The 576,716-nt window shown below is 37.1% G+C and overlaps 4 protein-coding genes and 2 pseudogenes across 20 annotated transcripts; 1 reads left to right on the top strand and 5 right to left on the bottom strand.

Annotated features, from left to right (window-relative positions):
* Nucleotides 1–95,700: 95,700 nt before the first annotated feature.
* On the top strand, nucleotides 95,701–176,571 carry B3GAT2 (beta-1,3-glucuronyltransferase 2). The gene is made up of 4 exons (XM_055330000.1): nucleotides 95,701–96,315; nucleotides 149,143–149,287; nucleotides 175,918–176,066; nucleotides 176,152–176,571. The coding sequence occupies exons 1-4, from the start codon at nucleotides 95,701–95,703 to the stop codon at nucleotides 176,236–176,238; spliced, it is 996 nt and encodes a 331-aa protein (XP_055185975.1). The 3' UTR covers nucleotides 176,239–176,571.
* A 140-nt stretch (nucleotides 176,572–176,711) lies between these two features.
* Nucleotides 176,712–351,833, bottom strand: SMAP1 (small ArfGAP 1). Of its 4 annotated transcripts, none has more exons than XM_055329996.1 (11): nucleotides 351,473–351,833; nucleotides 307,303–307,436; nucleotides 286,856–286,941; nucleotides 278,706–278,781; nucleotides 268,100–268,180; nucleotides 255,198–255,278; nucleotides 200,767–200,857; nucleotides 186,825–186,952; nucleotides 180,915–181,086; nucleotides 179,771–180,084; nucleotides 176,712–177,668 (listed from the first exon to the last, which is right to left on the bottom strand). In XM_055329996.1, exons 1-11 carry the CDS (start codon nucleotides 351,588–351,590, stop codon nucleotides 177,534–177,536), a joined length of 1,416 nt encoding a protein of 471 aa, XP_055185971.1. In that variant the 5' UTR covers nucleotides 351,591–351,833; the 3' UTR covers nucleotides 176,712–177,533. The 4 variants fall into 4 exon arrangements, with proteins under 4 accessions (XP_055185971.1, XP_055185974.1, XP_055185972.1 ...); XM_055329999.1 differs by lacking the exon at nucleotides 351,473–351,833 and adding an exon at nucleotides 292,846–292,965 and having other exon boundaries at nucleotides 307,303–307,420; XM_055329997.1 differs by lacking the exon at nucleotides 268,100–268,180 and having other exon boundaries at nucleotides 351,473–351,832.
* On the bottom strand, nucleotides 211,796–211,921 carry LOC129513225 (U4 spliceosomal RNA; annotated as a pseudogene).
* LOC129512757 (Y-box-binding protein 1-like) lies at nucleotides 313,058–351,224 on the bottom strand (annotated as a pseudogene).
* A 56,371-nt stretch (nucleotides 351,834–408,204) lies between the features above and the next one.
* Nucleotides 408,205–430,468, bottom strand: SDHAF4 (succinate dehydrogenase complex assembly factor 4). Its single transcript, XM_055330851.1, has 3 exons — nucleotides 430,324–430,468; nucleotides 418,442–418,591; nucleotides 408,205–408,634 (listed from the first exon to the last, which is right to left on the bottom strand). Exons 1-3 carry the CDS (start codon nucleotides 430,385–430,387, stop codon nucleotides 408,525–408,527), a joined length of 324 nt encoding a protein of 107 aa, XP_055186826.1. The 5' UTR covers nucleotides 430,388–430,468; the 3' UTR covers nucleotides 408,205–408,524.
* Nucleotides 430,469–436,247: 5,779 nt separating this feature from the next.
* On the bottom strand, nucleotides 436,248–569,495 carry FAM135A (family with sequence similarity 135 member A). 14 transcript variants are annotated; one of them, XM_055329703.1, is made up of 25 exons: nucleotides 569,265–569,492; nucleotides 567,599–567,687; nucleotides 553,355–553,444; nucleotides 551,795–551,910; nucleotides 545,052–545,131; nucleotides 522,561–522,700; nucleotides 522,377–522,447; nucleotides 520,949–521,122; nucleotides 519,022–519,138; nucleotides 517,526–517,652; nucleotides 516,671–516,824; nucleotides 512,693–512,770; nucleotides 505,214–505,263; nucleotides 499,709–499,864; nucleotides 466,377–466,450; nucleotides 464,336–464,490; nucleotides 463,269–464,120; nucleotides 461,759–462,596; nucleotides 460,026–460,186; nucleotides 457,564–457,655; nucleotides 456,706–456,803; nucleotides 454,074–454,225; nucleotides 451,953–452,063; nucleotides 440,582–440,695; nucleotides 436,248–437,663 (listed from the first exon to the last, which is right to left on the bottom strand). In XM_055329703.1, exons 4-25 carry the CDS (start codon nucleotides 551,869–551,871, stop codon nucleotides 437,458–437,460), a joined length of 4,077 nt encoding a protein of 1,358 aa, XP_055185678.1. In that variant the 5' UTR covers nucleotides 551,872–551,910; nucleotides 553,355–553,444; nucleotides 567,599–567,687; nucleotides 569,265–569,492; the 3' UTR covers nucleotides 436,248–437,457. The 14 variants fall into 14 exon arrangements, with proteins under 14 accessions (XP_055185678.1, XP_055185670.1, XP_055185677.1 ...); XM_055329695.1 differs by having other exon boundaries at nucleotides 461,759–464,120; nucleotides 569,265–569,494; XM_055329702.1 differs by having other exon boundaries at nucleotides 461,759–463,532; nucleotides 569,265–569,490.
* Nucleotides 569,496–576,716: the final 7,221 nt, after the last annotated feature.

The raw sequence follows: 576,716 nt of genomic DNA, 5'->3' as shown, positions 1-576,716 counted from the left end.
GCCCCCAAGCTCTGCAGATCAGCGCCCCCCGCCCCGGAGCATCCAGGCTCCTGCGGACTGAGAACTGCGGTAGTTACTGTGGGAGCTGACTCCAGGGCTGGGGAGCTGGCCGCTGCCAGTGGGGTTGTCCCTCCTGGTGTCACCCTGTGCCTGGAACGGAGGGGGGCCACCAGTACAGGGTCCTCACAGGATAAACAGCTCCCACTGAACCCGGCACCCAGCAGGGGCGGGGCAGCTCCACCAGGTGCACACACCTGAGAGTCAGCACAGCAACCCCTCCCCCAGATGACAGCTGGAAGGACAGGGGAAGAGCAAGTTCTTGACCAAGCAGCGTTGGAAAGCTCCAGGAGAAGTCGAGGGATTCACAGTATATAGAACCAGAGGATACCCCTCCTATTTTTTTTCTTCCTTTTTCCAGTAAAACTCGTTTTTATATCAGACTGTAAATTTCCAATTTTTTTTCTCTTTTCCCACCTAACAATATTTTACCACGTTTTCATTTTTAAGTTTCTTCCTTTCTTCATATTTCTATAATTACAGGTTCTAGATATACTTTCCACTTCTAGATTCCCTTCAACATACTCAATTTAATTTTAGGAGATATACAAGATATGGTTTTTTTGTTTTGTGTTTTTTGTTTTCTCTGCCTCATTTTGTTCTACAATGGCAGAAATTAATACCTTCTAAAACATGACCAACATGCACCCAGAACCAAATGGAATACCATACTGGTTCATTCTGTAAGATTCCTCATTCCCAGTCTACCCCCCTCTTTTATCTCATTTATGTTTTGGTGGTCAATGTTGGGGCTTTCTACAAGTATTTCTGGTTTTTATAAATTTGGGACTGAGCATCTTATAACATACACAACTTAAAAACTCAGAACCAAGAGAATCACCCTCTAGGAACGCTCAGGTAGACTACATTCTCTCTCCACTACAACTTCATCACCACCACCATCTCCCAGTCCTCCCTTTTTGTTGTTGTTCTCTTTTTTCTTTTTTCCCTCTCTTTACTTTTGCTTTTTTTCTCTTCTTTTTCCCCCTTTTCTTTTTTTTCTTCTTCTTTGGGATTCTTGGCCTTTTATTTTTTACTACTTTGTTTTAAAATTTGTTTTTCACTTTAGTGGTCCTTTTGTTTTATTTCGTTCTGATCTTTGTTTCCAATTTCTGGTTTCTGACCTCATTAGAATCATCTACGGTGAAATTTACTTAGGTCATCATTGATTTTCTTGACTCAGCCCACTCATACAGCCACTCTGCACTGAGCAAAATGACTAGAAGGAAGAACTCACCACAAAAGAAAGAATCAGAAACAGTACTCTCTGCCCTAGAGTTACAGAATTTTGGGTTACCATTCTATATCAGAAAACCAATTGAGAAGCACAATTATAAAGCTACTGGTGGCTCTGGAAAAAGCAAGGATTCAAGAGACTTCATGACTGCAGAATTTAGATCTAATCAGGCCAAAATTAAAATCAATTAAATGAGATGCAATCCAAACTGGAGGTACTAACGACAAGGGTTAAATGAGGTAGAAGAAAGAGTGAGCAACATAGAAGACAAGTTGATGGCAAGGAAGGAGGCTGAGGAAAAAAGAGAAAAACAATTAAAGGACCATGAGGAAAGGTTAAGGGAAAAAAATGATAGCCTCAGAAGGAAAAATCTATGTATAATTGGGGTTCCAGAGAAAGCAGAGTGGAACAGAGGACCAGAAAGCATATTTGAACAAATCATAGCTGAGAACTTCCCTAATTTGGGGAGGGAAACAAGCATTCAGATCCAGGAGATAGAGAGGCTCCCCCCCAAAAAATCAATAAAAACAGTTCAACACCTCAACATTTAATAGTGAAACTTGCAAATTCCAAAGACAAAGAGAAAATCCTTAAAGTAGCAAGAAACAAAAGATCCCTAACTTATATGGGGAGAAATATTAGATTAACAGCAGACCTCTCCATAGAGACCTGGCAGGCCAGAAAGAGCTGGAAGGATATATTCAGAGTCCTAAATGAGAAGAACATGCAGCCAAGAATACTCTATCCAGCAAGGCTCTCATTCAGAATAGAAGGAGAGATAAAGAGCTTCCAAGATAGGCAGAAACTGAAAGAATACGTGACCACCAAACCAGCTCTGCAATAAATATTAAGGGGGACCCTGTAAAAGAAAGAGGAAGCCCAAAGAAATAATCCACAAAAACAGGGACTGAATAGGTATTATGATGACACTAAATTCATATCTTTCAATAACTCTGAACATGAATGGGCTAAATGATCCTATCAAAAGACACAGGGGTTTAGACTGGATAAAAAAACCAAGACCCATATATTCGTTGTCTATAAGAGACTCATTTGAGACCTAAGGACACCTACAGACTGAAAATGAAAGGTTGGAGAACCACTTACCATTCAAATGGTCCTCAAAAGAAACCTGGGGTAGCCATCCTCATATCAGATAAATTAAAGTTTATCCCAAATACTGTAGTAAGAGATGAAGAAGGACACTGTACCATACCTTAACGGGTCTATCCATCAAGAGGACATAACAATCGTGAATATTTGTGCCCCTAATGTGGGAGCTGCCAAGTATATCAATCAATTAATAACCAAAGTAAAGACATACTTAGATAATAATACACTTCTCCTGGGAGACTTCAACACAGTGCTTTCTGCAAATGACAGATTTAAGCACAGTATCACCAAAGAAACAAGAGCTTTAAATGATACACTGGACCAGATGGATTTCACAGATATATACAGAACTTTGCAACCAAACACAACTGAATACACATTCTTCTCAAGTGCACATGGAACTTTCTCCAGAATAGACCACATACTGGGTCACAAATCAGGTCTCAACTGATACCAAAAGATTGGGATTGTCCCCTGCATATTTTCAGACCATAATACTTTGAAACTAGAATGCAATCACAAGAAGAAAGTTGGAAGAAACTCAAACATGTGAAGGTTAAAGAGCATCCTGAAAAAAGATGAATGGGTCAACCAGGAAATTAGAGAAGAATTAAAAAGATTCAGGAACGTAATGAAAATGAAGATACAACTGTTCAAAGTCTTTGGGATACAGCAAAAGTAGTGCTAAGGGGGAAATACATCGTAATACAAGCATCCCTCAAAAATTTGGGAAAAACTCAAATACACAAGGTAACCTCTTACCTCCAAAGGAACTGGAGAAAGAACAGCAAATAAAACCTACATCAAGCAGAAAAGAGTTTTTTTTTAAGATTTTATTTATTCATCATAGACAGAGAGAGAGAGACAGAGGCAGAGACACAGGCAGAGGGAGAAGCAGGCTCCACGCAGGGAGCCCAACGTGGAACTCGATCCTGGATCTCCAGGATCACGCCGTGGGCTGCAGGCGGTGCTAAACCGCTGAGCCACCCAGGCTGCCCCACAGAAAAGAGTTAATAAAGATTCTAGCAGAACTCAATGAAATAGAGACCAGAAGAACTATAGAAGAGATCAACAAAACCAGGAGTTGGTTCTCTGAAAGAATTAATAAGAGATAAACCAGTAGTCAGCCTTATTAAAAAGAAAAAAGACTCAAATTAATAAAATCACAAGTTAAAAAAGGAGATCACAACCAATAACAAAAAAATACAAACGATTTTAAAAACATATTATGAGCAGCTATACACCAATAAATTAGACAATCTAGAAGAAATGGACGCATTTCTGGAAAACCACAAATAACCAAAACTGGAACAGGAAGAAATAGAAAATCTGAACAGGCCAATAACCAGGGAGGAAATTGAAGCAGTCATCAAAAACCTCCCAAAACACAAAAGTCCAGGGCCAGATGCCTACCCAGGGGAAGTCTATCAAACGTTTAAAGGAAAAAACAATACCTATCCTACGAAAACTGTTCCGAAAGATAGAAAGGGATGGAATACTTCCAAATTCGTCCTATGAGGCCAGCATCACCTTAATTCCAAAACCAGACGAAGACCCCACCAACAAGGAGAATTATAGACCAATATCCCTGATGAATACAGATGCAAAAATTCTCAACAACATACTAGCCAATAGGATCCAACAATACATTAAGAAGATTATTCACCATGACCAAGCAGAATTTATCCCCAGGATGCAAGGTGGGTTCAACACTCATAAAACAATCAACGTGATAGATCATATCAAAAGAAAAAACAAGAACCATATGATCCTCTCAATAGATGCAGAGAAAGCATTTGACAAAATACAACATTCATTCCTGATCAAAACTCTTCATAGTATAGGGATAGAGGGAACATTCCTCAGCATCTTAAAAGCCATCTACGAAAAGCCCACAGCAAAAATCATTCTCATTGGGGAAACACTGAGAGCCTTTCGCCTAAAATCAAGAACACGACAGGGATGTCCACTCTCACCACTGCTATTCAACACAGTATTGGAAGTCCTAGCCTCAGCAATCAGACAACAAAAAGACATTAAAGGCATTCAAATTGTCAAAGAAGAAGTCAAACTCTCCCTCTTCGCCGATGACATGATACTCTACATAGAAACATTGCTAGAACTCATACAGCAATTCTGCAGTGTGGCAGGATACAAAATCAATGCCCAGAAATCAGTGGCATTTCTATACACTAACAATGAGACTGAAGAAAGAAAAATTAAGGAATCAATCCCATTTACAATTGCACCCAAAAACATAGGATACCTAGGAATAAACCTAACCAAAGAGGTAAAGTGTCTATACCCTAAAAACTACAGAACACTTCTGAAAGAAATTGAGGAAGACACAAAGAGATGGAAAAATATTCCATGCTCATGGACTGGAAAAATTGATATTTTGAAAATGTCTATGCTACCCAGGGCAATTTACACATTCAGTGCTATCCCTATCAAAATACCATGAACTCTCTTCAGAGAATTGGAAAAAATAATCTTAAGATTTGTGTGGAATCAGAAAAGACCCTGAATAGCCAGGGGAATACTGAAAAAGAAAACCAGAGACGGGGGCATCACAATGCCAGATTTCAAGATGTACTACAAAGATGTGGTCATCAAGATAGTGTGGTGCTGGCACAAAAGCAGACACGTAGATTAGTGGAACAGAATAGAGAATCCAGAAGTGGACCCTGAATTTTATGGTCAACTAATATTCGATAAAGGAGGAAAGACTATCCATTGGAAGAAAGACAGTCTCTTCAATAAATGGTGCTGGGAAAGTTGGACATCCACATGCAGAAGAATGAAACTAGACCATTCTCTTACTCCATACACAAAGATAAACTCAAAATGGATGAAAGATCTCAATGTGAGACAAGAATCCATCAAAATCCTAGAGAGAACACAGGCAACACCCTTTTTGAACTTGGCCACAGTAACTTCTTGCAAGATACATCTATGAAGGCAAGGGAAACAAAAGCAAAAATGAACTATTGGGACTTCATCAAGATAAAAAGCTTCTGCACAGCAAAAGAAACAGTCAACAAAACTAAAAGACAACCTACGGAATGGGAGAAAATATTTGCAAATGACCTATCAGATAAAGGGCTGGTATCCAAGATCTATAAAGAACTTATTAAACTCAACAGCAAAGAAACAAACAATCCAATCATGAAATGGACAAAAGACATGAACAGAAACTTCACCAAAGAGGACATAGACATGGCCAACATGAACATGAGAAAATGCACCGCAACACTTGCCATCAGGGAAATACAAATCAAAACCACAATGAGATTCCACCTCACACCAGTGAGAATGGGGAAAATTAACAAGACAGGAAACAAGAAATGTTGGAGAGGATGTGTAGAAAGGGGAACGAACCCTCTTGCACTGCTGGTGGGAATGTGAACTGGTACAGCCACTCCAGAAAACTGTGTGGAGGTTCCTCAAAGAGTTAAAAATAGACCTGCCCTACGACCCAGCCATTGCACTGCTGGAGATTTACCCCAAAGATACAGATGCAGTGAAACGGCAGGACACCTGCACCCCAATGTTTATAGCAGCAATGTCCACAATAGCCAAACTGTGGAAGGAGCCTTGGTGTCCATCGAAAGATGAATGGATAAAGAAGATGTGGTCTCTGTATACAATGGAATATTACTCAGCCATTAGAAATGACAAATACCCACCATTTGCTTCAAAGTGGATGGGACTGGAGGGTATTATGCTGAGTGAAGTAAGTCAATTGGAGAAGGACAAATATTATATGGTCTCATTCATACAGGGAATATAAAAAAATAGCAAAAGGGATTAAAAGAGAAAGGAGAGAAAATGAGTGGGAAATATCAGTGAGGGTAACAGAACATGAGAAACTCCTAACTCTTGGAAATGAACAAGGGGTGGTGGAAAGGGAGGTGGGCGGGGGAATGGGGTGACTGAGTGATGGGCACTGAGGGGGGCATTTGACGGGATGAGCACTGGGTGTTATACTATATGTTGGCAAATCGAACTCCTAAAAAATTATGCCAAAAAAAGTGTAGAATTTGAAGGCAAACATTCAGAGACTTTTATAGCAAGTTGACACTGCTGCATAGCCTAGTGCATGATCATTAGCCTTGTCTCCTTAATGGTAATATAAACAAATTCAAATGTCATAGAACTCAAAAACGTGACAAGAACATTGGCAATTTTAAAAATAATAATGGTAATAATAACCAGATGATAACCAAATAGCTTGAGAAGCACTGATTAAGGAAGGAAGAAAAGTAAAGCTCTGGAAGACCACACCGCTGAGTAATTCCTATGATGATCCCGCATGACTTGTAATATCTGAACTATATTCCATGAAAAAATGAAATGCAACTTCTCTGGAAATGGCTTTGCACACTCTCGGGAATAGTATAAATGAGCATGTGTGATTCATGAAAAAACCCTGCCGGGAAGTACCACTATGTATACTGTGAACTGCATTACTGGAGCAGAGAGTTTTAAGGAAAAGGGCCCGCCCTCAAAATGAGAAGACCTTGATTCTAGTTTCAGCTCTGCTTCTGACAACCTCTGTAATCTTGAGAAAATCACTTAATCCCTTTAATCCCTGTGAGCCTCAGTGTGCTCATCTGGAAAAAAAAAAAAAGAAAGAAAAACAACTGTAAAAAAGTGTGTGTGAAGAGGAGAAAAGGAGAAGGGTGTTGCCCTAGATAATACCTAAAGCTTCTTCAAGCTTTTGTATTCTATTATTATCCATTATCAGTGATTCTGAAAAGTTTACCTGCAAACACTAAAATACACTTAGCCTGCAGCTTCTCAAGCAACTCTTATAGAAATACAAATTTTAAATAGCTACTGTATCTGGTGGGGCCTCACCTAACTTGGGTACATGTGTTCCTTACAAATGAGGAAATAGCAAAGAATTTTCTTAATATTTCTTGAAGTCATAGTAAAGAGTGTGGCATATAAAATTTTTATCTTCCATAAGAAATAATGTGCTCCTGGTGTATTTTGTTCTTGAGGAGTCTTGCTTATATTTAAAGATATATATTAAACTTCAATGAAAAACATCATCAAAAAAATAATAATGGCCCTAAATGTCCTAAATTCTATGTCTAACTATTGCTATATTAAGCCCTATGTAAGTCCTTTCAGCTCTTTAAGAACTGGAAGCTGAACATAATATTTGCCTGATAAATACATGGTATATTCACTTAAATATATAGCATTTTTTTACTTAATGATGGTGTTCAGATATTTCTATACCCTGCATCATCTATTGCTCCGTAATTTGACAGTTTATTCTTTGTGTATACTTCTATAGGAACTGAAGGGCTCTGAGAGCACACATTACCCTCATTATAAAGCGTTAGATAATGAAGGGCCAAACTTGGGTCAGAGCCCAAGTGTTTCTATTTTGGGCAGAACATTTCATTATCTTCTGGTAGGACCTAATAAAGTGTTATTATTTAAGTGTTTCTGAGCAGTTCATATAGACTATCCTGCGTACCTCCTGTTTTGCTTGATTTGTTGAAAGAACATCTCCGAATGAATTGTGATAAATAGTCACCCAAGATTGGTTCTACAGAACAAAATAATAAGCCCTTAAGTGAAAATGCTTCCCTTTGTAATCCTGTGTCTTGGCAGGTGTTACTAAAAATCTTTGGTTTGCATTTAAATAAGATGCTAATTTAATTCCTTTTCATAATTTTTATGAGAAATAATAACCCTAGCATTTTCAAGATCACTTTCTAATCTGTGGTTTAATATTTGGAGACTTGTAGAAATGCTATTTTGCTGCCAGCATCTGGTTGATGACACACTGTTCATTTCCAGATGCAGTATCAAGTGCAGTTTTAAATGATAAAAGGTAGATTAAGTCCATCTTTTTTAATAAAAGCAAATTCCACAGTTCTTGCTCAGTAATTGTCTTAGAAAAACTGAAATACAATGAAAATAAATTAATCATTTTTGCCATTTACTTTTCTACAGATTAATGTTAATTATACTTAAATGGAAATGTCTCTGCTGAGAATTTCTTCCCTAAAAACATATTATCTATTTGGTTTTATTTGGATAATCAGAGAGCTAGATTTAAAAAAAAAGAAATAAAAAAGAAAACCAAAACCACCGTCTAATTATTACAATGACTCAATATATTTAATCTGAGATTGTGATTTTACCAAGGCAAAAAGAAACAAATCCTAATTGCTTTCTAACCATTGGATCTATAACCCTCACTGTAGATTGTCCCTACTTCTTTTCAAAAGGTAATAAGGAGACTTAGACGTCTGGCAGCCTGGGAGAACAAAATACTGAAAAGGAAGGTAAGTAAAAAAATAATTGAAAAAGAAAAACACAGACAAAACCTGTAACATTCACCAACCATTGGAAAATCTAGCTCATTTTATTTCTAAAACTTGTCTGTTTGATCTCCAATACATGGCCATAAAGTCATTCTGAACATGTATGACTAAAAGCATGAATGTGCATCATTTTACATTAACTTGGAGCACTGCAAAGCTGAGCTGTTGGGGCTACTGAATTTGCCCTTTATATCACACCTTTCAGAGCTGTGATCATTCACAATGGCTATATTTTAAGGGAAAAGTTTTGTAAACTAAAGAGTTCCCAGTAGTTGACTAACCCCCGTGCTCATTGACCCCCTGAGAAAGGGAGGCAGTGATTTGACCAATTTATAGCTGAAAATCCTAGAGTACCAAAGACTAGTTTACTGTCTTACCAACGGCCATATCACCTGTGACAGAGTTAGGACCAGAAAACCAAGCTGGTTCCCCACCCACGTATATTTCCTACACACTCCCAGGTTCTGGTTTATAATCTGCTTTCAGGTTTCAACACAATTTCATGGATATTTAATGATGAGAAAAACATATGCCATCTTGATAAACAAAAAGGCACCATGGCTGTGCTCAGACAATCAAGCCATTTCAGTGTTTGTGCATCTCTGTTCTCCTCTGCTCCCCGCAGAAGAGGGAGGTATTTAATACCAATTAAAGATGCATTTAATACCTTCCACTGATGCTGAGCCATCTGTTACCAGTTCTGTTCGACTTACATTTCTAGAACAAATCTTCTTTAATACCTGAATTGTGCACCACTTCAAAGTTCATATTCACTTACTAGCATCTTAAAAATATTAAAACCTTACCTATACTACAATATAGAAAATTATTTGATTTCTCAAATTTAGATTCCTATTGGAGCTAGTAGCCTAGTTTTAAAAAAGAGGTGAGGGGAAAGGTTAGGAAAGATGAGAGGGGAGCAAAATTGATCTGTGGAATTAACTAAGAGACTAAGTGAAAACCCCTTCCTCCCAATATCCTTAATATCAATCTCTTTTATAGCTATATATTTTATTTAATAATTTGAGTCACTGGTTCTTAACCTTTTTAATTGCTCATTTTACTCTAACTTCAATATCTTTTTACAGTGTCTCATCCCTGTGCTGCTTCCTCATCCCTATTAAACATTTGCTTATACCATCATTTAATATCAATTAAAAATGCCTCAGTAGGAAGGGAATGCTTTGACTAATCCCTGAAGGTCGAAGCTAATTTCAATACCTGCTTCTAAGGTAAAACCATCCCAAGCTCACAAGGACACATACACCCTTCAAGGGGGACTGAATGTGCAAAGAACATACAAGACAGAGAAATTAAAAAGTGGGTTTTTTTCCGGTTGCACCAAAGAGGTGAGGGAAAAGGAGAACCAGGAAGATGGTGGGACGCTGAGCACTCCCTAATTAGACCCCTCCTTGCAATTCCTAAACTCTCAGGAGAGTTACTGAAAAATCTATGCAGTGTTTGAAATATGAGGATTTAAAAAAAAAAACAAATAATTGAAACAGGATGGGACTTTGCACCCAAGTTAATGTGGCCAAGACTGATGCAGCATGTGTGGACACTGTAGGAGGGCAGAGGCATAGAAAGAATGAAAAGAACTAAGCCAAAACCTTGGGCAGGCTCTGGGCAGGCCTCACCAAGTCTGCAAAAGTGGGTTTGTGCCAGGTGCAAGTCAATTTTCCAGAAGATGGTGGCTGGCAGTAGATATGATCCCTTTCCCAGCATGGCACAGTGGCTGTTGTCAACTAACATTAGCTCCATGCTTCTCCCATCCCTGTCTCATAACCATCTCTGCCTCCTCTGTCTTTGAAGTATTTAGCCCAAACGTACTTATCGACACTCCAGTAAGTCTTCTGCCTTGGACTTCCAAACATCAATGTGATAGGGTCCTCCCAGTCCTAGGGAAAGGTCAGGAAGGAATAAAAAAGAGAAAGATAACAGTTTAATCCAGAATATTTCATGGATGTCTGCCCTACTTATGTCTAGGTACTTGTGGGGTTGGTACTATTATTATTTACTTAACGTCATTTTTATCTTTTTTTATAATTTTATTTTTTATTGGTGTTCAATTTGCCAACATAGAATAACACCCAGTGCTCATCCCATCAAGTGCCCCCCTCAGTGCCTGTCACCCAGTCACCCCCACCTCCCACCCACCTCCCCTTCCACCACCCCTAGATCGTTTCCCAGAGTTAGGAGTCTCTCATGTTCTGTCTCCCTTTCTGATATTTCCCACTCATTTTTTCTCCTTTCCCCTTTATTCCCTTTCACTATTTTTTATATTCGCCAAATTAATGAAACCATATGTTTGTCCTTCTCCAATTGACTTATTTCACTCAGCATAATACTCTTCAGTTCCATCTACATCGAAGCAAATGGTGGGTATTTGTTAACGTCATTTTTAGATAATAAATTTAGTACTTTAAGAATTTGAGCTAAGAGTTGGGACGCCTGGGTGGCTCAGTGGTTGAGCATCTGCCTTTGGCTCCGGGCGTGATCCCAGGGTCTCAGGATCAAGTCCCACATCAGGCTTCTTGCATGGAGCCTGCTTCTCCCTCTGCCTGTGTCTCTGCCTCTCTCTCTCTCTCTCTCTCTGTGTGTCTCTCATGAATAAATAAATAAAATCTTAAAAAAAAAAAGAACTTGAATGTATCTTTAGAAAACTCATATATATATGATACATATATCATATATATATTACAATAATAGAGAAACGTGTCAGGGGAAAAAACTCATATATATATATGATACATATATAATATATATCATATATATATATATATTACAAACAATAATAGAGAAATATATTTGCCAAGAAAATGCCCTTTAAATTATTATCTATAATGAAAGAAGGAATGAAATATAGTAGATAGATATCCCAGATTAGCCAAGCCTCAGAATTCTCCACCCCTGCCCCCTCCATGCCTTCTAATTGTTCCCACCCACTGGCTTTTGCTATGGACAATGGCCCTTGGTCACTTCACACCTAGGTAGGTCTATCTATGCTCTAAAGCATATGACTTGGTGCCTTCACAAAGATGTTTGGACCACAAAGACACTAAAGAAAAGACAATTAGTCTATAAGTCTCCCAATCACCTAGAAAGAAGGCTGGTGTAGAAAGTTCTTCCTAAATCAACAGCAACAACAAAAAAAGAAAATGGAGGTGAGATGGACTTATCAGAGTCTCTCTCACAATAATTTGAATTCAGTTAAAGAGAGAAAGTTGGGCCATTGGTGGCACAAGTAGAAATCAAAGCACACTCAAACAGAAGGCAGTGTGAAGACTCCTGCTGTAAAGAAAAGATGTCTAATGGGGAAAAAAAGGTCAAGTGGATATACAAAAGAAGGATGAGTAAAATGCAGTATATCAAAACCATACGGCAATGTGTTCAGTAAGTCTTCTTTCTAAACTTGTCCTCAACTCTTTCCACATACCATGAGGTGATAACCTGGGTGGTAAATTGCTTCTGCTTCTTAAGGAAATGGAGTGGGGAGGTATACTATGGGCTAATAAATGAGAGATCAAAAGCTCCCTTTAGAAAATGGACAGTTTGATTATTTCCATTGTGACAGTTAGTCTTACAAGGAAATAAACAACTTTATTTGAACATTTCTGAATGAATTTTAAATAAGATGTTGTGGACCTACTCTGTTTTCTATGATTGTGCCCACATGCTACGCAGTAAAAAGGATGTTTTCTAGAATTGAATTATTGTTCCTGCATTCAAATTATCATCTTGAGATAACCAATGAGAGTCTCATTGAACTACTCCTACAATACTTTTTTTTTAATTTTTTTTTAATTTTTATTTATTTATGATAGTCACACAGAGAGAGAGAGAGGCAGAGACACAGGCAGAGGGAGAAGCAGGCTCCATGCACCGTGAGCCCGACGTGGGATTCGATCCTGGGTCTCCAGGATCGCGCCCTGGGCCAAAGGCAGGCGCCAAACCACTGCGCCACCCAGGGATCCCTACTCCTACAATACTGTTGCGTGTTCAAAGTCAAGTGTAAATGTGACAATGTTTTCTTATATATATGTTTATATGGGGCTGCTTACTCCTCTGACAAAGGAAGTTGAATTTACTTAACAAATACTTACTGAACACTCACATGTGTAAGGTGCTCTGCTCAGGGCTCGAGAGAAGTTTCCCAAACTTACCTGATAGTAAGAATTATGCCTAACACTTCTTTTCAGGTCCTTGAAGTCCAATCCAAACTTACTGAATCAGAATTTTTAGGTGATGAGAACTCCACATTTTTCTTATCTTCAGGAATTTGGGAAACATTGTCATAGGGGATAGAAAGGTAAGCAAATCAGTCTCTAGATGCCAGTAATCCAAGATTGAGGAAAATGAGATAAGTATGTAAGAAGCTGCAATATAAAGCAAAGGAAGAAGAGATCACATGTGATAGAGAGGAGGTGATGATGAAAAACGTCGCAAAGGGGTTGATGGATCTCACATGGCAGACACTATGGGATTTCGCTAGGCATGTGCAGACAGTGACAGGTATGCATGCAAGAAGGTATGATGCTGGCCTGGAAAATGGAGAGATAGCAAAGCCTAATTGGACCATAGGATCTGAGTTTCACAGAGAGTAGGAAACTAGAAACGATGTGGGATATATTGCAGAGGGTCTTGAGTGCCAAGGTGAAGGGTACCTTTTTCTGCAGTATAGTAATGTGATTAAATCTGTTCCTTAGAAATATTAATCTGCCAAAGATTATTAGAAGAGGTTGAAGTAGTTCAAGACAGTAACCCAGAAGAATCTCATTTCAAAAGATCAAAGGATAGGTAATGAAGAGGGGTGAGGAGGTACTTGAGAGATTATCATTTATGTGAGGTCACTAGAGCAATGTTTGTACTTCATCTTCACTGTTCTGTTTCTTTTTTTAAAAATGCAAATATATTCAATATCCACTCCACAAATATTTAGTGAATACATACTATGTACCAGACACTTTTTGAGGCCCTGAGGTCCCAGCCTTCACCACATTCCTAATAAGTTAATGTGTCAGAGAGATAAATCAACCACCACAGTGCACTGAGGGGAGGCTGGGGCAATGGTTAGGAGAGTGGAAGCAATTACTTTCTAACATTCCTGTTGTGAATTTACTGCATGGGTATTTTCTACACTCTGACTTCCAGTAAGAATGTCTTAGTTCTTTTCACTGAACATATTAGTCTCAATTCATTGAAGCTGAAAGTTAAGAGAGAAGCTTTACCAGACAGACCTTGGATAATGCCTGAGTGGCTTGTGGCATTTCCAGACAGAGCTCTACCCTCTTCAGAACCAATTGATAAGAGCTGCAGGTTACCTGGTCTGTCCACTCTGGGCTCACTTTAACCACAATTGTATTTAAATTCTCATGATCCAGACACTTTTCTGAACCACACATGCGTGGATTTTTAATCCTTATCTTAAAAACAATAAACCAGACCAAAAAATAGTAATGGGTTGAAAAACCAATTTGGAAAAAATTGGGTGGAAAATGTCAAATATATTAAAATTCTGTATATGTGGGCTTTCACAGACACACACACACACACACACACACACACACACAGTAACTGCACCTACTATCCCAACATATTTATACAGGAGATAGGGTGTAAATTGTTAGTCCTTCCAATTAGAACACTATATAAAGCCCTAGCTTGTAGTAACCCTTAGCTTAAAAAAAAAAACTGAAGATTCAATTTTGGTCTGTATTCTCTGTTTCTGTCATTGTGCAAAGTCCACCACTGATACATATCTATTTTATACCAGCATATAACCCCACTGATACATGTTCTTCCACATAGACTCAGAATTTTTACTTATTAAAGCTGACAGGCTAACTATACAGTATTCTTAGTCTTTAAATACAACATGAAACAGAGTAACCAAAGGTAGCTAATAATTCCATAAATGGAGAAAATACTCCAAAATTTTTCTAATGTGTTATCTAAATATTAGATCCTTTTCCTCTTTCTACTTTACTTTTCTAACATGATTCAATTTTTTTAAGATTTTATTTATTTATTCATGAGAGTCACAGAGAGAGAGAGAGAGAATGAGAGGCAGAGACACAGGCAGAGGGAGAAGCAGGCTCCACACAGGGAGCCCCATGCAGGACTTGATCATGGGTCTCCAGGATCAGGCCCAGGACCAAAGGCAGCACTAAACCACTGAGCTTCCCGGGTTGCCCCATGTTTCAAAATTTTAATAAGCCTTCACATCTTTATAACAGACATGTGTTTTTAAATTAGTTTTTAAGTTTAAATTCAATTAACCAGTATTATGTTTTTTAGGGATTAGATTGTGTTAAAGGAATATATATTGATTTTTGCTTAAATATGCTGAAATTCATGCATGAATATACAGGCAACCAATAATAAAATTGCCTATGGACAGGGGACCGGGGTAGATGGAATATAGCTGGGGAGAGCAAAGGGGTTACTGCATACTCTTCTGTGTCTTTCAGACTAAACCATGTAAATGTATTAACTAGTCAAAAAATAAATTAAAAACCAAACAACCAATCATATAAGTAGGATAATGAGAAGAGAATGTATTAATTTATACATTCATTCAGCAGGCATCATTGACTATATACGCCAGGCACTGTGCTAGATGCTAGGAACATAAAGATGAATGAAACAGTAGCTGTCTCCACAGCTCACAGTAACATCATATGAATATGATGCTGCCATAGCACCTTTTTTATTACTATTTGAGAATCACTGAAGAAAAAAAAAAAACTCAGGGAATTCTGATGCCATTAATGCAGAAATAGTCATGTTTTCCCCTTAAAACTCAGTTACCTGGTTAAAGGTAACTTGGCCTCGGGGATCCTTGGGTGGCTCAGCGGTTTAGCGCCGCCTTCAGCCCAGGGCCCGATCCTGGAGCCTCGGGATCGAGTCCCGCGTCGGGCTCCCTGCATGGAGCCTGCTTCTCCCTCTGCCTCTCTCTCTCTCTCCCTCTCTCTTTCTCTCCCTCTCTCTCTCTCTATCATGAATAAATAAATCTTAAAAAAAAAAAACCTAGCCTCTCTATGACCAAAGAGGTAGCTAGGATTATACCTAAGATCCTGGTCTTTGGAATCAGATGAGATTTGTGTTAGACTCTCAACTCTGTCTCTCACTACTAGCTGCGTAACCTTGGGTAAGTTACTGAACATTTCTTTATTTTTTTTTTTACTGAATATTTCTAAGCCTCATATTGTTTGCAGAATACAAATTCTAATGTTACCTAGCTCATCAAAGTGTCATGAGGATTAAATTTTAAGTGTATGCAAAGCTCTTTTTATAGTTATCATTATTATCTGGAGAGGAATCTTGGTTTTTCATCAGTAAAACTCGTCTACTTGAAAGCTCTCACAAAGGTTTTTGTTGAAGAAAATAGGATTCAATTTCTGCTGGCAGATTCCCCTTTAAAGTGCCTATTTTTTTCTCCTACATCTTTTGCTCCCCCAAAATGAACATTTGGCTGAAAGCTTAGCCATAATGCAGAATAGCTCCCAGGGAGGGGAGGGGCACCTTCCAAAAATCTGTGATAAATGTCTTTTGGCTTTATAACTCTACAGGCTTAAATTCTACTTTGTAGCCAAGGCCTAGGGCATTAACCTTCTTGGCAGTTTCAAGTCACACACTGTGCTGAAATCAATTTCTTTGGGGAAAATATAATACACAGTGGAGCAGGTTAAAATCTATGATTTTTATGCATCTCCTGCACAGGTGTTTTTTCATATGTTTTAACTTTACATTAAAGGAAGCCCATGGTGCCATAGAATAAAAGATCAATACATTTTATTATGTAGCCCACAAAAGCATATCTGCATAGCAAAAGAAAATAAGAAGCCAAGTCAAAAGACAAATAAATTGAGAAAATATTTGCCACTAATATAGCGTACAAAAGTAATCTCATTAACATATAGAGAGCTCCCACAAACTGAGAAGAAAAACTCAATCCAATAGAAAAAAGGAAAGAATCTGAGCAGTTTACAAAAAAAGAAATACAAATAGCTCTTAATATGAAAACATGAACAACCTAAATTGATATATCAATGTTTATTTAAGATATTGACAAGATCACAATAACATATACCTCATGAGATTGCTATGAGGATTAAATCATAGTGCATGCAGAGCACTTGGAGAAGAGCCAGCACATTGGAAGCTGCAGGAAGTACTTCCTGTACACAAGAGGCCTTAAGCCTGGCCCAGAGCCAAGAGCTGGCATGACCAGAACAAAAGAACTCAATACTAAAGGAATATGTGATTCTAATTAAGGTATCCATATACCCTCTCTGTTTTCACAGTGATGAAAGCATTTGTTCACTTAATGCTTTAAAAAAAAGATGCAATATGTGGTCATAATATCGTATTTAAAGTAAAACACTTAATTTGAGATCATCACTGATCGTGTTTTAAATGGAGAGTAGAAGTACAAGATTAGAGATGATTCAAAATAATGACTAATCCATCATCTTTTCATCCACTTGCCTCAGTACACGGAGACTGAATGGGGAATGTAGAACAAGACTGAGGACAACTTCCTAGTTTGGAACTAAAAGAATCTAATTGCTCAAGTAGGAGACACTTGGCCTGCCCATTCTTTGTGAGTCCATGGTCATAGTCTTTTTTCTCAGCAGTGTCTGCAATCGTTAGTGCTACCAGTGCTATTGTTCAGGTTGAGCATTGATATAGCTCACTAACTGACTATGAAAACAAATGGAAGGCCATTTTCTCTTGAGCCCTCCAAAATATATGAATTTTTTTAAATATATGAAATTTTGACTCATACTTTCCCCTAGTTTTAATGTGTACAGTTTTTACTGTTATAGTGTTCTGTAAATTATATATCACACACAAATTATAACAAAGGTCCAGCCAAACAAATATATCAAAATTGCTGTAGTAATACAATAAATAATGATACATTCATCTAAATAAAGTTACAAACAGAAGTTGCAAAAAGCATGAATATCATTTGGAAGTGCATTCTAACAGCCATGGCATCAAGATACTCTTGAGAGAATAATGTCTCCGGATGAACCCTGGCCCTTATATGCAGCTAATAATACCTAATGGAAAGTCATTTATTTTTTTTTATATAAATTAATTTTTATTGGTGTTCAATTTACCAACATACAGAATAACACCCAGTGCTCATCCCGTCAAGTGTACCCCTCAGTGCCCGTCACCCATTCACCCCCACCCCCCACCCTCCTCTCCCTCCACCACCCCCAGTTCATTTCCCAGAGTTAGGAGTCTCTATGTTCTGTCTCCCTTTCTGATATTTCTCACACATTTCTTTTCCCTTCCCTTATATTCCCTTTCGCTATTATTCATATTCCCCAAATGAATGAGAACATACACTGTTTGTCCTTCTCCGGTTACTGTGGCCAAGTTAAAAAAGGGTGTTGCCTGAGTTCTTCTCTGGGATTTTGATGGAATCTTGTCTCACATTTAGATCTTTCATCTATTTTGAGTTTATCTTTGTGTATGGTGCAAGAGAGTGGTCCAGTTTCATTCTTCTGCATGTGGATGTCCAATTTTCCCAGCACCATTTATTGAAGAGACTGTCTTTCTTCTAGTGGATCGTCTTTCCTCCTTTATCGTATATTAGTTGAGCATAAAGTTCAGGGTCCACTTCTGGGTTCTCTGTTCTGTTCCATTGATCTATATGTCTGTTTTTGTGCCAGTACCACACTGTCTTGATGAACACAGCTTTGTAGTACAACCTGAAATCTGGCATTGTGATGCCCCCAGATATGGTTTTCTTTTTTTAAAATTCCCCTGGCTGTTTGGGGTCTTTTCTGATTCCACACAAATCTTAAAATAATTTGTTCTAAGTCTCTGAAGAAAGTCCATGGTATTTTGATAGGGATTGCATTATACGTGTAAATTGCCCTGGGTAACATTGACATTTTCACAATATTAATTCTGCCAATCCATGAGCATGGAATATTTTTCCAACTCTTTGTGTCTTCCTCAATTTCTTTCAGAAGTGTTCTGTAGTTTTTAGGGTATATTTTGAGAACCATTTGAATGGTAAATGGTTCTCCAACCTTTTATTTTCAGGTTGTAGGTGTCCTTCTGTCTAAAATGAGTCTCTTGTAGACAGCAAATAGATGGGTCCTGTTTTTTTATCCAGTCTGAAACTCTGCGCCTTTTGATGGGGTCATTAAGCCCATTCACGTTCAGAGTTACTTGAACTTCTTCTTAAAGGGGAGTTTTAAGAGTCCCCTTAAAATTTCTTGCAGAGCTGGTTTGGAGGTCACATATTCTTTCAGTTCCTGCCTGTCTTGGAAGCTCTTTATCTCTCCTTCCATTTTGAATGAGAGCCTTGCTGGATAAAGTATTCTTGGTTGCATGTTCTTCTCATTTAGGACCCTGAATATATCCTGCCAGCCCTTTCTGGCCTGCCAGGTCTCTGTGGAGAGGTCTGCTGTTACCCTAATATTCCTCCCCATGAAAGTCAGGGACTTCTTGTCTCTTGCTGCTTTAAGGATCTTCTCTTTATCTTTGGAATTTGCAAGCTTCACTATTAGATGTCGAGGTGTTGAACGGTTTTTATTGATTTTAGGGGGGATCTCTCTATTTCCTGGATCTGAATGCCTGTTTCCCTTCCCAGATTGGGAAAGTTTTCAGCTAGGATTTGTTCAAATACATATTCTGGCCCTCTGTCCCTTTCAGCGCCCTCGGGAACCCCAATTAAACGTAGGTTTTTCTTCCTTAGAGTGTCATTTATTTGCCTTAATCTGTCTTCATGGTTCTTTAATTGTTTATCTCTTTTTTCCTCAGTTTCCCTCTTTGCCATTAACTTGTCTTCTATGTCACTCACTCGTTCTTCCACCTCGTTAACCCTCGTCGTTAGGACTTCTAGTTTGGATTGCATCTCATTCAATTGATTTTTAATTTCTGCCTGATTGGATCTAAATTCTGCAGTCATGAAGTCTCGTGAGGCCTTAATGCTTTTTTCTAGAGCCACCAGTAGCTGTAGAATAGTGCTTCTGAATTGGCTTTCTGACATTGAAGTGTAATCCAGATTTTGTAACTCTGTGGGAGAGAGGGCTGTTTCTGATTCTTTCTTTTGAGGTGAGGTTTTCCTTCTAGTCATTTTGCTCAGTGCAGAGTGGCCAAAAACAAGTTGTATTGGAACACGGGGGAGTATCACTGGTCCCTCTAGCTGGTCTTCTGGGGGAGGGGCCTGTTGCGCTGATTCTCAGGTGTTAGCACTTGGGGGAGCTGCTCTGCCCCTGCCTGCTGCCGGGCTCAGCGGGGGTTGTTTACCCCGTGAGGTCTCAGGAGGAACAGTTGCAGTTGCTATGGCAACTCTGGAAGCCTGGATTCAGCCTCCGCAGGAACTACGGGCTGGAACTACGGGGCTCGGGGGCTCTCGGCTCTCCGTCCGTCCGCAGGGCCTGGAGGCTCCGGGGCGGGGCCGCTGATCTGCTCAGCTCCGGGCAGGAGCGTCCTTGCTGTCCTGGGCCCTCCCGGCCTCTGCCTGTCCCGGGGGGAGGCCGGATCCTGGGCTGTGTCCCGGCGCCCTGTGCTCCGGGGCCTGTGTTGTTGGATTTGCGCTCCCGCCCCGCAGCTCCCTCCCTGGAGCCGCTCCCGAGCCCCTCCGAACTGCTCCGGTGCGCGCTGCAGCCCTTAGGGAGCTCGGAGCACTCCCCTGCGCTCGCAGGTGTCTGTTAGTGTCCCCGGGAGCCCAAGGGCATCCCCGCTCTCCTGGGTCCTGCTCCAACTCCCTGCGAGCCCCTTTCCGCCCGCCCGGGAAGGTTGGTGCAGCTCCTGCTCCTCCGGGACGGGGCTCTCCTGTCCTGGGGACACTCGCCCCGGCCTCAGCCCGGCTCCTCGCGGGGCCCCTCCCCCTCGGAGGCCTTTTGTTTCTTTATTTCTTTTTCCCCGTCTTCCTACCTTGATAGAAGCGCGGACTTTTCTCACTGTAGCATTCCAGCTGGTCTCTCTTTACATCTCAGGCCGAATTCGTAAATTTTCAGGATGGTTTGAAGGTTATCTAGGTAATTTGGTGGGGACAGGTGATTTGGGGACCCTGCTCTTCCGCCATCTTGCCCCTCCCCTGGAAAGTCATTTAAATAGTCCCACGTCCTGTTATATATTAAAATCAATAATCAGAGACAGTATGGGAAACAAGTAAGTGGTTTTTAAATTACTGCGTAGGAAGATATTATTTAGATTTACTCTGCCTAGATTTTCTGATCAATTAACAGGTCACAACCAAGCAGAGCTTACATTATTCCAAGTGCTGCCATGAACCATTTCCCTCATTAATAAAACGCAACAGTCCTAAATTCATTCAAGCAGCTGTTGCATTTATCATACTTATATTTACTAATGATTATAATGATCACATAATGTTGTTATTATCACTTTTTGGAAATGATCCAGGATTTGTTTTCTTAGAACTCACATGGATCCCTTCATTTCAAACATAGAATATATAAAATATTTAGTGTATTTCATTTGAGGAGTGGAAGTACATTTCACCAATTATTTTGGATGTAATGAATATACAATAAGCCAGAGATAGAAGCTCAGTCCTTTCAAGTTCCATTTATTCCAATAAAGAGTCATATGAAAGATTAAGATCCAAAGCTAGAGAAAACTGACTCACTATTATACTTTCTAATAGCTAGTGGTCAATACTTTCAAGCAGTTTAGATCAATCTAAACCTCAAAAGTAAATTTATCTTCCATCATGATTCTTGACTCTAAGTGTGGTTTATCACCCACCTTCACTTCCTCCTCACCCATCAGACACTTTTGTTTTCATCTTGTACTCTGTCTGAACTGGATGATTCTAAGCATCCTGAGAACTTCAACCCTTTCATAGTCAATTTCAGCAGGAAACTGGAAATGTACAATACTACATGATACATATCATCACTTCACACACATTGCCCTTCCACCTCATTGATATCTCTTTAACATGAATCAACATTTCCTCTTTAAACTAAGATGAGGAAACTTCAGACAATGGTGCAATCAGCAATCAGCATTCAAAACCTTTATTCTAAGTCTTAAGCAATTATCTCCTATATAGTTTTATATTATGATGTGCTTTTACACCTACAATGTAAAAAAATAGCTTTATCATAGTAAATATACCAACTCAAGAAGAGAGGAGAGAAGGTTTAAAGCGTTGTTTGGGGGAAACAGAGGATGGTGGTGAAAGAATCACAGAATTCCTACTAGAATTAACAAGATGTAAGTTTCTTCCAGAGTGGTACTCTCTCTCTCTCTCTCTTCCCTGGTCTTCCCTGCAGCCCCTCAACCACCAGCAGTGTTCTCTCATGTTCTTCCATATGTTCACACAGCTGTTCAAGACAGACTATTTTGGATTTATTGATTTCTTCATAAATTAATCACTCTGAAACAAGAATATATCAGATTAAATTATTCTATCCATATAGGCTCCTATGATAGAAAAAAAATTATACACACAAAGAGGAGAGAGAGGGGGAAAGGGAAAAATCCTCCTTCTCTCTAGAGTTTCCTTCCCATAGCAATAAATTCTTTATGATTATACATCAGTCAAAACATTTCAATAATGAAAATGCCTAAGCAGTGGTATCTGAAAAAGTGTTTATGGTAGTTGTTTTTACCAGAATGATTTTTGCTAAGGTGGCTTTTGGCCCTTGTATATGTAGTGTATTATAAAAACGTCTATTTCAAAGCCTTCTAACTTGAAATACTTAACATATATGTCTCCTTAACCCAAGAGGCCAAGGTTTGAGAGATAGCGTATTATAGCTTTCTCAAAAAACAACTCATTTAGGCTGATTTTTGAAAGCCAAAGTATATATTTGTTTATTCACAATTTATTCACGGTAGGGTCATGATTTTGAGGTAGTAATTAAACAGTTACCTTTTCTTCAATCTGTGTTCCTCAACAATATTTTATTATTCAAATTTATCATCAGAGTTAGGGAAATTATGGCTACAAACAAATAGGCTGGTTCCCATTTAGGGGAATCAGATGCATTTGAGAAGTAAGCAATTACAGAATGTCACACAATTTGTGCAAGAAAAATGGTGTAAAAACGGGGTAAATTGCTTTTGTCACTGTAATACCTTTATGGGATACTAACACTTTAAAAAGCTACTACCTGAGAAAATCTTATTAGTTATTTTGTGATCATTTGAGGTGTAGGGAATAGGGGGGAAAAAGAATACATCCAAAAGAAACAAATTTTGCTTTGTTTCATTTTGTTTCTTGGTATAACCCCAAATGTGCAAAAATGAAAAATAGTGACATTATGATATGGCATAGATGATTTGAGAACCAACTGTAACTTTCACCTTCAAAATGTGCAGGTTCAACTATCTTACTGATTTTATTCAAATATTATTATAGTTACTATAACTACTAATCTGTTACATATTCTATATTCCCACTTATAATGAATAAGTTTTAACATAAGATACAGTTGAGCTGTAGAAATGCAAAATTTTATAGCAATGTTGGAAATACATAAACATGAATGAAAGCTATGAATAGAACTTGCCAAATAGGATCTCAAAATCATTTGAAAACTTATTCCACTGGCTATCTATATCTACATATTGTTCATGGATCCTCAAGGAATAATACTCCTGAGGAAATTCAATATCCTATACAGTGCTGATGATACACACACAAGTGCTTACGTATAGCCCCTTCTCTCTCTACACAGCCTCTCTGAGACTGTGGAGGCATGTATATTATGTTCCCACACATATGAACAAGGAGCTTTGGGCAGGCTGGCAGATCAGTTGGTTGGTGGGCTGGTTGGCTGGTTGGTTGGTTGACTGGTTTTGATGGGTTTCTAAAAGAATGTTATACCTCCTTTATGGAAACTTGTCAGTAAGTCTCCAAGATAGGAAATATTAATCATTACGTAAGGGAAAAAAGTCACCAACACTAGATGTCTTCTCTGTGGCCTTGAGCAGGCCCCCTAACTTCTTGGAACCTCAATTACTTTGTTTAACATGAGTTGGACTTAATCTTCAAGCTTCCCTCCAGTTCTGTGGTTCTAAATCTACATCTCTTGCCTCCTTAATTAGTCGCTTAAGACCTAAAAGAAGATCAAAATTCTCTCATAACTCTGATTTCTCATTTTATACCCAGGTAGGCTTCTTTGTCCCATCATTCATAGGACATAGGGGCTAGGTAGTGTGTGCCTGTGAGGGTTGTAAGGAGCCACTTGGGTCCTAGAATTTACAACTAAGCTCTGCTTTTTAGATGAGCAAAGGGGCTGAGAGGGGCTCCCTTTAATTATCTGAGACTCTGAGACTGTGATAATTTCCAAAAACCTACATCAGTGCACATATTGGAAAGCAGGCCTTCCCACCTTCCAGATGGCACAGAGGGTGATTGGGGATAATACTAGAGAATAATGTAAGTTACACTCAAATGGGGCCCTTCCAAAGACGGGGGGCAAAGTAATATTTTTCCTCAATTATAGCTCTCTATACCAATTCCCGTATTTTACATACCACAAGTATGCAAATGCTCCTTTAGGGAGAAATGTTATTAAGCTTATTGGCAAGAAAGGATGACAAAGCTGGGATGTAGATTAGCTATTTTAATAATACAGAGGACCAATTGCTTATTCTTTAGAGAGTGACTATCACAGCAATTAAATTGCAAAAGTGTCAATAAAACAAATGTTGATTACACCCAACCTAAGAATCTGTAATAAAACAGAAACAACTTTTTCCTAGCATATATTTTCAACCTTGTGGCTTTGGAATTATATATACTTACTTTTTATTTTCATAGGATAAACTTGTTTTCAATTATTAGAAAAATTTTAATTCTGGTTTCAAAAGAATTATCTTCAAAGATAGTGCATTTCCTCTGAGACAGTTGTAGTTTTGCTTTCTGTCACCCAAGTCAATGTTTTAAAAACATGGCTGGTACTTTAATTTTACAGAGTTCCAAGTAAGAATTCTACTGAATTTGTACCTGAATCAGTCACATAGGACACGTCAATTTGTTTCACAGGGATCTAAGCATTTTGTAAATGTTTCATGATTCAATGATGAGTTAAGATAGAATACTACATATTTTGCACTACTCTTTCTGAAAATGTATATTTGTTGGGGCACTGGGTGGCTTAGTCAGTTGAGTGGTTGAGCATCTGACTCTTCATCTCAGCTCAGGTCTTGCTCTCAGTGTCATGAGTTCAAGCCCCATATCATACTCCACACTGGGTGTGGAGCCTACTGAAAAATAAAAAGGCATAATTGTGTGACACTCCAAATTAATCCATGGAAGTCTGGTGGGTAATTTTGAAAATGAAAATATGTTTTGTGAGGCCAGAAGTTACAGATAAAGGATAATTACTACAGCCCTAAGAAATCCTAAAAATCCTAAAATATTCTCCTATTAACTTACTGGCTGGGGTTGAAGACAGCTACCCAGCTTAATCTCCAAAATCAATATTTAAAACAAGGGCATATGAAGGAGAAGCTTTAAATGTCCCATGATCACACTGAATACAGTGAATGCACCATATAGGAACTCAAGGGTGCATGAATCCTGGCCACCTGAAAGTTTGGATTAAGGCAAGGAAATGGTTTTGTTTTGATCTAAGCTTTTATTAATGTCAACACAGTGTCTCTGTGTGCTGATCTTAAGGTCTGGAGATTATTTTTTAAGAATCTTTCGCTGAGAATACAAGTGTGATAATACACAAATGACTTTGCAGTACTAATAATGTTCGGTTCTTGTCTTGTACTCTGCAGCATTGTAGGGAAGAATGTTCAGACTTTTATACATATTATCTTTTTAGTTTTCAAAACTCCATGAGTTGGACAGTAAAGGTACTCTCACCTGTGTTTTACAGATCAGAATGCCAAGAAACATAGAAGTTAAGAAATGAGCTTCAAGTGACAGGGCTAGTAATAAGTAGACCAACAGGTCGACCCAAGTCTCCTGTTTCTACTCCCAAAGTGCTTTTTATCACCCTTCCTTGCTTCAGAGTGTCTCAAAGGAGCCATTCTCATCTTCCTCAGCAAATAAAAAGCTCTAAAAGAATCAGTGTATGTAGGGAAAGATATGAATTGGAGCATTTCAGATTCCCACTCCCTTTTACATTCAAGCCATTTGTCTAAACAGCAACTTGGGCTCTCTTTCCAGTGACCTGATTCCAAATAACATGAGAATTACAGTTCTGTTTCACAGCATCATGTTTTATAATTTTTTATCTTGAAAGCTTTTCTCCATGGTCAGGTACAAGCCATGGTGGTAAATAAATGATATATTTGTCTGTGTCTCCTTAAGTGTGGACCCATTCAATGCATTTCCTGGCGGCTCATTACCCAGGAGAGACTGGAAGGCTGGAGGCTTGCATGACCTCATTTTCAGGATGCACTGCAGTCTGTCTAACCCATTAGCTATCTAAGCCATCTCATTGTAAGACTAACTCAGGCCATCGGTTGGGGGCAAGCAGACTGTGTTCAGCAGCTGCATCCTACCAGTACCTGTGCGGGTTAGGAAACCAATAGGTCAGTGCTAGGTGGGTCTGAGCAGATGGCATCTTTGGCAGAGCTTATGGCAGAAATCTATAAAATGCTTGGTAATTGGTGCCAGCAGGATTTTCTGGGGTAGATGTCTAAGGGTTGAAATAGCCAAGGCTCTCATTTCTCTGTGCTTATTCCAGCAAGAACCAGCACTGTCAGAATCAAAGCTTGCTCTGTATCAAAAGGCGCTCTTTTAGTAACTTATTTTTATCACTTGCCATTAGTTTTCAAAGAGCAATTCCTTTTATTCTCACCCTTTACATTCCTCCTTTGCACTTGAAACCTGTTATGCTTTATACCTGAGGACAAAAGCAGCTGGAAATCAGTCATTTCCACTCTTCCACATCCCTCCTTTTCAGACATAAAACACAAAAAATGTTAAGGCTCTGTGAGTTGTTGCCACAGGATTTTTATGGTGATGATTCCCTTGGTCATAATTATAACAACACAAGGATTGGTGGTACGCACGCGCACCCACACACATACACTCCCACAAACACATGTTCCCTGTAAGTAATACCCTCTAAAATGATTGCCAGTAGATAATAGATAACCTTTCCGAGAAGAAGAAAAGAGACATTTTTAAATGGAGCATTTTCAATAGCTCTTCGACATCTCTGAAGCAGATTTTGTCAAAAAGATTGAGAGTCAGCCAAAAAGCACACCCTTCTACACACACACATACTCCAAAATTCTGCCTCGTTGTATGGCTGTTTATTCTCTTGCATATTCATACAAGGCACTGTTGTCCCACTTCAGGGAATTTTCTTTGCTTCATTAAGTCCCCTTATGTCAGAGATGAAGGGAAACAGATCAGCCATCTTATTTTTCACACAAGGAAACTACAGCCTAAAGGAGAAGTGACTTTGCCAAGGCCACGCTACACTGGCAGCTAGGCTTTGGAACTCGATCCAGTTCTTTTTCCACCAGGCCGGCCCACTTCTCGGGGACTAGAGTCTGAAACATTTGATTCCTTCCTTGGATACTTACTACCCACTAACAGGTGTCTGGACCTAGACAAGGCTGTGGTGAAGATACAAAAAGAATAAGATAACTAGTCCTCTAAGGTTACTCAATTCTTAATTTTTTTATACTAAGTAATAAATATTTTGTGTTAGATGAAAATTTTAAAGTTATATTTTTCTTTCCTATGTTTGTTGTTGTTAGAGAAAACGGACATTTAATATCCCTATAGATAACACTGATAGTATAGATAATGTTTCATTTGTTGAAACAAAATGAAGGTCTTTGAAGGCCAGAAAAGAACTATTTGACATCTGAGTTTTCAGAAATTTTTAAAACACACACACACACATTCTATTTGGGAATCTAACATTAAATTCATTAAATCTCATTCAAACGTCTTCCATTTTATAACCACATTATATCTAAAAAATATATGGACCTAAAATATTAATGGTTTTAACTTTCCGTGTTGTTTCCTTTCCAATGTATGGTTGAACCCATTAAATTTAGGGGAAAAAATGTATATGTGACAAGTTTTTCTTCTCTATTTTTGCATTTCTGAAGTCCCTTATAAATAGATAGGCCTTCACTGTTAGTGATGATGTCCAAAATCTTGCAAAATGGAGCCATTCTTTCTCCTCAGTCCTGGCAAACAGAGACCGCCAATGGAGTCAGGTTTGAAAGACACATCTTGTGACTTACTTCCCTTTTTATCTGTGTACTCCACTTTTTGATCATCTATAGTTTCAGCTTCACTTTTGAGTGGCCTTGGGTTCAGTGAGATAGGCAGAGCATTAAATTCAAAACAGGAACAGAATCTGAATAGGCCTTGGGTGACTGACACATAACCTAGGGATGCAATCTATTTCACTGCAGAAAAAAAAAAAGTGGCACTCACTCTATCTCCAGGCTCTCTGAAGATTTTCCCATGAATAAAATCTGGCTGCTGAGTACCTGTGATAGCTGATGACCCACAGCAAAAGCTTACATATAGATGCATTTTTCCCTGTACATGCTTTGCTTTTTTTCTCCTTCTTGCTGTCATGGTCTTTTACATCCTCTCAGCCTTTCTCTTTTTACTTAAAATAATAATAATAGTGACTATTTATTAGATATTTGCTCTGCACTGGACACTATACTAAAACACAGCATTTCACTAAAACTATACATCAAGTATGGACGGTAAATATTTGTTTTTCAATTTACAAAAAAGCTTAAATAACCAGTCTCCCCATAAGTAACAGAGTGGTGGAGTCAGATCCCGATGTCCATACACATAACCACTGTGTTTGTTCAATATAAACAGCTAAAGCTTTTTTAGATTTTTCACACCAACTCTAAATCCCAAGTTGACTTCCACTGTAACAGCCATGTTTTAAGCCCACCTCATCCTTCTAGTAGGCTCAGAGTAATATTAAATGTACCTAAGTAAAATTCAATCAATTGTAGGGAAAATCCTAGAACACACTTGAATTTATTTTCTATTAATGCATAATAAATTTCAAATTTAGCAGCTTACAACAACACAGATTTATTTTCTCGCAAGTTCCAGGGGTCAGTGGTCTGGCACATTTTAGTCAGGTCCTCTGCTCAGGGTCTTGTAATGCTGAAATCAAAATGTCAGCTAGATAAGTCCTCGTCCAGAATCTTTACTGGGGAATGGTTTCTTCCAAACTCCCTCGGGTTGTTGGCAGAATTCATTTCCCTGTGGTTTTAGGACTGAGGATCCCATTGTCTTGTTGGCTTTCTACCACAGAACACTCTCCGCTCCTACAGGCTACTCACAGGTCCTTGCTACATGGCCCCCTCCATCTCAGCAATGAAGAACATTCCTCACAGATATTCTACCTGCCACAGCAATCACAGATTATTTCTTAATCTAGTCTATTATTCTCTTCCATCATTTGAAGAGCCAGTAAATATTAAAGAGGAAAATTCAATAATAATGGAATGTTCACACATAGATTGCCAAGAAAAAGGTAGACTTGAGCCCATGGGTGGTGAGAAGGGCCTTTCCCTTCTGGCTCTGCAGTCATAGCTTCATGTGTACATCATCCAACAGGATTTGATTTTCCTGCACATGACTCCTCTACAAGGATCAGCCTCAGATGAACCTGAATACTCCTCTTGTGAAAGACAATAAGAAAATATCTGTGTTGGGAAACCAGTACCCCTATCATTTGTTACTTGTCCATGTTTTACATCAATCCCAGGGGACATCCACTAAGAAAGTCCTTACCACTCCCATTTACTAGGAGTGTTTTAGGGAAGACCATATTTTTTAAGGTTTGTGATTTTAGGATAAAATAATAAATTATTATATCTGCATCTAGCTGTTTTTATTTCAAGCTGAGTTTTAAAGAGTGGATTTTCGAGGGCTATCCTAACAATTTACTTCATAAATTCAAAGAATGGCATCATTGTCTCCTGACAGAGCTAAGACCCCAATTATGCCAACATGTCATCTTTTCTATTTTCCTCAATCTTTTAGTGTTGCATTTGTTTTTCTACATAGTATAAGATAGATTTGGTAAATAAAGTTCTTTAAATGAGAAAGAGCTGGAATATGCTTTAAAAATCTAGGGTCTCAAATGTATCTAATCTGTTTGATCTGTTTAGACAGTTTAAGAACCTGTTAGCGGGATCCCTGGGTGGCACAGCGGTTTAGCGCCTGCCTTTGGCCCGGGACGCGATCCTGGAGACCCAGATCGAATCCCACGTCGGGCTCCCGGTGCATGGAGCCTGCTTCTCCCTCTGCCTGTGTCTCTGCCTCTCTCTCTCTCTCTCTCTCTCTCTCTCTCTCTCTCTCTCTCTCTCTATCTCTGTGTGTGTGTGTGTGTGTGTGACTATCATAAATAAAAAAAAAAAATAAAAAGAACCTGTTAGCAAAATTTAATTTTTTGTTAAGTTTCTAGATTGGGAGTCAGGAAGCCTGGACTTTAGTTCTGGTTCTTATTAATTACCTCAACTATAAACTAAAAGAGTTAATTTAGACAGCCTCCAGGGGCTAAATACAAATTATCTGAGATCCATGATATAGCATTGCTGGAATGACCAAGTGTCAGTTGTCAACACTCGGTCTACTTTAGGGTTCTCTGTCAATGAGAATGATCTTCAGGCCCAACAAGGGTAGAACGAATGTTATAAGAGGGATTGGAAGCTTGAGGTAGATGAAGAAATTTTTACATAGCTCCTGTCTGTTCTCAATGGGTTTAAGTCTCTTGATTAATTACATTGCAGAACATGGAAAGGACTTGCAGACAAGGTCCCTCATCCACCATCTGGGCTGGAGCTCTAACAATGGGCAAACACTGTTCTAATATTTGACAAAAGTAGGAATTCTATAAGCTGTAGATATTAATCCTATAAACTGCAGATTAATTCTAGGATTAATTTTTTTAAAAATGGTTTGGGAAGATTTAGGAAAGGAAGCTCAGATCTCAGATCCCTAGGAACCAGTATGGATTCAGAGTAATAACGATTATTGACTGGCTGACCACATTTCCTGCGCAGATTGGGTTACTAGATTGATAATATTGTCTCTGTGTAACAAGAGTCCTGGAGAAAGGGTGGGATGGATCTAGTTTGGCAGAAGTAGTGAATAGAGAGCCAAAGAAAAAGAAAGAGACTGAGAAAGACAGGAACAGGAAGGGGGACACTAGTAGAAGTGGAATAATAGAAGACAAGATGAAAGAAGCCTCAATCCTAAGGAAGAGGAGCATAGGAACAGCTCCCTTTGGAGAAGAGACTATGTGACTTTTCACAGTCCCAGAAGCAAGATGGCAGCGGGAAGAAATCCTCACTTTCTCAGCTGATAAGAGACCTAGTAGGAGTCTTCCCAAATGGAGATGTCAATCCTGGTGCCTGAGTTTGGAACCAGCCACACTGCAGGGAAGGAGAGGCACTGTTAGAGATTGTAGGAGCCACCACAACCCAAGGAGCCATGCAGCTGTTAGGCCAGGCTGCAGGCAGCAATCAATGCTGTGGAATGCCTTTGGGCTTAAGGGAAGAACAGAGCACTTTTTTATCTGAAGACACACATTCCCATTTCTATGCCCTCCAGGAAGTATAAAGCTTTTTCAGCAGAATGAGCAAGGACAAGGTTTTTGAAGTCCTGGCTACGATTGAACCCCTGTTCTTCTACCTGGGTAAGCTACTTATCTCCCCTAAGCTTCATGCTATCTCCATGGGTAAGATAGTGATACTAAAATACCTCCCTAATAGGGATATCCAGAGGATTAAATGACAATTATCCATGTAAAGTGCATAATATTGGATATTATTTATACATTAATACATAAGCTTAAGCTGATGGTGCCTGAGGAAGCTTTAAAAGTCTCTCATGATGCGTTTGTGGACAAGACAGAGAAGTAAGGAATAAGCATAAGTACAATTTTGAGACTTGGAACTAGTTAAGTGAGAAAGCAAAAAAAATGCAAATTAATTCTAGGATATTCAGTCTAGAGAATTACTGTGAGTTATAAGACCCTCCCGTGAGTATTCAAAGTGTTCCCAAATTGCAGGTCCTTGCTTTGATGCTCAGAGACACATAAATGACAAGCAATTCCATAGATCTTCCATTTTATATTCTCTAAAATGTTACTTAGAGTAACTTGCTAAATTAGTTATTAAAGATTACAAAAATTTGATATTCACAAACTAAAATTAGCCATACTAAAATTACTGAGGGAGCTATTCGTCATCTCCAGGAAGCCTAGAGCTGGATAATATGGAGCTGTACTGAAGTGCTTATACCACCTGAGCACATGTGCAAATTTCAGAAATGTTGCATCTTTATTACTGTATCATCAGGCTTATCCTAACTTGGTCTTTGCTTTCAAGTGCTGCTATATGATGCATTGATTGATATATTATATTACATATACCTGCCCATCCTCAATTACTTCATGAATGTTTTCTTTATGTCCTGGCCCTCGTGGTGCCAGGATTTCTCCAGGGGACACAGTCCCCCTGCTCCAGAAGATCCCTTGAGTACAAGCTCCACACTTTCCAACACCCCATGTACCTTGGACTCAAAAAACAGGGTGGGCATTTTCTTTGTGCCAGTGTCTCTCCAAGACACTAGAGTCATGACTCAATCTATCTTGAATAAAATTCCAAATAGGTCCATTTGAGGCACCTGTCTTCTGGCTCTACCACCCTGAACCCTCTGCATCTTTCTACTCTCCACCTGTTACCTCCCTTCACTTCCTCTTGATTCCTTGAGGACTCTGGTATCTGATTCATGGTCTTCTTCTTTATGCGAGTTCTGCCATTACCCTGGGAGATTGCAATGTTCGTGTGGATAACCCAGCCACAACCCTAATCTCTCACTTCCTTCATCAACTCAGCTCCATCTCTGAAATTTAAACTCTTCCTGACTACAACCAGCTCTCCATCCAGATTTCTCTCTCTCTTGCTCCCTTATTCCCAGGACCTTATAGATATTTATATATTCTCCCATTGTAGCAATGTCTCCTTACCTCTGCTGTCTTCTGTATCCTGCTTCAGCCACTCTCCCCTGTCTTAGTTTCCTGCTATAACAAATACCACAAACTTGAAGGCTTAGAAGAAGAGAAATTTATTATTTCACAGTTTTGAAGGCAGAAATCTGAAATCAACATGCCAGAAGGGCCATACTCTCTCCAGAGACTCTGGAAGAGCATCTGTTTGGTGCCTCTCTCCTTCTTTCTGGTGCTCGAGGCCTTCCTTGACTTGTAACCACATAACTCCAATCTAGGCCTCCATCTTCACATCATCTTCTGTTCTGTGCACATTATCAAAGTTTCCTCTGCCCCTCTCTTATAAGGATACATGTGATGACACCAGGGCCCACTTGGATAATCTAAGATAAGCATCTCATTTCAAGACACTTAACCACATCTTTTGCCATATAACATAATGTTTACAGATTTCAGAGATTGGGAAGTGAATATATTTTTAAGGAGCTATTTTTTTTCCAGCCTACTACACCATCAGTATTCTCAACTCCTTTGCCTCCCTGGTCCTTTTCCACTATCCAGAAAAGCATAACTCTTCATGCCTTCCCCCTCCTGGGCCATTGATTGTTGTGAACAACATCACACAGTCTCATGGTTATAGATGCCACGACAAATTTACTGTCTCCAATCCAGGAAATCAGACTTGTCACTTCCCTTCTGGATTAGGCCACACTATACAGTCAAGTCCAGGGTTGTAAATGGGCAAGAATGAAAACTTGGATTGAATTTGAGGTTATTGGGATGCCTGGGTAGCTCAGCGGTTTAGCCCCTGCCTTCAGCCCAGGGTGTGATCCTTGAGTCCTAGGATTGAGTCCCACATCAGGCACCCTGCATGGAGCCTGCTTCTCCCTCTGCCTATGTCTCTGCCTCTCTGTGTGTGTGTCTCTCATGAATAAATAAATAAAATCTTTTTTAAAAAAAGAATTTGAAGTTATTTTTATTTTTATTTATTCCCACAAGCAGTGCAAAACATACAAATAATGTCCACTGGCTTTGGGCAAACACAGTTCCTACTTCCTTCCTTTTACCTCACAGAGGAATACCAGAAGTATTGTGGTCTCAGCAGCTTATGTAGAGAGAGAAGACCACGAGGCTAGAGGACTAAAGAACTGTGGGCTCATTGCCTTTCAAATGCCCAATGAGATCAGCACCCAAAACATGGGTTATATTTATATTTTATATAAATATATAAATTTTATATTTATATTTTATATAAATATATAAATTTTATATTTATATTACCATATAAAGCTCTCTGAGGAAGCCCTGCAGGAAGCCATTTCACCCAGACCCAATGTCTGTGTTTTGGGTCTTATAATCTCTGCTGCACTAGCACAGGGGTCTAGGAGTTTTCCATTTCTGCTCCCATAGAGGCTTTTTCATTATGCTCAGAATAAGATCCAGGCCCCTTGGCATGACTATGTTTTATTCCTTTCAGCCTCTTCTTTCATCTCTCAGTATTCCCCACCATTAACATTTAAATACTTGGAGTCCTTTACAGGTATTTATTTTTGTCTCTTGCATCTGAGTCTTGGTACTTGCCAATCTCCATGCCTAGAATACCATTCTTCCCTCCCACTTCTCCCTGCTTATTCCCATCATTCATCGGGAGCCAAGTCCAGCTCCAGGTCTTCCCAAAAGCCCCACCCAGCCCTCTGGTCCTCTCCTGTCCCACAGCTGCCATCACCACTACTATCCCGGGCTCATTTGGATACCCCTCTTCTGTCATATTAGAGCTCTGCTTTTTTCCCTGCCAGAGCCTTTTTCATACCATTATCTAATTAACCATGTTTATAGTAATCTATCCCATTATACTATAAAGTCCTTGCAGGTAAATATATGTATTCTCAGCACCTAGCATAGTGCCTGACACATGGCAAGTGCTTGATAAATACTGGATGAATAAATTGGTGTAATTTCATCAATATGAATCATCTATATAGGGTTTAGAAGCCAGAGTTGTTCACTATTCACACAAAATGAAATACCAGGAATGAGGAAGGTGTTAGTGCAACTGTACTCTGCAACGGTCAGGCTGACCTTATTCCATGTTTAGGCACCAACCTTCAGAAAGGACATGAATACCAGTGTGGTCTAGCAAAGCTCAAATGGAAAAGTGAAGGGTTGGAAACCATGAAAGCAGAGGAACAGCTGGAGAAACTAATGGTGTTTACCACAGAGAAGGGAAAATTCAGGAGCTACCAACATGAAGTCAATCTTCAATACTTAAGATGATGTTATGGGGCTACAATGGAACTGAGCTATGTTTCAGAGCTTCCTCCCACTCATTAATAGAATGGGCTGCTTTCTTCAGAACAGAATAGGCCGCCTTGCTGGAGAGGGATTCATGGGCCTGAACATGGAGGAACTGGGGTTGTAGAAGATTTAAAAGCATCACGGGAGTGGTCACACTAAATGTTTTCTGCAGACCCTCCAACCCTGGCATTCCAAGTTTCAAATTAATTAGCATGTCAGGCACTTTGCTACTTAGCAGTTCTGGAACATCCTCAGCTCTATCATGCTGCATGGGAGTACACGGCATTGACAAATGCACTCCCAGCCAAGCCAATCTGTTGGTTGAATAAAGACAATCCCAGCCAAATCTTTCAGCGTGATTGGATTTCTTCTCCCTTCCAGCTGTCTGTCAGTGATTACAAAATTATATATTTTGCTTTGTAAGACTATAATAAAACTGCCTTAAGAGTGATACAAACAGACAAACAAAAAGCAACTACTTTTCCTCAGAAGCCCTAGGATAAGATTCTGGCCACTTCCTCAGCTGATATCATGCTTTCTTGTTTGTACATAACATCATCATTATTCTTCAGCTAACATGTTTGATTAATGGCTCTTAGTATCTTTGAAGTAATGCACTTGGTAATTGTAGTCACTCTATTGATTTTCATAAAACTACTTTATTCACTATGAAGCCGCCTCTAAAGCCAGTGAATCATGCAGTCTCTACCTCCAGCTGTTTGGGTGGTAATGTGAATATTCAAACAGGGCTTATTGCCAGCTTTGGATACCATTTATTAGGACTATATCTTAAATTCCCTAATGAGTCTATCCATTAATAACTGTGTGTTGCTAATCAATTCACAAAAACTTTTAATTATCTCTAGTATTTTATATATGTCAAAGATGTCCAAATAAAAATGATCATATGGATCAAGGAAAGAATTAGCTTACTTTCCAAAAAACACATATAATTATTAACTACTATTTTGTGAAAGGGAGATCAAAACTTCTAAAAGAAGAAAATGATAGAAATAGACACTGCTGTTTAGTCTCTCTCTGATGGAGGCCAACATCCTTACTTCAGGTAAGTTTTCTTGATGGGTTTCTAAGGTACTAAGCTGTTGGTTTTGGTTTCCTTTTATCCATGCATGTGTTTTCCCTGTGAGGTCCATAAACCACTTTTAAAAGTAGTCATTTTGCTCATGCTTAATGAGCCTGGTGTATTTGCTGCTGTCTGCCCTGTAATTTGCTTAGCTTGCCACCATCAATATTCAAAACACAGCTTTACGGACTGGGCAGAGCAGGTCACTGATCAGTACAGCTAAGTGGAGATGACCAGATTCCTATGGTTATGTGACAGAAGCCCTGTCTAGATTAGGCATTTTCCAGTTTCTGCAGCTTTGCTCAAAGCTTGCTGATTTGTTTTGCAGTGCAGTGCCATGAATAGAGCCACGTGCTAGGAGTCAGAAGGATGAGGTTTGCTTCCAGCTCTACCACTGACCAGCTGGGCAATAATGATAAAGCCAACCTAAGCCTCTGCCTCCTCTCGGTAAAACAGAGACAATAATTCTTGTATCCACCTCATCAAATCATTATGAGAATTAGATAGTAGATACGCAAAAGCACTTGATAAGTAATGTCACTGATGACACAAATGATCATGGTATTTATCATCCAAGATGAATAGAGGGAAATGGTTCATATCATTCACAGTAGCTAATGAAAAATTATGTACATACATAAGGGAGAAAAATTTCACATGTAAGCATGTATAGGTCTGTGTTAAGTTTATAGGAATTTTATGTAATTTGAAGCACAAAGTGGGTTATAAAATAGAGTAGCTTAATATGAGACCCTCATAAGCACAGAATTAGATAAGCTTCTCCCAGATTGTGCTAATGACAAATATAGGAATATGTACTTAACTACATACAAGCAAAAACATAGAAGGGACAGGATCCAATGGGCACATTCTCCAGATGCATTTAACAGTCTCATCACACTATGTGACATTGGATGGTTTATTTGTCCATTTCTCACACTTGTTTGTGAACTCCATGAAGATTCAAGGAAGATTGTGTTTGTTTCACTTATCCTTGGTCCCTGGCAAGTATAGTTTCCTAGGATACCTGTGAACAGAATCATCTGCTCTGCATTTAGCAAAACTAAATGGTGTACATATGGTGTACATACATACAGTCTTAAGGGAAGGGTGTTCACATGCTGTGACAGTCCAACTAAGATACTGGAAGATGCCGATAGACATCTAGGTCCATTAAGATGATAGAATTCTCTGACCCCTCCCAAATGTCAGACTCTCTGGCGGTGCGGCCCAAGATCTCTATGTTTTTTTTTATTGAAGTGTCGTTGACAGACAATATGAAGTTAGTTTTAGTGATCTTTAACAAAAGAGGCAAGAATATATAACAGGGAAAAGACAGATTTTTCAATAAATGTTGGGAAAACTGGAGAGCTACATGCAAAAGAATGAAAGTGGGCCACATTTTTATACCACACACAAAAATTAACTAAAAAATGGATTAGAAAAGAAAGAGAAAAAAAGGAGAAAAAAGGAAAGAAAAAAAAGGAAAAATAAGAAAAAGAAGAAAAGAAAAAAACAAATAAAAATGGATTAAAAACTAAACACAAGACTGGAAACCATAAAACTATGAAAAGTAAACATAGTAGGTAAGCACTCTGACATCAATCTTTAGCAACATATTTACAGATCTGTCTCCTCAGGGAAGGGAACAAAAGCAAAAGTAAGCAAATGGGACCATATTAAGTGAAAAAGTTTTTGCACAGTGAAGATTTACATTTTGAAAGATCATTCCTATAAACCCTAAAGTTTGAGAAGTATGTTGGAGAGTATGTTTTAGAAGCCATTGTAGCCAATTTCCAAGCAGCTCAACAGCCATCTTAGTAACATGAGCACAGAAAAAAGGCAAAGACTTGGGTTGAAAACAGCTTCCACTTCTTACCAGTAGCATTATCTTGGGTGAGTCACCTAAGTTTCATTTGTAAAATGGGAATGGCAAAGCCCTCATCACAGGGCTGTTGAAAGGGCAAAGAGAAAACTGTATACGAAAGTGCGACATAACTGACAAGAGATACAAGCAAATGCAGGTGCAGCTGTGTGGTTGATTGTTGGTGGTGTGGCTCTCTGAGCCTTCAGACACTCGCTGACAGAGAAATCCAGCCAAGTGAGACACTGCAAATCTGTGAAATCAGATCTGCTTACAGATGTGTGACAGTACCTGCAAGTTCCTCTCACACATATATTCTCCTCTTCGATCTTAGCATTAAGAACAGGACCCTCTTCATTAGTATTTCATTAAAAAAAATAAGATTAAGCTTTATCATAGCATAACAATATGTATTTACTAAGTACTACCTGCCAGATACTTTATGTACATTACTGCTTTATTACTCAAAAAAAGCTTCAGAGATGGCATTATTGGCATCTTTATCCCCTTTTTAGAGAAGGGAAAAAAAGTTATGCACAGAGAAATTATGAACTTGTTAAAACACACTTTGAGTAGGTGGCAATGCCAGGGCTTTAATCCAGGCAGTCTGATCCTGGAGCCCATGCTTATCAGCACTACAGTATACCATTCATCAGCATGAGAAAAGTATCCTATGTATGTACCTTTCCTGTTTTCCTCTAAGACACATAGACTACAAAGGCACAGAAAGAAGTGTGGACTAGTCTCCTTATCAGCCTGGCCAGTAATGGCCAGTTTCTTCCCACAGTACTGAGCTGACAGTTACAACTCTTCTTTTTTCTTCTTCTTCTTCTTCTTCTTCTTCTTCTTCTTCTTCTTCTTCTTCTTCTTCTTCTTTTCTTCTTCTTTTCTTCTTCTTTTCTTCTTCTTCTTCTTCCTTCTTCTTCTTCTCCTTCTCCTTCTCCTTCTCCTTCTCCTCCTCCTCCTCCTTCTTCTTCTTCCTTCTTCTTCATTTAGACTGTGGTTACATACAAGAATAACTAAAATATGATCTTGATTGTATTAATCCTAGTTTAGGGAGCCATCGCTATGCACTCACATATGAAAATTACTAGAAGGGCAACCCCGGTGGCTTGGCGGTTTATAGCGCCGCCTTCAGCACAGGGCGAAGGGTGATCCTGGAGACCCGGGATTGAGTCCCACGTCAGGCTCCCTGCATGGAGCCTGCTTCTCCCTCTGCCTGTCTCTCTTCTCTCTTCTCTCTCTCTCTCTCTCTCTCTCTCTCTCTCTCTAATAAATAAATAAAATATTATTTAAAAAAAGAAAATTACTAGAGATTCCATTATGAGTTTTGCAGGTAGCGTGTGGTACCTTGAGTGTAGGAAATTACTGGAATGTGAGCCTCTGGATGAAGTGCGCTAGGCATTGAAAACTGGACATTTCTCAAGGAAAAAACTTCAAGCTCTTCTACTGCTAGATATAAAAATACAGAGCTTTGAGATCCCATAAGACTATTTCAATATCTAATTAGGTTTCTCAAGAGTAACTAATAGTACTGACACATTTTCTTTTCTTTTAAATGGCAAGATTTTATCTATCATCACTGATTAATATCCCAAGGCATTCTTCATAGAGCCATCCAACAGTCAAGGATGGCAACCCAGGTGGCAAGAGGCTGGTAATACAATTTTTTCTGAACCAGAACAATGGAGACAAGCTTGGAACGTAGAGCAGAGCAGAAAATAGGCCCTGGAAGACCATTCCAATAACAAAGAAGTTTTTAAATGGCTGAGTCAAGGCAGTATTTTACTTTCTTCTCTCATATATCATCTAAAAGCAATAAGGAATTTGAGAGACAGAAATGCTAATTTTATCTTCAGTAAAATTAAAAGGTACATATAACTCCAAGTTATAGTATTAAAGGAAGAGCAGTTGAATGCATTAAAGGTCAAGATGGGTACTGAAAGATGCTAGGATAGAATACCTATGGCTCAAAATCAATGGATAAAGCACAATTCCTAAGGCAAGTGGCACCATCTGAGAGGCAGAGCCAACCACCTCCTATATAGAATAACAAGGAAGGGTATGTTTGGGAGAGGGGCAGGAGCTTACATAAGCTTGAGTTGGTATAAAAGAAAATTAGAGAAGGCAGAAATAAGGAAATAATCATACAGATAGGCTATAGATGTAGGAAGTAGTGGGTCAGTGAGACAAGATGGAAAGAAATACCACATCAAAAGGAGACTTGCAGCTGCCAATATCTATGAAGAAGAGAAATGAAGACCAAGGCAATTCATACTATAATTCTATAACATAAGGAGAATTCCTGAAATGGAGAATTATGAAAATGTTGCCATGAGACAAATGACATTGTGGGTAAATATATCGACATGAATTCCTAAATGTATTGAGAAGCCATTGTTGCTATAGAGCAGGAGCTCAAGCAGAGATACAAGAACTGAGATGAAGCCTGGTGAGACAGGAAAAGGAATAGCAGCATTCAAAAAAGACGAGCAAAGCAAAATCTTTGCAAAAACAAAGGCCACACTGAGAGCAGCTCAGAAGATAAGACACTACTAAAATCACCAAAAAGGTAATAAAAGAGAGGATTGAGAAATAGAAACAAGTGAAATGGAACTGAAGAATAAAAATAATTGCAAACAAAATAATAAATATAGAGGACAGAAAAAGAAGATCTAACATAGTTCTCTCCTACCCACCATCAAAAAAAATTTTCTAACTGAAGTAACAGAAATGAAAAAATTCTTAAAGGTATAATTCAAGAACACTTTTTTTTAAATAAAAGCTAGATTTGAACCTGAATGTGAAAGAAAACACATGCCATGTTCACACACACACACACACACACACAAAGAATAGGGACATGAAACTATCCACCCTATGACCTATCTTGGTAATGTTCCTGGACTTCAAAGATAATGAAAGAATTATTTAGACATCAAGGCAAAACCTTCAGTTCATCTATTAAAGGAAAAAAAATATTTTGACCTGAGATCCCAGAAAATAGTATAATAGCTCAAAACCCCAAAAAGTTACTAAAGATATAACATAGGACCCAAGAATTTATATTCAACAAACTGTTTTTCAGAAAAAAATTTCAGGGAATATAGCTACCATGAGTACTTCTTGAAGAAATTATTAAGGGATACATTTCAGCCCAACAGTAGATGACAAAACTACAAGGATCAACTGGCTGTAACTACAAAAATGAAATTCCAAGACTGCCTGGGTGGCTCAGTGGTTAAGTATCTGACTCTGGTCATGATCTTAGGGTCATGAGACTGAGCCCTGGCTGCCTGCCCAGTGGGGAATCTGCTTCAGATTCTTTACCTCTGCCCCTCCTGCTAGCTCATATGGGTGCCCACTCTCTCTCTGTCTCTAAAATAAATAAGTAAATCTTGAAGGAAGAAGAAGAAGAAGAAGAAGAAGAAGAAGAAGAAGAAGAAGAAGAAGAAGAAGAAGAAGAAGAAGAAAGAAGAAGAAAACTAAAATCAATATAGAGATTATGGTTGAAAAACAATCTAAATGCTATTAACATGGACAATATTACCATAATATAGCTAACACAACTTGGGAGGAAAAGAGAAATAAACGGTGAGAGATAATACAATACACCCTATTCCATACTTTATGTAGGTACAAATAAAAATACCAATTAAATATATTAAATAGGAAAATAAGAAAAGTTGTAAGTGTATTATAAGTAAATGTAAACATAAACCTATTTCAACAAGAAGGGTGATGGAGGCAAAAGAAAGAATGGAGATTTTAGAAATACAGTAATTCTTTTAAATACATTAAGTGTATTATTTCTCACAAGGATAAAAACTGATGATTAAATTAAACTCCTTGGTAAACTAGGAATAGAACTTCCTTAATCTCATTAGGAGTACATACCAAAAAAATAGCAAATATATTTCATCTTAGAATGTTTAAAACATTCTCCTTAGGATCAAAGATAAGACAAAGATACACAGCATCACCACTTGTATTCAACATTTTCTACAGATATCAGAACCAAAAAGGAAGAAACAAATCTGTCATTATTTGCAAATGATACAATTCTCCACATAGAAAACACAGGATCATGTAGCAACTTTGCAAGGTACTAATCCAATATTAAGAAGCCAGTTGTTTTTCTATCCATTGGCCACATTTAGTTAGAAATGGTTTTTAAAGATACAATTTTCAATGGCAACAAAATGTAAATCATCTAAGGAAAGGTCTAAGTATGTGAAAGTTCATGATGAAAAAAGTTATATTTTATTTTAAAATCTTCAAGAAAAAATATATACATAAAATTGTATAAGAAGACAGTATTTTAAAGATGCCAGTTCTTCCCCAGTTGGCTTATAGGTTAACTGCAATTCCATTCAAAATCCTAACAGGAGTTTTTGAGGACTTGATAAACTCTCAAATTTATATGGAAGAGCAAAGCACTAAAAGAATGAACTAGAGGAATTGGTCACATGAGATATGAATACTTGTCATGAAACAATAGTAATTAAGAGAGTGCATTATTGGGGCAGGCATAGATAAGGTACGTAAGAGGGTACAGAGAGCTCATAACAGACCCACACATATATGAAAACTTGATTCATGATAGCAAAAGAATTGCAGACCAGTGAGAAAAGGAGAAACTATTCAATAAGTTGCACAATAAAAAGTAATGGGCCAATTAGTTGTCCATATTGTAAATACGAAATAGAAATCCTGCCCCTCACTCTATAAAAATTCAATTCCAAGCAAATTAAAGACTTCAATGTGAAAGTCTTTAAAACTTTTAGTAGATAGTGTAAGAATTTACCATTTTTACATTACATTAAGACAGGGAAGGATTTCATAAATAAGCATAAAAGACATAAATCATAAAATCAAGGATTGATATGTCAAACAAATTTAAAATTAAGAACTTCTGTTCATGGAAAGATATCCTAAGGAGAGTAGAGGGACAAACCACAAAGTTAAGAACAACTTTTGTGACACATATAATTCACAAAGGACTAGTATCAGGGGATTTTTAAAAATCAGTGCAAAAAAAAAAAAAGAAAGACAACCCAATAGGAATTGGCAAATGACACAACCTGGCCTACCATTGACGAAGAAAAAAGAATGGTTCAGGAGCACATGAAAATTTTTTCAGCCTTCTTAGTAATTAGGGAAATCAAAGTTACAATGAAATATTATTTCCCCCCTCATCTATTGGATTAAGTTAGAGATCTAACAGTATGAAGCATTGACAAGGATATAGAAGTCTTCCCCATACAGTGACATTACCCAGTGGATTCAAATATATCTGCACTCCATCATCCTGCACATCTAGTCATAGGTCAAGATGGTCAAGATGCTATTTTCCCCTGTCAGAGTGGTAAAGAGCCATAAGTTTAAAGATCCACTACGATGGTGAAGGCATAGAGTAACAAACTTGCATACACAGCTGATGGAGTGTAAATCAACTCCATGTATATGGAAAGCAATTTGTTAATATATTTCTAAATTAACATTTTATATTCTCTTCGACCCTGCAATTCCACATCTAATAAATATCCACAAATGTGTGAAATTATGTGCAAGAAAGAAATTCATCTAAGCCTTGTTTGAAATATCAAAATATTAGAAACAATCCTAGTGTCTTTCAGAGACATTGGCTCTACTATGCAGCCCTAACTGACTTCGGGGATCCCTGGGTGGCTCAGGAATTTAGCGCCTCCCTTTGGCCCAAGGCATGATCCTAGAGTCCCGGGATTGAGTCCCACATTGGGCTTCCTGCATGGAGCCTCCTTCTCCCTCTGCCTGTGTCTCTGCCTCTGTGTGTGTGTGTGTGTCTCATAAATAAATAAATAAATACATAAATAAATAAATAAATAAATAAATAAATAAATAAAATCTTTTTTTAAAAAAAGAATAAGTGACTTCAGGGATGAGTACAAGTGAGTCAGAGGCAAAGTTTACAAGGTTTTGCTTTTCATTGTTTGATTTTTCAGACCTTTGGAATTTTGTGCCATGTGTATGTATGACCTATTCAAAAGTAAAGTAATATTAAGAAGTAGAGGCATCATTGGTTATGGTGGGCCAGGGAATCTAAAATCCGGGTTTCAATAGAGTACAACTCTACAGTGTTTCTCAAGGTCAGACCAGGCAATGAGACAACATGGAAAGACCTAAATAGCAAATGTCAGTGCAAGAAGCAAGTCTACAGTTGGGGAAGGCCCTGAGGATTAGGAATTCATACTCCAAGGGGGTGGAAGCCAGAAACCAGATGGCCTGGCCCTAGGCACCAGCATCATGCAAGTTCTTCATATATTTGAAAAGAAAGAAAAAGAAAATCAACAGAGTAAATTTTAAATATCATACTAGCTTTATTAAATGATTCATAAATCAGGCAGCATCCCATTTACCATATAGAGAGCCGCTCTGAAGAGCTATAGAAAAGCAAAGACTTGCATAGGCAGAAGGGAGTGGGACAAGGAAGCTGTTCTACCTAAGTGCTAACTGTTTGTGTCAAGGTTACCTTTCCTGAGAGAATGGCAGAGGTCTACCAGGCAGATTACCTCACTAGTACCAACCTGGTACTTCAACATTGACCCATTTAAGATCCCATTGCTGGAGGAGGCTGAACTATAAGTCTTGGTGTGATGACACAGGGTTTAGCACAAGCAGTTCCATTTTGGGACTTTTGTCTCTTTTCTACCAATACTGAGCAACACTTTGTCTTAATCAGGAAGTTTTCATATGATTTCAGGATCAGCCCTGGGCAAGTCTCTACCTACCCATAGGCAGGGACAAGCCAGTGGAGAAAAGTAGGAATGGTCAGCTGGAACATAAGTAAAGAAGCAGGAAATTGGTCATTGCTAGCAGGCTACAGAGACATGGCTCATTTAAGCAGGGCCAGTTGTCTAACCTGAGGTGCCCAGTGCAAAATTAAAATGTAGGTTCCCAAAAAAAAATAAATAAATAAATAAATAAAATAAAATGTAGGTTCCCTTGTTCAATGTGTCATTAAGGTTTTTTTCCTCTCTCTTGACTTGTTATACATTTATTATGTAATATCATTCTAAGTGAAGAAAAAATTTTTGATGATTAGCATACACTTTACTATTCATTTTTATGTTGTGTGATGGCATTTTAAACGCAAATAGAAAAGCATTGAACGCATATGTAGAATTACTGAAATTATGCAATTCATTTTTGCAGCTCATACATGCATATGTATTTTGTTCTTAACAGAACAGTAAAAATGCTGCACAAAATTAACTCAGCTGTGTTATTTCACTTTTGATACTTTTAATACTCACGTATTCTACCAATAATCTCTACCCTCAGCTTACTGATGAATAAGAGAAGGAAATGTGGGTTCCCCTTCCTCTATGTCATTAATTTCTCTGTAAGTAAAAAGGGAAGTGACATGTGTAAAAAAGGGTATGGTTAGATTTCTTCATCATTTATATATCTTAGAATACCATTGCCTTCTTTCAACCCTTGAAGAAAGTTCTGGTTCAAATGGAAAATGTAGCTTCTTGGGGCTGTCCACATTCCCACTTAGTCATATATGTAACACATTCACCTGCATTCTTTTGACCTTCCTGAGCTCCCACGTATCATAGGTCCATTGGAATTCTATGCCCACTGAGCATCACAAACACTGCATGCGGATTAGTGTCAAGAAATAATAGACATGCATATTGTATACACCTCTGCTTACATGCATATTCCATTGCCTCATGTGACTTAATTTACAAAAAGGAAGTTCAGAGATAAAATTATTAAGAATTTCATGAAGAAGTCAGCAGAGCATTAAAGCAGGCAAAGGGCCCATCTGAACCTGGGCCCTATGTGACTACACAGGTCCTGTAGCCATAAAGCTAACCCTTTATCCAGGAGTTTTCTATTAAAGGAGAAACTCTGGATAAGTATAGTTGACTCTTTCTTGCCAATATTTTGCTTGTCTATTTAATATTATTTTAAAAACGCTTAGAAGGTACATTACTAAAGCCATCATATTGAAAAAATATTTGACAAGTATTATGTTGTAAATTTTGATTTTTCAAGGTTCTATTTATCTATTCATTATCAACCTGTCTCTATGTGAGAAAACGGAATCATCTGAGGGCTCTGGGTGACACTGCTACTGAAATCTTATGATTATTAATGCAGGCTATGAAAATTTCCCCTAAAGGATTAAGCATGAATTCTTAAGTCTGGAGTTATTCTTCAGGGAATAAATTCAAACTGATAAACTCTGGGATTAGTATGCAGTGGAGAAACAAATGGGATTTGGAAGTGTGCTTGCTCCCATTGTCAATGTGAAACTTGTCGAGAATGTCTTGAGTTTTTCTGCATCATTTGTTTTGCCATGTAAAGAGACCACACAGTTGGAAGAAAATGTTTCAGTCATTGTGATGCCTATTCTACTGAGAATTTTTAAAATATATTTGACTTCCAGTTGCCCCAGAAACAAAGTTGGCTTTATTATAAAAAAAAAAAAAAAAAAAGTAACCAGGGATCCCTGGGTGGCGCAGCCGTTTAGCGCCTGCCTTTGGCCCAGGGCACAATCCTGGAGACCCGGGGTCGAATCCCATGTCGGGCTCCCGGTGCATGGAGCCTGCTTCTCCCTCTGCCTGTGTCTCTGCCTCTCTCTCTCTGTGTGATTCATAAATAAATAAATAAATAAATAAAATTAAATAAATAAATAAAATTTATAAAATAAAAAAATAAAATTAAATAAATAAAAAAATAAATAAATAAAAATTAAAAAAAAAAGTAACCAGATGCCCAGGATGGGGCAGAAAGTCTCCCCATTTTTAAAAAACTGTGTTGGATGCAAACATGTCTGAAGAAAATGTCCTTACAAGTGACCTGAGGCAAATCACTTAATTCCTTGAATGTGAAGGGGATGATAACAATAATATTTAGCTTATGGAGTTTGTGTGATTTAAATAAGGTAAGATATGAAAGACTTAGTATAGTGCCTATGCAAGTGTTATTGAGCACTAGAAAGTGCTATTATTAAAGTGTAATAATAGCTTGTTAGCTATTATTACAAGCTTATTCCATTTGTATATTAAAATGTTTTAATATTTTAAATTATTTTAAATCATATTAAAAATCATGTTATAGTTAAGATGGTGGAGTAGTAGAACGGCCCTATGTTTACCTCATCCTTCAAACACAGCTAGATAAATATCAAATCATTCTGAATATGCAGGAAATCTATCTGAAGACAGAGACAAACTACACAACTAGATAGAGAAAAGAGGCCACATCTCATGAAAGCACAGATGCACTCCAGTGAGCAGCACAGCACTCCACAGTGGAGGCTTGAGCCACTTACACCAAGTGCCATTTCCCCCTGAGCTCTGCAAGTGCTTCTTTACTAAGGCAAGTGTGCCTGAGAACCAGAGCAGTGGGACCCTCCCCAGAAGAACAGTACAAAACCCTTGCACTCTCCAAGTCTACTGACCATAGAGTGTTGCAAAGCTTCAGCTCTAGTGGAAATAGCATTAGGCCTCTTTTAACAAGCAAACCAGAGCACACTGAGTGCTCACCACACTCTGGACAAACTCCAAACACTCCTCCACTGCAGGCAAGAAGAAACTGCAGAGGACTGACCTGTGGTAAAGAGTAGCCAAAACACAACAGCAGAGTGCACACAGCAAACACCAGACATTTCCTGAAGTACCAAGCCCTGGACAGTATATGACCTTTTCTTAATATAGCCATTACTCTCAGGACCAGGAAACTTATTAACAGGCTTTCCTAATACACAGAAGACAGAGACTTAGACAAAATGCCAACATGGAGAAATTCACCCCAAATGAAAGGACAAGAAGAGGTGATGACAAGGACCTACTCAAAACAAATATAAGTAATATGCAAACCAGAATTTAAAACAACCATAAAGATACTAGCTGGCTGGAGAAAAACATAGAAGACACCAGGAAGTCCCTTGCTACAGAGATAAAAGACCTAAAAATGAGTCAGGCCAAAATAAAAAATGTTATAACAAGATGGAAAACCAGCTAAATGTAATGATCACAGGATGGACAAAGCAGAAGAATTAATCAGTGATATAGAAGATAAAATTATGGAAGATAATAAAGCTGAAAAGAAGAGGGAAAGAAATATTGGATCATAAATGTAGACTTAGGAAACTCAGTGACTCCATAAAGCATAATAACTTACCTATCATACGATTCCCAAAAGAAGAAGAAAGGAAAAAGAGGCAGAAAGTTTATTCAAGCAAATGCTACCTGAAAACTTCCCTAATTTGGGGAAGGAAACAGGCATCCAAATCCAGGAGGCACAGAGAACTCCCACCAAAATCAACAAAAGCAGGCCAAGCACATAGCAATACATATTATAGTACAATTTACATAAAACAGAGATTTAAAAAAAAGAAAACCCTAAACTACAACGGAAGACAAATAAGGTTAGCAGCAGATCTCTCCACAGAAACTTAACAGGCCAGTAGAGAATGGCATGATATATTCAACATGCTGAATAGAATAAATAGGTAGCCAAGAATACTTTATCCAGCAAGGTTGCCATCGAGAATAGAAGGAAAGATAGAGAGTTTCCCGGACAAACAAAAACTAAAAGAGTATGTAAGCACTAAACTAGTCCTGCAAGAGATCTTAAAGGGGACACTTTGGTAAAGAGAGACCAAAAGCAACAAAGACTAGAAAGGAAGAAAATATATCCAGAAACACTGACTTTATAGGTAATACAAGGGCACTAAATTCTTATTTATATGTAGTCACTCTGAATGGAGATGGACTAAATGCTCCAACCAAAAGTCATAGGGTATCAGAGTGGATTTAAAAAAAAAAATAAGACCCATCTATAAGCTGCCTACAAGAGATTCATTTTAGACCTAAAGACACCTGCAGATTGAAAGCGAGGAGATAAAGAACCATTTATCATGCTAATGGACATCAAAAGAAAGCCAGAATAGCCATACTTATATCAGACAAACTAGATTTTAAATCAAAGACCATGACAAGAGATGAAGAAGGACACTATATATATCACAATAAAGGGGTCTATCCAACAACAAGATCTAACAACTGTAAATATTTATGCCCCCAACTTGGGAGCACCCAAATATTTAAATATATAAGTCAATTAATAACAAACATAAAGGGGATGCCTGGGTGGCTCAGCAGTTGAGCATCTGCCTTCAGCTCAGGGTATGATCCCAGAGTTCTGGGATAGGGTCCTACATCAGGCTCCCTGCGAGGAGCCTGCTTCTCCCTCTGCCTATGTTTCTGCCTTCTCTCTGTGTCTCTCATGAATAAATAAAATCTTTTTTAAAAGATTTTTAAGAAAGAAACTTCTTTAAAAAAATAAAGAAACTCATTGATAACAATACAATAATAGTAGACTTTAATACCCCATTTACAGCAATGGACAGATCATCTAAGCAGAAAATGAACAAAGAAACAATGGCTTTGAATGACACACTGGACCAGATGGATTTAACAGATATATTCAGAACATCTCATCCTAAAGCAGCAGAATACACATTTTTTTCAAGTGCACATGGAACATTCACCAAAACAGATCACATACTAGGTCATAAATCAGCCCTCAAAAAGCACAAATAAATTGAGATCATACCACACATATTTTAAGACTACAACGCTATGAAACTTGAAGTCAACCACAAGAAAAAATTTGAAAAGATCACAATACATGGAGGTTAGAGAACTTACTACTAAAGAATGAATGGGTTAACCAGGAAATTAAAAAACAAATTTAAAAACACATGGAAGGGCAGCCCACGTGGCTCAGCAGTTTAGCACTGCCTTCGGCCCAGGGCATGATCCTGGAGACCCAGGATCGAGTCCCACGTCAGGCTCCCTGCCTGGAGCCTGCTTCTCCCTCTACCTGTGTCTCTGCCTCTCTCTCTCTCTCTCTCTCTCTCTCTCTCTCTCCTCTCTGTGTATTCTCATGAATAAATAAATAAAATCTTTAAAAAAATAAAAACACATGGAAGTAAATGAAAATATTGTCATTTTGACAGCCTAAAACCTCTGGGATACAGCAAAAGCAATCATAAAAAGGAAGCACATAGCAATACAGGCCTACCTTAAGTAGCAAGAAAAGCCTCAAATATACAACCTAACCTTACACCTAAAGGAGCTAGAAAAGAAACCACAAATCAGTTAAGCCAGCAGAAAAAGGGAAGTAATAAAGATCAAAGCAGAAATAAATGATATAGAAACAAAAACAGTAGGACAGAACAATGAAAATAGAGCTGTTTCTTTGAAAGAATTAATAAAATTGATAAACCCCTAGCCAGAATGATCAACAAGCAAAGAGAAAGGATCCGTATAAATAAAATCACAAAGAGGAGAGATCACAACCAGCATCATAGAAATAAAAAAATTATAAGAGAGTATTATGAAAAATTACATGCCAACAAATTGGATAATCTGGAAGAAATTAACAAATTCCTAAAAACATACAAACTACCAAAACTGAAACAGAAAGAAACAGAAAATTTAAACAGACCCATACTATTAAAGAAATTGAATCAGTAATCAAAAATCTCCCAACAAACAAAAGTCCTGGGTCAGATGGCTTCCCAGGGGAATTCTAGCAGACATTTAAAGAAAAGTTAATACCTAATCTCAAACTGTTCCAAAAAACAGAAATGGAAGGAAAACTTCCAAACTTACTCTACAAGGCCAGCATTACCCTAGATTCCAAAACCAGATAAAGACCCCACTATAAAGGAGTATAGGTCAATATCCATAATGAATATGGATGCAAAAATTCTCAGCAAGATACTATCAAATCAAATCCAAGAGTACATTGTAAGAATTATTCACCATGATCAAGTGGGGTTTATTCTTGGGCTGCAAAAGTGGTTCAATTTTGTAAGTCAATCAACATGATACATCATGTTAATAAAAGAAAGAATAAGAACCATATGATCCTCCTAATAAATGAAGAAAAAGTATTTGACAAAGTACAGTATCCATTTTTGATAAAAAACCTCAACAGGGGCACCTGGGTAGTTCAGTGACTGAGCATCTGCCTTTGGCTCAGGTAGTGATCCCAGGGTCCTGGGATCAAGTCCTGCACCAGGCTCCCTGCAGGCAGCCTGCTTCTCCCTCTGCCTCCTATGTTTCTGCCTCTCTATGTGTCTCTCATTAATAAATAAATAAAATCTTAAAAAAAAAAACCTCAACAAAGTAGAGATAGAGGAAATATACCTCAACATCACAAAGACCATATATGAAAGACCCACAGCTAATATCATCCTCAAGGGGGAAAAACTGAGAGCTTTTCCTCTATGATCAGAAACAAGACAGAGATGTCCACTCTCACCATTACTATTTAAGATAGTACTGGGAGACCTAGCCTCAGCAATCAGACAACAAAAAGAAATAAAAAGCATCTAAATTGGCAAGGAAGAATTCAAACTTTCCTTATTTCCAGAAGACATGCTATTCTATGTAGAAACCCCAAAGACTCTACCAAAACACTACTAGAACTGATAGATGAATTCAGCAAAGTCTCAGGATACAAAATCAACGTACAGAAGTCTGTTGCATTTCTGTACAGCAATAATGAAGTGGCAGAAAGACAAATCATGGAACTGATCCCATACAATTGCACCAAAACCATAAGATACATGGAATCTCATTTTTGTTAGGAATAAACCTAACAAAAGAGGTAAAAAAAAAAAATCTGTTCTCTGAAAAGTCTAAAGTGCTGATGAAAGAAATTGAGGACGACACAAAAAAAATGGAAAGACATCCCATGCTCATGGATTGGAAGAAAAAATATTATTAAAATGTATATACTACCCAAAGCAATCTACACATTCAATGCAATCTCTATCAGAATACCACCAGCATTTTTCACAGAGCTAGAACAAACAATCCTAAAATCTGTATGGAACCACAAAAGACTCCAAATAGCCAAGGCAACCTTGAAAAAGAAGAACAAAGCTGGAGGCATCACAATTCAGGACTTCAAGCTGTATTATAAGGCTGTAGTCATCAAGACAGTATGGTTCTGACACAAAAACAGACACATAGATCAATGGAACAGAATAGAAAACCCAGGAATGGACACGCAACTATATAGTCAACAAATCTTTGACAAAGCAAGAAAGAATATCCAATGGAAAAAAGACACTCTTTTCAACAAATGGTGTTGGGAAAACTGGACAGCAACATGCAGAAGAATGAAACTGGACCACTTTCTTACACCATACACAAAAATAAATTCAAAATGGATAAAAGACTTAAATGTGAAAGAGGAAACCATCAAAATCCTAGAGGAGAGGGATCCCTGGGTGGCGCAGCGGTTTGGCGCCTGCCTTTGGCCCAGGGCACGATCCTGGAGACCCGGGATCGAATCCCACGTCGGGCTCCCGGTGCATGGAGCCTGCTTCTCCCTCTGCCTATGTCTCTGCCTCTCTCTCTCTCTCTCTCTCTCTCTGTAACTATCATAAACAAATAAAAAAAATTATAAAAAAAAATCCTAGAGGAGAACACAAGCAGCAATCTCTTGGACCTCAGCTGTAGCAACTTCTTACTAGACACATTGCCAGAGGCAAGGGAAACAAAAGCAAAAATGATTTGTTGGGACTTCATCAAGATAAAAAGTTTCTTCCAGCAAAGGAAACAATCAACAAAACTAAAAGGCAACCTACCGAATGGGAGAAGACATTTGCAAATGACATATCTGATAAAAGGTTAGTATCCAAAATCTATTAAAGAACTTATTGGGATGCCTGAGTGGCTCAGAGGTTGAGAGTCTGCCTTTTGCTCAGGGCATGATCCTGGGATCCAGGATCGAATCCCACATTGGGCTCCCAGCATGGAGCCTGCTTCTCCTTCTGCCTATGTCTCTTCCTCTCTCTGTGTGTGTCTCTTGTGAATAAATAAATAAAATATTTTTAAAAAATTATAAAAAAAAGAACGTATCAAACTCAACACTCCCCCCCAAAAAAAAAATAATAATGCAGTTAAGAAATAAGCAGAAGACATGGATAGGTATTTTTCCAAAAAAGACAGCCAAATGGCTAATAGACACTTGAAAAGATGCTCAACACCACTTATCATCAGGGAAATACTAATCAAAACCATGATGAGATGCCACCTCACACCTGTCAAAATGGTTAAAATTAACAACACAGAAAACAACAAATGCTGACAAGCAAGTGGAGAAAGGGGAACCCTTTTGCACTGTTTGTTGGTGGGAATGAAAACTGGTGCAGTCACTCTGGAGAAGAGTATGGAAGTTCTTGAAAAAGTTAAAAATAGAACTACCCTACAACCCAGCAATTTCCCTGTCAGGTATTTACCCAAAGGATACAAAACTACAGATTCAAAGGGGTACATGCACCCCGATGTTTACAGCAGCATCAACAATAGCTAAATTATGGAAAGAGCCCAAATGTTCATCTACAGATGAATGAATAAAGATGTGGTATATATACACAATAGAACATTGTTTAGCCATCAAAATGAATGAAATCTTGCCATTCACAATGATGCGAAAGGAGCTAGAGTGTATTATGCTAAGTGAAATAGGTCAGTCAGAGCAAGATAAATACAATATGATTTCACTCATACATGAAATTTAAGAAACAGATGAATAAAGAGGAAAGAAAAAAAAAGAATGAGGCAAACAGTAAAAGATTCTTAAATACAGAGAACAAACTGATGGTTACTGGAGGAAAGGAGGATGGGGGATGGGCTAGACGGGTGATGAGTGTTAAAGAGGGCACTTGTGATGAGCAACAATATGTGATGAATCACTCAATTCTACTCCTGAAACCAATATTACACTGTACGTTACTAATTTGAATTTAAATAAAAACTTTTTAAAAAGTCACATTAGCAGTAAAGATGATGGCAACAACTTACTTGTTCTTCAGCCACCCATTGTTTTCATCTGATAGACTCCTGAGGGATATTTATAGCAAAATCCTCTGGACAAATCCTCCAGGCTTTCATCAACCTGTCTGTGCTCTCCATCCTCTTTAGAGAACTGTTTCCTGGACTTTATGAAAAGGCCTAGATGACAGGCAGGCTGAGCAGCTTACTCTACAGCCACTTTCTTCAGACCTACAACCAGGCACTACCTATGGAAGCTCACTCCTCTAGCTTCCTCTAGAGAGTCACAGAGGTCCCTGGGGACTCCTCTTGTCTTAACCCGTATCAGAATTTCTTCCCCTTGAGGGAAGAAAGAGCCTAAATCCCTTAAAATATTAGATTATGTTTTACCATATCTTTAAAAAAAAAAGCTGAGATAGTATGTCAACAATATCAACCACAGAATCTTTCCCTAGAGCATGCTGCATGCAGGTAACTTCAGCCCTATAAATATGGAAATATTTACAATAAAGGTACCAGGGCATCTCTGTCTCTAGTTATAAGGCTAGTCCCAGAAGCTGTGGATAAAGAAGACCACAGTGTTGCACACACAGAAAATTCCAATCAAAAATAATTCATCTGAATTGCATAATCAGCTTAATAATTACCCTTAGTGTCAGCCCCGTTCTCCATTTCTTAAATAAATGCAAAAAAAAAAAAAAAAAACAACAACAAAAAACTGGAAGTCCAACAGTCTGAGGGACCTATAGAAGACTGCCTGAAGGGAAAAAGTTAAGAGCTCACAGGAAGAAAAATAATTGGAAATTAAACATACTGTTAAATGTCCCATAGATCAAAGAAATCACAAGATAAATAAAATATTTTGAACTGAATAAAAATTAAAACACAACATATAGAAATGTGTGGAATACAGCTAAAACAGTGCTTAGAGGGAAATTTATAGCTTCGTTTGCTTATATTTGAAACACAAAATGCCTAAAAGTCAGTGATCTAAGCTTCTTCCTTAAACATAAGAAAAAAGAAAGCTAAATATTAAACCCAAAGTAAATAGAAGGAGGGAGATAATATAGAGAAAGCATACATTGACACATCATTGGAACAAAAAATAGACAATTAGTAGAGAAAATCAACAAAACAGAAATGTGGTTCTTTTAAAAGATTAACAGAATGCATAAATCCCTAGCAAGATCAATCAAGAAAAAAAGAAATAAAATACAAATTACCAACATTAGTCTCCAAAATGAAAGGAGTCTAAATATAGAAAATACGTATGTTTTAAAAGGATTATAAGGAACTATATATAATAAACAATTTTATTACAATAAATCTGACAACTTATAATAAATGGAAACATTCCTTAAAGGATCCAAATTACCAAAATTGACACATAAAGAATTTTTAAAAACATGATTAGCTCTATATCTGGTAAAGAAATTGAATTAAACATTTAATTGGTTTTAATATCGTTTTTAAATTCTCTACAGATAATGTACCTCTTTATTGTCTGTGCCCCTAGATCACATTTATCACTCCCATTGCTTCAGGATTTCTTTACTTTTAGTGCCCTTCTTGGTCACCCTGCTTTGAAGAAGGAAGAGGTAAACCAGACAAGAGTGATGGGCAACAAAGCAAAGTTTATTGAGTGATAGTACAAAGCTCCTGGAGAGGGAGGGGACCGAAGAGGGTTGGCCTGGGAGTTTCTAAGTCTAGGGGGTTTTATGAGATGGGGGGAGGGCTGTTTTAATCTGATTAACCCTCATGCACCTGACATCCAATCAGGTTTTTGTCCACGCACTCATCTACCTATCAGGTGGTTGTTCACTTGGGAAAGGGTGGAGGGCTCTTTTCAGGGTGGTGTAGAATAACAGGATGGATCGTTTTCCTTTCAAGGGTAGCTTTCTTCTTAGGACAGGGAGCCCCTTCCCCATGCTTGACTTTCTTCCTACCATCCTCCATTACCAATACTATGCCATTGCTTAAGATCCTATAAATATTTTTAAAAATCCTATAATTATAAATTTAAAGTTTTAGATTTATGAGAATTATTCAGGTACTTGATATCATGTGTTTCATAGACAAATGAATTTCTTAAAATAAGGAGCACTGGATTTATAAATGCAATTTATTTTTTTAAGATTTTATTTATTTATTTTGACAGAGAGAGAGAGAGTGTGTGCACAAGCAGGGGGCGGGCAGCCAAGGGAGAGGGAGAAGCAGACTCCCTACTGAGCAAAGAGCTGGTTGTGGGGCTCTATCCCAGGACCCCAGAATCATGACCTGAGCTGAAGGCAGACACTTCACCTGACTGAGACACCTGAGCCACCCATGCACCCCTATAAATGCAATTTAAAGTGTATAAAGCAAATTAAGTTGTGATATTGTGGTCCACAGTAAGAAATACATATTTGGTCTTTGTCCTGGCTTCAGGCACCAAACTCCTAAAGCCCTTGGAATTTCCTGAAATGAACCTCAATCTTTTATTATGAGAATGAGGTGACTTTAGAAATGCCCCTAGGCCTCCTAAGGAGAGAGCTGGTCACCAACCATGTAATTAGAGAGTTAGAATTTTCAATCCCACCCCCAAAGACCTCCATGGAAAAGGGGAAGACAAGAATGAGTTCCATCACCAAAGGCTGGTGATTTTAGTCAATTATGACTAGAATGAAACCTCTGTAAAAACCCAGAAGTACAGGGTCAGAATGCTTCCCGGCTTGTGAACACTTGAAAGTGCTCAGAGAGTGACAAACTAGGAGAGGGCATAGAAGCTCAGAGCCCCTTGCCTGTCCTTAATCCTACTATGCATTTCTTCACCTGGCTGTTCCTGAGTTATATCCTTTTTCAACAAACTGATAATCTAGTTAAGTAAAATGTTTCTCTGAGTTCTGTGAGCTGCTCTTGCAAATTAATCCAATCCAATCCAAGGAGGCAGTTGTTGGAACCTTTGTGGCAGGTCAGTCAAAAGCATAGGAGATTGCTTGCAACTGGCATCTGAAGGGGGTTGGGGGAGCAGTTCTGTGGGGTTGAGCCCTTAACCTGTGGTATCTGATGCTTCTGTTAGATGGTTTCAGCATTGAGGTGAATTGCAGGACACCCAGCTGGTGTCTGAGAATTGCTTGGTGGTGTGCAGAAAACAGCCACACACACCCCCTCACCAGTGGCTAGAACCAACTTTAGTTGTAAACACTCCTTTACAAATGATTGTCAAAATTTGCTAGATTTATAAACAGAAAGTTAGGATTGTAAGTTCATTGTACTTAAAGGCTTAAGGACTGAGGGATACAAGGTCATTGATGTGCCAAGCTTTTCCTAAGTGATTTTCACACAGGAACTCAATTATTCCTCACAAGCACCCTATTAGTATTCCTCGTTTAGAAAAGTGGAAGCTAAGCCCCAGCTGGGGATGATAATGATCCCCATTCAGGCTTATGGTGAAGAGTAAATAAGTTGAGGTGTATAAGGATAAGTCACTGGTCCAAGGTCCCAGAGTTAATAAGTGGTGGAGCAGAGTCTCAAATATAGCAGCTGCCTCCTGAACCCAAGCCCTTAATTTTTTGAATCTGTAGCTTAAATTAAATAATAATTTTTTAAGATTTTATTTATTTATTCATGAGAGACACAGAGAGAAAGACAGAGACATAGGCAGAGAAAGAAGCAAGCTCTCTATAGGGAGTCTGATTCAGGACTCGCTCCCAGGACCCTGGGATCATGACTTGAGCCAAAGGCAGACACTCAACCATTGAGCCACCCAAGGGCCCTAAATAATAAGTTTTAAAACCAAAATTGTCCGTGAAAAAAATCTTCCCTGTGCATAAGGGTCATCCTCAAGGACACCAAGGATTTCAGAACACACATTGAAAATAGCAACCCCAAAAGTTAGGATATTACTATTATAGAAGAAATCTTTACTGAGGCTGAATCACTTGTCCAAGGTCAACCACCCAATAACTGACTGGAGCCATATTCTATCTCAAGTTTAACCACAAAGCTGATAGTTTCTGCCAGTTTGACAGTGCCCTAACACCTTGCTTTCCATGTGGCCACAGACACACTTAGGCATCACTTGAGAGCTTGCTAGAAATGCAGAATCTCAGGCCCCAGAGACCACAGTCTGCAGTTTAACAAGATCCCCAGGTGATTCAGGTGCTCATTAGAACTGAGAATCTCTGCTCTCATTAGCCTGACTTCCAGCTCCCTGCCATTTAAAATTTCCTAGGCCTCTGAACACAGCTGAGTTACAGCCCAATCATATTTTCTACTCAGACCTTCTGTTCACCAAAAGGAATGAACAAGTGGGGAAAGATAGCTGATTGGTAAATGTCAGAGAAAAGAGGCAGGTAATAAAGTAGAAGGGGAAGATTGAAGCTTCCATGACTGTTTCAATGGAAAAACCACTCATATCTAAATCACTCATTTGTTATATACTTAAACCCTCACTTTATCATTTCAAGTATCCCTTGTTTTATCTTTCCAGTCATATTTTAAGCATATCATAAGCATGTATGTGAGTAGCACATTGAATTTTTTCTTTAGCCCCAGGGGCCTGGGTGGCTCAGGCAATTAAAGGACTGACTCTTGATTTCCTCTCAGGTCACCATGTCAAGGTCCTGGGACTGAGTCCCGCATCCAGCTCCACGCTCAGCATGGAGTAGGCTTGAGATTCTCTGTCCCCCTCTCCCTTTGCTCTTCATGCTATCTCTCTCTAAAATAAACAAATAAAAATCTTTTTTAAAAAAAAGTGGCCCTAATTACATAAGAACTTCTGGATCTCAATTGGCTATGTTAAAATAAAAAGGGAAAATGGGAGTCCATCTTTTTATGGCTTAATATTTAAAGGATGAATATGTCAAAGAATGAAAAATCAACTGAGTAAATTTGAAGACCTAATTGGCTTTATTACGGGACTCTTGAATCCAGCAGCCTCCCATCTAGCAGGTGGAGGGACACTCAGAGGAGTTGCATCTATTTGTACAAGGTGGGGCAAGGAAGTTATTAGCAAAAGAAAAGAAAGGATTGTTCCAGGCAAGGAGGTCACCTTCCCTTAGGGGGAATAACAGGGGGTCTTATCCTGCAGGTCCCTCAATGCCTGTGGGGGTTGGAGGAGCAGGTGCTCCTCAGAAAATGGCTGATGAGCAGGTAAAGACTACATTCATGGGGGCAGTTGAAACCACAGTTAGATTAGGCCTTAATCCTTGGTTTGGTGACTTGGCCTAAGTGACACCATTTTTGGGCCTTCGGTGTTCTTTTTAACAAAGATAAGCATCAACCCAGTACTGATCCACTGGTTTCATTAAGTTTAACATAGGCATTGCCCCCCCCCATTCTTTTTTTTTTTTTTTGTCTCCTTCCCCCCACACACACACACAATGTTTTAGATTTAATTTTTCCAAAACTGAATGAACTGTTTTCCCTCAAAACTTGCTCTTTATCCCACAGTATCTCAGTTTCCACTAGACTTGCCACTCAGGCACCTCAGCATGACCTTACCTATTCTCAGCTCCTCCTTCACCTTTTACATTCAGTTCTGTCTCTAATTATAATTGATCCTGCCTCCTAAATCTTTTTCTCATTTGCTCCCGTCCTTTCATCTCTACCTCATAGTCTGAGTGAAGGCCCTTACGGTCTATCACCTGGACCGTTGAGGCAGCTTCCTAATTGCCTTTCCTGGCTATGGTTCTCCTCTCTTCAAATGGTAGACTAATTTCCTTTCTAGGAAACAAATCTGATCATGTCACTCCCCTGAAAAACCTCTGATAGCTCCATGTTCCTAATGGGACAACATTCAGACTCTGCACCTAGCCTACAAAGCCCTTCAAAACTGCCCCAGTCTGCAGCTTAGACCTCTTCCCCTTCCCCAGTCAGTGCTCTAATGGCCCCAAAAGGCCCAACAACCCTCAGATGTGCCTTCTCACAGAAGTCCCTGCCTAGAATGTTCATACCCCTGTCTACCAAACTCCTAACATTTATTCTGAGTCCCAGCAAAGATGTCATATCCTCCATGAAGCCATCCCTAGTTCTCCACCTCTAAAATAGTGGTCCCCAGACAAACAGCATCAGCATCACCAGAACTTGTTAGAAATGCAAATTCTCGTAATCCACCACAGACCTACTGAAGTAGAACCTCTGACCATCCAGTACAGCAATCTGCTCTTTAACAAGCCCTCAGGTGACTGATTGATAGATGTTCAAGTTTTGGAACTACCCTAAAGCACCATGTTTACACTACTGGCCCTCCTCGCCCTACCTTGTCATTCTTACCTGTGGTTCTTTCTCCCTATTGCTTGACAAGGAGTGCCTCACATGCAGGGAAATTATCTAACTTAATCTTGTTTCCTCAGTGTCTAGAGCATAAAGAAGTCTATCAATCATTTCTGCAGGTCTCATACCTGGCTTTTTATAGTCCTAGCTACAATATTTCTTCCTGCCACTTTTTAGCCCCCTCAATGACCAGACCCTCTATAGACGTCAGCCCTTTGCAGGGTTGATTCACTAGACTAGAATGTGAAATCTCACTTATGGAGACAACTAGACAGACCCTAATATGGAATCTCCTTCTTTGATGATGGACCCCATGGAGCAAGCTTCTAGGAACCTGGACTTTGTCTAAGGGCTTGGTAACTTTGTTGTCATTCATCTGAAATTGATTCTAGATTGGCTGTAAAGGACCATTGCCATGAGAGAATTCTGGTAAAGGCCCCAAAATTTACTGTTCTCAGTAAGGATAATCGCATCAAAGATGGACATAGGGAAAAAAAAGTAACAGGTAAGCTAAATGTGTTTGGTTATTATTTCTCTTTTTAGAAACATATCTCATACCATAATGGTATTCTAATATAACTCTGAAGTGTATATACAAAATGAGAGAAATTTTGGTTCCAATTGTGGCAGCACCCTGTGTCTATACCACATGACACAGAGTATTAAATACTAAGATAAAGAGCAGGGATTTTAATGCTTATTCCCCTTCGAGGAGTGCCTGGTACTAGGCAGGCACTTGATAAATATTTGTTGATTTTTTTTTTTTAGTTCTTTTTTTCTTAGTCTTAATAATTTCATTTTAGTTAAGCAGAAGAAACTGCATGCCATAAATATGCAGTTTTCACATTCTTTTTTCCACAAAGAGAATTAAAAATGACTAGCCCCATTTTGAACTACAAAATATAAATTGTTTTGTATTTCATTCAAAATTCTTCAGTCTTCTTTAGCCCTCATTCTGGAGTGTTCAGGATCTCCGGTAATTTAATGATCTACCTCCTGAAGCCAGGGGCCGAATTGCTAGTGGGTAACTTCCCAACACTCTGCTAATAGTAACAGCTGATACACTGCTTTCTGGCTGGAACCCTGCGGGGAATTCAATAGCTCTTTGTTGATTAATAACTGATTTCTCCGCTGATCAAAATGCACAGATCAATGCACTGCTTCACTTGGTGGCAGCCTCCCTGCCCTGCCCTCCAGCCACGCTGCAGCCACAGTTCCTGCCATCCTTCTCCTGTTTCACTCGGCTCAGAATGTGACTGGGATACTCCAGGAGGAACCAGAGGGTTGAGGCAAACCTGAAATTTGACTTTCAAATTTGATTGCTAGTTGTCTGCGCACCAACCCCCCTTCCTGTCCACTAGATGGTGCTGCAGAGCCGTGTTTGTAACAGTTCACTGGGCTCCGAAAAAGTGAAAAATACAAACAGGTGAAATGCGGTGGGATGCTTAACATTTATTAAAGTTAATCTTTTAAACATTCTGCTCTATGCATGTGTCTTGGCAGGCACTTGAAAAAAAAAGGTCCATCCAAATGAATGAAAATACACAACATGCCCATTTATTTATTACATCTGGCAGCCTAGGCATACACATTTTCAGGACAAGTACCTCCTAGCATCTGTGTGTGTAAAATAAAGCAACTGTTTGCTCAGTGCATAACAATTAATGTGCTCCTTAAAGAAAATAATTTATGGCACTGGATACATAAGAAAATGTATTGTGATCTCCCAAGGCACTGCTCAGTGAAATCAACAAGTTATCATATCGCAGGTTCATTAATTGCTCTATATCTTAAACTCAGTAGAAAATTAGTAGAAATTTAGTCAAAGGTGAGCCTTTGTACTTCCAGTTATCACCTCTCCCTTAGGACTGAAGATCAAATTCATGGAAAGATCCCAATTAGTCAAGGAAATCTTGGCATTTCTTTTGACTGTGAAAGAATATCCCCTCTGGTCTATCCAAATTTTGCTGTGGGTGGGGAGAGGATGTTAGCAAGTAAATGCGGTTCATTTGGAGAGCCATCTGAATCCTCTTTGGTGAAAAGGCTAATTTTGTTGTTTTGTAGTGTTCTTTCCCTTTGTGGCACTGAGAACCTCTCTCAGCGATAAAATAAATCAAGCAGATTTGGCTGGGAGGCAGCCATCAGCTTCCTGTCCACATGACAAAATGGAGTTAACCTCATTTGCAATTGACCGCCCCTTTTTCACTGATTTTGAATTGTTTTGGTTAACTCGCTTTGGGAAGGAGTATCAATAATTCAACATTAGCCAGTTGGCATGTCACCCTGACAGATGGAAATAACGACAGGGCTATTGATTTGGTTACTCCCTCTCAGGGGACAGCAGTGAAATCCCCCACCCACCCCATCTCCATCTATGGGATCAGTGAGAGAAAAGAAAATGGTTCCAACCCAGTCACTACGCTGTCCAAGACCTCCAGAGGACAGCCAAATATGCAAATTTGCTGGGATGTTTTCACCTCAGGGAGAAAACAGGAATGAAGAAACAAAAGCGAAAGATTAACGATGCACCTGAGAAGGGAACTGAATGCCTGAGGGGCAGGCAAGAGGTGGCCCAGAAAAAGTTCTGAGCCAGGGATGAGCCCCCTGCTTCTGATGCAACCTGTCTCTCTGGCACCTGAGTGATGAAATGGAGGGAATATAGGACTCGTGTGTGTGTGTGTGTGTGTGTGTGTGTGCGCGCATGCTTGTGGGTGGAGAGAGAGATATGGTAAAATTATAGAGTTCATTGTAGACCACATTTATTGTGGCCTTTTTGTCTCCCTGTTTGTCAGCTGCTGCCACTAAGCTATGCTCAGGAAGGTGCGGGACTGTCAGTGTGGCCAGTCTGGCACATCTGGCTGGTAGCTAAAAGCCTTAGTTAAGGGATGAGCAATACAAATGTTTGGTTCGTGTCTATGGTAGCAATAAACCTATTCTTGTTTTCTGCTTTATGTCTTAGTTGTTTTAGGATTAAAACAAATTATCATCCATAAAGACTTCGATCCTACAACCTAATTTTTCTATTCTTCATCTCCCAAAGTAGTGTCTTTGAAAGTGATTAAAATGGATGAGGATATGAATATATTCTGAAAAAGAAGCTCTTGTTTGACCAAGGTGTTATCTTTTCTGTCTTATTTGACCAAAATGTTGTCTGTTCTGGGCACCTGGAAATCCTTACCTTTGGTTGGCTCTTCTAGGTATGTTTGCAGTGCCCCTCTGATTTCATGCTCCTCGACTCCAGGATAACATCTCTGTTTCTGTTACCTCCAGGGCTGTGCCCCAGCATTCTGTTAATGAGCAACATGGCTGTGCTGGTCAAGCCTTGATTCCCAATGTCTCTACAGGACCTCTCTCTTGCCACCAGTGCGGTCCCAATCTACTGCTCCTTCCATAGGGGCTCTCTGTATGACATCGCGGTGCCTGCCCAGGTTCTCCCTGTTGATTTGGGCAGCCATGAACATAACTCCATTGTTATGTTCAGTAAATGGTTACTGGGCTTTAGAAATGACACTGATGAAATTGCTAAAAGATGTTAAAAAGAACAAGTATACATCCCTGTTGTGGGACTGAGAACAAGAAGGTACAAAGTTCAGTCATTTCATTTGATGTCAGCTGAAACCCTCTCCTAGCCTCCCAATCTTACTGATGATTTGTTCTGACAGACTCACTAAACAGTCTTCTTTCTGCTTAATACTAATAACCCACATTTGCATAAAGTTTTAAAATTTTCAAAAACTCCTTGGTTCATATTACTTCATTTCATCATCAAAAACCCTTTGATAACACATTACTTTTAAAAGTTACTGGGACTCCTGGGTGGCTCAGGTGGTTGAGCGTCTGCCTTTGGCTCGGAGGTGATTCCTGGGTCCCAGGATCAAGTCCTGCATCAGGCTCTCTGCAAGGAACCTGCTTCTCTCCCTGCCTGTGTCTCTGCCTCTCTGTTTCTAATGAATAAATAAATAAAATCTCTTTTAAAAATAAAATAAGGGCTAATAAAACTACATTTCAGTGGAATTAAGTGATTTGGCTAAAGTTTCATTGCTGGTCAATGGCAGGGCCAAGTCATTTGAGTCTAAATCCCATAGCCTTTTTCCCTGTCTTTGTCTTAATAATGGAATTCACTGGCTTTTATATTGCTAAGCTAATTATCTAACTATACTAGAATAATAACGGAAATAAATTCCAAAAAAATGTTTTATGCTATGCTATCTCCTTGCAAATCCATGGAGTTTCAACAAGAATAAAATGAGGTCATAGTAGAGAGGAAATAGAGGATTTAGGATATGTTTGAGTGCCAACACTCACTACCTATGTGCAAAGTATTCAACAACTCTGGCCTCAGTGTTTTTCATACATAAAATGGAGATTCTAATTCCTACTGAATACACTTGTGAGAATCAGAAATTTTAACAAATACAAAATAACTCCTGTTATAATTGGTACCCAATATACTAGCTTTTCTAGTCTATTAGGATTATTTTTATTAACTTTAACATCGTTATTACTGAAAAACCTAGGGACTTAATACAATTGCAGGATAATCTATGAGTTTGAACCATGATTTTAGAAGGTATAATTGTACAGAATAACAGAAACCTGGTCTTTCATCTTTACAGGTGGTAAAGATCATTTGATTGGCTCTTACTAACAACTTAATGTTTTTCCACCCTCTGTATACTGGAAACTACTTTATTGTCTGAAAAAGTTTTGGTCATAGAAACAATCATTTCTAGAAATATGGAAACTCTGAAAGACACTGGGCAATTTGTCTTGTTAACCATCTGCCACTGATATACCCAATTTTGCATCTGATTTTCCCTTGTCCCTGTCGTTGTCAATTACTTCATACAATATCAAGATTTGAAAAACAGTTAATCAGGTTGGATTGCTAGGCAGCCTTGAGTCTGCCTTTGATTTAATCACAAACACATGCTGCTGCATTCATCAATTTTCCTTTTATGTAAGCTTCTTTCGTTATTGCGATGCTTTACCTTTGTCCGCAACAGACGTGTTTGCTGATTTCCATGTCAGAGAAAAGAAATGTGATATAAACAGAAGTCCTCATGGGAAAGGGCAGCCAAAACAAAAATGTGAAGTGAATTTAAAGATGTAACTTAGCAGAAAATCCAGCTAGTCCAAATCCATGAAGTCTGTAAGAAAATGTGTTATGGCAAGAATGGTAACAGCAATGCCTGCTCTGCACCAGAGTAGAAATATAGTTAAAGCAGTATAATGGAAATACAAGGAAACATTTCAAGGATGGGCTACAGATATGAATCAAAGAGCAAGACAAGTACTGCACAGAAAACAATAGATAGTGTGCATTTAAAAATGTGTCAAGAGGGTAAGTCTCATGTTAAGTGTTCTTACCACAAAAAAAGGGAGAGACAAAACTTTTGGAGGTGATGGGTATGATTATGGTGATGGTAACATGAACATATAGATATGCTCAAACTGACCAAATTGTATACATTAATTATGTGTAGTTTTTGTATTATAATTATACTCAGTAAAACTGGGGGGCGGGGAGAGAACATTTATTGAAAACTAAAAAAAAATAAAATACAAACAGGAAAAAACCAAATACCTGATTACATGGAGACACTGAAGGTAAGAAAACAATGGCAATTTTTCTTTTATTATGGCCTTATTCCTTAAATTAAGGGCCATTCTGGTTTTTATAAGTGAATTTAATACAACTTTGTAGAACAGCTCTGTATAAATCAAGAAGACTCAGAATCACCGGCTCTCGAAGACCTGTGGCCACTTCCAGCTGGAAATGTGAAAATGTAAAAGCTTTGTTTCCATTCATCAATGTAGCAAGTTCAGGAAAGTCCTTCCACTCGCCGCTGGCGTTCTTGATGCTTTCCTGGGTCTCACCTTCTATGTCTAAAATGGTGAGCTTAGACTTCTAAAGTCCTTTTCCAATCCACCACTAACAAATTTTGTAGCACTTTATAATGAACTCATTTATTCCCTCTTGTGACTGCCATTTAACCTTTTAAAGTGAAGTAGGCCAGGAAACTGTGATTATTCCCATTTAACCCATGCAAGAATTGCTCCCCAGAAGCCGCTGCCAAGCCAGCTGCCTTGCTACACTCCTTAACACTGGCCCACTAGCCTGCGCCATCACAGGAAGGACAGTGGTGCTGCTGAAGCTAGAACATTGTTGGAAATGCCTTGAGAAATAATTTGCAAGACACTCAAAATCTGTCTCATATGGTCAGGTGGTGCATATAAAGGAATGTGCACTTCTATGTGCTCTGTGTGTGTCTGTCTGTCTGTGTGTACGCCTATGTGTTTTTACTAAGAAACATTTACCCAAACTTGCTCATTCACTACATTCACAAGAATTGGCTTAGGTTGCTCTTGTAAGTACCCAAAACTCAAATCCACCCTTATTCAGAAGGAATGCGTTCAGCAGATGCTACATGTTCAAACGTGGATAATTGAAATAAATGCAGTATCACCTCTGGAGACAGCTAAAGCCTCTTCTGCTCCTTCTCACTCTTGTATGTTGAGCCATTCTACTCCTGAAGAGGACTAGAGAGCTAATACCTGTTCAATACCATAGAGCACAGGTTACTGCACTTTCTTTTTTTTTTTTAATTTTTTTTATTTATTTATGATAGAGAGAGAGAGAGAGAGAGAGAGAGGCAGCGCAGAGACATAGGCAGAGGGAGAAGCAGGTTCCATGCACCGGGAGCCCGATGTGGGATTCGATCCCGGGTCTCCAGGATCGCGCCCCGGGCCAAAGGCAGGCGCCAAACCGTTGCGCCACCCAGGGATCCCTGGGTTACTGCACTTTCATTTAGTCCTTGGGTCCCCCTGAGAAGTAGGCATTAACAGCACCACTTAATAATTAAGGATACTGATGGGCACCTGGGCCACTCAGTTGGGTGAGCATCTGACTTTGATTTCCACTCAGGTCATGATCCCGCGATTGTGGAATCAGACCCCTCATTGGGCTCTGTGCTCAGTGAGAAGTCTGCTTTGGATTCTCTCTCCCTCTCCCTCACTCTCTCTCTGTCAAATAAATAAATAAAATCTTTAAAAATAACAATAATAATTGAGGATACTGAGGCCCAGGTAGGGACAGTGGCTTGGTGGTGAGTGGTGCTGCCCAAATAAAGGCCTGACTCTATTCAGTTTAAAAGCCAGTAGCCTATATGGACCACACTGCCACAGTATGAAGGTGACAAAGTTCACTTTGGAGATATAAGTTCTGATACTAGATGTTTTTGAAATTAATTACAATTATAGTCATACTTATATTTCAGAGATGTCATATTTATGGGGACTTTGGTGTATATACAGATCAATTTCATTTCTTTTCACAGAAAAATGTTCTTGGTTTCTATTTATCTCATATTAACTTATATGATGTTATTTATTTCCTTTCATCTGAATTAGCTAACAAGAAAACCTAGAGCAATTCTTAGCAATCTAAATGATGTTTGTCATAAAAAAAAAAATGCAACCGTCAAAAGCATACCCACACTATGAGTCGACCCTACTAACGTTACTGCCTCTCTACCGTCTGAATTACAATACATTTATGCAATTAGGTTTTTCCAATGGTTGAAGAAAAGGGGAGAACCCTTTTTTCCCCTTGCCATGATCAATGTTTCATTATATAAAAGGAAAATATCAAACAGATTTGGTAGAGTAGTAGCTTTTATGGAAGGAAGTAGGGCATGCAGTGTTTATCAGACAGAACAGAAAATTTGAACAAAGGCAGAGAGGTTGGGGGAACAAAGAGTGTCTTCTGGTTAAATACGCATTACTCACCAGCTCAGCTCTAGTCTGTCATTAACCCCATGAAGGCCTTTCAGATAACACACCTGGAAATGAGGGGAAAGAAACATTCTCTAGAGAAGATGTCAATATTTTAAATCAAGACAAATGTTTAAAATAAAAACTTTAAATGATGCCAGGCTTCCATCAGTGCTTTTTTTTTAGTGCTTGCTTACTCAGTTTACTATCTATGCACCACATAGACATCATAATGCCTGTTGGAGGAAGCTGTGAAAAAAAATCTTTTCGGCCTGGTTGGATATGATTTGTAGCAAACATGGCATACTCAGAGAGGGTAGTTAGCTATAGAATTTATAGAATGTTAAGGCATATTTTTTCATGCATATTTTCTTCTTCCCTGAACACTAAGACAGTAGTAAACATTATTTTCAGAGAACTTACCTAAAGCGTAATCTACTTAATCTCTTCCATAAAGGCAGGAAAAGATATATCTCTACAACATATGTACCATTTATCTTGAAAAAAATACAGGGCAGCCTGGGTGGCTCAGCGGTTTAGCACCACCTTCAGTCCAGGGTGTGATCCTGGGGACCCAGGAAGGAGTCCCATGTCAGGCTCCCTGCATGGAGCCTGCTTCTCCCCTTGCCTGTATCTCTGCCTCTCTCTCTCTCTCTCTCTCTCTCTCTCTCTCTGTCTCTATGAATAAATAAATAGAATCTAAAAAAAAAAAAAAAGAAAAGAAAAAAATACAAACATCCATGCATTTACTATCATTAAGAATATTCTATTTAGATAAATAAAGTTGAGGAAAACAAAGATTACACATGAGATGATAACACTTCAGCACACAGGCACATACAGGCACACTCACTTTAGAGATATCTAAAATGTATTGTGCTTCTCTGAGTCATGAAAAGGAGTAGGGATGGCCATTTAACCCCTGCTTGATATGTCATGCTATCATATACACTTTGGTTTCAGTATACTACATTTTGATTCTCAGTGATGACCTTCAGTGCAGTATTGTATATATTTTTAATTTTCTGTGAATTCTCATGTTTTGACATCTTAAGGAACTTTTCTGGTTGTGGAGAGACTACCCCTTCCAGGGCTAGCCAATTCTTAGAGATAGCAAAGGGGGCAGCTGGGAACAGGCCTTTGATCCGCAAACCAATCTGTCAAGAGAGCCACACCTTCTCTATCTGGGCCACAGACCCCAGGAGGCAATATTCTTCTGCCTTCATCATCCCAGGGCCAGGAACCAGACAAATACAGAATACCCATGGTCCAGAGCCCACCAAAATTATTTAAACTAGCCAATTCTAAACTGTTGTCCTTGCCCTATCTTACCTTTCCAAAGGAAACTCCAATTAAGGTAATGGCTTAAGTGTTCCCCTCTCCTGTCATCTGCCTCCTGACCAGCCTAATGTCTTTCCTGTGTGGCCCTGCATACGCTGTGCCTCCTGCTTCTAAAACCTGTGCATGTAATAAACTCTTTTCCTGAGCCTCTCTTCTTGTGACCATATCTGACTGAACAACTCACAAAAATTACAAAACTAGTGCTGATAAAGTATGTAAATAAATTCTCCTAGGTGACTATATAATTAAAGATTCTGTTCTTTTCTGTGCCACAATGGTTGCCATTTCTTAATATGTTGACTTCCCAGTCAAACCTGCCAACAGTACACCCTCTGACACAGTTGTTAGATCACACTCAATGCAACAGACACATTCATCTCTATCCATCTCAACTCCTCGCGGTCTTTCTCTCTCTCTCTCTGTTCCTCATTGCACCTAATTCCCTGCCTTCTGAAACCTAGAAAGTACTGAAAGTCACCAAAGAAACCAAGCAAGCTTGTTAAATCAAGTTTGACATAATACAAATTATATCCTGAAGCAGGTTCTAATCCCATCCTATAGAATTTCCTCACTAAAAGAGGCCTTTCCTATTTTATTTTGAATGTGTACCTGTATGGGGAATCATTGATAATACCAGATACCCAACCACCACATGGTTAAGGCATCACTTTTCTACCTCCATCCAGTAATTCAGTTAAAATTTCCTTCTTTATTAGAGACTATTCTCACTAGGCTCTAATTATCCTGTACTGTGGCAAACAAGAGTCCTTTTTTTAATCCTCTTTTGCACAATTTTTATGTATTGTTTCTACTAAAAGTATATAATTTTCTTCATTTAAAAATTCCCAAGCAATATTTTACTGAATTTTCAAAGACAAATTGAGTATGAAAGAGTCATCCCAGATTTTACATTCCATTTTAGGAAGCAGTGATCTCATCCCTAATTGTAGTGCACAGCTCCAAAGCTATAAATAATAAGGCTTCAATCAAAATAATTCACTAAATTAATCAGATAAAGTGACCTCAACATCAAGTCTTTAATTAAATATTTGTGTTTCTTTGTGAGGGAGTGGTTCAGGGGATTTTGTTTGCTATCACTCACTATTAGGGAAAAGAAATGAATGACTGACAACTAAACTGAGTGAAGAGATTTAGTTTTGTTTTTGTTTTTTTTAATCGATTTACAATTTGTCCTGGGGTCAGTATAAATTCACCCTCCTCTCTTAAACCTTATATGTCTCCAATTACGGTCTAATCCAAATTAATGTTCACAATGCCATCCCTGGGCCATTGTGAGAGCCTTAGTCACCTAAGAAAAAAAATCAATTATGTTCAGTATATTCCACTCACTAGACTAAAACAGCAGCAAGATAATTTCAGGAAGATTCTTAACAATAGTTGAACCACAACCATCGTCTGATTAGCTCTGATTTAATCATTCCATTCTCTTGACCATAATTGCCTCTTTACCAAATTAGGATTAATTAAAGTTTTCTCATATGTTTCTTCCCTCTTGAAAATATTTTCATATGGTTCTTAAATATTAAAAACTACCATATTTTTGCTTTGAAATTTGTGTACAATCTACCTTGTACCCAGGAAAAGATCAGACTGCTAATAAAATTCAAGTAATACGACCAAATCAAATACATTCAAAACAGGTTTAAAAAAAGAGAGAGACATAGATATAATGAAAGTAGGAAGTTTAAGTTGGGACCAGAAATGAGGTTAAGTACAAAAAGTAGGCCGTAAGCCCTTCACATTTGCTAATGGAAATTGCACTGTTGTCTTTAAGCCTTTAGCAGCCCAGCATTTGTTATATGTTTCATTTCACTGAAAACCAGAGTTATTGTGCTCAAGGTAATCAGTGCCTATTAACATTAGCTGAAAAACCAGCCTCTGAGATTCCAATAGGAAAATTAAACAGGCCAACAAATTTTCAATAATCTTTATAGATCATAAAATGCCAGAAGCAGAGTAAGGGGTGGGGTGGGGCTTGTGTTTCCAGAAGTCAATCTGTTCCAATCTACAAAAACCTAGTATTATCAAATCAGATTGAACACATTATTATGCCCACTGGGTGCCATTTACCCTTACTCTTGTCACTATAAAATACTCTCATTGTAAGAGGTTGTATTCTCTATTTTTCATACAGTCTAAGAAACCTCAAGAGTAAAAACTTAACCTACAGAAACTTAACTAAGCCAAAATAAATAATAACAATAAGACCTCTGTCTAGGAAAAAATCTTCATTAATGTTTACTTGGAATAATCATGAAATACTAATATCATTAATTCCAAAATTAATTAATTCCATTCATAGCTCTTAGAATATCATAAAAACTGAGATTCCCTCCCTTGGTAAGAAGGGTCAGGGGCTCTGGAAGCCAGAGCAGGGCATTGGTGTGACCACCAGAAGAGGCTTCCTAAGAAAGCAACAGATAAGATCCTGGCAGGCCATCTGAAATCCCATTGTGAACTAACAGGCACATGGCTGAGGAGGAGGCCAAGCATGTAGTCAAACAAGCCAGAGTTGCAGGGGAGGAGAGGATGGAAGTCACCAAAGGCAGAAGTACACTGTTTAGGCAACAATCTCTCTTCATTCATTCTCCAAACCCACTGCTGTTGGCTAAATGAGAGCATTTGTGGAAAGCAAAAAAATGTGAGCGTTAAGAGGCTCAGAACACAACCCAAATTCTCTCTCTCTCTCTCTCTCTCTCTCTCTCTCACACACACACACACACACACACAGAGTTAGCAAGACAGTGGGCTCAGACTATAATAGCTATCATCTCATAATGGTTTGGGGTTGCATATTTTTATATCAATTTCATGGGCACACATTCAATTAACAATTTTGACCGCATTCTATGTGCAGATCCCTGGCCTGTGTGCTGTAGGGGAGACAAAAATGCACAAAGCATGGTGCTTCCCACAAGAAACTTATTGAAGAGGGGAAAGCTAGGGAGAAATGATGAATACATCTAAAACACTAAGGCAAAGACACATTTAGTGATGAGCACAATCTCCAAAGCACAGAATGAAGGAGAGAATCTACCTTGGAGGAAGTGTTAAAAGTCCCAGACCCTGCAATGGTGGAGATGGGATGTAAGCATTGAATGTGGGTAGAACTCCAGCAGAAGAGTACAGGGTGGAGATGGAGAAGGGCATCTCAATGCAGCAGAAACAAACTTAACAAAGCAGGAAATTAAAATGTGTGTAAAGGGAATAGTGACTTGATATATTATGGTGATTATTAGTCATGTGATAGCTGTCCTAACTACCTTTGTTTGTAAAAGACCTACTCAGTTGTCTCCAAACTTAACCCCAAGGGACCAGTAAAACCTGAAGTAATTCATTCTAATTCTTATAGTAAAACCACAAAAGACTTAGTGTGTCACATATAAATCTTCATGTTTCTTAAGAACATTAACTCCTCTATTTTGCAGAATTCTGTTGCTTTGAAGTTCTAGTTACATTGATGGATGTCCACGAGAAACAATCACAAAGCTGTTAAATTAATCCCTTTTACAGTATAATCACATTTTAGCTTCCTAATTTAGGTGTGGCTAAATTGGCAATTGCAGTCTGTGTTATGGTAGATTTTGCATTTAATAGTTATAGTAGCTACCTTTTCATGAAATAACCAATTTATATACAGGGGAGTAAATTGGTTTTGCAGCCCAGAAGTAGTGCAGCAAGAAATGAAGCAAAATGAAACTTGATTATAACAAATCTGATATGGTAGATGACATATTTAATAAAACTCATTGCTCTTCATAGATAAGGAATTCCTAATATAGATGTGTCAAATAAAATGTTAATTATGCCATGGGAGAATTATACAATATCTCATCTTTAGTGGAAAAGATAGGAAGACTACATAATTGCTTCATTGAAAAATTAAATAGTATTATCATCTTTGTAAAAAGTTATGCCAAGAATCTTAATGAATTCTTAGCCTACCTTTTCAGGAAAAGAATATTATTTTTTAAGTGGTACAATACAAAACATTTTAAGTAGATGACATAAGTATTGCAGAACTGTCGGAGATTCGTATTTCCAAACTGCAGAACAATTATGAGTTCACTTATTTAACATACTTTTTCAGTTGATGAATCAAAACTATTCCATTGTAGAGATTTAAAAAAATTGACTTGAAAAACTCAATTACTCTTCTAAGTTTCCATTATAAATCAACATAAGTTAAGGCTGAAATTTGAATAACAGAGTATTTGTTGGGATTTGATTCCTGTATGTCATATTCTTGTTTTTCCTGTTGAAATTAATTTGATACTTAGAAATCATTTTTTCCCTGGAGGTCTATTTTAGTTAATTTACATCTTAGTTTTCCCCCAAGATTATTTGCAGTGATTCAGAAAGATACATAAAACGATTGTAAGATAAAATAAAAGTTGATGAGGGGGATCCCTGGGTGGCGCAGCGGTTTGGCGCCTGCCTTTGGCCCAGGGCGCGATCCTGGAGACCCGGGATCGAATCCCACATCGGGCTCCCGGTGCATGGAGCCTGCTTCTCCCTCTGCCTGTGTCTCTGCCTCCCTCTCTCTCTCTGTGACTATCCTAAGTAAATAAAAATTTAAAAAAAAATAAAAAATAAATAAAAAAAAAAGTTGATGAGAAGAATGAAGCAAAAGGAAAATCATGAGAGGAAAACAATATGAAGCCAGAGTGAGGTGAATACACACAATGCCCAGCACAAAGTCATGGAACTCATTGAAGTGGCCACAAATTTGCCTCTATGATTTTTAGTAGTTAGTGTATAGAGTGGACCATCAGAAGGTCCTATGGCAATCATATTTTCAAAAAAATGGACATAGCCATATTTCCATTCCTCGTGTTTTTCTGGAAACTTACTGCTCCCATTCAAGAAGTAGGCTCTATTTCCCTTCCCCTTGAACCTGGAGAATGACTGTGACTGCTTCAACAAATGGAAGAGAAATGGAATAGAAATGATGCTATGTGATGTCCATGAGTAGGCATAAAATGACACAATTTCTACCTAGCTCTCTCTCTCTCTGAGGATGATCACACTTGGAACCCAGCTACCATGTGTGAGGAGTCCCAGGACATATGAATAAGGTATATATTAATCTTTCCACCAATGATACCTGCAAAGATCTTAGCTAAAGTCAGCATCAAACATATAAGGGAATGAGCCTACAGAAGATTCTAATTCCTGGCCTTTGAGTCTTCCAGCTGAGACTCCAGACACTGTGGAGCAGAGACAAGACACCCCACCATGCTCTGTTGGAATTCCTGGCCCACAGAATTCATGAGCATAATCAATTATCACTTTACACCACTAAGTTTTAGGGTGATATATTATGTGGCCATGGCAATTCCAAAAGTCTTTTAGATAAAAACAAATCAAGAGAAGCTGAACCATTCCCAGTTCTGAGAAATTAGAGACAAATTTATTTTGCAAGTCTTCGTTGAGAGAATACTGTGAAGTAAGAACAAGGATTACAACTGTATCTGTACAGCAAATATGGACGTGATTTCCTGAGTCTCACCTTCTAATAACTGTCTGGGTAGACTGATTGAATCCAAGCAAAGGGCAGTGTGGCAAAAACAAATACAGAAAGGGAGTGTAAACGTAATTCACATTTACGGCTCTCTGATGGCCTAAACTGCTGCAAAGACAAGGCTTATAATAAGTAGAAGGCTCACCCTCAGATATAACTCAAAGAGTCTATTAAGCTTAGTACCAAAGGGTGAAGACTCAGGGTGGGGACAGGTGGGGAGGTAGGACAAAAGTATAATGATAGAGAACTTTTACTTCCTACTCTTTTTTTTTTTTTTAAGATTTATTTATTTATTTGAGAGAGAGTGAGTGAGTAGGGGAAAGGGCAGAAGGAAAAAGAATCTTCAAGCAGACTCCGCGCCAAGTGTGGAGCCTAGTATTGGGCTTGATCCCAGGACCCTGAGATCATGAATTGAGCTGAAATCAAGAGTCAATCACTTAACCAACTGAGCTACCCGAGGTGCTCCTACTTCCTACTCTTGCTGTTTGAAAATTGACTGTAATTATGTCCTTACTTAAAAATACTTTTAAGAGTTAATAAGGCTTTGTGTCTTATATGAGAAACTTATAGTCTTCCAAATTTGGGTGCTTCTCTTTTTGTAAACCTTGCCAATACATTTTGCCCTTGACATATTCTCTCTGACAGGATATTTAGGGATGTATATAATCTTTTTTTCCATATTTGTCATAACTGCAGCCAATTCTCCTTTGTAGTTGACCTGTATTTGCTATGTAGTGCTAAATTAATTACCACTATCCTTTAGTTACTGAATTTTGAGAGCTGACATCTGTGTGATGACCAAGACCAAGGAGTAATCAGAGCATTGCAGAGTTCTGATTGGTTGAATTCCCTGGTGTTCTAATTAGTCAGAATCTCAATCTGCGATGTGTCTTCCCAAATGAGCAGGTTGTAGTAACAGCACTTTCAGTGACATGATCTTGAGTTCATTTTCTATTTTTTATAGCACATAAGAATATTTATTTGTTCCAAGTAGCTTGTAATGTCTACTAGCACAGATCCTAAAGGTAATAATATAGCCTCTCTCTGCAAGATAGCATATATTTTATAATGTATGTATTCATGTGACTATGATAGAAGCATGCTTATATGAGACCCTGGGCTAGGCAGTGTCTCCAGAGGTGACCTAGCCTTATTGTATATATATGAATTCCATCTGGTTTTCCTTCATAAACATCATTTCTTTCAGCAGAACTTCTGATTAATGAAGTTATGCCCCTTGAGAAGCTACCCAAAGTACAATTACTCTATGTTACCAGGAAAGTTCAGATCCTAAATTAGGACAAGTTTGACATCTTAGGGAAATTGGGATGGGATAAGATGGGGTGGAATGATATGGGGTGGGATGCCAACTTTGTGACTTGCCACCACAAACCCCAAACACTGCTGCCCTCAGTGACATACCATGACACAAATTTGGTTTTGGTAACTGTGTGGTAAAGGATTTAACCTTGTTGAAGGAGCTCTCTGGCCTTTGCCCTTGAACCTCAAAATGTAGTCTCGAAACCCTGGGAATGCCCTGTCTGGTGGAAGTGTTTTTGTTTCCCTTTGAGCCACCGCAACAATGTCATATAGTTTTAGTCAGGCAATATCAGCTCAATCCCCCAAGGGGCTAGAGATTGAGGTCAGCCTTGCAGGTGACTAGCAGGTTTATAATAGAGTCCCTATAAAGAATCTGGACACAAAGACTTGGGTGAGCTCCCTGGTTGCCAGTACTTCATGTGTATTTTCACATATCAATGCCAGGAAAGTAACACCATCCATGATTCCATGAGGAGAGGACAATTGGAAGGTCCATTTGTGGAGCATTCCAGACTCTGCCCTCTGAGCTTCTTCTCTTGGATCTCTATTAGATCTTCCTTTAGATCTAATAAACCAGAACTGTAAGAATAGCAGCTTTCAGTGAGTTCTTTGAGTCATTCTGGTGAATTGCTGAACCTAGGGGTGGCCTTGGATCTCCAAATTTGCAATTGGTATGGGAAGTAAGGGCAGGTTTATGAACTGAGCTCCTTCTATTATTGCAACAACATGGGAATCCTGGAACTTGGAACCATATCACTGGTAGCAGGGTGAGCCAGGCAAACAACAAAGATTATCAAGGATTATGGGGGAAATAAAATAGGAGGACAATGGGCACAGATGAGCTGAAGAACATTCCTTAGTGAGGACTGATGGGCCTTTCTGAGGTTGGGTGGGAGGTTTAAACCATCAGCGTAAACAGAAGCCAATCAGATAAAGCCCATCATAAGGAGGATCGTGTAAGGGGACCCACATATCTACTGATAGAAAAATATCCAAATTGAAGACTTGGTCTAATCATGAAGGGACTTCCAGTGCTCTCAGCTCTTTCAGTAGGCTTCCAAAGGGATGGAGAAACCTAGTTTCAGATGCATCTCAGAATCCTAATGCCTTTCCTGCTTTTCTGGCTTGCCTTTCCTTTTTACCCCAGTCTTCTGAGAAGGCTTGGGGGAGGCACAGTCTAGATCCTAATTAGTTAAGAAAACCACCCAGCATAGGCCTAACTGAGCTAGTTATTCAGATTTAACACTCACTCAAGCTAATTTCTCTAGGACCTTCGTGAGGAGAAGAAACTGAGGGAGTCATATACTAAGACCATCTATTACTTTGGGCCATTAAAGGAAGTAATGTGGAATCAGGCCACTATCAAAATGATGCTCAGAATCAGGAACAGCACTACAGTGCCTTAACTGGCTCTCCTCCATATCTGTCTATATCCATAAGTGACCACTTACCTGCCCATGGGACTTTGCATTCTGGCTCATGACATTATTGACATAATTTGCCCAAACTTCAATGACTTCATGAACCAGAAGCCAGGGTGTTAAAGTCACAACTGAGATGACTTTCATGAAGCATCATAGTTTCCTAAAAACAAAAACCCACCCAGATAGAGACTTACACCTGCAAGTCCTGAGAACCAATGGAGTCTGGGAAAACCTACTCTGAACATGTCTAGAACTCCACAGAGCAATGCTTCCTGAACTGTGGTCCCTGGACTAGCAAAACTAGTATCACACGGGAACTAGTTAGAAATGTCAACTCCCAGGCTCTATGCAGACCTGCAGAATCAGGAATCTGGAGTTGGGGTTCAGCCACCCATATGTTAACAAGCCCTTCAGCCAGGTGGCTCTAATGCATGTTCAAGTTTGAATCATTGAGGGGGTGGGAGGGCCTCTGCCAGAACAGGGGAAGAAGAGGATGGTATATATGGCCTTACCACTGTCACTGACAATTAAAATCTACTTTTTATGTATTTATTTTTAAAAATATCTTATTTATTTATTCAAGACAGTGCACATGATTGGGGGGGCATTGGAAGGGAAGAGGTAGAGGGAGAAGCAGACTCCTTGCTAAGCAGGGAGCCCAACAGGAGACTGGATCCCAGGACCCCTGGGATCATGAAATATCTGTGAAGGTAGATTCTCAACTGACAGCCAGGTTCCCCAAAAGGCTACTTTTATTTATTTATTTTTAAAGATTTTATTTATCTCAGAGATACAGAGATAGCAATAGAGATAGAGAGAACATGAGTAGGGAGGAGAGAGAAAAGCAGACTCCTTATCGAGAAGGGAGACCAAGGCAAAGCTCGATCACAAGACCCCAAGATCATCACCTGAGAGGAAGGGAGTAACTGACTGAGCCACCCAGGTGCCCCACCAAAGGTTTACTTTTAAAAAAATAAAGTGTTAAGATAGTAGGAGGAAGGGAAAACTTTAAATAAAAAAATAAAGGGAGGGGGTAAATTTTATCAGAGGAATTAAACAAGGAATTAAGAACAGAGAGAAGGAAAGAAAATAGAAAAAGCAAACTTTTTAAAACTTAAGTAAAAGGCAAGGTGTTAGCAGGAAACCTGAACAGGAGAGATTTGGGCAAATTAAATGAAGCACCACAGCCAGAACTTAAAACCGTGTCCAGGATTTCAGCAGGCTTGTGCTTGTGCTGTGGTTCCAGCACCCACTAGTTAAATGATCTCTCTAGGCCATGGTTTCTTTATCTGTAAAATGGGTAGTATTGCTGTGAGGATTCAATGATATACATGTTAGAAGTGCTTAAGCAGAGTGGCACATAATAACTACGAAATAAATATTTTTATTAGAAATAAAAATCTATTGCTAAAACAATGGCACCACTAAACTGGCAAATTCTGATGTGAGTCAGGGTATATTTGTAATGAAACACGTAAAAAGAAGCTGCCACTGGGGAAGAAGAAAAGAGGGAAAAAAATTGAGAAAAAACCCAGTTGAGACAAGGGATTAGGTAATATGGGATCCTAATGAAATCTTTGGTGGAGCTGGTTTTGTGTATCCAGCCTCTCTCTGCCCAGGCTTGATTCAGATTTTTTTTTTTCTCAATGCCTTGGAGGAGGTGGACAAGATCCCCTTCAGCTGCACTTGCCTCCTGGCCCATTCGGGAAAGAAACAGTTCGGGCTTGTCCAGCACAAGGGCACACTGCTGCACCTCATCTCTGAGCTCAGCTCACTCCGGAGGAGCGGTTGCTGATCTGGTTGGCCTAAGACAGGGGCACGGGGGCCTACAATTACTAATGGGCAGGCCCTGCACCCCAGAGGCACAATTAGGCTCTGCCTTCCTCTCTCCCCTCCCTCAGCTTCCAGCCTCCACTGGGAACTCCAGGCCGGAGGAGCAGCCCTGCTGGGTAGGCCCACCTTGCTCCCACCACCCTCAGCTCTTGCTGGGCCCTCTGCACTGGCAGCTGGTAGATAAGGGACTAGATTTTTCTTGGACTGTAGCAGACTTAGTCTCCTTCCTGCCTCGCCCTTCGAAGTGCCTATGCTCAAGGTCCCCAGGTTTACATGGATGGGGGAAGGGGGCCCTTTTCAAAAATGTCAACCTAGCTGTGTACTAGAGCTCAGCTCTGCAGTAGCAGTAGTTGCCCAAGTATTAACACATGTGTACTGTTCCCTTGGGAATCATTAAGATAGGCAAGAATTAGGCTTTTTGGGGTTCCTGGCCTTATTACTGACAATATTTCACCCTTAAGCCTAATGAGAGGCTGCCCCCCTTTTTTAGGGGGAGGGAAGAGAGTCTCTGTCAAGGTAGGTCCTGTCCCCTTTATTAACCACAACTCTTGTGCAGCTTTCACAGCCCAGACATTAAAGCAGCACCAAGTGGTCAGCTGTGTGCCTGTGAACTTGGGTCATTTAATTTATGAGTGCTCAGACTTTAAGCTTCTATATTTAATACTTACAGGATGCATCTATATAGTGGTGGAAGTAATTATTTGTTTCTAAAATATTCATTCAACAGGCATTTGTAAAGCACTATGAAAGGCACACGGTAAGCATACTAATGTGCCATCTCTGTGCTAGGTTGTGGGGACAGGAACCCCACCATACAGGGGCCTTATTCAAAACTGTTTTGAGGAGGTATAGTTTGGTTCATAGTGTCTTTCTCAAGAGGGGAAGAGGAGCTAACAAAAGGAGACGATAGGAGCAGTTCCTAATTTTAGGAATTATTAGTAAGTTTTGACCTGCAAGACAGAGCTAAAGTTTTTGTTTCATCTCTTCTGGTTTCAAGTAGGCTGGGGAAATGCCATGGTAACATTCCTATTTGTGCCTATACTAGGGGTACAAAACGAAGCGCTACCATAAAACTTCAACACTTGGTTCTGTGTGAATGTTCTGTGGATCTATTTGATTCCATGACTGGCTACATTCTCTCTCCCCTATGTTCATTCATGTGCCCTGGCCACCTCACCTTATTCTGGAGCCCAGTGCTGTCCAATAGCAATATGATCCAAGCCACATATGAATTTTAAATTAGTAGATTAAAAAATAGAAAAGAACAGATAAAATTATGAATAACACATTTCATTTACCCCAGTACATCCAAAATATAGTTTCAGCCCATCATCAATATAAAAATTGATGAGATCATTTACATTCTTTTTTCTTTTTGTATTAAGACTGTGAAATCTTGGGCAGCCCTGGTGGCTCAGTGGTTTAGCGCTGCCTTCAGCCCAGGGCCTGATTCTGGAAACCCGGGATCGAGTCCCATGTCAGGCTCACTGCATAGAGCCTGCTTCTCTCTCTGCCTGTGTCTCTGCCTTTCTCTCTCTCTTTCTCTCTCAGGAATAAATAAAATACTTAAAAAAAAAAAAAAGACTGAAATCTTGTGTGCAGTTTACACATATAGCACGACTCAGTTCTAAGTAGCTGCCTTTCAGGTGCTCAGCAGCCATGTGGCTGGCAGACAGCTACTAGCCAGCACAGCTTTGGCACCTTCTCTTCAATTTTCTCCCTTTCTCCACTGCAGTTTTCCCTCTGCCATCTCCCCCTCTCTTATATAACTTATATGCATGTGTCCATAGGCTATTTAAAACTTTAAAGAAGCCATAGTTTTTATTACTTGTGTCAGAAATGTAAGATTACTTATTATCTCATTATTATTTATAAATTGTGTTTGTATAACATTAAGAAGTATGACCTTCGTATCAACCATGTGAAGCAGGCAGAGCTGGCTGGTATTGTTTAGTCCATTCAGGCTGATTTGAAAAAAATACCATACACTGGCTTATCAATAACAGAAATGTATTTCTCACAGTCTTGGAGGTCAGAAAGCAGAGATCAAGGTGCCAGCACGGTCCGATTCTGGTCCTGACTTAGTATATCCTCACATGTTAAAAAGAGCTCTTAGCATTTCCTTTCCTTTTCTCCTGTTGTCAAATGTGCTTATTAAAAGGGGGAAAAAGAACTATTTTTCTCTGAACCTACAGTCGTGTGCCATATTACATGGGGTATAGTTGGTCTGGTAAATACCCCTCTCTCTCTCTAATTACCAGGAATCTGATGCTGGCAGCAACGAAAGGGAAACACAGAGTGTCAATAAATCCTTGGGCCCAAAAGAGATTACCTTCTCTAAATATTGACTAGCATTTTCATAGCGTTGTGCCAACTACAATTGGAATTTCACACACACTGTGGAAGTTAATCCTCATGAAAACCCCCCAGGTAGTTCTTATTGTTATGAGTGACAAAATTGGGAAGGGCCAAAACTGAGCTCCTGATCTTCTGATCTCAAACCCTGGCCTCTTTCTTCCACCAGTTTGTGTTTTTGCATAACAATGACCACTTGATTGCTCATTTTTAAAAATGTGTGCAAATCAGTCCTATTCTAACTGTCATGATTCATTGCATGTTCAGAGGCCAAAAGGGCACCCTGCATTATCATCATCATAATAGCGCCAGCCAATGCTTGCTGAATACTTACCGTGCTATTGTTCTAAGAGTTTTACATATATCAACTCATATAATCATGAGGACTTCAAATTCTGAAATAACTTACATTTACACAACTCCTATTACCCATTCAACTCTTTTATGTGCAAAAGAATGTTGTTTTGGGGGGGGGGAAATGAATTGGATTCAAATTCAGTCTCTTATTCTTACTGGCTGTGACCTTAGAAAAATGTCTCACTCTCTGTTACCTGCTTTGCAAGGCTGTTGTGGTAAAGTATGCCTAGCGCATTGAACAGAACCTGGTTCATATTAGCTCTTACCCAGCAGCTCTTAGTTTTGGGAATGATGGCAGGAGGCAGATATGGTGATCATATTCACTTGACAAGTGAGGAAGAAATTTAGATAAGTAAACTGTGAGTGGGTACCTAGGATATGGACTTGCTCAGGTCTCCTCATTCTGAGACAGCTCTTTTTCCCAGTGGGGGGTTGGGGAGGGATGTAAACATCCTCTTGCTAAAGTTGACCTGGGTCTCAGGGAACTGTGCCTGGCAGACTGTTCCCACACTTAGGTTTCTGTGCCTTATGACTACCACTATCTAAATGATCAAGTGCTTCTAGACCCTACAGAGTGACAGCACCTTTTGGAATTTGAGGGCTTTTGTTTTTTTGGTTAGTTGAAGTGTGACTCTAAGCAATTATACCATAGTTTGGGAATGATGATTCTGCTGGCTTAATTGCACTCTATTTGAATAGAGTTCCAAGCACTTTTCTTGTAAAATAATGGACTCAATTTTGCAGCCCTTATGCTATTTCTGCTTCAGAATCAAGTCTTCTTAATGAGCTCCTTTTTTGACTAAATCTGTGTGGGTAAATTCTTGGACTTCAGCTATAAACTCCTGATGGGCAAAGGGATAAGGGAGCTAACACCATATTCACTTTGTTTGAGGGATTCATATTCCACTTAGAACACTGAATACATGTCCAAGCCATGTCCTACTTAATTTGAAACTCAAGAAATAGAAACTAATAAATGTAGGCACTTCAATTGTCCAACTGTAGGCTCATAAATTAATTTGTTACAAAAATAACATACTAATTCAGGCCAATGGACTACCATATTTAGAAGAAATTGCACCTAATTCTTAGATTTTAGAGGACGGGTGCTCATATAACATGTGTTTACCTACAGGGATTAGATTTATTTTGAGATAGACAGGAGATCCTTTTTTATTTAAGAAGATATAGTAAAACTTTTTGAACCCTATGCAATGGACTAAATGTTTGTGGTTAGGTTAGGTGAGTAGCCTTCTCTAGAAGGGGATCAGTGCCCTTATAAAAGGGACCCCAAAGAGCTCTCTTCCTTTCTGCCCTTGTGAGGACGCCATGAGGACTCAGCAGTCAATAACTGTGATGACAGCTCTCACCAGACACCAGATCCATAGGCACCTTGTTCTTGGATTTACAAGCCACCAGCATTGTGACAAACAAATGGTTGTTATTTAAGATACCCAGGCTCTGTGACTTTTTTATAGTATTTCGAAGGGTGGTGGAATATGCCACTGAAAAATATGCCACTTTGGCATTAGATTTGTTCTGAATTAAAGGCACATGAAAAATAACAGGTATAAGAAGCACCCTCTGATGCTTTCTTTTTCTTCCTGGAAACAGGAGTTAGAGAACTCCCATGTGAAAGATGTCCTCCCTTTACCAGGAGGAAAGAAACATTCTTATCACCAGAGACAAAGATCTGAGGCTGAGGAAATTCTGTACAAACAGACCTTGCTAAAATAATTCTTATCTTCCTTTAGCCTCCCTATATATTTTAGTTCCCTTTCCACAATACCTCTCTGTTCAACCTCACATGAAAGCATAGGTTTTGCCACTTCTTTGAGCTCTTCATTTCCTGATGAGGGCTCCTATATTAAACGCATTGGTATGCTTTTCTCCTGTTAATCAGTTTTATGTCTATTTAATTCTTAGAGCCTGCCAGAGACCCTAAGTTTTGCTTTCCCTACAGTTTCTGGATGAGGAGGATGTGATCGTGAAAGCCTGAGATGCCCCACTAATACTCTTTCCAGAACCTGTGTTTGGGGTGCTGGGAAGACTGACAAAAGCCAGCAGAAGAATTCTTTCCATAGTCAGCTTTCCCAGATCTCTGTAGTTCTAGTCAAGAGAGAAGGTAAAAATTTCTTCTTGTCCCTTCTTTTCCAGGTTCAGATAGGCAGGAGAAAAAAACAGTTGTTCATTGGATCGTCAACAGTCAACAAAACTCAAAGACAACCTACAGAATGGGAGAAGATATTTGCAAATAACATATCAGATAAAGGGCTAGTTTCCAAAATCTATAAAGAACTTATTAAACTCAACAGCAAAGAAACAAACAATCCAATCATGAAATGGGCAAAAGACATGAAGAGAAATCTCACAGAGGAAGACATAGACATGGCCAACATGCACATGAGAAAATGCTCTGCATCACTTGCCATCAGGGAAATACAAATCAAAACCACAATGAGATACCACCTCACACCAGTGAGAATGGGGAAAATTAACAAGGCAGGAAACAACAAATGTTGGAGAGGATGTGGAGAAAGGGGAACCCTCTTACACTGTTGGTGGGAATGTGAACTGGTGCAGCCACTCTGGAAAACTGTGTGGAGGTTCCTCAAAGAATTAAAAATAGACCTGCCCTACGACCCAGCAATTGCACTGTTAGGGATTTACCCCAAAGATTCAGATGCAATGAAACGCCGGGACACCTGCACCCCGATGTTTCTAGCAGCAATGTCCACAATAGCCAAACTGTGGAAGGAGCCTCGGTGTCCATCGAAAGATGAATGGATAAAGAAGATGTGGTTTCTGTATACAATGGAATATTACTCAGCCATTAGAAATGACAAATACCCACCATTTGCTTCAACGTGGATGGAACTGGAGGGTATTATGCTGAGTGAAGTAAGTCAATCGGAGAAGGACAAACAGTGTATGTTCTCATTCATTTGGGGAATATGAATAATAGTGAAAGGGAATATAAGGGAAGGGAGAAGAAATGTGTGGGAAATATCAGAAAGGGAGACAGAACATAAAGACTTCTAACTCTGGGAAATGAACTAGGGGTGGTGGAGGGGGAGGAGGGCGGGGGGTGGGGGTGAATGGGTGACGGGCACTGAGGGGGACACTTGACGGGATGAGCACTGGGTGTTATTCTGTATGTTGGTAAATTGAACACCAATAAAAATTAATTATTAAAAAAAACAGTTGTTCAATAAACATAACAAAATGAGTACCTGCGTGGCTCAGTCGGTTAAGCCTCTGCCTTTGGTTCAGGTCACGATGCCAGGGTCTTGGGATCAAGCCTGTATCAGGCTCCCTGCTCTGTGGGGAGTCTGCTTCTTCCTCTCCCTGCCCCCAACACCCCTCATGCTTGCTCTCTCTCTTTCTCAAACAAATAAATAAAATCTTAAGAAAAAAAAAAAACAAAAAAACATAGTTCTTGGGATTGTGACTCTTGTGAATTTGGTTTTAGTTACCCATTGACCATTGATCACTACCAGGATATCCTACCCTATCTGTTCCCTGCTGGCGATAGGTATCACTTTGCTCTTTGTCTCATTTTGTGTGCTGAGAGCTTGGCGTGGCTTTCTACCTGCCAGGGTGTACAAATTGGGCCTCTGGCTATAGCAGCCAATGGTCAGATTGGGGACCCTGGGAATTTGGTGGAACAGAAATGAGGATTGCACATCATTTCAGCTAGCATCTTACCAACAGTTACTGGTTCTTAGAGGGGATTGTCTAACTCTTCTTTCTTTTGGTGTCTTTGGGAGTGGCTCTGGGTCTTGAGAGGGCTGCATCTTTTGCAGCCTCTTTGGGGATGCCTTTTGATACCATCATTAATCCATTAAACGGCCTAGTGGTTTAAAGCGATTAAAAGGCTTCCTGGTTTATATTGTCACACTGAAACAGATATACTTTGGAAGACTTGGACTTTTATATCTAAAAGGGTTTTTTAGCAATCTCTCATCTTAAATGTACTATTGTTATCTCTAAGAAGATCAGAGTTGAAAAAAAAAATTAATAAGGTAAAGGTGAGAATTAGCTCTTATATAAATTAGCAAATTATGTGTTTCTGTGTTTATACCCAACTCATGGTTAAAATTTAAAATTAAAACTATAGGATCTCTTTTTGCGATTGTCTGTATGTTTATGTCTGCATATGTTATGTACATGTGATTTTTTTCTGCCTCCAGATGATATTGGCAAAATTAGTTTGTAAAAGATTTGTAAAAGAGCTCTATTTAATTGGCTTAAGAAAAATAAGCACTGGGCAGCCCTGGTGGCTCAGCGGTTTAGCACCGCCTTCAGTCCAGGGGCTGATCCTGGGATTCCAGGACCGAGTCTCACGTCGAGCTCCCTGCATGGAGGCTGCTTCTCCCTCTGCCTGTGTCTCTGCCTCTCTCTTTCTCTGGGTCTCTCATGAGTAAATAAATAAAATCTTTTTTTTCTTTTCTTTTTTTAAAATTTTACCTATTTATTCCTGAGAGACACACATGCAGGGAGCCCGATGTGGGACTCGATTCCGGTCTCCAGGATGAGCCCCTGGACTGAAGGCGGCGCTAAACCGCTGAGCCACCAGGGCTGCCCCAATAAAGTCTTTAAAAAAAAAAAAAAAAACCCACTATAAGAAAAATAAGCCCTGTATTAATATAAAATAAGCATTTCATTTATAAATTAAGTGTTCATAAAACTCTCAGAAATATAGAAACTAGACCCAGTGTCTTACAATTCCACATGATCTGGGATAATCTTCAGTAAATAAAAGCTATTTTAAGCTTGTTGGCTTAATAAAAATAGACATGTCTTCAGATTTATCAACATTAAATATAGTACGGGCATACAAATTCTTCTGCCTGGGCTTACTAGTCAGGTAAGCTTATATTATCTGTATTAGATGTTTTTAAGATTGTAAATGTATAATTTCAACCTAAGAACAAAACATACAGTAAAAGATAAGCTGATTAATGTATGTCAAGCATGACAGGAAAAAAAGAGAGACAACAATGTGTTTAACTTTTAGGTTCTTTGCTTCTGTGATCTTTAAAAAACATTTTCCTGATTTGTCTACAAGAAAAATAACTTAAGGTGATGGATAGCATTGTTTATTATCTTGTGAAATTTTGATGAATAATTCAAGAATAATTAAGGTGAATAATTAAGTGAAATGAAAAATAAGTGAATTAACTGGATGGAATTGGGATAAGAGTTTATAAACAAACATTTTCAATAATGATTATGTTTTGTAAAACATATCTGCATAAAAATAGATTCTAAAATCTTTTGGTATCTTGAAACCTTAAAGTTATACTAAGTTAAGTTAAATGATGAATATTCATTGAATATCTAGATCCTTTCCAAATAAGATAAAATACTGAAACCTGAGTGCTAAACATATATTTATCTATTTTTAAAATATTTTATTTATTTGAGAGAGAGAGAAAGCGCGAGAGAGAGCACACGCAGGGGGTGGAGGGCATGGGTGGGGAGAGATAGAGGGAAAAGCAGGCTCCCTGCTGAACAAAGAGTGCAACACAGGGCTTGATCTCATGACCCTGGTATCATGACCTGAGCCAAAGGTAGATGTCGAACCAACTGAACCACCCGGGCACCCCAAGTTCATCTATTTTTGACTCCTTAAGTTTTATAAAAACAAAAGTATTTGAATCTAATAAAGATGTTCTTTTTTTGATCACACTAGAAAATAGTACTATGAAAAAATAGGTATCTATAAATTGTGAAATTGTATATTCATAGAATTTGCTAGTTTGCCACAGAAAGGCAGTATATGACAAGCAATCTATATATGTAAATGAAAGTACTAGAAACCTTAAGAGTGAAGAGACAATTCTGTATGCAATGTTTGCAAGGAAAGTGGGATGCATTTTTTATTTTAAAAAAATGTATGAAAGACATGTTTTCGTTAAGGGAAAAAGAGACTAATTTTGTCCTAAAATGAAATGACTGTTGTTCAAGAATTGAGAAGTGGAAAAAGTAGGACAGAACCTAAGTGATTATAGAAAGTTGCAGAAGGTTTATGGGGAAATATATTTGTATGTTCCAAAGTCAAAGCTAAGATTAAATGTATTTATGTTTTTAAAATGAGCTCAATAATATACTGATACAAAAACAGTGTTTGATTTCTCTTTCTGTTAAATGACCACGTTTCTTAGATTATCAGTCCTAGTTTAAGAGATTATATAAAAGGTTTTAATTTACCTTTTGAGTAATCTGCCTAGGAAAAAGATTGTGGGTCTTATTAAAAGAGCTTCCTGTGCTTCATGTTAGCTTTATTAGGCCTTTGATTATAAAACTGAGTCTTCTCAATATTTAAAAGCTAAGGTTTTATTTTTCTTAAGTATTTTACTTCCTGTATTTGTCTTTAAAATCTTTTATTGTCACTTTGGTTAGGTGGATAACTTGATACTTTTCATAGTGATCTCTGATCTGCTTAATCAAGTGTTCAAACTTTTTAACATTTTAGACAAACTTCCCAAAATCAAATTCTGAATAAAGTGTTTGTGATCTCAAACTAACTTTGGAATTTCCTAAAAGGTCCCTGGAAAAATTTCAAAAGATTTGTTCCCTTGCCTTATAAAAAGAAAGATGTGAAACTAATTAGGCTTATTTGACATGTTAAATTACATGGGAAACATAGTTAAATACACATGCTGTTTAGCCTTCTTTAGGTTACATTTGTATTAGTATGTGCTACTGATAGAAGTATTTTAAAGATTGTATAAAATTCATAAAAATTTGTCCATGTCCTTAATATCCATATAAACAATCATAATTCCAATTATCTTAAAATGTTAAATGCCACAGAAATAATCAAATTTCCTTGTAAATTACATCACAATGAACTCTCACCAGATCCTTAATCATGGCTATTTTTGTGTTTTTTGTCATTCACAGATAGTTATTTTTTACTCTGATGCCTCTCTGAAAGCTTTGGCAATCAACTGCAATCAAAAGTGCTTCAAAGAGATTCGAGGAAAAGACTTGGACAAATACCCTGGAATACAAGTTTCAGTAACTTTAAAATCAAACCACTTGGGATGTCTGGGTGGCTCAGCAACTGAGCCTCTGTTTTGGCTCAGAGCATGATCCCAGGGTCTGGGATCGAGTCCCACACTGGGCACCCTGTGTGGAGCCTGCTTCTCCCTCTGACTGTGTTTCTGCCTCTCTCTCCCTGTGTCTCTCATGAATAAATAAATAAAATCTTTTTTAAAAAATCAAATCAATAAGAATTTCTAAAATTCTGGGGCACTTGGCTGGCTCAGTCGGCAGAGCATACAGCTCTTGATCTTAGGGTCATGGGTTCAAACCCCAATTTGGATGTAGAAATTGCTTAAATAAATTAAAAAAAAAGAATTTTTAGAAATCTATGGGTATTTCAGGCAAAGTCTGGTGGCAAGTTCCTGACTTGGCTTATTAACCTCTATAGGCTTTTATTTTATTTCATTTTATTTTCAAAGATTTATTTATTTATTTTTGAGAGAGAGAGAGAGAAGAGGGGTAAAGGGAGAGGGAGAGAGGATCCAAGCAGACTTAGCACTGAGTACAACAGCCCCATGCAGGGCTTGATCTCATGACCCTGAAATCACAACCTGAGCCAAAAACAAGAGTCGGCCACCTAAGTAACTGTGCCATCCAAGCGCCCCAACCTCTCTAAGCTTTTAACATTCAATCCAAGATTTTTTATTAAAGTTCCAGCAAAGTAGACTTAAAAAGAGCCTATATGATAATTTACTATTCTCGTTGTACTTACATAAATAATCAAACCAAACTTGATGGGAGTAAACTGGTTTTACAAACAAATTAGTCTTCTCTGATTATCTTTAATAAAAATGGGGGTAATATTAGGAAGGAAATTCTGTTTCAGTATAAAGTACAACATACTCTTATGTTGTTGAACACTGCCATGTTCATGGATTTTAAATGTTTTCTTCTTTATAAACTGGCTCCTGCTGTTTTGTCCCCTTTGTCAATTCTTGTTTCCAATTTCTCTCCCACCCTCCTGACTTGGCATCACTAAAAACCAAAACTGCCCTTTTATTGAAGCCTTGCAAGCTGAAGCTGACTGACTTGATATCAGTTTCAAAGATATCACCACAACAGATCACATATGGATAACTTTCATGCCTGCTCCTATGTAAGTCACTCAGAAAGTTCACTGTAACATCTGATGCCATCACTAGAGATATTCAAACAAACCAAAAATAAAAAATTAAATCAATCAATCAATTGGATTGCCAATGCTTGTCCTCATTCCACCATCTAAATCTGCTTCAAGCCCAACATCTAAAAATCTTGACTTTTGAGCCCTCTGGACTCAAAAACTGAGTACTTAGAGTACTCAAACTTATGGTTTATTTTAATCATTACCTTTGTTTTTCTTCTGTTTCTATAGAAAGGCCTCTCATTAAATGCCTGCTACTCATACAATCTAAGGCCCAATTTAGATGCCCCCCCACACACACACACACCACTGACCCCTAAAATAGGATGAAACCATTTAACTGAACTGACCTATTTTCAAGGCCAAGAGACTGATTCAATGAGTTACGGAACTCTACCAACTCAGCTTCTGGGCTGTGGCAGCAGTTTTATCTTGGCAAGCAAAAATAATCTGTTTTATGTATTTTAACTTTCTATAATACAAATTCTGAAACATGTAAAAATTGGCCCAGTAATATAAGGAACCCCGTGTGTAATCTCGTAGCTTCAATTATCAGCTCATGCCCAATCACTTCTGTTGTACATGTATTAACTATAGTGTTTAAAATACTTTAATCTACATTATCTCCTTTGATTCTTGTAACAACCGTGAAAGGTAGGTTGTGTAGTTTTACAGTAAAATTCTATTGCTAACAAATAATCATTTTAATGTAAATGCCAATTTTTAAGATAGTGAGGGAAAAGATATAAAGGGTGCTAGTATATCCTTATCTATGCTTTATTGGGTTTTTGTGTACCCTAATTCATTAATAAAGGGAAAAGGAGGAGCATGGGCATGTTTTATCTTCAGCTATTATTCAAACTGAATGGAATTATTTTTCAATGAAATTGTTAGGCTGAATTGCCAATTTCTACTTTTCTAGAAAACCACTTTTACTGAATAACCTTGATCCCAACCTGTCAAATGAAAATGGGATTTTACTCAACAAATTACTTCTCACATCACATTTTGTACATAATAGCTGCAAGTGTCTAAAATTTTAAGGAAGCATTATAATTTAGAACAATTCTCAACCAATTGTGGTATTTGTAGAGGATCCAGATGCAAGAAAATAAACCAAATGAGCCATTTAATTTGTGGTTTGGATGTCATTTTTCTGACAGTTATCAATGAAACTGTCATGTATCTCTGGACTTTGGGGCTATTAGAATTATTTATTTTGGATGTTGCTCTTTCACGTAACTGATATTTTAACAGAAAGTTATGTTCACCTAAATGTGGGTATTGATTATCAATACATTCACAATACATTATTACTTGCATATGAATTAGTTCTGATTCTCTTTACTCGATCTGCATGCCCATGTCACGATATAGCTATTTACAAACAATTGCGTATAGATTTTTTTTCCTTGATCTCTTTCTTACTTGACTAAGAATATTTAGGATGTCCCCAGATGCTCATTTGAAGGTTGATTTAGTCACACTAGCAGAACCCCAGGCTCAAATGTCAAATGGGATCAGTTGTATGCAGTGCACTAATCGGACTGCAATCTTTTTGCTACAGAAGTCACAGTTGCATATTACTCATCAAGGCAAAATGTAAATGTTTAGTGATTATATGATATGTTTTTGTTAAGTCTCCAGATGGTTTTGTTTTTTTGTTTTTTGTTTTTACCTTTGTTTATCTGAGAACAACAACTGAATGCTGATGAAATGCTGTGGCTGATGCCAGCAATCTAAGGCTTCATTAGTACAGATGAAGCAATGCTCACTTTGTTACACAAATAATTAGAGAGATTAAATGAAAATAAACACTGAGAGGATGTACAGAAGCTCAGAAGTTAGGTAATTATTTTAATTACTCTAGTGACTTCTACCAACCTTCATTATCGGCCACAGATCAGGTTTAAATTGTTTTATGTAAAAATATCATAGACTATATGAAAAAGTACTACAGCTACCCAGTGATTATGCTTCATAAAAATGGCATTTTCTTCAAGGTTCCACTAAAAGGAGTTGTTTCCATTCTACTACCTGATAAACTCTCTACATATTTTAAAAGCATGATAAATTTTTGCGCTTAAAAGTGTATTGCCCTGGTTTTATGCTTCAAATGGACATTCTTAATAATTTTGCGTCTTTATCTTGACTCAGATTTGACTATGAAAGATGTGGGTAAACATTTTTGAATCAATGAATGTAAAACAATATGGCATATTCAGTCACTTGAAATCACTGTCACTTGTAATCGTGTTATCCTTATTGCATGATAAGCTGCACCTTGTATTTGGTAAATATTTCTTTATTCCTCCCACCTCACCCCAGCTGGGAGAAGACTACCAAGCATACCAACACCTTTCAGACAGGAGGGGGCCCTATTTAAAGACATTGTCAGTTCCTTTAGAATGGATCTCATTTTTTTCCTGTGTGATGATGATTCTGCGAGATCTCCCAGGTTAAGATCTTCTTTTGAACAAGTGTTACTTGCATTTAAATACCATTCATTGTCTGCATAATAACAGCTCCTCTGCAAAATACTTTACCTAACTTACCCTATTTAATCCTTACAAGATTTCCATGGAGTATGTAACTCCCTTTTCCAGGTGAGGAAACTGAAAGACTCACTGACTGTAAAAGTTGCTCAAGTGGCCCAGCTGGAAATCAAACCAAGATCTGGCTGACTCCTTGAACCATGATGCCCCCAACAGATGATTGAATGAGGTACACCTGGATGCAAATGCTGACGAAAGATAATAGAGAACATGACATGACCTCCTTGATGTGACCCTGCTAGTTAAGCATTGTGTTGTATGACACCTGTGAATTCTGAGCACCAGTTAAAATTTCCAGTTCCAGTATTTGATTGATTTTGAACGTGTCTCATCTGTGAATGGCCCTGGTTGCTGGAGAAGCAATGAGGAATGGGTTTTTATGGAATAGTAAGAATAACCAAGAATTCCCAGCTAACAAAGATTAGTGAAATTTATAATACAATTCAGTAACTGCTTGAGCTTCACTCCAGCTCATACACAAGGCATTTCTCTTCAACTACATTAAAAATTCCAGCAGGAAGAGCAAGACTTCAGTATCTTTGCAAGGGTTGTCAGGTGTGAGTGCTGCTTTCTAGTATTTAAGAGAAGTTTTTACTAGGCTCTCTCCCCCACCTACCCGCCCCCAAAATACTGACATCGGTTTCAGGCAGTCCACCCCCAGGTCTGATCATGACACATTTTCCGGAGGCTGCGTTATATTCAGAGGACCATTAGGTTAGCGGAGAATAAGGGAAGGCGTCTAATGGATTGTTTCCTATGTTAGGGTGCCGCTAACCTGCCACGTTTATAGTAGGAGTTGTGGCTGATACAGGGAGGTCCAGACAGAAGGCTGGCCCTTGCGGTGGGGGGCGGTGGAGGAGGGAGTGCGTGTTGACTCCATAAATTTCACCCTCGGGTTTCAGACTCTGAGCCGGAAGTTAGGGAAATCCACAAGCGTTCCAGTCCCGGATGAGAGCAGGAGCAGCAAAGGTGGGGCTATGAGGCTGGACTCTCAAAAAGGCTGGAGGGGGTGGGGTGCAGTAGCCTCTCTAGAGCTGTCCAGCGCGCCCTCATACAAAATGCACGGAGGGATTCATTTGTGAACAAGACCGAGGAAGACAAACAATCGAGAGAAGATGAGCTCAGAAATTACTTATCATGGGCTGGCGAGGGGCAAGGCCTTCCTGCTCTTTTTGCAAGCACCTCCCTGCGACGTGACTATGAAGCGTGGCCCCTCTTCTTTCTTTCCCGTGCATTATAGACACCAGGGACTTGGCCAGTAGGTCCGCCCAATAGAAAAGGTCCTAACTGAGCACCAATTGTTTACTCCTTGTCTTCCAGGCACTGTCATGGTTCCATTACGTCTTCATAGGCTCTGTTAGATTTTGACTGCACAATGTTTTCAAGTAGGAGAGCCAACCCCTCCCGGTCGGGCTGCGTCCAGAGCGATTTCTTGAGGCCGCGCAGCGAGGAAGCCACGGGCTGGACTCCGGGGACCCACGCTCCATTCCCAGTTGGCCACTTGCCTCTGACCTCGGGGAAATTAAACCGAGTCTCCGTTTCCTCATCCATAAAATGAAGGTGATTCTACTTTTCAGGCCTCTCTAAGAGGATCGTCGGGAGGATCAAACTGAATAATTCTTACGACAGCGAACTATAGGGGAAATGGGAGTCCGAATTACTGAAGGAAAAATAAGTTAAAAATACTCAGCTGGAGTTTTAGGAATTCCCCCCCCCCGCGCCCCCCGTGATCTCCCTGCTGGCAGGCAGCAAAGCAACCGTTTGGATGGATTCTTTGGGATGGACCATCTCACGTGCCAAACACCTCTGTGTGGCACCTCCCCGTCTCCCAGGGCTTCCATAGATTTCTGCCTTTCTGCTAGTCCAGCTTTCGGCTGCCGCCGTTGGGTGCACACCCCGGCACACCAGCCCTGCCGGTGGGGGCCAGGGAAGAGATCCTTTACCCTCCCCACCCTAGGTCTCCCGAGTTTTCCCGCACGTGAATGGGGTTTCCTAGCTGATCCCTCAAGACCTTGCAGTATTTCAGAAAGCTCAGGGCGCGCGGAGAGCGGCGAACGCGCATCCATCCAGCTCTTCGCGCAGGTCGTGCGGCCCCGCGGGGACCCTCCCCCCCCCCCCCCCCCCCCGGTGCAGCAGCCGCCTCCGGAGCTGGCTCTCGGGGCCGTCAGCGGCACACCCCGCGGAGAGCCGGGGCCCCCCTCGCGACCTCCCCCTCGCAGCCCCTCTCCGCCAGTAGCAGCGCTGCTGTCTTCCCACAGGAGGACTGGGAGGACGCTGGAGTCTGCAGCCCCCCGCCCCCCCGCCCCCTCCGCTTTTTCTTTCTTTCCTTGCTCTGGGATCTTGCTGCCGAGCCGGGAGAGGTTCCGAGAAGAGCAGAGAGCAGGACGGGCGTGCAGGCTTCCGCTGCGGCGCGCTCGCAGAGCCGGGGCGCACCTCCCGCGCCCCCCTGTCGGTCCTCGCCAACCCGGCCGGGGTGTGACGAAGGAAGGCCCTCACGCTGCCGCCCGCCCGCCCTCGAAGGTGCCCCCAGGGAGCGGGCTGGGAGCCCCGGCTGGAGCCCCTTCGCCCGCAGCGCCGCGGGACGGGAGGAGCGAGGAGCGAGGAGCCCCGGGCCGGCTCCCAGCGCCCACTCTCCAAGAGCGGCTGGGGCCGCCGCTTGCCGGGCGCTCGGCACAACTCCGGAGCCCGCGGCTGGACGCAGTCCCCTTCCCGCCGGCTCTCCGCGACTGGGGGCCGGCGCAGCACCCCCGTAGCCCTACTCCTCGGCACGGGCTGAGCCCCGCGGCCGCCGGCCCCCGCAGCGCCCCCCGACCCCATGGAGAGCGCGCCCGCCGCGGCTTCCTGAGCGCGGGCGCCGCCGCCGTCCGAACTGAGCGCCGGGGTCCTCCATCTCGCCCCTCTTAGGGGCGTCCGAGAGGCCGCGGAAGGGAAGGGCGCGCCATGAAGTCCGTGCTGTTCAGCCGCTTCTTCATCCTCCTGCCCTGGATCCTAATCGTCATCATCATGCTCGACGTGGACACGCGCAGGCCAGCGCCCCCGCTCACCCCGCGCCCTTACTTTTCTCCCTACGTGGTGGGCCGCGGGGGCGCCCGACTCCCGCTGCGCAGGGGCGGCCCCGACAGCGGGCCCGGGCGCGGCTGGGAGAAGCGCAACGAGTCGCGGCCACACGCACGGCCGCGGCCGGAGCCGCCGCTGCCCACCATCTATGCCATCACGCCCACCTACAGCCGCCCGGTGCAGAAAGCCGAGCTGACCCGCCTGGCCAACACCTTCCGCCAGGTGGCGCAGCTGCACTGGATCCTGGTGGAGGACGCGGCGGCGCGCAGCGAGCTGGTGAGCCGCTTCCTGGCGCGGGCCGGGCTGCCCAGCACGCACCTGCACGTGCCCACACCGCGGCGCTACAAGAGGCCCGGGCTGCCGCGCGCCACCGAGCAGCGCAACGCCGGGCTCGCCTGGCTGCGCCAGAGGCACCAGCACCAGCACCAGCGCGCGCAGCCCGGGGTGCTCTTCTTCGCCGACGACGACAACACCTACAGCCTGGAGCTGTTCCAGGAGGTAGCGCCCGGCCCGCCCCTGGGGGTCGGGGTGGGAAAGGGCCGGCCGGGCTGCGCTGCCCTCGGGCGTTCCCCCTCGTCGGTGCCCGCGATCGGGATGCGGGTGGAGCTGCGCGCGGGCAGCCTGCAGCCTCCAGGGGCTTTGGCGCGCGAACGCTGGCCCTGCGGGGGTGCGCAGTGGACGAGGGGAGGCAGTGGGGCCGGGGCTCCGCAGTCCGCCGGGGCCTGAGATGGAGCCGACGGAGCGGCCCAGGTGAAGCGGGGGAAGTGCAGGCCCGAGGCGCTGGGGGCTCGGGATGGAGCGGGGAGGGCGGGGCGAGTGGGCGGGGGAGGCGCGGGCCGCGGAGGCCGCGGGGGACCCAGCTCAGAGGCCCCGCGGACTTGGTGCACCCCCGAATCAAGAGCCGTACAGCGAAGAAGGTGGAGATGGTGGCCGAAAACCAGCCCAGAGACAAACTTCTCTCTACAGTCCACTGGCACTTGTTAGTGAAAACAGGGACTTCTCCTGGGTGTGTATGTGGGTCCAACTTCTCTCTCTTCTTGCACCCCACAAAAGTCCTTTCTGATTCTCAAGTTTGCCTGTTTTTTCAAGGAAAACCTATGGGAAAGGAGTTGAAACTCTGAGGCCCTGTGATTCTTTCCCGAATTATCAGGCCAACAGCCTCATTCTCCCCCCCCCCCCCCCCAACCTTTCTCCAAGGCCCCTCTCTGGCGAGTTCGCCAGGCCACTCTTGCACCTCCCCATTGCTTCCTGGTACTCACTGGGAGGCCCTGGGTGCGGCGCCGTCCCCTGTCGCTAAAATGGCTCTCTTCCCTTGGAAGGCCACTCATGCACAGAGCCAGCTGGGCGTTAGGACGGGTGTTCTTCTTGAGGCTGGTGTTTTGCAATCTGCGTGTGTTCTGGGAGTCCCTATTGCATGGTGTTCACTTTTCTTCCGTATACACAAAGGTATGTGGGGGAAAAACCCAAAACCTTGGATTCTTTGACCCTTCGTGGGACTCTTCCTTTCCACTATCCCCAATTCCTTGGCCTCCTGCTCCTGAGACTCCATCACACCCTCCACTCCACCAAGTAAGCGGGACAATCTGTGTATTTGGTAAACATAAATGCCCCACAACTTTATCCTAATCTCTATTTGGCTTTCTTCACCTGGAGACAGAGGGACTTTGTACCCTTTTGGTTTAATTTTTCTGCCTAGGTGGCTACTAAGAACCTATTTTTTAAGGACTGTTGCCACCTTCGTTTCTAATCATCCTCTCCTTCAAGAATAAAAGGACCAGTAATTGCTTCTTGTCTTTTTTTTTTTTTTTTTCAATGTAGGGCTTGCTTTCCTTGTTCCTTCAAAAGAAATAGATAAGCTTGACATTGTAAGGGGTAGTCTTTATTATAACCAAGATTAGAGATATAATCTGATTTTTTTTTTTCTTAAGTTGGGCTTTAATTTTGATCCTACTTACATACCCTTTCCCCAGAAGATACAGTGGTTTGTATTCCGGAGCATACTTTTACATTTCAGTACACGATAATTTTAAACTGCAAAGTCTTTTTTCCCCCCCTACAATTTGGAAGTTGCCTTACCTGTAAAAACATGTGGTCTTGTACACGTAACACACATCAACTTTTTAGGGGGTTGGACTGTGAAAAGGGAGTAATTTTTCGGTTTATCTCCAGTTTCCATCTAGCCCATTGGTATGAAGGGTTGGTTATAGGAGTAGAAGAGCTGGCATTAGAAGCAGAGTGAAACAATTGAGCACAGTCTTTGATGCTTCCCAAACTGAAAGGATAGCTTATTGGTGGGGGATACTAAGCAGCAAAAGAAAAATCCAGTAGATTTTTTTTCATTGGAAAAAGAGAGAAAGGAGACAAAATTTAAAACCCAACTTTATAGGAGGAGAGGATGAGGAGAAAAAAATAGTATTGGCCCAGAGGAAATTATAAAGGGAAAAACATGCAAAACTTACAAGACACTAAAATTTTGTACAGTGGGAAGTAAGAAAAAAATCTTATTTTAAGAGCATGTGTAACTCTAACAGAGAGGTTGCCAAGTGGTACAACATATTCAACAGAAGGACTGTTTGAAAAACGTCATACCCATGATACACTTGGAATTTAAATTCTGTAGCTTCCAGAGGCCACTCCCAGGCAGTAATTTCAAGATTAGTCCCTTTCTCCACCATCTCTCATCCTCCCCCACACAGTGTTTTTGGACAGTGGGCATCTGCTCACCATACATATCTGTTGATACATTCAGTTTTCCTTTTTGCAACACATTCTTTTCCTTGTAAGGCAAGCAGTATTGAACTCTCTAAAAAGTCAAGTTAGTGGGATCTGTGGATCCTTGGTTTTGTGCAGTAATGGGATGGGCTACCTTATACCAGTTACAGATTCCATCTGGATTATAGTCTAGACATTACACTCTGAGAATAGGTAAGACTAGATAAAACATCTGAAAACTGCAGCCCCTTGGGGAGAGGGAAGATGCTGATAAAGGATACTGTAGAGGTGAGACATAGAGATCTTAGTCCTTCCATATTGTGCATACACACAGATTAGTTTTTAAGTAATTCATGGTACTTAAGGAGAGAATGTCCCAAGTCAGGCTTCATCTTTTATTCATAGTGCTTCTAATTTCCATGGTTGATGTTAATGTAGATAAGATAAAAGGAGGAAAATGAACCAGGTACAAATTAGCTCACTAAGCATTGGCTGCAAATGAAGGAAATGAAAAAGATGAAAGGTCTCCAAATTGAATTAAAGGCGCAACAGGCAATCTGTGTTCAATTATTCCTCCCTGGTAACTGGAGAGCTGCTTTCTTCTTACATACAGCTAACTGATTTTCAGCCTCCTGTCTCGACTGAGCTGTGCTGCCAGGAAAGAAATATTTGTGCTAAACAATGCTACATTAACAGCCAAATCCACTCGCAAATGAAGCTCAGTGGGAGAGGTAGCCCCAGAAACTGGCCTGTCCATTGGAGACAATGGAAAGGGGTTTTCAGGTTTGTAGTGTCCCAGCAGCATCTCCTCCTCTTCCTGTGGCATGGATTGGGCTTTACACTCTAGATCACAGGTAATCCTGCCTGCCTCAGCACCGTATCTGTTTAACCCCCCAGAAAAGCTTATTTGTGAAGGATTTAAGCTGCTTTAATACAAGCCACAACTGCAGATAAATGTGACACTCTCTCTAGTCGTATTTTTAATAACACTATTGACCAGATTTCTGTTGTTTACTAGAAAACCTTCCTGTGTTTCCTGAGTTTAAAGTTGATGCTTTTCAGGTGAAGTTGCTTTCACCTTTGGAAATCAATTGAATCGAAAGGTTAAAAAACAGTACTTTCTGAGCAAGAAGAAAAACTTTAAAAATTTTAACTTTTAAATTTAATGAGGAAAGACTGGGAAGACAGGCCAACTGTGAGACATTTAAGGGGTGGGGGTGCCTGAAAGGACTCAGTTAATGAGCAGGCATCTTGAAGATGCATTTCTGGCGAGCAGTGAACTCAAGAGGCCCTTTGTTTTGATTTTTCTGTTGGGTGCAGTTAAGCTATTTGTATGCTGGGCAGGTGGATGAATTGAGGTTTAATTTTTTCTTCCTCTTCTGAAGCATCGGTGTGCTCCCGTCTTTATATGCAGCTTATTGGAGCCACAATCCAAAGGATATTCAAATTCACGGTATTTGCCCCCCCGCCCCCATAGGAAATTCTGCCTCTGTTTCCTGAAAGGAGACCAGAGATCTACCTTTACTTTTACTTTGGATATCGTTACTTGGTGTAGGGTAATTATCTTTTCAAAGGGAAGAAACCTAAAAGAATCTCTTAGATGTAGCATAAATGACTATTTACCTGAAATGTGCCCTTTTTATTTCTCCCCATCTAAAACCATATTAATCATGTTGTAGGGCTGATAAAATGTGAGAATTTTCTAAAACTGTGTGTATAAAACTACAACCAGTTTTCTTAGTGTTGAATCTAAAGATTTTCTTTATTCTCCCCGGTGTATAGTACTTGAGTTAGGGCTAATTTTTGAGTTTTCTGTGAAGACCAGTTTTCGTTTGGATTTTGCTATTTTAATGGACCAGAAGTAACAATTTGGGTTTAAAAAACATTCTCTCTTCTGCCCCTTCCTGTTGCCTTTTTCCATCATTCTGTCCTCCAACCTACTTTTCACTGATTATCCTTTCTCATGAATAGACATGAGGACATGCCTGGATTGTTTGGTGCAGTGAACGCGTGTCTTTTAAACATTTAGACTGTTGTCCCCTGCTTCTTGGAAACTATAGTGGGTAACTCCACTTTCTTCTGTCTACTCCACCTGCCTCTAAATTACAAGCTGGTAAATTTTCTCTTGTGTGAACAGTAATGGAATAGTAATTGCTTTTAAGGCATGCTACAAAAGCAAAATAGAAGTCAGTGGTCTTATTAAGTATTCCAGGTGGTATTCAAGTAGTGCTTTTCTTTTGGGGTACAGAATTCAATAATCAGATATGTCTATTCAAACGTTTTGAATTCTGAGGAAATATTTGCTCAGTCTGTATAGTTAACACATTAGATACTTGATTTGCAATGCTGTTGAAGCATGATATTTAAGTTTTACATAGATCCTAAGTGTTCCCTCCAAAACACAAATAAAATTTACACTAATTGGTAGGGAGATAGGTAGGTGAGTCAGTAGGTTTAGAACAAATTTCCAATCCACATCAATAAATCAAAATAATCCATTGTTTATGCCTGGTAGTTCTTGTGCACAATTTAAAATGAATGTTAAGATACTCTTTACCATGGATACAAGGAGAATGTAGCTGACATCAGCTGAGTACTTCTCTATGGGCCAGGAACCACCCTTAGGGTTTTATGTGTTTTAGTTTATTTGTTCTTCACAATAGCGCCTGAGGTACGTATAGTATGTTCCTGTTCTTTCATCCTACTGCTGATATTTAGGTCTGAACATAGTACTTTGGTGAGCACAGAGATTTTTTTTTTAAAGTGCAGCATGAATCTAATAGTCATTTACTCTGATGGGTATAATTGGTGTCCCTATTTCATAGTTGAGTGGAAATGCCTGGAAGTAACTTGAAAAGGTCACACAGCTCTTCAGAGACAGAATTTAAAGCCCAAGTATTCCAGTTCTAGAGCTTGCACCTTTTTTTTTTTTTTTTTAATGTATTTGTTCCAGAGAAGAGGGAGGAGAGGCGGAGTGAGGAGAGAGTCTCAAGCAGATTCCACACTGAAGGTGGGGCCCAGCCTGGGGTTCAGTCTCATAACCCTGAGATCACCACTTGAGTTGAAATGAAGAGTTGGCACTTAACTGACTAGCACTTGGTGCCACCCAGGCGACCCCTAGAGCTGGCATTTTTGACTATCCTGAGGCTCATTTCATTTAACATGTACAGTCAGATGGAAATATGCCATTGTAGTAAGTAAAGCATTTGATCAACAGGAGAAATTTTTTTTTGGAAGATTTTAGAGCAAGTAAGTGAATGGAAGGAGGAGTAGAGGGAGAGAATCTCAAGAGACTCACTGCCTAGCACAGGGCCCACAGCCTGGCTTGATCTCATGACCCTGAGATCATGATCTGAGCCAAAATCAAGACTCAGTCTCTTGACTGACAGAGCCACCCGGGCGCCCCTCAACAGGAGTATTCTAACATTGTTCTTGTCTCCTGCCACACTTAAACTCAGGTCTGTCATCTTGGCCATATCAACTTCTAATTTTCCTTTTTGACCCCCCCCCCCAATATCATTTGATCTTATGAACATTTTATTTCATCTCACACTATCTCATTTATAGACCATTTGATTTTTATTGTTTTTTTCAAATCAGTTGAATACTGCTAGTTAATATATAAACTGTAGTCTTTCATATATATTGTGTTCTTTTTAAAATGTATTATGAAAAAAAAAGATCATTTCTGCAAGAAGATGAAACATAAAATTTTTACCTCACTTGATCCATTCTCAGTAGCTACAGCTGGTGATGTGTATATTTTTTTTCAGGATAGGCAGAATTGAATGGAAGAATAATTTTTGGGGTAGAATAGAGGTCAGGGACAGTACTGAATTATTTCATGTGGGGAAGAGCTGGGCACTTGAGTCTGTCTGAGCTGAAGCTCATTGTGAAATATAGACACCTGCTGGTCACCCTCTCCCACAGAGCCTGAGGCAGCTCCTTCCCTGGAACATAAAGATGAACTTGTGGGAAGCTTCAACCAGTGTGCTGGTTATGCTGGCTATTTTTGGCACACACTGTCAGCTTCACCAGACTGTTCACTTGTTGATAGAAGTCTTGATTTTCTTGTCATTCATTTTTGGGGGATTAGGAATTTCCCTGGATTAAAAACAGAATAAATAAATCATTGGTTGAGTCTTTTTGCATATTGGGAAAACCTTGGAGATGTCTGTGGGGGGGGGGGGTGCTGGTGGTGATCATGTTCTTTACCACAAGTCAGATTATTTGGTCTTTTCTTCAAAATAACTGAAAACTTAAAAGGTTTTTTGTTTTGTTTTTACAATCTGTGTCTAGCAGTGGAAAGAGAATTTTAAATACTGGGCTTTAAAAAACACAACTTGAGAGAGAGTAAGAGAACATGAACGAAGGAGAAGCAGAGGGAAAAGGAGAAAAACAGACTCCCCACTGAGAAGGGAGCCTGACGTAAGCCTTGATCCTTTGGATCCCCGCCCCCCCAGAATCATGACCTGAGCCAAAGGCAGATAAACTTAACTGACTAGGTCACCCAGGTGCCCCAGAAAGAGAACTTCAAATAGTAATGTATGTTACTTGCAGATACTGAGACTGTCCTTCTTTTAGTCTGAAAGGCAGGTATTTATAAATTGTATCTTCATCTCTCTATAAAAGCTGAGTGTGCTAAACGCTGAACATTCTCCATTAACTAAGATTTCAGTTAGCTAAGCTAATTGTATCTTAGAAGGATTCTTGCAGAGTCATACACTATTACCGCTACCTACTTGAGCTTAAATATTACCACATTGAAAAGATATTTGGATATAATTAGCATGCCTTCTATTCCACTTAACAAATCTTAATTGAGCATCTATGTACTAGGCACTATGCTCTATCCAGGCAGAGAATACTACAGCTGTGAACAGAGAGGGTACATCCCAGTCCTCACAGATCAAGTGCTTGGACTAAGTGTGCACTTTAGGATCAGTGCATATTGAGAGAAATGCAGATGCCTGGGAGCTTAAAGCAGAGGCAGCTAATGGGTTTGTAGGTTATAGGAGTGATTGTGGAGTAAGTGACATCTGAGCTGAGACCTAAAGGGCCTAGTGGGTGACAGGGCATGAGGGAAGAGCCCTCCAAGCGGAGGGAGCCCTAGTTAAGGACCACAGCAAAGAGCGTGTGTGAATATCCAGAAAATAGAAAAATGTCCTTGAGAGCAGGGAGTGGGATGGAGGAGTAGGCAGTCGCGTCCCCATCGCCTGCATGCTGAGTGAGATACTTAGTTCTGGGAGAAGAGTACCATCTCTCCCCAAACTGTCCTATCAAGAAAAGAAATCTTCAAATTTTTATGTGAATCTGTGGCTTTGAAAAGTGTGTACATAGGAGTGTAAGGCACATGCTTTCATTTTTTTTTTTTCCCATCTGATTTTCAGATCACACATCAGGCAAATCTTTGACCTTTAACTTTTTAAACAGAACTTGGATAAGGATAGGGGAGTGAATTAGTAAAAAAAAAAAAACAATGTGTAAGTATTGTACATCTAGGTGTACTAAGGAAGTGGTACTGTAGACTATTGTGGGTTCTTTATAAAAGCGCTTAACATCACATTATATAATGTGGTCTATGTATTTCAGTTGTCTATTTCTCCCACTAGAATCTAGACCCCATAAGGGTAAGAATGCTCTTTTGTTCATTGTTATATCTTTAGTGCTCAGAAGAGAGCCTACCATGTAGTAAATGCTCATTAAGCATTTGTTGAATAAGTGAATGAAATTATAAGGGGCTTAGAAGGTGAAGAGCTCTCTTACAGAAGGAATCTGCTCCGAGAAAGGAGCCCTGAATGGGGATTGTTGGTCAGATGACAGCTTTGAAGTCTGTGTTGTGTGTCTAGAATTATATTGAGCCTTTTAAATAAATTTGCTTTTTTTTTTTGTCTGAAAACATCCTTTTATTTCACCTTCATTTTTTTTTTTTAAGATTTTGAGTGATAACACATGGGAGAGTATGAGTAGGGGAAGAGGCACAGGGAGAGGGACAAGCAGGTTCCCAGCTGAGCATGGAGCCCAATGCAGGAATCATCCCAAGACCCCAGGATGATGACCTGAGCCAAAGGCAGCAGCTTAACTGACTGAGCCATCAGGCGCCTCTTAAATAGTAACTTAGAGATGAATGTGGCCCCCGTGCTGACTCTAAGAGCTTTCATGCTAAAAAGGAGAGTAAGGTCCATGACTATTTGCATATATAGCAAAGCATTCCTGGTAATGCCTTATCCAAAGGGCAGGAAGTATGTGAAGGTAGTTGTGAACCAGTTGAGTGTGAGGGCTCATCACATGGGATAGCCACTGGGGAGCTCAGGTAGGAACTAGGGAGTTAAACAGCCCTGTGTTCAAATCCAGCTTTTATCATTCAGTGACTGTATGATTTTGGCAAGAGCTGCCTGCCTCATAGGACTGTTTAAATACTGACCTATCTGCACCTTACAAATATTAGTTCTTTTTACCTCGTTCTCCTCTGTGGGTGACTGCCAGGGTCGAGAGGCTTATCCAATAGTTGCTGTACTGTTTTGTTGATTAGATGTCTTTAAATACTTGGTTTCTGAGATATGGACTGTGTTTCTGGGGTTGAAGAGAAGGTACAGGTGCTTGACTCTCCCAAATTAGTCTGTACCCAAGTGGAACTACATAAATTGGGTGTCCTAATTACACTACTGGGTGTTACCACAGTGATTAGAGGGACAAGAGTGAAATAGGGCTTGTCTACAAAGAGTCCTGGGAGGATGTGAGAGAGTGAAAAGCATCTAAAGGATATTTTGGGTTGAGAGGAGGTGGAAGGCTGATTCTCCAGTGGATTAGGATGTCTGAAGCAGATTAGTGTGTGTGTGTGTGTGTGTGTAAGCTAGGAAGTTGGCCTGCATGTAGCTCAGAGCAGGTCCTAGGTGTGATTTTTAACTACTTAGCCGTCCTAGCACCTAGCTTGGACTCGGAGCATGTTAGAGTATAGGTTATTTCTGGCGGAGCATGTTACAGTACAGATTATTTCTGGCATGAACAAATGAATCAGAGATTGTATGTTACAAAGGAGAGGGCAAATTAAAGGGAGGAATGCAATGAATCTATTTTAAAGCACATGATTAGAAGCAATAGTTTGATTTTTTTTTTAAGGTCATTAAAGAATGACCTCTTTCTAACATCTGTTGCAGAGGGCAGAGGATCCCTTTTGACAGCCTCCTTTGTGCCCAACCCCCACCAGCCTTATTGGGACACCAAGCTGGGCTTCAACTAACTGGCAATTACTGGGAAGTCTACCCTGAGCTTGTTTCTCTTTTTTCAAATGTTGCTTACGTTTTCATAAGTAAAAAGCTTATGAAGCTTTTGAAGCTTATTTCCTGCCAGAATGGGGAATGTAGCAGTTGGAGTGGTGTGTGTGTTTACCCACAGGTCCCCTGATTGCCTCCTTGCCTGCTAATGTTCTGAGTACTGTCTTGTTCATTCTTCATAGACCCTGCACCTTCCCAGTCAGTCTCTTGCAAGAATTGTGGTCACATTCAGGGGTCTGGTGCAATGATCATCATTTTTTGTTCACAGAACTAAAAGAATTTAGTAAAATTATACTCTTTAAGATGTTCATATTGATGTCTAATTTTTAAAAATCATTTAAAATGGTTGCAAAGCATGTTGAGTTTTAGTAAGTTATAAATACTGATATTTATCAGTGAAAACTACATACATACAGTGGATATTTAAAAAACTCAACATCGTTTGAATATAAAACATCTGGAAATTTTCTATTCCTTTTTCAACTAGCATTCTCCCTCAGAATTTTATCTTAGCATAAGATTTTGAGGTTCAAGGTCCTTTACTGATCCTCTAGTCACATATATCTGCAGTAACAAAAATTACTATAGATAGATTTTACATTTAAAAAAAATTCTTATGACTATAAACTAAGATCTTAAAAATTCTTCAGGATTGAGTTAACGCTACAATTAGTGGCAGTAAACAAGTAATCAAGACAACATAAATGTCATGCATACGAGTACATATCTTTTTTATAAAATTTTTGCTCAATTGTAATAAAAAACCATAAATGTTACCAACTTGGATAATTAACTCTTAAGCATAAAAGTTACATTTATTGGAAATTGTATTCTATAATGATATGGATGGAGCATTTTGTGGCTGATATCTATTCACTGATGAATATTACTGATTGCTAGAAAGAGATCTAATTCTGTTCTCATTAGGTCAACCTTGTTTACATAAAGAAGTAAATAAGATGGAAAGCATTTTCTTGTAGTGGTGTTCTTCAATTTTTTGAACTCTAAAGCTCTAAGCCAAAAACCATATGGTGATCTCTCAGCAAAAAAATACTTAATGATCTATTGACGACATTAGGTCTCCTTCAATTTTGTTGAAAGCAAATAATGAGAAACCTCTTGTCTTCCAAAGGGATTTATTACCCATTCATTAAAGACATCAACTTTCTTAATAAAGACAACAGTATTTCTAATTACCTTTGTTTAGTGCCCTGGAGGCTTGACCATGATGGGACAGTACATTGAATATGATTCAGGATGAGAAGTTGACCCTTTTCTGTGAAGTGGGAGAAGAGCAGAGGGAAGAAGACTCCACCCCTCTACCCAAGAATTGAGTTTTAGGAGAGGAAGTAAGAATGCTGAGGATGGGGAATATATGCCCTTAAAGCTATCTGCTCAAATATTCCATTGAGAGTCTTTATTATATATTCAGGGACCACGCACCCCAAGTCTGAAAAATGCAGTTTTGGTAAAGAGCTGGAGAATGTGTCCTCCAGGCCTGGGTGAGCCAAAAGCCCTCATCTCTCATAACCTCAGGGGAACTTGACTAATGTTTTCTGATGGTTTGCTCTGTGCTAGCCCTGCCTGAATATTTGAATATGTGCACTGCTGTTTAATTTTCATGGTATTCTGAGGTAGGAACTATGATGCTTATCTTATAAAGGAGAAAAAGCCCTAAGATACAGCTGCCTTACAGGGCCTGATATAAATGTATGTAGTTGTTGTAAGATTTCAGTGAGCTGATAGACCCCTAAAGTGGGGAAATAGGATAACTTCCTTATCCATTTGGACACATGCTTCATTCGGAAGTTGGTGGCCACAGGAGATGTGGAAAGGCTCCAGAAGGCAAAATGGCAGAAAACCCTGAGCCACCATGGCGGTACCAATCCTGACAGTCACAGTGGTCTCAAGATGCTGCTTTCGGCCGATGGGAATGAGTTTAAGTATGATCCATGTGTGGATGTGTTGTTTATCATCTAAATAAACTTGGCATTGCAAGATTGAAATGCCAGTGTCATTTTTAAAGGTCAAATGACAGTTTGGGGATATTTTTATAACTTTGGAAAGTTCCTCAGCTACATCTGTTCACACTGGCAAAAGTGCGAGAGACCTCCATGGGGCATCTTTTTCCGTTGGTGGTGCTGCAGCCTTGCTTTGCAGAAAAGTTCTATTACAGTCTTTGGAGCTGGTATCTGGGGGCTCATGTCCTATTAATTGTTTCCATTTTTCTTGAATGGTTCTATTTAACTGTTTACCTATTAACTTTCATTCCTGCTGGACATATTGAAAAGATAGGCTGTAATTTTCTTCTAACTTTTATGCTCTTGTTTTCCTCTTTAAGGATTTTTAAAAAGTTTTTCTTTACATTCCAGTTAGTTAACATACAGTGTAATATTAGTCTCAGGTGTACAACATAGAGATTTCACGATTCTATATAACACCCAGTGCTCTTCATGACAAGTGCCCTCCTTTATCCCCATCACCTATTTCACCCATCCCCCCACCTTCCCTGTGGTCACCATCAATTTGTTCTCTATAGTTAGGAATCTGTTTCTTGGTTTGCCTCTTTTTCCACCCTTGCTCATTTCTTTTGTTTCTTAAATTCCACATAAAAGCGAAATCATATAGTATTTGTCTTTCTCTGATTAAATTCGCTTAGCAAAAAAAATAAAATAAATTCGCTTAGCATTATATTCTGTAGCTCCATCCATATCATTGCAAATGGCAAGATTTTATTTTTATGGCTGACTAACATTCCATTGTATGTATATACCACATCTTATTTAGCCATTCATCAATCAGTAGACATGTGGGCTGTTTCCATATGTGGCTAGTGTAGGTAATGCTGCTATAAACATTGGGGTGTATATGTCCCTTTGAATTAGTAATTTTGTATTCTTTGGATAAATATCCAGTAGTGTATTTGCTGGATTGTGGGGTAGTTCTATTTTAGACATTTTGAGGAACATCCATACTGTTTTCCAGAGTGACTGCTCCAGTTTGCATTCCCACTAACAGTGTAAGAGAGTTCCCTTTTCTCTGCATCCTTTCCAGTATCTCTTGTTTTCCTTTGTTGATTTTAGCCATTCTGACAGTTGTGAGGGGATAGCTCATTGTAGTTTTGATCTGTATTTCCCTGATGATCAGTGATGATGAGCATCTTTTCATGTGTCTGTTGGCCATCTGTATGTCTTCTTTGGAAAAATACCTATCCATATCTTTTGCCCATTTTTTAAATTGGATTATTCATTTTTTGGCTGTTGAGTTTTATAAGTTCTTTATATGTTTTGGGTACTAACCCTTTATCAGATAATGTAATTTGCAAATATCTTGTTCCATTCCATACGTTGCCTTTTAGTTTCATTGATTATTTCCTTCACTATGCAGAAGCTTTTTGTTTTGATGTAGTCCCCGTAGTTTATTTTTGCTTTTATTTCCCTTGCATCAGGAGACATATCTAGAAAGAAGTTGCTATGGCTGATGTCCAAGAGGTTACTGCCAGTGTTCTGTTCTGGGATTTTTATGGTTTCAGGTCTCACATTTAGGTCTTTCATCCATTTTAAATTTATTTTTGTGTTTGGTATAAGAAAGTGGCCCAGTTTCATTCTTTTGCATGGAGCTTCTGACTTTCCCAACACTATTTTGTTGAAGAGACTCTTTTACCCATTGGATATTCTTTCCTGCTTTGTCAAAGATTGACCATATATTTGTGGTTCATCTCTGGGTTTCCTATCTTGTTCCATTGATTTATGTGTCTGTTTTATGCCAGTACCATACTGTCTTGATGACTATAGTTTTGTAATACACCTTGAAGTTCAGAATTATGTGTCCAGCTTTGCTTTTCTTTCTTAAGGTTGTCTTGGCTATTTGGAGTCTTTTGTGGTTCCATACAAATTTTAGAATTGTTTGTTCTAGCTCGGTGAAAAATGCTGTTGGTATTTTGATAGGGATTGCATTAAATGTGAAGATTGCTTTGAGTAGAATAGACATTAATATTCTTCCAATCCATGAGCATGGGATATCTTTCCATTTTTTTGTGTCCTCTTCAATTGCTTTCATCACTGTAACTATAAAGTTTTCAGCATATAGGTCTTTCACCTCTATGGTTAGGTTTATTCCTAGGTATCTTATTATTTTTGGTGCAATTGTAAATGAGATTGATTCCTTGATTTTTCTTTCTGCTGCTTTATTATTGGTGTATAGAAATGCAACAGATTTCTGTATGTTGGTTTTGTATCTGTGACTTTCCTGAATTTATCAGTTCTAGAAATTTTTTGGTGGAGTCTTTCAAGTTTTTTACATAGAGTATCATGTAATCTACAGATAGGGAAAGTTTGACCTCCTTCTCCCTTATTTGGATGCTTTTTATTTCTTTTTGTTGTCTGATTGCTATAATTTGAACTTCCACTACTGTTAAATAACAGTGGTGAGATTGGGTATCCTTGTCTTGTTCCTGACCACAGAGGAAAAGCTGATTTTTTTTTTTTTTTTGTGGTGTCTGTAATCGTTTACTTCTGCATTAGTCTTTATTGTTTTCTTCTTTCTGCTGTCCTTAGGCTTGGTTTGTTCTTTTTCTAGCTCCTTAAAGTGTAAGTTTATGCTGCTTGAGATTTTTCTTGCTTCTTGAGGTAGGTCTGTTTTGCTGTATACGTCTCTTTTAGGATTACCTTTCTGCATCCCAAAGGTTTTAGACCATTGTGTTTTCATTTTCATTCATTCCCATGTATTTTTAATTTCTTCTTTGATTTCCTGATTGAATCATTCACTGTTTAGTAGCATGTTTCACCTCCATGTATTTGTGATCTTTCCAATTTTTTTCTTGTGGTTGATTTCCAGTATCATAGCATTGTGATCTGAAAAAGTACTTGGTATTATTTCAGTCTTTTTGTATTTATTGAGGCCTGATTCGTGGCCTAATATGTGATCTGTTCTGGAGAATGTTCCACATGTAGTTGAGAAAGACAAGTATTCTGCTGTTTTAGGATGGGTGTTCTGACTCTGTTAGTCCATCTTGTTCAGTATGTCATTCAAAGCCATTGTATCCTTGTTGATATTCTGTTTAGATGATCTGCCCATTGATTTAAGTGTGATGTTAAAGTCCTTACAATTGTGTTATCAATTATTTTCTTTAGGTTTGTTATTGTGTTATATATTTAGGTGTTCCCATGTTGGGGCCATGAATATTTATAATTGTTATATCTTCTCATTTGATTATCTACTTTATTATTATGCAATGCCCTTATTTGTCTCTTTTTACAGTATTTTAAAATCTAATTTGTCCAAAATAGGTATTGCTACTCTGATTTTTCTTTTAACATCTATTTGCATGACAGATGTTTCTCCATCCTCTCATTTTCAATCTGCAGGTTTTAGGTCTAAAATGAATCTCTTGTAAGGGAGTATATAGATGGACTTGGTTTTCTTAATCCATTCTGACACACTTTTGATTGGAGCACTTAGTTTATTTACATTCAGAGTAATTATTGATATGTTTTTACTGCCATTTTATTACTCATTTTTTTGTTTCTGAAGATTTTCTCAAATCCTTTCTTGTCTTTGTCACCTTTGGTCTCTTCCACTCAAAGTTGCCTTTAATATTTCTTGCGGGGACTAATTTTGCAGTCACAAACTTCTTTAGTTTTTGTTTGTCTGGGAAACTCTCTATTTCTTTCTGCATTCTGAATGATAATCTTGCTGAATAGAATATTCTTAGCTGCAGATTTTTCCCATTCAGTGCATTGAGTATATTATGCCACTTTCTTCTGGCTTGCCAAATTTCTTTCTTTTTTTTTTTTTTCTGGCTCGCCAAATTTCTGTTGAGAAATCTTCAGCTAGCCATATGGGTTTCCCCTTGTAAGTTAAGGGCTTCTTTTGTCTTCCTTCTTTAAAGATATTCACTATATTCTGCAATTTTAATTACAGTATGTCTTGATGGTATCGATGGGACTTCTCTGTGCCTCCTGGATCTAGATGTACCCAGATTAGGTACATTATCTGCTATTATTTCTTGAAATAAATTTTCTCCCCCTTTCTCTCTCTTTTGGGACTCTTATAATATTAATGCTATTAGATTTGATGGAGCCACTGACTTCCCTAAGTCTGTTCTTGTGTTGCATAATGCTGCTTTCTTTTGCTCAGCTTCATTGTTTTCCATTATTTTGTCTTCTGGGTCACTAATTTGCTCCTCTACTTCTTTCAGCCTGCTGTTTGTTGTGTCAAACCCTATCTCTAATTTCATTTATTGTATTCTTCATCTCTGATTCTTTTTTTAACTCTTTTATCTGTATAGTAAGGGTCTCAGTAATGTCTTCTTTCTCAAGCCCAGTGAGTATTCTTATGATTGTTGCTTTAAATTCTCCACAAGCATGTTACTGGTATCTGTTTGTCTTAGAACTTTGGCCATGGCTTTATCTTGTTCTTTCACTTGGGATAAATTCTTCTGTCTTGGCATTTTTTCCAAGTCTCTGCTTTCTCTGTGTTAGAAAAGCCAGGAAGGCCTCCTACTCCTGAAAAGAATGACCTTATGAAGAAGAGGTCATGCAGTGCTCCTGGCCTGGTGCTTGAAGAAGTGTCTCCAATGTGTGTTGTGTGTACTGCTGTTGTGTTTTGGCTGCTTTGTTCTTCAGGCCAGTCCTTGCCTAGCCTCTCTTTGCCTGCTGTGAGTGGTGTTTGGTCCCTGACCTGAGTGTGATAAGTTTTAAGTAGGTGTGCCCTTCTCCTTCTGAAATGAATCCTGACACCGCTTCCACAAGGAGAGAGGCTGTGCAGAAAACTCTGGGAGATGCAGTGCAGTCAGGCGTTTGTGCTGGTCTTCTGGAGGAGGAGCGTGCCGTGCTAGGACTGAGGCAAACTTGACTAAGAAGGGCAATCTCACTAGAGTGCTGGGGGATGGAGCTTGGTGTAAGTAGGTTAGGCAGCCAGTGTCTGTACTGTGCTCCTTCCCACAGGTGTTTTTGTGTTTATGCTGAGGGATGGGGGAGGAAAATGGTGCCAGCCAGCTTCTTTGTTCCAAAAGAGGCATCTCCTTGAATGCTGCCTCTCAGGGACACACTCTGAGAACAGCAAATCATCTCCCCACTCTGTGCTCCAGGCATTCTTCAGATGGCTGTTTCCACACCACGTGTCTCCAGCTTATTTGCCTGCCTTCTCTCCAGGAGAAGTACAGTGCCCTCTGGGCTTTGTCTCAGCCAAGCTGGCTGATATTTAAAACTCCAGGCTTTAAGCCCTACTGGTTATAAGAACTCACAAAATTCATCCCCTCTCGTTTCCAAGCCAATAGCTTTGGGGAAGTGATCTCCTTGTGCATTCCTCTGTGTGGTCCTCTCTCACCCTTCTCCATGACCATGGTTCCCTCCTGTCCATACCACCTGTGATCCATTTCTCCCCTAAACCATGTCTGCACTTTCTACCTTCTTAGATTGGCCTCTTTTCTCCCTATAGTTGTGAAGTTCTCTCAGTCTTTGGGTTAATTTCTCTATTTAAGAATTTATAAAACAGAAACATTGGGATGCCTGGGTGGCTCAGCGGTTGAGCATCTGCCTTCAGCCCAGCACATCATCCTGGAGTCTTGGGATGGAGTCCCACATTGGGCTTCCTGCATGGAGCCTGCTTCTCCCTCTGCCTATGTCTCTGCCTGTCTCTCTCCCCCTGGGTCTCTCATGAATAAATAAAATCTTAAAAAAAATTTAAGAAGTTGGGTTGACAATGCTTGTGATTTCTGTGGATGATCATAAAATTTTACAGCAACCCTGGGATTCCTTTGAGAATCAGTTGATTGTCCTATAGTTTCAAATCTAGATGTTAATTTGGTTGGCTCTTGTAAATCCAGTGACATTTAAAAGTAAATAAGTATTCTGTTTCTTATTTTATCTCTTTTCCCTAAATGTGAAGAGCAATGGGGGAGAAGCAAAAATGGAATATTTTTGTAATTTTTTTATTGTGGGAAAATATATACAAAATTTACCATTTTAACCATTCTAAGTGTACAGTTCAGTGGCATTATTCACTTTGTTATGCAACCACTGCCTCCATCCATCTCCAGAACTTGTACATCATTCCAGACTGAAACTCTGTACCCATTAAATAATAATTCCCCATTTTCCCCCTCCCTGGTAAACTGTAATCTATTTTCCGTATGAATTGGACTATTCTAGATACCTTTATATAAGGAAGAATCAATACATGTTTGTCCTTTTATGTCTGACTTATTTAACATAAAATCCTCAAGGTTCATCTGCATTGTAGCATATAACAAAATTTCATGCCCTTTTTTTTTTTTTTTGAGGGGGGCTTTGTGAGTGCTGCTGTGAACATTATTGTATGGATATCTGTTCATGTTTCTCTTTCAATTCTTTGTGTATATATACAAAAGCAGAACTGCTGAGTCAAAGGATAATTCAGTGTTTAACTTTTTGAGGAACCCTCATACTAGTTTAGATAAAAGTGGTGCCATGTTACATTCCCACCAACAAAAGACACACAGATTTGAACTGCTCTACATTGCAGTCAATACATGTTATTTTTTGTTTTTGCATTGGTTTTTATAATAACCATCCAGATGGGCATGAAGTAGTATCTCCTGGTTTTGATTTGTGTTTTTGTAATGGTTAGTGATGTTGACCATCTGACCATTTGTAAATAGTTTTTAGAGAAATGTTTATTCATGTCCTTTACCCATTTTCAAATTTGGTTAGTTGTTTTTGTTATTGAGTTTGAGGAGTTCTTCATATGTCTTGCATATTAATCCTGTATCAGATATGTGATTTGCAAATATGTTCTCCATCCTGAGGGGATCTTGTCCTTTGATGCCCTAAAGTTTTATATTTTGATGAAGTTTAATATAGTTTTTCTTTTGTTGCCTATATGTTTAGGGGTCTATCCAAAAAATTGTCACCAAATTCATTATTTTCCCCTGTTTTCATCTAATAGTTGCATAATTTTAACTTTTATGTTTAGATAATTAATGTAGATCTATTTTGAGTTAATTTTTATACATTGTATTAGGGACTCAGCTTCATTTTGCATGTGCATATCTAGTTTTTCCCGGCACCATTTGCTCAAAAGACTGTCCTTTCCTCATTGAAGGTCTTGCCACATTTGTCAAAAATGATTTGACTATATATGTGAGGGTTTATTTCTGGTCTCTCTATTCCATTAGTCTACACTGCCTTTATGCCAGTACCACTGTTTTGATTGCTGTTTCTTTATAGTAAGTGTTTAAACTAGGAAGTATGGATCCTTCAACTTTGTTCTTTTTCAAGATTGTTTGGGCTATATGGGATCCCTTGAGATTCCAAATGAATTTTGGATTTATTTGGGAGCTCTATTCTCTTGATCTGTGTGTCTGTATCAGTAGCAAACTGTTTTGACTACTGTTGCTTTGTAATATAGTTCAATATTGGGGATTGTGACCCCTCCTGTATCTCTTTTTCTCATGATTGCTTTGACTGTTTGAGTACTTTTTATGGTTCCTTACAAATTTTAGGATTATTCTAGTTCTGTGAAAAATGCTGCTGGTATTTTGAGAGATTGGATTAAATCTGTGGATTGCTTTGGGTAATATGAACATTTTAATGATACTAATTTTTCCAGTGCATGAGCATTGTATAGCTTCCTATTTATGTCATCTTCATTTTCTTTCAATGTTTTAATGTTCTCAGGATGTTTTTCACCTCCTTAGTTTAAAATATTCCTAGGTATTTTCCTTTTGATGCAGTTGTAAACAGAATTGTTTCTTCTTTCTCTGTTGCATTATTAATATATAGAAATTCAACAGATTTCAGGGGCATCTTGGTGACTCAGATAAGCATCTGTCTTCGGCTCAGGTTATGATCCTGGGGTCCTGGGATCAAGCCCCATATCAGGCTCCCTGCTCAGTGAGGAGCCTGCTTCTCCCTCTCCCTCTGCCTGCCACTCCCCCTGCTTGTGTGTTTTCTCTCTCTTTCTGTGTCAAAATATTTTTTTAAAAAAGAAACTCAACAGATTTCTGTATTTTAATTTCATATCCTGAAATTATGTAGCTTTGCTGAATTCATTTACTAGTTCTAACACTTTTTTGGTGGAGTCTTTCTGGTTTTCTGTAGATAGTATCATACCAATTGTAAATAGAGACAGTTCTACTTCTTTTCAGTTTTGATGCCTTTTCTTTTTCTTGTCTGATTACTGCAGCTAGGATTTCCAGTACTATGTTGAATAAAAGTGGACATCCTTGTCCTATATCTGTTCCTAGAGGAAAAGCTTTCAGTTTTTCCTCATGAAGTATGATCTTACCACTGGGCTTGTTATATGTAGCCTTCTGTATCCTGAGCTATATTCCCTCTAAACCCACTTTGTTGAGAGTTTTTATCATGAAGGGATGTTGAATTTTGTCAAATGCATTTTTTTCATTTATTGATAAGATCATATGTTTTTTGTCCTTATTCTTGTTAATGTGATATATTGCACTAATTGAATTGTGAATAGTGAACCACCCTTACATTCCTGAATAAATCCCACTAGATTGTGGTGAATGATTTTTTTTACATATTGTGGGATTTGGCATACTAATATTTTGTTGAGGACTTTTGCATTTGTGTTCATTAGAGATATTGGCCAGTAGTTTTCTTTTTTTGTAATGTCTTTGTCTGGTTTTGTTTTTAGGGTAATGCTGTCCTTGTAGAATACATTTTGAAGTTTTCCTTCCTCCGTTATTTGGAATAGTTTGAGAAGAATGGGTATTAACTTTTTTTTTTAAATATTTGATAGAATTCACCTGTGAATCCATCTAGTCCTTGACTTTTGTTAGGAGTTTTTGAGTACAAGTTCAATTTCATGACTGGTAATCAGTCTGTTCAATTTTTTTTATTTCTTCCTGGGTCAGTTTTGGGGGATTGTTATGTTGCTCGAAACTTACGTGTTTCTTGTAGGTTGTACTGTTTGTTGGTATATAATTTTTCATAATGTCTTATAATCCTTTGTTTCTGTGGCATTTGTATTTTTTTCATTTTGTTTTTATGTGAGTTCTCTCCCTTTTGATGTCTAGCTAAAGTTTTATCAATTTTATCTTTTAAAAAAGCTCTTGACTGCACTGATCTTTTTTTTAAAAAAATATTTTTTATTTATTCATGAGAGGCACAGAGGGGTGGGGGCGCAGAGACATAGGCAGAGGGAGAAGCAGGCTCCATGCAGGGAGCCTGATTGCAGGACTCGATCCTGGGTCTCCAGGATCAGGCCTGGGCCGAAGGTGGCACTTAACCGCTGGGCCACTGAGGCTGCCCCACTGATCTTTTCTATTTTATTTATTTTTGCTCTGATCTTTATTATTTCTTTCCTTCTACTGACTTTGGGCTTTGTTTAGTATTTTTTGTCTAGGTCTTTTAGGTGTAAGGCTAGGTTATTTACTTGAGACTTTATTTCTTGAGGGTAGTATCACTGTATCATTGTAATCTTCTCTTTTAGTACTGCTTTGCTGTGTCTCAAAGATTTTGGACTATTCTGTTTTCATTTGTCTCCATGTGTCCTTTGATTTTCTCTTTGGGTTTGTGGTTGACTCATTCATTTAGTGGCATATTGTTTAGCCTCCATATGTTTGTGTTCTTTCCAAGATTTTTTGTATCTTATAATTGATTTCTAGTTTCATAGTCTTGTGATTGGAGCAATGCTTGCTGTGATTTCAATCTTTTAAAATTTGTTGAGCCATTTCTTGTGGCCTAACCTGTCATCTATCCTGGAGAATGTTACATGTGCACTTGAAAAGAATATTCTTCTCTTTTTGGATAGGATATTCTGTATGTATCTATTAAGTCCATCTGATCTGGCATGTTGTTCAAAGTCATTCCTTTCTTATTCTCTGTCTGAATGATCTATACATTAAGTGGTGTGTTAAATACCTATACTATTATTGTATTATTGCCTGTTTCTTCCTTTATGTCTCTTATATTGCATGCATAGATATTTACAATTAACCTATCTTCTTATTAGATTGATCCCTTTATCATTATGTGGTGCCTTTCTTTGTCTCTTACTACAGCCTGTTTTAAAGTTTATTTTGTCTGATATATGTATTGCTACCTTGGCTTTTTTTAAATTTCTATTTGCATGGTTTTTCTATCCCTTCACTTTCAGTTCGTATGTCTTTAGTTTTAAAATAAGTTTCTTGCAGGCAGAAAGTTGGATCTTGTGTGTGTTTTTTTTAATCTATTCAGTCACTCTGTGTCTTTTGAAGTATTTAAAAGTCCATTTATATTTAAACTACTTCTTAAAAAAATAAACTACTTCTTGATAGGTATGCATATATTGCTGTTTTTTTAACTGTCTTCTGGTTATTTTTATAGTTCTTCTATGATCCTTTCTTATTTTCTTGTTCACTTCCCATATTGTTTGATGGGGTTTTTAAAATTTTATTTTTTTAAAGATTTTATTTATATATTCATGAGAAACACAGAGAGAAGAGAGAGAGAGAGGCAGAGACTCAGACAGAGGGACGTGGGACTCGATCCCAGGTCTCCAGGATCACACCCTGGGCTGAAGGTGGCGCTAAACCGCTGAGCCACTCGGGCTGCCCTGATGGGGTATTTTTTTACTGTTATCCTTGGATTCTTTTCTTTTGAAAAATAAATAAGCAAAATTTTTATTTGTTTATTTGTCAGAGAGAGAGTGCACACAAGCTGGGGGAATGGCAGAAGGAGAGGGAGAAGCAGACTCCCCACTGAGCAGGGAGCCTGATGTGCAGCTCTATCCTAGGACCCTAGCATCATGTCCTGAGCCAAAGGCAGCACCCAAGCACCTCTCTTTTCTCTTTATTTATTACAGGTTTATGATTCGTGGTTACCCTTAGGTTTTTTTTTTTTTCCCTTAGGTTCTTATATAACATCTTATGCAGAGCAAAGTGTATGTTATATTCATGGTCACTTAAGTTCAAATATATTCCAAAAGCACTAAATTTTTTTTTATCCATTCATCTTTCTTTTTTTTAATAAATTAATTTTTTATTGGTGTTCAATTTACCAACATACAGAATAACACCCAGTGCTCATCCCGTCAAGTGTCCCCCTCAGTGCCCGTCACCCACTCATCCCCACCCCCTGCCTTCCTCCCCTTCCACCACCCCTAGTTCGTTTCCCAGAGTTAGGAGTCTTTATGTTCTGTCTCCCTTTCTGATATTTCCCACACATTTCTTCTCCCTTCCCTTATATTCCCTTTCACTATTATTTATATTCCCCAAATGAATGAGAACATACACTGTTCGTCCTTCTCCGATTGACTAACTTCACTCAGCATAATACCCTCGAGTTCCATCCACGTTGAAGCAAATGGTGGGTATTTGTCGTTTCTAATGGCTGAGTAATATTCCATTGTATACATAAACCACATCTTCTTTATCCATTCATCTTTCGATGGACACCGAGGCTCCTTCCACAGTTTGGCTATCATGGACATTGCTGCTAGAAACATCGGGGAGCAGGTGTCCAAAGCACTAAATTTTTAATTCCCCCTTCATGTTTTATGTATATGATATTATATTTTACATATTTTAATTTTGTCTATACCTTGACTAATTTTTGTAGATGTAACTGATCTTACTCATTTTGTGTTTTAACCTCTATACTGGCTTTAAAAGTGGTTACCTTACTACTTTTACTATTTATTTGGTTTTACCTGTGATATTCGTTTCTTTCATAATTTTCTTCTATTATGTTTCTTCTATTATGACCTTTATTTCTATCTGTAGAGCTCTTGTTTACATTTCTTGTAAGGCTAGTTTAGTGGTGATGAACTTCCTTAACTTTGGTTTGTCTTTATCTCTGCTTTGATCCTGAAAAGTAGCCTTGCTGGGTATTCTTTTTTTTTTTCCTAGGCAAAGAACTTTATTAACCTTGTTTCAAACTTTATTCCCAGGCTTCTTCAGCTTAATTAGCTGCAAAGAATGAATTGTGTATAAGCAAAAACTGAAAAGAGCTGCAATGTCCAAGGGGCTTGGGCTTAAAAATATTAGAGATCTAGATTTTATCAGATCCATGAACAAAATTTTAAAAAGCAGTCATAATATAAAATAGCAGCTGCCAGTAACTTCTTCAAGTTTTATCTTCTTCAGAAGTTGAATCAATTCAGTTTGCTTCATTCTTGGAAGCTTCATTAAAATTCTCAAGATCTGGAACTTCATCATCATCCTCCTCTCCGGTAGCAAGTGGTGCTTTTCCATCCACGGATTATTTGGGCAGAGCTTCAGCCAGTCTTCTTAAACTAGTCAGACTGTCTGCACCAAGCTGGTTTAAGATACTGGGTAGCATTTCTGTCAGCTGCTTTGTCTCAGCTGCTTTAACATAGCTGTTCTATGAAGCACCTTCTTTCGGCGAGCAGTTCCTTTCCCACCAATGCGCACCTGTGCTTGCAATTTGGCGAGTTTCTCCTGGTTCATGATAGTTTCTTTCATCTTGTTGGAGCGCAAATGGGACTGCTCGGGGGACTAGGGTTGGCGCTCGGGGGGTCTCAGGCAGACCAGCTGACTGGGTAGAGTATTCTTGGTTTAGATTTTTCCTTTCAGCATTTTGAATATATCATGTCACTCTCTTCTGGCCTGTCAAGTTTCTGCAGAAAAATCAGCTAATAGACTTATGTGGCTTCCCTTGTATATAACAGTTTTTTTCTTGCTGCCTTTATGATTCTCTGATTATCATTACCTTTTACCATTTTAAGAATTCATCTTAATGTGGGCCTTTTTGGATTTATCTTGTTAGGGACTCTGTGATGACTGGGCCTGGATGTCTGTTTCTTTCCCTAGGCTAGTGATGTGTTCAGCTATTATTTCTTCAAATTATTTTTCTGCCCCCTTATCACTTCTTCTGAGATCCTATTCACCATCTCAACACTTGGTGACATTGCTGGATTCCTTTAATGTGGTCTTGTTTTTATTTTTATTTTTTAATTTTTTGCTATTTTTCATTGCTTCCCATTATCCTATCTTCCAGATTGCTGATCCATTCTTCCTGTAATATACTGCAATAGATTTATTTTTAGTTTCATTTAATGAATTCTTTAACCCTGACTATTCTTTTAAAAAATATTTTCTCTTTTTTTTAAGTCCTCCCTGAGATCATCCACTTTTCTCAAGTTTAGCAAGTATCTTTATGACCATGGATTTCAACTCTTTATCAGGCACTTTGCTTACTTTTGTTTACTCTAGCTCTTTTACTGTGATTCTTTTTTTTCCTTTTTTTGTCTCATTTTGTCTGTGTTTGTTTCTAGGTATTATGTAAGTCAGATTCCCTGATGTTAAAAGGAGTGACCTTGTGTAGAGGAGGTCTTGTGGTGCTTATAGCTCAGTCTCCCCCCAGTCATCAGAAAGAGGAGCTCCAGTGATGTTCCTTGTGTAGGCTCTGCACCTAACTGTTGTGGATGAGGTGCTGTCATTTTCAGCCCAGCAGACTGCAGTGATCTGCTTTGCCTGCTTTGAGCGCATTGGTCAGGGTTTGTTCTCTAAGCTGTCACGAGGCCTGAGACCACCACAGGTTTGTTGGTAAATGAGGCCAGCATCAGCTTAACTGTCTGCAGTTAGCCTCTCTGGTGCAGTTGTGGGTACACCAAAGAGCAGGGCTTATTCCCTGCTTGGCCAGTGGAAAGGTTCTCATTGGTGAGCAGGGCTGGCTGTCAGCCTAGCTGTCTGCAGTTAGCCTCTCTGCCACAGGTACAGATGCACTGAAGGGCATGGCTTGCTCCCTGTGCAGCTGGCTGAGGCTGGACTACTGGAATTGTGGACACACTGCCGTGTAGGGTTATCACCTCCCCTCCCTAGGGCAGGAATCACTTTGGAGTGGTACTGGTCCTTGCTGGGGTTACATCATGCAGGGTTTGATGGGTAGAATCTGCTTTGGAGGGATAGGAAGGTTGGATGTGGCAGTCTGTAGAGTCACACCAGTGGGGCTTGAGGAAGTATTAAGATAAGAGGAGTTAGTCCTGGCTCCTGCAAGTGTCAGGCTATCTAGGCTGGAGGAAGGGGAAAAGAAATGACGCCTGCCATCACTTTTTTTTCCCCAAAGAAATTTTCCTGAAGATCCTTGCTTCTCCAGCACAAATTCTAGGATTAATCAATAAAGCTCCTTCATGTATATCCCAGGTACTTTTTTAAGTGGCTGTTTCTGTGCTATGTCTTGGGCTGAGTTGTTTATTATGTTCTTTAGGGGCAGGAACTCAGATTCCTGTCACCTTCTGGCTTTCTTAGAGTTTCTTAGAGTTGCTGATTTTTCTAGCTCCTGAAGTTAGCTGGTTTTTAGAGCCAGATGTTATGGGGATTCATCTTTCCAGTGCAGGTCCCTACTCCTAAAGGTTCCTGGTTTGGGCTGATCTTCTTGGTTCTCTGTGCTTATGGTGTCCCTCCCATTTATGTTTAGTCCTGCCAGAGATTTGGTTCCTAACTGTGTCTCCACCCTTCCTACCTTTTTCCTTGTGGCCTCCTCTCTACAGTTAATTGTGGAAAGTCTGTTCTGCTAGTCTTTTAGTCGTTTTCTGGGTTAGTTGCATAAATGTAACCATTATCTTGTGTCTGTGGGAGGAGGTGAGCTCAGGATCCTCCTACTTCACAATCGTCCCCAAATTCCCTTTCTCCTTTTTTGCTTCATGTATTTTGAAGTTGTGTTATTTGGTGCATACACCTTTAGATGTTTGGTTTTATCATTATGCAATTTTCTTCATTTCTGATAATCTGTCTTGAAAACTACTTTGTTATTAATATAGCTACAGTAACTTTCATATGTTTATTAGTTGCATGGTATATCTTTTTCTACCCTTTTACTTTTATCCTATCTCTGTTTTTCTATTTAAAGTATGTCTGTTGTAACTAACTTGTAATTGGTTCTTGTTTATCCATTTTCTCCCAAGTTAAGGACTTAATATGTAAACAAAACTTTATTTAAATAAACTGTTGTAAATCTTATACTGAGGAACATTTTTCGTGTTTGTGTGTGTGTGAGAGAGAAAGATGACTGGGCTTTCTTAGGTTTTCTTTCAAGATCTACTTATATCTATATTTTCTTAAAGATTTTATTTTTAAGCAATCTATACACCCAATGTGGGGCTCGAACTCACAACCCTAAGATCAAGAGTTGCATGCTCAATTGACTAAGCCAGTCAGATGCCCCGGTCTTTGTTTTTGATCTATGTAAAGTTTGGCCATGATAACATTGTAAACCTTTTACTGTGGCTACAGAGACTACTTACTACTTTTAGGAAAAGTTCCATCAAAAATTTTAAAGTATTTTCTGGGAGTATATAATTACTTCTGTAATCTTAGAGGTTTGCCTTCCTCTTCTTCTTTTATTCATTTGTCATATATTCTGAGTATATTTTCCTCCAGGATATCCTGAAGATATTTTTCTTTCTCTTAGATTCAAGGTACAGAGGTAGAGTTGATCATACTTCCTGAACTGCTATTGACATCATTGCAAGTTTCCTTCCGTGTTCTATTTATTTCTTTTATGCTTACTTTCAGGCATTTATTCTAATATGTGTGCCGTTGGTGGTTCTATTTGTATGTATCCTTGTGAAACATATAGCATTTTGTGTGCAGTACTTTCAGTTTCTAAAATGACATTGTGAGATAGATTTTTGTTATTTCTCGATGTTGTACCATATTTTAAAGATTTATGTTTATTGCTGTGTGCATCTCTATTGTTTCTGTGAAACTTTATTTTTCTCAAATTGGAATTCTCATAAATGGTTTATTGGGAAATTAGAATTTGCCATGAGGTACTTCATTGCATTTATCACCATAGCATTCTAATGCTGTATTAATTGATGGAAAAATTAAAACTCTAGTTCTGCTCAAGGATACTGTATAGTCAGACTATGCCAAATGGAATATTCTTACTTCCTTGTGAATTAGGTCTCTGTAAATGTGAATCCTGCACAGAAATGACCAATATCCAGCTCCTAGAATAAACTCCCTGGAGAACATGTTCCTGATGCTCCTTACCCTCCTTCCTTCAGGCACATGCCTTCGTTTAGATGCCTTACATTTATCTTCTTAAATTCATACCACATTCTCCCCTGATTCAGCAATTAAATATTTTAATAGCACTGACCAACAGCACAGAATAGCTATGGCCAAGAGAGCTATTGTCAGGGGTCTTTACTTTAGGCATGAATTTGAAGAATCCTCTATACTTTTGAGATTTCTGGTCCAAGAACATGGCACATGTAACAAACAGGAAGCTTTTAAAGACAAGTTATAAAAACTCAATGTAAACAATAAAAAAAATGCCTTAAGCAGTACATATAATCTCACTTTACTAGCAGAATAATACTGGCTGCTGCTGCAGGCAAAGCCTGACATCTGATAAGCTTGATAGAGTAAAAGCTTCTTGATTGGCTCTACAAAGTTTGCTGGGTGTTGATGAATCTTCTGGGCAGAGTCAGTGATTTTGACATCCCAGTGCTTCCATCTTATCATTGCACTAACCATAACGCCTGGATTCTTCTAAGGTCACTCTAGTAAAGGAAGAGGGGTGTTTGATTGCCCAGGCTTTTTTTTTTTTTTTTTTTTTTTTTTTTTTAAGAGTTGCATTTTCAAGCACTACAGTTTCCAGTTCCCTGTGTTTTTTAAATTTTTATTGAAGTATAGTCAATACACAAAGTTACTTAAGTTTCAAATGTACAACATCATGATTTCATAAATCTGTTTTGCTATGCTAATCACAAATGTACCTACCATCTGCCACCATGCAGTGCTATTACAATACCATTGACTATATTGCTTATGCTATACCTTTTATCCCAAGACATTGATTCCATAACTGGAAGCCTTACCTGCGACTCCCCTTCACCCATTTTGCCCATCTCCCCAAACTCCTTCCCTATGGGAACCATCAATTTTCTGTATTTATGGATCTGTGTCTGCTTTTTGTTTTGTTTTCTAGTTTTTTTTTATGTTTGTTTATTCATGAGAGACACAGAGGGAGAGAGAGGCAGAGACACAGGCCGAGGGAGAAGCAGGCGCCATGCAGGGAGCCTGACGTGGGATTCCATCCCGGGTCCCAGGATCATACCCTGGGCTGAAGGCAGCACTAAACCACTGAGCCACTAGGGCTGCCCTGTTTTCTAGTTTTCACATATAAGTGAAATCATAGTATTTATCTTTCTCAGTCTGACTTAAATTCACTTACCCCAGTACCTTCTTGGTCCAACCATGTGGTCACAAATGGCAAGATCTCACTCCATTCTTTCTTGTTGCTGAGGAATATTCCATTGTATGTATACCGTATATGTACCATATGGTACATATGTACATTATATATACCATAATATTCCATTGTATGTGTATTACCACATATTTTTCATTCAGCTATCAGTGGACACTTAGGTAGCTTCCATATCTTGGCTATTGTAAATCAAATTGCAATAAACATTAGTATTTGCATTTTCTTTGGGTAAATACCAAATAGTGGAATTACTGGATCATATTGTATTTCTATTTTTAATTTTTTGAGGAACCTTCATAATGTTCTCCAGTGGCTGTGCCAGTTTGACATTCCCACCAGTACTGCCTCCATTGTATTCTTTTCTCCATATCCTCCCCAACACTTGTTATTTCTTGTCTTTTTGATATTAGCCATTTTGATGAGTCGAAGGTGATACCTCATTGTGGTATTGATTTGCATTTCCCCAATGATTAGTTATTTTGAGCATCTCTTCATGGTGTCTATTTGCCATCATATGTCTTCTTTGGAAAAATGTCTACTTAGGTCTTCTCATTTTTTAATTGTTATTTTGGTATTGAGAGGAGTTCTTTATAAACTTATTATATTTCATGTATTTCATATACTTTATATATACTTTGTATACCTAAGTATATCTTATTGAATATATCATTTGAAAATATCTTCTCCAATTTACTAGGCTCCCTTTTTGTTTTTTTGATGGTTTCCTTGCTGTTCAAAAGCTTTTTATTTTGGTATAGTCCCAATAGTTTATTTTTGCTTTTGTTTCCCTTGCCTAAGGAGACCTATCTAGATAAATGCTGCTAAGGCTTGTGTCCAAGGGATTACTGCCTGTGTTTTCTTTTAGCAGTTTTATGGTTTCAAGTCTCACATTTAGGTCTTTAATCCATTTTGGGTTTATTTTTGTGTATGGTATTAAGAAAGTAGTCCAATTTCATTATTTGCATGCAGCTATTTTCCCCAATATCATTTATTGAAGAGCCTGTCTTTTTTACATTGTATATTCTTGCCTCCTGTGTTGCAGATTAGTTGACCGTATATAGGTAAGGGTTTATTTCTGGGCTCTGTACTCTGTTCCATTGATTTTTTTTTTAACATTTCCTTTATTCATGAGAGACACACAGAGAGAGGCAGAGACATAGGCAAAAGAAAAAGCAGACTCCCTGTGAGGAGCCTGATGTGGGACTCGATCCCAGGACTCCAGGATCATGCCCTGAGCCAAAGGCAGACACTCAACCACTGAGCCACCCAGGCACCCCTGTTCCATTGGTTTATGTGTCTGTTTTTGAGTCAGAACCACATGGTTTTGATTACTAAAATTTTGTATTATAGTCTGAAATAGGGGATTGTGATAGCAACAGCTTTGTTCTCTCTCAAGATTACTTTGGCTATTTGTGTTTTTTTTGTGGTCTCATGCAAATTTTAGTGCTATTTTTTCCTAGATCTGTGAAAAATACTATTGGTAATTTTGATAGGCATTGCACTGAATCTTTATAGTACTTTGAATATGTGCTGCTGAAGCGAGCACGAATCTTTAGAATACTTTGGGTGGTGCAGACATTTTATCAGTATCAATTCTTCCTAACTGTAAGCATATAATATCTTAATGTTTATGTCATCTTCAAAATATTTCATTGATGTTTTATAGTTTTCAGAATATAGTTCTTTAGTATCCCTGGTTAAATTTATTACCAGTTGTTATTTTTAGTGCAATTGTAAGTGAATTGTTCATTTCTTCTACTTCATTGTTTATAGAAATGCAACAGATTTATGTGTATTAATTCTAACAATTTTTGGTAGTTTTTAGGCTTTTCTGTGTGTACTTTCATGTCCTATGCAAATAGTGACAGTTGTCCTTACTATTTTCAATGTCTTTTATTTTTCTTTTCTGATTGATATGGCTAGGAATTCCAGTACTATGTTGAATAAAAGTGGTGAGAATGGATATCTTTTTCCTTTTCCTACTCTTAGAGGAAAAGCTTTTAGTTTTTCACCATTGAGTATGTTAGTGTTGGGTTTTTCATGTATGGCCTTTATTACAATTGAGGTATGTTCCCTCTAAATATCCCTTAGTTAAGAGTTTTTATCATGAACAGATGTTGGATTTTGTGAAATCCTGTTTCTACATCTATTGAGATGATCATATAATTTTTATCCTTCATTGTGTTAATGTGATATGTCATGGTGGTTGATTTGTGGATATTGAGCAGTCCTTGCATCTTTGGAATAGATCTCACTGGACTGTGGTGAATGACACTTTTAATGTGTTACTGAATGCTACTTGCCAATATTCTGTTGTGGATTTTTGCATCTATGTTCATCAGGAATATTGGCCTGTAATTTTTTAGTGTCTTTGTCTAGTTTTGATATCACAGTAATGCTAGCCTCCTAGCTTTCTAGCTTTCTTTCCTTTAATTTTTGGAATAGTTTGAGAACAGGTGATAACTCTTTTTTTTTTTAATAATAAATAAATAAATAAATAAATAAATAAATAAATAAATTATTTATTTATTTATTTATTTATTTATTGAGACACACAGAGAGGCAGAGACACACAGGCAGAGGGAGAAGCAGGCTCCATGCAGGGAGCCCGATGTGGGACTCGATCCCCGGTCTCCAGGATCACGCCCCAGGCTGCAGGTGGTGCTAAACTGCTGCGCCACCGGGGCTGCCCCAATAATAAATTTATTTTGTATTGGTGTTCAACTTGCCAACATACAGAATAACACCCAGTGCTCATCCCGTTAAGTGCCCCCCTCAGTGCCCGTCACCCAGACACCCCCACCTCCTGCCCTCCTCCCCTTCCACCACCCCTAGTTCATTTCCCAGAGTTAGGAGTCTTTATGTTCTGTCTCCCTTTCTGATATTTCCCACACATTTCTTCTCCCTTCCCTTATATTCCCTTTCACTATTATTTATATTCCCCAAATGAATGAGAACATAAAATGTTTGTCCTTCTCCGATTGACTCATTTCACTCAGCATAATACCCTCCAGTTCCATCCATGTTGAAGCAAATGGTGGGTATTTGTCATTTCAAATGGCTGAGTAATATTCCAGAACAGGTGATAACTCTTTTTTAAATGTCTGGTAGAATTCATTCACATAGATTATTTCTAAGGACCAGACTTGGGTCTGACTTGCATGACTTCTGCTTGTATTAAACAAGCCATATGACTGAATCTGCCATATGACTCCCTCCTACCTGCACGGAATGCTGAGACATGGAGTCTTCCTGTAAGCCTCGGAGGGGGCCAGGCTGTAGTGATTATGGAGACATACTCTCATTAGGAAGTCCAGACGTAAAGCAGATTTCAGGGTTATCTGAGCAACTGATTATGTCATCAGTGGTCCAGAGTGTTCCATCTCTGTCCTCACTGCCATCCTCAGAATGTCAGTTTTGTCTTCTCCTGGTTGCAGACTGGCCACTACAGTTCCCACCATCACATCTAAACGTGACTGTGTGCAGAGGTGGAAAGGAAATTCAGGAGCCCCTTAGGAGTGAGGGAACCTTCCTAGAAGCAGCTAAGCACAGTTCCTCTGATGATCAGAACTGCCAGTACTCAAACTGATCACTGACAAATGAGAATTTACCCTTGGCATGGGAGAGAGTCACTATATTTTCAGTCATGTCAGCAGGTCTACATCTGAATCAAACGGAAGCTCAGCTATCAAAGAAAAGGAGAGTGGATATGGAGTACAAAACCAACAAATATCTGCCACGGTTATTCTCTGCACTCATTCACATCATTTCTGTTCCTTAATAAAGCTTTAAAATTTTCTTCATATGGTTCCTGCACTGTTCTCAGTAAGTTTATGCCTAACATTCCATATTTGTTCTTGCTGTGGTAATGCTACTTTCCGTGATATTTACTGGTATATAGGAAAGCTACTGATTATCAGTCATCTCTGTTTAATTTTCTTTTATGTGTGTATCTCTGTAAATTCCCTTGCATCCTTTTTTGAAGTTGTAGTAGATGTTAACTAAATTCTGGGGAAGAAACCTCCAAGTAGAACGATCTTATGTGGAACAGGGGACATAGCAACAAGATTGACAAGTAATAAAACAGAGTATTTTATTACTTTTCATTCTGTGAAAAGAGAGGTTACATCTTAATGCCTAGAAAAGAAATGAGAGTATGTGTTTTTTTCAAAACTTGCCTTAAAAGAGTGCTGTGTGTGTGTGCGCGCACACACTTGTATGTCCCAGAACATACTTAATGCTAAAACTGGATGACCAATAACCAACATATTTTAAGAAACCTTTGCCTACTATCAGCACAACTTTTCTACATGAGAATAATGGGATATGGGTAGATGGTTTCCATACAGAGAAATTAATAAACAGAAATTAAGAAATTGGAACTTTCTCACATACTTATAGTCTTGGGCAAACTATAGCAAAAATCTTTAGGGTCAGTACTTATTCAGGAAAACAAATTGAGCATGGCCAATGCTACCATTCTTGTAGTGAACTCTGCTACCTCTTATGTAATGATGAAAAAGGAGTTGAATCCAGTTGCTCCCAGTATCCCATCTCTACACACACACACACACACACACACACACACACACACACACAGCAGCAGCAGCAGCAGCAAAGTACATATTCTGAGACCATATTGATTTTTTTTTATTACTTTCAAGTCCACAGTATTTATACCTTTTTTTGAAATGTGAATTAGCTTCTTTGCATATGAGTCTGTCAGTTGCATGAAAAGGCTAGTACAAAAATGAGACCAGCCATCAGAGATGTTGGTTAGAGCTCTAAATACCCGTATGAAGTAAAATCTACCCTTGGATAGACACTTCCTTTCGCATGCTGAGTACTGCTGCCACAGGGATGAGTAACAATACTCCCTACCATTAAAGAACTCAGGACTCTTGAAACAGTTTGGGGAATGTGTAGCAAAAGGATAACATTTTTAAAGGGGGCAACAGCTTACAGTACTGAAGAACTGCAGAAGTTTTCTGCAGGTCTAACTATGTTTGATATTATGTAAAGTTTTACCTTTTGATACCCAAATGAAGATTCACGTGGTCATTGGCAATTATGTTCATATTTTCAATAAACATCAAATCTTACTAAATTTTACTAAGGTGTATAGATCTATACAAGAGACAGTAGATTAAATTTAAAATTTTTAGAAGGGATATATTTTAACATTGATGGCTGAAGAGAGAATGTGCTCTTGTGGGGTGGCGGGACCTCCAAAGTAGCAACCCTTTTTCTTGTCTGATATTGTCACCATAGTATTTTACTCTTAAGCTAGGGGTTCTTTGCTGCAAGAGTACCTACTTTCCTAGAAGCTTTGAGGAAAGTAGAAATTTAAATAGTTCATAGGTTTGACTAGGACAGCTTCTCTCTCATACATACTTACAAATGAAGTCCACACATGCAGTAAGCTGCATTTGATTGTCATCTGCCAGTCATCTGTTTCCTCATAAATACATTCAGGCCAAACCCCTTTAGCAAGAATACCACATTGATGATCTTGTCCTCCTCTCCTGCTTCCATTGGGTGGGACGTACTGTTAGGTCATCTTATGGGTGGTGACACCACACTTGACCACTGGGTCAAGGTAGTGACTGCCAAATCTCTCCATTGTGAAGACACATTTTTCTTTTGTGTTTACTAGGCAAGCCATAGGTTGATACTCTGAGGTAGCTGAATGTCTTTTTTTCCTAGCTTTTACCCAAGAGTTCTAATATCCAGTGAATGTTCTTGCTTGAATTAGTACATTGAGGGTATGAAGTGGTTATCTTCTTATTGTGCCAATCTTTTCCTCCTCTGTTAGTTGGTGTCCTTCTTAAAGAGCAGCTTCTCTCTCACACATATACCCCAACCTGTAACCTTAGACCTGTTGATTCCTTTCCCCCACCCACCCTCTCGCCACTGTTTATTTAATCCATCAGAGTTGTTCTTCCTGATGCTTAAATTGTTCCCACATTGTCCAGCAACCCTTCAGACTGGCTTCTGTCTTCATTCCGCATGTCCTTCATTGTCTTTGAGCCCATCTTTGTTTTTCTGACAGCATTCTAGACTCCTACTTTCCTTGTGCCAGCCCTGGATCAGCCACTTTTCTAAGATTCCCTGATTCCTTTTAGTGGAGAATGGTGTTTAAGATCAGGGTATTAGATCTATTTATTGCTGTTGGGGTGTTGATATTATTCTAGGCTTTTTAGTCATGAATTCAGGTCAAAACCTTCTAAGTACTTTTTTTGTTGTATTTCTGAAGTGTAATTTACCTATGATAAAATGTACTCATTTTAAGTGTAGAGTCTGCTGTACTTTAGCAAATACTTACACCCTTGTAACTGTCGCCTTATGACCACTCATAGTCAGTTTTCATCATGGCCTGCAATCTGCTTTTTATCCTTATAGATCAGTTTGCCTGTTCTAGAATTTCATATAATTAGTATAGTATGTAGCCTTTTTTTTTCATTCAGCATTATGTTTTGGAGATTCACCCATGTTATGAATATCAATAGTTCATTACTTTTTATTGCTGAGTAGTAATCTATTGAATGGATATATAACAAATTGTTTATCTGTTTATAAGTTGATGTGTGTTTGGCCTGTTTCCAGATTATGGCTAAAATGAGTTAAGCTGCTGTGAACATTCAGGTACAGGTTTTTATATGGACGGATACTTTCCTTTCTCTTGGGTAAATACCTAGAAATGGAATTGCTGGATCATATGATAGGCATATTTTTTCCAACTTTGAAAGAAACTGCCACATTTGTTTCCAAAATGGTTGTACCATTTAATCCTCCCACCAGGAATAAGAGATCCAGTTACTCCACATCTTCATCATCATTTGGTATTGTCAGTCTTTTAATTTTAGCCATTCTGGTGGGTGTACAATGATATAATTTTAATTGCTGGTTTTAATTTTCTTATTTTGGTTTTTAATGACTGATGAATAGAACATCTTTCCACGTGGTAATTGTCCATTTTTCTTTGATGAGATGTCTGTTCAAATCATTTGGCCCATTTTTTAATAGTTCAGTATTAGTGGTTAATGCTATTCATCCTTTAGACTTTTTTTTTTTTTGAGCTCTAAGAATTTTGTGTATTCTGAATATAAGCTCTTTGTCAGAGATATGTACTGGGATGTTCCAGTCTGTGACTTGCTTTTAAAAAAATGCTAACAGTATCTTTTGGGAGAGTAGAAAATTTTAAGTTCAATCTCTGAATTTGGTTTTGAAGTTTGCATTTTTAGGTACCAACTGAGGAATCTCTACCTAGCCTAAGACTTCAAAGATTTTCTCCTGTATTTTCTTCTAGAAGTTGTATAAATTTAGCTTTTGTATTTAGGTTTGTGATTCCATTTTGAGTTTTTATGGATTTATGAGACAGAGGGATTGAAGTTCTGTTCACCTGTTCATTCTCTCTCTCTCTCTCTGTCTCTCACATAGATGCCAGGTTCTTCCAGTACTATGTGTTAAAAACATTGTCTTTTCCCCCATGGAATTGCCTTGGCATCTTAGTAAAAAAAATTAGCCAACCATTTGTGGGAAGAACTCTTCTGAACTCGGTCTCTTTCATGTCTTTTACATATCTCTCCTTACACTAATATCACACTGGTTTGGTTAGTGTGGCTTTATAATAAGCAGAGCCCAAGCTAGCTCCTCCCAAACAATTCATACCAGGAACCACAAATTCAAATACTTTCAAGAATGTAGCATACTTAAGTTGGCCATCTGTAAGCAGTTACTTAATTGGTATTAAAACTTAAAGGACTAAAACTACAACCTGATTTAATTTCATTTATTAAAGATTTTAATTATGTTCCTTTTTCATATATTTATCATTCCTATGTTCTTAATCGTGTCTTTTATATACATACTTTGCATACTAAATATACAAGAACATTTCTCATTTCCATACATTTCCAACATTTCTCATTTCTTGAAATGCATGGCCCATTTGGTGTGTTTCTCAGTTTCCTGCTTTGGAGATACAAATATCTCCTGGGACAGCACCAGTTAGTAATAATGTTGATTGACACTGAGGCTCAGCTTTGGGGCTGTGATGCAAGTAGTGGGGGGACCATGGATAACAGGAGAGAGCTGGTACTACTGGAAGGGACATAGACTCTCAGTGCCACTGTTGCTGTATGTAATACTAGCCCAGCTTGGCGAATTTTCAGAGAGGCCAGAAGTCTTTGGATTTTAACATGTCTCAATTTAAAACCTATCTCTGTGTAGGCCAAACCAAACTTTCCTGAGGACCACATTTGCCCCAAGCTCCTCTGGTCTGCATGACAAACAAGAGCACAAAAAATGAGAGGAATAATTGACTCCCAAGCTCAAGAATAAGTCTGCATTATACCTGATAGCAGTGAGTGGAGAAAAAGATTCTTAGAAACTTCTGAAATACTTTTTTTTTAAATTAATGGACTATATTCTTAGATTTTTTATTTTTAATTGAACTAGAGTTGGCATACATTAGTTTCAGGTGTACAGCATAATGATTCAACAAGTCTAAACATAAAATGCTCACCATAATAAGTGTAGTTACCATCTGTTACCATATAGTGTTAATACAGTATTACTGGCTGTATTCCCTATGCTGTATATTTCATCTCTGTGACTGACTTATTTTATAACTGGGAGTTTGTATCTCTTAATCCTCATCATCTATTTCACCTATCTTCCTATTCCCTTTCCCTCTGGAAACTACTAGTTTTTTTTCTCTGTATTTATGAGTCTGTGTCTATTTTTTATTTGGTTGATTGGTTTTTAGATTCCACATATAAGGGAAATCCTAAGGTGTTTGTCTTTTTCAGACTTCTCTCACTTAGCATATTACCTGTTAGGTCCATCCATGTTGTCACTATCCATTCATCTATTGATGGACACTTGGGTTGCTTCCATATATCTTGGCTGTTATAATTCTGCAGTAAACATGGTACATATATCTTTTCTAAGTAGTCTTTGTATTTTCTTCAGGTAAATATAGAAGTAGAATTACTGGATTGTATGGTACTTCTATTTTTAGTTTTTTGAGGAACCTCCATGCTGTCTTCCATGCTGGCTGCACCCTCTACATTCTCACCAGTGGTGCACAAGGGTTCCCTTTTACCCACATTCTCACAAATACTGGTTTTTTAATTATCTTTTTGATATGAGCCATTCTGATGAGTGTGAGGTGATATCATCCTGGTTTTGATTTGCATTTCCCTCATGATGAGTGACGTTGAGCATCTTTTCAGGTGTCTATTTGTCATCTATATATGTCTTTGGAAAATTGTCCATTCAGGTCCTTTGGCCATTTTTAAGTCAGATTATTTTTGTTGTTGAGTTGTATGACTTCTTTATATGTTTTGTATATTAACCTCTTATTGGATATATAATTTGCAAGTATCTTCACCCATTTACTCATTTTCCTTTCCATTTTGTCTATGGTTTCTTTTTTGCTGTGCAAAAGTCTTTTCATTTGATGTAGTTCCCATTGTTTATTTTTGTTTTTTATTCCCTCACTTGGGTGGACATAGCCAGAAAAATGTTAGAAGTGTGATGTCTACTAGATTGCTGCCTATGTTTTCTTTTTAGCAGTTTTATGGTTTCAAGTCTCACATTTAGGTCTTTAATACATTTTGACTATTTTAATGTATGGTGTAAGAAAGTGGTCTAGTTTTATTCTTATGCATATAGCTGTCCAGTTATCCCAATACTATTTATTGAGGAGACGGTCTTTTCCTCATATATTCTAGTTTTCTTTGTCATGGATTAATTGACCATGTATGTGTGGGTTAATTTCTGGGTTCTTTATTCCATTGATCTGTATATCTGTTTTTGTGCTAATGCCATACTGTTTTGATTACTGCACAATTGTAGCATAGTTTAAAATCTGGGATTCTGATACTTCCAACTTTGTTCTTCTTTCTTAAGATTGCTTTGGCTATTTGGCTGTCTTTTGTGGTTCTATACAAATTTTAGGATTATCTTTTCTAGTTCTGTGAAAAATACTGTTGATATTTTAATGGGGATCACACTGAATCTGTGAATTGCTTTGGGTAGTATGGACGTTTTAATGGGTCTTCCAGTCCATGAACATGGTGTATTTTTCCATTTGTTTGTGTCATCTTTTATTTCAACAATATCAAAGTTTTCAGAGTACAGGTCTTGTACCTCTTTGGTTAAGTTTATTCCTAGATATGTTATTCTTTTAAAAAAATTATTTGAGAAAAAGCACATGCATGAGCAGCGGGAGGGGCAGAGGGAGAAGGAGCAGCAGACTCCCCACTTTGCATGGAGCCTGATACAGGGCTCAGTCCTAGGACCATGAGATCATGACCTGAGCTGAAGTCAGATGCTCAACCAACTGAACCATCCAGGTGCCCTGTTATCTTATTCTTTTTGATGCAGTTGTGGATGGTATTTTCCTAATTTCTTTTTCTAGTTTGTTATTAGTGTATAAAAAAAGCAACAGATTTCCATCTGTTGATTTTTGTATTCTGCAACTTTACTAAATACATTTATTCTAACATTGTTTTTGATGGAATCTTTAGGGTTTTCTATATAGTATCATTTTATCCACAAGCAGTGATGATTTTACTCTTCCCTTACCAATTCGGATGCCTCTTATTCATCTGATTGCTGTAGTTAGGACTTCAAGTACTATACTCAATAAAAGTGCTGAGAATGGGAATCCTTTTCTTGTTCCTGGTCTTAGAGGAAAAGCTTTTACCTTTTCACCATTGAGTTTGATGTTAGGTGTGGGTTTGTAATGTATGCTCTTTATTATGTTGAGGTATGTTTCTTCTATACTCATTTTGTTGAGTTTTGTCATGAAGAGATATTGAATTTTGTCAAATGGTTTTTCTGCATCTGTATGACTTTTATTCTTCATTTTGTTAATGTGGCATATCATGTTTATCAGTTTGCATATATTGAACTATCTTGCATCCTGGAACAAATCCCACTTGATTGTGGTAAATGATACTTTTAGTGTATTTTTAAATTTGGTTTGCTAATATTTTGTTGATGATTTTTGCATCTATGTTTATCAAAGATACTGGTCTGTAATTTTCTTTTTTGTAGTATCTTTTTCTGGTTTCGGTACCAGGGTAATGCTGATCTCACAGAATGAATTTGGAAACATTCCTTCCTCCTCTGTTTTCTGGAATAGTTTGAGAAGGATGGTTATTAAGTTGTCTTTAAATGTTTGGTAGCATTCACTTGTGAAACCATCTGGTCTTGGACTTTTGTTTGTTGGGAGTTTTTTGATTACTGATTAAATTTGGTTACTAGTAATTGGCCTGTTCAGATTTTCTATTCCTGATTCTGTCATGGAAGTTTGTGTGTATCTAAAAATTTACCCATTTCTTCTAGGTGGTTTAATTTGTTAGCATATAATTTTTTGTAGTAGTCTCATAATTCTTTGTATTTCTTTAGTATATTTGAATGTATTTCTCTTCTTTCATTTCTGATTTCACTTGAGTATTTTTTCCCTGAGTCTGTCTAAAGGTTTATCAATTTTGTTTTCAAAGAACTAGCTCTTAGTTTCATTGATCTTTTCTATTGTTTTGTTTTTAGTCTCTATTTGATTTATTTCTCCTCTGACCTTTATTATTTTTTTCTTCTACCAAACTTGGGCTTTGTTCCTTTTCTGGCTTCTTTAGTTGTAAGTTTAGAATATTTGAGATTTTGTTTCTTTCTTAAGATAGGCCTGCATTGCTGTAAATTTTCTCTTAGAACTGCTTATGCTGTGTTCCAAAGATTTTGAACCAGTGTGTTTCCATTTCCATTTGTTCTAGGTATTTTTTTTTCTCTATGATTTCTTTGTTGAGCTCTTGGTTGTTTAGTATTGTGCTGTTTAGTGCTGCATTTGTGTTTCTTCTAGTTCTTTTATTGTAATTGATTTCTGGTTTTATACCATTGTGGTTGGAAAAGATGTATAATATAATTTCAGTCTTCTTAAATTTATTGAGACTTATCTTGTGATCTAACATGTAATCACTCCTGAATAATGTTACATGTGCATTTAAAAAGAATGTATATTCTGCCCTTTCGGGATAGAATATTCTGTATATATCTCTTAAGTCCATCTGGTCTAATGTGTTATTCAGAGCCACTGCTTCCTTATTGATTTTCTGTCTAGATGATCTATCCATTGATACAAGTTTGGTGTTAACATTTCCTGCTATTATTGTATTACTGCCAATTTCTTCTAAATATGTTAATATTTGGCTTACATTTTGATGTACTTCTATGTTGGATATATAGTTATTTATGATTATTGTGTCTTGTTGGAATTATCCCTTTGTCATTATGTAATGCCTCTTGTTATAGCTTTGCTTTAAAGACTGTTTTGTCTAAGTATTGCTACCTCAGCATTTTTTTGGCTTGCATTTACATGGATTATCTTTTCTCATTTTTTTGCTTTCAGTCTATATTATGTTTAGGTCTGAAGTGAGTCCCTTAGAGGCAGCATATAGATGGGTCCTGTTTTGTTATCAATTCAGTCACCCTTTGGGGGTGTTTAGGCCATTTACATTTATAGTAATTGTTGATAGGTATGTACTTATTGCCATTTTGTTGTTTTCATTTATCTTTTTAAATTTTTTTTTAATTTTTATTTATTTATGATAGTCACAGAGAGAGAAAGAGAGAGAGGCAGAGACATAGGCAGAGGGAGAAGCAGGCTCCATGCACGGGGAGCCCGATGTGGGATTCGATCCAGGGTCTCCAGGATCGCGCTCTGGGCCAAAGGCAGGCGCCAAACCGCTGCGCCACCCAGGGATCCCTTTTTAAATTTTTTTTTATTTTTGGTAGTTCTTTTCCTTTCTTCTCCTATTCTCCTTCCTTGTGATTGATGACTTTCTTTCACATTATGTTTGAATTATTTTATCTTTATTTTTATGTATCTATTATAAGTTTTTGGTTTGTGGTTGCCATGAGGTTTATATATAACTTCTATATATTTAGCAGTGTATATTAAGTTGATGATTGCTTAAGTTTGAACACATTCTTAGAAGTATTACATTTTCATTCTCCTCTCTTCATTTTGTATATGAGATGCCATATTTTATGCTTATTTGTATGTATATCCATTGACAGTTTTTTTATGTATATAATTCATTATAGCACTTATGTGTTTTGACCTTAATACTAGCTTTGTAAGTGATTGATCTTCTACTTTTACTATGTCTTTGCTTTTACCAGTTATCTTACTTTTTTAAAAAAATATTTTAATTATAGTTAATACACAGTTTTATTAATTTCAAGTGTACAATAGAGCGAATCAGCACTTTCATACATCACCCAGTGCTTATCATAACAAGTGTACTACCTAATCCCCATCACTTATTTAACTCATCCTTCCAACCACCTCTCCTCTGGTAAGCATCAGTTCTCTATATCAATTTCCTTCCTTTTATAATTTAATTCTAGTTATGGCCTTTTCTTTCCCATTTTAAGAAGCCCTTTTAATATTTCTTGTAAGACCAGTTTAGTGTTGATAAACTTTTTAAACGTTTGTTTGGGAAACTCTTCCTTCAGTTCTAAATGATAATCCTACAGGATGTAAAGTAGTCCTGGTTGTTGTTGTTGTTGTTGTTGTTTTTCCTTTCAGCATTTAGAATATATCCTGCTACCCCTTCTGACCTGCAAAGTTTCTGCTGAAAAATTGGTTGGCTGATAGCACTATGGGCTTTCCTTTATACAGGACTTTCGCTTTTCTCTTGCTGCTTTTTAGTCTCTATCATTACTTTTTGCCATTTTAGATATTATGTGTCTTGGTGTATACCTCCTTGGGTTCATCTTGTTTGGGGCTCTCTCTGCTTCTTGGATCTGGAGGTCTGTCTCCTTCCTCAGATTAGGAAGTTTTCAGTTATTTATTCAAATAAATTTCTTCCTTTTTTACTCCTTTTATTCTGGCACTCATGTAATACAGATATTATTATGTTTGATATTGTCCCAGAGATCCCTTAACCTGTCCTCATTTAAAAAATTTTTGGCTATTCAGTTTTTTTTTTTTTTTTTGCTTTTCACTGCCCTTTCAGATTGCTGATATATTTTTCTGCATTCTCTAATCTGCTGTTGATTCTGTCTAGTGTATTTTTTATTTTAGATATGTGTTCTTTAGCTCTGACTTTTAAAATATTTTTTTCTTTTTTAAAGTTTTCGTTGATTTCATCCATTTTCCCTTCCAGTCCAGTAAGTATTTTTACGACTATTACTTTGAACTCTTTTATCAAGTAGATTGCTTTTCTTCATTTAGTTTAGTTCTTTTTCTGTGATTTGTCTTCATCTTTCATTTAGAACCTAGTTCTCTGTCTCTTCATTTTGTTGGACTTTTCTCTGTGTGTTTGTGTGTTAGGTAAGTTAGCTACATTCCTGTTCTCGAAAATACGGTGCCTCATACTTCAATTCCCCCAGTCATCAGAACCAGATGCCCCCATGGTCTCTCCTCCAGTGGCCTGCTTGTACTCCACTATTGTGGCTGAGCCATGAGTGTTGCACTGGTGCACTGGTGGGTACTGTTTGTCCCCTACATGTGTGCTGAGAAGCCCTGTTGCAGCTTCTGCATGTGCATTGGTGGAAGCTGCTGTCCTCAGCCTTGCTCTCTGCAGTGATCAGCCACAACTGCTGTGGGTGCACTGGTGGCCATAACTTTCCTGTGGCACAGCTAGCTGAGAGCCCCAGCTGCAGATATTGAGAGTGCTGTTGCTTGGGGTTAGCTACTCCCCATTTTGGGAAGTAGTTCCTTTGGGGACACACCAAAGGGGTGTGAGGGTGCTTGCTGGGTGTGGTGGGATTCATTTTGAGGGGTACCTGCCTGGGTAGGAAGATTGGGGAGGAGTTCTGAAGGGGGGAGTGCCAGGACAGGGGAACTTGGTTATGTGGGCTAAAGGAGACCAAGAAAACTGGTGCCCACCAGCACTTCAGTCCCTGGAGAAAGTTCCTGCAGAGCCCTGGCTCTGTGGCATAGGTACTAAAAATTAGTAAATCTTCATATGTAACCCAGGTACTTTTCAAACTGCTACTTCTGTGCAGGGTCTCATGCAGAATGATACAGTGTGCTGGCTCTTTAAAGCAGAGTTGGTTTCCTATAGCCCCTCTGGCTCTCCTGGAGTTCAGTCCTGCTGATTTTTTTTAAAGCCAGACATTATGGTGACTTATCTTCCCAGTGCAGATCCTCAGGGCTGGGCATTCCTGGTGTGCAGCTTGATCCCTTTGCTGCTTCATGTTTATGATGTCCCTCCTTATGGGTAATCGCACTGGAGGTTTGGCTTCTTTCTAGCTGCATGTCTGCCTCTCCTACCCTATTCAATGTGGCCTTCTCCTTATGACTTTAGCTGTGGAAGGTCTGTTCTCCTAGTCTTCAGGTCATTTTCAGAGTGAGTTGCACTATATGTTGCCTTGGTTTGTTCCTGGGAGGTGGTGAGCTCAGGATCTTCCTCCATCTCTTACTCTTCCATCTTGCCTCTCTCCAAAAAAGAGAAAAGTTTTTGATTTATGGAAAAACTGAGGAGATACTAGAAAGTTCCCCTATACTCCATACCCAGTTTCCTCTTTTATTAACATTTTACATTAGTATAATACATGTATTAAAGTTAATGAACCTGTATTAAGTATATTCTTTATACACATGTTCTTGATCTGTACGTGATGGCCTCTTTCTTTTTCAGGATCCCATTGTAGATACCACATTACATCTAGTTATCATGTCTTTTGAAGTTCTTCTTGGCTGTGACAGTTTCTCAGATTTTCCTTGTTATTGATGACCTTGATGGTTTTGAGCACTGGTTAGATGTATTATAGCATGCCTCTCTGTTGGAATTTGATGGGTTTTTTTCTCATGAGTAGATTGTGGGTTTATAGGTTTTCAGGAAGAAGATCACAGTGGTAAAGTGCTAAGTTCATAACATCCTGTTAAGGGTACCAAGAATCAACATTATTTTATAACTCAAGTTGTTCTGGTTCTGGTCATTGGGAGCTCTTTCAGCTGTCTGTATTCTTTTGACATACCTCCATCAATGTAGGATTGCTTGAGGTTTTTGTTTTTTAACACTTCCTTACTTTCTGGTACTATAAGATGCTTCAAGCTCACCTCGTGTAGTCTGCCCCACTCCTAGAATCTGCCATTTCTCCAAGGATCCCCCAGTCCCTTTTATTGGAGAATGGTGTTAGGAAAGACCACAGAGGTCGTCTTCGTCAGTACATCATAAGAAGAATATGTACTGTCGACATGATTTATCAGGGTTGATGTTAACTTTGTTCATTCAGCTGAGGTAGTCTCATCAGGTATCTTTACTGTATAGCACATCCCCCCTCCAAACTTCCTTCCAGGCTGTTCTTTTGGAAGGAAGTTACTATGTGCAGCTCATACGTAAGGAATCCGTTCCACCTCCTTGTTGGGGGATTATCTACGTAAATTTTTCAAAACACCTCCTAATGGGAGATTTGTCTATTGTCCGTTTTCTTATTTGTTTAATCGTTTATATGTTTCAGGTTATATTAGTAGTTAGTATTTACTTTACACTTTAGGATGTAATCTAATACTCTTTAATTCATTGCTCACAATTTGACCAGCATTGGCCAATTGGAATGTTCAGCTGACTCCTGTGTGTCTTTTACATGCCCCCTTCAATGTACAGCTTTTATTTGTTTTCATTTTTGAGCAGTTCCTTACTTTCTGGCTCTAAAGACACCTTGGGATAGGTCTTGTATATTTTCTGCCCCAGACCTAGAATCAGGTACTTCTTTCTGCAAGTGGCTCTAGTTCCTTCTATTAAAGTATGATATTAGAAACCAAGATCTGGGCAGTAAGTGGGCTCCTTGCCACTGGAGTGTCATTGTTTCTGGGCCTGTCACTGATAGAGCAAGGAAATATATGTGTGGTGGTACTAACCCATGTACACACATGTAACCCATGTACAACCATGTCAGTGTTCAGCTAAGTACGAATTCATATTGATGTCTCCAGCTCTAATCCATAACCACATGGATCATTCTAGCCTTCTCTTCTTATCTGTAAATTCTTACTCCAACAGTGAGAAATTTGACTCCTAGCATCCATTTTCCACAATAGATCTTTATTACTATTTATTATTATTATTATTATTATTATTATTATTATTATTATTATTATTATTGAATGCAGGGAAATGTTCCTGTCAGGGCACCCAAATTCTTTTCTTCCTGGAATATTTTTGGTTTTTCTGTCCACATTGGTTGATGCTTCAGGCTTTAGGCTTAGCTCAGGCTGATGTCCTCAAGGAAACCTCAGCAGATCACAGATCATGTCAGATCCTCTGCAACATGTTCCTGTAGCATTGTCTTTACAGCCCTTATTAGCATAGAAATTAAGTAATTTTGCAATTTGATGTGTTACTGCTTTTTCTTTCTTGGAATGTTGGCTTGATAGGCAAGGACCTTGTCAGCCATGCTCAGGGCCTACCCCAGCACCAGACATATATTATGTGATAGGTGTTTAGTGAAAAAATACAGCAGGTATGGAAGAAGTCTTAGACGTGATCTTCTACCCAATGACATAGGAGATGGGTTTAGAATATAACATTAGGAACATTCCTGCTTTCCAGAATTCTTAGCTACTTTATGCACCTCAAAAGTTCATGCTGTGGAAATAGGCAAGAAAAGATTCAAGGCAATATAAAGATATGTGAAGACCACTGGAATGAATAGCATTGAGCCAAGTACCAATTAGTTGAAGGAAATGGATGCTAAAATCATCAGAGGGCAGATTGCAAGAAAGAGAAAGTGCAGATAGATAGGACTTTAATTTTCAAACTTGTTCCCAAAGAATTTTATGGGTATGTTGGATTATGTAATATAGTTTCTGTGTTGGAAAATATCAGATGTTTATTGAAATTTGAAAAGGACCCTTGGCTCCAGGTCATCATTTCTGTATTCCTTCCTTATATTTGTCCGGCTCTTTCCTTTTTGTCTTCAGTTCACTGGATTTAGGGTGTTTTTCTTTCCCTCTGAAACTGTTAGTTAAAAAAGCAAGATACAGAGTGCCATTCTTTATTGTAATTCTCCTTGAGTTTGCCTATAGCGTTTTACATTCAGAAGATCAAGAACTTTATTCAGTTCCCTTTGGAAAAAAATAAGGCAAGATTTCACCTTAGTGGTATGTCTTAAAGGAAGCCAAAGGCATTTGTTAAACTTTTTCTGTTTTACTCTAAGGACATTCTGATGATCACCTACGTGTGATCTTCTGAAGTATTCTAGTCCCTGGAGCTGGCCGTTAGTTATCCCCCAAGGAGGGACCAAAAGGATGCAGCTTAAAGCTGCGGGAAAACAATAGTTGGCTAAAAGAAACCAGGGGCTGATTGTTGGTAAGGGTCACCAGCCTCCAGTGTGGGAAGTAGTTTATCTTCCTCCTTTCCTGGAGGAGATGAAGATAACCACCACCTGCCTTGAGATAGTTTGTTTGTTTTTTTAAATAGACTCCACAGCGATGGAGAGCCCGGAGTTCAAGATCTGAGCTGAGACCAGGAGTCAGATGCTTAACCAACTGAGCCACCTACGCACCCCTGCCTTAGGATAGTTTAAATGGCATTTAGGAGGAGTGTGGAGATATACCAGATGTTTCTTTTGTGTCCTTTGTAGCCATTGGGTTTATGGAAATTACTCTGCCCATGATTTTGCCTGGTTAACATTGTTCTCCAAGTCCTGTCTATTTAATTGGGGTCATGGTGGGAGGAATAAATGACAGATTATGACTTTGGCATTGAATAAATAGGAAGAGAATGCTTTGGGGATATTTGTAATATTGTAACTGTTATAAATATATGAATTGCTTCATCTTTATCTTAATATGTAGTGCTTTAGTGCTCTGTTTTAGATTGGAGCTCACACCAGGCACTTGAAGTTGTGCCTGTTATGTAACTACTATTTTGTGTTAAGAATGTGACAAAACTTTTAAATACTGAGAGTATTTTAGTTATATGAAAGTGCTTTTACTTTTAAGAGTAGCAGTCATTGTTTTGTTTCCTCTCCCCCGCCCTTTCTCAGAAAAGAAGGTGGCTGCCAAGGAATCCTTAAAGAGCATAGATTGAGTGAAAAGGACACAGAACAAAGGATAGCTCCCAGGGGTGAAATGAAGAAGCTCTGTAAATAGCTGTGCTATTTTCCTTTGAAATGTCTGACACATTCTATGTAGTATAGTGGTGGTGTACCGAGGGGCTGTGTGTCTAACTCTGATGAAGCATTCCACATTGACTCTCAGAGCCGTGCGCACATGGCAGGGGCATCTGGATCTTTCCAAAGTATTAAACTATTTAAATGACACACTTTTTTTTTTAATTTAGCACACTTGGAAACATAATCCTGCCATCTCACCTGCGTCCAAATAATTACTCCTTCCTTCACCTTTTAACACCCAGTTCTCTGGGGGTAAAAACAAAACAAAATGCAAGTTCTGAGCTCTTCTTAGAAATTTGGAATGTGTTCAGCAAAACCTGCATTTTCTAGCAAGAAACTGGCACAGAAATGTGAAGTTTTGCATCTTGATTCATCTCATTACCTAGAACCTGAGGCTATTCTGAAGTCTGTGGGCCAAATCCTACATGTCTTTCATGGCTCAGCTTAAGTGAAAAGGCTGCCACAAGACGTGCTCAGCTATGTTTAATTCCCTTACTCTCGTGGTCTCACAGTTGTGGTTTATTATTCTCCTTAATGATTTCTCCATTCCCATTTCAAAAGCATTTTTAACTTCTGTTTGTTTATGGTCTGTCCGCTTCTCTTGATTGTGAGCTTATCCCTTGTGCTGCACAGGCACACACTGCTTATTACATGTGGTCCATGTTTCACTTACTACCTGGTGTTTATCAAGAATTTTCTGGCCCCTGATATGTATGCAGGGCACAACCTAGGCATTTTCAAGAGGACACACAAGGCTGAGATGGGTTCTGTTGACCGGTGTTTAGCAGATTTAGAAAGTTAGTGCTCTGAGCAAAAGCAATTTAGAAGCTGAAAAATCATAGACATTTTACGAAAATATCAAGAACAATACTATTTTTAGTGCCTTATAGATAGATATAAGGCCATGTGTCAATTTAAGAAAAACACATGTATTAGATTTTAGTTTCTTCATAGGTTTGGCATGTTTGATACATAAGACAAAAAAAAAATAGAAATGCTTACATTTTCTGCAGCATGGGAGGGAACAGGAGTTTGAAGATGGTGTGAGTTGGGGAGAGGGCTCTATTTCTGTGGAAATTTTAGTAAATTTTCTGGTTTTTTTCCCCCTCACCAATGGAGAAGACCTAGGACATAAAACATTAAATGTTAATATTGATTCAAGAATTAAATCGCAAAAACATTGCTGAGGAAAATTAAAAATCTGAATCATGTTTGTGGGTTTGAAGACTTGATTTTGTTAAGTATCAGTTCTCACCAAATTGACATATAGATTTAATGCAATCCCAGTCAAAATTTGCCCTAATGGAAAACGTGTCTCTGAAGCTCATATGGAAAGAAAAAAAGGAGTTAAAACAACTTTGATGAAGAAGAACAAATGCTGTGTGACGACCAGAATTGTTACAAAGCTACAGTAAATCAGGACAGGGTGTTAGCACTAAGATCACCAACTAGACCAGCAGGTTAGAGGAGAATATCCATAAATAAATCCCCCCATACATGGCAACTGATTTTTGACAAAGTGGCAAAGACAGTTCAGTTGTTCTGAACTGTCCATTGACATATTGTGGCTGGAACAATTGGATATCCAAATGCAGGAAGGATAAAGAAAATAACTTCAGGGGTGCTTGGGTGGCACAGTTAGTCTCTCATATCATACTCACAAATCAAAATAGACCATAACCTGAATGTAAAACCTACAACTGTAATACTTGTAGAGGAGAAAACTCATAACTTTGAGTTAGGCAAAGATTTTCTTTTTATTTTTTGAGATTTATTTATTTTAGAGCATGTGCACAAGAAGGAGAGGAGCAGAGGGAAAGGGAGATAAACCTCCAGCAGACTCCATGCTGAGCGCAGAGCCTGCCAGGGGAAGGGGTGGGGAGCCTCAATCCCAAGACCCTGAGATCATGACCTGAGCTGAAAGCAAGACAGTCACTTAACCAGCTGAGCCACCCAGATGCCCCTGAGTTAGGCAGAGATTTTAGATACAACATCAAGAGCATGATCCACGAAAGAACAAATTGATGAATTGGATGGACTTTATCAACATTAAAAGTTCTATTTTTCAAAATACATTATTATGAGAATGAACATTATAAGCCACAGAATGGGATAAAATATAAGTCATAAATATAAAACATTTATTATAGATATTAAATCATAAAAACTTACAAATCATAAATCATCTGAGGAGTTTGTATGCAGAATATATAAATAACTCAAAACTCAATAGTAAGAAAATAGTTTTTAAAATAGGCAAAAATTTGAACAATATTTCAATGAAGGAGAGATTATGGATGCCAAATAAGCACCTGAAAAGATAGTCAACATCAACATCGTTAGTCACTAGAAAAATGCAAATTAAAAGCACAAGAAACTCCTAATGTCTATTAGAATGGCTAAAATTAAACACCACACCACATGTTGATGAGGATGTGGAGTAACTGGGACTCTCATACACTGCTAGTGAGAATGTAAAATGGTGCAACCACTTTGAAAAATAATTTAGCAGTTTCTTTAAAAGTTAAATGTATACATACCATGTGATCCAGCTATTCCATTAGATATCTATCCCCCAAAAAAGTGAAGTTCATATGTACACAGATGTTCACAGCAGCTTCATCTATAATAGCCAGAAGTTTGCAACAGCCCAAATGTCTGTCAACAGGCAAATAGATAAAAACAAGAACAATCTGTGGCACATCCATACAAAAAAATCTTCTTTGGTAATTTGAAGGAATTAACTATTGATAACACAACATTATAGCATGGATGAATCTTTATGGTTGAACAGAGTAAAACCAAATGAAAATACGTGTATACACTGTATGATTCCATTTGTATGCAATTCTATGAAATGCAAACTAATGCATAGACCAGGAGTTCCGTGGTATAGGGGATGAGAAGATAGGGGGATTGGGGATGTGGAGAGGGGAGAGTGATGGGAGAGAGGGATTAAAAAATGAGCACAAGGGAACTTTGGGGGATGATGAATCTGTTCATCATTGTGGTGATGGTTTCATGGCTATGTGCATGTATCAAAAGGTATCAAATTTTACACCTTAAAAGTTACATTTTATTCTTTCAGGGCTCCCCTAAGATCAGCCACACATTTTGTGATTTACTAGGACACTTAGCACCCAGCATATAGTCGTACTTGTGGCTTAGATTTATTATAGTGACACAGAAAGGATACATAGCCAGACCAGTGAGGGGAAAAAGACACTGAAGAATCCATGTGCAGATTTTCTATGTTTTTTCCCTCCCCTGAGGGATCACACAAGCACATCTTCTCTCTGACAGCAAAACTGTAACTACAGATGTGCAATATTTATGCCCTGGGAAGCCCATGTAACATTGAGCATTCAGGATGTTTTATGGGGGCTGATCACATAGGCACCTCCTGCCCTCTAATATTTCGGATTCCCAAAAGGAAAACAGGTGTTCAGTGCCCCCAGGGAGGCAAAACAACTTTATCCGTATAGAGACTGTTTCAAAAGCCAGGTTCCCAGATGCCAGCCAAGGGCCAGCCTACTAAGCAAGTCTCTTAGACAGTAGTCTCAGAACTATTAACTCTTTCCTCCCATTAGTTATGCCTCAGTAAGATTTTTTAAAAATCATCATATATTAAAAAAAATCATCATATAAGTTAGTATGAGCACAAGGTAATGGAGATTAATTTACTGGGAAAGTAATAGATTATAGAAATAATTCCAAATTTGTGGAAGACTGATACGGTGAGATCTTTATTACCTGAAATGTTTCATGCCCTTTAATCTTTCTGGAGTCAGGTGGGAAATTAATAAGTGAAATTGGAATGCCTGGCAAATAGAAGCTTCTAGTTATTTTTACTCTATTAATAAGACTTTTCATGTGAATTATATTTGAAAATATTTCCCAAGTATATAATTTTTCTTTCATAAAAAAACCCGATAATCATTATTTTAACCATTGGTTAACTGATCACGACCCTGTTCTATAGCAGATAAAAGACAAAGCTTTGGTGTTGAGGGGGGAAAAAAAACCTTTGGTGTTGAAATTGTCATTACAACAGGCCCATCAAATGCAGCTATATAGGTCACGCCCAAGGACGCCCCCAGCTGAGAGGGCGAGTGGAGTTGAAATCAGCCTGTGCTTTAATGGCCAAGCCACAGGCCCCTGCATAGGTGTGTGCTGGGAAAAGGGAAGCTTCTAGTTTGCACAAGGTGTCATGTGGGCTGCCTATGGCCCTGTTTGACACGTGTCTTAGAAGGTGGTGGTGATGGTAGTGTCTCCCCAGAATGCTGCCCAGTATCAGGAAGCTTTGTCATGAACATGTCTTTCCCCTTAAAGAAATCCAGCAAATAACTTTCATTCGAGGACTGTCTTTAACCAGAGCTCCCCAGATACTACACTGTGTGCTGGAAGAGGGCCAGCTTCCCCAGCTGCCTGCATGAGTGTCCTCTCCTCTGTTTGGGCCCAATTTCCCTTGAAAGGCAGAATGTAAGGTAGGTTTTTCTTTTTGTCACTCTGGAGAATGCCTGATACCTGTTCTGTCCCTGGATGCCTTTATTAACACCCCCAGCCGATATTTCTGTGTCCGTACAAATAAAAAATTCATAGAAAGGCAACTCCTGTGGCTTCTCTGAGTGAAATTTTTGCTGTTACTGAGCAATAAAGTTTCCTAAAGGGAAGTCAACACTCTCAGTTCTGAAGGTGCAAAATATTAAGATTCCACTTTGAAACAGGTAGAAAATATTTTTGAGGGTCACGGCTTAGCTTCACCTCAGTGCTGTTCAGATACTGACGCCCACTTTATTTCTCGTAAGCCTTGAGCCACCAGCCGACTCGTGGCAGAGGGTGGCGGTGGCGCCGCGCAGCCGAGTTGGGCACAGTCTGCCAGGACAGGGTTCGGTCTGGAACCTTCGGCTTTTGAGAATCTACCGCCCACCCCACCCCATTTCTCCTGTGTGGTTCACATTTCTGTCCTCCCTTCAAGCTGTGTTCCCTAAGGAAACTTAAACCACGTCTCTTTCCCCCTCTTCCAGATGCGAACTACCCGCAAAGTCTCCGTGTGGCCGGTGGGCCTGGTCGGCGGGCGGCGCTATGAACGTCCGCTGGTGGAGAACGGCAAGGTCGTGGGCTGGTACACTGGCTGGAGAGCAGACAGGCCCTTTGCCATCGACATGGCAGGTGAGCGGTGGGACGGCGACCCTCGCTCCTCCCCGATCGTTCTTCCAGCAGTCCTGTTTAGGACGCGGCATGAGGAAGGAGGCTTTGAAAGGCCACTTGGGTCATAAACCTAGATCGTATCCTATTCAGCTGATAAACTACCTAAGTAAACCTTCAAAACAGGCCTTTTGATTAATTCAAGTAGAAATGGACTCTGTGGGTGATTAGAAAATGCTCATCCTGTTCCATTTTTGTCAGCTGTCCATGCAGCCGTCCCTTCAAGCCCGTATGTGCCAGGGGCTGGGTTGACTGCGGGGTCAGTGGTGAGAGCTAGACCTGCCTCACAGGGGCTGCTGCTTGCACCTTTTGGTGCCTCTCACTAGAGTCCAGTTGGTTTCGGTTTTATCACATGCTTATTGATAAATCTAGTAATGATGTGAAATTGACAAGCTGATCATTTTAATGCTTATTGATAAATTTGGTGCTTACTGAGACATTTAATAGCTGAAACATAAAATCAGATTTCTAGTTTTTCAAACATTTAACAACTGTGAGAATAACTGTCTTAAAGTTTGTATTCCCTGGAGCACCTGGGTGGCTCAGTCGATTAAGAGTCTGACTCTTGATTTTGGCTGAGGTCATGATTTCCGGGTTGTTAGATCAAGCCTCAGGTCAGGCTCCATGCTGAGTGTGGAACCTGCTTAAGATTCTCTTTCTCTGCCCCTGCCCTCCCCAAATAAGTTTTTATTCTCTGGCCAACCCATTGAATTGAGTAAGGCCTGCAGTAGTCCACAAATCCTAAAATGCTACATTTTCATAAAGTGACACATGGGATGCCTGGGTGGCTCTGTGGTTGAGCATCTGCCTTCAGCCCAGGGTGTGATCCTGGAGACCCGGGATCGAGTCCCACATCGGGCTCTGTGCATGGAGCCTGCTTCTCCCTCTGCCTGTGTCTCTGCCTTTCTGTGTCTCTCATGAATAAATAAATAAATATTAAAAAAAAAGTGACTCATTTTCTGTAGGTTATATAAAACAATGCCTGTGGTAACCATGGAAGGGTACAGTTTAAAACATGAAGCTTAGAGGCAAGACAAATCACTGACATTTATAACCTAGAAGATGGAGGCAGAAAAGCTTCAAAATTAATCTGTCTTCAACTCTGGGACACAGCTCTGTCTGTCATTCTGTGCTTGGCCAATCTTTTGTGCGTATTTCCCAACTGCCATCAAAATTTTGACACTCAGAATTCTGATGGGATGAAGGCTGCATTCTGAACTGGATTCATCACTTTTATTCTGACAATCCTATAAATTTGAGGGAGCAAGATTATGAAGGATGCTAGGAGTAAGAGTTGGGGGAAGCTCTTGTGCACAGCACTGTGGTGGATCTGTTCCACAGCATCAGGGAAGGAGACAAACTCAGATATTTGTACTCAACATTTAAGAAACAAACAAACAAAAAAAAAAACCATTTAAGAAACATGCCAGTTTTATGGAAATGTGTGTCATGGTCTCTGACCTCAGGGACAGTTTGGTGCTCTTACCATTCACTGGTCACCCTATCCTGGGCTTTCCTCTGTTTTCTGATCTCTTCAACATGAGCCTTACTTACACTTTGGTCTTCAGTTCTTGCAGCCTCAGAGCTCAGCTGGCATCTCCACCAAACCATTTACCCGAAGGCAGATAGAGACTAGGTCAGCCCTACTTGGAAGGCCCTGAGGATTCCCAGTAGAGGCCTTTCCTCAATCAAATGTGAGTTCAGGGCTCAAAAATTATAAGGCTGACCTTAATGGGCCTTTTGAAAATCTGGTTTCTTTTTGAGAGGAAGTATGGCTTGGAGCAGGAAACTTCAGGAACATCAGGCAAAGTCTTTTGCTTTCCCAGAACTTAGTTTCCCCATGTGTAGAATGAGGTGTAGCATGAATGACCACTGAGGTCTTCTCTAATGTATACTCCCTTCTCCTGGCTTCCATCCCTGGGAAGCTCAAAGAGAAGCCCTGGTCCCTGGTTCCTGAGTGAGGATTTGTGAGCACTAAAGCGGCCAGCTGATAGTGTTGGGGCCCGACCTTTCCCAGAGCCTTGCTTCACCACAAGCCCTACAGACCTGTCTCCTTACACATAGGATCTCTGCCTATAACCCTGCAAGGCAGCTTCCAGGTGAGGACAACATAGGCAAGTCTTCCTGAGTTTTGTTGTCAGAACTTTTACATAGATGATCAAGTATCCAGTAAACCCACTGAGTATTTGCATTGATTTCCCCCAGAATTTGGATCCAAATAGATATACCTAAAATTCAGGAAAGGGACACAGGTTTTATAGCCTGGCCTGTGACAAGATATTTGATATCTTTTTTACTGCTTAATTCTCTGGGAAGCTTTACTCTATGACATGACTGATGTTTGGCTATTTCTAAGCATTTCAGTATATTTTCAAAACATAAGAACTATAATAAAATATGAATGATTGGCCTATTTCTTAATTATCCTTGTTTCAAAATAGGAATAAAATTTTTGTCTCTAAGAAAACAACTTCTGCCACATTGTTATTTTCTTCACACAGGAACTTGCTTTGCAAATTAGTTTTCAGTAAATTATTAGTATTTTTGGAAGCCTTTAAGTGAGAGTGATTTGGTTGATCAGATAATGATTCTGATTTGGAGGGAGTTCTCATTCTAAAGCTTGAAAATTCATACGTTTGTTTACATTTCATAAAAGATTCATGTTTTCTCTGTGGGAAGAGGGGAATGGAAAGACCTCATGGACATTCGTGGACAAATGGTACTTCCTACTTTTTTTTTTTTAAGTTAAGTGCGCTCACAGCCTCCGGGGGAGAGAGAAGCCAGAAGCCCAATTTCCTGCTGCCCTCTGGACAGTCAGGGAAGCGCTGCTCAGGAAGCAAGAGAGCCTGGGCCTCTTCTGGGTTTCCACAAGCTGATAAAAAACAGGCATCTTAACCAACAGGGCACCTTTCTCAGCTGTCCTGCTGTGGGAGTGGTGAGCACATTAACTGGAAGCCCCTCAGGGTCTGTCCTGCCTGTATTTCTGTCCAGTCCCAGCCAGCTCATCACTAGAAGCTTATTTGAGTATCAGACATTGGAACTGTAATGTTTCACGTCATTCAGGGAGTTTGACTCTGTGTCTGTCTTTATTTTGCCATATTGGACTTTGCAGGTGCAATTTTTGCACTCAGGAAACATTGTTCTGGAATTATCTTGTATGCACAATGTTGTTAATGGCAGAAGTAAAGATTATTTCTGTTGTACTTTGGGACAGTTAAATGAAACTTTCTAATTACTACTGGGAAAAAAAAGTTAACCACCCACAAGATGACTTAGGAGAGTGTTAGATGCAGTCCTTGCCCTGGAAGCAGCATTCAGGTGGCTTCTGCAGGTGGTTGGTGGCCACCCTGCCCTGGCAAGCCAGTGAGACGTAGGAATAGAGCCTCGCGCTTCTGTTCCTCCGCCTCAGGCATGTGACCGCTGGCTAGTTCTTACTGGCCACAGGCAAGGCACTCCACACAGAGTTTTTCGCTCTCTTTTGAAGTCTGGGTGTTATTTTCAAGTGACAGCCTCACTTTGGCCACTTCCAGGGAGATGTCAATAAGAACCATTTCTTGAAAGAACTGAGTTTAAAGCAATCTTGAGCCTTGCCAGGAGGTGTAGACTTGTTCAAATTCATAACGAAAGACTGCGATATTTGTTTTGAATTCTCAACATGTGTGTGCACTTTATTCTTAACCCTGAGAGGTGGCAGGCAGGGCACTGGGCTCCCTTGATGATAGTGTATGCAGCTGACTTCCCAGTTGAGTGCCTGGCGTACAGTAGGGACTCTTCCAGTAAAACCCCAGCTGGGTGCACTGTTGTTCAACTCTGCCGATAGCCACCCAGAGTTAGCTGAGACCCCACGGGCTGGAGGGTACAGTCCCCGCATAACCACCCTTGCTTAACCAGCAACACTTAGGGGGGGTCCGCAGGCCAACTACACTCCTGACTAGCTATCAATTTGTTGTTTTTCTCTCAGGTTTGATAGTTTAGTAGAAAGACTCACAAAAGTCAGGATAATGCTCTACTTCTGACAGTCCTATTACAGAAAATACAAATTAGGACCAACCACACAAAGAGACACCTGGGGTGAGGTCTGGTAGAGAACCAAGAGCTTCTCTGCCGTTTCTCCGAGAATCCGGATATATCCCCCTCCCAGCACATTAATGTGTTCACAGCCTGGGAAGTTAGAAGCTCCACTGATCCTCTGTGTTCAGAGTTTTTAGTTAGTTTCATCTTGTAGGCATGATCGATGGAATCATTGGCCACACAATTGAACTCAGTCTCCTGCTTCTATCCCCAGAGGTCAGCGTGGCCCGACATGGCCCCGCGTTCCAACCCTCTGATCATGCGTTTGGTTTTTCCAGTAACCAAGCCCCCATGGTGCAGCTATCTGGGGACCCTCTGCAGCCACCTCATTAGCATAACAAAGTCACTCCCATCCCTCAGGAAAAGCTAAAGGTTTTGTGAGTTCCTTGCCAAGAACTAGGCACAAAGACTTGAGAGATTTTTTTTTTTAATCTCATACCACAGGCTCAAAAAGGATAACTTTCATATCATAAAGAAGAGTGTCTATCACATCCCTGTTTTACTAATGCTTTCATGCATAAAAGCAAAGGGGACATGAGGTGATGTCTCAGGGTCACTTTCAGCTTTGTCTCTAATGTTTTCATGACTCCTAAAAATGCGATGTGATTGTAAACGGATGAAATCCTTTCTCCTGTGTGGATTATAGAGAGGGATGAGAAGTCTGAGAGGACTCTTAGTTTCCGGGCCTGGAGTCCTGCGGACATGGGAGTGTTGAAGCTCTGGAACTAGATGAGCTCCCACAGATGGCATCCCAGGGCTCAGTCCTCCAAAGTGGCAGCAGGGAGCGGAGCCAGGGAAGGGAGCAGAGGGAAGTGCTGGGTGAGTCACGAATTTGATTGTTGGCTGTCTCTCGTCATGGACATGAAAGAGGAAGGTGCTTAGTGTGGGAGTGTGAGAGCCGGCAGCATGTGGATGGTGTCATGAGGATGGTTGGTAGCAATTAGGACCTTGTAGGCTGTTCCCTGGAACAAGGGATGTATGGGAGAATGGATGGCCTGAATTGAAGAGGAGTAAAAGGTTGGCAGGACTGTGCTAGGAAAGTTAGATTTCCAGTAGAACAATGAGGAAAAGGAAGTTTTCCAGTAGAACAATGAGGAAAAGGAAGTCCATGAAAGGACTGAGGAGGTTCCATTTGGGCAAGACAGTGATTACAGAGGATGTCCTGGAAGTAAGTAGCTAGGAGGACTGCGAGGAGATATGTGTAAGGAAGAGGATGGATGGGATGGTTTCTGAGGTGACATGAGTTTTGGCAAGCCTTGATTCTAAAGATCGAGGTTGTACATAGGCCACTGTATTTATACTTTTTCTATTGACACCTAACTTCTCCATCCCTATGGCTTTTCCAGGATACAGTAGTTTCTAGAGATGTAAAGGGCCCTTTGTAAAATGAAAATCAGATCCATAATTTAGAGGAGACCTCTGGGGATGTCGAGTGAAAGGTGGGTGCAGTGGTGGGGGTGGCGAGCACCACTAAGAGGCAGGAGGGCCAGAACAACTCCTTCAAGAAATGTGTCAGGATTGAGAAGGGAAGAGATGGTAACAGTTTCAAGGGGTAGAACTGCTTTTTTGTTTTCCTTTAATGAAAGAAGAGAAGTTGAAGTTTGGAGAGAAAAGAGATGTATTGAAGTACCAAAGGAGATGAAATGGGGGGTGGGAGTGGGGGGGTGGTGAGACTCTTAGATAGTTCACCTTGGCAGAATCAGCTCTTATTCTTACTGAGGAGGTGAGGTGAGCAAGGAAACCAAGAGCCGGGCAGGAGGAGGGGCTGCTTGCTGGAGGCTGACCTGCTGCTGAATATGAATAGTGCGGCGGGAGCATCATGGACTGAATCCTATACACACCTACTAACCTTGGGGCTGCACGGAGCCTGTAGGGAGAACACGGCCCCTGCCCCCAAGTAGTTTTGTATCTAGCAGAGAATAGTTAGGATAAATATATCACTTACTGTCTCATGAGATAGAAAATGAGGTATGAATGGAATGTTTTGGGTTTATATTTTAAGAGAAAAGAGAACTGCTATTGAGGGCAGTTTGGGAAAGGCCTCACAATTATTGTTTCCTGAGTATCAGGCATGTTTACCAGGCACCAGGCGTTCTTAGGTGCTCTGTGGTGCTTTCCTGTTTAATCTTTACTCAGTTCTGCAAGGGATGTGCTGGTATTATCCTCCTCCTTTAAATATAAGGAAAATGGGAGGCTGAAAATGGGAGCACCTGGGAGGTCAGGGCAAGTTCGGGGAACAGCAAACCCCAGGTTGTGTGCGGCTCTTCGAGGATAGGCAAGCTTGGGTCAGTCTGTGAGATTTGGTTGCTGAAATAGAAATTTGCAAAAAAAAAAAAAAATTGCCTTCATTTCTGTGGATATTGGAGGATTTGTGAAATTTCTGAGTTGGGGACTGATGGGAATTGTAACTTAAATACAGAAATATATGGTGATTTCAGGTAATGAGAACATTCTCTTAACCAGAATCACCAGTGACAAATAGGAATATGCATATTAGGAAACAAATTCACATTCCTTGACAAATTTCTAGGCTCTGGATTCATTGTGGGTGTGTGTCCTTAAGGAGGGTTGTGAAGTTTGGGCTCTTGGGAAATAACAGTTGTACAGGGCCGTCTTTCTCTTCATGTTTATTGACAAGGAATTTTGTCTGGATTAATTTACTTGGTAAACCCTTTCTTGGTAGGTAATATAAGAGTAAACATCAGCCCCATTCAGACCAAGTGATCATCAAAAAAGCCAAACAGGCATAGCCCAAATTGGCAATGTTTTACTTTGCTTCATGAATATAAATACTGCAAGAAAAGGGAGGTATGGGGCACCTGGGTGGCTCAGTTGGTTGAGCGTCCTAAATCTGGTTTTGACTCAGGTCATGATCTCAGGGTCCTGGGGTTGAGACTTTGTCTGGGCTCCACACTCAGCAGGCAATTGGCTTGGGATTCTCTCCCACTCCCTCTACCCTTCCCACTGCTTGCACTCACTTGCACGTGCTTTTTCTCCCTACCCCCTCCTTTCAAATAAATCTTAACCAATAAAAAAGAGAGGTAATAACTTTGAGGCCATTTGTAAATTAAATGTGTTGTTTTCAATGCATGACTGCTTTGTATAAGGAAGATTAAAAATACTATTTTTAGTAAAGTGACAATGTATTGTATGGTGCCTTTCAGTGCAGGGTCTGGGGACTGACTTGGGACTTGTCCTTAGGTTGGTGCAGTGTGACCATCACTGGAGTGGTGTGTGGGTTCTCTGGGACAGAATTACAGCTGCTGGGGCCTGGTGATTCTGTCCCAAGAACTTAAAGCACCATGGAGGGAGGGGTGGAGTGTGAGGGTAAAGGGATACCTGTTGCCCATTTCATATCTATTTCCAGAGTGAATTGCATTCTAGAGACTTGCAGGTGTTCAGTGGCCTCAACAACATGTTCTCTCTACACGTACTGCATCTTTGCTGGGTTAAGGTGGGCGTGTGGGGTAAGGAGTGCCTGTGCACCTGTTGCTCATAATCAGGGGACTTTTCTGGGGTAGCTGAGGGCGGGGTGGCCTTGTTCAAGTAGGGCTTGGTGGAAGTGGAGTGGTATATCTCAAAATTTCAGTGAGTAAAGCATTTAGAACTAAGAATTTTGAAAATCAGAAGTTTTCCCTTCTACCTGGGAAGCCCAGCAGACCTCACAATTATTGTTTCCTGAGTATCAGGCATGTTTACCAGGCACCAGGCGTTCTTAGGTGCTCTGTGGTGCTTTCCTGTTTAATCTTTACTCAGTTCTGCAAGGGATGTGCTGGTATTATCCTCCTCCTTTAAATATAAGGAAAATGGGAGGCTGAGGACTCGAAGTCACTTGTCCAGGGCTGCATGGTGATCCTGCTCAGGTTTTGTGTGTCTCCAGAGATGGCATGCCCACTCAGCTTTGAATCCCATCTTGCCTGCTCACAGCTCACAACCAGGTGACTGAGCTCTTGATCTCTGAGCCTGTGTTCTTCATCCACAGAACAGAGGGAATGGAATTCCTCACAGAGTAAGACATCAGATGCAGAGCACTGGGTACAACTGTAGGCACCTGAATGATTGGTCCCTTCACCAAGAAGCAAGGTCAGACTGTGTCTGTGTTCCCCTGTCATCTGGGTTCAGGTGGCTCCCACGTTCATCCAGGGGAATTGGCCCAGTGCTGTGTGTGGCCAGTGACCGTGGTGGCCAGATCTCCACAGCAGCTGTGGGGCACAGGCGTTGCTGCTGCCCAGGCTCCCCTGGGGCACAACAGGCCATACTAGCTGTTTCCCCACCTATAGATTAGGGATCAGACCATCTGCCTTCTGGGTTATGGTGAGGTTGAAATGAGAACAGATACTGCAGAAGTTCCTGCTGTTCTATCAGTGTTTGAATTCTCACCACGGAGAGCTATTTCAGATCATTCTTGAAGGTGTAATACTTAAGAATATACAAACTCTTTTGCTTTGGGCTCATGATGGACTTCACTTCTCTCCTGGCTGGGACTTGTGCTCATTATCATTCAGTGAACTAACTCAGCATGCATGATGGCATATGGAGATAAACACTGGCCCTTGCTTTAGATAAAATACTCTAAAAAGAGACTGATCAATAAGAGAAAAGTGAAACAAAAGATCATTAGAAAGCTGCTGAGAATAAGATATATGCTCCTTTTCATAATTTCCCAGATGAAAAATCATTTCCTAATTACTGATGGCACACGGGGAAGGATTTCAAAGAGTGGTTCTCACGCTTTGTAATCAGGTCACAAGAAGGGAGAAATGTCCCTTTTTATCACCTTGACTTTGCTAAGAGCTTGTGGGAGAGCGTGTGGAGATGCAGTTTTCACTTGGAGTCTATTAAAGAGGCAGACGGTTTATTAGTACAAATAAGAATCCAGGATTGTTGCTCTGCTCAGTTACCTGGGGCCGGCACATGGGCTGGTTTTGCTTGGCACACAGTTGGTTGCTGTGACTGGCACACACGTCTCTGCACTGGCTTCAGAAGCTGAACTTGGCTGCCGTTCTTGGGCCCCTTGAGCAGCCGTATCCCCCAACCCCAGACACTCTGCACTGAGTCCACTTCATTCAAATCGCTTCACCGTGACCAACCACCAGGTCAGCCAAGCATTGCCTTGTGCTCATGGACTCAGGATAATCCAGAGTGGCACACACTGTCTTCCAGAATAGGGGATGTCCCTTTATCTTCACAGGTTTGCCTCACTACTTTCTAGTCCCCTTTCAAGACTCATTAATAGTGTAGGGATAGCTTTTTCTGGGAAGTTTTTCCTGATTTTTTCATCCAGCATAGATGCTGCTCCCACATTCTGCTTATGCACTTGTCCTCAAGGTGGCGCTCACTTTGGTGTCCTGTCTGCCCTGGGCTTCCTCTGCTAGTGGAGCCGGGAGCTCCCCTGGGAGAGGGTTCAGCTCTTCCTACCCATGGCTCCAGCCTCAGCACAGTCCCTGACAAGAGTAGCTTGAGTAAATGTTCACTGAATTCGTGAATTCTGACTTGACTATACTTCTGGTATAAGGATTATCAAAATTAAAAGTTTTACAGCTGCTTATTCCTTCTGAGCCCTAATTGCCATCTTTTCTTTTCTTTTCTTTTCTTTTCTTTTCTTTCTTTTCTTTTCTTTTCTTTTTTTCTTTCTTTCTTTTTCTTTCTTAAGATTTTATTTACTCATTTGAGAGAGACAGCACAAGTCGGGGGTGGGGGTGGGGTGGGGGGATGGAGGGGCTGGAGGAGAGGAAGGAGGAGACTCCCCACTGAGCAGGGAGCCCTGAGTTGGGCTCCCTCTCAGGATTCTGGGATCATGACCTGAGCTGAATGCGGATACTTAAGCAGCTGAGCTGCCCAACCGCCCCTGCCATTATTCTCAGTGGTGAGATTTTTAAAAAGGGGATGTTGAGCTCTACTCCAGAGAACTCTCTAAGGAGAGCTTTGGGGTGTCTAATTTGGTGGGTCCCAACCTGGCTACACATCAGAATTACATGGAGAGCTTTGAGAAAACATAACTTCATCACTGATCAGTTAAACCGTAATCTCTGGGTGTGGCACCTAATGTGCAGGTGTGTCTGTATTTTTATTTAAGTCTGAAGTGATGATAAAGTGCAGCTAGAAGTAAGAATGGCTGGTGTAGGTGGTCAGAAGCTCCTCTCCCCTTTCTTCCTGTGGCTCTTTATCGTCCTTCACAGATGTGGTCTCCTGCCTGGCCACCCACTGAATCTCCTCTGGAGGTAGGAGGTCAGATAGCTCTGTCCTGAAAAAGTTTGAGACAATGTTCAATAAATTTTTTTTTCATTGAAAACACTTCCATGGATCAAACAAGAAGAGAATTTGAGCACAGGAGAGGAGTTTTTAAAATTATAACAACTGAAGAGCCCCACCAATGATCTAAAAGACTGCACTCACTGGGAATGCAAGTTTCATCTTTTTTTTTTTTATTGTGGTAGAATGTACTTAACATAAAATTTACCATTTTAACTATTTTTAAGTACACAGTGGTATTAAGTACATGCACATTGTTGTGCAGTGATCACCACTGTCCATCTCCATATATTTTTCAACATCACAAACTGTAACTTTGTGCCCCTGAAACACTAATTCCTCACCCTCCACCCCCTACCCCCATCCCTGGTAACAAACATCTACTACCTCGGGACGCCTGGGTGGCTCAGTGGTTGAGTGTCTGCCTTTGGTTCGGGGCGTGATCCTGGAGCCCTAGGATCGAGTCCCACGCATGGAGCCTGCTTCTCCCTCTGCCTGTGTCTCTGCCTCTCTCTCTCTCTCTCATGAATAAAAACAAAATAAAACAAAACCCCCAAATGTTACTACCTCTATGAATTGGACCCCTACAGGTACCTCATGTAAGTGGAATTATGCATTCTTTGTGTCCTTTTTATTTCACTTAGTATAGTATCTTTAAGGTTCATCCATGCTGTATAGCATGTGCCAGAATTTCATGCCTTTTTAAAGCTGAATAATACTTTCTTGTATATATAAACCACATTTTGTTTATCCATTCATCCATTGATGGATATTTGGGTTTCTACCTTTTGGCTCTTATGAATAATGCTATGAACATGAGTGTACAAATAATTATTTAAGTCACGATTTTGAATTCTTTTGAGTATACACCCAGAAGTGACATTGCTGGACCATATATATGGTAATTGTACGTTTGATTTTTTCTTTTCTTTTTTTTTTTTTTTTTTTTTTTTGAGGAACCACTATACTTTTTTCCAGACTGGCTGCATCATTTTACATTCCCATCAGCAATGCATAGGAGTCCCAATTTTTCCATATCCTTGTTAATTCATTATTTTCTGTTATTTAAAAAATTGTTTTACATGCATGTGCTGGGTTTGAAGAATAGGAATATAGATACCTTCTCCTGTTTTGCTGTATTTCCTGGGTTAGAATAGAATGGCTTTGTGGCACATTCAGTAGTAGTACTCATGGTAGTGAGTACTAGTCAAACAGAAAATCTCATGGTAACATAAAGCATGAGACCCTGATTCTTACTCAGACATTGTCAACCTTGTTGATTGTGCCATACTTAATATACATAGTGCTTCATTTCCTTTCAGGGTCTTTCTGGCTGTTGAGCCAATAGAACCACTTCCCCTTCTAAACTTCGGTATTAGGCATGTCTTAGTTCTCTGCTACCAGCCTACAAAAAAAAAAAAAAAAAAAATGTCCTGGATATTTTTGGTATTCAGTTAATTAAGCCTTCTTAATTTATCTTTCATTCTTTCCATTCTGATTCAGCATCCTGATGGTTTCCTTAGAAGATTTAGGTTTCTGTGATGATTTCTTTTCAGAGTAAAGATTTAAATGAATTGTTATAGACTAAATAAAGAATATGTCTTAGAAATAAAAAGTGTTTTATTTTTTCCACAAAGAACAATGATTGCTAAATGGCTTTGAGGAGTTTAAAAAAATGGACCAAAAAAAAAAAAAATAAGGTTTACCCTGAAGCGATCATAAAGTTTCAGTCCATATTCTGGAGCAGTTTAACAAATCCATTTAACAGCCAGGCCATGTGTTTTCATTCCTTTTTGGTACTAGAAAAAAAAATCATTCTAAGGTATAATTGGACATAAGTGTGGAAAACTATATTTCTCCCTGCCCCCTAGGAGCATGCATGGCACATGAGTATTCAGGCTTAGGATCGTGAAAATCTATAGTTAAACATTTACATGAAATAATGGCAATTTAGAGATGATAGTCAATAAATAAAGGACACATTCTTTTTATACAGCCCTCTTTTTTGCTTTCTATGTCTGATTTAAGTATAGTGAAAATGATTCCTGAAACACTATTAACATAGCTGTTTTTCAGTTGGATAGTTCAGATGCCAAGGCTGAAAGGTATAAGATTATGAAAAAAAAAAAAGTACTTAAGTATAGTTTTCTACTTCTTAAATTGAGATATAATTGACATATACTAGTTTTAGGTGTACAACATTTGTATATATTATAAAATGATCACCACAGTAAGTCTAGTTAATATCCATCACCACATATAGTTAAAAATGTTTCTCTTGTTATGAGAACTAAGTTCTGCTCTACTAACTTTCAAATATACAACATAGTATTAACTATAGTCACTATGCTGTAATTCCGTCCCCAGGAATTATTTATTTTGTAACTGAGAATTGATACCTTCTGACCACCCTCCACCTGCCTACTTCTGACAACCATTAGTGTATTCCCTGGATCTGTGAGCTTGATGATTTTTTTTTTTTTTTTTTTTTTTTTTTAGATTTTGCATGTAAGTGAAATCATTTGGCATTTGTCTTTTTCTGACTTATTGCATTTAGCATGATGTACTCAGAGTTCACATTTTTGCAAAAGGCAAAAAATTTTCTTCTATTTTATGGCTGAATAATGTTCTGTTGTGTATATATACCACATTTTCTTATCCAGATTCATCCATCACAGGACACCTAGGTTGCTTCTGTGCCTTAGCTACTGTAAGTAATACTGCAATGAATGTATGGGGAGGGGAGGGTCATACATATATCTTTTTGAGTTCGTTTTTCATTTTTCTTTTATAAATACTCAGAAGTGGTATTGCTGGATCATATGGTATTTTTAACTTTTTTTTTTTTTTAATGATAGTCACACACACACAGAGAGAGAGAGAGAGGCAGAGACACAGGCAGAGGGAGAAGCAGGCTCCATGCACCGGGAGCCCGACGTGGGATTCGATCCCGGGTCTCCAGGATCGCGCCCTGGGCCAAAGGCAGGCGCTAAACCACTGCACCACCCAGGGATCCCTATTTTTAATTTTTTGAGGAATCTCTAAAATATACTGTTTTTCATAGCAGCTGCACTAATTTACACTCCTACCAACAGTGTCCATGGGTCCCCTTTTCTCCATGCCCTTGCCAACAATGTTATTTCTTATCTTTTTGATACTAGCCATTGTAACATGTGTGAAGTGGTAGGTCATTGTGGTTTTGATTTCCACTTCCCTGATGGTTAGTGATAATTGAATATCTTTTCATGTGTCTATTGGCCATCTGCATGTCTTCTTTGGAAATATGTGTATTCAGGTCCTCTGCTCATTTTTAAGTCCTATTGTTCTGGTTTTTTTGCTATCGAGTTATATGAGTTCTTTATGTGTTTGGGATATAACTCTTTTAGAAATATGATTTACAGATATTTTCTCACATTTAGTAGGTTGCCTTTTTATTTTGCTGATAGTTTCCTCTGCTGGGCTGAGGCTTCTTATTTCCATGTAGTCTCACTCAACTGTTTTTGCTTTTGCTGCCTTTACTTTTGGCATTTGATCCAAAAAATCATCACCAAGATTGTTGTCAAGGAGCTTACAACCTATGTTTTTGTCTAGGAGTTTTACAGATTCAGGTCTTACATTCAAGTCTTTAATTCATTTGGAGTTAATTTTTGTATATGGCATAAGACAGTGGTTGAGTTTCATTCTTTGGCCTGTGGCTGTCCAGTTTTCCCAAGACCATTTATTGAAGAGTCTGTGCTTTCCTCATGGTATATTCTTGGCTCCTTTGTATTCTTGGCTCCTTTGTCGTAATGGACCATATATGCAGAGGTTTATTTCTGGGCTCTTTATTCTGTTTCATTTATCTATGTATCTGTTTAATGCAGATACCATACTGTTTTGATTACTATAGCTTAGTGATATAGTTTGAAATCTTCCTAGGTATTTTATTATTTATGATGCAATTGTAAGTAGGATTGTTTTCTTAATTTCTCTTTCTGATAGTTCATTACTAGTGTGTAGAAATGCCAACAATTTTTGCATATAAATTTTGTATCCTGCAATTAACTGAACTCATTTATTATAATAGTTTTTGGTAAAATATTTAGGATTTTCTATATATAGTATCATATCATCTGCAAATAGTGAATTTTACTACTAGTTTAACAATTTGGATGACTTATTTCTTGTCTGAGTGCTGTAGCTAGGACTTCTAGTACTATATTGAATAAAAATGAGAGTGGGAAGCCTTGTCTTGTTAGGGAAAAAGCTTTTAGCTTTCACTGTTGAGTATGATGTTAGCTGTGGGCTTGTTATATATGGCCCTTATTATATTGAGGTACATTTCTTCTATATCTAGTTTGTTGAGAGTTTTTAATCACAAGTGGATATTGAATTTTGTCAAATATTGGAGTTTTTGCATCTATTAAGATGATCATATCATTTTCATCCTTTATTTTTCAGTCTGGTGGGTCACACTGATAGATTTGCAGATGTTGAATCATCCTTGCATCCCTGGAATAAGTCTCATTTGATAATGTGATTTTTTTAATGTGGTGTTTAATTCTTTGCTAATACTTTGTAGAGGATTTTGTATCTATGTTCATCAGAGATACTGGCCTGTAATTTTCTTGTGGTATCCTTGTCAGGTTTGGTATCAGGGTACTGCTGGCTTCATAAAATGTTTGGAAGTTTTTCCTCCTTTTCAATTTTTGGAAGCATTTGAGAAGGCTAGGTATTAACTCTTTGAATATTTGGTAAAATTTATCAGTGAAGCCATCTGGTTTTGTACTTTGTTTCTTGGGAGATTTTTGATTACTGATCCATTCTCCTTACTAGTAATTGGTCTATTCAGATTTTCTATTTCTATATGGTTCCTGGTAGGTTGTATGTTTCTAGGAATTCATTTTTTTCTGTGTTGTCTAATTTTGTTGGTGTATACTTGTTCATAGTCCTTATCCCTTCTGTTTCTGTGATATCAGTTACAATGTCTTCACTTTCATTTCTGACTTTATTTATTTGAGCCCACTCTTTCTTGGTAATTACAGCCTACTTGTTTGTCAGTTTTGTTTATCTTATCAAAGAATCAGCTCTTAATTTCATCAGTCATCTCTATTACCTTTTAGTCTCTATTTCACTTATTTCTTCTCTGATCTCTGCTATATACTTCTCTCCTTCTAACTTTTGGTGGTGTTTTTTCTTTTTCTAGTTGTCTGAGGAAGGGAGATCTCTGTCTTTGTGTAGGCATTTATCACTAAGAACCTTCCTTTTAGAACTACTTTTGCTGTATTTCATAAGTTTTAGGATGTTATGTTTCCATTTGTATTTGCTTCAAGGTATTTATTTCTCAGCATTTTTCCATTTTTAACCTTCATGCCCTACCTTACTGTGGCTGCTTCTTTCATGCTTATCCTCTTCAAATGGTGATAATGTGGTTAAGGGTTTGGGGAAAAAAAAAAAGGTGACATCATTGGTAATGACAGAGTAAGGACCTCTGAATATTGTCTTATATAGAAACAATGAGAATACTTTCAGAAATTGTCAAAATCAACTTCTTCACAACTATGGAAATTAAGCCAGAGTGTATGTACATCAATCTGAGGAATGTTCAAGAAAAATCCTTAAATGTTGGTAATAATGAGTATTACATTATTTCAACTTTCCCTATTCCCATCCTCTTCTTCCTGCCTCCCTGGTGGTTGTGAAAATCAAGAGTCCTGCAGTCAGGGTGAAAATCAGCAGCTATTCATTCTAACAGTCATTGGGGGTAGAACAGGGTTGAAGCTCACCAAAGCTCCATTATAAGAGAATTGCCATTATTCTACCCAATAGGTCTGTAGAAATTGACATTCTCAAAGCTTATCTTTATCTGACCTAATATCTTGCTCAGTACAAACAGCCTTTTCCTAGGAGCTTTTGTAAGAAATAAAAAATAGGAAAACAAAAACTAAACAAAAATAAAAATCAAATGTTGATTGTTTACCATTACAGTTCTCTGAGGCAATGATAATAGTTATGACAAACAATAAATTATTAAAAAATTTCAATGGAAAAATCTTGGATAATATTTACATAGGGGCTTTGAAAAGCTCTAACATATTTCTAGGATTCTATAAGGCCATATAGTAGTAGTGTAGGTCTAAGTATAGGGTCCAGAGCTGTACATATGCTTATGAAAAAACCTTAGAAGGCCCTGAGTTCTCCTCTCTGACCTTGAGACTGTGCAAGATTAACAGCTGATTTCTCATCAGGAACCATAGAAGCCAGAAGGCAGTGGGATGACATAAATACCCAAAGAAAAATACTGTCAACCAAGAATTCTATATCTAGCATAAGTATCCTTCAAAAATGAAGAAATGAAATGAGCCTGGGTGGCTCAGCGGTTTGGTGCCTGCCTTAGGCCCAGGGCGTGATCCTGGAGTCCCAGGTTGGAGTCCCACGTTGGGCTCCCTGCATGGAGCCTGCTTCTCCCTCTGCCTGTGTCTCTGCCTCTGTGTGTGTGTGTGTGTGTGTGTGTGTGTGTGTGTGTGTGTGTGTCTCATGAATAAATAAATATATTCTCTAAAAAAATGGAGAAAGTAAGATATTCCTGATAAATGCCAAGAAAACTTATCACTAGCAAATATGTTCTATGAGAAGTACTGAAGAGTCTTTTAGGCTAAAATGATAGGATACCAGACAGTAATTCTAATCACACAAACAAATAAGAGCACCAGTAAAAGTAATGTGTGGATAAATTTTAAAGAGAGTATAGATGTAAGTTTTACCTCTCTTTTTTCCATACTCTCTTATTTAAAAGACAACTGCATGAAGCAATAATTAGAAATCAGGATTAAGAGCTATACAATATAGATGTAATTTGAGAACAGGACAAAGGGGGGCAGGAATAATGGAACTATGTAGGAGCAAAGTTTTTGTGTACTAATGAAATTGGTATTTATCTGAACTAGATTGTTAGAAGTGAAGATGCTAATTGTAATTCCCAGGGCAGCTGCTAAATAAGTGACTCAAAAAAATAAAATAAATGATAAGTGGCAAAATGATACACTAACAAATATCCTTTTAATGCAAAATAAGATGGTAGTTTAGGAATAGAGGAATGAACAGATATTAGACATGAAGGAAACACATTGCAAACTGGCAAATATGAATCTTAATTTACCAGTAATTCCATTAAATATAAATGCATCAAACAATGTCCATTAAAAAGACATATGGGCACAATGGATTAAAAAATCACACAAAAAAACTCCAAAAACCACCATGATTGAAGTATAATGCTGTCTACAAGAAAAAAAAATTTAGGTATAAGTAGGTTGAAAGCAAAAGAATGTAAAAGGACCTCCCATGCAACAGGAACCAAAAAAAGGGCTGGAGTAACTATATGAATACCAGACAAAATAGACTTAAAGACAGAGTTGCCTGTAGAGACAAAAAAGTTATTTTATAATGATAAAAGTGTCAATCCTTTAAGAAGATATGACAAAAAAAGAAGATATGACAGTTATAAATATATATGCATCTTACGATGGAGCCCCAAAATACATAAAGCAGAAATGACAGAATTGAAGGGAAGATACAGCTCAACAATAATCATTGCAAACATCAACACCTATTTTCAATAATATAACAATTAGGAGACAAACTAAGAAGCCCTGAAAAGTACTGTAAATTAACGAGACCTGTAAAATCTAGAGAATGTTCCACTCAACAGATATACATTCTTTTCAAATGCACAAATGAACATACTCTAGGAGGGACTATAAAGTATGTTTTATGTTAAGCCATAAAACAAGTCTTAAATTTAAAATAGTTGAAAGCATACAAAGTGTGTTCTCAGGCCATGCTGGAATGAAATTAGAAATCACTACCATAAAGGAGTTGGAAATTTAAAAGTTTGTGGAAATTAAACAGCATACTCATAACCACTTGGTCAAGGAAGATATAAGGGAAACTGGAAAATATTTTTAGATGAATGAAAATGGAAACCCAACATACTAAAACTTAGAGATTGCCCCTAAAGCAATGCCTAGATGAAAACTTATACCTACAAATGCTTCTGTTAAAAAGAAAGATCTGAAACCAATAACCTAAACTTTTGCCATAAGAAACTAGAAACAGAAAACTAAACCCAAAATAAGTAGAAGGAAATAAATTAGGGCCAAAGTAAATGAAACGGAATAGAAAAGCAATAGAGGAAATCGGCAAAACCAAAAGTTTGTTCTTTACAAGCATCAACAAAACTGACAAACTTTTTAGTTTTATTGTCCAGGGAAAAGGAGACAAGCTTCAGATTATTAAAATCAGGAATGAAAACAAGAACATTACTACTGTTTATAGAAGATTGTAAGAGAAAAACCATGAAACATTATATGCCAACATATTAGATAATAGAGATGACATGGGCAAACTCATGGAAAGACTATTAAAACTGATTCTAAAAGGGCACCTGGCTGGTTCAGTTGGTGGAGCATGCAACTCTTGTCTCAGGGTTATGAGTTCAAGTCCCACATTGCGTGTAAGTCTAGAGGATTACTTAAAAAAAAATCACCTTAAATAGAAAATCTGAATATACTCATAAGAGATGGATTAAAACAAAATTTCTATAGAGAAAAGCCCAGTTCCAGATAGTTTTCCTGGTGAATTCTAACAAATATTTAAAGAAGAATTAAAGGGTGTCTGGGTGGCTCAATTAAGGATCTGCCTACTGCTAAGGTCATGATCTCCAGGTCCTAGGATCGAATCCTACATTGGGCTTCCTGCTCATCAGGGAGTCTGCTTCTCTCTCTCTGCCCCTCCCCACCACTTGTCCTCTCTGTCAAATAAATAAATTCTTTAAGAAAATAAGAATTAAGACCAATCTTTCATGAACATTTCCAAAATGTAAGGCGGGAACATGTTTGAAGTCCTTCTGTAAAGCCATAGTTACCCTGATACCAACACTGGACATCAAAGAGAAAAAAAAACCCTATAGACTAATATCTCTTATGAATGTGGATGCAAAAATCCTAAACAAAGTACTAGTGGAGTTAATCCAGCAAAGTATAACAAAAAAGATCATACACCATGACCAGATGGGAATTATCCCTGTCGTGTAAGGGTATTTCATATACAAAAGTCAGTAAATATGCTACACCATATCAGAACAAACAACAAAAGCCACATGATCAAATCAATAGGTGCAGAAAATGTGACAGAATTCAACATTCTTTCATGATAAAGACACTAGATTGATAAGTGAGGAATGGAAAAGAACATCTTTTACCTGATACAGGGCATCCATGAAAAAGCTAACCTACTTAATAGCTGAAGATGAAAGCTTTTCCCCTAAGATCATGACGAGGATGACCCCTCTTGACAGTTGTATTCACCTTCGTAATGTAGGTTGTAACTGGGATAATTAGTTGAAAACAATGAATAAAAGGCATCTAGGTTGTAAAGGAAGAAGTAAAATATCTTCAGTTATCAATAGCATGATTTTTTTAAAATATAGCCTCAAGAGTACATGTACAACTTGTAGCATGGTGCCTACTTAAAAAAAAATGGGGGGAGGTGCCCGGGTGGCTCAGTCAGTTAAGTGTCTAACTCTTGGTCTCAGCTCAGGTCTTGATTCCAGAATTGAGTTTAAACTCTGTGTTGGAGCCTACACTATTATTAGTGCTAGTAAATAAATTTAGCAAGATTGTAAGATACAAGATCAACATAAGAAATCAATTGCATTTCTATTACATTGGCAATGAACAACTTGAAAAATGAAACTATAAGACCATTTTATTCACAATAGTGTCAAATAATAAAATACTCAGTAACATTTAACAAAATAAGTATCAGGCTTGTATACTAAAAACTATAAAACATTATTAAGAGAAATTAAAGAACTTGAGAAGTAGAAAGACATCTTATATTCCTGGATTAGGAGACAATGTTATGGGTTAAAAGATTACTCAAATGACAGTATTCCCCAAATTAATCTGTAGATTCAGGGTAATTCCTTTTTTTTTTTAATAAGTTAATTTTTATTAGTGTTCAATTTACCAACATACAGAATAACACCCAGTGCTCATCCCGTCAAGTGTCCCCCTCAGTGCCCGTCACCCATTCACCCCCACCCCCCCCTCCTCCCCCTCCACCACCCCTAGTTCGTTTCCCAGAGTTAGGAGTCTCTATGTTCTGTCTCCCTTTCTGATATTTCCCTCACATTTCTTCTCCCTTCCCTTATATTCCCTTTCACTATTATTTATATTCCCCAAATGAATGAGAACATACACTGTTCGTCCTTCTCCGATTGACTTACTTCACTCCGCATAATACCCTCCAGTTCCATCCATGTCAAAACAAATGGTGGGTATTTGTCGTTTCTAATGGCTGAGTAATATTCCATTGTATACATAAACCACATCTTCTTTATCCATTCATCTTTCGATGGACACTGAGGCTCCTTCCACAGTTTGGCTACTGTGGACATTGCTGCTAGAAACATGGGGGTGCAGGTGTCCCGGCGTTTCATTGCATCTGAATCTTTGGGGTAAATCCCTAACAGTGCAATTGCTGGGTCGTAGGGCAGGTCTATTTTCAACTCTTTGAGGAACCTCCACACAGTTTTCCAGAGTGGCTGCACCAGTTCACATTCCCACCAACAGTGTAAGAGTGTTCCCTTTTCTCTGCATCCTCTCCAACATTTGTGGTTTCCTGCCTTGTTAATGTTCCCCATTCTCACTGGTGTGAGGTGGTATCTCATTGTGGTTTTGATTTGTATTTCGATTCAGGGTAATTCCTATCAAGATTATGGCTGCCTGTTTTGCAGAAATTGCCATCATCCTAAAATTCATATTGGAAAAGAAGGAACTCAAAATAGCCAAAACAATTTTGAAACAGAACAAAGTTGGAAGACTTAAACTTTCTGATATGAAAACTTAGTATATAAAGCTCCAGGAATAGTGTGGCACTGGCATAAAGATGAGTATATGAATTAATAGAATGGAATTGAAAGAGCAGAAATAAACCCTTACATTATGGGTTTATCAATCAGTTGATTTTTGCCAAGGATGCTAAGACCATTCAATAGAGAAAGACTAGTTTTTAAAAATGGTGCCCAGAATTATGAATATGCTAAAAGCCACTTAATGCTCCTTTAAAAAGGCAAATTTCATTATCTATGAATCTCAATGAGGAACGCAGGTAGGTAGGGAAGATTCACACACTTTACAAAAGACTGGATGTTCTCTGCTAGGATGAGCTGTGAGTGGTTCACCTCAGAATTACAGAGAGGAGAGGAGGTACCACATGCACATCTTTAGACAGTTGTATGTGTATACATTTTTAAAAAAATTTTATTTATTGGAGAGGAAGGCAGGGAGAGCACAAATGGTGGAGGGGCAGAGGGGAGAGGGAGAAGCAGATTCCTCACCAAGCAGGGAGCTTGATGCAGGGCTTGATCCCAGAACCCCAAGAGCATGTCGTGAGCTGAAGGCAGACACTTAACTGAGCCACCCAGGTGCCCCTACATGTGTAAATGCTTTAATTTGGAGATTATCTTTTTTTTTTTTTAATTTGTAGTAGAGACCGACTTTTTAAATTACCTGATACCTACTGCCAGTAGTAGAAGTGTCAAGAGCCCAGTATTCTAATACCATTAGCCAGAGTGACTGTTAGGGAAAAAAGGCCATTAGTATCATTCTTGTAACCAGACTATAAAGGTATTGTTGCCAAAAACTATCCTTTGGGAATTAGAAATAGTTTTGGTTTGTATCAGCCTTGCTTGAGATTAGACTGTGTGGTTAGAAAAAAGAATAAGCCAGTGGGACAAGTATATGGAAGTGAGACTAAGTTGATACACACTATAAGGAATTGATAAGCATTACCAATGCTTTTAACTATAGCTGAAGGAGGAAGAGATTTGCTGGACTTGCTTTTTCCTTTCCAGTTTGTCTAGTTTTTGTTTTTTCCTTATTGTAATGACTAGGGCCTCCAGTACATTGTTGAATAAAAATTGAGAGCAGACACGCTTGCATTCCAGACTGCAAGGGTTTAACACTTTCACTATTAAGCATATATAATATTGGCAGTAGGTGTTTCGTAGATGCTCTTTATCAAGTTGAGGAAGTTATTAGTTTACCAGGTAGCTTTTTAAAAATCTTGATGTTGGATTTTGTCGAGTGCATTTTCTCTATAATTTTTTTTTAAGTCTAGCTTTGTGAATTACACTGATTTTGAAATGTTAAATCAACATTGCAGTCTTGGAATAAACCTCACTTGGTCATGATTGAATGCCAGTATGAATCCAACCAACTGAATCCAACAATAATCCTCTCAGGACCCCAAGATCATGACCTAAGCTACCCAGGTGCCCCTTAAGTACTGCTTTAGATGCATCCTACATTTCTGTTTTCATTCAGTTAACCACTTTTTCATTTCCCTTTTGATTTCTTCTTAGATCCATAGTTTATTTAGAATTACATTATTTGGTGTCCAAATATTTAGAGATCTTCCAGATATTTTCGTATTATTTCTATTTGAATTCCATTGTGGTCAGAGAAATATTTTTACAATTTGAGCTCTTTTGAATTTATTGAGATTTGATTTATGGCCCAGACTATGGCCTGTCTTGACAATGCTGCTTGAAAAATCGTGTATTCTGTATTGTTAGATGGAGTGTCCTCTAAATGTCAGGTCAAGTTGGTTAAGTCTTATATAACTTTACTGATCAAACTTAGTAAGTTTTCAGTTATTCCATTTTCTATCTCCCTTTCCTACCTTTCATTCAGTTTCTGTGACGTGTTTGTATGTTTTGGTGTTTTCTTTTTAGTGGTTTCTATTGTTATGTCTTCAAGTTTGCTAGCCTTTATTCTGCAGTGTCTTTTTTTTTAATTTTTATTTATTTATGATAGTCACACACACACACACACAGAGAGAGAGAGAGAGAGAGAGAGAGAGGCAGAGACACAGGCAGAGGAAGAAGCAGGCTCCATGCACCGGGAGCCCGACGTGGGATTCGATCCCGGGTCTCCAGGATCGCGCCCTGGGCCAAAGGCAGGCGCCAAACCGCTACGCCACCCAGGGATCCCCTATTCTGCAGTATCTTATCAGCTGCTAATACCAGCCTGTATATTTTCACAACAGTGAGATCTCTGGGTCTTTTTTCTATCTGCCGTATCTCTCATTAGCATGCTCAATCTTTCCCCTACCTTTTTGAACATAGGAGGCTTATTTATAATGTTTTAATGTCTTTGTTCTGTAATTCTATCTTCTATGTTATTTCTGTTGACTGATTTTTATTTTCATTATGGGGTTGTATTTTCCGGCTTATTTGTACATCTGGTAATTTTTGTAGCTCAGGTGTTTTGAATTTTATGTTGCTGGGTACTAGAAAAAATTCTATGTTATGTTTATTTAGAATATGTGTGACATAAGTTTATTATATATATACATATGTATATGTATACACACACACACACAGGGGAATACAAACATAAGAGACAGTTTCTCCACCCTATCCCTGTGTCACTTGAAGAAGTCAGGAAGTTCTGTGTTCATAGTGAATAACCAGTTTTAATTTGCATTTTAATTTTTATACACCCGTAGGACAGAGAATTCTACTCCCATGATTTTTGTAAGGCTCCCAATATCTGAACTACTGCCAACATCTTTAAAGCTAAATTAATTTCACTAGAAAAAAGGAAGTACGTATGATACTTGAGGCATAAATACTTGGAAATTAAGAAAACCCAAAATATCCATGTTGGGTTGGAAGCAGTGGTTTAAGAAGCTAAAAACTTGTGCTGCTTTCAGAGGGAAAACTCTTTAACTCCCCAGCTTCTTAGCAGGTCAGATGATTCCCTGAAAGGCAACCGGAGTTTGGGGCTAGGTAGTGTGCAGTTCCTACATGCTGGCTGTGCCCGGCTTCCTTTGAAGTACTTTGAAGCTGAGCAGAGGCACGGTGAAGAAATAGAGGAGGTAGGAGATTTGAAGAGCATCTGAATTGCCTCCCTCCTCCTTTTGTATTATTAAACAGAAAACCACGTTGCCACTAAGGTGAGCCACGGTTGCTGACCTGCCAGGCACCACCCACCCCTCCAGTGAGGCCAGGAAAGGGCCAGTTGTCAGCTTTGCTTGCGGAAGTTGTACATTGTACTATATGAGTCTGCTTTAAGAGTTAGAAGGATATTCCTGAACCAAGGAAAACAAGAAAATACAATCCATATTTTTCAGTGGTCACCATGATGAATGTGTTCAAGACTTCGGGGAAAATCAAAGTGGCTTCAAGCATTTTCAGACTGCTTTACATTTTAGACTCTTTTTTTAAAGTTAAGAATGAGGAAATACTACCTTAAAGCCACGTGAAAAATATACCAGGATCTTAAGTGATTGAGAAGGGCAGGTCCTCAACTATAGAAAAGGGATGAAACTTAAAGTACATGAGAAAAAGCAAGACATCTTAGGACACTAAAATCTGAATTCACCTATTATAAAAGTCACCTTTTGTGAATTTGACCTTTTGGCTTTTTGCTGAAGAGGTCTGTGGCTGTTTAGGCTGTATGAAGAAGGCTTCAGACTTACCAGCCAAGTGGTGTGAAATGCAGGTGGCCTGATTTCTGCCACTACTTTCGCAGCCCCTTTTCCTTTCAACCGTTTTCCAACTGTAAATGGTGGCCAGTGCCATCTGCCCTTCTTACAATGGTATTTTAACTTACATACCATAGAATCTTTTGAACTGTGCTTTGCAGTTAGTGGGGTCTTTCCATTTGCTGATTTTATATCAGATGCTGAGTTGAAAAGGTGTCACACTGCTCTTGCAGGTGAGGAAATGGGGAAGTTTCAGGATCAAGAAAGGTTAAGTGACTTGGCCAATGTCCCAAGTACAAGGATCCAGGCAAAACCAAAAGGCTTCTAATTCCAAATTTAGTGTTCCTTCTGCTGGAATGTGCTGCCTCTCTTCAGAATTGGTGAATTTTGGGGCCAGTCCTCAGCTAATGCTTTATTTATTTTGCCTCACTCAGCAAGTAATGTACAAAGTTATGTTTGTAGGTGGCTTAGTGGGAAGTTTTCCTATCAAGGGGACAGGTTCTAGTATGTGGGACTGGCCCAGTCTGGCAGGTGAGGAGATTGAGAATGCTGGTTGTAGTGTTTTTTTTTTTTTAAAGATTTATTCATTCATTCAGAGAGAGCCAAGAGAGAGGCAGAGACACAGGAGGAGGGAGAAGCAGGCTCCATGCAGGAAGCCCGATGTGAGACTCGATCCCGGGTCTCCAGGATCACACCCCAGGCTGCAGGTGGCGCTAAACCGCTGCGCCACTGGGGCTGCCCTGGTTATAGTTTTCTCACAACTCCCCAACTATACTTTTGCAAAAAGAAGTATAAATCAATTCAGTTAATGTCGAAGAGGGCAAAATGTTGCTAAGAAATGTCCTTGGAGATTGGTCCTCACAGCTTTAATTCTAGGAGGGTGTCTGACTTTACAGAGTCAGCTTAGTCATTAAGAGCAGAGGTCCAGGGCTTCAGACTTCCAAAACAACTACAAAGGTTGTAGCAGTTGCTTGCTGAGATAGCTTGTAGAGCATTTAATGGCTGAGCCTTTAACACAGGATTTGTTAAACTACAGATTTAAATAGTAATGATTTTTCATGACTAAATCATTCAAGGAGGTTGACACTCATTTGTTTCCTTAAGAAAAAAAATTAAACCCCAAAATTAAATTTATCAAATGGCCTGACATCTCCCGCATTGATTTCCAACTCTCCCCCTTCCCTGTCCGGTTGAACCAATTGGAAATTTAAACCAAATGATTATGTAGTTTTCATTTTCTAGCTAATTGACTTCTAAACTCAAAGTAAATCACAGCAGTGCTGGTTCTGGTAAGAGCACACATAAAGATGATAAAGAATAGGCAGGAGACCTGGGCAGGCTCTCTCTATCCGGAGGATATTTAGGGTAAGTCTGTATGCTCTTCAGCTACATTTAGTTCTTAATTCCCAGTGTGCTGAATGTCGGGGTGTGATGACTTCTGTGAAAGAGCAGCTTATTATCAACAGCCCAGACTTTGTATATACAGTAGATGTTGTTCCCTGCCCCCACCCCCGTGCATACACCTTTGTCATGGCACTGAATGGACTACACTGTAATAACTGTCTTTCCTTTTGGGACTGTGATACATATAATGCTCCTGTTCAACTTTGTGAACCAAGACCTAGCACATACTTGATATTCAAAGAAGTTTTTGATGTATCCAAAATTTTACAGAAAAAAGAGAAGTACACCAGTATTTTATTTTAAAGTCTTTTTTTTTTCTTTTCACAAAGGATTTGCTGTAAGTCTTCAAGTCATCTTGTCCAATCCAAAAGCCGTATTTAAGCGTCGTGGATCCCAGCCAGGGATGCAAGAATCTGATTTTCTAAAACAGATAACAACAGTTGAAGAACTGGAACCAAAAGCAAATAACTGCACCAAGGTATTCATTTCACTTGTGCTGCTTGACCTTGTTGAGTGTCAGCGTTAAGAAGTGTGGCTACCCAAAAGATTTCCCTCCTCTATAGGTTCTCGTGTGGCACACGCGGACAGAGAAGGTTAATCTAGCCAACGAGCCAAAGTACCACCTGGACACAGTGAAAATTGAGGTATAAACTGAACTGAAGCAGCAGCTGGTGCAGTCTGCCTCGCTAGTGGATGTGGAAGAGGAGTTCGGAGGTTAGGCTGCAGAACATTCAGGTATTGTTCACTTCAGTAGGACAGCCTTTATTGTCAGCTGATGGACATCTGTTTAAACAGAGCCTATCAGTTCATACAGCTGATGGGATTGGTATAAAGTCTATGTTTTTGTCTTTGTTCTGCATGTTTTTCCTACAACTAAACTGGAAGTTCTTTGTACAGTACAACTAGTGACACTGCAGGATACCGTTGTGAGTATCTTATGTACTTTTTTTTTTTTTTTCCCATTTGGCCTTATAATTGGTAGAACGGAGCAGGTTTTAGAAACAAATGACAGGTATTTTGTCAACTAAATGTTCCCAGTTCCTCACTTTGCAATGTTAAGTAATATTTGTAAGGTTGGTGGCAGTATACATTGTAGGAAATAAAACCCACAAAAATAAAAAGGTCTATGGATTCATCTGTTTAATATAGGGATATAACATTTTGTCAATACTAGGCACCATAAAATGTAAACACAATTACTGTCATAAACCTGGATATACCTTCAAGGATTGAAAGTGGCTTTGTTTAGTTACCCTGTTTGCATTATAGTGCAGAGAAAGGTCTTCATGTTATCAGCACTATGTACATAAGAAGAGATCCAAATTACAAGAGGCAGAATTTGAGGTTTTTTAAACATTCGTTAAACTAAGTTTTGTAGTAACATCCAGGTTTATCTTCCTTTCACTAACCACGTTCCCTGTTAAGCACATCATAACAACAGCACAGTGAAGTGAATGATGAAATAAAAGAACTTTGATACACTAGAAAACAGTGCTCAGTGATACATTTACATTCTATTTATATGATTAAACATTTGATCATACAGTACCATCCTACAGGATTACTGGCTAATTTGGGGGTGGGGTTTATACTGTTAGAGGTATTACTAACATGATAACTACTTCCCTTATATGCAGACATTAGAGCTATAATTTTATTGAGACTAAAAAACTGATTATGCAAGTTGACTGAGCAGCTTCTCAAATAATGTGGTTTATGAAATCATGGGAAATGAGCAAAGCTGCCCTTGACATAAAATGGTTTCTCAACCTGCTTTTCACACCAAATTTAATCAGTACAGACCAACACGGTCAGTCAGGTAATTCTTAATATGAACAAATGGGGAAAAAGAAAAAATATATGTACATGAAGAAACAAGGGAACTAGATGCGTTTTAGCAAGGAATGTCAGGTGGTAGTTCTGGATGAAACTTGCACTGCAGTTTTCATTTCCACAGCTGTGTGCTGAGAGTCTGACCCGATGAGCTTCCAGACCATCCTGCTGTTGTGTTGGGGGGCTGGCCAAAACCCAATGTTGGGTTCGTACTACTGATACTCATGCCAGCCATTTGCTGATTCATCTGTGAAACATAAAAAGCTTATTTAAGAGGCTTACTTCACTTTTAATTCTTGTTTCGTTAGCCACAGTTAGACATTTTTAAGTTACCCTATTGTATTAGAAGCTGCCTTTATTTGATGTTAGTCAGATAATGACATTTAATAGCAATTATAAGTACTTTTCAACATGTGAAAATTAGTCAAATCACGGGGGGTAAAAAGTAGACTACCAAACAATTATTTCCCTAGAGAAAGCAAGTAGCTACTTCATTTCACTTTTTGTTCATTTCCTTCCACTTTTTTTTCCACTTTTTTTTTGTTAGCATTGTCCATAAAGTGATCTCAATTATATTCTATTTATTCATTTTCAAGACTCCCATTTCTTGTCCCCCAAAGATTAAACACAACTGAAAGAAAGTACCAAAACAATCTTTGAATCTGAGTCCACTATTCTTTCAATTCTACCTGGATGTTGTGCTTTAACTGTAAGGACTGAGGAAATTTTAGAAAGCTATTCTTCTGTCTTTATTAAAATCTTAAATGGTTCTACATACCTATTAATATTTTTATAAAGGTCTTAAAGCATACCTTTTCTTTTGCTCAGTTAACCACTACACATCTAAAATTAATTTTCATGGTATAACATTACATGTATTTTTATTCCAAACTGGAATGATATATGTATAGGAGCATCCTAACCCTTTCCCTGTGGTACTTCTCAGATTCATATGGCAAGATTTATCACTAAGTACAGAGCTGATTCAAAATCAATGCTCAGGGTTGGAATATATTCTTAATAAAGTTCATTTGTTATTTTGCAGACACTGATGTTTACAGCCTTGCTGATGAGGCATTAGTGTTCAGCTCTTCTTACCTACTAATGGATGTTATAACCACCTTGCAGTGAGCAGGTGCTGGAAAATGCCTGGAAATAAGGGCCAACGTTAACTCCTTATGGATGTGTCTAGCCCCTTAACCTTATCTGAGTGTGCTCCAGCATTTTGGCTAAACAAAAGTGGTTTCTGACATTTGGTACTTGAGGTTCCCTAATATTGAGAGCAATGTCCTACAGATAATTACTTTCTTTTTTATTTTTTTAATTCGCACCGTGAGATCAAGAGTTGGACGCTTAACTAACTGAGCCACCCAGGTGCCACAAATAATTCCTTTAAATAAATAATGACGATAGAGGTGCCTGGTTGGCTCAGTCAGTAGAGCATGTGACTCGATTTCAGGGTTATGAGTTTGAACTCCATGTTGGGTGTGGAGATTATAGTGATAGTAAAAGCATTCATGGGATAGACAGTGATTTTGGTAATGTTAATAATTACTATAGACTATTCTTTCAATGCTTTCAAGGTAAAACAGCTGACCAAAACAGAAACCAAGAATCCTCCAAATGCTAGAGGAAGATCAAATAAGAACTGTAAATGGAAGGAGTTGTTGGAGCATGAACCTAAATCTAAGGTCAGAATGGAGCACTAAAATAAAAATTGATTTGAAAGAAGTTATACTAAAATGTTGGCTTAAACTATGAGGGGATGTCTGAGACAAATATGGACTTGTCCCTAAGTATAAAGGAAATCCAACTTTATAAAGGATTTTAAACAAAAATAGTTCTTATAAAGCCAGGGGCAGTAGTCACATGACATGGAGAATAGCCTAGATCCCTCATAAAATAGTGCTCTGAGAATAGGAGGCTGGATATGTTTCTAATTTGTCAAATTACCACATAGACTCCCCCAAAATTATTAGTGAAGGTAGGCTGGTCTAAGTGGACTATATAAATACCCCACCAGAGAAATGGGTTAAAAGCCTGGCGCTAATTTCACCAAGTGGCAAGTTTTTCAAGATGCCCAGGATAATTTCTAGCTATTACAAGATATTTACCAGTGTTATAATCTGAAATGAAAAAATGCTTATTTCTTTACAGAATAATCTCAATATATGGTCAGTGACAGCTCATTTGTCTATCTGATGAAACTTCATAATACCTATACACAGTTCTCACCTTATACATTATCCCTAATTTTTCTGCCAGTTTGTTAGACTTAAATAAAACCATTTAGAAAATAAATCCACTTTCTTTGCTTCTGGATAAGTTGGAAAGTTAATGATCCCTTACCTGTGAGAGGTTCCACTGGGGCTGTTGGGCTTGCGGCAGGCCAAACTTACTCTGGGGTGCACCCATCTGTCCCACCATTCCTCCTTGGGGGCCAACCACATTTGGAGGAAGTGGCATCACACCAGTCTGTGCATTTCCCATAAACCCATTGGGCATGGGCATGCCCACCATCATGCTTGCACTTTGTCCCATCACATTTCCTAGAAGGCCAGGAGCTGCAGGTGCAGGCACAGGCACGCCCATTGATGGAAAACCTTGAAATGCAGTCGGTGCTTGTGAGGTAAATGGTATATTTGTGGGTCCCATAAACACACCTGTATTTTAAGAGCCATGAAAAGAAAATGAGGAGAACAGGACTATTGTATATAGCTGTACTCACCTCCATAATCACAGAAAAAGGATCACCATCTTTCTGAACTACCTACAGTAAAAATTTTATTTCCAGTCTGCTCCTACTGCTCAGACCAATTCACATACCAGTACCCTCAGAGCTGGTTACTTCTGGAATGCAGTTACAAACCTGAGCAAATTTAATTAGAATAAATAAATTTTATGCAATAATTATATAAAATATCCAAACTACGCAGCAGGATTATGTGCTGTTTGTGTTGACATGCACTACTGGTCTTCCACTATCAAACACATAAGTGAGATGATGATGTCTGCCTTTAATAGAAGCAGGTGGGATGCCCCATAGTTTCAGCTCACTATTTTAGAGGAAATGGGCTCAACAGATCATGTAAACAACGAATCTTACTGTGCAGTATTTCATTATAATAAAACCTCAAAGTTTAGTAAGTCATGTGATAATTCACTGATTGTTTACTTACAGAGAATATACCATACTGTACACAAAGTTGTAAACTTCATGCAAATCAAAATAATTCTTAAAAAAAATCCATGTCCTATAAGCTTGTGAAACAATATTAAGTGATATGTGAAGAGCTTGTTAATCCTAAGTGAATAAAGTTTTGTGACTCCTGTATATGCTTTTTAATTCTAATGCTTCATTTCAATTTTGTAGTTGCATAAATTGCAACAGCACTTATTATGTAGAAAAATAGGAAGAAGTAATATAACACAAAGGGTATACTTTTAGTAATGTCATTACAATTCATTGACAGCAGATCTCAAAATGAATTACCAGGAGTACTCTGCTGCTGAATGGTTCCTGTACCATACAAAGATAAGATGGAGTCTTTGGAGAGTTGTTTCTTTGCCACCTCTTCTGACTTTGTAGCTTGCTCAGTGAACAGATCCAGATCCCCAGATATTACCGTAGACAGAGTGGCAGCTGCAGGTATAGAGGGTGTCCCCTGAGACAAATATCAAAACAAGAGGTCAGATTCTGCATACTAAAACAGTTCATCTGTTGCTTAAAATCTAAATGAAATTAGAATTTAAACAACTGTAGAAGGCGATATGATGACATTACAGAGGATCATTCACAAGCCCACACAAAAACAACATCCTGGATGAAGGTATACTGTTTCCTGTTTTGAAGTTGTTAATGTATGAGAGGCAGATTGAAGTTCTTTCATAATAAATGCATTTATTTGCTAAACTGATGCTGAGTTTTTGCTCATCACATCCTGACCATAGCGGGTTCGATAACAGGATGTGATGGCTTTGTAAGGACCACCATTCCTGAGAGATGCTGGGGCATCCCCTTTGGCAACTACTACTACAAGGAACTGCTTTCTCTTGGAATAAAGCACGTTGCTACAATGACAGCAGGCTCCAAGAGGGTCATGCAAAGGCTGATTTTTGTCTACTTTGAAAAAAGGAAAAGGTCTTTTCAAAAGCTGCCTCAAGATACTTGTATAAACCTAATCTATATCAGTTTTAATGACAGCTTTAGAATCTTTCTAATCCAGAAATGAACCACAGTAAAACTTCAACCACCTGTACTCTCAACCATATTTTCATTCCACTTTTGGACAAGGGGCAAATGAACACAAATACAAATAAACATGTAGATACTATTTTAATACAAAACAAAAATTTTCACTTTATATGTGCACATGGATTAAAGTGAGGTGCACCACAGATCTGCTAATCAGTCACCTTTGTCTCTGCCATACAGATGGGGCCAGGCCAGGCCTTCCCTGTTTGTTTAGGTCAGGACGCCATGGCTACTGCGATGTCAGTGGTCTCACAAGCATGACAGCCAGGTCTGAAGATGCCTGGTGGCAGAGCCAGCAGGCAGGCTGGCCGGCCAGGGTTTGCCTGGTTCTCCTCTGGCAGACAGAAGGGATTTGGCTACAAGAGCGCATGTTCTTGGGCTCAAACTTTCTTAGCCTCTGAAATGGGGGGCTTGTCAGTCTCAGAGCAACCTCTTTTCAGCCCATCATGGCGTATTCAGTGTGTGCCTTTTGGCTTCATCTGTACACGTCCCCTTTCCCCTCAATTCTTTTAACCCCCCAAACAGTGAGGAAAAGTCATCTGGGCAAGTAAATGTCAATAAACTGCCTCACATGCTGAAAAAAAAACTGTGACTATATAATCTCTATAGTCATTAGTCAATCACAGTTTACATGAAATTGTTTTAGATATGAAGGGTTTCAAAGAATTCTAAGAACAGTAGAAACTGGGTAAGAGTCTTCTCAAACTATAGAATAAGGTGAGAGTAGTAGTTACAAGTTAAAGATCATGCATATGATTTGCCTTAATTTAAAAAATCGAATAGTCTGGCTAAAAAACAAAAAAAAAAAAAAAAAAAAAAAAACAAAAACTAGCAATATAAACTACCATCCAAGCACTGTATTCACAAATTTAAGCAAATCAATGTCGAATCTACTATGACAAATTAAGCAAGAATTCTGAGATAGAAAGGCCACTTAATTTTGTAAAAGATCTGAAATGTGTAAGATATCAGACATAATTGAATACCAAATATAACAATATGCTTGATTAAAAGTATTGTCCGAACTACCAATGATGCAGCAGAAGCTCACAGAGGCTAAGAGTAAGAGCTCTGGAGCCAGCCTATTAGAACTAAACTCTGGTTCCACTGCTTACTGAAGAAAACAATGTACCCTTGGAGACTGTCACTTAATCTCCATTGTCTCTCTTCTCTAAACTTTGGGATAATAAGATTTCCTATCTTACACAGTTGCTTGATGACCACAAGAAGTACTCTGTGGCAGGGTTAAGTACACTGTGTTTATTGTTACTGTTGTCAGGTAATGAAGCAACCATCTCACTAATCTTTTCATCATGTTTCTGTTCAATCTAAGAACCTGCTCAAAACCCTAAGGTCTATTCCTTGTGAAAGAGATGTAACTACAAGAAAATCCAAATGGCTGGGAACTATTACAGTAGTTCCCCTATTCCCACCCCTTCCAAGATACAGTCGAAGGACCTGTGGATGCCTGAAACCACAGACAGTATCAAAACCTATATATGTTTTTTTCCTATACATCCTATACATCATACCTCTGATAGTTTATGAATTAAGAGATTAACTACAAAAAAGAACAATTACAATATATTAAAAGTTATGTGAATGTAGTCTCTCTCAAAATACACTGTACTCACCCTTCTTGTGATGATGTGAGATGATTAAATGCCTACATGATGAGATGAAGTGAGATGAATGACAAGTGAGACACTGTGACGAGTGTTAAGCTACTACTAGTCACCCGGCGATACATCAGAAGGAAGATGATCTGCTTCCGAACTGTGGGCAAGTGAAACCTTGGAAAATAAAACCATGGTCTCATCCTAGAGCAGCCTAATAGTCACATGCTCTACACATGTATATCTTTCTTTTGAGGAGCGCAGATGAAATGAACATCTACTTCAACATGGTCATAGTCTAAAAGCAGCCAAACCAAACAGCATGATGAGTAAGCCCTCCTATATCTTTCTCTCTCTCTCTTTTTTTTTTTTTTTTTGGTGCTCCATTTGATAGCAGTACAACTCCAGAATAAAAGAGCAACTTTTGCCTGTCAATTTACACTTTGGGAGGCTGCAGAATCACTGACCAAAGGTTCTCTAGCAGTTGGGATCCTAGGGCTGATCCAAGGACAGGGCACAGTGCCTGTGCAGGTCTAGATACTGTTGGTCTATGCATATTATAGACAGAAGGAAAAGGATGGTTTCTACAAGTCACCTTTGAGGACTCTGCAATGCTTCCCTCTGAACCCCCAATACACATGCACATTCTGGTTAGCTAAATATACCCCAACCCCCTTTGGAAGACCACAGACATAAGGGTAAATCTCATCTTCACGAGAGTGGGGATTTTTTTTTTTTAACATTTATTTATTTGAGAGAGAAACAGAACACAAGCAGGGGGAGGGGGAGAGAGAGAGAGAGAGAGGAACAATTAGACTTCCTGCTCAGCGGGGAGCCTGTCATGGGCTGGATCCCATGACCCTGAGATCATGACCCGAGCCCAAGTAAGACACTTAACCAGCTGAACCACACAGGTGCCCCTGAGTGAGAAATCTTTTAATTGAACTTCAATTATGAATAAAATTAGCACTGAAAGAATTATAGTGTTCAGAGTAATTCCTATTTCTGTCCAATCAATTTTACTTAATAGAAACCCATCAAAATTATTAAGTTACATAGCTGGAGTGTATGTGTATTTTAACCTGCCTTTCTCCTCCCCCCATTTTAAAAGACATTGTTTTAAAAAAGATGTCTGGGTTTTAATCTTTACATGTAGTTCAAATGAAAGAGAATTCTGTTCCCCAGATATTTTATAGGGCTCAATACAACTGGCACAGTTTTGGTCCAAAAACAATGCTCTAAAGAAAGAATTACATGTGATTTTACAATAAGTCCTGTTACTCTTAGTTACTGATGCAGAATGCACAAAGCATGAAGGTCAGACCAACCTCTCGTAAAGGCAGAAGCTATATCCCATATTGCTTGTCATGTGCTACTTAAGAGTTAAACGAAGTCTGCATTGTTCTACTTGCTTTGATACTGAACAGAACACATGAAGTAGTACACTGAAGCCTCAGATGTGGGGTCTAAGTCTCCAAGCAGTTACAAAGCACTCTCATAATCCAGTGGAATCGAAAGAAGTCTAACAGATAAAACAGCCTCACAAGAATGCTAGACCAAAAGAAACTGCTTTTCATGCTCAAATCATCAAATAATCTAAATGCCTTTCTGAAGCCACAACTTTAGCATTAGACAGTTTTTATTATCACATGCATACCCATGCCTGTCTGTATAAATTCACAAGGTGCTTAATGTTAATTGAAACAAATAGTAACAGTCCCTCTTTGTAGGTATTGGGGGAGGGGAGAAGGAGCAAAGCCATAAAATAAAGCTGTCTTTTCTGAAAATAAAACATTAATGCTGCAGGCAATTTTCATAAAGATAATTTAAACTAATTCCTAACAAATTTATTTGCTCAATTCTATTGGTAATTATACAATGACTATCCATAATAACAAAAAATATGTGTAATAAAAGTATAAGCAATTAATCTTCTTAGTTAAGACATAGGTTCTTATTAAAACTTTCTACCCAAACACTATTCATTTGGCTCAGTTTTTCTAGAGAAAAGGAAAATATTTGACCTCAAAAATTATGCTATACTGATACAACTATTCATTTATAAAGTATAAGTTTAAGATAAAATCTTAAAGCTGTACACTTAAGAGTAACCTCTATCCTAATAGTTCAATATAAAACTATATAAAAATATATTAACCTTAAACACAAATAGTTCATGAGGTCACTTGTACATGGAAAAAAAAAGCTGAATTCATAGAAAGCAAAATGGTGGTTAACAGGGTTCGAGGGTAGAGGAAATACAGGGAGACTAGTACAAATTCAGTTATAAAGTTAATAAGGTCCTTAGACCCTGAGGATAGTTGATTATACCGTGTTGTATAACTGAAATTTGTGAGGAAAGAACTAAAGTGTTCTCATAAAAAAAAAAAAAAAGTGAATATGTGAGGTGATGGATGTGTTAATTTGATGCTAGGAATCAAATATACACTTTAAATATTTACCATTTTATTTGTCAATTATACCTCAGTAAAGCTGAAAAAATATTTAAAGTATTAAACAATTTACAATTTAAAAAAAAAAGTGAAGGCAAAAAATTCCATGTAATGTTAAGAATACAATTCAAAATTTCTTTACCATCATATGCAAAAAAAAAAAAAAAATCCTGATTGTTACTGTTGTCCTAAATAATTTTTTTTTAAGATTTATTTGACAGAGAGAGAGAGCGAGAGCGCGTGCGCCTATGAACATAAGGAGGGGGAATGGCTAGCAGAGGGGGAAAAGAAGCAGGCTCCCTGCTCCACAGGCAAGGAGCCCAATGTGGAGCTCAATCCCAAGATCCGTGGATCATGACCTGAGCCGAAGGCAGATGCTTAACCAACTGAGCCATCCAGGAGCCCTGTTCTAATTTTTTTTTTTAAATCATTTTAACAAGTAAAAACACTGTGTGCCCATTATACTTCAATTAAAAAAAAAAAGGTTTTAAGACTAACTTAAAACAACTTATCTTCATAAAAAAGAATATACTATTTTACTGAATTTGCTGGAATTTCGTATTCTTTTTTTTTTTGTAGCCAGAACTAAACACTACCTTGGGAATGGCTCAACAGAACATAAAAAAAGAACTACTGGCTTGCGATCAATATTTAAACACCCGTGGCTTTAAAACCTCTGAAGTGACCTTGTTAATTTCAGGCAAGGTTGAAATAGCCTGAGTCTTCCCACTGGTTCACTCTAAACACCACTGTTTGCCTAAAAGCCAAGAGTCAGCAAACTTTAAACAGTGAATATTTAGCCTTGTGGGTCAGTGTCTGTTGCAACTCTTCAAGTTGCTTCTGTAGTGTGAAAGCAGCCACAGATAATATGTAAACAAATGGAATGCTGTGTTTCAATAAAAACTTTATTTGCAAAAATGAGCTGCAGGCTTAATTTGCCAATCTCTGGCTGTTAGGCCTTTAGAACAAAGTTTTCAAGTAAGAGACTGCTCAGAGACAATCTTTCAAAATTGAAATTTCGATACTTTTCATAAAGGAAATAAGCAGTGACCATGTAAAACCATTTTCTTACTACATACCTGAGCTGGGGGTATGACTGTTGCAGGTAAGGGATTAGATATCATTGGTCCAAAGATGTCTAGATCATCATTCAGGGATGGCACAGTGGTTGTGTTCCCATTGGTCACTGGTGCTTCAGCAGGGCCATCTGAAAAGAATACAGATTCTCATCCTAAAGTAGATTCTCTTCAATTACTTGGAACATGGCATTGTTTAAAAAATTAATATATGGTTTAAAAAAACAGTTCAAAGGTGACAAAATATATGTTTCCCTCTACCCCAGGCTCTCTCCTCTTTCCCAAATAAACTATTTCCAGTTGTTTATTCTCCCAAAAATATTCTTTACTCACTCAGTTTCTAGATATGTCCAAACCCTGCTTTAACAAATGGTATTACATTATTCACATTATTCTGCATCCTGATGCTTCCTTATGTGCCAGGCACTGTTCTGAGTACATGCATTAACTAATTTAATCCCCATAATAGTATGAGACAGACACTACTTTTCAGATAACTGGCTAAACTGGTGTTTAATATCATGTTCTTACAAATAATGTCTCTCTATAAATGTGCACATGTGCATGTGTGTATTTTGGACATATGTTTACCTATGTTGAAAATAAATTTTGATGATTTAAAATGTCTGAAATGAAAAATAAAATAAAATGTCTGAAATGTTTAATTTTCAAGTTACAATAAGAGAAAAAAACTGTTTAGAAAGAAAACATATACTATATAAACTGATTCTATAGGAAATACCCGTAAAACTTTTAAATAAATCCTTTTTTACTCAAGCATGGCCACCTTCAGTGATGGTAGTACCAAGCCACTGAATTGTGTGGAAAAGGAACTCTGATAGAGCAACAACATCCTGTATCAGCTTCCTATTTATCCTACCATTCAAAAAATTTTATATCTCCTTTTTACATTAGTGCAGGTTTTAAGATGTAAGAGATGGGAGTCGGAGTGGGTTGGAGTAGAGAGTTTGTGAGCATAGTCCAGGGAATGGGACACCTCACACAGTTTATGGTGGCCACAACCAAGTAACAGTTCAGAATACCCCAACTCTAATCTCTTAGGACTTATATCCTAATTGAGCTTCTATTTTAACAATTTATAATATCATATGATCTCACTTTGATATACTACACACTCCTCAAAGGCAAATCAGTCTTCTTTCAAAATTTCTTCAACATTGAGTGGGATGTTTTATACAAAGCAGGCTTCAAATATTTGGCAAATTTAATGGAAGGTCTATCACACCGTGGGTATTTTTGCCATAACCCACAGAAACTCAAAGGTTTCTTCTCTTTTTTTTGAAATATAACTATAGAAACTGGTATATTTTATTTCCCCATTTAAGCTTCAGTGAATCACAGATAATTATTAATTTCAATGAATAAATGAGTCACAATTAACTATTTTTTTACTACTTAATTTATAAAAGACTATGTAAAGTCCACAAAAGATTAATTTGAAAGAGATCAACTGCAACTATTTTTAATAATTTTCAGTGAGACCACATTATCAGAACTACCAAAAAAATGTGTATGTGTATATGTATGTTCTATTTCTATTAAACACTATGGACAATTTAAAGGTGAAGCAATAAAACAATGCACAGATTATTAATAATTTATAATATACAGAATTTTAAGTTGAGACACAACTATGACACAAAAGAATTCAAATATGACTCATGAAAGAATTTTTTTCATTTATAACCACATATAGCAACATTTGTTTTGAAGTCAGACCTCCCGAAAAAACCACTTCATGTTTTCCAGTCCATTCTGCATTCCGTTTACATCACGTGTAATACATGTAAATATGAACCAGAAATAAAATATTTTAAAAGGACAAGATATTTTAGATTAAAAACAATTAAAGGAACATCTCTGTGATAGCTACAACAGCTCAGTAAAGAAACTCAAATCACAAGGACATGTGAACCAATGTAAGTACCCATCAGCTGCAGAGTTGGAGACAGGGAAACAACCTTGTCAAACAGACATGTTTAATGTTATCATATGAACAAGGAAGCATTTTATTAGCAGAAAATATAACTATTTTATATATGCAGTATATTCACAAACAAAAGCATGCGTCCTCTAAAACAAACTTTGAATAAGAGGAACAAAGGTAAAAAAGCAAAAACCTGACAAGTTGAGTATAAACTTATGTATTTCTGGTTTTTCAGTTAAATTTTTTTGCTTCTTCAAGTAATAGCAAATATTAACAACTAGGACAAAATTATGAAAAAATACCTTACATATTAGAAAATACTATTCTTTTACTTTTTGGTGAGTAGAGAAAGTATCATTAGTTGATTTTTATCACAGGCCATGTCAATCTAGTTTATAGAACACCAGTGAGCCCAGGTACACTGCAAGATAACATGACTTCATGTTCTACTGCTGTACTGTAAATAGCTTCATTTTCTCATCCGATTACAAATATATATACATTTAAAATCTAACCTTTTGAAATCTCAGAAAACCATTCCACACAAACTGCACCTACCATAGTGGAGCTGCCATGAAAGTCAACTCATAATACAAGTCCAAGGAACTCTGGAATCTTTTAGAATGAGACAGACGAAGCATATCTTTTAGGAACAGTGATCTTTATGGTAAAGTTGCCACTGTCTCCAAGTGATTAAGGAAGATACCATTTAACCCCAAAAACCTAAGATGAAGAAATTTCTCCTAGGTCTGACCAAGGTTTCCTTTCCAGCTCGTGATAGACACAGGGACTCTTTGCTTTCACATCTACAACAACGCATCTGTCTTTTCTCTCTACCCTGGTTTTCTCTTCCTACAATCCCCTAATATGATGGATTTTACCCCCATCAATTTTTCTTATTACTACAAAAGCATTCACTGAATTGTTGAAAAATAAATCCTTAACCTAAACAAAAACTTTTCAGCCTTGCATAATCAGTAAATACAAGTTCCCAATGGGTTTTAATGTTTGTGAATTTGACTTACTAGCCTGCCTTTACCATTCTTTAAAAAGGATAGTTTCAATTCATTTTGAGGGTTATGTTTTTGATTTTCAGTATTTATTTATTTTTTTTTTAATTTTTATTTATTTATGATAGTCACAGAGAGATGTATAGAGAGAGGCAGAGACATAGGCAGAGGGAGAAGCAGGCTCCATGCACCAGGAGCCTGACGTGGGACTCGATCCCGGGTCTCCAGGATCGCGCCCCGGGCCAAAGGCAAGCACCAAACCGCTGCGCCACCCAGGGATCCCAGATTTTCAGTATTTAAAAAGGACAGTCTAAAGACTATTTGTCATTATCATCATTATAAACATATTTCCTGGACATTTTTAAAGAATGTTTACAGGTTATCACTTTTGTCTCTGTGAAAGACAGGAAAGGCATCTCCTTCTATTATCTCCAGTTACAGAAACCAGGGCACCAATAGATTGAAAGGTGGGGATCCCTGGGTGGCTCAGCGGTAAAGCACTTGCCTTTGGCCCAGTGTGTGATCCTGGAGTCCCGGGATCGAGTCCCACATGGGGCCTGCTTCTCCTTCTGCCTGTGTCTCCACCTCTCCCTCTCTCTCTCTAATGAATAAAATCTTAAAACACACACACACACACACACACACACACACACACACACACACACACAAAACCCAAGTCACTTCCCTAGTTAAGCAGCAAAATCTGCACTAGAATGGAGTCCCTCTGATCCCTGGAGTGCTCTTTAAACCACATTTCATCAGTCATGTAATTAAAACTGTACCTAATTATAAAGATGTCACTTAAAATTCTGAAATTTAAAAACCAACTTTTAAATAGTTTGTAATTATTTGCATTAAGAGAAGCAGTGACACAAAAGATTCAAAAACCATTTAGCACCACATGCACAATTCCTCTTCATTTCCCCACTCCACTGTCCTACCAAGCCTAGTATCTTCTCAGTTTATAGGGAAGGATACAGATGGATATGGTCATCAATGAGCAAACTGGGCTGAGGGGAAGCAAGTGTGGGGTACAGTGAGCCCTGGGTCAAGAGAGTATTTACATATCACAGTGAGTTCAATGAATCCTTTTGATCAAGGGTCCACTAACAGCACAGTCTTTGCTGACTGAATAAAAGCTCAGAGGCCACAAAAGCAACAAAGAAGTGGATGTCTGTGCAAACTAATCAGAATTCACCAGACAGGCAGCTCAGAGTGACTGTTGTGTTCCTTTCTCAGCTACAGAATGGTGGTGGGAGCAGCCAGCAGCAGGAGGAGGGGAGCAGCCCCCTTTAATCAGTATGCAGAAACAGTAGTTGGTGGACAATAAAAATAATGGGAGATCCAGAGTACAAGAAAAGCCTAAGGCAAATGGAAGAAATTTAGCTGGGGACAACATCATAAAGAACGATAATGAAGCACAAAGGACCCCTTGAAAAGGCAATGAGCAAACTGAAGAAATTAGGACAATGCAGTAAAAAGAAGGAATTTCAATCTTAAAGGCAAGAGATCAAGCCTACAGTTAGCTGCTTGTGGGTAACTATTTTCTTTCAATGTTACCTTAAGGTTTCAAACCAGTGTTTTATCTGAAAACTCTGTAGACTGTTTTAAATTACACACATACCACAAATTTACAAGAAAATGTTAAAATGTTTTGTGCTTTTAAGAAAAAAAAAGTTGTTAAAATCAGTGCTACACCTCACATGAACATAAGGTGTGCCCAGCATGCATTTACTGGCCTACTTTGTATCTAAAGAAGGTAACATTTCATATATGACAAAGTCATGAAGGCCAGTCTCTGTCATCTAGAAATCCTCAATATGGTGAATAAGACTGCTGATTCTATTGACTATGGCTATACCAGAACTCATCTGACAACAATAATCCAAAAGAATAAAGGTAAAAACAAACAAACAAAAAAAAACAAGTAAGACAATATTTAGTGTCTTCTTTTTGGTTCATTCCAAGTGCCTTTGAATGATAATTTATAAGCTAAAGGAAAAAATAATACAATACTTTGCATTTTTATAACACATTTTCAACACTAATATTTTTATTTAAATTCTACTGCCAGGTACTTTCAGCAAAGCTTTATATAAAGTATCTCAGTTTAATCATATCACCTCAAGACAATTTTGCACATTAAGTCTAGGATTTCAACAGAAGTCTGGTGATGCACCTAGAAAACTCAACTGCCATAACCAGTTTGAGAAGCTTCTTCTGGAGTACCCAAGCAGAAACAGGTACCTCTTCCCCAACTAGGATTAAAACAGTTTATGTGGCAGTTGCCCTACATCCTTAATAAAACCACCTGAAGGGTGAGGCTGGCTTTACTAATATCCCACCCAGGCACGGTACCTGGCTCAAGCTCCCTTCTGAGGAGTCTGATGACTCCCAAATCCATAAGACCCAGCACCACTTCCAATAGAGACCCATCACCCACATCTAGTTAGCCAGGGCCTACTGACTTTTCCACCCCCAATCCAGGGGCTGCAAAGTGGAGGCCTTTCCAAGTACCTCAGTATTTTCATTTTTAGGGTTTTAAAAAAGATCTTATTTATGTATTTATTTGAGATAAAGACAGTAGGGGAAGGAGCAGAGGGAGAGGGACAAGCAGACTCTGCACCACACACAGGGCCAGATGTGGGGCTCGATTCCATGACCCAAGATCCAGACCTGAGCTGAAATCAAGAGTTGGTTGCTTAACTAATGAAGCCACCTAGATACTCGTCATTTTTAGTTTTTAATGGCATCTCGATATACTCAGATTGACAGGCAGCCCCAATATGACATAGGCCTCATTACTGCACCATGTTATAGCTCAGAGTCATTGCCCATGCCCTCCTGTTGTCTCATCAAGAAGAGAAAGTGGAGCTGCTTCCTTAATTTGATGACTGACACCAAGCCCTATCCTGGGGCTCTCCAGTTCACCAATGACAATGAGATTAGAATTATCTCTCCAAAGCAGAAATATGTCCTCCAGAGTCACTCTGTCCACAGGCCAGTGCATCCCTGCTGCCACAGCACCACACATGACTAGTCACACACAGGCAACTCTCCTCCACCAACCGCCTTGTGAGCCAGAAGCACATCTTACTCTCCTCACCTACAGATCTGTTCCAAATGTATCATAGCACCTGACAGACAGTACTCCAAAGCTGAATGCTCAATAAGATGCAGATGAGTTCTAAAGATGACCCCCAGGGACGCCTAGGTAGCTCAGGGGTGGAGTGCCTGCCTTAGACTCAGGGCGTGATCTCAGGTCAGGGGATCCAGTCCCACATTGGACTCCCTGTGAGGAGCCTTTTTCTCCATCTTTCTATGTCTCTGCCTCTCTGTGTCTCTCATGAATAAATCTTTTTTAAAAAATAAAGATGACCTCCATAAACACATTAGATCTTACATGAAGTAGGTTTTCAAAGGACAAAATAAAACAAACAAAAAACTTCTTTTCTCCTCTTCTGACCAGCAGCAGCAAGAAAATTAACCTTTGAACTGATAACAATAAAATTCAACTTGGATATTTCAAACTGAATTATGTCAACCAATTCTCTTATATAATCCCACTCTTCCCTCAGCAATAATTCTCTATCTCCCAATTTCCAGACTGCAACCTCATCCTCAACTTGTATTCTTATATACACACAAAAGCTGCATTTTCTGGTATTTACTAGAGTTCCATGAACTCTGCTGGTGCTCAATAAATATTAATTGAATTCATCCTTTACTTGAATGTCAGATGCATTAGCTGGTCATAATCTATTTGCACAAATAATAAAAAATGTCAAAGAACAACATGTGATTTTATGTATTGCTCATCTAGTTTAAGGCAGATAAGAATATGATAAGTAAATGGATGTTATGTTTTTCATTACCGTTTTTGACTGAGCATGAACATTCAGCCTTGAGTACACCCTTGCTGCAACGAAAACTGCCAACTCTAATTCTTCATCAGTAACTACTGAGGCATCATCCTAAAAAGGAATGAATTTAAGTGGAAACAGTACTGATTAAAGAAGGCTGCTTCCATGAGTTGCACTAATGTTCTTAATGGCAAAACTCCTTCCTAAAGCTTTATATATTTTCATGTTACTCAAAGAACCCTTTTTGCTTTCTACACAAGAAATCATTTAAAGCTCTTTCCTTAATAAAAAGTGTCATTTGTAATTCCTTTGTATTGAAATACATGAATTGCTTTATGGAATGAAATAAACTTCCATGTGGTGTTACTTTGTTAAACTCAAGTCACAAATGTCCATTTGAAGCATATTAATATTTTCAAACTTCAAACTGTTTTCAAATGCTTAAAAAAAAAAAAAACAGGTGCCTGACAATTAAATGGAGTTATTTATTTTTATTTTTTAGTTAAATTTTCTTACTGCTAAAAAAGTTGTCTTTAGGCTACTTTACTAAACTGATTAAAGTGGCCTTAAAAGATGATCTTAATTCCTTGCTCTATTTGCTCTCCCTTTTGAGTCCCTGTATGCTACACATCTCTTTACTCTGGCCAACTCTGGAGCAGAGGATGCCTTTATGAATAGATACCACAGTGCCGTGCAGCAAGCCCTGCAGTGTTGTCCATCTTCAGGAGACCCACACTGATCGATTTAGAGCTGCTGTCTGAGACCGCTGAGAAGTGCTTTAAGGAATAAATGTCATAGAACTGTTTAAATACATGTATTTCTGTACCATTTTACAGCCTCAAAAGACAAGGAATATATAAATATAAAACCAAATTACATAAAACAAATTTCTTTCTAAATGTTTAAAACACGGTGACAGACTAGATTTCTTTGAGGCCACCTGATTTCCTCAGTGCTTTTAAGGGAGCTACAAATCGTCCGTCAGCCAAAGACCATGCTGTCTGACAAGTCTGAAAGAGTCCTAGTTACACAGCATAATTTGACTGTCTTTTCTGCACATCTTCAAAGGCCTGAGCTATCTCTTAATCATCTCCTCTGACCTGATATTCAGGTTACAATCTCAGCACAGTCTTGCATGCAAGTTACTATGCTATATGCTTCACATTTATTTTTTCATTTAGATTCTGGCCATCAACCACAGACGAGTTCTTATTTCCACTTCCCAGATGAAAACACTAGAGCCCACACAAACTATAGGTTACTGCCTCTAAATCCAGTGCTGTTCTTATGACACAATGCCACCAGCTATCAATCTGACAAATGATCCAATGTCTGTTTTGTGTGGCAGAAGGTCATCTAGTAATCTTAGAGTTTTATTTTGTGCCACAGTTCAACATAGTGTAATTAACAGTTAAGAACACGGGCCTGGCTCCATAATCTATTACCTAGGTGACTTTGGGCACCTTAACCTCTCTGTGCCTCAGTTTCTTCATCTGTAAAATGGAATGATAGTTCAGGTGATTACTCTTCCTTCTCCCCAGAATGGACTGAGGACCACTTGCAAGGATCTGCCTATTGCCAGTTCTCTTAAAACAGTATATTCATCTACCTGCATTTTTTTTCCTCCACAGGTGTTGTTTCACAAAAATTAAATCAATTCTTCCTTTTGATAGGATTAATATAATAGCTTACTAAACATACTTTTCTGAGCAGAAGCAATACAAGTTTTCATTAGGTCTGAAGCTCTATATGAAAAACAAAACAGACTACATAATTGTTTAGGGCACTTATAAGGTAGAGTATTCCTTCTCTTTGCCTCTCTCCTTGGAAAAATGGAATGTGTAGCTAACTACACAAACATCCTCCTGATCTGGTCAGTGCATGCATGGTTCATAGGACACTGGTGGTTTTCCAGGGCCACTGCTGCTACACCTGGCATTTAGCACATTCCCAACCTCGTTTCAGTCCACTGCATATGAACTTTGAAAAATAGAAATTTTCTGCTTTAAAAGTAAGTAGAGTTTCTTCTGTGGGGGGTTTTATTTTTTAGCTTGTTTCTGTCCAAAATATCTTTTAAAAACAAGAAAACTTAGAGAAAAAAAAGAGTAATGTATTCGTCTCTCTCATCATATAAAACTGGAATATATGTTACTAGAAAATTAAGCAGGTTATACACTGATAACTACATTTAACTAGCATTGTCGATCCACTGTGGGAAGAAGTTAATACTTTTATTTCCCGAAACATGAATGTGAATGAGAAAACTTTAAAACTTGCCCAAAGCTGTACGTTCCTTTGAGATTTTGAATTAAGAATAATTAGAGGAACTTCTACCTATTCCTCCATAGAATTCAGTTATTTAAAATACAACTCAAAAAATGTTTAGGCAGAAATTTCCCTAGGTTACAGTGAGTAAGCGGAAGAATGATTTTATGTAAGCGATGAATACACCCTGAACTAGATTTTCATTACCAAGATCATATTGATTCTTTGCACGATGCCTTTTATAGCACTGAGGATCCAATCCGCTCAGACATCTTCTGCGGTCCACCCCAGACACACACATACCCTCTGTGCCCGACAGGACTGTTGGTCCAAGCCTCCTGGCAAGGGGCCGGGCTACGCTGTGTGCGTGCAGTGCATGGGCGACCACAAGGCAGAAACTCTGCAGGAGGGCTTTCTACTTTTGGTGGCAGATTGAACTGAAACCTGTAAGGTCACGTTTAACACCAGCAATTTATGATTCCTCTCAAGCCTTATGCTTAGAGCATTTGCTCAGCCCTGAAGCAATTCTCAGATGGGGTTCTCTACCAAATAAAAAAAAAAAGAAAAAGGAAAAAGCACTACTGGATGAAAATTTTTGTCTAGGAGGATTATCCTAGCCAACTGCTAAACTGTTAGTTTTTATCATGTAAAAACTAAGCAGCAATCAACAAAAAATGGACACTCGCATAACAGTGTAATGCCCAGTCCTAGAATAACTACACAGGTAAGGACCATGAAGTACACCACCACCCCATACCACAGAAACTGATTTCAATTCTCTTCTAACACAGGAAGTATACATTCAAGTCAAGATATATCGGAGTCTGGAGTCTGATTGGAGTCTAGAGTATTCAGGGATTTTCAGTCTGGCCCTTGGTGAAGAGGAATTCTAAGACATTAGGTTATTTCCAAGATTAGAGGGCAGGTAATAATCAAGTATCTGACCCCACTTCTGGTATCAGAGAGTAAAGCACTGAATAAATCATATTTGTACTGGCCTCAAACTTGAATTAATACTTAAATATGAACCAGTTCTTGCAGGTAAAATCAGGAACATAAGGCAGAAGTCAGCAAACTATAGCTCACTGCCTATTTTTAAATATTTCTGGAACACAGCCATGCTCAATCGCTTATGTATGTGCTTCTAGCCACTTGCCTATTACAACGGGAGAGTTAAGTAGTTGCAGACACCACATAGCTTGCAAAGCCAAACTATTTGGCCCTTTTCATAAAAATCTTGCTGATCCTTACTAATAAGCATATAGAGAGCATTTATGTTTGACCTTGGGATGGGGAGTAGATCAGGAAAGGTGAGTTGAAGAAAATAGGTTTAGCTTGAGTCAGTATAGGTTGAAAAGAACATGGACTCAACAAAGTGCCATTTAAAGGGAAGATAAATTATTAAAAATGGATCTTAATGATTAACCTATTATGACATAAAAATGATCCCAAATACAAACAGCAAACTTTAAGATTCATGGCTCCTCTATGGCTGTGTAACTAAACTAATGGTAAGGGTTTTCTCTATATTTTCTGCAAATGCTTTAAGTTAATGCCTGTTCCAGTCTCATTCACTTAGGAATATACTGTCATTTTTGCATGACCATCAGTCATACTTCAGGGCACCTGCTCCCTACCCCCTACCATGTTTCAATTTACAGGAGAAAACCAGAGTCCCTTTAGGGGAGAGTGGCATGCTTACCTCAGGCAGCAGAAAAACAAATAGTCTGCTGCCTAAAGTAGCTATTAATAATCAATTCTGACTTAGAATGACTGTTTGTTTTGAGCTGGAAGGGAGCTCTGATTCTCTGCGGTCTCCTAGACTTTCACAAACTCATCAAATGCCATGCTTATCAGGGCTTTAAAAAAAAAATGTCTTGAGGATCCCTGGGTGGCTCAGCGGTATAGCGTCTGCCTTCAGCCCAGGGCGTGATCCTGGAGTCCTGGGATCAAGTCCCACATCAGGCTCCCTGCATGGAGCCTGCTTCTCCCTCTGCCTGTGTCTCTGCTTCTCCCTCTGTATCTCTCAGGAAAAAATAAAATCTTAAAAAAAAAAGTCTGAAATTTGATTTTTTTTTTCAAAGTCTGATTTCCCTCTTTCTGACCTTATCTCCCATCTCTGACACCTTGGGAACTCTTCCAGTATATGGTCTAAAACTGATAGTCACCAGCAAATCCCCTATATACCCTTACTTTCTTCTAATATTCCCTTCACCTTCCTGCTCTAAATGAACCTTGGTTCTCTCCTAAAGACACTGTTTCCAAAACTCCCTCATTGTCCAAATAGAGTTATGTCAGGAAACTCACAGACTGTGAGCAAAAGAAATATTAACTGATACAAGCCAAGCATATTTTGGGAGTTGTTTGCTATGTAGCATGAGCAGCTCTCACAGAAAGTGATACTAGAAAAGGGGTGATGCCATCACCAAACCCTAAAAGCTGTGGTAATGGTTTTGACAGTGGGTGGCAGAGGACAGGGAACCACTTATAGGATCTTGAAAAATGGAGACACTATATGTGTCTCCAACTATATGTGTTACCAACAGTTGGTAAGCAGTCCCCAGCAATCAACTGGAAGGTAGGAAACAAATCAAATGAAATTCTAGCATAGATGCCATGCCCTAGCTGACCCACAGACTTGAGAGTAAGGAAAAGAAATGTGAACTGATATAAGCTGCTGAGTTCTGGAGGTTAATACTATACAATATTACTGCAGCAACAGTGGAGCATTTAAGGCCAGCCACCCCATTTGTCACTAGATCCCACTGGCTAGTCAAGACATCACTACAGCAATTTTTCTGGTCCTGAATCAGCAGATTTGTCTGTTCTACAGGTTCATTCCCAAAGGTAAACCCCTATAAATTTCAGTTGGTCAACAAATCCTATTGGCTCCATCTTCGAAATACATCCAGAACATGATTACTCATTTTAACCTCTGATGTTACCACTGACTCTAAGTTCCCCATCATCTCTCACCTATATTACCTTGTTTCCTTTCTGATCTCCTTGCTTCCAGCATTGCCCTGCTACAATTTGTTCTTCACGTAGTAGCTACGATAATTCTTTAAAAACGAAGGTCAGTTTATGTACATTTTTGCTCAAATCTCCCCAATATATTTCCAAGACACTCAGAGAAAAGCCACAGTCCTGTTACAATCTACCCACCTCTCTCCTCACCTGGATGCTCCTCTCCTCTGTCACTACTCCCCAGAGCTCATTCCACTCTGGCTACACAGTCATCCTTGTTGGTTCTTGCACACATCAAGTAAGCCACTACTGCAGAGCCTTTGCACTTGATATTCTCCTGGTTAAAATGTTCTCACCCCACACATTCAGATATCCACAACTTATTCAAGTCTTTGCTCCAGCAATATTTAGGGAGCACCCTTAATGCTGCCTTATTTAAAATTACAGCTATTCATTTTTACTTTATCTATAGCACTTACTGTGTATGACCCATAAAACACCGTACTTAACAGTTATTCACTGTTTCCCCATATAGAATGAAAGCTCCAAAATGTCAGGTACTTCCATTGGTTCTTTTCATAGCTGTATCTCTAGTGCCTACAGTGGTGCCTGGAAACATAGTAGACACTTACTTAATCAGTATTTTTTGAATCAATGAATGAATCTGTAGGATAAGAGGCAGGTCTGGTTTATAGCTTACATTTCTAAATTATAAAGTAATAAACCAGATACTGAGACTGGAAAGGAAATGCTATAGTGAAGACAAACATGCTTATAGTTTTAGTAAGTATTTTCTTACTTTGGTAATAAGTCTTTTCTTCTTTCATTTACAGAAAAGAAAATAAAATGGAGAAATTATATGGAGTAGAATTCAACATAATTATTTCAGAGCCTCTAGACTGAAGCCCTATTTTCAAAATTACAGCTATATATACTACTTATTTTCACCACCACAGAAAATTTTTACCCACGAGGATATATTTGCATGATATACCAGTTTCCTTAAGAAATGAATAAAAAATTCAACTATAATTCTTTAAACAGAAAACAGTTTACTCAATAAGAACAAAGATCAATTTTTAGGAAAGCAGTATATGAAGTTCAACTAAGTATCTTTTTTTTCCTGTTAATCCTTCTCCAAACTTAAAAAAAAATACATTAATTACTGCTGAAGGCTCAGGTATTACTAAAAATAACCATTTATTTAAAGCTATTTTTGTAGGAAGAGAAGATTAAAAAAAAAAAAAAGAGCTGACAGTATTTGTAGGTAAGCACAGTATAAACACTCCTTGAATGGGAAGCCTGTTGATTTATCAGGCAGACAACATATATCTGTCAGCTGTAAGAATAAATACGACATTCAATTAAAATGAGCACTTCTTATTGTCCTCAAATAAATGAAAGGAATTTAGCCACTAGATCTAAGTATAAAGCTCACTGCTTCAGTTAACCAAAATTAAATTTTATTTTAAACCAGCACATATTACAGTAAGGTTACCCCATAATTACTTTGCTAAGGGAATTCCCCCCAAGAAAACTAAATAAAGAGAAGCGGGGGTAAGGGTGGGGGGAAAGAAGAGAAAAAGAAATCTTCTCTTTGTCTTAAATGTTGAAATGTCAGTCTACTAAGACTCTGAAGATTACTTTGATATCTCTTCTTTCCCCCAAGGAACTCATTACTTGTATTTCAGTGGAGACAGCGCTGACAGACATTAGCTCCCTTATTAAAGATTTCCCTTTTTGTGGGAACTGAGCACACTAATCACATCATTTTCAAATTCAGTTAACAGGTATCTTTTGGCATACTAATGATAAAGCCATTATATTCATTTCAAGTAAAGATTTCAATAATTTTGTAACTCTTAAGATGACTTGTATTTTTTATTACTTACCAAGTCCTAAAAGATCAACAGTGGGCTCTGCAGCTTTTTTAGGGCTGGTACTTTTTTTAGGCTCCAACTGCTGATCTTCTTTCTTCTGTAGCTTTAAAGTAAATAATCAGATTTATTAATTTTTCTTAAATAAGCTGAACAAGGCTTTTAAGCCCCAGTTAAATATGTGTATTTTGATATAGTGTAATGAAGAGTATGAAGCATAGTGTAATGAAGCCCAGAGATTTTATTATTGTATAAAAAAACAATTAAGCATGATCATTGAATGTGAAATAACAAACCATGTATCAGGATCCCAAAATAGCAAATATACACATTTAACTTTAATGTAATTGTTCTTAATCATTTAAATCCTTTATATGAAATTACACTTTTTAAAACTCTTTTCACATTATTTGCTAGCTACTGATAAATGTACTCTGTCAACTAGAGGCTAGGCAAGCCTCAGAATCTTCATGAGCAGACTGTTACTTCCCTCATCCACACTGCTGACATATGAGTCACCTCTGCACCAAGAAAAGCCTAATGAATTGTTACCTGACAGAGTTTCCTCCTGAGTCCATACAATCAGTTAGTTTTAAATACAATGTTCTTCTAGTTTTCAGAAACCTAAGTCACAGTTATACATTCTAAACTTTTTCTTTCGGGATCCCTGGGTGGCGCAGCGGCTTGGTGCTTGCCTTTGGCCCAGGGCGCGATCCTGGAGACCCGGGATCGAATCCCATGTCGGGCTCCCAGTGCATGGAACCTGCTTCTCCCTCTGTCTGTGTCTCTGCCTCTCTCTCTCTATCTCTCTGTGACTATCATAAATAAATAAAAATTAAAAAAAAAAGGAAACATATTTAGGGGATCCCTGGGTGGCACAGCGGTTTGGTGCCTGCCTTTGGCCCAGGGCGTGATCCTGGAGACCCGGGATCGAATCCCACATCGGGCTCCCAGTGCATGGAGCCTGCTTCTCCCTCTGCCTGTGTCTCTGCCTCTCTTTCTCTCTCTCTCTCTGTGACTATCATAAATAAAAATAAAAAAAAATAAAATAAACTTTTTCTTTCTCATTTATACAGAAATGTCCTGTAGGACAAGAAGGAAAAGACATACATCCAGTGGATTATCCACTAGAAGGCCTACCTCTCTTTTCACTTTTTCTGTGTAGATATAATTGACATATAATGTTATATTAGCTTCAGATGCACAACATAATGATTCCATATTTGTATACATTGTGAAATCATCACCACATAGTTAAGTGTAGTTAACATACCTTACTACACACAGATACAGATTTTTTTTTCTAATGGTGAAAACTTTTAAGACCTACTCTCTTAGCAAATTTCAAATATACAAGACAATATTAGCTATACTTACCATGCTATATATTACACCCCTAGGAATTATTTATAACTGGAAGTTTGTACCTTTTAATCTTCACTCATCTGCCCACCTTCTACCCCAACCCATCTGTTCTCTGTATCTATGATCTTGTTTTCTCATTTGTTTTTGTTTGTTTGTTTTTTCTTTTTTTAGATTCTACATATAAGTGAGATTATAGGACAGTTGCCTTTCTCTGACTTACTATTCTTGGCATAATGCCCTCGAGTTGTCACAAATGGCAAGATTTCATTTTATCTTATAGCTGAATAACATTCCATTAAATATATAGCCTACCTCTCTTAGACCAAGAAAATAAAACATTCATTCACTCATATTCATTTCTTAAACCATTCCTAAAGATCATTTCTTCTACAACTACCTAAAAAGTTCTTAACTTTGTTATATGAGTATATTTTTGTTAGCTATACAGATATATAATTTCTAAGAACATACATCTACTCTTGTTTTTAGTCCCAACTGTCTCCCTCGAAGTTATTTATTATATTATTTAATTAACCTATCATCGTGACTATCAATTCTTTAATAACCACAAATACAGAATTATCAGCCTATAACAATACACAATTCTCAGAAGTTTAACATAATCCATTTCACATTTTATTTCTCACCTATAACAGAGATAAGACTCACCTTGTTTATAGCAAAATAATTTCAAAGAAAGTATAGTTTATAGTAATGAAGGAGTCAATTCTTTCCAACTAAATACTTAAAATGCAAGATCCCTCCTTCCTTTTTTTCCTGGACAATCTGTATTTAGTGGATAAACACTCAAATCTGCAGACTAAGTGGCCATAAAGCACACAAACTTCAAATATTTTTGAGCAGGATTCTAGCAACCTCAAACAGGTCTTCATTGATCTTAATTCCTACCCCTGCCTATAAAACTCTAAATGTTGACATAGAAGTGTCTTATGTTTAGCGAGCATTTAAAAATCTAATCCTTGATTAACTTAAAATCAGAAAGCCTTAAAATTGAAAATAAATAATCTGGCCAAATTCATTCACTTTGCAAATCAGCTAAGGTTTAGATATCATATGTCAAATAGGGAAGGAGTAACTAAAGCTTATTTTCTGTCCCTCAATTTAAAATTCTTTCTTTGATATATTTTACTGAAACTTCTTCCCTGAAAAGAAGCATGGAACCAATCTGTAAGGGATTCCTTCCTATTTACTTGCTGCATTATAAATATCTGGAATCTCTTCAGGCCAAAATGGCTTCTTTCTAAAAATTCAAATTCTGGTTTAAGAGTTATTTTCACACCAAATTAGAACAACCTTTAAAATATTGCAGAATATGAAACTACCCATTGTTTGGAAAAGAGAGAAAAAGCCAAATCAAACAAATAAGAGATCCTCTGGTAATCCTGACTCCTGCCCTCAGAACTACTGCAAACAGTTTGGAAAATTTCTTTCCTTCCAGATGTCACAAATCTATATGGGTTCCCAGAGTTCCTCTTCTTCTTTAGACTGCAACTGCATCAGTTTAAATAGGTGTTTTATCAACCATCTCCACAGAAAACTACGTAATATAGTACATGTGAATAGTAGTGCAGAGTAAAGAAAAACTTAAAGGTAAGAATAAGAGACATATCCTAAACATAGTTTATCAAATTGCAGACATGGCCCATTACTCGGTTTTGAAATCTAATTTTTGGATAACAATTTGAATTTTTTTTTGGCACTTAGAAAAATGAAATAGTGCATTGTACTGTTAGGTACAAAAGTAAAGGTAAGTATTAATGAATTGTTTTACATACTTGGCTTTTCTTTTTTTAAGAGATTTTATTTATTTATTTGACACACAGAGAGAGTGCACAAGCAGGGGAAGTGGGAGAGGGAGCCGCTGAGCAAGAAGCCTGATGCAGGACTCAATCCCAGGACCCTGGGATCATGATCTGAGCATAAGGCAGACACTTAACCAACTGAGCCACCTGCTGCCCTTGTTTTGCATATTTGTGCAAATGTGACTACATGCAGGCTGGATCATAATATAATACATATTTCTTACCAGAGTCATACGCTGAGAAATACTGCTTTGAATACAGTCTGTTCCTTTGCTACCTACAGTGGATTGACCTATATGAGTAAGGAATATCTTTGTCTTAAACCTTACAAACTATTCCAAAAAGAGGTAGCTATTCTAGATGGATTTCAACAATTCAGACACGAATTACTCTTAGAGCTGGCATCTCAGGTTGTCCTACAAATTAAAAAGGCAAAAGAGTCCATCACTGTAAAAACTATCTTCTCTCTCTTCATTTTCAAATCTTGTTGAGGCAGTATCACAAACGCACTGATGCGTGGCAGAGATAATTTTAGAGATCACTCTTTTACATATTCATAGTAATCCAAGTACTACCTTATATACATTTGTGAGAGCTACAAAGATTGAATTCAGATGATACTTTGTTCGTAAATGTAAACTTAAGAAATTAACTTCATTATTTTTATTTTGAAATCTACTACAGAGAAAATTTAAGGACGGATATACCAAAGCAACAAACTATATAGGTAAGAAATCTTGAAATTCTAGCCAGAATATATATTTCATCTTTCAGAACTAAATATCCATAAAAAGATATTAATTTTCTATTCAATTTCTGTGAGTGACTTTCTAATAACTAAAAATTCATTCACTCACACTTAAAATTATTTTAACAGATCTTTATGTAAAATGACAAAAATAAAGCATTTATTTTCCTAGTCTTAGATGAATTATAATACCTAAGAAATATACACTTGAGCAATAAAATTTTTTTTGCTTATACAGTACTATGATGAGGGTTTGGAAAACACCTTTAAGAAGTCCTCTAAATTATGCAGTCCTCTAAAACAAAGGAAAACTCAGTATTTTTTATTTATTTATGATAGTCACACACACAGAGAGAGAGAGAGAGAGAGAGAGAGAGAGAGAGAGAGGCAGAGACACAGGCAGAGGGAGAAGCAGGCTCCATGCACCGGGAGCCCGATGTGGGATTCGATCCCGGGTCTCCAGGATCGCGCCCTGGGCCAAAGGCAGGCGCCAAACCGCTGCGCCACCCAGGGATCCCGAAAACTCAGTATTTTAAAAAACAAACTGAAATTATCTAGGTATTGCATTTTATTCCATGATAATGTACATTTAAGTCCAATGACATCACCAATAAATTGAGAGGCAAAGCCTATTTTAAAAAGATCCTACTTATAGCCCTTAAATCATGTCCACTGCTATGGCTTCTTGACACTGCCATATTCTAAAAGACAAGACACTCAGTTTTTGACTAAAGAGGAAGATTACAGAAGCCCTCAGACACTGAACTAGGAAGAGAGTATCAAAATAAATCTCCTTTCTTCATCACAAAGCATAATCTAGCATTTCAAAAATGAAACATTTAAAATTATCAAAATCAGATCTCAAGAAATAAGACAGGAAGTTAGGATTAGTTTTTTCCTTCTCCCTCATTATAATATCCATGGCAACAAGGCAATGTGACAATTTATAAACTTATCAAGAAGGAAGCAGAAGTGCCCTGTGTTCATCCTGAAAACACCAACTTTATGGCCACTCTGAAGTCTATTTAGTTTCTATAGCAAAATATATTTTCACTCTTTACTTATATGTAAAAAATTTAAATGTATACATAGATAAGCTTGCACATATATATATATATACATATATATGTGTATATATATATATATATGTATATATATTTGTCACCAGATTAATGTTGGAGAAGAACTACATGAGGACTCTCAAGTATATTCTAGTTAAACATTGTGGTTAACAAACAGATGTGTAATAGATTATGGATGCCTTCATGACAATCTCTTCCAAAATGAAAAAAATCCTTAAGAACATAATCTGATTTCTACCAGACTTATATTAATACTTACTAAGTATTATTTGCCAAATGTTTTCAGGATATAAATATAATAAACCTTAAACCAAAATATTAATACACAAACTATTATTTATCCTTTGGTTCTACAGCATACCAATTTTGTTGTACTTTGCAAAGAATAACAAGATAAAATTATTAATAATATCTGAAGTGTAGGGATCCCTGGGTGGCACAGCGGTTTGGCGCCTGCCTTTGGCCCAGGGCGCGATCCTGGAGACCCAGGATCGAATCCCACGTCGGGCTCCCGGTGCATGGAGCCTACTTCTCCCTCTGCCTGTGTCTCTGCCTCTCTCTCTCTCTCTCTCTCTGTGACTATCATAAATAAATTAATTAAAAAAAGTATCTGAAATGTAGCTGTCATATAAATTATGTAATTTCTTAAAACCAAATTTTAGATGATCTCAGAATAAACATAATATCATCTTGTTAGGATTTGGGGGCAAGGATATAATAAGGTGTGATAATAGTAAATTAAGACCTCGCTTAAAAAAAAAAAAGCCACAATAAAAAGAGAGCTTCTGACCACATTTCCCCTCATGTAACTGTCACCACTTTGATATTTCACATTTAGTTTAGATGTCAATCAATATGTATAGAATCCTTCCACTTTAAATTCTCCTGCTACTAAAAACATTATGCAATTTGCCTTTTAATAAGTGAGGAATGTAGTCAACTGTTAATAAAATTAGGTAATTTATAATTTATTAAACAAAACTTTCTAACAAGCAAGAATACAGGTCTACTCAGATAAAGAAATTTTATAAGTTTCTTAGACTTCTACTGAGCAGATGTCTCATTCAAATTATTATCCACAGATTATAAATGAATAAAAACCCTACATAGTTTCCAACTCCTACATTTGCTACCTTTTTACAAAAGAGAAATAAGAGCTGAGCCCCTAAAATGTGATTCACTATGCTTTAGTTGACCAATTAATGTAGATAATAGCATTAATACATATTATAAGACTAGGAAAGCTATATAATTTCCTAAATTCTAGAGGTAATTAACTTTTTTCTAAAGCTTACTATATCTTGGGGCACCTGGGTGGTTCAGCTGATTAAGTATCTGACTCTTGATTTCAGCTCAGGTCATGATCTCAGGGTTGTGATACTGAGCCCCTCATGAGGCTCCCTGTTCAGCAGGGAGTCTGCTTGGGATTATCTCTCTCTCTCTCTCTCTCTCCCTCTGCCCCTCCCCCTACTCACACACTCTCTTCTTCTCAAATAATAAAATCTTAAAACAAACAAACAAACAAACCTGACTACATCTCAAATATGCCATAACTAGTTTGATATGATTTGTCCAAAGGCTCCATAAGTGGCTAAAGTAGCTATTCTCCTGATAGGGCTCCTTCCCCTGTACCATAATTCCTTTTCCTTAACAATTTCTATTTAAAATTTAAACAATTTTTATTTAACAATTAGATTCAAAATTATCCAATGCTTACATAGTATCATTTTTCCAATAGCAACAAAGACACACTGCAAAAAAGGAACCCCACAATCTGATAGATGGGATAAGGCAAGTACCCAAATAATTTCAACACAAGGTAGAGTATAAAGACGATATGAAAGGTGTGAGATGCAACTTACACCATGATGGTGGTCATTGGATGATTAGGACTTTAAAAAGACAATAATATTTATTTTGAAGTCTGTAGGAAAGATAGGAAGCAGTCCAGCAGGTAGGAGTTAGTTTTAAAAGTAGTAAGAAAATTGAGTATGGGAAAGCAAAAAAGACAGTGGACACATCTGACGAACCTATGGGTCTAAAAGTACAGAAACAATAAAAGATAAATTTGAAAAAAGTTAGCTAGGGCCACACTGTGGAAGGACATGAACAACCAACTAGAGATAGCAGTTAGATAGGATACCGATTTTCAAAGAGAGTAGCCAAAGCAAGATACTACTCCTAGGAAGTGTTATGCATAAGAACTGTACTGAAAAAGAAAATGATTATTACCATTCTAAGCATGGGGGTATGTTGGCTGTGACATGATCAGAGTAGTACTTTAGCAGTGTAAGTCAGAAACCAGATAATGAGCAGCTGAACACCCCAAGAAATGTCTTTACAATCAAGAAAACCAGGTCATGTTCCCCTCAGAACAGGATTTAACAGCCTAGAGAAACTGTTCCTAAAAAGGTGCATACATAGTCCATGAAGAAGGTATCCCCAGCTTGACCTTTAGCTATACAGTCATTTACAAACCCTTGTTTTACAGTTAAAACCCTCCTTACTGGTTTTCCAGTTATATTACGGGAAAGAGTATGCAGAGTGGGAAACTGGTTATATAAACTTCACTGTCAGTCAAGGAGCTCTCAGCCCCACCCCACTGTAAGTCACAGGTCTTCCCAGTCCAGAAAAACCCAATACATATCCAACCCCCAAACAAAGTAGGGGCCGATTTCACCTGGCAGAAGCTGCCCACTCTCCCTTAGATAGTGTATTGTTGTTGCTTAATAAAACTGTTCCCTGTTTTCCCTTTGGGCACCAATCTCTAATTCTTAATTGATGTGCTCAATTAATACAAATGCTGAAAGGAACAAAATCCAGGATTGAGTCCCAAAGAATGCAGCAAACTCCCTCGATACTAACATCAATTCTATTAAGTGGATTTCTCTGGTATAGCTGTCCATCCAGTTCACAATCCACAATTAGCTCATCAGGCATACCTGTCTACATCTTGACCAGAAAGATATCTAAGAATCTCAAACAATAAGCTTAGTCTGACAGAAATTGTTCCCAAGAAACCCATGTAAGCACCTAGTGAGTGCTGTTAACACTCTGAAAAAAGTAATTAAAAAAAAAATCTCATTTGAATTTTGCACAGAATTCACATCAAGCTCAATGATACAAGCATCCATAATCCACGTACATTTTCCTTCTAAGAATCTGGACATTTGCCTATCTCTAATCTTCTAGTTCCTATCTCAGTTTGCACAGTTTCTCAAAGAATGACCTAATGTGCTTTATACATTAGGTCTACAAGGTTTTCCACAATTTAACATAAACATCAAATGCCTACATTGGTAAAATAATAGTTACTTTGCAGGATTTTTGTGAGGATTAAGTAAAATAATAGAGTCCATTTCATAATGGGGGAGATACAAAATAAATACCTTCATAAATGGCAGTCAGTGGTGTTGTGGTGGTAGCCTTTACAGTTATATGCCAGGTTCTATAAAGCACTACAAGATGAATGAGACTTGGTTCCTAATCTTCAGAAGCCCATATTCTAATCAAGCAAACAGACATAAACATAACTGTGGTTCAGTGTGGATTAGCACAATGACGGTGTTAAAAAATTAAAAAAAAAAATGGAAACCTTCTGGAAAGTCACAAGAATGTCATGCTTAGAAGCTCAACACGTGTTTAAATAACACATTATGAGGTGGGTGACTGTATGTCCCAGTTTGCTCAGGACATCTGCAGTTAATGCCTCTTATTCCAACTTGACTATTAATAGTACCTGGTTTCACTCTTAAAAGTATCTAATTTAAAACACTCAGGTGTAAAGGGGTTCCTCTCGTTCTAGCAATGGTAAACTCCTTGAGGACAGAATGATCTTTCAAAGTTCTGTAAGACTGTGGACCACATGCAAATGCCTAGCCAGCCTCTCAGTGGTAAATTAGCAAAATTGGAAAAAGAGTCAGTAATTCCAAAACAAGGAGTAGGCTGTATCTATACCTCTGTCTTTAACATTCATCTTGCTATTTTATTATTGCCTCATACAGTAGCCTGGAGGTTCAGAGAAAGAAAAAGAGTTACTTATAATTACTACTTAATAGCAAAATATAACTGAAAGAAAAAAAATAAGTAGAGTACAGCTGGAAGGGGCCACCACCTTGCCCATCACATAACACATGTCATGGGAAGCAAGTACTACACCTTTCACAGATGACTTGCTTCTGGGTCAGAATTTTATGTGGATAAGCAGCGTCCCTCACAGCAACCCATGCAAAGTCAGCCCTCAACACAAGAATTTATAAAAATAATAACAAGAAATACAAAGAAAAAAGAAAGGAAAATTAGCCAAACACCTAAGTCTAAACCACGCTTGGACACTTCCCAGCTGTGTGACTTTGAGTAAGTTAGAGTATCTCTGAGCAGGGTTAGCTTCATGGGAGTAACCAGAGAGTAACCAGAGAGTCCCACAAAAGGTTTAACAGCTATTGCATCTTGAACTTCTTCATTTTATTTTTGAACTTGATTTTGTAAATCCAATAAGACAATGAAACATAAGCACAGAAGGTATGTGCAATATGTGCCCTTGGCTGCCCATTTGCATACAGTGGTCATGATGTTTTATGAGCACAGAATTTCTGTGTAAGGACCCAAGTGGGGACAATGTAAGCATATTAGGTCTACAACACGGTAAACAGGATATCAAGAGCCCTAAAGAGGCCGGGCTTTCTCTTTCCATCAGAACTTAAGAAGCAGAAGGCAGTAGTATTCTAAGAAACAAGACAGACCAAAGACTCCTATCCTTTCTTACTCATGTCACTTCCCTGTATCAGCCAACCATTTACAGTAAAAATGATGACAGGAGAGAGAAGTACCTTTCCTTTCAGTCCTTCCTTACTCACCAGTTAATCAAAAATATGGAATATGTAGATATTAAGAAGTAAAATAAAAAGTTAGTTTTGGGCATTATTCTCACTATTGTGGTAATAACAAAATATCCATGCATATACAAGCTAAGAAATACCAAGGGTGTAAATTTGATGATTCCAAATATGAGTTAAAGCCTCATATGATTACAGTTAAAACCTGCGTTACAACATAAAGATGAATGGTAAAATTTATGTTGATGTAAATTTTTTATTTTTATTTATCTAGAACATTATTTTAAGGTAAACTCTACTCCCAATGTGGGGCTCGAACTCATGTATTTAGAACAACATTAAATAGCAAATAAAAGACACCTTGATAGTTGAGAGAATGTAGAAGAAACTTAAAAAGCTCTGTATTTTAGTATAATTAATGGTACTTTTTTCTTTTTTTTTTTAAAGTTATAGCTGGCTCTGTGTCTGAGCCTTAGCTTTTGATTAGTACAATAATAACTGTCATATTCACGTTATGACTGCCAAAATAATAATTAAGATAAATAAAACAACACTTTCAGTTTCTGGCAGATAAGCAGCTTGAAAGTCACTACTTCATCCTAACAAGTAAAAGCTGAACAAACTGAAAAATTAACAACTCTTCTTAGATTCATCAGAGAAGTGAGGTTGCAGACAAACAGCAGCCCCCAAAATTGGAAAGAAAGCATACATAGAAATTCACTTTTTGGAGCAAAAAACCAGGGCAGAAAAACCTGAATTGTATGTAATTGACAAAGTGCTGAAAAGACTCTCAACCTGAGCATCAAAAACTGCAGAGGGATCCTGTCCCGTGGGGGTCCTCACATTTCTGAATTTTACCAAGGTTCTCTTAGTGAAGAGTAGGGAGAAACTTCCTTTGGTTTTGTCATGGTATGGGGAAAAGCAGAGCCCAATTTATTGGAGCTTTTTCAGTATCTAGCTTACCTGGGAGAAGGGAAATAACCCATTTAGTCTCACTCCGGCCATCCTGTTCCACCTAAGGTAGGAAAACAGGTACTGGAGTAGTTTACTGCACAGGGACACAGGCTCATTAAAAGGTAAAACCTAATCACAGGACTACTGAATTTCTCTTTTCTTTGCATACTTCACCAGCACATTACTAAAGTCCTATTTATCAGAGTTCCTGTCATCCTATATGTACATTATACTTAGCTTTCAAAAAAAAAAAATCACAAGGCAAACAGAAAGGAACAAAACAGTTTGAGAAAAGTTTTTAATTAGCAATAATCATGCCCCGAATAAACCTCATTGGCTATGATGCTGCCACTGTGCAAAGCTAGGACCAAAACAGTTTGAAAAGACAGACCAAGCATCAGAACCAGACTCAGATATAGCAGAGATGTTGGAATGAATTATCAGACTGAATTTAGAACAACTATGATTGCTAAGGGTTTTAACAGCAAAAGTAGATACATACAAGACCAGAGGGATAATATTGGCAGAGAAGTGGAAACTCCGAGAATCAGTGCTATAGATCAAAAACACAGTAACATAAATGAAGAATGCCTCTGATGGACCTTGTTAGTAGACTGGACATAGCTGAGGAAAGAATCTCTGAGCTTAAGAATATGTCAATAGACATTTCCAAAATGGAAAAACAAGGAGAAACAAACTGAAAAAGAAACAATATTCAAGTGGGACAAATATAAAAAGTATAATATACATATTTTTGGGGTATGAGACGGAGAAAAAAGAGAAAAAGGAAGAGAAGAAATATTTGAAGCCATAATGATTTAAAATTTACCCAAATAAATGTTGAACACCAAACTGCAAATCCAAGAAGTCAGAGAACACCTAGCAGGATAAATGCTAAAAAACAAACCAACAAAAACCTTCCACCTATCATACAATTTTCTAACTACAGAAAATAAAAGATAAAGCAAAAATTCTGAGAAGAGAGGTTAGATAGCAGAGGAGTAGGATGATCCTAAGTTTGCCTCCTCCCTCAAATACAACTAGATAAATGTCGAATCATTCTTAACACTCAAGAAATCGATCTGAAGTCTTAGAGAATAAAGCTGCAGGTCTACAATCTGGAAAAATGACCCAGGAATGAAGGAACTATAGAGGGTTGATTTGTGGAAGAAAAGAGCTAGAGGTACTCACCAGGAGAAGAGCCCTGATCATGGAGGGAGTAGTGAAAGAGAAAGAAGAGAGAAAGTGGTGGGGGGTGGGGGGGCTGGGGAGAACACTGAAAACACACACAGGAGACTGCTAAGAAAACTACTCCCAAAATCCACAGACAAGGAAAAACAAAACAAAACCAAACAAAACAAAACACTGAGAGGGAGAAAGGAGAGGGTAACAATACCACACCAGTTTTCTATAAACAAGAGTACAGATTCTGAAGTTCCAGAGGTCTGAGACATTGCTAGGTTCATGCCTGGGTCGCTGAGCAGTGCTCTAGTGGGAAAGAAAGATGGAGACTTACCAGGAGGCAGTCTGAAGATCCACAGGGTCACAAGGGGAAAAGCAGTTCCTCTGTTTGGGGTGCATTTGGTAGAGGTGACACAGCCTCTGTGGGAGCAAAGGACCCTGTGGGAGCCATCAACCTATCCCTCTCACCAGTATGAGAACAGACATCTGCAGAGAGCAGTAGACCCTGGCCCCAACTGTATGTTGCAATTTACCATAAACTTTGAACCAAGATGCAGTAGTGTGACTACCTTCCGGGACAAGCCAGCACCAGCCACAGTGCAGGGAGATCTTCTCCCAGATCGGTGCAGGTCCCTGCAGCAGGGTATCTTTGAAGTGTGGGATTTTTGACATTCAACTGCGCCTGAAACAAAACACAGGAATGCTGCACCACTGGGCAGCGGTAGCTCTGACACAGGATGAAGGCAAGGATCAGGGACACAGGAGGGTCACTGTTTGCCTGTGAGGGCTTACTGAAGAGGGGTGACTCGCATTTCCTTCCCTGGAGAGAACCAGGCAAAGCCATTTTCTTCTGAAGCCTGCCACTCTGACCCACCTCAGTGAGCTAAACAATGCCATCAATTAAATGAGGAAGCTGAAACTACAAGCCCAGCCCTACTGTGCCCTGGGCAATTCCACCAGGGCAATTCCACCTATTAATCAGAGCAGCAAGACTCTCCCCCAAAAGACGAGCAAAAACCCCTCACACATACCAAGTCTACCCATCATCCTACTAATCACTGAGTGCTGCAAAGCTTCAGCTCTAGGGGAGCAGGTTCGAGTACCCTTTGGGGTTTTTTTTCATTTCTTTTTTTGTGGTTATAGAAAAAGGTTTTTTTTAATATTTTTATTTTAAAAATTTTATTTTATACATAATTTTTAATTTTTTCTTTTCTTTCTTACTACATTTTCTCTATCAAGCTTCTCATAAAAAAGCAAATAAAAACACATCTAGGATCTGGCTTCCTTTATGTATTTTATTAATTTTTAAAAAATTTTAAACTTTTATTCGGCTTTTTTCCCCTCCAAAATGACAAGATAGAGGAATTCACCCCAAAAGAAATAAGAAGTGATAACCAGAGACTTAATGACTACAAATACAAGTAATATGTCTGAACTAGAATTTAAAACAATTATATGGATACTACTGGATTTGAAAAAATCATAGAAGATACCAGAGAATCCCTTATTGCAGAGATAAAAGAACTAAAATCTAGTCGGGCTGAAATTAAAAATGCTATAACCGAGATACAAACCTGAATGGATGCCATAACAATGAGGATGGGCAAATCAGAAGAACAAATCAGTGATACAGAAGATAAAATTATGGGGGCATCTGGATGGCTCAGTTAAAAATCAGACTTAATTTCAGCTCAGGTCATTGATTTCAGGGGCCTGAGACAGAATCCCATTTTGGGCTCTACAGTGATTCTCTCACTCTCCCTCTACCCCTCCCGAGCTCATGCTCTCTCTCTTAAAAAAAAAAAAAAAAAAAAAAGTAAAAAAGATAAAATTATGGAGTTGTAAAAGAAGAGGGAAACAAAGGTAATGAATCAGGAAGGCAGACTTAGGGAACTCAATGAATGACTTATTAAATGGACTAACATTTGTATCATAGGATTCTTAGAAAATGAAGAGAAATAAAAAGGGATGGAAGGTTAATTCAAGAAAATTATAGCTGAAAACTTCCCGAATCTGAAGAAGGACACAGTCGTCAAAATCCAAGCAGCACAGAAAACCCCCATTAAATTCAACAAAAGCTGACAATTGCCATGGCATTTCACAGTGAAATTACAAAATATACAGACAAGGAAAGAATCCTGAAGGCAACAAGAGAAAAATATGTCCCTAACCTACAGGGAAGACAGATCAGGTCACAGCATATCTGTCCACAGAAACTTGACAGGCCAGAAGAAAATGGCAGGAAATATTCAACATGCTCAATGGGAAAAATATGCAGCAAGGCATATTCAGAATAGATGGGAGAGAAAGTTTCCCAGACAAACAAAACCTAAAGGAGTTCATGACCATTAAACCAGTCCTATAAGAAATTTTAGGAAACTCTTTGAGTGGAGAAAAACGACCAAAAGCAACAAAGACTAGAAAAAGACCAGAGAACATCACCAGAAACACCAACTCTACAGGTAACACAATGACGCTAAATTCTTATCTTTCAATAATCATTCTAAATGTAAATGGACTAAATGCTCCAAATGACACAGGGTGTCCAAATGGATAAAAAAACATGATTCATCTATCTGCTGCCTACAAAAGGCTCATTTTAGACCTAAAAACACCTGCAGATTGAAAGTATGGGAACAGAAAAGCATCTATCATGATAACAGATGTTAAAAGAAAGCCGAAGGAGCCATACTTATATCAGACAAACTCAATTTTAAAGCAAAGACTACAATAAGAGATAAAGAAGGGCATTATATCATAATTAAGGGGTCTATCCATTAAGAAGATTTGATAATTGTAAATACTTACGCCTACAACTTGGCAGCACTCAAATATATAACTCAGTTAATAAACTCATGGACAATAAAACACTAATAGTAGGGGACTTGAACATCCCACTTACACCAATGGACAGATAATTGAAGCAGAAAATCAACAAGGAAACAATGGCTTTGAATGACACACTGGACCAGATGGACTTAACAGATATATTCAGAACATCTCATCCTAAAGCAGCAGAATACACATTCTTTTCAAGTGCACATGGAACATTCACCAAAACAGATTACATACTAGGTCATAAATCAGCCCTCAACAAGCACAAAAGGATTGAGCTCATACCACACATATTTTAAAACCACAACACTATGAAACTTGAAGTCAACCACAAGAAAAAATTTGAAAAGATCACAAATATGTGGAGGTTAGAGCACTTACTACTAAAGAATGAATGGGTTAACCAGGAAATTAAAGAACAAATTTAAAAATACATGGAAGCAAATGAAAATATTGTCATTTTGATAGCCCCAAACTGCTGGGATACAGCAAAAGCAGTCATAAAAAGGAAGTACACAGCAATACAGGCCTACCTTAAGTAACAAGAAAAGCCTCAAATATACAACCTAACCCTACACCCAAAGGAGCTAGAAAAGGAACCACAAATAAGTTAAGCCAGCAGAAGAAGGGAAATAATAAAGATCAGAGCAGAAATAAATGATACAGGTCAATATCCCTAATGAACATGAGTGCAAAAATTCTCAAGATACTAGTAAATCAAATCCAACAGCACATTATAAGAATTATTCACCATGATCAAGTGGGGTTTATTCCTGGGCTGCAAAAGTCGTTCAATTTTGTAAGTCAATCAATATGATACAACATGTTAATAAAAGAAAGGATAAGAACCATAAGATCCTCTCAATAGACTCAGAAAAAGCATTTGACAAAGTACAGTATTCATTCATGATAAAAACCCTCAACAGGGCTAGAGTTAACAGCACAAGAAACAACAGGTGTTGTGAGGATGCATAGAAAGTAGAACCCAGTTACACTGTTGGTGAGAATGCAAACTGGTGCAACCACTCTGGAGAACAGTATGGAATTTCCTTCAAAGACTTAAAAATGAAAATACCCTACAACCCAGGAATTGCACTACTGGGCATTTACCCAAAAGATACAAAAATAGAGATTTGAAGGAGTACATACAACCAGATGTTTACAGCAGCATTGTCAACAACTGCCAAAATATGGAGAGAGCCCAAATGTCTATCGACTGATAAATGTAAAAAGAAGATGTGGTATGGGGATGTCTGGGTGGCTCAGGGGTTAAGCATCTGCCTTTGGCTCAGGGTGTGATCCAGGTTGAGTCCCACATTGGTCTCCTTGCTAGAAGCCTGCTTCTCCTCTGCCTGTGTCTCTGCCTCTCTCATGAATAAATAAATAAAATCTTAAAAAAAAAAAAGAGGTGGTGTGTGTGTGCGTACATATATATAATATATATTATATATATAATGGAATATTATATATACATATTAATACATTATATACATTATATATAATGGAATATTACTCAGCCATCAAAGAGAATGAAATCTTGCCATTTGCAAAGACATGGATGGAGCTAGAGTGTATTATGCTAAGTGAAGTAAGTCAGAGAAAGACAAATACCATATGATTTCATTCATGTGTAATTTAAGAAACAAAATAGATGAATATATGCAAAGGGGTAAAAGAAAAGAAAAAAAAGAAGAGAGGGAAACAAACCAAACAAAAGAGAGGGGATGTGCTAGATAGATAATGGGTATCAAAGAGGGCACTTGTGATGATGAGCACTGGGTAATGAATCACTGGATTCTACTCCAGAAGGCAATATTGCACTGCATGTTATCTAACTAAAATTTAAATTAAGAAAGGAAAAAAGAAACATTTCTATAAGAAGACAAAGGGAGAATAATACTTATCTATTGAGGAACAAAGATAAAGATTAACTGAACTTCTCCTTAGAAGAAAGGCAAGCAAGAAAAGATTGGAGTCAAATATTTTAAAGTAAAACAAAAACAAAACAAACCCCAAATTTAAAGTATTGAAGGGCAAAACCCCACAATCCTAGGATTCTGTAGTCTGCAGAATCACCCTTCTAAAGTAAAGGAGACATAAAAGATTTTCTCAGACAAACAATAATGGAGGGAATGTGTGGCCAAAACACTTGCCTTACCAGAAAGGTCTAAGTTCTTCAAAGCGAAGAGAAATGATAAAGGTCAGAAACTTAAAACTACATAAAGAAATGCAAACCATAAACAGGTAAAGGTAAAATAAGATAAATACTACAACAGTGCTTTGTAAACTTTAAAAATAAAAATATAAACATTTGAGATTAGTGTTACTATTATAACTGAACTCTTTCCTCTCTCCTTCCTATTATCTCAGAAGCTGATAGCTCTACATACCATCTTATCATCAGGTACTATGATCAGAACACAGCACTGCCAAATTATTTGAGTGCTACTATATACTCTGTCAGCCTGCTTTATCATACACCTTACACTGTTTCAAGGTTTCCTTTATAGACAGTTGTAAATTCTAGAAATTGTAGCAACTTATTACCATATCACAAGAAATCTGTAGAGAATTTCACTCTTTCACTGTTTGCAATAATGTGGTGTAATAAGTCTATGGTGAAAACAGAAGTTCAGCATCAGAAACCATTCACTTAATTTTCAAACACAGAGGATGTTTATTTAAAGTTCTTACTTTTAATAAAATATTTAACAATAAAATAAAATCACTGTTAGTAAAGAATAGAACTAATAATATATAGCTACTTTATTTCAGAATGTTACTTTATATAGTTATTAGTAAGGTAACATTAGTTGATAGTTAATATGTTAATAGGCCTAAATTCATGTTTTAAGTATTTTAGTAACTTGGTAAGAATTCCATTCAAAGGTATTATTTGATGTTACCACAACCATGGTAACAACTTACATTTATGGAGTTCACATGTAGTTAATCTATGTTTTTATTTTTTTACTTTTATTAGTTAATGTTAATCAATCTAAGAATCATGTTAACATCTAGTTTTGGAGACTGTGCTCTTTCATATAAAAACACAATGAATTAAAGTACTGAATTGCTGGTATAGATACTACTACCACTATCACATCTACTCCTGACAACACTACTAGTATTAATTACCTATCTCCTTCCTCTCCCCTGCATTAGCTTCCATCCTAACCTAGTCTCTTTCTCTTCTGAACAATGGAAATTCTCTTTGGCACTTAGTTGTGGTTACTTTGGAATAATACTGTGCTATATTCCAATACTTTACTTCTAGTTTTATATCTTCTTTTTAAACTAAAGAAAAGGTAGAGAGCAGTAAGCTCATATCTTCTTAGTGATGCTAGTTTAGGGAGGAGCATACAGAAAAACTTTCAAGACAGCTGAACATATCACACGAGTTATCACATATTTTATCAACAACCGATGAACAGATTACTTGTATGAAAAATTGCTAATTTCTAAAGTCAAAGACAAAAATGAAAGCTGCAAAGTATTTCCTGCATGATTCGGGTAAGCACAAATAGCCAACTGATAAAAGACAACTGCATCCATCACTGGATATGCATACTTACTGCTAGTTCCAGATGCTTTATTACCCATTAGAGAAAGCTATTAAAAGGAAGTTATTGTTAGGTGGTAGGAACTAAAAAGGAGTGGGAGGAATGCCCCAAGGCAGAGTCCCAAGTCCTTAAGAGGTAATGATAGAGACAGTGAGCTGGAGACAAGGGTGATAAATAAGCTACACAATAAAAGCCCAGGGGTGGTGGCAAAACATCCAGAGGTGACTTCCAAGACCTTGGGGCTGAAAGACTAGTGTAGATAGATAGCTGTGGGTGTTGAGCAAGTGCCCTCCTCTTCCACCTCTGCCCCAGGGAAACCTCTAAACTCTTTATAATTCATTTGCAGTGCAGGCATAGCCCCTCCCCACCACAGAGAAAGGCTGCCAGTAGGCTCTGGTACAATCCTAGCAGGGTCAAAACTCATCCTTACAACCTGTGGGAGGAATTCCCCAAATGACTGGACACAGCCTCCATCAGAGACCACCCCACTGTATGTCATAGCTCCTCGCAGCCCAGAAAGACCCAATAATACCCAATCCCAAAACAATCTAGAGGCTGGTTCTACCTCAGAAAACCTGATTGCTCTCCCACCTTCATGGTGTACTTTTGCTTTAATAAACAAAGCATTGTGCTTGCTACTTTTCTTCTGTCTTTATTAGAGCACAGATCCCCATGTAAATCTTCTCATGGGGGAATCCAAGGACCAAGAACTCCATTCACACATCGCAGACTCTCCCACTGGTAACATTATCACTGGCAGAGATTCAGGTCAGAAGCTATGGGATTTAAATCCTGGCATTACTTACAGACTACATAATCACACTCAGCTCCCGTTTCTTCATCTAAAGAATAAGGTGGATGGATTAGATTGCTTATATCCTTACCAGCTCAAACATTAGGAGACTACAAATAAAGTCTGATGTGGACCCTAAATATCTCCACTCTATATAAATGCATGTATGAGTAGTATGATGAGGAAGCAGAAGGCAAGCTAAGGGCAAAGCACAAGAGGACACCCCATACCAACCTCCCCAATTCCCAGGTGGGTTATGTGTTTCCTCAGGCATTCCTGGTTGCCCTAAAGCTAAGGGAAGAAAAAAGCAAATGGTTAACTTATAGAGATCACAGTACTGGGCAGCCCTGGTGGCCCAGCGGTTTAGTGCTGCCTTCAGCCAGGGGTGTGATCCTAGAGACCTGGAATCGAGTCCCATGTCAGGCTCTCTGAGTGGAGCCTGCTTCTCCCTCTGCCTGTGTCTCTGCCTCTCTCTCTCTCACTCTCCCTCTCTCCCTGTTTCTCATGAATAAATAAATAAAAAACCTTAAAAAAAAAAAAAAGATCGCAGTACTACTACAGGGAATGAATCTCCCTTGGTTCACAAATGTCTTAGTGATTTACAAGACAAAAATTCTTATCAATACCCTAACTTCCAGAGACCCATAACTCAATTTCCTGGAGCCCTAACATGACCCTCCCCTTCTATGAGTGATGTGGGAAACCAAGGCAGAAGAGAAAGTAAAATTTCTGACATACGGGTCTTGTCCCCATGCTTTAATAAAATCACATTTTTGCACCAAGACATCTCAGGAATTCTTTCTTGGCCATAGGCTCCAGATCTCATCAACATTCCAAAACTACATCAAGTATGGTGCTGCTGGGCCTCATCAGGAGCTGGTGCATACATTTCCATACAGCCTATTAGCTACCTACCAGGAATCTTTAGTATAGGGAAACACCTTCCTAAATGGCAAGGCCCATATAGATATTCTAAGAAATATCATGAATATATTAATCAGTTTAGCTATTGCTGTATGAATAGATCCTCTTAGAACTGCAAAAATTTAGTAATAATTCATCCACCAGGACCATTTTGCTATAATAGTAATAGCTGTTAATTTTAAAAATACTTTTTATATTTTGGATAAATAATATTTTTCTAATATTACAGAGGTAGCTGTCTCCCTTATTTTTTTATTTTTTTTAATTTTTTATTTATGATAGTCACACACACACAGAGAGAGAGGCAGAGACACAGGCAGAGGGAGAAGCAGGCTCCATGCACCGGGAGCCCGATGTGGGATTCGATCCCGGGTCTCCAGGATCGCGCCCTGGGCCAAAGGCAGGTGCCAAACCGCTGCGCCACCCAGGGATCCCTCCCTTACTTATTTTTAGAAAATTTCCTAAGGGGGACGCCTGGGTGGCTCAGCGGTTAAGCATCTGTCTGCTTTCGGCTCAGGGTATGATCCTGGGGTCCGGGATTGAGTTGCACATCGGGCTCCATGCGAGGGGCCTCTACCTCTGCCTCTTCTACCTCTACCTCTGCTATGTCTCTGCCTCTCTCTTCTGAGGCATAGAATAAAATAAATAAAATCTTCTAAAAAAAATTTCCTAAGGTAGGTTATTAAAAGTATCAGCTGGAGGGAAAAAGAAAATACCGTAAACACTAAACTGTTTATACATCTTACTGTAGGCTCAGTGGCTGTGTTACTTGTTTTAAACCTAAGGATAATTCATCACCTCTGGCCTATGTCCATTCAACCTTACTCCATACAGTAAAGTGACCTGATAATGAGATGCTTGCATAACAAAAATGTAAACAGCCAAGAATTTGGTCTTATGTAGCAATTTCTCTTCATTTCTTTTTACTCCTCTAAATTGTATCAGTCTTCCGGTTCAACCTTCCCAGCAATTTAATCATGAAGAGGATCATTTTTGCCAATCATCATTTTCCACAAGGACTGCTTACTCTATTGACAGTCATTTATTTGATAATGAAACCTCTACATGCTCAGCAATGTTCCAGGCACTGACAATCTACACTTGGCATTTGGGGGATGTGAGGGGGTGCAGAGTGGAGAAACGGACAGTAACACAAATAATCACAAATAAAACAGTAGTCTTAATTGTCATAGGATAACTTAAAATAGGGTGTTGTAACGAAGAATGACTGTGGGCTACCTTGAATCAGGTGTACAAGGTAGGCATCTCTCTGGTGCTATTTAAGATGAAATCTGAAGACAAGAATAAGGAAGGCACCCTTGAGAAGATCTGGGGAAAAGCACTGTAGGCAGGGCAAAGAGTGCAAAGGTCTTCAGGTCACAATAAGTCTGATTTGTTCTGGAAACAACAAAAAAAAAAGAGATGGCTAAAGCAAAATAAATAAGGGAGAGAGTAAAAAGAGGTAAATCCAGAGACACAGGTAGGGGCCTAAGGCTTCACTGTATGACTCCACAAGGTCTATGGAGCTTAATGTCATTCTAAGTACAACAGAAAGTCACTGGAAGGTGTGAAGCAAGGAAGTAACAAGATCTGATTTACCATTAAAAAGACAAATGAGAGAAAAAGAGAAAACATTTAGGATGCTATTGCAGAGTAAATATAATGGTGGCTTGATGTAGGATAGTAACAGTGAAGATGGAGAGAGGTACAGTTACTAGGATTTGCTACTGGAAGTGATGTGTCAGAGGTGGCGAGGGAAAGAAGAAAAACCATGGCAATGCAGATTTTTGCCTTAAAGTAACTCATTGAGCTAACTAGTGGTGTGGTTTCTTTAGATGGGGAGGTAGCAGATAGAGGATCTAGAAATCTCTTTTGGTTATTGTCAGTTTAAGACATCTGTTACATAAGGATGATAGGAAGGATGCTGAATATACAAGCCAAGAGTTCTGAAGCTGGGTCAAGCCTAGAGATACAGTGTGACCTTGATCATTAAAACTATGGGACTAATGGAGGGCATTTAGGCAGAGAAAGTACAAAAGAAGGGAGCCCACTATATAGGAGGTTTATACTTCGGGGCCTAGCAAAAGAGACAAAGCCAACAGACGATACTCAGAAGAAATAGGCAATGAAGTAAGAATAAAACCAAGAGAATGGAGTTCATGGAAACCAAGATAAGAAAGTGCTTCAGGAAAGAGGGAATGGCCATCTGTATAGAAAACTGACAAGAAGAAAGATAAGAGAAAAATCCATGTTGACAACAACATGAAGGGTAACTAGTGACTTCAATTGGGGGAGTCACAGGAGAGAGAATAGAAGCTGGAATAGAATGCAACGAGAAGAAAACCTCAAGTAAGAAAATGTAAACAATGACCAAAGATAACCCTTTCAAAAATGGTGTTAGACACAGACAATAATAATTGGAGATAATAAGATACAGTAAAATGAAAAAAACAAACAAACGAGGAAGTAGGGGGAGAAATAAAGAATTAAGTTGTGAGGTAAAATACTGACCAGTTGTAGCGGCTGATCTCCAGCAGGGGCAGGACCTGTCCATTTCATGATAAGAAAGGTACAGGGCACATGTACCGGCTGCCTGTTTCATGATGAGAAAATGAGGAAGTTCCTTTATGACTGCTATTCTCTTGATCAAACATGAAACAAATACATTACTGAAATGGATTGTGTATTATGTTCATAGAAGAGAAAGCACAAAACAACTCTGGAAAACTAGAAAGCAAACATACTAGGAAAAAGGAAAGTATAATTGGACTACAAGGCAACGTTCAATACCTGCTAGAGATTTGTAGCCATGAATTGAAAGTGAGACCAGTCAGCAGGTAGAGTTTCTCTGCTGGATGAAGGGCATGGAATGGGACGATAAACAGATTAAATCAGTACTTACCAGACAAAAGTACCCGAGGGAAGTGCAGGGCAGTCACAAGGAACTGAGTAAGCACAGTGAGAGTGAGGAATGTGTGAAGTCAGGAGGTTATTTAAATAATTCTATTTTGAGGCACATCTTCAGCAATTTTCTTTTTGATTGTTAACTAACTTACCTCTTACCAAATCCTCATTTGACAGTGGCTTTAAATGTAATTAAAGCAGTTTTCCAGGGATGCCTGGTGGCTCAGTGGTTGAACATCTGCCTTCAGTTCAGGGAGTGATCCTGGAGTCCCGGGATCGAGTCCCACATCGGGCTCCCTGCGGGGAGCCTGCTTCTCCCTCTGCCTCTGTGTCTCTGCCTCTCTCTGTGTATCTTTCATGAATAAATAATTTTTTTTTAAAGCAGTTTTCCAATAACATCATCTACTTGAAATCTTTGCATATTATGACTCAAGTGCAGTGAGTGGATAGTGAAAATTTTTCAAGGACTTCTAAATACAGTAACTAGTGCACATGTCAAAACATCACAGAAGACGGATGATATGAAAATATTAGAAGATCAACTAAAACTATATGAGCCAGAAAATAAAATATGCATATCTCTGGAAACACACTTTCCTCCTTTTCTTCCTTCAAGGAATACTTGAGGGATCACCGTAGGCCTAGAACAGGGCATGACTGAGATTAAGGAACTTATACAATGAAGCTTTACATCCCTGCTTGTAGGTTCTGACTGGTTTTTAATGAAGGAAAAGAACAGAAGGAGGGCTTAGGGACAGTCTATATGTAGGAGGCAAAGTCTTCCTCTCCTCCCTCTGCCCCTTATCTTTCTCCCAAACTATAAGCTCTGAGAGGATACTTTTTCCTGATAACACCTTTGTACCCACAATGATAGAATAGGCTTCATCACATGAAAGATGCTCAATAAGTGCATATTCAACTTAGAACACCCAGGCAAAGACACAGAAGACTGGTGGTCCTGGAGAAAGCACAAATGGGACCTAACCCCTTTGTTCCTGGAGGCTCTTAGAAATGAGCTCTATCAAGTAGACTGCCACCCACCCTATCGGGTTGCCAGATGGAGAGCAAGGAGACAATATCAAGAAATCACAATTTCTCAAAAGCAAATCACAACTACACAAACATGACTGGACTCTAAGCTCCAAAGGGCAAGGATCTATGTCTGATTTGTTCAATGCTATATCTGAAGAGCCTATTACAGTGTCTGTCACACATCAGACACTCATTACACATTTGTTTAATAATGTGGGTCTATCAAGATTAGGTAGATGAGTGGTCCATTCAAAAATGCTTATAAACTATAACTTTGAATTAACATTTTAAAATTAAACTTTAATCATAAACACTGAGGTCCTTCTGACTTCAAGGTTCATATTCTTTTTAGTATACTATGCTGCCATTATTTAGCAGAGATGGTGTGTTGACTCACTCCAGGAATACTATTAGAAATTTTGTGCTGACGATATAAACCACTTGCTATTACCCCATGTATATTTGCAGCTGTTTAAATTAAACCACAGCAGACACTCATGTGAAAATAATGAACTCCTATCAGTGGTCTCCTTTTAAGAAAGATCTGTTCTACCAATTATGAGATGTGGGAATGTGGGCAAATTTCACTCTCTGAATCTTGTTTCTCCTTTGTGTGATGACTACAGTAAAGCTATCTAGGGTTATTGTGAGAATTAATTAATACACAAAATGCTCAACACAATGCTTGGCACTTGTAGGAACTTTGTTAACCCCTTCTTTCTATCTCCACTTCTGGCTGTAATAGTAATACGCGGAAAGGCTGCAGCATATTCATTAAGAGCGCATATTCATTAAGAGCGCATACTCTAAAGGCATTATGTTCAGATTCAAATCTTGATTTTGCTACTCAAGAGCTGTGTGACCATAAATAAATTACCAAGTCTCACAAGGTTCTCATCAGTAAATGAGAAGAGTAATAGTATCAATCTCAATGAGACTGAGTTGTAGTGAAGCCCATAAAATATTATAAAACGTTCAAAACAATCCCTACAATAGTTAAACATCAAGTAAGTACTTCCTATTTTTATTACTTTCATGACCAATTATATTTAATTCCTGAACCTTTTCACCATGACGGTAACATTCTTAAGTAAAGGCTTTAACTTATAAAACTACCTTTCATTAAAGCATTTACTAAGGAAATATTTTTCTTATTTTCTATTTAAGGAAATTTCTAACTTATTTTAAGGGACTGTAAAGCTTATATGCTTACTGAATAAAAGTCTTCCTTTCTTTCATTAAATAGGAAATGAAAGTTTTGCACATAAAGTAATTGGATTTCTTCCCTTTTTATTGCCTCACTTGCAATAAAGCTTTAAATGATTGCAAAAACATTTTAGAAATTTCATGAAGGAAAAAAAATGTTTCCAATTTACTATAAGTCTATAATAGAGCCTAAAATATGGTTTTCTGCCTCAACTTATACACTCCTTATCACAGTTATTTTAATAATGAGTAAGTATTAAAAAGCTATTATAACTTTGGTTCCTTTTTCTTTAGGTTTGAGGGCATTTTAGTACACAGTTATTTAACTAACAAAATAAGGTCACTATCATCTTGTTATGGCTTTCTTTAAGACAATAATTCTTACTTTAACTCCCCAATTCTTTCTTTTTTAAATTAGGTAAAACAGTAAGAAGAAAACAAACAGTCTAGGCTGGAAGAACTCTCATGTACTGGTCACAAGTGTCTCAAGCTACTTAAATTATTTACTAATTTAAAGATAACCTTTCTTAACAATATATTATGAGCAAGTATATGCCAATAAATTAGGCAATCTGGAAGAAATGGATGCATTCCTGGAAACCTATAAATTATCAAAACTGAAACAGGAAGAAATAGAAAACCTGAATAGACCAATAACCAGCAAGGAAACTGAAGCAGTCATCAAAAACTTCCCAGAAAACAAAAGTCCAGGGCCAGATGGCTTCTCCAGGGGAATTCTACCAAACATTTAAAGAAGAAATAATACTTATTCTACCAAAGCTGTTTCAAAAGATAGGAATGGAAAGAAAATTTCCAAACTCCTATGAGGCCAGCATTACCTTGATCCCAAAATCAGACAAAGGCCCTACCAAAAAGGAGAGTTAAAGACCAGCATCCCTGATGAACGGACATGGATGCAAAAATTCTCACCAAGATACTGGTCAATGGGATCCAATAGTACATTATGAGGATTATTCACCATAACCAAGTGGGATTTATCCACTTTATACACCTGGGCTACAAGGATGATTCAACATTTATAAATCAATCAATGTGATACATCACATTAATAAAAGAAAGGACAAGAGCCAAATGACCTCTCAATTGATGTAGAGAAAGGATCTTACAAAATACAGCACCCTTTCCTGATTAAAATCCTTCAAAGTGTAGGGAGAAAGGGGACATATCTCAATATTCATAAAAGCTACCTATGAAAAGCCTGCAGCATATCATTCTCAATGGGGAAAAACTGAGAGCCTTTCCCCCAAGATCAGGAACACAACAGGGATGCCCACTCTCACCACTATTCAACTTAGTACTAGACGTCATAGCCTCAGCAATCAGACAAAAGAAAAAAAAAAGGCATTCAAATTGGCAAAGAAGTTCAACTCTCCCTCTTTGCAGATGACATGACACTGTGCATAGAACCCAAAAGACTCCACCCCAAAATTGCTAGAACTCATATAGTAATTCAGCAATGTGGCAGGACACAAAATCAATGCAGAGAAATCAGTTGCATTTCTATACACTAACAATGAGACTGAAGAAAGAGAAATTAAGGAATTGATCCCATTTATAAATTGCAGCCAAAACCATAAGATACCTAGGAATAAACCTAACCAAACAGGTAAAGGATCCATATTCTACAGACTACAGAAGATTTACGACAGAAATTGAGGAAGACACAAAGAGATGGGAAAACACTCCATCCTCTTGGATTGGAAGAATAAATATTGTGAAAATGTCTATGCTATCCAGAGCAATTTACACATTCAATGAAATCCCTAACAAAACACCATGGACTTTTTTCACAGAGTTGGAAAAAATAATCCTTAGATTTGTATGGAACCAGAAAATACCCTGAATAGCCAGAAGAATGCTGAAAAAGAAAACCAAAGCTGGGGCATCACAATGCCTGACTTCAAGCTGTATTACACAAAGCTGTGATCATCAAGACAGTATGGTACTGGCACAAAAACAGACACATAGATAATGCAACAGAATAGAGAACCCGAAAATGGACCTTCAACTCTATGGTCAACTAATCTTCAACAAAGCAGGACAGAATACCAAATGGAAAAAAAGTCTCTTCAATAAGTGGTGGTGGGGAAAATTGGACAGCCACATACAGAAGAATGAAATGGAACCAGAATTCTCTTAACCACACACAAACATAAACTCAAAATGGTTGAAAGATCTAAATCTGAGACAAGAATCCATCAAAATTCTAGAAGAGAATACAGGCAGCAACCTTTTTGAACTCAGCCACAGCAACTCCTTGCAAGATACATCTATGAAGGCAAGGGAAACAAAAGCTATAATGAACTACTGGGACTTCATCAAGATAAAAAGCTTCTGCACAGCAAAGGAAACAGTCAACAAATCTAAAAGACAACCTACAGAATGGGAGAAGATATTTACAAATGACATATCAGATAAAAGGGCTGGTATCCAAGATCTATAAAGAACTTATCAAACTCAACACCCAAAAAACAAACAATCCAGTCAAGAAATGGGCAGAAGACATGAATGGACATTTCTCCAAAGAAGACCTACTCATGGCCAACAAGAACATGAAAACATGCTCCACGTCATTTGTCGTTACGGAAATACAAACCAAAACCAAAATGAGATACCACCTCACACCTGTCAGAATAGTTAAAATTAACAAGACAGGAAACAACAATTGTTGGTGAAGATGTGGAAAGGTGAACCCTCTTGCACCGTTGATAGGAATGCAAGCTGGTGCAGCCACTCTGGAAAACAGTGTGGAAGTTCCTCAAAAAGTTAAAAATACAGCTACCCTAAGACCTAACAATTGCACTACTGGGCATTTACCCCAAAGATACAGATGTTGTGAAATGATGGGATACCTGCACCCTAACGTTTATAGCAGCAATGACTACAACAGCCAAACTATGGAAGAAGCCATGATGTCCTTCACCAGAGAAATGGATAAAAATGTGGTGTGTATACACACACACACACACACACACACACACACACACACACACACACAGGAATATTACTCAGCCATCAGAAAGGATGAGTACCTCCCATTCACATCAACACGGATGGAACTGGAGGGTATTATGCTGAGTGAAATAAGCCAATTGGAGAAAGATAATTACCATCGTGTTTTGGAGGAAAATGGAGTGGGGGAAAAATCAGGGAGGAAGACAAACCATAAGAGACTCCTTACTCTAGAAAACAAAGGGTTGTAGAAGGGGAGGTGGGTGATGGGTACTAAGGAGGGCACATGATGAGATGAGCGCTGAGTGTTATACTACATGTTGGAATTGAATTTAAATTAAAAAAAAAGATAATCTTTCAACTGCCAGGACATTCTATATACTTATAAAAATACTAGTTTCTATATCCATCAGATTGTTCTTTTAAATGACAACGTATACCAAGTTTTGTAAAACACGCAAAGCAATCATAATTGTAATCGTATAATTATGCAATATTTTAGAGAATATAAATTTATACAATCACTTTTGAAAACTTTTAAAACTGGGCATATACATACCCTATGATCCAACATTTCCGCCTCTTAGGTATACACCCAATAAGCTTTGTGTGTGTGTTTACCAAAAAGCAGGTACAGGAATATTCATACCAGCATTATTCATCAAAGTCCTAACCAAAAACTACTCATGTCAACCATCAGTAGAATGGACAAATTAAGTATGGCAAATGTCAACAATAGAATAATACCTGGCAATAAGAAAAGAATCCACAATAACATGGATGAATCTGAGAAACAATGAAAATCAAAAGAAACCAGACACAGAAAGAGTACATACTTTATGATTTCATTTACATGAAATACAAAAGCAGACAAAACTTACCTATTCAAAAATCTTAAGTGATTAACTTTGGGAAAGTGCTTATTAGGAGGACCAAAAGAGTGCAGGAATATTAGAAATGTTTTTGTATAGGGATCTGTGCATTGGTTACACAAGTACATTAATTTTTAAGCTGTAAATTTAATATCTATATATTATACTTCAAAGGTCATAAAAGGGTTAGGAAATTTTTAAAAACTAATTTAACTTCTAAATGATATCTCTATGAAGTTATAAAATATCCCATCCAGATAGGTATATACTCAAAATGTAACAACCAAAGTTTTTAAAAATTCTCTTAATTTTCTCTTTAAAAAAATAGGACATCTTGAAAACAGATAGAAAAAATAAAATCCCAACAGCAACTTCAAGTCCTACTTGAGTGATATTTTCTAACACTGGTTTTACTGAGAAGGATAGAGAAGTCAAACTTTAGACTCTACAAAAACTAACTTCAGCAGCTATGATTACTCCCTTGAACCACAGTTTCTGGTTGTACTGACTGGTCTCTTAAGTGTGATAGTTCAGCCTGTTGAAAAAGAAAATTCTGTAGATTAAATGCTTACTTAAGAATTCTTCTATAGCAGTGAAAACAAGTTTCAAAATAATGCCTATTTATAAAGGAGAGTTTAAACTAACTGTATAATTAAGAGGAAAAAATATATATCTACTGTATTATCCTAGATAGGTCCTTTCTCACTGGTTCAAAATTACTTTTTTTTTTTATAAGATTTTATTTACTTATTCATGAGAGACACAGAGAGAGAGAGAGAGAAAGAGGCAAAGACACAGGCAGAGGGAGAAGCAGGCTCCATGCAGGGAGCCCAACATGGGACTTGATCCTGGGCCCCCAGGATCAAACCCTGGGCTGAAGGCGGCACTAAACCACTGAGCCACCTGGGCTGCCCTTCAAAATTACTTTGAATAATATATAAAGGTTTCACAATCTTTCTCTAGTCTCTGTACCAAAACAGAGCATACCTATTACCATCAAATCAAATAGTTTTCTTCTCTTGTCTTTCTCTTCACAATTCTGTAACACAAATTATGACTGTTTCTTTACATTTTACTGTATAGAAATATGACATGAAAATCAATGAATAATATCTGTGTTGATATATCTTTTTTTCTATTGATATATCTAATAGATACTGCTTATATATGGTAAATGACTATTTGGTATCTTAGTTCACATTTACTTATTAATCAAGGAAGATATTCTTTAAGTTTTCTTCTGTTTTCCACTTATAACATTCTATAGCCAACATGATTCCAGAATTTCATCCTTAATCACATCTCTTCAGCTTCAAACACATAAAAAAATAACATGTGAGAAAACCTGTAAGATTAGTCTGGCTCAGAATTGAGATGAACATCTTCCTGGAGCAGAACAAATGGAAAGGCAAAGCAGAGAGACAAACTGAAGTCACTGCCCTATAGAGAACACTATGGGCAAGGAATCCAGTCCACTGCCTAAAGCCAGGAGCTAAGACAAGTCTTTCTAAAACTATCTTAAGTAGAGGCATATTAATGCCAATTCAGCAGTATGTTCCTTTCTTACTAATAAAACTCAGTTTTAAGTAATAATTAATATGTGGTATCCTATTTCAAAATCTTAGAAATATTACTATTGTCCAATAAAAACTGTATCACAGATACTTCCATGTAGCAGTCAATTTAGTTCTCAGTTTATCAAGCAAACAGTTCTCATCACTTATCACCTGGGTTTAAGCAACACTTTTAATTTTTTTATATTTTTAAGTCACTTTATGTTTACTTTAGAAAAAATAAAGGGAGAATAGAAAATTACATAAAAAATTTTCAGTAAAAACTGAAATATGGAAACTCAGATTTTAATTACACGTTTCTGGTTCTCATAGACCATAAATGGACAATATTCTTTCAATGAAACATGTATAAGTATGGAACTTCTTGGTCTTGTAAACCACTGATTCCAGATTTCCAATACCTCCCTAATAAATGACTACTTTTGGTTCTTTCTACTGTTACATCATTAAAGAATGATATTTTCTAAAACTCTGACAAGCTCATAATTTTGTTGATGAAAGAATAACCACTTCTTTGCTCCATTCTTGTAACACAATATACTGCAATAAAATAAGGTACTGCCATAATGCTATGACATTAAAAAAACATTAAAAACATTATGCTAAATTAAAGAAGCCAGTCACAAAATACCACACTTACTACTATTTATATAAAATATCTGTAACAGGCAAATCCATAGAGACAGAAAGATTATGTGGTGACCATGGTCAGGAGGAGGGGAGTTTGGTGATCACTAATAGCTAAGGGGTCTTTTTAGGGGTAATGAGGTGTTCTAAAATTAAACAATGTTGATGGTTGTACAACTCTAATAATATAGTAAAAACCACTGAACTGTACATATTAATAGGTGACATAATATGCAAATTACATCTCAAAACTATTTATTAAAAAAATAACATTGTAGAAAAATTTACAACTGGAAAATGTTATTAGCATGATTTTTACACAAACTGGAAATAAAAAGATTATCATGCATTATACTTCAGTAGTAAATATTCTAATCCAGTTTGAAGAATGCCAACATTTTATGGGAACACACTTCCGCTACCACAGATTTAGTGTCCTCCAGCCCAGCTTCTCTTCTTCCTCTGAAAGAAAGAGGGTTAGGAAACCAGGAAGGTGAAAAAGATAAAATTGGGGAAAGCAAGTCTGATGAACAAACCTCTCTACCTCAAGACTCTATCCTCAAAGTTAAGAGTATCTCCAGGATACCAATTCACAAAAGAAATCTCTAGTTCAACACTTTCCTGTGTTCTGTTTTGTTTGCAAATATGTTCATATGTGGCAAAATAGCATAAAATGAAAACCACATCAATAGGCTTTCATTATAAACAAGATTCGAGCATACCCTATCAATTTTTAGTATAATATCATATTTAAAAATGGTATTTACAAAGGGATGAAAGTGAAAATAATGGAGAAATGGGAATGGAAATAAACATCTGCTGCCTGTGGTTCTTGATTTTTTTTAAATTTTTATTTATTTTTTATGATAGTCACACACACACACACAGAGAGAGAGAGAGAGAGAGAGAGAGAGAGAGAGAGAGAGAGAGAGAGAGAGAGGCAGAGACAGCAGAGGGAGAAGCAGGCTCCATGCACCGGGAGCCCGACGTGGGATTCGATCCGGGGTCTCCAGAATCGCGCCCTGGGCCAAAGGCAGGCGCCAAACCACTGCGCCACCCAGGGTTCTTGAGCAACAGGTAACAAATCTAAGAAAGTCACTGTTGGCTATTCATTTTGGGGACACGTATTTTTTTAATAAGAAAATCAGTAAGCTATAGAATTCTAAATTCAAATCCACAATCTGTTCTTGATTTGTTATTATTAGTCACAACTTTTTTCTATAAAATGAAAGGCAGAGAGTAAACAATTTAAATTTAAGGAACTATATGCCGACAAGGAACACCAATAGGACCTACACTGTGGTAATGAAATACCCTTTTCTGCTGAAGGGAAGCAAAACTCCTTAGTAAAATGGCAAGTGGTTTACAGGTCTGAGGCAGGCAATGTACAAGATGAGCTTAAAACAATTATACTACTTAGAGTAGCATCAGAAAAAAGGCTCAGGAGCCAACCTGAAGAGGCTTCTCATCAAAGGATAATAACTTGAATGGACAGACCACACCATATATGTTTAAATTCATGAATATTTAATGAGACAAAAATAAAGAAACCTAATTGTACACAACTGAAGGATGAATCAACTCATTACTTTGAGAACTGTTAGATAAAGGGAAAGAATGAAGCTGTCTTTCCTATGTGAATTATACTACCAAACTAGTACGAATAATTCAACTACTGAGTGAAAAAGAAATAACAGAATTAGTGTATCACCATTTTGCAGCCCCTAATAGATTCCTAGACATAGGTATTAAGGTAAATGGGCTAACATCTCAAGAGAAATAGCCAGATATTATTTCCTGATAGAAAAATAATTACAGCATAATAGTAGCTTAAAAAAAATCAAATGGGAATCCATCTACCTAATTATAGGAAATACAAAGGGCAAAAGACCTATGGAGATACAAATCAGCAAAATTCATACAGTAGGAAAGGAAAAGACATCCTTTTCCCTACAACAAGTAAATTAGAAGGAAAAAAAGAATAGGTGAAGAAGGAATTATGAGATTGAAACCTTAAAGACATAACCAATCTGACCTGCATTTTGATACAAACACACTAAGAAAAAAACTTATATGAGATAATTAGAAATCTGAACACTATAAGGTATTTGGTGAGGAATAAGGAATAATTAGTCTTTTTTTAGTATATATGATGGCATTCTGTTTTTTTATTTTTATTTTTTTTAATTTAAAAAAAATTTTTTTAAAGATTTAGTTATTTATGATAGACATAGAGAGAGAGAGAAAGAGAGAGAGAGAGAGAGGCAGAGACACAGGAGGAGGGAGAAGCAGGCTCCACACTGGGAGCCCGACATGGGACTCGATCCTGGGACTCCAGAATCGCGCCCTGGGCCAAAGGGAGGAACCAAACCGCTGAGCCACCCAGGGATCCCCTTTGTTGTCTTTTTAAAAGCCCTTATCATTTAGAGATCTATAATGAAATATTTGTGGATAATGTGATATAATTTCCAGGATTTGTTTCAAAATAATATGGGGAAATAGAATAAATGTATAGTTGAAATAAAACTGGGCATGAGTTGATAACTGCTGAAGCTGAGTAATAAGTATGTATACATTTGACATTTTCCATATAAATAATAAAAAGATTTTAAATATCTGGACTATAAATTTATATTTATAAATACAATATATATTGAAAAATAAATTCTAAAGATTTATGATCTTATAATCAAGGTAAATTTACATAAATATTATAACAACCTTACCCTGACAATTTTGTTTTAAAAGATTCTGTAATGTAATTACAAATATTTGTTTCAAAGACAATTCTCAACATCTTTGGGTCTTCTAAAATGGTTTCAAGAGTAACTCTTTATTCCCTTATGGATCTTACTGCTTTCTACTTGGTTTTCAGAGAACTCAAAGCAGCTGAGCAGTGAAATATTGAATTAATTTTCTGACCTCCCTTTACAATCAACAAAGAGTTGGAGCCAGAAAGGATTTAAGCTAGAAATACAACAGTCAAGGGCAGCCCAGGTGGCTCCATGGTTTGGCGCCGCCTTCAGCCCGGGGTGTGGTCCTGGAGACCTGGGATCAGGTCCCGCGTGGGGCTCCCTGCGTGGAGTGTGCTTCTCCCTCTGCCTGTGTCTCTGCCTCTCTCTCTCTGTGTGTGTGTCTCTCATGAATAAATAAATAAAATCTTAAAAAAAAAAAAAGAAATACAACAGTCACAAAGGGGATAACTATGAAAACGAACAAAATAGAAGTAAAGGACGCTCTCAGTAAATATGTAGACTGGTTGTCATTTAAAAGGATCTTTCCAATGGATTTTAATCCAGAATTATGGTTGAAGAGAAAAAGTCCCAGTTTTCTACAAGCATAGATAATAGCTGGCAGAAAGATAGGAAAGTCCAATACTCTCTTCTGTATTACTGCAAGGAACCATGATTATACAAACCCCTTTTAAATCCCTTAGAGACCAAAAGTTTAGCCCAAATCAATTGTATTTTCCCTCATGTTTTCACATAAATTATGAAGAAAGGATTACTTCCCCTTGTAGCAGCTGCAGGAATTTTAAGTTTACAAGTTATAATAATAAGGTCCCAGATAAGAAAAATTAGGGACATTGGACTAGTACCTACTTTGCAGAACCATACAAGTTTAGCTTCAACAGGATTAGTGATAAAGAAGTCAAGAAAATGGCAGAAGAATATGCTCTTGCTGTATTTCATCTCCATTAGGGTCCGTGTGTTAATACAAAATTTGGGAGCCCACCCCAGACCTGCTAAATCAAAATAACTAGAGGTGAAGGATTTTTATATTGTCTGAGAACTACTGCTTCTGAGAATGAAGTCCTAACACCAAAACCTATCTACTGGTTGGGGGGAAAATGGAATTGGGGAGAATTTCTTAGATTCAATGCAATTTCCTGCAGTCACCAATATTTGAAATAGGCATTTGCTAAAATTCCTTGAAAATAAATGCATGTTCGTCAAAGTACTAAACTTTTTTTTTTCAAAGTAATAAACTTTAAAACTCATTACCAATTCTATAATTTCAAGTCTAATTAATGATCAATTAAAATGTTTTTAAATACAGATAAAATGCAGAGTATTGGCATAATAATGTCATTTTTAGGCTTTTGGCTAATGTAAAGTACTAGTGGTGATAACTACTAAACATCACACTAATACCTTTCATTGGTAAAGAGCCTTACACATTTAAAATGATTCTATATACATTGTTACATGAAGGCAGGAATTTTTTATAACTGTGTCTTTAATGTTGTATATACAATGACTGCTTAATAAGTATTTGTTGAATGACTGACTGAATGAATCTGATACAACAACCCCTTTAAGTCTGACAAGGCTATTTGTTAAAAAGCAAACTGCATTAAAACAAAAAAGCCTTTCACTCATTCTTCTACAAAGGCAGATGGTGGCTAATCTACTTTTATAAACATAGCACTCTCCATTCAAGCCTCAATTATCTCTTGCATGAATTATTGCTCACTGCTGCTCCTCTTGTCAATACATCTTATATTCTGCAGCCAGGATATCATCTTCCTAAACCATTGCTCAAATCAATATACTCCCAACTCAAAATCAGAAGTGATCCACTGTTCATCATGAAGCCTAAGGTTTTCTCAATATTATCTTTGTCTAATATTCATTCCGTCATTGTCCTACATTCTAGTTAAATTGGATTATTTATTATTGTCAAAATATGCCTTACAATTTCAATAATTTTTTCAGGCTATTCCTTCTGCTTGTTGCCCTCTCCTCCTCTTTCTTAACAATCTTCCAAAGCTCATGTCAAATATAACCACCACCATGAAGACGTTCTAATAATCCCAAAATGTTATTTCTCACTTCTCTTAACCTCCACACTCTGTACCTCTTCTGCTGTACTGTATTGGCCTTTTGCTAAAGTTACTATTCGTATTATTCCCCTTTCAACCATTTGCTCTTTCTGAATTTTAAGATTCTTATTGATAAGTTCTATCTTTACCATTTTTATATTCCTTCCAATCCTTTAGTGTGCCTGTACACTGCAAGGATCCTAATAGTTGCTATCTTCAATCCAAATATTTCCTCCCAGAAATTCTGCAAGGTTATCTCTCTAAATAAATATTTCTCTCCCTTTCTGTCTCTCTCTCTCTCTCTCACACACACACACTCACTCACTCACTAAATATCTGGATGCAGAACAGTGGTAGCATTTAATCTCCTTGAAAGCAACCAAACTGTCAGACCAAATCCCTTTTAAGATTACTTTTATCAAACTTATACTTTTAATCACACAATATCACAGTAGCCAGAACAGAACTCCAACTTGGAGAACTCCAGCTTTATACAATAAAAAGAGGAGGGTTGAGTGTGAGTGGGATTAAGAAGTCACATGGCACACGCAGAGAACTGAATTCAGGTGAAATGAAGAAACAGGATGTAAAATAGAGTGCACACCTCAAGGTTCTAATGACATCTGATCAAAGATATATAGCCTATGAAACTAAAAGCTAAAGTTTCAAATGAGAATGGTCTAGAGAGTACTGGGCACAGAAGAAAAAAAAAGACCACACAGTCATCTCTATAAGGTTATTAATATTTACTGCTACGATTACCCTCATCAGATTGTAAGGATGTTCACACTATGTAGTAACTCTGAAGTGATAAGACTTGTTTTTATAATCTACATTTAAAAACCATTCTGGATACTTTTGGAGCAATACCTCAAGAATGCTTACCATTAAAAAAAAAAAAGAAGAATGCTTACCATTGCTACCAGAAAAGACAGTATCTATTTCCCCAGATCCACAGCTAATATTATTAGATACAGTAATGATAATGGGGGCCAGACTGGTGGTAGAAGATCATAGAGGCAAGAAAGAAATCTAAGATAGAGATGTCTATCTAAAAAAATAAAATAAAAAAGAAAGATGTGTATCTACAATAGCCATCTTTAGACAGGTGACACACAGAGAGAGCTAGAAACCCTAAGGCCAGGGGTTTCTTTACTGTGTGTGTGTGTGTATGTGTGTGTGTGTGTATACACAGACATGCATACATAACATATTATATATTTATAGATTGATACTTTTTTTTTTAGATTGATACTTTTTAAAAATAGAACATGAACTCCTCCCATGTGAGTAGAGAAACACCTTGTCCTTTCATCATTGTATATTTTTTACTTTCTGGTCAGATTTTATTGCTTTAAGTCAAATGCCAACAGATGAATTAATGGATAAAGAATGTCTGCCTGGACATTCCAACTGATCAGTTGGTTAAGTATCTGCCTTTGGCTCAGGTCATGATCCCAGGGTCCTGGGGTCAAGCCCCACATTGCCAAGCAGGGAGCCTGCTTCTCCCTGTCCCTCTGCCTAGTGCTGCCCCTTCTTATTCTCTTCTCTTTCTCAAATAAAATCTTTTCTAAGAATGTAAAAACAGTCCATGCTTATAAATTAGAAGAACAAATATTGTTAAAAAGTCTATACTACCCAAAGTAATCTACACACTCAATGCAAAATGTTATCAAAACACCACCAGCATTTTTCACAGAGCTGGAACAAACAACTCTGAAATTTATATGGAATCAAAAAAGACCCCAAATAGCCAAAGTAACATTGAAAAACAAAACTGGCAGCATCACAATTCTGGGTTTCAAGCTGTATTACATATCTGTAATCACCAACACAGTATGGTACTGGCACAAAAACACGAAGAAGAATGGAACAGGACAGAGAACCCAGAAATGGATCCTCAACTCTATGGTTAACTAATCTTTGACAAAGCAAGAAAGAATATCCAATAAAAAAAAAAAGACACTCTTTTCAACAAATGGTGTTGGGAAAACTGGACATCCACATGCAGAAGAATGAAACTGGACCACTTTCTTATGTAAAAATTTATTTTATTTCTTGCACAAAAATAAACTCAAATTGGATATGAAAGACCTAAATGTGAGACAGGAGTCCATCAAAATCTTAGAGGAGAACACAGGCAGCAACCTCTTTGACCTTGGTCAAGAACTTCTTGCTGGACATGTCTCCAGAGGCAAGGGAAACAAAGGCAAAAATGAACTATTGGGACTTTATCAGGTTAAAAGGTTTTGCACAACAAAGGAAACAATCGACAAAACTAAAAGGCAACGTATGGAATAGGAGAAGATATTTGCAAATGACATATCAGATAAAGAGTGAGCATAAAAATCTATAAGGAATTTATCAAACGTAATAGCCAAAAATAAATAAATAAATAAATAAATAAATAAATAAATAAATAAATAAATAAATAAGTCAGTCAGTCAGTCAGTCAGTCAGTCAGTCAAAAAATGAACAGAAGATATAAACAGATATTTCTCCAAAGAAGACATACCAATGGCCAGGAGACACATGGAAAGATGCTCAACATCACTGATCATCAGGAAAATACAAATCAAAACCACAATGAGATACCATTTCACACCTGTCAGAATGGCTAAAGTCAACAATTTAGAAAATGACAGATGTTGGTAAGGATGTGGAGAAAGAGGAATCCTCTTGTACTGTTGGTGGGAATGCAAACTGGTGCAGCACTCTGGAAAACAGTTTGGAGGTTCCTCAAAGAGTTAAAAATGGAACTACCCTACAACCCAGCAATTGCACCATTACGTATTTATCCAGAGGATTCAAACATAGTGATTCGAAGGTGCACATACACCCCACTGTTTATAGCAGAAATATATATCCATACTAGCCAAAACAAGGAAGGAACCAGATGTTCATCAACAGATGAATGGATAAAGAAGATGCAGTGTGTATATATAATGGAATATTACTCAGCCATCAAAAAGAATGGAATCTTGCCATTTGCAATGACTAGATGGAGCTAGAGGGTATTATGCTAAGTGAAATAAGTCAGTCAGACAAAGACAAATACCATATAATTTTACTCATATGTGGAATTTAAGAAACAAAACAGATGGACATAGGGGGAAGGAATGAAAAATAAGATAAAAACAGAAGCAAACTATAATAGTTTTAACTATAGGGAAGAAACTAAGGATTGCTAGATAGGAGATGGGTAGGAGGATGGGGTACTGGGTGATGGGAATTAGGAGGGCACTTGATGTAATGAGTACTGGGGGTTATATGCAACTGATGAATCACTAAATTCTACCCCTTAAACTAATAATATACTCAATGTCAATGGACTTGAAGCCAAATTTTAAAAAATAATGTAAAGGGATGCCTGGGTGGCTCAGCGGTTGAGCATCTGCCTTTGGCTCAGGGTGTGATCCCAGAGTCCCAGGATCAAGTCCCACATCAGGCTTCTTGCATGGAGCCTGCTTCTCCCTCTGCCACTCTCTATGTGTCACTCATGAATAAATAAATAAAATCTTTAAAAAATAAATAAATAAAAAATAAAAAAAGAATGTAAAGAAGAAGAAAAAAGAATGTACAGAAAATGATCTTCAAATTAAGGAATAGGTTTTGAAACTTTTTTTTAATTTATTTTATTTTATTTTATTTATTTATGATAGGCACACAGTGAGAGAGAGAGAGAGGCAGAGACATAGGCAGAGGGAGAAGCAGGCTCCATGCACCGGGAGCCCGATGTGGGATTCGATCCCGGGTCTCCAGGATCGCGCCCTGGGCCAAAGGCAGGCGCTAAACCGCTGCGCCACCCAGGGATCCCGGTTTTGAAACTTTTCTTGGAGTTTTTGTACATTTAACAAATTTATTTTCAATTAAAAATAAAAGTATACCAGAAAAACTATGTGTTAATACAACCAGGGCATTACAAATTAGGGCTCAAAGTAGAAGTCTTTCCTACTAGTTTTTATTGAGATGAGGGCTTGGGGATTGGAGTGAAAACAGGGGAAGAAAAACTAAAAATAATACAGCAAAATTTTATATTTAGAAATTTTATGTAATTAAGAAAACATAACATTAACCTTCAATTCTTTTGAATAGTCTTAGTCTATCACATAGTGTGTATATGGTTGGTGGAGTGGAGAAGCATCTAAGAGTACTGAATTTCATGAATAACATGAAAACATGTTATGCAAATTTTTTTATCATTTAAGCCTATTTCATCCTCAATTCTTTATTTTTAAAGATTTATTTATTCATGAGAGAGAGAGAGAGATAGGCAGAGGGAGAAGCAGGCTCCGCACAGGGAGCCTAATGCAGGACTCGATCCAGAATCCCAGGATCATGCGCTGAGCCAAAGGCAGACACTCAACCGCTGAGCCAGGCATCCCATCCTCAATTCATTTTTGTTCTCATTTGTAAGGATGGCATAATAAATGGGAAGATAAAATATCTTTATTCACATTTGTTAATTGGTGAGTGGTCATTACTCAGTTTGATAAGCAAATCTTTTTTTAGTAGTCTCTAGATGCCTGTGACTTTTCCCACACTACCACAGGTCAGTACAACACATTACAATCATGGTAAAATAAATTAATGTCCTTGTTTTGAAAGTTTAAATGTCATATTTAAAAATAATTTTTGAAATAGCACAATTACAAGAGCAAACATTATAACTCAGATAAACATAACATTAGGCTAAAGGGAAGCCAAAATAAATACCATAGTTTGTGAATGTCCAAATGTGCACCCCAAAGAAAAACATACTAATGAAATTGTTAAGTTATAAAATTCATTAAAATTGAGTTATAAAGATAAAATTGCATATATTTGCAAGGAGTCCTTTGAAAATGTATTAACTTTCTAATTATGGTAAAATATATGTAACATAAAATTTACCTTAACTATTTTTAAGTGTATAGTTCAGTAGCTCTAAGTACATCACAGCCATCCATCTCCAGAACTCTTCATTTGCAAAATGGAAACTCTATATGCACTAAATAATCACTACCCATTTCTCCTGCCCTCTAGCCCTTGGCAACCACCATTCCACTTTCTGTCTTTATGAATTTGACTATTCTATGTACATACATAGAAGTGGATCATACAATATTTACCCTCTTGTAAACTGGCTTATCACTTAGTATAAAGTCCTTAAGGATCATCCATGTTGTAGCATGTGTCAGAATTTCTTTCTTTCTATAAGGCTGAATAATATTCCACTGTATGTATATACCACATTTTGTTTATTTATTCATCCATTAATAGAAATTTAGTTTTTTCCCCATTTTTTGGCTATTATGAATAATGCTGCTATGAATATGGGTGTACAAATATCTGATTCCCTGGTTTCAATTCTTTGGGGTATATATATCCAGATGTGGAATTGCTGGATTATATGGTCATCGTAAAAATAATTAATTTTTTGAAGAATCACCACACTAGTTTTCACAGTGGCCACACCACCTTACAATCCCAATAGTGCACAAGGGTTCCAATTTCTCCACATCCTAATACTTCTCATTTTATTTTTTTGTTAGTAGTCATTCTAGTGTCCTGTACAAAGTGCCCTGTTTAAGTCCTATAAAAGTTTTCATTTCCACCTATATTTGAAAATGTCATGAGTTAGATATTTAAAAAATAAAAACTTATTAATTCAGCCCCTAGAGTAAAATTTATGGTTATACAAACATTGCATAAGAAAATGATCATTTTATATATATAATATATATATAAAATGTTAAGTAGGGAATGAGGAATGAGGAAACAAAAATATAAAAATACAACCTACCAAGGGAAAAAAATGGAAGCAAAAACCAAAATGTTGTAAGTGGCGAGATTTAAATTTAAAACTGATTTTCCTTTTTACTTTTCTTGTATTTTCCATGATTTTTATAGTAAGAAACAAATGGCTACAGAAAGAAATGAGGCTGAATATCATTATCATAATGATAAAGATTTAGAAGTAGATGTAGACTTGGTTCGGTGGAAAAAAGAGACATGGGCGGGGAGGGGGATATAGAACCAAATCAAAGTTACTGAGACAAGAATAAGAAAGGTACAATTAGAAGACAATATCTACTCAGTTTCCCTGGAATTTGTATGTACTTGAAAAGGCATTAACAAAACGTGAAAACAAGTAAGTAAACGCTGAAGGGCTTTGACATTTGTACTTTTTCTATAAGCAGTTAGGCTTAATCTCAATTCTTCCCAGTGTTCAGGCCCCCACTAAGTTTTGATGACGCTGGAATCTTTCTATTCTGCCGCCAGTTATTCTGGCACTCCAATACTTTCAAATAAATGTAGTAATCTAGACAAATAATTTTAAGTATCACAAAAGTAATATTCCAGGAGACGAAAAATGACATCAACACCCAGTTTGATGTACCTATAATTTGAATTAGTGATTCTGAAAGGTGGAGCAGATTTTACCCACAGGGGACATTCAGCATGTCTGAAGACATTTTGGATTGTCAGGACTGGCAGGATGCTGCTAAACATCCTATAAGGACATCCCCCCAGCACTGTATCCCTAATACCTAAAACAGTGTTTGGCATGCTGTAGGTACTCAAAAATGACCAGTTTTTTTAGTTTTAATATCTTCTTTAATAAGACATTACAGCACACAACTGAGCCCCAAGTGTGTCAGTTAAACATGGGGATGCAGATCCATAGGAAGTAAAATGGAAACAAATATAATCTTAAACCCATTCCTTTTGGCAATTAATGGAAACACAGAATACAATGGACCAATTCCCTCTCAGTGTCTCAGATTTTATAAAGTCTTTGAAGACACCAAAACAGTTTTATGATGAACTTTGCTGTGATCTGTTAAAGAATCTTCAAATTAAATAATGAAGATGCTTAAGAATTATAGTTTTCCCCTTAGAGCAAATATAACTCAAACATAATAGAAAGGGATTGTACTAATTATCCTTACACAAAGCATGAGAATTAATGTCTTATGCAAGACCAATGCAGCTATTTTCCTATCACTGAGATATAACATTAAATATAGTGTCTTCAGCTGCTTATAAAAAAGGGTTAAATACGAGAACAAAAAGCTTTTATTCTGAATTACAGTCAGTAAAACAAATGAAAAAAAAAAAACTTGTGAATGATTTTTAAATGATTTGTTACTAAATGTAAACATACATATGGTCAAAGCATTTTTAAAAACCTTTAAATTGGAATTTAGCCAGAACTTCAATAATACCCACCACAAGCAATCAGGCAAATTCTTATGTTCTGGTACCCAACATATTAGGAAGTAACAGATATTAAATCTGAAACTTAGGAAATTAAATACATGAAAAAAAAGACTAAATTAAGATTGTAATAGAAGTCGCTAAGAAACTATCACCACTGAAGAAGCTTTTCCTTGTCAATATCTTAAACTTACAGTGAAGTCAAACAAGGTGGGCAGAATCTGCACAGCTACAAAACAAATGCAGTGATAAATTACAGCAGAAAGAGGGAATGCATTTTGTAAATCCACAGGATCAGATTTGTGGCTCTAAGCAATTACCAGCAAATAGTTGAGTGTTCTTCCTTATTATATTAATTTTAAAATTTAAACAGTTACAGCAGTTACACCAGTAAAGTTAATAGTTGACAAGAGCAAATTAGAAGAACCCTAAAGTTGTCTTAACTGGGAGGGACTTACCTCATCTATCTGAACCAACCCATTTCCCCATCCTCAGAGCCAAAAGAATGTGGAGATTGGCCTATTTTAATCCTTTACTAGTTCAGACAGAAGTCATACTGTACACAGTCTTTGATTTTAGGAAATATATATATATATACACACACATATATGAGAAAACTGAGGCTCAGAGTGTTCAGACATTTAGAAAATAGTGGAGCTGAGAAGCAGATTGAAGTCTTCTAACCAAAATTCAGGCTCTTCCATCTCTGTCTTCTAAGGGTTTTGTTAATATTTTTCAGAAGGCTCTTTAAAAGTTCATATCATTTGATTTAGCAATTCTGGTTTTAAAAACTGATCCTAAGAAGTTATCACATAGCTGTACTCTGATTATATATCTATTTTCATTAATCAAAAGAGAGATACATTTTAAACTTTTTAAAATGATTTTATTTATTTATTTGACAGAAAAAGAGCAGGCAGAGGGAGAGGGAGAAGCAGGCTCCCTACTGAGCAGGGAGCCTGACAGGCTACAGGGCTCAATCCCAGGACCCTAGGATCATGACCTAAGCCAAAGGCAACTGCTTAACCAACTGAGCTGCCAAGGCACCCTGAGAATACATTTTAAAAAGAATCTTACTGTTTGCACAGCCCCTGAGCCTCTCTCGTCTTGTGTTGAGGGACGGGGACCTTCTGCCCCAGGTTGCTCCTTTATCCAGCCCCATCCTCTTGAGGGGGTTGGGGATGTAAAGGGCCTGAGGTCTTCACTTACTCAGTAAATAAAACTGTTTTTGTGGAAAAAAAAAAAAAAAAGAATCTTACTGTACTTAGAGTAAGATAAATTATGATGTATCCATTCAATGGAACATTAAAGAAAAAAAAGCATACATATATTTATCAAGAAGAAAGGGCATTGAAGATTTAACCAAAGACATTGGTAAATGACAGAGGAGAAGAGTAGGTAACAAAATAATATGTATAGTGTGATCTCATGTAGATATATACATTTCCATGGAAAATAATCAGGAAGGATAAACTTCAAAATGTTAGCAATATTTTTTTCTATGTGGTCAGATCTGTGGTGATATTTCTTTTTGCTTACACACATTTTCTAACATTAAAAACATATATGGTATGGGTACTACAGGGAGAGGCTATTAAAAATCAGCTAGGCTCTGTCTCTTGGTTAAAGAATGAGTAACTACAAATTTACTATAGACAAAACATGATTTCTTTTTACTCAGGTATAGCACTGTGATCTTCTTTTTCAATGAGAAAATATTAATTTTTAAAAGGGTACTTAATAGCTAAAAAAGATAGGAAGTTGTCAATAGCAACTAGCAATCTATACCTCAATAAAACATAGATAATAGAGAAGCTGCATTAAAATGCTTTCTAAGCCTAATGTACAGTGATATTGCACCTATTGTTTTTTAAATCTACAAACAAAAGATTATTATCAAACTAATCTCTAAAGTTGAGCGTTAAGCTGGGAATGAAATGATTTGTGGAAAATACAAGGAATCTTCCAAACCCACTTATGAAAATGCTCTGTGAGGCATCTGCTATGCTTACTCACCTAGACCATGTTCTATGATTTCTATAAAAGCATTAATTATCAGAAATATCTTATTCTCAAACGAATTCATGTATCATATGAAAGGCTTATTTAGACTAAATTACATTTGAGAGCTAGGTAACTGTGTAAATATCTCGGTCAGATTGCCAAAAAACACCTATCAATATAGCAACTGGCAATGAGCCACCTAATTTAATTTTATAATGTTTTACTAAGAACAATTTGGTTTACAATTGGTTGCTTACTTTCATAGGGCTGTACTGAAATTTTAAATTCAACAGATTTGTAATTGTAGTTTACACTTATTCTGTAAGATTAAATCACTTATATTTATCAAGTAAAAATTTATTTTTTAAGTTTTATTAACATAAAAAACTGGGACGCCTGGGTGGCTCAGCGGTTAAGCATCTGCCTTCAGCCCAGGGCGTGATTCTGGAGTCCCTGGATCGAGTCCCGCATCAGGCTTCCTGCGTGGAGCCTGCTTCTCCCTCTGCCTGTGTCTCTGCCTCTCTCTCTCTGTGTCTCCGCCTCTCTCTCTCTGTGTCTCCCATGAATAAATAAATAAAATCTTAAAAAAAAAAAAACAAAACATAAAAAACTTCTTCAAAAAAGCAACTTTGCTGATTTTTTCTTTTGCAACTAGCAGGAAAAAAATCATTTTTCATCTATATCATTTTCTTAAAGAATCAAATACTTGTCATATCTTGACATAAACTTTTTAATGATAGTATTAAAGTAGGAACCTTCTCTTTCCCATAATACCACTGCTTCTCTAATTTCCTTCCTGGGATTTTTTTTTCTACATTCATATACTTTGTGAACTGATTTTTCTTTCATGAATTTCAAGAAGCTAGTGGCAAAAATCTGCATAAGAAACAGTTTCTAGGACAGCTCTGGTGGCTCAGCGGTTTAGCGCTGCCTTCAGCCCAGGGTGTGATTCTGGAGACCCAGGATCGAGTCCCACGTCAGGCTCCCTGCATGGAGCCTGCTTCTCCCTCTGCCTGTGTCTCTGCCTCTTTCTCTGTGTCTCTTGTGAATAAATAAAATATTAAAAAAAAAAACTTTCTAAATTTTACATTAAAAAACTATAACACATACTTTGGAGACCACATCCCATTGACAACAATCCCTTTTAAACTAAAGTACCCCACCAAGGGATATATGAATAAGTATATACATGCGTATGTACAGGAGCACAGAAAATTATAATTTGTTTAAAACAGTTATCCTTACGTAGAGCTACTATGAGAAATTACATATTTTTTAATGCTTTGCTTATTTATAGATTTTTTCTACAAAACAGGTAATAATAAAAAATAAAAGTTTGAATATTAAGAGAATTTTAAAAGTTCATAAAAACATAAAAATATTCGAAGACAGGTACATAATTATATCCTCTCAGTGTAATGATCAGAGAGGAACTTAAAGTCCATGAAAATATCTCTGATAGAATAATCTAAATTATTCTATTAATATATCCATTGCATATAAAAACAATGGTACAACATATGGTATTTGTCGATTGTACACATGAAACTAATATTATACTATATGTCAACTTAAACCATTTCTTCCAAATTTTATATACGTATGTGGATATATATATATGATCTATATAAATACAGAAGTAACTTGCATTAGAAATAACTAAATAATAAAAAAATATTATATATATATATAAAATATTATATATATATATATATATATATATATATATATATATATATATATATAAAATAACGCAATAGGCCAGCCCAGGTGGCTCAGCAGTTTAGCACTGCCTTCGGCCCAGGGCCTGATCCTGGAGACCTGGGATCAAGTCCCATGTCAGGCTCCCTGTACGGAGCCTGCTTCTCCCTCTGCCTGTGTCTCTGCCTCTCTCTGTCTCTCTCATGAATAAATAAATAAAATCTTAAAAAAAAAAAAAAAAAAGAAAAAGAAATAACTAAATGCCTTTTCTCCTAAATTAGACTTTGTGTTTTAACAGTAAAACAGTTGACTAAGAGATCAGAATTATGGTGGGTGCAGAACCAGTATGAAATAATATGGAAAAGGTGACTAAAGGCCAGCTCTGCACAACACTGAAAGTCATCTTTAAGAGTATTTTAAGGGCAGCCTGGGTGGCTCAGTGGTTTAGCGCCGCCTTCGGCCCAGGGCCTAATCCTGGAGATCCGGGATAGAGTCCCACATCAGGCTTGCTGCATTGGGCCTGCTTCTCCCTCTCCCTCTGCCTGTGTCTCTGCCTCTCTCTCTGTGTGTCTCTCATGAATAAATAAATAAAATCTTAAAAAAAAAAAAGAGAGAGTATTTTAAAATGATTTTAGGAATCTGTGTGTTCAGTAGGTGGAATAATTCTAAATTTAAAACTATTATTGCCAAGAGGACTTTGAGATCATTTAGGAAACCCTGTCATTAATAAATGAAGGAAAGAAGGTTCTGTAGTTAACTGACTTTGCCAAGGAGATAGTTAACCACAGACCAACGGCTTGAATCTGGCTGTCTTCCTGACTCTGCTTCTTTCACTACAACTAATTCTCAGTTGTTGGGAAGGCAAAAAGCAGAGGATCTCAACAAACTGTTTCTGTAAGTAAAGTTTTATCAGAACACTTTCATTTACTGCTTGTTTTTACAAAGAAAAAATGGAGTAGTTATGAAAGATATCTTATGATCTACAGCCTAAAATAGTTACCAACTGATCCTTTACAGAAAAAAGTTTGCTGACTCTATGTTGAAGATTTTTTTACCATACAATTCAGAAATTTTAGAACTTGATCCATAATAACCCATATGATGGGTTGTAAAAAATAATAATAGAACAACACTAGCAATTACCTTATAAGGGGTTAATCCTACTACCACCAAAGAATCTATTTGTCCATTTTGCATATTTTGACACAAACATCTTTTAGAAAAGAAAAACTTAGAACTTTCCAAAGGAGAAATTAAGACTTGACTAAACTGAAAGAAAATTCGTATACATTCCTATTCTATAAAACCACTTCTCATCTACATGAATATATTTATAGATCATTGGCTATTTGGGAGAGAGCCTAACAGATAAATCTAAGCTAAATGAATTAGAGATGTCAAATGTATGACAGAATATTTTAGAAAAAGTCAAATTTATACGCAATTTTCCAGCAGGATATCTAAGGCACAAAGGAGACACATATATTTAAGTGCCAAGAACATCTAGCCTATTAATCACATGATTCATTAAACTTTTCACTTTTATCTTTCTCTTCTCAGAAAAGCAAGCAAACCTGACTCCAGCTGATCCTGTTAGTAACAGCACACACCACAAAAAAATGTAAACCTTGGTTAAACTTAAGTACAAAATACAATTTACATAAAAGAGACTACTCAAGGAAAACAAGTTTATTTAAAGAAGTCCCCACTAGAAGCTAACAAATCAGTAAAAGTTATTAATTTACTAGTGAAGATAGCATGAAATAAGGTTACACACAAACACATAGCTCTTTTTTAGGGAACCGGGGACAGTTCATTATAAAACAATATATCCTACATTGTATAGTCTTGTATATCCTACAAGACTAAAAATTGCAACCAGAAAGGAACCTGAAGATATATATATCAAATTAGAACACACACACACACACACACACACACACGATCTGAGACTTAAATCAGAAGACTTGGGTTCAAATCTCTGAGCTGCCAACAACTGTTAATACTGAGCAAGTTACTTCTTGATGATTTAATGTCCTTCTAACATTTAGTTTACTCCTTCCCTCCCTCCGTCCTTTTTAGAGAGGGTGGGAGAAGGACAGAGAGAATCCTCAGCAGGCTCCACGCCCATGAGATCAAGCCCCACACAGGACTCAATCTCACAACCCTGAGATCATGATCTGAGGTAAAATCAAGAGTCATTTAACTGAGCCACACAGACATCCCTGGTTTATTTCTTTATAAAATAAGTGATTTGGACTAGAGTAGTAAGGTTCCTTCTAACCCCCAAATTAACAATCTATTTATTTGAAAGAGAAAGACAGAGTAAGAGCACGAGTGGGAGGATCAATGGGAGAAAGAAAGGGAGAGGGAGAATCTCAAGCAGACTGGGCTAAGCATGGAGCCTGATGTGGAGCTTGATCTCATGACCCTTTAATCACGACCTAAGCTAAAACAAGAGTCTGACACTGAACAGACTATACTATCCAGGGGCCACAAATTAGGTCATTTTTAAGTAACCATTTATTAAATCACTGCTCTGTGTCAAGAACCATGTTAATAACTTTAATAACCTGTAGAAGCTAATGAATTTAGAAAAAGCGTTTTAGAATAAATAATCTCTTCCAGCCTCATTCTTTTAAACACATAAAGAGATATGAGATGGAGTTTAATATGTGCTGCCTTAAAAATATAAGTAAAATCCTTCTTCCAAATCAGACTCTATAAATTCTCCAACTAAACTAGGTGACATTAGTCAAATTATATATTCTCTCTGAATCTCCATTTATAAAATGAGGACCATCAACAACAACTCTGTAGTTTTTGTGAGGAATAAAGATAACACCCACAGGTATAAAGTTGAAAGCTTGCCCTTTGATGTCAGAATTAAGACAAGGATGTCCTATCACTAATTCAAAAACTAGAAATAAAAAGAGCAATAAAATCAGCTACAATAAAGTCACAAAGCTAAGGTATCTGCAAAAAAATAACCGGAAAAAAGCTAGTATCCTCTATGTGTGTTTATACACAGATGTATACACAGATTGGTACAAACGAATGAGGAAAAGTTAGCAATCTAATTGAAAAATAGACAAAAGATCTGAACCAGAACACCAAAAGAGGAAATCCAAACAGGCAATAAACATATGTAAAAGGCATCTGGCCTCATTAGTAATCAAGAAAAGTGATATTAAAAATATAATGGGATATCATTATATACTCCCCACACTGCAAAGAGTAAAATCTCTAACATATAAAGAATATGGCCTGACCAGAATACATTTGGTATACAATTTGGAAAACAGTTTAACCTTATCTAGTCAAGTTCAAGATGCAGGTAGATTGGGATGCCTGGGTGGCTCAGCAGTTGGGCATCTGCCTTTGGCTCAGGGCGTGATCCCAGGGTCCCAGGACACTGGGATCCCTGAGAGGGGCCTGCTCCTCTCTCTGCCTATATCTCTGCCTCTCTCTGTCTCTCATGAATAAATAAATAAAATCTTAAAAAAAAAAAAAGATACAGGTAGATTATAACCCAACAATTGCACTCGTAAGTATACCTTAAAGAAATGCATGCTTAGATGCATATATAGAAGTGTCCATACCAGCACTGTTTATAAGAGCTAAAGCCTGGTTATAATCCAAATATTTATTAACAGTGGAATGGATAAATAAAATAAGGAACGCATATATATAGAATACTACAAAACAACCTAATAAACCATAACTAAATACAATATGATTGACCCTTATAAAATGTTGACTAAAAAAGCAAAATACAAAAGAATGTCTGTGATATCATTTCATTCACACGTTAAAATATAGAAATAAACGACACTGTTCAGAAATACATGCAGAGAAGGTTAAACTATTTCTAAAATGAAAAGAAATTTTTATCTCTGGGGAGAAGGGAAGTGATTATTTTTTTTAAAGATTTTATTTATTCATTTATGATAGACACACAGAGAGAGAGAGAGAGAGGCAGAGACACAGGCAGAGGGAGAAGCAGGCTCCATGCCAGGAGCCTGATGTGGGACTTAATCCCAGGACTCCAGGATCGTGCCCAGGGCCAAAGGCAGGCACTAAACCACTGAGCCACCCAGGGATCCCCAAGGGAAGTGATTATTTATTAGGAATGGTGTTGCGGGGGCAGCTTCTGGTGTGTTGCTCACGACTGATTTCTTGACTTAGTGAATACATGGATGGTCACTTTACAAATATATTGTATATATACAAGTACACTTGCAAGTTGTACACCTGTAAGTTTCTGGCACACAGGAGATAGTAATAAAAACAACTATTACATTATAATGATGATTTTATTCTGACTACTATTGCTACTACTTTCACTGATATTACTACTAATTTCTCTTCTGCCGATTATATATGCCCCCTTAAAATATCAGTTCAGAGAGACTATACATAAAAAATGCCTGTATGTGAAAATGTATGCATGCCTATTAAGCTTTTTATTTGTGTTATTTTCTTTTCCGTTTCCCCACTGTTACACTTCTAAATGCATCTTCCTTTTTATATACTTTGCACTATCCTGACCACAAAATTTTGATAGGAACTAAAGTTTTCCCCTCTACATGATTATTCTTTCAGCAAGGATCTGCTGATGGTGACATCAGCAGCAGGAGTCATAAACCTCTGGTTGAGTAAGAATAACAGATGATATATAAACTGAGTTTAATAAAATCTAAGTATCTAAAGGATGTAGTATAAGAACTATACTAGATTCTCATTGCTCACACACCTTGAACTGCTCTTCTCAAGCTCCCAACCCAGAAACTCAGTTCTTAGGTGATTGCTGTAGCCCTTTTCTACAGGAGGCAACAGAAGAAGTATTTACATGCAAGGCTATGAAACATACATGGTCATGGTCACTACATCAAAAAGCTCGATACACTTCTATGGTAAGGTTTAAGTGGTTATATCTTGTCAAGCACCAAAAAAACTCTTTATTTTGGTATTTCCAATTCTTGATAACAAAATATAACCTCTACTAATGATTTTAAAATTCCTTTTAATGCAACCAGAAATTATAAGAAATTTCACCTGAAGTTTACTGATGCATGTTGGGGTGCTTGAGTGGCCCAGTCAGTTAAGCATCCAACTCTTGGTTTGAGCTCAGATCATGATCTCAATCATGAGATCAAGCCGCACCTCAGGCTCTGCCCTTAGTAAGGAGTCTGCTTAGGATTTTCTTCTTCCTCTGCCCCTCCCCACTGTGCTCTAAGTCTTTAAAAAAAAAAAAAAAAAAAAAAAAAAAACTGACTGCATGCTAAAGAGAAAGTTACCAGAGGGGAATAAAGCCACTTAAAGTAACCAGGTCATAATTACCAACTTAATCACTCCTTTTAAAAAATGGAATATCTAACATCTACATTTTTTCAAAAAAATCTAGCTTTTTATTTTTTTATTTTTTTAAATCTAGCTTTTTAAAAATAGATTTGTTTCAGATGGTGGGGGGCAGCTTGAGTGGGGGAGAGGGGTAGAGGGAGAAGAGAATCCTTGCTGAGCAAGGAGCCCGATGTGGGGCTCAATCCCAGGATCCTGGGATCATGACCTGAGCCAAGGCAGATGCTTAACTGACTGACCCATGTAGACACCCCATTAACATCTAAATTTAATTTGATGAAAGGTAAGAATTTGTGTTTATTTATTTATTTTTAAATATTTTATTTATATATTCATGAGAGAGAGAGAGAGAGAGAGAGAGAGAGAGAGAGAGGCAGAGACACATGCAAAGGGAGAAGCAGGCTCCCCACAGGAAGCCCTATGCAGGACTCAATCCCAGGACCCTGGGATCACGCCCTGAGCCAAAGGCAGACACTCAACCACTGAGCCACACAGGTGTCCTGAAAGATAGGAATTTAATTCTGTATACTATCATTAAAACCAAGTGATATTCAAAGAAATTAACTTTAACTGAAAATTAGTATTTCAAAGAATTGTTCTTAGCAAAGGTCTTACAGTCAGCATTTCCAGTTTATTAATTGTTCTTCACTACCTTGGAATCAACACACTATGAGATGAAAAACATCAATGAATTAGTACACATATATTTATTCTAAATATCTGCTAAAAACAATAAACTGTTAGAAATAAAGAAGTGCAAGACTTGGTCCCCACCTTATTGATGCACAATCTCAAGAAACAAAACATCTATGCATCTGTGTTAGATAAGAAAACTTATCTAAAAATACAATTAAACAATAATACAAAGAAGGAAGTAATAATATCAAATGTATAGCAATGTCTCCAGAATTCTGAGGAAGGGAAAAAGTGTGATCCAGTTGAGATATTTAAAGGACTTAATGGGAAAGGTAAAATGAGTAAGTCTTAGCTAGAGATGGGGAAATGAAAGTATATTCTTACAACTCTTTGAAGGTAGAGACTGCTTTAATAAATGACAGAGAAAGAACCACTATGTACCTGCACTATACACTTTAAATGAATGCACCTTGTATATGTAATTTACACCTTGATTAGGTCAATTTTTTAAATTTCCGCAACTATGAAGGATGCTCCCTTTTACTGACCAATCCTTTAACCATGCTTCCATATTTTCATGATCAAATATATTCAAAGCCAAGCTGCTATAACTATTTACCCAAAGTCTTTTAAAAAGCTAATGCTCTCTTTACCTCTAGTTTGCCTAAGCACATCTAGATGGCATATCACTGTCAAAATAATCTTCCGAAAGAACCTTTCTGAATCAGATATATCTCTATAGACTTTGAAATGTTACCCACAGCCTTTGCTCAAAAAAACAATCAACATGGACTTAAAGGTCCTTTACAATTTGAGCTCCATCTACCGTGCTGGTCTTATTTTTCACTACTGTCTATACACAGATATATATCTTTGCAAAAAGATATGCATCTATGGATAGGGATATTTTTTCTATACATAGGTATTTTTTCAACAGAGATACTATTTTTTCGAAATATACTTTGTATATTTTCGGTTTCTATACCTGTCCTCAAGGTATTCTCTCCAAATGATATACTCCTGCCTTTCACCTTAATCCTACCTACAATTCAAAATCTACCGCAAATGTTTACCCTTAAACATCAACTCTTTTCTGAAGGCCCCTTCAGGTATGATCTCTTCATTCTCTAAACTTTCACTCAAATCTGTTTGTGCATGAAAACTAAAAACATTTTTATGTCATTAATAAGAGAATACTAATCCTTAAGGAATTCACATGATCTACATAGTTACATAGATATGTAACTGACTAAAAGTTATATAGGACAATCTAGAAGGACATGCTTAGCACACATATCCATTCAAAAAATACTTACAGAAAGAATGATTATTAACATACTGTAAATATCCCAAAAGACATTCATATGTAAAAATACAAAAATAAGATGGTAATATTAATAGATATTTTTTAAAATGAATTTTACCTTTTCAGTTGTAAGAGGTTTTACAGGCTTTTCTGGCTCCTTTTCTTTCTTTTTCTCTTCCTTTTTTTTTTCCTTTTCTTTCTAAAACACAGACCAAAGCTTTGTTTACTTTTTAAAAAATGTCAGCTCTTAACACATTTTTATTTTATAGGTTGAGTCATTATTTGAGGAAGTGTTTGATGATGACTATCCAGTGATACTGAAATACAAAAGTAAACACAGCAAATTCATAGTCATTGAAATTACATATTGATAACACAACAAAGAATATCTTTTCTTTAAAAAATTTAAGACAGAGATGAAACTATTTAGAACTTCTTTGAAATTTTAGAGTTTGTTTTAAATAAATGAGACCTCTAAATCAATAAATTCTCACTGTGTCTTTACATCAGGCTAGGCTTCCTAATAGCAACCATAATACTGAAATTTGAGCAAGAAGAAAAAATGTAAACTAACTGTGAAAGAATTCCTTATGACACAGATGAAAACAGATTACAAAATGTGAACATGAGATGAAAAGGGAAAAAATGCTTTAATTTTTTTAAATATCACAAATCATGGAGACCCCTGGGTGGCTCAGTTGGTTAGGTGCCAATTCTTGATTTTGGCTCAGGTCATGATCTCATGGGTCATGTGATGAAGCCTCATGTTGAACTCCATGCTCTGGGAGTCTGCTTGAAGGTTCTCTCCCTCTGCCCCTCTCTCAAGCATAAATAAACAAACCTTTAAAATATCACAAAACGTTGAGTCTACTACATAAATGTTGTGATTTTTAAAAGGACAAAATACAATTAATTTCTCATTAAAAAATGTTAAGGATATATATGCCTGGTACCATAGCAAATTGAATAGTATAGTTAATCCAATTCAGTGTAAGTATAATGGTACCATGATGTCCACAATTGCATTTCCAAGAAGGATAAAACAGGATATAATATTAAAAACTTGAGGGCCACGAACATGCCAAAAAAGAAATATGAAATAAAAGACTGAACAATGAACATTCATAAGACATTTAAAGGGAAGAGATGCCTAGAAACCTAGAAGTGAATCACTACTACAAATGCGTATTAATTAGTACCTTAGTTTCCTAGCAGCAAATAGGAAAAGATAAACTGATGAACCTAGGAAAGGCAGAATAATAAACACACAGAACTTAGTCAAAATGACTATGGGTTTGTTTGTAACTGTGTCTTTAAAATGGTATTTGACACAACCTCTCTCAACAAAATTATTATTTACAATTGAAAAAAGATAACCCTGGCAATTCCTAGGCTATAACATCAAGACATATAATAAAGGTTCCTATGGGCCAGACACTGTGATAATCACCTTATTTTCTAGAGTCTGAAAAAAAAAATGTCATCATGTTCATTTTACAAATGAAGAAACCAAAACTTACACAAGTAAGGCAGAAAGCCACACAGCTAATCAATGGGAGGACCAAGGGAAGACAAAGCCAGACTCTCAAGTCACTATTAATTGCCATCCAGTGAAGCACTATTATTTTTTACTATTCTTTCATACAACGTTTAATATTTATTGAACCCTTACTATGTGCAAGACACTATTTTCACTTAGCAATGAATAAATGAGATGAACAAATCCTTTATCTATTTTAAAACATTTCTAGATATTAAATTCGTGAGGAAAGCAATGTGATAAAACATTCTCACTAATATGTTGGGGATGAATTGTTCTATAACCTCACAGAACTGTTAAGTTTTCAAGAAAGGCACTATCATGAGAAAGGGGAAGAAGATAGTCTTTCTAATCACTGTGACTGGTAGGCACATATGATATTACCAAAAATGAATCAGATTATTTAGCTATGTTTAATGAGAAAGAGCACAATTCAGTGTTCAACACTAGAATTTCAGCTGTTAAATATAGCTGTCATAATAGGGATATTATGATACAAGCTTTGAAGTAACATTAAAAACATGAGGTCTAAATTCAGATCATACAGTTTGATCCACAGATGACTCCCATCTCTAGAATCAATAGTTGCTGAAAGATCAAAGAGCACTGTGAGAACCTAATTTGTTTTAAAGTATTTTTTCAGCAAGAACAAAATACAGCGTGTTTGGTATTGTAAAATAGTTCCTGAAACTTGGTTTCTATATATACAAATGATACAGTGAAATAGGCCTTCCATGTGGAAAAAAAAAATCAACTGTCCAATTTTTATAAGATAGAGAAAAGCACATATTGGGTTCATTATACCCAAACTATACTTGAGTGATTTGATTAAAGACATGGTCTTCAAAAAATTTTTATTATGTACTCTGTCCTTAAAAAGTTGTGAGCATATATATGCTACCATGTGTATATATTTCTTTATTAAGTATATGTAACACTATATTATGCACATTATAAAACATACATTACAATGGAAATTTTGAAAGGATAACCAAAAAAGGCACAAATAGACCTTGGGGGTAATGCTAGAGACATTAGACTTTGGAGCACACTGACTTATTCCAATGCCTTTCTTTTAAAAACTGAAGTGTAATTTACAGACACCATATTAACTTCAGGTATACAAAATAATGATCAAACATTTATATAAACTGCAAAATGATCACCACCATAAGTCTAGTCTCCTCCTATCACATAAAAGTTACATACGTGAAATACAGTATTGTTGCTCTAGTCACCAAGCTATACATTATTACCCATAACTTACTTTATAACTGAAAGTTTGTACCTCTTGACCTCTTCATCTCCTTCTCCAATTTCACCCTCTCCCCCTACCAACTCCTTCCCTGGCAACCATCAATCTATTCTTTTCATCTATGAGTTGTTTTTGTTTTTTGTTCATTTGGCTTTTTAGATTCCAAATATAATTGAAATTATGTGATATTCATCTTACTCTGATTTATTTCACTTAGCATAATGTTGTCCCAAATGGCAAGATTTCATTCTTTTATATAGCTGAGTTGTATCCATTGTGTGTATGTATGTATGTGTATATACACACATACCACATCTTCTTTAACCATTCATCCATGAATGGACACTTAGATTGTTTCAGTATCTTGATTATTGTGAATAATACTACAATAAACATAGGGGTTCATATATCTTTTTAAATTAATGTTTTCATTTTCTTCATAGATCCAGAAGTAGACTTGTTAGATTATGCGACAGTTTGTTTTTTTTTTAGTTTTCTGAAGAACTTCCATACTATTTTCCAGAGTGGCTACACAAATTTATATTCCTATCAACAGAGCATAACAGATCCCTTTCCTCCACATCCTCATTAACACTTGTGATTTTTTTGCCTTTTTGATAATAGCCATTCTAACAATGATACCTCATTGTGGTTTTGATTTGCATTTTCCTGATTAGTGATGCTGAACATCTTTTAATGTGCTGGTTGAGCATCTGTATGCCTTCTTTGGGAAAATGTCCATTTTTTTATGGGATTGTTTGGGTTCTTTTGCTATTGAATTGCATGAGTTCTTAATATATTTTGAGTATTAGCCCCTTATCGAATATATGATTTCCATTTTGATATATGATTTTCACTTTGTTGACAGTTTCCTTTGCTGTGCAACATTGTTTTAATTAGATGTAGTTCCATTTGTTTACTTTTGTTTTTGTTGCTCTAGCCTTTGCAGTCAGATGAAAAACAAAAACAAAAACAAAACACATCACTAAGACTGATAACAGGGAGCTTACTATGTTTTCTTCTAGTATTTCCATGATTTCAAATCTTGCATTCAAATTTTTAGTCCATACTGTGTTAATTTTTGTATACAGAATAAAACACTGGTCCAGTTTTCTCAAAATATTTATTGAAGAGACTATCCTTTCCGCATTGTATATTCTTGCCTCTTCTGGCACAAATTAACTGACCATATATATGTGGGTTTATTTCTGTGCTCCCTATTCTGTTGCAGTAATCTATGCATCTGTTTTTACGACAATATCATACTGTTTTGATTAGCATATCCTTATAATATAGTTTGAAATCAAGGCATGTGATAACTTCAGCTTTGTCCCTCTTTCTCAAGATCACTTTGGCTATTCAGGATCTTTTGCGGTTCCATAAAAATCTTAGAAATGTTTGTTCTATTTCTGTGAAAAATGGATTGGGATTTTGATAAGGATTGCACTAAATCTACAAACTTCTTTGGGTAATACAGACATTTTTAACAATATTAATTCTTCTAAATGATGCATACAGTAATTGCCATTTACTTGTGTCCTCTGTTTCATTCTTAAGCATCCTGTACTTTCCAGTGTATTAAGTCTTTCATCTAGTTGGTTACATTTCTTTCTAGGTATTTTATTCTTTTTGATGCAATTATAAAAGAGATTGTTTTCTTAATTTCTCTTTCAAACCATTTGTTGCCAATATGTAGAAAGAACAGATTTTTTGTATATTGACTTTGCATCCTGCAACTTTACTGAAGTTTTTCTTCTCATAGCTTTCTGGTGGAGTCTTTAGGGTTTTTTATATATAAAATCATGTTATCCACAAATGACAATTTTACTTCCTTTCTAATTTGGAAGCATTTTATTTATTTTTCCTGCCTAACTAGTCCAGCTAGGACTTCCAATACTATGTTGAATAGAAGTGGTAAGAATGGGTATCCTTGTCTTGTTCCTGATCTTAGAGGAAGAGCTTTTAGCTTTTCATCGCTGAATACGATGCTAGCTGTGGTGTTTGTCATATATGGCTTTTATTATGTTGAGGTACATTTCCTCCATTCTTGCTTTGATGAGAGTTTTTATCATAAATGGATTTTGGATTTTATCTAATGCTTTTTCTGCATCTGTTGAGATGATCATGATTTTTATCCTTAATTTGATTGATTTGAAGATGTTTAACCATCCTCACATCCCTCCAATAAATCCCATTTGGTCATGGTATATGATCTTTATTTTTTTTAATAATTTATTTGTTTATTCATGAGAGACAGAGACAGAGAGAGAGAGAGAGAGAGAGAGAGGCAGAGACACAGGCAGAGAGGGAGAAGCAGGCTCGCCGCAGGAAGCCTGATGTGGGACTCGATCCCAGGACTCCAGGATCACGCCCTGAGTCAAAGGCGTCTAGACGCCTAACCGCTGAGCCACCCAGGCGTCCCAGTGTATGATCTTTTTAACTCATTGCTGACCTGTTTGCTAACATTTCATTGACGACTTTTTCATCTACATTCAACAAGGATATTGGCCTGTAGTTTTCTTATTTTGTGGTGTACTTGTCTGGTTTTGGTATCAGGACAATGCTGGTCTCGTAAAATTAATAGGGAAGCATTCTCTCCTCTTCAATTTTTTGGAAGAGGTTGAGGTATAATTCATTAGTGAAGCCACCTGGTCCTGGATTTTTGTTGGTTGGGAAGTTTTTGACTCCTGATTCAAACTCCTTGCTAGTAAATGGTCTATTCAGATTTCCTATTTCTTCATGATTCAGTCTTAGCAGATTGTACATTTCTAGGAATTTATCCATTCTTTCAGACTGTCCAATCTGTATAGTCTGCTATGAACAATTATTAACAGTAGTGTCTTATAATTTTTTGTATTTTTTTTGGTATCAGTCATTACTTCCCTTTTTTCATTTCTGATTTTATTTGAGCCTTTTCTCTTATTTTTCTTGATTAGTCTGGCTAAAGGCTTGTCAATTTCATTTATCTTTTCAAAGAACCAGCTCTCAGTTTCATTGATCTTTTTTCTTTTAGTCTCTATTTCTTTTGTTCCACTCTGATTTTATTATTTCATTCCTTCTACTGACTCTGAGCTTCATTTGTTACTCTTTTTCTAGTTCCTCTGGGTATAAAGTTAGATTGTTATTTGGTATTTTTATTTCTTGAGGTAGACCTGTATCACTATCAACTTCTCTTTTAGAACTACTTTTCTTAAATTCCACAGATTTTGCTATGCTTTATTTTCATTTTCATTTGTATCAAGTTATTTTTTTAATTTCTCTTTTGATTCCTTCATTGATTCATTGACTGTTCAGTAGTGTTGTCTAATCTCCATATATTTGTGCTTTTTCCAGTTTTCATTTTGTGATTTATTTCTAGTTTCATACCACTGTGGTATAAAAAGATGCTTGATATTACTTCAATCTTCTTAAATTTACTAGTCTATCCATGTGCACTTGAAGAGAATGTATATTCTGCTACTTTGGGATGGAATGAGAACATTCAGATATACAGATCTATTAAGTATATCTGGTCTAATGTGTTATAAGGCCAATGTTTCCTTATGGATTTTCCGTCTGGATGATTTATCCACTGATATAAGTGAGGTATTAAAGTCTACTACTATTAGTGTATTGCTGTAAATTTGTACCTTTAGGTCTCTTAATATCTGTTTTATATACTTAGGTGCTCCAATGTTGCACCCATAAATAATTACAAATATATCTTCTCGCTGGACTGCTCCATTTATCATTATGTAATGTCTTTGTCTTTTAAAAAGTCTATGTTGTCTAATAAAAGCATAGCTCCTCCAGCTTTCTTTTGGCTTCCATTTGCATGAAACATCTTTTTATGTCTGTGTGTCCTTACATCTGAAGTGTATCTCTTATAGCATATAGATAGGTCTTATTTTGTTTTATTCATTCAGCCACCCTATGTCTGTCTTTTGATTGGAACATTTAGTCCATTTACATTTAACCTAATTATTAATGGGTATGTTCTTACTGTCATTTTGCTAACAGTTTTCTGGTTGTTTTTGCAGTTCTCTGTTCTCTTGCTCCCTTCCCTTGTGGCTTTTTAGTGTTATGCTTGTATTCTTTTCTATTTTTTGTGTATCTATCACATGTTTTTGATTTGTGGTTACCATTGGGTTCATATATAATAATCTTATGTGTATAGCAGTCTTACATTGATGGTTGCACACACATAAACATATTCTAGAAGCACTAAATTTTTATTCTCACCTCCACATTTTATGTATATAATGTCATGTTTTAGATCTTTTTATTTTGTGTGTACCTTGGCTAATTTTTATAAATATACATTATTTGAATCCTTTTGTGTTTTAATCTCTATACTGGCTTTTAAGCTATTAACTCATGATCTTTATGATATGTTTTATTTGCGAAATTTTTTCCTTTCATAATTTTCTTCCAGTTACGGCCTTTTTGTTCTACTTAAAGAGTTCCCTTTAACATTTCTCATAAGGCCAGTTTAATGGTGATGAACTCTTAACTTTTGTTTATCCGGGTAACTTTTTAGGCTCTCCTTCAATTCTGAATGGTAGCCTAGTTTGGTAGGGTTTAAATTTGTGGGTTTTTTTTTCATACTTTGAATATATTATGCTGCTCCTTTCTGGCCTACAAACTTTCTGCTGAGATACTGGCTAATGTCTTATGGATATTCCCTTGTATATAACTAGTTGCTTTTCTCTACTTGTCTGAAGATCCTCCTTTAACCTGAACATTTCAATTACTATGTGTTTGGTGTGAACCTCTTCAGGTTCATCTTCTTTGGGGCTCTCTGTGCTCCATTGACCTAGAGGTCTCAGACCTAGATGTCTGTTTGCTTCCCATATTAGCCCTTTCCAGCTATTACTTCTTCAAATAATTTTCTGCCTCTTCTCTCTCTTCTCTTTTGAATTTAGTATGCCTGATGCTGTCCCAGAGGCTCCTTCACCTATCTTCACATTTTCAATTCTCTTTTTCTTTTTGTCATTCAGCTTGATTTCCACTAACCTGTCATGCAGGCTCACTGATCTGTTCTTCTGCATCCTCTAATGTGCTGTTAATTCCCTAGGATATTTTTCATTTCAATTATAGTATTCTTCATCTCTGATTCTTTTTTATATTTCTATCTCTTTAATGAAATTTCTCAGTGACTTCATTTTTCTCTCCAGTTTAGTGATCATTTTTATGACTATTACTTTGAACTCTTCATCAGATAGATTGCTTAACTCCTTTTTGTTTAGTTATTTTTCTCAAGTTTTTGTCTTACTCTTTCGCTCAGACTATATTCCTCTGTCTCCTGAGTTTATCTGAGTGTCTTGTTCATTTTTACACAGCTATATTTCCCTGTCTTGAAGATAGTGGCCTTATGTAGAAAGTGTCCTGTGGAGTCCAGAAACCCAAGCTCCTCGTCACTTTAGAAACAGGCAGTTCAGGGGTGTCCTTTGTGTGAGATGTATGCGCCCTTTTGTTGTGACTGGGCCATGAGTGCTGGGGGCATGCTGATGGGTGGGGTTGGCTCCAATGCCTGGCTGCTACTGCCTGGCTGTTATTACCACAGGTACCCTGAAGGGATGGAGCTGGCCTCCAGCCCAGCTGGCTAAGACACCTGGCTGTGCCTGTTACAGGCATACAGGCATGCTGGTGGGAGCAATGAGTACCCAGTGTAGCTAGCTGCAAGGCCTGGCCAAGACTGCTGCAGACATGCTGGTCAGCAGGGCTGGCCCCCATTTTATGGGGACACGAGTCACTTTAGAGTGGTGCTAGTGTCAGCCAAGGTTTCCCATTAGGTGAGGGAGGTGGGAAGAAGCTGCTTTGGGTGGGGCACTGGTCCTAACAGGCTGTCTGCCAGGTTGTGGTGGAGTGGGAGCCACTTAGAAGGGTGCCTACAGAGGTAGGTCAGTCTTCAGGGGAACATGAAATGGGGGGAGTGGTTGCTAGCAAAGTTGATAGGACAGTGTCAGAAAAAGCATCTGCCAGTATCAGGTCAGCTAAAGGAGGACAAGAAAATAGTGCCTTCTAGTACTCTAGAGAAAGTTCCTACAGATCCCTGCCCCTCTGGCACATGCCCTAATTTTAGTCAATCTACTTTAACACACGTTCTAAGTACTTTTCAAACTACTACCTCTGTTCTAGGTCTCCAAGCAAGTTAAACTGTTCACAGGCCCTTTAAAAGCAGGGTCTCTGTTCCCTATAGCCCTCTCACCCTCACACAGTTAAGCTCCATTGATCTGCAAAGCCAGATGTTATGGAGGTTCAATGTCCTGGAGCAGATCCCCCCAGGGCAAGGGATGTCCAATATGGGGCTTGAACCCCTTTCACTTCTCAGGGAGGACCTCTGTACCTTGATATCCCTCCCATTTATGCATTACTATGCTGGGGGTTCATTTTCCAATCTGACCAGGTCTCTGCCCCTTGTATTCTTTTTTATATGGTTTTAAAAAATATCTTTAGTTGTATAAAAGCTGTTCTGCTAGTCTTCAGGTCTTTTTCAGACAGTCACTTTATATGTTACCCCAATCTTGGTGTATCCATGGGAGGTGAGCTCAGGATCTTCCTACTGTATTATCTTCCCAGAGTCTATTTTTAGCTTTTAACATTTTAATTATAATGCATGATTGGCATAGATCTCTTTGGGTTCCCCTTTTATTTGGAATTCTCTGGGCTTCCTGGCTGTTTCTCTCCCCAGGTTAGGAAAGTTTTCAGCCATTATTTCTTCATGTAAGTTTTTGTCCTTTCTGCTCTCCTCTTTCTGCAACTCCTACAATGTGACTGTTATTCAGCTGGGAATGTTACTGATGCTATCCCCATAAATCCCTTATGTTATCTTCATTTAAAAAACTTTTTTATTTTTTCTTTCTGCTACTGTTTAAGTTCCACTGCCCTGTCTGCCAGGTCAGGTCACTGATTCATTCTTCTGCCTCACCTTATCTGTTGCTGGTTCTCTCTAGCATATTTTTTTTTAGTTCAGTTATTGTATTCTTCAGCTCTAAGACTTCCATCTGGTATTTTCTTATATTTTCTCTCTTTGTTGAAATTGTCATCATCCATTCTTCTCCCGAGATCAATGAGTACCTTTATGACTACTACTCTGAATTCTTTACCAGGTAACTTACTTATTTCCATTAAGGTTTTATCCCCTAGAGTTTTGTTTATTCTTTCATTTGGAATATATTTGTTTCTCCATTTTGTCTAATTCTGTTTGTTTCTGTGTATTAGGCAAAACAGTGATCTCTCCCAGTATTGAAAGAGTAGCCTTAGGAAGACTGAGTTTATTTCAGTCAGTTGTCTGTGTAGCGTCCTGGGTTGGCATCTTGTCACAACTGTCTCCAATTGTTTCAGTCCTATGAGGCCCAGAAATGCAAGCCCCGCTATTCACCAAAGCCAGGCTAAAAAGGGGTGTCCCCTGTGTGAAATGCATGCATTTCCTGACTTTAGCAGGGTCAGAGGGGAGCACCAGCCCAAAAAGAGCCAACCCATCCAGTCTGCAGTGTGGGACTGTGGGGATGTGGAGGGGCAGGGCAAGCAGCACTATGAAGGTAGAGGTAGTGCAAAATGGTGCCTCCTAGCACCTGTCATGGCAGACACTTCAAACTTAGGCAATAAATCTCCTTCATATATGGTCTAGTAGCTTTTCAACTTGTTCCTTTGTACTGGGTTCCAGGACAAATGAGACACTGTTGATGTGTCCTTTAAGAGTAGACTACTTTCCTACAGCTTTTAGGATATCCTTGACATAAGGCCTGATGGTTTCCAAGTCAGATATTTTGGGGACTCATCTCTCCCAAGGGTCGGGATGCCTGATGCGGGGTTTGAACTCCATGCTCCTGAGGGATATGCTCCGTACGTGAGAGATCACTCCCACCAGTGGATCAGAGCACCAGGAGTGAGTTTTTAGTGAGTCCATGTCTCTGCCTCACCTATCCTCAATGTGGCTTTTTTGTCCTTTGTTGTAGAGGAGCAGTTTAGCTAGTTTTTACATCTTTTTAAGAGAAAACTGTTCTATGTGTAGCTGTGATTTGGTGTGTCCATGGGAGAAGGGAAGCTTTAGGTCTTCCTATGCCACCATCCTGAGTCATCAATGTCCACTTCTTTCTAAGACTTGCAAGAGGGAATCACACAGTAAAAGTGTGTTAAGGGTTTCCACCTTTTTATTCACATGAAAGCATAATTTCAGAGCAAATTTTGAAAAGGAAAAATTTGCCTTTGACATTCTTCCTCTTTCTCATGGTAATATCCACACTCCTAGAGGGCTTCTTTCCTGGACCTATGTGCTGATCTACGATACCTACAACATTCCAACCATGTACTTCATGCTCCAAAACTGTCCCCTACAGACTCCTCATGAATTCCCTTTGCCCTGCCAACTCTTAAATTCAAGTGTACTCAGCTTTCCATTCTCATGACCCTTCTCTTATCACTCAACACCCTTTCCCTGGGCTGCCTTATAATCTCAATCCTTCTCTCAATCCCTCTCTAACTGCCCCCAGCCTGGATCTCTTCTCTGGGCTACAGATTTGCATATCCAACCACCTACTAGATACCTGGATGTCCCACAGTCATATCTAACTTTTAATTCATCCCTCCCTTCTTTTGTTCTCCCCAAAACTGTTCCTCATTCTCAGCTTGCATCCTTTTCTCTCTGAATAGCACCATCATGTACTGAGATGCTCAAGCCAGAAGCTGGAAGTCATCAAGACTTCCCAAACCACTGTCACAATCCATTGATTACTAAATCCCACAGATTCAGTCTTCTCAAAATCTCTTAAACTACACTCTTTTTATTCCCTCTGTCTCTAATTTAGCAACTGCTCCCATCATTTTATCCACAGATTAAAGCAACAGGTTCTCAGGCTTTTTCCACACTCCTCAGCATATAATTTATTCTCCACAGAGATGGGGAGCTGTGTGATGACAAGTAAATCAGATCCTGCTACCTTTTGTACCCTTAAAACTCATCATTAAAGTACCAGGACCTTTAGAGTAAAGACCAAAATCCTTCAGAAGGCTTAGAAGTAGGCTGTTCTCTCACTTCTCTCCCTATCCTATGCATGTTCTAACCATGCGATCTACTTGCAAATACCCAATCTACATTGCCCACAGAGTTTTTTCCCCCCACAAGATGCTTATTACTCTAATTAGAATGCATCCTAATCCTCACAGCTGATGTTTATTAAGAATTTAAAATATATGCGGTGGCCTTGGTGGCTCAGTCACTGAAGCATCTGCTTTCAGCTTAGGACATGATCCTGGGGTTCTGGGATCAAGCCCCATGTCAGGCTCCCTGCTCAGCAGGGAATCTGCTTCTCCCTCTCCTTCTGCCTCTCTCCCTGCTCATTCTCATTCTCTCTCTCTCTCTCTCAAATAAATATTAAAAAAAAATAATAATAAGATATATTCAGGTGCCTGGGTGGCTCAGTTGGTTAAGTGTCTGACTCTTGATTTCTGCTCAGGTCATGATCTCAGGGACATGAGATCGAGTCCTATGTTGGGCTTTGCTTGGGATTCTGTCTCTCTCCCTCTGCTGCTCTCCCAGTCCCCACTCACACATGTGCTCTCTTAAAAAAAAAAAAAAAAAAAAGAAAGAAAGAAATCAAGATGTATCAAAAGATTGCCTTCTGTAGTAAATAGAAGCACAGTGAGCGAATATCAATCACAGCACACACTATATTGCATTAGAAACCTCCATAAAGTTATCTGTTTTCCTCCATTAGGAATCACTGTCACCCCTATCACCAACACATTCTAATGATTATCACTGATGAGTCTATATTTATAACTCTATTATTATACATTACCGTATCTGTATGATGGCTACTTTTGCTTAAAAAAGAAACTTAACATTAATTTTCTTCAAATGCTTATAACAACGGAATGTTCTAAAGAAAACATTTTCAATCAAAGACTTTTCTAATAGATCAAAGAATTCAACATCAAGTATAAAAAAAAAATATTCCTGCAAGTAAAGTCAGAGAAACAACAGTATATTGCTTCTTAAATGTTGAGATATATCTATAGTACCAATAAATCTGTCATTCTGAAATTAAACAGATCAAAGTCTTTTAATCCTACTTGCAGCATAGGAAAATATTTTAGAAATTGTTGTGTTTAATATATTTAATGCTGGAGACCCATCAAATATAAACAACTATTACACCACTTCCAAATTATGGCATATTGTAAAAGAAGTTCATTTAGCATTGAACACTATAGTATGCAGCTGGCTAGAACACTACCATACCTCCAATTTGTTTTTCTCAACAGTAGCTTGTAGAGAAGGAGAAGATACCAAAGGCTGAAGAGGAGCATCAGAGGAAGAAATCTGTGGAATAGAGATGAAAAGTCAGAAGAACAAAGCGAAAAGAAGGTAATCAGAATTGACAGGCAAAGGAAAAAACAAAACTCATGCATTTCTGAGATATAGAAGCACTTAGAAATATGGTAACTAAGGGAAAAAAAAAGCATGAGTAGAGAGTATTGCTTTCTTAAAATTCCCACATGCAACTTCTAAATATAAAAGTATTTATTACAGAATAGTGTGTGGTTTAAAATAGAATTCACTATGATATAAAATGTAAAATGTACTCGGGTAAGATCATACCAAAAGTATTTTAAAAATAAGCTTTTCATATGATAAACTTCTACTTAATATTACTACTGAAATACTAAAGCAGGAAGATAGGTCGTTTTGAGCAGTAGAGTACATATGAATTTTTGTTTTTACTTGTAATAACTATATTAAGAATGGAAAATAAAACAAATAGTGTTAAATAGTAAAAGTTAATTAAGTTTTAATAAGCTGTTTAAGAACGAAAAAAAAACTCTGGGATGAGCAGCAGCAGGACTTATCAAAAAGCAATTTATACACTTCCTTAAGATCAGTAGGTACAAACACCCATTTCCAGTGCTGTATTTGCTGAATTACTCCCAAAGCATTATGAGACAGTTACATAAGCAGCAGAGGCAATTTATATATGAAAATGGATTTCACACATCTTCCTTCCCAATTTCTACATGCATAGTTGATCACTTTAATGGGAGCATTATCTTCTTGCTCTCTTTATTGCCAAAATATAACTAAAGTATGTTTACAAAATGCATAGTAGATCTCTGGAGCCATAAAACTGACATCTGTATATATTGCTCTATCATATCAATAGCGCCTCTAAGGAATTGTTTAAAATTAAGGTGCTATTATAGAAAGGTCATTATGTAATGTCAAAATAACATTGGGAGGTAAGTCCTCAATCACTCTGCTTGTTATTAAGTTAGTTATAGTTCTAATTCTTGAATCACAATCCAAGACCATAAACTTTTGGTTTTTTTTTTTTTTTTAGCTTGAACACAGCTTGTTGGCTCTGTCATAATTGTGCAATTAGCCATTTAGTGAGTACTAATGGAAATTACATATGGAAGAGAGGATTTTAAAAGAAAACAATACCTTAAACCCTAGCTTCAGAGCTGCTTTATCCCATTGGACATTTACTTGCTAAAGATCTTTAATTGCGACTTTATATAAAAATAAGATTAAAAAAGCACACAAATTCACTTAAGATGATAACCTATACATAAAGACCTCTTTGTCCAAACTCATGTAATAACTGAACATAAAATATATGAGAGAAATAGATATACTCAGCATGTCAAGGATTACTAACCCATGACAGTTCACTATTAAAGTGTTCTCCTTTTGACTGATCTGGCCACTGTTAAAACTCAGAAGAATACAAAATTATTTAATAAATAACAGTAATATAATAAAGCATTTTATTGTTCCCTTCCAAAAAAGCATTAATACTGTTTCAGCTAGAAAGAAACAGAGTTGTTCAGTAGGAAAGACACTTGAAAAATCAATGGACAAATTAACAGGTGAACAGATAAATTATAGTATACTCATAAAATGAACTATTATCTGCAAATACAAAATGAATTGTCTTATTAATACAAAAAAAGGGATGAATTTCAGAAATATGTCAAGAGATGTCAGACACTAGAGTACAGAGGCACAAAGGAACCTTTTGGGGCAAAGGAAAAATTGTATATACCCTCTGTGGTGGCTACACAGGGTTATATATTTTTCAATGAACTGTGTGGGTGGGGGCTGCGGAAATAGGCATTAAGGGGCATTTGTTGTGATGAGCACTAAGTGTTGTATGTATGTGATGAATCACTGAATTCTACTCCTGAAACCAATGTCGCAGTGTATTCACTAACTAGAATTTAAATAAAAATTTGAGGGGAAAAAAAGTCAATGAATCTTAAATTGTCTGCCTTTTATTGCATATAAATTTTATCTTCAATAAAGTTCATTTTTAAAAAGTCAATGAGCAGGGTAAGATACATTATATGAGCAAGGAATTAGGAAATAGAGGTCACCATATGGATAATCAGAAGCAAAAAACACCACAAAACAGGCAGATGAGGGACAACAAAAAAAGAACAGGGAAAAGAAAAAATAAAGAGGCAAGAAAAACAAGGTGCCCTTGAATGTTCTTTCTAAATCTCTTAAAACCACTTCTCACCATCTTCTCCATTAAGCATCCTAAAAAAAAAAAAAAAATCACCATCATTTGTCACCTGGATTAATCCTAACTGGCCTCCTTGCCCCAAATCCTGCTCTTCTCCAAACTATGAAACTCTCAAGTGCAGATTTGATCACTAGATATTCCTAGTTAGAAGCTTTAAATAGTTCATACACGTTATATAAGGGCAGAGTCCAAACTCCTTAACAGGCTACAAATGTCATCTACTTTATCTCCCTATGATTTTCCTGCCCTGGCTAAACTATTGTCTAGCCATACATGATTCCCCCTGGTTCCAGCTCTCTACTCTGCTTCTCTTGCTTCTGTTTTTGGTCCTGCCAATCCCTCTGCTTGAAATACCCATACTTCTATTGGTTCTTACCAATCCTTTAATTTCAAGTTGACAATGCCTCTTTCAAGAAGTATTCCTTCATCACTTCAGTAGTAAAGTGGCCACCTGAGGTACTCCCAAAGCACTGCCTATAATTCTTCCCTATTGCAGAAATTATCACATGCCATCTTGTTAAGATCCAAATACTTATCAGTATTCTTTGTTTAACTGACTGAAGTTCTCTAAGAAAGACACTGTTTCTATTCTGTTCACTATCTTTAGTTTTTGGCACCCAACAAGTCTCAGTAAATAGTTGTGAATGTTACAGAAAAATAAAAAGGAGGAAGGGAGCATCTCAGAGGAAGAACCAAAAAGAGGCTCAATCTCAGCAGTTATCACTGTCCTTAGTAAGTTCACTGTCTGCTAAAATACTTTTCTGAAATCTCATGTTATCTACATTTACTATCAAGAATTTATTTTGGGATCCCTGGGTGGCACAGTGGTTTAGCGCCTGCCTTTGGCCCAGGGCGCGATCCTGGAGACCCAGGCTCGAATCCCGCGTCGGGCTCCCGGTGCATGGAGCCTGCTTCTCCCTCTCCCTCTGCCTATGTCTCTCTCTCTCTCTCTCTCTCTCTCTCTCTCTCTCTCTCTCTCTCTGTGTGTGACTATCATAAATAAATAAAAATTTAAAAAAAAGAATTTATTTTGTAACTAGACATTAATACATTTCATTCTAGTACTTTTATAGAGAGAGAGCAGAAAAGACTTTGATCTTAGAAAATTTCACTGGAAATTGGTGGTGTCAGTAAATTCAGTTGTTATGACTGAATGTCTCTCTACTCCCTACCATTCTTGTGCCCAACCCCTCCATCAATGAGAGAATGCACAGTGGGAACCCAGTAAAGATATCCTTCAGGAATAAATGAGTTAGAGTCCTTCCAATTGTTCTTAAGCCCAAAAGTTCCTCTCTAGGCCACCACCAAAGTAACCTATATGTGAAGAAATTCCTAAAGTAATACAACTACGTAAACTCACCTCCTGCAAAAGAAAAACTGATTAGGCAAAACAAGTATCCAACTCCTGCCTACCAGGATAAAGTGAGTAAATACATATTGAAATGATAAAAATATCAGTGTGATTATTTGAAGGCCATAAGGCAAAATGTTTATTTATCTTTTCAAGAAAAGATCAAATTATTTTCTTGATCAAATTTTTTCCACTACCACCCTTTTCAAAAATAAAAATGCTGTAACAATAAAATCTGGTGTTCTAAAACACTGAAAAACATAATATCACTAAAAAAGGCCTATGGATTAATTACTAGCAATACATTGCTTCAAACCCATTTTGGAAACTCTTGGATATGTTTTCTAAGTGGAAATTTTATGATAACAATTCTCAAATGGCTATCTCATGACCTTTCAATATATTGCAAACCTCAGGTTTTTCAGGAGTCCAGAAATCATCTTAAAAATATGATTTCCCACATCAATGTAAATGACACAAAAGCTGAAAATACATTTACTGAACTACTAAGTAAATCGTACAAAAGACACCATCAATCAAACTCATCCATATGAGGCTTCAAAGGCTTTGATAAACTTAACTAAGTAACCACAGCCACCAAGTATGTAGAAGAAGCCTAAATTTTAATATACTAACTTTAAAATCTTTGCATAAATCACTACGAAATGTAGAAATCTGGAAAAGTTTCAAAATATAGGTCCTTAATTGCTACATCAATTCATCAGCAAATCATAATTAAAGCACGGAATAAAATGTGGACAAACAAATCAAACAACTCAGGTCAAAATTATGCCAGTGATCTAAAGTCTTAGAGTTAAGTCTTAATTATCTACCTGCTTGAAGTCACTTGCTGCTGATACCTTCCCCATCTTCCTTCAATATAATCATTATAATAGTTTATTTTTACTGAGCACTTATGTGCCAGGCACCTTATTAAAAATGCAATATGCTTTATCTTATTTAACTCTTATAACATTACTATGAAAGGTAGACACCACGATCATTCCTATTCCACAGAAGAGGAAATTAAAATTGTAATGACAAGAATTAACAAAGAAAGCCAACTTGAAACTGCTATTTTATACTAATCCTAAGTCATTACCTAATTATTCATCTAAGTTTCTCATTGCTATTAAAGAACACCTAAAACTCATTGCAACTCAGTCTTGAAATCACTCATGTATCTTAAATAATTATATCATTAGTAAATTGTGAAGAGTTTAATAAAATGACTAGTGCTATCTTATTTTATAGTAATAGTATAGAAATACTGTGTCTATAATTTCTAAGTCGAAATAATTTAATTTTACTTTAGTTGTATTTTGTCTTTATATAATACATATACATATATATAAAACAAGTGAAAATTTTGTTTTTAAACCCTTATATTATTAATATTCAATTATATGGTAACTGATTAGAACAGTAATTTCATGTGAAATTCAAACTGGAGAATTAAAATCCTTGTGTGCTACAAATTCAAGTATGTACTCAAAATGAGTTCTGATAGATGAGAAGTGATAAAGGAGGCAAGTACTATGTAAGACAAATTGAAACAAGACCAAGCAAGTGCTCATTTTAAAGTCACTAACTCCCAAAGATTATCAATTGGTTTCCAAGACAAAATTGAGGAAGTGAGGGGGTCAGGAGTAAACAGTTATAGTTACTTATACATTTTACTGCTCTAGTAGATTTTCTTTTTGTTTCTGATCATTATAATAGCAAATGAATAATGAGAGCATGGAAATACTTGTGAAGGATGGGGGGGTGAAATAAGGGAGAAGGGGGAGAGGAAAAGAGAGAGGGAGGGAGAAGGCATGGAAGGGGAGAGAAAAGCTGCTGATGGAAAAGAGATTAATATGGCAGAGTTCAGCCTCATCTACTCAAGACATGTTAGATCTTCTAGCAACTCACCTAATCACTGTGCTTCCAACTGTGATTCACTATTGGCTAAGGAGGGGAAGGGGACAGGACAGAAGACAGATTTCTGTACTCAAAGTTTTGCAAATTCCCCTATCACTCATTCAATTAAGGAACAACCAGGAAGGTCAGATTCATTCTGTATCACTAAGGTAAGAATTCTAAGATGGCCACAAGTCCCGTGCCTTGGTATACATACTCTACATAATGTTCTCCCCTTAAGTGTGGGCAGGATTGTGAACATGAAAGACTTTCTCTCTTGACTTGGTTACTATATAACAAAGGTTAGGACTTTGCAGGTGTCATTAAAATCCCAAAATAGTTAACGATGGTTTAATCAAATAAGAGACTCTTCTGGGTGTGCCCAGCCTGATCAGGTGAGCCCTTAAAAGATGATGGGCCCATTCATAAGATAAGAGATTTGAAGTGTAATAGTAATTCTCCGATGAAGAAATAAGCTGCCATGATCTAAGAGGATGGGGTTAACTGTTAAGGACCTGAGGGGGGCCCCTAGGAACTGAGAGTAGTCCCCATCTGACAGCAAGTACACAGGAACATAGTCCTACAACCACAAGGATATGAATTCTGACAACAAATCGTGAGCTTGGAAGACAATAAGCCTCAGATAAGATCACATCCCTGGCCAACTCTTTAATTTTAGCCTGGAAATATCCTGAGCTGAGAACTGGGCGTATCCAGATTCTTAGTCAACAGAAACTGTAAGATAACAAATCTGTGTCATTTGAAGTCACTAAATTACTAGCAATCTATTAAATGGCAAGAAAAAATTAACACACCATGCCTTACTCAAAAAAAGGAGAAGTCCTCCATATATTTCCTATTCCCTTTCAAGACTTATTTCCTCTTACATTTATTCTCTCCTCATCATCTACCCACCCTGCAAAGTCCTCTTTCACACTCACTAGATAAGACAGTTTGATGGGCTACTCACCAAACCCAAACAAATAATATTTGTAAACTCTTGGTCTTCCTTATCCTACTTCAGTTGAGATAAAATGTCCCTTCAACTTGAAATGTCCTTTCTGCACTATTAACACTCAGGCTATTTTCTCTTTGCTGAAATCCTACATTTCTATTAAGGATGATTTCAAACATACGTCTCCTTTAAAAATTCCCCCAGTCAAAATTAACTACTGCTACCTAAATTCTGTGTTCCCATAGCACTTTTATTCTTCTATCAGAGCACACTGTGCTTTAGAATACTCTTCATATACATTACATTACATGTGAATAATGTTTCAGAGTGAGTTAGTATCGTACAGATTATATCATTTCTGGGGCACCTGGGTGGCTCAGTTGGTTAAGCAACTGACTCTTGGTTTTGGCTCAAGTTGTGATCTCCAGGTCGAGAATTGAGTCCCACATCAGGTTCCCCGCTCAGTGAGGAGTCTGCTGCTTCCCCTCTCTACCCCCCTCCCCTGTCACACATACACTCTCTCTCAGAAATAAAGAAATCTTAAAAAAAAAAAAAAAAAGATTATATCATTTTAATCTCAGTGCCTTGCAGATGGTATACATTCACTGTTTGTTGCATGACTAAAAGAGCAAATAAAGGAAGAAATAATCCAGGGGAACTTCAACAGCCAATCTCTGAATTTTATATATAGTTTCAAACTATCCTGTGAAAGGGTACCACGGATCTCAGGGGTAAGGAAGAAAAGTACGGAGGTTCGATATGAATAAGGGTTGCTGTGCTCTGCCCACATCGGTGCCCAACACTTATGCAGTTACTTTAAAAGATACAAAAGAAATGAGATGTCATTTTTTTTTTCTGTTTGAGGCTACAAAACAGTACAAACTGTAGTACCAAAACATTTCTACTCGGAGATATATTTTCCTTTGTTTTTATCTAAACTTTGCTCTTCCTCTTTAAGCTTCCTCCCTTAATTCACACTTAAGAGTACTGCACAGCACTCAAAATCATACAGCATATACCACAAGCTCCCTCCACAAAGCAGCACATACAACCCTCCTGCTTTCTCAGAAGCACCATGTTTATAGGACCAGATATCACATTTATTAACAGCTTGCTGATGCCAGTTTTTACAACTATAATAAATCCCTGGGTATGAAGGAAATACCATCCTATATTTTCATACTCTACATGATGGATTTCTATGAGGTTTAGTTCATAGACTCATTAAATGGCCTGGCGAGCAGGGGGCAATATCACAGAAAAACAGCAAAACTCTTTGCCATTGTTTCCCTGTAGTTTATTGCTTTGTATTTTGCCACAATAATCTGAAATATTTGTTTCAGAAGGGCAAGAAATTTATCATTTTTTTAAAAAGGGTTTAAGAAGTTAACTGCCTTATAGAGAGATACAGGGTCAATCCTCAGGCCCTTACTCTTGTTTAAAATAAGAAAATAATAAGACAGTTACATATATTGGCAACACTAAAAAATACCAGCTAAGAGAAGACAGAAAAACTACAAAAATCAGACACAAAAGCTGTAAAGATAAAGCAATTTAGAGCCATTTAATAACAGGGTAACAGTCATATCAAGCTTAAGTCACTCATGACATCTTTTTATCAGAGTACAATGAGTACAGTTAGTATTCAAACTGTCCCTCCTTAGATATTCCCTTAAATGCACTAGTGCTCCTTAAGTACCTTAGATATACGATACTTATACTTTGTCTCAGGTTTATTTTTTCAACCTAGTCTCACATCCCCACTATGAAGTTAAATCTCTCTGAAAGCAAAAGTCATACTAGGAAACAGGGACCATAACAAGTGACCAGCAATTACTTAAACAAATGTTCAATCTATTACTAAAAAAAAAAAAAAAGGATATAAATATATAATGTAATTCTTAGTGATACATAAGATTAGTTGCTTATACACTGATTGCCATGAAAGAGAAATATTTTAAACTTGCTAAAATATAAATTTTTAACAACTTATTCTTTTGCTTATTAAAGAATAAAAGGAATACATTTTCCCTTGGGTTGAATGTGATTTTTGTCAACTTTCCTAAATTTTCATAATATGAATAATATAATCTCAAGGCTATCTTGAAATTTCCATTCTCAAGCCTATGAAAAATGTAAAAATGTGTAGAATGAATATCTCTATAAACCTTACCAATATTCATCAAATGTTAACATTATGCCATACTTGTTCTCTCTCTCCACAGACAGGCAATACACATACACACACACACACACACACACACACACACACACACACACACACACACAATCAACTGCCAGGTTTCACTGAAGATTTAAAATAATTTATTATTATCTGAAAATGAGTTACAGATACCATGATACTTCATCCCTGAATATTTTATCCCAGGACATATCTCTTAGTGAATAAAGAAATTCTCTTAACTGAGCATAATACCATTTTCACACCTGGGAGGGGGGAGATTCCATACCAACAGCTATCGTCCAAAGATAAAACTGTTTTCCTATACATTACTATACAAAAATAATTTCCAAACTGTTGTCAAGAAGAAAAAAATACTTTACATATAATTAAAAACAACAAAAATGTTTACGATTTTTTAAAAGGGTGTTTAATGTGAGAGAAACAAAACATACAAGACTCTTTAACCCTCGAGAACAAACTGAGGGTTGCTGGAAGGAAGAGGGCCAGGGATGGGCTAAATGGATGATGGGTACTGAGGAATACACTTGTGATGAGCACTGGATGTTATATATAATTATGAATCACTAATTCTACTCCTGAAACCAGTATTACACTGTATGCTAACTAGAATTTAAATAAAAACTTGAAGAAGGGGAAAGGATGTATAATGTAAAAACATATGCTTTATAAATATACTAAAATGATTTCTTAAAATTTCATATGAAAATATATAATGTACATTTTACAGTTAGTCCTTCCCTCCCTCTTAATGCTACAACCAAATTTAATTTTACAGACATCCTAAGTATCATTCTCAATACTATCAATTTTTATCATTCTTTCAAGATTTCCTCTCCTGTATCCAATGCAGCCCAAACTCTATCCACAAGGGTGTCTTTGTTTCATAATATACATTAATGATACTTTAAATACTTTTAACAAGATTTTTTTCATGATCAAAGACAATGTATTAAAATATCCTCACTTTGTTAATTAATTTTTTATTATATTGTTTCTCCACATGGACTGAAAAGATAAACCCAGTTTATATACAAAATGAGATGAAATTGTTGTCTCTAAATTACTTGACAGATTACTTAACCACAAGATTAACTGTGTATAGCTTGGCTTATTAATCTAGGAATCAAAGGCCAAAAAAAAAAAAAAAAAAAAAAAACAATTGCAACAGTAAAGACAATTAGGCTTAAACAGTAATGAAAAAAATTAATCAGAAACAAAATAAAACAAAAAACAGTGATATAACTTGATCACTGCAATAAGGTCTCAACTATTAGGTATCAAAATGCTTGATAATAACCAATTAAAATGCCATGTCTTAATATATATATATGTCGGACACATCCACTAAAGCCCTTAGGAGAGGGGATAAATCGCCTTGATTCTTTTTCATTCACTTCCAAAACTGAATAAAATAATTCTCCCTCCCCTCTTTTTCAGTTAGTGACTCTATCTTTTAGCAATTTTCATAAATTAACTTAATAACATTTAATAGTTATTAGACTCAGAATATTTTCTTTTCTGAATTAAGAGTTCTGCTTTTGTGAGAGCTCATAAATGTGGAAAAAATTCCAATATTCAAATTTTTTAAAGTATGTAACTAAGTATACTTCTACAATAAAACAAATTAAGCTATATTGTATTGTATGATAAGTTTGAGATCTGGGGCGCCTGGGTGGCTCAGTTGGGTCAGCATCCAACTTGGGATTCTGGCTCAGATCATGATCTCTTGAGTTGTCAGATGGAGCCCTAAGTCAGGCTCCGCACTCAGTGGGGAGTCTGCTTGAGATTCTCTCCCTCTGCCCCTCCCCCTATTCTCTCTCTCTCTCTCAAAGAAATGACTTTAAAAAAAGTTTGAGATCTATTCAACAAACAAGAATTGGTGATAGAAATGAAGATTTTACTTACATTTGTAATAGCTATTGCATTTTTATCATAGTATTTCTTCTTTTCATACTTATCTCGGATGAAAAATTCCACTGCTCTGAAAACAGATAACTTAAGGAAAAGTATGAGTTCAGTGTCTTGTACATTCCCCTTTATTCATTCCTTTCCACAAAACCTATATTCTAAACTCAAATTTTCCTCCTCTCCCGTCTGTGCCCTCCTCTCACACTATTTCTGCAACTAAATTCTACCTTTCTACCTGCTAAATAATTCCTCTTTCATGAAGTTTTCCCCATTCAACAAAACCACCAAACCCAATTCTAGATAGAAAAGTAACCACATTTCTCAATTCTACTACATTCTCCAAATCTCCACCCCCACCAAACTCAGTTAAAGTTCATTTTACATTCTCAGTGTAAGAAAACTAATAGCTATGTGGTACCCACAATGTACCAGACACTGTGTGATACGTGTTGTCTGTAGTTTCTTTTATTCCTTCCACAATCCAGTAATGTATATATTATTTCCATATCAAAGATAAATAATAAACAACTTAGAAAAATAAAACAACTGTGATTTCAATACTTCTGTTCTTTCCCATCATACATGGCTTCCCCTCATTGTATCATAGAGTATTTCCTGTGTATTAGAAGAACAGAGGCCATTTTTTTTTCTTTCAAAGCTGAGGAAAAAGACGCTACAATCAAAGTTAGTACTATTTAATTTTTTGTAGTTGGCTGCACTAGCCTTATATGTTGACAGAGTGAGCAATTCTAATAGGATTTGACAGTTTTGAGTTATCTGATATTGATGACTTCTCTTACCACTCAATCACTGCTTTATCATATTTCACTAAAATGAAAATTCTTCCATCAGAGATTCGGAGCCTTCTTAGCACCATGAACCCCTCTGATAGTTCGGCAAAGCCTATGAACTCCTTTCTAGGACAGTGCTTTTAAATGCATAAAATAAAATACACAGAATTACAAAGGAAATGAATTACACTGAAATATAATTTCTCTGTAGATCTCCATTAAGATATCCTTCTGTTCAAAAGTTACCTGAAACAGTAAGACAATACATTTTCAGTCAATAACTTCTTATTAGAGGTTAATAAAAAGCCTTTTAAATTGACATTTGAGGCAAGAGGTAATGCAAAGAGTTGATAGACCAATATACAGTGGATATTAAAAAGTTGGGGTATTATGAAAGCACTCAAAGGGGATCAGGGAAGGCAAGAGGGGAAATCTAGACATTTAATTCATTAAGTAAGCTGAATGACTGAAAGGTATTTTTAAAGACAGTTTTCTACAATCTGAGTATGTGAAGAGTACTTTATATGATCTTTATCTCATTTTCTCCTCTTAACCAACCTATAAGGTAGGTACCATTTCATAACCAAAAGTGAGACAAAGAAAATTTTTAAAGTTTTCTGGGATTCTACAGGACGAGGGAGAGCTGTGATTTAAAACCAGGAATGTTTAGCATCAACCTTTTCAGAATGTTCCTGATCACATCACCAGTACATCTGTGAATTGGTCAGTTAATTTATGGTAATGCTAATAAATACTTTAAAGCTTAGAAAAGAATGTCAAATTTAAGGGTATTTTCAAGGTAGCCTTTGGAGACCCTTTTTAAAAGTGAAAGGCCCCTTGGGATCCCTGGGTGGCGCAGCGGTTTGGTGCCTGCCTTTGGCCCAGGGCGCAATCCTGGAGGCCCAGGATCGAATCCCATGTCGGGCTCCCGGTGCATGGAGCCTGCTTCTCCGTCTGCCTGTGTCTCTGCCTCTCTCTCTCTCTCTCTCTCTCTCTGTGTGTGTGTGTGTGTGTGTGTGACTATCATAAATAAATAAAAAATTTTAAAAAAACACATAATTAAAAAAAAAAGTGAAAGGCCCCAAGGCTGCTTATTTTGATATGTGAAAATTTTAGCAGCCAATTTAATACCAAAAAGTCACCACATATATGCCAATATTTTCACAAAATGTAATTATGTCATTTTACTCAAACTTGTAAATTTGCTCATGATTGTTAATCCAAATTCAATATTACATTTTTCTAACAGAAAAAAAAAATTAAGCAGTTGGCCTTTTGGATTAGGTGTATGAATGTGGATATACTGAGCAATTTTCATTGAAGAGACAACTATTTATTTCCACCAAAAAGGAAGAGAAAATAGACTTCACTTAGATTGATGTCATTTTCACTTCAGATAATATGGACTATTTATTATTTGTATATATGTTTGTAAATTTAATTATTTTAGCAGCAATTATATTCAGTTATATATTATTTGACATATAATACAGCATGCATATGTACAGCCATTTTTTAACTACAGAAACTTTTAGAAACCTGAATTCTTAAATTATAATTTTTATGTTTAAATATCAGAGAAAGTAATACTGATACTTTTCCTTCTTAAAGATAGAAATATTCATTGTAGGTATTGTTTAGAGTATACTACACCTTAAAGCTTGTAAAGATTTACTACTCTCATCTATGAAATGTTTATGATAAAAAGGATCACTGTTTAGGACTAAAAATAACTATCAGAAAACACATTAAAATTAGAAATATATAAAATAATTTAACCAACAGTAAAGCTAAAATACTGAAAACTATGATGGTTTTATAAGTGCTGAATTTGAAAAAAGGTAAACACTTGGAATATACAATTTTTTGGAGTGAAAAACAATACAAACATCTGGTGAAATTACATGTTGCCATGAATTTTCAGAAATAAAAGAGATCAGTGAAATATTTAATGTATGTTATACAAATAATTCAAATATAGCTGAATCTAATTCCATTTATGATACAAAACCCTCTCAGAAATTATCTAAAAAGTAAACAATTTCTAAAATTCTGAGATGAAAGCTGATCTGTTTTCCAAGAATATTAAATTAAGATAAAATAATTAATCATTAGGGCAAAAGAACTTACTTGGATCTTCCTATTATTAACATAAAACATTACTTTTCAAAAATCAATCAAAGCACCCAATCAAATGCACTTTAAAAAGTGCATTTTTTAAGTTCCATGGGAGTCATCTGAGAAAGGACCATAATTTAGGGAACATGCTATAGCCTTGGTTGCTCTCAGTTCCTACATACCTCTGACAGTAAGATTACATCACAGTCTTTATGTATATTTGTATAGGGTCCCAAATGACAAGCCAATTCTTCAATGTTGATTCACATAAAGAAACATGATTTATTATCACAGTCAACAAATTTTTCTTAGAGGACCAGAAGTAAATATTTTAGGCTTTGATAGTTTGTCTATGTTGCAACTACTCATCTCTGCCTTTGTAGCTCCAAAGCAGCCTTGAAAATACATAAATGAATCGCCATGGCTGTGGTCTAATAAAACTTTATTTACAAAAACAGGAGCTGACTCACAGGCCTGTAGTTACTGATTCCTGAATTGTAACCCAATTTTGCCCAAGAGGCAAAGAACAGTTAAGTTGGATTTATAGATTGTCTCTGCGTCTATCATTATATATATATATATATATATATATATATATATATATATATATATCTGCGTCTGTCATTATAGACAACTAAGGAATTTTCAATGGACATTTTGACAACAGTTTTGAATTCTATGCTAACTCTGGTACTAATTCTCAAAGAAGATGGTCTTTGAGACCCAATGTACACCCTCATTTCTGGTACCAGTAGGCACTTGTAATTTAACTGGCAGTTATTGTTACCTTAAAGTCAGCTAATCTGCTGAATCCGTACCTAGATATATAAAAAAAGATAATCATACCCAGCTCACAAAGTTGTTGAGAATTATGGGAATAATACACATAAAATAGCATTTAGCACCAGTTCCTGACAGACAGTAAGCATTCAATAAATGGAGTTAGCTTTTGTTTTTATATAACTTTGTATCTCACTTTCCTCACCTTGAAAATGGAGATAACGTTAAGACCCATCTCACAGGATTACTGTGATAATTAAATAAGCTAATATCTGTAAAGAACTAAGAACAATGTGTGGCACATAGTGAGTGCTATTTAGTTTTTATCTCTTATTACCATGGTAGAGAGAGGTAATAGACAGGAATTACCATGTTCAGGCCTAACACGGCTTGCATAGCATCAAGTTTAAATAGATGAGCAATGGAGAAACCACAAGAAAAAGGACCAAGGAGATCAGTCATTATTCATCTCCATTTTCTAGTCTCTAGGAGTCATTTGAGATGTGGGTTTTTTTTTTTTTTAATTGCCTGACATCAATAATACAGTCAAAAATTTAGAAATAGAACAATATTTTCAGGAAATCAAGGTTAGGAATATATTAATAACAATTCAAGTTTAAATGGTTGTTTTGAGATTTAGTAAACAAAAACAAATACCCCAAAACCTTCCCCATGCCTGTAATTAAAAACAGTACAGAAAAAAAAAAAAAAAACAGTACAGTACCCTTAACAGTCCCTGTCCTTGAAACTAACTATGCAAGCCCCCCAAAAGTTTAACATTACTTTGTATTTTCTTTTAACATGTATTTATTTATAATTTGAAATTTTTTCTTTTCTTAAAGATACCATTTTAAATAATTAAATTAATATTTAGTCCCAAGAACAAAATCTTCCAGTTCCAGACACATTACCACTGACAGCAATAAAATCTTGAAAAGCTCAAAGGAGAAGAACTGCTGATTAGCTCTGGTGCACAATAGACCTCATGGAACTAAAGTAATTAAAGTTTTTAGATAAGATGAAATATCCTAATAATGAAAAGCTTAATGTAAAGCTTTATCATTTGTCATGCACTAGTACATGCAGCCTATAATTAACCACATCCCACATGAGAAATTATACTTTTGCAGCAGCTTTTGCATAACTTTGTAAATTATAAAGCTTTTAAAAAATGACAAATCTTGTTAAGAATGCAGTGAGGTCCCATATTATCTGAATTTTACTCAGTTTGGTTCCACTTGCCTCTGGGGATGAGGCAACAATATTTAAATTAATAAAAATGCAGAGATGTTAGGCTTTTCAAAGAGCAATGAATTTAGAGTGATTCGTGAAATAAAGAAAGAGAATTAGTTTTCTTATTAGTTTCCCTAATAAAACCTCCAAATCACAATGTTTCAAAATGAAAAGAAGGGAATAAAGTGATATTGATATAATATTTAAGGTAAAGCAATTTTTAAAGGCCAGAGCATTATATTGGGTATAGGGGCTGGTTTCATGGTCTAAGACATGTCATCTTATATTCACAGTAGTCATCTATCTCAAATTTGTTTAGCCAAAAATCCCTCTGTAAGTAGCTTCTGACAACCACTAGGTTATCTTTTTGTGAATAGAAAGAGATCAACACCTCAAATAAATATGATCATAATTTGCCAATGCTTTAGAAGTAACACTTAGTTTGAAAAATCAAATAAGCATGCTTGAGCAAACAATAGCAAAAACATACATAACCCAAAAGCCTGAACTGAATCATACCAGGTACTTAAAAGTTGTGATCTATACTTAGACTTTATGATCTAGCTGCAGAGTCCCAAACCATAAGCCTATGTATTTTTAAAGGCCATCAAGACTCAAATGTGGCAATACTGACTACCATCATTAAAAAATATTCAAGTGCCCTTCTACAGAAGGAGAAGTCTGGAAACTTTAAGAAGTTTCTTAATAACTCTTTGCACATCCCGCCCTTCCCAATACCCCAAATGAAAATACTATGCTCTAGCTCATTGGGTTATTTTGATAATTTAAAGAGATAGTATACATAAAAAGCCAAGCTCAGTGCTTAGCACACAGCAAAGTGTTTTTAGGGAATAAGGCTACTTTAGCTGTTGTATCTTCAGTGTGTCAAAGGTCAAGAATGTAATGACACCCAATGCCAATCAATTCACTATAAAAATCTTCTCTCTTCTGAAATGTTTAGTAAGTACCAAATATTTAAAAATGTATCAGCAAAAATACCAGAATAATTCACTGCCTCATTAATTCTTTGGTTCTGTAAGTTTCATCATGAAATTAATGGTAATTACTTAAGAAATAATATTCCTACCATCATACACAAAATAGTGTATAGAACAGTTCAATATAAGAAGATACCAAGAAGCTATATATACAGTCCTTTCCTGAACATCTTCAAAGCTTCTTTGAAAACGATATGGAAAAAAAAAGGAAAAAAAAAAAAAGAAAACGATATGGAATCAAAATGATATATTAAATAACTTGGAAGTCACTTTCATCTACAAGGCACCAAATAAAGGATACTACCAAAATTTCAAGAATTTACCCTGTAGTATTCAAGAGAAGTAGTATTCAAAAAACTCAAACCAAACCAACTCAACACACATACACACAAACTTCCACAAAAGGGAGATTCTTCCATTTGAGATTCTTCCACTTGAGGGATCTTATATGCCAACTCAGAGGAATAAATACAGCTAGCAAGCAATTGGTAAAAACCATTTAGGACATTACTTGCTTCCTCTACCCTTTTTCCTTCTACTATGCTCAATTTCCCAAGGTTCTGCCTTAGGCCTTCACTTTTCACAGGAGAAAGAAAAAAACACCATCCTCAAGATTCTCAATAAACACACAAAAAAGAATAAAGGACCACTGCCCTGGGTAAACATAGCTTCAACCAACACTTTTGTATCATCTACATGCTAAATCACTAAAATCTGCACTGTATTTCCTGCTTTCTTCTAGGGTCCAGATCCATGTTTCCAGCTACTAAATGGAGATCTCCATGTATATGTCCAAGAGACACCTCAACCTGCCCAAAGCAAAGAAGTATGGCTCATTATCTTTCATTTCTGACCCTTCAACCTTTATCTGGTACTGAATTTCTTCTCTTAGGGAATATGCTTTATCTCACCCATAGAACTTTAGCCAAGCTTTAAAATTTGGGGTGATCTCAGTATCTTTCCTCAGAAACAGTCAATCTTAACCTAATCCAACTGCTCCTGCTTTCCAATCTTCCCAATTCCTTATCCATTCTCAATGCCACTATCTAATCTACTTATCTAATTTATAACTTCATCATCGCTCATTTCAAGGCTGTACTAGTATTCTACATGGTCTCTCTGACTCCAGGGTCTCCTCTGCCTAATCTTTGTGGTAGAAGTTAATGCTTCTAATGTTTCTCCTGCTTCAAAACCTTCATGCTTTTCAACTCCCTTGAACCTGTGGAATGAGGTCTACACTGCTTCTATATGGTACTTAAAAAAAAAGAAAAAACCTTCGCAATCTGGAAAATATGTTGCTTCTGCCACTTGTCCCACTAAACTTGAATGTGTCACATCAAAACTTTAAATGTCATGTTTCCTCGCACTTTCATACCTCTACTCAGACAATCTGTTATGCCTGAAATGTTCCTCCCACTTTTACCATAGGACCTTACTATAATAAAAATAGCCTTGGATATCAGATTGTTAAATTTTGGGCAAGAAGGTGGGAGGAGCAGAAACAGAAACAGCCAAATACAAATAGTAATTTTTAAAATATAGCTTAAAAAGTTTCTATACAAACATAAAAATATATATAATGGCCTATATTTCTGTTAAGATCGCATTTTTTTCACTGTTTGACCACATGAACTGTTTTAGTATACAAATGTGTAATATATAACTGCTCTTTAAGAAACCATATTTTATTGTCAAAACTGCAAGTGTCATCTTTGGATAGAATCACAAATATTTACAATAAATTTGATAATTTTATAGAACAGATCAATTTTGATGAGCTGTTTTCTCAAACTTCAATATGAGTTTGAGAAATCCTATATAATCAAATGATTTTATCTTTAAGAAATGTGAAAACCATCCTGACCAAAATGCCTGTTGAGAAAATATTCTATTTATTCATTAGGGCAGATTTGTAAAAGCAAACACAGTTGTGAAACTTATAACAAAGATGAATGCCCTCCAATTGAGAACTGCAGATCAAAAAGAACGTCATAATATTTTACACTTAGTAATAATTACATCAAAATACTATGTAGATCATATATTATAAGAATCCTATTAAAAATTTACTAAATACAAAGCACAGCTCAGGGCAAATCAATTTCTATCTTTAATAAGTAACAGTATTATAAAGTTCACATTTTCCTAAATACAAACAATTAAAATATAAAGTATAAAAAGGAGTTAATTATTTCAAAATCCACAATAAATAAAGTTCAAAGGATACTGATCTGTCTGTGGTCTACGAAAGTTCTCTGGAAGATTGGCTTCATAAAGTAGTCTTGCTTTAGTATTTCCCATATCCTGCATGCACTAAAATAAAAAGAAAAATCAAGTATTTTCATTATTCACATAAATATTAAAAGTAATTCCTATATACACATTATACACATATATATGCATCATACACATATATGTAAAAATAAGTATCAGGTAACATTTATTATTTCCAATATACATTCTTCTCAGAAAAACAATTTAAGTCACAACAACGAAATTAAGTACTCCATATTTTTAATTCTTCACATTCAACTTAACGTGAACCCACAGTTTCCTAATGTCTTTTCTATGAAAACAATACCATCTTTATTTATATTCACTACTTCCTAAAAATAATTCCCTGGTAGTTCATGGCAGTTTTATTATTGTTTTAGATATGCCACTTGAACAGCACTGCCATATCCAAGGGTAACAACTCATGATCAAATTTTCCTTGTTTTGAGTTTCAAAATACTCTTGGGTTTTCATGGTTTACAATCAGGATCACATGGAGAGCAGAAAAAAAGAAATAGTGCTAACCTAAAACTCTACAGAAGTGGATTAATTTCTTTGGGGTTAATCTCTTTAAGATTCTACTGAAAACTATGGATCCTCTCCCTAACAAAAGCAAAAAAAAAAAAAAAAAACAACTGTACTTGATGACCCAAAGCCTCCCTAGAATCTCTAAATTCCAAGAATAAGAACTACTCAGGAGGCATAAAATAATCTGATAGTCACTTAAACCAGTTTAAGTTTCATTATTTTCAGTGAGTAAGGAGCAGCCAAACAGTTCTTCCTGGATAGTCTATTACACCAGAAAGTAAAATTTACAAAGCAAATATTTACTTTATATGAATACGTGTTACAAATGAATATATGTAAAATGTTCTAAGATCTTTACATCATTTGGAGTTTAGGTTCCTTAAAATGTTTTAATTGGTAAAAAAATCAGTCTATATAATTCTCTTTTTTCCTTTTTTCCTAGACACACACCCACAACCCCAAGACAATCCAGATTTAACAGATAACTAGATGTCCACTTCAAGTGTACACAGAACTATCATCCTTCAAATAAAAAATACAGTGACATGGGACACCTAGGTGGTTCAATCAGTTAAGCATCCAACTCTTGATTTCAGCTCAGGTCATAATCTCAGGGTCATGGGATCAAACCTGGAACAGGGCTCTGGGCTCAGTGCGAGTCTCCCTGTCCCTGTCCCTGTCCCTCTCCCTGCACGCGTGCGCTCGCTCATAAATAAGTTTTTTAAAAAATACAGTGACCTTTTTTCTCCCAAATAAGAGTTTTAAGGTATGCAAAAATATTAGTATACACTCATTTCTGGTTATCTATTCTACCCCACCTGAGCATAAGTACTGTGTCAGAGTAAAGGAGATAATAAGAAAGGAAAGGAATAGGGGGCTAGGAAATATAAGGAACAGTAAATTGAAAAAGAATGAAAGAGTTTTTGTTATTTAGTCTTGGAGAGAAAACAGAAGCTAAAGCAAAATAAACCCAAGGGTATACAGGGTGAAGGGAGAAAACCATGTAAGGTGAACTAACAGTACAAAGTCAGAGGGCTCTACTACATCATGACACATATTAGCATGCAGATGAGCAAAGCTAAGATGTAAATCTCTGCGTGGGGAGGAGAGCTTAGAAACTTTCAGTATAGTTCAACCTTCTTGAAAAAAGAAAAACTGTCTCCTATCCCAAGCATTCAAATGATGCTTCACCTTTGTGTCATGGTGGGAATTTAGGAGTAAAGATGATCCAAGTTATGTAATCATAAAGGCATTAAACATTTAGGAAGAACTACAATAAGAAAAATGCCTCTTAGTTTGCACAGTAACTGCAATAAAGCAAAAAGTAACTCACAGAAACTATAAAAGTAAAAAATTTGGAAAAGTTTCCATCAAGCAAATAAGAATACACAGAAATTCTAACAAAAATTTAGTAAGACTAAAAACTGTATCTACTATATATGCCATACCTCATTGTTTCATTTTCATACTTAAACACTAATGAAATAGAAATACATCTTAAAATTGATGTCTTATAATTGATAATTTTATTAGTCCATAAAATAGAGGTGCTTGAAATCTTATGTTCAATGAATATGACTGTACACATTTTATATAAAATATTCTCTATATTTAATGTAGGTCATTTATATTTTGACAAAATAAAAAATAAAAAGGAACAGGGCATACATGTATATTGCACCAAATTATTTACTGTTGTTCTATGGATTCTACCCATCACAATCAGACAGGTGAGGGGGGAAAAAAAGAAGTATAAAAATCTGAAAGGAAGAAGTAATGTGAAATAATGACCCATTTCTACAAGAGACCACTGCCAAAAAGTGACTGGTACAAGTGCAAGTGTGTGTGTGTTAGCTGAGATTAGAGGAAACAAGTATTCAACGACATCACAGTTTTCAATGACATATTCAATGGCATGCATGTATATATATACATACACATATGCGATTTTAAATGTTAAAAAAAAAAACTGGTTTAGGCATTACCCTATTGTGGCAGGAAAGAAAACTGAAGCAGCAAGATGATAAGTAACTGGCCCAAGATTATTTGTCTCCATAAGGTTTGACACTTGATATAACCAATATCAGCCCTCAGGAGTTCAGATACGTCTGGCTGCATCCAATGGAACTGGGGACTATGTCCTGCAGGACTTAGAAACACTAAGCTCTTTGCTTTAGAGGCTGCTTTCATTTTACAGGTACAGAAACTGAAGCACAAAAAAGTTATATGATTTCTCTAAAGTAACACAATGAATCAGTTTCAGAGTTGAGACTAGGATCAAGCTCCCTAGTCCCAATCCTTATCACCAGGCTAACCAAAATAAGTGTCCAGGAAATTTCACCACAAAATAGAGTTCTGTAGGTATTGCCTCCACTATTAAAACATCTTCCTGTTATTAAAACATTATTGCTTTTCTTTTAGGTTCTCTCAACCAAAATGCTTTAGCAAAATGCATTGTTAGGAAGGAGAATTTTAGTTGCTTATTCTTTGGTAATTTATCATTCAGTTTTCCAGAGCTGAGTGGACTGGTTGCAAAAAAGTGGGGGAGGGGGCAATAATAAAGGAAATATACTACTATTAAAAAGTAAGTTTTATATTTTATGTTTTTAACTCCAGTGAGACTTAAGTTATAGGTAATGAACTAGCTACTTTAACTTCTGTCACCTAGCTTCCTGGATATCAAGCCAGAACCTAATATGCACCATTCTGAAAAACTTTAAATTTCCAAATCTATTTTCACTTCTCCAAAAGGAGGAATACTTGTAAGGGTACCAAACAGACTATTAAAAATTTTTAAGTTTATCAATTTTCAAAATTCTTTGGTTTTATGGAAGGCATGTAATCCTGTGAGTAATTTCTTTTCTTTCTCTCACACTTCAAACATGAAAAAGGGGGGAAGAGGACTAATTACTTGTCAAAATTTCTACTATTTAAAAATATTTTAAAATAGGTTTTACTTAATATAGTTCATCTTAAAATTAGATTTTTAAAAAAAACAAACATTAAGTGAGCAGAAAATATACTGAAATTCTTGACAATGAAATGATTTTCAGAATATAATAAATAAAAAGTCAATATGCATTTTTACTTTAAGAAAAGTATATATTTATATTGAAGAGTAAGTGAAATGTGTACTTCATAATTAGGATAAATGCCGTTTAGGTAGTACACATTTCAAAATTAGTACTAGTTATTGTCCATTTCAAATTCAATCTGTCCTTATTTTATACACTGTATGCTACTAAGAAAGATCAATTTTATATTGTACTTTTTGCTTGAACCATTTTCATCCCAAATAACCACCATTAAAATTGCACAGGGAGGCTTCACCTGAAAATGGTATAATAAATCACACTTAAGAGCCTCAAAACCTACTGTTAAAAGTATTTTGTCCTTGTCAATCCATAATCTTTGTGTTTTTAGTTTCTCCACATAATCTAATATATAGAACAACACCTGCTCAAAGATTCATGTCACCTGAGATTCAATTTCAAAAATTATTATTTGAACTGGAATGCTGAAATATATGATGCTGAATTTCTGAAACTTTCTAAGAAAACATTTACCCTAGTTTTTGCACTAAAAACAATAAAAGCTATATCCTAAATGAGTTCTAAGTTTTTAATGTTTTACAGAGACTAAAGCAAATTGTGGTTGTCAATTTAAAGTTTAACTTGGCATTTATTTATGGGCTTTGTACAATTTAATAAACTAAAACATACAAAAACCAGGGACAGATAGTAGTAGCTAGACTTGCAGTAAGCATTGTATAACATAGAGTTGTCAAAAGACTATGCTGTACTCCTGAAATTAATGTAATATTATGTCAACTGTACTTCAATAAAATAATAAAAAAAACTTTAAAAAGTAACAAATGTCACAAAAGTGGGAATAGATATAAAGAAAATAGGCAGAACCAATAAGTAGGCAAACAAATGTTACAGGAAATTTGCCAACATATATTTTCCCTTTCTTTAGTTTTCCAAAATCTTGGAAAGCAGAGCTCTTGTGGAATCCAACTAACTGATAAAATTACTTCAGGATATAACTTCTACCTGTGTTAGCTCAAGTAAAGCTAAGTACAGTGCAGTCCAGGTTGAGCAGCTACATTTAAGAACCATGGCTCCTTGGACCTCCCCACTCTTTTAATCTTGTGCATCCTCTCTCCTTTCTTAGGACCTACCTCCTACCGTCTCCATAATGTTTCATGCACTTTCTCCCTCAGACACTAAGAAGTACCTACCTGGTCAACAGTCATTTATAATTAAGTTACAATTCACACTAAAGTATTACTTCAGGAAGCTACCTGAATAGTTTTCAAAAAATTTTGTGTGTGTACTGACTTGCCTTTTGCAGTTCACTGGCTATTTTAAAAAAAGGAATAATTGGGGGAAAAGAATAGCAGCTACAATATAAAGGACTGAGATCACTAATTGCTCTGTTGTAAATGACTGACGAGGTTCTAATGTGGCAATCAGATCCAAATTCCCAATGGCAAAAATACAAAATATTAAAATAATCAGCAGAATCTTATATGTGGGTGTATAATGGAGAGGTACTACATGTCTACAGTAAATCTGGAGGAAGAAAGGTAAAACTACATAAATTGGAACTCTTCTATCCAATTTTCTAAGGAACTGATGTGGGAGGGAATCTCATCTACAAGGTAAAGGATTACTATGTACGGATATGAAAACAGCTAAAACTATACGCTTCAGGAAAAGTATATAAGAAACTAATAAATACAGTTGTTTCTATGGAGGCAAATTGGATGTCTGAGTGATGGAAATAGGAGGAAAACTATTCACTTTACACTTTTTGTATCCTTTGAAGTTTGTCCATATATTTCTCACTCCCCAAAAGAGTAAAATAATTAAGGGGGACTTACTAATCCTGCATTGTTTCTAAATAAAATATTATCCAGAGGAAGCTTAGTTAGGGTATTTAAGCAGCATATGAATCAGAGCAAGTTGACTTCCCCGTCATTGGTGTCCTCCACTCATACTAGGAGAACAAAGTGTTCTAGTTAACAAAGAGGTTATGAATCAAATCAAATTAATACATTTTAAAAAATCCCATCCAAGTATATCTTACATTCAAAATACAAAGTATAAATATGGCACTTACTTATCATAGCTTTTCCTGGTATCATCATCATCCTAAATAAACAGAATTGCTGCTAAAGTTATATCACTGAATGTATCTTTTTTGCTTCTTAAAACTTCAACATATTTATTTTTATGTGGGTGAGGGATTATACTTATTCTATTTTCTACTCATTAAAATTTTTAGAACACAAAGACTAAGATTTTCAAACTGCCTTATCTGACTGTATATAAATATTTTAAGTGTTAATTAGAAAGAGAAAATGAGTATTTGTAGCCCCTGGACAAATTCTTCATGTCAGTGACTCACCTCTACTACCACTTGAAATTTTCCAGCATAGTTCTCTATCTTCCTCTCAAAAGCCACAGGATTTCTTGCATAGGAGCAAGCTTTTCAGGACTGGTTTCAAGATCTTTTGGATTCCAGCTGCTGGAAAAGAAGGGCCACCATTTTTGGTCTCAGGAACTCTTTGTAAATATTTAATACAGAGTCCATTCCTTCAGTCTTCATAAAATTGTGTTTTAGGGGAATTGTTCTCTTTCTGTTTTAATTGTTACTTTCAAAAACAAAGTAAGTAAATCACACATATTTAAAAATTAAAAATCTTAAATGATGATGTGGAGTTAGAGGTACCAGTTTTCATATTTTTCACATTTTCTAGATATTCTCAGAATTTATCTGTTGCAGCATTTGAATTAGTTGTTACTAATTCAGAGAATATATTTTTTTAAAGCAGTAAAATTAAACACTATTATGACAAAGTTGGAAAAGCTTCACTTCACAGTCTTTTGTAATCTGTACTTCCTATGAAACCCATACCATTTGAAGTTCAGGAATAAACGACTACTTTCATCCTAGGTGCTTACGGCCCAGCTCAGGAGTCATCTTGGACTCTCTTCCCTCTTCTGTCAGAAGTCTTAGTGATTCTAACTCTTTAATATTTGTTACAGCCTCCCCTTGTTAATCAGCCCCACTGCTACCACTTTAGTTCAAGATCTAGTCAACCACTGCTTAGGCCATTGCAGCAACAAGCCCATCATATTTTGGTTTTTAAAAGGAAGATAACATTAAATCTCTCTCTTCAACTTAAAACATTTTAAGAGGGCAGCCCCGGTGGCGCAGCGGTTTAGCGCCGCCTGCAGCCCAGGGCATGATCCTGGAGTCCCGGGATCGAGTCCCACGTCAGGCTCTCTGCATGGAGCCTGCTTCTCCCTCTGCCTGTGTCTCTGTCTCTCTCTCTCTCTGCATCTCTATGAATAAATAAATAAATAAAATCTTAAAAAAAAAAAAAAAAAACATTTTAAGAGCTTCTGTTCTGTCCCTATCCTCACATGCTATCACTGACAGGATCAAGACCAAACCAACAACCCCACTGCAACTTGCACCTTCATCTCCTGTTGACACATAACTTCACCCAATACTCTGGTCACAAAAAACTGCCTCACTTTCTCAAATGTGGCATGCTTTCTCCATCTTTCTGCCTAGAAGGCCCTGTGTACACTGTAGTATGCTTCTAGAAATTCATAAGCAAAGAAAGGTCACTATAAAAATAGTAATGAGACATCTTTAAAATAAGTTGAAAACTTAACCATAGCACTAGATGTTGATTTTTTTTTTTTTTTTAAAGAAAAAGGAGCCTCTACTAAGTAACTTCCTGAGATTACACAACCATTTAGTTAACAAAGCCAAAACTAGAACCCAGGTCTACAGAGTCCCAGCCTTTGACTATGCCTGCTATCCTCTATCATCATTATATTCATATAAAGCAGGGAAGAGCAGTGACTACACCTCTAAAGTATTATATGCAATGAAATTAATAATAATAATGTTTCCAGATGATCTATTCATACAGGATCATTCTTTGCCACATAACAATTTCCTACCAAATACAGCAAATACAGCAGTCTATATGGACAGATAAAGCCAAATACAGCAGTCTATATGGACAGATAAAGTCTTTTCCTTCAAATAGCTTAGTACTCCTTTAGTGGTACTGTCCCAGTTCTATCTACGGGTACTGTCCCTTACCATTTTGTTCACTGCTTTGACCCAAGAACTATAGCCAGTTACTAGAAAAGGGAATTCTAAAAACTATCACTGACTTTTTAATAACCTTAAAAACAATTTAAAAATTAAGAGGAAAATACAGTGCATAATCCTGCACATTCAAATTCAAAATATATGTAACTTTTTCTCAAATGGATTGCTTAAAATTGCAAAACTCTTATTAAACTTCACAGATTAAATTTTGTTACAGACAGCATCACATTTCTTTCTTCACCTCACTCTACACATATAGGCAATACATAGACCCAACTCTGTAAGCTGCCCCATTGCTCTGCTCTTCTTTGATGACACATTTAATGATCCTGGTAAGGAGCCAGCAGAAGTTGAATCTCAGTCAACTTTAAAAGTTGACCATCTAGGGATCCCTGGGTGGCGCAGCAGTTTGGCGCCTGCCTTTGGCCCAGGGCGCGATCCTGGAGACCCGGGATCGAATCCCACGTCGGGCTCCCTGTATGGAGCCTGCTTCTCCCTCTGCCTGTGTCTCTGCCTCTCTCTCTTTCTCTCTCTCTCTCTCTGACTATCATAAATAAAAATAAAAAATAAAAAAAAAAGTTGACCATCTATGCCATGATTTGAGAATTTTGGTCAGCTTGATAGAATTAATAATGAGCACTCCTCCCACAAAATATGAAGACAGTTATTTGGGAGTTTTCTTGAATAAACATGTACCAAAGGTTGTATACTGAAAGCTTATTATGTGCCTGGTTCTATGAAAATTTATCTAAGGGTCAAAACCTTGAGAGAGTAAATAATGTTCTAACATATACAGGGTAAGATACAGGGTCAGATGCGGTTAAATCATGGAGCTCTTCAAATTAGCTATTTTTTTAAACTGGAATTTTATTCTATAAAAATATTGCTTGTCAGAGGAATTCTATAATAGCAATGACAGTTTTTAAAGCTCCCAGAAGCATCTCGCCCCCCCCCCAAAAAAGGGGGGGTCACTAAATAGAAAAAACAAAACCTCATGGACAATATTTTCAATAAAACTTGAAAAGAAAAGAAAAGAAAAGAGAGAAAAGAAAAGAGAAGAAAAGAAAAATGAAAAGAAAAGAAAAGAAAAGAACAGATAAAAGTGGGAGAAGGGGGCAGCCTGGGTGGCTCAGAGGTTTAGCGCCGCCTTGGGCCCAGGGTGTGATCCTGGAGACCCGGGATCGAGGCCCACACGTTGGGCTCCCTGTATGGAGCCTGCTTCTCTCCCTGCCTGTGTCTCTGCCTCTCTCTCTCATGAATAAATAAATAAAATCTTTAAAAAGGGGGGTGGGGCAGTCCCACTGGCTCAGTGGTTTGGCACCGCCTTAGGCCCAAGGTGTGATCCTGGAGACCCAGGATCAAGTCCCACATCAGGCACCCTGCATGGAGCTTGCTTCTCTCTCTGCCTGTGTCTCTGCCTCTCTGTGTGTGTCTCTCATGAATAAATAAAATCTTTAAAAAGAAAAAAAACGTGGGAGAAGGAAGAGAGTAAAAATAATCTCAGAAAACAAGTGGCCTTATTTTTTAAACATTACACAAAAATCACTGAAGGGAGAGGTCTGTGCAGTCAGAAAAGCTATCTTGAATATCAAGTCCTTTTTAAAAGAGCCTGCTTCTCCCTCTGCCTATGTCTGTGCCTCTCTCTGTGTCTCTCATGAATAAATAAAATCTTTAAAAAATAAAAACTACATAATAGTAAAGAAAACTAATATCACACAAAAAAGATCAACAGAAAAGAATCAAGGTCAAATCTCATATGAAGTTATTAGAAGAAGAGAATATGAAGCAGAATAACATCTCTACAATGAAACCACTCTAGAACGAAAATGCTCAGAAAACAGATCAAAACCGTACACCTACTAATTCAGAATAAGCCAAAAAACATATGCATGATATGAAATAACATGTAAAATGAGTTAAAAGGTATGTGAAGTTATGAAAGAACAACTAAATCAGAAGTCAGAAATATTCAGGGACACCTGCTGGATCCGTTGGTGGAGACCATGACTCTTGATCTAGGGACTTTTAAGTTCGAGTTGCATGTTGGGTACAGAAATTAGTTAAAAATAAAATAAAATTTAATTTAAAAAAAGAAATTAGAAATATTCAGAATTAAAATGAAAACTCAGGAAAGAATTAGAAATAAAAGGAAAAATATTTCAGAAATGAATATGAAATAAAATGGAACATGAGAAAAATAAACAGAATAATGGCCTATCAAAACTAGAGAGAAAGGGATCCCTGGGTGGCGCAGCGGTTTGGCGCCTGCCTTTGGCCCAGGGCGCGATCCTGGAGACCCGGGATCGAATCCCATGTCGGGCTCCCGGTGCATGGAGCCTGCTTCTCCCTCTGCCTGTGTCTCTGCCTCTCTCTGTGTGTGTGTGTGTGTGTGACTATCATAAATAAATAAAAATTAAAAAAAAAAAAACAAAAATTAGAGAGACAAAAGATGAAAACGTTTTTAATCACAAAAAAAAGGAGTAAAAAGGATCCAAGAGAAAGTGACTAATTACTGGAGCTAAGCAACAAAAATCCAACATACATGTAAGAGAGTCACTGAGGAAGAAAACGCAAACAAGGAGACAGAATACTGAAAAAATAATTGTAAAAAGTCACTGAAATTAAAAAGAAAATTTGAAACTACATACTTGAAAGAGGATACCACAAGGCATTTCTTGTCTAAAAAGAAACCTATTTATATTTAACGATATAGATCAGTTAAACACAAAAGCATGAAGAAATACCATATAAACCTTAAGCACAAGAAGGCTACAGGGGCTACAAAGCAAGGTAGAACAACTATCTTACAGGTACTCCACTGTTGTGTGACAAAAATATAATATAAGCCAGTTGTATTCTTTTACACTTTCATTAAGTAGTCTCATTAACAAAAATGAAAACAGGTAAAATTAATCTTAACAATATATTTTATTTAGTGCATCTTTCTCCTCTGCAGAACTCCCATGGAAATCATAACTTACCTTACCCTCCTTTAACAACTTAAAAATGATAAATGATATATTAAATGATAAATGATAAATGATAAATGATAAATTAAACCTGCACAACTGCACGTTTCAAGTTAAATTTAAAAAAAAAAAGTTAAATTTAAGTTTCAACTATCTATGAATATTCTAGTTCCTTCCAGTTTTCTATTTTTTAAGGATGGCAGAGGTACCTTACAGGAATGCTGTATTTCTATCAACTGCAATTTTATTTCACAAAATTATATGTTTTTAAAGAATGAATGTATCATAACTTTAACCTGAAATACACAATATCAGAGGATCAAGGAGGAGAAAACTTCCTCAATATATTTAGCCACTTTCATCCCCTACTTTTTATAATCTTTTACATCCCAATTTTAATAGTGAAGATGGGCACAGCATAACCACAAATACAAGAAGTACCTATAATTTTAATTACTTTTTTAGCAATAGAGAAATATTTAAAGTACTTATTAATTATCTTTTGCCTATTCTCCCTATATTTGGGCTGATTAAGAATTCAATCTGAGGTCATAGGACACAGTAAAACTTACTGATGAGTATTAGTGAAAATCTGTAATTTCAGCTTCCTAAGGACATTTTTTTTCCTAAGACAGATCAAAAGTTTAAATTAAGACAAGCATATATGACAAATATATTGCTAATTAAACTAAGGGTTACCAAGTTACCTTATACCAGGTATTTCTAAGAATAACAAGGTTAAAAGAGAAATCTGTATCCATTTAGCTAGTGACTTTTTTTTTCTTATGAAAGAATATATAAAGACCAAAAACGTTTGTTCAAAACATTTTTAGAACTTGTCTTTCAGACTTAATCTGAGAATCTTGTCACATTTTTATGATTTATCCAGAGAGCAGGAATTTTTATCCTATACAGTGATTTTGCTTTTAGGAAAAAGTTGAATCAGATCTCTAACTTGTAACATGCCATTAATACAAATAATGAAGATGTTTTTTGAATTGGGGTGGTAACCAAAGAGGACTAAACATACAATCAAAGACTCTTAAGAATGGGAAAGACTTCAGTCATTTAAACTAGTCCTAATCTGCCCATTCAATGCTTGAATCCCAGCTACAGATTTCCAAGTGGTTGTCCAGCCTCTGCAAAAGACATTCCAGTAATGGCAAACTCATTACTTTCTAAGGCAATCAATTTCAGTTTTAGATGGTTTGAAATATTGGAAAGTACTGCCTTTCCAGTACCTGAATATATTACCTTAGAACTTCCACACACTAGCTTAAGTCATACTCCTATGGCTGCTATATTTGAGGAATTTAAACATATATATAGGAACAAGGGGAGAAAAGGACAGAGGTAAAGAAATGAAAAAAGACACTGTATAAATAATATAGGACAAATTGGGGGCATATGCTTGATTTTTTTTCTTTTTCTCCATTCTCCCCATTCATTGGTAAATACAGGAAACATTATCTCACAGAATTGTATCAAACCAAAGACTGTTCTCAGTGTGCCATTATAAAAATTAAGGACATACTGTGTTCTCACCACTGTGGTAGCCATCACAAAGACTACAAATACATATATGATAAAGTTTCTAGCAACTGGAAGGTTACAATTAACAGACATACACAAAGGTAAATAACAATATATGGTAGTAGGTAACTAGGCATAACCAATAGTTGAAGAAGCTTTATTAGTAGGGATTTAACTGGAGTTTAAAGAATGGGAAGGATTTGGTTTGAAAAAAGGAATATGCAGAAAACATTTCCAAAAAATGACAACAGCAGAACCAAAACAAAAAGCAAGAACACACCACCAGAATAATTCAACAGGAACAGCTGTCTGTATATACAGTCAAAGCGATCTATTGTTAAGCATCTGGAGTAAGATCAAAGACACAGGACAAAGCCAGATGGCAGAGGTATATGATTACCAATTTAAGGAAAATAAAACTTTTACAATTCTCATAGGAGAACCAACACAAACCTCTTAGAAGAGAATGATCAAATGACCAAAGCAGTGTTCCAGAAAGATTATTCTGAATGTGGTATGTAAAAGTGATGGAGAGGTGACAGTGGTACGAAGATCAGGAATAAGTGAAAGCCAAGGACATGGCAGGAGAAAAGAGAGTGGAAAGCAACAGAAGCAACAAAGGAATTAAGAACTGATGGAACAGAGAGGCACACGAAAGAAAGAAGAACCAGAGGACATCGAACACTGTTAAGATTAATTTGAACAATGACGTAACTAAGAAACCAATCTGGACCACCAGATAATTATTTAAATTTTAAATGTGTCAAATTGCAGGTTAGTAGGCATCTATTAATCTTAACATTTACAAATGCTACCCATTAATAATAATGACTATGGTCAAAATTTCCTACATTGAAATAATCTCATAAATCCTTTTTTCCTGTTTCCATATGAAACATACAGAGGTTTTACTGATGCGGCTATAGAGCAACAGTTAATTTTGATAACTCTATTCTTTATTCTACTCAAATGTATAATGTTACCTGGCCAAAAAAAAAAAATTAAAACTCCATGCCTGGTCATATCTATTCCTTTCTCCTAAATTCTATCATTACATTAACTGACCAGCTTTCTTTGCTTCATATCAAAGTATTTTTCAAAAAGTAGTAAGATTTTAATGACTTCACAAGAACTACTGAATTTACAAAGATGAAGAGATATGTGAATCCAAGTTGAAATTTCAATGCTATAAATCAACTGAATTGGCTCCTGCCAATTCAACTTCCAGCCTCACAGAATATACAATTTAATGGATGCTTGGGAAAATTAGCAATCATTTCATGCCAAAGATATCCAAGGTTTCTTAAGAATGATAAGTCCACAAACACCAAAGCTCTCTAAAAGGCAATCTAAACAAAGAGCTGAAATTTACTGTAGAAGCCATTACTGGATAGACAGGGGAAAACCCATCTACACAAAAAAAAAAATAACAGCTGAATCCATGAGAGAAAACAAATTCTCCTATGGAGACAGACAGACTAAAGAACAACAGAACTGAAGACAAAACTGTAGAAAATTCACAATAGGGGAAAAAAGCAGAAAAAGAAATAGTTAAAAACAAACAGATTAAATAAACCAAATAAAAGATACAGGAAGTAACTTTAGCTTCTTTCACCAAGAAAAAGCTTCAAAAAGGCAGTGGGTAGTCAAGTGAAGCAGAAAGACCAAGGAGGAGGAAGAGTTGGATTTGGCCATCAGGGATAACTAGTATTCTTTGTGAGTGCAAATTTAGCAGAAGGATAGAAATAGAAATGAGTTAACAGAGCCAGAAGTAAGGTAAAGAAATGAAACAGTGTGTAAAGATCTGTTCAAGAAGTTCAACTGCTAAAAGAAGATAAGAGATAGTCACTAGAATACAGTGGCTGGCACAATGTGAGTACTTAAATCCTCAGTGGCTAAACAAATGAATAAATGAATATAGTGATGGGGGAACACAGAGCTAGCTGAGGACAAAGCAGGAGCTTGGGGCAGCACATTGACAAGTCCTTGAAACAGGCAAAGGGACAATCCTCTACAGACTCAACTGCCTCCATATTCATACTTTGCTAAGGGCAGAAGGCAATCGTAGCCCAACCCCCAGGAGCCTGTAAGTCTGCTTTAACATATAAAATTTCTTTAGAAATTTCCTTTATCTCTAAACCCGTAAGATACATTTTGGCAATCATCCTCCAAGCACATAGCCACCGATATCCATCTGAAGGTCTCATGACTCAGGTTTTATTAAACGGGATTAAGTGACCTTTTCCCAACAATTGCTAGCCCCTCAAGGCCCTGGAAACCTTGCTTCCAAAATTCCGTAGAGAGCACGCTATCCTCAAACCCTTCCCAACTCCCAGGTATATAATCAGCCACCCCTCACAGGCCCCCAGCAGCAGCTCTTCCTGCCCACGGGTCCTGTCCTCGTGCCTTAATAAAACCACCATTTTGCACCAAAGACATCTTTCTTGGTTGTCAGCTCAGGACCTCACCTATATTCCAAAGCTTCATCAAGAGCAACAGAGCCAAGAGCTGTATGTTGAGGGAAAGATGGTATTAGAATTTTTTTATGGAAGAAGAGTGTAATATGTTTCAAAGAAGAAAGATTTTCAATGTGCCTCCAAATGAATATAATTTTTTTAAGTAGGTAGAAATGAAAGCTGCAAATGAAAATAAAAGGCACAGAAACTATAGCAACCACCACCTTCCATTCTGCCTCTAAAACAAGGGAACAAAAAACTGAAGTCAAAGCAGAAATATTCAGGGGTTGCATGGAATGAGAAGCAAGCTTCTATTCTTTTGTTAAAATAGTAAACAAGGATGTGACAAGGGTTGAGTTTAAAGACCTTTCCTTCTAGCCAAAATACAGTCAGAGATAGAGTAAAAATGGTAAAGATACCATGAGAGGGAGTAAAAATGCCTACACAATGTTGTAGACAATTTCTCTATGGATAAATCATAGGCCTATGGAGACTGGGCAGTTTCAAATGTAAAGTTCCCCACAGTATATTTTATAAATGAATAAATTTCAGTTGTGTGGCCTTAGTTCTTGGTTCCCAAGAAAATACAAAGTAGCATTATACTAGTCAGTAGTAAACAATCTGTGAAAGATTACTAAAAGATTTATAGATACATAAAGGTTTTTTTTTTAACAAAGATTTTATTTATTTATTCATAGAGACACAGAGAGAGAGAGACAGGCAGAGGGAGAAGCAGGCTCCATGCAGGGAGCCCGACGTGGGACTCGATCCTGGGTCTCCAGGATCACATCCTAGGCTGCAGGCAGGGGCCAAACTGCTGCGCCACAGGGGCTGCCCTAGATACATAAAGTATTAAAAGTGGTCCAAAAGTTATGAAGATAAATACCAAATATATGGAGTATACTTTGCAATGGGACAAAATCTCACTAAGATGTTTTATTAGGCAGCCCAATTTACAAGACTCTGCACAAGGCAAGCTAAGCAACTTGAAAGCACAAGTACCATTACCCTGGAATAAAAATAAGGTATTCTTCATTTTAACTCCTTCAATATAGACACTGAACAATGAGTAAAATTTTTTAAATAATGGAGAAAAATGGTAATCAATACTTGAAGTTAACAAAGCAGTACAAAATAAGAAATAGAGAGTATAGTATTTATAAAAGTACAAAGTGGTCTTTTCTAAAAATTTGAAAAGTGCCTGACCATAAACCCAAAATTAAAGACATTTAATTTAACCATGAGCTACATTTTTAAAAAAATTTGTTGGGACGCCTGGGTGGCTCAGCAGTAGCATCTGCCTTTGGCTCAGGGCGTGATCCCAGGACTCCGGAATGGAGTCCCACATTGGGCTTCCGGCATGGAGCCTGCTTCTCCCTCTGCCTGTGTCTCTGCCTCTCTCTCTGTGTGTCTCTCATGAATGAATAAATAAAAGATTTTTAAAAATAAAATAAATAAAATTAAAAAAAATTTTGTTTGATTAAAACGTAAGGTAACTCTATGTCCATGCTAATAAAAATCAAAATAAGTTCTGATCGATAAATTATTTTTAAAAAATAAGCATAAAGGAATTCTAACACTGCTGTGATATGGTAATACCCTAAAACTTGATTCACACACTCACAACATGTATATAAATGATATAAATATGGTGTATATAAAATGTCAGCTGATAAGCTTTCAGGCAAAACTTAGTTACATTTTACAGAGACACACAAAAAAAGAACATTTTTATTTAACAGTTTGGGCTCAGAGATTAAATCATGTTTTCACATTTGCAATTAAAGATCTAAAAATACATATAACTAACCAAAATACTAAACATCATCTCTGAAAATTAGAACCATGATTTTCATGAAATGCTGGGGGTAGTGGTGAGGGAATACGCAGGATAGAAGTATATGCACTAAAGTACTTCCCTTACTTCTGCAAATAAATGCCTCCCAAGCTTTTTTTTTTTACATCAAAGAAATTCTTTTAAAATGTTTATGAATAAGGAACACTAAATTACACTGTGATCTTCACTTTTCCTAATCTGAATTAGGAGTCAGAGTTAATAAAAACAAGCTCCAAACGATAAAAATCTCAATGTATAGCAACCTAAGGGTACAGAAATCAGTGTAGTGGTTGCCCCTAGAGAACATAAGTATAAATTGTTACAAGGAAATTTTCTAGGGTGATAGAAATGTTCTGTATGTCTTCATTAGGTGACACAGTACAGACATTTGCCAAGACCCATAAAACTCAGTTATATCTGTAAATTGTTGTCTCTGTAATTATACTTCAATTTTTTTAAGTAAAAAATAAAATGCGTAAGTATAGAGTTGGATTATATGGAACATACCTACTATCACAGGCAAAAGGATATGCTTAAATCTGAATAACATGCAACCTCAATAGACAACTGATACCATTACCTAACCATCTCAAAATGCCTTAACAGGGGCAGCCCCGGTGGCGCAGCGGTTTAGTGCCGCCTGCAGCCCAGGGCTTGATCCTGGAGACCCTGGATCGAGTCCCACGTCAGGCTCTCTGTATGATGCCTGCTTCTCCCTCTGCCTGTGTCTCTGCCTCTCTCTCTGTCTCTCTGTCTCTATGAATAAATAAATAAAAATCTTTTTTAAAAAAATGCCTTAACATCCAATATGACTGCAACACCTGAGTGGCTCAGTGGCTGAGCATCTGTCTGCCTTCGGCTCAGGGTGTGATCCCGGGGTCCTGGGATCGAGTTCTGCCTTAGATTATCCAAGGGGAGCCTGCTTTTCCCTTTGCCTATGTCTCTACCTCTCTCTGGGTGTCTCTCATGAATAAATAAAATCTTTTTTTAAAAATCCAATATGACTAAAAATGAATTATATTTCACAAATATCTTCAAAGAGCTTTATACTCAATAATACCACATAATGAATCAATTTATTTACTTAGTACATTTAGCAACCAATTCATCATAGATTTACTAGAAAGCTAATTGCTCAATATCAGAAAGATTCACGGCAACAATACTAAGGGTTTTAAACAATGAACAAATGGACTAATACTACTAATAAGTGATAAGCTAACACGGAGTCTTTAAAATGTGCCAGGTACTACTCTAAATGTTTTCCCCATATTACCTTATTCGATCCTCAGAGCAACCCACAGGAGACATTCTTACTATTCCCATTTCATAAGTGAAGAAATTCAGGTACCCTGAGGTTAAATATCCTGTCAGGACTAACTCTGGCAGTCTGACTATCTAGAGACAACTTTCTATAAATCCCTTTGTTCTACTGCCTTTTTAGAATCAGTGGCCTGGAAATTTTCTAAGTTAAAATAAAGGTTGTGCATTATAGAATGGAACCTTGGGGCCTTCACCGATTACTTACTCATTTATATTGCATAGTAGTCCCAGGATGATTTTTAAAGAACAACTCTGGCTTTGCTTGCAAATACTTGCATGGACCACCACAAGAATACTGGATGGCTTACTCCCATCTATGTGATTAAGCTTCTCTATATTTTTTTAAAAATAAAACTTCATAGTCTACTCATTTAATTTTTTTTTAAAGATTCTATTTATTTATTCATGACAGACACACAGAGAGAGAGAGAGAGAGAGAGAGAGAGAGAGAGAGAGAGAGGAAGAGGCAGAGACACAGGCAGAGGGAGAAGCAGGCTCCATGCAGGGAGCCCGACATGGGATTCAATCCCGGGTCTCCAGGATCACACTCTAGGCTGGAGGCAGTGCTAAACCACTGGGCCACCGGGGCTGCCCTACTCACTTAATTTTTAATTAAGTGAATCTAACCTTGTTTCTCACCACAGAGCACTGAAAGAGGAGCTCTGTGGTATATGAAGCTATACAGAGCATTCTCTGGTGATAAGTACTCATCAAAAGTTTTGCATTCCAAAATAATAATTATTTCAAGAAGCTGACAGTGAAATCATACAAATAATGTTCAAATACAAAGACTATATATTACTTAATAATTGTTTTCAAAAGCCTGCCATTTTTAATAATTCAGTATCTTGCTATTTAACTATAACCTATTCCACAGAAAACCAATGAACTATACCTGCAGCCCTCTAACTGCTCTCACACATAGGAAAAGAACAGCTAGGGGATCCCTGGGTGGCTCAGGGGTTTAGCACCTGCCTTCGGCCCAGGGCATGATCCTGGAGTCCCAGGATCTAGTCCCACAGTGGGCTCCCTGCATGGAGCCTGCTTCTCCCTCTGCCTGTGTCTCTGCCTCTCTCTCTCTCTCTCTCTGTATCTCTCATGAATAAATAAATAAAATCTTTAAAAAATAAAAATAAAAAAAGAACAGCTCCCAACCTCAAATAAACTACTCTTCAACTCCTTTTAACAACCTAGTTGAGAAAAAATATTATTTCTGGAAAACTGAATTGTCCAAGGATTTCATGTTTTGTCCTTAGTCTGAAATGAACTATTGAAAAGGCAAAACACTTTGGGTCTTGAATGTGTTATACCTCCATAACCCATCATAACCCATTACAAACACCAAGTTATATTTTCAAGCTATACTTCACGTTTTCTTGAAGACAACTTAAGAAACAACATTATTAAACCTGTTACCACAGTTACTATAGAGATGTTACCAAGAACATAGCCTTATATGCAATGTTCAAAAAGCTCTGCTTCCTTGATAAAAGAAGTAAATTTTCTACTCAAGGATTAGGAAAATACATAACGTATCATATTTCCTTTTATGCCCCAGCCAATAAAAACCTCAAAAACTTATTTAAGAGTGAACTTAATAAATTATGCTTGACTTAGATGCCTGAAGATCTCTTTGCTATTTTTTTCAAGTATTTCTAAGGTTTTGTTTTTTTTATATATATATTTAAATCTTGGCTCTATCTAGAATTTACTTTGGCATAAATATGTCTTTAGCACAGAAGTTTTACTCTCTTTAACCAAATCTTTATGATCCACTCCTCCCAGTATTATATTCTATTCTTTCACCCTTACCTCACCCTATCCATGAGTTTCTGTGTTCTTTTTGTTTTTTTCTGATTGGAAGTATATATGAATATCACTGAAGTTCAACTACATATATTCGTGTATTTAGTCTTCATATTGACTAGAAGATATTCAAGGGCATTAAGAAAAAGAAGTATAATTTCACTGTGAATTACAAATTAAAACCAGTAGAAATAAACATTTTTATTTTAGCAATTCATCTTAAGGATCAGAAAATAAGATTTTGAAATTTTAATAAGACTGTCACATTGTAAAAATGACAAGTCCTTAAAATTTCAAATTTATCTCTAACAAAGCTAAACCATTCAAAACAAGTCCACATCAGCCATTAAAACATTGCTAACTGGGCTATCTTCCAACTACTGAGGCCTGTCTGAAAATCAAGTATACTTCTGTATAAAAGGGAAATCTTTCAAGTCAGTTCTTAGGTAAGAGGTGGTTTATTTTTTATCTTTACCCAGGCTCCCTCTACTGACAGAAAAAAAAAAAAAAAGACTAGAATTCTAAGGACAAATTTCATCAACACAAGGAAAAGGAATTCATTTTTTAAAGACTTTAAAAGCAACATTTTAGATAAGAATAGATAAAAAAAACTGAGTTCATTACAGACCTAACAAGATATAAACATTTGAGAGTGGACATTTCAGGTAATACCCAAATTTTATATTGTGGCACATGCCACTTTAATATACTCCATTTCAATGTTAACCCTTAGATGCAAGAAGGGTTAAATATTTTATATTCATTTTAATATTGTAAATAATATCAGTAAGGAAATGTTTACCTGTATCTGTTCTGGTGTCCATTGGTCTAGGTTGACTGACTTGACCCTGGATATATGAACCCCAAGATTTCTATGGATTCCAGCACATCTGATGCAAATAAACACACCAATATTCCAGGAAGCCCATCGAGGACCTAATTAAGGAGAAAAAAACAAAGATAAATATTAAATACTAAAATAAATATTATGGCAGCATTTAAAACGTAGTCTGATTTTTTACACAATTATAATGGGAGTCTTAAAGAATTTTATAGCTTGGGATGCCTGGGTGGCTCAGTGGTTGAGCGTCGCCTTTCGTTCAGGGTGTGATCCCGGAGTCCCGGAATTGAGCCCCACATCGAGCTTCCTGCACAGAGCCTGCTTCTCCCTCTACCTATGTCTCTGCCTCTCTCTGTGTGTCACTCATGAATAAATAAATGAAATCTTAAAAAAAAAAAAAAAAAAAGAATTTTATAGCTCAAATTTCCAAATGGCACCAAGCAGCAAGGTTATAAATCAACCTTCAAGAACTTTAATGAATTTACTAATTTTGCTTTTCTAGGAACTTTCCCAAATCTGTCTAAGAATTTAAAACTAATTTATGTGAAAAGTTTTCACTTAGCATACATATTTGTACCAGGAATAGTAATATCCCACAGTAAGAATTAAGTTCTTCATTTCTTCATTAAATATGTAAGGTATTGCTTAAAAGATTACCAAAAAATATAAATCAGAGTTTTCAATGAAATGTAGATATTAGTAAGAAACAACCAACCTTAAAGACAAATAGGCAAAAAGATATGAACAGATAATTCAAAGAAGAAACATATGGCTATAAACATAAAAACATGTATGAGATTACTAGTAGTGAGGGAAAATGCTCTTTTAAACTACAACAATCCCCATTTTACATTCAACACATTGGAAAAAATATTTTAATCAACTAAATGTTAGAAACAATGAGCAACAATGTGGTCTGCCTCGAGAAACCCTATAGCAACATACTTAAATCCCAAACATAACCCTGAATTAAGAAAAGTTATAGATGAACTAAGGTGTGCTATAAAATACTATCCTTTGGATCATGGTTAAAAAATTCTGAAAATCAGTGTAGAGAAACTCACATTAAGGATACAAGAATACAAAGCCTTAGTTGTACTATTCTTTGTCTCTGAAAGTATATCCTTGAATTTTAAATATTCTTATAATTATTTTCATATATTGCTTGTATAATTAAAGTAAAATGGAAAAATGGAAGTACTATCTGGCAATTATGTCAACTATTCAGAAGTTTATACCTTTTTTTATAAATCATCTGATTATGAAAAAAATACAGTATGAGATATCAATAAAAACCAAGCTTTCTAAAATACTTATAGACTTGTTTTCAGTACATCCTTTTTCTCTAAAGGTGAAAGTTAATCTGCAAAATAACACTGAAGCCAGTGATTATAATGCAGTAAAACTAAACTCATTCCTCTCCAAAATTCCTTAGGAAATAGTTTATACATACACAATTTATACCAAAATATCCTTTTAAATTTGAGAAATGACACCTATAAACTGACAAACATCTAGGACATATTCTATTTAAATGTTTGGTTGCTGGGATCCCTGGGTGGCTCAGCGGTTTAGTGCCTGCCTTCAGCCCAGGGCATGATCCTGGAGTCCTGGGATCGAGTCCCACATCGGGCTTCTACATGGAGCCTACTTGTCCCTCTCCCTTTGTCTCTGCCTCTCTTGGTTCTCCACTCTATAAAATTAGCGTTGTAAAATTTACCTAAAATTGATTTTTAAAAAGCTGCTTAACATGGTAGTCATTCAAGTATTGGTAGGAAATCCTCATTTTGACTCACCAAACTACTGGTGAATACTTACCAACTCTGTGCCAAGTAAATGTTATTAGAAGACCATAGACACAAAGGTAAAAAGCTAAGTTTCCAGACTCAGGAAGTCAAGCGAAGTATAAATAGGTATAACTATTTAAAAAAACAATTTGAAGAAATCTAGTAAAGTTCTAGATGAATAAACCTTTCCACCCAGCAATCTATTCTCTCTCTCACATACACACACACACACACACACACGCACACACAAACACGCTTAGGCACACATACATATAGATTGACCAGTTTATATATGTAATATGACATATTCAGGTATACATAAACACTCATATATAACATACCCTATAGCAGGTGGTGGTTTTTTTTTGTTTGTTTGTTTGTTTGTTGTAGGATTTTATTTGTCTAAGAGAGAAAGAGTACAAGCAGGGAGAACAGCAGGCAGAGGGAAAGAGAGAAGCAGGCTCCCCAGTGAGCAGGGAGCCCAATGTGGGGCTCAATCACAGGACCCTGGGATCATGAACTGAGGCAGATGCTTAACCAACTGAGCCACCTACAACAGTTATTTTAAATGGCAGGTCACAATCCTTAATTTAATCTCAACAAGTATTTATTTTTAAGAGAAAAGGAAAAAAGATATGAGTGCACCACACAAAGGGTAAGAATAGTTGTTAAACTTTTTTAAAAAAATCAGTAACATACAGGAGCTGGGTGGCGTAGTTAGTTGAGTAAGTGATGGATTCTCAGTTTGCACTTTGGTGGTGATCTCAGGGTCATCAAACCTCACATCAGTCTTCAAGCTCAGCACAGAGTCTGCTTGGGATTCCCACTGTGTCCCCTACCCCAAGTGTGAGCACACACACACTCTCTCTCTAAAATAAATAAATCTTTAAGTAAATCAGTAATGTACGTTATATGTACATTATATGTATATAAACACATGTACACATGAAAACCAAGTCTTGCTGTAAAATGTTTTTTCTCTGGGTCATGGTCGAATATGGCTGAAAAACACTACAAAGAAACTCACACATGTATTTAATAAGCATGTACCAGAATATTTATAGCAGCATGGATTCCTAAACTCTGCATGTATCAACACAGACAAATCTTTTTTTTTTTTTAAGATTTTTTTTTTTTAATCCATGAGAGACACAGAGAGAGAGAGAGAGAGAGAAAGAGAGGCAGAGACACAGGCAGAGGGAAAAGCAGGCTCTATGCAGGGAGCCCGACATGGGACTCGCTCCCAGATCTCCAGGATCACACCCTGGGCCGAAGGCGGCACTAAACCTGGGTGCTGAGCCACCCAGGTTACCCAACACGGACAAATCTTAATTACAACATGGAGTAATCAATTTTAGCATAAGGTGATATACATAAAGGGCAACGTCTCCAACTAAGGAGACAAAGTCTGCAGATCTCACAGAGATAGCAAAGCCTGATCTGAAATTTAAAGGCTAACTAGTAAGCAGTAGGCACAGAATATGTCAAGACACTTTCTTAGCAAAGGCTAAAAGGTGTGGTACAGTAGAGGACTTTACTATGGCTGAAGAGTAGAGTATTAAATGTATTTGGGGACAGTTTCGGGAAATGATAGGAGGACACAAAATTAAAGTCTTTATGTGGCAGACAGTGGTTTACCCTGACTCCCAGGGAGAAGGCCCCTAATCACTCTTTCAAGTTCATCATGATATTCCCACTCATATATTATGATTACATATGCCCTCTCCTGCCTTTGTGCCTTTGCATTTGTTGCTATTTCTGCCCCAAATGTTTCTTCCTTAGATCTTCATATGCCTGCCTCACTTTGTTGCCTCAGTTCACACACTACCTGTTCACAGAGAACTCTTATGAGTACTCTAGCTAGAGTTGCCTCCCCTAGTTACTCTCCATCATTTATAATACTTCTATCAATCTGTTCTAAAGTTTACACAAAAATCTAAGGCAAACAGATAAATACAAATAGCTGGAGGGTTTAATTATTTTAGAGCTAATTCTGAAACTGAGAAAAGTTAAAGAAAGACAAAGTTCCAGATCAGTATCTCTCAAACTCTAATGTGCATACATAATCCTAGGGATATTACAGATTCTCATTCTGTAGCCTTCAAGTGGCATCTGAGATCCTGAAATCCTAACAAGCAACCAATGATGTCCATCCTGCCATACACAAAACACATTTAGAATAGCAAGATTCTATATTATTCTTGAGAACGTCTTCAACTCAAGCATTTAGCATACTTCTTTGACCTGCTTTCATTATTCTTACTGAATTAATGACTCAAATTGTGAAAATTTATTTTAATATACTAGGAATCAAATCTGTTGAAGAAAAAATCCAAAGTTCATTTAGAATTCAAATACTGGGTTATTTTTAGTGACCCGTATCACTGTCTCACTTAAAAGCAACACAAATAAGCTAGTATCAACTAAACTAATATTACTTACATCATAATCACAATCACACTAAAACAAGCTCCAGTAATGAAAGAGAAGATGTTATTTGGTCTTACTAATACTAGCACTTTGACTCATATCCTGCATCACTGAATACTTAGAGGACATAACAATCCAAATATAACATGTTGAAGGATTAATAAATGTGGCAACCAGAAGAATGGAAATAAACAAATGTGAGAATCACCAGGAGTTAGTGAGTGACTGGACGACAGTGATAAAGGAAGAGGTAGAGACCAAATGTCTATAAGTTCTATTTAAATCTGGGATTTAAAGCATAAAGGCAGACTCAGAAAATTTTGCAGGTAATCTTTTGAATGCTTTAAATGAAATTTGGATATGGAGTGACATGTGGAGATGAAATTACAACAGTGACTTGTGGAGATGAAAATGTGCATCAAGCAATTGGGAATACAGGACTTAAGTTCAAACTTAAGATACAAACCTGAGCATCTTCAAGATGGCAGTTGTAGCCTACAAGCACAAAAGAACAAAAAAAACTAGAATACCAAGTCTTATGGAGAAAATAAAAAGTAAGACAAAAACAGAGGCCAAGGTCTTAAAGAAAAGATAGTCAACAATGTCAAAAGTTTCAGAGATTAGGCAGGAAAGAGGGAGGGAATTTATTCATTCTGAATTCCATTACCAGATTAAGGAGGAAAGGAGGGGAAAAGAAAGGAGATTCACCCCCCCTCTGAATTCATTATCAGATTAAATCCTTTCACCATTTCAGTCTCCAACCCCAAGTTTTTGAAGATTTTATTTATTTATTCATTAGAGACACGGAGAGAGAAGCAGAGACACAGGCAAAGGAAGAAACAGGCTCCCTGGGGGGAACGTGATGCAGGACTCAATCCCAGGACCAGGGGATCACACCGTGAGCAGAAGGCAGATACTCCAACCACTGAGCCACCCAGGCATTTCTCCAACTCCAAGCTTTTAATGGTTTTCTATTTTCCTCTATTTTGCTTTCATGACCATTTATAACCTTGATCTTTCTTTTTAACAATTATTTAAGACTTTTATTAATGGGTTGCCTTGCTGTTTGTTGACTTTTTTGAAAAAATGAAGTTGTAAATCTTTATTATAAATTAAAAATGAGGTTCTTAAAAATCTCAACTTGACCAGACATGAAACAATTTAAAAACCTTTAAAGGTTTATTGAGAAAAACTAGGCTTAAAAAAAAAAAAAGACAAAAAAAAAAAAAAACAGGAAAAAAACAAAACCAAACCCAAGTTTGTCATTACCAAAAAAAAAAAAAAAAAAAAAAAAAGACGTCTTTAATAAAAAACAAACAAAAAAAAAAACCATGCTACATAGATAATGCAGATAGCTCTATTTATCTGGTCAATGGGCAAAAAGCAAGCACTTAAGGTCTTCAGCTCCAATCCTTTGTTCATTTCTTAGTGATGGAATTTCATCTTTATTTCATGTTGGATGACTAAACCAGATGAAGACAGAGATGGTAAGCTGGCATTTACTCAGCCCTGCCCTGTTCAGCCTCAGGAGCAGAACTCTCAGCTGGTGGATCAGCTGCTTTGGTCTCTTTGCCATCTTGTAGTTTAGGGTTTTCTGGGGGGTCTGTACTGCTAACTAAAGTTGTGGCAGTACTGACGTTGAGGGTGGCTGTTGACCTTGTGTCTCCTCTCTTTGATTTTCCTTATCTTCCTCATTGCCATCCTCTCTAGGCTGTCTTTGGCAAGGAGGACCCCTGCAGAATTGTGGTCCATAACCCCAATACATATTCTGTCTCACTGGTCTACCTTGTTTTCCCACGCCCTGGTTGTCAGCAGCTTCCATCATTTCTCCCTGCACAAGAGGGTTTGAATACTGTGGTCAATACCCACAGGGTTCCTGACTGTAGTAGGTCCTGGCCTTTGGGACCACTTTCCGATTCCTCATTCTTTTCCCCACTCTCACTATGCTGGTAATTCTGCTGGCAATTGCATGGACGACCCCTGCGATGTGGATAGCATCTATAATGGTTACAGTCTGCTGCATATTTACTGCCTTGCTCTGCTCCATCAGGGCCTGTTTCTCCTCCAACAACTCAAACTCCACAATGGTTTCTCCACCTCCTACACTGTGAAGGTACTTCCTGGGGTTATACTTCTTTATGGCATTCTGGTGTACAAATACATCTTCCATCGTTCCTATAGATGAAACCACATCTGTTTCTTACATTGAACCATTTTACTGTTCCCAAAACCTCCGTTGTAATGATGCTCTTGTCCCAGCCTGCAAGCACCACGGATGTAAGGCCGGCGGCCCATGGTGTCAGGCTTGGTGTCTGCAGAGCTGAGGTCCGGTGCGGCAGCTGTGGCTCCTCCCGGGGTGTGATGGTAACTAGGCCAGTGGCAGGGTTGGGGCTGCTCAGGGCTCTCTGGGATCTGCTCTCCACTCCCGCTACTGATCTAACTCTAACCTTGAGCCTTCTTGAATCAACTTTATTTTGCAGTACTCCAACTTACACACTCAGGGAGCCAATCACAACAGAATCATTGCTTTCCCTTCAATACAACTCAATTATCCTGTCTTGAAACTTTCTTGCACACCATTTCCCTTGCCTAGGAGCTTCAGCTTATGACCACACAGATCCTATCTCATTTTCAAGGCCTAACTAGACTCCCATATTATCCAGAAAACCTTTCTTTATGACTTCATCCCTTCACTCCCTGTTCCTATAAATGTCTATAGCCCATGACAGCTTGTTCCACACAATATGTATGTTCCAACAGGTACCAAATATTTTTATTTGTAATTAGTTTTATCTACTAAAGTAAATGGTGAATTTCTCACTAGTCAGGCTCTATACGGCCTTCCACAACACCTACAGTAAGGAAACAGGCTTATGGTATGGATATAGGGAGCATAATAAAATATCTGCTAAGTCTGAGGACTCAGTCAAATATACAGGTTCTTTTATACCTGAAATAATTCATCTACTATTTTAAAAAACTAAAACAAAAGCAATTAACTGTTTCCATTTGGAAACAAAAACAATTAGCTGTGAGGTAGGACTGTTGTTTTTAATATCCAGTTAGCTATTCTGCCTCTTAATAATAAAAGCCCCTAACTTTTAGCTAGAAACATGGATGCCCGGATAGAGACCTCAGTTCTCAGGCTCCACTGCAGCTGTGGCCAAATGACCAAATTCTGGCCAATGGAATATGAGCTGAAATCATGTTTTGGCATTAACCAGATTAGTCCTATGTTCCCCTTGCCTCTTCTCCTTTCTCATTAGCCAGGACATAATAAGAAATGAAACTGCTATCTTGGACTCAGCTATTAAAACCCCATGTTGATGATGACAGAACTACACTGTCCATCCTGGACAGTTTATCTCCAGACTAATGTAAAGAAGAAATAAATTTATATGCTGTTTAAGCCAAGGTTTTAGGGGGTCTTTTTATGACATCATCTAAGCCTGTAATCTATGTAATTCAATGTGAATTATATTTGCTTGTTGGTGGCAGGAAATAAAATGTGCCAGATTAGCCCTCTATTTAAGAGCCAAAATTCTAAGAGGCATTAAATAATAATAAAACACAGTTTCATCAAACCCTAGTTTTCCAGATTCAATTTAAATCACCAAATATGTGTTGTGTCTCGTTTTTTTTAAAGATATTAAATAAAGAATATAAAACACAGGTCCTGCCGGAGTTTGTACTCTAGAAAGTCATACAATAGGTATAGTGTACATACAAATGATGGGGGAACACAGAAGAGGAAAAGATGAATGTTGGCCAGGAATATTAGTGCAAGCTTTCTAGAGACAGTGGCTGGCATTTGAGATGATTACTGAAAGATACGTCTAGACAAAGTACATTCTAGGTAAAATGAATAGTTCCTTTCCCTCACAATCATGAAAGTTTCCTATAATGCTATAGCCAAAAAATAAGTAAATAATGCAGCACCCAATTATTAAGTTTCTTTTAAGTAAATAGAAATTCGATTTTTTAAGTTGTAATACATATGCATCCAAATACCAAGTCACTAATAACTTTCAAATCGAGATGAAAGTTTTAAGATAGAGAAATTCTGTAGAAAGTGGGAAAATGAGGTTTATAAAACCATAAATTATTACATATCTAAATAATATTTTAAATACTATATATCTAAAAAAGTAACAAGAATTTTACTGAGAAATGAATATGCTTATCTTGTAGTTTTCATACCATTTGAAAAATAAGATGAAATTGCATTCTCTTCTGAAAAGAAACTTAAGTTTCTGATTCTCATGACAAACATAAAAGCTACTTTGGATTTTTTTAGAAATAGAAAATAAACCAAGATAAGGAACAGGGAATATAACACTAACTGCTAAATGTCATTTCTTTTTAAGACTTAGTTCTTCTATAAAGCCTTCTCCATTTCCCCCAAAACTTCTGTAACATTTATCACAATGATCTACAGTTAATTGTCTTAGCTATCTTTTCTGAGAAAGTGATCTCTTTGAGAATAGGATCATATTATTGATCTCTGTATACTCTATGCACTGTTAACATATAATATAAAAATGTAGGCTGTCTCTAGTTTACAAATGATAGCTAAGACTGTGAGCCACTGAGTTCTGCTACCAAAACTGCTAGGAGGTACTTTTAGAGGAATTCACCACCATATTGAATGTGCAAGACATTATTCATCATATTTCCAGATATACTATTTGATGTAATCTTAATAAATATGTGAGATAGGTAATATTACTACATCATTTTCAAGACTGAGAAACGTAGGGTCAAAATACAGAAAGACAGGAGAAAGAGCCAGGACTATACCACAGGCAGATCCCAAAATGCAACTATGGAAACTCTGTATCTCCTACTATGATAATTTCAGCCTTCCAAACAAAATTCCTTTACATTGGCTGACTGCTTTTACTTTATTCTGTCAACGTTTTGAAATGCCAAGTTACTTATTGTTGCGGCCAATAATATAGATTTAAAGATGCCAATAATCTTTCAACTCTCCAAAAGTATCAATGCTACCCATACTTTTACAAGTTCACTTTATTTCTTTCCCCATAATACCTAAGATTAAAGCAGTAGAACTAGATTTGTTTTAATTTGTTGGAGAAAGAAATTGGAAAGGATAGAGAATTTTGATCAAGGAGGAAGAGAGGGGAGGTCAAAGGCAAAATCAACTGAGACTAAAGAGTACTTTCATAAGGCAGCCTCATAATAGTGGATGCCTAGGGAAAGGGATACACAATAAAGCAGTAAAAGGATCCTAAAGAGAACAGCCTGTATCGAAGTACTGTCCACAATCAAGCATGAAACAAGGAAAAAGCCCTTTCTCTTTTCCTACCCCAAGGCCCTTTGTTCTTTACCCTAGTACTGATTAGCCTTTCATTGCTCATGGTCAGCTAGGTTATAGATTAAGTTCACTCATAGATCAGCAAGAGACCCAAGCAACAACCCCTAAAAATATGTTTTCTACATTGTAAACAACAGAACTACAAACTTATAAAAACAACCTGTATATGTGTGGTGGGGGAGGAAAATCACTGAAAATAAGCATGGGAATGATGGGTATGTTCTAAAATTTTACTATTGGTGATAGCAAAACTCTGTTAATACATTAAAAATCATTGAATTACACATTTAAAATAAATGAATTTTATAGCATGTTATTTATATCCCAATAAGGCTGTTTAAAAAAAAAATCTGTATACATTTCCTTAAATGCATGATGATCTCATAAGTCATAAGATCAAGCCCCATGCCAGGCTCCCTGCTCAACAGGGAGTCGGCTTGAAATTCTTTCCCTCTGCCCCTCCCTGCACACAAGTGTGTTTTCTCTAAAATAAATAAATCTTAAAAAAAAAGTTTCAAAATTAAACAAAAATTTTAAAGAAAAGTTCTATAATAGTATTTCAACAACAGTTATTTTAAATTGCGAAACCATTTCTTCCAGCAAACATATAACAATGGAATGTTTAGTTAGGTTTCTTTATTTTAACATACAAGGTTTTTACTCAGAAAATGTTCCTTCATTTTTTTTTTAAATCTGAAAGTAACTAACATACTTTGGTATGACCTACTCACCTATATTTGACCTATCTCAAATTCATGTTTTCCTATTAAATAGCATCAGTAATGCCAAAAGATGACACGTAGGAATAACACCTGATAATTAGGATTCCTAGGCAACTTTACAAGCTTCAAGGAGTCACTATAATCCTAATTAGAAGAATCATACTATTCTAATCAATCACTTCCTGAAGGTGGGTATATGAAACATTAAAATTAAAAGGCCAAGTGATTGTGATTACTAAAAAATGAGCTCACACAAAATTCATATCAAAAAACCCCCAAACAACGAAAACAAAAAAACCTTCAAATAAAAAGCCCTGTAAATACAAAGATCATCTGCAATGAGAGGTAATTAATTTCTTCTCCCAAAATCTGTCTGAAATAAGACTGACATTAAGTGGTTAGAAAAGAACATTTTTGTTTTATAAAAAAGTCAATCTTTGACACACTGCAGTCATCTCTCTTCAGTCATTAAGAACCTTATACACAACCAAACCAATAAATAATACAATATAAAACCTTTAAGAGAAAAGTCCTAGAATAAAGGAACTTTAAAACCTTTCTATTCAGAAAGAATACTTAAGTTTGGTATTTAATTCCCTCAGGAATGGTTTTTTTCTTCTTTAAGTCTGTTAGACTCAGAAGAGCAGCACATGTATTTAAGCAACAAATATTTACTGAGTGCTCATTATTTCAAGGCACTACTATACCTTGTACCAGACTCTGGAGATTCAGTGATAAAATAGATAAGCTCCTGCCTTCATGGAGCTTAAATTCCAATGGAAAGCTGTCTACAAACATGTAAAAGTAATAGTCTGTTAGCAGCAGTGAATACTATGGAGAAAAAGGAGAAACAGATAAGGAGTACAGATGGAAAGGAAGAAGGGGAAGGTAATTGTTATTTAGTCAGAAGAAGTTGTATTTCACCAGAAATCTGAAGAAGGAAGGGGAACAAACTTATTCAGCTTTGTAGGCAAGAGGAGTTAAGGCAAAAGGAACAATAAGCACAAAGGACCTGAGGAAGTGAATACGCCTTCCTCAGGTTGAAGGCATACCTTAAGGAATGTTTATTAAGGCATGCTTAAGAAATATCGATAAGGTTTTGTTTGTCTGTCTTTTAAGGAGTCTATGAAGGGTTACTCTACACCCCAACATCAAATAAAGTCATAAAACGTTTACTATGAAATTATTTGTAAATAGCTGCTGCCGAAACTATTTGTAGTCCCTAAGAATAAATCAGCATATTCAGTGCATATTCAGACTTCCAGCATTTTAATTCAGTGCCCAACACATGCTTAGTAAGTATGAAATAAAGACAGAGAAAAAAAGCTAAGTAAGAAAAATGCTAAGATTCCTCCAAAGAATATTGGAGGCATACACTGCTATGCTATCAGGCATGGGAAGGGGTTATAAGGTAAAAACCAAAAGTAATCTACCCCCTACTCTCTCCAAATCTCAAAGTCTAACTACAGGAAATAGAGCAGGCAAATATACTTAGAAGGACTTATGTCCATCAATTACCTTAAAAAAGTAGACTGTTGGGACGCCTTGGGTGGCTCAGTCAGGTAAGTGTCTGCCTTCAGCTTAGGTCATGATCCCAGGATCCCGGGACAGAGCCCTGTGTCAGGTTCCCTGCTCAGCGGGAAGTGTACTTCTCCTTTCCTCTCTGCCCTTCCCCTCATTCACAATCTTTCTCTCTCAAATAAATAAATAAAATCTTAAAAAAAAAAAAAAGCAGACTGTTTACAAATGCTCTGAAATCAATATAAAAGTCTACTTATTTACATGACACTCCCTTTCATTCATATTTGTTGAAGCTAACAAAACAAAAATTTATCCCTGATATTTTTGGGACAACTGGTGAAATCTGAGTAAGGTCTACAGATTAGGTTATAGTATCTTATCAATGATAATTTCCCATTTTGATAACTGTACGTGCTTATGCAAGAAAATTTTTGCAAGATAAACACTGATATATTTAGGGATATGGGAATATTTCTAAGAGTCCAACAAAAAATAAAAAACATATGTAGGAGGAAGAGAATAAACATGGTAAAATGTTAATACCTGAAGACTGGAAAATGGTAGGGGATAGTATCGCATTAATAGTTTTTTTCATCTTTATTCTATGCTTTCATTTGAAGAAGTGAATAGTAAGTGAAAAGAGAATACTTGTCCATGATCATTCAACAGACAACTATAATAAACAGAAACAGAATTAGATCAGAAACACAATTGAGAAAATGTGCTGTTTATCTCTAGCATTGATCTCCTTCCCTAAGCATCAGATTCTTAATAACCAACTTAGATACCATAGCATCACCAGTTAAACATGTTCAAGATGGAATTCACTTCTCCACTTAGCCCTTCCCTCTCACCCTGCTTCTGCCTCTCTCTCTCTCTCTCTCTCCCCCCCTTCCCCCCCCCTCTCTCTCTCTCACACACACACACACACACACACACACACAGCGCTCTTCCTGATTCCTCTGACTCAGCTGGTAACACTATCCACCTAATGACTTAAGAGGAGAATAAAGAAGTCATTCTTAGTCCTCTTTCATCATCCATAATCATTCAATCAAACAAAACCCTAATCATTTTATCTTTTAATTGTTTTTTCCAAATCCATGACTTTAATCTCATTTCAGTGGGGCCTCTGCCCCAGTTCAGGATCTTATCAGCTAGAGTCCTAGATTATTACAATATCCTCTGAAATAACCTCCCAGATCCAAACATTGCTTTTCAGTATTATAACCCATCAGATAAAGTTTAATTCCCCTAAGCACCACTTGCAAGGCCCTTCATGGTCAGCTACACCTACCTACTTCGCTAGCCCAACATCTAGTAATACTGAAATATTTTTAAGATTTCTCCTAATCACTTAAGAGGAGTTATTATATTTTGGATTTTATCTTCTTGTTTTGTTAATTTGTTTCTTTCTAAAGTTTCCAGCAGTACAAATTTTTTTGCAAACCTCAAAAAGATTTATGTGCATATTCCACAGTGGAGACAAAAAGGAAACTTCCTAATTCTGAGCCTTGTGAGAAGACTATCACTAGAAAGAAATGGATCGTAGTTATCAGAAATATAAGAACAGTATGGGTCTGTTGAGGCACCAGGAATGAATGAGGCACCAGGAATCAACTGAGACTCAAGAATTTCCTTACAAGTTAAGAATGAAGTAAGGCTATATATCTTAATATGCCCAGTTACTACTGAACAAAGAAATTTTTTAAGATGAAATAGGAGAAGACTTTCTATATATTTACCCTAGAACCAAGGACAAAAAAAAAAAAAAACCACAAATATTGGAAAGAGAGCTTGTATGGAGGAGGGAATAAGAATAAATATTCTGCCTTTGTTCTTTTAACAAAATCTGCTCTAAAGAAAACCATCAAGTGACAAGTCACATAACTTTTTCTTTCTTAACCAAAAGCAGTAAAATAGACACATTAAATTTAAAATCTGACATGTTTTTTCTGGAATCCTCAAGTATTTAATCTTTTAAGATCTTTAGGTAAAGATACTTAAAAATGAGAATGAATACCCAAGTATGTCTCTCCAGTATTTTAAAGAAAAAAAGTCCTACTGCTATTTAAATGGTATTACCAGAAACAAATTCACCTAAAAATACAATTTGAAAATGCGTTAGATTTATACATTTTTAATATTAGGTGTTAAATATCCATTTTCAATCCTTTTTAAGTGCCAAAATAGTTCACTTTTAAAAATAAATGTAGTTTTTTTGGTTGTTTTCTTTTAGCCTAGGCAACAATATGAAGTGAGGCCATACTCTCAATGGCTTTCAGAACTTTGGGCACAATTTTCCCTACCAAAAGAACAACCAAACTCACAGAAAAAGAGATCAGATTAGGCAGATGTGAGTGGGGGGACTGGATGAAGACAGTCAAATGGCATAAAATTCCAGTTATAAATATAAGTACGAGGGATGTAATGTACAAGATGACCATTACAGTTATACTGTTTGATGTATTTCAAAGGTGTTAAAGTAGATCCTAAGAGTTCTCATCACTAATGGAATAACTGACAGTACAATTTTACCAATAATATGAACCCAATTTAACCTCTATTTTACACAGATCCTACAGTGGTTTTACCAGATCATCTGCTGAGCAGCTAGATAAAAGTTTCTATCATAAAGTTTCATATGGTGTATCTGGTCCACATGAAACCGAGGGGAAAGATAAGTTCAAAAAATGCAGTATCAGTAAACATGATCTTCACTAAAAACAAAGAATTAGTTCATCAGTTTCAACATAAAATGAAAATTTAATTGGGGAAAATAACCTTTTTTTACTACAAGACTTATTCTTTTGTTTCTGTTACTAGAATACAAGTTGTAATTATACTAAAGAGGATTCCATCAAGTACAGCCAAAAGTGGGTTACTATTGTACAAAGTCGGGAAGTGAATATAGCAGAGATTTTCAGACTACAGATAATGATCATTACGTGTTATATCTATTCTGAAATAAAACAGAATGTGCAATATTATAGTAAAAATAAATGTTATTCAATAAACATTTCTTGCAGTCATACATATGTATGTATGTATTTACAGGCCTATACATTAGCAATTATTCTGGTAAATTCTGCTGATGACTGCAAACTTCCCAGATTGTTAAATAAAATAAATTATAATTAATTAAATAATAAATAAATAAACAGATACGTAAACAAAGCTCTAAAGCAAGGAGCCAGTTAGAAAGATATTTGGGGAAAGAGAACAGCAAGTGCAAAGACACTGAGGATAAAAACCAAGCACACATGTACAGGTGGGAGCTCAAAGCATCTTTGGTTGACAGCATCTAAAAGAAAACAAAAGAGGATGACATATATGAAAATATAGGCTGAAAACACTGCAAAAACACCTGACTTCTAAATTTGATTTTATACTGTTGCCAACTTCATTGAACAGTTCTGAACAGGCCATTGAAATGAATGAAATCACAGCTTAAGAAAAAACATATAATCAATGCTCAACTTATTTGAAGTTTGTGCTTGTTTGTTAACTACACAAAACTACTTTTTGTACAAAAAGTAACTTCATTTTTTTCTTCACCTTCTTAACATTTGGCTCAATTACTACCCTTTTTCAACTTGAAGTACAAAAATAACCCAAATAACTAGTCTCTATATAACTGTTGCTTCAAGAAAGACTTTGATAGGGTGGGTGAAGGTAGAAACTGTTGGCTAAAATGATATTCTAAATTAGCTACAGAGTTCAACTACTTTCTTTCAAGTTCACAAATAATAGAGATGATTAAGCCCACTTAATCTTTGATATCAGTAATACATCAAGTAAACATTGATACATCAAGATTTTAACAAATATCACTGTGGGATACATTAGCCTTGTTTGCATTTTTGCATAAAGAATAAATGCCAAGATTAAGTCAAATTCTTTCTTGTGAGAAAGCTATGAGATCATAAAAGTTATGATTAACAGATAATTTCAATAAGAGAAAATAGGATGAGATAATCTTTGAAACGAATATTTAATACTATGAAGAGTATAATCAAGTATTTTAACTTGACTCAAAAATAATCCTGTGATAATGGCAGTCACAAAGTAAAATCAAATCTATATATGAAGAGTACACCATAAGAAATCTCTTCTGTAAGCTGACTTAGTCTTCAGGAAACGGGGAGAACTTAGTGGATTAATTTGTTTTGCATTAGTCAGTCAGAAGAGTTCTGGCTTAGAACTGACACTAGAGCAGTGTTCCAACTGACCCTGAAACAGGTGAGTAGCAGCAATATCAATAGTTTTGTCATTTTCTCCTATGCTATATTAGTAACTGTATTACATGAAGGCAGATGTTCTACATAAATTTAAATATAATCATTCTCTTTAAAGAACTAAGGAAAAGTTCAAGCTTCAGTAAAGAGAAAAAGAGAAAAGGTTTAAAATAATTTTCTTTTCATTCCTTATTTCTACTAAAATACAATACTGAGTCCTGTTTCTAACCAACATAAAGGAACAGACATTGAATATACCCTACTGACTAGAAAACTTAAAACCAAGAAAATATGTAAAACAATCTTAAAGAGATCAGAAATCAAGAAACATAAAATAAACTTAGTAAGAGACCTACAATGAACTCCATTTACTGCCTGGGTACACTTCCCAGGCCATGGCAGAGGAAAGATAAAACCAGAAGCAGCCCATTGGTCTCCCTTACTGTAGGAGATGCTACTGGGAATTCAGAGACCAGGACGGCTAAATTTCAGAATGCAGAGTACTAGAGAAGAGAGAGGTGCACAGAGAAAACTCCTTAGATCTGAAAAAGATCACCCTTGAGTATTCAACGGGCTACTGATTAATACACACAGGTGAGGAAACCACAGAAAGTGGTTTCTAAAACAATTAGAATAATCTTAAAGCTCAAAAGTTCAGGAATAGTGTCTGAGCTCACTGACCAGAACAAAAGACCCCATCATTCATGGAGCATTAGATGAAGAATTCAGAAGATTTTGCAGGGGGCACCGAGGTGGCTCAGCCAGTTAAGCATCCAACTCTTGACTTCAGCTCAGGTCATAATCTTGGGGTTATGGAATCAAGTCCCAAGCTTGGCTCCATGTTCAGCAGTGTGTCTGCTTGAGGTTCTCTCTCACCCTCTCCCTCCATCTCTCCTCCTACTCATGCACTTTCTCTCTCTCTCAAAAATAAATAAATCTTAAAAAAAAAAAAAAAAAGAAGAATTTTACCTGACCAGTGGGAAAAATTAACCCTAAAGTAAACGCTGGTCTAGTTTCGCCTAACAAAGGTTAAAAGCAAGATCTACAAAGGTCAGACTATTTCCAATTAACATCATCAAAGAATAAAAAGCTCAAGAACATTGACAGAAATGCCAAATAGACCCTCAAAACTGATAAGCCAAATTTATGATGTCTAATATCCAATAAAAAATTATCAGGCAGGTTAGAAACATGAAAGTATGATCTATAAAGAAAATCGACCGAAATGAACCTATATATTACATAACGATAGGATTAATAGGCAAGGACATTAAAACTTTTATTATCTGTGATTTCCATATATCCAGGAAGCCATGGAAAAGAATAAAACAATTAAGTAGAGGCACAAAGTTGAATGAGGTTGGGGGGGGGTGATATATATTCCAAATCAACTGCTAGACTTGCAAACTATAATGCCTGAGGCAAAAAAAGGAAAGAACAGATTAAACAATATAGAAAACTAAAAATTAAAGAATTTGAAGATAAAGTTCTAATGACTATCCACAATGAGACACAAAGACAAAAAAAAAAAGCACATCAGTGAGCTATGCAACAATTTCAGCAGCTTAATTAACTTATAATTGGAATCCCTAAATTAGGAGCGGAAGAAGGCAGAGAAAAAGGATTTAAAAAAATAACTGCAAAAATGTTTCCAAATTTCTTGAAAACTATAAACCTCAAAGAACCCTAAAAACAAGAAACGTAAAAATCACCCAAAGGTACATAACATAAATGTTTAAACTACAGATAAATTGAAAAATCTTAAAATCAGCTGGAGGGAAGGAAATGCATAATGCACAAAGAAACAAGTATGATGATGACAATTTTCTCATCAGAAATGCTAGCTAGAAGACAGTGAAACATCTTAAAAGTACTAAAAGTGAAATACCGTAAACTGAGAACTGTTTACTTGCTAAAATATATTTCAAAAACAAAGGTGACATAAAGAGGGCAGAATTCAATGAAACAGAAAATAGGAAAACAACAAAGAAGGTCAATGAAAAGAAAGGGTGATTACTTGAGAACATCAATAAAATTGATAAATCTTTAGCCCAACTGATTACGAAAAAGATAAAACACAAATGACCAATATCAGGAATAAGAGAAGTGGTATCGCTACAGATTCTAAAGATCCTAGAAAAATAAGGGAATATTATGAAAAATTTTAGGCTAATAACTTCACCAATTCTTTGAAAGACACAGATGAGCTCTTTCCATAAGGAAAAGATAACGTGAATAGCCTTTTCTATTAAAAAAAAATTGAATCTGTAGTTAAAAATCTTCCACCAAAACAGCTACACCCAGATGGTTTCACTAGGGCAATCTACCAAGCAATTAAAGAATGATACAAATTCTACACACACTCTTCAGAAAACTGGGAAGAAAATAAAAGGTTAAAAAAAAAGAAAGAAAAAGAAAAGAAAAGGTAAGAGGCAATTCTCAATTCATTCTAGCAAGTCAACGTAACTCTTATACCAAAACCAGACAAGGACATCATAAGAAATGAAATGTACAGATCAACAACGTTGGTGAATATTTGCAAAAATACTTAACAGAGTTTTAGCAAGTCAAATCCAGGAATATATGAAAAAGATAATACATCATGACCAAGTGTAGTTTGTTCCAGGAACGTAAGGTTCGTTTAATATTCAATCAAAATCAAACGTGATTCCCTGTATTAAAGAACAGCAACAAAACACTTCAATCTCAATAGATGCAGAAAAAGCATTGATAATATTCAGCATCCATTTCTGATTTTAAAAAATCTCAGCAAACTAGAACTAGAAGGGAACTTCCTCAATTCAATAAAAAATCTGTTAAAAAAAACTTCTGGCCAACACATATTTGTGGCTGAAAGTTTGGATGCTTTCTCCTTTAACATCATAAATGAGAAAAGCAAGTCCACTGTCACCACTCTAATTTTACTGAATGTTCTAGCTAGTGAAATAAGATAAGAGGCATCCAATTGGAGAGGAAGTAAAAATTACCTTAATTTGAGGATGACAATCATCTAGGTAGGAGATCTAAATCTATTTTTAAAAAAACTACTAAAACAAATACATGAGGTTTTAGCAAGGTTGCAGAATACAAGACAAATATGCAAAACCCTACTATACAAAATAATTAACTTTGATTCATACCTGTATCATATACAAAAAGCAACTCAAAATGAAAATGATCATAAATATAAAAGCATAAAACTTTTAGGAAACGGCATAGGAGAAAATCTTCAGAATTTGGTCAGGAAAAAGTACTTAGACTTGCCAAAAAAGACATAATCCATAAAAGTAAAATTAATGAATTGGATGTCATTAAAAGTAAAACTTTTGTTCTGTAAAAGACCATGCTAAAAGGATGTAAAAACATGCTACAGAATAGGAGAAAATAGTTGCATATATCTAACACAAAAGACTAATGGCTAAACTAAAGCACTTTCAAAACTCAACAATATCTTGATAATGGGGGAAGCTACAAGAGGTATATGGAAAATCTCTGTACCTTCTCAATTTTGCTGTGAACCTAAAACTACTCTTAAAAAGTTTTTAAAAAAACTCGGTTAAAAAAAAGAAATCACTTAGAAAATGAAAGACATGAACAGATAATTCACTGAAGAGAATATACAGATGGCAAAACAAGCACATGAAAAAGATGTTCAAACCATTAGCCATTAGGGAAATGCAAATCAAAGCCAATATCACTATCATTACACATCCAACAATGGGTAAAGTAAAAAACAGTGACAACACCAAATGCTAGAAAAGATATGAAAACAATGGACCACTCATATATTGCTGGTGTGAAAGTAAAATACAGCCATCTGGAAAAGCTTTGCAGTTTTTTTTTTTTTTTATGATTCTAAGTGTGTCATTACCATACAACCTAGTAATTGTACTATGGGCACTTAACAAAGAAATGAAAACTTACGTCACAGAAAACCTGTACACAAATTTACAGCTTTACTCATAATAGTCAAAAACTAGAAATGGCTCAGAGATGCTTCAGTAGGTGAATGGTTAAACAAACTATGCTGCATAAACATACATAGTATAAAATTCTACTTATTAATATATAGAAAAGAACTATTAATACATGCAACCACTTGGACGAATCTCCAAAGGATAACACTGAGTAAAAAAAGCCAATTCCAAAATATCATATGATTTTATTTATGTAATAAATTTGAAATGACAAAGTTTTAGAAATGGGAAACAGATTAACGCTTGCCAGAGGTTAGGGATGGGAGGGGATGAGAAATGGGAGGAAGATGTGTGTGATTATAAAAAGGCAATGTAAGAGATCCTAGTGATGATGGAACTGTACTGTGGCGGCAGATATATGAATCTATACATGATGAAACTGTACAGAATTAAATATATACACATATATATACATTCAGACACAAGTATAAGCAAAACTGTAGAAATCACAGTAAAATTGGATGATTCTACAGATGTCAATATGCTGGTTATAATACCTATAGTTTTGCAAGATGTCACCATTAGAGAAAACTGGAAAAATGTCTATTTTTTAAATCAACCAACATCCATTAAACTATGATTCACCCTGTCATAAAATCTGAATTTCCCTACATATGCTCTGACTTTTAGCCTTTCTTCCACCTAAACACATAACAAAGGGAGAAAGAAGCTAGTACCTCAATTAGTAACAGAAAAAAATATGACCACTATTTTTAACTTAACTTTAATCTTCCAAACAGAGAATGAAAACATGAGAAATGTTCACGCTGCTCTACAATGAGAAAACTGTACTCTAATCATTTGGCAAGTGTGTGTGTGTGTATATATATACACACACACACATACATATATATATATATATATATGGTACAATAAATTATATGGTACAAAAAAATCTTAAAGCAAAATCCTACTAAAGAGATCCTCTTTGGGATCCCTGGGTGGTGCAGCGGTTTGGCGCCTGCCTTTGGCCCGGGGCGCGATCCTGGAAACCCGGGATCGAATCCCACATCGGGCTCCCGGTGCATGGAGCCTGCTTCTCCCTCTGCCTGTGTCTCTGCCTCTCTCTCTCTCTCTCTCTGTGACATAAATAAATAAATAAATAAATAAATAAATAAATAAATAAATAAATAAATAAAATAGTTATTAAAAAAAAAGAGAGAGATTCTCTTAGTTAACTGAGGTTCCTTATTGGTAACTGTTCATCTGGAAAAGGTATATGGCAAAGAAAGAAATTCACTGCAAATTTAAGAATAATTACTTCATTAAAATAATAATCCTTGTTATTTAAAATTTAAACATTAGAATAACACTGTTGATTGAATTTCCTGTGAAATGGAAGCATTCTTTAATCTGCACTGTCCTACAGGGTAACTACTAGCCACAGGTGGCTATTAAGCACTTATATGTGGTTAGTGGGAACAAGGAACTGATAATTTAACTTCAGTTAAGTAGCAAAATATGGCTACTGGCTACCACATTAGAGTAGATCTAAAACTTCCAAAAAATGTTTTAAAAGAATATAAAAAGGGATCCCTGGGTGGCACAGCGGTTTGGCGCCTGCCTTTGGCCCAGGGCGCGATCCTGGAGACCCGGGATCGAATCCCACGTTGGGCTTCCGGTGCATGGAGCCTGCTTCTCCCTCTGCCTGTGTCTCTGCCTCTCTCTCTCTCTGTGACTATCATAAATAAATAAAAATTTAAAAAAAAAATTTAAAAGAATATAAAAATACACGATGTAAAAATAATCATCAATGTAGTGGGTATTTCTCACCCACAACACTACTGGCTTTTGGGGCAGAATAAACCATCGTACAGGAATGACCTAAAGAAAATATATTCCTTTCAAACGACAAATGCATTTTTCCTAAGTGTAATTTTTTTTTTTTTTTATCCTAAGTGTAATTTTATGGCCACTATTAGTATTGCCTCATTGGAATAAATTACTGAAGCTATTGAGGTAGGAGCAATAATGCATTTTCACCAGCAGAGGGCAGATATATGTTACAAACACCTCAAGCCAATTTCAAATGTCTAAGTACAATAGTACCGAATCAAAAGACATTAGTATATTAACTTACACAAAAAGAAGTGTACTTCTTGGAGGTAAAAGAAAAAGTGCTAAAAATAAACATATTTTCCAAAAATAAACTGACAGTTCTCTTCAGAAACAAGTTTATGCCAATGTTATCAGTTGATTCAAGAGTTAACTATAATCCTTCAGCCAAAACAAAGTAACACTGATGAATAAAACGTCAGTCAAATCTTATTTTCAAAGGCATTTACATATATATTAACAATAGTACTTGGTCCTCAAAATAAACTCTAAAGAATTTTCCTCATAGAATATAAAAAGTATTATTTTCCACAATTCCATGGGAAAATAAAGCATTTGTTTCAAAAGTAAACCAAATGCCAAAAACAAACAAGAAAGAAATTTGGCAAAGGTACTTAAAAAAAAAAAAAAGGCAAATGTTTGCCTCAGAAAGCCTTGAGAAATGGTCCCAACATACTAAAGACTCACTTTCTTGACTCACACTGTACAGAGGACAGAAAACAGGTTCTGAAACGGTTTCACAACAAAACACTTTTATAAAGAGCTTAGAAAACATTTTTAATGTCTTCCAAAATTAAATGCTCTTTTCTAATCATTTTTACCTCCTGCATTTAATTTTCCTGACTATATCCCCTTCTGAAAGCCCTCTTCTTCCTAAAGCTTCTCTGTCCTGGTTTTCCTTGCAGGCCACTATTTGATCCTTCAATGATTCTACTTCCAACTACTGCCTGCCCCATCTTGGTCACTGACTGTCTGCAAGTATCTAATCCACTCACATGGCTTTGGCAAACATTTCCACACAGAAGATTCCCTAGGCAACAATCACTCCTTTGTCTATCCCCTCTCCTACATTTCTGCCTAGTACCTATATCTGCTTCCGGAAATGTGAAAAGCCTTTGCACTAAAAATATGGACAAACCTGTCCAACTCAGAATAACTTTCTACTAGAACAACTTTGCCACTCTTCTTTAAGTCTGATTCTCCTCTACCTCAAGAACTCTCTCTTTAGTCAAAAGCCTTCCCCAACTCCTGCTCTTGGTGATTTTTACTTTCTTTGAACTTCTATAACACTTAATACTTGCACTACTCCTTCCACATAGGTATCCAGAACAAATATATACACACACAAATATATATATAAGCATAAAGACTATAATACATGTATCACGTGATATATATATCATGACCTGCCTGTCTCCTTAAAGGCTTCTGAAGGGCAAGCAGGGCTTCTGTTGCATACTTCTGATTGTCTAGTGAACCAGCACATAAAAGGTTAAAAAAAATAACTACCTTCTTTTCCTGAGACTTCCATAAAGTACTCTTGTGCTCAGAATCTACTCAATTACATTATTTACCAAACAAAATACAATTCACAAATGCTTCCTGCAAAGTAAAAAAATTACTAAATGACTATAAGTGCTTTTTTTTTTTTTTTTTATGATAGTCACAGAGAGAGAGAGAAGCAGAGACACAGGCAGAGGGAGAAGCAGGCTCCATGCACCGGGAGCCCGATGTGGGATCCGATCCCGGGTCTCCAGGATCGCGCCCTGGGCCAAAGGCAGGCGCCAAACCACTGCGCCACCCAGGGATCCCTATAAGTGCTTTAAAACAAATAAACAACTCCCCCACAAGACCTGACATAAATTATCACACTCCTACTCATTTATCAAACCCTTATTTTGCACCAGACATTACTTCACAAACTCAGATAACTCTCCTATGTGACAACAGGTATGGCCATTATACATATAATGACACTGAGGCTTAGAAAGTTTAAATACCACACTCCCACTACAAGTAAAGGAGGGAGGGGAGAAAGAAAAGAGAGGCAAGGAGAGAAAAAGAAAGAAATTACTGAGGTAGCAAAGGGAGAATGGAGATTTTAACCCAGAGCAGTCAGCCTTGTTCAAAGCCTATGCTTTTAGCTCTTAGTGTCCTCTCAAGGATAACAGCAATGAATCTGCCAACGCACAGTCAACTAGAAGAAAACTGTAGAACAAAAGTTATTATATATAAATTTTTTAAAAATACTTATTGCTTAAGCTTTGGAAAAAGCTGTAAATAAGTTCAAAATATCACAAGGACACTGAGAAACTTTAAAATCTATAAAAACTACAAAAAAAGCACTCCTCTGCCATTTTTCAAACGCTGACTTACTCTGGCAAAGACATTAAACAGTGGTAATAATCTGAGGATTCAATAGTCATCAGGATGGTACAGAATAAAATGGTTTCATTTGATGGTTCATTTCATGAACCTTTTAAGAATTAACAATCCATGTTTCACCTGTCCATCCTAAAGTTTAAGCCTTGTCAAACCTCCTTACTTTGTTCAGGTGACAAAGCATTATTCAGAAACTCAGCTTTAAAAGTTCAAAACTTTGAGCAAGCCTATTATAGCTATCGAGGATTATTTTGTTTACTCTTTCACAAATATTCTAGTGCTTTTTGTATTTGCAACATTGCCCTCTCAAGTCCAATATTTACAAAAATCCCTCTTTTTAAAGCTATTCTCAGCACAGATTTATCTCATGAGATAACATTTGCTTTTAGATAACAGCTCAGACACCAACAGCATTCTAAGTTTTGAAACATGTTTACATTTATTGTCAAATCTGTGTTTAAAAAACCTAGCTAAGTAAATACTTAATACGAAACCATTTCTCACTGTACCATTACATATTGGTTAAGCACAAGAATGCAGAATTTACCACCCTTCACATTATAAACATACAAAAAGAGTATATGATTACAGCATTCAAAGTCAGTGGCTTTTATAAATCTGATAAAACGAAGTTTTGCATAAGCTAAATGAGAAAAAGGTAGGAAAAGAGAAATATTGGATAAGGTCTTATTTTCCAGAAAGAGAATCACCAAAGTCCTTCCAACACCTATGTAATATTTCTAAGTCCACGGAGAGAAATTAGCTTTTCCTATATCAGTTGTATTGTGGTTGGTTATCTTTTGTAGATAATGCCTTAAACTGACAAATATACATTATTCTGGTGCCCAGCATGCTTTGCTCCCTCCTCATTTATTCATTCAATAAATAGTTACCTAGTACTAAGAGCCAGAAACAAAAAAAGACAAAAATCCCTGAATGCACAACCACATGCAACTCGATGTATCAGCATGGAGTTCTAGGGCAAGGTCTTCTGGTCTGAAGATATACAACTGGGAGGCGACTTACAGTCAATACTGTAAAAGACTGGATGAGATTGGCAAGGGAGTGAATACAAACAGAAAACAGATTCAAGAATTGAGTCATATGAGGCAAGTCTGCCCTCTTCTTCTGATAAAAAAATAAAAAACCCAATGCCCAATGCTATTTTGCTTAAGTTAATTCTGTTTCTATGCCTTCAAATGGAAAGTTCTAAATAACACATTAAGCTCTAGGGTCAGGATTCACACACCTTATGCGATTTCAATTCATACGGCAATTAGCAGTTGTGCCTTACACATAATTGCTGTTCATAAAATATCCGTGAAATGAATACTTCCTTAAGTAATAACCCTTGGATAAAATCCAAGATAGAGGTTCTACTGTATTTTCATGGTCTATGGCAGCTCTTTTCAATGTGTTCTTGAAAAACAGGATGATGGGAGAAGTAAAATTAGAACATTTATTACTGCATTTTCAAATGCTTTTTAACAACAGCTACACAGCACTAAAACAGCTCCACAAAAATCCTTTTCTGACCAGTATCCTAAAATGATTAAGGGCCTATCATAAAGAGCCAATAGTTAATGTAATTCCTTAATCACACTATCTTTGTAATTTGTAGTTTGAGTTTTTTAAAAACTTTTGTTCTCTCCTTATGCTTACACAGGCCCTGAGCATGTTAAGATTAGTTGATACATATTGAAAAACAGTTATTCAGTATAAAATTACCTAAATGTCCAGAAACAGTCAAGACTAGTTAATTAATGCTAGTCTTCCACTTCGGGAAAAAAAAAATTAAAAGAACAACCCTGCAGACCAAGGAGAATTGAATATTTTTTTATATGTAGAGGAGACCCCTTATTTATTGGTAGCTTGAGTTTATTCCTTAAACACAAAAACTAAAATTTTTTTCTTAATTTTTATTATCAAAAATTTCCAAACACAGAACGGAAAGAAAGAATGGTATATAGTGAATACCCACATACCCACTGTCTACACTCAACAACTGTTAAGATTCTGCCAAATTTTCATTTTTTATGAAGTATGGTCATTTCAGACATCACGATACCACCTCTAACGTTTTTAGTATGAGCCTCTAAAAAATATAAATTTTCTCCCCATAACCACATTATCACACCAACTAAAATTAACAATAAGGTCTCAGTGTCATCTAATATTTATCTATTTTCCACAACTATGATTCCCCTCAGAATTTTTTTGTAAAGATCTTTTTCAAAAAGTATCCTCTCAAGGACCAGGGACTGTGGTTAGTTATATCCCCTAAGTTCCTTTCAACTTAGAAGAGTCCCCTCCCAACTTTTTTCATATCATTGACTTTGTAAAGAAATATTGAACCCACGTTTAATATAAAGTGAAATTACAACCTCTACTTTAAAATATTTTCAAGAGGGGCACCTGGGTGGCTCAGTCAGTTAAACATCTGCCTTCGGCTCAGGTCATGATCCCAGGGTCCTGGGATCGAGCCCCAAGTTGGGCTCCCTGCTCAATGGGAAGCTTGCTTCTCCCTCTCCCCACTGTTTGTTCCTCTCTTGTATCTCTCTCTCTCTCTAAGTAAATAAAGAAAAGTTTTTAAAAATAAAATATTTTCAAGGGGCACATATATGAAATGTCACTGATCAATATAATGTTCAGTGACATGATATTGTGAATTCTGAAAATAATCTGAATATGAGTATTAGAGATCTACCATAAAGATTATAACTCAGTTGAGTGGGAATGGTTTGAAGATGTGGCCCTTAACTCTGGGGTAACTATTATTTGAGATGAATACTCTTCAAAAATTTCAGAACCTTTGAAACTAGAAGAGGATGGAACAGATTTGATGTAAACAAGTTTACTCAAATTGAACATAATGTAACTTTAGCCATTTATATAGGAGATACATATATACATATATATTTTTTACACATTCACTTAAATACATGAAAAACTTTTTACATGTTTTTCTAATTATATTTAGATCTCACAAGATATGAACTGGCAGCTTAAAGCCATAGTTTTGTTATCTGAAACATTTTCACTGTGAAATTTAAGAACCTCAACTATTTTTTTTTCCCTTCTAGTTGCCTTGTAATTTTTCCTAGACACCTAGAAATGATATATTAGATGAATGTAACTGTTGTAAATAGTTCTAGTAATGTAGTGGGAAGCATCCCAAAGTTCTATGATTAGGTCATATTCTTTCAGTGAGCCTCTGCCTCTGTCCTGTGAGTTTCACAAATATCATTGTGCCTCCTATCATACAGTAGGCTGGAACTGGCATTTCCCTTCTTTCCTGTGAAAGGCTACAGGTGGCTAGAGTTAGCTATTTCCCTTCCCCTGAGTCAGTCCACCTCTAGTTAAATAGTTTCTCCAGAGGGCAGATCTTACTAAGAACGGAACGCTCGGTGTATTTCAAAATGGTTCCTTTTCTCCTTCCCCTGCCAGAAGCAGTAGATTTTTCTCCCGTATTCACTGTGTTAAGCTCCTGGAAGTAAAACTCACAAAAATATGAGTGAGTTCCTTCCCCACAACCATGACCCCCTGTAGTTTTTGACTCTGATTAGTCCACAGTGAGCCTCTAGCAATTTGTCAATTACAGTTTTTTCCTACCCAAGTCGTGGTTCCCACAGAGTTTGACTGAGTTCTGATTCTCTATATTCACTGATCTCTCCTTTTTTGGCAACAGCAATTTGCCCTGTGACCTCATTTCTCTGAACTAAGAAGAGATGTTGATTTTTCAGTTTGCGAGGCTTTTTACTTGTTAGGATGGAGTGGCAACTTGATCCTTCTGGTCTTGAAACCAGGGTAGAAACTGGAAGCACCCTTAACTACTTTTTTGAAAGCTAGACAAACATTTATTTTAGGTAAAAACCTTTGTTTCCTGTTATTTATGGGCATACTTTACCAAGTAAATTAAAAAGCAGTCAAAAGTATAATTGCCCCAATTTGGGACAAGAAATAAAAGGCAAAGAAAAAAGAAGGTAATCACCTGATAGCCTTGTCTTATCTACGGAAGTAAAATCATTGTCTCCACTAAAAAACAAAGCCCAGATAACAACTAATTTTCAGTAAATAAACAATGGAAGGGAAAGTACTTCTGTACAATAGTTGAACAGAATTTCCACAGTGAAAAAACATTTGTTTTAATCTGACAATATGGGAAGAGTAATAGCAAGAATAGACTAATAACCATTGCTTATAAAAAATAATAATTTAATGCAAATAGAAAGGAAACTACATTACAAAAGAAAATGTCTATTAACAAATATTTGGATACTTTAGGGTTTTGTTTTGTTTTTTTACTTCCTACAATAATTACATCAAGAAGTTAATTCAGAAAAATTTTACAACAATAAGACTTAGGGAAAATCTGAAGGAAGGAGTTCCTATACCTGAAACCTTGGATAATTCTCTTAAAAAGTAATTGGAAGAGGTAGAGAACATAATGCTAGGTGAAATAAGTCAGAGTAAGAAAATACCCTATGATTTCACACATCTGTAATTTATGAAACAAAACAAATGAGCAAAGAAAAAAGGAGACACACACACACACACACACACACACACACAAAGAATCACTCTTAACTATAGAGAACAAACGAATGGTCACCAGAGGGGACGGTGGGTGGAGAGATGGGTGAAATACGTGATGGGGATTACAGAGTACACTCATGATGAGCAGAGTAATGTACAGAATTACTGAATCACTATACTGTACACCTGAAACTAATATAACACTGTACGTTAAATATACTGGAATTAAAATGAAAAACAATACAAAACTATAAAAAATAATAATAAAAATAAAATAAAGTAACTGGAGGAAAAAAGAAAACAAAAATGTTTGTAGGTCTAATCATGCAAGATTTAAGATTCAAATCCAACATTTACTGACTTCCTACTCTATCAAACTTTATATGTGTCACATACATTACATCATGTAATAGTCATCACAATCCTATTAATATAACATTTATTAAGATTATACAAGTTTAATATTAAAACTGTGCACAATACAGGGGGTGGGTGAGGTGCCTGGGTGGCTCAGTCAGTTAAGCTTCTGACTTCAGCTCAGGTCGTGATCTCAGGGTCCTAGGAAGGAATGCTGCATGGGACTCCCTGCTCAGCAGGGAGTCCACTTGTCTTTCTTTCTGCTCCTTTCCCCTCCACCTCATGTTCATGTGTGCGCTCTCTCTCTCTCTCTCCCTCCCTCAAATTAATTAATTAATTTTTATCTCAATTTAAAAAGAAAACTGTACATCAAAATGCTGTCAAGGAGAAATAGCTAAAAAATATTCACCTAAGCCCTTTCACCATTAAGGATAGCATTTAACTTTAAATAGAACAGTCTGAAATGCAGAAACTTTCCTTTGTTTCTCTCCTCTAATGAAGCTTAATTATTTTGAAGAAATGAAATTCCTGTTTTCATAATTATACACAGTTGAAGACAAAAAAATCATATATACAGTCTTTAAGCGGTTTTAAAGCCCAATCAATGCTGATTTTAAAATCTAACCACCTATGTAAAATGCAATTTCATACTCTATAGAAGGTATACAATCAAACCAAAATGGAGTCACTTATGTCAAGGACAAAATCAAGACAATCAATACCAATGCATAAAGGAAACTTATCCTAATTTTACAGGAATTTACAGCTCTTCTCAGAAATAAGTAGAGGACATCAGCCAATCATCAAAGACCAAGTCTGTTCATTCTCTGGACTTCCTTATTCCCAACTCAGCTACCCAGATCCAAGTAAGAAAGAAGACCACTAGGCAGCCAATAAGGTGAAAAAGCCAAGTAACTTCTGTATTTATCCCATAAAAATCTCTTAGTCTGCTAGCAACTCTGAACCCATTACTCCCATAGCATTCGCTTTCCGACTTGCAGGGCAAATGCCTTATAATAAAATCATCTTTCTGCTTTGTTTTACTCAGTATAAAGAGTTTGTTTTTTCACAAAAATACAGTGCATCGGTGAAGGATCCTATTATCTACTGGATCAAGTTCATGCTCCACTGTTTGCCATCAAATATAATTCACAACTTTGTCCTGACTTATCTATTCAAATATATGTCTTACTATCTATCATAAACCCTAGATTGGGGCAAACTAATCTCAGGTAAAAGACTGCTCTTTTGAGATCAAAATTATATTACTCAACAACAACAAAAGAATTATTAATAGAAGGCAAATTTGAGAAAACACTGCTTCATTTATAAAAAAAAGTTATAAAAATTTAAAACTCATTTTGGCTAAATAGGAAGCCATTAAAATCAAGGATATTCTGGGGCACCTGGGTCGTTCAGTCAATTAAGTTGTGTGACTCTTGGTTTTGGCTCAAATCATGATTTCAGGGTTGTGAGATCCAGCCCTGCATTGGGCTCCCCACTCAGTGGGGAGTCTGATTGAGACTCTCTCCCTCTCCCTTTGCACCTCTCCCTGCTTGCACTCTCTCTAAAATAAATAAATGAATATCTTTTAAAAAAAATCAGAGATTTCTTGATTTGAATTTCCCCCAAATAATGATTTCCAAGCCCTAGGAGGTGGAGTCACTGGTCTCAGAATTAAAAATCCCAATATCATAGAGGCAAAAAGTTGTACACCTCCCTGGAGCTAAAAGTACCTATGTGGCATTCTTTTAACTAATAATATGACAAACTTGTCTACAGACTGTATATGATTTGTTCCCTATAAATTATCACAGTGCCTAGCAGAAAATACTGCACTTTAAAGGCACTGAAGAACTTAAGTTATAAAGATGCCATAAGGAACTTCAGAGCTATAGATAAATAACACAAATAACTCCTCAAGAAAAACAAAAAGCTAAACCAGCAATTTTCACAGTTTCTAAAGTACTTACTAGTATTCCAATAGATTTGACCAAAAAACATCCACATGCAGAAGAATGAAACTAGACCACTCTCTTGCACCATACACAAAGATAAACTCAAAATGGATGAAAGATCTAAATGTGAGATAAGATTCCATCAAAATCCTAGAGGAGAACACAGGCAACACCCTTTCTGAACTTAGCCACAGTAACTTCTTGCAAGATACATCCAGGAAGGCAAGAGAAACAAAAGCAAAAATGAACTATTGGGACTTCATCAAGATAAGAAGCTTTTGCACAGCAAAGGATACAGTCAACAAAACTAAAACACAACCTACAGAATGGGAGAAGATATCTGCAAATGACGTATCAGATAAAGGGCTAGTTTCCAAAATCTATAAAGAACTTATTAAACTCAACACCAAAGAAACAAACAATCCAATCATGAAATGGACAAAAGACATGAACAGAAATCTCACAGAGGAAGACATAGACATGGCCAACACGCACATGAGAAAATGCTCCGCATCACTTGCCATCAGGGAAATACAAATCAAAACCACAATGAGATACCACCTCACACCAGTGAGAATGCGGAAAATTAACAAGGCAGGAAACAACAAATGTTGGAAAGGATGTGGAGAAAGGGGAACCCTCTTACACTGTTGGTGGGAATGTGAACTGGTACAGCCACTCTGGAAAAATGTGTGGAGGTTCCTCAAAGAGTTAAAAATAGAGCTACCCTACAACCCAGCAATTGCACTGCTGGGGATTTACCCCAAAGATACAGATGCAATGAAACGCCGGGACACCTGCACCCCCATGTTTCTAGCAGCAATGTCCACAATAGCCAAACTGTGGAAGGAGCCTCAGTGTCCATCGAAAGATGAATGGATAAAGAAGATGTGGTTTATGCATACAATGGAATATTACTCAGCCATTAGAAACGACAAATACCCACCATTTGTTTTGACATGAATGGAACTGGAGGGTATTATGCTGAGTGAAATCAGTCAATCGGAGAAGGACAAACATTATATGTTCTCATTCATTTGGGGAATATAAAAAATAGTGAAAGGGAATAAAGGGGAAAGGAGAAAAAATGAGTGGGAAACATCAGGGAGGGAGACAGAACATGAGAGACTCCTAACTCTGGGAAACGAACTAGGGGTGGCGGAAGGGGAGGTGGGAGTGACTGGGTGACAGGCACTGAGGGGGGCACTTGATGGGATGAGCATTGGGTACTATTCTATATGTTGGCAAATTGAACACCAATAAAAAATAAATTTATAAAAAAATAAAATAAAAATAAAAAATAAAAATAAAAGATTTGACCAAAAAAAGGGCAGTCAAGAATTCATCATCTTTTAAGCCACTACCAAGAAGAATATTGCTTTTGCAAACTCTTATTCAGACCATTAATTTCATTTTTATGGAAAAGCAAAATAACTTTAGTAGTGGATATATCGCATAGATCCAAATAAAATAACTGAGAAACTGCTATATAATCTACAGCAAATGGATGAATAATGAACAAAACAATAATGAATAAAATATACTGGTACAGCATTTTACTTTTAAAAAATAGCAAACCACCTTCACCCTCAAGCCATAGCAACCACCCATCTATTTTCTGTCCCTGTAAGTTTTACCTTTCTAGAATTCCATAACTGGAATCACATATAGTCTTTTGTGTATGGATCTCTTCACTAAGCATAACATCTTTAAGATTCATCCATGTTACTGTCTCCCTACTTTGCTCCTACATATTGCAAAATATTATACCATTGTATGATGTACCAGTTTGTTCTTTTACTAACTGGTGGGTATTTGAATTGTTTCCACCGTCAATTATGAATAAAAATGCTATGAACATTCAAGTTTTATCTTATTAAATTATAATATTCCTTTAAATATTCTAAAAGAAAGCCCTTATCAGATATAATATTTTCTTTCCAATTATGATTTTCTTTTTCATTTTAACATTATCTTTTGAAAAGCAAAGTTTATAATTTTGGTGAGGTCTATTTCTTAATTTTATTTTTATAGATTGTGCTTTTGTGTCTTACCCAAGAAATCTTTGCTTAACCAAGAACCCAGAGGCTTTCTCTTTCTCCTATGTCTTCTTCTGGAAGAAGCTAAATGAGCTTCTATGAGCTAGTTTTAGCTCATAAATTTAGTTTTATTATCCATTTCATGCTAATTTTTGTACATGGTGTGAGATAATGGTCATAATACATTCTTTTGTTGTCACTGAAAAGACTATCCTTTCCTTTTTGAATTACCTTAACATTTCTGTTAAAAATTAACTGATCTTTGACATGAGTCTACTTCTTGATTATTATGTTCTATTGATATTTCTGTCCTACACCAATACCACATTGCCTTGACTACAATAGCTTTATAATAACTATTGAAGTCAGGTTTTATAAAAACTCCAATATTCTTTTTGTTTTTCAAAATTGTTTAGATTTTTGGAGGCTCCTTTGCATTTCTTTATAATTTTAGAATCAGCTTGTCAGTTTCAACAAAACTATCTTCTAGGATTCTGACTAGGATCATGTTGGGTCTATAGATTGATTTGGAGAGAACTGACATAAAGATGGCACCTGATAGAGGCACCTGGGTAGCTCTGCAGGTTAAGTGTCAAACTCCTGATTTTGGCTCAGGTTATGATCTAAGGGTCATGAAATTGAGTCCCATGTCTGCCTTTATGCTAGGCATGGAAACTGCTTAAGATTCTCTTCTGCCCCTCCACCCCCCAGCTCTCTCTAAAAAATAAAAAATTACATCCTCTAAATCCATGAACAGAGTATCTCTCTCCATTTCTTTATGTATTTTTAAATTTCTCTCAGCAATCTTTGGTAAGTTTTGGTATACAAATCTTGAATGTATTTTGTTAAATTTATCCCCAAGTTTTCATATGTTTATGCTATTGTAAATAATTTTCATTACAACTTCCAACTGTTTGTTGCTGGTATACAGATATGATTAATTTTTCTATATTAACCTTAATGAAATTCAATTATTGATTATAATATCTTTTTTGGTAACTTTCTAAAGATTTTCTACATAAATCAAAGTGATGCAAAGAGCCTGTGAAATGACTCTTGCATGCATATATTTTTAAAATAATTTCTGTAAGGGGGCACTTGAGTGGCTCAGTGGCTGAGCATCTGCCTTTGGCTCAGGTTGTGACCTTGGGGTCCTGGGATCGAGTCCTGCATCGTGCTCCCCAGGGGAGCCTGCTTCTCCCTCTGCCTATGTCTCTGCCTCTCTGTGTCTCTCATGAATAAATAAATAAAATCTTTAAATAAATCCTGTAAGAAAGACTAATTTGCAATGTACTAACTTCACCATCCTATGCCATGTTAAGTGCCATCCAGAGCAGTACCTTTGATAAAAATCTAGGTTCAATATATAATTTTTATCACAAATCCACTTGTGGCAAGCAGAATAGTAATCCCCAAAGATGTCCGTGTTCCAATTCCTCTAATCTGCAAATATGTGACCTTCCACAGCAAGAGACACAAGTGTGTTTAAGTTATGGACATAGAGATGGTATTATCCTAGATTATTCGGGTAAACCCAATGTAATCACAAACATCCTTAAAAGAGCTACAGAAGATACAATGCTGGAAGCACAAAAAAGCAGAGAGACCTGAAGATGAAGGAAGGGGACATGAAGCAAACATCAAAGATGAATTCTAAAAGCTAGAAAAGATGAGGAAACAGATTCTCCTCTAGTATCTCCAGAAGGAAGACCTTTGATTTTATTTAGCTCAGTTACGACTTACTTTGGATTCTAACCTCCAGAACTATAAAACAGTAATTTGTGTTGTTTTAAGCCGCTAAATTTGTGATAATTTATTATAGCACCAATAGGAAATTAATATACTAGTGATCATTTCTCTTCAAAAATCATACTTCTGGTTTTTTGACACTATGCACCATCAACCTTATATCAAAAACAACTTTCAAGAATGGAAATACATGAACTAAAAAAATCTAACCTAGACTAAATCATAATTTTTAATCAATGTTCTTATATTGAAAGATAAAGCTATCCTAAATATAACCTCCCACAGAAATTTGAAAATCCCCTTTATTATGTTTCTTAAGTTTGGGTTCAAGCTGATCATTGGTCCTTGAAATGCACTCTTTACAAAAGATCAGTAATAGATGTCTGAAAATCTATCATCAATCACTCCTAAAACCAATCACTTGGATCTCTTGTGAAAGGGAGACCAAAAATTGTTGAGGGGAGAGGGAGGGTGCAAAGAGAATGGAGAATTACTAGAAGGTTTATAATTCCCTGCCCTTTAGACTCTCAAAGTCCTCACATTTACCACTCAAAATGTACATGAACATGAAATTAGCACATATTTCCAATAGCATCTTATCACAGCCCTATTTTAAGTGAAATTTTTAAAATTTCTATATGGTTCTATGTATGACTAGATAGTATGTATGTATGGTACTATGTATGACTAAATGTATGGGTCTACAATCCTAACATATGGCTTTAGTAGATGACTAAAGAAGGTAGTTCCTTTTATTTTACTTGCATTAAAGTGAAAAAGTTTCAAACAAAAGGAGCCCCAATTTATGAGGAATATTCTTGTGAAATATATGATAAAGCTTGAGATAATCAAAGATAATATCAAGTAAATCTGCTCAGATAAGCCTAAGTCATCAGTGAAAACCTTTAAAAAGTATATAGGTTCAACCATGACCCAAAGTTCAATAACGCCCTTAAAATATAAACGCTTAATAATACAATTTTTAAAAATTAACAATAACAGTAAATACTGACACAGCTGACACACAAGTGGCATGACAGAAAAGAACACAAACCACATTAGAGTTGAAATAAATCTTTGCAGTAAGGCTCACTGAGGACAGGGACAACCAGTCACCAATAAGTCAAGAGGCAAAGGCTGGACTCAAACCTACCTTTACTAACTTAATCAAGGTCAATGGTCCTTCAATTCTACTAAGTTGTTCCTATGGTTTAAAAAGCCACGGTAGATGATCAGTAACTCACCAAAGAACAGATATGCAGAAAGAGAAAACAAAAAAGCAAAGAAGCTATATTGAATACCAAAAAATAAAACACACACAACTCTAAAGGATTTGTCAAAAGATTCAATATGTAGAATAAAGTTTAGTGATCAAAAAAAAAAAAAAAAAAAAACCTCTGCTTTATGTCAGTATTTCAAAGTTATGGTAGTTTGCTATTAAAAGCAAAGAGGTAATAAATAAAATAAAATAAAAATAAAATAAAAGCAAAGAGGTAAGTTAAGACAGTGACATTGTCCATGCTGGAACATATTTGGCAATAACATCTCTGAGATGGGGATCCCTGGGTGGCGCAGCGGTTTGGCGCCTGCCTTTGGCCCAGGGCGCGATCCTGAAGACCCGGGATGGAATCCCACATCGGGCTCCCGGTGCATGGAGCCTGCTTCTACCTCTCTCTCTCTCTCTCTCTCTCTCTCTCTCTCTCTCTCTTTCTCTCTCACTGTGTGCCTATCATAAATAAAAAAAAAAATAACATCTCTGAGAAATACATTGTCAGCTTTAAGGTGATAGTCTATTCCCAACAATAGTTTTTCTTTCTTTCTTTTTTTTTTTTTTTAAGATCGTTATTTACTTATTCATGAGAGACAGAGAGAGAAGGGCAGAGACACAGGCCGAGGGAGAAGCAGGCTCCACGCAAGGAGCCCGAGGTGGGACTGGATCCTGGGTCTCCAGGTTCACACCCTGGGCTGAAGGCGGCGCTAAACTGCTGAGCCACCAGGGCAGCCCCCAAAAATAGTTTCTTCAATCACAAAATTTCAACTGCAAAAGCATGCCTTTTATCTTTCATGCCATCAAACATGCAGTTTATAATTCTGGAGCTAGATTTCCTAAATTCAAATCCTGATTCTAGAGTCCAGATGCCTACTTCCATATCATCCCAGTAAGGCCAGAATTTCCTCTAATGCTAAAAATACCAGCTTCTCTGAGCTATACCCTTGCTGATAGGTTAGGTTCGAGAGCTAGCCAAGATACACTGATATTCCAACATACTCTCACAATATACTGGAGAAAAATACATATTATCAAATGTGTTAAAAGGTTCACAAAACCAGCATCAGGCTAGGTAATTTGATAACTCAGAAATCTCAAAATAAAGTTGTATTCATCATTATAATTTATTTATTACAGTAGAAGGATACCAAGCATAATTAGCAAAGAAAAAAGGTTCATGGAGCAAAGTTCAGGAGAAAACAGGCACAAATGTTCAGGTGTCCTCTTCTGGTGAAGTTGCACCAGACACACTTAACTGGCTCAGTAATGATTTTTGACAAATGTGAAATACTGCCCATTAGAGTCTCAGTAGAGACCTGATGTCTAGACTATGGGGGGCAAGGTGGGGAGGCTTGTCACATAGGCACCCTTGCCTAGTATGTATGGAAATTCCAGACTCTCAGAAGGAAAGCAGGCATTTGGCATAAACCACACTGTACAGTTAAGACACACTGACTGACTCATCACTTAGGGGTAGCGAGATCCTCCCCAAATCCAAGTTCCTCAAGGGTCAACTTTGCAAGCCAGGCCTGCTTCCAACAAACTAACAGATTAGTAGATTCTTTAGAGCTTGGACCTCATCTACCTGTTCTCTGCTTCCTCCCCAGCTCCTAGAATGCCTGAAATATAGTAGCCATCCAAAATTTTTTTCTGTTACTGAAGAAATTCCTGGCTCTACCATTTCTTAACTGTATAACCTTGGGAAAGTTACTTAAATTCTGTATGTCGCAGTTTCCTCACTTGTAAGGTGGAATAATAATAATATTACTACAAAAAGTGGTTTTGAGGATTAAATAAGTGAATGTATGTGAAGTATCACAACATCATCTGACAAGAAGAAAGCAGCATATAAGTTCTGTATATACATGTAATATTACTGTTTTTTTTGAAGTTTTCAAGTTTTTCTAAACTTAACCTTCTTCTTCTCCTTCCTACTTTCTCCAAGTCACACTGAGCTTTCTCATCACTAAACTTTTAATGAATCTAAAGCCCACATATAAAAAAAATTAAAATAATAAAAATAATAAATAAATAAATAAATAAATAAATAAATAAATAAATAAATAAAGTCTACATATAGGCTAGAACTTAACGCATCATTGTCTCATGTCTATTGAGATCCCTAACTAGTTTGTGGACCATACCCAAAACTTTTTAGAACACACAACGCCGTATCTGATGTGACACTTAATCTTTGTAGTGCCCAGAAAATACTGATTTAATCAACAAAATTATATTATCTGTTAAATCAGTTCTTTACAGGGGTCAGAATGTAAGGCAGTCAACAAACAAAATGGCCTCCAAGTTTCTTGGCCTTCTATTGAGAAATGGAAAGAAAAGTGAGTTGATTTTATCCAGTGAGAAGGCTATTAGCAGTAGCCATAGAAGTAACAACAGTAGGAAAAGGCTTGAGTTTATAAAATATGTAATTAGAATGTCAAACATTTGACTCTGCCTTAAAGAAAGCATGGGTTCAAGTCCTTATATGTCAATAAAGGTTGTATATATCTGATATATCTGGTACAGAGCTATATATACCTTGTATTGAAATCAAGTAATGAGAGAGTATTTTAATCTTTAAAAAATTACTAAGAAAAATAATTGGGAAGGAAAAAAAGGAAGGGAACAAAACATGCAGAGAGAGACCAGTGGTTTCTATTCCAGCTCTGACACCAGGGCTCTACACATAATCATCAGAGAAAACCTCAAGATCAGCAGAATTATAAGAACAATAGACCCAATCAAACTGAAGGCTAGCATTTGGGGGAAACTTACAAATCTTTTTTTTAAAGATTTTATTTATTTATTCATGATAGACGCAGAGCGAGAAAGGCAGAGACATCGGCAGAGGGAGAAGCAGGAGCCCGACGTAGGACTCGATCCCAGGACTTCAGGGATCACGCCCTGAGCCAAAGGCAGTCGCTCAACCACTGAGCCACCTACACATCTCAGCAGGTCTCTTTAGATAAATTATAATCACAGATTTTGTTTATATGTATTTATCCCACAAGCATCAACATCATCATAAACATCATTTTCTCAAGGTGAACTTTACTTTTTAGTACGAATTACTTTATTTATTTTTAAGATTTTATTTATTTACTAATGAAAGCCACAGAAGAAGCAGGCAGAAACAGGCAGAGAAAGAAGCAGGCTCCATGCAGGGAGCCTGATTTGAGACTTGACCCCGAGACTCCAGGATCACACCCTGGGCGAAAGGCTCAACCGCTGAGCCACCCAGGCATCCCAGGATGAATTACTTTAAAAATAAATTTATACAAGAACTCTTAAATATCAAATACTTAATGAAAACGTTCTCCACCCTCACCGCCTTGTAGTGAACTCTCAGATTGAGTCTCACAACCTTCTCTTCATGTTTCTATGTTTTGAAGAGGTTAGAAAGCTAAAAAGACTCCCCTGATTGGTAAAGCGTTGGACATAGATCTGTAAGTTATTTGTACGTGGAAGGTACAAGTTTAACAAACGCCATCTTCCTACAGTAAGGGCAACTGACAAAATTGTCTAATAGACATCGAATGGATGCAGTAACCATAGTCTTGGTTCCCCCATCAGTTCACCAATTTCATGGGTGAGAAGCAGCATGGCAGTAGTGGTAGTCATGGTATTAGTATTAGTATTAGTATTAGTATTAGTATTAGTATTAGTATTAGTATATGGCCTTGAAACCATTACTCCAGGAGTGGCTCACTGATTTTTGCTCCTCCAGCCCTTCCAATGTAAACACTCTATTCCTTCAAGTAGCTACAGTGGTTCTGTTTCCTGCCCTATACCCTGACTTACAACACAATGACATTAGGTGAGTTCCGATCCTTACACCCTTGCTCAGACTACTGTTATAATTAGGTGACATGCCTGGAATCTCTCACCAATTCAATTCTTCCTCATTTGCCACCATCAAATCTGATCATGCTTAGAGAAAGCTTACTCAAAAAAGGCCACACAGAAACCTCATATGTTCTCTTATACACCTGTACCTTATCTGTGCAGCTAACTGTGCCCTTTGATTCCTTCTCCATCTGCTGAAATCCCACTCCACTTTCAGAACCTAGCACAAACAAGACACCCATGAATATTTCCTAACAGAGTCACTCCACATGCCCATGTGAACCCATTTCCACATACCCTGCTGCCTGCTGTCAGCTCTGTATACTCATTCACTCATTCATTCAAGAGTTACATTAACCTACCACATTGCGAAGAGGGCTGGGGATACAAGCCTGAACAAGACAAACAAGGTCTCTTCTCTCTTATAGCTATAATTAAATAGGGAAACAGATTACCCAATAAATACTCAAATAATGTTTAACTACAACTGTAGTAAGTGTAATAAAACATTTAGGATGTGTCTTATACATATAAAGGGAAGCCTAACTTAATATGGAAGAATCTTTTCCCTTCAAGAGACATTTAAGGAGAAACTGTATGGTACGTAAAGCTGATCAGGCAAAAAATTGTTAGAGAGCTTCCTAGGCAGAAAGAACAATATGTGCAAAGGCCTTGAGGCAGCATTCTAGCAACTGTGAAGACAAACAGACAAAAGTCAGATGCAATGGGGATAGCAGCCCAAAATAAGTAGAGCGGGAAGTATTTCTTACAACCACTGTTGTAATACCTAGTATATTGATTTGGTATTACACATTTGCAAAACGCAGTACTCACTACAAACTCATTTAGATCTTACTAATTTTTTAGCCCCATAATCCAATACTGCTTAGCAGTGTCCCCTCAAGTCAAGATCTGTGGAATGAAGAAATAAGTGCTTATCTGGGGAAGGAGTTTGCCCTCTTAATATCAAGACAGGTGGGACAAAACAATCCCATAAGCATTTAAAAACCTTATGTTTTTGACTACCTAAAACTTACTGGGCAAGAGACCCATTTTCATGTTCAGAATTAAAGCTAGTATTAACCATGAATGAAACTTTAAATACTAAAAACTAAACTTTAGATTAGCAAGGGGCTCTAAATCCTCACTGCTCCATAAAGTGCCACCAACTAATAACCAATAGAACTGCGTTAAAACTCCCACAGAGTCACAAATGAGGCCAGGGAGAGGAAGTGCAGCTCCATCTGCCTGTTCTTATTCTCCATTTGCTCAACAGATCTGGTAAGTGTAGGATCATGATCAGGAAACTGGCACCTATGCCATCCTTTTCTCCTTCCTTCCTAAATAATGTCAATTCAGGAAAACACACACTGGTGACTCAGTAAGAAAATGTCAAAATCCAAATGATATAACCTTGCCAACTATTATTATAAGTCAACAGAACAGGGTAATCTTTAGCCCTAGGCTTTGGTCTTTGGTACATGTTCTCAAAGAGCAGTGGGGGAAGTATTTTCTGAAAGAAAAGAAAATTGCGTTAACTAAGAAACAGCTTCAAAATACACAAAAAGCTTAATGTAGTTTATTAGTGAAGAAAACATTAATACATATATACAGTATGGAACCTCTTTATAATAGCTGAGCTGCTGAATAAGACCTGTAGCATGTCTTTTGAAAATACATTTAATTGGAATTTTACTAACTACATTTACTATGTCACCTGGCATATATAAAAATGACTCTAAACTCATTTAACAAGCAAAGAACTCTACTAAGAGAGCCCTACAATAGGGTTCGACTACAATAGGGTTCGACTGTATCAAAGACTCAAAAATTTTACAGAATTTTAATTCTAACAATGGCCCCAATCATGTCAAATTTTTCAAAGACTGCAACTATGAGAGTAAGTCTAATAAACTAATTAAACTTAGTGATTTTTTTTTTTTTACTGGAAGATCAAGACAAAACAGTCAAACAATTTAGAAGATCATTTTAATATTATTTGAGATTTAGTAGCAACAAGGAAAAAACTAATGATCTTTCCAAATCATGCCTGGAGTTCATGCCCATCACAATGCATCCTGAAACTCTGGATACTACTCTCTTCCACTTTCCTATATTTCTCAAAAACAAACCCACAAACAAAAGATCAAACAAAACCAAAATAAAAACATTCATTCAGTATGTATCTACGGACCTCAGTGGCAATACAAATCGCGAACAAAACTGAAGCTCCCTTTTCCTCCGGCTAGAATAAAATTTTTGTTCTAACTTAAAAAGTACATGATTCTCCTCTCCTCACTTCAAAAAATGAGAATGAAAATGCTACCATGTAGCACATAATGGATTTTTCAAAACCTGTAAGTTATTTTAGGACGCATTAGTAAAAGTCTAACTTTATAAAGTTCGGGGACAAATTCAAACCAAAATTATTTTTCACCTATTTCTATAACTAATGAAAGTACTTACTGAAACTATTACTATTCAATTTTTAAGAGATTTAATATATACTAGCATCTCTGTTTAACCATATTACTTATTACCCAAAATGCAGCTCATTTCCTTTTCCGGCCTTTCAGAGGGCCCCATTTTTCAGCGTTTTACTAGTGCAGTGATGAGTAATTGAGGCTCAATACAGAACAGTGTCCCCCCAAAAAAACCACACACATAATCAGTATCAGGTAAAGAAATATTATCATAATAATCGGGCATTTTTAACTCATCACTTGAATGGTTACACAGGATATCTAAGGTTGGGCAGGTCAAGTTACTATAATATTGAAAAGTGCTCCTTAAAATGGTCTAGTTACAGTATTCCCACATGATCTTCCAGTAATCAGGTACCTGTTACGGTAGTATGGCACTGAAGCGACTTGCTGATGCTGTGTGGTTTAGTCTAATCAAACATTATCAGCCTACTGAAACGCAACGTGACTCGTTTATTATACTATTGAGGAGGAAAAGTAAAGCTTCAAGAAAAGTCTAAGTCAAAAAACAGAAACCTTAAATGACATTCTCAGACCGACTCCTGCTTTGGAAAACTACCTACTCTTCACCGAATAAACAAACCAATTTACAAACAAGGAAGATCTTTTCCCAAAACGCAAGTTTGTTTTAAAAAAATCTGAAACATTTTTCTCATGAGATTACTTATAAGACATTAGATATAAATCAGATCTCCAAACCCAAACATATAGGCTAAAAATAGTGTATCTATTTTAAAGGCTGAAGCAGAAGCCCTCCAACGGAACTAACTAAAATTAACGATTTTTTTTTTTTAATCTCTGGATCTTTTTTTAAAAAAAAAAAAAAAAGCACCTTTAACGCTTTGGGGCCACAGAAGCCAACGTCCACATGTTCTCCCAAACCAACTGGTCAGAAACAATCTAATTATTAAAAGCTTCAGGAACATAAGCCCACAGTCCAAGAGACTCATATAATGGAATTCCTCTTCATTTCGGCTAACATCCGGACTCATAAAATATTACTACTACTACCGCTGCTGCTACTACTACTACTACTACCAAAGACCCCTCCCCAATGGTCTCACTCGGTAAAAACTCCAACCCACCAAAAAGGACCACCATACGCTTTGTCAAAAAGCAGCAAAAGCCCGGTACAAGGCAGTCAGGTGGGCAGGCAGGTAGGGCTCCCCCCAACCAGGGATACGAGGCATCGCGGCCCGAGGGGGACGCCGTGGTCACCGGGGAAGGGGCGAGGCGGAGACCGAGACTACGGGAGGCCCCACCCACGGAGGTACCTGCGAGCTGAGGCGGGAGAAGGGCGACCCTTACGGCCCAAGCACTGGCCAGCCAGTCGCGCGGCTCTGCGCTCCCGGCCCGGCTCTGGCCCCGGCCCTGGCCCCGGCCCCGGCCCCGGCCCTGGGGACGGTCCGAGCATCGCGACGCTGCCACCGGCTCTGCCCGGGGGCCAGGAAGGAGAAGAGGCCCGCGCCGGCGCCCACGGGCCTGCCCCGGCCGCCGCCTGTGGCGGAGGTGAGGGGCCCCTGGAGCCCGAGCCCGCCCTCCCTTCAGGGCCGGGGCCGGCCGGGCGCAGCCGCGGCGTCCGCTCGGGCCCCGGGCGCCGCGGCCACGGGAAGGTCACCGGCCGCAGGAGGCCCCGACCAGGGGCGGCGACGTCCGTGCTACCTTTGGCCTCGCAGTCGGCGCAGTACTTGTTGTCCTCCTCCCTCAGCAGCTTGGACAGGATGAGCTGGTGCTGCTCGTTCAGCTTCTGAGCCTTCTCCCGGCAGGAGCGCGTCGCCATCTCGGCAGCGGGGCGGGGAGCCCGGGGCAGCTACGGCGGCGGCGGACTCGGGCGGGAGCTGGGCTGTGTGGACACACCTGGAGCCGCCGGGACCGCGGCGGACTCAGCCCAGGAAGCGGCGGCGGCGGCAGCTGGAACTGGAGGAGGAGGAGCGGCGGCGGCGGCGGCGGTGGCAGCGCCGACGTGTCCCGCCTCCTCGCCGGGCCGGCCCCGCACGCACCGCCGGAGCCGGCGAGGGAGGGGAGAGGAGGGGAGGGGAGGGGAGGGGAGGGGAGGGGAGGGGAGGGGGGAGGGGGAGACGGAGCCGGGGCTTCCGGGTGGCGCCGCAGGAAGGAACCCGGGCGCTAGGCGCGCTGCGCATGCGCCGGCCTTCGCGGGCAGCCGGCCAGCCGCGCTCAGGGCGTTAGGCCTTTCGCGGTGGGGGGGCGGGGGGCGGGGGGTGAGTCCGAGAGAAGCTGCTCCGCCCTGCCCGCTGTGGGCTTCCCCACTTTGGAGACGGGATTAACCCTGAAGGCCTCGGGTAACACCCGGCAAACGAAGAACCTTTACAAAGAGTTGACTTTCCCTTGCTTTCTTGCCTTTGCTCCTGCTGGCTCAACATTGGGAATGGCAGAAATAAAGTGATTGAGTGCGTTCGTTTATTCGTTCCGTGTTTATTCACCCGCAGTTTTGAAACAGGAACTATCCTACAAGTTGGAAGACACAAGTGGAATAAAGTAGTCAAGATAGTCCCTTAACATTTTGGGGGAGAGCAATAGCCTGGTAGCGACAAGTATTAAGAGCTGGCTTTTATTGAGTGGTTACTCAGTGCCAAGAACCATTAACTCCTTTAACCCTTATCGCAACCCTGTGATGTTATTCCCATTATACAGATGTGGAAAATGAGGCATGGCAGAGTTAAGTAACTTGCCCAGGCTGCACAGCTACTCAGTGGAGGAGCTGAGACTCAAATCCAAAGCTCCCGAGTCCAAGACCCCTGGCCATAGGCCTTTCATAAAGAGGAGAGTGTGTGGCCACGAAGGCAAATCCTGGGTGTGGTCACTTGAACAAAAAGCTATATGAACAGTGATCTTTAATGCATGAAAAAGAAAACTAGGGAAAGATCTTTAATTAGAACCCAGAGTTCCCGACCTGGACTCATGGGATTTGAACGCTGAGTGAGGCTATTTGACTGGTTTGGCATATCATGGCTTATTAGCAATTTCTCATATGAGGCTTATGTAATCTGACTAAACATGGCCCTTGCCTGTGATGGAGCAGATGCTAATAAGAAAGGCAATGAGCTAGGGCCTGTGTCTTAAACTTTTCTGTACTGCCAATGCCTAGCTTAGGTCCTGCATAAAGGTGACCCTCATGCTCACCTATCCCTGCTCTTGGCACAGGATCTCAAAAATGCTTGTGGAATTCATGGGGCTTCTGGGTGGCTAAGTCAATTAAACTTTGACTCTTGATTTTGGCTCAAGTCATGATCTCAGGGTGGTGAGATCCAGCCCTACCTTAGGCTCCATGCTGGGTATGGAGCCTGCTTAAGATTCTCTCTCTCTCTCTTTCTCTCTGCCTCTCCTCCACCTCCCTCTCTTAAAAAAAAAAAAATGTTTGCAGAATTCAATCGAATGCTGAATTGAACAAATTAGAGCTTAAACTGTGTGGCTCTGACAATAACTAGTAGGATATCAGAGTGAGTTCCAATAAACAGAAACAAACACCATATGGGACATGGAACTTTTAAGCCACATCTTAAAGACTGGCTTGATTTAGATGGTGGCCAAGGAAAGAGATACTGAGCAAGAGCATCATGCACAAAATCACAAAGGAGCTCAGAAAACAGGCTAACAGACAGGGATACTACTTAAGATAAGTAAAAGATAAGGCTAAGTGAAGTACAACAGAATTAAAGAAGTTCTGGGGAACCAGACAAAGCAATGTGCCTTGACAAAGCAACAACAAAAAACCCACAGATTCTCCAAATAGGATAGTAGCATGAAAAAAAAAAATTTGGGAAAGTTAGTCCACAAATACCAGCTAATAAACACCACTTTTGAGTGTTTCTTCCCTTCCCAGGAAATTCTGCTTACCACTACAAGAATTAAGGAAAAAACAGAAGACAGGCATACTACCAAGAAATGATTCACATGATTGAAGTGGTACAGCACTAATAGAAATATAATGCACACCACATATACTTTTAAATTTTCTCATAGCCACATTTAAAAACAGAAAAAAGAAACAGGCAATTTAATAATATATTTTATTTAACCCAATATATCCAAAATATTATAAATTTGGCATATGAGCAATTGTTAAGTTAAAATTAAAAATTATTAGTGAGATATTTTACATTCTGTTTTTCTATTGTCTTCAAAATGCAATGTGTATTCCACCCTTACAGCTTGCTTCAACTTGGACTAACTACACCTCAGGTACACAAATGCCCCATGTGACTAGTGGTTATGTTACCGAACAGGGCTTCTCTAGATGGTCATCATCGAGGCTATTAAAAATCTAAGTTTGAGTTGACTTTATTAAGGATGTAAAAGAATGAATGAAACAGGAGGACCTGGGTGGCTCAGTGGATTAATCATCTTGACTCTTGATTTCTGCTCAGGTCGTGTTCTCAGTGTCCTGAGATTGAGCTCCACATCACCCTCCATGCTCAGTGCAGAGTCGGCTTGAGATTCTCTCTCTCCCTTTCCCTCTACCCCTTCCCCAACTCTCACTCTAAATAAATAAGTAAATAGATAAGTAAATAAATAAAATCTTAAAATAATCAACAACAACAACAAAAGACTGATACCAAAAACATATTGGGAGGAAAACAATGTTGCATTAATTTGTCAATATTCACTAAACAACTTCTATTCTGTTCTCTGGCGATCAGAAGCTTACAGTCTCATGTGAGATGCAAACATGTAAACATAACAATTAAATGCCACACTGGAAAGTCTGCAGCAGATACAAAGTGCTCTGGGAACAAAAGGAAAAGAACATCAATAGCCTGAAAGAATTGGGGAAGGCTTCACAGAGTACATGATGCTTAAACTTGATTTTAATACATGCAGGAATTTTTCAAGGGAATAAGGATGAAGAGGAAGAAGAATATCTTGAGATATATATGTATAGATACATGTATATCAACCGAGTGTGTGTTTACACATCAACTTCTGAAAACATGATTATGTGGTGGCAGTAGTGAGAATATGAGGCAAGAGGAACCTAGGATGTGCATAGAGGACATGAAGGCAGGAAAGGAAGCAAGATGGAGAGGTAGAACAAAGGCAGGAGGTTAACAACTTTACAGCCAGCCTACCTAGTTTGAATTTTACCCCATGGGCATATTGAGCCAGGAGAAGCTTTTACACAGAGAAAAGATTTGGTTAGCTTTGTTTCTGTAACTATAATGGCAGGCTGGAGAATATGGGAGGGGGAAAATATTATCAGGGATCTGGGAAATAAATTACAGACAGGACTGTTGCAATAAGTCCAAAGAAGATATGCTGAGGGCCTATTTTAAGCCAGTAGCATAGAGCTTGGAAGAGACAAAGTCAAATGATGTCTTAAAATTAAAAGCAGCAAGATTTGGCAGCTGACTGTATGTAGGGGTGGAGAGAAAGGAGGTGAGAATAACACCCAAAGTTTCTAAGTGGGGAGACAGGTAAATGGTGATGCCACTAACACAAGGAGAGTTCAGTTTGGGGGCCAGAGGAGAAAGATGATTACTTGAGGACATGTTAAGTTTAACGTATCCATAGGACATCTATTTCCATATGTTTAATAGGATGTTGCATTTCTACTTCTAAAGCTCTAGAGAGAGGTTAGTGCTGATGAAAGTCATTTGGAAGTCATCTACATTTAAGTGGTCATACAACCCATAAGAGTCAATGAAATTTCCCTATAGAGAAAGCATGTAGACAAAAAAGAAAATAGTTGAAAGCACAAAACTCTGGGGACTGCCAGCTAAATGATGAGTGAAAAGAGAAAGGTGAACCATTGAAAAGAGAGGTAAAGTATGGCCAGGAAGAGAACCAGAGGCCGTGGTAGGAGAGCTTTCTGAAAAGTAAGAGTGAACATTAATGCCAAATGTCTGGAAAAGTCAATGATTTCACTTGTAGAGAACACATACAACATGCAGTCATGGGTCTGTACAGTTCATTGTTTACCTTTAGATCAAGAACAAGAGAAGAGGAATCATCTGATGAGACTTCCCAGGGACTGCAACTATCTGGCATTTCAGTAAAATGTTGAGGGAGTGATGAGAATGGTTAGGAGAGGGGGTGAAAAAAAACATAGGTACAGGGGTAGAAAGCATGGCTAGAGTTAACTGTAGAGTATAAGGTAAGTGTCCAAAATGTGTGTGGGAGAGGTGAGATCAGAGCCACTAAATGACTACAGGTTCCTTTGAAGCCAAAGGTGATTTGGTGTCCTTAGGAAATGAATGCTAATAGCTTTAAAAAAAGATAAAGAAAAAGAAATGTGGTGGGCGGGGAATACTTAGGGACATAGAGTACCTAGCTGTCAGGGAAGAAGTAACTTCTACCGATGAGGTCCAGAAGTCAAGATGTCTATGGATGTTTAATGGCTGGAGAATGAGGTTGAAAGTCTGTTTGTCCAGATTCTTAGAGAAGTAAAGTCCTTTTTAACTCTAAAATTCTGCTTCCATTTGGAGAAAAACAATAAACAGGTGTAGACAGTTTGCCCCCATTGGAGCTGGTATTCCACCAAGGACAAAGAAAAGTTGGAAAGTGGGGGAGTGGGGAAATGAAGGAGAATGATGGGTGGAGTGAAATGGACCAGAGTGAGCCATGTGTGAGTGTGTAGGTGAAATATCTGATAAGAACAATAGATATAGACAGCTGGGAGAAGTGGGGAGAGGTCATAGTAATAAGAGCCACTGCTTTTTAATCCCCTACTGTGGGTTAGTTATCCTCACACCAATTCTTTGAGGTAAATCTTATAGTCATTACTCATATTAGGAAATATCAGCCAGGATGCGCTAATTCATTTTGAGTAACAAACAACCCCCATATTTTAATGACCTCAAACAATAGAAATATATTTCCTGGTCACGCTACATGTCCATTGGATTGTTGGGCATTCTTTTCCATGTTTCCCTCACTCAGGGACCAGACTGATAGAATCTCTGTCATGCTTCAGGGGAAAGGCAATGAAATTACCTTTTTACAGACTTCTCCCCAGGAATAACACATGCCTACTTCTACTCTCAATCCATTGGCTATAGCAACTGTGTGACATGTCCTAATATTAAGGGAACCAGAAGTGTAATCCTACTATGCACCCAGACAGAGAAATGGAAATGTCTCTGAACAGCACAGAAACTATGACTCAAAGACATTAAGCACTTTTTGAAAATTACCTAGATATTAAATACCATAACTGGCATTTGAGGCTAGGTCTTTTTGGCATTAAGATCCTGCTCTTTCCATAAGCCATGCTACCCCCTGGGATGGAAAACTGAGTAGAACAAGTTAGAACCAACAATGATAAGAGTTAAAGAGAGACTAAGTGTATTAAAGCAAAAGAATACACAAACATGGAAATGTAAAAGCAAATACACCATACAACATACAAAGAGGAAAACCAAGGAAGACTCAGATTTTATTTTTCTTTGTTTTCAAAAGTCATACCACAGAATGTTAATGTGTTTGTAGTTCTTAAAAACCCTGCCTGACTACTGTGTGGGGTACTTTTTTGATCTATGCTTAGATACCAGTGGACTCTCCTCAGTGTGGGAAGTTGGTCTTTGTTGAAGATACATGACTTCCACACACTTCTTCTCTGCCTTCCTTCAGAAGTAATTTTCAAATATACAGTATTGAGCAAGTATCTAGTATAGAAGAACCTACCACATCACACAGCTCAATGTAGGAAAAAAGTAATTTTCAAATTCTAAATGTCTCATTTTTACCCCCAGTACAGAGACGCTGAAATGTTTTTGATGTTCATATGGGCAACAGTGTCCCCAGTCACAAAAAGACTGATAACAAGGAGGCAGAAGAGCACATCCAATTCTTGGAGTCTTTGTTGTAGAGAAGATAACCAGCCTCCATCTGTAATTGAAGGCAGAAGCCTGGTGGGAACAGAGCAGTAGCCAGTCCTCAAGTTTGGGCTTTGGCAACTCTAGCTTTCATCCTTCTAAGCATTTTGTTGAAGCAGAATAAAACAACTCTAAGAAAATTTTCCTTCTCATTATCCTCCATACTCCCAACACTATCAATTGGCTGTTCCCTCTATTTGTTTATTCATCCATTCAACAGTGTATTTTTTAAGTTCCTTCTATGGTTCAGGTACTGTGCTAGGTACTAAGGATAAAAATTAGTGAACAAAACAGTCAACCCCATCCCTCACTCCTATCATAGTTTATCATCTATATTCATAGATGAGGTTCTTTCAGGATCTCGTCAGGGGGCTTCAGAGCCCCTGCTGCTAATGCTAATGCATTTTTTTTAATTTTTTTAATTGGAGTTCAATTTGCCAACATATAGCATAACACCCAGTGCACATCCTGCTAAGTGTCCCCCTCAGTGCCCATTACCCAGTCACCCCAACCCCCACCCACCTCCCCTTCCAATACCCCTTGTTCATTTCCCAGAATTAGGTGTCTTTCATGTTTTGTCACCCTCACGATATTTTGAGAGAAAGTTTCTATGCCATGGAGAGTTTTTTAGATGTGGTATATTTCTTTTTTTTTAATAAATTAATTTTTATTGGTGTTCAATTTACCAACATACAGAATAACACCCAGTGCTCATCCTGTCAAGTGTCCCCTCAGTGCCCGTCACCCATTCACCCCCACCCCCCGCCCTCCTCCCCTTCCACCACCCCTAGTTCGTTTCCAAGAGTTAGGAGTCTTTATGTTCTGTCTCCCTTTCTGATATTTCCCACACATTTCTTCTCCCTTCCTTAATAAATATTTGCTGAATGTATAAATAAGCAAAAAGATTAAATATAGGAGCTTCTCTGTGAAAACACATAATTTCTAGAAGCAAAATTAAGAAACACAACTTTTTAGGTGATTTTTTAAAAGAAAATCTAATGCATAAAAATTCCATTTATATCAGTCCTAACTCACTTCCCATCTTGGACAAGTTATATTTTATCTAGTGTATCCCTTTCCCCCCACTTAATATTAGCGTCCACAGAGTTTCTGCATCTCAACTCAAAAAGTCTAAGTAATTACAAATACACATGCAACATAAAGATTTAAAACAACAGCAACAAAACTAACCTGAGATGAGCTTTGCTTTTACAAATTTGGGCTTGGCAGTAATATAATATAACTCAACCAGTTATTTGAGGGAAGATTAAAAGATAAGTGAATAAAGGCAATTTCATCCTGCTAAGGCAGGAGATAGAAACACAAATGGGAAGATACACATTCTGCCTTTTAAAGGGGTGGTGGGCATTTACTGCTTTTGTCCTTCTAGAGCCCGTCCCCTTCTAGTAGCAGTGCCCTGATTCTCCTTTGGGGAACCATCTCCTTCTTCTATTGAATCCAGTTTTGAAGGAGGGATTGTCAGCCAAGATACCCTGGGCATGTGCCCAAATCAGGCCATTCAGGTACTTTCCTCTAGAAAGTTGAGCTTGAATGGAGTGGCACAAAGACAAGAACAGCTGAAGATCACTCATCCCTACTGAGATCTGTTCCTCTATAGGATCCTGCTCCCTTGATCTGCTCAGCTACTTCAGCTGCTGTGGTTTCTGAAGCCTGCCTCTTTAGTTTCCCTTTAGATTCTTTGACCACGGATAAGTCTTCTAACACAGTCCTCTTTTGTTTGTTAGATATAAAAAGTGGAACTAACATTGATGTATGTAGAGCACCAAAATTATTGATAATGAGCTGTGTGCCATTTGATGGAAGTGGAGGGGGCATGTTCTCAAAGAACTTTGCTACTTTTCCCAGTCTTTGAAGGAACTCACTCCTTTTCTTCTAGGCCTTTGAGGTTTGGTAAACTTGCTAGGATGAGATACTTTATACGTGAAATTTTCTGCCATTCTCATTCTTGACCTTATCAAAACAGTGCATAAAAAAAAAAAACCAGGGATCCCTGGGTGGCGCAGCGGTTTGGCGCCTGCCTTTGGCCCAGGGCGCGATCCTGGAGACCCGGGATCGAATCCCACGTCGGGCTCCCGGTGCATGGGGCCTGCTTCTCCCTCTGCCTGTGTCTCTGCCTCTCTCTCTCTCTCTCTCTGTGACTATCATAAATAAATAAATAAATATTTAAAAAAAAAAAACAGTGCATATCATCATAGTAATTTTAACTAAAAGTAACATTTTAAGAGAAGGGGAAAGGAAATAGGCATAGGTTTATATGAATTATTTTTAAATGTTATTTTTACTACCTTAGGACAGACAGATCTCTTAGGACATGAGATGCACTAACCACAAAAAAAAAAAAGTTAAAAATCAGGCTTCATTAAAATTAAAAATTTCCACTTTCAAAAGATACCATTAAGTAAATGAAAAAGCATCATACACTTTAAACTTGCAATAAATATACAATGCTATATGTCAATTATATCTCAAAAAAGCTAGAAAAGGGGCACCTGGGTGGCTCAGTTAGGCATCTGAATCTTGATTTCCTATAAACCAAAATAAAAAGACAACTCATTTAAAATGGCAAAAGACTCTCTACAACTATTCTGTCAATCTAAAATTACTCCAAAGTAAAAAAGCTTATTTAAAAAAATAATAAAAAATGGCAAGAGACTTGAAGAGACAAATCAAAAAGAAGATACATTAATGACCAACAAGCACATGAAAAGATGTTCATTGTCATTAGTCATTGGGGAATGTAAATAAAAATCAATGAGATACCACTTTACATCCACCAGAATGACTAAAGTTAAAAAGACTGACAATACCAATGCCAAATACTAAGTAGCAATTTGTATACCTAATATTACTCTATTGCTTTTGGGAGTATGGAATGTTATAACCATTTTGGAAAACTATTGGTCAGATAAAGTTAAACATATGTTTCTACTATGACCCAGCAATTCCATTCCAAAAGAAATGAAAAAATATATTCACAAAAAGGACTTACACAAAAATGTTCATAACAGCTTCATCCATGACGTCCCAAACCTGGAAGCAACCCAACCATCCATCAACAAGGAAAAGGATAAACAAATAATGGTGTATTTATACAATGAAATACTACTCAGCAATTAAAAGAAACAAACTATATACAAAGGAACATGGATAAATCTAAAAATATAATGTGGAGTAAAAGAAGACTAACCCAAAAGAATACAAACTGCATGATACCATTTATATGAAATTCCAGATGAGACAAAACTAATATATGGTTGTAGAAAGCAGAACCATAATTTCCTATGGAAGGAGCAGAGTGGAGATTTACTGAAAAGAGGCACAGGGGAACTTTCTGGCATGATATAAATGTTTGGTATCTTAATTGGTGTGATGACTCACACAGGGTTATATAGCTGTCACCATTCATTGAACTATATCCCTAGAATCTCTGCATCTTATTGTACATAAACTGTACCTCAACAGAAAGAAGATTGAGGAAAGATATTGGGGAATATTTCATCACATAGTCCCAATGGGAAATTGAGCCTAATTTGGTTTCATTTGTTCCCATTATTCCTGATTCTCTGCTGAGGATTTCCTCTTCCTCCCAGAAATGTTACTCTTAGCACTTCTGTATAACTGTGTCACAACTCTCCTCGTTTAGCCTTGTAAACTATTATTTTTCCTTTCCCTTGTTGTTAGTGTTGAATCCTCAGCCCCTTGCTGAAGATTGTTCTCTGCTCTCTGTTTGTGTTCTCTCCTAAACCACATCGATTGTTGTTTTTGTTTGTCAGGGGCCACGCATCTCACAACTTCACCATCACTTCCACATTAAGAAACTAGTACAGAGACTCCGTCCCTATGCCCACCCCACTTTGGGCCTGGGCAGCCTTGATAGATGCTCTCCCATAGGCTCAGGGAATCTTTCCCAGGGTCTCATTTCTGTCCCCCTCTTCAAACTTCCCATTTTTCCTGGTGCCCCACTTCCCATCCAATCAGCTCCCCACAGACTGTGCATCTCTGCCTTAGTACTTTGTACTGAGAGTTCCTCTGACTAATAGGTGATGAAGCAACATTTTCCTTTTGTCCACTCTCAGGTGATCTCCCTATTCTCCTCTCTGTGCAGGTTCACTCCACCCAGACTCCCAGGACTCTGTGACTCAGCTACTGTGGCAGACACCTTGGAGGAGACACTCAATGGGCTTCAGATCTCTCCAACAGCTTTGCTTCTACAACCTCCAGTGCCTCACTAACCATTTTCACTAGGAGAAACTGCCTTCACTTAGAAATCTGGGTCTTTAAAATCAACTCATCTTTCTTCTTGGTCCTCATTCGGGTTCTACCTTCAATGCCTCTGACATTGGCATCTCCATGAGCCCAATTACCTGACTTACACCCTAAAGTCACTTTTGATTCATTCCAAATAAATGAAATATCCAATAATCACTAATTACTCACTTCATTTCTTTCCTTATAATGTTGCCTGTAATCCATTCATCAGCTGCTCACACCCAGAAGGACTTCTTTGTTTCCATATTCTTTCTGACTCTAACTCATCCAATGCCATTTTTTAAAGAAGCCAAAGACCTCACATTAAGGAGCAAGGTTATTAACTTTTCATCAGCTCCAAAGTAGATAAAGTAGCTGAAAAGACCAAAAGTGCCTAAGGTATACCAGCAGATCAAGGATTTGAGTCTCCTTGCTTCCATCTATCCATCCATCCAAGAAAAATATTTTGAGCAGATATTATATGCTAGTCCCTGCAGATATATTCACAAGTAAAAAAGACACCCTTCCTATTCTTAACTATCTCATGGTCTAGGGGAGAAGACAGACAGTAATCAAAGAATCACACAAATAAATCCCAGAAGGAAAGGAAGACAGTGTTATTGTGGCATGTAAAAGGGAGATTTGGCCCCAGTTGTAGAAGTTGTCTCTAAACAAAGAGACAACTGAGCTGACAACTAAAAGATGAATAGGTATAAACCGATGTGTGCGTGTTGGGGTGGGGTTAGAAACATGTAACATTCATGTTCCAGTAAGTGACAAAAGACTTGTATGGCCAGTATGAGACCACAAAAGGCAACATGATACAAGGCAAAGCTGGGAAAGTGGGCAGGGGTCATGTCATACAGGGCCTTCTGGTGGTCGTGAAGTGTGCCACTCAGAGCTCCTGCTGCAGGAGGTGTAGCTTACTGACAGCTATTGGATATGGCTATAAGACAAGAGAGTCTTCTAATAGGGAACATTAACTTGGCCAAAACTTTCTCAGACTTTAGCTGGAATCTGAGCCTTTTCCTGTCCAATCCTCCTTCTTGCCTCGTCTCTTTCACAGGCTTGCCTTATAGTTCCAAAGCTCTCCTACATTCTCTATCCTCCTCCCCTTTATTCTTCATAGCTTTTTTTCTCTTCTTTTTTTTTAGATTTTATTTATTTATTTGAGAGAGAAAGAACAAGCAGCGACAGGGATGAGCAGATACAATGCAGGGCTCAATCCCAGAACCCTGGGATCATGACCTGAACTGAAGGCAGATGTTCAACCGACTGAGCCACCCAGGTGCCCCCACAGGCTTTTTTCTTACTAAATATCTTTCATTCCAAACCTGTCTTAGCATCTGTTTCTTGGAGAACTGGAACAAATACAGACTTTTAGGCCACAGTTGTCATTTTGGTCTTTATCTCAAGAGTAATGGAATGACATGACCAGATTTATGTCTTGAGAAATAAACATCCCTGTCAGCAGTGTGGGGAACAGATTGGATGTAGGCAAGAGTGGATGCAGGGAGAGTAGATAGGCATCTTTGGCAGTGATGTAGATGAGATGATGATGACTAGATTGGGGTGGTGGTTACTGAGATCATAAGAAGTTGGTTGACTTGGGGAGTGTTAAGAAGGTAAAACCAACAAGACAAAGTAAGAGGCAGTGAGGGACAATGTGATTATAGTTAACAATTTTGTATTGTAAACTTGAAGTCCACTAAGGAGGTAGATCTTAAGTATTATCACCACACACACACACATCTGCACACACACACACACACACACACACACACACAAAGATAATGGGAACTATGTGAGGTAGTAGGTATGTTAATTAGCCTGATTATGATGAATATTTCACAATGTATGCATATATCAAATCATCAAGTTGTAGATCTTAAATATATACATTTTTTAAATTGTCAACTATACCTCAATAAGGCTGAGGGTTAAAAAAATAACTAAGATTCTGTCTTCTACAGCTGGGTGGATGGTGCCAAATTGAGCGAGGCAATGCCAATGCAGGAGAATGTTTTGGGGTGGATCATAAGTCTGAAGTGCCTTGGAAATACCTAAATGGAGCTGTCAGACAGGCGATAGCATATGTAAATCTGGAGCTCAGGGAAGAGGTCTCAGCTGGGGGTGTAAACTAGTGGTTGAAAGTATGGTGGTGGTGCATATTATTACATTAAATAAGCTATGGAAGTGGATGGAATCACATAAGGAGGAGGGAGAATTGATAGAAAACAGAAGGTGGCCTAGGGTTGAGTTGAATAACATCAATATTTATTGAGTATTGGCATAAGCCAAACATGATGAACCTGTACAGGGGACCAAGAAGGACAGGTAGAGAGACAGGAGAGTCTTTCATCTTATTAATGTATTTATTGTTGTGTAACAAAACCACCCCAGACTTAGTAGCTTAAAACAACCACCATTTTACTGCTCACAGTCCCATGGGTCTGGCCATCTCAATTGGACAGTTCTGGCATCTTACTTGAGGTCACTTAAGCAGAGGTACTCATCTCGTGCCTTGACAGGATGGATGGCCCATGAGGGCCTCATTTACATTTTTGGGGCCTCACCTGGGATGGGTGGAGTAATGTACTGCCAGCCTCTCTCTCTCTCTTCCTGTTTTCTCTCTGTCTCTCCATGGGTTTTCATCCCAAGTCCGTTAGCCTGGGCTTGCTCACACTGCAAAGGCAGCATTCCAAAAGGACAAACCCCGATGCACTAGAGTCATGTTGGTGGATATCCCACTGGCCTAAGCAAATCACATGTCCAAGCACAGAGTCAGTGTGGGAGGAGAAACAGGGGAAAATCTTTCTCTCTGTAAAAGTATAGAGGCTAGGAGGACGATTTCTTGGGAAGTTGGGGTGGGTAACAATTTACTCCAATAATCCTCTGTTTAGGAACTTGCAGTGATTTCTTATTTCCCATTGAATCCAATCCATATGACTTCTCACCACGGTATACTATTTACTGTCCTTTCCTTGTGCTCCACTCCTCCTATGACCTTTGCCTGAGCTCCATGTCACATCTCTCCCTTCTCCCTCTGGCTAATTTTACCCCATCTTAGACTTATTCCAACCGTCACATTTTTGTTCATTTTATTCTCTTAGCCTATAACAACACCCCCCATGTTCTTCCCTCAGCCTACAGCAAAGATAATATTAATCTAATTCTAATCTCAACTTCCCCATGAAGACTCCTTAGATCGTTCTGCCTTCATTGATCAGTTCTGGCTATAAATTCTTGGTGATCTAATAAATAAAAGTTTTGATCTTAATTATGTGTATTTTTTTACTGTTGGCTTCACATAGATATACCTTTTTCTCACAACTGGATTACAAATTCCTTGATGAAAGAAACTGTGTCTTAGACCTCTTTAACATCATGGCATCTAAAGATGAACAAAACAGTGTTCTCAAGAATGTCACTGGCTAACAGAGGAGACACCCACAAGTAAGTAGGTGATTGATTTGAACACAGTACAGTTGCTACTTAAAGCCTAAGAGCAGGGTACTGTGGGAAAACTGTCAACAGCCTCCAAATTTGTGGTTGTTGTTGTTCCTATTATCTTTGGGGGGGTCTTTCGTTTGCCCAGTTCTAGTGAGGCAAGATGTGGTCAGGGAAGCTAACCTCTAGACCAAAACTGCAGTGGAGGATGAAAATAGCCAGAGAAAGGCAGGAGGAAAAAGCAGCTTGAGGCTGAGGTTTGGCAAGAATGTAGATAAAGGAGAGATCCTGGTTCTTTAGGAATTCCAAGTTAATTCAGACTAGTTAATCAGAGGACTTAATCTAGCTGGAGGATAGTGATAGAGGAGCAGTAAAAAGATCCAAAGTTGGGACTTCAACCCTGAAAAAGCTGTCTCTCCACGTTCTTTTGGGTTATTCATGATGCATGCTATGGAGGTAGGGATCGGCCCAGCATTGGTAGGGCATTGAAGGGCCTTCCCCTGCAGAGGTCAGGATGGGACAAGGCTATGGGGGAGGGGCCCCTCATAATCACTGTTCCTCAGATGTAGGCCTCCTGTGCTGTACCTGTCATCTCTGTTCCTCCCCAAAGGAAAGGCCTGCAAAAGGCATGTTAGTCCTAGCCTCTACTTTGAAAAATTAATGAAGAGATATCTCTGACAAGAGGTCAGGGTTCCTCTTATCTCTTGCTTCCACCTATAAAACTGTGTACAATTATGTAGTTGAGTGACACGGATTATGATAGGTCCAACTTCAAACAGTAATAAAGAATCATGGGCTTCATTCCCAGGCAATAGCTACCCAGTAATGTGTGGTTGGTAAAAAAAAAGTAATTTTACAGCAAGCCACCAAACAAATGCTTCTCTGGGTGTGACTTTTTAAATAAAAATAGATACGATCCCTAATCAACCTCCAATACTAATTAGTCCCTTCTCAAATCTTGTAAATGGTTAGTCAACCTCATTTTAGAAAAGGCAGCTGTTTTGTGGAAACTCATGAGAAGAAAGAGACAAAAATAAGTTTACTCCACCAAGCCATTTTCATGTGGGCTCCTGGTGAGACATCAAGCATTTCAGTGATGCCTCTAACATAGAATTTTCTTTAGACATATCTGAAGCTCTAATAAGCCAGATCCTGTTGGGGGAGGAAATTAATCCAAACATAAGGAAAGCACTTGCAAAGTGCTTTAACTCTTTCAAGGCTCCTGACCACAAAATGAATATCCTGGAACAGTCAGGAACAGTGAGAGTGAATTGAACAGAAGGCAAATGAAACATTCCTAGTTAGAGTGGTCATTTTTGGGAAAATCTAAATGTGTTTCCAAATGACCCATTTCCATTTAAATAGTTTAGAGGTGATAGAAAACAGCTTATTATATCTGGCAGGGATTCTCAACCTGTTCCCACTGGGTTTTTTCTCCTGCAATGATTAATGCAATTATCATGCAATATCTGAATCTTTGCCTCTCATTTCTACTAAGAAATTATCAGGCATTACCGCGGTGCGGCCATAGAACAGAAGATAAGTTCATAAAATCAATTTCCTGTGGGTTAGCTTTAGTATTTTTTCACCTTCTAAGAGTAATGTTATAGGGGTGCCTGGGTGGCTCAGTGGGTTGAGTGACCGACTCTTGATTTCAGCTCAGATCATGATCTCAGGGTCATGAGTTAGAGCCCTATATTGGGCTCCACACTCAGCTCAGAGTCTGCTTGTCTCTCTCCCTCCCCTCTTTCTCTCTGTCTGTCTCTCTCAAATAAATAAATAAAATATTTTTTAAAAAAGAGAATAATGTCCTAATGCACAATGATCATAGTAACTAAGATTCAAATAGGTCAATGAATCACATTTATATGTTTACTAAGAAGGAGAGAGGGACAGGTAGAGAAAATGAAGTATGATTAAATGTAGTTTAATTTTAGAAATATTTTAACTGGAAAGGAGTTCAATGAGGAACCTTCTTGTAGTTATATAACATTATAGAAAAGTTGGAAACTACCTAAATGTCCAACAATAAACAAATGGATAAATCATGTATTACAGAGCCACATAATGGACAATCATGTAAATATAAAAATGATTTTTATGAAAAATTTAAATAACATGTAACTATATGGTCATACTTATAGTCTAATTAACCTCCTGAGGAAAAAAAATCTGGAAGAAAACATTTCAAAATGACAACAGTAGTAGAGTTTGAGAGAAGGACCTGTAATTTTTTTCTTCATATAACAAAGCTTTCAAATTTTTAACAAAGGGCATATGTCAGTTTCACATTCTGGAAAATTCCACTTTTATAAACAAAACTACATTTTTAAAGTTCACATTTTATAGATCATTTACTAAAACTTAAATTTAACAACTCTAGTACTTATGATGCTTTACAGTTTACATGACATTTTTACATTTATTCTCTATCATCTACAGCAGTTGAGACCTTAGCACACCATTTATTTCATATCGAGTCAAGCTAACTGTATTTGACTTTTCACAACATGATATTAAAACTAGCAAATGTTTGGCAGAAATAGCATAATCCCCAAATGTAATTTTCTTTATGATTGGTCATAAACCGCATATTATAGAGGCAGTAATTTTTAAAAGCTTATGGAAATTACTATATCGAAACTATTTTAAAACCCCCAGACTTACTGATTGCCCCATTACATTTAAATCATTAAAACTCTCCTTGGAGCCAACACTTAGAACCCACCCTCCTGCTCTTCCTCCACTCCTCGTTTTCTTGCCTCCAACTTTCCAGGAGGAAAAAAGGGAAACTGAATATATCAGGCATAGGTTTCCTCAATCTCCCATCCTCACACCGAGGTTCAGTTACCTGTTTTTCAGGGCTTAAATGCAAAGTGAAAAACAGGGCCCTTTATTTTAAAAAGCAAGAAAATATTCAGCTATAGGTATTAAAATATAAAGCTCTTTCCTCTAAAAAATATTTTTAATTATAAAATTATATTAGGAATAATAATATAGTAATATATAAACTATAAACTTTCAAATTGCAAAATAAAGTCTTTGGTATCATAATTTCATGTAATACAATAACAATATTTTATTAATGTGACATCCAAATGACAAGACAATTCTGGCTCACTTTTCTGCAAGTTTACTTATTAGGTTGGCACAATTTTTACTTTCAGCAATTTTGTTTTCAACTGTTATAACTAGGAGCAATGTCAGTTGCTCTTTTCAAATGAAGTATTGCAATTAATTTTGAATAATTTTTAATTTTGAGAAGGATATTTCTGCTGATGCAACTATTGTTGGAGCTCTTAAGGGTGTTTCATAGGTTATGACATTTGAGATAATTTCTGATAAATTTTTCTAACATATAAGTTTTAGTACATCTAGAGCTGATGATGATTCTGTGGAACAACTTTTCTAAAAAGATTTAACTCTTCATACAAATCAGTTTCCTATCAGGATACCTGGGTACCTCAGTGGTTGAGCGTCTGCCTTTGGCTCAGGGTGTGATCACATGGTCCTGGGATCCAGTCCCCCATGTGGCTCCCCTCAAGGAGCCTGCTTCTTCCTCTGCCTGTCTCTGCTTCTCTGTGTGTCTCCCATGAATAAATACATAAAATATTTAAAAAAACAAAACAAAACAAACAAATCAGTTTCCTATCAAGTCTGAATTTAATTATACATGTAAATGTATACAATAGCTATTGAAGAGACTTTTGCTTGACAGTGTTGCAGTAGTTTTGAAAATCAGAAATTCTGAGCTCTGAAATATTCTAGTAACACCCTGACATGCTTTATTGGAATGTCCATATGTAAACTTCTGTTTTGCATTATTTTTTACAGTTTACTGCCTGCACACCAACAGTTACTGCTCCAGTGTTGATGCAAAAAAGTTAATAGTCGTGTAGATGCAGTGGAGTTGGGATCCTGAGACAGAGGCAAGCCTGTCTCCCACTGCAGGTCCTGATGCTACCTCCATGCTGAGTCCCTCTTGTCTTCTGGGGCTAGAGCTGTGCCCACCACTGCTGCTGCTTCTGCTGCTCCTACTCTAATCATCATTGAATCTGGACACAGGTCTCAGCCCCAGTCACCCCCTTCAGTAGGTCTGTGTCAGGTGTGCACATGTGTGCCAAGCAGCCCAGTAAACTGCCTGCTGCCTACCACGTCTGTGGGCTTAAACTTGAGTGTGTGCACACTGCCACCAGGCATATCTTCTCTGTTCATGCACATGCTTCTATCATCCCATTGAATTTCACACATGACACACAAATTCAAAGAGAACACAGTTAAGAATTTCAAAGTAGCCAAGGCAGAGATTAAATGAAGCGTAAAGCTCCTGAGAGCGAGCCCCTGGGCAACTGGTACACACCCCGGAAGCTGGCCCTGCTCACACCTGCATGTTTACTTTATCTGGCCCCAAGCTTACTTCCTCTTCTCTAATTCCAGGACCTGTTCTGTTAGTCATCTCCTTTCTCTAAAGTATTTTAAAATTTATCAAATTATTCTTTACTGAGCGTGCTCAAATCTCTCCACGTTAAAACAGCTCTGCACTCCTCTCTAAATACATTCCTCTTTTTCTCCTTACCTTTGAAGTCAGTTCCTGGGAAATTAAACTGAGGTCATTGGCTTTGCTTTCAGACTTTCCCCTTTATCTGCTATGCTCACAACTTCACCAAATTTTGTTCTGATGAAGGCCAGCAAATGCTTTTTGATTGTCAAATTTAAGTGACTCCTTTAATCTGTGTAATGGACTCAATGTTTGTGTCTCCCCAAATTTTTATGTCTAAGCCCTGACCCTCAATTTGATGTTGTTTAGAGGTGCAGCCTTTGGGAAGTAATTAGGTTAAGATGCGATCATAAGGTTGGGGCCTCTATGATAGGACCAGTGTTCCTCTAAGAAGCAGAAGAGAGATGAGAGCTCACTCATTCTCTCTCTCTCTCTCTCCCCCCACCCCCCACTCTATCCTAAATGTAAAGACACAGAAAGAAGGCAGTCATCTGCAAGTAAGTAAAAGGGTCCTCACCAGGAACTGAATCTGCCAGCACCAGGATCGTGGACTTCCCAGCCTCCAGAACCACGAGAAATATGCCTGTTGTTAAAGCTGCCCCATCTATGGGGCAGTCTGGGTTGACTAAGACAGTCCTCATCTTACGTAATGATAACTCCCCTTCTTGAAATTCCTGCCTTAATTTCTGAGATACCACCCTCTCTTGGTTCTCACCTTACCTCCAACAATTCCGAATCTTCTGGGGCTTCTTTTTCTATGCATATACCTAATGTTATCCTTGGGTTGTATTTCTTCTCCATCAGTGTACTATTGCTGAACAATTCCCAATGCCCAGGCTAGAAAAAATGCTATGTGTTCAAATGACTCCTAAACTCACATCCACAGCCCAAACCTCTCTCATGAGCACCTGACCTGTACAATTTACAATTTCCTGAATATCCTCACTGAGATGTCCCTGGATATCTGACACTCAGTCTGTCCAACAGAAACTCATCGTCTGTCCTCTATACTTGGTGCTCTCGTCTCCTCTCTAAGGTGGTGGCACTGCCATCCAAACACACCCAAGGCAGAAAACTGGGAATTGCCTTTGATACCTTCCTTTCCTCATATTCAATCACACACCAGATCTAAGAGATTCTGTATTAAGATTTCTCAGTTTCATCTTCTGTCTCTTGATCTCGAGAGAACCTACCTTATTTCAGGTCCTTTTCATCTTTCCCCTAGGCTGTTGCAAAAGTTCATCTTTTTGACTTCTCTGTCCTCTACCCCTCACTCCAGTTCTGTCCTGTCTACCTTCTCTTCCACTTTGCTGTACTGGTGATCATTCCAATGCACATCAGCTTCTGTTCCTCCCTACTTAAGACTTTTCAATGACTGCTCATGCTTGCAAAATAAAGTCCACAGTGCCTCATAAATAACAGAAGGCCTCTCATAATCTGGTCCCTGTGTATTTGTCCAGTATTCTCTCTTATGTCCTTTGCTTTAGCTATGTTGAACTCCTAGCAGTCCTCCACATAAAATGGCTAGCAGTCATTTATTCTTCCCTGATTTTATTGTCTTTTGCGTAGAACACTTCTCCTTATTGTCTTAGACCTATTGTTCTCCTCCACTTGCTTAGGGCTTCTCAAATACTGTACTGCAGACCAAGAGTGCACACGATGTAAAACCACTAAGTTTGGAGCAGTCAGGGAAGACCGGGGATGGCCCAAGATGGTAAGAAATGGGCACATTTTCTAATATATTATGAGATGTGAGACAGAGAAGTCAAGGATGACTTCAAGGCTCTTGGTCTGAACAACTAGGAAAGTGGAGTTGCCATCAACACTGGATGAGGAAGACTGGGTGGTATAAGTTTAGCAGGAATGATAAAATGCCAGTTTGGGATATGCTAGAGTTAAGATGCCAATTAGACACTCAAGTGGGGATGTTGAGTGGAGAACTTGAATATAAGCTGGAATTCAAGGGGAGAAACCTTGTCCAAATTTGGGGGTCATAAGCATACATGTGGCATTTAATGCCATGAGGCTGAATCAGATTACAGACTGAATGGAGATAGGAAAATGAAGTCCAAGGTCTGAGCATTTTGCTGTTCAGAAGGAATAACCAGTGATGTAGAAAAAAAATCAGCAAACTCTGATGTCCTGGATGTCAAGTGAAAAGAAGGATGAGATAAGATGAAATCTCTGGTAGATTGAGTAAAATGAGGACTGAGAATAAATAACTAGACTTTGCAACATAAACTTTTAGTGGGTTGGTGGCAAAGAAAGGCCAGGAAGATTTCAAGAGAAAATGAGAGGAAAGGATTTGGAAGCAGTGATGAAGACAACTCTTCAGATTTTTTTTTTTTTCTGTATAGGTAAAGAGAGAAAGCATGGTAGTTAGTGGAAAAAGTAGGATTTTAAAATGGTGTTGTTTTTTTTTTTTAAGATGGGAGAAATTACAGAATGTATTGTATAATAAAAGAAATATCAGGAGAAAGACAATTTGAAGAATCTAGAGAGAGGGGGGAGCACTGCAAGAGTGCTGTCCACGAGCAGTGACAAAACCCAGGCAGGGGTAAGGGACAGGAGGCCATAGTCAAGGGGATGTGTATGATTAACCAAGGCACCTGAGCCAAGTAAGGAGGGAGTTGAACTAGGAAAGCAGTAAGGACAGTAACAAGGTTGTAGGGATGGAGTGGTGGATTGTTGGGCTTGGGGCACTGGAGGAAGAGAGCTCTGGAAGAGGGGTGATCAGAAAGTGGAGAACTTACTCATATGGGGAGACTCATCCTCACCACAACCCTGACAGTGTTCTGGTCCACATTTTTCAAATCCAATGGTCAATTCTCAGTCCTCAGATTGCCTCTCTCAGCTCTATTTGATAGAGCTGATCACTCCCACATTCTTCAAACACTTTCTTCATTTGACTTCTAAGATTTTGTACTCTCATGGACTTTTTCCTCAACAAATTCTCTTCTTTCCCTACTGTTCCTAGACACAGTTCTTGGGTTGCTTCTTTTCACCATCATCCTTGTTTCTGTGGTGATCTCATCTAGTCCCATGACTTTAACATCATCCATATGCCTGTGACTCCCATATTTACATCTCCATTCCCAACCTCTCCTTTGAATTGCCTACTAGACATATCCACTTGGATTTTTAAGACACCTTTAGCTTAGCATGTCCAAAATAGAAGTCTTGATCCCTTATCCCCCAAATTCTGATCCTGCTCCAACATTCCCTAGCTCAGCAAATGGAATCTCTATTCACCCAGATACTCATGTTCAAGTCCTGGAATCACCCTTGATTCCTTTCTTTCTCTCATGCCCGTCTTCCAATTTATCAGCAAGCAATGCCAACATAACCCTTAGAAGTACATCATGTATCTGACCTTTCCTCATCACCTTCATCCTATGACTCTAGACCAGTGCTATCTAACAGAAGTATAATGTAAGCCACACTAGTAATTCTGACTTTCCTAGTAGTCATATTAAAAAGGGTCAAAAGAGGGGCAATCAGGCTGGCTCAGTCAGTATAGGATGTGACTCTTGATCTCAGAGTCATGAGTTTGAGCCCCACATTGGGGCTTAAAAATTATTTTAAAAAAAGAGTGAAAAGAAGCAAGTAAAATCAATTTTAATTTTATGCTTTATCTAACTAAATATCCAAAATGTTATCATTTCAACATGTAATAAACGTAAAAATAATAAGATACCTTACAACATTTTTTCAGCTGTCTCCCTAATCCCATGAGTATTTTATACTTACAGCACCTCCAATTTGAACTAGACACATTTCAAGAGCTCAGTGACTACATGTAACATGTGCTATCCTATTGAACAGTACAACATCTTTTACCTGGACTAATGAAGTTGTATTTTTTTTTCATTTTAAAAATTTTATTTAGATTCAATTAATAAACATATAATATTCTATTGGTTTCAGAGGTAGAGGTCAGTGATTCATCAGTCTTATATAGTACCCAGTGCTTGTTATATCACATGCCCTCCTCAAGGTCCATCACTCAGTTGCCCCATCCTCCTTCCATCACCCTCCAGTGACACTTAGTTTGCTTCTCATGATTAAGTTGTATTTTAATTGATCTCCTGCTTACATCACACTTCTTCTCTTCTGCCCTCCCAAAGATATTCAACCTTTATTAGCCAGATAGTCCTTTAAAGATAGAGGCAAGATCATGTTCATTCCCTGCTCAAAATCCCCCAAAGACTTCCATCACACTTAAAATCCAGATACTTCATCATTGCTTACAAAGCCCTTCATGATCCGAATTCCTTTCCCTCCTGCCCCTCCCTTGGACCTTTTCTCCTACCGCAGACCCTGTCATCACTCCTTTGCCACCCCACTGACCTGTAAGCTGTTCCTCAAACATAGCAAACATGCCCCTCTCCATCAGGGACTTTCATTGCTATTCCTTCTGCTTGGAATTCTTTTCCCTCAGACTTCTCATGGTTTATTCCCTCACTTCATTCAGACCTTTGCTCAGACCACCTTAAGAGTGGACTTCCCTGTCTACCCTATCTAAAACAGAACCCCTGACACTTGGGCTTCTCTCACTTTATGTTTCTTCAAAGCTTGACCATGAAGGTCAGCATTACCTGACCTTGTTATATACTTAGTTTTTGCTTAGTTAAATCCCTAAATTAGAATACACCCCCCAGGCAAACGTGGGCTGTATTTTATTCACTACATTCTAATTCTTTTATCTGAGTTTTAAGTAGGTGCTCACTAAATCTTTATTGACTGAATAACTGAATAGAGAAGAAAGACAAAGAACAGCCACCTCTAATATTCAGAGCTGGCCTGACACAGTTGGGCCATGTTATATTCCTATTAGACATAAACCATCTCAGAGATCAGCAACGTCAGACAAACTTACACTGAGATCATGATGAAATGAGACAAGTAAAGCCATTTTATAATTTTGCCTATGAATAGACAAAACAAGGTCAATGTGCTAGCCCCAGATGGTCTTTCTCAGACAAAATGGGTGACTGCTTCTTCCTTATGAATTACAACTTCATTCTCATTTTGGTTTACTCTTCTTATAACTAAAATTTGAGATACCCATCATAGAACGTCTTGCTTTCTAACAGGACCAGTGTAAAAGGTCAGCATACCTGACCCTTCTCCCCTACCTTGACCCTTCCCTGAATCACTCAATCAAGGTACACATCCTATAATACATTCTCTCTGATACACTCTCTTACTGAGAGACCCCATGATTCTCCATGGTGTGTGTTCTCCTTCATTACAATGAGTAATAAGCCCAACTTATTCAATTTCTGCTGTGTTCTTGATGGCCTTTGGTAGTGAACATTAGCACAATGAATGAATCAGCATTTGCATTTGGGGACAATGGGTGATCTTTATTCTCTTCTCCATACTTTTCTATTTTTTTCTGTACTCTTCAATGTTTCTATAAAAAACAAATATTATTTTGGAATCAGAAAAATTTGAATACATATTTATTTTTAAAATAACAATTAGTATTGTATATCTGAGACATAATTCTTAATAAATAGGAGACCTGGTTTTAAAACCAATTATTAGACTTCCTCCCTGAGTAAATGTAGGAAGTTTATTTAGCCTTTTTGGATCTTACTGCCAAAAGACAGTGTATATCTTGAGATCCCTTGCGACTCTAAGAGCTTTAATTAAAATTCCTCCAAAGTAACTGTAGTTAACTTGACACAGTGATGTTCAGGAATGGAGCAGTGAGATGAGTATTAACGTATGATCAAATACGAAATTGTTTTACTTTTTTGTGTTATATTGGGAAAATTATTTTAAAACCTTGACTTCTTTATTCTTATCTATAAATTATAGGTGTAACATCTCCCCTTATATAGAGATTTCTTGGGTATCATTTTTTTAGAAGATTTATTTATTTATTTGAGAGAAAGAGAGAGCACATGCACACACATGCCCAAGCCAGGGGAGAAACAGAGGGAGAGGGAGAGAGAGAATCTCCAAGCAGACTCCCCATTGAGTGTGGAGCCCGAAGTGGGGCTTGATCCCATGACCCATGAGATCATGACCTGAGTTGAAACCAAGAGTTGGATGCTTAACCAACTGAGCCACCTAGGCACCCCTTAGCTATCATTTTCTAAATACATGTTTCCATTGGGAGTATTGGCCATGTGCATCCTCCATTTCTGTTCAACAGAACTAGAATGGAAGCCAGTTATGTTAAGTACTGGAAACTCAAAATTGCCTTAACCTTAAGAAACTCAGTTAGGATGCCCGGCTGGGTCAGTCAGTAGAACGTGTGACTCTTGATCTCAGGGTCATGAGCTTTAGTTCCACTTTGGGTATGGAGATTACTAAATATAAGAAAACTCAGAGAAAGTGGGCAAGAGAAAGATGTAAACAAATGATTGGAATATTGTATGATGCACTTAATAAGAGATAGATGTCCAAGATCAGAGGCCATAAGTAAGAGTTACCAGGAAACATTCTGCAGAAGAAGAATAACTGAGAGTGTAAGGAAGGATGAGGAAAAGTAGAATATGTTGGAGGACAGCATTCCTTACAAATAAACACGAAATAGCATTATATGTTCAAGGAGATATAGGCATATTAGTATTACTTGACTGGGGGTATAGGGGAGGTGGAAAGAAAGCAGAGTAAAAGGAGGCATTAGGAGGTGAAGTTAGAACTCTTAGAGGTGGTGTATTCCAAATTCCAGCCCAACACAAGAATTTCTTCTAGATTCTATATCTGTACCCTCCAATATGGTAGCCACTATGCCCATATGGCTATTTAAATTATAATCACTTAAAATAAATTCTATTCCTAGGTCACACTAGTCATATATTAAGGGTTCTCTGCCCCATGTGGTGAGAAACTACTGTTTTGATAGGACACATCTAGGACATTTGTATCCTTGCACAATATTGCGTTAGACAACACAGCTTCATAGTGTCCCTGACAGGTGCTCGTTTATTTTATATTTGAATTGTGGGGACATAGCTACTTCCTAAGACAGTGTATTCCATTTTTAAATAGGTGTATTTGCTAAATATAATTTTAAATAATTTAACCCATAATATACTTCTCTTTGATTTCTGCATAAGAATCCTAGTTCTGAAAAAAAAAAAAAAAGAATCCTAGTTCTGTGGATAAATATAATCAGTTCACACTTTCTTTCACTTAGTGGCTCTTTGTCTATTTTCAGACCTTATCCTGTGTCCTTCTTTTGTTCTCTTCCTCAGGCCTATCCTCCCAAATACCTTCTGTGCTTCTTCCCATGCCTGTTTCCAGATTCTTTCTATTTTGGTGGCCCTCCTCCATTTCTTCTAGAGTATATTTTCCTAAATTGAACTTTTGTCTCACTTGTGGTTTGATCAGGAGAAAACAATACTACTTTCCTGTGCTCCAGGAAATTTTATTTCCATAAATGGAAACTATTTTGCCTTTTGAGTTTTTTTTTTTAAAGCATCTCTCGTTCTGTTGTGCTTTTTAAGTTCACTGGCCAATAATATCCAGTATACACTTTCTTTTTTTTTTTTTACACTTTCTTTTTAACAAAAGTTCCTATTGTAGTAAGTCTCACTAAGCCTGTATCAGACAAATACCTTTTTGTTTTTTAGACCTCTAATTTCCTATTGTTGATGAAATCTTGTTATGTATTCCAGGGGAAAAAGAGCAGCAGAAGAGTGAAAAAAACCTCAGAGGTAAGAAAGTAATTAAGAAATATCTCATAATTTATTATTAAATCTGTTCCATAAAAATAATAAATCAGATATAAAAATATTAAAAAGTGAAATGATAACCTTTGACATAAAATGGTAATAAAACTGCCAATTGAAAATGGGCCAACAGTAAATTGCTCATGCCAATAAATGACTTTTAAGCCCTTCTTAGGTTAATGTATGCACTGAATTATTAAGCAATACCTTTTTGCCATACTAATACCTCATTAATGCACACAATTTTTAGTTCATCTTTGGAGATAGAGGTTTATGTGTGAGTGTGGTGCTGCAAATCACAGGGGAATGCATACACTGTGTTCCTATTCCTGGATCTGAATGAGGCCTTCAGGAACCTCCCAGAGCTGTTCCACCTGCAGCCTTGACCTTATATAAGGAAAAATTCCCTTTGTTCCTTTTCTGGGGTCACATGTGGAGGGAGCATTCCTAAACATTAATCTGAGTTATTAAAATTCCCTTTTGATTAGGCCCCCTCTCCCTATTCTTCTTATACCAGACTTTGAAATGACAATTTTCCTAAAGCAAAATGTAGTTAGTGTACATTTGCCACAACTATGAGTCTTCGGGGTCCCAGTAACTCAAGTACCTCAAAACTTACCCTGAGTATTTTGGCACCAGTCCATGATCCTAAAATCGGATATCTGACAAACAGCTTCATCTCTCATGTTTCATTATGGTTTCAGTTTATACACTAGTGAGCAATGTAGCCTCCTATGTACTGAGCCAGTACACTGTGGCTGCTCAGTTGATCCGTCTTCTCAGAAAACTCCAAAAAACTGACAGCTGAAAATCTGGCTACTACTTATTAGGATGTTTTCAATAAATGGTCTACATATGCTGAGTAGTGATTATTAATAACCCCTGAGGGTTGGTTAGTTTCTTCATATCCATTATATCTCTGAGTCCCTACAACAGCCCATGAGATCACCAGGGCAGACATGATTCCCCTTTTTGTAAGAAGAATCTTAGACTGCAAAAGATAACATGATTTGGTCAAGGTCACAAAGAAAGTAAGTAGTAAGCCAGGATCCAAACCTTAGTCTAATAAAAAACAGCAATGTACTTTTTATTATGATGCCTTCTACACATTAGGTAAGGTAAATTCATCTAAAATGTTTCCACTTAGGGGATCCCTGGGTGGCGCAGTGGTTTGGCGCCTGCCTTTGGCCCAGGGCGCGATCCTGGAGACCCGGGATCGAATCCCACATTGGGCTTCCGGTGCATGGAGCCTGCTTCTCCCTCTGCCTGTGTCTCTGCCTCTCTCCCTCTGTGTGTGACTATCATAAATTAAAAAAAAAAATTAAAATGTTTCCACTTATTTCAAGAAACTGGCCTTTGTAGACTATTCATTTCATCTTGGGAAGAAATAACCAGACTTATTCTATGGTACATTCTATGATATGTAATCTTCTAGTGACAATATTAAACACACGGTTTACAAAATATTTAGCAGTACCTAAGACTCGAATCACATGAACCACCATTTTCTACTGTTCATACTTCAACTTATAATGTATTCTTGGAGATTATCTACTGAACAGTGTTGTGCAATATGATGACACAATAGAACTTGGGGCCTGGAAGGGATTTTCATCTTTTAAACCTTTTAAAATTTGTTCTTTTTAAAGTGAAAAAGTGGGATGCCTGGGTGGCTCAGTGGTTGAGCATCTGCCTTTGTCTCAGGGTATGATCCCAGGGTTCTGGGATCAAGCCCTGTATTGGGCTCCCTGCAGGGAGCCTGCTTCTCCCTCTGCCTGTGTCTCTGCCTCTCTCTCTGTGCCTCTCATGAATAAATAAGTAAAATCTTAAAAGAAAAAAGGGAAAAGGTAATACATATAGGAAAAATTCAAACAATGTAAAAGGATATGTAGGTATATACCTTCTAACATATAGATGTGCTTATATATACTCTTTCACTATTTGAATTTTCTTACTCTACTTAAGTATTTGAATATTACATATTAAATGCATATTATTAAATCTATCTCTCTATATATTTAAATCTAACCTAGAGCTACAATTCCCTAATCTTCTTTGCCAAAAGCAACTTATAGATCCCCTAGAAGTTGTCTAGGCATGCACAATATAACTGCAAATGAAAACATGCTGTACGTACTTTTCTGTATCTTGCTTTTCTTTATTTAAAAATATATCTTGAAGGCTATTCCCTAGCAGTGCATTATTCTCTAGGGCTGCATAGTATTCCCTACTAAAATTTATTCAATCACTTCTAATGATAGAAATGGGCAGAGGGCTTTTTCACAACGGGTTTGCCGCCAGAACACAAGTGTCATGAAAACCACCGCTAAACCTAAACCAAAATGGGAAAGGAAAGGCTCACATCAACATCGTCATCATTGGACACGTAGATTCGGGCAAGTCAACCACTACTGGCCATCTGACCTACAAATGTGGTGAGATCGACAAAAGAACTATCGAAAAATTTGAGAAGGAAGCTGCTGAGATGGGAAAAGTCTCCTTCAAGTATGCCTGGGTCTTGGATAAACCGAAAGCTGAACTTGAACGTGGTATCACCATTGATATCTCCCTGTGGAAACTCGAGACCAGCAAGTATTATGTGACCATCACTGATGCCCCAGGACACAGAGACTTTATCAAAAACATGATTACAGGCACATCTCAGGCTGACTGTGCTGTCCTGATTGTTGCTGCTGGTGTTGGTGAATTTGAAGCAGGGTCTCCAAGAATGAGCAGACCCCTGAGCATGCCCTTCTGGCTTACACACTGGGTGTAAAACAACTAATTGTTGGCGTTAACAAAATGGATTCCACTAAACCACCCTACAGCCAGAAGAGATATGAGGAAATCGTCAAGGAAGTCAGCACCTACATTAAAAAAAATTGGCTACAACCCTGACACAGTAGCATTTGTGCCAATTTCTGGTTGGAATGGTGACAACATGCTGGAGCCAAGTGCTAACATGCCTTGGTTCAAGGGATGGAAAGTCACCCGTAAAGATGGGAATGCCAGCGAACCACACTGCTTGAAGCTCTGGATTGCATTCTGCCACCAACTCATCCAACAGATAAGCCCTTGCGTCTGCCTCTCCAAGACGTCTACAAAATTGGTGGTATTGGTACTGTCCCAGTGGGTCGAGTGGAGACTGGTGTTCTTAAGCCTGGCATGGTGGTCACCTTTGCTCCAGTCAATGTTACAACTGAAGTAAAGTCTGTTGAAATGCACCATGAAGCTTTGAGTGAGGCTCTTCCTGGGGACAATGTAGGCTTCAATGTCAAGAACGTATCTGTCAAAGATTCGTCGTGGCAACGTGGCTGGTGACAGCAAAAATGACCCACCAATGGAAGCAGCTGGCTTCACAGCTCAGGTGATTATCCTGAACCATCCAGGCCAAATCAGTGCTGGATATGCACCTGTGCTGGACTGTCACACAGCTCACATTGCTGGCAAGTTTGCTGAGCTGAAGGAAAAGATAGATCGTCGTTCTGGAAAGAAGCTGGAAGATGGTCCCAAGTTCTTGAAATCTGGGGATGCTGCATATGGTTCCTGGCAAACCTATGTGTGTTGAGAGCTTCTCTGACTATCCTCCTCTGGGCCGTTTTGCTGTTCATGGCATGAGACAGACGGTTGCTGTGGGTGTCATCAAAGCAGTGGACAAGAAGGCAGCTGGAGTTGGCAAAGTCACCAAGTCTGCCCAGAAAGCTCAGAAGGATAAATGAATATTATCCCCAATACCTGCCACCCCAGTCTTAATCAGTGGTGGAAGAACAGTCTCAGAACTGTTTGTGTCAATTGGCCATTTAAGTTTAATAGTAAAAGACTGGCTAATGCCAGTCTTTTGCATTGTAAAACCTTCAGAAGGAAAGGAGAATGTTTTGTGGACCATTTGTTTTTATTGTGTGTGTGTGCATGTGTGGCAGTTTTAAGTTATTCGTTTTTAAAATCGGTACTTTTTAATGGAAACAACTTGCCAAAAATCTGTCACAGAGTTTTGAGACACATTAAAACAAAAGTTTAAAGAGAAAAAAAAAAAAGAAATGGGCAGGGGGCAATTGTATTCAGTCTTCTGTTATTATAAACAATACTGTCCTCATAACCTTTATATTCATCTTAACTAAATGTAGAATTGTTGGGACAATCTGTATGTATTTCTATTGTACCCTTTTATCATTGTAAAATGACCTTCTTTGTCTAGTTTAATGCTTTGTCCTATAAAATTCATCTTTATCTGTTATTAATATTAGAGTCTCTATTTTCTTTTTCTGTGAATTTGATATATCTTTGACCATTCTTTCACCTTCAAGTTATGGTTACTTTTTTTTATGTGTGTTTCCTATTTGGTGCTTATATTTAGTTTAACTTTGTAATCCAAACTGAAATTTTTATCTTTTAATAACCAAGTCTATCCTTTTTTATATGAGCTCTGTCATCCAATTTTGTTATGTTTTCCATTTTTAATGCTTCATTCTTTTTACTTGATTGCTTCTCAAAAATCTTTTTCTAAAAAGAACCTTAGGTGAGGGGCCTGGCTGGCTCAGTCAGTGGACTATGTGACTCTCGATCTCAGGGTTGTGGATCTCCACATTGGATGTGGAGATTATTTAAAAATAAAATCTGGGAATCCCTGGGTGGCTCAGCGGTTTGGTGCCTGCCTTTGGCCCAGGGCATGATCCTGGAGTCACAGGATCGAGTCCCGCGTCGGGCTCCCTGCATGGGGCCTGCTTCTCCCTCCTCCTGTGTCTCTGCCTCCCTCTCTCTGTGTCTATCATAATAAATAAATAAATAAATAAATCTATCTTTAAAAAATAAAATCTTTTTTTAAAGAATATTTGAGAAGATAACAAAAAACTAATGAAATTGGTTATACATGGAGCTGAGGTGAGAACAAAGTGGGAAAAGTAAGGGAAGGAACAACATTTGTCTGAGCATAACATGTGTAGTTCTTATTGTGGAAACATAAATGTTTTAAATATTCAAAAATCAAATCAAATGTAGGCATAATTCTAAAATTGAATATAAACAGAAACAAATAAACCTAGTTGTATTTCAAGTGAACATAATTTCAGAGAAAAAAATAAACTAATCCAGGTAATTCTGAACACAATACTTTATCTACCCTTAATGTAAAAATAAAAAAGAAATGCCAACAAGTCTTAAATCCTAATTGGCTGGAAACTTCAGGTTTTTAGTATTTCACTTTAATAAATACATACTTTAAAATAAATACATACTTTTTTTTTTATAAATTAATTTTTATTTGTGTTCAATTTACCAACATACAGAATAACACCCAGTGCTCATCCCGTCAAGTGTACCCCTCAGTGCCCGTCACCCATTTACCCCCACCCCCCACCCTCCTCCCCCTCCACCACCCCTAGTTCATTTCCCAGAGTTAGAAGTCTTTATGTTCTGTCTCCCTTTCTGATATTTCTCACACATTTCTTCTCCCTTCCCTTATATTCCCTTTCACTATTATTCATATTCCCCAAATGAATGAGAACATACAGTGTTTGTCCTTCTCCGGTTACTGTGGCCAAGTTCAAAAAGGGTGTTGCCTGAGTTCTTCTCTGGGATTTTGATGGAATCTTGTCTCACATTTAGATCTTTCATCTATTTTGAGTTTATCTTTGTGTATGGTGCAAGAGAGTGGTCCAGTTTCATTCTTCTGCATGTGGATGTCCAATTTTCCCAGCACCATTTATGGAAGAGACTGTCTTCCAGTGGATCGTCTTTACTCCTTTATCGTATATTAGTTGAGCATAAAGTTCAGGGTCCACTTCTGGGTTCTCTGTTCTGTTCCATTGATCTATATGTCTGTTTTTGTGCCAGTACCACACTGTCTTGATGAACACAGCTTTGTAGTACAACCTGAAGTCTGGCATTGTGATGCCCCCAGATATGGTTTTCTTTTTTTAAAATTCCCCTGGCTGTTTGGGGTCTTTCTGATTCCACACAAATCTTAAAATAATTTGTTCTAAGTCTCTGAAGAAAGTCCATGGTATTTTGATAGGGATTGCATTAAACGTGTAAATTGCCCTGGGTAACATTGACATTTTCACAATATTAATTCTGCCAATCCATGAGCATGGAATATTTTTCCATCTCTTTGTGTCTTCCTCAATTTCTTTCAGAAGTGTTCTGTAGTTTTTAGGGTATATTTTGAGAACCATTTGAATGGTAAATGGTTCTCCAACCTTTTATTTTCAGGTTGTAGGTGTCCTGTCTAAAATGAGTCTCTTGTAGACAGCAAATAGATGGGTCCTGTTTTTTTATCCAGTCTGAAACTCTGCGCCTTTTGATGGGGTCATTAAGCCCATTCACGTTCAGAGTTACTATTGACAGATATGAGTTTAGTGTCATCATGATATCTATTTAGTCCTTGTTTTTGTGGATTGTTCCACTGAACTTCTTCTTAAAGGGGAGTTTTAAGAGTCCCCCTTAAAACTTCTTGCAGAGCTGGTTTGGAGGTCACATATTCTTTCAGTTCCTGCCTGTCTTGGAAGCTCTTTATCTCTCCTTCCATTTTGAATGAGAGCCTTGCTGGATAAAGTATTCTTGGTTGCATGTTCTTCTCATTTAGGACCCTGAATATGTCCTGCCAGCCCTTTCTGGCCTGCCAGGTCTCTGTGGAGAGGTCTGCTGTTACCCTAATATTCCTCCCCATGAAAGTCAGGGACTTCTTGTCTCTTGCTGCTTTAAGGATCTTCTCTTTATCTTTGGAATTTGCAAGCTTCACTATTAGATGTCGAGGTGTTGAACGGTTTTTATTGACTTTAGGGGGGGATCTCTCTATTTCCTGGATCTGAATGCCTGTTTCCCTTCCCAGATTGGGAAAGTTTTCAGCTAGGATTTGTTCAAATACATATTCTGGCCCTCTGTCCCTTTCGGCGCCCTCGGGAACCCCAATTAAACGTAGGTTTTTCTTCCTTAGAGTGTCATTTATTTCCCTTAATCTGTCTTCATGGTCCCTTAATTGATTGTCTCTTTTTTCCTCAGTTTCCCTCTTTGCCATTAACTTGTCTTCTATGTCACTCACTCGTTCTTCCACCTCGTTAACCCTCGTCGTTAGGACTTCTAGTTTGGATTGCATCTCATTCAATTGATTTTTAATTTCTGCCTGATTGGATCTAAATTCTGCAGTCATGAAGTCTCGTGAGGCCTTAATGCTTTTTTCTAGAGCCACCAGTAGCTGTATAATGGTGCTTCTGAATTGGCTTTCTGACATTGAAGTGTAATCCAGATTTTGTAACTCTGTGGGAAAGAGGGCTGTTCCTGATTCTTTCTTTTGAAGTGAGGTTTTCCTTCTAGTCATTTTGCTCAGTGCAGAGTGGCCAAAAACAAGTTGTACTGGAACACGGGGGAGTATCACTGGTCCCTCTAGCTGGTCTTCTGGGGGAGGGGCCTGTTGCGCTGATTTTCAGGTGTTAGCACTTGGGGGAGCTGCTCTGCCCCTGCCTGCTGCAGGGCTCAGCGGGGGTTGTTTACCCGGTCAGGCCCCAGGAGGAACAGTCGCAGTTGCTATGGCAACTCTGGAAGCCTGGATTCAGCCTCCGCAGGAACTACGGGGCTCGGGGCTCTCGGCTCTCCGTCCGCAGGGCCTGGAGGCTCCGGGGCGGGGCCGCTGATCTGCTCAGCTCGGGGCAGGAGCGTCTTCGCTGTCTCGGGCCCTCCCGGCCTCTGCCTGTCCCGGGGGAGGCCGGATCCTGGGCTGTGTCCCGGCGCCCTGTGCTCCGGGGCCTGCGCTGTTGGATTCGCGCTCCCGCCCCGCAGCTCCCTCCCTGGAGCCGCCGCCCGAGCCCCTCCGAGCTGCTCCGGTCGGTCCCGCCGTGCGCGCTGCAGCCCTTAGGGAGCTCGGAGCACTCTCCTGCGCTCGCAGGTGTCTGTTAGTGTCCCAGGGAGCCTGAGGGCATCCCCGCCCTCTCGGGTCCTGCTCCAACTCCCTGCGAGCCCCTTTCCGCCCGCCCGGGAAGGTTGGTGCAGCTCCTGCTCCTCCGGGACGGGGCTCTCCTGTCCTGGGGACACTCGCCCCGGCCTCAGCCCGGCTCCTCGCGGGGCCCCTCCCCCTTGGAGGCCTTTTGTTTCTTTATTTCTTTTCCCCCCGTCTTCCTACCTTGATAGAAGCGCGGACTCTTCTCACTGTAGCGTTCCAGCTGGTCTCTCTTTACATCTCAGGCCGAATTCGTAAATTTTCAGGATGGTTTGAAGGTTATCTAGGTAATTTGGTGGGGACAGGTGACCTGGGGACCCTGCTCTTCCGCCATCTTGCCCCTCCCCCAAATACATACCTTAAAAAGCAGTTTAAGATATATAATTCATTTATGACCATATAATTTACACATTTAATGTATGCAACTCAATAGTGTTTTGTTTATTCACAGAATTATGCATCCACCATCATAATCAATTTAGAACATTTTTCATTGCCCCAAGAAGAAATTCCACACCCATGAACACACACTCCCCATCCTCCACTCCTGATCTCCCTCCTACCCTTAGACAAACACCGATATACTTTCTGTATCTGTATATTTTATTCTGGACATTTCATATAAATGGAACTCTACATCTACAGTATGTGATCTTCTGTCATTGGCTTCTTTCAGGTAGTTTTCATAATGTGTTCAGGGTTCATCCATACTGTAGCATGTACCAATATTTCATTCCTTTTATTGCTGTGTAATAATATTCCATTATGTGAATACACCACAGTTTATTTCCCCATTCACCAAATTGGACATTTGGGTTGTTTCCACTTTTTTTGAGAAGAAGGGTTATTCCCAGTATTTACACTGTTAAATAGAAGTGGTGAGAGCGAGATTCTTATTTGTTCCCAATTTTTCACTATTCACTCTGGGCCAAGTATTACAATGGATCCCTAAGTTCCTGACTTCTCCAGCCCTCCTGTCAAGTGCAACTTGTTTTTGCAGGTAAGGGCTGCTTTATGAGTAAGAAAAAGACCATTCAACAGAAATAAAATGGAAAAGTGAGCAAAGGCATAAATGAGAAAACAACAAAAAGTAGTGGTAAACATGTATAGAAATGTACTACCTGACTGGAAATCAGTTAAAAGCAAAACAAGGGATCCCTGGGTGGCGCAGCGGTTTGGCGCCCGCCTTTGGCCCAGGGCGCGATCCTGGAGACCCGGGATCAAATCCCATATCAGGCTCCTGGTGCATGGAGCCTGCTTCTCCCTCCGCCTGTGTCTCTGCCTCTCTCTCTCTCTCACTGTGTACCTATCATAAATTAAAAAAAAAAAGCGCAAAACAAGCACCACATTTGTTAATGTAATTAGCAGAAATATAAAACAACAAATGTGCTATGAATAAAGCTGCTATGACTCTTTATGTACAAGTTTTTGTGTGGACATGTTTTCATCTCTCTTGGGTATATACCCAAGGAGTGAACTGCTCAGTCACATGGTAACTCAGTGTTCAACATTTTGAGGAACTGTCAAGTATTTTTCCAAAGGTGCTCTACCATTTTACATTCCCACCAGCAGTGAATGAGAGCTCCAACTTCTCCACTTCCTTATCAACTCTTGCCATGGTGTTCTTTTTTTCCATTATAGCCATGACAGTGGATGTGAGGTGACATCTTATTGTGGTTTGGATGTACAATTCTGTACTGGCTAATAATGTTCAGCATCTTCTCCCATACTCATTCATCATTTGTGTATATTCTTTGGAAGAATGTGTATTCAGAACCTTTGCCTGTTTGTATTTTTATTAGTAAGTGGTAAGTGTTCTTTATATATTCTGGACATAAGTCTCGTCAGACTTGTGAATTGCAAATATTTTATCCCATTCTGTGGAATGTTTTTCACTTTCATAATGTCCTTTGAACCACAAGAACTCTTAATTTGGATGAAGTCTAGTTTATTTCTCTTTTATCACATGTGCTTTTGTTGCCACATCTAAGAAAACATTCATTGCCTAACCCAAGGTCATGAAGATGTATGCCTCTTCTTTCTTCTAGGAGCGTTATTGTTTTAGTTCTTACATTAAGGTCTATGATCAATTTTGAGTTACTTTTTTGTGTTTGGTATAAAGGACAGGTACACCTTTTTCTTTTGCATGTGAATATCCAGTTCTCCCAGCATCATTTGTTGAAAAGATTATTCTTTTTCCATTGAGTTGTCTTGTTACTCTTATCAAAAAAATTAATTGACCATGTGAGGGTTTATTTTTGGACTCTCAATGCTATTTCTTTGATACATATGTCTATTCTTATGCCAGTACCACAGTCTTGATTCCTGTAGCTTTAGTAAGTTTTAAAATCAAGAAGCATGCATGAATCCTTGAAGTTTGTTTTATTTTAATTTTTTGGCTAGTCTGGGCCTCTTACATTTTCATTGGAATTTTGGAATTAACTTGTCAATTTATTAAGAAAAAGGAAGATGATTTTTTAAAAAGATTTTATTTATTTATTCATGAGAGACACAGCAAGAGAGAAAGAGAGAGAGAGAGAGAGAGAGAGAGAGAGGCAGAGGGAGAAGCAGGCTCCACACAGGGAGCCTGATGTGGGACTCGATTCTGGGACTCCAGGATCACGTCCTGGGCCAAAGGCAGGCACTAAACCACTGAGCCACTCAGGGATCCCCAGGAAGATGATATTTTGACATGTTTGTATTGAATCTACAGATCAATAGATTGGGGAGCACTGTCATCTTAACAACATTATCTTCCAGTGCATGAACAGGATATGTCTTTCCATTTATTTAGGTCTTCCTTAATTTCTATCAACAATGTTTTGCAGTTCTCAGAATACAGTTTTCACTTCCTTTAAGAAATTTCTTCATGAGTATCACATTTTCTTTGATAGTATTGTAAATGAAATTGTTTTCTTAATGTCATCTTGGTTTGTTCATTGCTAATATATAAAAATTAATTGATTTTTGTATGCTGACCTTTTGTCTTTGCAGAATTCATTTATTAGTTTGCATAGCTTTTTAGTAGAACCCTTCATCTTTTCTATGTAGATGATCATATCATTAGGAAACAGGTGATTGATTTTATGTCTTTTTAATAAAGGATTTATTTATTTATTTTAGAAAGAGAGCACAGGATGGGGAGGGGCAGAGGGAGAGAGAGAGAGAGAGAAAGAGAATCTTAAGCAGACTGTGCTGAGCATGGAGTCAACTTGGGGCTTGAACTCACAACCCTGAGATGGTGATCTGAGCTAAAAACAAGAGTCAGATGCTTAACCAACTTTGCCACCCAGGCATCCCGATTTTATGTCTTACTTTCCATTTTGGATGATTTTTATCCTTTTTTCTTGCTTAGTTGTCCTGTCTAGAAGTTTCAGTGCAATGCTAAATAGAAGTGGCAAGAGCAGACATCCTTGTCTTATTCTTTTTCTTAGGAGGAAAGTATTCAGCCTTTTGCCATTAAGTATGATGTTTGCTGTGGGGTTTACATAGATTAACATGAAAGTATTAAGGATAGCAGGCATCAGGTCTGCAATTTACTTTCTCAAAGGGTACAGAAAAAGTAATGGTGTGTGTGCATGTGTGTTATGGAGAGAAAGAAGAGAAAGACAGTGAATGTGATAAGGTCAATGTGATAAGGACTGAAGAATTCTAGAGTGACACGTTGTCCAGTCTGTTTCCCCTGAGTCCTTTTACCAACCAAAAGGACTTACTGTGTGCCATCTCATCTATTCATTGAGTTTGAGAGCCATATTCTTGGTTTGATCCTTGATGCAAATTCAAGACACTTCTTAAATTTTCTTCTTTTATTATTTAGAGTCAAGCAGCAGTTGTTTCAATGCTACAAGTTCTGAATTCCTAGATTCTCTATCCTCTTTTGTTCCTGCTTGTAAACTAGCCAGTTATTTCTGAACCCGTCTTTTAGTAATTTGTGAAGTGCAGCAACTATTAACCCATCTCTTCCCCTAAAATTACAAATCTAAAGACACATTATTTGCCTTCCAAATTATTGGAAGCAGTAATATATTTTGCTACATCAACATTTATCCTTAAAATGTTTCATCTTTGGCTGGTGGGAGACCTTTGAAGTTGACTCCTATGCCCTTCTGCTTATTATTCTTTGAACACATCCTCACTTTCTGGCAAAACTAGATATTCCAGGTTCATTTTGTACTTTCCCTGCCCTAGCCCTATAATCAACCATTTATTCAAGAGCCCCAGTTCCTTGAGTCGAAAATCATTTTAAGAAACCAATATCTGGGGCAGCGCGGTGGCACAGCGGTTTAGCGCCGCCTGCAGCCCAGGGCATGATCCTGGAGACCCTGGATCGAGTCCCACATCAGGCTCTCTGTATGATGCCTGCTTCTCCCTCTGCGTATGTCTCTGCCTCACTCTCTCTGTCTCTATGAATAAATAAATAAAATCTTAAAAAAAAAAGAAACCAATATCTGGGAGTTCACCATGCTCATTGCTACAGAAATATCAATACTTCTAGTCCCTCTCAGCAGAAAAAGCTGAGTGATAGATGTATGTATATACACAGGAAAACACGTACGTGCATACCTATCAACTACCTACCTACCTACTGTGAAAACCAAATGTTCACACTGATACTTCTAACTCCAATTTTAGTTTGATACTCTCATATTTATCCTGGCCTTACTTTGTACCATATTTGTACCTCCTTTCTCTAACAGTAAGAAGCCTGGTTCCTGTTCCTCAATATATTTACTTATCTGCTCAACCTCTCCATATATAATCAGACTTCCAAACATTCAGGCTGTATCTTTTGCTCTATCTCTTATGGACACACAGACCACATTAACCAAGTTCTCTGTACGCTGACTCCAGCCCTGGTGAGCACTTAACCATATCAGCTGAAGGCCTCTATCTCAACCAAAGGAAGCGGGGAGGGGCCAACCAAGTTTTTGAGGCAGTTATACTATATCAAAGAAATAACAATCTTGTCTAAAAAATGTTTGTGATTGTGGGTATCTTAAAAAGACCCTTGGGCCCCCAACCCAAGGGCTGTTTATTACTTCAGGAGAAGCTAGTCTATCCTGACTGACATAGCAATCAATGCATGTGGGTGGTGTGGGAGTGTATGTGTGGGAGATACTATTTCCTAGGAGAAATAGTATTTCCTCTGCTCAGCTTTAAGAATACAACTTTTCTCTTCCTAATGTGTGTGTATATGTGTGTGTGTGTGTATTTATCTGTGTGTATTATATATGCATACATTTACATACTACTAGTAGGGGAAAATTATCAAATGTATTCCTTTATGTAATTCTAAGAACAAATATGGCTACAAACCAAGTAAAAGTAGCAGTGTATTTTTATTTTTATAATTTTAGTCTATTTTGTTTTTAAGCTAATGTTAGCACTCTCACAAACTGCAATTTGATTCTGCCTGGAGTTAATCAATGTGTTGGTTTAAACTGGTAATTTGCTTTTCAAATTTGAGATGATCCTACCAAACATATTAATGAATGGCAGTGAAAGCTTGGTTTCCAAACTATGTGCAGAACAGTAACCCATTGTATGTATCAGTTTGGCACATAAGTAAACATGCCCATATTTCATTTTAAAAGGGCTAGTTCATAATTACAGGGAAAAACATCAGTAAAATAGAACCTAGTCCAGTTTCTGAAAGCTTCCTGGAAGATGGGCCAGCCAGTTTCTTGGTGGATAACTATTTGCCACCTCTTGGGTGGTCAGCTCTCTGACTTTAGTGATGGACACACTGATGAAGGGGGGCTGAACCAGGGGGTCTGCTTTGGTTGGTTGTGTCATTTTAGTCTTACACTGGAGGATAGGAGACTGTGATCCTAGGTTTCCCTCACCCTCTGTAAGCCTGTTTTATTATCTGAGATAAGAGGACCAGAAACAGGAATTCTGAGGCTTAGCTCAAGTTCTATGATTCTTCTAGTATTAGGGTTACTTAAGTAAGACTTTCTACCTTGACCAGAAATCTTACCTTCCAAACAGATTTGATGAACCTGAACTCCTGGCTTGCAGGAATTGAATGCAGAATTCATACACTGTCCATGTACTTATTTAGTTGTAGCTGCTTCTCAAGAGCCCCTGAAACGATCAGTTTCATAAACTAGAGCATAAATATAAATTACTTAATTTTCTCATTATTCTTCTCTGCTCTGGATAACATCTGGGACTTATGATACATAGACAGCATCCAATTCTATCCAATTCTAACTTCTGGTCAACTTGACCAGAGCTGGCAAGACCTTTGGGAAAGGTGGAAAAGTAGCCACAGGCTCTATGAAAAGGTATGGAGCTGCCCATCATCCAGCCACCTCTGCTGAGGGGACCCCAGGCTGACCTCAGCTTGTTGTGCTCTAGGCCCTGGACTCCATGTGCAAGGGGCATTGTCCCTGCAGGACAGATAAGAAGTGGGGGTTCGCAAGGATACTGGGTCAAATGGCCTAGAGCCCTCTGTGAGAATGAGCTGGATGAAGTCATGGAGTCTTGCCCATCTTTAAATCACAACTTTGATGTTGACAAGAGACAACAGGCTGCTCTCTATTTATAGACAATAGGTTTGTCCCAGGTAAAAGAACAATTCCCAGGAAAAGCAGCCATTATGGTGAATGTTATAAACATGTAATTCTAAAAAGCCTGCCACATAATTATACTACATGATCATCAGCCAGCTCCCAATAATTCTATCCTTAGTATGGTTGTTGGGAAGCTAAAAGTTAGTTGTTGAAATGTTTACACTGTGTAGTCACTATAAAAATTATAGTTAGTAAATGAAGAGCTGATCAGTGAGTTTTGCCGGTTATTTGTTCTCAAGAATATGAAGGACAAGTGGGTTTGCACCAGTGACAAACCCACTTTTAGAGTGGTTTTGGATCATTTTCATTGAATACTTTGTAAATTGACTCTTCACTGTGCTCACAGCTTGGGTTGACTTAAGAAAAATGTAGTGAATATGCTGGTTTTTTTCTGTTTTGTTTTGTTTGGTTTTGCTTTGTAGTAGTTAAAAATAAAGGAAAATGGATGATTTTATAAAAAACAATTACCAATATGTAATTTAGTTTGTATCAATATTTTTAAGCCCAAGAAATTACTGATAAACTTTATGGAAATGATTTGTAACTAGCCATTAAACTGTCAAAGCCTGCACTTCTTGGAGTGAGGATGATGTACTGCTATATGCCTTCCAGAGGGTAATGATTGTGTGGGGAAATGAATTCAAGCTGATAGCTGCTGGGGGAAAAAGGGAATGGAAGTACTAATAGTGTTACCCAGAAACTGGAGGCCAGGATAACATATTCAGGCAAGTAAGCATATATTGCTATTCTTGACTGCACACTTTTAAGTGCTAGAAGGAGTTAAACAAATAGGTTTGCTGAGAATCCCTGGAATGCAACTGTTTCTAAAGTTAAAAAGATACTTGCATGACTATCAGTTGCATCTACATTATATGTCACACTTTGAAATGGCTAAGTATAGAGGAAAATGTGACATTAGTGATCTAACATATAAAACTCAAATAAAACAAATTCCAACTGGAAATCTTCTTTTCTAAGTTAATCATTTCAAATTTAGTTTCAAGAGAAGCAATGAAGTGGAGGATAGGATGGGAAGAGGGGAGATGGAATGGGTTAAAAGCATTGACTTGGAGGTCAAGAAAGCTAAATAATGGCCCTAAAGCTACTAAGTGAACTCAGCTAGGTCACTTACTAGCCTCTGCACCTCTCTTTGCTCGGCTGAACATTACTCTCTAAGTACTTCCAAGATCTAAGTAGCCATGATTCTAGCATAAAGATCTTAACCTCACCCCACATCCTTCCTCAAATGCATGGTCCCATTACTCAAGAGATAACATCTGCCCCAGTCTGGTTCTAATCTGCAACAGTAGATTCCAAGCACTGCTCTCAGTTCTTAAAGAATAGAATCCAGGCATCATCATCTGGTCCCCATCACCTCCCTTTCCTCTTTTATATTTTAATAGGTTATAGCTAATAAAGATTTGGGTAAATGAGTCAATGAATCACAGTAATTTTCCCTGGGCTGGTTGTGGGCATATTCAGGCACAGGATTGCAAATATACACAGCCCTGAAGAAAAATTTATATATACAAAATAAATCGAATTCTTCCTTGTAAAAGGATCCTATATTCAAATTGCTAAAACCGTCTTAATGATTTTCTATTAAGGGAAAGTGAAGGGCAGTTTCCTACAGCCCACCTTTTCATTGTTTTAAAGGGGAATTTTTAAAAAGTATTCAATAAATAAAGTGAATAAAGTGGTTTAGCAATTTTTATTGGTAATCAGTTGTATTGTCAAATACAACTAGATGCTTTTACCTAATATTTATATGATTTTATATAGTTTGCCTGTTGTTGCCTTGTTTTTTGGATTTTTTTCCTGTGTACAACTGTGTGAAGATGCTTTGATTACAGAACAGTGTACAGAGGTTTCCATTTTGTCTCTGAGTAGGAGGTTGCTATTATGGGATTTAAGAAACTGTAGATAGATTCTAGTTTTAAAACGAAGGAAAAATCAGACTTGATTTTTCGAATGAATCTGAGCAGAAATGGGGCATTCATTTGATTTTTACCTAACTGGAAGAAAAAAAAAATCCATCCTTCCATATTCTCAACACCTAGGGACTGAGTCTATGAGGAGAGGAACATATTTTTCTATCCCTTCCCTGCTGCTTATAGGGTCTGCTGGGGAGTAAGTTCTTTCTACAAATTTTACATAGGACATATTAAAGAAAAATTGTTACTGTAAAATGTTTTATTACTAAGCCTGCCCACCAGGACTAGTTGGCACTTTTGACTAGGAAGCAACTTTAGTTTTTTGGCCTATATGTATAGAGTCCACAAAAGTTTCAAATGGAAAATAAAAGAGTATCCTATAAGTAGAACAATAACAACTGTGGAAAGTAAATGAAAGAATGAGGTACTCAGAGAGAAAAAAAATAGCCAGTGAGAAATGGTTGGAGATGGGGATGGCCCAGGGAGTAAGAATCAGATATCAAGTGTAGTCATCTATGTTCCTGTGCACTCTGGGGCAGAATCAGCAAATCTCCTCTCTCCACCCTGGAAATGCAAGTGCTGTCATATTATTTGGGATGGTGGAGGTGGAGTGAGGGAGGCTTCCTTACCCTCTTAAGGTTGTGTAAGAGTCTCTAAATGCTTACATAGCTTAGAAGATTTGGGGCAGACCTCTGGTCCTTAGTTGGACATTTATTCAAGCTTGCTTGGCCTACCCAAAGGCTGGAGGCTGCCTCCTCCACAGCAGGCTGGGTACAGGTATCTTGTATCATGGTTCTTGTTATGGTTTGGTTTGTATCTCTCCCCAAAAAAGCTACGTGGAGGTCCTAACCCTGATACCTCAAAACATGACCTTATTTGGAAAGAGGGTCATTATAGATGTGATTTAAGTACTGGAGTTGTATGCCTGCAAACCAAGGAAGGCCAAGGATTGCCCAGCATCCCGTTGGAAGCTAGAGAGAGGCAAGGAAGGATTCTCCTCTACAGGTTTTAGGGGGAGTATGACTCTGCTGACACCTTGAGTTCAGACTTCTGGCCTCCACAACTGTGAGAGAATACATTTCTGTGGTTTGAGGCCACACAATTTGTGATACTGTGTTGCAGCAGTCCTAAGAAACAAACAGTTCCTAAGGCTAATGAACTTAGTCCCAGGTCAATCTGCTCAAAGGTGTTTCCAGTAGGAGTGCTGCTTGGGGTAGGCTACCAATGGGCCACACTCCCTTCTGAAGCCAAAGCCTGAACTCTCCTCCTCCTTCTCCAGAGACAGGATCTCCCAAAGTACTTGGATGACGAGAGCTATTTACTTCTTTGGTGGAGTTAGATGCAATAAACAACTTGGGCCTTAAAAACACAATACTGGCCTCTTCTTACTGGACTGGTGGAAGAGATAGAGTGTTCTTCCCTGGTGAAGTCACAGTGATTAAAGGAAACTAATAATATAAAAAATAAAAAAGCCCAATGTATTTTCCCCCCCTAAATAGCTTACCTTATAATGTTAGTGCGTGGTTATCCTCTATCTGTGCTGCCCCAAACACAACCTCAGTCACCTCCAACCTTGAGAGAGAGAATGACATGAGCACCAGGGGGTGGAAGGGACAGAGGTACAGGAAGTATGGCCCTCCCCTACCACCCTCCACCATGCCAGACCTGCACCATCAGCATCCCACCAAGAGAAGGTGGGGGCGTGACAGAGGTATGAGCAGGACCAGGAGCCACAGATGGGCACTGAGTGGCCAAGTGGCAGGGACGTCACCTCTGCAGTGAGGAATATAACTCAAGGGCTGTTCCTAAACATGCTAGTGCAAGGAAGAGCTAGTCCCTTAGGTTACATTTACACTTAAAGTTAGACAAGGGACTATCTGAAAAACTGTATGTTTGAATATTTGGAAATAGAGGTTTGTTAAAGAGCTGCCACTTTTCCAAAGGAAAAGAAATGGAAATATACAATATAATCAAAGATATATAACATTTTAAATAATGACAATAATAATTTTCCTGAATGTGAAAGATCTTGAAACTTTTTAATATATTTCCTAAAATCTGTGAAATCACTATCTTTGGTCTTGAAGAATTCATTGTAGAAGGATGCCTGGGTGGCTCAGTCAGTTAAGCCACCAACTCTTGATTTTGGCTCAGGTCATGAAGGTCACAATTTCAGGGTCATGAGATCCAGCCCAGTGTCTGGCTCCTCCCTCAACAAGGAATGTGCTTCCTCTCCCTCTATCCCACTCCTCCAACCAAAATAAATAAATAAATATTAAAAAAAAAAAAACTGGCTGTATAATGAACTGGGAACAAATGGGGTTACCATCCTGCTTACAAGAAGATGTTTAAACTCAGTGTAATCATGAGTATTTTAAGTGTAAAATAAATACTTTGAAATAAATGAAAATATAGGCACAATCTTCCTATCCTATACTTAAGTTGAAACAAAACAAGATTTTTTTTTTTTTGCAGTCAAGATTAGTTCGTTCTTTTTCAGAAAATATACATTAAAAAAAAACAAAAAACAAAAAAACTCATTGCCCTTTCAGTACCCCAGGCCTGGGCTAGTAGCTCCTACTTGCTGACAACCTCTGCTAGTGTCACCCACTGCCATCTGGACAGGCTGCCCAGCCAGGGAACTCTTCTCTGAAACTTGCTTAACTCCTCTCTATAAGATATTACACATCCAGTCAGGAGTTGTTTGCCATAAAAATATCTAAAAGGAGAGAAAAAGGAAACACAATTTTTTTACACAAAAGGAAACAACAAAATTAGTAACTATTGATAAATGTTGATAATTGTTAAACCTCGGTGGTGGGTACATACATGGAGGACACATTATGTTTTATTTCTACCTTTGTGCATTTTTTAGAATTTCCATAATAAAAGCTTCAGCAACAATAATAAAGTTGACGTCTGGTCTCTTTCCATAGCAATTGCTTAATGCCCAGTGGCAATGCATATATCAAAAGTAACACATTCTAACAAGTTATACACATGCTAACATGCACCTTAATATCTTTGACTGTGCAAGTGTGCATCTAGAGGGCCTTTTGGAAGTGACTTTAATGTGAGGAATATTACATAGAGTAGGCTGGAAAAGTTTGGAGAAAGGCACATTTTCTGAGAGGACTTAAATTAAATCATGATATGTAGGTCTTGAACTGGTTCTGAGGGTGTCCTGAAAAATGTATCTAGTACTCACATTTTGAAGTGTGCGTTTTTCCCATTTTGAAGGGGAAAATAAGGAAATACCATGTATTTCAATTACTGAAATAGCTATGACATTTCACGCCTAAACATCTTTTTAGTGACTTGACCCTAGTGTGATAACAAGGCCTACTTGATCGCCTACAGTGGGGATGGCACGTGGGGGTGGAGGGGTTTGGCAGGGAGTCAGCAGTGGCTCATTCCCCCCACTGGTGATCATCTAAGTCAGGCTGCTGCACACCAAAAGAGGAGCTTTGCTTTGGCAGAGTATCTGAAAATGTCAGCATTATTCTTTTCTGAAACTATTTTTGCCTCTTACATTTTAATTATTCTACATTTTGGAAAGCATCTGAACATGGTAAAGAATCTTTATTCTTATTTTGGCACTGGCTGTACTTATGGAGTCCCATTTCTAGTAAATTCTTTTTAGATTGCCTTAAAAAAATTAAACACAAATAATATGGGTAATTCAAGTGAATTTAGTGTTTCTGAAAAGGAAGTGGGGTCTGCCTTACATAGCCTGAAGTTGTTGGTTCATTTACAGAAAATGAGGGGAGCTGCCTTGAGGTTCAGCTCGTAACCTTTTATAAATGATGTGAAGACTCAGACATTTTGAGACCAGTCTGTTACTGGGATAAATTCTTCCCAATGTGGCACTTGGCAGCCCTCCTCCGCCCTGCTGGCTTCCTTCAAGCAGCACAGTAGTTTGACCTGCCCCAACTTGCTCTTCCTTAACCATCACCTGTCCTTTTAAATCACTTGCCCCTGCAACTCAAGTGGAACTTTTTGCTGTCTTTTATCAACATTAGAAATCTTAGGAGATGCCAAATTTTTTATTTTATTTTTTAAAAAGATCTTATTTATTTGACAGAGAGAGAGCGAGCACAAGCAGGGGGAGCAGGAGAGCCTGATGCAGGACTTGATCCCAGGACCCTGTGATCCTGACCTGAGCCAAAGGCAGATGCTTAACAGAATAGGTCACCCAGGTGCCCCAAGATTCCAAATCTTTTACTATTTTAGGTGGTTTTAAAAAAAGTACAGTTTTACTTAATAAATCATTTATTAAATAAATTAAAAGAATTTGGGGCATTTTTGTAGCAATTAAAAGTTTAAAAAATGTTTTTCTTCTCTTTTCTAAATTAAAGCAAATAGCATTATATATTTAAATGTTCTTTTAATGAATTGTATTAATCATTTTATCTCACCTGAGGGACCCAACTGGCCCAATTCTAGAATACTGGGCCTGGTAACTTATTAGAGGGAAGTCTGAGAAGGATACAGATCTACCTTCTGGACTTCTGGACTGTGAACAAGAAGGACTTCTAGGACTTCTGGACTTCTAGGCTGTGGGTTATCGAGGGTTCAGTCAAGCAGGCTTAATGCAACATATAAAAATTATTGCAATAAATAGTAAGTGGCAGCTCACATATATGTGGTCCCATTGGGAAGGGAAATTCATTGCAAAATAACAGGAGTGACATTGCATGGGGACAGAACACGGCAAGAGGGAATCCAAGAGCAGTAACTAAACTTTGTTGTTGATCAATAGGGGGTTAGCACAGAGAAGAATGCCTATGGTTAGTAGGACTTTGTTTCTTTTTAAGAGATAGTGGTGAGAGTTTGGCAGGGCAGGTCTTAGAGGGATTTTGTATACAAATAATCAAAACAAGGATCCAGTTATCCAAACTATAAGGTCTTAAAGGACACCCAGTCATTGCTCCTGAGATTCAAGGCCCCAATGCCCTGTAATAGCAGCTTGAATGCTGTATCAGTTTTCTACTGCTGAAGACATTGCAACACACTTAGTGGCTTAAAGAAGCACAGACTTATTATCTGCAGCTTCCTTGGATTAGGAGTCTGGGCACCTCTTAGGTCCTCCACTTAGGGTCTCACGAGACTGAAATCCAGGTGTTGGCTGAGGCTGGCATCTTTTATCTGAATCTTGGAATCCTCCTCCAACCTCCTTCAGGTGGTTGGCAGAATTTAGAACCTTGTGGTTGTAGTACTAAGGTCCTTGTTTTCAGGTTGGCTGTCAGCCCCTAGAGGCTGCCTTGGGTTCTAGCCTATGGCACCTTCACAGAATAGCACCTGCCTTCTTCACAACTAGCAGGAGACTCTTCCTCTAGTTGGTTACAGTGGAATCTTTAAAAGGTAACATGACCTTTGCCATATAATGTAACCTAATCAAGAGAATGACTATTTCATTATATTCACAGGTCCTACCTGAACTGGAGGAGGAGGGAATCTTGGGGCCACTGTGGAATGGCCCCTACCACAAATATGGAAGTATTCAACACTAAGGCAACATCCATGGAGTGTTTATGAAATACCCAGCATTGTGCTGCAACTGGGGATACAAAGCTAAACAGACATAGACAAAGGAAGCCCACAGACTAACAGAGGAGACAGAATTGACAATGAATTCCAAAACAAGTTAGTATGTTAGTAACAGTTGAATGTGGAAATAATGCAGAAAAGATGGTCAAGAAGGTACGGTATAGCTCAAAAGGTATTTTCTGGGCAGACAGTAAAAAGGCATTTCAGGCAGAAAGCATGCGTGTCTGTCAAGGTGTGGAGATACGGAAATCCTGTTTGAGGGGCTTGGCTTTGGATGGCAGGTCTTGACTGTAATGGAAGGGGTCTGTGGAACAGAGGCCTGAATAGATGTCAAGGGCCAGACCAGGAGGGACACAGAACTTAGGACATCATCATGGGCAAGAACCACCAAAGGAATTAATTAAGGGATATTAATAAGTTGAGGTCACGATATTTAAAAAGAGGTCAAGATATTTAAAAAAAAAGTGACCCCATAAAAATAAACATGTCAGCATAAACAAGCAGAATTGAAAAGCAAAATCTCATACAAGTTGATAATAGGAAGATCAATATCCAAAAGACAATGGGGCAGAGACAAGTAAAAGCAACTAATAGAGGAAATGCAAAGGGCTGATAAACACAGGGAGAAGGGTTTAACATCACTTGTGATTAAGAAAGTGAAGATTAGGGCAGCTCAGGTGGCTCAGCAGTTTAGTGCCACCTTTGGCCCAGGGTGTGATCCTAGAGTCCTGGGATTGAGTCCCACATTGGGCTCCCTGCATGGAGCCTACTTCTCCCTCTGCCTGTGTCTCTGCCTCTCTCTCTCTCTCTCTCTCTCTCTCTCTCACATGAATAAATAAATAAAATCTTTAATCAAAAAAAAAAAGAAAGTGAGGATTAAAATAGTTTTGGCTATGAAATTATTAGGATAATACCTATATAAAAAACATCTATACATACTGAGACTATTGAAGGACAAGTCACCAAAAGGTTAAGCAAGTATAGAGGCTTCATTGATAATTCTTGTTTTCTTCTTTATACTTTGTTTCTAAATTTCCCCAAGAAAACTGTCTAAATTCTTAAAATAAAAACCAATACATTCAATTATCTTAAGAAATACAGCTTCTAATGAAAAACAGCAGTTTCTGCCCAGCCAATTCACCTCCAGGGGCAACCACTCTCAGTTCTTCCACTTGATTCTTCTGGTATTTACCTCCCTATTTCTACACCACATGCACACATTGTTATCCCTGGATTGATCGATTTTAGCAATTACCTCCTAACTTCTTGTTAATATGGAGTGTTAGATTCAGCTCTCTGACACTACCATCCTCGGCCTACCTCCTTCTCTTCATACAGCTAAGTCATGACTGAAAAAAAATTCAAATAAATAACATTTTAAAACTTTTATGATCATGTAATAATTGCATATGTTCTGAGTTACCCTCTGAGCCATGCAATGTACTAGAGGTACATGTCCTTTCCCGTACAGTTTTACGATTCCTAGAGTTAATAATTTAAGAATTGTCTCATTTTTTTTTGCAGTTTTCTATGTTCCTGTTGATGTTTTCTAAATTCTCCAATGTTTCTCAGGTGCTTATCAATAATTTTTTAATGCTCAAGCACATTAAATAATACACTGTTTCCATTTCTCTCTCCCTTCTCTCCCTTCCATACACTTCCCACCTGTCTTGTCTGAACTGGTTATTTTCTGGGCTGTTGCTCAGCTGTGCCCTGGCTTCTTCTTTTACTGAACAAACCCCTTGTGTTGAATCTCTTGCTCCCTGGATCCCACATATTCTTTTTTTTTTTTTAAATATTTTATTTAAATTCAGTTTGCCAACCTATAGTATAACACCCAGTGCTCATCTCATTAAGTGCCCTCCTTAGTGCCCATCATTGCAATTGTCCCATCCCCCCACCCTCCTCTCCTTCTGCAACACTTTGTATTCTTTTTTGTTTGTTGGTTTGTTTTGGTTTATGCCTTCTTTTGCTAGAGCACATCCACCAGCAATTCCCTAAGATGCAGTATATGGGAGTAAAGGCTTTTTCCCAGGCTTTGCTGTCTGAAAATATTTTTATTCTCATAATTGATCGTGTATATTCTGTGTTCACACTTGATTGGTATGGTAGGCTGTACTGAATTCCAAATGAAAAAATTTTACCCTCAAAATTTGGATCAGATTGCTTCACTATCTTCCAGCATTCTGCTGGAAAGCTTGGTACCATTTGTTTTTTCCTTTGTCACATTTTCCCCCCCTCTTCTTTGGAAGATTTTTGATTATCCCTGATAGTCTGCAATTTCATTCTTTTTTTTTTAATAATTCCACTTTTGGTTATTTTTTTTAAGATTTTATTTTTTTATTCATAGACACAGAGAGAGAAGGGCAGAGACACAGACAGAGGGAGAAGCAGGCTCCACGCAGGGAGCCCGTTGTGGGACTCAATCCCGGGTCTCCAGGATCACAGGCTGCAGGCGGCGCCAAACCGCTGTGCCACCGGGGCTGCCCTGCAATTTCATTCGGACTTGGAATCAGTATTGCAGGGTCTCTTTAGTCTGGTAATACATTCTTCGATTCTGCTAAATAGTCTTGCATTGACTCTTTAATAATTCCTACCCTATTTCTGTCTTTCTGGAACTCCTATTAGTCACCTGCAGTAGGGATTGGGGTGTGTGGGTGGGGTCAAGTAGCTCCAGATATATAAAGAAAAGGAAGTGCAGAATCTAGGAATAAAATAGGACATAAGTGGCCTATCCACAGATATATATCTTGACAGTCAGGATTCATTGTAGGAAACAGAAACCTCTCTAGCTACTCTAAGTGGATAGGTATTTAAGTGAGGACATTGGAAGGGTTGGATGGGTAGACACTAGAATGAACTTCCAGGATCCATGTCAAGAAAAAGATGGCCAAACTGGTCTATGGCAGGAGGTGGCCATCACCTCAGCCACAATGAGGAGGGTGGGGAATCACAAGTCTCTATCTGGACCTGTTCAGTACAATACGCTAATGCAGTGGTGACCCAGGAATTAGAAGTCCTGGATGCCACTACTGCAATGCCTCTCTGACCCCACTTGTCTAGGGACTGGACATTGGAGTGCTGCTGTAGGACAGTCCGAAATGTGTGCAACTGTGTCTGCCAGTTGCAAAAGCTAGCACCAGGATGATGGCCCTGACTCACAATCCCCTTTCAAATCTCAAGTGCATCTAATTGGCAGAATTTTACTTGTACTCAGAACCCTCACCCTTTTTGGCATTCTAACCCCCACAGAACAGAACACAGAAAAACACAGAAAATTGGAAAAGAGGACATTGGCCAAGTCACCCCAACCACTCCGTACCTCTGCAGAGGGTGGTGCTGTGCACGCCAGCCATGGCATCTACAGCAGCAATGAGGAGCTGCTGCAGAGACAGGTTTGACTTAAAGGTGTTGAGGATTCAATATATGGAAACACATTAAGGGCTAACATGAGTTCTTATTTTATTTATTTATTTATTTTTTTCTGGAAGCAGAGAAGGGCATCTCACGTCATTTACACCTAGCCTCATTTCAGCAAATGACTAGAGGAAGAGAGAAAACATGTGTGTTGGTAAAGAAAGACTGAGGCATTCTAGTCATTAACCTATCTATATAACATTAGGAATTAAAAAGAACCTATCTATATGGAACTATAAAATAAAAAGATTCTTCTGCCCAGTTGAAACCTTTAGCATGTAGGTATGTGGGAGAGGGTCATGTAATCAAGGGGTTGGATTTGATATGAGACAATCCACTCAGAAGTTCTGACACTTCTGACCAGAAAAGGAAAGGATATTATCAAAATAAAATCTTATATAAACTTTTTAAAAAAAATAAGGGATCCATCTGAGTCATTGACTTAGGGATGAGATGCAATAAACCAAAGAATCCAAACTTTATGTATCTCTAAAGTTGAAGATGCCAACTTGAACACAGTGACCTCCTGTGCTAGGACATATACAATGTTTTAAGATAATGGGTACAGTCCAGTCTTAACATCTTAGTTTATAAATTCAGATTTTTCCAAAGAGGCTAAAGTCAACCCTGCAAAGACACTTTCCTAGTTTTCTCTCTTGGATGTTTTCAGCTTCAAATATTCTAAGTTGCTCCTAAAAGTTCCTTTGTTTGATTTTCATCTCCTTCTCACACCTGCATCAACAAAAAACCCCCTTCTCAATCTGTCCATGATTCCTTTTTACTAGCAACAGCTAATTAGGAGTACTTGCAGTTTCAAGGCTTTAGACAAGATTCCACTTGCCACAACCAAGTTAGAAATGCAGGGCCTAAATATATCTAGACTGTATTTTAAATGAATATGGGCTGTTCCTGAATTTTAAGCAACTTTAACATAACTAATGTTCATATTCATTAACCAAGGCTATATAAATGGCATAAGAAGAAATAACAGGCTCAGATGTTCAATCTTTATGGAAACATTCTTCAAATGAGTAGGAACACATATTGAACATGTTTTAGAGATCACTCAAACCTTATTTTTACATGTCTACATTATATTTTACATATTTTACACTCTGATGCCCCAATAAGGCTGATTCTCAACTAGTTTTCTCAGATGATAGTGGTCAGCAAGTAACATCTGCTCAAAGCTTTTGAACATCATCTCTACATCTGGTAGTTCCTCAGTGTGGAGCCTCCCTTACCCACACAGAATTTGGTAAAAGTACACCTCCTGTCTTCCACTAGGGTAGACAGACATCTGACTTCAGCGTCCACTCACATAAGACAATGATGCAGAAATAGGTTAGATGATGGCTGCTGTGGACTATGGGCCACCGGGGTCAGTGAAGGATCTTAAGACAGCTGGGTGAAAACTTGCTCTAAGAACCACTGACTGGGTAGCTTTTGGGGAGATCATACCCCGAAACCAGAAGGCCATTGCCAACTCTCTGAAATCTGGAATGAGATGCTTACCTCCAGGTTGGCTACTCTTCCTGAGAAACTACCTGCTATCGACTGGGCTTACTACAAGCCCAATGTGGCAAAGGCTGGCTTGGTAGATGATTTTGAGAAGTTTAATGTTCTGAAGGTTCCTGTGCCAGAGGATAAATAACACTGTCCAGGTGGATGCTGAGGAAAAAGAAGATGTGAAAAGCTGTGTTGAGTTTTTGTCTCTCTCAAAGGCCAGGATTGAAGAATGTGAAAAAGAGCTGGAGAAGATGAAGAACCTAATTCCATTTGATCAGATGACCATTGAGTACCTGAATGAAGTCTTCCCAGAAACCAAATTAGACAAGAAATGAGTTGGGGAGAAAGCCCTGGCCTTCATATTCTAAATGTTGGACATTAAAAGTAATGATATGGTAATAAAGAAAAAGAAAAAAAGAAATAGGTTAGATGGTAGGGGGAAGTACCAGGGCTTCGTTTTGTCAGTGTGGTCTGTGGCAGCCACAGAGGCTCAGGGGTCTGCAGTGTGGTGGGTTCCTGCCTCCAAGAGGTGCAGCTGGCTGGGATTTCAGTCAGTGCTGTCGTGTGGTTCTGAAACTTGGGTCTTAGAGGCTGAGCCTGTTCTACTCACCCTTCTGAAGGGTCTGCATTTAGTATCCTCCTTTCTACTTAAATCAGCTCAGCAGTCCTTGAAGTGTGTGGTCCATGGACTCTGGGGACCCCAAGACCCTTTCAGGGGATCTGAGAGCCTCCCTTTCCTAGCCACATATCTGTGTGAAGCCAGCTTTTTTCTTTGATACACCTCAAAACAATTATCACAACAGATTGAGTGCAGATGATATGAGAATACAGGTGCTTTCTATCAAGTTAGATATAAAAGAGAATTACAAAAATATGAAACAATATCATTCTTTTTAGGTTTTTCTTTTTTTTGGAAAAATTATTAGTTATCTTTCCAAAAAATGCTATTTTATGTTAACATGTAATGCATTTATTTGGGGGTTATTTTATTTTTTATTTTTAAGATTTTAAGTAATCTCTACACCCCACCTGGGGCTCAAATTCAGGACCCTGAGAACAGGAGTCACATGCTCTACTGACTGAGCCAGCCAGGTGCCTTAATTATGGGATTATTTTAAAATTAATTACATATTTTAAAGATTGCTTGGTTTTCATTCCTTACTTGGTCTTGGCCAAAAGTAAGTAAGTAGGAAGTTTCCTTCCTAACTGATCAATCAGTATTGGTTAAGCGATTCAGTTTTCATTCCTAATATGGTAACTATCAATAGGTATAACACACCTAAACATAAGTCCCTAAACAACTTAGGGACCGCCAAAGAGTTTTAGAGTATAAAAGGGCCTTAAGACCAAAGAATGCAGGGGCGCCTGGGTGGCTGAGGAGGTTGAGCGGCTGCCTTTGGCTCAGGGTGTGATCTTGGGGTCCTGGGGTCCAGTCCCGCATCAGGCTCCCTGAGAGGAGCCTGCATCTCTCTCTCTCTCTGTCTCTAATGAATAAATAAATTGTTCTTTTATAAGCTGTTCTTTTAAAACTATCCATGTTAGTTTGGGTTCTCTGAGAAACAAATGACAAGATGGGATTAAATGTGAGAGAGATTCACTGGGGAAATGTTTTGAGGCATAAAGGGGAAAAGTAGACAGAGTCTGACAGCTGGGAAGGGGAGAAAGAAGGAAAGGAGGATTAAGTAGAAAGACTCTTGGACAGCAGCACAGTCCCAAGAAAGTACTGGGTAGGCTAATGGGGAGTTATTGAGCCAATGTCTTTCATTAGGGGAGTGGGCCAACACACTCATTCATTGGCTGGGAACAGCCTGGGGGAAGTGTAGCCTCAGAGGGAACATGGGGGTGGGGAGCATCCCATGGTGCAGCAACTGGGGTCCTCAGTCAACTCTGTTTCCAATATAAGGAGATCTGAGTAACACATTTTCATTGGTGCTACATCATCTTTTGGAGGTCTTCACGTTTTTTTGTTAATGTTCGATGGTCATAAAGACCATAAATGTTTCCATGCCACCAAACTTTACCTATATATTTGATGGCTGTCATGAAACATATTACTATTAACAGGGGTTAAGGATTCTATTATCTTAATACCACACTTTGGTTGTTACATATTTTATATTAGTTTTTGAAGTATCTAAGTTGTCTTTCCTGTATCCCATACCATAAACACAAACAAAACTATACCAAATAATGTGACATACTACTTTCTGCAATGTTAACCTAATAAAAACTTTCACTAATGTGAGTTAATGACTCATAATGACTAAGTTATAGAATGTTTTTAAAGGAATGTGGTTATTACTCAGCAGCATACACAGTAACTGCCATTAGAAGAACAAATGCTGACTGAGAGCTGATACAAAGACTGAATGGCTAGGCCATTACCAGACTACTCAGTTTGTTTCTGAGAACACTCTTTTAAGAAAGTTTATTCTTGGGATCCCTGGGTGGCGCAGCGGTTTGGCGCCTGCCTTTGGCCCAGGGCGCGATCCTGGAGACCTGGGATCGAATCCTACGTCGGGCTCCCGGTGCATGGAGCCTGCTTCTCCCTCTGCCTGTGTCTCGGCCTCTCTCTCTCTCTCTCTGTGACTATCATAAATAAATAAAAATTAAAAAAAAAAAGAAAGTTTATTCTTTCTTAAGAATCTCCTACAATCTTCTTAATCTTTAATCTTAATCTTTCTTAATAAATCTCCTAAAATCTTCTCAAATAATATTGCATTTAAAATCATATCACACCACTATCAATCCACTGCGCTGTCTTCTAGAGACCCTTCAAACCCTTTCTTCCTAATTTAAGTGGCCTAGGGGCTGAAGGTCCAATCTCTGCCACCGTGTAAGGTCTGACAACACAGGATCCCTTAGAGGAGCCCAGCAGTTCCCATTCTTCCTTCATTCCATATCTATAAACTGGACAAGACTTTTCCTGACCCAGTTATCCAAAGGCCATAATATAAGAGCTTCTGAGTCATCAAAACTGACTAAGCTGGCCCATTTCAGTCCCAGCTTTTCTCATATTGGGTCTCTGTATCTAAATTTTATGTTTAACAAACTAGTGTATATTTCAGCTCAGTTCATCCATGCAAAAAATCACGAATTTTCCAATTAATGATGTCTTAATGTTATTTTCATATAAAACAGTTTCAGTTCAAGTATTTCAAACTTGGTTTCTTAATATTTCCCCCAGAAAGCCTAGAGACTTAGAAAAATACATTTAAGATTGAAGGATAGCTAACACTTACTGAGAGCCATGAGCTATGCACTATTCCAAGTGGTTTGCATATATTCACTCATTTAAAAATCTCAATACCCTGTAAGGTAGAACTAGTATTTTTTTTTTTTTTTAGAGATTTTATTTATTTATGAGAGACACAGAGAGAGAGAGGGAGAGGAAGAGACATAGGCAGAGGGAGAAGCAGGCTCCATGCAGGGAGCCTGATGTGGGACTTGATCCTGGGACTCCAGGATCATGCCCTGGGCCAAAGGCAGGTGCTAAACCGCTGCGCCACCCAGGGATCCCCAGTAGAACTAGTATTATCTCCAATTTATGCACAAAGATAACTGAGGTGTAGAGAAGTTAAATAACTTACCCAAGATCACTGGCTAATAAGTAGCAGAGCTAGGATTTGAACCCAAGGTATCTGGCTCTGGAGTTAGAGTTTCTGTTGTGACTGTGGCCTTATGAAACTATAATGTATTACTTGACACACAATTAAAAAGCCACTATTACCTAGCATTTGGCAACAGAAATCATTAAAACTTATTTTATTTACATTTGCATTTTATAAGTAGCTGATTAAACTGAAATGTGATGAAATGAGTTTGCAGCTCTAATCATCATTTATATACTCCAATATATTTAAATTAAAATTAATGTGCTAATGTAGAACTATTCCCCTTTCTTAATTTATAGCAGTATATTCTCTTTCAAGGCATTATTTTTTAAAAAACACTATAGAAATTCAATGGCTTAAAGGACATACAGAAAGAAAATAATTGTAAATAAATTAATTCAAATGTACATTTCAGAGAAAGATACTGAAGTTAATATGTGGCTTAAAAATCAATACAGCGTCCTTTTCGTTCCCAATCTCCATATCGGGTAGGTTCTGGGCCTCTGGGTCCACCTTTTTCTTTGGTAACAGGATTAATATCATCTGGAAATTCTAAAGAAAAATAGAAGATGCAGAAACAGTAGTCAGTAGAGAAAGGCATTATGGCCAATTTTGAAGACAGGTTTATAGTAGATAATACTGGCTACATTATTACTATGCAGTCTTTTTTTTTAATTTATTTATTTATGATAGTCACACACACACACACACACACAGAGAGAGAGAGAGACAGAGACAGAGACAGAGACAGAGACATTGGCAGAGGGAGAAGCAGGCTCCATGCACCGGGAGCCCGACATGGGACTCGATCCCGGGTCTCCAGGATCGCGTCCTGGGCCAAAGGCAGGCGCCAAACCGCTGCGCCACCCAGGGATCCCCTACTATGCAGTCTTAAATGAACTGTAAATATAGTTCTTTTTCCCAAGTTTGAGAAATTATTTCAGGATACAAGATACAATTATCATATTCAATGAATTTTATTACCTACATTAATTACTTAAAATTCTTGGAGTGTTCTCAGGCCTTGGTGTGGGGAGTAGCTGCATATGTGCTGACGGATTAAAGGAGAAGGAAAGGAATTTAGGGAATACAGAGTACAAATCCATAGGATTTGAAAGGTTTTGAAACGGAATGCTTTGGCTCAATGCCTCAGTCTTATTCTCAGTAAAATGGGTATAACAATCATACCTGATTTAGTATGTTGAGAATTAAACATTTCAACATGTTTAAATGTATGTAAAGAATCTAGCTCAGTGACGGGTACAGAAAGATGCTCAATTAATTTTAGCAACGTGTACTGTTGCTTATTATAGGGTTTTGGCTTCAGCAGATGGTTAGCTGATATTGACATTTATGGACATAACAGCTGTTACTATCAACAGAGCGTTCATAACTGGACCATCTACCTGAGGCAGGCCCACTTTTGAGCACTTTATTCATAGTAACTTGTTTTGTCCTTGTGATAATCCTATGGGACAGGAACAATTATTGTCTCCATTTTACAGATGAGGAAAATAAGGCACAAAGATGTTCAGAAAGATGCTCCTGGTCACACAGCTACTATGTGGTAAAACTGAGTTTGAATTCAGACATTCTGGTCGCAGGCTTGTTCTCGGCCCATAAACTACTGCTCTGTATACAGGAAGAGCAGGAGAGGAAACGGCTATTAGAAAGAACCCCAATTCTTTTTTTTTTTTTATAAATTAATTTTTATTGGTGTTCAATTTACCAACATACAGAATAACACCCAGTGCTCATCCCGTCAAGTGTCCCCCTCCGTGCCCATCACCCATTCACCCCCACCCCCCGCCCTCCTCCCCTTCCACCACCCCTAGTTCATTTCCCAGAGTTAGAAGTCTTTATGTTCTGTGTCCCTTTCTGATATCTCCCACACATTTCTTCTCCCTTCCCTTATATTCCCCTTCACTATTATTCATATTCCCCAAATGAATGAGAACATACACTGTTTGTCCTTCTCCAATTGACTTACTTCACTCAGCATAATACCCTCCAGTTCCATTGAAGCAAATGGTGGGTATTTGTCGTTTCTAATGGCTGAGTAATATTCCATTGTATACATAAACCACATCTTCTTTATCCATTCATCTTTCGATGGGCACCGAGGCTCCTTCCACAGTTTGGCTATTGTGGATATGGCTGCTAGAAACATCGGGGTGCAGGTGCCCCGGCGTTTCATTGCATCTGAATCTTCGGGGTAAATCCCTAACAGTGCAATTGCTGGGTCGTAGGGCAGGTCTATTTTTAATTTTTTGAGGAACCTCCACACAGTTTTCCAGAGTGGCTGCACCAGTTCACATTCCCACCAACAGTGTAAGAGTGTTCCCTTTTCTCCGCATCCTCTCCAACATTTGTTGTTTCCTGCCTTAAACTGTGTCTCTTTAGAGAGCTAAATGAACATCACTAAAATCATGTAATACCTCTCTAGGAAAAAGAAAACAGAGAATTACCTAGAAATTTTTCAAATATTTATCTATTTTTTAAAATTTTTATTTATTTATGACAGTCACATAGATAGAGAGAGAGAGGCAGAGACACAGGCAGAGGGAGAAGCAGGTTCCATGCACCGGGAGCCCGACGTGGGATTCGATCCCGGGTCTCCAGGATCGCACCCTGGGCCAAAGGCAGGCACTAAACCGCTGTGCCACCCAGGGATCCCCAATATTTATCTATTTTTAAAATTCTTTGTCTACTGTGAATGAACTCTTCCCCATCTATCATTCTGTTTTCTGAAGAACTCCATTCTTGGACTACATCTGAAAGTCTCTAAGGGAAGCTCTGCTGTCTCCCATATTTCTGGGGCTCACTGAGTCTCTTGGTCAGCTTGGGCTGCCATAACAAACTACTATACTGAGTGGCTTCAACAATAGAAATTCACTTTTTTATAGTTCTGGAGGTTAGGAGTCTGAGATCAGGGTGCCAGCATGACTGGGTTCTGGTGAAGACTCTCTTCCTGGCTTGTAGATAGCCCCTCCCCACTGTGTCTCACCAGGCAGGGAGAGAAAGAGAGCTATCTGTCTCTTACTGAGGGTACTAATTCCATCATGGGGCCCCACTTTCATTACCTCATTTATACCTAATTATCTCTCAAAGGCTCCATCACCAAATAACACCACTTTGGGGGTTAGAGCTTCAAAAATGGATTTTAGGGAGACACAATTCATTCCACAGCACTAGGGAAGAAAGGGTTAAGATTATCCCTGTGCCTCACTGTACTTCCAGCTTCACCTTCTACCACCAAACCTCTATAGCCTTTCTTTCCTCTTTTGAATTCTACACCATTCACTTGCCCAAAGCTTTTCTGCAGTCCAGTAATAAAGACTCTTCTATCTTCTTGGATAAGATCAATACTTGGTTCACAGCTTCACCTCTTCCCATTATCCCTCATATCAACACTCACATCAGTAACCTCACATACTATGGACACAGAAGTCCTTGGTCCTCTTTCCTCATGATCTTCAAGTCCACTTATGCCATCCATTTCTGTTACTTATCTCTTGACTACATTCCTTCTCCAAGTCCCACACTCTCAAGCTTCTCCTTTCTGTAGGCTTCTATGGAGGCTTTTCTCTCATGTTTCTTCAACCTAATTTTTACCCTCATCATGACCTACAGTTTTCTAAAACTTTATACTCTCACTAGTGCCACCCTGAGTCATGCTGAGTCTCATACTAGACTAATGTAGTTTTCTAACTCATCTGTTTTCTGACTCTCATGACTTCAGCCTAATCTGCATAGAAAGATGAATTAATCTTTCCAAACAGAATCCCTCTTCCACATTACTTTAAGTGAAAGAAGCCAGACACAAAAGATTATGTACTGTATTATTTCATTTATATAAAATCCTAGGAAAGGCAAAATTATAGTGACAGAGAACAGATTCGTGGTTGCCAGGGGGATGGGGAAATGAGACTAATCATAAAGAGGCACTAGAGGCTCCTTCTGGGGTGGAACTGTTGTATATGTTGTATTGGTTACATGACTATAAACATTGCTAAAATTTTTCAAAATGTTTACTTAAAATGGGTGAATTTTATTTTATGCAGATTATACTATAGTAAAACTGAATAATCTCCATTCAAAAACATTCAGAGCTTTCCTCACTGTCCACTGCATAAAGCCCATATGCTATAACCTGGTACTTCAGCCTTCCAGATTTGAGCCATACCTTTCTGACCATACCTTTCTCTTTTTTGAAAAATTTCCCCACCATTCCTTAACTATTAATGATTTTATTGTGCCTTTAAACCCCAGTTCAAATGTTATCTCTTTTCTTTATTTTTTCTTAAAGATTTTATTTATTTATTCATGAGAGACACAGAAAGAAAGAGAGGCAGAGACACAGGCAGAGGAAGAAGCAGGCTCCATGCAGGGAGCCTGACGTGGGACTCAATCCTGGGTCTCCAGGATCAGGCCCTGGACTAATGACAGTGCTAAACCGCTGAGCCACCCAGGCTGCCCCTCTACTTTTTTTTTTTTTTTGAACTTTCTTTTGGCATATCTCTTACTCCAGTTACCACACAATGTCTTGTTCACAGTTATTTATGTATCTCATTTCCCTTATTCATCTTTGCATCAAACAGGGTGCTCAGCTGCAAATGATATCTTTTACCTTGATGAAGCCTACTTTATTATTAAGATAATAGTACTTAATAATGAAGTCTATTCTTTGCAAAGGGACAATCCATACATTTTTCTTAGAATGACATATGTATCAGAGGCAGGGAGGTAAGCCTAGAAGGAAGGAAACAGGGAAGAAGACAGACCAACAGAACGACAGATGCTTGAATTTGGGTTTTATTAGTAGGATGGATAAGAGATGTGCTTGACAAATATTAAGAGGGTGGTATCAACAAAACTAGGATCCAGGACAGGGTAAGAAGCAGGAGTGAAGGACTATCCCAAGATTTCTGAATCTCTGCTTTTCAGCAGAAGTAGAAGAGCTTAAAATAGAGTTCAGAAAGAAATGGTTCAAGGAATAGGAGGAGAAACTGGACAAAGCATAACCAAAGCCAAGACAGGAGATTTCCAGAAGTAGTGGTTACAATTTAACAATGCCAAAGCTTGTGGACAGTTCATGTAAAATGAGGATTGAAAAGCATTTGCTGCTTTGGTGATGTTTACTAGAACAGTTTCTAAGAGACGGTACGTTTGACATAAATTTCAGTGACTCAAAAGTTACAATGAATACCTAGCATTGTGTCAAATAGATGATTATCTTTTGAAATGCATTTTTCTTTTTTATTGTATTAAATATGTATAATATTTATCATTTTAACCATTTGTAAGGATACAATTCAGTGGCATTAACTATATTCTCAATTGTCTGTAACTATCACACTATCTATACCCACAAGTTTTTCATTATCCTCATTATAAACTCTGTACCCATTAAACAAAAACTTTTCCTTGATCCCCTCCTTCTAGACTTTGATAACCTCTATACTACCTTATATCTATGAATTTGCCTAGTTTAGGTACATAATTTAAGTGGAATCATGTATTTGTCCTCTGTGTCTAACTCATTTCACTAAGCATAATGTTTTCAAGGTCCATCCATATTGTAGCATAATCAGAATGTCATTCCTTTTTATGACTGAACAGTATTCCACACTCATTTTGTTTATCCATTTATCTATCAATGGATATCTGAATTGTTTCTTTTGGCTACTGTGAATAAAGCTGCTATGAACATAGATATACAGATATCTATTTAAGTTCCTGCTTTCAATTCTTTTAAATATATACTTAGGAGTAGAATTGCTAGGTTCTATATCTGACTTTTTTTGAGAAACTGCCAAACTATTTCTCATAGTAGTTGCATCATTTTACATTCCCACCAGAAATACAGGATGGTTCCAATTTCTTCACATCGTTGCCATCACTTGTTTTCCAGTTTTTTTTTAAATTGTAATATCCTAGTTGGTGTGGAGTATCTCACCGTAGTTTTGATTTTTTAAGGAGTGATGCTGAACATCTTCTCAAGGGCTTGTTAGTCATTTGTATATCTTCTTTGGAGAAATGTATATTCAAGTCATTTGTCTATTTTTGAATTGAGTTATTTTTGTGGAGTTGTAGGAGTTTTCTATATACTCTCAATATTAATTCTTTGTCAGATATATGATCTACAAATACTTTCCACCATTCCATACATTATCTTTTCACTTTCTTGATAATATCATTTGATGTCCAAAATTTCTTAATTTTAATAATGTCCAGTTTATATACTTCTGTGTTTGCTGTCATAACCATAAAACTGCTATCAAAATCAATATCATGAAGACTTTCCCCAACATTTTCATCTAATAATTTTATAGTTTTATCTCTTAACAAAAATACATTTTTGACATATTTAATTTTCATATATGGTATAAGGTAAAGGTCCAATTTCATTCTTTTATGTGTGTATATCTAGTTTTCCCAGTGCTACGTATAGAAAAGACTGTCTTTTCCCCTCACTGAATGATCTTGGCAACCTTCTCAAAAGCCAGTTGAGCACGTATGTGAGGGTTTACTTCTGGGATTGCTACTTTTGTGTATGACGTTTAAATGAAAAATTTCCTCTTAGATTTTTGGGCTTGGCTAAAACTACTAAAGAAGACTTTTACCTTTAGATTATGCTTTTCAAAAGTCTCCATCATTTTGGATGATTGATTGATCTGATTATTAGACTGGGCTTAGTAAAGTACTATAAACTGAAAAATTTAACTGAATGAACAGAAAGAAAAGCTTTTATATTCTAAAGAGTTCCAGACAGAGGTCCCTGTATCCTCTGTTTAAGTCTTCTTGTCCAGGATGCTTCACTGCATAGGTCGGTTAACTCTCAGAAGAATGGAAAAATTAGACAAGCAGGGCAACCCTGTCAAAGTTTCAAACTGGTATGTTAACATTTATGCTATCTAAAATGTTATTTTTTGAATAGCTAATACTTGCACATTTTCTACAATTCAAAGGTACAAAAGAGTATAGAATGAAAATAAAGTAACACTTTAAAAAACAGAGCCTTAAGACATGAGCCAAATTTTATATACACTAAATACAAAACACTGTTTAGTGATAACTGCACCACCCTTAAAAAACCTTTTCTTTCTCCAAACTTCCCTTCTCTTTCTTTTCTTTTTTTTTTTTAATTTATTTATTTATGATAGTCACAGAGAGAGAGAGAGAGGCAGAGACATAGGCAGAGGGAGAAGCAGGCTCCATGCACCGGGAGCCCGATATGGGATTCGATCCCGGGTCTCCAGGATCGCGCCCTGAGCCAAAGGCAGGCGCCAAACTGCTGCGCCACCCAGGGATCCCCTTTCTCTTTCTCCAACCACATGGCTATGGTGAGAACAACTGCCTCCACCTGTGACCCATCCCACTGGCCACTCTGACTGATTTAGCTATAGACACCGGATCCAAGCTTGGCAAATGAACCTTCTTCTTCAGAAATTTGGAATTAGTTGTGTCTGGGTGGCTCAGTTGGGTTGAGTGACCAACTCTTGGTTTTGGCTCAGGTTGTGGTCCTGAGATCTAGTCTCGCCTCAGGCTCCACACTCAGCAAGGAATAGGTTCAAGATTCTCTTCTTCCTCTCCTTCCCCCTCAACCCTCACTCTCTCTCTAATAAATAAATAAATATTAAAAAAAAAGAAATTTGGAGTTAGAATTAAACAACTATATTTTGTCTAGTTCTTCTATTGAACTGAATAGCAGTTAGGAGCAGTTCTTTCTGCCCAGTGATTTAGAACAGTCTGATGACAGAAAACAATGAAGAAAAAAGACCAGGGACAAGAGAAGGAGACAGAATATCCTGGTTTCCATATAGTGCTTACTCCCCAGGTCCATCTTTTTCCAAGGTCCAGCAGCATCACTGCCCTGGTGTATCCCATCTGTGTACCTTGTAGCCCAATAACAACCTATATTGTTGTTACTTCTGTTTAAGTCTGCTCAAGTGGTTTTCAAGTTATTTGCATCAAAACAGGTCTCAATTCATAAACTGTGTCATGTGAATACTGGGGTATAATAAATAAAACTGGGGCTTAGAAATTATTTTTTTAAACCTACACAGAGTAGTCAATATGGTAATTTATTCATTGTGAAATGTTTTATTACTGTTAAAAAAGAATTATAAATAATAACATGTTCCTTTCATTCTTTTTTCTCAATAACTAAAATACTCTGACGCTTCAAAAGTCAAGAGAAGCTTTATTATACAGGCATACTTCATTTCACTGTGCTTCACAGATACCGGATTTTTTTACAAATTGTAGCATCCCTACCATAAGCAAGTCTACTGGTGCCATTTTTCCAAACAGTACTTGCTCACTTTGGGTTTCTGTGTCATATTTTGGTAATTCTCTCAATATTTCAAACTTTTTTATTATTATTATATTTGTTATGGTGCTCTGTGGTCAGTGATCTTTGATATTACTATTGTAAGTTTTGGAGCATCAAGAAACATGCGCCATATAAAACAGTTAACTGATAAATGTTGCGTGTGCTCTGACTGTTCCACTTAACAGTCATTCCCTTGTCTATCCCTACTCCCTAGTAGGCCTCCCTACTCTCTGGGACAAAACAATACTGAAATTAGGCCAATTAATATCCCTATAATGGCCTTTAAGTGTTCAAGTGAAAGAAGAGTCACATCTCTTTCATTTTAAATCAAAAGCTAGACATGATTAAACTTAATAAGGAAGGCTCGCTGAAAGGACAAGATAGGCCAAAAGCTAGGCCTCTTGCGACAACCAGTTAACCAAATTGTGCAGACAATGGAAAAGTTCCTGAAGGACATGAGAAGTGCCACTTCAGTGAACCATAAATGATAAGAAAGCAAACAGCTGGTATGGGAAAGACACCATCTCCACAACATCAAAGTACACAAGGTGAAGCAGCAGTTGCTGATCCAGAAGATCTAGCTGAGGTAAGTAATGAAATTGGCTACATTAAACAAGATTTTCAGTGTGGATGAAACGGCCTTCTATTGGAAAAAGACTTTCATAGCTGGGAGGAGAAGTCAATGCCTGGCTTCAAAGCTTCAAAGAACAGGCTGACTCTCCTAATAGGGGCTAATGTAGTTTGTGACTTTAAGTTGAAGCAAGTGTTCATTTGCCATTCCACAAATCCTAGAGCATTTAAGAATTATGCTACATCTACCCTGCCTGTGCTCCATAAATAGAACAAAGCTTAGATGACAGCACATCTGTTTGCAACATGGTTTATGGAATATTTTAAGCCTGCTGATGTGACCTACTGGTCAGAAAAAAAGATTCCTTTCAAAATTGGACTACTCATTGACAATGCACCTGGTCCCCCATGAGCTCTGATGGAGGCGTTCAATGAGATTAATGTTGTTCTCATGTCTGCTAACACAACATCCATTGTGCAGCCCCTGGATCAAGGAGGCATTCGACTTTCACGTCTTATTATTTAAGAAATTGATTTCCTAAGGCTGTAGCTGCCATAGGTGGTGATTCTTCTGGTGGTTCTTGGCAAAGTGAACTGAAAACCTTCTGGAAAGGATTCACCATTTTGATGCCATGAAGAACATGTGAGATTCACGGGGAGGCCAAATTATCAACATTAAAAGGAGTTTGAAAGTAGTTGATTCTATCCCTCAAGGATAACTTTGAAAGGTTCAAGACTTCAGTGGAGGAAGTAAATGCAGATGTGGAAATGGCAAGAGAAGTACAATAAGAAGCAGGGCCTGAAGATGTGACTGTATTGCTGTAATCTCTTGTTAAAAACTTAAACAGATGAGGAGTTCTTTTGAAGGATGAGCAAAGAGAGTGGTTTCTTGAGATGGAAACCATTCCCGTTGAAGATATGGTGAAGACTGTTCACATGACAACAAAGGGTATAGAATATTACATAAACTTAGTTCACAAAAAAGTGGCAGGGTTTGAGAGGATTGATCCCAATTTTGAAAGAAGTTCTACTTGGCTAAAATGCTATCAAATAGCATCTCATGAGAAATCTTTCATGAAAGGAATAAATCAATGTGGCGAACTTCACTGCTGTCCTATTTTAAGAAATTATTACATCAAGCATCACCCTGATCAGTCGGCAGCCACTAATATTGAGGCAAGTCTCTCCACCAGAAAAACATTATAACTCAATGAAAGCTCAGACGATGGCTATTATTTTTAGTAATAAAGTATTTTTAAAGTAAGAGATATATATTGTTTTGTAAGACACAATGCTATTGCACACTTATAGACCACAGTATAGTGTAAACATAACTTTTATAAATACTGGGAAGCCAAAAAAAATTATTTGAGTTGCTTTACCGCCATATTTGCTTTATTGCAGTGGTCTAGATCAAACCTGTAATACCTGTGAGGTATGTCCATACTCACTTGTCAGTGGTTCTTTCTCTAAATTAGAATCTTCTGGTGCATCAAAACGACCTTCTGGTAACTTTGGCTTCTTAAGAGATTGTTGACTAGGTTTGGATTTTTCTCCTTGAGAACTCATTTTCCTCACAGAATGACACAGAAGGGGTGATCCTGAAGAGTGGAGACAGTGAAAAATTAGGAGCTGTTCATTTATTCTGCTAAAAAGTTAACAGTTTTATTTGTTTTTAGTTTATACACTCACATTTATCACAGTACAAAAAGTACAAAAGGGCATACAGTGAAATTTCTTCTATCTTCCAGACAAGCATTTCCCTTCCTCAGAAGCAATCCATATTATCAGTTTAAAAAGAAGAGCTTTAAAATAAATTAGCTAACCGTTATCAAAATTGAAAGAACTGGGCAGCTCGGGTGGTTCAGTGGTTTAGCGTCGCCTTCAGCCCAGGGCATGATCCTGGAGACCCGGGATCGAGTCCCATGCAGGCTCCCTGCATGGAACCTGCTTCTCCCTCTGCCTGTGTCTTTGCCTCTCTCTCTATGTCTCTCATGGATAAATAAATAAAATCTTAAAAAAAAAATTGAAAAAACTTATATGTAGGGACACCTGGGTGGCTCAACGTTTTAGGTCTGCCTTTGGCTCAGGGAGGATCCTGGAGTCCTGGGATTGAGTCCCACACTGGGCTTCCTGCATGGAGCCTGCTTCTCCCTCTGCCTATGTCTCTGCCTCTATCTCTCCATGTCTCTCATGAATAAATCAAATCTTTATAAGAAAAAAAAAAGAAAGAACTTATATGTAAAATACTGATTCCTGTGTGAAGCAATGCCCCAAACACCAGAAATGAGATGATTAAGTGTAACTACATAGTACAAAGTTTTAATCACAATATTTACCATTTAAATCACAAGAGATTGTATTTAGTATTTGTATATTTGAATTCTAATCAAGATTCTCTTTTCCTGCCAATTAAACATTTAGAAATGTATTTGGCATTTACAACATATAAATGAGAAGAGAAAGCTAAACTTTCAGTGCTATGGAAGTTATCCAACCCTTGTTAAGATAATGTTCAAGAAGTACAAAGCCATCCTGAAAAAATGACCTCAGGGTTGGGTTTTCAACTTCCTAAAGGAATGCCTTTAAGAGGCAGGGCTGGAGACCAGTTCCAGTTACACCACTGTGGTAAGTGGAATAATGAATTCCAAAGATGATCAGAACCTCATACACAGAACCTATGAAGAGATTAGGTTCCATGGTAAAGGAGAATTTAGGTAGCAGTTGGAAGTGAGGTTGCCAATCAGATGACCGACCTTAGGCTAGAGCAATTACCCTGGGCTATCTGTGTGGGTCCCCTGCAATCATAAGAATCCTTAAAAGGGGAAGAAAACTGGAAGAGAGAACCAGAGGGATGGCAGCATGAGAGCCTTAATGGACATTATTGGGTTTGAAGATGGAGGAAACAAACTTCAACAGCCTCTAGAAGTTGGAAAAGGGAAGAAAGAGATTCTCTTGCTAGAGCATCCAGAAGAACACACCCCTAATACCTGATTTCAGTCCAGAGACTTCTTACCCATTTCAGACTTCTTGCCTCCCAACTAAGTTTGTGATAATTGGTTACAGCAGCAGTAAGAAACGAATACAAATACTTATTAGTTGTTTGACCTTTGTCAAGTGACTTAGTCTTTCTAAATCTGTTTCCTCAAATTAAGGTAACAGTACCTATCTTATGAGTTACTAAATAAATTAAAGAGATAATTCACGCAAAGCTTTTAGCATTGTGACAGATTTTATCTAATATCATCATTATAGTATAATCTGGAAGCTACTCATAGCATTAGATATAATTAGAATTTTCTTTCATTACATGTATTTTATTCACATTCTAGCTATCACTACATCACCATACCCTCTGTTTTAAAAAATTATATATATAGGGGTGCCCGGCTGGCTCAGTTAGTAGAGCACATAGCTGTTGATCTCAGGGTTGTGAGTTTGAACCCCATGTTGGGTGCAGAAATTACTTAAAAAATTATATATATATATATATATATATACACACACACACACACACATATGCAGATATATATGCACATAAATATTTGTACATAAATATCTCTTTTTATACATATACACCCTCCACAGCCAATTTGGAACTTACGTAAGAGTTGTTGGTAAGATTATATAAAGTTAACATCACATATAAACTGCATTAACAATTTCCAAATAGTATATCAGGCTGTTCATTTGCCTATCTACTGCATACAGCTTAGTGAGTAGAAAAATTGTTTGAATGACCAATTAGAATACAAACCAGCATTCTCCCACAGATACAAGAGCCCACAAAACACAAGGATTAAAAAAAATAAATACACAACTGAACGTTTTAATAAAGCTATGACAATGATTTACAGAACTAATATAGTTTTCTCCATATACATACTCAGTTGTATATGGAAAACATGTAATAATAACTTATAAGGCAGCATTTATTTTTATTTAAGAAATGGAAAATATAGAAATATGAGTTTCTGATTATATTAATATATTTCATCTAACAATCTGATCTTGGTTTATTGTGGTTGACTATTTAGAAAAATATTATACTGGAAATTTTGGTGAACATAAACCATGCTCAGTTGAAAGATATTTTCAGTTCAAATCATGGAATTTTTTGTTAATTATCCACTTATCTGAAACATAAGACTCTTTAGAATGTGACATCAATATATCCCAATTCAGGAAGTTTGGCTATCCTCCACAATAGAAACTTGTGTCCATCATCTAATGTCCAACTATCTATCCACCAACAAATATATTACACATTTATAAAGCATGAGTGGTTGTTTCTAAGTCATAATAATTCAGTAATAATATAGATATATAAAGGGGAATTTTAACAGTTACAAATTAAATTCTAAATGTGGACAGATTTTTCATCTATTCTGGCTAATCATCAGATTCTATATCTGGTTACTAAGCAAGTCTGTCTTACTGTATGTACATCAAGTAAGTTACTTTGAAGCCTAAAAATCAGCCAAGTATTTAACAGATACTAGTAGCCACCTGCTACTGTGTGTTTAATCTTGACTCAATACAATCAGCATTTTTTTGTTTTAGGTTTGTTTTTGCAAATAAAATCTCTTAACTCAAAGCTTGAAATGGTATTCAGTATAAAATTAATCTTGGTATGTTCCAAATCTAAGTATTTAGATACTATCTAAGTATTTAGATACTTGGTATGTACCAAATCTAAGTATTTAGATACCTAAGTACACAAATTCATAAAAATGGCACAAAAAGGTCTTGCAATCTAAGGGCACTAGAATCACCCACATGGGTTCAAAAGCAGCCACACCACTTATTAGCAATGTGATCCTAGGAAGGTTTCTATATCTCACTGAGCCTGTTTCCCCATTTGTAGAATGGGGATACTTATACTTACCTTGCAAGCTGGTTCAGAGAAATGAAGTAATGTGTATGTCTCTACGAGCACGCACTAAGTATAACAGTAACTTGAGCCTAACTGTGGGACACAGAAGTCAGTGTGCAAATGAGATTTTGGTAAAGCATGGGAACACAAGTGTACTGTGGGAAAACAGAGAGGAGTAGCAAAGTAGAAGTCTGAGAAACTAGTCTGTAGGTCTGGCCTTGAGGATTTCTGAAGGAACTTTACCTTAGAGAAAAAAGGTTACAAGAAAAAGCTAAAAAGACTAGTTTTCTCAAAAGACTCACAGAGGTCTAAACAGAACTACTTCTGTAGACAGGTAACAGTGTGACAGAATGCAGAGCAGGAGAATTCCTCTCATGTCTGCACCATACCCAGTAAGACAGGGGACACTGTGCTCTTTGGCACTCACAACCTTCACAGCTTTGGAAACAATTCTGTGCACAGCAAGTAGGCAGAGGAGGTGGCAGTGAGGTACATACAAGTAGCCTGAAGGGCAGACATCAAGAAAAAAGGGTCTATATTGGGTCTTAAGTATTAGCAAAGAGGTGAAGGGGAGCCCCAGAGCCACTCCTGTGGATTCTGCCTATCAAATAGGAGGTATGAAGCAAAAGTAATTATAGCTGACCCTTGAACAACACAGGTCTGGACTGCACAGGCCCGCTTATTCGTGGATTTTTTACAGAACAGTACTATAAATGTATTTTCCCTTCCTTACGATTTTCTTAATAACATTTTATTTTTTCTACCTTACTTTATTGTAAGAATATAATATATATAATAGGCAAAATATGTGTTAATCAACTGTTTATATTATCATAAGGCTTCCATTCAACAGTAGGCTATCAGTAGTTAAATTTTGGGGAAGTCAAAAGTTATATGTGGACTTTTTATGGCATAGGGGGTCAGTCCCAGACTCCCACATCGTTAAAAAATTAGCCGTATATTAATGTTAGTACTACATTTTGGCCTTCACCAAACTTCTGATTATCTCAACTACAAGGGCAATAGCTGACAAACAAAGCAACAATCATTCTTTGAGAAACAAGAAAATCACCACCATAAAGCCCATGTCTTCTTCTTCAACGGGTGGTTTGGGCTTATCCAAAGCCTATTTAGAACTGGGTTTACAAGTACATTACAAGCAAGAAGATGATCTTCTGAAATAATAATAAAAGCAAAGGAAAAATGACTAAATTACCATTATATTAGAACGACAAATAACTTTTCAGAACTTCTGTTTCTGGTAATTTGATAAATTATAGATGTCTAAAACCCATAGCCATAAAACATCTAAAAAGGCTAAAAAAATACAAAAATTTCTTAATCGGACAAAGAATCTTTTAGAAAGTATATAATGATAAACTAACAAAGCCATTCAGTGAGAGAACCACTGAACCACTTAAACCACTACATATCCTGTATCCTTCTCACCTAGAGCTGGGGTACAGAGCTTTCAGGACAGTAGGGAGAGGAGTCTTCTGAGCCTGAACAAAACAAAAAGCCTATTAGAGGCTTAGCACTCAGAAAAGAAATTGAGCCTGAAGATTTATTTATTATTTATTTTTAAAGATTCTATTTATTTTTTCATGAGAGTCAGAGAGAGAGAGAGAGAGAGAGAGGGAGAGAGAGAGAAGAGGCAGAGGGAGACACAGGCAGAGGGAGAAGCAGGCACCATGCAGGGAGCCTGACATGGGACTCGATCCCAGGTCTCCAGGATCACACCCAGGGCTGAAGGCAGTGCTAAACCGCTGAGCCAACCAGGCTGCCCGAGCCTTAAGATTTTAATGTGCATATACAACACCTGGAGCATATAAAACATCTTGTTAAAATGAAGATTCTGAGTAGGTCTGAGTGAGACTTGAGACAGTGCATTTTAATAATGTCCAGGTGATGTTCATGCTGCTGGTCAAAAGAGCAGGGAGCTAGAAGCAAACTTCCAATAAATGAAGAGAACAGTTAAGGAAGGACAAGTATCCATCTCAACCTTGGTTCTGAGTGGAGATGAAACAAAAGAAGCCCTTCTACAGATTTTGAAACTACTGGCTGACTACACCTATCTATGCCTGATTATACACTATTTGCATGGTCCAAAAACGCCCAAGGGGAGCATCTTACATAAGTGGACCCACATCTATAGTTGCAGTGCTCCAGACACATGACAAGAGCAGAAGCAAATCCTCTGTGGAGAAATACCCTCTCAAACCATGTCTCATTAAAGTCTCAAGAGAGAATCCCAGTAAAACAAGAGTTAGTAAAATCAACAAATAAGACCAGACCATAAAGATTTGACATATTGAAATCAGAAGATAACTATTTAATGTGTTCAAGGCAAAAAGTCAAAAAGGAGAAATGTATGAAAAGCCAACTTAAAACACAAATTTAGAAATACAACAATTTAAATGTAAAGCTCAAAAAAAGGCCTAATAGCAGAACAGATACAGTTGAGAAGAGAATTTGTGATCTAGAATTAAGTTCTTCAGAAATTATGCAAGAAAAAGCACAAAGATGAAAATAACCAAAGATAAGTTTAAACCTGTGGAGGATAAAATGAGAAGGTCTAACAATTGTCTGTTTAATCATGATTCCACAAGGAGATAGTGGAAAGACCACAAGAAGTACCACGGACAGGAATCATCAGATGTAGGAAGCATAAAGAAATGCCGAATTAAAGGGAAAAAAATGCATCTAGACACAAGGTAAAATGGATAGCCCCAACAAGGAAGCCAGATCAAAGGAAGATCTAAGAAGAAGCCAGATAAAAGATTACTAATAAAGGAACAAAAACTGGACAGACAGGTAACATCCCCAGAGCCATAATAGAAGCCAGAAGATAGAGCTATGAGAAAATGATATACCCATTAAAACCACCTTTCAAAAACAAAAAGTCAAAGAAACCAGATTTCAATTTTTTTTTTTTTAAATTTATTTATGATAGTCACAGAGAGAGAGAGGCAGAGACACAGGCAGAGGGAGAAGCAGGCTCCATGCACCGGGAGCCCGATGTGGGATTCGATCCCGGGTCTCCAGGATCGCGCCCTGGGCCAAAGGCAGGCACCAAACCGCTGCACCACCCAGGGATCCCAGAAACCAGATTTCAGATTAAAAATAAGACACATATCAAAAAGAACACTAAGAGACCATCACAAAAGACTGCCACGAAAGGAACTTCTAAGCAATTTACTTTAAGAAAATGATCCTAAAGTGAAGTGTGTGATAAGAATAGAGAGAAAATGGAAGTTTTATTCAATGACTGTATAAAATTGCAATAAAAACTATGATGTGGGTTTATCAAAACCAAAATCCCATCTCCACATATACACACCTAAAACGCTGAACAACAAAGGTAGAGGGTGAGTGAATTCAAAGCATTTTTATACCTTGTACTGTTTAGGAGAAGGTGTTAACTTTAGATTTCCTTAAGTATGCATTTAGATTTCAAAGGTAACCAATAAAAGATAATGTATATCTTCCAAACCAGCAGAGAAAAAATAATGGGAGAAGAAAATATTTAATTCAAACCAAGTATGACAAATAGAAGGTGTAAAAAGTAAGTTGGTAGAAATAAAGCCAATTATATCAATAATTATGATTATAAATGAAGTGAATTCTCCAGTTAAATAGGTATAGACTGTCAGACTCCAAAAAACAAAACAAAACCCAGCCACATGCTGTTCATATAAGAAGTACATGTTTAAAAAAAAAATGACCATTGTTAGAAACTGAAGATTTGTGTCCCCCACACCACCCTCATTCATATGTTGAAATTCTAACCCCTAATGTGGTGATTGTTGTGCCCAAGATTGCGAATCCGAGAAACCACCAAGGAGCCGACACGGATGCAAACACACGAGGGCTTATTTACAAGCTCGAGCCTGGGTCCAAGCATACCCGACACAGTGGAGCCGGGACTTGGACCCCGAGACTAAGAGGCTTAGCAACTTTATAGGGGGGCCAGTGGCCAATGGGATACGCAGAAAGTTGCACAGTCATGCTGGTCCACTCGCAGGTGGCCGATTGAATTACATTTTACCCTAAAGTATCCATTTGAACTGGCCTATCACTGAGCCGATTTCCGATTAGGGTGTGCCCTGGTCTTGACTAGGGCGGGGCAGTGCCCTAAGTAATAAGCAGGTCAGCACAAGGCGGGTGCAGCCCAAAATAGAGTCAGTCCTGCTCTGCTTGTCCACGGGTAGGGGATTTTGTTAAATTTCCTGGGTCCCACAGTGATATTAAGTGGTGGGGCTTTGAGATGATTAGGTGATGAGGGTGGAACCCTCACGAATGGGATTAGTACCCATTTCTTAAAAAGAAGAGATATGAAAGCTTGCTGTGGCTTTCTGCTCTCTGCCACAGGAGTAGACAATGAGAGAGTAGCCATCTGCAAACCGGGGAGCAGGCTCTCACCAGAGACCAGATGTCCTGGCATCTTGATCTTAAACTTTCCAGCCTCCAGAACTGTGAAAAATGAATGTTTGGAGTGGAAGCCACCTACTCTTCGGCAATTTGTTATCATAGTCCAAACTAAGCCATGTGAGCCATAAGAGATGTAAAAACTCTTTCCACGTTTTTAGTTTTGTCTTAAAGAGATAGACACACAGAAAATGGAAGGAAAAGAACCACAGTTAGAGAAGAAAATGGTAACATGAATAAAAGACATACAAGTGAGAGAATCAACAAAAGCAAGAGTTGGTTCCCTTAAAAGATTAAAACTGTGAAGTCTTTGGTTAGGCTAGTAAGAAAAAAAAAAAGAGCACACAAAATAGATAATATGAAGACAAGAGATTACATAATTATATATGAGAGCAGATATTTTTTAAAAAGGAACTTTATGCCTCTAAAATGAAAGTGTATAAAATAAACAGATTTCTAGAAAAATGTATTAAAGCTGACTGAAGAGAAAAGCTGATAAACAACGCAACAACCATTAAAGAAATTAAACCAGTAATTTAAAAATCTTGCCTCAAAGAGCAGATGGTTTTGTAGTTAAGTTATACCAAATACTCAAAGAATGAATAATTTCTTTAAACAAAATATGACAAAGAGAAAAGGGTAGTAAGACTCTTGAATTCGCTATATGAGGCTAGAATAACTTAACCTTTGAAAGCAGAAAAGAAATTCCAAAAGAGGAAAATTACAGGCCAATTTCAAAACAAAATATTAGCATATCAATTTCAACATCATATTAAAAATATAATCATGACCAATTTGAGTATTTTCTAGGAATGCCAGATTGATTTAGCATTAGTAAAATCTACAATTCACCAACTCACCAGATTTAAAGGAAAAAAAGGATGTAATCACCCTGAGAAGATGAAAAAAAATGAATTCAGTAAATTTCAAGATTTATTCAGTCTTAAAAACCAGACAAATACATAAACAACAGTAAAAAACCCTTCTAGACATAGCATGGGACTTCGTTAACCTGATAAAGGCACATCCATAGCTAATATGACACTTGAAATATGAATGCATTCCCTTTACAATTACAGACAAGATGACCACTCCTCGACAACATGCTACTGGAAATCTGAGTAAGACAGAAAAACAAAAGAAAAAGACAAATATTAGTAAGTGAGAAACTAGATTTTCATTACTTGCCACTAATATGAGTGCCTACCTAGCAAAATACCTTCTCCCCCCTAGCTACAAATAAATTGTTTACATTAATAAACTAATTTAGGTAGTTACAGGATACAAAAGGAATAAATAATTATGTTCTATACATAAGCAGCAATCACAAAATGATAATTTAAAAAAATACTGAGCAGGGTTAATCAAATCCCAACAGGAACTTTTTTTTTAAGAATTGTTTTTAAAGATCTTGTTTATTTGACAGAGAGAAAGAGCACACAAGCAGGGCCCGCAGCAGGCAGAGGCAAAGGAAAACAGATGCTTAACTGACTGAGCCACCAGGTGCCCCTCCCCCCCTTTTAAGAATTTGATATGGAAAGCAGATACCTAAGAATAGCCAAGGCACTCTAAAAAACAGAATGAGCAGATTTACCCTAGTAGATATCAAGATTTATTACAAAGGTATGGTTATTAAGACAGGTGATATCAGCACAGGAATAGACAATTAGATCAACAGAACTGAAAAGGGAGCCAAGAAATAAACCCATGCCTATATGTTTATGTAAACTTGACTGAAGACAGCATCATATCAATGAAGAAAAGGCCCAATATATGGACCTGGGACAACAGATTATTGACATGGAAAATAAATGAAATTGGTTTCCTGCCTCACACCATACACAATAATCAATCCTGGGGCAGCCGGGGTGGCTCAGCGGTTTAGCTCCGCCTTCAGTCCAGGGCACAATCCAGGAGACACAGGATCAAGTTCCAGGTTAGGCTCCCGGCATGGAGCCTGCTTCTCCCTCTGCCTGTGTCTCTGCCTCTCTCTCTCTCTCTCTCTCTCTCTGTGTCTCTCATGAATAAATAAGTAAAAACTTCTAAAAAAAATCAATCCTGGTAGAATAAAGGCTTAAATACAAAAAGCAAAACTATAGACCTTTGAAAAGAAAACAGGAGAATAACTGACTTCAGGGTAGGAAAGGCTTTCTTAGACAAGATCACAAAGCACGGACAATAAACAAAAGGATCAATACAAAATTACAACGATATTATGGTTACCTATTTACCAAAAGACACCTTTCCTTAAGAAAAAAAAATACACCTTTCTTTTGAAGCTGTGTGACTGTACATGCAGAGCCATTATTTTATTCTGCTGTTGTATATGATTTTCTTTAAAAAAAAAAAAAAACACTACGGAGTGACAAGAACAGCCCCAAATTGGAATATTTGCCGCTTACAGAACTAAAAAAGGTTTAGTATTGAAATATATGTAAAGAATATAAATAAGAAAGACAAACAATCCACTAAGAAAATGAAGAGATTTCATCAAGAAAGCGAATAAATATTTGAAAAGATGTCTGACTTCTCTAATCAGAGAAGTTAGAAAAGTAATTTAGCCAGGACAGTGGATACAAAATCCAAAAGCAAAATCATAATGGCATACCATTTCAATACCCTATTCAATCAAAAATCAAACTTCCTGATGATTATCAAATGTTGACAAGTATGTGGAGCAAGAACTGATGTTTCTGCTGGTAGGAGTGTAATTGCCAGTAGGGATGGAAATGCCTTTACAACCTGGCATCGTATTAGAAAACTGAAAAGGCCTATACCATATATTCCAGGAATTCCATTCCTTGTATTAGACCACCCATAACAAGAATGTGTAGCAGCCAATCCTCGTGTTTCCAGAATTGCCCAGATGTCCACTGAGAAGAATGGAAAAACTGTATGATACACTCTCACAACTGAATGATTAACCACAATCTCACACATCAATATGGACTGAAGCTCAAAATACAGCTGTTAGTTGAAGAAAGCAAGTAAAGTAAGTACAAATGGTAGGAAGCTATTACTATAAAGACCCACTGCCTGAGGAAGATGCATCCTGGGAACTTCTTGGTAACAGAAATACTCTATTTCTTAAATTGGAAAAAGGGTTCGTATGCTTTGCTTCATAACTTACACGTGTCGTACGTTTTTGGTATCAAATACTCCACTCTTAAGTTTTTAACACAAGTGAGAAAGGGACAGTGAATGAACACACAATAAATTTGCAGTCACTACCTGTGGAGTTTGGATAAGGCGGGGCTTTCCCTTTATTATTCATTCCTGGACCATTTAAAATGTTTACAATTAACAAGTAGTATGTTTGGGGAGAAATGTTTACCGAAAACAAACTGCACAGAGATCTGGGGCCTATTACTATGCAGGGTAGTTAATTCTGTTTTCCACTTCCACAATTTCTCCAGGATGTCCTCAATTAAAACTATGCTAAGGATCTTTTCTGGGTCAAATCTAAAATATTGAGAAAACCTTACAACAAAAAAGGCCGGTTTTTACTGAAAGCACGCATTCTTTCTTTGTATTAACAATTCTTGGCTTCATCTAACTTTATTATACTAATTTGCAACTCTGACCCACCTCTGCACTTTTCCAATTTATTTAGACCGTAAACTACCACAAATCCTTTTTGGTGTAAATTAAATAAGTAAATGAATGACACTTGTTCCAAAGGGCCCTCTTTCCCATTTTTTTCCACGGGCGCCAAAGCCTAGAGAGCCCCGAGAGCTCCCCAGGAAACAAGCCCTTCCTGCGCAGGGACCGGAAGGAAGCAGGTCCCGCAGGCGGGAAGGGCCCGGGTGGTCTTCTAGCCCTAGTCCGACCCCTGAGATCCGGGGTGCTGAAGGGACCTGCCCCGCACCAAGAACTGGACGGCCGAGCCGTAAGAAGAGAAGCTCTGCAGCACCCGGTGCCTTCAGACTCCCGGGACACGCGCTGCTTACACCGAGGGAGGATTTCCTCGCGGCGCCGGGCCTTCGCGACCTTGCCCCGCGACCTCGGCCCCGGGACCTGGCGCCTTACTTGCCGCTCTCCACGCGGTGGCCGGGACGCAGCCAAGCAACCGAGCCAGCCTCGATACAGTCATGGCGCCAATTCCCACACAGTCCTGGGGGCGCAGCAGGGAAAGCGAACCAGCAGCGCCGACCCGGGCCCACCCCGCAGGAGGGGCGGAGCTCTCGCGAGGCGGGGCCTGCGTCTGATTGGGTGGAGGCCTGTGTACGGAGGGGGCGGGACCTGCTTGGTGGGCGGTGCTGAGGGGCGGGGCCTGTCTGGTGGGCGGGACCTGCTTGGTGGGCAGGGGGGCGGGGCGGGGCGGGGCGGGGCATCAGGAGCTGTTCCTAAAAATCCGTGCTCCGGTTCCGGGCCGTCTGTAAGGAAAAGGTTCAAGGTGGATCCTTGGGTGGCTTAGCGGTTTAGCGCCTGCCTTCCGCCCGGGGCGTGATTCTGGAGAGCGGGGATTGAGTCCCATGTCAGGCCTGCTCTCCCCGTGTCTCTCATGAATAAATAAAATCAAAAAAAAAAAAAAAAGGTTCAAGGAGAGCGACTCGAACTACCCTGACCTCCTGCTGCTTAAAATCCCAAATTATGACTGAGGTTGGATGAGGGAATAATTCCATGCGTTCCTCTCAATCTAAGACAATGGTCTCTTGAAAGATCCCTTTCATAGTATGCAAAGATGAAGCACACTTTTTGCTCTTTTGCCCGTGTGATAATAGCCTTTCTTTCCTTGTTCAGTTCTCTTTTATTTTTTAAAGGACTGTTCGTTCAGTGAACTAATTCGTTGGTTCTGACGCATTGACCGGATGACCTGAAAGATGACAATTTTGAATGAAGAGCAGAGCAAGAAAAGGCTTGCCATCTGGTCCAGGCTGCAGGGGAAGTGGGCCAGTGCAATTGGCCCATAAATTCCAACCGTTCCAATGACGTTTGGAGCATATGTGGCAGATCGGGAGGCTTTATGTAACTTGTGGAAATCCTTACAGAATCACAGTGTAGGTCCCTAGATTCTTATTTTTTCAGAAAAGTTCTGGGCTAGCTGTTGGGTGCTGGCAATGTCTGACAATCTGAGTTTCTCATCGTGACCTGGGAGTTATCTGATCCTCCAGGATAAGGAGCCCTTTCACTAAGAGCAAGTATATACAAAACAAGGCCAGAAACAAAACCCAAGCAATTTTCATTAGCAGTTAGCTCCTATAAATGCTTTTGACCCTTAGCTATATCTACAGTTCAGTGATGAATTCTTTGTGACCGGTTGACTGAGGGAAAAAAATTCAAAGCTGGATTAAGAATGGCTTTGCTAAATATACTGACTCAGCTATTAATGGACTGCCTTGGCATTTAGAGCCCTGTTTAACAGAGGCTCTCAAGGAACAGCAGAGAGAGAGAGAGAAAGATCCTCTTGGAGGCCTGAACTTTATCTTGTACACTTTGCCTGGAAGGAGACGTGGCTTGAGACAAAAATCTACATAATTTTATGGGCTCTGGCTTAGTCATGTGATCAGGGACTGGGACTGTAAAGGTTTTGGAATAGTTCTTTGGAACAGGACTTCTCAAATCACCCCAAAACATAAGATTGTTTGGATCTCATTGCTTAAAAAAAAAAAAAAAAAAAAAGCTCCCATTTTAGAAGGGCTATTAATCAGAATAAGATTACTATTATTTATCTATTGCATCATAATACATTATACCAAAATTTGGTATTGTCTTAAATTCTGTTTTTGTGGATCAGAAAAGCAGCAGCCAGTGTGCCTCTAGGTCTTAAAGGAGGTTGCAGTCAAGTTCTTAATTGGAGTTCCAGTTTCATATGGAGGCACAACTAGGGGAAGATCTGCCTCCAAGCTTACTAGTACAATTATTGGCAGGATTCGATGCTTTGTGGGCTTTCAGACCAGAGGCCTCTTTTAGTTCTTGCTATGTGGGCTTCTTCAAAGATCATCTCACAATATGGCAGCTGGCTTTCCACGGAATGAGTGAGAATGAAACTGCTAAAGTAGAAGCCACAGGATTTTTGTAATCTCAAGTTTTGATGTATTCTATCATTAGAAGTGATGTATTCTTTTGATGTACTCTATTTGAAGTCAGTATATCCAGCACCCTCTGAAAAGGGAGGGGTTACACAAAGGGTGAATACCAGCAGATGGGGATCATTGAAGACCATTTGAGACCACAGTGACCCTCTTCATAGACATCAGTCAGCCTCATTCCCCCACCACAGCTGGACCTACTATCTGCTAGTCACAGTGGCACGGAGACATGCATAGATTTTTAACATAGTCTTTTTCCCTGACAGATTGGCTAGCACCACTACTTGCAGTGAACAATCTGTCCCCCTGATAAAGGACTATGTAGCCTGGGTGGCAGGTTTGATTACAATGGAACCCTACTATAATGAAGGAGGTAGCAACTTGTTGTATAGTAACAATTATACCCACATTTGGATTGGTTTCTGTGACTTATGCTTCTTTTATACATTCTGTGTACTTACTGAATACCTTATACTAAATACACCTTATATAGCATCCCATACAAAAGTGCTTACCAAAGAACTCACTCCTGTGAAAAATGTAGTGATGCCTGTGGCATTAGCAAACCTTATCACATATCCCATCAGACCAGAAGCAATCAGTCTTATAAAGGACAGCTCTACTGAAGGTTTACTTTTTTTTTAAGGTTTTATTCATTTAAGATTAAAAGTGATAGAGAGCATGAGTGGGGAAACAGCAGAGGGAGAGGGAGAAGTAGGCTCCCCACTGAGCAGGGAGCCCAATGCAAGGTGGAGGGGAGGGATTGGTTCCCAGGACCCTAGGATCATGGCCTGGGCTGAAGGCAGACACTTGACTGTGCCACACAGGGATCCCCAAAAGGTTTTTTTTTTTTTTTTTCCCAAAAGGTTTACTTTTGGAACAGGATGAGAAAATACACTTTGGGATGCTGTCCTAAAGGACTTGGCATATATTCCCAATGACTTAACAATTTCAGTGTTATCTCTTCTATGGACAGAATAACTGGATCCAAAGAGTAGTAGAAGGATGAGTATCTTGTTTACATGATACACTGTTCCTATGTTTTGCTTACCATCATGGGGAGAAATAATCTGCCATGGGTCCTGGGCCTCCCTGCAGATTACTGCTGAGTATACCAATGGCAAGGCTTATCTATCTCCTGAAACAGCAATTTCTGTAGCTGGTCATATGGGCATTTAAATATAGCATTACTACAATAGAACTGCTGTTCCCTTTGGGGGAAAGAGACTGGCTTGTTTGCTGCTTGCTCTAAAAAACGCTTGGCCCTTGGCCCTGGACTTTTCTCCTGTGATGCAACCCAATGTGTGTACAGGTGTCATCTGCCACTCTCCATCACTGTGGGGATTGGGGCTCCAGGAACTAGTGCAAATATGCTGATGCTTGGCTATTTTGCTGTAATAAAGTCTTTTGTACTCTGGAGTCTCCTGTCCTGTAGCAAGCAAGCCTATAAGTAGGATAAAATCTTAGACCCTCCACTGCGTTTACCATCCATCTCCAAGATTCCAGATTTTTTTGGTGTACTATTTTTTTTCCCAGAGTGGGATATAAGGGGACATGATGTTTTCTCTGCATTGAAGTTGGGAATTGTAACCTGGTCATTTTAGCTCGTTCCTCTAGGTAAGGAGTTAGAAAAAGTGGTTATGGCAGTAGCTGGGGTGATTGGCCCTGATGACCACAGAAATGGGAGTAGAAAGAGGAGTCTGATTAGAGCTTGGGAAATCATATCTCCTGGAATACCTCCTCACAATACCATTTTGAATTATAAAAATTAAGCAAACATTTGCAACCATGTATAGGCAAGACCACTCAAGCCTCAGATCCTTGGAACATGCACTAGGTAAATCTCATCCAGTTGACATCCTCAAATACAAAGGAAACAGGGAGTAAGTGGCAGTGGTGAGAAGTCATAACCATCTAGCTTTATGGCCAGTAGCAGAATTGAGGACTGTATTTAGCATAATTTTAACATAAATGAGACTTTGGGACAAAACATGTTGTTCCCCATATCCTACCCTAGATATTGTTTCAGTTTGTCTATAATAGGGTTCTGAAATTTGTATTTTTTTATAAAAATGTATTTATTTATTCATGAGAGACACACAGAGAGAGGTGAGACATAGGCAGAGGGAGAAGCAGGCTCTTTGTAGGAGCCTGATGCAGGACTCGATACCGAATCCTGGGATCATGACCTGAGCTGACAGCAGCCACCCAACCGCTGAGCCACCTAGGCTTCCCTGAAATTTGTATTTTTAGTAATTCAGGTAATTATCAGCAAGGATGCTGGCAAAGCCCTGCTCTAGTTATATTTCCTTCCTCACTGGTACATATATATGCTTATGTATTTAATAATTTCCCTTTTCTTTCCTATGTTGTATATAGATGTAGTAGTGGTTAGGTCACGATTCTGTTATGGGTTACATACTACTGAGACAAGATCATTACAGAATTAGAGGAGGGGACATCTTACGGAGATTCTGGACTTGAAAGTAGATGAGGGATAATACAGTATTATGCAAATGCATACATATGGGAGGAGTGTTATATGTAAATGTTGGAAAGAGATGGGACTACAGTAGATCTCTGATGTTTTTATATTGGGTGTTCAGTCATCACACTCATTTCATATACTTGGTGGATCTGGTGAGAGAAATGGTCTCATCATCTACTATGGAAGCTGAGGTCAAATATATTTGCTATCTTTGATGCTTGAAGCCTGAGTGCTGGTAGAAAAATAACCTTGGTCAGAGGTATCTGTGTGGCTCCGTGGTTGAGCAACTGCCTTTGGCTCAGGTCCTGATCCTGGGGTCCTGGGATTGAGTCCCACATCAGGATCCTTGCAGGAAGCCTGCTTCTCCCTCTGCCCATGTCTCGGTCTCTCTCTGTGTCTCTCATGAATGAATAAATAAAATCTTAAAAAAACAAAAGAATAACTTTCGTCAATAGGACATTCCTATCAGACTTCGAATTTGGAATGAGTGATTCAGATGAGAAAAGTGTTTGGAATCCAGTTTTCAGAGGCACCACTGCCAGAAGATGTATACACAAACTTCTAGTTCTTCTTGAGGTCAGAACTTAGCTATGATTTTGGTCATTTAGCTTCCCTTGGCTTCTGTTTTCCAAAGTTCATTCTCCAGCTTTTCCAACAATTCCATGAGTTACCTAACATTCTTCCAACAATTTTTTTCTGCTTAACTTAATCATAATTTTTGTTGTTGTTGTTGTTGTTTTTTGCAACAAGAATTCTTACGGGCATATACTTTAATGAGATTCATGCTCTAGAAGTCAAGTATACTATTTCAGGCAATCACTTCCCCTTTCCCTCAGGACCCCAATCCACTCCTACAATCTGCATTTGGAAGTAAATATTATATGATAGTTTCCCTGGTAAATGAGAAGTGAAATCTGTTAGATTTTAAACTATGATCATTGATATGCTTTTGAAAACTGTGTCAAAGCAACCAACAACCAATAAGCCATGATCATACGAATAATTTACCCTCACATACAATTATATCATTATGAGTAAGAATGAATCCTTTGATAAACCTGGAAGATTATTATACAAACTTAGAATAAGCATATTTTAAACTCAGGGCCAAGGTATGTGAAGATGAAAAATGTGTGTGGCAAAAATATGTGGTAGTTAATGCATGTATTTATATTTTCCAGTTATAAAGTACTTGGTATATTATTGCTTAGTCAATTCATTGGATTTTCAAATACTTTTTACAAAGTAAAGAATTATGGAGAGCCAATGAAATACTTTTTAACTACTTAATATATGCAAAAGACAAATTATAAAAATACAAAGGCTGTAAGTTATATAATCATGCTGGTCTATACAATTAATATAGTCTATCCAACTATAAATAAAAATATACCCCTAGTATTCTGAAAATAAGCAAGTGGTTTATCTGTTCCTCCAGATAGTCATTTGTTCATTTATTAACACCAGAGGCAATAATAACACAATGCTAAAAATAAAACATGCATTATACAACACATACTTACAAAAACCTCTGTCCATCACAATTGGCAAATGCAAACAGACCTATCCATCCTTAGTGCATTATTATTTTCACAAGTAAAATAGGAAAGGAAAATAGTGAATTTAATGCTATTCAGCACCTTTAGGAAAGTCAAAAGACTTAACATCTCCATATATCAAAAACATTTGCATCTCTATCACCAAACATGTAATTATTTTGTTCCATTCTTAACATGAATTCTTTTATTTACATTACTTTTTAGTTCAACAAATTTTAATAATATTTAAAAATTATCTAAATTCATAAAAGTATTTCATAAATTTCAACACTTAAGTATTATTTACATACAAGAAAGTCCATGAAAAAAGTTAAAGAAATGTAGTCGGAAAGTTCAAGCAACACTACCAAATGTAGCAAAATTCCAACCAAATCAAAGCAGAGGGCATTCAACATTCAAAAATTTCTAGATGCTGCTAACATGAACATGAAAAAGTTCCAGTAATAAAAGTCAATGTGAGAAATAATGTTGAAATCACCAGTAGAAAATATATATTTTAATAGGCATGACATATGTTTAATAGCAACAGTAATGACTTTTATAGAAAACTTTTATAACATTGTCATTTATGAACTACCTGGTTTGACAGGGCTAGAGTTGATTTCAAAAAATATACTTTAGCAGCCATAATTTTATTTCCAGTTAAAACATAGTAAAATGTTAAAAGTAAAATGTATAATTAACTAAATAATACCCCAATACTAGAAAATTTAAAATCCCATGCTATTCTTGCAATAAATGGCCTCTAACAGGACGTGTCTGATGTAAGGACTGTGGAAAGCCAATAATAAACAATCAGATATACATATGGGCTTAAAGTTTCACTGAAATACTTATGTAGCAAAATATATGAAAAAGTAATAGAAAAGTAAAAAGATAAAATTAAAAAAATATTGCACAGCCACATTACCTAGAAAGGAAAGTGATGTTTAAAAAGCTCTAAACATGGATGATATAAATTATCTTCCATATAAAAAGGTATAAATATTTCTTAGAACTTATCAGCCTCTACATTTTAATATAATACATTATTTGAATCATTGTTGAATGAGGTAATTATCAAGTCTCTAACAATGTTTTTATCCTATTGGAAATATTTGAGGGCAGCAACCAGAAAGAATTTCTCTAAAAATATTTCCGAATCAAGAACAGCTATATGTGCAGCTCTCCCAATGAGTGAATCAGCTGTATTGGGCAATGCATTGATGACATTGTATCGAACCAAATTACACTCCTTGCTTTGTAGAACTGGGCGAAGCAAGTTGTGGATCATTTCTGAATAGATTTGTCCTATGGAACAAACAGAAAACAAGAAAATTAGTTTACATGAATAACTGAAAAAATTCTATGCCAACTTTTATATAATTTATAAAATTTAGTCATATTATTTCTATTTAAAGCAGAAGAATGTCTTTTTTTTTTTTTTTAAATTCATGGGAGACACAGAGAGAGAGGCAGAGACACAGGTGGAGGGAGAAACAGGCTCCTTGCAAGGAGCCCGATGTGGGACTTGATCCCAGATCCTGGGATCCTGCCCTGAGCCAAAGGCAGACCGCTCAACCACTGAGCCACCTAGGCGTCCCAGAATGTCTTTTAAAAGGTTTTCTTTTTCTTGGACTATCATTTTGAGACTGTTCTATAAAAAATACAAATAACCACATTACCTAGCCAAGTAAAACTAATAAATTTATTATAAATTCTTATAAATTTGATTCTTTTAATTCACAGCAATGAATATAACAGAGTAAATAATTTTATTCAACATTAGGTCACTTATGACTTGTTAACTTATTATGAAAATAAGATAGCCATGCTAAGACATTTTGCCTTTTATATATTATAGGGAATAGTCAGTGATACTGTAATAGTGTTCTATGGTGACAGATGGTAGCTACCCTTGGGGTGAGGATAGCATAATGTATAGAAAAGCTGAATCACTTACTATATGGTACACCTGAAACTAATGTAACATTGAGTGTCAACTATACAAATAAAAGACATTTTGCCTTTTAGAACTTTTAAAACTTGAACCTATAGCAAGTACTTTAAAAATGTTTCAGAGGCATTCAACATTATCCCACATATTTCCAAATTATTCTAAAAAAAAATCAGTAACTTCCTATAGTCAAAAGAACAATGTAAGTTTGGCTCAAGATCAGACAGGATCCTTTTTGGTCTAAGGATTTATTTAATGCTTGGTTTTGCTTTTAATCTCAAAACTGTTTCTCCCTCTTTTTGGCTAATCCTGACAATGAACTTATTGAGGTCATTCTCAGCATTAAAGACCTTCTAAAGAAGGTTAGATATACATAAAGGCACAAACTGCCTTACAAGGGGCAAAAGAGTTTTTAATGCTTAACTACAGATGAGTGCTAACACATATCCATGGACCTGTGGATTTTATAGGCAAGTATCACATTTCTAAGGAGGGGTAGGGTTTATCTCTGAGGAATCATGAGAAGGGAAAAGTATATAGAAGTACATTTAGAGAAAGAAGAGAGAGCTATTAAAGACAGAGATTAACACATCAGATAGATTCATAGAAAACTCCCACCTCTTCTCTTAGTTTTCACTGTGAATCAAGCTGGATTTCTGGTTACATGCTACTTGAAAAATATTTTTATTATAGAAGTAGTCCAAACCTGTCTTGATTAGATTTCCCCCTGTCCCCCCGTCGCACAGAATCTGTTAAAACAAGCACATTTCTCTAGTTTCTATGACCCATCCTGAAGGTTAAATAAATCTCTTCTGAATTTTCCCCTAAGTTCCTATAGAAGTTGACAACAATAAAAAAAATTATTCTGATGTCACAAAACGCTAAAAAAATATTTGTTAAATGAATAGAGTACCTACTATGTATGTGTCAGGCATCATGTTAGGCAATGCCAATACAAATGTGTATAAGGGAGATTCCCTGCTTAAAGAGACTGTTTACTGTTAAAATGTGGAAAAAGCAAAGGATTAAGAGTTTGCTTAAAAATCACCCTCATTCCAAAAAAGGAACTGAGCAAATATGGGAGGTTCGACACCCAACCAAGTTCTTGCCCTAATCCTGTAATTAATTAATCGCCAGTGACTTTGGATCAGCCACTTAGCATCTCAATTATAAAATAAGTAAACAGGGCACATTGTGTGTCTGCCTTTGGCTCAGGTCATGATCCCAGGATGCTGGGATCAAGTCTCACATCGGGCTCCCTATAGGGAGCCTGCTTCTCCCTCTGCCTATGTCTCTGCCTCTCTCTGTGTGTCTCATGAATAAATAAGTAAAATTTGTTAAAAAGTTAAAAAATTAAAAAAATAAAATAAGCAAATAGGATGCAAATATCCTGGCTCTAATTAGCTATGATTTAAATTTCTTTTGTTATTCAAGATAGCAATAACAAAAGAATAAATATATAAAATCTTTATTACTTTATTGAAGTAAAATAAGTCTTTGCTTCCATCTTTGACTAAAAGCAAGATACAGCAGATCATGCAGCATGCTTCCATCTTTGACTAAAAGCAAGATACAGCAGATCATGCAGCATGATGATTACCATAATCACCAATCCCAATAATCCAGAGGAAATTAAACTACAGATTACTTTTGAGGCAGCAAAATGAAGGGCATTTATAATTAGGAAAAGAACTCTTTCAAAAGAATGATTTTTTTTAAAGATTTTATTTATTTATTCATGAGAGACACAGAGACAGAGAGAGAGAGAGAGAGAGAGAGAGAGAGACAGAGACACAGGCAGAGGGAGAAGCAGGCTTCATTGCAGGGAGCCCGACGTGGGACTCGATCCTGGGATTCTAGGATCACGCCCAGAGCTAAAGACAGACACTCAACCACTGAGCTACCCAGGCATCCCAAGATGACTGTTTTATTGGCAAAACCATTTCACATGGCAGGAGAAAAGAAAAGAAGAAAAAAAGAGGAAGGATAGCTGTTAACATCAGTGGGTGAAAAAGAAAGTAAAATGAAAGAAAGATGAAAGAAAGAAGAAAGTGACTACAAGAAAAATTTGGGAAAAAGCTCAGGTGTAGTTACAACTGTTTGAAATACTTTTTTTTTTAATGTATAGGGAACTCCATATAAAATAATGATTCCGTCATAAGCAGGCATTTAAAATAATAATAAAAGTGATCAACTGACATATAAAAAATGTTATGGGATGCATTGTCAGAGAAACAAATGGAGATGAAATACTTCCAATTTATTTAGTTACCTGACTGTTTGTCCTTTAATGCTGTTTTACACATTTCAATGCGGGCAGAGTGATAAGGAACATAGCGATCCTGTAGAGATCCCACTAGCACAACATTTTTGAAATAATGAAGCCCTATAAAGAAAAAATACTGAATTATAATGCAACCAGATTAATTAGCCAGATTTAAAATAACTTAGTAGTATACTACATGACAGGAAATTTTTAATTTCCTCAAAGTATTAAGTATAATACTTAATCCTTAATAGTATTAAGTTTATAGCTTTAAAAAATTTTTAAATTTATTTATAGGGGCACCTGGTGGGCTCAGTCTGATAAGCCTCTGAATTTGGTCATGATCTCAGGGTCTTGGGATGGAGCTCTGCCTCGGGATCCCTGCTCAGTGGGGAGTCTGCTTCTCTCTCTTCCTGTCCCTCCCCCACTAGGTGCTGGCTCTCCCTCTCAAATAAATAAAGGTTTTATATTCATTCATTCATTTATTTGAGAGGGGGAGAGAGAGAGTCCACACACAAATGACAGGGAGGGGGAAGGCAAAGGGAGAGGGAGAAGCCAACTCCATGAGGCCAAAGGCTCTTGATCTGAGGACCTGAGCAGAAATTAAGAGTCCCAAACTCAACTGACTGGGCCACGTAGGTGCCATAAATTTATGGATTTTACATTAGATGAATTCTTTCTCCAAATTTCTATATATTATCTATAAAAACCCCTACCTTCACTGTATACAGTTTATGTGCTGGTATGAGAAATGTCTATACTGAGTGAGGCAAGGATTATGATGTGGTGGTGTGGGGGTACTGGAGGGATTAGATATGGTGGGCTAAAATTCTATAGGAAGTATTTTATGACTTTCTTACTTTCCAGAGGATATTTCTCAATATTTAGGACTATTTCTCAAAGAAAAAAATTATACTTTTTCATAAAAATAAAATGATTTCAAATGAAATCATTTGAAGCTGACTTTTTTAAGTTTTCATTTGACTATTGCCTAATATTACTATTCACTCCTTATTTGTATAATGTTAAGAGGATACGTACTTAGATTTTTCAATAATAATAATGAGTTCTGTTATCCATCCACCTGACTTCAGTCAGGTCCCTCTATATTTATTTTTTAGTAAATTAGGTGAATTTACGGTTTGTGATACATTGAATTAACTCACTTAAGTACTGAAACCAGGTTCCTGGCCACCTTATTAACCGTAATGTATAGCTCTAATAATAAATAAATAAATAAATAATAAAAAATCATGTGTTATTAAATAAGATATAAACCAATAACAACAATACATTAGAACTGGGGTATTTACTTTAGGGCATATAATTTTGTTGTGGAACATTCCAGAGTAAAATTTTGATACTTTTTGCCTATTGGAATTCAGATTCTGTTTCACAGGCCAATTGTGGGGACTACTGTGGATCCAGAATATAGGAAGCCTTTGTAGATGCTCCTTTCCCTTTCAGAATTGATGGTCCTAATAAGAGATCCTAGACCTTCACACAGGTAGATGAGACTGTTTACAGCCTCTATATCAAATATAAGGTTATCTCCTCCCTTTTCTCAATGAGAAGATAACACTTGGGGCAATTTGAATATATAAAATTCTAGGGATATAAATGAAATAATCAATGTCTATAATACACTATTACACAAACATTTAAAATGATATTTTAGAAAAATATTATTAAAAATGGATTTTTCCCTTCATTCTTACATTTCGTGACAAATTAATTCTATTCTTGGCATCATTTGAAACCAATGTAACATTAGTGCTACTCTGGGAATTATCTATGTGTCCTTAGAGCAGAGATCTTACTGGTATACATTTATTTACCCTCAAGAGTAATTTAAGACTTTCCATACTTGAAACTAATGTAACAATGTATGTTAATCGTACTTCTATTTAAAAAAAAAACCTTCCATACAAAAGCACAATATTAGTATTAATATCTTATTGAAAAATTTATTAAAATTAGACTACTAAATTTAAAATGTATTTTTAAAGTACTGTCTTAGGAATCACATTTAGAAATGACAATATAGTATATTTATATCAGTGTCAGGATCTTTGATTTTATTTATTTCATTGCTAGGGAATCTGAGAATTAACAGTTTTCTTAGAAATACCCTCATCTAATATTTACTGATTTTGCATACTTCCATTCCACCCAGCTGCCTAAACCTGCAGAGACAGACACTTCCCTCAAGGAACTCAGTCTGGGGCAGCCCCGGTGGCCCAGCGGTTTAGCGCCACCTTCAGCCCAGGGTGTGATCCTGGAGACCCAGGATGGAGTCCCATGTCGGGGTCCCTGCATGGAGCCTGCTTCTCCCTCTGCCTGTGTCTCTCTCTGCCTCTCATGAATAAATAAAAAATAAAATCTTTTTTTTTTTTTTTTAAAGGAACTCAGTCTGAAGCAGTGATTCTCAACCTGAGTGTCATTTCCTTGTAGAAGCAGATCAGAATCTCTGCAAGGAGCTTCTGCTTCTGCCTGGAAGGTTTGCTTTTTGTATCAGCCAAGACCCAAGTTAGTTAAATAGACTGACTCTCTTTGAATCTTTTGGTGTTAATCCCTATCTAGCAATGTTGGCTAAGCAGGGCAGAAACTCAAAGTGAAACATGATAGGCCCCTGAGATGCAATGCTGGTACAAATTACACAAGTGCCCCAGCTATACTGAAGTCTCGCTAATGAAAGTGTCTGAAGTCTCTACTGGGAGTCCTATTCTAGGTTCATCTTCTCTGCACCTACACTGATGCTACCTGCTCAAGATAACCTAGTTATCGGATCCCTGGGTGGCGCAGCGGTTTGGCGCCTGCCTTTGGCCCAGGGCGCGATCCTGGAGACCCGGGATCGAGTCCCACATCGGGCTCCAGGTGCATGGAGCCTGCTTCTCCCTCTGCCTGTGTCTCTGCCTCTCTCTCTCTCTGTGACTATCATAAATAAAAAAAAAAAAATAAAAAAAAAGATAACCTAGTTATCGGCCTTTGGGTTAGCACTTCACTCAGTCCTGCAAGTGGCTAATCCTAGTTTGAAAAGTTACTTCTAACTTGGGAAAACAACAGTTCCCCATTTAACTAAAAAATTTCTGAATATATTAGTTACTTTTCAGGTACCAAGAAAGAGATTAAAATACATCTTCAATATTTTTGTGGACTGTATAATAAGATGATTTCTGTATGAACGCTATTATGGTATGGTAACTTTCATCTTCATTATTTTAGTCTTCCTGATACTTCTGGCAACACATTTTTTTCCTAAAAATTTTAATGGGTTTTAAAGCAGTTCATATTGACTCATTTTCTATTTACCCTCTGGAATTGGCTCAAGCAGTAGTTCTAAACTGGTGGCTCTGCACCTAAAGGGACATTAAGCAGTGTCTGAAGACATTTTTGTTATCACAACCAGGGGGACTGAAGTGATGAGGGCATGGAGGAGGGTGTGTGCTACTGGCATTTAGTGGGGTGAGGCTAGGGATGCTACTAAGTATCTTAAAATGCATAAGACCACCCCTGATGATGAAGATTTATCCAGCCCAAAATGTTAATAGTGCTGAGATGAAGAAAACCCTGTGCTTTTAAAACTGACACATACTAAAATATATTACACTATTCTTATTTTTACTCATTTATTTTACATTTGAAAGAATTTGCTTCCCAAAATGTTAGCTGATGCTGGTTCTTTCCTACACTTTCAGAAACAAAATACAAATGTTACTTACAAATCAATGGATACCTATTATTAAACACTTCTGTAATCTGCTGGAAGAAAAGATTCTCTTGTGCCATAGTAGCACAGCAGGAAATCTCCTTAATTATTATATTTTCTTTGTCAGAATTCAATAGCTGGTGAAGAGATGCTAAACAGATGTTTTTTGGGAAAATCTTAAAATAAGGTGTTTCTGCAATTCCAACAATAGATTCTCATTGGGCTATTTTTGAGCCCTCATTGCAGAATGCAAGAATGCCCATGGTCCTCTTTATGTAATCTTGACTGCTTCACCACAGGTGTCACTAAATACGTATGTAATATACACTTCACACTTTACAATGTAGAATATACCTTCTACATTGTTCTAGTTTCTTCATCTTCTTTCTTTTGATACTCAATGCTGAGACACTAGTATGCCATAACTATACTGTGTAATTTGTAGAATGCAATAAGGTTTTTGGGTCATAAGTTGTTATAAAAATTTAATGAATTTTTATAATTTTAACACCTTAATCAAAATAGATAATTTCCTCTTAAAAGTAACATTTCCTTAAAGCTTTACTAGATCTTTTGTGTTCAAACAAAAAAGGCAATACACACTTAATAAATATATGATTTTTACAAAAACATAACATTTCTCAATTTTTTAAAGAAATCATCTAAATTATTTTATGCTTTTAAATGCTTCTTTAATTTTAAAATAATAAATAGCTTTTAATTAAGGAAAGCTACTAATGATACATTGCAGAAAAGACTGTTTCAAAAGGGTAGGGGCTTTGCTTAAATAAAAAAAAGTAATTTACATGTTATAATGATAAATTATTATGTATTTATATATTATATATAGCTATGTAATTGTATGTGTGTGGGTGTAGGAATTGACCACTCATTTCTCACAATTTTCTAGATGACCAAAAAAACCTCAAAAAACAAAACAAAACAAAAACTAGGGAAAAACAAAGCTCAAGATAGACTTGGACCACCTCTGTCATAATTTAAAAATCAACTAGTGAGTATGTTGATATTTAAAACTGCAATTAGAAACAGTTTCTAAGGTTCCTGAAAATATGCATTACTGGCTAAACATGACACAACTGGAACATGCATGACTGCTTACTAGCTTTATGACCTCAGACAAGTTACTCAACTTCTCTGTGCTTCAATGTCCTCATTTGCAATATGGAGCAATAATAGTCTTAATAAGATTAAATAAGCTAGTATATATATATATTTAGATAGTACCTGGAATATAGTATGTACCATACGTGTGTTGGGTATTTTGTTATCACAACCAGGGGGACTGAAGTGATGAGGGCATGGAGGAGGGTGTGTGCTACTGGCATTTAGTGGGGTGAGGCTAGGGGTGCTACTAAGTATCTTAAAATGCATAAGACCACCCCTGATGATGAAGATTTATCCAGCCCAAAATGTTAATAGTGCTGAGATGAAGAAAACCCTGTGCTTTTAAAACTGACACATACTAAAATATATTACACTATTCTTATTTTTACTCATTTATTTTACATTTGAAAGAATTTGCTTCCCAAAATGTTAGCTGATGCTGGTTCTTTCCTACACTTTCAGAAACAATTCAGATGTATATTAATAGACTTATATTTGGGTACAAGTAGAAATCTTAAAACAGGGATGCCTGGGTGGTTCAGCAGTTGGGCATCTGCCTTTGGCTCAGAGCTTGATCTCGGGATCCAGGATCCAGGATCGAGTCCTGCATGGGGCTCCCTGCAGGGAGTCTGCTTCTCCCTCTGCCTGTGTCTCTGCCTCTTTTTCTGTGTCTCTCATGAATAAATAAATAAATCTTAAAAAAAAAAAGAAATCCTAAAACATAAATACAATTTTAATAAGTCATTTGAGTAATTTTTTATAGCCAGTAATACTGACATTTAGATGAACTAATTTTTAATAGTTTTGTTAGAAAAATGTCCTAAAACAGATTTGTGATGGTAATGTGAAAGCAAATTTTTATAATTTAAAATACTAATATTATTTTAGTTCAGGCACTCTTCGTTTAGAGCTATTTTTACCATCTAACATTTATTGAATTTTGTGCTATTCAAAACAGTAGTTGTTTCACATGGATTATCTCATTCGATCCTTTAATAGTCTTGAGGAAGAATACTATTATTCCCATTTTACCAATGAAGAAACTGAAGCCTATTTAGATTAAGGATCCTACTCAGTTTTTCAGCTAAAAATAGTATCTACGATTGACTTTAGGTTCGGCTCATAAACAGTTATTAGGCTGGTACAACTGGAGGGAAGGTATGAGTCTTGTCATGAACTATAAGGCAAATAGTCAATTAGTAACTTGTAAGCAAAAGTTTTAACTAATCTTTAAGAAATAACTCAAGTGCAAAAGATCTACTCACATCTTAGTAATTAGAAATAGCAGTACAAATATCTGTTCAGATGGGGGAAGGCCATGGATTATAGAATTTTTATTGTAAAATTTTATTTATGCCTTCTTTAATGTTTTTATTTTCTTATGTTGTTACTATTCCTATTGCTAATTTTACTTTGTAAAATACAGCATAAATATGCAGACCCCAGGGAACATTTATATTTGGTTTTGCCTTTCATACATTTCCTAACCTGTCAACAGCAGTGGTACAAACTTCATGTACCTAGAACACAGTAGTTCCAGTTAGTGTCATAAGTTTTTCCCACGTGAGTACTATACACTCTATTTTATTTGTAGGCATATCTTGTATTTTAATGAATCAAGTAAATATTTCTGTGCACTGTATGTAACTTATTGTTGCTTTGTACTCTTAGAAACAAAACATAAAACTTGACCTATAAAAGAACTTTTCTTTCTCTGATTCTAATGACAGACAATACATGAAATAACCATTCCAAAATCTCTTTCTCACATTAATAACATTTAAGGCAGAACCCTGAAAAGGTTAAAACAGCACTCAAACGAAGTGGGCATTATTCAATTAGTAAATCTATCCAGTGTTTACATCAAATGTTTCAGGAGCAGAATGTAGGACACAAGGGATGAGAATGAAGGTAAAAAATAGATTTAAATGCCTACGGCTTAGATTACAAATTCAAGTTACTTCCAATTTGGAACTATCAGTCACCAAATACATGAGTTTGATTTCCAGCTTACCATATAATACTGACCTGCCTTTGGACACTGAAAATAGTATTGAAAAGACCATTCATTGATGCAGTGAGTTTATACTGAACACTTACTAAGGGAAGGACTATAGTAAATACTGTTTATGTGAGGAGTGGGAAAGAGTTGTCACAAATGGATCCTATTATTGAAAAGGAAGTTAAGGTATATAAAAGTGACTATATGAGATAAACTGTAACAGGTATGGTAAATGAGGTTCATATATAATACCATAAGAGTTCAGTTATAACATTAACAATCTTGGGAAGTAGAATGCAAAGAAGTGGGATCAAAGATGACATTGAGATATTTCAAACTAAGTAATGTAGAAAACAGAGTACTATTAAAAAATTTTGAAAGAAGAGTTAGTAAAAGAAGACAATATGTTCAGGTTTAGACATATGTTTCAATATAAGTAGAGATGTCTAGCACACAAATGAAGACTGGAATTCATTAGTGAGGTCAGTTTGGAGGCGTAAGATCTGGGATATATATATAAATATTGGGCAATCAATTAGGCACTCAGAATAGAGGACCATTAAATCAGAGAGGGCCACAAGAAAGCTTTTTTTTTTTTAATTTTTATTTATTTATGATAGTCACACACACACAGAGAGAAAAAGGCAGAGACATAGGCAGAGGGAGAAGCAGGCTCCATGCACCGGGAGCCCGACGTGGGATTCGATCCCGGGTCTCCAGGATCGCGCCCTGGGCCAAAGGCAGGTGCCAAACTGCTGCGCCACCCAGGGATCCCCTCAAGAAAGATTTTAAGCAAGTGATGTTTGAGGTTAATTTTAGAAGATGGAAAGAATTGGTTCTAAAAAGATGAGTAAGCACATGGGGAGGAATGGTGGTAGAAAAAGCATGGGTGAATATAAGTGTAAAACATGTGGCATGCCTAAAACAAAGGATGTGTGCATGGGTGGAGTAGGATATGAAATTAGTAAAAGTATCAGGAACCAGATTATAAAGGATTTGATGCCCTAAACCATGGAATTAAAACCTTATCCTGAAAGCCACAATGTACCATGAAAAGATGCTGAACAGAAGCAATATGGTTTGATTTAATTTTTAGAAGATACTTTTATCTAATAAGGAAATGAGATGAGGGAGAAGAGGGCATACAGGAGGCAGAGTAACCAGTTTGGACGCTATAGCAATAATCTTAGTAAAAGTGATGAAGGTTGAACTAAGGCAGTGGCAAAGAGAAGAAAGAAGACTCCATTAGCTATAAAAGAAGGCTGAATGTTTCAGGGCTTAGTAACAAAGCAGATGTGTGGGGAGACTGAGAAAAGTCTAAAAAACAACTTCTAAGTTTTTGGCTGGGCAAATGGTGGTAGATGTGGAATTGAAAGAAATTAATCTGAGGGAAAAGATGAGGTATCTGAAAACACTGCATTTGAGGCAACTGTGAACCATCTAAGTAAATGTACTTAGTAGGTAGCTGGACATATCAGTCTAGAATACAGCCTAGAAGACTGAACTAGAGATATATATTTGAGTTACCAATGGTGAAGATGGATATGAAATGATGCTATCAAAGAAGAATGTATAGAGTGAGAAGAGCAGATGACAGAAGCTGGAGCCCAAGAATACTTCTATTTAAAGGGCAAGGAGAGAAAAGGAATCCATGTAGGAAGCAGAGAGCCAATATGGAAGAAAACCAGGAAAGGCTGATACAGAATGGGAAATAGGAAAGTATTTCAAAAAGGGCATTTTAAATATAACGCCAGCATGTTTAAATAAAAGGAAGAAAAGAGAGAATTGAATATGGCAAGCTTCAATAGAATGGTGAGGACAGAAATCAGATTACAGTGGATTGAAGAGTGAAATAAAAGGTGAGGAAGTAGAGAAAATAATTGCCTTCTTTTTCAAGAGCCTTAATTCATATATAAAAAAAGAAAAAGAGTCAGTGATGAAAGGAGGTATTTATTATTATTATGACTTAAGATGGGAGAAAATGGAGTAACTTTGTATGTTAAGGGATTAGACACTGAAAAGGGAGAGTTTATTTATTTTTTATTATTTTTTAAAGATTTTATTTATTCGTAAGAGACACAGAGAGAAAGGAGCAGAGACACAGGCAGAGGGAGAAACAGGCTCCCTGTGAGGAGCCTGATGTGGGACTCAATCCTAGAAGCCTGGGATCACAACCTGAGCCAAAGGCAGATGCTCAACCACTGAGCCACCCAGGTGCCCTAAAATGGGAGTTTAAAGAAAGAAGGAATGGGTTCTAAAGCAGAAGGAATGGGTTCCAAAACTAGAAGGAAAGCAAAGGTGTGCTAATGTTTGTAGGTAAAAAGAAAGGAAGTAGGAAAGTTCTTGCTTGATGGCCTTCACTGTCACAGATAAAGTAGGAAACAAAGTCAGTAGTAGAAGTTGTAGTTTAGTCTGAGGAAAAGAGGTAAAAAAACTGGAAAAGCATTGGGGTACCTGGGTGGCTCAGTCAGTTAAGCATCTGACTCTTGGTTTTGGCTCAGGTCATGGTTTCATGGGTTGTGAGATCAAGCCCTGCATTAGGGTTGGCGCTTAGCAGAATCTGCTTGAGATTCTCTCTCTCTGCCCCTTCCTCCACTTGCACTTAATAAATAAATCTTTAAAAAAAAACTGGAAAAGCTTCTAGAGAATGGTTAGGAAACTATTAGAGTTAACTAGATAGGAACTCCATGGACCTACAGCGGCACTGATCTGCATGTCTGTGTGATCCATTTTGGTAGAACTCAACAAGCCAGGTAAAGAAACAGTAGTATAGGTTGCTGGACAGCTATGATGAAAAAACACTGGGTAAAAAATGTATGAATGATAAAAGTGATAACTCATGGAATCTGGGATGGATCAAGAAGGGAGTAAACGATGATGAACAGGGTAATTTAAGAAATTGAGTAGGGGCCTTAAATAGTCTAAAAAGCAAATGAGAATAAGGAAGTGAGTGAGAAATGAGGATATATTGTAGTCACAGAACAGAATACTGGTTGAAATTTCAGGGGTGGAATGTAGCCATGGGTATGGGTTCAAAGTGGAGTGGAATGAAGGTTACTACAGTTGAGAAAGGCTCTATAATGCTTGATGATGTTCTAAAGGGTTGACTTCATCAAATCACCTAAAATGATTCCAAGATCAAGTATATTAAGAACAAAGAAGAATATCTTCTCCCAAACATTAACTGTAAATTTGTCAATGAACCCTTATCAGAATTCCCATTGAATACATGAAGAATGATCAGGAGATTATTACATTAAAGATGACTAGAAGGTAGCAGAAATTTGATGGTACAAACCTCAAAGGATAGTTTTAGGACAGCAGAGGAATAATGATTCCAGCTAGAAATGGAAAGCAAGAGGACTATTTCCTCCACTCCAGATGGTACTCAGTAAATGAGAAACTGAGCTTCTCCTATAGCAGGGTTTAGCAAGGTGTGGCCTATAGGATCTGGCCTGCTGCCTTTTTGGGTGTTGTTGGAACATAGCTACACTCATTTGTTTATCTATTATCCAAGGCTATTTTTGTGCTACACTGGTATTGTTGAATAGTTGCAACAGAGATCACATGGCCTGCAAAGCCAAAATATTTACTATCTGGCCCTTTAGCGAAAAATTTTGCCAACCTCTGTTCTACAGTCAAGGGGAATGGGAAAATGGAGGTTCGGTGGGGAAGTATCTACGTTTCACTTATGTATCTACTTTTAGAAGGAAGTGGAAACTGCATTTTTTGAAGAAGATAAACATATAAAGTCAGTCTGTTCCCCTCAAATGGAGATTCCAAAGGACACAGTGGAAAGAATTTGGTAAGGTCATTTATAGACAATGAGGTTGGCAAAGTAGTAATTGAGGATCTCAGGTTGTAAAAGCTTGGTATATAATGCAAGACGGGGAATATACTTAGTAATCAGTTAATAAGAGATGAGTAAAAAGATTCATCCAGTAGTGGGAATTTAACTATTAATAGTTTAGTTTCTGGGGGCACCTGGATGGCTTAGTCAGTTGAACATCTGACTTGATTTTGGCCCAGATAGGAACCTCAGGGTGGTGGTCATGAGCCCTGCATTGGGCTGTGTGCTGGGTATGGAACCTGCTTAAGATTCTTTCTCTCTTGCTCTTTCTCCCTCTACCCTCCCCCCGAATAGTTTAGTTTTTGAAATTTTCCACAAAAGTTTTATAGCCCTAGAACAGGAAGGTAGAAGAATATGTGGCAGTTTATAAAGAGGGTTGAGGACTGGGGTAGGAGCAGGAGGACTAAAAGACTAGGACAGGCAGCGGCCCAGTTCAAAAACTGACTTACAATTGGTACTAAATTATAAATGTTAAAAAGTTTATGATAATTTCAAAGTACTGGTGTTCACACAACACAAATACAATCATGTAAAAAAAATCAAACATGTTATTGTGAGTTTATTTCATTACTAAAAAATTACAATTGAAAACTTTTTTAATCACCACAAAGACATGTTGATAATTTGCTAAAGATTCATTTTTAAAAAAGGTTTCAAGTCAATGTTTTCAAAACTGTTACTATATACTTACCTGCTTTATTACTAAGCCTGTATAAGAAAGTTTGGCGAGGGTCTGAATGATCTCGACATGTCAGTTGTAAAAGAGAACCTGATTTTTTCCATTTCTGCATAAACCACAGACCTACAGAATTATAAATGATATGTGAGTAAAACTGGAAATACGGGGTAACATATATGAAGATTATTAATTTTAGTACACATTTCACTTTAAAAATGACATCTACCAAACTAGCATTTTCTTTTTTTTTTTTTTAAAGATTTTATTATTTATTCATGAGAGACAGAGAGAGAGAGAGAGAGAGAGAGAGAGAGAGAGAGGTAGAGACACAGGCAGAGGGAGAAGCAGGCTCCATGCAAGGAGCCTGACGTGGGACTCGATCCTGGGTCTCCAGGATCAGGCCCTGGGCTGAAGGCGGCACTAAACCGCCAAGCCACCCGGACTGCCCCAAACTAGCATTTTCTTAATAAAAAATGTATTTGTAAAATATTTCCTTCTTCTGATAACTAATATAAACATACATATAAGTTAACTATGGGTTAAAGATGGTTGGTAGACGGCTTGCTATTTCTATCACATTCACTAACGAAATAGATCATGGTTTAAGGAATTTGGGAAAATTATACCTTTAGATATATTTGTTCAAATTATAAAGAAGCATAGATAGAAAAAACTTCAAATACAGTAGTAGATTCGAATGCTTAAGCTGTATTTTACAATTTTACAAGCATTCAATTTCTTTTTATCTAGAGATAAATACAGTTATGGTAGACTATAAGCACTAACTCTTGGATGAGCAATTGGTTAATGTTTTTGGTAACAGCTGAATATAATGAAGTCTCATATTTTTATGTATGTATGTATGTATCTATTTATTTATTGATAAGCCTATTAACTTTAACTATTTAACTATTAACTATTAACTATTTAACTTTTTTTTTTTTTTTATTGGAAGAGGCAGAGGGAGATGGAGAATCTTAAGCAGGCTTGATCTCACAACCCTGAGATTATGATCTGAGCTGAATTCAAGACTCAGATGCTTAACCAACTGAGCCAACCAGGTGCCCCTGAAGTTTCATATTTAATTGTATTTCTTTGTATTATCAGTTACCCAAATTTAAATGTATCTTTCCCTTAATTAAGAGAAACCTCAATCACTCTAGAACGGGTTTTCAAGATTGTCAATATTAATTTCCACTTTTGTTGCTTCTAATATTACAGAGGGGAACAGGGGCAGAAAAGAGAAAAAAAACTCCTTAGTTGATTAAATCTGCAATTGTAGGCCTATTTGGGGAAGTTTAGTGAAGAAAGGAATTCAAGGACTGTATCCTATTTACATTGGGTTCTATTTTATGTTACTCACGGATTTCATCTTTTCCATACCCTCTTTTTTTTTTTTTAAATATAGGACTAGGTATTTTTTGGATACCACAATTTGGAAAGGGATACAAGGAAAATAGTATGGTTTCTTTATCAGTGAAAGTGAAAGACAAAATGGAAATAAGAGTTTCAAGGTTCAATGCTAAGAGACAGAATGAAATCTAATTTATTCCCACAATGGGAATCAATGGACTAAACTAAAAACTACTTAAAAAATCCAAGGGAAAAACCAAACCAAAGGCAAATCAAATATCAGATCTTTCTTAATGAGAATATTCATTCCAATAAAGTCTTAACTTTCATTTTAATTTTTAAAAACATTTTAGAATTTTTTTCATAACATCCTTTTATTGTTACCAAACCAAAATCAGAACATTCAATATATACTATTTTAAAACTTTATATTAAATATAGATATTTTTTATTTGTTCAACTCATGGAATAACATAACAGAATAGCCTGTTTAGAAGATAAACATTTACTGAAAATATTTAGACAGTTTAATGCAAATTAGTTAAAAATGCTCGTCACTTTTGATATATATCATTTCAATATAATATTCATTTTCTGAAATGACTTTTATCAGCTTACTTCATGTGCATGACAAAATAGAAAAATGTCTACATCTTTTGTTGCATGAAATTCCAAGCATGTGACAAGTCAGCTTTAAGATAAACACCATAAAACATTAAATTTGTATTTAAATTTTCTCCCCATGCCATATTTTTTATACTAAACAAGAAAACTTGTTACCTGTATTAACAAGAGCACTGCTATTGTAGAGTGTACCAAGGTGAGGTCCAGAAAGAGATAAAAAAGTATGAAGTTTGTTGAGGTAATATCTAAACCTTGGCCTTGTAAGCACTGAACGGATTATTAAATTGCCCAACGAATGTCCAATAAAGCTTTAAGAAAAAAAAGAGACATTTCTCCCATAGTATTAATTTTAAAAAGAAATATTAAAGCTGATACCTCTATATACAGATGTGAAATACTTAGTATTTGGAAATTTCTAATATGTTTAAAAATTCCTATTATATAATTTAAATGCTTATCTATAGAAATAAGATACTACTTATCAGAAAATTTTTACTCAGAGTTTGTAATTGCTTAGAAAGAAACATATTTTAAAACTAACTACATTGATTAGATGATAAATTTGCCTCCTTAGGCACACATACCAATTATTACTCATTAAGTCATGATTTAAAACAAAATAATGAAATTGTACCTATAAAGGATGACTTAGGAAAAATTATATATGTTTCATTTATTCTCTAGTCTACACTCTAAAATTTATAAAGCACCTCACCTTTATTAAGGAATAGTTTAAATCAAAAGAGCCTTTTTACTTACATCATTATGCAATAGATGATATATAATATTTACATACACACATATTTAAAGATCTTATTTGTTTATTCATTGACACACACACACACACACAGAGGCAGAGACATAGGCAGAGAGACAAGAAGGCTCCCTGCAGGGAGCCTGATGTGGGACATGATCCCAGAACCCTGGGATCACTCCCTGGGCCAAAGGCAGATGCGGGACATGATCCCAGGAACCTGGGATCACTCCCTGGGCCAAAGGCAGATGCCCAGATCCCTGGGCCAAAGCACTGAGCCATCCAGGCGTCCCAATAAATGGTATATTAATCCCTGGGAATAATTAACAATGAAAGAAGAGAGTTTGAAAGCTATCTTAAACTGGCTTATTGGTATAGCTAGTGAGAAGCTCAGAATAGGGATCCCTGGGTGGCGCAGCGGTTTGGCGCCTGTCTTTGGCCCGGGGCGCAATCCTGGAGACCCGGGATCGAATCCCATGTCAGGCTCCCGGTGCATGGAGCCTGCTTCTCCCTCTGCCTGTGTCTCTGCCTCTCTCTCTCTCTCTGTGACTGTCATAAATAAATAAAAAATTAAAAAAAAAAAAAAAGAAGCTCAGGATAAACTTCCTTCCGAAATTGAAGTTCCGGAAGCTGTGGGGTGAGAGTTATGCGGGTAACTAATAGTCCCGAATTAACCAGTTTAGGCTTTTGAATAATGGTTGATTATAACTGATAATCTAATCTAAAAGAGGTAATACTTTTGTGGATGAGTGAAAAAACTGAAATATTATTTTCTCATCATAAAACAATACATAAAAGGAATCTAAGATCATTGTAGAAAATGTAATAAATTAAAAGTATTTTTTTAATGAAAAGTATTTTAAAATTTGTAAGAGAATAATTAGCAAAAGAAAATAAACCTCTCCTTCCTCCTACCATACCTGCATCTCCTCCCATTTTAACAGAAATCAGTTTTTAAAAAATGGCTTCAAATAAAAACCTGTTTATCTCTATTTTTTAGTCCTTACTCACCATACTTCAAACTGGAAACAAATTCTTTCAAAAGCCTATTTATATAATATATAAGCCAGCTTATTCCTCTAACCCAGTTGGGACAGGAAGGTAATCATTATTCTACTTTTTGAGGCAGAGAGATTAGTTTTGATTTTTTTCTTTAAGTCCTACTCTACTAGAGGAAACAAATACTTTTCTCCCTTCCATGTCTATCTACAGTATCTGCTTAAATTATGAGACTTACATTGCTTTGATCATCTTGCTTGGGGAAAACTAACTCACAAAGGAGAGTTAGGAAACCTTGAAAGTATTTTTGTTGTTTCATTTGTTTGTGTATCCATTGTCCTTATAATCTTTTTTTTTTTTTGGTAACAGCTTTAATGAGATATAAGTCACATACCATAACATTCATCCATTTAAAATATATAATTTAATGGTTTTTAGTGTATTCATAGAGTTGTGTAACCACCATGATAGATTTTTAGAACTTTTTCACCACTTCAAAAAAAACCCTGAATCCTTCAGCTATCACTGCGCCCCCATCTGCCACCATCTCCCTCAGCCCTAAGCAATCATTAATCTACTTCTATTTCTAGAAATCTGCCAATTCTAGATAATTCATATAAATGGAATTACATAATATGTGGTCTGTCCCTAGAATTTTTTTTTTAAACTTTCTTTTTTTTAAAATTTTTTAAAAAATTTATTTATGATAGTCACAGAGAGAGAGAGAGAGGCAGAGACACAGGCAGAGGGAGAAGCAGGCTCCATGCACCGGAAGCCCGACGTGGGATTTGATCCCGGGTCTCCAGGATCGTGCCCCGGGCCAAAGGCAGGCGCTAAACCGCTGCGCCACCCAGGGATCCCCTGTCCCTAGAATTTAAAAATTTTTTCTTTTCTCTTTAAATTAGGTAAATTGAATTGTGGTCTCCTATATTTCATTATAGGGCAACAAAACTACCATAAATTCTGTTTAATTCTTCCCTAATTCATAGACATAAAAGTATGTTATATAATATTACAGATTATTATAAAATTTACCTTATTTTTGAGACTGTTAGACTATATATCTGAATATATTGTATGATTTCATCCAGAAGGCGATCAGTCATGCTATCAAAATCAGCAAAAGTATCATTCTAAAGAAAAGAAAACAGATATATTATATACTAAATATGAATAATCACAGGAAAAAAACACAGAAAAAATATATAAACTTTATTTTTAATTTTATTGAAAATTTTTCAGAAAAGCTGGTGAATAATATTCATTATATTAAAATGAGCAAAAAGTGAATTTCTCAGAAAATATTGTATTCTTAATAATATTTGCTTTGCTTAGGTGTTTGTTTTGCCCAATATCCACCTTTAACATAAAGTTATTTATAATGGGTTTCTGTTTGTTTGGTTTTTTGGTATATAGATCTCTGGACAAATGTTTATTTAGCGGTTGGCACTTTTTAAAAAAGATTTTATTCATTTATTTGAGATAGAGAGTGAGAGAGAGCGAGCGAGGGAGGGCAGAAGGAGAGGGAGAGGGAGAAGCAGGCTCCCCACTGAGCAGGGAGCCCAACATGGAGCGTGATCCCAGGACCATGGGATCATAACCTGAGCCGAAGGCAGAACTTAAGTGACTGAGCCACCAGGTGCCCCTATAATGGTTTAATTAATGACATTTTTGCATAGAAATGTTAAAATTCTAAAAATTTTGTTCATGTGAAGAGCTCATAAGTCAAATTATAAATCATTTTAACTTCCTTGGGATATGCATTAATGTGAAATTCCAAACAAATCAAAACATTATTTCTACTAGTATAGGCATTTTGTAGTAAGCAAATATTTAGGTAGAAACTAGTACAAATATATTTGTTCCCATTGAAAACACTGCCTAAAATTGTACCTGATTTCTCTCAGACATAAGAAAATCAATTCTTCCCCCAGGCAGTCCAAGTTCAATGTAAGTTTTTACTAATCGGAGATCTGCACTGTTACCTAGAAAATGAAGAAAATGAAAAATTATGACTAAGGGATGAGATAAAGTAAAATGTACAAAGTACATCATCACATATTTAAAGACAAATATATGATCTCTGTCAGTTTTGAAAAGACAATGCACTCTGAAACAGTTCTCAATTTTCATGTCAAGGCTGTTTTCAATTAGCCAGGCAGTATTTTTCAAGTTTGTTTCTTAGGAATTTTGGTCACACTGATGCTTTTGCTTTCCTATCTGATGGTGTATGGTGTATTTATTAATTGTCAGCTGTGGAGACTGCTGACTGTGGTCGCTGTGAATGACTGATGGAAGTACTCCTTCCATCACTACTATAGTTGATTATTTAACAAGCCTTGAATACATTTTTTAAGACTTATTTGAGAATTTTAAAGATTTATTTATGTATTTGAGAGAAAGGAGTGGGGCAAGAAGGAGAGAGGGAGAGGGAGAGAGTCCCAAGCAGACTCTGGACTAAGTGTGGAGGCCAATGCAGAGCTCGATCTCACGACTCTGAGCCAAAATTAAGAGTGCGATGCTTAAGGGCTGTGTCACCCAGGTGCCCCTTGAAGGCATTTCAGATTTAGATTTAACTTGTTCACTTTCTTTTGGTGGGTCTTGCAACAGTTGAATTAGAAAGAAAATTTCGGGCAGCCAGGTGGCTCAGCAGTTTAGTGCCGCCTTCAGGGTGTGATCCTGGAGACCCGGGATTGAGTCCCATGTTGGGCTCCCTGCATGGAGCCTGCTTCTCCTCCCTCTGCCTGTGTCTCTGCCTTTCTCTGTGTGTATGTGTGTCTCTCATGAATAAATAAATACAATCTTTAAAAAAAATTTCATTTAAATAATCTAAGAGAATTTAATTACTAATTTAAAAGATGTCTATAAATATTGAAGACCTATTCAATATAATACATAATTTTAAAACATAATTATTACTTTTAAAAATTAGTTTAGTGGCTTTTGGTTAATACCTTTGGTTTAATTAGTAATGTAGACATGTTATCAGTTTCTATTCTACCCTTCCAATATTTGTATCTTTTAGGTATTTATGCATGGATAGAGATAATTCTTTTATTCTTGATTTTACAAGGAATGCCGCTAGGGCTTCACTACAAAGTTTTCTACTAGCTGAGAATATATATGCTATTTAAAACTTTAAGTTTGGTGCTTAATTGTCAAAACCGGAATGGACATTGAATTTTATCAATAGCTTCTTACTTAGTTCATGAATATGGGTATATTTTATTAATGAATTTTCTTGTATTTACTTACCTTTGCATTCTGGGAATTAAATCCTGGTTGTTACAGTGACTTAATACAAGTTTTTGGGGACAATTAAAAGCTTTTTTATTTACTTATCTATTTACTTATTTCCGTAATATTGCTAGAGTTTTATTAAGTGTACTTATGTCAGATTGATCCACTATTCTCTGGCGTGTGGGTGTGATACCTTTTCCAGATTTGGTAACAAGGTTAGGTTAATGTGAAACAATAAAACGAGCTGCATTCCATATTTTTTCCCTCTTATTCTGGAACAATTTATCTAACATAGAGGTAATGTGCCTATTAAAAATTTCAAAGAAGAATGTGCGAGAGATTCCACTGGGCCAAGAAGTCTTTCTTGGGTGATAATCCTTTGAAATTTATTAGTAGGGTGGTTGGTGGGGGGAAGAGATTAGTTTTGGACACATTTCATTTCTTGAGAGTCAAGTTCTTTTTTTAAAGAAAAATCTTCAATTTCATGACAATTTACTAGCTTAGACCTGTGCTTAGGATTTTTATATCTATAAAATCTTTAATTTGTTCTTACAGAATGATATAATATAGTAATCATCTGCTAGTCTAGAGATATTTGGCATTTTCTAACATAGTTCCTAATAATCGAGGGGAAACAGTCTGTTGAGTAACCAAAATGGCTGGGATAAAACTATAGCACCAAAGCCAGGTATATAGAATTTAAATTATACCCTAATAAATTAGTGAATCTTCAATTCTTAGGTACTGATTTTCCTAGCTCATAAGGCTTAGAGGGCTAAAAGAACATTAGGCTAACGATTAAAGGGAAACAAAATGATTGCCATGAGGCGACTGCTGACAGAACCAACAGAAGACAGAAAAAACCCAAAGTTAAAAGAAATAAAATTTTGGTACATGGATGGATGTCAGTTCCATGGAAAATTTACTTAAAAGGAAATCTAATATTATACTTAGCAAAGTTAAGCATATTTCTGTTTTAGAATGTATTTCAGATTCAATTAATTTAAGCAATTTAAAATATTTTCAGTTCAAAGATTAAATAAAACTAAATGAAACCTATTAGGCAAAGAAAATATATTGAGTTGCCATGGATTATATCAATAGTGAGGACATACCATCTAAACCATGCACACAGACAATGAGATGTACTCCATCTTCAGAACCATCCTCTTCTTCCATGCTAAAATAAGGGACTGAGGATGCCAACAGAGGAACATCACTGTACATGAACCCAGGAAGTTTAAGTTGCTTCAATTCTTCTTTTGCCTGAAGAAAGCTGAAGCAAAATATTATAGGAGATACTCTTTACTATTATATTCAGTTTTTAGAACCCAAAGGACAATATGCTGAATTTAGGGAACTGCAGAAGAGGAAACCCAGCAAATACTAGGTTTTAAAATAATGAAAATATGCAGGATCACCTAAATTATTTAGAAATCAGAGAGTAATTTTCTTTGCTATTTTAAGTACATGTCCTGTCCAAATACAATGAATACTTCAAATTTGAAATCACTTAAAATATTATTTTAAACTTGAAATCAACTAAGAAAATATTAGAAGTGAAGTTATACTTCCTACTAAGTTTTATATTATATAGAAAAGCTGGGATAAGTACTGGAAGGATGACGATCTGATGCTTATTCTGTAATCAAATCCTAGCCTCTTTGCTTCTTTTTAATCTTATATAAATGGAAGGTAAGGAGCTGTTCTACAAAGTCTAACATTGAGAATGGCAGTTATATTTCTTAGTAGATTAAGTTATTTATATTTTTCCTCCAGGATTAAGAATAAAAAGAAACAGAACCAAGAGGGGATATGACTAAATATAATTGATGGCAGACATTCATTCAATGAGTGACAAATCTAATCAAAATTAAAAAATTATCAACTATTTTAACACTGTATCATTTGAACTGATAAAAGTAAAACTCAAGAAAGCTGATGAGCCCTATTAAACTGAGTAAGATACTCTGAAGACATAAATTGTTTTCATCAATGCCCTAGAAAAGTTTGAGGTAGCCAGAAGGTGGTAATACCTTCAATCTTCCTGCATATTACAGTTCTTTAATAGGCCATTATCACCTCACTGCTTTCCCTAGCTTTAGGGACTGTGAGATCTTAGCTATACATAGAAATCAGAATAATCTAGGAATTTGGAAAATCTATTATAGATTGATATAGATATAGATATAGAAAGATGCCCAGATCTTTCATCCCAGGGATTATAATTCCAAATGGAATAAGGTAGAAGAATATTTTGAGAACCAGCGCCATGCTAGTAAACCTCTATCATCCTCAAAATTTTTCTGAACATTTAGCTTGTCCATGAATCTTAAGTCTGGAAGCCACTGACTTAGCTGAGATCATCTGGGTCTGGTAGATTTAGGAAGTTTCTACTAACTTATTATTCATTATCTAATATTGCCCTTATTTGCTGGATGCACTTGTAGAACCTAACCTGTCTGGGAATTAATGGGGGAGAAATGTACTGGTGAAGAAAAGTTTTAACCTCAATTATTCCAAACATCTAACATGTAACCACCAGTGGAAAATTTGTATCAAAAATATCTAGCTTATAGAACAAGACAATCAGATGAAGAACTACAGGTCTGTCAAAAACTATATTGAGTTCATTTCTCCATTTTAAGTAGCTAATCAAAAAAGCACTTTTTGTATTACAGAAACAAGACCATGAAATATATATTTTATCAGACATATGTATATATATATGTATGTATATACACACACATCTCATCAGAGACATATGTGTGTGTGTGTGTGTGTGTGTGTGTGTGTGTGTGTTCTATAATATATTTAGTAGCACATGTTATTGTGCTCCGTTACTTACGCTTGTATTTGAGGTTTTGGTGAATTTTCATACCAGGAAACTGATGAAGTAAAGTTGTAAGAAGTGCTGCATGGCTGTTTTGTAATGGCATCAAATTTACTTTTAGAAGAATACTTAACACTACAAGGAGACTCTCGTGGTGCAGATGGGAAGGACAAACAACCAGAAGTACAGACAGCAGGCATACTGATACCATCCTTCAGATAGTCACTGTTTATTTTTTCAGATTTTCTACGTCTTTCTTCTTCTAGCACATCTCTGTTCGTATAGTGAGCACTGGCTTTCTCATCCAAAGCTGAATAATCTGTTTCTTCATAATACCCATTTTGAACCATCTGTTGATCCTGTTCTTCCTCCTCATCCCCTTGACCCTGTTCCTGATGAAGATTACTAATTTCTTTCTCAGAAATTTTCTTCTGAGGGCTAACTGAGTTGCTATACATAATAGCACATGTGTCAGAAATATCTGTACTGCTGTGAGCGCCAAAATAATTTTCCACAAGCCCTTGTTTTACCATATCAGGACTGGCTGAAAGAGGATCATTTGTACCCAGATGAGTTTCATTTTCAACTGTTTGGGCTTCTGAACTTATCTGTTTGAGATTTAAGGTATCATCATCTTTTCTTTTCACAGTTTCATCTTCTCTAACTTCTGTCTTAGTAGAAACAGAACCTGAAACAACACAAGGGGCACCTAAACAAACCAGTGTTGAATTTAATGTAATTGCTGTCCCTGCAGAGGTATTAGATTTATCAGGACCCTGGCAGTCTTTACACATAGTGTCCAAGTTAGGTTTGGAGCTGCAACTACTTTTCACATCACAGGAAGTATCTTCATCTGAAAAAACAAATTGCAAAGGGTCTTTAGTGCTTGAATTTAAGGAATGTATTGCTATAGTTTCATTGTCCAAATGCCCCGAAAATATGACACTCTGTTGTTGCAAAACAATACTTGACTTTTTACTATTGTCGCATTTTGGCAAGTCAATTGTTCCTAGATTTAATAATGTTTTGCTATCACTTAGGTGGCATTCAGGCACAAAAGATTTCTTAGAATTTTCATCAGGTGACAGTTCATCATCAGAAGGTAGAGAGTTTATGGATGTCAAAGATGACTGTATTTCACTTAAAGCACTTGTACTCTCAGTACAATGACTTCCTAAGGAAAATTTTACATTACAGTCAGGTTTCATCAAAAGCTGAGGAAATAATCTTTCGTTATTGTAAGGACCTTGCCCTTGCACAGTTTCAAATACTACATCAGGGTTTGGATGTGTTGCAAAAGAACTTGGTTCACTTTCAACACCTGAATCTGAAAATCTAGATGAGGCATATGCGGCATTAATATCTGGTAACTTAATTGTATCTCCACTTACTACAACATGATATTCTTTTGTAGAAGAAGCAGGTTGATTACTTCTTAACTTAGCTAATGATTCTCCAATAGAACGGCACTTTGCTTCCTGCAAAGCTTCCTTTTCGAGTGTTATTTCTATAGATTTAGATTTACCATTAGATTCTAAGGACTCAAGGTTGGGTAGTTGTAAACTATCCACAAATATTTCATCTGGTTGAAGCTCTGTCCAAGGTCCTATTTTAACAGTTATTTTCTCTCCACTGAAAGGATCCTTATTACAGGGGTTTACTTCAATTGTTCTAACTCCTGAAGATGGGGTTGTTTGATGATCAGGGCAATCGTCTGATGAACTTCTGGATGCCACATTGTGTTCCACTTGTGTAATTTCACTATCATCCTGGGAGATATCAAGTTTACCTGAAATGGACAAATTTGCACAAAGATTTAGGCTGCCAGAGTTCAAAGGATCAAACAGGTCTGGTTGCATATTTTCAATATCTGGAGACTTTTGTTCAGTTCTCTCTGTATTAGTTGGCAAAAAGCTAGCTTCCTTTTGACTTGTCTGTCTGATGTAGGTCTTTAGGTCAAAATTATATCCACATATTGTGGGATCCAGACCTTCCTTCTGACTATGTGAAGGATTGCCTTCAAAGCATTTAAAGAGATCATTTGATGCTGTACTTTTCAAACATTTGTAGCCTACCAAAACCACAGAATCCTTAGAGTTCTGTTTTATTATTTTTTTTGTGTTTTCAGGTTTCATTGTTTTCATGAGCTTAGTAACCTTAACCTTGGATTTATTTGATTCTTCATTTTTTCCTTTTAGAGATTTTGTTAGCTGCTTTTCACCTTCTGTATACCAAAAATTGGAGGCACCAGCAGGTCTGACTTTCAACTCTGGGCTAGAAAGTCCAGCTATAGAGCTTTCTTCAGTCTCATATTTATCCATTCTACTGGACTCTGATCTCTGAAGATTCTGAATTCCCATCCAGGGTGCATCTAAGTCTTTTATCCAAAGAAAAAAAGATTCAGGTTTAAAACAAGGTGTGAGAACTCAAATGATTAAGACTACATTTACTGACTACAGCCTTCTGATATCTTCAAAGATAAATAAAACTGGAGGGGAAAAATGGCCCCACATTAGGGAATGGTTTTATATATATAAGGAAGAACATATTGTAAATGACACACACAACTTACATATTTTAGGTTATACTTACCTTCAATAACTGAATCTAAATACCTATCTTCAAAGATTATAGGTAAGGAATTGAGATCTCCATCTAATTCACTACATTCAATAGGTAGAGGTGGGAGAGAGCTGCAGAAGGAAGTATTTTTGATAGCGGTGCACATCTGTAGATGACTCTGAGCACTGAAAAATATTTCTTTATGTCAGACTGTAATTTAAAAAATTATACTCAATTCTTCTTTAGAGACTCCACCCCCCTCCCCTCCCCCTTCCTATTCCCCTTCCTGCAGATACACTTCCTTATGAAAGAGCTCTTTGGCCAGAGATAAAAACTGGTACAATGAAAATTATGGTTTGTTGACAATAAATTATTGACTTATAAAATTATGGTAAACTAATTTCTATTATATTCTTCTATACTTTTTAATGTTATTTCAAAATGAATTATCTACGCTTAATGTCTGAATTTACTAATTTCCTGAGAATAGCATATAGGAGAAATGTCAAAAGCTCCAAAAATCTCCTAATGACTTGATACAACTGGAAAAAAAAATATTCCATTTCTACTGCTGTACTTTATTTTACATATATTGGTGAATATAATTAACAGCTATTTAAGAAAATCTTTTTTTTTTTTTTTTTTTTTTTAAAAAGGTACACGCCTGGGTGGCTCAGTGATTGAGCATCTGCCTTTGGCTCAGGACATGATCCCAGAGTCTTCGAGATCAAGTCCCACATCAGGCTTCTTACAATGAGCCTGCTTCTCCCTCTGCCTGTGTCTCTGCCTCTCTCTCTCTCTCTCTCTCTGTCTCTCTGTGTTTCTCATGGATAAATAAATAAAATCTTTAAAACAAACAACAACAACAGCTATTTAAAACAAGGGATATTACTTTCTAATACATAATACTTTTTTTTAAATTTTTTTATTTTTATTTATGATAGTCACACACACACACACAGAGAGAGAGAGAGAGAGAGGCAGAGACATAGGCAGAGGGAGAAGCAGGCTCCATGCACCAGGAGCCCGACGTGGGATTCGATCCCGGGTCTCCAGGATCGCGCCCTGGGCCAAAGGCAGGCGCTAAATCGCTGCGCCACCCAGGGATCCCTAATACATAATACTTTTTAAAAAACCTTTTCTTATGGAAAATTTCAAGCAAATTAAATAGAATGGTCTAATAAACTCCATCACTCAGCTTCAACAATTAACATTTAACAATTAACATTAGCTTTTCTTGTTTTATTACCTGTACTCACTGCCTACTACCCACACTTAATTATTATTTGTAGTAAATTTAAATAAAATTTACATAAATTTACATGCTTTGAAATACATAAATCTTAGCTGTATGGTTTTGACAAATGGATACATAATCCAGAATATTTCCATCTACTCAGAGAGCTCTCTCATGTCTTTCTAGTCAAACTCCCAGCCCAAGTCAACAAGACAACCACTGTTCTGACTTTGTTCCACCTTAGTTTTGCCTGTTCCAGAACGTTATACAAATAGAATCACGTATTTTACTCTTTATGTCTGACTTCTTTTACTCAGCACAATATTCTCAAAATATTCTTTAAAGCCAAAGAAAACTAGATCTAAACGTACTCAGAAAAAATGGAAAGCATCTATTCTAGATATTTTCCTGTAAATCACTTACATAACAAAAAGGTAGTACGAGACAGATTGCTGGTGAAAATCTGTAATATGTAATGATGAATATAAGAGATGAATATAAGAGAATATAAATGATGAATATGAATAGAAGAGATTCCGATCTGTGAAAATAAAGATATAAGGCTGGAGCCAGAGCTGTATGGGACTACCAAAATTACCATAGGCCTGACAGGGTTTGGGGAGAATAGGGAAATATGCTTCTTTCTGTTAGGTGAATGGGTCTTCCATGAATTCATAAAATTAGACCAAATTTATTTAAATAGGGAATTTCTGAACTATAAATTCTAATTCCTTCTATTGTAAATATCATATACTCTGTGTGATAAATTCTGAGATAGATATCTTACATAAAAGGAGGTAAAAATCACTTTAACTATGGAGCTATACTACTCACTGAAGTTCCTGGTATGCAACAGCAGCTTCTCTCGGATGTTCAAAACAAAAGAATGCTTCAGAAAATCTGCGTACCTAAAAAATTCCAAAAGGGAATATGAATAACATAGCACAATTAAAAGGTCAACCCATGGTAGGAAAAGATACCTCCCTCCATTAGACCTTTCATAACCACCCCCATATAAGAATTTATCTCCTGCCACATTGCTAAATTGCTGTATGAGTTCTAGCAATTTTGAGGTGTAATCTTTTGGGTTTTCTATATACAGAATCATGTGAGACAAGAATCCATCAAAATCCTAGAGGATAACACAGGTAGCAACCTTTTTGAACTTGGCCACAGCAACTTCTTGCAAGACACATCTACGAAGGCAAGGGACCAAAGGCAAAAATGAACTAATGGGACTTCATCAAGATAAAAAGCTTCTGCACAGCAAAGGAAACAGTCAACAAAACTAAAAGATAACCTAAAGAATGGGAGAAGTTTTTTGCAAATGACCTATCAGATAAGGGGCTAGTATCCAAGATGTACTAAGAACTTATCAAACTCAACACCCAAAAAACAAACAATCCAGTCAAGAAATGGGCAGAAAACATGAACAGAAATTTCTCTAAGAAGACTTTCACATGACCAACAAGCACATGAAAAAATCCTCCACATCACTTGCCATCAGGGAGATAACAAATCAAAACAACGAGATGCCACTTTACACCAGTGAGAACAGCTAAAATTAACAAAGACAGGAAACAACAAATGTTGGCAAGCATGTGGAGAAAGGGGAACCCTCTTGTACTGTTGGTGGGAATACAAGCTGGTGCCGCCACTCTGGAAAAGTGTGGACGCTCCTCAAGAAGTCAAAAATAGAGCTACCCTATGACCCAGCAATTGCATCACTGGGTATTTATCCCAAAGATATAGATGCAGTAAAACAAAAGAATACCCACACCCCAGTGTTCATAGCAGCAATGTCCACAATAGTGAAACCGGAAGAAGCTAAAATGTCCTTCAACAGAAGAATGGATAAAGAAGTTGTATATACATACACACACACACACACAATGGAATATCACTCAGCCATGAGAAAGGATGAATACCTACCATTTATTTTGATGTGGATGGAACTGGAGGGTATTATGCTGAGTGAAATAAGTCAATCAGAGAAAGACAATTATCATATGGTTTCACTCATATGCAAGATATAAGAAATAGTGAAACGGACCATAAGGGAAAGGAGGGAAACTGAGTGGGGAAAAGTTAGAGAGGAAGACAAACCATAAGAGACTCCTAACTCTAGGAAACAAAGGATTGCAGAAGGGGAGGTAGGTAGGGGGATGGGGTAAATGAGTGACGGGTATTAAGGAGGGCACAGGATCAGATGGGCACTGAGTGTTATACTGTATGTTGGCAAACTGAACTTAAATTAAAAAAAATAACAAAAACAAACAAAAAAAGAATTTATCCTCTTTCCTCAACGTTCTGGATCTGGCTTAGAGGCAGCAGAGTCCATTGCTTCTGCTAGGAAGGGCCAGGTGTGTGTGTTGGGAGAAACCCAACAGAAACACCTGTTTTAGTACTGCATGAAATAAAAGAAACAAAAAAATGTGAAGTGAGAAATTTAGGTCTACATTATAGATCTAAGATTTACTCTCCTTGAAGACTGGGATTCAGTTGGTCTTACTGACCATTAGGTCCTAGTACAAAGAACAGTGCTCAGCCCATGGTAAAAAAAAAGAATCAGCCAGTATTTACATCAAGTTATGTGTCAGGTATGCAAGTATATGCCAACTGAACTGATTGACCAACCTACTGGCATTGTGACGCTGCATTTCACCTTTGAGCCTCAAATGACTTATTTTCAAATTACATCTAATACTTGTTCAACATTTGAGGTTATTGTGAAGAACAAACAAGATAATGTATGTGACTGTAGTCTGTAATCTGGTAAGTGTATATAAATATAAGCTATTATAATTGCCATTATAATATTCATTGTATTTTTCCTTAAAATAATTATATATGTGAATTGTCTCCAATCCTAATGTGTAATATTCTTTAGAGTATGGACTATGTTTTGATGATCTTGGTTATCTCTCAAAACATCTATCTTGGTATGTTACAGAAGCAAGTACTTAATAAATACTGGTCAAGTCTAGCTGAATATTTCTTTCATTGTATTTATTTTTTTTCTAAAGATTTTATTTATTTATTCATGAGAGACAACATAGAGAGAGAGAGAGAGAGAGAGAGAGGGAGAAAGAAAGAGAGAGAGAGGCAGAGACACAGGCACAGGGAGAAGCAGACCACATGCAGGGAGCCCGAAATGGGGCTCGATCCCGGGACCCCGGGGTCATGCCCTGGGCCTAAGGTAGGCACTAAACCCACCCAGGGATCCCTTCATATTTATATTTTGATCCTTTCATTTCTAATTATTCAAGGAAAGGCTCTGTCAGCTATTGGAGCATATGAAGCAACAGTAAGGAGATGGAAAAGATATTTTGTTTGGAAGGTATAGGGAAGAGACAAATTATAATATATACTAAGATTATATTACATCTAAGATTCTTTTCTAAAAGGGAATATGATTTAGGATTCTTTGGTTTTAAACAGAAAACAAACTGGAGATACATTTTACTAAAGATTTAGCCAGTTGAATTTCTGACTTACTAAACTTGCTTCCCTAAGCAGATGAGACTGGGTCTTTAGAGGAACGAGTCAATGAGGGAGTTAGGGAGAGGAAGGTATGAGACATCTATGAGAAGAATGCAATTTGTGTCTGTACTTTCAAATACTATCCAATTGTTTCTTCTTCTCTAACACTAAAGGAAAGATGATGAAAGATTATCTGCCTATCCATCTATTTATTAATGAGAGATGTTTTTTCCCGAGGGCTATAAAGTGTGAAGAAATACAGCCTGAAGCCATCTGGATTTCTGCAATTGTAGCTGGGCCTGCAAAACTGGCTACTTGGATTTCTTTCTCTCCTTACCTTCTCTGATTCCTACAATCATAACTATATTTCTTTTTTTGTTTTTAAAGATTTTATTTATTTGAGAGCGAGTGAGCAAGCAAGCAAGCAAGTAGTGTGGGGGAGCGGGAAGAGGTGGAGGGAGACGGCGAGGGAGAGAATCTCAAGCAGAATCACTGGAGTGTATAGCCCTTGAGACTCAGGACTTGATCTCAAGACCTTGAGTTCATGACCTGAGATGAAACCAAGACTAGGACCTTAACTGACTGAGCCACTTAAGTAGCCCATTAACTATCATTTCTTGATAGCATTCAATCTACCAGGCTCTATGATAAGCACTATATTTTCATTCTGCTATATTTAAACTATATAAAAACTCTATGAAGTGGATATGTCTTTGTTTAACAAGTGATGAAACAGGGAGAAAGTGCTTAACTACTTGGCCAAGATGACATAGCTAGCAAGTAATAAACATGGGATTCAAAAAAAGATTTAAGAAATTCCAAATTTTGTACTTCAAACCACTTACCTCTTCCTTCCTGCATAAAGATGCCTTGTTAACAGAAAGCCTTTCCTTTCCTCTATGTGCCCACACAAATTTCTTTATCTAAGTTTTCTGCTGACATAATTTTGTCCTATGCAATGTGTAATGAATAAGCCTATTATATGTATTTTGTGGCCATAACTAAGGTATGGCTGCCACCTGATGGCAGCACCACTTAATTTCGAGCAAAACACATATATTGAAAAAATATTAAATTTACAAATTCAAACTTAGGATGAGTAAATATATATGTGTATATATTACCAATTTGGTTTATATGTTTGTAAAACAAATTTTGTATATATACTCAATTTTTAAAAATTCACTTATTTGGCAATATCAACTTTTCAAAATTTAGCAGACAGCTAGAAGATTAAAAAAAGCCTCTGAGCATTCAAAATGGGTATTTATCAATGCTTTACAGAGTTAAAGTTTACTTTATCTGTGTTCACCCTAATGCTGCTTAAATTGCTAAATAGTATTTATTATAGTATAAACTTATTATACTATAACAATATATTAGTATTTGTATGACTAGTGTATAATAAAATCATAATAGCACTTATTGTAGTAATTGTAATAAAATTTATTATTAGCATAATTATAATACATTAATAATATGTTTATTATAATAATTTTATACATGCCTATCCAGGTTATATTCAAATCTTAAGTGTAGAATCTAAATGTCAGATAGATCATATTATCTATGTTGACTTGAAGCAAATAGTCACCTCACAAATAAACAAATGTTCATTGAACAAATATTCCTTAAGTTCTTACATTGTATTCTTGGTAGGATACTTTAAAGACCTTTATATACACATGGTTATATTATATACAACTCTACCTGGCATAAGTTATTTACTTTTCCATACACAGCATATTAGAAGAGAAAACGAGACAAAGGAAAAAGAATTACAGAATATATATACTATATATAAGAATACATAAGTTTACTAGGCAGTTATAAGAAGAGAACTTGATACTGAAACAAAAAGGTACCCCTTTAAATACATAAACCTAGAATATTACCATATAAAGCAGACAAAATAAATTAAAAATATAACTTGTATTCCTTTAATGGAGCATCTAATATCTAGATTTTTCCTTAAAGATTTATTTATTTCTTTCAGAGAGAGAGTTGGGGGGAGGAGCAGAGAGAGAGCAAGAGAGAATCTGAAGCAGACTTTGTACTGAGTGCAGAGCCCTCTGTGGAGCTTGATCTCAAGACTCATGAGATCAAGACCTGAGCTGAAAGTGAGAGTCTAGCACTTAACCCACTGTGCCACCCAGGTGCCCCTCTAGACGTTTTTAATAGCATGGGACACCAGTGTACTAAACCCTTGGGCACATAAATAAATGGCATAATGATAACTAAGTCGTTTTGAAAGGGCTAAATTAGGTCTAGCATACTCTATTTCAGAAGGTATGGGACCATGAAGCACACTAGAAAGCTTCATTTAAAACATCAACTTCTTTCAAGATACATCCATGAAGGCAAGAGAAACAAAAGCAAAAATGAATTATTGGGACTTAAGATAAAAAGCTTCTGCACAGCAAAAGAAACAGTCAACAAAACTAAAAGGCAACCTACAGAATGGGAGAAGATATCTGCAAATGACCTCTCAGATAAAGGGCTAGTATCCAAGATCTATAAAGAACTTATTAAACTCAACAGCAAAGAAACAAACAATCCAATCATGAAATGGGCAAAAGACATGAACCACATGGCACTTGATGCTTTGAACATTCATACATGCATTGATTACTCTAATTCCAAAGAATAGACATGAACGGAAATTTCACTAAAGAAGACATAGACATGGCCAACAAGCACATGAGAAAATGCTCCACATCGCCAGCCGTCAGGGAAATGCAAATCAAAACCACAATGAGATACCACCTCACACCAGTGAGAATGGGGAAAATTAACAAGGCAGGAAACCACAAATGTTGGAGAGGATGTGGAGAAAGGGGAACCCTCTTACACTGTTGGTGGGATTGTGAACTGGTGTAGCCACTCTGGAAAACTGTGTGGAGGTTCCTCAAAGAGTTAAAAGTAGATCTGCCCTATGACCCAGCAATTGCACTGCTGGGGATTTACCCCAAAGATACAGATGCAGTGAAACACCGGGACACCTGTACCCCGATGTTTAGCAGCAATGACCACAATAGCCAAACTGTGGAAGGAGCCTCGGTGTCCATCGACAGATGAATGGATAAAGAAGATGTGGTATATGTATACAATGGAATATTACTCAGCCATTAGAAATGACAAATACCCACCATTTGCTTTGATGTGGATGGAACTGGAGGGTATTATGCTGAGTGAAGTAAGTCAATCGGAGAAGGACAAACATTATATGTTCTCATTCATTTGGGGAATATAAAAAATAGTGAAAGGGAATAAAGGGGAAAGGAGAAAAAAATGAGTGAAAATATCAGTGAGGGTGACAAAACATGAGAGACACCTAACTCTGGGAAATGAACAAGGGGTAGTGGAAGGGGAGGTGGGCAGGGGGTGGGTGTGACTGGGTGATGGGCACTGAGGGGGGCACTAGGCGGGATGAGCACTGGGTGTTATGTTGTATGTTGGCAAATTGAACTCCAATAAAAAAAAAAAGGTTAAAAATAGGGGTGCCTGGGTGGCCCAGTCTGGTAAGCTTCTGTCTTCGGCTCAGGTCATGATTCCGGGGTCCTGGGATTGAGCCCTGTATGGAGCTCCCTGATCAATGGGGAGTCTGCTTCTCCTTACCCCTACTCTTGTGCTCTCTCTTCTCTCTCTCCTTCTCAAAATTAATAAATAAAATCTTAAAAAGATAATAAAATGGTTAAAAATAATTTAAGGTAAGAGTTAACACTTTGGGAGCACATATCAGAAAACAAAAAAATGCACTTTGGGATAAACTTATTTCCTGAAAATACTGGAGGTACATATATTCTCTCTCTTTATATATAGAGAGACTTCTATGTATATATAGAAGCTATAATACATTGTGTTAATAATCACAGTAACACTGGAAGTCTGCCCAAACCTTGCAAAACAGGCAATAAAAAGTATCAAATTAAATACTATAAACAATATGTATTCAGAAAGTAGATCTACTTTATTAAGAAAAATGTAGCTTAATATATTAAGGTTCACGTATACATACTATACATATATATTAGAGGAGTACCAGATGAAGTAGTTTTAGAGACGAATACCTCTCCGTAAAAATGCAAAGTTCATAATTCTTGCGTAAATAACTCATCATCGCAAAGAGATCTTTGAGGGGGAAAGAATCCCTACGCAAGTTATTTCTAACTCTTTCCCTCTTCTTTTTTTTTTTTTTTAAATTTTTATTTATTCATGATAGTCACAGAGAGAGAGAGAGGCAGAGACACAGGCAGAGGGAGAAGCAGGCTCCATGCACCGGGAGCCCGACGTGGGATTCGATCCCGGGTCTCCAGGATCGCGCCCTGGGCCAAAGGCAGGCGCTAAACCGCTGCGCCACCCAGGGATCCCCTCTTTCCCTCTTCTTAAGCATAAAAAGCACTGATATGATTGAAAATACACCCTTATGATCTTAAAGTCTCAAGAAAGGCTAAGAACAACTCCTTGACCCTCTAGTCTTCTTACTGGTTTCTGCAAATTAGAATCCAGGGTCCAGCTAAAATCCCTTTAGCAGTTTTAAAAAGTACAAATATCAAAAAGATGCTGCTTCCAAAGGAGAATGCAACCTGACTCTAATGAAGACAAGCCAGATTTTAATTCTCACTCTTCCTAGCAGAATGCTCTTTCTCAGGTAATGACCTAAAACCCTTGGAGAACTAAAAAAAAAAAAATTACCCATGTCTGGGCCTCATTTAGCATTGGTAATTTTTAAAGTTCCTCAGATGATTCTAATGTACAATCAAGGTTGAAAACCACTATTTAACAGCTGATTTTAAATTTATATAGAAATACAAGTGATCTGGAAGAGAAAAAAACTATCTCAAAAAATAAGAAAAAAAATTGGAGAATGTACAACTAACTACCTGAATGCAAGACTTACTACAACAACATAATCAAGTTAGGGTATTAATATGAAGCTATATAAGAGATCTAAGAAACAGAAAAGAAGGCCAAGAAGTAATTCAATTTATTAGTCAAATGATCCTCAACAAAGATGCTAAGGGCATTTCAATAAAAGAAAGTCTATTCAGAAAATGGTGCTGGAATTATAAATGGAACTGTTTTCTTAATTTCTCTTTCTGCTACTTTGTTATTAGTGTATGTAGATGCAATAATTTCTGTATATTAATTTTGTCTCCTGCAACTTTACTGAATTCATTTATTACTTTTAATAGTTTTTTAGTAGAGTCTTTAGAGTTTTCTTTATATATTATCATATAATTGGCAAATAGTGACAGATTTACTTCTTCATTACCAACTTCAATGCATTTTATTTCTATTATCTATCTGATAGTGTGGCTAGGACTTCCTGTACTATGTTAAATAAAAGTGGTGAGAGTTGACATCCTTTTCTTTTTCCTGATCTTAGAGGAAAAGCTTTCAGTTTTTCACTACTGAGTATGATATTAGCTGTGAGTTTCTTCTCATATATGGCCTTTGTTATGTTAAGGTATGTTCTTTCTAAAACCACTTTGCTGGAAGTTTTATCATGAATGGTTGTTATATTTTGTCAAATGCTTTTTCTGCATCTATTAAGATTATATGGCTTTCATCCTCCATCTTATTAATGTGATGTGTCACACTAATTGATTTATGAATACTAAACCATGGTTGCATCCCTAGAATAAGTCCCAGGGACAGCAGTGAGTGATACTGTTAAGGTACTGTTAAATTTGGTTTGCTAGTATTTCATTGAGGATTTCTGCATCCATGTTCTTCAGGGATATTAGCTGTAGTCTCTTTTCCTTTCTTTCCTTTCCTTCCTACTTTTCTTTCTTTTTCTTTTTTCATCTCTCTTTCAGATTTTTATTTATTTATTTGAGAGAGCGAAAGCTAGCACGATAGGGAGAGAAGAGAGAGAAGCAGGCTCCCCAATCAGCAGGGAGCCCAATGTGGGGCTTGATTCCAGGACTCTGAGATCATGACTTAAGCCGAAGGCAGACACTTAACCAACTGAGCTACCCAGAAATCCCTGTAGTTTTCCTTTTCTGTAGTGTCTTTGTCTGATTTTGATATCAGGGTAATCCTGGCCTCACAGAATGAGTTTGTAAGCTCTTCTACTTTCTGGAATAGAAGAAATTAATTCTTAGTTCTTAATTCTGCTTCAGATGCTTGGTGGAATTCACCTTTGAAGACATCTGGTCCTAGACTTTTGTTGTGAGTTTTTTGGTTAATGATTCAATTTCATTACTAGTAGTGGATCTGTTCAAATTTTCTATTCCTGTCTGATTCAGATTTGGAAGATTGTAAGTTTCTAAGAATTTACCCTCTTTCTTCTAGGTTGTCCAATTTGTTGGTATATAATTTTTCATGTTTTGTTATAATCCTCTGTATTTCTGTGGTATCAGTTGTTATTTCTCTTTTACTTCTGATTTGAGTCCTCTCTCTTTTTTTCTTTATAAATCTAGCTAAAGGTTTATGAATTTTGTTTATTTTTTCAAAGAACCAGCTCTTGGTTTCACTGATCTTTTCAACTGCTTAGTCTCAACTTCATTTATTTTCACTCCAATTTCCTCCCTCTACTATCTTTAGACTTTCTTTACTAGCTCCTTTAGCTATAAGGTTGGAATGCACAATTGCACCAAGAAGAATAAAATACCTAGAAATAAATTTAACCTAGAGGTAAAAGACCTGTACTCTGAAAACTATGGGGCATTTATGAAAGAAACTGAAAATGACACAAACAAATGGAAAGCTATTCCATGTTCATGAATGGGAAGAATTAATATTGTTAAAACATCCATGCTACCAAAAGCAATGTATAGTTCAATGCAATCCCTATCAAAATACCAATACTTTTTTTTCACAGTATTAAAATAAAAAATCCTAAAATTTGTATGGAGCCATAACAGACTTTGAATAGCCAAAGAAACCTTGAAAACAAAGCTGTAAATATCATAATCCCAGATTTTAAGATATACTACAAAGTTATAGTAACTGAAATTATATGGTACTAGTATACAAACAGACACACAGATAAACAGAACAGGAGAGAGAGCCCAGAAATAAACTCATGCTCATATGGTCAAGAGTAAGAATATACAAATAGGAAAAGACAATCTCTTTAAAAATCCTGGGAAAACTGGACAGCTACATTCAGAAAGATAAAACTAGGCCATTTGCTTATAACAGACACAAAGATAAAATAAAACACAGGCAATAATCTTTTGGAGCTTGGCCTTAGGCAATATGTTTATGGATATGTCTCCTCATCAAGGGAAACAAAAGCAAAATTAAACTTTTGGGACTACATCAAACTAAAAAACTTATGCACAATGAAGGAAACCATCAATAAAACAAAAAGGCCATCTATTAAATGGACAAAGATAATAGCAAATAATACATCTTATGGGGGGGGGGGGGGGAATGCCTGGGTGGCTTAGTCAGTTAAGCATCTGCTTTCAGCTAAGGTCATAAACTCAGGGTCCCCTGGATGGGGCTCCCTGCTCAGTGGGGAGTCGGCTTGTTCCTCTCCATCCATCTGCCCCTCCTCCCCTGCCACTTTCTCCCACCATGCTCTCTCTTTCATATAAATAAATAAAATCTTTAAAAAAGCTTCTGATAAGGGGTTAATATCCAAAATATATAAAGAACTTATATAACTCAACACAAAGAAACAAAGAATCCAATTAAAAATGGGTAGAGGACATAAACAGACATTTTTCCAAAGAAGACATACAGATGGCCAAAAGACATGAAAAGATATTCCACATCACTAATCTTCACAGAAATGCAAATCTACCACCTAATACCAGTCAAAATGGCTAGTAACTAAAAAACAAATATTGGTGAGGATGTGGAGAAAAGGAAGTCCTTGTATATTGGTGGTGAAAATATAAGTTGGTGCAACGATTGTGGAAAACAGTATAGAGATTTCTCAAGAGATTAAAAATAGAAATGTCAGACTTGCCTCCTCCTAGAGCCTGTCTGCCTTGCCTGCACAGCCTGCCACTGCCCCACAGAAATACTTCAATTATCCAAACCTTTGCCAAAAAAAGGTCAGTGTCCAGAGCACTGGCTCTTCATCTCACTCAGGCCTATGCCAAATATGTAAAATTTGGTGCAGATGCCTGATCCTTAATGCTTCAAAGTATACACTTTACCTTTCAGTTGATGCTGTAGCCATTACTATAAGGTCAAAGAGAAGAACATGATTACTGATCAGAGTTGGAAGTTCCAAAGTAACAGAAGATGGGATGACTGTTGCAAAGTCAACTGATTTAACAGATAAATATAAAAATAATGTTCAAAGTGTTGCCAATAACACAAATGAAGAGGCTGGGGATGGCACCACCATTGCTACTGCCCTGGCAAAACAAACAAAACTGATAAATCTTGAAGATGCTCAGCCTCATAACTTAGGAAAAGTTGGAAAGATCATTGTTTTCAAATATGATACCATGTTCTTAAAAAGAAAAGATGACAAGGCTCAAATGAAAAATGTAGTCAAGAAATCACTGAACAGTCAGATATCAGAACTAGTGAATATGAAAAGTAAAAGCTGAAAGAATGTATGGCAAAACTCTCAGATGGAGTAGCTATGCTGAAGGCTGGTAGGATAAGTGATGTTGAAGTAAATGAAGACAATTACAGATTCCCTCAATGCTACTTGAGTTGCTGTTGCAGGAGGCATTATTTTGGGATGGGGTTGTGCTCTGCTTTAGTGTATTCCAGGCTTGGTTGGATTCAGTAACTCCAGCTAATGAAGATAAAAAAATTGGTAAAGAAATTACTAAGAGAAAAATCAAAATTCCTGCAATAACCATTGCTAAGAATGTAGGTGTTGAAGGATCATTGATAGTTGAGAGAATTAGGCAGAGTTCCTCAGAAATTGGTTATGACACTATGCTTGGAGATTTTGTGAATTGGTGGAAAAGGAATCATAGATCCAACTAAGATGTTAAGAACTGCCTTCTTGGATGCTGCTGGAGTGGCCTCTCTGTTAACTACAGCAGAAGTTGTAGTCATCAAAATTCCTAAAGAAGAGGAGGACCCAGGAATGGGATGAATGGATGGAATGCAAGTGGTATGGGAAGTGGCATGATCTATTTCCTAGACTAGTGCTTTACCATTAATAATGAACTGTGAGAGGAAGCTCAAGGCAGTGCTCTTCAACAAGGACTTGAAAGAAATCAGGTGGAGGAAATGACTAAAGAAAAGGCTGATTTCTATACACTAACAATGAGACTGAAGAAAGAGAAATTAAGGAGTCAATCCCATTTACAATTGCACCCAAAAGCATCAGATACCTAGGAATAAACCTAACCAAAGAGGTAAAGGATCTATACCCTAAAAACTACAGAACACTTCTGAAAGAAATTGAGGAAGACACAAAGAGATGGAAAAATATTCCATGCTCATGGATTGGAAGAATTAATACTCTGTGAAAATGTCAATGTTACCCAGGGCAATTTACACATTTAATGCAATCCCTATCAAAATACCATGGACTTTCTTCAGAGAGTTGGAACAAATTATTTTAAGATTTGTGTGGAGTCAGAAAAGACCCCGAATAGCCAGGGGAATTTTAAAAAAGAGAACCATAGCTGGGGGCATCACAATCCCAGATTTCAGGTTGTACTACAAAGTTGTGGTCATCAAGACAGTGTGGTGCTGGCACAAAAACAGACACATAGATCAATGGAACAGAATAGAGAATCCAGAAGTGGACCCTCAACTTTATGGTCAACTAATATTCGACAAAGGAGGAAAGACTATCCACTGGAAAAAAGACAGTCTCTTCAATAAATGGTGCTGGGAAAATTGGACATCCACATGCAGAAGAATGAAACTAGACCACTCTCTTTCATCATACACAAAGATAAACTTAAAATGGATGAAAGATCTAAATGTGAGACAAGATTCCATCAAAATCCTAGAGAAGAACACAGGCAACACCCTTTTTGAACTTGGTCACAGTAACTTCTTGAAAGATTCATCCATGAAGGGAAGAGTAACAAAAGCAAAAATGAATTATTGGGACTTCATCAAGATAAGCTTTTGCACAGCAAAAGAAACAGTCAACAAAACTAAAAGACAACCTACAGAATGGGAGAAGATATTTGCAAATGACCTATCAGATAAAGGGCTAGTATCCAAGATCTATAAAGAACTTATTAAACTCAACAGCAAGGAAACAAACAATTCAATCATGAAATGGGCAAAAGACATGAAGAGAAATCTCACAGAGGAAGACATAGACATGGCCAACACGCACATGAGAAAATGCTCCGCATCACTTGCCATCAGGGAAATACAAATCAAAATCACAATGAGATACCACCGCACACCAGTGGGAATGGGGAAAATTAACAAGGCAGGAAACCACAAATGTTGGAGAGGATGTGGAGAAAGGGGAACCCTCTTACACTGTTGGTGGGAATGTGAACTGGTGCAGCCACTCTGGAAAACTGTGTGGAGGTTCCTCAAAGAGTTAAAAGTAGATCTGCCCTATGACCCAGCAATTGCACTGCTGGGGATTTACCCCAAAGATACAGATGCAGTGAAACACCGGGACACCTGCACCCCGATGTTTATAGCAGCAATGACCACAATAGCCAAACTGTGGAAGGAGCCTCAGTGTCCATCGACAGATGAATGGATAAAGAAGATGTGGTATATGTATACAATGGAATATTACTCAGCCATTAGAAATGACACATACCCTCCATTTGCTTTGATGTGGATGGAACTGGAGGGTATTATGCTGGGTGAAATAAGTCAATCGGAGAAGGACAAACATTATACGGTCTCATTCATTTGGGGAATATAAAAAATAGTGAAAGGGAATAAAGGGGAAAGGAGAAAAAATGAGTGGGAAATATCAGAAAGGGAGACAGAACATGAGAGACTCCTAACTCTAGGAAATGAACTAGAGGTGGTAGAAAGGGAAGTGGGCAGGGGGTGGGTGTGACTGGGTGATGGGCACTGAGGGGGGCGGGCACTTGACGGGATGAGCACTGGGTGTTATTCTATATGTTGGCAAATTGAACACCAATAAAAAATAAATTTATAAAAAAAATAAAAAAAAATAAAAGTGCCACAAATAAAACAAAACAAACAAAAAAAGAAAACGCTGGCTGATATTTAAGAAAATCACTATAACCATTAGTTACTGGCTTCAGTTGACAACATATAATAGCTTACTGCAGTCAGTGTCCATGCCGACAGATAATTTATTTTGTATTTTCTAATAAAAAGACATTTGTAATATTCCTGATAATTGAGTGCAAGAGCCATGTACCTGTGTACTGTTTTCAACTTAAATCAGGTACTTTTACCACTGCTCTGTTAAAATCAGGATTTTAGTGCTTGCCATTACCGGCAAAAAGTTAAGCAGCCCTTCTGTGGAGAGTAAGAATATTTGTGTACAAAGTAGAGAAATAACCAATTATATGACAAACTTTGTGTAATAAAAATGTTTGAAAAATAGAAATGTCATATGATCCAGTAATTCCACCACTGAATATTTACCCAAAGAAAATGAAAACATTAATTTGAAAACATATATGCTCCCCTATGCTTATTACAGCATTATTTACATTAGCCAAGATACGGAGGCAACCAAAGCATCCATCAACAGATAAATGGGTAAGAAGATGTGGCATATATATAATGAAATATTACTCAGCCATAAAAACTAATTAAATCTTACCATTTCCAACAACATGGATGAATCTAGAGGGTATTATGCGAAGTGAAATAAGTCAGACAGAGAAAGACAAATACCAGATGATTTCACTTATTGTGGGATCTAAAAAAACCATAAACAGACTCATTAATACAGAGAACTGGTAGTTGCCAGAGATGATGGGGTTTGGGGTATGAACTAAATAAGTGAAGGGGATAAAGAGGTACAGACTTTCAGTTATAAATTACTCATGGAGGCAGCCTGGGTGGCTTGGTGGTTTAGCACCGCCTTCAGCCCAGGGCCTGATCCTGGAGACCCAGGATCGAGTCCCATGTAGGGCTCCCTGCATGGAGCCTGCTTCTCCCTTTGCCTGTGTCTCTGCCTCTCTCTGTGTCTCTCATGAATAAATTAAATCTTAAAAAAAAAAAAAACAACTCATGGAGATGAAAAGTATAGCATAGGTAATATAGTCAGTATAGTCAGTATATTGTAGTAACAGTGTATGGTGATAGATCAGATGGTGACTATACTCAATCATATTGAGTACTGAGGTATGTACAGAATTTTAAAATCACTATGTTGTACACCTGAGACTAATGTAACACTGTATATCAACTTTACCTTGATTATTATCATTATTTTTTAGAGAGAGAGAGTGTGCATGTATGAGTCAGGGAGGCAGAGGGAGAGAATCTTAAGCAGAGTCCATTCTCAATGTAGAGCCTGACCTGGGGCTTGATCTCACGACCCTGAGATCATGACCTGAGCTGAAATCAAGAGTCGTACGCTTAACCAACAGAGCCACCCAGGAGCCCCAATAAAAAAAAATTTTCTAAATGGTGCTGGAACAACTTAACGGACTTACTGAAAAAAACAGATCTTGACCTGTATCTTAAACCATGTTCAAAAAGTTAATTCAAGATGGACAATGGACCTAAATGTAAAAGACGTTAATTCTAATGTTTCTACAGGCAAACAAAGGCTAATATTTTCATGACCTTTGGGTAGGCAAACATTTCTCAGGGCACAAAAACCACAAAAATCAAAAGAAAAAAGATAAATTGAACTTAAACAAGTATTTTCATTAAAATACACTACTGACAAAATGAAAATATAAGCTCCAGAGTAGGAGAATAAGTTTTAAGACATATACATATTTGACAATGGACTTATAACCAGAAAATATAAATACTTCTAATAAGTAAACAATAAAAACCCCTAATTTAACACTATAAAATGGAATTTAAAATAAAAGTCTCAACATTATGAGTCATCAGAGAAATGCAAAATAAAATCATAATGAAGTACTACTTCACACCTACCATTGTGGCTAAAATTAAGACTGACAAAACCATATAATGCAAGGATATGACTAACTGGATCTCTCACACTTTGATGGGAGTTTCAAACTGCCCGTTTTGAAAAAAATGATTAGCAGTGTTTGTAAGGTTAAAGATAAATCTACTCTATGATCAAACAATTCCATTCCTAAGTATTTAAGCAATGAAATAAAAACTTATGTTTGCAAAAAGATTTGTTTATTTATTCATAATAGCCAAGAAATGAAAACTAACCAAATAATCAATAGGAGAACACATATAAATGAACTCTAGTATACCACACAATTGAATACTACTCAGTATCAATTGATATATACACACAGCCTGAGTCAATCTAACAATGAGTGAAGCAAGTCAGATGCAGAAAGAGTACATTTTGTATTATTGGATCTATATGGTCTTCAAATATAGATAAAATTAAATTATGGTTATAGAAATCAGAACAGGATTGCTTATGGAATGTGAGAACTAAGTGGAAAGAAAAGAAACACAGGTAATTTCCTGAAGTAATGGAAAAATCCTATCTATTGACTGGGATGTGACATAGGTGAACAGATTTGTCAAATTTATTTGATCGTTGGTCTATCTCACTTTAATCAATGACAAACATGAATTGCTAAGTCTCCTACATCATTTAACTCCTAACTCTCTCGAACCTTAATTTCTCGAACCCAGAAGACTGAATTCAACTCAAACATCAACTTCTCTTTTTTTTTTAATAAATTAATTTTTATTGGTGTTCAATTTACCAACATACAGAATAACACCCAGTGCTCATCCCGTCAAGTGTCCCCCTCAGTGCCCGTCACCCATTCACCCCCACCCCCCGCCCTCCTCCCCTTCCACCACCCCTAGTTCGTTTCCCAGAGTTAGGAGTCTTTATGTTCTGTCTCCCTTTCTGATATTTCCCACACATTTCTTCTCCCTTCCCTTATATTATACCCTTTCACTATTATTCATATTCCCCAAATGAATGAGAACATACACTGTTTGTCCTTCTCCGATTGATTTACTTCACTCAGCATAATACCCTCCAGTTCCATCCACGTTGAAATGGTGGGTATTTGTCATTTCTAATGGCTGAGTAATATTCCATTGTATACATAAAAACATCAACTTCTCTTTAAGTGTTTTGAAATGCAGGCCCCTTTGAATTCATGTATAATGCTTTCATAGGACATTCTATCGCAAGTCGTTTGCTTAACACTAAACTCTTTTTCATTAGTTTGGTAAGGGTATATTTGTGATCACCACAACATAACGATTTTTTTTTTGTGCTGATTTTACAGGATCTTTACAAAGTTTGTTAGCACTGATATTCAACACTTGCCAGTGCAAAGTTCAATCCCAGCAATAATGATTAATATGTTTATATATAATCTTTGACTCCCGTTATTACTGATCTTGTCAGGTAACCTTTAAAATAATTTAAAACACTCTCACAGATTAAAGTGTTTTAAGCTAATATGCCTTCTCTAAAGTGTTTCCAAATAATGATGAGAACTTTAAAGATCTATTCCCTGAGAATTTTGTTTTGGAAAGCTCTTTAAAGCCACTTAAGGAAGCTTTTCCTTCTACTTGCCGCAATGTTTCATATAACCCTAATCTTTGGTTTTATTTCCTGTTATACTAAAGACGATAGATTTTCCCCCCTTATTTGTGTTCAAAATAAAGTTGAGAGAGCACTCAATAACATCATGTTTAACAGAAAGTAAAGTCCTCTTTTTTTGCAGGATAATCTTTTGAGGGGGGATAAAACCTTACTTTCCATTAAAAGCATATGTGCCAATACTGATTAAAGATAACAAAATTTATTATTTTTTCTTTTTTATCAGTTAAGTGGTTAAACAGAAGAGGGAGAGATTAGATTTTATGCCTAGTTTTTAAAATATGTTACCAATGATAATTCAAGAAGCTTATATTAGTATTTATTAAATTTAGATCTCTTCAGTGTAAAGTTTTTGTGCTAAGCCTCTGTGAGGACTATGAATTATACATATTGATATAGACAGATACATAGATATCAGGCATGAGAATCTACGGTAACAGATATATACATTACATAAATTAATGATTCCAAGAAGACTGTATTGGTGGTACTCATAACCCTAACATTTTCTTTCAACTAAAAAAACAGTTAAGTTACAACATTTAAAAGTGTTACTGATTTAAAAATTTTAATATGAAAGTAACTGTTGAATATATTGGTCTTAATTTATAAGACCCTTTTATTTAAAAAATGTGTTAAGACTTTTATTCCTTTTCTGATGCCCTGTGTATTAAAGGACACTATTAGGAGAGTAAAAAGGCAACCAACCCATAACTGAAGAAAATATTTGAAAATAATATATTTGATAACAGTCTAGTTTCCATAATATATAAAGAACTCCTGCAACCCAATAACAAAAAGGTAACCAGTTAAAAAAATGGGCAAAGGACTTTGAATACACACTTCTTTGAATATGTATTTCTCAAGAAAGTATACAAATGGCCAACAGGCACACAAAAAGATATTCAACATCATTAGTCATTAGTGAAATGCCAGTGAAAACCACAAAGAAATGCCACATTGCAACTCAGTAGGTTGGCCATAATAAAAATAACATAACGACAGAAAATAATTATTTGTGAGGATGTGGATATATTGGAAACCACTGAACACTGCCAGTAGAAATGTAAAGTGGTACAAGTGCTATGGAAAACAATCTGGAAACTCCTCAAAAAGTTAAACATAGAATTACCACAGAACTCAGAAATTGTACTCTTAGGTACCCAAAGAAATGAAAACAAGAATTCAAACAAATACTTGTAATATTCTTGGAAGCACTCTTCACAATAGTCAAAGGGTGGAAAGAACCCAACATCCATCAATTTGGGTTGGTATTCAGCTCTAAAAGGAATGAAGGATGGATATATGCTACAGCATGGACTGAATGATGTGAAAGAAATCAAACACAAAAAGTCATGTTTTGTATGTTTGTATGTTTTTTTAAAAAGAATTTATTTATTTTGATAGAGAGAAAGAGAGTACTGGCCAATGGAGGGGAGAGGAAGAGGGAGAGAGAGAACAGATTTCCCGCTGTGCAGGGAGCCTGACTTAGGGGTCGATCCCAGAACTGTGGGATCATGACCCGAGCAAAGGAAGACATCTGACTGAGCCACCCAAGGTGCCCTACAATTACTTTTATATGAAACATCCATAATGGATAAATCAGACTACTGTTTGCTGGTGTGTGGGGGGGAAGGAAATGGGGAATGACTGTTTAATGGATGTGGGGTTTCCTTTTGGGGTAATAAAACTGGACTGGAACTAGGCAGAGGTGATGGTTGCACAACATCATGAAATGTACTAAATGCCACTAAATTGTACATGTGAAATGGTTCATTTATGTTATGTAAATTTTTTGTAAAAAAAACAAAAAACTAGGGGTGCTGGGTGGCTCAATTGAGTGTCTGAGTCTTGGTTTTAGCCCAGGTCAGAATCTCATGGGTCATGTGATTGAGACCTGCATCAAACTCCACTCTCAGTAGGGAGTGTGCTTGAAGATTCTCTCCCTCTGCCTCTTCCGTAACTCTCCCATAGGCATGTGTGCTCACACATGCACTCTTACTATCTGTCTCTAAAATAAATAAATCTTAAAAATCTCTCCAGAAATTCAATGTTAGGTAACAGTTAACTTTAGATATTATATTACATATTACCTATGCTTTTGACTATTTTCTTTTTGTGGTGCTGCCAATAAACAATGTTTTGGGGATGCCTGGGTGGCTCAGTGGTTGAACATCTGCCTTTAGCTCAGGGCATGATCCCAGGGTCCTGGGATTAAGGCCCACATTGGGATCCCCACAGGAAGCCTGCTTCTCCCTCTGCTTATGTCTCTGCCGCTCTCTCTGTGTCTCTCATGAATAAATAAACATCTTAAAAAAAAAAAAAGGAAGAGAATCTAGGTTAGTTTCTAAAAAAAATAAACAATACTTTGTAAATAAATAAAATATAAAAAAAAAAAAAAAAGGCAGCCCCAGTGGCTCAGCAGTTTAGCGCCACCTGCAGCCTGGGGTGTAACCCTGGAGACCCAGGATCGAGTCCCATGTCAGGCTCCCTGCATGGGGCCTATTTCTCCCTCTGCCTATTCTCTGCCTCTCTCTCTCTCTCTCTGTGTGTCTTTATGAATAAATAAATAAAATCTTTAAAAAAAACCCACAATACTTTGATTTTCTGTACGTTTGGTGTTCCACAGTATTTTTAATAATTAATTCCAGGGAATAAATGTAAATGGCACTTTCTCTTTAAATCCAACTAGAGGGGATCCCTGAGTGGCTCAGCGGTTTAGCGCCTGCCTTTGGCCCAGGGTGCTATCCTGGAGTCCCAGGATCGAGTTCCGTGTCGGGCTCCTGGCATGGAGCCTGCTTCTCCCTCCTCCTGTGCTTCTGCCTCTCTCTATTTCTATCATGAATAAATAAATAAATCTTAAAAAAAAAATCCAACTAGAAAAAAGTCCAAAATTATATTTTACATCACAAGATGAAATCACTGAAAATTATGTTTGAGATTGTCTTTCTTTTTAAAATATGAATAGCATAGCAAACCAGCATCATAATGAATGGTACTCCAATGTTACAAATCACGGGTTACTATTTTGTTTGAAGTTTTAATTTACTTAATTTTTCACATTTTACAAATGCAAGGGAAACAGATGAAACATTAAATATATGATCTATATCTCTGCAAGGGTTTACATCCCCTTTCTACCATGTTCAAGCCATGTGACTTTGGCTAACTTATTTCATTTTTCTAATTTCTTTTGTAAGATGGGGATCATTAAATATTTATTTCATGGGATTTTGAGAAATTAGATAACATTTGTAAGGCAAATTTGTACCTGGCAGATAATTATTATATATAATTTGTTAAATAAAAATATACAAATAAATTATGGTCCTTTCCAGGAACATTCTATGGAAAAAGAAAAAAAAACAACCCAAACTTTACTTCTCTAAGAGCACAACAAGGTATTCTATCCAACCACAAAGAGAAAAAACAGCTCTTTCTCTTCCTAATTTTTAGATGAATCCTTTGGCTTCTAGTCACTGGTCTTGGGAGAATCACTATAATTTCAGTAAAGGATTAGTTACAAACCTGTTGCTATGAACTCAAAAACATAAACAGGAAACCACAAGGTAGAAGAGATGTTATTCAAAGAAAATAGGCTTATGGGAGCAAAGGTAGGCATAACTCTGAATAAAACAAAGATGTTAAACAGGGCTTAGAAATTTGCAAATAGTGAGGCTATCTAATGAAGATTTAAAAAAAATTTTTTTAAAGACTATTTTTTAGAGCAGTTTTAGGTTCACACTAAAATTTAAAGGAATTTGGGGGGGTGTGTGCCTGGGTGGCACAAAGTCCAGACTCCTGATTCCGGCTCAGGTCATGATCTTGGGGTCATGAGATCAAGCCCTAAGTCCGACTTCATGCTGAACATAGTGCCTACTTGGGATTCTCTGGCTCCCTCTTTCTCTGCGCAGGACAGAACTAAAGATTTGTTCAAGTTGTCCCTGAAAGAATGCCAGATCAACTGCTATTTTGTCTGACTCCACCAGTCCTAACAAGAGCTTGTTCAGGGCAAAATACAAGTCTGTAATGCTAGGACAAAGCGCAAAGGACAAAACCTGGCTCTCCAAGTCTGTAAAGGGCATATATTCATCTTAACATTGGACTTACAGTTCTAGGCACAAGCTACAATACACATTAAATATGGCATCTCTGATGGTACATTGGGAAGCACTCTAACACAAGAGGCATTTTTGGATGCACTAGCAATAAAGATCAGTAAAATTGTCGAGGGCATAAACTGCATTGAAAATGAGTTGTCTGTAAGACGCTGGCGAAGGACAATTCTTCAAGGTCTCATATTTCTGCAAATCTTGTAAGCAGAAGCAATGACTATCCTTGTTCCAGACTATCTTTTCAAGGATATTTGTAGTGAGAACAGCCTGGGAAGATGAGATATATCTTCCCTAGGAGCAAAGGGCAGGTTTACTTACAGCCTTGGTAGATAAAGATTCCCTTTGGAGCAAAAGCAGGCATGCCCATGTCCATTACAAAATATCTGGGGCCCTTAAGCACAAAATTTTTCTCCTGTGATGCAATACACTAGTGTGGACCTGGCTTTCTTCATGTTGGGCTGTGGAAACTGGGAGTCAAGAAATGAATCCAAGTGCTAATACTAAGGGTGCTGCTATTGCTGTGAGTAATAAAGTCCTTTGTCTCTGATGTCCTATCTTAATCAATCTATGGTAGGTTACCTTATTTGATCATAAGTCCTTTACAGATCTCAGGTCCTTTACAGTAATAATGCCGCAATAAACATAAAAGTGCAGATATCTCTTTGAGATTCTGTTTTCTTTTCCTTTGGATATGTATCTGGCAGTGATATTGCTAATTCATACAGTAGTTCTACTTTAAAAATTTTAAGAAACTTCCATACTGTTTGCCATACTGGCTGCACTAATTTACATGCATACCAACAGTGCAAAAGGGTTCCATTTTCTCCACATCCTTGCCAACACTTGTCATCGCTTGACTTTTTATAGCAGCCATTATAACAAGTACGGAGTGATAACTCATTGTGATTTTGATTTGCACTCCCCTGATGATTAGTGACATTGAGCATCTTTGCATGTATCTATTGGTCATTTTTTTTTTAGGTTTCATTTATTTATTCATGAGAGAGAGAGAGAGAGGCAGACACAGGAGAGGGAGAGGTAGGCTCCAAGCAGGGAGCCCGACGTAGGACTCAATCCCGGGATTCCAGGGTCACACCCTGGGCCGAAGGCAGGCGCTAAACCGCTGAGCCACCCAGGGATCCCCTATTGGTCATTTCTATGTTTCTGCATAAATGGTTATTCAGTTCCTCTGTACATTTTTTTATCAGATTTTCTTCTTTTGAGTTGCCTGAGGCTCGTTATATATTCATATTTTTTTTTAAAAATATTAACCCTTAATCAGATTATGATTTGCAAATATTTTCTCCCATTCATTTTGCTGATGGTCTCCTTTGCTGTGCAGAAGCTTTTTAGTTTAACGTAGTCCTACTTGTTTAAATTTATTTGTCTTTGCTTTTGGTGTCAAAGCCAAAATACAAAATACCATTGCCAAAACCAATGTCTCTATGTTTTCCTCTAGGAGTTTTATGGTTTCAGGTCTCATGTTTAAGTATTTAATTCATTTTGAGCTAGTTTTTGTGAGCAGTTTATCATAGGGGTCCAATTTCATTCTTTTGCATGTGGATATCCAGTTTTCCCAATACTACGTTGAAGAGACCATCCTTTTCCCATTGAGGATTATTGGCTCTCTTGTCAAATATTAGTTGGCCATATACGCAAAGGCTTATTTCTGGACTCTTCACTTGTTTCCATGTTTATTTTTATACCAGTACCATACTGTTTTGATTACTATAGCTTTGTAGAAATGTGATGCCTTCAGTTTTGCTCTTCTTTTGTAGTTTTGCTTTGGTTATTTGGGGTCCTCTGTGGTTCCATAAAAATTTTAGAATTGTGTTTTTTCTATTTTTGTGAAAAATACTATTGGAATTTCAATAGGGATTGAACTGAAACTACAGGTGGCTTTAGATAGTATAGATATTTAAAAATATTATTTCCTCTGATCAATGAACATGGAATATTTTTCCATGTGTTTGTGTTTTCAGTTTCCTTCATCAAAGTCTTGTCATTTTCAGTAATAGATCTTATAGCTCCTTGGTTAAGTTTAATGTAAAGTATTTTCTTATATTTGACACTATTGTGAATGGAACTATACTCTTTCTTTCTTAGATATTTCATTGTTAGTGTACAGAATACAGCTATGTTTTGTATGTTGATTCTGTATCTGGCAACTTTACTGAATTTGTTGATTGATTCCAACAGTTTCTTGATGGAGTCATATATATACATACATATATATATATATATATATATATATATATATATATATATATATTCCTATCATCTGCAATCAGACACTATTTTATTCTTCCTTTCTGATTTGGATGCCTTCTTTGCTTTTTATTCATTGCTCTGGTTAGCACTTCCAGTACTTTGTTGAATAGCAGTGATGAAAATGGGCACCCTTGTCTTGTTCACAATACTAAAGGAAAAGCTTTCAACTTTTCATCACTGAGTATGATGTTAGCTGTGGGCTTGACATATCATTATATATTATTATTATATATATCCTTCTGTACCTAATTTGTTGTTTTTTATCATGAAAGGATACTGTATTTTGTCAAATGCTTTTTTTTTGCATCTATTATGATGATATGATTTTAATCTTTCATTCTATTAATGTGGTATATCACATTTACTGATCTGCATATATTGAACCATCCTTGTATCACAGGGATAATCCCATGTAATCACAGTGTATGATCATCTTAATCTGCTGATAAATTCAGTTTGCTAATATTTTGTTAAGAATTTTTGCATGTTCAATTTTCTATATTCATCATGGATATTTGTACTCTCTTTATCTGGCTTTGGTATCAGGGTAATGCTGGCATTGTAAAATGAGTTTGGAAGTGTTCCTTTCTTTTTGATTTTTTGGAAGAATTTGAGAAGGATTAGCTTTACTCCTTTACATAGTGGGTAGAATTCACCAGTGAAACCAACTTTTCCTAGATTTCTCTTTGCTGAATAATTGTTGGTTACTGTTCATTGTTGGTCTATTCAGATTTTCTATTTCTTCATGATTTAGTTTTGGTAGGTTTATGTTTCTAGGAATTTATACACTTCTAGGCTATCCAATTTGTTGTTTTATAATTAGTCTCTTATGATCTTTTGTATTTCTGTAGTTATCAGTTATACTGTCCTTTCGTGCCATATTTTAATTATTTGCATCTTCTTTTTTCTCAGTCTAGCTAAAGGTATTGATTTTATCTTTTCAAAAAAACCAGTTCTTAGTTTTTTTGATTTTTCCTATTGTTTTTCTTATCTTATTCCATTCATTTCTAATATTTATTTCCTTCCTTCTGCTATCTTTGGGCTTAGTTTTTTTTTTTTTTTTTCTAGTTCCTTGATGTGTAAATCTAGGTTACTTATTTCAGATTTTTGATGCATTAGTTAATTAGGAGTATTGTTTAGCCTCCACATATTTGTGATTTTCCCAGATTTCCTTCTGTTAAATTGATTTCTAGTTTCATACTGTTATGGTCGAAAAGATACTTGGTTTGATTTCAATCTTTTAAAATTTGCTAAGACTTACTTTTTAAATCTACCACATGATCTATCCTGAAAATGCTTCATGTATACCTGAGAAAAAGGTATATTCTATTGCTGTTGGGAATATTTTATATAAGTTTGTTAGGTCCATTTGGTCTGAATTATGGTTCAAGTCCAATGTTGCCTCATTGATTTTCTATTTGGATGCTGTATCCATTGTTGAAAGTGAGGTACTGAAGTCCCCTACTATTACTGTATTGCTTTCTATTTCTCCCTACAGAATGTTAGTATCTGCTTAGTATATTTAGGTGCTCCAATGCTGAGTCCATATATACTTAAAATTGTTAGATCTTCTTGATGAACCCCTTTATCATTATTTAATGACCTTGTCTTCTGTTACCATTTTGGCTTAAAGTCTATTTGTATGATATAAGTATAGCTATCCTTAAAAGAAAAAAAAATGTGCAGCTATCCTTGTTTTTAAGTTTCTACTTATATTGAATCTTCACTTTGTGCCCATGGAGGTCCTTAAAGCTGAAATTAGTCTCTTGTAGATAGCAATAGTTGGTTCTTTTTCTTTTTTTTAATCCACTCAGCCACTCTGACTGTTGATTGGAGAATTCAAGCCATTTATATTTACAGTAAATACTGATATGTAAGGATTTACTAATGTCACCTTATTAGTTGTTTTCTGGCTGTTTCATAGTTTTTTTTCTTCCTCTCTTGCTGCCTTCCTTTGTGAACTGAAGATTTTCAATAGTGCTATGCTTTGAGTCTCTTTATCTTTTGTGATTTTCTATAGCTTTTTGCTCTGTGATTAACATAATGCCTACATAAAACACCTTGTAGATGTAAAAGTTTATTTTACACTGAAAACAACTTAACTTCAATCTCATTCAAAAACTCTATCCTATTATTGTCCTACTTTTATGTTTCTGATGTCATATTTTACCACTTTTATACTGTGTATTCATTAACAAATTATTGTAGTTATAGTTATTTTTAACACACTTGTCCTTTAACCTTTACATTAGGGTTAAGTGATTAACATACCACATTACCATATTAAAGTATTGTGAATTTGATTATATACTTATCTTTGTTGGCATGTTATATATTTTGATACTATTTTTTTTAAAGATTTTTATTTATTCATGAGAGACACACAGAGAGAGGCAGAGACAAGGCAGAGGCAGAAGCAGGCTCCAGGCAGGGAGCCTGATGCAGAATTCGATCCAGGGTCTCCAGGATCACACCCTGGGCCAAAGGTGGCGCTAAACTGCTGAGCCACTAGGGCTGCCTATTTTGATACGTTTTTATGTTGTAATTAGTGCCCTATCATTTTAGTTTGCAAATTCTTCTCTGCATTTCTTGTAAGGCAGGCCTAATAGTGATGAATTGCCTCAGCTTTTGTCTAGGAAAATCCTCATTTCTACTTTGTTTATGAAAGATAGCTTTGTCAGAAACAGTATTTTGATTGGTAGGTATTTTTTAAGCATTCTGAATATATAATCCCACTCTCTTCTGTTCTATAAGGTTTTTGCTAATAAATCCATTGCCTGTAGAAAACAATCTTTATTTTCTTGCAACTTTCAAGATTATCTTTTTATTTATTTATTTATTTATTTATTTATTTATTTATTTATTTATTTATTTATTTATTTATTTATTTATTTATGATAGTCACACAGAGAGAGAGAGAGAGAGAGAGAGAGGCAGAGACACAGGCAGAGGGAGAAGCAGGCTCCATGCACTGGGAGCCTGATGTGGGATTCGATCCCGGGTCTCCAGGACCGCGCCCTGGGCCAAAGGCAGGCGCCAAACCGCTGCGCCACCCAGGGATCCCCAACCTCAAGATTATCTTTTTGTTTTTGGTTTTTGACAGTTTTACTATAAGGTGTCATAGAGAGAATCTCTTTAATTGGTTTGGTGACCTAAAGCTTTATTTACTTGGATACCCAATGTCTTCCTATGTTTGAGAAATTCTCAGTAATTTCTTTTAATAGGCGTTCTGCCCCCTTCTCCCTGTGTTTTGCATCTGGAACTCCAATGATTACAAATTATTTCTTTTGATGGTATCTCATAGATCAGACAGGCTTTCTTCACTCTTTTTCATTCTTTTTTCTTTACTCTCCTCTGACTGGTATTTCAAGTTCTTATTTTTCATCAGAGATTCTTTTTTCTGTTTGGTCCATTCTGCTGTGACTGCTATTTGTTGCATTTATCTATTCATTCACTGAATTCTTCAGCTCCAGAATTTGTTTTTGGTTCTTTTTTTTTTTTTTTTAAGGATTTCTATTTTTGTTAATCTTCTCATTTTGTGTATTGCTTTCCTGATTTTGTTCAATTGTCTTTCTGTGTTTTCTTATAGCTCATTTAGTGTCCCTGAAAATAGCTATTTTGAATTCTTTATTAGGTAAATCACAGATTTCCATGTTTTTGAGTTTAGTTACTGGAGGATTGTGATCCTTTGGTGATGTCATGGTGTTTCATGTTCTCTGGAGTTGTCTTTTGTGTGGGTGGGGCAGAGGGAGAGAAAGAATCTTAAGAAGGCTCCATGCCCAAGCACAGCCTGATGCAGGACTCGATGTCACAACCTGAGGGAAATCAAGAGTCGAACGCTTAACTGACTGGGCCACCTAGGCGCCCCTCATGTTCTTTGGGGTTCTGCACTGCCACCTTAACATCTGAAGTAGAGCCACCTCCTCCAGTATTTACTGTCTTCAGGGTAGAAATACCATTCTTTAGTCCTGCCAGTTTCTGAGGCTTTCTCAGACCTTCTATGGATATACCTACTTCATATTTCTTGCTCCCTCTTGTGGCAGACTTTAGTATTGTATTCCTTTTCTCATTCCTGCAACACGCAAGGCTGACCTATCTCTGGAGTGCTGTTCTCCCTTTTCTCTGTAGGAAAAATCACAGACCAAGGAGGGTTCTCATGGATGTAAGCTGTGCTATCTTGGGTGAGAAGTGATTTATATAAAAACAAGCTATTCCTCTTGCTAAGAACTTGAATGCATCCAAACTTGTTCTTTTGCTCCAGTGGAATGCTGGAGCTTCTCTGGAAGTCTGAACTTGCATAAAGGCTTTCTCAACCCCGGGTAACTGTCTAAATTGGTGTTTGCCAGAAGTTCCCAGATTATAGCCAAGAGGAGCAAGAGCTGGTAAACAGGCCACTACGGGGTCCAGTCAAGACTGAAATCTGTCTGCTTATTATCCAGTGCACATGTGGGTGGGATGTCTCCAGGTTTCCCTGGTATATGGTGCTGTACTGGATCCTACAGCTCTTACAGTCACTCTGTTTATGCATAGATGCAGATTTTTGTTGTTATGGGTGGGACAAAAACAAGGGACAGTTGATACTGCCTCATTGCCTTTTATCTTTTTATGTAATATGGTGCACTGGGAACCATTCATATATTAATAGTTTCTATGTTTTAATCTCAACGTGTATGCCACATTACTACAGAATTCTGTAAGTCTAGGTGACTTAATTTTCTAAGAACCAGAAAACCTGTCTTTTCTGTATCTTGATATCAAATAACACAGTAGAACAAATGTTAAATTCATTACATTGTTCTTTTCAAGTAGAGACTTAACGTTTCCTCTTTAGTTCAACTCTTTGCTTATTTGCTTTCAACCCAACAAGAGATTCTATGTCCTATGTTCACTTCTGTGACTTGGTTCAATTTTGCTGCTTCTGAATACATTATTAGACAGTCTATAGACTTTACTATAGCCAATTCTGTCTCTATACAATGAATGACCTTTGAACTATTTTGGTTATTGCAGGTTTAGCAATATATTATCAGAATACAGATATGCTTTATGAAAAAAATTTCTGTTTAAATGCATAAATGGGAATCAGAGGACAGAATATACCACCATTTCCAGTTTTTGTGATATACAGCAGGACAGGACAAGACAGGGCAAGGTTTATTATTCCTGGTGAAGTAACATTAGGGCATTTTCTTTTTTAAAAAATATTTTATATAAATTCAATTTGCCAACATATAACACCTAGTGCTAATCTAACATTGGGCCACATTCCTGCCATGTCTTAATTACTCTTCCTTGTTTCTTTTAGGAATTAAATAGGCCCTATATTGCTATCTGGAATGGAGTGAAAAAAACGGAAGCTCTAGGAAAAATTTCAATTTATCTCTGGCATCTGAATTTTCCATAAACCCAATTTTTATCTCGGCCTCCCTTCTTTGCCCCCTATTTCCAATGTGTGTTCATTAGCTTCTCTCTATTGAAGTTTGTCTTCTTGTTTTTATTCTACTCCAGACAACCTGGTAAAACATTATTCTACAAAGTTGCTTCTGATCCTTGCTATCATTCTCTTCTCCATTTTGAAAGACAATATATCAAGTGGTAAAGAATGCAGGCTATGGAGCCATACTGCTTGGGTTTGAATCTCATCTCTATCACTTACTACCTGGTAACAACAAATAAGAACAAACTTACAGCCATAATGGGAGATTTTGCCATACTTTTCTTGATAATTGATAGCACTAGCAGCCATAAAGCCATAAATTCATTAAAAATATGAAAAATTTGAGCAAAATGATTTATAAACTTAACTAGCAGATATATTTAGAATACTTAACCCAGCAACCTGATGAATATACATTCCTAATATAGGTAAAGCAAATCTCAAAGTTTATTAAAGTCCTGAAATCGGACTGTTTCCTAATTACAATGAAGATAAACTAGAAATCAACTGCCACTGTTTAGTAACTGAGTATCTTTTGTGTTCCATGTCTAAATTATTCCAGAGAAGTGATGTGAACGCTTTAGTCAGTCAGTCATTCTTCTAAAAGAAACTACCCCAAATCAGCAGAGTTTATGCAGCAGATCCCCTTCAAAAATTACTAGTCTTCATCATGTCCATGCTATATAGATAACTACCTGTGGGCTATAAGTGCCAACCTCTAATTCAGGATTGCAGGGTTACTTGATATAAAACACGATAACTTCTGGACAAGAACTATCTCTGGTCCCTTATTTCAGAAGAAGACTGACTATGGGAAGGTACTCAATTTCTTGGATTTCTGAGCAAGGAAAAAAATGATGACTGCTAATATAGGACAACATATCTAGTATGTATTTCATAATAGTTTTGTTTACCTTTATTGCTTTAAATCAAAGATTTCCCAAACAAATTATTATTGGTATGCCGGGAGATTTCCCATTTGGGGGTAGTGTATATAAAGTGGTTCCTATGGAATCCTGTCATTGACTAGTATATTGTTTTTATTTACATCCAGAAAATGAAGAGATGTATTTATTATTCTAATAAACCATTTTATATATTAATGAAAAAAACTCCTGATTAACCCTGAATCAAAGAATTGCTCCCAAAATTAGAAAATTTTGAGAACCAAAGGATAAAAAGAACAACATACCAAAACTTGCGGAATGTAGCCAAAGCAGTACTTCGGGGGAAAGTTATAAACTTAAATGTGTATAACGGAAAAGAGGAAATGCTCAACACCTACTTACAGAAGTCTTAAAAAGACAGCAAACTAAACTTTTAGAAAGTGAGAGGAAATACTAAAGTCAAAAGCAAAACTAATAAAACAGAAAACAAAAAACACAAGAGAGAACTAACATCAAAAGTTAGTTTTTGAGAAAACTAATAAAATGACAATCTTCTGGTGGGACTTATCAAGGGAACAAAATGAATACACAACTAATATCAGGAATGAAATAGAAAAAAAACAGATATTGCAGATGTTAAAAAAAATAATTGAAGGATACAATGAGTTATTTGATGCGAATAACTAAATTTAGAACAAACTCCTTAAAAAACATAATTTATCAAAACATATTGAAAAAGAAATAAAATAAAATGTAGTATTTCCACTAATATTATTCACCTGAATGGAACCCACAAGGAATATATTACACATAATAGAAACTCTAATTGAACAATGGTCTAAAAACTACTGGCCAATATTCTTCATGAAAGATAAAATAGAAGGAACTATTCTAGATTAAATGAGTCTAAAGTATATAAAGGGTCATGACAACTGAATGCAATGTGTGATCTTGAATTTGATCCCAGGAAAGGGGAAAATCACACAGGACATTATTATGACAAATGATAAAATGTAAAATGAGTTTTACATTAGATATCAGTATTGTATCAATATTAAATTTCATAAAGTTGATCACTGTAGCATAGTTAAGTAAACTATCTTTGTTCTTAGTCAATATACCCTGAAGTATTTACAGATAAAAGAACATGATGCTTCTAATTAACAAATGATTCAGGAAAAAGAAAATCCACGTATATGTGCAAATATATATATATATGTATAACTTGTGATTCTGGTGAAAAGTATATACAGGAGTATTCTGCACTACTTTAGTAATTCCTCTGTAACTTCTCTATTATATAAGTCTTATGATTTTGCCTTATGTATTTATTTTCAAGACACCTGGAACTGAATTTTATATAATACTTTTCCACATGAATATCTGATTGTCCCGACATCATTTATTTAAAATCTAAAATTTTCCTTTCTGATCTGCATATATTACATCCAAGTATAGATATGTCTATGTCTGGTCTTTCTCTTCTGTTCCATCTACACTAAAATTAAGACCTCTAGTTTATCAAAATACAGCACAAAGATAGTGAAAAGAAAAAAATTATGACACAAGAGAAGATTTATTTATAAAAATGTAACAAAGGCCAGTATTTAGAACACATATGAAAAGTATTCCAAATCAAGAGGAAAAAGAAGGGTAATCCTATAGAAAAATGGTCAAACAACCTGAACAGGTACTTCAGAAACAGGAAATCTACACAGCCAATAGTCACACACAAGGCAGTGCTCAACTGCACAGGTCATCAGAGAAATGCAAATGAAAACCACAATGGTATCAGACTGGCAACATTTTTGAAATGTTTACCAAAATCAAGAGTTTGGGAGTATGTGGAATAACAAGATCTCTCATCAAGTGTTGATGGAAAAAAAAAAAAAGTGTTGATGGGAGTGAAAATTGGCACCATTTTGGAAAACAGTGGGGCATCTGCTAGTAAATAACTGATGTTATGCATATCCTATGACATAGCAATTTCCTTTACAAGTAAATAATTCAGAGTAACTGGATGCCAGAAAGTATATACAAGAATGTTCACAGTAGCTTGGTTTGTAGCACTATAAGTTAGAAGCAATCCAAATGTCCACCAACATTGCAGAGTGGATACAAATGAAATACATCACACCATCAAAAATGAACAGTCTATAGCTACTGACAAAAACATGGAATACTCTCACAAACACAATCCTGAGTGAAAGAAGCAAGACAAAGAATATACATGGTATCTCATTTATATAGAATTCAATAACACAGGCTGAATAACATACAGACTGAAGTAACTTGTATTATTTAGTATGCATAAATAGATGGTAAAACTAAAAGAGAAGGGATGAATTCATCATCCCAAGAGACAGGATGGTGATTACTTCTCAACCTCAGGAGGGGAAAAGAAATTAGAAAAAACACAGAAAACTGATGTGGTATTGACAATTTTCTATTTCTTGATCTGAGTGAGAGTTAAAAGGATATGTGTTTTTATTGTTAAAATGTGCACATTTTATGTACTTTTCTGACTTTCATAATATTGTATTTTATAATTATGAAAAGAAAAATAGAAAAAAGAAAACAGTGTTTTTGAGGATCTACTAGTAGGTCAGGAAAATTAGCGTGTGCAGAACATATAAGGAGATAACTGGAAAAGTAGTCAGATATTTAGTATATCACAGCCTTTTTTTTTCTTTTAATTTATGATAGTCATACAGAGAGAGAGAGAGAGAGAGAGAGGCAGAGACACAGGCAGAGGGAGAAGCAGGCTCCATGCACCGGGAGCCTGACATGGGACTCGATCCCGGGTCTCCAGGATCGCGCCCTGGGCCAAAGGCAGGTGCCAAACCGCTGCGCCACCCAGGGATCCCATCAAAGCCTCTTGATAAGCCAGTCAATATAATTGTACAAACATTTCTGCACAAGGTCCACAGTAAGCCCACAGCAGACATGTACGTCTAGATTACTCCCCTTCACTTTCCAAGTTTGTAATATACATCCCAAATGAAGCAAAAGGAGGAAAAGTAGGAGAGAAAGATTCTAGATTAGTTTAAGATGGCTCTCTTGTTCCTGATTTCTGTTCCTAATGAGACCTGGCTATAATAACAGGGGCTAGCCTATATCATATATTTTTCTCTTTTGGTTACATTTAGAGGTTTTTGTTAGTGGCAGGGGTTGTAACTGAGGTAGATCACGTGCTCAACTATATCATTCTATTATTAACTTAAGAAATCAAACAAGAACACAACAGTACAGTAAATGCCTTTTCTAATTTATCAACGTATAGTTAAGAATCAAGCTTTTTATTCATAAGAAAATTCTAAAAAACACTAATACTATTCATCACAATGTTCTAACATCATTTTTCTTTAACTTACCCTCAAAGTATGGTGTTCTTGTGCTAATAAAAGTCTTAGTTCTTCATGTAGTGTTATAACTTCCAGAAACTGTCCCCATAAAGCCATTAGAAGTGAACAAAGTTGCGCAAGATTCATATTTATAAGTTCTGCCAGTTCATCAGGATTTTCTACTTTCTGAAATGACAAGAAAAGAACTTCATTGCTTCCTGAGACTTAACATGTCTAAATACATTGTGTTATTGAGAACATTAATACAAAGACAAATTTTTAGTTTTAATGAGAAATGTGTGTGTGTGCATGCGTGTGCATGCTTTTTCCTATGTGATGGTTACTACAGCAATTTTCAACTTACTGAAACTTCAATCTGAGATATCTTGTTACTGAAATAATGTCAAATATAGTTTAAAACTACAAATCAGGATTCTATAGAGCATGATCAGCTTCAAACACTAAAATTCTGGGAATTTTTAAACACAATATACAAATCAGGATGAAGGTTATAAAATTTTTAGATGAGATTTCATTTCTAATCTGCTAAGTAAAGTACTGAAAAGATCTGTAACTCTTCAGAAAGGCCAGAGATACTTTCCAAAGTACTATTATTTTCCCCTCACTCCTATGTTTCTAGGTTCTATATTGCTAACAGTAATCCTTTCAAAGAGTCATCAAACACTTTTCTCTTTTGTCACGATTCATTCACCCACTGTTTATTGAGCACATTTTAAATGTAGAGCCCACATTCCAATGTAACTCAAAGACTTATATGAGCAAAGAAAGAAAAGTGGGTAAATAATTTTATATACTGTTATGAGTGTTCTAATATTGGTATTAAATTATCCTGTTTATTTAAATATTCACCTAAACTGGTGATACAAGTTAAAAGTAATGAGTTATACAACGAAGTGTAGGATCTTCTACAAGGCATTTGGATTTCTTGAATAGGTAGAATAAGGATTTTTGAACAAAGACTATAAATTAGAATGATTCCTTCTCTTTTAGACAAGCATTTTTATTATGAAGACATGCTTTTTAAAAAAATTCACTGAGGCAGCACTATTTAGGCAGATAATATCTTGCTGGAAACATCTGTCTTCAATTACTAGCAATACTAGAAAATCTACCTCAAATATAAGATATATGCTGATTTCATTTCCCCATCCTAAAGAAGGTAGAAGTAGTCTATTCAGGTTAAGGTTGAAAGTCACTCCTATATCATCTATATACTAATGACTGCTAAATCTTTATATCTGTATCACATCTCTCCTGAGCTCTAGACTCATCACCTAGCAGATGACATATTCCATGTGAAAAGAAAGTTATTCAAGTTTGGTATATCCTAAGAGTACTAATTATAGCTCTACCTTCCCTTTCTAATAAAAAAAAAAACCCTCAAAACGTTGCTTATCACATATGATATATCCTAACTCAGCTTATTTTTACTTCTTTCTGAAGTCTACAATTCAGTAGACTTTCTTCCTCCTGCAAACCAAGTTTCCATTTATCTATGCTAATTCAGAGAGGACATAAAACAAAAATTCAGCAAAATTAATAAGAAGGGAAGGGACTGTGTCATATTCAACTCTTGTAACTTTGGTTACCAGAATACAGGAGTCACTCAATAAATATTTACTGAATGAATAAGGAATTACAGGCTAAATAAGGAAAAAGCCCCCTGATTTATGGTCAAACTCAGAAAATGTTAAAAAATTCCAGAATTCTGGAAGGGAAGCTAATAGAATCAACATAAAACAAATATAGATTTATCAATGTATAGTAAATCTACAGATGTATTTTGCCCTGGGAAACATTTTATAAACATATTAAAAACAAAGCTAACAAGGTTTTCATGTCTCAAGAACATAGAGAAGATTAAAATGTACTCTAAAATAAATGGAAACATGCAGTCGTGTTCCAAGAATAGTTTTTTTTTTATTTTTTTTTATTTATTTATGATAGTCACAGAGAGAGAGAGAGGCAGAGACACAGGCAGAGGGAGAAGCAGGCTCCATGCACCGGAAGCCCGATGTGGGATTCGATCCCGGGTCTCCAGGATCACGCCCTGGGCCAAAGGCAGGCGCCAAACCGCTGCACCACCCAGGGATCCCTATTCCAAGAATAGTTTTAACGGAGTTTAGGAAAAGAAGAATTGAATAAGCATTTGACAGTAACTAGACAGTGTTGTGTAAGGCAAGCAATGTTATTTTCAGTATAATCTACACACACGTATAAATAATTCTCTTGGTTTTATCATAGGCTGAATAATGTAAACAACTTACTTGTTTTTTTAATCCCCTGAGAGCAAGACTCTCTAGATATCTTATAATTATTAATTTTACTTTTCAGAAATCATGGCACCAAGGTTCTGAGAGGACGACAGTATTTTCACTACTAGGAAAGCATCCCTTCAAACATAAATAAATTACTCCTCTGGTTTACATAAATCCTTACAATATGTGTCAAAATATAAATAATAATAACATTTTTTGGTCAAAAGGAAATTAGGAAAAAGTATGACAACCTATTTTATATGTATAAATGTAGGAATAATAAGATCTTACATTTCTATAGTATTTTCTCAAATAACATTATCTTCTCTTATATGGATATACACTTTTTCATAGAAGTCACTGATCTTGTTTGATTACAAAATATTGTTTAAATAGACTTGTAAAACAGGTAAAGAAAATAAGAAAATTAAGTTCATTTTATTGTAGAGTTTTCCATTTTTTCAGTTATAGATATAAGCACTAGAATCATATATACTACTATGCCGTTTTTGTTAACGAGCATTTTCCTCCAAACATTTATTGAAAGCACATTTTTAAGGTTATATAACTTAGATTGTAAGTATGCCATAAGTCATTTAACCATTCTCTTATCATTGGGCATTTCCTTAGGGTAATATTTTTGTATTATAAGTTACAACATATAGGAGTCTGATTGTTTATTTGGTATTGATTGAGAAATAATACTCTGGCTTTGGATATACTGCCAAATTAATCTCTGAAAAAGATCTCCAAGATGAGATAGAAAAATCTGTATTTTACCATAGCTCAGCAAGCATTACATTATTAGAAAATCACAGTCAATCCGATAGGTTAAAAATGGTATGATAATATTAAAATTTTATTTGATGGTTAGTGAGATTATATTCAATCTAATCAATGTTTCATTCATTAGCCTATTTTGTTAACGGGTATCCTATACTAACCTGAGAAATGGAAAATATCAGGCTTTCCTACGGATTTGTAAGAGCTCTTCAAATATTATTATATCTTTTGTCTATTCTATCTGCTACCAAAATTTACCCCAGTTTGTTATGTTAAACTTTACTTTGTGATGTACATTTACTTACTGAAATTTAAATGTATACCTAAAAGAACTTATTTGTATTACATGAATACATGTAGTATTTTTAAAATTTATTATACATAGATATAGAGCAAAGAATAAAAATTTCTTTATAATCCCGACCTTCACACAACTCTTTTCTGTATTATTGTTAATAGCTTAGAATACATATACACACATATAACATGTATATATCATGTATGTATATGCATTATATACATCTTTCAAATTTTTATATGTAATCACATAAATATGAGCAAATTTATATACAGCTTTTGCCTTTTAAACATATATATCATATTCATATTTTTCTCCAATTATTTTAATTAATATATCCTGAAGAGCTTTTCAGTATGAAATTGGTACCTGGCATCATGGATCAATAAATATTTCTTGAATTAAATAATCCATGTCAGTGCACAGAAATTTCCCTAATTCTTTTAAATGGCTACATTGGGAACTTAGAATAATGCTGCAATTCTTTATATTCATGTTTATTAGTACTTTTGTGAAATATATGCATATCCCTTTTTCACAAGGGTGTTTCAAAACTGATACACAGCTTTTTATATGTTATAAGCATTATTTGCCAGTTTTAAATATTGCAAATAACTTCTTCCAGTATATTGCTTCTCAACTTAATTTACCAAGTATTTTGTTTTTTAAAAAAGTTTCAAATCATCAGTATATTTGGTTTTTCACTATTACCCTGAAGAGATTATTTCACATCCCAAGATCAGACTGTTTACATACATATGTACATGCAAATGTTTTTCCTAATTGTTTTTGTACATTTAACTTTATACTCTCCTCAGAATTTCTATAACATAGTAGAAATAACTAATTTTACTATTTAGAGAACCCAATGTTTGTGATATTTTATCAAATAATCAATTCTTAAATATACTGCTGTTTCAGTGCCACTTAGTTCCATTGATTGGTCATTCTGTTCTTTTAGAGAAGTCATACTTTATTTCTATGACTAGAATTTTATCTACATTTTAACTGAGCTGGGCAAGTTCCTCTACAATAATACATATTTTAAAAGTTTTTCTAAGTCATTATTACCTCTCTTCAAGTGAGTTTTTAAAAAATCTAATTTTAACATTTCTAATGGTACTTTGATATGTATATATAAATTATTAACTAAAAACTGGTATCTTCCAGTGATTGTTTCTCTTTCCATTCAAAAGTATGTTTACTTATTCAAATATCTCAGTGAAATGTTATAGATTTTTTTCACATTAATTGCACACATCTTACTAAGATTACTTCTAAATGTTTAATGTTCTTTTGGGCAACTATTATAACAACATTAATGATTCTTAAAATGTTTATTTTATTTGAGCTGTGGGGAAAACCTCTAAGAGAATATACAAAATTACTACTGTATTTTACATATGTATAATTTTATAAGGAGAAGGTAAGTTACCTTTTTCAAAAGAGTCTAGTCCTCATTCAAATTTACATATGGAACTACATTCCCAAGCCAAATATATATTTTTGTTTGATTCAAGTCTCTGATTTCTTCCATTAATGTAGCTAACCGAGAAGGAAATATGTAGTGATCTTAAAATAGAATATTTAGTTCCATGGCCAAAAAAGGAAAAACAAAAAATCTATTTAATTTCAAGGATAAACTAGTGGAAAAATGGTCTGAGACACAAAATGATCTGCTGATATAAAAAATTTTTTATTTCTAAACTCTCATTTTACAAAATTATGTAAGTTTAAGGATGCTTTATAAATTTGTCTAGAAATTCTTCTGAATTTTACATTTTATTTTTTTTATTTTACATTTTACATTTTTTATTTTATTTTTAAATATTTTATTTATTTATTCATGAAAGACACAGAGAGAGAAACAGGCAGAGACACAGGCAGAGGGAGAAGCAGGCTCCATGCAGGGAGCCTGATGCGGAACTAGATCCCGGGACTCCAGGATCATGCCCTGGGCCGAAGACAGACGCTCAACTGCTGAGCCACCCAGCCCTTTAATAAGTTAACTTTATGCTGAAGCCAATAATCTTTTTACCAACTAAGTTGTGATTCTACCATGGTCAACCATTGAGGAAGGATAAATCATTAAGTGTTCTTAGATAAAATATTTAGAATAGAAAACAGAATCCACTCAAATAACTTGATAATGTTAATTTAAAAAAATCCAAGTACCTTAACTTCTTCACATAGTTCAGTAAGTCGAGCTTCTACATCCATTTCCTCTGAAAGGAGTAAAGAGTAATTAGAGGAAATATTTCAATATTAGATCTGAAAACTATTTTGAAATTATTTAATACAGTTGGTCCCTGAACAATATGTGGATTAGGGGCATCAACCCCCCATGCAGTCAAAAATCCATGTATAACTTCTGACTCTCCTAAAACTTACTACTAATAGCCTACTATTGATGAGAAGGCTTATCAATAACATAAACAATTGATAACACATATTTTGTACATTGTATGTATCATATACTGTAGTCTTATAAAAGTAAGCTAGAGGAAAACATGTTAAAATTATAAGAGAAAATACATTTACAGTCCTATACTGTATTTATTGAAAAAAAAAATCCATGTATAAGTGGACCTGTACAGTTCAAGCCCATGTTTTTCAAGTGTAAATTACCTTTCAAAAACCAGGAGGTTGAGAAATATCTGGGCTATATTCAATGAATTGAATTTCAATGTAATATACGGTCATGAACACATTAATCATGCAGGTAATGTGGTAACTATTAAATTCTATGTTCTGATTATTAGTGTTCCAGTTCTGATAAAAGGCTAACATTGTCAAGGAAATACTGATTGTGGACCTAAAGTAACTTACATAACTGCATCATAGAAAAGATAAAACATGTAATTAGGTTTTATTGCATTTCATACATTGGAAATTTCAATAAAGTTTAGCATTTTGTTTTAGATGTGTACATGCTTTGTTTTTTATAGAAAGTGTTCCTAAAAAATTCAAGTCAAATTAATTTCATAGCTACAACATATTTAAAACATACCTGGAGCATAGGTTATTTAATAGTGATGAATGATAAAATCCTTTTCAACAAGACGCAAGTTTCTATTTTAGTTTAATACATTCAGTTTTCTATAAGATAGTCTAAAACAGAGGCAAATTTTTTCCATACAATCCTGATTTATTTAATGTATGCTATAACCTCTATATGAAGTATAAAGATTTACAATTAAAATGGTAATATTTATAAGGGACTACAGAAACTAAAATAAAATTTAAATTTGGTAAAATAAAGTTACATTTATGTTGTAAATACAACCAACCTATGATGTGAACAACAAATACTCCACTAGTAATTAAAGCTGGTAGGACACACATAGTTTGAAAGTCAAAAAATATATAAATAAAATTGCATTTAGACATTGACATGTACTAAGAAAGAGACCACAAATTTGATCAACCCACTGATAACTAAAGAAATCAGCTATTATTTCACAAGTCATTTCACTGTCAGATAAATCAGTGGCTTCTAATACAGGTTTTCCAAATTAAAAAAAAAACAACAAACCCAGCAGAACCTGTATTAAAATTGTAACTTCCATATGTCAAGGTCTGTTTTCACATTACTCATAAGCTTTTCCTTCTATAGGAAAAAATCAGTAAAATTATTCTTAGGAAGTTAGATATCTTATCAATACATTTTTTTTTTAATGAAAAGGAACTTGAAGTTTTGAAGTTTTGAGTTTTGATACATTTTTCTAAGCTTTACATGCAGGAGTCTAAATGCATAAGCTGGTATATATGCATTATGGCTAGTGAGAGTTATTTCAATGCAAACATTTTAAAGAATGTTTAAAATCAATACTTCAAAATCTTTGAAGTGATTTCAAAATCATTTAGGATTTTTACATGAGTTTAAAATTCTACTCTGATTTTTCTTTTTCAAGTTTATTTATACATATATAATTATATAGAAATGTGTAAAAGTGACTGTCAGCTTACATAAATTATTTTTTTTTAATTTGGCTCCTGCTGCTAATCCAAGGTTACAGTGTAAAACACATCCTTCCATATTTTTCAAATACAAATTTACATACATGCACACTTCAGATATTGTAAATTTGGTTCCAGATTACAGTAAAACTCATATTGAAAAAAAGTGAGTCTAATAAATGTTCTGGTTTCCCTAAACATTAGAGGTGCATGTAAAAGTTATGCTTATACTATACTGTACCCCATTAAATGTACATTAGCATTGTCTAAAATGTACATGTTAAAAGATATTTCATTGCTAAAAATGCTACCCTCATTTGAGCTTTCAGTGAGTTGTAATCTTTTTGCTGGTGGAGGATCCTGCTTTGATGTTGATGACTGTTGACTAATCAGGGTGGTGGCTGCTGAAGGTGGAGGTGGCTCTGGCAATTTCTTAAGACCACAATGAAGCTCGCCAGATCCACGGACTCTTCCTTTCATGTAAGATTCCTCTGTAGCAGGAGATGTAGTTTGATAGCATTTACCCACAGTAGAACTTCAAAACTGGGGTCAATCTTCTCAAAACTTGCTTTATGAACTGTTTATGTAATATTCTAAACCCTATGTTGTCATTTCTACAGTCTACACAGCATTTTTACCAGGAGTAGACTCATCTCACAAAATCACTTTCTTTGCTCATCCTTAAGAAGCAACTCCTCATCTGTTCAAGTTTTGTCAAGAGACTGCAACAATACAGTCACATCTTCAGGCTCTGCTTCTAATTCTAGTTCTCTTGCTATTTCCACATCTGCATTTACTTCCTCCACTGAAGTCTTGAACCTCTCAAAGTTATCCTCGAGGGATAGAATCAACTTCTTTCAAACTCCTTTTAATGTTAATAGTTTGGCCTCCCCATGAGTCACACATGTTCTTCATGCCATCAAAATGGTGAATCCTTTCCAGAGGTTTTTGGTTTACTTTGCCAAGAACCACCAGAGGAATCACCATCTATGGCAGCTACAGCCTTAGGAAATGAATTTCTTAAATAATAAGACGTGGAAGTTGAAGGACTCCCTGATCCAGAAGCTGCAGAATGGATGTTGTGTTACCAGGCTTGAGAACATTAATCTCATTGAACGCCTCCATCAGAGCTCATGGGGGACCAGGTGCATTGTCAATGGGCAGTCCTATTTTGGAAGGAATCTTTTTCTCTGAGCAGTAGGTCTCATCAGTAGGCTTAGAATATTCTGTAAACCATGTTGTGAACAGATGTGCTGTCATCCAGGCTTTGTTGTTCTATTTATGAAGCACAGGCAGGATAGACTTAGTAATTCTTAAATGCTCTAGGATTTGTGGAATGGTAAATGAACACTCACTTCAACTTAACATCACCAGTTACATTAGCCTCTATTAGGAGAGTCAGTCTGTTCTTTGAAGCTTTCAAACCAGGCACTGACTTCTCCTCTCCAACTATGAAAGTCTGGATGGCATCTTTTTTCTAATAGAAGGCTGTTTCATCTATACTGAAAATCTATTGTTTAATGAAGCCACCTTCATTACTTATCTCAGCTAGATCTTTTTTTTTAATAATAAATTTATTTTTTATTGGTGTTCAATTTGCCAATATACAGAATAACACCCAGTGCTCATCCCATCAAGTGCCCCCCTCAGTGCCTGTCACCCATTCAACCCACCCCCCACCCTCCTCCCCTTCCACAACCCCTAGTTCGTTTCCCAGAGTTAGAAGTCTTTATGTTCTGTCTCCCTTTCTGATATTTCCTACCCATTTCTTCTCCCTTCCCTTCTATTCCCTTTCACTATTATTTATATTCCCCAAATGAATGAGAACATATAATGTTTGTCCTTCTCCGATTGACTTATTTCACCCAGCATAATACCCTCCAGTTCCATCCACATTGAAGCAAATGGTGGGTATTTGTCATTTCTAATGGCTGAGTAATATTCCATTGTATACATATACCACATCTTCTTTATCCATTCATCTTTCGATGGACACCGAGGCTCCTTCCACAGTTTGGCTATTGTGGACATTGCTGCTATAAACATCGGGGTGCAGGTGTCCCAGCGTTTCATTCCATCTGTATCTTTGGGGTAAATCCCCAGCAGTGCAATTGCTGGGTCGTAGGGCAGGTCTATTTTTAACTCTTTGAGGAACCTCCACACAGTTTTCCAGAGTGGCTGCACCAGTTCACATTCCCACCAACAGTGTAAGAGGGTTCCCTTTTCTCCGCATCCTCTCCAACATTTGTGGCTTCCTGCCTTGTTAATTTCCACCATTCCCACTGGTGTGAGGTGGTATCTCATTGTGGTTTTGATTTGTATTTCCCTGATGGCAAGTGATTTCTCATGTGCGTGTTGGCCATGTATATGTCTTCCTCTGTGAGATTTCTCTTCATGTCTTTTGCCCATTTCATGATTGGATTGTTTGTTTCTTTGGTGTTGAGTTTAAGAAGTTCTTTATAGATCTTGGAAACTAGCCCTTTATCTGATACGTCATTTGCAAATATCTTCTCCCATTCTGTAGGTTGTCTTTTAGTTTTGTTGACTGTATCCTTTGCTGTGCAAGAGCTTCTTATCTTGATGAAGTCCCAATAGTTCATTTTTGCTTTTGTTTCTTTTGCCTTCGTGGATGTATCTATCTTGCAAGAAGTTACTGTGGCCGAGTTCATAAAGGGTGTTGCCTGTGTTCTCCTCTAGGATTTTGATGGAATCTTGTCTCACATTTAGATCTTTCATCCATTTTGAGTTTATCTTTGTGTATGGTGAAAGAGAGTGGTCTAGTTTCATTCTTCTGCATGTGGATGTCCAATTTTCCCGGCACCATTTATTGAAGAGACTGTCTTTCTTCAGCTAGATCTTGTGGATCACTTGCTGCCTCACCTTACACTTTGATGTTATAGAGACGGCTTCTTTACTTAAGCCTTATGAACCAATCTTTGCTAGCTTCAAACTTTTCTTCTTCAGCTTCCTCACTTCTCCTGGCCTTCATAAAACTGAAGAGAGTTAGTGTCTTGCTCACGGTTAGGCTTTGTCTTAGGGAATGTTGTAGCTGTTTTTTTTTTTTTTTTTTAAGATTTTATTTAAATTCAAGTTAGTTAACAAACAGTAATATTAGTTTCAGGTGTACAATGTAGTAATTCAACACTTCCTTACATCACCTTAGTGCTTATCACAAATGCACTCCTTAATCCCATCACCTATTTCACTCATCCTCCTGCCCACCTCTCCTCTGGTAACCAACAGTTTGCTCTCTACAGTTAAGAGTCTGTTTCTTGGTTTGCCTTTCTTCCCCACCCCGCCCCATGCTCATTTGTTTTGTTTCTTAAATTCCACATGAGTGAAACTGCTACTAAAACTTTCTCCATAATAGCAATAAAGCTGCTTTGCTTTCTCATCATTCATGTGTTCACTGGAGTAACATTTTTAATTTCCTTCAATAATTTTTCCTCTACATTTACACCTTGGTTAACTAGTTGGCAAGAGGCCTAAGCTTTTGGCCTATCATAGCTTTCAAGATGTCATCCTCACTGAGCTTAATCATCTCTAGCTTTTGACTTAAAATGAGAGATGTGTTAACTCTTCCTTTTTACTTTCACACTTAGAGGTTACTGTAGGGTTATTAATTGGCCTAATTTCAATATTGTTGTGTCTCAGGGAATAGGAAGGCTGGAGAAGAGGGAGAGAGATGAGAGAAAACTGGTCAGTGGAGGAGTCAGAACTTATTAAGTTCACCATCTCATGTGGGTGTGGTTGGTTCATGGTGCTCCAAAACAATTAAAATAGTAACATCAAAGATCACTAAGCACAGATCACTGTGACAAATACAATAATAATGAAAACATTTTATGATTGTGAGAATCACCAAAGTATGACACACAGACACAGAATGAACAAATGCTGTTGGAAAAGTGGTGTCAAAAGACTTTTCAATGCAGGGTTGCTACAAATATCCAATGTGTAAAAAATTGCAGTATCTGTGAAGTACAATAAAGTGAAGTATGCCTATATATGGGTTTTGAGTCACTTTTTTACAAAAAAAAAATGTGTTTTACACACTTTTCTGCAATTTGTTTTTTTCTCTCAGCAATTCTATGTGGAAATCTGGTATATAACCCTAACGTTTTTTTTTTAATGGCTGCATAATATTCCCTGGTGTGAATGGAAATTATAATTTCCTCCCTACTCTACTCTTTGTCTAATGATAGGCATTTATCTTTATCTTCAGTGCTTTGTTACTAAGAGTAATGCTATAATAAATATACTTATACATATATATATATATATATATACATACTAGTACTCATATTTTTAGGATATGGGTTAACAAAAGTGGGGTGCTAGGTCAAGGGTAAACACATCCTAAATTTATTTTCTAAATCCACCCATCTTTTCATCTTTTTATTCAATCAACAGAGATTTATAACATAGCTCAGAAAATGCCAATATAATACTAGGTGTTAAGGATAAAACCTATCTCAATAAAAATATTATTAACCCCATTATGGTTTGAATCAAGTCTTTTCCCACCCAACCCAAAACCGTGCCCTTCTTTATATAGGACTTACATAAGCAGCATTCTGTACAGTTATTTAGAATTTAGAATGATCAAATGTAAACTGATAGGCTAGCAATACCATAGTATAAACAAGAAGTGTATTTTTATTGCTAAAAGGACACTAAGGCATGTTAGAAATGACCACAATTTCATACTATGAATTCTTTAATTTTATACTTACTTAAATGAAATATAAAACTATATTCTAAAAAAAATGTCCATAAATAAATCTTTAACCTTTCTTTTTCTTTCCTGATAATGACATCAGTTTCTCCATTAACAGTTTTAGTGAAAATTTGGCCTAATTTAAATTTTTCTGAGCTAGTTCTCATCTGAGAAATAGAAAGATTTTGGCTCCTTAATTTCCTTTTGTTCATACTTCTGAAAATCAAGAAACAAATACTATGATTTTACTTTTTATTTCTACTGCTTTTCATAATTTTAAAAAAATGTAATTATAATGGGTCTATGTAATAACACAAAATAAAAACCTTCAATATACTTATGAAAGAGCAGTAAGTTAAATATTATTGCTATTCAAGAACAAAAGTCTAAAATATATAGGGAAATATGTAAATAAAATGATATCAGAATATTTCTGTTAAAATATATAATAATGAATAGTGATGATTTGATGCTATTTTGTTTTTGATACTTTGTTTTTTAATATAAATAAATCCAAATTGACATAAAAACAAAACTAGATACTGAAGATGTTTCTTTTCTTTATTTCTGTAACACATGAAATTAGTTTCAGTTTTTAAGCCATATTTCATTATTACTAGACCTATCCAAAGATAAATTGACTTGGAACAAATTTAAGGTAATTATCATTAAGCCAAAAAATCTGGCAATAAACATGGTTTCCAAAAAGTGCTCTTCGCAGTAACTATAAAAAGAATATGGAAGAAAGCCAAAGAAATCTTTGTATTTACCCCTTTAAGATTTAATTACAAACTTCAATATTTTAAATTAAGAAATTAACCAAAGCTTATCTACAAACAAAATTGATTCTAGAAGTTAAAATAATAGTTGGAGCATTCTATATTAATACATATTTATGAAATTTGACACTAATTTAACGTAAAGTTTCATACTAATAAAAAGGGATTATTTACTTAGCCTATTTGTAAACATACCTAGACAGGTGTCTTTCTGGGTTCGTGGCTGTTTTCTTCTGAGAAGACGCTCATAAAGGACCTGCATGTTGGCCTTGGCTAGTTATAAGGATTGCACACAGCACTAGTTACTAATACTCCTTTTACAACAAAGTTTCCTAGAATTTTCCAACTTGTTATTAGTAGACTTAGTATTGATCTGACAGTACAGTTAGCTTAGAACACTAAAACAGAGTCTTTCAGTTAGTTAATTAGCTTATTAGAATGGTAAATGATGTACATTCAAGTTTATATTACTTCATTCTTTTTTCTATTTAAATATAGACACCATTCAACATTTCATAATGTTTGTCATTTCAGTATTATTTTTATGTTTTAATTTCTTAGAATTTTAGAGCTAGCAGGGATCTCAGACATAAGCTAGATCAACCCCTGCTTTTATAAGTGTAGATACCAGGGCCCAGAAAGATTACATAATTTGCCAAAGCCTAGATTCCAGAACTTGTGACTCCCATTTCTAGTAAGAGCTCCTTACACCAAACCGATATTTAACTACATGTCATCCAAAAAAAAAAAAAAAAATGTACATCATTCAACTAGGGGAAAAGAAAATGGCAAAAGCAGAAAGGAATTCAAGGCATTATTTTAAAAGATGGAATAGAATTTAGATACATTTTTGAAGCATGGTAGAGTTTAAGACTTTTAAATATACTTATTTAAAAACTCAAGAAAAATATCAAATAGTAAAAGGAAATACGGTAAATGTCCTCTATTCAAGAACTACTTTAGGGGCGCCTAGCTGGTACAGTTGGTTAAGTGTCTGACTCCTGGTTTCAGCTCAGGTCATGAGACTGAGCCCCGAGTCAGCTGAGCTCCATGCTCAGTGAGGGGTCTGCTTGAAACTCTCTCTCCCTCTTCCTTTGCACTCCCTATCCCCGCCCCTCTAAAATAAGTAAATAAATCTTTAAAAAACTATGCTATATCCATATATTAAAACTGGTGAAAAAAAAAAAAAAACTGGTGAATATAATGATAATTAGTCAACAGTGTTTTATAGAAGTATTATCTAGTGCTTATAATTTAATTTTGGTAGAATAAAAATAATGTTAATACTTAAGAATATGTAATTGTTTTATTTTAAATAGTTAACAGTATTTTAGATGTTCCCTAGAAGATGCATTCAAGAATAAATTAAAATTTGCAATAAATAGAAAATATAAATATGAAAAATTTAAGAATAACACAAAATGCTACCTACCAATATTTATTGAAGATGAGTCTTGACTTTAAAAATCCTTAGGAAACTATAATAAGCTTTGTGTTGATGCCTATATACTTTTCATGTAACAACAAAAACTATATTGTGCCATTTCATTCATTCATTTATTCAACAAATATATTTTAAATAGGTAGTATGTGAAAGGTACTCATTTTATTCTTATCACTATTATTTGCTTATTTAAGACTAGTCTAGGTTTGCTTTAGGATTTGGCTTCTGATAAAATATTTTAAGCAAATAATTTGGAATAAAGTTTATACTCACTTAAGTAATTAACTTCTGAAATTAAATATAAGGGCTCATAATTTCCATGTTATAGGTGTAAGGTCAAATTAATTTTATATAACATAAAATCCATTCTTCTCTGTGAGAAAATTTAAGGCCTGATAAATAAGTGAATTATCATGCTGAATTAGATTAATAAACTAGAAATAAAGTGCTAGTATATTAACTATTTGAAATAAATCTGTGGTTTGAAGAGATGCTTATTGTAGATATTAATTATATATTTTACCAGTAAACATTCTTTTTAGAGAGAAATATTTTGTAAGTTAAAATGTGATTTACGTGTTTTTTCATTATCAAATATTACAGGTTAAATCTATTTGAAAATTACATGCAAATAGATGTCTTCCTTATACAGGCATTTATAGGCCCACCTCATATGTGACTCTCTATATTAAAACCACTAAAGTCTCATCTTGCTGGGTGAGTTTCTCTTATTCATTCCAATGCTGGACTGATCACTTATTAAAGGAAGAGAAGTCAAAGCTCTTTAAAGATAGAGACCCTGTATTTCCTCCGCATCTAGCTCAGTACTTGACACAGTCGGTGGCCATAAAAATCCCAAGGGAATACACTATTAAGAAGTCTTAGTCCTAGAGCTATTTTACACTGTTTGCCTTTTGAATGTCCTTATCTTTCCTTCCTATTCACGCACATTTGGTTCCCTCTATTCGCCATATCTTTCAAATGAAATCCACTTCCTATATACAGTCCCAAAGCTAGTAAGTGAAAGAAATGGATTCAAACATGCACTCTAACTACAAGATTATGCCTCTACAAATTCTATTACATTATTCAACATCAAAACTATTAACAAATTTTCTTGTAGAAATACCATCATACATGGCTTCTGAGTTTCACATCACTTCTTTTTATAATTCCATTTCTTGGGTACAGGATATTGTCCTTCATTAATACTGTGGCTTAATAGTTTGGTAGTTTAGTCATTAACCAAAATTTATATGATTCTAAGATGTGTTGGAGTTAAAAAAAAAAAACAAATCAAGAAATATATGGAGCATAATTTTTCCATTAATTGAGGATAGTGATAGCCTAAATTAGTTCTATTCTACAAACATTTCTTTCATGTTCAAAAAAGAAGATTTTAAATAGTTTAAATTTAAGACAGAAATCTTAGACAGGATTTTCCTAAGGGAAACAGAAAGATTCTAAGTATATAAAATATCAAGAAAGAAGAGTATTTCAGAGAACAGTAATCAAAAGATTTCCACCATTTTTGTCTTGGGAAAGAACACATGAGCAAAAAAGAATAAATTTCCCCATTGCTTGTACACCTGTATATAACTGGAATACTTGAATTAAGGATTCCAAATAGTGAACCTAGTGATATCTGTTCATTAAATCCACTGGACTAGCTGCTCATAGGCAGTGGCACAATACCCAGCTGGATTTAAGCGAGGTCAAATCATAACATGTTCCTAGAATTCTTATGAATCCCCCAATAGACAATTATAAAAATAGGCTAGTACTCTCAAACCCAAGAATCATTTCTAATAACAGTAACTATTTTTATGAGTGCATCAATATTGTTAAAAGACTGAGATCTTTGAGAAACAAAGAAATAAAGAACACTGATTAAAGTAAAATTGAAAAGTAATTCTTGATTTATTCAAGTATATAATAAAATTAATTTATTAATAAATTAATGGAGGGATAACGAATGTGTGCTTAATAGATAAGCTAGTAGCTGATGTTTGAAAATAAAAGCTTATTAAACTATCATAAAAAGGTCTGAATAAAAACTTATTTTGGCTAATCCCAAAAATTTATCTTCTGCAAAATAAGTACAAAAGCATTTTGCAAACTACAAATGATACTCAAAATCAAGGCAATATGATTTTTTGTTGTGTACTATTATAACATATGCAGATATTACTGTTGGACTCAAATCTAGATGGATTGTTTTAGTGATTAAATTTCAAAATGTTAAAACTGAGTAATGTTATTATTCTCTGAAGTGAAATAAAAGAAATAAGATTTGAGATCACTTAAAACCAAATGTATATAAAAATGTTCCAAGTACCCACAATCTGCTTAGATTGTTAAATATTTGAAGCACGGATTTAGTTTATCTTTCCATGATTCTATAGGTAATGACAACATTTGCTTTATAGTATGCTTTCTGGTTATATTTTCATAGGAGTAGCATATTGACATATATTTTTAAAAAATCTATCAAAAACTCATTTCAAACTTAGCATGGAGGAGTTACCTCTCTATATCATAAATTTTTTTTTTTAATTGCAGAAAGTAATTGCCAAGGGTCAAAAAAGATGGAATCAAGAGAGAGGTAAAAGTGAAGCTTACAAACATTATAGGTTTAGTATAGAAAAACTAGCAAAGCTGATAACTAGCAAAATGAGAATGAAGAGAAGACTTGAACTATAGGTTAGGTCTGGCTACTTTTAACATACCCAGTTCTAGTTTCTGACAAGAGGGAATCTCTTCTGTTACCGTAATGAAGTAGCTGTGCAATCCTTTGAAGGCTAGCAGCAAAGTGGCACAAAGTGTATAATGAAAATGATAGGCATGATGTAGGAAGGAGTCTGCAATGATGAAGCTGCAACCCTAAACAAAGAATGGATTTGGGATATAGAATGTTAGTTATCAAAAATCTAAAAATATTACACTTGAAATAGTAAAACAAAGGAAAAAATCCTAAGCGTTTATTAATTAGTTATTCTAAAACATAAAAACAAAATCAGCAATATTTTAGGGAGTTGCTCTTTTTCATTCAAGTAATTTAAACACATAAAATGTAACTCTAATAATTTCAATTACAGTGGGCTTTTAAAACAAGCAGATTAAATTATGGTTTTTGAAAATTTGAGATTCAGATTCCATTTGTGAGGGACAGATACTCTGCTTTTATAGTGTCAGCCCATTTCCTTCTAAGGGAATAGTGGTTGTACTTGTACTACTGCAAGCTTAGGTTTCAACCCTGGCAACTGATCTTTACAAGGTCCTTTGGAGTGATGCTACCAGTTCTGTTAAAAGGAGCAAGAGGTAACAGTAACAAGTTAAAAAAGGCACTGGGTGTCAAAGACCTCTATCCACTAAATCTGGTAAATCTTTAAGTATCAGGCTAGTTTCCATAATAAACAATCAGAACCAATCAATTTGTTAAGATCATATTTAACTAGGTCTGTAAGTTGTTGAGCTAAGATAATTAATAAACAAAATAAACATAACATTCACAGATGAAACAGTTAAAGAATACTTCATTTAAAATGAGAGGAAAAAGGATGTATGAATGTATCAGTTCTTACGTCTGGTGATAATTGTTTTGTGTAGTTAATACCAAAGACCACGCTTTCAAGAGTAGGAATCACAGAATCTTTGTTTTGTGCTGGTGCATTTCTATTTAACCAAGTAGTCTTCACAGGGCGAGGAAAGCTGGAGGAATAAATATTACATTATTATTGTCGTAATAGTCTATTTGAATGTTAAATGTTTAAAAATGAAAATTTTCTAAAGATAAAGAGCAAGACTTTTGCATGGCTATAATTTCTAAAGTACTCTTAAATTTTTTTAATAATTGGAATTATTATGAAAAGGCAATGAATATATAAAAAACTAAGACTAGATGCCTGAGATAATTTTTCCATAACTGGGCTTCAGGAAATCTCAAATAATTCTAAAGATAAAACTGTGGAATCTAGAGTAGTTAAATGACAAACGGGGGTCAAGCTTTAATCTGGAAATGCTGGACTGTCAGAACCTCTACCAAGTTTATAAAGTTAAAAATCAAATATGGATGCTAGTTACAGGAATAAAGAGCTTCTCATGTAAATGTAAAAAAAGAAATATTACCAAATCTACTTGTTATCTCTTTTTCTCAAAGACAAGATATTTCCTTTCTCTTTACTACAAATCTAGAAACTCTATTAAGACAAACTTCAAGTAGTCCAAGTTACTATCTCAATTGCATATTATATAAATTACTGATGTTAGTATTAATATTATATTTAATGTACCGTAAGTTCTATACAATAAGCATATTCTGTTTGTTTAAAACCATATACAATTTTGAAATAAAGTATTGGCTAGTTGTAAGTAGGCCAAAGCATTTGAACTGTTTGGCAGTTCGGCAAAAAGGAAAAGACAGGAAAGTAAATCAGTTTTGCCATAAGCAGAAAGCAGCCTTCATTTGCAAAAATTAATTTGCTTTGCAAAAATATCGATATCCCAGCAAAGAAGGGCATTGCAAGTCAATGGTAAGTTACACTTGCTACAATATGTTTTTCAGAATTGAGGCATAAAACGTGTACTTAAAAAAGTTCAAACATAAAAATAGGTTATGAAAAAAAAAAGCAAAGAAAGAAATCCTCTGTGGGGTTACATTTATTACAAAAAAATGATTTAACGTCTTTAGTTGGGTTGATATTAGAAACTGTTTTCAATAAAAATAACATTTAAAAAGATGATATTGTAAAATACGTTTCCATTTTGTTTAGAGGAGAAAAAAAAAAATCCATCCAGAAAAAAACTTCCGGAAAAACTTGTCAAAGCATAGTGAGGAATGTTACCCTTAACATGACCCCTCCAGCAGCAGGCACCAGCAAAAAAGCTTTTCTTTACCCTTTTCTTGCTTCCCTTCTCCAATCTCTCGTTTACAGACAAGGAAAAAGGCAGGGAAAGATGTTAACTTCTTTCATGGTGAAGTTCTAGCCGCAAGAGAGGGGATATGAAGGCCCATGGCAGCTAGGTAAGGCCCAGCAACCTCAGCTGCTGCAGCACCTCAGTATCCTTCCCAGTCACTAACCAGAGCCAACAGTTAATCCTCTTGGCTCCTGATTCTGAGCCAAAAATGTCTTCTTCCAGTAGACGGTCTCTAGGAGATGAGCTGCCTCTTTTTCCTACTAGTCTGTGGCAAAAACTGCTGCATTGCAAGAGGAAGCACACATTTAACTCACTAGGATTGGTGATATAAATATCACTAACTCTATTTAGTCCGGGCCTTAGAAAACAACATGAATAACCTGAGCTAACCTCTATGAATTGTTTGTACATTTCTTAGAAGAGAAACTGAGCCAGTGTTATAAAAAAAAAAAAAAAGTAATGGTTGAAATGATTCAGTTAGGATTCTTACTGTAATTACAAGAGATTTAGAAAACTACAGAAATGTATTTTATCATTACACTTTCAGCATTAAAACCTGACATAATTCATAAAAAATAATATTGTATACTACTTATTTGAAAGTTATATTTCAAAAAAGCCACTTTTCTTATCAAAGAAGTTTTACTCAGTTATCATGTTATTACATATTAATTTATTCAATCAACATCTAAAATTTTTTTGAAGTTTTTAATAAAATTACATAATAGGAAAGTTCCCTATTACATATCCAAAAGTTTTAATAATCGAGAACAAGCTCTCTAAAGGCTTAAGAGGTAAGACAAAGATAGCAAAACAACTAGTTACAGATCTAACTATAGAATAAGGAAAGCAAAGCAAGTCATTAGGAGAAACATTTATTCCTGGCCCTGTGCTCTCAAAGAAACCATGCAACTACACAATGGCAGAGGTTCTCAGAGGTTTTTTAAATTTTTTTTCAGAGGTTTTAAGACAATTTAAGGATATGTGCCACAGGAAGCTGTTACTTGTGGGCAATAGGTTAAGTTGTACTGGTCTTCTATAAACTTTGAGGGTAATTATACAGAATTACCTATTTAGTTTTTCTGATAAATCAGTTTAACATTTTTTTAAAGATTTTATTTATTCATGAGAGACACAAAGAGAGAGAGAGAGAGAGAGAGGCAGAGACATAGGCAGAGGGAGAAGCAGGCTCCATGCAGGGAGCCTGATGTGGGACTTGATCCCGGGACCGCAGGATCACGCCCTGAGCCAAATATAGACGCTTAACTGCTGAGCGACCCAGACATCCTTTTTTTTTTTTTTAAGATTTTCATTTTAACATTTGAACCCTGAAGTATCACCCCAAGTATCAGTTGTTGGAATCAGACTGGAAAAAAATTGTAGACAGTTCAGTAATCAAATCAACTTGGAGTCTTTTCATTTAAGTTACTAATTTTGAAAGTGTCCGTCTGTTGCTCATACCACAAGAGAATGATGTTTACGGAAAAAACTGAAGGGCCTGAAATATATTCTCACATAATGAAACACATCTCCCTATGAAAGTGGCCAGAGAAAATAATTATCTCAATGCATTTATTATAATCTAGAATATTATGTACCTTTAGGCTAAAATGGTACATGTTATAGTTTAAAAAGTTTATTAGTTAAGATACACAAATTGATTAATGACTTAGAAAACAAGAATTATTATATAGCACAGATTTAAGAAAAAATTAGGCAATCCAGAGAAGAGACCAAGAAACTGAGAAAAAACTAATATTTTTCCAGAAAATGAACACAGTATAGCATTATTTAAAAACACAGATACAGACTAAACAATGCTGTATGGTTATTTCCAGACTGCATTATTTTCCTTGGTTAGTTTATTTGACAAAGATTGCTCCATATTTCTGTATTAAAAGAATTATCAATCTAATGTTTCCATGTTCTTAAAAGTTATTTTATTATTCTAGTCTAAACTGAAAACATTTATTTCATAATTATAAATTAGAACTCCCTCATTACTTCAATTATCTTTATCAAAGTATATGTTTTCACTATAAAATGACAGATACTACATTAATAAGGACCAGAGTATTGGCTAAATTTACCTTATTAGTGGCTGGTGTAGTGCAACTAATGATGCATGAACTGTAACGGACACAACAGAAAGGTGGAAATAATCAAACATAACATTAACATGATGATGAAGGCCTCTATGGAGGCTAAAGTGCAGCTTCAATGTTCGGCTACTTATTAGTTGCAAGGCATTCAGATCATCTGCCCTAGAAAAAGCAACACATTTACATATAAGTATGGCATATTTAGTAAAGGCTAATATTTTGTAGAGTAGTTTCAATGATCAAAACATTTAGTTACTTAATTATTTTTTTAAAACTTAAAATGAGAATAATTTTTAAGGTATCACATTTGCATTAAACAGAAATGTGAAATCTAATAATAAGAAAATAACCACATCTTATATTTAGTTTTCTACCAGTCCATGGATACAGATTTTCACTAACGTCCCTATAAAATGTAGTTAAAATTATTTTTCTTGTAAAAAATTTTATCATTAAGTGCTGCTTGAAATTAAGCAAGCAGCTGGTAGATATTTGATTATAGATATACTCTGTCATTAGACTGACACATATAAAAAATTAAAACAATGCTATGAGAATGATTTCCAAGTGTGTTTGTGTATATGTGTGTATATATTTTAACCCATACAAACATTATAACTACCTATAATTTACAAACTACTCATTTCAGCCTACTTCATTTACAAAATTCTGACTTGGTTTAAAAATAACCCCAAAGGCATTCTTACAGGGGAGTAGTAGCTACCACATAAAAAATTCTTATTCCTCCATGATAGTAAAGAGGACATCTCATATAGACCTTTTAAAATGTGACTGCTTAGTCATATATCCTACAAGTATCTAAATTTATATGTAATTTTCAAGTATTTCTACAAGTACATTTGAAATGAGAGAAAAACCCTACAAAAATAAAATTGTTAAACAAATCTGATTCTTGTTTTAAATGAACACAAGCACAGTGTGTCCCTAAAATATATGACTATATGTCCAGATGTGTGAACAAGTTCACAATAGTCAATCCTAAAACTTCCTCAAGGGCTCCAGGAATTAATGAACTAGAAAAAATTGCAAAGTATAAAGGTCATCAGTCTTAAAAACTCTCTAATCATCAAGAGTCCTGACTAAAGATGGCATCACTCATGCCATAAGATGGTCAGTTACACAGTGAAAGAGTTTGGTTATACTTAAATGTCTCATAGTAGTGGTATTATGTCAACAGTGGAGTTTCTAGAGCCTAGGAAATTATTTCTTCAACTTGTATGATTTGTTACCTGGGGCTCATGGAATGGACACAGTAGGCCTAACTACTCTCATGAGACTCCATAGACAGAAGTAGTTCAAATAAACAAAAAAGGGAGAAGCTAGATTCTAACAAGAAAGTGGGGAATAGATAGCAGTTATGAAAACTAAAGATCTTTGTTTGAATAGCCTACTTACGAATAATCTCCATCTGTGAAGTGTAGATCCAAGGATAACAAAAAATTCATTTCTTCAAGGGTTTCTTCAATCTAAAGAGAAATTACAATATAAGGGGTCTTTCTGAATACTTATAGAAAGTTAGAAATATGTCTTGAAGCTTTACAAAAAATATTTATCTAAATACATATGAAGAGATGTTTACCTTTTTTTCATCCAACAACATTTTAACTTTGAAGATCATGACATCATTTAAAACAACCTCCTCATTTTTATATAGAATTTGAAATGTTTTACTGCAAATCAGAGATTCATGAACTGAAGCTGGAAAGGCTAGAGTCACACCTAAAACAGATAAGATATGTAACTGACAGGTAAAAAGGAAAAATTTAATACAAGTAAATTAGTACTTTAATAAGTTTGATTATATTACTCCAATGTCATTATCATTTTATATAGCAGTATTAGAACACTTCTGGAAGTTTAATAACTTCTATATAAAAAATGAGTAAGTACATGATAACCACTATAAAATTGTACAATTTATTTTAATCTGAGAAGGTGCATGAAAAAAATCTCAAGGTATATTTTAAAAAATATATTTTAGTTATTGGAGAGAGAGAGAGAGAGAGAGAGAGAGAGAGAGAGAGCACAAGCAGGGGGTAGGGGCAGAGGGAGAAGCAGACTCCCTGATGAGCAGGGAGCCAGACCTGGGGCTCAATCCCAGGACCATGAGATCATCACTTGAACTGAAGGTAGATGCTTAACCGAATGAGCCACCCTGGCACCCCTCAAGGTTGATTTATCTTAAGAGGAATAATTGATATGTATATTCAGAAGGAAGCAATTTAGTTTTCCACTGATGCACAGTAAAGCATTTGACTGGCCTCTGTCCTAGTTGCTTAATGGTAACCTCTAATCCCTTGGAATAAAGGATTTGTTTGGGTTTTGTCCCAATTCCTTGGAAATGACCTCTAAATTCTTAGAATTTTCCTGGACAGGCAACTACATGGGAGAACACCTGAGGCTGGGGGAAGTGGAGTGCTGGAACTTATTCACAGTTGGCCCAGATAATTTATGGTAAGGAGATGACTCAGGATGCGGGCTGGCCACACAAGACCAAGAAAGGTGGGGCTTGAGACACATAATGGGAGCCCAACCTCCAGTGAGGGGAAAAGGGCCTGGAGATTGAAGTTTTGCTGATTGGTAATACTCTACATATTGTCACATACAAACTTTCTGGGAGGGTGACACATCCTGTCTCCTAGGGGAGAGAACACAGAAGCTTCACAAATCTGGGACCCTCTCAGACCTTGCCCTATGTATCTCTTCTTTTGGTTGGCTTGGATATGTATCCCTTTGCTATAATAAAACTAAAATAATAAGGAGAGTGCTTTCCTGAGTTCTGTGTGTTGTTCTAGCAACTTCAAACCTGAAGGGGTAATAGGAACCCCAAATCTGTAGCCATCTAATCAGAAATGTGGGTAACTTGTGGACCCCTGAAGTGCGACCTTATGTTTGAAATCAGCTCAGTCTTGTGGAAGACTGTGCCCTTTACATGTAAAAATGGTCTACTTCCATCCAGGTTGCAGGTGTCAGGTCATTACAACAAGGTGGAACTTAAACATTTAAACAAGGTGGGCATCTCTGCAGAGCAGGGAGCAGAGTGGGATACTACTCTGGTATCTGGTAAATGGAGCAATCCATATGGAGTGGCTGCCTGATGTTGGAGCCTATGTAGGATGAAGAGGGCAATCCTGGTGGAGGGATAACTTAGGGTAAGGTATTGGGAGCCCAAGCAAGATGAAAAGGGCAACTACAGGGAAGAACAACTAAGGGGGTGCAGGGGAAAGGGGGTGCTGGAGCCCAAATTAGGTGAGGAAGGTGTTCTTGCAGAGGGGCAGCCAGGTACAGGCATAGGAGTCCAAAAAGGATGATGATGATGGTGAGGGTGGGTATGCGCAGCAGCAGCCTGATAAACTCTCATGGGGGTAAAGTAAGGTGAGACCAACATCCCCTACAGAAGGAAGTCCTGATACAAAGACTTAGTATGTTCAAGTGGCTTTGAGAAGAGTACCTACACAAAGAAGTGACTTGGCATGAGGTGCTGAAGCCCAAGAGGTGTAAGAAGAGCATTCCGAGGGAGAGGGAGCAGTGAGAAGAGACTGGCACATATGAGAGAATGATCACATAAAATACTATATTAAGGATAATGAAAGTCAGGTTTCTCATTGAAATCTTTCAGAGGGATGCCTGGGTGGCTCAGTGGTTGAGTGTTTGCCTTCAGCTCAGGGTGTGATCCCAGAGTCCTGGGATTGAGTTCCACATTGGGCTCCTCGCAGGGAGCCTGCTTCTCCCTCTGCCTATGTCTGCCTCTCTCTGTGTCTCTCATGAATCAATAAATAAAATCTTAAAAAAAAAAATCAGAGAAAGGATGTATATGGAAAGTAGATACAAATATAAATGAATCCTATGGTACTGGATTGAAATTAGAAATACATGAACTCATGTTTTTCACAATATATTTAGATAAAGATTGGTGCAAATTTGCATATGCATATGTAAATATATGTGTGTGTACATACATAACTCACTAGCTCTGTCCACTAAAAAGCCCTGGGAGGAACACATCCCCAAATATTGGTTTCATAATACTATCTTACATTAAAGGAACCAGAGTTTTTGGAGAAATGGTTGACACCAGAGCTGGGGCACAGATAGGACAAGAGAAGTCTGGATCATCTTTTCATACCAGAAAGCAAAGAAGTGCTAAAAGAATAAGGGGACATATCAAAAGGACATTGAGCTAGCTTGGAGAGGCTACCCCTGGTCATTTCAGGGATGAACAGAGCACAAAATAAATTATGACAGTCACAGATTAATATCCATTGAATAATAGAGAAATTCTTAAGTCCATATGATATATATATATATATATATATATATATATATACACACACACACACATATGAATGAAGTGAAAAAGCAGATGTTTGAAGTGAAAAAAGAGTAAGTTTAGGGTAGAGAAGTCTAAAATGATCCAAGTTAACATCATTAGTAGTGGGACAGACAAATCATGTACCACCTACTAGGATATAATGAGAAGAACATAGTATCATTTCAGAGATACTCTTGTCAAAGGTGCATAACCTGAATCCAATCATGAGGAAATCACAAAGCAATTCAAATTGAAGCACTTTCTACAAATTAATAGGATTGTAGTCTTTAAGAGTTTCAGGGTCATGGAAATTAAAAAGGACCAAGGAACTGTTCTATGATGAAGGAGACTAAAGAGACAACAGCTAATTACCAGCCATGATTCTGAACTGGATCATTCTTCTATAAACAACTTTATTGGGACAACTAGCGAAACTTGAATGGGTTGAGGATAGACAGTAATAATGTATCAACATTAATTTCTTGATTTTATTAGGGTTGTATAGAAGAATGTTCTTGTTTGGAGGAAATAGATACTGAAGTATATGGGATGATGGAGTGAGCATCATCATGTTGGCAAATTACTATTAACTGGCTCAGGAAAAATTATTTGTACTACCTTACAATTTTTTCTAAGTTTTCAAATATCTCAAAAGAAATCAAACAGAAAGAAAACCAATCGAAATTAAGAAACTTAACTTCTATAATATTTCAGAGAAGAGCTGAGAAGGAGAAAAAATTTTCATCAAAGGAAAGTTGATTTTTCTCAAAATACCCAGCTATTGTGAAATTAGAATCTGCTGCCTCAAAAAGCACAAGTTTAGTTACTGCTTTTCCTAAGGATGCCCACTCCAACATAGCCCTCTCAAGTGGGGGCTGTTCCTTTTTCTATACTTCTACCACTACTGGACCTGGAGCTTCTTTATTCCTTACTGATATGCCTTTAGCCATTCTTGGTCTCTCCTTTCTGAAACCACCTCCACCACTGGCTTTGAATCTCTTGGACAGTACCATTCACAGTTTCATTCATGTTTTGCAGTCGCTACAAAGCCTGGAAGCCCTCAGCTCCTAAAGGCTTCATTTCTTTTTTTTTTCTTTCTTTCTTTTTTTTTCCTTTTTTTAAGGCTTCATTTCCTAACTCAAGGTCACTTCTTCCAAAACTACTCCAGCAATCACACCTCTTAGGTTCTCTTTCCCCTCTCCTTAAGTGTTATTGCACTCTAGCTCTCCTTAGCTCCTCATTCCTATAGTCATTCCCTAGAACTTTACATTACCTATGACTGCAATTTAAAGTTCAATCAATATCCTCTCTCCAGCTTACTCTAATGCCACAAGCTCAACAATCTTTGGACCTCATTTAGTAGATTCCACAAATCCTCCTCCTTTTTGCAATCCCTGTACCTTCTTTCAAATCCTTTCCTCCTTACCCATCTTAAATTCCATACTCCATCATTATCACTCATTCTTGCATATATCCCAATTTGCTTTGTCATATCTAGGCAGATAGGACAGATACAAATACCAACATTTACAAATCTAACCTCCTGCCCTTGTACCTACTACATAACTTGTACTCACAAGCTCATAGCTGGGGAAAAACACACAACTCTTCTGACTGACTATGCTTTAATTCAAGATCACTAGTCTTGAATACACCGTCAGTGCTGCTTAGTAATCATACTATATTTTCCAAATTCATTCTCTCTCCACATTCCTAGATTACTATTTTGTAAATTATTTTCTGTCCTTCAATTTCAACTGAGAATCTTGGTTCTTATTTCATGAGAAAATAATCAGAGAAATTCTTTAAGCTCCATTACTACATCGACTTGCAGATATGCCTGGACAAATTCCCTTTTCCTCTTCTCCTTTTCCTGGCAAAATTCCTCAAAAGGGTCTTTGGTATTCAACATCTCTAACTCTTCCCTCTCGTTCTTGCTTTCGCCCATTTTGCGATAGCTAGTCTTTAAGATGGTTCCCAGGGAGTTTCACCTGCTAGTATCAATCCTTGTACAATTCCTCCAACAAAGTCCCAGGGTTGATCTGTGTGAATACAGCAGAAGTAATAGACCTCTTGAGAGACCATGAGACAGAGGCAAGGAGCTAAACAACTTCTGGATTCCAGACCCAAAGAAACCATGACATAATGTTGTTTGTTTTAAATTAACTTTGGGGGCAAATTCTTACACAACAATGAGTAATTCACTTGGTAAGTAGATTCTGGCCCATGTAACTGCTCTTATCAAGATCTCTAATGTCTTCTCCTTTGCTAAATACAACAGTAATTCTCAGACCTCATCTTACTTGGCTTATAATCAGCATCAGAAAGTTAAACATACTCTCACCCTTGAAACACTTCTTTAATTTGACTACCCAGACATCACACTTTTCTGTTTTTGCTCCTATCTCATGGGCTATCCCTTTTTAATAATTTCTTAGTCAACTTCATTGGCTCTACCAATAAACTATATCCAATATTTATTGAGAGCACTAGAAACGCTCCAATAGAAAAGGAATCCTGCTGTTAGAAATGCCCTAAAAGGGATTCTAACACAGGAATAAGAAACTAAATAACTAAATAACTAAATAAATTATTTAGTTTTATAAACTAAATAAATTATTCTAAATTGCTTTGAAATGACAATAACTAATCTTCTGTGAAAATCACCTGTATCCTCAATATCGATACTTAAAAGCTTTTGAAAAGATGAACCAATGACTTTGTAATTTTATTCTCAACTCAGGAGCGATGGGCAAAAAATCCGCCAAGTTCTTCCCATTCATTTACTCATTCAATCAACAATATCTTTAAATACTGACTGATTACCAAGTATATGCCATAACAGTCATTTTCTAGGTACTAGGGGCATACAACAAAATAGAGATTAAAATCTCTGACCTAATGGAGCTTATGCCCTAATGGGAGGGAGAATAAAGAATAAAAATATTAAGTAAATGATACACTATGTTTAATAAATAATAGGTAATAAGTTCTTTGAAGGAAAGAGAAAAGAAGGTAAGACAGGTAGCAATTTTAAAAAGAAAGTCAGGCAATGCTTAATTGAGAAGATGACCTATTAGCAAAGAGCAGAACAGATTCATATATCCTTTCTCTTACTATATGCCACTAGCTTGCTGCCCCTTATTCACCTTCATAGAAGCGTAAAGGCTTATTCCCTGAAGGAGATAAAACAGAGGCCCTCTGAAGTGAAAGTCACCTGGCAAAACTGAGAGCATGGGTATATGAACATAGGCATCCTGACTACTGAATGCAGAGATACACAGAACTTCTCCTCTACTGGGTTCCCAGAAGCTAGCAGTTAGATTATTACTCTTCAGGAAGGAAATAGACAAAGGTCCTCTCTGGCATTTCAAGAAGTGTAAGGAATCTAAGATGTTATCCTACTTGCAAGCTAACACACTAGTCTGCCACAGTTTCATGAGTGCTGAGAGAAGACATGAGATTCCTGGGTCAGAGACAAAGGATTTTGTTACTTATAGCATAGCAAGCAGCACGAGCTGCATGATCACATCAGTTCCCCTTGTCCTTATTCCCCCAAGATCTAGGAGGGTGATAGAGGCAGGTCCAAGTGGATGCTATGCATACAGTGGGTTTTAGGTCAGAATTGAGGAACTCTAAGCTTAGGAAACCTTAATCTTTTTTTTTAAAGATTTATTCATTTATCTATGATAGAGAGAGAGAGAGAGAGGCAGAGACACAGGAGGAGGGAGAAGCAGGCTCCATGCTGGGAGCCCGATGTGGGACTCGATCCCGGGACTCCAGGATCGCGCCCTGGGCCAAAGGCAGGCGCTAAACCGCTGAGCCACCCAGGGGTCCCCAGGAAACCTTAATCTTTTATAAAGGGCTATAAAAAAAAACAAACCTGTCTAATCTTTGAACTAGAGGGAGACATTATCTTTATTATACTGTACAGTAAACAAATCTTCCTTCTGCTCCAGACAAGGAAATTATCTAAGTCTTCCAAAGCTCTTCACTTCTACAAACATCCTTAAAAAGTTTTTCTGGAACAGAAGTCTTTCAGTGTCTCTGTTCACAACATATACAGAAACATGAGAAACATGAAGAATTATTTTCAACAATATATAGAATAATACTCAGATTCTTCACGTTTTTAATGTGCAGAATCTGACCAACCCAATAGATCTATATAATACTTAATACCTAATTATATAGATCTATTACAATAGATAATATCTATAGACAACTGATTTCAAAGATTCCTTAGCAAATGGCTCCCAATATCACCCTATGCAAAGGTCAAAGAGACAAGTCTCAAGTATGTACTCAGAACTTCCAATTAAGTTTCCTTTTAGTCATGTATATACAACTGAGGACTATCAGACACTGGAAGAAAGCTTGCAAGTTAGAGACCAAAACAAAAAGGAAAATAAAAAAAAAACTTGTAGAAAAAAAATACTATCAATATTGTTCTTAGAGAAAAGATATTGCATTTCATGAAACAAGAAAATGTTGCTATGATAGAGGAATACTCCAAAAACACAGGAACATTTGGATTTTAAAAGAAAAGAAGGGATCAGAGCTAAGGAGGAAAACAAAGAGGAAAGAGAGGAGGAAGAAAAGAGGAAAAGTTAGATAAGGGAGAGAAAAACAACAAAAGTAAAAACTCAAAAAGGGATTAAAGTTGAAGAAATAAGTGTAATAGAAAGTACAAATGAAAGACAAAAATGGAAAAAAGGAGAGAGAGAAAAAAAAAACCTAAAAAGTAAGAGAACCAGTGATGATGATCCAGTATCTGAATGACAGAAGTTCCAGATAGAAAAAAACAGGGAAGCAGGAGAAAATCATTAACAAAATAAGAAAACTTCCCAGAACTGAAACACATGTTTCCAGATTAAAAGGTCCCAACAGGTACTCAGAAATCCAAGGTACATTATCATGTGTCATAAGAACACTAGAAACAAAGAGAAGGTGCTACAAGATTCCTGAAAAGGGAAAAGGGTCACATAAAGAATCAATCAGATGCCTTTGGAATTCTCAATAGCAATATTACAAACCAAAAGACAATGGAACAATATTTTCAAAATTCTGAAGAAAAGAGTTTCTACCCTGGAATTCTATACTTAGCTAAACTTTAAAACAAGAGAAGAATAAAGACATTTTTAGACATGGAAGGCTTCAGAAAATTCCTATGCCACTTTTCTCAACAAGATATAGAAAACAGGCTCCAACAAAACAAGAGTAAACCAAGAAAGAAAAACAGGTGTTAGTAGACATCTACTGTGGAAGAGGCAAAGGGAATCCCTAGGAAGATGGTAAAGGAAGATTCCAGATAATCTTCTGCCTTATAGAACATGACTAATAAATACTGGATTAGTTTGCCACAGCAAAGAGATATGTTGAGGTCCATCATCTGAAAGATCCTAACTGCCATGGTACCATTTTATCGTAAGAAGAGATTAAACAGTTGGCCAGACTCTCTTCACTACTTGATTTGCCTATGGGTGCAATTGATGAAGTTTCTGCCCTATTGATTAGATTAAAAGAGGGCAGTCTTTTTACTGAACAGTTTTCTGTTTGACCTGCTCCTGAGAGTTGAAGGTAGAAAAGTTAAATGTTAAGTTTAGATGCAAAGAAGCCTACTCCATGTGTTGGATATCTAATACTTCATCACATTACAAGCTTACCAGAAGTCCTAAATGCAGTGAACTCTAAGTTTCACACAATTCACTCCTTGTCTTGCCCACAAACTTCCCCAAAGAGGAATCTTAAACTTTAACTATACGGAAACATACTATAACCCAAAAACTCTATGCAGCTTTTCTTCTGGGATCCTTCTTTTAATAGTAGTGATACTGCAGCTCCCTTATACAACTAGGTTTGTGCTTACTACTCAGTTTTTCCAAACTCAACCAGATATATACTTAGGTAACATTCATAGGTGATAAAACTATACAGAAAGCAAAAGAATGATTAACACAAAAATCAGGAGGGATATACAGGAGGCTTTCACAGTACTAATAACATTCTGTTTCTTAAAGGAAGGTTTGAGTATTGGGGTATTCATTTTATCATTTAATAAAATAATATCTTATATGATCTTCAAAAAATGGGTGACAGAGTTCACAAAAAATTTTTAAATATTTATTGTACACTCTGTGCCATGCACTGTCCTAAGCTAAGTAGACCAAACCAAAGAAAACAAAAAACCTGCTTTCCTTGCCCTCATCTAATTCTGTAAATTACATCTATCCTGAGCATGACAGAGGATAGAGTGCTTAGTCTGTGAATTCAGAAAAGGCTTTGTTAAAAATAAGGCATTCGAGTTGAAATCATAAAAAAGAGTCAGATTAAGATGGAAAGGAAGACAATCTGAAAAGGAAGAAAAAGAAACTTCTTGAAGGCAGGGTCCATGTCTCACATATGTCTTACTTCATATGGTATTATGTATAGGGTAAGCCCATGTACACTACTGGTGGCAATGTAAAATGGTGTTGCCACTATGGAAAACGGTATAGAGGTTCCTCAAAAAAGTAAACATAAAACTATCATATGATCTAGCAATTACACTCCTGGGTATTTACCTAAAAGAACTGAAAACAGGACCTCGAAGACATATTTACACTTCCATGTTCAATGCCACGTTATTCACAATGGCCAAGTGGTGGAAATAACCTAAATGTCATCAGTAGATGAAAGGGTAAAGACAATGAGAATAGAATATTTTCAACCTTAAAAAAAAAAAAAGAAGAAAATCCTATACTACAACATATAGATGAACTGTGAGAACTCCTGTTAAGTGAAATAGGCCAAACGCTACATGATTCTACTTAATGAGCTATCTAATATAGTCACACTTATCAAATTAAGTAGAATGGTGTTTACTAGGGTCTGGGAGGAGGGAGAAATGAGGAACTGCTATTCAACCATACAGAATTTCAGTCACGCAAGGTTAAAAAGTTCTAGAGATCTGCTGACAAAAATATGCATATAGTTAGCAACACTGTAACTATATACATAAAAATTTGTTGAGCGTAGATTTCATGTTATTTGCTTTTTACCAAATACACATAAAAAATAATAAGTGCTTTACTCTCAAGTGTTACATGTTAACACCCCATGCTAATTTTATTTAGAGAAAAGTCCTGAGGTTTTTGTCCTAAGGTAAATACTAATCTTCCTGACATTCTACCATTGGCCTTGAGGTGCCCAACTATTACAGTTGATCTGATTACAGACCTTTAATTAATCTCTGTTTTCCAGCCCACTTTTACTTCCCTTCATCTGCTATAATTCCTGAAATCCCTGGGGGAAGGTATCCCAAAAGGCAGTTCAGCTCTCACTTCTGTTTTCTGTCCTGCAGAAATTTATTGAAATATTTTGCTATTCCTTCTTGGATTTTATACTGCTATTACCAAAGGGTCTTAGAAAGACCCAGGCATATGTGTACAGTCTGTTTATTGTCTTGAATCTGAAACCCTCTCTGCTTTTTCATATTTACTAGAATGATAACCTCCCTCCATGAGGTTGGGAACTACATATATCTTTTAAATTGTTTTAATTTAGGAGTGAGCACTATGTCTTACACATAATGGTAAGTGTTTATGAAATACTTGAACTTTCACCTAACTTCTTAATTTAGTACCCTACTTGTTCAAAGAAATCTATTTTCACCTTGCCTATCAGTTATCTGCTATCCCAAACATCAGATTTACACTTTTAAAGACCTGTGATAGAGACCTACAAACACTTACATTAAGTCATGATAATTTAATTTTATTTTTTATTCCTATCACCATCTTTCGCATTTCCATTTCCATTGGTTAAACAGTGGGCATTGATATGTTATTTATTTTGTGAACAAGTGAGCATTCATTCAACCATAACTTATTTAGCTTCTAAAATATTGAGAACTAAGAGATATGAACATAAAGGAGAACCCTACCCTTGTTCTGAGTTCCCAATCTAGTTTGAATAGAAACATTCAAGCAAATAATTGCACTACAATGTGATAATCTCTTAACTCCCTACTTTGGAGACCAAAGCAAATGCCAGTGTAATTATCACTATCTGTTAAGCCAGGTAAAAAGACAAATAATGGCAGTGACAGAAAGAAATTATTGCACGTAGGGAAAGCAAAATGGAGGCTTATAATGCCAAATGGACTCAAATTTTATAAGTTATGCAAAGCTTATTGAAGGCACTAATTCTATGGTGAGTTTTCCCTTCATGATTATTGAGATTATTCAGTTACTGTTAACAGCAATGGATTAGTGACATGAAATGAATTCTCTACCTGTGTATTTCTTTAAATTTTCCTCATTTTACAAAAGCACTCTTCTTTAATGATTCTTGATGTTTGATTGTATCTATATGTTTGATTTATATTATAAATAAAAAAATTATAACATGCTAAGAAGTAAAAGATGTATATAGAAAATGCTATGAAACACAGCAAAGAAAGCATTTAACTGGGAGTTATCTATGGCTTCACAAAGGAGATGAGGTGGGAAAAATATGCACAAAATTTGAGGTAAGTTAGGATCCATCAAATTTGAGAAAATGGAAGTGGTTCCATAGGGAGAATCCACAAGAAGATGGTGGGAAATAACGTTAGACATGTAGGAAAGGGTCAAATCACGAAAAATCTCAACAATTCAGCAAAACTGTTAAAATATTTCAATGGGTTTCAAAGGAAGACCTTGAAAAGATAGATGGTGGTTGGGAAAAACTTAAGGAGACAACTAGTAAGGGAGAAACAGATGACTCTTCGACCATCACGTCTAAATATTTGAAGCTTCATTTCAAGTGGCCAATTAACCACTACATCAAGGCAAAGTAACAAGGGGACAACCCCTCTTTACTTTGATAGCTATCTTTTATTTCCAGCCTTCCTTTTCTCTTGATATTAACTTGTTCTTAACTGCTATCACCTTTATAAAAAACACTGGGTAGTGGTAGGCAAGGAATACATATACACACAAAGAATTTTATCAGAATGGATGGTCTTAGAAAAACTCTGGCCAAATACAAATAACTGGAAATTACTTTTTTTTTAATTTCTTTTTTTTTTTTAACCAGGGTTGATTTCTTATTAGTCCAAATGCTTATCTAGCTGTGAAACTTCTATCCAAGTGGGGAATACATATATATATGTATTTTAGCAATAAGACTTTCCCCATACATTATTGAGGTTTTATGCAATTTTCCCTTCTTTCTTCTTATAAATAGCAGTCTTGTAGATGAACTACATAGAAAGTTTTCAAAAAAGGATATCAAAATGGCCAATAGGCATATGAAAAGATGCTCATTTCATCAGGGAAATGCTAATCAACAATACAAGATATCACCTTACATGTATTGGAATGCTTATTATCTAGAAAACAAGAGACAAGAGGTGCTAATGAGGATGTGGGGGGGGGGGGAATACTATATGCTACTGGTGGGAATGCACATTGATCTGACCACTATGGAAAACAATATGGAGGCTCCTTAAAAAGCTAAAAATAAATCTGCCATACAATCCAGCAATTCCACTTCTGGGTATATACCTAAAGGAAATGAAAACAAGATTTCAAAGATATAAATGCACTCCTATGTTTCCTGCAGCATTATTCACAATAGCCAATATATATAAACAATGAATGAATGGATAAAAAAAGATGTGCTCACATCTCTTTTATCCATTCATTCATTGTTTATATATATATATATATATATATGTATGTATGTATAGAGATATACACATATACACACACAGTGGAATAATATTTAGCTATTAGAAAGTAGACTATCTTGCCATTTACAACAATATGAATGGACCTTGAGCACATTATGTTAAGTGACATAGGTCAGAAAAATAAAAAATAATGTATATCACTTATTTGTAGAATCTAAAAACGTCAAACTTGTCAAAAACAAAGAGTAAAATGGTGGTTAGCAGGGGATGAGGAAGTGGGGAGATAAGACTGATGTTGTTTAAGAATACAAACCTGCAAATAGTAGTAAATAAGCCATAGAAATCTACTGCACAGTATAATGAATAGAGGCAACAATATTGTTCTACAATTATGTAATGTCAATAAATATTGCTACAACAATCACATTATAATAAATGTTTCAAAATAACACATATACCTCAAATTTATACATTATATATTAAATTTAGTCACTAAAAAAAAAAAAGAAAAATGTAGCAGTTTTATTTTACTACTACTACTATCATCCATAGAGGACTTACTACGTGCAGGGGCACTGTGTTTATACTGTTACTAATCCCTTAGGCAATTTTATAGGGCAGGGACTAATATATCCATTTTAGAGACACCAAAGCTCTGATAATTTAAATAATTTACCCAGAAGCAAACGCCATTGCTCTTTGCCCCAAAGTCTGTGCTTGGTCTTCTACGTCACATTGATAAAGAAGTTTTTTGTTTGTTTTGTTTTTAAAGATTTTATTTATTTATTTTTACTAGTGAGAGACACAGAGAGAGAGCGGCAGAGACATAGGCAGAGGGAGAAGCAGGCTCCATCCAGGGAGCCTGATGTGGGACTCGATCCCGGGTCTCCAGGATCAGGCCCTGGGCTGAAGGCTGTGCTAAACCACTGAGCCACCCGGGCTGCCCTGATAAAGGAGTTTAAACATAGGTATGCAGTTCATTCTTACACTTATCACAGAACCCTTACACTAGTAAGAAGTAGCTGTCTTATTGGGGAAGAAGACCCAAAGGAGGTATATAAAGGCTAAACCATATCACTCAGCTATCCTATGTATAAGGATAACTCTTGAGAACTGAGAAGGAAAAGGCAATAAATGGTTGCCAGGCAACTCCATGACTGTCTTTCTTTAGATCAAGTTGCTTCTGAAACTCTATAGAGTCCATCTTATTTCAGTATTTTTACCATCTGGGGCAATTTAGGATAGAAATAGAGGGCATGAAAAAGGAAATCAATATTTACTGAGTATTATACCAGGTCTCTTTATCTAATTTGCTCACTTAATATTCACAAATACACTGTAAGAAAGGGGTTATTTCCATTCACTGATTAGGTTAGGCCAGGAGAGAGTGAAAAATTTGCTTAAGACTAAATAGCTAGTAAGTGGCAGAACAAGACTTGCTAGTGCATAGCTGAACAAATACAAACACTGCAATTCAAACACTATCTACAGATTAAGTTAGTTTTATAAGCATAGAAATACAAGCATAAATACTTAGATTTCCTTGATAAGTTATAAATGTAGGGGTCTTTTTTTTTTTTAATGTAGGGGTCTTTTGTGAGGTTTCTTCTTCCCTTTGGATTTCCCTTCTTGCCCTTGGTCATTCTAGTTCATTCTTCTTATCCCAGAAATAGCTTTATTAATTTTTTTTAATTTACTTGTTAACAGGAGACGTTTTCCTATGTACGTACTATGCTTCACAATTATATAAATCACAGGAAAACATCAAAATAACTTTTTCATCACTTTCAGCTCTTTACATTAAATGGTTCACAAACAGTATAGTAAATGAGACAAAATGTGACTGCTTCTCATTCTTTCTTATATTTCTAGAAGTTAAATAATATTTTACATGTATGCAGCCCTCTACAGTTTGCTGAGAAGTTTCACCTATTTAACAAACAACAACCTTATAAAGCAGGTAATACACTTCCCAGATGAGAAACTGAAGCTCACAGAGGTGAAGTGAGTTTTCCAAGGTAACAGAAAAAAGGAAGCTGGTATCCTGATTCCAAGTCACTACTTTGTTAACTACAACAGAGCTGCATATTTGAATATAAAAGCTTCTGAAATACCTAAGATATACCTTTAGCTATCTCTATACCACAAGTGACTCAGATCAATACCAAAATGATAAATAGATTTGTCCTGTCTTGCCAGAAACTTAATTAAGATCTTCCTTCTTTATGCTGGAGAGTCATTTTACCTTTTTAAACATGTTCTCTCTCGTGTTACCATAAAAATGAAAATGCTGTTTACTTGTTTTCCAATTTGGAATCAATCCAGAGACAGAGCACATTAAGATTTAACTACAGTTACAAAACAGAATATGAATGTTAGCAATGTTGATAATATAAAACAAAGGACATACTTAATAGGTTGAAAGGTAGAGGAACAGAGCTAATTTGAAAAAAGAGACAAGACTGCTTATATCCTTATATTACACAATAGTGTTTGTCATGTTTGTTGAAATAGGAAGTGGAGTTTTAAACAATTCATTATTTAATAGTAATTTCAAAGTCAAAGAAAGATATGGGAATAATGATATCTCTTAAAAAGTAGGGGGGAAGGAGGGAAGAAAATAGTTTAAGATTAAGTTGTCATTCATCATACCAGGAAGCGAAAATGTCTATATAGAGGAAGCCATTAAAATTAGAGGAATAGTTAAAGGTGGATGCATTGGGCACAGCCTGGGTGGCTCAGCACTCAGGCAGTTTAGCACCGCCTTCAGCCCAGGGCGTGATCCTGGAGTCCTGGGATTGAGTCCATGAGTCCCATGTCGGGCTTCCTGCATGGAGCCTGCTTCTCCTTCTGCCTGTGTCTCTGCCTCTCTCTCTCTCTCTCTGTGCCTCTCATGAATAAATAAATAAAATCTTTTAAAAAAAAGTGGCTGCATCTAGAGAATTAACTATTTTCATTACAAATCTTTCTGGACTAAGAGAGTTTTTAACTATTTGTATTATTTGCATAAAATTATTTTTTTTCCAGAAAAAAGGGATGGGTGGAAAATAAAAAGCAAATGAAACAATATATGTTTCTTTTAAAAATACTAGCATTATTATAAATGGGGAATTGTTATTTGAATTTTTTATCAAAATTGTACATAGCGCTCTAACATTTCAAACTGAGGCCAGTTTCCTAGAACAGGCAATGACTTTGTTGTAGAAGTCTGTGAAAATTTTATTAATCAATTTTCAACAGCTCTATAAATACTCATTGTCTCTTATGACTGATGCTATTGTAGATGACAGCTATTTCCTGACTCAAACCTCTCACTGTCAGCACAATTTCATGCCGGAAATAATTTAAATGTGTTGCAATAAGCTGTATAATACCATCTAATTCCTACTACATCTAACCTGCCCTTCTGCAACTCACAGACAAAATTATTTCTTTCTTCTTCTAAAAGTTTTCCAGAAATATACACAAAGTGTAGGAATTACAGTAAAATACAGTGCTGGAAAGAAAAGGTCTTGAAGTGACAGTACAAATCAAACAGAAAAATAGGGCATGTAATAAAAAAGTATAGAGAAAATCCAAGCACTTAGAAGAAAAAAGCAAATTTTTAAGGAACAGAGGTAAAAAGAGAATTAACACACAGGATAAAGAAAAAATTACTTCTATATGGATATATTTATGTTGTCAAGGATGAGTCTAGAAATTAATGATATGTATTAAAATAAAGTCAGCCAAATTCATAGGAGTAATTTCTGGAAGCAGAATATTTTGGGAAGGATAACTTTTCCTAACAAATTTATTAATATTAAAAAGACACACACTCTTGGAACTCTTAAATACTATCTTAAAATAAAACAAAACTTGAAGGAAGAAGGACATAAAAAGAAAACCAAATCAGTATCTCCAAAACTGGAAAAAATTTGTTGCCTTCTTTGCATGTATGAGCTAGCTCTCTTTCTCCCTCTTTCTTTTCCAGACTGCTGATGAGGAAAAGCTCATCTGGGCATGAGAAACTATTTTGGATCCACCATACCTGTGAGCCTTAATAAGTCACCAATTCCATCAACCAATGTTCTTTATAGTTTCCATATGAACTTAAACACTCAACATGATAGGCTATTTTGGGGCACACTGGCAGGTAATACAACTAAATTACCAGATTTACATTATCATCGAGGTGTTCAGAGGATGAAACAAGAACCTGTGGAAAACTACACACATATAAAAGATAATCATGCTGAGAATGCTACTGGGATGAGGAAAGTAGCACATCTCATAATTTGTGAAGGGTCATTTGTAAAAATCTATAGATATCACTGTGTACCATAAATAAGAAAAATAAGATATTCTGAATCAAAGAAAAACAAAATCAATACAGCATTAGGATAAAAAAAGATCTTGAGAAATTATATTAGGTATTACGTTTTAGACATGACAAATTTTGAAAGAAATTATTTTTCTTCTTCTGTTCAAAATCCAGTTCTCATGTTTCCCATTTTGGTTGTTATAATTTAATGAAAAAGTATGCAGCCTCTTAAACACTTTCTTGTATAATACTGTAAAAATATACATATAATTGTTTTTGCATATAAACTAAAATCATGTATTATGCAATTCTATTGCTTTCCAAACCCAGGCTTCTCTTTTAAAGACTGGTGTCTGCTATAAACTATTTTTAAAAGATATTTCCTTTCCACACACTCGTAAATGATCAGATAATGGACATTTCACAGTCAATAATACAAAATTAGTAGTATTAGAAGCTGAAATAGCAACAATGTCTAAATCTGGGGTTACAACTAATTAAAACCAAACAAAAATCTGTGTCCAGGAAAAAGCACTTAAAAAGAAAGTACTCCATTTGGGTCTTTTCTTCCTTCCTTCCTTCCTTCCTTCCTTCCTTCCTTCCTTCCTTCCTTCCTTCCTTCCTTTCTTTCTTTCTTTTTCTTTCTTTTTAAAGATTTTATTCATCCATTCATGAAAGACAGAGAGAGAGAGACAGAGAGAGAGAGAGGCAGAGACATAGGCTGAGAGAGAAGCAGGCTCCATGCAGGGAGCCTGATGTGGGACTTGATGCCAGGTCTCCAGGATCATGCCCCAGGCCGAAGGCAGGCTCTAAACTGCTGAGCTGCCCGGGATATCCTCTATTTGGGTATTTCTGAAATACCATTTGTCATAATGTTAAAAAAAATTACTCTGAAAATGACATTAATTACATGTAATATTTCTGCTATACAAATAACCTAGAAAGACCTCTCACCCCTGAATGTGCCAGAAGAAGAATAAACTAATCCCAAAGTTAGCAGAAGGAAGGGAACAACAAAGATCAGAGTGGAATTAAATGAAATAGAGAATAAAAAAGACAACAGAAAACATCAATGAAATCAACAGTTGGTTTTTTGAAAAGGTAAACAAATCAACAAACCTCTAAGCTATGAAAAAAACATAATTCAAATAATTATAAATGAAAGCCACTAACAACTAATACCACGAAAATACAAGAATAAGGGACAACAATGAACAATCAATGAAAAATTAGATAAACTAGAAGAAACAGATAAACTTTTAGAAACATACATCTTACCAAGACTGAATCATGAAGAAACAAAATCTGAACAGACCAATAAGAGACTGAATCAATAATAAAAAATCTCCCAACATATAGAAGCCAGGACCAGATGATTTAACTGGTGAATCCTACCAAACACTTAGAGATGAATGAATACATATCCTTCTCAAATTTTTCCAAAAAAAATTGATCAGGAAGGAACACTTTCAAGCTCATTTTAAAAGGCCAGCATTACCCTGATATGGAAGCCAGACAAGTGCGTTACAAGAAAAGAAGATAAGAAGATCACTGGCCAATATCCCTGATGAACACCAATGCAAAAACAAAATACTAACATACCAATTCCAAGAGTATTTTAAAAGAATCATATACTATGGTCAAGAGATTTATCCCTGGGATGCAAGGATGCTTTGCAATATGCAAATAAACATGATATACCATATTAACAGAATGAAGGATAAAAGTCATATCATCATTTCAGTAGATGTAGGATTCAACATACTTTCATGATAAAGACTTCAATAAAGTAGGTATAGAAGAAATGTACCTCAATGTAATAAAGGCCGAATAGGACAAGCCCACAGCAAGCTAACATCATACCCAACGGTGAAAAGTTAAAATCTTTCCTCTAAAGTTAGAAACAAGGGTACCCACTCTCATCACTTCTATTCAACATAGCACTGGAAATCCAAGCAACAGCAATTGGGCAATAAAAAGAAATTATATACACATTCAAATAGGAAAGGAAGAAGTAAAATTATCTGTATGCAGATGACATGATCTAAAGATTCCACCAAAAGGTTGTCAGAACTAATCAACAAATTCAGCAAAATTGTAGGACACAAAATCAACATACAAAAATCAGTTGTTTGTCTATATATGAACAATGAGCTACTTAAAAGAGAAATCAAGAAAGCAATCCCACCACTGTGTTGTTTATCTGAAATTAATATAGCATTATATGTCAACTATACTTCAATAAAAAATAAAAGGAAGTTGCTCTGTGCATGTTTATTTCATAAATGTAAAATCACTCAATTATTTAAAAAGAGGAGAAATTCCATTTACAATAGCACTGAAAATAATAAAATACTTAGGAATAAATTTAACCAAGGTGATAAAAACATATACACTAAAAGCTATGATACTGATGAAAGAAACGGAAGAAGGCACAAATAAAAGGAGAGATATCCTGTGTTCTTAGATTGGAAGAGTAATATTGTTAAAATGTCCACACTATCCCACATGATCTACAGATTCAAAACAATCTTTATCACAATTTCAATGGCATTTTTCACAGAAATAGAAAAAATTATCCTAAATTCATATGAAACCACAAAAGACTCTAAATAGCTACAGCAATCTTAAAAAATGAACAAACCTAGAGCCATCACACTTCCTGATTTCAAGGCTATAATATTACTATTAAAAGGCTACAGTAATTGGGGCATCTGGGTGGCTCAGTGGTTGAGCATCTGCCTTTGGCTCAGGTTGTGGTCCCGGGGTCCTGGGATTGAGTCCCCATGTTGGGCTCCCGCAGGGGGCCTGGTTCTCCCTCTGTCTATGTCTCTGCCTCTCTCTGTGTGCCTCTCATGAATAAATAAATAAAATCTTAAAAAAAAAAGGCTACAGTAATCAAAACAGTATGATAATGACATAAAAACAGGGATACAGACCAATGGAAGAGAATAGAGCCTAGAAATAAACCTATACATGCATGGTCAACTAATCTTTGACAAAGTACCAAGAACCTATCATGGAGAAAGGATAGTCTCTTAAAGGTGCTGAGAAAATTGGATATCCACAGGCAAAAGAATGAAACTACACCCCTATCTTACATCACTCACAGAAATTAACTCAAATTCAATGAAAGACTTAAATTTAAGACCTAAACCATAAAACTCCTATAAGAAAACATAAGAGAAAAGGTCCTGGACATTGGTTTTGGAGATTATTCTTCGGATTTGATCCCAAAAGCAAACGCAAAAATAAAGAAGTGAGATTACATCAAACTATTAAGCTTCTGCAAAGCAAAGGAAACCATCAACAAAATTAAAAGACAACCTATAAAATGTAAAAAAATATTTGAAATCTAAGGAGATGAATATCCAAAAAAAAAAAAGAACTCATAGATCAATAGCAGAAAAATAATCTGATTAAAAACTGGGTAGAAGATCTGAGTAGACATTTTTTTAAAGAAGACACAGATGACTGATAGGTACGATAAAAAGGTGCTCAACATCACTCATCACCAGGGAAAATGTAAATCAAAACCACACAGATGGAGCGCCTGGGCGGCCCAGTTAGTTAAGCATTTGGCTCTTGATTTTGGCTCAGGTCATGATCTTAGGGTCCTGGAGATTGAGCCCAGAATCCTGCTCCAAGCTCAACAGGGAGTCTGCTTGAGATCCTCTCCCTCCCTCTCCCTCACCTCCCTCAGTTCGTTTGTGCATGTGCTCTCTAATAAATAAATAAATACATCTTTTTTTTTATTTTAAAAAAGCAACACAAAGAGATATTAGCTCACACCTGTTAGAACTCCTATATCAAAATGTCAAAATAAACAAGTGCTGGTGAAGGCATGGAGAAAGGAGAAATCTTGTGCACTGTTGGTGGGAGTGAAAGTTGGTGCAGCTGCTATGGAAAATTGTGTGGAGGTTTCTAAAAAAATTAAAATTACAACTATCCTAATGATCCAGCAATCCCACTCATGGGTATATGTTTGAAAGAAATGAAATTAATATGATGAAAAGAAATCTGCACTACCATATTTACTGCAGCATTAGTCACAATATCCAAGGTAAGGAAATAACCTAAGTATCTATCAACAGATGAGTGGATTAAGAAAATGTGGTATAACACACACACATACAAAGAGGGAGCCACAGCCAGAGGGAGAGAGAGGTATCTTATTCAGCTATAAAGATAGAAATCTTGCCATTTGCAACAGTATGGATGAACCCGGAGGGCATCTGCTAAGTGAGATAACTGTCAGACAGAGAAAGACAAATACTGCATGGAATCACTTACATGTGGAAACCAAACCAAACCAAACCAAAAAGTTGATTTCATAGAAACAGACAGCAGAACTATGCTTGCCAGGGGGTAGAAGGTGAGAGAAATAGGAAGATATGGGTTGATTAACTTTGTTATGAGTAAGCTCTATCTAATGTGCACAGCATGGTGACTACATTTAATAATAAAGTACTGTATACTTAAATTTAAGAGTGGATCTTAAGCATTTTCACCACACATACACATAAGAGTACACTATGTGAGGTGATGGATGTGCTAATTATCTTGTTTGTGGTAATTATTTCATAATGTATATATAACAAATCACATTGTACACTTTAAATATATGAAATTCTATTTGTCAATTATTTCTCAATAAAGCTTAAAAATAAAAAGGGAGTCAGAGAAAAAGATCATTCTATTTTTTTCAACTGGCAACTTTAGAAAATACAATAGGCAAGACATTTAGTCTACCACATTAAGGAAGGACCAAGTCTATCTTGTAATAGTAATTAATTATTTTAACCTCTGTATTTCATAGAAAGTGGACTTACAACAGTTCAAATGACAATAAATATACACTTTAATATGTATGCCAGCAAGAAAAAATATTGTTTTTTTTTAAAAGAATGTACATATTTTTTGGTCATAAGCAATAAGTCTCCCTGAGCATTTTGAGAGTCTTCAGGAAGACAGAATAAACTCTCCATTGTGTACCATTCATTAAATCTATTATTACCTCGCATTTTAGTACCCACAGGATACTAAAAAGATAATCCCAAACACTTCAAATTTCCAGAATATTTTCTTAAATTGTAAAATAGGCTGAATTATGCTCAGCATGGCTTTAGTGTGAGGTGTACTCATTATTCATATTTGACATATATGGTAACTTTCTAGAATATTTCATTAACCATTGCATTTCCTAACTTCATAGAATGAAACAGAGTATACTATATCAGGAAAGCTGAAAATATGTCCACTGATCATATCAGGACCACTGGGTTTGGTTCAAACATTTTAATACAGAATATAAGTAAATAACCAAGCTGCTATAACGTATCTATCTTAAACCATATACATTACTTTCTGCATTTTGTTTAACTAGAGTAGTTAACCCACACCAAAAATGTGGTTAAAAAAACATTCTCAAAGGCATACTTTAAAACTTTATAATAAAACACCTTTGTACTCATTTATCAAATTATATGTCCACATTCACTGTGTATTTTTAAAAATTATATCTTACATGACATAACTGACACCACCCCTTCTTATATTTGTTTTTGTGGAAATTTCACATACCTTCTTTCATATGCTCATCATAAGAAATCATAGAGAAAGACAAAGAACCTATAATCAAGTCTATTTTATTGAGGCCTCAAATATATTTATTATAATGATACTCTTTGGTATCCTGTATTTGTAATTAAAAAAATAAAAATAATTAAAAGTTATTATTGCCATTATAATGTTGCTTCAAACTTTTCTTAAAAGTTAAAAATATTCCTTGGCTTACCTGTTGCATGTAACAAACTAGCTTCTACTCTGTGGGGAACTCTTGGTGGAATTTTCATAGATGCACGTATCTGGTAAAAACTAAAGGAAAATAGACCCAAAAAATCATTTCAAACTATATTTTAAAATATACAATGCCCCAATTTCTATATATCTGTATGTATTAAGTTATAAATTTGGTGTGCTTATATCAATCTCCCATAATATTTATTTATTTTTAAAAGATTTATTTATTTTAAAAATTTTTATTTATTTTATTATTTGGCAGGGGAGGGGGGGAGAGTAGAGGGAGAACGACAAGCCAATTCCGTGCTGAGCACAGAGCCAAGGCAGGGCTCAATCCCATGACCCTGAGAGATCATGACCTGTGCCAAAATCCAGAGTCAGCTGTTTAAACAAATGAGACAACCTGGCACCCTTCCCATAATATTTATTATTGGTGAAAAGAAATATATCAGGGGATCCCTGGGTGGCGCAGCGGTTTAGCGCCTGCCTTTGGCCCAGGGCGCGATCCTGGAGACCCGGGATCGAGTCCCACATCAGGCTCCCTGCATGGAGCCTGCTTCTCCCTCTGCCTGTGTCTCTGCCTATCTCTCTCTCTGTATCTCTCATGAATAAATAAATAAAATCTTTAAAAAATATTAAAAAAAAAAGAAATATATCAGATCCACAGGTCAAATATCAGCAGCATGCAAGAAAACCCAAACAGAAATGGGCATGTATAAAGATGAATGAGAGAAACAAAAGAAATGTAGAAGTGTTTGTTTTTTTTTAAGATTTTACTTATTTGAGAGAGACAGAGTGCATGAGAGAGAGCACAAGCAAGGGGGAGGGGCAGAAGAAGAAGTCAACTCCCTCCCCAGCGGGGAACTGGACATGGGACTGGATACCAGGACCCAGGGATCATGACCTGAGCCAAAGGCAGACACTTAACAGACTAAGCCACCCAGGTGTCCAATATTTCTTACTTTAAATGAGAGAATGTCATAGCAACAAAAGGAGTTAGTATCACACCTTAGATTTTTCACTGCTTAATTTGGTTACTCATTTTTTTCTTTTAAAAAATAATAAAGAGGGATGCCTGGGTAGCTCAGTGGTTGAGCGGCTGCCTTGGGCTCAGGGTATGATCCCGGGTCCAGGGATCGAGTTCTGTACCAGGCTCCCTGTGAGGAGCCTGCTTCTCCATCTATGTCTCTGCCTCTCTCTCTGTCTCTCATGAATAAATAAAATCTTAAAAATAAATAAATAAAAAATAAAAATTAATAAAGGTAAATTATTCTTAAGCATAATTTTGAGAAAATATAGATTATAATGGTTTTTGAAAATTGGTTTAATACAATAAATTACAAAATAAAGACATGCATTTGGTTTAAAGAATTCAGCATATTTTCAAGGTCAGAGCTATTTGTTTATGTACTTTATTTATTCTGTAGGATTTTATAATTTTTATATCTATATATAAAAATCAACCAGTCATTAGAATAACAGTTTATGTAGAATAAAAAATTTGCAGTAAACATTATGTTTGTGTTTTATCATCATTACACTGCAAATGTGTACATGTAATGGAGGATATACACATTTATACACACATATATACACATGACACACAAACAGGATTACTAAAAGCTAAATCAAGATTACAAATTGGGATGAGTTTAGATGTACACAAGGGAACAGAATATTTTGTTTATTTTTATTAATAATTTCCTAATAGTTTAAATTATTAAACTTGTAAATAATACAAAGATTAAAATACATAAATATATTTCTACTATTATTCATAGCAAGGTATAGCATTGGAGAGAGTGTATGGTCAGGCCACAAAGCCAGAATTAAAGAAGAGTGAATGAAAAGCTAGCCAATTAAATCTAGAACCCTGGGAGTCACAATTTGGCTTTAAAGAAACAAGGCAAAACTCCATAAATAAAGATAGATAATTAGTTGAGATTAAGATGAGGTCAGATTGAAAACATGAGATGACTAAAACCAAAAATCAAAGTGGAATCATAGAAGCCCTAGAACCAGAGGAGAACAAAAGAACAAAGATTTCTAGGAACTAATCAACTCCTCATGCTGAGAATTTTAACTAAACATTAAGTAAAATAAAAGAAAACATAGGTAGTAGGCTCCTTGACATAGGTCTTAGTGATGATTTTTTGACTCTGACACCAAAAGCAAAGGCAACAAAAAGCAAAAATAAACAACTGGAACTACATCAGACTAAAAAGCTTCTACACAGCAAAGGAAACCATCAACAAAATGAAAAGGAAACTTACTAAATGAGAAAATATTTGAAAGTCATGTATCTGATAAGGGGCTAATATCTAAAATTATTATAAAGAACTCATACAACTCAATAGAAAAAAACCACCAGACCTCCAAAAGAAAAAAAGAAAAAACCCCAACCAAACAGTCTTATTTAAAAATGGGCAAAAGAGGGGCACCTGAGTGGCTCAGTTGGTTAAGCATCTGCCTTCAGCTCAGGTCATGAATCTGGGGTCCTAAGACCGAGTCCCACATCAGGATCCCTGATCAGTGGGGAGTCTGTTTTTCTCTCTCCCTCTGCCCTTGCTCCCTGATCATTTGCTCTCTTTCTCTGCTCTCTCTCGAATAAAGAAAAATCCTTTTTAAAAATGCGCAAAAGATCTAACTAGACATTGTTCCAAAGAAGCTATATAGGTATATGAAAAAAATGTTCAACATCACTATCAGGGAAATGCAAATTAAAACCACAATGAAATGTCACCTCACACCTGTTAAAATGACTACTATCAAAACGTCAAAAGATAAGTGCTGAAGATGTGGAGAAAAGGGAACTCTTGTGCACTGTTAGTGAGAGTGTAAATTGGTGTAGCCACTATGGAAAACTATGGAGGTTCCCGGAAAAATTAAAAATAGAACTACTTCTGCCTGAAGAACACAAAAACACTAATTCAAAAAGGTATATGCACCCCTATGTTCATTTTAGCATTATTTACAATAGCTAAGATATGGAAACCATCTAAGTGTCCATTAATCAATGAATGAATAAGATGTGATATATATACAATGGACACTACTCAGTCATTAAAAAAAAAAAAGAGTAATATCTTGCCATTTGTGACATCGATGGACCTTGAAGGTACTATGCTGACTGGAATAAGTAAGAGAAAGACAAAATACTGCATGATTTCACTTACATGTGGAATCTAAAAAACAAAACAAACAAAACAAAACCTAGACTCAGTGAATCAGAGAACAGATTGATGGCTGCTGGAGGGGAGGAAGGCTGAGGGGAGCAAAATGGGTATAGGTTATCAAGAAGTACAAACTTCCAGTTAAAAAATAAATAAGTCATAGGGATGTAACATACAACATGGGGAATAAAGTCAATAATCTGGTATTAACTTTGTATGGTGACACATAGTAAATAGACTTATTGTGGTGATCATTTTGTAATGTAGACCTATGTCAAATCACTATGTTGTACACCTGAAACTAGTACAATATTGTATGTCAATTATACCTCAATTAAAGACAAGCCAAGCAATGTATCTAAAATCAATGATCCTCTAACCATTAGATTTTTGAAAGATCAGAAACATAATAATATTCTTCAAAGGTCTTCAATGGATGGGGAAACCAGATTGTAGAATATGAGGAAACTAATGAAAATAGCAATTACACATGCTATGTTTATGATGATTGGAAAAAAAAAAAAAGGAATAACAATTCACTTAATCTTTATCTCCAGTTCCAAACCTTCAATTAATTATGAACTATCTCCACTTGGATATCTCACAAACTCAATATATCAAAATGAACAAATTTTCAACCTCCTTATTGATTTCAACATTACTAATACTGTACAAGTCAATAGGATTTAAAACTTCAGCATTATCTTTTAAATTTCTTATTAAAAATACCCAATTTGCAAAAACTAGAGCAATGAACCCATATGCCCACTACTCATTTTCAACAATTAGGAAGACTTTTGCTGTATTTGATTCATCCGTACTTTTTCTTTGCTGAGCAACTTCAAAGTAGTATCTTACATATCACATATATTCTGTACACGTATTTTTAATGCTTTTTCAGTCTCATCCTCCATATGGAATCAGTCATTAAATCTTACTATACTTACCCTGAAATGCCTCATAAAAATTAATAACAAAAAAATGTTAGAATAGAATGATTTTTAAAATGTCTCTGATTTTTTCACCTGTCCCAGTGTCCACACATCTTGCAGCTTGACTTCCAATAGGAAGTAGAGTTTAGTTCCCTACCCTTAAATCTGCGCTGGCCTTACAACTTGTTTTGGGCAATGTAATGTGGCATAGATGACAATGTGCTAGTTTCAAGCCTAGGTCTTAAAAGGTCTTCTTGAATAGTTTCTTTCTCTTTGGATGCTACCTCCTCCATGAGAATAAGCTAGGATGAGATATCATAAAACAAAATGGAGTCCACCCAGATAAGGCCATTTTCTGTATCAGCCAGCACCCAGCCAACCTGCCAGTTGGGTGTGAATTCATAGGTGAGTCCAACAAAATCAGCCAAGCCAGCCCAGAAGAACAGACCATTCAGCTGATCCACAGACTTGTGAGCAAAAATGAATGTTTATTGTTGTGATGCCACTGAAGCTTTGTGTTTGTCATTAGCTATACTGTTGTGGCAATACATTACTAAAACAGAAATCAGTAACTTAGAAGTAGTGTGCACCGTAACAAAAACTTAAAATATGTGGCACTGACTTTGGGACCAAAACAATGGTAAAGGTAGAAGCAAGAAAAATGAGTAAATTATAGAGATTTAAAAAATGATAACCCATGTTACACAGTGATGAAACTTTTTTTTTTAAGATTTTATTTATTTATTCATGAGAGACAAAGAGACAGAGGCAGAGACACAGGCAGAAGCAGAGGGAGAAGCAGGCTCCATGCAGGGAGCCCGACATGGGACTCGATCCCAGGTCCCCAGGATCATGCCCTGGGCTGAAGACAGATGCCCAACTGCTGAGCCAACCAGGTGTCCCAGTGATGAAACTTTTGATAAAAACACTGTCAGCAGTAACTTACTAGTTGTTAGACAACGTATCTAAGAAACTTTGGGACTTAAGCAAGCTAATTTCCAGGGAGAATGCTAAAAATGTCAACTGGTTACTCCTTGCTAAGTATAATAAGGTTTTCCAAGAAAGAGATAAGCTAAAGAAAGAACTGGTCATTTTACAAACAGAATGTAGAGGGAATATAGCTGCACCAGGAGTTGCTAGATTAGAAAAAAAACCTTTTTCATCTTCAGTCTCCTTAAAAATTTTCAAAATAAAATGTGCCATGGACAAAGATCATATTAAAGGAGTAGCTATAAATCCCTTTCTTTAGAGCTCTAAAGAAATTAAAGCAATGTTTAAGTAGACATTCTCAGTTTGACAAAGGGTTTTCAGGAAGTTGAGGGGCATGATCCCACAGAATTCTGATCCCCAAATAGTAGTGGTTACATCTAGAGAATAGTCATGCCTCAAAGGACAATTGTGGGTCTGGGCTTCAGAGCTTGGAATGAACTCTATCAGACATACCGAAACCTCATAAAATTTTTAAAAGTAAGTTTTACTGGCTTAAGAACTGTCAGGCTAGACTCCTGGGCTGGCCTTATAACTTGCTTAACCAACAGAATGGAGTGGAAAAAAAATAAAAGTGCTAATTCAAGGGGCCCTGCATCCTCTGCTCTCTTTCTTTGACTCCTGTCTCTGTCATGAAAACAAGCCCAGCCTGTCCTGCGAGGAGTGAGAAACTATGAGGTGAAGCAGAGCACAGCTGTTTTTATTTTTTTTCAACAAGATGGCAAAATCAAGACAAACCAAAAATAAAACAAAACAAGAAAAACCTCAATAGAAAATATCTCTCACCCTACTTCTGATAAAGCTTCATTAGTACCACTCTTAGTACAGAACTTCAGAGTTACAGGCATCTCTAAATTGTCCCCTATGTTTCTGTTTCTTCTGCACAACCATCAATCTAATATATCACAATCTTCCTGTTAGTAAGTGCTTACTGTAATAATAGTGATAATTTCATTATTGCTTGGAAACCACTGATGATGGCTCTCCAAATCCCTGCTGTTTCTTCAGACATAAGGAGCCTTTCATAAACATAACCTCTCCTTTCTTTACTATCTTTCCTTCTGCAATTCTCCTAAAAAATATCCAATTTCCTAAAAATTCTTTAAAATAGCATGTTCATTCCTATTTCCAAGACCTGATTCATGTTGCTCTCTCCTCCCAAAACAGTTTTTCATTTTATCCTTTGCCTATACAAGTCTTAACCATATTTTGTCCCTATTTCTCCAAAATGCCTTTCCTAACATACTAACCCAGAAAAATGTTTTTGTTTTGATTCCTAGAGTACTTTCTATATATACTTCTTGAAGATTTGTCATTTTGCATTCCCACTTAGCTGTTTTGTACATGTATTTTCCCCATACACTACTTTTTACAAGCAAAATGAGATCTTAACATTTTCACAGAAGTCCTTTCAACACTCAGTACAAATTCATAAATGCACATTACATATATCCAGCATTATCACTAAATCCATGTGAATAATTCTCAAGCATCTACTTAAAACTAAATTTCTCTAAGAAAAGAATTACTTGAATATAGCTTGTTTTCCTGATATATGCTGGATTATAAGTATATATTAAATTTAAATGAAAATCTGTACATCTTTTCTTATGCAAAATATATCATCTTCATATTAAAATACATACCCTCTCTGAAATAAATCCACATTGTAGAACTTGTTTAGCTCCACAGAGAATTCTACCATTGCTTGAACTTCAGTCATTTTCAATTTATACTGAGAAGACAAATCTGGTAACAGCACCTTATTAAAAGTAGGGGGAAAATCATGAGAAGCACAATGACAAAAATGCCAATTTACAAAAAAACTAATATTTAAACATGTTTCAGAGTATGACAGGCAGAAAATAAAAATGAAATAAATTAGTCCGTATATCTAACACAGTCTATCCCAACTAAACAGCATCAGAATCAACTAAATATACTTACAAATGATATACTTACTAAATAACAATAATATTATAATTTAAGATACATTCCAATAGAATGCATTTTCTAAAAGAATTGGAAAGCATTCCAATAGTATGCTTTCCTTTGTGACATCTATATGATAAATAATAGAGCAAATTGCTAAAAGAAACCCTTGACTTTATCACAGATAAAATACTAAAGAAAAAAATTAAGTCACCTCATTATTCTCTTCCAACTCTATATTGCACATCCAGTCTACTCCAAAGTCAAAAAGAGAATTAGCATCCTTTAATCGTCATTTAAATGCATGACGGTTCATCCTCTTGGGGACAGTTCTTAAATTACTATTTGTTCTTAAATTTCAAAAAAAAAAAAAAAATTTTTTCCCCTCATTACAAAAGCCTAAAGTATTCATTGAAAGGAGTTTAAAAAAAATACAGACAAGCAAAAGTAAAAACATTCATGATTCTGTCCATTGACATATACTTTGGTATATATTCTTCACTTTTGTGTGCTTTTATAAAATTTCTATAAAATTGGGATCAAACTATATGCACACTTTATATTTATTTAATTTTTTGATGAGCACGTATGTCAATAAATGTAGTTTTACAACATTACTTTCAATTGTTTACTATTACAATATGAATATTATGATTTAAAGTATCTCCTATTGTTGGATATTTCAGTGATTTCTGTCTTTTCACTATTACAAAATAGTATTGTATTAATAATGCATGTTTTAAAAACACAATTCAGAGTAAGAAAGTGTTGAAAGACAATCCTCCAGAGTCTCCTGTTTCTGCATATTTTGCAAGCAGACACTGACTGCCTCTGTTCCAGACTATTTTTCAAGGATGTAGGATCAGCAAACAGAGATAGTGTCTCATACTGGAACAGAAGGCAAATTTGTTTATTTTCCCTTTAACAGAGATAATCTCCTGAGGCATAAGTCAGGCAGACTTACTTTCCATTATAAAAGATCTGGGTCTCCCTAAACTTAGGATTCCTCTCCTATAATACAACCTACTCATATGCAGGTGTTGCCTGGTACTGTAGCTACTGCTACTACTATGCATGCAAACCATCCTTTTCTTAGATCTAGGAGTCTCATGTCTTCTGTCCACATCCATGGCATTGCAGCAGGCTAACTTGTTAGCTTGCAAGTGGGATAAAATCTCAGACCCTTCACAACCTTTGAAATAATTCTTCATAGAAACTCGACAAATATTTTGATCTCATGACTTAAATGCAAAAGAGGTAAAACATATTCTTACCTCTGCTGGTTAAAGCTTCATTTTAACATTATGAAATAACCAAACTTGTACTTCCAGTTACTGATTCTTACTGAAAATATATTGTTCCCCCTATGAGAAAGAAAAAAATAACATTTCAAACAAAATAGACATAAAAAAAGTCCATTTTAAGGACTAACAATCTCAATTTATCTAAAAGATCTTTATCTTGCATAAGGCTTATCAGAAATGTTTCAGGGATTTTCCATTCAGTTTCACTGATAACAATATTAACTGTTACACCCTTGTTAAGAACTCCCTAGTATACACTTCAAAGGACAATAGTAAGATTCTTAGTTCAGTGGCTCAGAAGTAATCTTTACAAATAATCAAAATATTGTTAAGTTTATTAATTTTTAGATGTAAAACTTACTATTTTAAAATAACTCCTTATGTAGAGTAAATGATTTCTGAAATTACAAATATATAAAATGCGCATGTGTGCGTAATGTATATACACACACAAACTATTTTAAATATATTGACAAAAAAGAATGCCTAGATATACTATAGATAGTTTTGTTCACACTCCCAAATATTTATTGTCTGAATAAAAAAAAAATTCTTGCCCATGTAAAATTACCTTAGGTACTAAAAATGTTAGAATAAAGACTATATTCACTCTTCTTCATAGATTCTTTTTCTTCTCTCCATCATATATATGTAGACTTTACCACCTTCAATAACTGCTATTTCATTTTTTTTATTTATAACTGATATACATTGATATATTAGTCTCAGTATACAACATAGTGATTCACTATTTTTATACATTACAAAATGATCACTTCAATAGTTCTGGTCACCGTTTGTCACTATATAAAGTTATTACAATATTAGAACATTGTAATAACATATTGCCTATGCTGAACATTAGGTGGAGACTTATTTATCATGGAAGTTTATACTTAATTCCCTTCATCTATTTTGCCCATTCCCCCACTCCCATTCCCTCTGACCACTAGTTTGCTCTCTGTATCTACAAGTCTGTTTGTTTTATTCATTTTTTTAGATACCACATATAAGTGAAATAATGTGGTACTTGTCTTTCTCTGACGTACTTCACTTAGCAAAATACCCTCTAGGTCCATTCATGTTGCTCCAAATGGTAAGATTTCTTTCTTTTTTATTGTTAACAATATTTCATTGTATTTATACAGCACATCTCATTTATTCATTCATCTATTGATAAATACATACATAGATTCCTTCCATGTCTTGGCTATTGTAAATAATGCTGCAATCAACATAGGGATGTGTATATCTTTTGGAATTAATGTTTCTATTTTCTTTGGATAAATATCCAGAAGTGGGATTACTTGATCATATGGTATTTCTATTTTCAGTATTTTGAGGAATATCACACTGTTCTGCATAGCTGTTGCACCAATTTACATTCCGACCAATAGGGCATGAAGGTTTCCTTTTCATCACTTCTTCTCCAATACCTGCTATTTCTTGTCTTTTTGATAACTAGTCATTCTGACTGTTCTGAGGTGGTATCTCATTGTGGGTTTTTTTTTTTTCATTGTGGTTTTGATTTGCACTTCCCTGATGACTAGCCATGTTGAGTATCTCTTTATGTGTCTGTTGGCCATCTGTATTGTTCTTTGGAAAAATGTCTATTAAGCTCTTCTGTCCATTTTATAATAGGGTTAATTTGGGTTTTTTTTGCCTATCCAGTTACATGAGTTCGTATATATATTTTTTTCAACCCCTTATCAGATATGTCATTTGCAAGTATCTTCTCCCATTTGGTAGGCTTTTTATTTGGTTGATAATTTCCTTCACTGAGCAAAAGCTTTTTAGTTTGATGTAGTCCCATTTGTTCATTTTTGCTATTGTTGCCCCTACCTGAGGAGATATATCCAAAATACTATTGCTAAGCCCAATGTCAAAAAACTTATTGCCTATGTATTCATCTACAAGTTTTTTGGATATAGGTCTTACTTTTAAGTCTTTAATCCATTTTAGGTTTATTTCTGTATGTGGTATAAGAAAAATGTTTCATTATTTTGCATGTATCTGTCTAGTTTCCTCAGGACCATTTATTGAATAGATTTTCTTTTCAAAGATAGATTTATTTATTTATTTATTTACTTACTTACTTACTTATTTATGAATGATAGACATAGAGAGTGAGAGATAGAGAGAGAGGCAGAGACACAGGAGGAGGGAGAAGCAGGCTCCATGCCGGGAGCCCGACGTGGGACTTGATACCGGGACTCCAGGATCACGCCCTTGGCCAAGGGACAGGCGCTAAACTGCTGAGCCACCCAGAGATCCCGATTTTCTTTTCCCCATTGTATGTTTCTTTCTCCCTTGCCGCAGATTAACTGATCCTATAAGAAGGGTTTATTTTTGGGCTCTCTATCCTGTTTCATTGATCTATATATATATATCTGTTTTTGTGCTAGGACTATGCTGTTTTGATTACTATGGATTTGTAGTACAGTTTGAAATCAGGAAGCATCATACCTCAAGCTTTGTTGTTCTCAAGATTGCTTTGATATCTGAGGTCTTTTGTGGTTCCATACAAATTTTAAGGTTATTTTTCTATTTGTGAAAAATGCCATTGGTATTTTGACAGGGATTACACTGAATCTGTAGACTGCTTTGGGTACTACAGACATTTTAACAATATTAATTCTTCTAATCTATGAATGTGATATATCCTTCTTTGTGTCATCTTCAATTTCTTTCTTCAATGCCTTATAGTTTTCAGAGTACAGGTCTTTTAACTCTTCAGTTAAATTTATTCCTAGCAGAATAAATTTTATTCTTTTTAAAAATGTTTACTTATTTTTAAGATTTTATTTATTTGAGAGAGAGAGAGGACACAAGTGGGGAGTGAGGGGTGGGCAGAAGGAGAGGGAGAAGCAGACACCCTACTGAGCAGGGAGCCTGATGAGGGGCTTGAACCCAGGACCCTAGGATCATGACCTGAGCCAAAGGTAGATGTTTAACCAACTGAGCCACTCAGGTGCCCCTCTTTTTTTTTTTTTTTTTAAGATTTATTTATTGAGTGAGAGAGAGAGAGCATGCACAAATGAGAGGGTCAAGGGAGAAGGACAGAGAATCTCAATTAGACTCCATGCTGAGCACAGAGTCGAACTTGGAATTCCATCCCATGGCCGTGAGATCACAACCTGAGCCAAAATCAAGAGCTGGGCGCTTAACTGCACGCACCATCCCAGTGTCCCAGTATTTTTTTTTAATTATTTATTCATGAGACACACAGAGAGAGAGGGGGGGGCAGAGACACAGGCAGAGGGAGAAGCAGGCTCCATGCAGGGCCTGACGTGGGACTCGATCCCGGGTCTCCAGGATCACACCCTGGGCCGAAGGAGGCACTAAACCACTGAGCCACTTGGGCTGCCCAGTGTCCCAGTATTTAATTCTTTTTGATGCAACCATAAATGGGATTGTTTTCTTCACTTCTCTTTCTGATAGTTCATTGGTAGTGTATAAAAACACAATAGATTTCTATATATTAATTTTGTATCCTGCAACTTTATAGAATTCATTTATTAGTTTTAATATTTTTTTACTGGAGTTTAAATTTTTTTTTTTTTTTTTTTACTGGAGTCTTATAGTTTCCCACATATAGTATCATGTCATCTGCAAAGAGTGATAGTTTTATGTTTTCCTTTCCAATTTGGATGTCTTTCACTTCTTTTTCTTGCCTAATAGCTGTGGCTTATATTCCAGGACTATTGAATAAAAGTGGTGCTCTTAGGGGATAAACTTTTAGCTTCTCATCACTGAGTAAGACGTTAGCTGTGGGTTTGTCATATGTGGCCTTTATTATGTGGAGGTACATTTCTCCTATACCTAATTTATTGAAGTTTTTATCACAAAAGTATGCTGAGAGAGTGTTCCATATTTTGGGCATCCCTCCCAATTGTGGAGTCACTGTATCTGGGGTGGGATTCAGGGTGAGGCTATGCCTTTGCCTCTTATACCCATTTCCATGTGTCTCTTTTGTCTTTTGTTATAGAGGCACTGTCTATCTAGTTCTCAGTTCCTTTTCAGAGGATACTATTCCATTTAAAGATATAAATTTGTGGTGTCCATGGGAGGAGGGGAATCTAGTCTTCTTATGCTACCATCTTGAATCCTCCTAATAACTATTTTAAACCTTAATAATCACATCTAAAGACTGTACAGTAACTACAGTAACTATTTCTAAGGAGATCAAAACAATGTTACCTTTACCTAAGACATTCTCATTTCATGAATATATAACCACTTTATGATAGTTACTCCTATACATATATTCTTAGTGTTCAGGATTTAGATCATGTTCCAGTACAGATTCTTAGTCAAGTTTGGTTAGTTCTATATCTCTTAACTTACTCAGATATAAAATAGGTATGTATTCATTCAAACATTTATTGAACACTTACAATATGCTGGGAAATGCAACTGGTACAAAGTATAGCTAAACCTTGGATTCCACCTGTTTCCTTCCTCGCAGATGGAATTTCTTCATGATAGTGACCTAGTTCTGACCACATAAATTAGGACAAAACCCCAAAGAATGGTAAAATAAAAAGGAAAGATTATGGATTCCTGAATGGTTTCACAGAGCACAGATGTCCTACCTATCTAGACTTCTTGGACTTTTATATCTTATAACTCTTTGTTACAGCAACTATACCTGACCTATACTCTAGTATATCCCCCACTGCAGCCTATTTTCAAAAAAGAAGCCAGATGATCCTTTATATTGTACAATATATACATTAATTAATATTACTGTATAGTTGTACTAATAGCATGTTCTATTTTTTAAATTTTTATTATTTTTTAAGATTTTTAATTTATTTATGAGAGACACAGAGAGAGGGAGGCAGAGACACAGGGAAGGAAGGAGCAGGCTCCCCACAAGGAGCCTGATGTGGGACTTGATCCCCAGACCTAGGATCACGCCCTGAGCCAAAGGCAGATGCTCATCCACTGAGCCATCAAGGTGTCCTTAATAGTATGTTTTAATATGTTATATAATATTATTTTAAAATAATTCAAATTGTTATTTTTTTCTCAGTTCTAAACCCTCAGTGGCTTCCCACAATATTTAGTAAAATTGTCTTACGATGGCCTATATGATGACCTTATATCACCTAGATCTTTCATAATTTCTGTGACCTCATCTCCTACCAGTCTGCCCACTTGTTTCCTTACTCAAACATACCAAATATATTCCTATCCCAGGGACTTTCATTTGTTCCCCGGAACACTTTTCCCTCCCAAATATCCAAATGAATCACTTTTCACCTCCTTCTAGCCTTGACTCAGATGCTAACTTCTCAAATAGCCCTTTGCTGGCCACATTATCTAAAATAGCAACTCTCAAAAAAATTAAATAAACAAAATAAAATAGTTAAGTCTCCTTTCCTGGCACACCCTCTTTCCTCCCTTATTTTTTCCCTCAGCATTTATCTCCAACTAACAAACAAAAGATTTTAATTTTTTAGTTTTCATTATGTTTCCCCACTAATATGTAAGCTTTATAAAGACAGAAATTTGTACTACTCTGTTCATAGCTCTATCCCCACAGTCTTACATACAGTAGGCACTCAATATTTAACAAAGATTTAATAAATATAAATCTTCTTTAAATATTAACTGTTACTATTTTTCTATTTAAACCCAACCAACTTGAAGAAAGGATTTATTACACTGATATATGGAAAACAGAGATATCCGTGAATAAACTTTTACAATAAAATTCCTTTACCAGGATATGTTCTAGATCTGTAAGCAACTTCCTTCACTCTTCCTCGCCTATTCTGGTGTCCTCTATTGTTACTGTCTAATTTTCCTCAAACCCACCTCTTTTTACTGATTATCCCTAGGTAGAAACATATATGTACAGATATATACCGTGTGATGCTGATAAACCTGGCTTTCATTCCCCCTCAAAAAACAGAAAACAATTATTTTTATGTTTATGTACCGGTAGAAAAATTTCAAAGGACCAAAGGAAAGGAGAGTAGACAAAAAGAGAAAGGCAAGAAAAACCAGAGGACTCTCAGGGTCAAAGGGGATCTGTCTGATTCTCTTTTCATAAACTGCCCTTTTCCCATCACAGGGAGCAACTGCCACACAGGTACAGCCAATTCTTGCTGGCCCAGCACTGTTGAAAGCTTCTAAATTTTCAATAAGAAATGAACATTTTATTTTTCTAATGGTGAACTCTCCTAAACCTCAGATGTTGCCAACTAGTTCAAAAATAAACAAAAACAAAACCAACCAACCAACCCCGTGCAGTTCAAATCAAATTCATCTACAGGGTAAATGCGTTCAGAGTTTGTAATCACTCACACAAATGCTTATGCCATTCAGATCCTCAGGCAAAGGATCTTTTATGGAACAGAAAAATCCTTGTCTGTCCTCTCTTAAGAATGAAAGAAGGTAAAGAAAGGGCTTTTTTCCTTTCACCCAGAGGACTCCACTTCAAGGAAACTCTCTGCTCCATGAGAAGCTATGAGTTTCATGGCCCTTTTGCAGTCAGCTTCCTGGCTTAGAATCTGTCACTTTAATCTGAGCATTTGAAGCTATGGGAAAGAGTTGACTTACCTGCAACTAAATTGTTCTTTCTGTTTTTCTGGACCTGACAAGGTAGCCTAAATGAAATAATTTGAGTAGTGTTCCTTCTTGGGCCATTTCCTAAGTCTCTAAGAGAGAATTTAGCTGAGTAAACTACAAACTCCAATCCAAAGAAGCCAAAGGGTAACTTCAAACAGAAACTGATTCTGATATTAAATGGAAAATGTATACTGAAAGACTCTTACACTGACTGGGAGAACAATCTGACAATTATCAAAGAAACAAAGTTAATCTATTATTCTGAAAGATGTCCTTGGCCCTCTAGAGGGACTCTAACACAGTGGCCAATAGACAGAGTGGCTACTGAACAATTAATATGATAGTGTGACTGAGGAACTGATTTTTAAATCCAAACACTAGCGCAGTATAAAATATTTTTTCATTGAATGTAACTCTATTGTTTGGTAGGGCTATATCTTACTTTAACTGTTAAAAATGTAGTGCACTAGTTGAGATATGCTCTAAGCATAAAGCACACATTAGCTTTCAAAGACAGTATAGAACAAGAACATAAATATCTCATTAAAATGTTTTTTTATGCTGATCACATCTTGAAATAATATTTTAGATATGTTGGGTTAAATAAAATATATTATAAAAATTAATTTTACCATTTATTTTTACTTTGTAAAATGTAGCAACTAGAAAGTTTTAAATTACACATACATATGTCTATGAATATGTATGTTAGTTTAGGAATACCAAGCCATCTCTTTAACTGCTGGAATGTATAGTAACTATCCCAGAAATAGCACCAAGTGCATAAAAACTATGCATAGTTTTTAAGGCTATAGCGATGTTCACTCCAATAAGATCAGTTGAGAGACCTCCAATATTCACAAAGAGGAGTCTAGGCATGGATATCTGGAAAAATGTGGGCGATGCTCCTACATTATCTACACTAATCCTAAAACAACAGCTAACCACACTAACCCTTTTGAACTCAGTCTGAATTCATGAGTATTACCAGAAATCTAAAAGGATGTAGAAACATCTGAAAGTAAGAGGCACAGCTTAGAAGTTCCTCAAGATGAGCTGGAGACCACAGGAGATGATCAGATCCTCTCACAGAAATAAAAAAACTAACAGCCTTGACTCAGATGGTGGACTCAAAATATGTGTCCTGAAGACAGGAAAGGAGTTGAGTGAATAAGAACTTTAAGACGCTCCATTTGCCAACCTAAGAAATAAAGGGATCACTTCTACCAATTATGGAGCCAATGGCTCCAGCTTCTAAATTCTATTCCAAAGTTAGCAGCCATGACACAAATGGGTTCAGAGCTTATAATACTGACAGTCTGAATAATGATGCCTAATCAGAAAATACTGTAGATGCCACATAAGGCAGAAATCACCAATGGGCCAATTTACCCTTAAAAATCCCTTAGAAAGGCTCCAAAGTGGCAATCAATATACCATTTCTCAATGAATAAAACACATTCACTTGGTCTTCCAGCTTTAGGAAAAAATTCACTGTTTCTTCAGCTAAACACTAAATAACATAGTAAACTTGCATTTAGGGGCCATATTGTACAAAAAATACACACATCTTTAAATGTTCATATTTCAATGTTGAGAAACTCAAATTATGGCAGACATATAGGAACTGATGCCAAATGAAGGAACATCACATTCAAGCCCAACTAGATAAGGAGTTGACACTATGGCAGACACATGGGGATGGAGACTGACATTTGGGATCTAGGATCAATGGAGGGAAGAGTGCCTTGTAAGTACAGTTAAATTCAAGTATGTTAAATAGGAATATGTTGGGAACAAAGAAGGAGGTTAACTCAACCCATTTAATACTAGCTAGTCAGTTTTGGGTCCATTTTCTTGAGCCTTCTAATGAGTAAGCAGGAAACTCAAAATAGGGGCACCCCGAGAAGGCTTCAAAATGCTGCTCTTATAACCTTGTGAATAAAATACTCTTAATACTCAAGTTGTATAGCAAACCGAGAAGAGTAGAAGATAGGTCTCTTGGGAGAGGAGGGTGCTCAGCTGCCACCTTTTCTAAGTCTCACTCAGGGCATAGCTGAACTCCAATCCACACAGATGGGGCCCTTAAAGTCTTAGAGCTAATCCTGACCAAGTCAGGCCATACCAGTAAACTGAGAACAATCAACCAGTGATATCTGGGTTAGTTTTATATCTCTAACCCTGCTAATCTGGTATAATTCTGGCCATCTAGGTTGCTTAAGTCTGCACTGGGTGATTCAATCTAAATATCTGAGCTATGTTTTTATATCTTGATTTACATTCATTTTCCTTCTTATCTGGCTGAGGCCCTGACACCCTACCCTGCCCATCTTTGTAAGCTCCTTCTTGTAGGGGCCAAACATGCTAAGTCACTGTATTATAACCTGCTCTAAAATGGCCAAGCCACCTGTTACTTGCCTAACTCTGAAGATCACGCTATTCAGATAGCTTTTAACTTTCTCTTTGCCTTCACAATTATTCACATGCACAATACTTTGATCTGTGACATCTCTCATTTTAAAAACTGATTCACAGTTAAGATGAGCTTATCAGAATAATTACAGTAGAAAGGACATGTAAATTAAGGAAGAACACTGGTCTAGAAACTTTTGCTGCCACAACTTATTCATCAAAATGAATTCCTGAGAGCCCACCATATACTATACTGCCCAAATTATAAAAATATTTAAGAAGAGAATAGAATACTAAATTCTTCTTTTAGGGAGGGGGGAGGAGACTTTCAAAAGGGAAGATAATAAGAACAACTTGATAGGCAAACAGTATTTTAAAAAACTGTATGTTTCTCTATTGATATCAAATATAGATCAAATAGCAATATCAAATTGAAATCAAATATAAACATTCAGAACTTTCCGGAGTACCTACTATTACACCAGTAGTTTTAACTATGTTATTTTATTTAATTCTCACAAAAATCTGAAAGAGCTATCATTACTCCATTTTACATGTGAGGAAACTAAAGAACAAAATGTTTACATAACTTACCCAAGACCACAGTTAGGAAAAAATGGAAAAAGGACAAAACTCTCAAATGTGCCAAACTACACAGCCTAAATTTAAACTTGCATAATTGTAAAGTCTACACCTGAATTGTTACTGGAAATAGATTGAATGATCAAGTCATGAGATAAAAAAAAGCCCCTACTAAAAGAAAAACTGAAACCAGAATGCAGCATTAATAAAAAAAGATTACCCTTGATAGATGAACCACATTTAATTTTCCATGCAATTAGCATTATTCTCCACTTATGAAATCTTCAAATTTCTCACATTCCACACCCACAAACAAAATCTGAAGTTTTAAAGGCATTGTTCTCTTCTAATTTCTTCAAAATTTGGTTTTGAACAGTTGTCTAATAAAATAAATATATTATCTAATAAATATACTATCTTAGAATTGGCACTTAGGTTAAAAAGTTAAGCATTCTCAAAACAAAACATTGTTCACTTTGGATAACTGTGTTAATATTATAGAAAATCCATAGTAAATATATTTTTTTAAACATAGAAGGAATGTTGGTAACTTCTGAGATTATTCCCAAGGTTGACTTACTATATGAGAACAAAGTAGAAAGACAGAGAAAGAACTTTTATTGCTCATTATGGAACACTTAATGAAAGCTACATCTCACATCATATCAATAATGGGAAATAAGATTTAATTTATTAAAACTAGCTCATATAAACTTTTCAGGGACACATCCAGGCCATAAAACAAACCTGCTCGTAACATAATACAGAATGCCTTTGAATATATCATGCTATTATATACTTCAAAAAACCAGTCAGTTAAGTGTCCAACCCTTGGTTTCAGTTAAATGTCCAACACTTGGTTTCAATTCAGGTCATGGTCTCAGGGTTGTGAGACTGAGCCCCGCATCAGGCTCTGTGCTGAGCACAGAGTCTGCTTAAGACTCTCTTTCCCTGTGCTCCTCCCCGCTACATACTCTTTCTCCCTCTAAAACAAACATTTTAAAAAAACACAAAAAAACCCCAAGACAATAAGGGCCCAAATGACCAAAAATTTAGTTACTTTTTAAAATTTTTTTTAAGATTTATTTATTTATTTATGATAGACACACAGAGAGAAAGAGAGAGAGGCAGAGACACAGGAGGAGGGAGAAGCAGGCTCCATGCCAGGAGCCCGACGTGGAACTCGATCCCATGACTCCAGGATCATGCCCTGGGCCATAGGCAGGCGCTAAACCGCTTGGCCACCCAGGGATCCCCAATTACTTCTTTTAATAGGAAGAGAAATTCAGAAAGAACCACAGAGATCTACTACCTAGTTCAGGGATCTGCCCCCAGCATCCCCTAAACTATTTCATATTACTGGTTATCTCAACAAAGCTCAAAACTAGAACAAAGAGGATTACAATACTCTCTCTGAAAAATGTTCTAAGAAACAAACAATGCTTTCTTAAAAGTCTATGCTTTCTTGCTTTCTTCAGTCAACTGGTAACTTTGACATCAAAGAGATCTGGATTCTAATCCAGAGTCATGAAATCTTACTTTTCCTAAATAGAAATAATATTTGTAACTCCTGGATCAAAAGTTAAAGCTTATATATATATTTTTTTTAATTTTCTTTTTTTTAAATTTTTATTTATTTATGATAGTCAGAGAGAGAGAGAGAGAGAGAGAGAGAGAGAGAGAGAGGCGCAGAGACACAGGCAGAGGGAGAAGCAGGCTCCATGCACCGGGAGCCCGATGTGGGACTCGATCCTGGGTCTCCAGGATCGCGCCCAGGGCCAAAGGCAGGCGCCAAACCGCTGCGCCACCCAGGGATCCCAAAAGTTAAAGTTTGTAAAGATAATATATACAAATATACACAAAGCATTAGGTATGGGACTTGGTGCACAGTGCTCAATAAATAGCTGATAGTATTATTTTATTTTAACTCAATTTTTTCTTTTCTTTTTTTTATGTATGACGTTTTTATTTTAATTATGGTACAGTTAACATAAGGTATTATACCAATTTCAGGTGCACAATACAGAGATTCAACAATTCCTTACATCTCAATATTTTATCTCAATTTTTAACTATGATTTCATTTAGAGAAATGTCTATTCAAAATAATGTAACTCAACTAAATAGATTTTTATTATCAGTTTCAATTGTATGTTTTAAATTTTTTTTTAATTTTTATTTATTTATGATAGTCACACACAGAGAGAGAGAGAGAGGCAGAGACACAGGCAGAGGGAGAAGCAGGTTCCATGCACCGGAAGCCCGACGTGGGATTCGATCCCGGGTCTCCAGGATCGCGCCCTGGGCCAAAGGCAGGCGCTAAACCGCTGCGCCACCCAGGGATCCCCCAATTGTATGTTTTAAAAATACTGTCATTTATAGGACATCAGACCTTAAAGGGAAATGAGCTGACTTCCAATTAAGATCATCTTAGATCTTAGGTGTTGAGAAAAACTAGGAAAAAAGGAGACTGTGAATATTTCAAATCTCTATTTAAAATTTTCTATTGATTTCACTCCTTAGAGACATTTCTTTGGTTCCCCCTGCCTAGAGGTCTAATCCAGAATTCTTCTATAAAAATGGGGCCCTTGGCAAGCATTTTATTATATAATTATTATACTCTGACATAAAAGTTATTCATTTTACAGAACAAGACTGGTGACAGCCTACATTCTAATCTTATCTTACCTGAGGAAAAGAACTAATTTTCAGTAAGCCTGAGGAAGAATGAGAATGGTTTTTAAAACTGGGGTCCTTAATTCCAAAAGGCAAAAGTGATGGTAACGGGGAATATAAGCTTCCAATGTCTGAAACAGTGACTGTCAATAAGACCTGATCTTGCTGTTTAGACTATTACAGTTAGCAGTATTTCCAACTGAAGACCATGACTTACTGGCAACTTGAGACATCAAAGAGCAGATGTCAGAGATACCACTGATCTAAAAACAATCATGAATGAAGCAGCTGCATCCTATAAGACAACTTCAAGGGGATTTCAATGAAGGAATACTTCTACGTCTGATTATATTAAGAACTGCAGCAAAAGGTCATTTCATAGAACTTAACAGAAATGTTCCATAATATTATCAGTTACAGACTTCTAAATTAACAATATAATTTAGAAATACTTGCTTTATTATGGATGGTCTAAAGAGACCTAATCCCATAAAAAGAATATATTATAATTTACTCAGAATGTTGTTTTGGTTGAGAGTTCATAAAGATTGTTTCATCAAAATAAGAAGTTATTCAAGTAGGAGAGATCTGATATAATCTGGTATAATATGCCTGATACCTCTAGATTCCTGTCAAGAAAAAAGAGGCAAATTTTTATTAAATTTAGCACATTATTGATAACCGAGTATGTACTTGTTAAAAGGGTGAAACCCACTGTGGAGTTGTTTTACGTTATTTCTTCTGAAAAATCTAGACCTGCCTAACAACTTGCGCTTTGTAACCTTTCTAAAACATTATTGGGTTCATTAAGTTTTGTTTTGTCTTTTTGGTATCACGATTCTGCTTCTTATTCATTTCTAAACTTTCTTCCTGACAAACTCAGGGAAAAGAAATCTATATGCTCCCATCTTCATCCGTTCACTTAAACACACACATACGTATCACAAAACTCACTTTTAAGCAGTTTTTCCTCAATACATAAAATCAAAGCAAAGGAAATTCTTGCCCTTTCTAATCCCTAAACAATGCCCACTGTCAAGGGCCTATATCCATAATAAACAAAGCTAAAAATATAAGACAACAGAAAATTATGGCAGTAGCCAAAGATAAATGAATAACTCTTACATCTCCTTTCAGTATCAAATCCTGAAAAAAGGGCATTTTAATTCTTTAAAATGAATGCTACAGCATCTGTTTCACTGTGTATGAATATTAATATAAGCTAGTATACAGTTCACCAGCATTCTACTAGATTTTTCACAGAAGTCTAAAATTAAATTAAAAAAATCTAAATTCCAGTTTGATCTGGGATTTAACTGATACTTTTACACAGTCTAAAAGAGATAGAAATATGTAACAATTTTTGTCTGTGGTGTCCCTACTCATGTTTAAATAAGGCTTACTTTGCTACTGAAAGATCACTGAGTGGCCACCTTTTTTACCCGCTTATTACAGGTAGAGACAACTAGCTATAGAGGTTAAGTGGCTTCTACAAATTAATGTTATGAGTCATCATAAGAGTTTAGATCTTCTGACATCAAGCTCTGTGCCTACTGTCTACCACAAATTATTATTTTAATTCTTAAAGTACACAATTAACACAGTAAAAAAAAAAATACTAACAAGAATTTATAGGCCTTTACTTTTTTTAATGAATTGTTACCTAAAAATAAAAAGACTTGCCTTTGAGAGGTGGGAAAGCTTCATTGTTAAGCAGCAGTTATATGTATTTGCATAGGAAAAATCATTTTTAAAAAATCTTAAAAGTTGAAGAGTTCATCACTTCTTACCACACACAGTAATTGGCTAGTTCTTCCAAAGGAGGTATAGCTTTGAGACACTGGATACTAAACTGTATTTCCCTCCACTTTTATCTCTAATATCAGTCTGGATAAGAAACTACACTTTTTTGCCTTGGTATTTCCCTTCTGTACAACATAAACAGAAAAATTTAATTCCTACCTGACATAGACAATGTAAGGAAGAATTTACTGTTTGTGGACTGCTTTGAGATTCCAGAATGAAATACATAATCCAGATGATCTTCAACCCTAGAATAAAGGCAAACTTCACTGAAAGTATCTGCTTCAGCAGACGCCTTCAAAATAAAATACTTTTCCATTATTCATATCAAGAGGTTTTACATAAATGAATGGAGGGGGCAACACTAGTTAGAAAGTTCTTCTGCCCAATTTAAAAATTTAATACTTCTGTTCTCACATATATTTCATTCAGTAGGCACACTAAATCTATTCTTAAATAAATAAAAATTACATGCACTTATTAAAGAGAGCAGAGACCCTCAAGAAAATGACGCAATCATTTGCAATTGTAATTATGTAAAACATCAAATTAATAACGAATTTCATAAAATAAAATGTATTAAATTTCATTTAAGGTTAGCTCTTGGACAACTGTATTTGCTGAAGGGCAAAAAAAATTCCAAATTTTAACCTTATGTTTGTAGATCAGCCTTTAATAAGTCTTAACCCTTTATACTTTCATCAAGTCTATACTCGACTTGCTTATTCTGATGTGTAAGGTAAATATAATTCCGAAAAAATTAAAGGTTCAATCAAGTAAATGTAAGAGGTTTATTGCTACTGTCATTCTTTTGACAACACTTCCCCGTCAGGGAATAAAAAAGATGAAGAGATTTTATCAAATTGGATGATGCACTAAGAAGACTGAGTATGGATACCTAGCTTAGGTAGCAGAAAGCAGATGAGACAGAACTCAGAGATTCAATAAAAAGTTAAGCGGCTTCAAGACGCTCCATCTACACACACACACACACACACACACACACATCTTCAAAACCCCCCAAAAAAACAGTTTTAGAGACGGAGAGGAGAAAGAGAGCCCAAGAGTACATACGGGAAATAGGATCACAATGGAAAAGGACGGGAGGCCGGGAGCCATCAGACGGAAAACGATGAAACGGTACCAAAAGACAGTTGGAGAGTTAGGGAGTGAGGGCCTGCGAAGGCGGGGGGGGGGGGGGGCACGGGACGGACTCCAGCGGGCAACGAGGTTAAAGCCAACACCGCCTCAGAAACTCACAAAAGAGAACCCAGCGCTGAAAGGGGGGCGGAAGGCAGCCAAGTCAGAAATTGTAGAGGGTCCGTGAGGGTAAGGAGAGTCGGGAAGAAGAGCCAAACCGGGGATGCACGGAGATGGAAGAAATTACGGGGAGCCAAGGGATACGCCGCCTCAACCGGGAGGCGAGCGGAGCCAAAGGGCACGTGGGAGGAGGGGATGAAGGCGCAGAACCGCGGAGGGGGGGGAGGCAGGACGGAGCGGCCAGGATGGAGCGCACCGCGAAGGGCAGGCGACGGCTGGGGACAGCAGGACGGAGGTCCAGGGGGCACCGGCCGGGGCACGCGCCGCACGGGCCAGAGCAGCGGGCAGCACCCGGCGAGCGGGGCGCCGTGGCTCGCCGCCACCCGGAGGGCGCTCTGCACGGCCGTCCCCACCGACCTTCAGCGGGCCCGGGGCCGGGCTCCGACCGAGAGCGGGCGAGCGGGGGCAGGAGAAGGAGGCCGCTTCCTGCCGGGCCCGTGGGAAAGAGGGAGGGGTCTCGGGTGTAGGGAGCCCAGGGAGACGGAGAAGACCCTGAGCGGCTTACCTTTCGCCCGGCTCGGCCTCCTCCACCGCCTGTCGGGCCGAGGAGCTCGCTGTCCTGCTGGAATAAGACGGCCCTACCCGGGTCAGCACCATCCCGCCCCGGGCCCCCTCACATCGCCATCGCAGCAACCGCAACCACCGCAGCGGAGGAGCCGGTTCGTCACCGCGGCTCGGCTACTGGCCCGAAACGGCCAGCGAGCATGCGCAGTCGCCCCAGTCCCAAGGGAACCCCGGCCAGCCGGCGCTACCTGCGATCAACAGGTCTCCGGCCCCGCGGCCCCGCCCCCGGCCTTCTCTCGCCTCCCCACTCCTCCCTGGCCCCGCCCCTCTCCAAGGCTAAGCCCCGCCCCTTCCAAACACCGCGCCCCACCCCTCCCCCTCGTTCCAAGCCTCTCCGCCGCCGCTCAGGCTCCAGCGCCTACTGAGATTTCGAGAGATTTGTCCGCTCTCTTCGCCTCACGCTCCCAAATTCTCGCGAGAACGGGAGTTTTGCGTCAATAAAGTGCGCTGGTCTCGCTGGAAGGGTCGCGCTAGGAGTTTAAAGAAACAAGCGAAGGGGCTGGCTGTGTTTTACGAAGAGGAGGGTACTGGAGGAGAGTAAAAGGGAGTTCTAAGACTTAAGCTCTGTTTCTCACGTCGTTCTTTATTCTTCTGTCTTGACCTCTTGGCTGCGGTCCTGGGTAAAGAGCCCAGTCCCGGCGCTGGTTACCTTGCGCGGTAGAAAAGGAAGCTGCGGGAGTTCCGCGCTGGCTCGAGGCTGCTGCTTTTAGGGACTCGGTGCATTTTTTGGAGAGATGTGGATGCTGCTATGGTTACTGCTAGGTTACTGACGCCTACAAAGGCGGGAGGGAGGCGATGAAGTGGTCTTTAGCTTTGAAACTCCATTAAAAGAAGCCTATGATTTGGATAGGCCGGGAAGGATAATCCTTCAGTGATTTACTTCACCCCAGCTCCTGAGTCTTAACCCAGCAGAACCTTTTGTGGTGCATGAAATTCAGTACGTTACAAAAGCAAAGTTAATGGGGAAAAGGAAATATGGCTGTGGTGTGTGTTAAAAGTGAAGTGGGATGAATAGCGTTGATAATTGTACAACTTTGTGCTTAATGATACCGAACTGTATTTCTAAAAATGGTTAAAATGGTAAATTTTGTGTATATGTATATACACAAGATATATGTGTGTGTGTGTGTGTGTGTGTATATATATATATACACAATAAGAATGAATTAAAAAGAAAAGGGTTTGTATACTAATTTGGGAATATAGCCCTTCCTTGACTTAATGACAGTTATAACTTTATAAACCCACCATAAATTGAAAATATTATTGTCAAAAATGCATGGAATACATCTAACCTATAGAGCATCATAGTCTAGCCTAGCCTGGCCTCCCTTAAATGTGTTCAGAATACTTAACATTAGCCTGCAGTTGGGCAAAATCCTCTAGCACAAAGCCGATTTTATAATTAAGTGTTGAGTATCGCATGTAATTTCTTGAATACTATACGGAAATTGAGAACCACTGGACCTAAATGTATTGGTTGTTTACTCACGGGATTGCACGGTTGACTGGGAGCTGTGGTTCGCTCCCTCGGCCCAGTAAGTACCATGACAGAAGGTCATACTGCATTTTGCTAACCTGAAAAAAAGACCGAAATTCAAAATTTGAAGTTTGGCTTCTACTGAACGCTTATCACTGTCTCACCACGGGTAAAGTCAGAAGTCTTAAGTCCAATTATCCTAGGTAAGGGACCATCTGTAATGATGGTGCCTTGAAGCCTAGGTCATGTGAGGGACAGGTTTGAATATAATACAACGTCTGGTTTTTCTTCATATTAGAATGTATCTTTAACATGATTGTGACTGCCCTGTTATCTTCTGATAACCCCGTATTAGCATTCGTGTGAATGGTCTGCTTTCCTGGTCCCCAATCTCTGCCTTTTTAAAAATAGTCAAATACCATTGTAGTATCTTTCTTGTAAGGACCTTTATTGTTTTCTGATTTGAATTTATAGCTTCAACACTGAAAGGCTTTTTTAAATTCTTTTAGTTCTGTCTCTTAGAAAAATATATGAAATATTCCATTATTTGCATTTCCACATCTATGTCTTTCCTAAAATACACCCTGTGCCAAGATTTCTTTGTTAGGTGTTTTTTTTTGTTGTTGTTGTTGTTGTTGTTTTACTTAAATCACATTTTGAAATCATCTATGTGCCAGACAGTGTACTAATTTTGGAGGATACCAACGTGAATAAAACAACTTGAGTGGAGTGTTTGCATAACTCCTTTATGATGTAATGTGTGTAGTGCAGCAGAGATAGGTGCACAGGGAACTACTGGAGCTCAGAGAAGGAGCATTAATTCAACTTAGGCTGGGAGAGGTCATGAGTCAGGAAACACTTCCAAGAGAAAATTATTCCAGAGAGTTAATAAAGTGGGAGATGTGTGTGTGTGTACGGCGGGGGGAGGGGGGGATAAAAAGGGAAAAGGATTGCTTGAACAGAACTATATAATAAGAAACTATCTTTGCACAGAACTAAAAGAGTAATTTGAGGATGTGAGGTTAGGAAGGTAGGCAAAAGTCAGATGGTGGTGAGCCTTTGAAGGATTTCAAGGAAGGATCAATTCAACCAGTATTTTTGATTATCTATTCAGAATGTGTTACGTACTATACTAGTAACTGGGGTACAATGAGGATTAAGAGTCATTCCCAATGCTCAGGGAGTTTACAGATTGGTAGGGGGAGACAGGCAGCTCAAATACCAATAAATTCTACTAAAGAGTTAAAATTGAGGTAGGCACCTGTTTGGGAGCCCAGAAGAAGAGCATTTAACTAACCTGGAGACTTAGACAAGACTTCCTGGAAATTATTCATCATAGAAGAATATAAAATAAGCTCTTAAAATTAGAAAAATTATAGTGTCCCCTGACATACAGACCATTAGAGAATGCATTGATCTAATTGTCAGATTACCTGGGTTCAAGTTCTAGATTCTGCAGAATACTGTGTAATCTTGAGAGTCTTAGCTTCTCTAGGTCTTGGTTTTCTTCCATAAAAAGAGATTTCAGTGTCTAAGGTCCTTAGAAACTTTGTGATTCTAAATTTACTTCCCATTTATCTCCCCAGGTTTTGAATCAGACATCGTGCTAATTTACTTTTTTGTGTCACATTTAATGTACTTTAAGCTAAGTTTTATGTTACATGTGTCATTTTCGATCCAAGTCATGAATACTCAAAGAATTCAAGGTTTGGAACACTTTCTGTCCTATAGTGAGTTTACATAATTTAACTTTGGCACAGAATGTTTCTGAATCTTTACTAAACCCTTCTAAGTGGAGTATTCTCTTAAACTGAAGATCAGATTATCTCTCCCCTACAAAGTTGCACAATATTGGCTCAACTAAAGATTGAGACATGAGAAGAAATGAATATTGTAAATTTGGAAAGAGCCTCAGGGAAATATGCATATATTTGCCTGTTGCTACCCATTAATTCACTAAGCAAACAATGAATTTGCTTAAAATTTTCCTTCCTGGGATTTATGATCTTTAAAATATTTTTATTTCTTTCTATAGGTTGCTATCAACTTTGAAATTAATATTAATGAAATAATAACTCCCCTTCTGGGCAGTCACTCCTCTCTGTGTATAGATTTAATCATTTGCAGCTTGAGTGCCCATGGTACTCAAGGGTAAGTTTTTAAAAAGTTATATAATTTTAACAACAAATATGAGATGAGGCAAAACAAAGTTTCATTACAGAACTTCCTTCGTGGGTTATTAACAGCTACAAACCAGAAAGGCAAATGTATTACTTCATACCTTAATGTTGTAACATTATTTCATGACTTAATAGCCATGGTCTTTCTGGAGGAACCACCATATAAAACTCAATTACCAATTTTTTCTTCCTGTAATGTAATAGAAAACCATCAAAAAAAATTTTTTTTTTCTTCTTCTTCTTCTTCTTCTTTTTTTTAAACTTATAACATTGGTTGTTTCTGAGAGGGAAACTCAGAGCCTGGAGCGTTTGGTGAAGGGAGGAAAGAGGACTTTTTATTGTGTATTCTTCTGAGTTTGAACCTAGTGAATGTATTCAAGGAAAAAAATAGTTGAGTCTGTGTAAAATAAATGCTGTTTTTAAAATGCTTATACAATAGTTTTTTAATAATTATATTACAGAAAAAGTCCCTGATAGCTATAAAACTAATAGAAAAAAGGTTTTGTTATACAATGTGAAAGGAGCAGTCAAGCAGTCGCTTTTGAGTTGCAACTCAGATCATCTGGATTTCCCAGAGTGTCTGCTTGGATCATTCAGAGAGAATCTGTCAGACAGTAGACATTCCTCCCACCACCATCCCAGTGAATCATTCATGTAAAGTATAATTATCTAGTATCAAATAAAAGTAATGAAATGATTTCTGCATTATTCTCTTCCTTATATGCTTGAAGCTTAACTTTTAAATAGCATTTATACTAGTTACCAGTTGATCTGTGATAGCAAACATTAGGGCAAAAATCTCATTCTTCCAATGACTCATGCATTCTTATCTTGCATTCTGATCTTTAAGCCAGCTCCACTCAGATAGCTTCTGCTTCATATCAGACCTCATCATATACTGCTGACTCCTCTTACTCAACATACCTCAACTAGACTCATCCTGCTCCCCTCTCCCCAAATCACACACAGCTCCATTGCTCTCCCAACCTTCTAGTTTCTAATTATTCTCCCTCCACATTTACCTAGGTGGAGAACCTCACAGCCATATTACTAACTTCATGAATTGAGCACATAGTCAAAAATTCAAAATCTTTCTAATATCTATTATCTTAATTTTTGCATAACTTTCTTCTCTAGCTTCCTGATCTGTAAGATGAGTATCATAGTAAAAAGCTGCTTCATGAGGATGTTGTAAAATTGATTATTAAAAAAGATCTTTTACCCAAAAACACGTACCCATTTCTGATTGTTCCTGTCACTGGCAGGAGTAATGAGAAGTAATGATAGATTAATAGATCAATTGAATTTAGAACAAGAAGCATTCATAATCAGTACTTAAGTCCCTCTTTAACAAACAAGACGTACAACTCTAATCTTGTGTCAATTTGCAGACCTCCACGGAGAATGCAAAATAAACTTCATATATTTTTAAATCTCTTCAGCAGAAAAACTTTTCTTTCCACTTCTTAGATTTTGCATTGGAAATATTGGTGGGAATGCAGCATAAAGGGAAAAAACTATAATAAATCATTCTTCTATATTAAAGATATCATTATGCTTTATTTCTTTCATAGGCAACTACTAAATTTATTTATCCTTCGATTTATTTGAAATATGTGGCAGTTGCCAGATTTATCTTGGGTACGGAAAGGAAAGCTTTGTATTAGGAAATAGGAAATTCATTCATTCATTCATTGTTTCCATTATGTCTTTAAAAACTACTTAAGCCACTTTCCCCCCTCAATTTATTTAGAAACAAATGCAACCCAAAGTGATCTGGGAACTGAGTAAATAGTTAGCTTCTGGCTAATTTCTTTTTTTTTTTATCTTTTTTTTTAAATTTTTTTTTTTTATTCATTTATGATAGTCAGAGAGAGAGAGAGAGAGAGGCAGAGACACAGGCAGAGGGAGAAGCAGGCTCCATGCACCGGGAGCCCGACGTGGGATTCGTCTCCAGGATCACGCCCTGGGCCAAAGGCAGGCACTAAACCGCTGCGCCACCCAGGGATCCCTGGCTAATTTCTTTTTGTAGAAACTTCTTGAAGAGAATATATGCCCATGGGCTTACTTTACTCCCCATCTGGGCTTGAGGTTTTCTTTGTGAGAAAAATTTGTAATTTTAGTTACAAATTTATTTTGTAGATATAAGGAATTATGGTTACTTTTTTTTTAAAAAAAGATTTTATTTATTTATTCATGATAGACATAGAGAGAGAGGCAGAGACACAGGCAGAGGGAGAAGCAGACTCCATGCCGGAAGCCAGGCGCAGGACTCAATCCTGGGTCTCCAGGATCACGCCCAGGGCCAAAGGCAGGCGCTAAACCGCTGAGCCATCCAGGGATCCCTATGGTTACTTTTTAAAAGGGATTTTTTTTTTTTTATAAATTAATTTTTATTGGTGTTCAATTTACCAACATACAGAATAACACCCAGTGCTCATCCCATCAAGTGTCCCCCTCCGTGCCCGTCACCCATTCACCCCCACCCCCCGCCCTCCTCCCCTTCCACCACCCCTAGTTCATTTCCCAGAGTTAGGAGTCTTTATGTTCTGTGTCCCTTTCTGATATCTCCCACACATTTCTTCTCCCTTCCCTTATATTCCCCTTCACTATTATTCATATTCCCCAAATGAGTGAGAACATACACTGTTTGTCCTTCTCCGATTGACTTACTTCACTCAGCATAATACCCTCCAGTTCCATCCACGTTGAAGCAAATGGTGGGTATTTGTCGTTTCTAATGGCTGAGTAATTATTAGAGAGCACAAGCGGGGTGGGGGCGGGGGGGGGCAGAGGAAGTGGGAGAAGCCTACTCTGATGAGCAGAGAGCCTGACAAGAACAATGCAGAGCTCCCTTCCAGGACCCTGGGATCATGACCTGAGCCAAAGGCAGATGCTTAACCCACTAACCCACCCAGGTGCCCCTAAGCCATTGTGATTGTTATTTTTTCTTGAAAAACTTTGATAGTTTTTTTCTTTCAGGGAAAATGTGTTCATTTCATTAAGTTGTCAAGTTTATTGGCATAACGTTTTTATAAAACTCCCTTATTATCCTTTTGGATAAATGTAGAGCCTTTAGTGATGTCCTCTTTCTCATTCTTAATATTAATAAAATTGTGTCTTCGCAATTTTTTGTGTGTCTTCACAAGTTTCTTCCAGTCTGGCTTGAAGGTTGTCAATTTTATTAATCTTTATCGTGTATCAGCTTTGTTTTCATAGATATTACCTCTTGTTCTTGTGTTTTCTACTTCATTAATTTCCACTCTGATATTTATTCTTTTCTTTCTTCTGTTTGCTTCAGGTTTTGTTGTTCCAGTTTTAATTTCTTAACTTAGGGTGTTGACTTGACACCTTTGTTCTTTTCTATATGGGTGTTATATGCTTTAAAAATTCTTTTTCTAAATATTGCCTTAGACAAATCCTGCAAATCTTGGTATATTTTCATTTTTGTTCTTTTCAAAATGCTGTCTAATTTCCAGTTTTATTCCATTATTGCCTATGGGATATTTAAAAGTATGACATTTGGTTTTAAAATATTTGAAGATATGTTAGAGATATTTCTCTTGTTTTTAATTTTATTTTGTTGTGGTCCAAGAATATATTTTGTATGACTTAAATCCTTTTAAGTTGGCTTTTTTTTTAAGATTTTATTTATTTATTCACGAGAGACACAGAAAGAGAAGCAGAGACACAGGCAGAGGGAGGAAAAGCAGGCTCCATTTAAGGAGCCTGA

Source organism: Nyctereutes procyonoides, unplaced genomic scaffold (assembly GCF_905146905.1).
Source record: "Nyctereutes procyonoides isolate TBG_1078 unplaced genomic scaffold, NYPRO_anot_genome, whole genome shotgun sequence".
NCBI classification, from domain to species: Eukaryota; Metazoa; Chordata; class Mammalia; order Carnivora; family Canidae; genus Nyctereutes; species Nyctereutes procyonoides.
Note: the sequence above shows the minus strand (reverse complement) of the source record. Positions and strands in the feature narration are given on the sequence as shown.

What these genes read in the sequence shown, in the direction of transcription:
- B3GAT2 (XM_055330000.1), top strand. Translation starts at nt 95,701, where the DNA reads ATGAAGTCCGTGCTGTTCAGCCGCTTCTTCATCCTCCTGCCCTGGATC. An exon ending in CTTTGCCATCGACATGGCAG is followed by an intron (nt 149,288 to 175,917) that starts GTGAGCGGTGGG and finishes CTTTTCACAAAG; the next exon opens with GATTTGCTGTAAGTCTTCAA. An exon ending in AAGCAAATAACTGCACCAAG is followed by an intron (nt 176,067 to 176,151) that starts GTATTCATTTCA and finishes CCTCCTCTATAG; the next exon opens with GTTCTCGTGTGGCACACGCG.
- SMAP1 (XM_055329996.1), bottom strand. Translation starts at nt 351,590, where the DNA reads ATGGCGACGCGCTCCTGCCGGGAGAAGGCTCAGAAGCTGAACGAGCAG. An exon ending in TGTTGATCTTTTAGGACTTG is followed by an intron (nt 186,953 to 200,766) that starts GTAAGTAATAAA and finishes TATTCTTTTCAG; the next exon opens with ATGGCCCTGCTGAAGCACCA. An exon ending in TCAGCAGCAGAGTACTCCTG is followed by an intron (nt 180,085 to 180,914) that starts GTAATTCATTTT and finishes CTTAAAATACAG; the next exon opens with GTGTGTTTATGGGACCCACA.
- SDHAF4 (XM_055330851.1), bottom strand. Translation starts at nt 430,387, where the DNA reads ATGACTGTATCGAGGCTGGCTCGGTTGCTTGGCTGCGTCCCGGCCACC. An exon ending in CACCGCGTGGAGAGCGGCAA is followed by an intron (nt 418,592 to 430,323) that starts GTAAGGCGCCAG and finishes TCCACTCTTCAG; the next exon opens with GATCACCCCTTCTGTGTCAT. An exon ending in AGAGAAAGAACCACTGACAA is followed by an intron (nt 408,635 to 418,441) that starts GTGAGTATGGAC and finishes ATTTTTCTTTAG; the next exon opens with AATTTCCAGATGATATTAAT.
- FAM135A (XM_055329695.1), bottom strand. Translation starts at nt 551,871, where the DNA reads ATGACTGAAGTTCAAGCAATGGTAGAATTCTCTGTGGAGCTAAACAAG. An exon ending in CTACACCAGCCACTAATAAG is followed by an intron (nt 519,139 to 520,948) that starts GTAAATTTAGCC and finishes CTTGCAATGCAG; the next exon opens with CAGTTTTTGCCACAGACTAG. An exon ending in CCAAAACCTCAAATACAAGC is followed by an intron (nt 460,187 to 461,758) that starts GTAAGTAACGGA and finishes ATTTTGCTTCAG; the next exon opens with CTTTCTTCAGGCAAAAGAAG.